The 476,977-nt window shown below is 44.5% G+C and overlaps 5 protein-coding genes across 15 annotated transcripts in view; 3 read left to right on the top strand and 2 right to left on the bottom strand.

The window, feature by feature from the left end:
- Positions 1 to 15,574: 15,574 nt before the first annotated feature.
- Positions 15,575 to 20,973, bottom strand: aoc1 (amine oxidase copper containing 1). Of its 4 annotated transcripts, none has more exons than XM_021562713.2 (5): positions 20,814 to 20,973; positions 18,565 to 20,109; positions 17,586 to 17,874; positions 16,906 to 17,038; positions 15,575 to 16,725 (listed from the first exon to the last, which is right to left on the bottom strand). In XM_021562713.2, the coding sequence occupies exons 2-5, from the start codon at positions 20,105 to 20,107 to the stop codon at positions 16,456 to 16,458; spliced, it is 2,235 nt and encodes a 744-aa protein (XP_021418388.1). In that variant the 5' UTR covers positions 20,108 to 20,109; positions 20,814 to 20,973; the 3' UTR covers positions 15,575 to 16,455. The 4 variants fall into 4 exon arrangements, with proteins under 4 accessions (XP_021418388.1, XP_021418384.1, XP_021418386.1 ...); XM_021562709.2 differs by having other exon boundaries at positions 20,810 to 20,972; XM_021562711.2 differs by lacking the exon at positions 20,814 to 20,973 and adding an exon at positions 20,455 to 20,652.
- A 27,371-nt stretch (positions 20,974 to 48,344) lies between these two features.
- Positions 48,345 to 111,290, top strand: scospondin (subcommissural organ spondin). Its single transcript, XM_036945611.1, has 83 exons — positions 48,345 to 48,938; positions 52,937 to 53,173; positions 53,524 to 53,703; positions 54,001 to 54,231; positions 54,688 to 54,810; positions 54,962 to 55,062; positions 55,855 to 56,086; positions 56,433 to 56,585; positions 56,727 to 56,864; positions 57,155 to 57,337; positions 58,446 to 58,596; positions 58,907 to 59,066; positions 59,360 to 59,408; positions 59,673 to 59,792; positions 60,076 to 60,324; positions 61,325 to 61,452; positions 61,713 to 61,854; positions 62,039 to 62,218; positions 63,930 to 64,189; positions 64,297 to 64,318; positions 64,477 to 64,597; positions 64,786 to 64,999; positions 68,253 to 68,394; positions 68,553 to 68,723; positions 68,948 to 69,190; positions 69,522 to 69,677; positions 69,955 to 70,113; positions 70,352 to 70,516; positions 71,465 to 71,656; positions 72,018 to 72,137; positions 72,344 to 72,473; positions 72,666 to 72,791; positions 73,095 to 73,420; positions 73,573 to 73,743; positions 73,974 to 74,226; positions 74,332 to 74,378; positions 74,521 to 74,691; positions 76,233 to 76,367; positions 76,963 to 77,099; positions 77,237 to 77,331; positions 77,488 to 77,537; positions 77,707 to 77,877; positions 78,446 to 78,616; positions 80,706 to 80,785; positions 80,974 to 81,143; positions 81,357 to 81,403; positions 81,533 to 81,733; positions 82,016 to 82,186; positions 82,441 to 82,638; positions 82,958 to 83,057; positions 83,156 to 83,376; positions 83,607 to 83,765; positions 84,886 to 85,052; positions 86,246 to 86,385; positions 87,904 to 88,124; positions 88,229 to 88,264; positions 88,491 to 88,655; positions 89,094 to 89,306; positions 89,549 to 89,716; positions 90,226 to 90,360; positions 90,519 to 90,759; positions 90,861 to 91,013; positions 91,143 to 91,189; positions 91,425 to 91,595; positions 91,877 to 92,053; positions 92,408 to 92,563; positions 94,776 to 95,040; positions 95,352 to 95,398; positions 97,418 to 97,654; positions 97,791 to 97,952; positions 98,082 to 98,198; positions 98,361 to 98,499; positions 99,378 to 99,574; positions 99,818 to 99,988; positions 100,272 to 100,399; positions 104,074 to 104,216; positions 106,341 to 106,387; positions 106,776 to 106,940; positions 107,613 to 107,821; positions 108,872 to 108,967; positions 110,044 to 110,104; positions 110,480 to 110,610; positions 111,132 to 111,290. Exons 1-83 carry the CDS (start codon positions 48,497 to 48,499, stop codon positions 111,288 to 111,290), a joined length of 13,158 nt encoding a protein of 4,385 aa, XP_036801506.1. The 5' UTR covers positions 48,345 to 48,496.
- On the bottom strand, positions 78,743 to 80,572 carry LOC110489799 (tripartite motif-containing protein 35-like). Its single transcript, XM_021562718.2, has one exon. It carries the CDS (start codon positions 80,289 to 80,291, stop codon positions 78,879 to 78,881), a length of 1,413 nt encoding a protein of 470 aa, XP_021418393.2. The 5' UTR covers positions 80,292 to 80,572; the 3' UTR covers positions 78,743 to 78,878.
- Positions 111,291 to 113,978: 2,688 nt separating the features above from the next.
- kcnh2b (potassium voltage-gated channel, subfamily H (eag-related), member 2b) lies at positions 113,979 to 416,490 on the top strand. The gene is made up of 16 exons (XM_021562708.2): positions 113,979 to 114,115; positions 114,572 to 115,296; positions 143,134 to 143,364; positions 298,436 to 298,585; positions 301,294 to 301,776; positions 302,680 to 302,891; positions 401,956 to 402,378; positions 403,375 to 403,765; positions 407,521 to 407,720; positions 408,944 to 409,196; positions 409,740 to 409,933; positions 410,132 to 410,234; positions 410,583 to 410,858; positions 411,014 to 411,203; positions 415,332 to 415,509; positions 415,692 to 416,490. Exons 2-16 carry the CDS (start codon positions 115,221 to 115,223, stop codon positions 416,085 to 416,087), a joined length of 3,756 nt encoding a protein of 1,251 aa, XP_021418383.2. The 5' UTR covers positions 113,979 to 114,115; positions 114,572 to 115,220; the 3' UTR covers positions 416,088 to 416,490.
- Positions 416,491 to 431,982: 15,492 nt separating this feature from the next.
- Positions 431,983 to 476,977, top strand: part of LOC110489787 (microtubule-associated protein 4) — a 122,134-nt gene continuing 77,139 nt past the window's right edge. For 7 of the 8 annotated variants that reach the window (XM_036944056.1, XM_036944049.1, XM_036944054.1 and 4 more), the window contains exons 1-3: positions 431,983 to 432,393; positions 462,675 to 462,865; positions 465,323 to 465,379. In XM_036944056.1, coding sequence (XP_036799951.1) covers positions 462,679 to 462,865; positions 465,323 to 465,379 — 244 coding nt within the window. In that variant the 5' untranslated portion in view covers positions 431,983 to 432,393; positions 462,675 to 462,678. The remainder of the gene's footprint in view (positions 432,394 to 462,674; positions 462,866 to 465,322; positions 465,380 to 476,977) is intronic. The other variant, XM_036944051.1, reaches the window with a different exon arrangement.

Here is a 476,977-nt window from a genome sequence, read left to right as displayed (position 1 = left end):
TAAGGAGGAGCTTTACCTAGCAAAGACTTATAGATGACCTGGAGCCAGTGGGTCTGGTGACGAATATGTAGCGAGGACCAGCCAACAAGAGGATACAGGTCGCAGTGGTGGGTAGTATATGGGGCTTTGGTGACAAAATGGATGGCACTGTGATAGACTGCATCCAATTTGCTGAGTAGAGTGTTGGAGGCTATTTTGTAAATGACATCGCAGCAGTCAAGGATCGGTAGGATAGTCAGTTTTACGAGGGTATGTTTGGCAGCATGAGTGAAGGAAGCTTTGTTGCGGAATAGGAAGCCGATTCTAGATTTAATTTTGGATTGGCGATGCTTAATGTGAGTCTGGAAGGAGAGTGTACGGTCTAGACACCTAGGTATTTATAGTTGTCCACATATTCTAAGTCAGAACTGTTCAGAGTAGTGATGCTACACGGGCTGGCGGGTGAGGGCAGCGATTGGTTGAAGAGCATGCATTTCTTTTTACTAGCATTTAAGAGCAGTTGGAGGCCACGGAAGGAGTGTTGTAAGGCGTTGAAGCTCGTTTGTAGGTTTGTTAACACAGTGTCCAAAGAAGGACCAGATGTATACAGAATGGTGTCATCTGCGTAGAGGTGGATCGAAGAGTCACCCACAGCAAGAGCGACATCATCGATATATACAGAGAAAAGAGCCGGCCCAAGAATTGAACCCTGTGGCACCCCCATAGAGACTGCCAGAGATCCGGACAACAGGCCCTCCGATTTGACACACTGAACTCTATCTGAGAAGTAGTTAGTGAACCAGGCGAGACAGTCATTAGAGAAACCAAGGCTGTTGAGTCTGCCAATAAGAATACGGTGATTGACAGAGTCGAAAACCTTGGCCAGGTCAATGAAGACAGTGGCACAGTACTGTCTTTTATCGATGGTGGTTATGATATTGTTTAGGACCTTGAGCGTGGAAGAGGTGCACCTGTGACCAGCTCGGAAACCAGATTCCCTAGCGGAGAAGGTACGGTGGGATTCAGAATGGTCGGTGATCTGTTTGTTCACTTGGCATTCAAAGACTTTAGAAAGACAGGGCAGGATGGATGTAGATCTGTAACAGTTTGGGTCTAGAGTGTCTCCCCTTTGAAGAGGGGGATGACCGCGGCCGCTTTCCAATCTTTAGGAATCTCAGACGATATGAAAGAAAAGTTGAACAGACAAGTAATAGGGGTCGCAACAATGGCGTCGGATCATTTTAGGAAGAGAGGACCAGATTGTCTAGGCCAGCTGATTTGTAGGGATCCAGATTTTGCAGCTCCTTCAGAACATCAGCTGTCTAGGCAAGTCATTTAACTAGGCAAGTCAGTTAACAACAAATTCTTATTTACAATGACGGCCTACCCTGGCCAAACCTAGACGACGCTGGGCCAATTCAATCACATGAAGGACAAAACACTCACTGTACAGAAAACGATTAGACTATTATACATCAGTTCACATACAGCGCCTTCAGAAAGCATTCACACCCCTTGACAACATAAAGTGGGCTACCGAGTGGCACAGCGGTCTAAGGCACTGCATCTCAGTGCAATAGCGTCACTACAGTCCCTGGTTTGAGTCCAGGCTGGATCACATCCGGCCGTGGTTGGGAGTCCCATAGGGCGGTGCACAATTGGCCCAGCATCGTCCGGGTTTGGCCGGGGTAGGCCGTCATTGTAAATAAGAATTTGTTCTTAACTGACTTGCCTAGTTAAATAAATAAATGAAAAATGATTGACTGTTTCCACATGTTGTTGTTTTATAGCCTGAATTTAAAATGAATTAAATTGAGATTTGGTGTCACTGGCCTATTAACAATACTCCATAATGTCAAAGTGGATGATATTTTCAGAAATGTTGACATATCCATTCAAAATAAAATGCTGAAATGAGTCAATAAGTATTCAGCCTCTTTTTTGATGCAAGCGTCAATAAGTTCAGGAGAAAAAAATGTGCTTAACAAGTTACATAATAAGTTGCATGGACTCATTCTGTGTGCTACAATAGTGGTTAACATGATTTTTGAATGATTACCTCATCTCTGTACACCACACATACAATTATCTGTCAGGTCCCTCAGTCGAGCAGTGCATTTCTAAGACAACCACAAAGACCAGGGAGGTTTTTCAATGCATCGCAACCAAATGCCACCTATTGGTAGATGGATAAAAATGAGAGAAAAAAACAAGCGTTGAATATCCCTTTGAGCATGGTGCACCAATACACCCAGTCACCACAAAGATACAGGCATCCTTCCTAACTCAGATGCCGGAGAGGAAGGAAACCACTCAGGGATTTCATCATGAGGCCAATGGTGACTTTAAAATAGTTACCAAGTTTAGTGGCTGTGATAGGAGAAAACTGAGGATGGATCAGTTTTGTGGAAGTAAGGAGATAGAGGAAACAGATCCAGGGGATCTGGGGAAATGGAGAGTCTGAGTTGCGATGACAAATGATTGTAAATGTGCTTCCATCACTGAAACAACTACACAATATGTGTTTGAGTACTGTACATGTTTCAGTGAGAGAAGCACATTTTATTAGTCACTTGCGCCAAATACAACAGCTATAGACCTTACAGTGAAATGCTTACTTTATGAGCCCCTAACCAACAATGCATTTAAAAAAAATACAGATAAGAATAAGAGATAAAAGTAACAAGTAATTAAAGAGCAACAGTGAAATGCCAATACAGAATCAATGTGCGTGGGCACCGGTTATTTGAGGTAGAGGTAACTCTACCTATTACATGTAGGTAGAGTTATTAAAGTGACTATGCATAGATGACAACAGAGAGTAGAAGTGGTGTAAAGAGGGGGTGGGGGGCACGGCAAATAGTCTGGGTAGCCATTTGACTAGATGTTCAGGAGTCTTATGGCTTGGGGTTAGAAGCTGTTCAGAAGCCTCTTGGACCTAGACTTGGTGCTCCGGTAACACTTGCCGTGCAGTAGCAGAGAGAACAGTCTATGACTAACGTATTGACTCGTGGGTGTGAATAACTTTGTAAAGCTGATATTTCTGTATTTCATTTTCAACACATTTGCTAAAAATAAAAAATAAACATGTTTTCACGTTGTGATTATGGGGTAGTGTGTGTAGATGGGAGAGAGAGACATTTTTTTTTTATAAATTTTGAATTCAGGCTGTAACACAACAAAATGTCGAATGAGTCAAAGGGTATGAATACATTCTGAAGGCACTGTAAGTTACTGGGTAAACAATAGTAAAAGGATTAGACTACCTGTACATCAGTTCACATAAGTTACTGGGTAAACAATATGCCAAGCAGTCAAATGCACTTGGTATTGACCCCACAACTGGTGTCTGGGGTACTTGCTCATTAAGGACGGGTTGACCAGACACAGATTAAGCCTCTAAAATTGCTAGTGTAGAAATCCCATACAATAACCCGTGTGTAGCCTGTACTTAATTTTATTCACACTTAATACACGATCAATAAATATATGAATTCGTTTTTCTGTTTTTCTGACAACAGCCATGTGATCAATGGTCATGAACTTTCAACTGCAGTCAACTGGAAATGTATGCAGTTGCTCCGGTCGTCACTAGTTACCACAGCCACAAAGTTACAAACCCCACCTATTTCTACCTACAATTTATTTTAAACCACTTTGAAGGTGGTGGCTGACGTTGTTCAACGTCTTGACGAACGTGATCCGCTCAAACACATCCAATGCCTTTTCATCAAAAGCGATCACCTTTGCATGTGAAAACACATAATCCTACTGTAAATGGTGTGCGTACTGGGAGTGGAGTCAGGTGCAGGAGAGCAGAGAGTTGTGAACAGGCGCACACTTTATTTAGGCAGCAGAAACCAACAGACGCACGCCACTGCGTCGATACCTCCAGCCAAAGCAAAAGTGCAAACGCACAAACAGTCACAATAATATAGTATAAACACAATAACCTACCTCGTGAAATAAAACACGGAATAAACGCATACCAGTAAAGCGTGTCAACATAGACACGTAACACAAAACAATCTCACACAAAGACATAAGGGGAACAGAGGAATACAGTGCCTTGCGAAAGTATTCGGCCCCCTTGAACTTTGGACCTTTTGCCACATTTCAGGCTTCAAACATAAAGATATAAAACTGTATTTGTTTGTGAAGAATCAACAACAAGTGGGACACAATCATGAAGTGGAACGACATTTATTGGATATTTCAAACTTTTTTAACAAATCAAAAACTGAAAAATTGGGCGTGCAAAATTATTCAGCCCCCTTAAGTTAATACTTTGTAGCGCCACCTTTTGCTGCAATTACAGCTGTAAGTCGCTTGGGGTATGTCTCTATCAGTTTTGCACATCGAGAGACTGAAATGTTTTCCCATTCCTCCTTGCAAAACAGCTCGAGCTCAGTGAGGTTGGATGGAGAGCATTTGTGAACAGCAGTTTTCAGTTCTTTCCACAGATTCTCGATTGGATTCAGGTCTGGACTTTGACTTGGCCATTCTAACACCTGGTTTGTTTATTTTTGAACCATTCCATTGTAGATTTTGCTTTATGTTTTGGATCATTGTCTTGTTGGAAGACAAATCTCCATCCCAGTCTCAGGTCTTTTGCAGACTCCATCAGGTTTTCTTCCAGAATGGTCCTGTATTTGTCTCCATCCATCTTCCCATCAATTTGAACCATCTTCCCTGTCCCTGCTGAAGAAAAGCAGGCTCAAACCATGATGCTGCCACCACCATATTTGACAGTGGGGATGGTGTGTTCATGGTGATGAGCTGTGCTGCTTTTACGCCAAACATAACGTTTTGCATTGTTGCCAAAAGGTTCAATTTTGGTTTCATCTGACCAGAGCATCTTCTTCCACATGTTTGGTGTGTCTCCCAGGTGGCTTGTGGCAAACTCTAAACAACACTTTTTATGGAAATCTTTAAGAAATGGCTTTCTTCTTGCCACTCTTCCATAAAGGCCAGATTTGTGCAATATACGACTGATTGTTGTCCTATGGACAGAGTCTCCCACCTCAGCTGTAGATCTCTGCAGTTCATCCAGAGTGATCATGGGCTTCTTGGCTGCATCTCTGATCAGTCTTCTCCTTGTATGAGCGGAAAGTTTAGAGGGACGGCCAGATCTTGGTAGATTTGCAGTGGTCTGATACTCCTTCCATTTCAATATTATCGCTTGCACAGTGCTCCTTGGGATGTTTAAAGCTTGGGAAATCTTTTTGTATCCAAATCCGGCTTTAAACTTCTTCACAACAGTATCTCGGACCTGCCTGGTGTGTTCCTTGTTCTTCATGATGCTCTCTGCGCTTTTAACGGACCTCTGAGACTATCACAGTGCAGGTGCATTTATACGGAGACTTGATTACACACAGGTGGATTGTATTTATCATCATTAGTCATTTAGGTCAACATTGGATCATTCAGAGATCCTCACTGAACTTCTGGAGAGAGTTTGTTGCACTGAAAGTAAAGGGGCTGAATAATTTTGCAAGCCCAATTTTTCAGTTTTTGATTTGTTAAAAAAGTTTGAAATATCCAATAAATGTCGTTCCACTTCATGATTGTGTCCCACTTGTTGTTGATTCTTCACAAAAAAATACAGTTTTATATCTTTATGTTTGAAGCCTGAAATGTGGCAAAAGGTCGCAAAGTTCAAGGGGGGCGAATACTTTCGCAAGGCACTGTAAATACATGTAGTGTGATTGGGGAATGAAAACCAGGTGTGCAGGGAACAAGACAAAACAAATGGATAAATGAAAAATGGCTAGAAAGCCGGTGACGTCGACCGCCGAACGCCGCCCGAACAAGGAGAGGGACGGACTTCAGCGGAAGTCGTGGCACCTATTCATTCCTCCACTTGCTTAAAGATGCAGTCTGAGTTCTTAAGCACCAAAAATGTTTAACATATTGTAAGAATTAGATTAGTAAAGAAGTATTTTTTGAAAGATGTAACATATCGTAAAAAATGAATTACATAGTACACAATTGGATGACTTAGTAAACAAATAATGGGGACCTGTTCTGTCTCATGAGCACCAATTTCAAAACTACTGGCTGAAATTATACAAAAGTTTTGGGAGTGTCGCATTAGTAGAAGCGTAAGGTGTTCTCAGGGCAGGCCTGACATTTTTGACTAGCATAAAAAACGTTTTTACTTTTCGTAGTAGTTTAGGAGAAGTTATGCAGCAGGTTAGTAGAAATAACGTGTTAGGTTAGGATAATTAGGTCTGCCCTGAGAACACTCTATGTTTCCACTAATGCGATTCTGTAAAGTTCTGGAGTGTCACTTTAAGCAATGTCACTTTTGTTTTGAGGGGACTTCGGCATCAGCCAAAACGAGGTACCTGGCTCACGCCTGGGATTCTCACGCCAACATGAATGCAATCAAATCTAACTGATGACTTGTCACCCCAGATGGTTCGTTTAAATTTCTACCATTGTGACGAGATGGAGTAGGCCTACAGCTTCATCTAGTGGTCGTGTTGGATACAGCAGTTGCTTACAACTGTAGCATTGTAGCTAAACCTAACCCTAATCCTTTTCCTAACCTTAACCTCATTCTCCTAATTTGCTACGTTAATTAATCTAACCCCCTGCATTAGATCACCTAACCAGCCACAACAATTCACCTAACCTTCCACGTTAGTTATCCTAACCTGCTACGTTAGTTATCCTAACCTTCCACGTTAGTTATCCTAACCTGCTACGTTAGTTATCCTAACCTGCTACGTTAGTTATCCTAACCTGCTACGTTAGTTATCCTAACCTGCTATTTAAACAAACCATCTGTGGCGACAAATCATCACCACACCGGTTCACATGGGACAGGCCCGGGGCATTAATTGAATCCCATCAATAGGTGTGTGGTGAGAAGTGAGGTTTGGCGTTTGAGTCAAATACATTTAGGCCAACATGGCTATTGTAGACCGTTTTCAAGACTAGGCCTATACTTTTGAAATATTCTTTTGGATGGTTTCCAGTAGACCACTTGGAAGTAGACTGCTTGGGCTTGTAACTTAAATGTCTGAAATAGATAGATCATTTTGGATCTATTCAGAGGGAGTCAATCCACTACAACCCAGACAGTTTATTTTGACGTGGTTTATTCTGTGAGTTACTTCCTAAAATATTTGCTGTAGTACTGGGTGGACCTCAGTCTCAATAAAGGTCTTTATTTTGGTAGCTTGTCGTCCACCACTCCTATGATTAAGTTTACTCAATTAGACTTAAAGTGGTAGCTGTTATCAATTACTGTAGGCTGTAAACAGTTCCATATTTTATGTGATAGAGATTAGTAAACAGGCAACGGACAGATGAGCCAGTGGTTGCAGATGGCTACACCCTGATCTAAATGTGTCAGATAAAAGTGTGAAATGCATCTCTAAAGGTCAAATGACATTAGCTCAACACACAATTATTTAGGGAAATTATACAGTTATTAACAGACATTCAAGCCCTTTCTTTTCTTGAGGATGAGACAGTAGGCTAAAGGGCCAAACGGAAGCTGCAAGATCAGAAGCTATCTAGGACTAGAAGACTGGAAAAGGTATTGATAAGAAAATCTAGCCTAAGACATTATGCTGTCTTCTATACACTCTTAGAAAAAAAAGGTGCTATCTAGAACCTAAAAGGGTTCCTTGGCTTTCACCATAGGAGAACCCTTTGAAGAAGCAGTTTTGGTTGCAGGTCAAAACCCTTTTGGTTCCGTGTAGAATCCTTTTTGGGTTCCATGTAAAAACTCTTTTCACAGAGGGTTCTAAAAGGAACCAGGTTTATCCCATGGGGACAGCAGAATAACCATTTTGGAACCCTTTTTCTAAGAGTGTATATTTCCCTGTCACTGTTCATAACTCTGACCGTGCACTGTTCAGTGAGGAGTCCTACTAGCATGGTTGCTGCTGGCTGGCTCTTTTGTCTGCTTGCGCCCTCCTAAGTTTCTCTTGACGCTCTAGTGCTCTCCCATGGCTGTTGTCATAGTGACTCTTCTCGTCAGAGAAGAAAATAAAACAAATTGCCCTTCCAGCCCGTAACTTAATAGGGGATTGTTAGGTGGTTGCAGGATACATTTGTCTTACGTAACCCAGCACTTTAGTTTTGCTACACTGTGAGAGCAGTGAGTGGTTGTTACAATTGTTTGAGATTTATGCCTTACCGTAAATACAATATCACTGTTGTTATGACAAAAAGTTTAGGCTTGTCTTCATACAACTTTCACTCCCTTAAAGCATCACACTCATCTACATTAGTTTTAGGAGGAGTCCAATCATAGCACGTACTGTATACTATAGCCTTATACTCTAAAACAGTAGCGTATCTGCTATATGAAATCAAATCAAATCACATTTTATTGGTGACATACACATGGTTAGTAGATGTTAATGCGAGTGTAGCGGAATTCTTGTGCTTCTAGTTCCGACAGTGCAGTAATATCTAACAAGTAATCTAAAAATTCCCCATCAACTACCTAATACACACAAATCTAAAGAGGTGAATGAGAATATGTACGTATAAACATATGGATGAGCGATGGCCGAGTGGCATAGGCAAGGTGCAATAGATGGTATAAAATACAGTATATACATATGATATGAGTAATGTAAGATAAGTAAACATGATTAAAGTGGCATTAATTAAAGTGGCATTGTTTAAAGTGACTAGTGATCCATTTATTAAAGTGGCCAGGGATTGGGTCTCAATGTAGGCAGCAGCCTCTCTGAGTTAGTGATTGCTGTTTAGCAGTCTGATGGCCTTGAGATAGAAGCTGTTTTTCAGTCTCTCATTCCCAGCTTTGATGCACCTGTACTGACCTCCCCTTCTGGATGGTAGCAGTGTGAAAATGCAGTGGCTCAGGTGGTTGTTGTCCTTGATGATCTTTATGGCCTTCCTGTGACATCGGGTGCTGTAGGTGTCATGGAGGGCAGACAGTTTGCCCCCGGTGATGCGTTGTGCAGATCTCACCACCCTCTGGGGAGCCGCTACGGTTGAGGGTGGTGCAGTTGCCGTACCAGGCTGTGATACAGCCTGACAGGATGCTCTCGATTGTGCACCTGTAAAAGGTTGTCAGGGTTTTGGGTGACAAGCCAAACCTCTTCAGCCTCCTGAGGTTGAAGAGGCGCTGTTGCGACTTCTTCACCACACTATCTGTGTGGGTTGACCATTTAAGTTTGTCAGTGACGTGTATGCCGAGGAACGTAAAACTTTCCACCTTCTCCACTGCTGTCTCTTCGATGTGGATAGGGGAGTGCTCCGATATAGGTTATATATGAGTCTGCTAAGATCCACATCCTATCTGACTTACCTACTGTGACACAATCATATATGTCATGTACTGTATAGAAAGGGCATCTAACCTTTAAGTTTCATGTGAGTGTAATGTGAGTCAAGAATGTGAGGCGTGAATCAGAGTCAGCAATATACCATGAATGGCAACTTCTATTTAGCAGTGTGTGTGTGTGTGTGTGTGTGTGTGTGTGTGTGTGTGTGTGTGTGTGTGTGTGTGTGTGTGTGTGTGAGAGAGAGTATGCTTGTATGCTCCAATGGCTGTATTGCCTGGCTGTGTACAGTAAATATATGAGCAGGCATCTCAGAGCCTCCATTATCAGGTTATGAAACGTGGTTGATCAGGGTCCTCCAATTGTTTCCTCTCTGATGGAGCCGAGTTACCAGCAGTAGTAGCAGCAGCAGTAGGGTCTGTGTGGTCTTTTAATTCCCCAGCCCCCATGCATCTCTGGGGGCTGTGTGACGGTGGTGATGGCCCCGGTCACAATGAAAAGAGAGGCATGGAAGATGGATCAAAACAACCGTTGGGGGTGATGGAAATTATGCAATAGGGCTCAACCCTTCTCTGTGTTTCCAAATTGACTGCCATGCATGCTCCTACGCTGTTATCTCCCCTGCGGTAATGAATGTCAGGCGCTGGTTATGTTCTGTTACAGTGTGTGGCATAATTCCTGACTCACTAGGCCATTCACAGCCATGACACTTGTGAATCCCCATTGAAATGAAAACCATTTGACTAACATCCCAGTTGTTTACTGGCTAAAAGACCCTAGCGTTCTTTGAATCCGTTTTCCGTCCTGTGGAGTGGATTGGACCGGATTCTATCTGCCTGGCTGGCTGTCTGTATCTCAGGCTTTGTCTAAGCTGCCCTGGGTTATTTTGAGAAGTGGACAAAGAGGAATGGGATGGTTGACATACCAAAGGAGACAGACTGGCCACCTAACCCCACTGCATGGAGGGAACGATAGGCTGCTGGGGCACAGCATGTTCCCACACAACCTTTTCTCTCTCCTCACACGTTTACATGTTAATCGTGCTTAAACACTGTACATAGAAGCCACTTACAATATATTTGCACATAGGGACCTGATTGTCCCATATAGTAGGCCTTTTAAAATATAAACGCAACATGCAACAATTTCAGAGATTGTTACAGTTCTTATAAGGAAATCAGTCAATTGAAATAAATTCATTTGGCCCTAATCTATGGATTTCACATGACTGGGCAGGGGCACAGCCATGGGTGGGCCTGGGAGGGCATAGGACCAACCACTTGGGATCCAGGCCCACCCACTGGGGGAATCAGGCCGAGCCAATCAGAATTAGTTTATCCAGACAAAAGGGCTTTATTACAGAAATACTCCTCAGGTTCGTCAGCTGTCTTGGTGGCTGGTCTCAGACGATCCTGCAGGTGAGGCCGGTTGGATGTACTGCCAAATTTTCTAAAATGACGTTGGAGGCAGCTTATGGTAGAAAAAAAGAACATAAAATTCTCACAGCTCTGGTGGACATTCCTACAGTCAGCATGCCAATTGCATGCTCCCTCAAAAACTTCAGACATCTGTCGTATTGTGTTGTGTGACAAAACTGCACATTTTAGAGTGGCCTTTTACTATCCCCAGCACAAGGTGCACCTGTGTAATGGTCATGCTGTTTAATAGCTTCTTGATATGTCACATCTGTCAGGTGGATGGATTATATTGGCAAAGAAGAAATGCTCACTAACAGGAATGTGAACAAATTTGTGTACAAAATTTGAGAATACTATTTTTTGCTTATGGAAAATTTCAGGGATCTTTTATTTCAGCTCATGAAACATGGGACCAACACTTTATATGTTGCATTTATATTTTTGTTCAGTGTAGATTGTCAAAGTGTGACACTGCTATCGAAATAAGTGTGACTGTCAAAGAAGGACAAGATTACTTCAGATTAGTGTAGGTATTAAAATAAAGAATTGTTGGCCACTTACCAGCCAGTCTTGTGCCGATTACTCTGCTAATTGCCTCTAGCTGATTCTATACCTCAACTTGCTGTCACAGTAAGATAAAGCTGAAGATGAAGACTTTATATTTTTTTTAAATCTTCTTTTTAGACAAAACGTATAAGTGAATAGTTTTTGATTATGCAAATCAATGTAAAATATGAAACCTTTGTTCCTCAATGACTGTGCAGTTTTAATCTTTTGCCAGGCCCAAGGTTTGCCTTCCTCTGTGGTTCACAAATAGGTGTCATTTGATAGTCTCAAAGGGTATATTATCTCACCTCCATAAGAAAAGAAACCATTCTCTCACTTACAGCAAAGTGAACACCCCCATACCTACAGTCAAAGGAATCTCCCTTGTCTAAATTCTGATAATAACCCTACACTTGTGGAAAACGTGTGTCACTGGTGAATGTCCTACGGTGGTGTTGATTGTTGTTGAACTTTTTCCATGAGTATATATTACTTTACTGTTACTCACCATTCAGACATACTGTATGTGGGTCTTCCATGTGTGAATCATAGTGACAAATCAAGTGTTGCTCTAATAAACAGGAACCTATTCTAGACTTTGACTCAACTCTTGAGTGTGAAGAGAATGCTTCACACAAGCTGTCTGAGACTGTTTTCCACTTGGCCCAGTGGCGCTAAACCGTGGTGTGTGTGTGAGATTAAACGCCGCGGAGGTTAAACGGCGCGGAGGTTAAACGGCGCGGAGGTTAAACGGCGCGGAGGTTAAACGGCGCGGAGGTTAAACGCCGAGGAGGTTAAACGCCGAGGAGGTTAAACGCCGCGGAGGTTAAACGCCGCGGAGGTTAAACGCCGAGGAGGTTAAACACCGCAGAGGTTAAACACCGCGGAGGTTAAACGCCGAGGAGGTTAAACGCCGCGGAGGTTAAACGCCGAGGAGGTTAAACACCGAGGAGGTTAAACACCGCGGAGGTTAAACGCAGTGTACCCACTTTGCTTTTGCCCAACAGTTCACCAACCCATTGAAAGTATAAGGAGCGTTTCTTTTTTTCACCCCGACTGGAGATCAGATTTCACCCATGCATGTATTTACCACTACATCACTAGCTCTAAAAGTACACAAAGTGCAGTTTAAGAAGTAATATTGTTGGGTAATGATTGTCAATCATTTTATTAGAAGTACTCATTGGCCTATCCTACTTCTCTTCTTTGATATGTATCTTTAAATCAAGCTGCCTGTAAGCACCACGAGGAGCACTGTCTAAAATGTATTCATTTATAATATTTGTTTATTTATTTCACCTTTATTTACCTTCACAACTGCGACCTGGCCAAGATGAAGCAAAGCAGTGCGACACAAACAACAACACAGAGTCACACATGGAATAATCAAGCGTACAGTCAATAACACAATAGAAAAAAAGAGAATCTATATACTGTGTGTGCAAATGGCGTGACGAGATAAGGCAATAAATAGGCCATAGTAGCAAGTAATTACAATTTAGCAAAATGAACACTGGAGTTATAGATGTGCAGATGATGATGTGCAAGTAGAAATACTGGTGTGCAAAAGAGCAGAAAAGTAAATAAAAACAATATGGGGATGAGGTAGGTAGATTGAATGGGTTATGTACAGCTGCAGCGATCGGTTAGCTGATCGGATAGCTAATGTTTAAAGTTAGTGAGTGAAAGATAAGTCTCCAGCTTCAGCGATTTTTGCAATTCGTTCCAGTCATTGGCAGCAGAGAACTGGAAGGAAAGGCGGCCGAAGGAGGTGTTGACTTTGGGGATGACCAGTGAAATATACCTGCTGGAGCGCGTGCTACGGATGGGTGTTGTTATCGTGACCAGTGAGCTGAGATAAGGCGGAGCTTTACCTAGCAAAGACTTATAGATGACCTGAAGCCAGTGGGTCTGGCAACGAATATGTAGCGAGGGCCAGCCGATTAGATCATACAGGTCGCAGTGGTAGATGGAATATGGGGCTTTGGTGACAAAACGGATGGCACTGCGATAGACTGCATCCAGTTTGCTGAGTAGCATTTTGGAGGCTATTTTGTAAATGACATCGCCGAAGTCGAGGATCGGTAGGATAGTCAGTTTTACTAGGGTATGTTGTTGCGGAATAGGAAGCCGATTCTACATTTAATTTTGGATTGGATTGGAATAGATTGTATTTCGGAATAGATTGTATTGTTATTCCACTTTCTCAAAGAATGACTGTACTCACACTCTATGAGAGCAAGGTTGAAACAGATAGGACCAGGATTTTCTCAGACTGGCTTCCTGTGTGAGACAGGGAAGAGAAGTACATTACAGTATTTCTGGCCTGGAGGAATTATACGGTAGGAGGAAATTTGCTCTGTTCCATCTCAAGCATCAGCAACAGAGCTACAGTCAGGCCGCACTGAAAATATCATAAATCTAACAGGTTGTACAGTAAGAGCTTTGATCATGTGACCGCAACAACCTTGGTTAGGCATAGGCTAAGTATGAAAATATGCTGAGTTGGTGTATGTGGTGGGCTCTGTATTTCTGGTTTCTGTAGAGAGGTGTTCAATATGCTGTATCCATGACAGTGAAACATGGGAGATGTGTTTGCTTTAAGTGTTGTAAGGACCACACAGGCCTACATTTACCTCTTCCAGCTGTCATGTACAGTATTTCCTAAGGCAAAAATCAGAGTAGTTTGTCATCTAACCACTAGATGGCAGTAGCTACTCACATCTTCCCTTCACAGCTACACTAACATTGCATAGCATGTGTAAAATAAGCTCCTGGATCCCAACATACTGATATTGATGTGAAGAAAAAAAAAACTGTCAGGGGAGGTTCTCTTCTGCACTGTTCAACCAATCCAGCACATTTTGAGAAGGAGTCAGGACGGAGTGTCGCCTTTTAACGTCCAAAAGCTGAAGTCGCGTCACAGGGTATTTTTCTATTTCCCCTGAAAACCGATCTGGTTGTTGGGGACTCAGCAGAGGTTACAGCTATACACACACATTCCCCACCACTTTGAGAGTCAGTGAAACTGATATTTTGTTTAGTTTTTGTCAACAGACTGCTTTAGTATTGTTTTGCCCTCCAAACATATAGGCAGATGATAAACACTATGTTTTTATCACAGGAGGTTGGTGGCACCTTAATTGTGGAGAAAGGGCTTATGGTAATGGCTGGAGTGGAATAGTTGGAATGGTGTCAAATACATGGAAATCATGTGTTTGATGCCATTCACTCCGTTCCAGCCATTATTATGAGCCATCCTCCCCTCAGCAGCCTCCCCTGGTTTTTACTCTATTGCTGAACACATGGTCATGTTTATGTCACTTAGAATCCTGTGGCATTGATCTGAGGGAAGAGTTTTCAGTCCTTTACAAACCTCATGTTTGCTTTCATCCCTTACGGCTTAGCCTGATGGCTATACAACTGGTCAAAACTATGTCACAATCTATATTTGCCTTAGTATTTACCAGTTCAGGTGCGTAGTTTGTGGAATAAAGGAGTAACCTTCATCGGGGAACCTCACTCCTAAGGTTGATTATGCTGGATGGCATTTGGTGTTGTTACTTTTTGTGCCTCAGGGACGGGGTTTTAACGAGGTTAAACACTTGACCCAGTGATACTCAAGCATCATTTCCCACTCGGCACTGGCCCTCTTACTCACCAAGTGTTATTTTCTACCTTTTACAACCTTCATCAATCTGTTTTTGTTTCCTCTTGCAGAACCTATGAGAACGGAAAGAATCAAGAGTAGGAGATGTTTGTTGACTCTTCCAGACCAAGCCTAACCGAGAAGAACAGGTGAAATAACCCCTATAGCTGACCACTGTGTGATTTCCTGTGTTAGTCACAGGCCTGTATTGACCGTTTCCCACTGTGAGACTTGACACTGTTTTCTTCCCTACAGTTTGTTCATTATGACACCGAAGCCATCATTACCATGGCAAACCACAGGAATGCCATTTACCCTAAAGCCCTTCCCTTTTTCACCCATCTTCTAAAATAATCTGTCCTCTCCTGCTTTGTTTTCTCCTCTCCTGTCGTCTCTTCCTCCTGCTTGCATGACTCTAATGGTACCCATTTTTACCATACACCGTAAAATGTCGGCACACACTTTTACAAGGTTCTGATTGTAAAAAACCACAGACAACAATTGTTGGCTTATATTCCCTAGGCCTGCTTTTCACATAGCTGATGTTGAATAGTTGCTTTTTGTCTGATTGTACAGCTACAAAAGTGACTGAAGTCGTCAATGCTTGAAGACTAACCCTTTCCCTACTTTTAATGTCATTTCCAAATTCCAGTACAGTTTGAGAATACATGGTCAAGTCAATCAATCTGATTAAAAACACCCAATTGAAAAGAAGCGATACAACCAAAATGTTATACCGTTTGATTTAATGCAGTTAGTTCTTTATTGTATCTAATTAAAAGTAGTCAGGAGTACCTAAAGGAAAACTGTCCCAAAGACAAAACAAATGGAGGGAAAACTGAGTTCTAAAACACTGTAGAATGTTCGATCGGTTCACTCCCTGCATGTTGCGTGGGGGCAGCTGGTTGCCCCGGACAATGGTGCAGGTGAATCCTGGACTGTTTGTGGGGCAGTTCCGGATCGGCCTGTTTGCTCAGCTAACTTTTTCCCAGTGAAAACATTCTCGCCATGCAGGCCTGCTGGGATCCAGGAGCCCGGCGGACGGTGGCTGATCCCGGCATCCTGCATCCTGGATGCTCAGAGCAACTAAACCCCGTCCATGGAGACCCTCACCCAACAGGGGTTTGAGTGCTTTGACCCCCAGGCCTCACACACAATAAGGTTGGCATGACAACCACAGTAAAAAGGAAACAATCATTCTGCTAGATTTGGGACGGGTACATAAGTATATACATGGCAACACTTGTCTGTGAGTTGTGATTATAGAGGATTTCTATTGAAATGTGCCTATGGATAAGAATGGTAAATTGCTTCAATCAATTTGCGTACTCATAAAAAAAAATTAATACGTAAAAAAAATACCAAATATTCTTATTCTTTCACATTTCAACAGGTTCAGGTAAGATATCAACATAATATAAATTTTGTTAATGCCTGTGTCATAATGCATTCTTTTGCATTTAAATGATTTTTAAGTTAAATGTCGGAGTCAAGATTTAAATGTCAGCTCACATTAATTTGGCACCACTCAGACGCAAGGATGGAACCACCATTTTGTGTCTTTCCTGTCACTCACACCAGCCCCTCAGACTCCTGCGTAGGTGCCGTTGTAGAAGAAAGGCTTGTCAGTCACACAATGACCTACGACCTCTGGGGTCCATCTCTGGACCTTTGGCTTCCCCTCTTTGTCTGGCCGGACAATGACGGTACTGCGGGATGAGAGAGAGGGGTCCTCATCGAAGAAGTTGAAGGGGCGCAGGAAGAAGCCCACAGAGTTGCCGGGCGTTGCCGTATTGGGGATGTCCTCCGAGTGGGGCACGTGCAGGAAGCCCACTGTCACCCAGGCAACCAGGTCCTACACAAAAGATATTGTCAAGTTGATTGATGAATTGATTAATTGGATTGATTATTGAGTTATACAATTATAATTCCATAACCATAAGTCAGGAATTATACACAGTAATGTCATCCAGGGTTGAGAAGCTGCTAGCATAAATCTGAGAATGAGTTGCGTTATTGTAGCAGCAGGTCTAACCTGGTTGGTGATGTCTTCATTGTTGCGGATGTAGTCCTCAAAGGAGACCACAGGCTCCCAGGGGTCGTTCTGAGTGTAGATACTACTGCTGGTGGGCTCACTGTCCTTGTGCCTGGTCACAGCCAATGGGTATCTACAGAGGAAACTAATCCATTATCACGCTCACTAATGCAGACCATATGTACTGCGCTTTAGATAAACTGAATCAGAACTTTCTGACAGTAGATGATTAGAGAGAGAGAGAGCGAGAGAGAGAGAGAGAGAGAGAGAGAGAGAGAGGGGTCCAGATAGATAGATAGATAGATCAATCGATAGTAGAGCATTGATATATATCTTATAATAATGATCTGTACACCCTTCATACACCACAGTATCCATTTCCCATATTCTCTGGATTATCATGGAATTGCTGTCTGTAGTTCATGGTACCTGTATATTTTATTCATTATTTTATGCTAGGGTTTAAAGGGATGGTATCCCTACTACCCCACCATATAATTAGATGGTGACAATCTTTCCCATTCATTTTGGGTTGCGTTCTACAGTGGGAACTACTCAATACATGGAGTGGAATGAACTGAGGTTGACTTTAGACCTCTTCTGATGTATCAAAAGTAAGATTTGATTAAATGAGCTTTTAGGGTTAACTATCCCTTAAACTAGCTGTGTGTTTTTGTTACCTGGACCAGCTGATGCCGTTCTCCTCTCTCCAGCCACGGGGAAGCACACTGTTGGCATGGGAGTTGTACTGGATGCGGTACCCCTTCTGGTGGCCCCACTTGTTCTTCTCATTGGGGTTGTAGAAGTGCACGTAGCGGGGGAACTTTTTGCCAAATCGGAAGGCTGCGCTGCGTTCCGTTTGGTGTTGCGTCTTGACGAGCTTGGATTGGACGACAGAATGTTTATGGCTCCACGGGTTGGTGAAGTTCACATACTTGAGGTCCATCGACTCAAAGCTGTTCTCCCGACCTGGACCGTTTGACAAAAGCAATCATATACTGAACAGAAATATAAACACAACATGTAAAGTGTTGATCCCATGTTTATTGAACTGAAATAAAAGGTCCCCAAAAATGTCCATATGCACAAAGAGCTTACTTATAAAACATTTGGTGCACTAATTTGTTTACATCCCTGTTAGTGAGCATTTCTCCTTTGCCAAGATAATCCATCCACTTAACATGTGTGGCATATCAAGAAAGGGGGAGCTGCTGAGGAATATTTATTTCTGTCTATAAAGCTCTTTTGCGGGGAAAAACTAATTCTGATTAGCTAGGCCTGGGTCCCCAGTGGGTGGGCCTGGCTCCCAAGTGGCTGGGCCTATGCCCTCCCTCATTAAAACATTCCTTTATTGCCATTTGTTGATTTGAAATGCAGTTGACCTAAGCACTAATGTCAAGTTCTGAAGCAGATATTGCACAGACTAGGCATACCCTTTCGCATGTGATTTATCAATTGTATTGCCCATGGTGCGGAAATGAGAGCTTATTTTGTGTTTCTTGTCAATGACTCATCAAAATGACTGACAATCTCATGTTTTTGTTTTTGGCTGGGAGCATCAGTCATTATGCAATGTTTGACCAACGTTCTAAAATACCTTTTAGAATCTACTTCCCTAGAAGTGTGACCACGCGACCAGATTATTAAAACAGAACTCACCGGCAATATCAAGGTCAACCTTGTAGTGGATGAGATGAGTGTGCAGGTTACCAAGTACGAAGTTATACACCTTAGAGCCATAGTGCAGTCCGTTAGGCGTAAAGAAGGTGGCGTGGATGTAGCCGGTGGCACTGACCCTGGACTCCATCACTCCGTTCTGGTAGAAGAGAAAATCCCAGATGTAGTCGTAGTTATAGACGGTGGAGGTGGTACGAAGCACCAGCACGTGGTTCTCCAGACCCCCAAAGAAGTTGTAGCTCCCCTGGAAGTTACTGTTGAAGTGCCTCCTCAGAGGCATCCCTGTGGTCATTTCAAACACACACAAGGCGTTCTTGTAGCGCATGGGCTTGTCCGTGTCGTAGTAATGGTGCAGGTCTAGAAAGGTTGCGATTTCGGGGCAGTCAATGCCAGGTGCCAGCTCGTAGTCCACAGTTCCCATGGCCCAGCCAGCATCTATGTATTTGGTCTGCATGGCGGCGGGGGTGTCACCCGAATAGAAGGCGATGGCCTCCTGGAGGCTGACCTCGTAGGCGATGCGCTCTCCATTGAAGCGCAGGTCAAAGATTTGGAGGCCGGCGGATGAGCGGACTCGGAAGGCGAAGGACCAGCCGGCGTATTCCACAAAGTTCCCATCCACGTGGTAGCGAGGTCCTTGGGGCTCTACCAGCTTGGGCCCATGAATGTCGGTGCGCGTGTTGCTGTGCCCACGGGGAATGTAAGTGGAGTACAAGTCTTCATCGTCATGGTCAGGAAGCTGGACCTTCTCCAGCGTTCCCTTCTCATATCGCTCTGCCAGTTCTTCCACATTGTCAAAGTACTGGCCGTTGTACCACACCTTCTCCACCGTCCAGCGCTCGGGATCCAGATCTTTATGGTTCACCAGGACCTCAAAGCCCACAGGGTGGATGAAGTAGCCCTCTACGAACTTCTGCAGCATGATCCAGGTCCTCCTCTCACCCGACTCCAAACCACGGGGCGCAATGTCCGAAAATGTCAGGCAGCGGTTGGTGCAGTTGTGGAAGGAAAATCCGCCTGTGGTCTCAAACAGGACCTTGTGGACCTTGGCAGTAATCTTCTGCAAGATGTCAATGATGTGCGAGTACTCCGCCGCCGTGATGGGTCTCGACTCAAACCGAATGGGCCGGTCTCCCTTGAAAGTCTTCCCCGTGTACGAAGTAGGGAAGGGCAGTGGACTCACGATGAACTCAGTGATGTTGGGCTGGGCCTGGTTCCCGAACTGCACCACCACCCTGGCCTGGCGTGTGGGTTTGGCCTGGCCCCGGTCCAGTGTCCTCAGGGCCTCGTGCTTCCGAGGCAGGTGGAGCTCCATCAACAGGATGCTGTTCTTCTTCAGGTCCTTGCCCCGGGTCGCTGTCAGACCCAGCTCTGGCTTGCCTTGCAGGTAGTCCCGGACGTCACGCATCTCACGGGGGGTCAGGTCGGCGAACATGGAGGCTCCATGGTGAGCCCACTCCCGGCCACGAGAGGCTTCACACACGCCCAGAGCAACCAGCAGCACCAGCATACAGCAGCACCTGGCCATGTCTATGGAGACACAACAAGTAGAGAAGACGGCCAGGAATTAATCGAGAACGTGCTCTTATAGTCACCGACAGCCCTGTTCTTCCTGTTGAAATGACCCTTGCACTTGAGTTATTGAGCTATGTATAATGCTTATCTAACAAAAGAGCTTGAGTAAACCCTACACTGATCTTATAGCGTGCTTCCTCCGTTTCCTCCGGTGCTGAAAAAAGAAACATACATACTAGCATCCAGATTGGGACACATTCCCCCCACCCCCCGATCTCTTCTTCCCCACCCCGGTTTTCTCCACAGCTGGAAAAGCAAACCTCCTCCTTCTCATCCTTCCCCTCCTCCTCCTTTCTTTACCACTCTTTTTTTCCGCTCCCTCTGGTCTTCTAACAGTATGGATCAGCTTCCATGCAGTGGGGATCTTCGTACAATGTTTCCTTTCCTCCCCTCTGCCTTGTCTCTGTTAATGTTGCATGTGTATCGACCCCTGTCAAGTCTGTTCTGTTCTCAGCAGCACACCAATGGGTCCTCACTTCAATCTGGGACTTATGTGTTACAGATTGCCTCTTTCAAACAGTTTGATTTTATAACATGCTTATGTAACCCTATTTATGTAATATTGTGATATGCTGCAATGAGGCAGAACACGAAAAGCATGAAAATCAGACCACTGTAGGCAGTGCACGCCTTTGTAACAAAGAAACTGACCTACCTACAGTAGGCACTTCAAACGTTGAAGGGTACTCCTGCTTCCAGCCCTGAGTGAAACAATGTTGCTTTGTCCAGAACCAGAACAGACCAAGCAGTTGTATCCTTCCCTTTGCAGTCCAGATGGACGAGATGTATTATGAAAACAGGGCTCAATGAGCAGCTGCTTATATTTTGCCTTCAACTTGGCAGCGGCGGAACAGGATTGGTCACTGAGGGGTTGTAAAAGTGTTGAAATCTCAGGTCTATGGTATAGATGATTAATTCCACAGGGGGGCACGCCGAGTAATTGAGCAACAAGTGATTTTGAAATGATTTGATTAGTGTAGTACGCTGACAATTTACTTAGTGGTCCAAGTATTTATCCTGGCAGAGGATAGTGGTTCAGTACACATTAGTAATGTTCCCCTAACATGCAGGAGTCTGGAAAATGAATGTAACACTTTCACTGTATGCTCTTAAGGGATGATTTGACCCACAAATCAAATACAATCAAATCAAATTGTATTGTGTTAGTCACATGTGCCGAATACAACAGCTGTAGACCTTACAGTGAAATGCTTACTTACGTGACCCTAACCAACAATGCAGTTAAAAAACATATACATAAAAAATAAGAGTAACAGGTAATTGAAGAGCAGTAGTAAAATAACAATAGCGAGAATATGTACAGGGGGGGTACCGGTACAGAGTCAATGTACAGGGGCACCGGTTAGTTGAGGTAACATGTACATGTAGGTAGGGTTATTAAAGTGACTATGCATAGATGATAACAACAGAGAGTAGCAGCAGTGTAAAAGAGGCGGAGAGGGGGGGCAATGCAAATAGTATGGGTAGCCATTTGATTAGATGTTCAGGAGTCTTATGGCTTGGGGGTGGAAGCCGCTTGGACCTAGACCTAGATGGTAGCAGAGAGAACAGTCTATGACTAGGGTGGCTGGAGTCTTTGACAATTTTTAGGGCCTTCCTCTGACACCGCCTGGTATAGAGGTCCTGGATGGCAGGAAGCTTGGCCCCAGTGATGAACTGGGCCATTCACACTACCCTCTGTAGTGCCTTGCGGTCGGAGGCCGAGCAGTTGCCATACAAGGCAGTGATGCAACCAGTCAGGATGCTCTTGATGGTGCAGCTGTAGAAACTTTCGAGGATCTGATGACCCATTCCAAATCTATTCAGTCTCCTGACAGGGAATAGGTTCTGTCGTGCCCTCTTCACGACTGTCCTGGTGTGCTTTGACCATGTTAGTCATCTCCTTTGTCTTGATCACATTGAGGGAGAGGTTGTTGTCCTGGCACCACATGGCCAGGTCTCTGACCTCCTCCCTATAGACTGTCTCGTCGTTGTCGGTGATCAGGCCTACCACTGGTGTGTCATCAACAAACTTAATGATGGTGATGGAGTTGTGCCTGGCCGTGCAGTCATGAGTGAACATCCCGTGAGTACGGGAGTGTACGGGAGTGGACTGAGCACACATCCCTGAGGGGCCCCTGCGTTGAGGATCAGCGTGGCAGATGTGTTGTTACCTAACCTTACCATCCTTACTGGGGCGGTCCGTCAGGAAGTCCAGGATCCAGTTGCAGAGGGAGGTGTTTAGTCCCATGGTCCTTAGCTTATTGATGAGCTTTGAGGGCACTATGGTGTTGAACGCTGAGCTGTAGTCAATGAATAGCATTCTCAAATAGGTGTTCCTTTTGTCCAAGTGGGAAAGGGCAGTGTGGAGTGCAATAGAGATTGCGTCATCTGTGGATCTGTTAGGGCGGTATGCAAATTGGAGTGTGTCTAGGGTTTCTGGCATAATGGTGTTGATGTGAGCCATGACCAGCCTTTCAATGCACTTCATGGCTACAGACATGAGTGCTATGGGTCGGTAGTCATTTAGGCAGGTTACCTTAGTGTTCTTGGGCCCTGGGACTATGTTGTTCTGCTTGAAGCATGTTGGTATTACAGACTCGGACAGGGAGAGGTTGAAAATGTAATTGAAGACACTTGCAAGTTGGTCAGTCCATGCTCGCTGTACACGTCCTGGTAATCCTTCTGGCCCTGCGACCTTGTGAATGTTGACCTGTTTAAAGGTCTTACTCACATCGGCTGCGGAGAGCGTGATCACACAGTCTTCCCGAACAGCTGGTGCTCTCATGCATGTTTCAGTGTTATCTGCCTCGAAGCAAGCATAAAAGTAGTTTAGCTCATCTGGTTGGCTCGTGTCACTGGGCATCTCTTGGCTGTGCTTCCCTTTGTAGTCTGTAATGGTTTGCAAGCCCTGCCACATCCGACGAGTGTCCGAGCCGGTGTAGTACGATTCGATCTTAGTCCTGTATTGATGCTTTGCCTGTTTGATAGTTCGTCGGAGAGCATAGCGGGATTTCTTACAAGCTTCTTGAAAGTGGCAGCTCTAGCCTTTAGCTCAGTGCGGATGTTGCCTGTAATCCATGGCTTCTGGTTAGGGTATCTACGTACAGTCACTGTGGGGACGACGTCATCAATGAATTTATTGATATTCCAGTCTGTGCTAGCAAAACAGTACTGTAGCTTAGCATCTGCTTCATCTGACCACTTTTTTATTGATTGAGTCATTGGTGCTTCCTGATTTAATTTTTGCTTGTAAGCAGGAATCAGGAGGGTAGAATTATGGTCATATTGCCAAATGGAGGGCGAGGGAGAGCTTTGTATGTGTCTCTGTGTGTGGTGTAAAGGTGGTCCAGAGTTTTTTTCCCTCTGGTTTCACATTTAACATGCTGATAGAAATTTGGTAAGACGGATTTAAGGTGAACCCCCCAAAAGGAAATTAGTCTCTTTATTTTACAGCACCCCCACGGGGAAATTATTTGGTATTGTAAATCTCCTGGACACATACAACGTTGTGCCAGTTTTTCTGATTACTTTGAACTGTTCACTCTACCTAGCCCTGAAAGGTTTCAACAGATGTGCATTTTACTCCTTAAGAGTCGTGCATGATATTACCAACTACTTCCGGCGCCGACAGAGATGGCCGCCTCGCTTCGCGTTCCTAGGAAACTATGCAGTTTTTTGTTTTTTTAAGTGTTATTTCTTACATTAGTACCCCAGGTCATCTTAGGTTTCATTACATACAGTCGAGAAGAACTACTGAATATAAGATCAGCGTCAACTCACCATCAGTACGACCAAGAATATGTTTTTCGCGACGCGGATCCTGTGTTCTGCCTTACAAACAGGACAACGGAGCGGATCCCATGCAGCGACCCCAAAAAACGACTCCGAAAAAGAGGGAAACGAGGCGGTCTTCTGGTCAGACTCAGTAGACGGGCACATCGTGCACCACTCCCTAGCATTCTTCTTGCCAATGTCCAGTCTCTTGACAACAAGGTTGATGAAATCCGAGCAAGGGTAGCATTCCAGAGGGACATCAGAGACTGTAACGTTCTTTGCTTCACGGAAACGTGGCTCACTGGAGAGACGCTATCCGAGGCGGTGCAGCCAACGGGTTTCTCCACGCATCGCGCAGACAGAAACAAACATCTTTCTGGTAAGAAGAGGGGCGGGGGCGTATGCCTTATGGCTAACGTGACATGGTGTGATGAAAGAAACATACAGGAACTCAAATCCTTCTGTTCACCTGATTTAGAATTCCTCACAATCAAATGTAGACCGCATTATCTACCAAGAGAATTCTCTTCGATTATAATCACAGCCGTATATATCCCCCCCCAAGCAGACACATCGATGGCTCTGAATGAACTTTATTTGACTCTTTGCAAACTGGAAACTATTTATCCGGAGGCTGCATTCATTGTAGCTGGGGATTTTAACAAGGCTAATCTGAAAACAAGACTCCCTAAATTTTATCAGCATATCGATTGCGCAACCAGGGGTGGAAAGACCTTGGACCATTGTTACTCTAACTTCCGCGACGCATATAAGGCCCTAAAACAAGAGGCTCCCACGCTGAGGTCTGTCCAACGCTGGTCCGACCAAGCTGACTCCACACTCCAAGACTGCTTCCATCACGTGGACTGGGACATGTTTCGTATTGCGTCAGACAACAACATTGACGAATACGCTGATTCGGTGTGCGAGTTCATTAGAACGTGCGTTGAAGATGTCGTTCCCATAGCAACGATTAAAACATTCCCTAACCAGAAACCGTGGATTGATGGCAGCATTCGCGTGAAACTGAAAGCGCGAACCATTGCTTTTAATCAGGGCAAGGTGTCTGGTAACATGACCGAATACAAACAGTGCAGCTATTCCCTCCGCAAGGCTATCAAACAAGCTAAGCGTCAGTACAGAGACAAAGTAGAATCTCAATTCAACGGCTCAGACACAAGAGGCATGTGGCAGGGTCTACAGTCAATCATGGACTACAGGAAGAAATCCAGCCCAGTCACGGACCAGGATGTCCTGCTCCCAGGCAGACTAAATAACTTTTTTGCCCGCTTTGAGGACAATACAGTGCCACTGACACGGCCTGCAACGAAAACATGTGGTCTCTCCTTCACTGCAGCCGAGGTGAGTAAGACATTTAAACGTGTTAACCCTCGCAAGGCTGCAGGCCCAGACGGCATCCCCAGCCGAGCCCTCAGAGCTGGCGCAGACCAGCTGGCCGGTGTGTTTATGGACATATTCAATCAATCCCTATACCAGTCTGCTGTTCCCACATGCTTCAAGAGGGCCACCATTGCTCCTGTTCCCAAGAAAGCTAAGGTAACTGAGCTAAACGACTACCGCCCCGTAGCACTCACTTCCGTCATCATGAAGTGCTTTGAGAGACTAGTCAAGGACCATATCACCTCCACCCTACCTGACACCCTAGACCCACTCCAATTTGCTTACCGCCCAAATAGGTCCACAGACGATGCAATCTCAACCACACTGCACACTGCCCTAACCCATCTGGACAAGAGGAATACCTATGTGAGAATGCTGTTCATCGACTACAGCTCGGCATTCAACACCATAGTACCCTCCAAGCTCGTCATCAAGCTCGAGACCCTGGGTCTCAACCCCGCCCTGTGCAACTGGGTACTGGACTTCCTGACGGGCCGCCCCCAGGTGGTGAGGGTAGGCAACAACATCTCCTCTCCGCTGATCCTCAACACTGGGGCCCCACAAGGGTGCGTTCTGAGCCCTCTCCTGTACTCCCTGTTCACCCACGACTGCGTGGCCACGCACGCCTCCAACTCAATCATTAAGTTTGCGGACGACACAACAGTGGTAGGCTTGATTACCAACAACGACGAGACGGCCTACAGGGAGGAGGTGAGGGACCTCGGAGTGTGGTGTCAGGAAAATAACCTCACACTCAACGTCAACAAAACTAAGAAGATGATTGTGGACTTCAGGAAACAGCAGAGGGAACACCCCCCTATCCACATCGATGGAACAGTAGTGGAGAGGGTAGCAAGTTTTAAGTTCCTCGGCATACACATCACAGACAAACTGAATTGGTCCACTCACACAGACAGCATTGTGAAGAAGGCACAGCAGCGCCTCTTCAACCTCAGGAGGCTGAAGAAATTCGGCTTGACACCAAAAGCACTCACAAACTTCTACAGATGCACAATCGAGAGCATCCTGGCGGGCTGTATCACCGCCTGGTACGGCAACTGCTCCGCCCTCAACCGTAAGGCTCTCCAGAGGGTAGTGAGGTCTGCACAACGCATCACCGGGGGCAAACTACCTGCCCTCCAGGACACCTATACCACCCGATGTCACAGGAAGGCCATAAAGATCATCAAGGACATCAACCACCCGAGCCACTGCCTGTTCACCCCGCTATCATCCAGAAGGCGAGGTCAGTACAGGTGCATCAAAGCTGGGACCGAGAGACTGAAAAACAGCTTCTATCTCAAGGCCATCAGACTGTTAAACAGCCACCACTAACATTGAGTGGCTGCTGCCAACACACTGACACTGACTCAACTCCAGCCACTTTAATAATGGGAATTGATGGGAAATGATGTAAATATATCACTAGCCACTTTAAACAATGCTACCTTATATAATGTTACTTACCCTACATTACTCATCTCATATGCATACGTATATACTGTACTCTATATCATCGACTGTATCCTTATGTAATACATGTATCACTAGCCACTTTAACTATGCCACTTTGTTTACATACTCATCTCATATGTAATTACTGTACTCGATACCATCTACTGTATCTTGCCTATGCTGCTCTGTACCATCACTCATTCATATATCCTTATGTACATATTCTTTATCCCCTTACACTGTGTACAAGACAGTAGTTTTGGAATTGTTAGTTAGATTACTTGTTATTACTGCATTGTCAGAACTAGAAGCACAAGCATTTCGCTACACTCGCATTAACATCTGCTAACCATGACAAATGGTTATGTGACAAATAAAATTTGATTTGATTTGAACATGATATTGGTGAACAGAAACATACAGAGTCCACTACCTTCTAGAAAACCATCCAGGGGAACACACTGTGTTGTCCCTGTTCCTCAGCAACACACTACTCTAACCCTATACGTATCTCATAGAAAACCTGTGGATATCATTTGAAATCCTCAAAGTCACTTGAAACTTCAGGCCATGGAGTAAGATACAAGATTATCAGTGTCTATAGAAATGACATGCCATTATACAGTACAGTATGGGTTTGCAGTGTTTACTGGTGCCTGGATTTACTAGTATTTACATACCTCATTTTGCTTACATAAATTATAGCGTTGCATGACTTTGTGAACTTGCCATTACAGGCCCACTGTAGAGCTACGAACATAATTTACTTTTTGTAGCAGGTATAAAAAATGTATGCAGCAGGTTAGGATAATTACGTTAAGGCTAGGAACATGGTTAGAATTAGGGTTTGTTAAAATGGTAAAATTCTCCCTGAAACGACACAGAATGACGATTTTTACAATTTATGTGTCACTTCCATCCGTAGCTGTACACCATCTAGCCACAACCCCTCATTATCACAATGCTAATCAAATGAGGGAGCTGTTATAGGACATTATATATTTGCAGGTCTAGCAACTGGGTTAGTTCTGGTATTACCAATGTGTTTCCACAACAAATCACTCTGGCAACCAATGATGTACTATGATGTTGAAGACTGAGCTATACATAGGTATTTCTGCTTTCTCCAGGCGATTGCATCGTCTGTGGATCTATTGCTGCGGTATGCAAATTGAAGTGGGTCTAGGGTTTCAGGTAAGGTAGAGGTGATATGATCCTTAACTAGCCTCTCCAAGCACTTCATGATGACAGAAGTGAGTGCTACGGGGCAATAGTCATTTAGTTCAGTTACATTTGCTTTCTTGGGTACAGGAACAATGGTGGACATCTTGAAGCAAGTGGGGACAGCAGACTGGGATAGGGAGAGATTGAATATATCCGTAAATACTCTAGGCAGCTGGTCTGCGCATGCTCTGAGGACGCGGCTAGGGATGCTGTCTTGGCCTGCAGACTTGTGAGGGTTAACACGCTTAAATGTCTTACTCACGTCGGCCACGGAAAACGAGAGCCCATAGTCCTTGGGAGCGGGCCGCGTCTGTGGCACTGTGTTATCCTCAAAGCGGGCGAAGAAGGTGTATACTGTAGCTTGTCCCGGAGCAGGACTTCGGTGTCTGCCGCGTGGCTGGTTTTCCCTTTGTATTCTGTGATTGTCTGTATACTCTGCCATGTATGTCTTGTGTCTGAGCTGTTGAATTGCGACTCCACTCTGTCTCAGTACTGACGTTTTGCCTGTTAGATTGCCTTACGGAGTGAATAACTACACTTTTTGTATTCAACCATATTCCAAGTCACCTTGCCATGGTTAAACGCAGTGGTTCGCATTTTCAGTTTTGTGCAAATGCTGCTAGGTAGGTTTTAATAGTCACAGTGGTGACAACATCCCCTATACACTTCCTGATGAACTCAGTCACCGTGTCCGTAAATACGTCAATGTTATTCTCAGAGGCTACCCGGAACATATCCCAATGAAATGACGTGGAAACAATGTTGATTCATCCAATGTGTGCCCAGTGGCACATAACACTGGGAGATTGATGTCTTATCTACTTCTGTTCTGTGGAAACAAAGTAGTTGGTACCGGTAGCTGAATCAAGCATTTAATCACAGTCGATGGAAACTCGGTCTGAGAGTTAACTCACTTCTTTCTCTCTCTGGTAACTAGTGAAGTGTGTTGAAGGGCTGTGGCCACGAATGGATCCAAAATGGCTGCCATGCTCCAGATGAGAGCTACAGATAGGGGGGCTTTGGTGGCAGCTGTGTTTGTGTCTCCTTTCTCTGGGGGTCAAAAGGTCAAGCCAGGGATATTGTCCGGGTTGAAAACCCCCTGGCTCCTGTCCATTGACATGTTTTATTAAATAAACGCCACTGCCATCCTTCCCGATACGCCTCTCTTTATAGGATTAGTATCAGCACAAACATGGATGATGTCTCTCTCTCTTTGCCTGTACCCCCTCTGTGTCACCCAGTGTCCTCACTTCCCCCTCCTCCTTCCTCCCTCAGCCCCCATTCCTGCTAGGTCCTGTACCGTTGAACAGGCAGGAGGCCCGAGTGTCACCATCCTTCTGCCTGGTGGCCAATGGCGGCCCTCCCAGCTGTGGCCCTCAGGCTTCTCAGCCAATGACGTGCTCCTCAGATGGCACTGTGCTCCTCCGGGAGTCGGACACCGTTTAAAACCCAGTGAAAGGGGCACCCGCCCCTTATAAAGCAACAGATCCCCTTGCTGAGAGTATACTTTCAGGACCTGACAGAGAGAAAGAAAACGAAGATACCTTGATCTAGGAAAGGGAAGTAAATCAGGGGTATACCGTATTAGGATCAACAGTCAAAGGAATACCCCCAGGTTATTGAAGTGCCAAGCTCTATCTGAAACCAGTTATATCCAGGTGAGAATTTTATTATTCTACTCATTGCCTTCAGTTGGCTGTATTTTATCCCCAGTTTATCTTATAGTTCCTGAGTAACCTGTGTCATCTCTGCCTATGTAAACATGTATTTGTTGCCTTCGTCACTCAATATAATAAAGGGTTGCACAACCACAGTTTAACATTTTACTCCTGTACGTGTATACATATTGAGAGAAAATGTTTTCTCTCAGAGGTCTATTCCAAGGCATCACAGAGCGGAGAGAGTGAGCAGTATGTGGACTCTACTGATGTCTCTGCTTGGACTGCGTGTGGTGATGGTGATGGGGTAAGAACTGACCACCGTAGAGTCTAAGAGAAAGGAAACACACATTATATTGCTTTATATTACATTTACTAAACTAAACATCTGTTGGAAGGGGTACTTTTTTCTGCCGACAAGTTAATCATATTTACAAATCGTTTTCCCTTTGTTTTTACACCATGGTTCCATGCTTCCCTCTTTTTCACTTAAATGATTTTTCACTCCTCTGTAGCTCAGTTGGTAGAAAAATCGAATAAAATCCAATTTTATTTGTCACGTAGGGCTACACAGTTTACAGCATGTATAAAAGGTGCAGGGAAACGCTTGTGCGATAGCTCCCTCAACATTGCAGTACAATAATCAATAATAATAAATAAAAAATAGAAGGTAGTCTCCAAAGTAATAAACTGATATGTAAACGATAGGATATACAGTATAGATTATGAGCAGTTTAGATTATGGAGCACAAGATAGGATGAACTTTAATGTCCCCAAGGGGAAAAATTGTCTTAGACACCCAGTACTGCTGTATACAAAATAGACACTGTACATTACACACTCAACGTAATACATACATTTCCCGTTTCCCAATATACACGTTCTCCACTTTTCATATAGCCATATACATAATACATATTGCACATTTAGTCAGTGACCTACTAACACAGTCCAGCATTACTTATTGCTGTTCAGGTATTTGATGGACATGGGAATGAAGGAGTGCTTATATGTAGGGACCCTATAGCGTCTGCCTGAAGGGAGGAGCTGATAGCCTCCTCAGAGTGAGGCACAGGGGATGGGGTCTGAAATAAGTTCCTGCGTGTGTCTGATAACTGTCTGTTCAGGAATAGTCTGCAGGGATGGATGCCACCTCACACACATTGGCCTTCGTGGCAGTTTGTGTCAGGGGTGCAATTTGAGATTTTAGTTGGACTGATAAATTGCCAAGGCAGACTGTGATGCCACATCTCAGGATAATCTCTTTGACCGCATTTTAGAAAGGGAGCATTATTTTCTACGTAGGAATTAGAGGCGTTGTTGGACTCTGGTGCAGACACTCCCTACTTGGACCTTCCAGTTAAGAACACCGCCCAGCTGAACACAAGCATGATGCTTGCAATGCCAGGAAAGTGGGTTGGATTCCTTGGACCACCCACATGTAAAAAAAAATGTATGCATGCATGACTCTATGTCACTTTGGATAAAAGTGTCTGCTAAATGGCATCTGTTATTATATTATATTATTCACTTCATTTCATGTTGTTTATCACCACCCCAGGCACTGGTGTGAACACACAGTGGAGGAAAGAGTGGACCGGATCATTTCCCCCCGTCTTCAGCGTGAGGTGGACTGTTCCGAGGTGTACCAATACAACACGCAGGACTGGAGGCTGGATGTGGATAGGATGCGCCACAAGCACGGGGGGGATGATGGCATTGCACTGTATTACAAACAACTGGGCCGCAAGGCTGTCTGCTTCTTATACAAGTGAGGAGATGATTACCATGACTCCAAAAATGTACTACAACACCAAAATGTTCAATAATGACATGAAAGCTGCAATGACTTGAATGTATAAGAACAAAATGAAGATGCCAGCTATTGAGTGTATTGCGTGTTGCCTTGTGCAGTAATACATATACTGTATGTGTTATGAGCAGACCCGCTGAGATGGAGCCCCAGAGGGTGAATAAGACTGTGAGGGGGTGCTGCGAAGGCTGGGGAGGACCGCGCTGTTCACAGGGTAATAACAACTTTCTATACAGTAGTACTATTCACTTTCCATTGAGGCTATGTGTGTCCATCTTAATGATTACATTGGCTATTAGTAGGCTTCTGACAACAGGAGGGACAAAAAAAATGGACTGCATATTGAGAAGAATTGAACATATTTCCTCATCATTCTGTCTGACTTCGCTCCGTTTCTCTCTCTCACACTGTCCCTCGTTTCTGGACCAGGCGTGGGTGTGCGGGGCCACTGCTACTCCACATGGAGCTGCGAGGACTTCCCAGGGGTGCACAACTCCTCTCTGATGCCCATGGAGCAGTGCTGTGGCAGCCTGTGGGGCCTGAGCTGGAGGAACGCGTCTGACCAGACCTGCCTGTCCTGTACCTACACCCTGCTGGCTGGTCAGTGCTGTAGGGATGTACCGCTCTCCACAGCACCGCCCTCTCTGCCACTCACAGTATTACACTGATTGAGGACAACATTTGTTAGTGGTCGAATTTGACAGAGGAAAATTGTCTAATTGAGAACAAAACACTGCTCTATATTCTCTAATGGCTTTGAATGTCTAATGTACTTGATAAAGATCACTAGGAGGTCTAGACTGTCAGATGTTTGTCTCGTGGGGTTAAAGGCTGAGGTTCTTGGGAACTTTTATCAGAGGAGATTGGTTTTAAACATGTCTTCCAGTTAAAGACAGGCAGTTATTCCTGTGTGGCCTTGATGTGGATCTGCTTTGAGTCAACATAATGATTCACATGTGAAGATGAAGAGCAAAGAATCTATTCAACACTCCATTGACTTTTCCTCTCTGCATTTCTCTTAATTTCTCTCCATTTCTCTCCCCGACTCTATCCATTTCTCTCCTCTTAGACTCGCAGTCGTCTCCCCTGGTGCGGGGGGGTCATTTGGGGAGCGCCCGGAACCCCCAGGGCTCGGCCACCTGTCTGAGCTGGGGAGGGGCTCACTATCGTACCTTTGACAGAAAGCACTTTCATTTCCAGGGCGACTGTACGTACGTCCTAGCATCGTCTACAGATGGGACATGGGCTGTGTACATCAGCACTGTGTGTAACGGTCGGGGAGACTGCAGCAAGGTACAGTAGGTTACGATGAGCTGAACGATCACTCCTTGTCTCTCCAATGTGTTAGCCTGTGTGTGCAGTGTTCTCCCACAAAGTAGCTTGGTGGATGCTATAGAGTGTGGAGTGCTTTGGGTTGAATAAAAATGCATAATTTCTGATGTGTCATTCTCCCAGGCGCTGAGGATGATGCTGGGATTAGACCTGGTCTCTGTTCACCTCAGGAACTTAACATTAAATGGATTGCTAGTTCCTCAAGGAGAACCGCTCTTTCAAAACGGTAATTCCAACACCCTCTGGTCAGAACAGTTGAAAAGCTTGACTTCTCCATTCATTTTCTTCTGTCTGTCAGTTCTGAAAATGTTGCCAAGCAAACTCACATTCACCTTCACACAATACTAGCCTGTACCATTACCATTTTTTTTTTACCATGCCTTCCACCCCTCTCCTCACTGTGTCTGTGTACAGGAGTGAGTGTGCATTGGCTGGGGGACTTTGTGTTTGTGGAGAGCGGTCTGGGGGTGCGGGTGAAGTTCGACATGGGCTACACCGTCTACCTGACGGTCACCACAGAACACCTTGCCACCACCAGAGGGTTGTGTGGAGTCTATAACAACAATGCAGACGGTGAGGGGACCAGACAGGGGCTTCCTAGCTTCCTTTCCTTATCTCCTTCCCTTCATGAGTACTGATTGTTGGAACACTAGTGACTTCTTCTCTGTGGTCCTTCAACTATCTTTCCCGTGTCCTCATAGACGACTTCACCACAATGACTGGGAGTGTATCGGAGTACGCTGCCAGTTTTGGGAATTCGTGGCGAGTGCCTGACCATCAGACTGAGGCATAGTACCATCTGAAAACTAGGCTAAATATATACAGTAGAGCCTTCAGAAAGACTTGAGCTTTGACTGTTTCAGGCAATTCTGGGTAATTTAGTTCTCCCACCCTCCATGTTTCTCAGGGTTGCAACGACGCAGCAGAGCTAGGCCACAGCTGTGATGTCACAGGGGACTCTGCTCTGCGCAGGGAGGCAGAGTCAGTGTGTCACCGGTTGCTGGAGAGCCCCTTTACACAGTGTCACCACAGGGTGAGGAACTCCAACACAAGTCATGCTTTGTGTCAACATGCACACACACAAACATATACAACTCACTTTCCATATTACACAATCAGATTTCCAACAATATAATATAATATTTCAGCAATGGTATAACAATGGTAACCAATAATCCTGCTGTGAAACCCATGACTTTACCTTTCTGGTCAGGTGGACCCAGCGGCCTACGTTGACACATGTCTGTACCTGCACTGCAGCCTGGGGACCAGAGAAAGAGAGGACGCCACGTGTGATACTCTGGCCAGCTATGCCCGCGAATGTGCCCAACAACACGTCATCATCAGCTGGAGGAGCTCAGGACTGTGTGGTAAGGCCCCACAGCCCCCTGCAGACCTCCAGTATTGGAAAGTACCAGGAAATACCCATTCTCTGTTAGGGATGAACTGTCTTTCTCTCTCTCTCTCTCTCTCTCTCGCTCTCTCGCTCTCTCGCTCTCTCTCTCTCTTTCGCTCTCTCTCTCTCTCCCCCAGGGCGTGTGTGTCCGCGGGGGCAGGTGTTTTCCGACTGCGTGTCCTCTTGCCCCCCTAGCTGCTCTTCCCCTCAGCCTCCTGCCTCGGGCCAGTGCAGGGAGGAGTGTGTAGGGGGGTGTGAGTGCCCCTTTGGGCTCTACCTGCACCAGGGGCTCTGCCTGAGGAGGGACGACTGCCCCTGTTTCCACCGCAGACACACCTACCAGTCAGGAAACACCATCCAACAGAGGTGCAACACATGGTGAGTGGCTGGAATTACATGTCCATTATTGGAGGTGTCCTGAAAATGTGGGCAGCCAATGTTATTCTTAAAAGCTTAAAGGGGTCCTCATTAATATGTTGTTTTTTAATGTCCTCTCTTCCGACCCATCCCTCCCTATCACCCCCTTCATACCTTTCTTTTCTCTCTCTCATTGTCTCTCTCTCACCCCTCTCTGACAACCCCTACCACTCGTACTTGCTCCCTCTAAAATGCATTCTCTCTCTCTGTGTCCCCCATCTTAGTGTGTGTCGAGCAGGTGCCTGGCAGTGTTCAGGGGAGAGGTGTGCTGCCCAGTGCAGCCTGATGGGTGGTCTGCAGGTGTCTACCTTCGACAAGAAGAGGTACTCTCTGCAGGGAGGGGACTGTGGCTTCACTGCCATAGAGGTAAGATGCCATCAGGAACCGTCTCTATGGTAACGGGATATAACTGAAAGTTAACCCATAAGAGTCTAAGCCGGGGGAGGGGTGGGGGAGGGGGTGCTAGTAAGCTATATGGAATTGTTTAAAGAAACAACCGACATGTACATGTTCGTGAGAGTGAAACCTTTACACAGAGGAGTCATATTGGTATGTAGCCCAAACGGTTTGGGCGTTACAGACAGAAGTTGGCAGATCGGTTGTACCGACTTCAGACGAGTTCCAAGACACTTGTGAGGGTTGTAGAGCAAAACGGAGACCACCATCATGTTCGTGAGAGTCTTATCTTTCCATAGAGATGACAAATGTTTGTAGGCCAAACCGTTCGGACTCTACAGACTCTCGCTCTAGCTCTGTCACTTTTCACCGCAGATGCGGAAGTGTTACATAGGCGGATGCGATGGATTGAGGCACAACCAATGCAAAAACAAATATCTAAGCTGACATAAACTGACAGATTTCTATGGGGATTTGTGTATTATGCGAAGTTAAAGGCACATTTCCTGTAGAAAGTGTCACGCAAGACATCATCTGACATTTTTCCATTGTTTTATTACATATTGCTCCTTCAGGATCTGTCAGTAATCAAACCCCGATGGCTCTCGTGAAAAGTCAGGCTTTTGATTAGCTGTGAGTTAATTGGAGACATCTTAAGTTTTTCTTCCTGCAATTTGTAGATCACTAAGACGTATCTATGTGTCTTTGCTAGTGTGTCTAAGTCTGTTTATTAGAGGGAAAACAGTTGTTGTGTATATGCAGGACTTTGTGGACAGGAAACTGGTAGTGAGCATTCGAGGTGGAGAGTGTGTGCTGGGTGGCGGACAGGGCTGTCTGAGAGAGATGTCTGTCACCGCTCTACGTACCACAGTGACCATCACCGACACAGGTGGGCGGACATTACTTCTGTTTATTGCCATTGCATTGGTGTTGTCTGTAACGTGTTTTTAACCAGTCAATCACTCAATCAACCAATCAGTTTGAACTGGCTGGGGCAGATCCCTCTATGCAGGAAAACAAAAGATGTGGTGCATTGTTGTCCTGTTCCAGGTGCAGTGACACTGAATGGCCAAAGGGAGGCGCTGCCAGTGGTGACTGGGGACTTGGTGGTGCGGAGGTCCTCATCCTCCTTCCTGGTGGTCCAGACGTTCGGTGCACAGCTCCTGTGGCATCTGGACGGGCCCCTGGCCCTCATCACCTTGCAGCCTGGCTTTGCTCACAAGGTAAAACTCTACCTTGCTCCCACTCTAACTTAATTCTTTACCAAACCAAGGTCTTGACTCTATGGTTGTGTTTACACAGGCAGCCTAATTCTGATCTGTTGCTCAATTATTGTCAAAAGATCTGACTGGTTCAAAAGACCAATTATTGTCAAAAGTTCAGAATTGGGCTGCCTGTGTAAATGCATCCTCTGTGGTGGTATTGAATTGATGTGTGTTTTCCTCCAGATCCGAGGGTTGTGTGGTACATTGACCTGGAATCAGCATGATGACTTCACCACTCCCGAGGGGGACGTAGAGAACACTGTCTCCTCCTTCGCTGCTAAGTTCACCACAGGGGACTGTCTTCCCCCCCAGGATGCCCCGCCGGACCCCTGTGGCTCCTACAGCCAGAGGAGACAGTACGCAGAGAGTGTCTGCTCTGTCATACACAGCCCTGTGTTCCAGGTGTGTGTGTGTGTGTGTGTGTGTGTGTGTGTGCGTGCGTGTGTGCGTTGCTCAATACAAAAGCACTGTCTTGTCTTCCAAGTAAAATGGTCAATTTTGACAGTGTTTAAATGTAAAGATCGTTCCAACAATGAGTGTATTTCTCCATCTCTCTCTCTCTGGTCTCTGGAGGCTTGTCATGACGTGGTGGAGAGGGAGCCCTACCTGCGTCTGTGTCTGACCGAGGTGTGTGGCTGTGGCCCCCAGAGGCCCTGCCAGTGTACTGTCCTCACCGCCTACTCCCGCCACTGTGCCCAGGAGGGCGTGCCTGTCAGCTGGCGCAACCACACCTTCTGCCGTAACAGCCAGTGTTTATATACCTAATACGCTACACAATGTTCCAATGTCAGTAGGAGGTTTGACTATCGTCAGGAGTATTGGGGGCACAATCTGTGTAATGTCAAAGGTTCTGAAAATGACTAGTTAAACACTCCGATCAAATATGAAAACCCTTTTTCCAGTACGTTTTCCAATACTCTTCTACTCCCCTCCAGCGTTGCAGTGTTCAGGGGGACAGGTGTACCAGGAGTGTGGTCGGCCATGCGGTGGTTCCTGTACTGACCTCCGGCAGGGCTGGAGCTGTGAGCAGAGCAACCGGAGCTGCGTGCCAGGCTGCCAGTGCCCTCCAGGCCTGGCACAGGATGACAAGGGCCAGTGTGTGCCCGTCTCCATGTGCCCATGCATGCGGGGAAACAAGCTGTACCAGCCTGGTAGTACCGTCCATAACAACTGCAACACCTGGTTCGTGCCTAGGGGCCAAGAGTCAAATGACTTGTTGAATGCCCTGGTTTATCATTTCCTCACTCAACCCAACAATGATCCTGGGCTTTTTAGTATGTTTCATTGTCTACTTTTTTTTCTCTACTGAAGATGTTGCATTGCAACACTTTCTTTTGAGACACAGGGTGACTTGGCTGACCTGGTGTCTGCCCAATCATTCTTCACACACCAGATACAGACCCAAGCAATATCCCTATCATTCTAACCTTACAGATGGAAAGAGAGAGAAAGAAAGAGAGAGAGACGGAAAGAAAGAAAAAGCAGAGAGAAGGAAAATTAGATACAGAATGGCATAATAATTAACTTAGTAACCCGGTCGATTTTTACAATCTCTGCCATAAATGCTGTGTCTCTTTGTGACCGACACGGCTTGTGAAGGCGGCACAGCATGTGAAGGTCTTTATCGTCTGAAGCTGGTGAACAGCTCTCATAAATGGAAGGTAGGCATGAGTCAGCAGAAGTTATCTTTGATCTCAGTGCAGATAGGCCTAAGGCAGATACAGAAATACTTTGTCTACCAATGTAATCATTGGAATTTGTAGACGCCGTAGACATTGTAGAATTAGGTTTGTTGTGTCAACTGTGTCAACTGTGTGGTTGTTCAAGCTCAAATTAGTTATTGGCCATTGTTTATCGCAGTAGTGCATTCATTGGGCAAATTATTCACTTCCTGGTGACACTTTACCATTGGGGTCCATTTATAAACCTGCATTCATTAATAAATAGTGAATACATCTTTTTAAACCTAGATATATGTCTCCATGTATGTGAAGGTTTTTTTGCAAGCAGTGGCATGATATGGTACTATGATATGTAACTGGGTAGACTTCCAATGTGTTATCCGTTTGTTCGTCCCTCATCCAATCTCAGTGGTGTAAGAGCTCTGATGAAATCACCCTATGGTCTGCTCTCTGCTACATCAGGATAGGTTGATTTCATTGCATCTCTTTGCCACATAACAGCAAGAGTCAACGGGCTGGTGCGTACTGGTTATGTAGCCCTGAACAGCAGTCATTGAATTTCCACCCATGACTTAGCTCTAACTGACATTTTAATTACCTGTTTGAAGATAGTGTGGTAATGTGGAGTTTGAATTCAGCTTTAGGATTGGCTTAGATAATTAATATGCACATATACCTTGAGCGTGGTGTTGCACAAGGTAGTGTCCCCCCGCCCCACACACATACACACACACACACTTATTTTTCTGTCTTTATCTCTCTCCCATCTACTTTCCTCCCCTCATTGTAGTGTGTGTGAGCGTGGGGTATGGAACTGCACAAAGGAGGTGTGTCCAGAGGTAGCCCAGTGTCCAGGCTCTTTGGTCTTCTCTCCCCGCTCCTGTCTACTCACCTGCTCCAGTCTGGACGCACCGGGACAGGCATCCCCTGGACCCCCAACCTCCCCCTGCCAAGAGCCACGGGCAGGCTGTGTCTGCCCCCAGGGGACCGTCCTGCTGGTGGGCCCCTCCCTCCTCCTACCTGGATGTTTGTTCCTCCCATCTCAGCACATAGAGAATGAAGTAGAAATGTCTCAGCAATTAAAGATTACAGTGAATAACTCCAGACACAAACAAAGCATTAAAATGTGTCACCCCTCAGCTATAGACAATCAGCTTTAATATTGCAGATAGATTGTGGCTTCTATCAATGTAATTGTCTGCATTATTTCCGTTCCCCTATATATTTTCCTGCCACCCCAGGGTAATCACTGTGTCCTCCCAGAGCAGTGTCCGTGTCACCATAATGGTCGACTGTACTACAACAATGACACAATCACCAAAGACTGCAACACGTGGTAAGCACCTAGGTTAACATGTGTTTAACACATGGAGGCAATAAACAGTTAACTTTATAACCATAAAGAACACTGAACTCTGAATGGCAATACAGTGGATCTTAAAGGAATAGTTCAACCCAAATTCTACGTTTTTCAGTTGGCTATATACTGTGCCGAAGAGGTCTGAAGTCCATTTCCATGATGTCTGTTCTGATGAAGCTATTAAACTATATGCATTAGGAGAAATCTGCAGGCTTCGATCCAAAATGATTAGAATACATTGGCGCTATGGAATTAGATGGTATCAATATTTTAAACGCTTTAAAACAAAATGCACATCAGTGTCTTTAACTCCTCATTGCCTGGGATTTGGTCTTTCCCTACAGCATATGCAAGGAGCGCCGTTGGCACTGCGGCCAGTCCCTATGTGCGGGGACCTGCGTGGCAACGGGTGACCCTCACTATGTGACGTTCGACGGACGCTGCTTCTCCTTTCTGGGCGACTGTGAGTATGTGCTGGCGCAGGAAGTCGGCGGTCTGTTCAGTGTGACGGCGGAGAACGTGCCCTGTGGCAGCACGGGGGTCACCTGCACCAAGTCAGTTAGCCTCAATGTGGGCAACACCGCCATCCACCTGCTAAGAGGTAAGGGAGGGAGGGAGGGTATGGGGAGAGAGGGAGGAAGGGAGGGAGAGGGGGAGAGGGGGAGGGAGGGAGAAGGACAGAATGGGAGTGGGAGAAGAGAGGGGGAGGGGGATGGAAGGGGGTAGGGGTAGAGGGAGGGAGCAGGGACGATAGGTGGGGTAGAGGTAGGGAGAGAGGGAGGGAGGATGGACGGGGGAGGGGTAGACGGAAGGAGTTGGGATGAGAGGGAGGGATGAGGGATAGAGGGGGACGGTAGAAGGAGGGAGTTGTGACGAGAGGAAGGGGGTGGAGTTTGGAGGGTGGATGGATTGTATGTGAGAGAAGATACTTTGAGAGATATAAATACAATGTTGCACGTTATAAAGTCACTCCTCGTGATGTTAGCTATAAACATATCAGGATGAAAACAATACAGACTAAAGAAGTTCACCATTATGTCCCTGTGTGTGACAGGTAAAGCCGTGACAGTGAATAGCATGCCTGTGACTCTACCGAAGTCGTACTCTGGCAGCGGTCTGACTCTGGAGAGAGTGGGTCTTTTTGTGTCCCTCTCCTCCCGCCTGGGGGTCACTCTGCTCTGGGACGGAGGTAGGGAATACCAAGACACACACAACCCCACACACACACACACACACACATACATACACATACAAGCACACACACACACATAAACACAAACACACACAGAAACACACACGCACTAGTGATCATTAGTGGAGCATGTTGAGAGCTTCAAGTTCCTTGGTGTCTACATCACCAACAAACTATCATTGTCCAAACACACCTAGACAGTTGTGAAGATATGCAACTGTTCAGGGAAGTAAGGAACCAATACACACAGTCAGTCAGGAAAGCAAAGGCTAGCTTTTTCAAACAGAAATTTGCATCCTGTAGCTCTAACTCCAAAACGTTTTGGGACGCTCTAAAGTTCATGGAGAACAAGTACACCTCCTCCCAGTTGCTCACTGCACTGAGGCTAGGTAACACGGTCACCAATGATAAATCCATGAAAATCGAACATAAGCATTTCTCTACGGCTGGCCATGCTTTCCTCCTGGCTACCCCAACCCGCCAACAGCTCTGCACCCCCCGCAGCTACTTGTCCAAGCTTCCCCAGCTTCTCCTTCACGCAAATCCAGATCGCAGATGTTCTGAAAGAATTGCAAAACCTGGATCCGTACAAATCAGCTGGGCTAGACAATCTGGACACTCTCTTTTAAAAAATATCCGCCACCATTGTTGCAACCCCTATTACCAGTCTGTTCAAACTCTCTTTCGTATCGTCCGAGAACCCTAAAGATTGGAAAGCTTCCGCGGTCATCCCCCTCTGCAAAGGGGGTGACACTCTAGACCCAAACTGTTACAGACCTATATCCATCCTGCCCTGCCTTTCTAAAGTCTTTGAAAGACAAGTTAATAAACAGATCACTGACCATTTTGAATCCCACAGTACCTTCTCCGCTGTGCAATCCGTTTTCCGAGCTGGTCATGGGTGCACCTCAGCCACGCTCAAGGTCGTATACGATATCATAACCTCCACCAATAAAAGACAGTACTGTGCAGCTGTCGTCATCGACCTGGCCAAGGCTTTCGACTCTGTCAATCACCGTATTCTTAAAAAAAAATAATAATAAAAAAAACATTTTTTTAAATTCCCCCCCAAATTCCCCCCCAAATTTCACCAATTTCATGGTATCCAATTGTTAGTAGCTACTATCTTGTCTCATCGCTACAACTCCCGTACGGGCTCAGGAGAGACGAAGGTTGAAAGTCATGTGTCCTCCGATACACATCCCAACCAAGCCGCACTGCTTCTTAACACAGCGCGCATCCAACCCGGAAGCCAGCCGCACCAATGTGTCGGAGGAAACACCGTGCACCTGGCAACCTTGGTTAGCGGGCACTGCGCCCGGCCCGCCACAGGAGTCGTTGGTGCACGATGAGACAAGGATATCCCTACCGGCCAAACCCTCCCTAACCCGGACGACGCTATGCCAATTGTGCGTCGCCCCACAGACCTCCCGGTCGCGGACGGTTACGACAGAGCCTGGGCGCGAACCCAGAGCCCTTTAACCACTGCTTCTCCCCGGGAGGCAATCACCGTATTCTTATCGGCAGATTCAACAGCCTTGGTCTCTCAAATAACTGCCTCACCTGGTTCACCAACTACTTCGCAGACAGAGTTCAGTGTGTCAAATCGGAGGGCCTGTTGTCTGGACCTCTGGCAGTCTATGGGGATGCCACAGGGTTAAATTCTCGGGCCAAGTATCTTCTCTGTATATATCAACGATGTCGCTCTTGCTGCAGGTGATTCCCTGATCCACTTCTATGCAGATGACACCATTCTGTATACATCTGGCCCTTCTTTTTCGGACTCTGTATTAACTAACCTCCAAACGAGCTTCAATGCAATACAACACTCCTTCCGTGGCCTCCAACTGCTCTTAAACGCTAGTAATACCAAATGCATGCTTTTCAACCGTTCGCTGCCCGCACCCGCCCGCCCAACTAGCAACACTGGACGGATCTGACCTAGAATACGTGGACTGGCTAGACTGTAAACTCTCCTTTCAGATTCAAATCTTCAATCCAAATTCAAATCTAGAATCAGCTTTCTATTTCGCAACAAAGCCTCCTTCACTCATCTACAAAATAGCTTGCAATATTGATAGCCTAGCAAAGCGCCTTATACCATCCATCACTGTGACCTGTATGTTCTAATCGGCTGGCCCTTGCTACATACAGTGCCTTGCGAAAGTATTCGGCCCCCTTGAACTTTGCGACCTTTTGCCACATTTCAGGCTTCAAACATAAAGATATAAAACTGCATTATTTTGTGAAGAATCAACAACAAGTGGGACACAATCATGAAGTGGAACGACATTTATTGGATATTTCAAACTTTTTTAACAAATCAAAAACTGAAAAATTGGGCGTGCAAAATTATTCAGCCCCCTTAAGTTAATACTTTGTAGCACCACCTTTTGCTGCGATTACAGCTGTAAGTCGCTTGGGGTATGTCTCTATCAGTTTTGCACATCGAGAGACTGACATTTTTTCCCATTCCTCCTTGCAAAACAGCTCGAGCTCAGTGAGGTTGGATGGAGAGCATTTGTGAACAGCAGTTTTCAGTTCTTTCCACAGATTCTCGATTGGATTCAGGTCTGGACTTTGACTTGGCCATTCTAACACCTGGATATGTTTATTTTTGAACCATTCCATTGTAGATTTTGCTTTATGTTTTGGATCATTGTCTTGTTTGAAGACAAATCTCCGTCCCAGTCTCAGGTCTTTTGCAGACTCCATCAGGTTTTCTTCCAGAATGGTCCTGTATTTGGCTCCATCCATCTTCCCATCAATTTTAACCATCTTCCCTGTCCCTGCTGAAGAAAAGCAGGCCCAAACCATGATGCTGCCACCACCATGTTTGACAGTGGGGATGGTGTGTTCAGCTGTGTTGCTTTTACGCCAAACATAACGTTTTGCATTGTTGCCAAAAAGTTCAATTTTGGTTTCATATGACCAGAGCACCTTCTTCCACATGTTTGGTGTGTCTCCCAGGTGGCTTGTGGCAAACTTTAAACAACACTTTTTATGGATATCTTTAAGAAATGGCTTTCTTCTTGCCACTCTTCCATAAAGGCCAGATTTGTGCAATATACGACTGATTGTTGTCCTATGGACAGAGTCTCCCACCTCAGCTGTAGATCTCTGCAGTTCATCCAGAGTGATCATGGGCCTCTTGGCTGCATCTCTGATCAGTCTTATCCTTGTATGAGCTGAAAGTTTAGAGGGACGGCCAGGTCTTGGTAGATTTGCAGTGATGTGATTCTCCTTCCATTTCAATATTATCGCTTGCACAGTGCTCCTTGGGATGTTTAAATCTTGGGAAATCTTTTTGTATCCAAATCCGGCTTTAAACTTCTTCACAACAGTATCTCGGACCTGCCTGGTGTGTTCCTTGTTCTTCATGATGCTCTCTGCGCTTTTAACGGACCTCTGAGACTATCACAGTGCAGGTGCATTTATACGGAGACTTGATTACACACAGGTGGATTGTATTTATCATCATTAGTCATTTAGGTCAACATTGGATCATTCAGAGATCCTCACTGAACTTCTGGAGAGAGTTTGCTGCACTGAAAGGGGCTGAATAATTTTGCACGCCCAATTTTTCAGTTTTTGATTTGTTAAAAAAGTTTGAAATATCCAATAAATGTCGTTCCACTTCATGATTGTGTCCCACTTGTTGTTGATTCTTCACAAAAAATACAGTTTTATATCTTTATGTTTGAAGCCTGAAATGTGGCAAAAGGTCGCAAAGTTCAAGGGGGCCGAATACTTTCGCAAGGCACTGTATTCGTCGTCAGACCCACTGGCTCCAGGTCATGTTTAAGTCTATGCTAGGTAAAGCTCTGCCTTATTTCCAGCCAAAGAGAGGAGTCACAAAAAGCAGAAATAGAGATAAAATGAATCACTAACCTTTGATGATCTTCATCAGATGACACTCATAGGACTTCATGTTACACAATACGTATATGTTTTGTTTGATAAAGTTCATATTTATACCCAAAAATCTCAGTTTACATTGGTGCCTTATGTTCAGCAGTTCCAAAACATCCAGTGATTATGCAGAGAGCCACATGAATTTACAGGAATAGTCATAATAAACATTGCTAAAAGATACATGTGTTATGCATGGAATTTTAGATCCACTTCTCCTTAATGCAACCACTGTATCAGATTTCAAAAAAGCTTTACCGAAAAAGCACACCATGCAATAATCTGAGAACAGCGCTCAGACAACAAAACAAGCCATACAGATATCCGCCATGTTGTGGAGTCAACAGAAGTCAGAAATAGCATTATAAATATTCACTTAGCTTTAATGATCTTCATCAGAATGCACTCACAGGAATCCCAGTTCCACAATAAATGTTTGATTTGTTCGATAAAGTCCATCATTTATGTCCAAATACCTCCTTTTTGTTTGCGTGTTTAGTACACAATCCAAACTCACCACACGCGGGCAAGTCCAGGCAAAGGTTCAGACGAAAAGTCATATTACAGTTCATAGAAACATGTCAAACAAAGTATAGAATCAATCTTTAGGATGTTTTTAACATAAATCTTCAATAGTGTTTCAACCGGAGAATTCCTTTGTCTGTAGAAATGCGATGGAACGCAGGTCACTCTCACGTGAGCGCACGTGATCAGCTCATGCCACTCTGGCAGACCTCTGACTCATTCAGCTCCCATTCCCCCCGCTTGTTTATTCCATGTGTAACTCTGTGTTGTTGTTTTGGCCAGGTTGCAGTAAATGGGAACTTGTTCTCAACTAGCTTACCTGGTTAACCTCTAGCGACGAGTAATCCCGTATCCGGGTGCGTAATCATAGCCTCAAGCTCATTACCATAACGCAACGTTTCCTATTCATGAAAATCGCAAATGAAATTAAATAAATATATTCAAACACAAGCTTAGCCTTTTGTTAACAACACTGTCATCTCAGATTTTCAAAATATGCTTTTCAACCAAAGCTACACAAGCATTTGTGTAAGAGTATTGATAGCCTAGCATAGCATTAAGCCTAGCATTCAGCATGCAACATTTTCACAAAAACAAGAAAAGCATTCAAATAAAATAATTGACCTTTGAAGAACTTCGGATGTTTTCAATGACGAAACTCTTAGTTAGATAGCAAATGTTCATTTTTTCCAAAAATATTATTTGTGTAGACGAAATAGCTCCGTTTTGTTAATCACGTTTGGCTAAGAAAAAGACCGGAAAATGCAGTCACTTACAACGGCAAACTTTTTTCCAAATTAGCTCCATAATATCGACAGAAACATGGCAAACGTTGTTTAGAATCAATCCTCAAGGTGTTTTTCACATATCTATTCGATAATCTATCAGTGGTGGCAGTTGGCTTCTCATCAGAAGCAAACGGAAAAATACTGCAGCTGGAGATTACGCAATAATTGCAACGGAGGACACCAAGCGACCACCTGGTAGTCTCTTATGGTCAATCTTCCAATGATATGCTTACAAATACGTCACAATGCTGTAGACACCTTGGGGAAAACGTGGAAAACGTAAGCTGACTCCCAGCTCCTTCACAGCCATATAAGGAGTCATTGGAATGAGGCGGTTTCAGAAAATGCGGCACTTCCTGATTGGATTTTTATCTAGGTTTCGCCTGTAACATCAGTTCTGTGGCACTCACAGACAATATCTTTGCAGTTTTGGAAACGTCAGAGTGTTTTCTTTCCAAAGCTGTCAATTATATGCATAGTCGAGCAGCTTTTCGTGACAAAATATCTTGTTTAAAACGGGAACGTTTTTCATCCAAAAATTAAAAGAGCGCCCCCTATATCGAAGAAGTTAAATAAAGGTGAAAAAAGAGGGCACGACAAAGCCTATTCCCCCTCAGGAGACTGAAAAGATTTGTCATGGGTCCTCAGTTCCTCAAATAGTCATACAGCTGCACCAATGACCATTGATCATTGACGGTGACCATGATCATTGACGGTGACCATTGACTGTGACCATTGACGGTGACCATTGACTGTGATCATAGAAAGTGATTATTGACTGTGATTATTGACTGTGATTATTGACAAAGCAAACGTAGTTATCAGTCTGAAGTCCTGACCATTCTTCTCCACTCCTCTAGGCATGCGTGTATACGTGCGTCTCGCGGCTCATCTGAGAGGGCGAGTGGGGGGCCTGTGTGGGAACTTTGACGGGGACACAGAGAATGACTTCACCACGCGTCAGGGTAGCGTGGAGTCTACAGCCGAGCTGTTTGGCAACTCCTGGAAGGTCAGCCCCTCCTGCCCAGATGTTCAAGACCAGGACCTTCGAGACCCATGCACTGTGAGTGGCGCACACACACACACACACACACACACACACACACACACACACACAGAGTGGCACAGTGAGTGACACACACACTCACACATACACATACACATACACACACACACACACACACATACACCTTAATCTTTGTCCCCTGTTCCAGATTAACCCTCACAGGGTGACGTGGGGGAGAAAGAGGTGTGCTGTCATCACCCAGGACCTATTTTCTCTGTGCCACCCTGAGGTGCCCTACCAGCAGTACTATGACTGGTGTGTCTTTGATGCTTGTGGGTGAGTGGCTAACCTTTAAATCACAGGACTGGAGAGGTGCTATTAAGGATTGCAAAGCTTCCACAAATCTAACAACGCATCAGTCCTAAAGGGTCAGAAGTCATAAAACAAAAATTGATAGCAGAACAGGTTAAATAGAGGTAAGAGAGGTTATTACATATTTAGGTCAAGTTTAGAACACCAGTATCCTATTCCAATACAGGTTTTTAATCTACTAATGACTCTTTATGAAGCACAATGTGTTAATCCCTGTTCTCTGGGTGTGTTAGATGTGACTCTGGGGGGGACTGTGAGTGTCTGTGTACAGCCATCGCTGCCTACGCTGAGGAGTGTAACCGGCGTGGTGTCTACATCCCCTGGCGGTCCCAGGAACTCTGCCGTGTGTACAGCTTCTCTTGCACGCGCATGCACATACACACACACACACACACACACACACACACACGGATTGGACATTGACACTGATTGAGCAACATTAATTTGAATTGGGTAGACCTTGGATAGACCTTTTTACACATGTTTACACCCTGCGTGACAAAATGCAGATGAACTATTTCCATTCCTCCCTCCCTCTCTCCACCCTCCTCCCCCTCCTCTGTGTAGCCCTGCAGTGTGAGAATGGTCTGGTTTATGAGGCCTGTGGGCCGGCTTGTTCTCCCACCTGTCCCAGTGAAGCCCAGAGCCCTGACTCCCAGTGTGGAGCCTTCTCCTGTGTGGAGGGCTGCTTCTGCCCCGCGGGCACTCTCCACCACAGTAAGACAGCAAGGGCTACATCTCAATCCAGTTCCTTCCCGTCTGTCATCATTCACACCGGTCCTGGAGAGCGCCTGGGAATGTGCAGGCTTTTATTCTACGACAGCATTAAGACACCTGGTTCAACTTATCATGGACCTCCATTCGGGTTGTTGATTAGATGCGATGTGTCAGTGCTGGGCTGGAACAAAACCCTGCACGCCCCAGAAACTCCCTGTTTTATCATATCCTTGCCCTGACTCTGTCTCCACCTACAGGTGAAGGCTGCGTGGCGCCCGCACTCTGTCCGTGTGAGTGGGCAGCCTCTGTTTTCCCACCCGGGGCCAGCATCACCCAGCATTGCCAGAACTGGTCAGTCTGTCCCCTCGCCTATCGGCTCAACTCATAAACCATCACCCGTGTCGTGTGACGCCAATTTGACATGTGGGCTTTTCATTTGGGGTGTCGAAACTGATACTTACTAACACGTCTCTCAGTTCAGCTAGACTGATTTTGTCATTTTACACACCTGAGAGGAACATTTTATTAGTTGTGTGAATAGGTTTTGTGGTAGGTTCTGTGGCTGGGTGAATGAATAGAAAGGATACTAACTTCGATAGTAAGTCCTGTTAGGATTTGCCCTGTGTGTTTATGTGTACCTGGAAGGTGTTTTTATGGGTTTGATGTATTCTGTATGTCTGCGGTCTTCCAGCTCATGTACTGAGGGCTTATGGCAATGTGAGGGCTCCCCGTGCCCACCTCCCTCCCCCTGTCAGGAGTCAGAGTTCCTGTGCACGGGGGGACGCTGCGTCCCCTCCCTATGGGTGTGTGACAACGAGGACGACTGCGGTGACGGCTCTGACGAGCTGTGCCCATCAACCTGTGCCCCGGGGCAATACCGCTGTGCCAGCGGGCCCTGTGTGGACCTGGCGTTGCGCTGTGACGGGCATCCGGACTGTGCCGACCAATCAGACGAGGAGTTCTGTGGGCCTGCCACCCCTGTGCCCCTGTGCCCGCTGGGGGAGTTCCAGTGTGACAGCGGGCGCTGCCTGCCTGCCAGCCGCGTGTGTGACGGACGCCTGGACTGTGGGTTCGCTGACGGGTCTGATGAGCAAGGTGGGTGTGATTGAAAATGTATGTCTGTCTAGTGTCCATAAGTGTGTTTTTGTACTCGATGTGTGTAGGTGTCTATTATTGTCAAATTTCATATTAGTATTAACAAGCCTAGGTGTGTACAGTGCATTCGGAAAGTATTGAGACCCCTTGACTTTTTCTAAATTTTGTTACGTTACGTCATCAATCTCCACACAATTCACCATAATGACAAAGAAAAAAACTGTTTTTTGTAAAAAATAAAAATGGGGAAATAAGTATTCTGACCCTTTACTCAGTACTTTGTTGAAACACCTTCGGTAGCAATAACAGCCTTGAGTCTTCTTAGGTATGATGCTACAAGCTTGGCACACCTGTATTTGGTTTCTCCCATTCTTTTCTGCAAACCCTCTTGTTCTGTCAGGTTGGATGGGGAGCGTCGCTGCACAGCTACAGTGGGGCAAAACAGTATTTAGTCAGCCACCAATTGTGCCAGTTCTCCCACTTAAAAAGATGAGAGGCCTGTAATTTTCATCATAGGTACACTTCAACTATGACAGACAAAATGAGAAAAAAAAAAAAAATCCAGAAAATTACATTGTAGGATTTTTAATGAATTTATTTGCAAATTATGGTGGAAAATAAGTATTTGGTCACCTACAAACAAGCAAGATATCTGGCTCTCACAGACCTGTAACTTCTTCTTTAAGAGGCTTCTCTGTCCTCCACTCGTTACCTGTATTAATGGCACCTGTTTGAACTTGTTATCGGTATAAAAGACACCTGTCCACAACCTCAAACAGTCACACTCCAAACTCCACTATGGCCAAGACCAAAGAGCTGTCAAAGGACACCAGAAACAAAATTGTAGACCTGCACCAGGCTGGGAAGACTGAATCTGCAATAGGTAAGCAGCTTGGTTTGAAGAAATCAACTGTGGGAGCAATTATTAGGAAATGGAAGACATACAAGACCACTGATAATCTCCCTCGATCTGGGGCTCCACGCAAGACCTCACCCCGTGGGGTCAAAATGATCACAAGAACGGTGAGCAAAAATCCCAGAACCACACGGCGGGACCTAGTGAATGACCTGCAGAGAGCTGGGACCAAAGTAACAAAGCCTACCATCAGTAACACACTACGCCGCCAGGGACTCAAATCCTGCAGTGCCAGACGTGTTCCCCTGCTTAAGCCAGTACATGTCCAGGCCCGTCTGAAGTTTGCTAGAGAGCATTTGGATGACCCAGAAGAAGATTGGGAGAATGTCATATGGTCAGATCAAACCAAAATAGAACTTTCTGGTAAAAACTCAACTCGTCATGTTTGGAGGACAAAGAATGCTGAGTTGCATCCAAAGAACACCATACCTACTGTGAAGCATGGGGGTGGAAACATCATGCTTTGGGGCTGTTTTTCTGCAACGGGACCAGGACGACTGATCCGTGTAAAGGAAAGAATGAATGGGGCCATGTATCATGAGATTTTGAGTGAAAACCTCCTTCCATCAGCAAGGTTTCAGCATGACAATGATCCCAAACACACCGCCCGGGCAACGAAGGAGTGTCTTCGTAAGAAGCATTTCAAGGTCCTGGAGTGGCCTAGCCAGTCTCCAGATCTCAACCCCATAGAAAATCTTTGGAGGGAATTCAAAGTCCGTGTTGCCCAGCAACAGCCCCAAAACATCACTGCTCTAGAGGAGATCTGCATGGAGGAATGGTCCAAAATACCAGCAACAGTGTGTGAAAACCTTGTGAAGACTTACAGAAAACGTTTGACCTCTGTCATTGCCAACAAAGGGTATATAACAAAGTATTGAGATAAACTTTTGTTATTGACCAAATACTTATTTTCCACCATCATTTGCAAATAAATTCATTAAAAATCCTACAATGTGATTGTCTGGATTTTTTTTCCTCATTTTGTCTGTCATAGTTGAAGTGTACCTATGATGAAAATTACAGGCCTCTCTCATCTTTTTAAGTGGGAGAACTTGCACAATTGGTGGCTGACCAAATACTTTTTTGCCCCACTGTATATTCAGGCCACTCAAGGACATTCAGAGATTTGTCCCGAAGCCACTCCTGCATCTTGGCTTTCTGCTTAGGGTTGTTGGAAGGTGAACTTTCACCCCAGTCTGAGATCTTGAGTGCTCTGGAGCAGGTTTTCACTTTGCTCCACTTTGCTCCGTTCATCTTTCCCCCGATCCTGACTAGTCTCCCAGTTCCTGCCGCTGAAAAACATCCCCACAGCATGATGCTGCCACCCCCATGCTGCCACCCCCATGGTGCCAGGTTTCCTCTAGATGTGACACTTGGCATTCTGGCCCGAAGAGTTCAACCTAGGTTTCATCAGACCAGAGAATCTTGTTTCTCATTGTCTGAGAGTCCTTTAGGTGCCCTTTGGCAAACTCCAAGCGGGCGGTCATGTGCCTTTTACTAAGGAGTGGCTTGCATCTGGCCACTCTACCAATAAAGGCCTGATTGGGGTAGTGCTACAGAGATGGCTGTCCTTCTGGAAGGTTCTCCCATCTCCACATACAAACTCTTTAGCACTGTCAGAGTGACCATTGGGGTCTTGGTCACCTCCCTGACCAAGGCCCTTTTCCCCCAATTGCTCAGTTTGGCCGAGTGGCCTTCTCTAGGAAGAGTCTTGGTGGTTCCAGAATTCTTCCATTTAAGAATGATGAAGGCCACTGTGTTCTTGGGGACCTTCAATACTGCAGAATTGTTTGGGCTACCCTTCCCCAGGGCTGTGCCTCGACACAATCCTGTGTTGGAGCTCTATGAACAATTCCTTTGACCCCATGGCTTGGTTTTTGCTCTGACTAGCCCTGTCAACTGTGAACCTTACATGTGTGTGCCTTTCCAAATCATGTCCAATCAACGGAATGTACCACAGTTGGACTCCAATTAAGTTGTAAAAACATCTCAAAGAGGATCAATGGAAACAGGATGCACCTGAGATACATTTTAAGTCTCATGGCAAAGGGTCTGAATAGTTATATAAATAAGGTATTTCAGTTTTTTTCTTTTTCTAAATTTGCTAACATTTAAAAAAAACTGTTTTCGCTTTGTCAATATTATGATATATATATTTTTTTCATATAACTGTTATTTAACTAGGTAAGTCAGTAAAGAACAAATTCTTATTTACATTGACGGCCTACCCCGGCCAAACCCTCCCCTAAGCCAGACGATGCTGGGCCAATTGTGCACCACCCTATGTGACACCCAATCACGGCTGGTTGTGATACATCCCAGGATCGAACTCTGGTCTGTAGTGACGCCTCTAGCAATGCGATGCAGTGTCTTAGACCGCTGCTCCACTCAGGATCCTGTGTTATGGGGTATTGTGTGTAGATAGATGAGATTATTATTATAATTGCATTCTTTTGTACTTTTTTTCCAATTTCGTGATATCCAATTGGTGGTTGCAGTCTTGTCTCATCGCTGAAACTCCCGTACGAACTCGAAAGAGGCGAAGGTCGAGAGCCATGCGTCCTCCGAAACACGACCCTGCCAAGCCATGCAACTTCTTGACATACTGCTCACTTAACCCGTATGCCAGCCCCAACAATGTGTCGGGGGAAACACCGTACAGCTGGTGACAGAAGTTTGTGTGTATGTGCCCGGCCTGCCACAAGGAGTCGCTAGAGCGCGATGGGACGATCCGGACGATGCTCGGCCAATTGTGCGCTGTCTAATGGGTCTCCCGGTTGCGGCCGGCTGCGACACAGCCTAGGATCAAACCTGAGTCTGTAGTTGCGCCTCAAGCACTGCGATGCAGTGCCTTAGATCTGCGCACTCGGGAGGCAGAGGATTTACAATTTATTTTGCGATTTTAGAATAAGGCTGTAACATAACAAAATGTGGAAAATAATACTTTCCGAATGCACTGTATGTTCGTGTCTATAACCATTTCTGTTAGTGTATACATACGTTCCTTAGATTTTATACTTTACATGTACGAGTCTATTATTGTCTTTCCCTCTCAAGTTCAAGTGTTTTTGTGTGTGGTCAGAGTGCGGGGTGGTGTGTGGCCAGGGGGAGTTCCTGTGTTCAGGGGGCCTCTGTGTGCTCTACCTCCACCGCTGCGATGGCCATGATGACTGTGGGGATCTGAGTGATGAGAGGGGGTGTGTGTGCGCCCCGGGAGAGTTCCAGTGCCCTGGGGACCAGTGTGTCCCCGCAGACAAGGTGTGTGACGGCCACAAAGACTGTCCCTCTGGCACCGATGAAGCCGTCTGTTCAACCGAAGGTACATGAATATTTACAATCAATCCTCACTATCACTTGAAAACAATAGATATATTGACATGATACATTCGACTGCAATGTGTAATTAATTTAAAGCAGGTTGATATTGACTGATACAGTACGAATGACACATTCCTAGATATTACACATTTTCAAACAGCATTGAGAGCTCTGAGGCCTCTGGAAACACCATCTGACAGGCGTGCGGGTCTGTGTGAGTGCACGCATGTACCTGTGTGTATGCGCTAAAAATATAATAACTGGTGGGTGCTTATATTTTTCCTATTTCATGTGTTTTTTGCATGTCCAAACTCACCCTGCGTGGTGGCTAAACCTTTGTTTATGTGACAGTGACCTGTGCCCCTGGTCAGTTCCTGTGTGCTGATGGCACCTGTGTGACACTCACCAAGCTATGTGACGGGGTGACAGACTGCCAGGGCGGAGAGGACGAGGACCAGAACAACTGTCAACCAGTCACCATGGCCCCAGTTACCATAGCAACACCCATCAACCCGACTTCACCCACTTCTGGTAAGAGCAACAATACTGTTGAGAACATCAAGAGGGAAGGCTGGCACTCTGCCCAAGAGTTACTCAACAGTGTCTGCAACACAACTCCAACTCCAAACACCACCATAACTCCTACCACAAGGCACTGCTGAAAGTATTAGATAGGTATCTGCAGTATGGACTTATTACTCATCTGGATTACTGGGTGAAATATACTTCATACAACATATCTTAATCTCTCAGATCTATAAGACCTCCCTAGCTAGGTGCCTTGTGGGTAAGGACCAAACTGACCCTCCCCCCTCTCTCTTACCCCAGCCTGCCAGTCTTATGAGTTTGCCTGTGCCAATGGGCAATGTGTGCCCCGGGCGTGGCACTGTGACGGGGAGACAGACTGTTTGGACGGGAGTGACGAGCAGGGCTGTCCCCGGGCGTGTGGCCCCGGCCAGGTGCCATGTCGCAGTGGTGACCAGTGTGTGGACTACCAGCAGCTATGTGATGGGATACCTCACTGTAGGGACGCCTCCGACGAGAGTGTGGATGACTGCGGTTAGTAATGCACCTGATGGAAAATACATGAAACATACAGAACCAGTCAAGGGTTTTTCTTTCTTTTTTACTATTTTATACATTGTAGAATAATAGTGAAGACATCAAAACTAGGAAATAACACATATGGAACCATGTAGTAACTAAAAAAGTGTTAAACAAATCAAAATATATTTTACATTTGAGATTCTTCAAAGTAGCCACCCTTTGCCCTGATGACAGCTTTGCACACGCTTAGCATAAATGAATGAGTAGGTGTGTCCAAACTTTTGAAAGGTACTGTATATCGTACTGACACCTACTGGATAGGAACCATACTGTATAATACATGCATATTAACACTAATATATGAAATATATATGTACAGCAAATATATACACTCCAACACGAGTACATGCATCCCATAAATTAATTTTAACAGATGTTTATAAAAAGAGCACCGTCTGTTTTTTTTAGGCTCTACAAGGGTCCCACCTTGCCCTGGGAGCTTTCCATGTGACAACCACACGTGTGTGAACGCGACTCAAGTGTGCAATGGTGTAGCCGACTGTCCACACGGAGAGGATGAGCTGGTGTGTGGTGAGTTGTGAGAGGAAAATAGAATCTGCCGCGGTGCACAAACCATCACTTAGAGACATGGAGCTCTGCAAACCTTGTTTCAAATGGTCCATTTCATGTCGTTTTGATTGAATTGAGTCCATAGTCTGTGGTTGTATTGTCCTGTAACTAGATAAGACCAGCCCATCCCCTGCTCTCCCTGGCGATAAGAACAACAGTCACATCTGTCCTGAGTTCACCTGCCTGGACGGATCGTGTGTCTCCTTCAAAACAGTAAGATTCCCCTAACCAAACATTTTTCTCCAGTGCTTACTGACATTGAACAAAACAAATGCTTCGGGCCAAAAATACGCAGCACAGTATATTATCTTACCATGTCCTTCATTTGTATATACCTGGGTCGTGTTCATTAGGACATTCAACACTAAAAACGTTTTACAACAGAAAACATTTCAGTTTCAGTCCTTTTTCTTCTGTTTGGTGCCTGATGAATATAACCCTTGTATATTTTTTTACAAATAAAGTGCTGCCAGTAATGTTAAAGGCTCAATTCAGTCATTTTTTCATCAAATAATTTCTGAGTAACAGCTAAGCACCTTACTCTAAAAGATTTCCATGAAAATTTGAAATATATTAGTAATCTTTTAGCAAAAAAATATTTCTCAAACACAAATTTTCGAAAACTGTCTGGAGGTTGTCTGAGTTGGGAGGGGAAAACTGAGAACTAGCTGTGATTGGCAGAGTGGTTTGGAACTCTCTTTGTTTATTGGTCTATTAACCAATTTACCGCATGGTGATGTCACCATGGAAAGCCGAAACTCACGCCCATGCAACCCTGCTGATTAGAAGGTCATGTGTAGATTGTATTTTCAATCAGTAACTATCAGGAAATAACACTGATACATTTTTTGGGGGGGCTTTTACAGTGTTAGATTCATCAGCTGAATGGTATAAAATGTGATATATGATATAAAACACAGGAAAAACAGCATTTTGACTGCACTGGGCCTTTAAGTCGAGTGATCTAGGTGTTGTTCTAGTTTTGGTTCTGTGTGTTTGTTCTAGGTGTGTAATGGCATGGCAGACTGTTCTGACTCCCTGCTGGGGCCCTTAGGGGGGCCCTCTGATGAGCAGGGATGTAGGAGCTGGGCCCCTTGGGGCCCCTGGAGTCCCTGTAGCCTCTCCTGTGGGACAGGCTCCATGATCAGGCAGAGACTCTGCCCCCTGGGGGACACCCTGGGTCAGTGCAGAGGGGACGACACCCAGAGACAGCAGTGTTTCAGCACGTCATGTCCTGGTGAGAGATGAGCCATATGGTGATTGTTGTTATCGTCATGATATTAATCAGCGGCAGTAGTATCTTCATCATCATCACTTTTGTCTTCACAATCTGCATCAACATCATCATCATTACATTTTACATTGACATTTTAGTCATTTTTTTGCAGACGCTCTTATCCAGAGCGACTTACAGTAGTGAGTAGCATCTTCATCATCATCATCATTGTCATTTGAATCTTCATCATTAGATTTGTTATCTTTGTCGACATCATAATCATCATCATCATCACTTGTTATTTCACTTGTTATTGTTATCACAATGTGAACCCTCTTTGCGTGACATACTTGCCTCTTGTCAACAGTGGATGGGCACTGGTTGCCGTGGGTGACGTGGTCTAACTGCTCTAAGGATTGTGGGGGTGTGGAGGTAAGGCAAAGGGGATGCATCCCACCCCAGAATGGGGGCAGAGATTGCACCCAGCTCCCTGGAGAATCTAACCTGGCCACAGAAATCAGTAAGTCCACTAAGACTGAAATATATTTCAAAAGATATGGAAGGGCTAATAATTGATGAAGTGCCATGAACTTACATTCTCTTTCTCTATCTCACTCACTCTCTCTCACTCTCCCCCCCCCCCCCCCCCCCCCTCCTCCAGAGCCTTGCCCTCAAGATGGCTGTGCCAACATCACATGTCCTAGTGGCCTGGTGAGACTCAGCTGTGCCCCCTGCCCAGTGTCCTGTGCCCACATCAGCAGTGGCTCTGTCTGTGACCCTACTGTACCATGTTTCTCAGGTCAGAGAACAGTAGAGGAGGATGTGCTCTGTAGTCATATTTTCTTGATCAAATATCCCATTTATTGGCTGCAGATCCCAAGAGAACAGAACGCTGACCGACATAGAGAATAGTTTGCTGACCTACAGTGTGTATAAAGCACTGAGTTTAGCCACACACTTGTTCATGCTGGAGAGTTGTATTTCCAAGCCCTAGCCTTCACTATTCTTCACTTTACTCTCTCCCCCTCTCCCTCCTCCTCCTCTCCCCCTCTCTCTCCTCCTGCCTCTCTCCCTTCCTCTCTCCTGCAGGTTGCTGGTGTCCAGAGGGTCGGGTGATGAACCATGCCCAGCAGTGTGTGTTGCCGGAGGAGTGTGTGTGTGAGGTGGCCGGGGTGCGGTACTGGCCTGGACAGCATGTCAAGAAGGACTGTGAGATCTGTACGTGTGAGAGAGGCAGACCTCAACACTGCCAGCCGAACACCGAATGTACAGGTTAGTCTACACAACACGACACAGTATACCATCCTGTTAGGTTGTGTTCAGTTGGAAGAAATGGGAGAATAAAACAATGTGATTATGGAAAGTAGTGTACTTATATGGAGAGATGGTACTACTTCCTATTTTAAAAGCACTTTTAGTCCCTACATCTTTTCTCATTTCCTGTCTCTTAAACAGGACCCAGGCTTCACCTCTGTTCAAGTTCATGTTAACATGTTTTACTGTCCATTCAATATTCTGTTGTTAAGATATTTTATCAAGGTTTAAGATGAATGATTAAATAATTCTACTCAGAAACTTAACCATTAGGGATTAGAGGTTATGTAGCATGAACAAGGAGTCAATTAAAAATAATACACACAGCTCCAACTAGGTTGGAGGGGGGGAAGAGAGGAATGTATGTGTGTGTGTCTAAAGTAAGCAAAGAGGAACATTAACCTATGTTTGAACCGACCCGGCTATAACTCTGTGGAGATAAAATAAGACAGCGAGAGCCCCTCCAGGTTGTCCGTATCTGGGGGGGACTGGAACTGTCTGCTAAGTGGTAATAAACTGTGGTGAGACTTCAGGAGTTAATCCAGATATAGTGTGTCATGTATGTGCGCTAGTGAGGTGGAATGGACTTTAGAAGTAGCTTTGTCCTTGTCGGAGAGTAGGAGGAGCCTTCAAGACGCTATGACGAAATGTGATGTATATAAACCAATGTACATGATATTATGATCAGCGCTCTCGAGAATAAATTCTATTGGCTAATCTTGGTAGACTGGTCTCTGTCCATTTTATGCAAATAAGGATCTTACAAATTCTTAGAAACAGACAGAGTGATTTAAATTGAATTGGTTAATGAACACATATAGGAATTGTTTAATTCCTTTAACACCTGTAAAGGCTTATGAAAGTAATACAGAGTGTACTTGGAAAAGATGTGTTGTTTGTACTACACTGCTGTATTGCTGACTGTCTGTGTGGGCGGCAGAGAGCCTAGCGGTTGTGTTGGGCCGAAACCCTCATTGCTCTGGATAGGAGAGTCTGCTAAATTACTACAATGTAACGTAGTGTGTGTGTGTGTGTGTGTGTGTGTGTGTGTGTGTGTGTGTGTCAGTCCACTGTGGTTGGTCGACGTGGTCAGCTTGGGGGGAGTGTTTAGGACCGTGTGGGGTCCAGAGTGTCCAGTGGTCCTTCCGCAGTCCCAACAACCCTAGTAACCATGGTAATGGGAGAAAGTGCAGAGGCATCTACAGGAAAGCTCGCCGGTAAAAGACACCGTACACATTCAATCACATTCATCATGTTTATACATGATGACAAATACATCTAAATACAATACATTACGTATGAATGTTTGTTTAATACATTGCCTTTCCTGTCAACTTACAGCCATTTCAATAACATTGCAAGTAAAAGTGATACTTAGAAATGGTTAAAGAGTGGAATTGCTTTACACCCATAAATGTATGGTACATCCTGTACTCTGGAGCCTGGCAGAGAGATGGTAAAATGACCCAGTGTATGTGTTTGTGTATGTGTGTGCTTGCATGTGTGCGTGTGTGTGTCTGTCCCCAGCTGTCAGACAGAGCCCTGTGAGGAGTGTGAGTTCCATGGCCAGTCCCATGCAGTTGGGGACCGATGGAAGGCGGGCCAGTGCCAGCTGTGCCACTGTCTGCCCAACCTCACAGTGCAGTGTGCCCCCTACTGCCAACATGCTGCCACTGGCTGCCCCCAGGTCAGGAACACTGAGGTTTACAGTAACTCTGCTCGTGTGTGTGTTTGTATGTGCATCTGTGTGCGCTTGCGTGTGTGTTCGCGTGCACACATGTCAGAATACATCATGTTAAAAATGTGTTTTTATACCACTGTGTGACAAGAGGGTTCTTATCTAAAGTAAATGTTCTAGCATGTGTGTTCCCTCAGCCACCTCAAAAAAAGTCTCTATAGTTCTGTTGACACACGACTCACTAGTTTCCTTTCACGGCCCTGTGTCATAGCAACAATCGAATAATGTATTTTGTCTTGCAGGGTCAGAGTCTGGTTCCAGGGGAAGGTGACAAGTGTTGTTATTGTGAAGGTAACTAGTATCTAATACATTACTAACCATATGTTCCCCTTTTGTCAATGATTCCAACGCTCGATATCAAGCTGGAAAAAAATATTTTTGACTAAAATGCTAGCTGATATGATAGCTGTTGAAATCTGTATTTGAAATGGAAACCTGAGGTAGGGGTTATATCTGGCTAACCAAACACAGTTAACCTAGACAGAGGATATTAGGTGGTGACAGAATGTCAGTGGGAATGGGATTTTTCAGTGCTGAAGTTCTCCCTATTGTCAGGTGACCATGGCACCATTTCAGTGGCCACGACACCTGCTACTGTGTCAGTCAGTGTCCAACCCTCCACCCCAACAGATGACAGTATACCCTTGGTCCCCACGTATCCCCTTCCACCTGGAGGTCAGTATCGTTGATCTATTTAACCATTTATTTGACTAGGGACTGATACAATGAAAACACTCATTGATTTAACAATAATCAAATGCCTTGTCCCACATTTTACCTTGAGCTTTTTGTCATTGCATCTAATTTATGAATAATTTATGAATAATCTGATGTAAAGACCACTGATGAATATTGTTGGAGATCAACCAAAATGTAATGCAAGATTTAATCTGTTGATCGGTGGTATTTGTAGTTTAACAAATATATTTGTAAGTATGCTGTGTTTGTGCTTGTATAGAGGAGTGCTGGTCACCCCTGGGGGTCCAATCTCTCCCTGACTCCAGCTTCAGTGCCTCCTCACACCAGTGGGGTCACCCTCCACGGGCAGGGCGTCTGTACGCACGGGACCCCCATAAGGACCTGCAGGGCTGGAGCCCTGACACAGAGCAGTACAGGAACCTTCCTACAGGGGCCCCCGAGGGCCACAGTGGAGCTGTGCAAGCCCCATATCTCCAGCTGGACCTGCTAAGACCCCACAACATCACTGGTAATGAACCACTTAAACCAAATCAAAACAAAACAAATCAAATCAGGGGGTCATATTGCTTGCAGCCAAAGTATATGGAGGATAGTATGCGTGGCTGTGTACATGCACAAGTTAGTTTTATATGGGTGCTAGTTAATTCATGATATAAAAACGCTATCAATGTTTTCTCTTCTAACATCTCACTCTTTTTGCTTCTTTTCTCTTTCTCTACATCCTCACTATTTCTCTCTATCTCTCCCTCTCTATCTCTCCCTCTCTATCTCTCCCTCTCTATCTCTCCCTCTCTATCTCTCACCTGTATCTCTCCCTCTCTATCTCTCCCTCTCTATCTCTCCCTCTCTATCTCTCCCTCTCTATCTCTCACCTGTATCTCTCCCTCTCTATCTCTCCCTCTCTATCTTTCCCTCTCTATCCCTCCCTCTCTATCCCTCCCTCTCTCTCCCTCTCTATCTCTCCCTCTCTATCTCTCCCTCTCTATCCCTCCCTCTCTATCCCTCCCTCTCTATCTCTCCCTCTCTATCTCTCCCTCTCTATCCCTCCCTCTCTATCTCTCCCTCTCTATCCCTCCCTCTCTATCTCTCCCTCTCGATCCCTATCCCTCTCTATCCCTCTCTATCTCTCACCTGTATCTCTCCCTCTCTATCCCTCCCTCTCTATCTCTCCCTCTCTATCCCTCCCTCTCTATCTCTCCCTCTCTATCTCTCCCTCTCTATCTCTCCCTCTCTATCTCTCCCTCTCTATCCCTCCCTCTCTATCTCTCCCTCTCTATCCCTCCCTCTCTATCTCTCCCTCTCTATCCCTCCCTCTCTATCTCTCCCTCTCTATCCCCCTCTCTACCTCTCCCTCTCTATCTCTCCCTCTCTATCCCTCCCTCTTTATCTCTCCCTCTCTATCTCTCCCTCTCTATCTCTCTCTCTCTATCTCTCTCTCTCTCTCTCTCCCTCTCTATCTCTCCCTCTCTATCTCACCCTCTCTATCTCTCCCTCTCTGTGTCCATCAGGTGTGCTGACTCAAGGGGGAGGTGTGTTTGACACCTACGTGTCCAGTTTCTACCTGCAGTTCAGTAACGATGGCAGACAGTGGTACACCTACCAGCAGCTGATTGCTGATGCCCGCCCCAGAGCCAAGGTGCCCACTACCCATCAACCCTAGCACCACCTACTTTCCAAATTCTATTCTAGCATGCCCACTTAATTTTAGGAAGTATGCTAGTGTACATATTGGAATATAGAAAAACTCTAATTTGCTGTTGAATTTCACTGCAATCCATTTTCTTTCCAATCATCCAATTTAGGTCGTTATTGTAAAAGAGAATGTGTGTTCAATTACTTTCCTGGTTAAATAAAGGCACACAAAAAATCCAATCAACTTCAATGTTGATGCCCCAGGTGTTCTTGGGTAACCGTGACGACCGGAGTGTGTCCTACACCAGGCTGGACAGGATGGTGTTGGCTCAGTTTGTGCGTGTATTGCCTCACGACTTCCAGAACGGCATCTACCTCCGCTTGGAACTCATGGGCTGTGAAAATGGTGTGTGTTGGACAAAGTATTTACAGTTGTGTATATGCATTGGTTTGAAAAGTTGCTACATGTTCTATATTTGATAAACAAATTATAATCTACCATACAGCAGCAAAACAATAAGAATAAATGCTGTAGACTCAATGTAAGTACAAATGGTTTAAAAACAATAACAGTCTCCTCCTCTCCATAGGTTCCCGCAGGCTATCCACCCCCTCTCCTCTCTCTCCTCTCTCTCCGGTCACCCTGGCCCGGCCCTGCAGAGATAGAGAGTTCCAGTGTGGTAACGGGCGCTGTGTCCCCACGGGGCCCAAGGGGGTTGTATGTGATGGGGTCAATGACTGTGGGGACGGATCTGACGAGCTGCGCTGTGGTCAGTTCCCATATTTACCCAGCATGACTTGGCTAGATGATCTCTCTCATTGATTCATAGTAGTGATATGGCGATAGTAGTGATATGGCGAGAGTAGTGATATGGGGATAGTAGTGAAATGGTGATAGTAGTGAAATGGTGATCGTAGTGAAATGGTGACCGTAGTGATATGGGGATAGTAGTGAAATGGTGATAGTAGTGATATGGTGATAGTAGTGACATAGTGATAGTAGTGATATGGTGATAGTAGTGAAATGGTGATCGTAGTGACATGGTGATAGAAGTGATATGGGGATAGTAGTGAAATGGTGATCGTAGTGATATGGTGATAGTACTGACATAATAATAGTAGTGATATGGTGATAGTAGTGACATAGTGATAGTAGTGATATGGGGATAGTAGTGAAATGGCGATAGTAGTGACATAGTGATAGTAGTGATATGGTGATAGTAGTGAAATGGTGTTAGTAGGGCTATTGCGATAGTAGTGATATGGGGATAGTAGTGATATGGGGATAGTAGTGAAATGGTGATAGTAGTGAAATGGTGATAGTAGTGATATGGTGATAGTAGTGAAATGGTGTTAGTAGTGATATTGTGATAGTAGTGATATGGGGATAGTAGTGATATGGGGATAGTAGCGAAATGGTGATAGTAGTGATATGGTGATAGTAGTGACAGTGATAGTAGTGATATGGTGATAGTAGTGATATGGGGATAGTAGTGAAATGGTGATAGTAGTGATATGGTGATAGTAGTGATATGGGGATAGTAGTGATATGGTGATAGTAGTGATATGGGGATAGTAGTGAAATGGTGATAGTAGTGACATAGTGATAGTAGTGATATGGTGATAGTAGTGAAATGGTGTTAGTAGTGATATTGTGATAGTAGTGATATGGGGATAGTAGCGAAATGGTGATAGTAGTGATATGGTGATAGTAGTGACAGTGATAGTAGTGATATGGTGATAGTAGTGCTATTGTGATAGTAGTGACAGTGATAGTAGTGATATGGTGATAGTAGTGATATGGGGATAGTAGTGAAATGGTGATAGTAGTGATATGGTGATAGTAGTGATATGGGGATAGTAGTGATATGGTGATAGTAGTGATATGGGGGTTAGTAGTGAAATGGTGATAGTAGTGATATTGTGATAGTTGTGTCATAGTGATAGTAGTGATATGGTGATAGTAATGACACGCATTGATCATAGTTATCAGATAGTTAGACACACTGTCACAACGCCTGGAGTGGTGGGTGCGGAGTCAAACGCAGAGAGCAGACGATACTAGGAAAACCAGACTTTATTTTGGTTTCCAAATGCTAACGCCCAAAACAACAGGCGAAAATTATCACAAAATGTCCAATCCAACACAGGGCACAAACGGACAGGAACACTACACGCACAACCTGACTAGCAGAAAACAAGCCCGCACAAAAACAGACGGGCCTTACAGGCTTAAATAGTACTGAATCAAAAAACAAAATAAGAGACAGGTGCAACCAATAAGACAAAACAAACAGAAATGGAAAAGGGGATCGGTGGCAGCTAGTAGACCGGCGACGACGACCGCCGAGCGCCGCCCGAACAGGCAGGGGAGCCACCTTCGGTGGAAGTCGTGACACAGACATTGTACATGAAGAAAGGCACAGTATGCTGAGAAGCATAACCAAATCCATTGCTTTCATGCATTGAACTTTTTTACAGGTACTCAGCCCTCCCCTACACCTACAAGCCCACGGGGCTGTCCCAGAGGTCAGTACTCCTGTCCACCACCTGGGGGCTGTATTGATGCAGCCCTGCGCTGTGACGGAATCCCACACTGTCCCAATGGAGAGGACGAGATAGGATGCTACCCTCACGATCAAACCACCCAGGCAGAGAGGCCTAACAGTCCCACACCAGCTCCTCTAAGGACCCCTAGTATGGCCGCTGTCACTCTGCATAAGACTACTCCTACACCAACAGTAGGTCAAGGCATTCCTGATAACTCCTGTGTATTCATGTTTTCTGAGGTTGTGTGTCTTCTGTTTTTCAAGTTACAATAACCTTTTGTTTTTTCTAAACCCCACAGGCAGGTGGCCCTGGGTATAGAGGTCAGTTGGACATGGATGCATGAAGTTGTTCAGAATAGTGCCATTTTTGAATTTAGCTTATATTAAATTGTAATTTAAAGGGATACATTTTTGACTAGAAATGAAAATGATAGATTGTGGCTTGAGGTACTGAAGTATGTGAATTGGAATGCATGCAGGCATCTGTTCCTCTGCACTGGGATTGGAGGACGGGAAGATTCGCTATGGTCAGCTGACTTCATCCACCCACCGTGAGAACAACCCTGCGGATGCCGGGCGCCTCAACATTGTGCCTAACGTGTGAGCTCTCAAAACCGATAATGTATCAACAATGACATATTTTCTTGTTCTTCAAATATTTTGTTATCGACAAATATTCTCATTATCACGTCTTACGTTGGTCTCATCATCTCATAGTCTGATCATGTAGGTTATTGACTTCTTAATTACATATTGACCTATTGTCTCATTCATTTGTCTCATGTCAGTCTGATCATGGAGCCTGGATGGAGCCCCCTGCCAGGCGACCTTCAGCCCTACCTCCAGGTGGACCTCCTAGAGCCCACCTGGGTGTCTGGCGTGGTGACCCAGGGCACTGAGAGGATGTGGGGCTACCTTTCCAAGTACCGCCTGGCCTTCGCCCTGGTCCAGAGCCACTTCACTGACTACACCGAGACTGGAGAGAGGGGCAGTCCTGCCAAGGTAGTAATGATTATGACCATAATACACTTTATTTGTAAAGTACTTTTTACATCTCAGGTAGGTACAAACCTCTGGAATGACAGAGCAGTACAATTATGTTTTTCTTCTTCAAAATCAATGAGCTTCAGTAAGATGGGAAAAACAGAAAATGGTATAAAATCAGTGCTTTTGTATTGTAACCTATGTGATCTTGTTATGATGAGAAATGTATATATTTACAATAGGTCAAATTTATGATCATAATCTTTTTTACAAATTATACGTGTGATATTAGCTCCAACTGTACTGTAGTATCAGTTTACTGTTCCACTGTTACAGACAGAGGTGGTATCAGCTCTGACTATGCTTTTCCACTACTACAGAGAAGATGTCACAGCACACAGGACAGGAGAGATCCTCCTCTGGGAGAGACGATCTAGAGGCCATTTTGTCTCCTCTGGAATAGCCAGATATATTTACTTCACTTAGAATGAAGAGTGAAGTCAACAGCGTTACTTAGAAAGTCTCCCCTACCATACACTCTTCTGTTATCCTCTTCAGACTTTCCATTTATAACACGTATATTATTCAACAACACTGAAAGTTTATTTTCCACACCAAATGAGGGATCCAGGGAGAATTGCTGCTGTTGTTCTGGATTTCCTCATTCAGGACAGTTTCGTTTCTGGATTCGTCTTTGGTTGTTCTGTGGCGGTTGGCATTCCAGCTAATGTACAGTACCGCCACATTTTACCAGATGCTCTCATCCAGAGTGACTTACAGTTAGTGCATTCATCTCAAGATAGCTAGCACACTTTTCCTCAAAAAAGTAGCTATTAGTTCACGGGAGGGGGGTCATTGTCCATCAAGTGGACTGGAATGTGGAGACAGAAAGATAGAGAAACACAGATGTGTGTGTGTGTGTGTGTGTGTGTGTGTGTGTGTGTGTGTGTGTGTGTGTGTGTGTGTGTGTGTATATGTGTGTGTGTATATGTGTGTATATGTGTGTATATGTATGTATATGTATGTATGTATGTATGTATAAAAGACCAGAAGTCCCCACAAGGATAATAAAGAAACAAACGGGGACATTTTGTTAGTCCCCACAAGGTCAAACGCTATTTCTTAAGGTTAGAATTAGTGTTAGGGTTTGAATTACGTTTAGGGTTAGGTTTGGGGTTAGAGTTACAGTGCCTTGCGAAAGTATTCGGCCCCCTTAAACTTTGCAACCTTTTGCCACATTTCAGGCTTCAAACATAAAGATATAAAACTGTATTTTTTTGTGAAGAATCAACAACAAGTGGGACACAATCATGAAGTGGAACGACATTTATTGGATATTTCAAACTTTTTTAACAAATCAAAAACTGAAAAATTGGGCGTGCAAAATTATTCAGCCCCCTTATGTTAATACTTTGTAGCGCCACCTTTTGCTGCGATTACAGCTGTAGGTCGCTTGGGGTATGTCTCTATCAGTTTTGCACATCGAGAGACTGACATTTTTTCCCATTCCTCCTTGTAAAACAGCTCGAGCTCAGTGAGGTTGGATGGAGAGCATTTGTGAACAGCAGTTTTCAGTTCTTTCCACAGATTCTCGATTGGATTCAGGTCTGGACTTTGACTTGGCCATTCTAACATCTGGATATGTTTATTTTTGAACCATTCCATTGTAGATTTTGCTTTATGTTTTGGATCATTGTCTTGTTGGAAGACAAATCTCCGTCCCAGTCTCAGGTCTTTTGCAGACTCCATCAGGTTTTCTTCCAGAATGGTCCTGTATTTGGCTCCATCCATCTTCCCATCAATTTTAACCATCTTCCCTGTCTCTGCTGAAGAAAAGCAGGCCCAAACCATGATGCTGCCACCACCATGTTTGACAGTGGGGATGGTGTGTTCAGCTGTGTTGCTTTTACGCCAAACATAACGTTTTGCATTGTTGCCAAAAAGTTCAATTTTGGTTTCATCTGACCAGAGCACCTTCTTCCACATGTTTGGTGTGTCTCCCAGGTGGCTTGTGGCAAACTTTAAACGACACTTTTTATGGATATCTTTAAGAAATGGCTTTCTTCTTGCCACTCTTCCATAAAGGCCAGATTTGTGCAATATACGACTGATTGTTGTCCTATTGACAGAGTCTCCCACCTCAGCTGTAGATCTCTGCAGTTCATCCAGAGTGATCATGGGCCTCTTGGCTGCATCTCTGATCAGTCTTCTCCTTGTATGAGCTGAAAGTTTAGAGGGACGGCCAGGTCTTGGTAGATTTGCAGTGGTCTGATACTCCTTCCATTTCAATATTATCGCTTGCACAGTGCTCCTTGGGATGTTTAAAGCTTGGGAAATCTTTTTGTATCCAAATCCGGCTTTAAACTTCTTCACAACAGTATCTCGGACCTGCCTGGTGTGTTCCTTGTTCTTCATGATGCTCTCTGCGCTTTTAACGGACCTCTGAGACTATCACAGTGCAGGTGCATTTATACGGAGACTTGATTACACACAGGTGGATTGTATTTATCATCATTAGTCATTTAGGTCAACATTGGATCATTCAGAGATCCTCACTGAACTTCTGGAGAGAGTTTGCTGCACTGAAAGTAAAGGGGCTGAATAATTTTGCACGCCCAATTTTTCAGTTTTTGATTTGTTAAAAAAGTTTGAAATATCCAATAAATGTCATTCCACTTCATGATTGTGTCCCACTTGTTGTTGATTTTTCACAAAAAAATACAGTTTTATATCTTTATGTTTGAAGCCTGAAATGTGGCAAAAGGTCGCAAAGTTCAAGGGGGCCGAATTCTTTCGCAAGGCACTGTAAGGTTAGGTTTTTGGGTTAAGGTTATGGTTACGGTTAGGGTTAGGGTAAGGGTAATAGTACGGGTTTAGGGCTAGGGTTAGGTTTGGGGTTAGAGTTAAGGTTAGGTTTTTGGGTTAGGGTTAAGGTTAAGGTTATGGTTACGGTTACGGTTAGGGTAAGGGTAAGAGTACGGGTTTAGGGCTAGGGTTATGGGTTAGGGAAAATAAGATTTTGAATGGGACTGAATTGTGTGTCCCCACAAATTTAGCTGTACAATACTGTGTGTGTGTTTGATGAAAATAACATATTTTTATTTATTTGCCTTTATTTAACCAGTTAAGTCATTGAGAACACATTCTCTTTTACAATAATGACCTGAAAGTCAGGAGAGAACTCCAAGGTGAAGCTTGTATAATTTACTTGAACCAATTGGTTTAAAAGCAAAACCTTTTGCCCAACACCTTCTCCTTGTCTGTGTACAAGGTGTTTGAGGTGCGGATGGTGGGCAGGACCCCGGTGACGCGTTGGCTTGGGAGGCTGGTCCGAGCTCGCTACCTCCGCATCATCCCAGTAGAGTTCCGACACACTTTCTATCTCCGTGCAGAGATCCTAGGCTGCAAAGGGGGTAAGAGCTCTGAGATCAGTCGGTGCTTTAAAACTTGCCTGTTGAGCTCAAACTAGATGCTCTGTCCATTATAGAGTACATCGCACTTATCACACGTGAGTATTATTTTCTCCATCGCCATCTGTCAGTCTAACGTAAGAATTCACCCTATATGACAGAGGAATTGGTGACCCCTAGCAGCGCCACGACTCCCCGTGGTGGTGGTGTGGTGACAGTGAAGCGCTGCTACCCTGGCCAGTTTGCCTGCCACAGTGGGGAGTGTGTTCCTGTGTCTGCGCTGTGTGACGGCCAACTGGACTGCGAAGACCACTCTGACGAGATCAACTGTGGTGAGTAGGGGGTCATCCATGTGTTTTGAATACGGAACCATGCAATATACACGTGTTACTGATTTTCCAATGTAAACATTGCAATGTAAACATTGCAACATTGGCACTCATATCTGTACTGTTGCAATCTTTCAACTGATTACACCACCACTTCAATTTCTCAAGTATATCTGGAACTGATATGAAGTCAAATGCATGAATGAACCACTCTCTCGACACTTCAGGCACAGTGCCCACCAGGGGTCAACCCGGGGTACACACCAAGGAGCCCCAGGATGGCCGCCCTGGCATTGCCACCACGGGTACCCCGGGTCTCAGTCCTGACAGCTCTGGGGGAACAGGGTACCCAGGGGTTCATGGGTTCACCACCCCCAGGCCAGGTCAGTGGACATCCAGGTCCACAGGGTACCCAGGGATTGGGACCAGCACCCTCCACCCCGGAATACCTGGACTGCAGTCTACAACAGGTGAGATTCTTAAAGAACACTGTTACGAGTGGCCTGTCTTTTATCTTGTTATCAAAGAGTGTGTGTGTGTTTGTGTGTTTGTGTGTGTGTGTGTGTGTGTGTGTGTGTGTGTGTGTGTGTGTGTACACTACATGTAATGGGGTCCTTGACATGTTCTCTGACATGGATGATCTGCTATTTGAACCAGCGTTCTCAGTTGACCCATAAAAGCCCAGGTATTTATGAGTCCGGAGCACAGGTTCTTCAGTCCTGATAAAGGAGATATCACTGTACGACGCTAACTAGCCATCTAGCTACATGTTAAGGTGCTCGTTGGTTTGTTAATCTCCAGCTCTCTGGGTTACCACGACCGCCCATGACGGAGGCCTACCCAGAGTCCTGTGTGTGGAGGGCCAGTTCTCCTGCAGGCTGTTTGGCTGTGTGGATGCTGCGGTGGTGTGTGATGGTCACCAGGACTGTCTGGATGGCTCTGACGAAGACCATTGTGGTACAGTACATGTCACCAGAGTCTGGTTCAATTTCTCCCCCTTCTCCTCTCCTCCTCTTCCTCCTTCTCCTCCTCCTCCTCATCATTATCACCATCATCATCACCATCATCATCTTCTTCATAATCATCACTGACAGATTACATGAGTTGACCTGAAAATGCCACAGTATTAACTATTACCATTACCTTGCCTATAGTGACAGACATACTGTAGGTGGGTGTTGTATCACCTATTGCTTGCTGTAATAGTCCCGCTCATATTCCTGCTCTTCCTCAGGTACTACACCAAGGCCAATAGTAATGACACGGCGCCCCCTAGTGCCCAGCCCATGCTCCCCCAAGCAGTTCTCCTGTGGCAGCGGGGAGTGTGTGCACCTTGACAAGAAGTGTGACCTGCACAGGGACTGTGCTGACGGATCAGACGAGCGAGACTGTGGTACGGCAAGCCAGGAGGGTCAAAACTGGGGGGCTGATTTACATTTCAGTATGATTTACAGTAGATTGCATTGCATACACTACCATGTAAAGTACGTGGAGTCCTTACAAAAAATCTGCTGCATTGCATCCATAAAGGACAAGGTAATATTATCTGTCCTTGTCCAGGATCATTGTCCAGTAATGTTCATTAAGGAATCATTAAACATGATTATTGATGGTGTCTGTCTGTTCCCTAGTAAACTGTATCATGTCAGCATGGACGGGCTGGAGCCAGTGCAGTGTGACATGTGGCCTGGGTTCCCTGTTCCGCCAGAGGGAGGTCCTGAGAGAGGCGCTAGCCGGGGGAACGTGTGGGGGCGCCCAGTTTGACAGCCGAGCATGCTTCCCTAAGGCGTGTCTCGGTGAGGGGGCACCCCGAGATCTGACCCTCTTTTGACTGTTTTCGTCTGTGCCTCCCCTTATTTTAACTGTTTTCGTCTGCGCCTTCCTCAATTTTGACTGTTTTCATCTGTGCCCTCCTCTATTATGACTGTTTTCATCTGTGCCTTCCTCTATTATAACTGTTTTCATCTGTGCCTTCCTCTATTTTGACTGTTTTCATCTGTGCCTTCCTCTATTATAACTGTTTTCATCTGTGCCTTCCTCTATTATGACTGTTTTCATCTGTGCCTTCCTCTATTATAACTGTTTTCGGCTATGCCTTCCTCTATTATGACTGTTTTCATCTGTGCCTTCCTCTATTATAACTGTTTTCGTCTGTGCCTTCCTCTATTATAACTGTTTTCGGCTATGCCTTCCTCTATTATAACTGTTTTCATCTGTGCCTTCCTCTATTATAACTGTTTTCATCTGTGCCTTCCTCTATTATAACTGTTTTCGTCTGCGCCTTCCTCAATTTTGACAGTTTTCGTCTGTGCCTTCCCTTATTTTAACTGTTTCGTCTGTGCCTTCCTCAATTTTGACAGTTTTCGTCTGTGCCTTCCCTTATTTTAACTGTTTTCGTCTGTGCCTTCCTCAATTTTGACAGTTTTCGTCTGTGCCCTCCCTTATTTTAACTTTTCGTCTGTGCCTTCCTCAATTTTGACAGTTTTCGTCTGTGCCTTCCCTTATTTTGACTGTTTTCGTCTGTGCCTTCCTCTATTTCGACTGCCTCTTCTCAAGATCTGTGTCAGTTGTTGTTTTCTTTTTCTCTCTTCTTGTCTCCCTACTCATTATTTCCCAGTCTCTCGTTGCACTCTCATTTGGTTTACACTAATGTGCTCTACCAAGCCCTACTCATTCAAAGTTCCTCTGCTTCCTCCTTCTCTCCCACCTCCCCCATCCCTGCATCTCTCGTCTCTCTCTCGCAGTGGACGGTCAGTGGTCAGAGTGGACGGGCTGGTCCCTGTGTGACACGCAGTGCGGGGGAGGGCTGAGGGGGAGGAACCGGACCTGTTCCAATCCTCCCCCTAAGAACAGGGGGCGTGACTGTGAGGGGATGAGACTGCAGACCCAGAGCTGTAACAGCCAGCCCTGTGGCCCCAACACAGACACACAGACAGGTGAGCTGCAAATAAATAGGTTATGTTTTCGACTGTCCCCATAGGAGAACCCTTTTTGGTTCCAGATAGAACTCTTTTGGGTCCCATGTACTGTAGAACACTCTGTGGGAAATGGGTTCGACCTGGAACCAAAAGGGTTCTCCTATGGGGACAGCCAAATAACCCTTACTGGTTCTAGATAGCACCTTTTTTTCTAAGCGTGTACACGTGATCATGTTGTCTTATGGTTTGATCATGTTGCCTTGGACTATGGTATGTTTATAACATGCTATTAAAAAAATATTAATTCTGTGGCACACACAACTTTAAACTGTTACTGGTAATAGTCAAGCTCTAATAATGTAAATTGCTTGCTGTCTAGGCTGTACTAAAGGCATGGTGGTGGTAAGAGAGGCTGACTGCCAGTCTGGTAGAGTGGAGCCATGTCCCCCCACCTGTTCACACCTACACTACCCCAACTGCACCTCCCAATGCGTCACAGGTATTAAGTGGTGTATATGAAGTGTGTGTGTGTGTGTGTGTGTGTGTGTGTGTGTGTGTGTGTGTGTGTGTGTGTGTGTGTGTGTGTGTGTGTGTGTGTGTGTGTGTGTGTGTACACTGCATGTAATGGGGTCCTTGAAGCACGAGTGCGCACGCATTCCTGTGTGTATCTGTCTGTAGTTAACTCTCTTCTGTCTCGCTACCCAGGTTGTCGTTGTCCGGCTGGTTTGTTTCTACAGGATGGCCGCTGTGTGAACGCCAGTCAGTGTGGGTGCCACTGGGAGGGACTGCCACTGCAGCCTGGACAAGTGATCAGCAAGGACAACTGCAGCACATGGTGAGAGGCACACACACACACACACACACACACACACACACACACACACACACACACACACACACACACACACACCAAGCCTGCCTACATCCCACATCATTCCTTTACAATAATTGTGTTTTGTCATATTGTCATTTCATGCCATGTCATGTTGCTACATGTTCTCCCTCTTCTTCTCTCCCTCTCTACCAGTGTGTGTGAAGATGGACGTGTCTCATGTGACAACTCCAGCTGTGTGGCCAGCTGTGATTGGTCAGCCTGGTCCTCCTGGACATCATGTGACAGCTCCTGTGGGGTTGGACTAGAGCAGCGCTATAGGTAGGTTCACCTCACCAGCATCCCACCAACAGTGACACATATAAACCATTGTGTGGCTCATCATGTGTCTCTGGCTTTCTGTCCCCTGTCCCCTGTCCTCTGTCATCTGTTCCCTGTCCTCTATCCCCTTTCATCTGTCCCCTGTCCCCTATCCCCATCCCCCATTCTCTGTCCCCATCCCCTGTCCCTTATCCTCTATCCTCTGTCCCCTGTCCCCTGTCCTCTATGCTCTATAATATTTTCCCTATCCTCTGTCACCTGTCTTCTGTCCTCTATCCACCGTCTCCCTGTCCCCTCCCCCAGGTCCCCTGTGAGCCCAGCAGGAGTGGCGAGAGTTGAGCCCTGTCCTGGGGACTCCTCAGAGGCTCGTCAGTGCTTCACCCCCTGTCCCCCTGGTAAGGATGAGGCGGTGTGGGGGAAGTGGACGGCCTGGTCAGAGTGCAGCAAGACCTGTTTCCACCACGTGGACGAGGTGGGGCTGAGAAGGAGGTTCCGCACCTGTAACATACCCACCAACACACACAGCTATACACGCACCAACACACCCAGCTACACCCGCACCAACACACACACCAACTGTGAGGGGGACGCAGAGGATCAGGAGCCCTGTAACACCGTGCACTGCCCAGGTACATCCTCTATACACACACCTTATGTTCTGTCCTTCATCCACCATGTTGCTTTCACCCATTCTGTAGTCGCAGATCTGTGTAGATGAAAGGAAGGATGGAACTTTACACTATTGAGATACACCCCCCTGCTGTCTCTCCCTCCTCCCCAGTGAATGGCGGCTGGTCAGAGTGGTCCCCATGGTCCCTGTGCTCGTCAGAGTGTGACTCGGGGGCTCAGACCAGAGATCGCTTCTGCAGTTCTCCTCCTCCACAGCACGGGGGCAGCACCTGCCCAGGGCCTCACATCCAGACCCGAGACTGCAACTCCCACCCCTGTTCAGGTAACGAACTGGAATCATACACACATTCTGGAATCATACACACATTCTGGAATTCATCATAACAAGGCTTTTACTACTAGTGCACCTAGTTCTACCTGGTCAGGTAAACAGTAACATGTATTCACGCCAAGTTTACTACATATTATCTGTGGGATTTAAAGTGGTCAAATCATTTGACAGATTAAATCGCATCGCATTGGTGTGTGTCCCACTATCTGTGTGGCATATAGGAGTGTGTCCAGAGGGCATGGCCTACATGAGCAAGGAGCAGTGCCAGGCTCACGGTGGTGCGTGCCCACGGGTGTGTATGGACATGACAACACAGGTGGAGTGTGCCACGGAGTGTTACGACGGATGCTACTGTGCCCTGGGACTCTACCTACTCAACAGCACTTGTGTGCCCCTCACCCAGTGCCCATGCTACCACCATGGAGAGATGTACCCAGGAGGAGCTAGTGTGAAACTGGACGACTGCAACAACTGGTACTCCCATCGAAGAATAGAAACATCATGTTATTGAAAAGGAAAGAAAAAATGAAAAAGTATAGTATAGGACTCTGTCTATGCATCCTTTCCTTTTGTCCTTAGCACCTGCCATAATGGAGAGATGGTGTGTGGAACAGCACCCTGCGCTGGTGAGTGTGGTCCAATGCAGCCTGATCAAATATGCAAATATGTTCACTCAGTGTTCCTCAGTGCGGCCCTGGACGGCAGCAACCCAAACAATCAAGAGAGACTGTCAACCTGTCTCTCTCTCTCTGTGTCTCTCTTTCTCAGTGGACTGTGGCTGGAGCAGCTGGACCCAGTGGAGCGCCTGCAGCAGGACGTGTGACGTGGGCGTGAGGAGGAGGTACCGCTCGGGGACCAATCCACCGGCTGCGTTCGGGGGGCGTGTCTGCAGGGGCGACAGGGTGGGGATGGACACTTGCAGTCTGGAGCCCTGTCAGGGTAGGGGAGGTGACAGACAGACACCATCATTCCTACAATAGGCTGGTTCATTTCATTGGCTTCTACAGGTGGTCTCTTATTACAATATAAATCCCACATTGGTTATGAGTAGGACATGACAAACAGTAGATCTATATCCCACATGGGTTATGAGTAGGACATGACAAACAGTAGATCTATATCCCACATGGGTTATGAGTAGGAATAACACACAGTAGCTCTATATCCCACATGGGTTATGAGTAGGAATAACACACAGTAGATCTAAATCCAACATGGGTTATGAGTAGGAATGACAAACAGTAGATCTATATCCCACATGGGCTATGAGTAGCAATAACACACAGTAGATCTAAATCCCACATTGGTTATGAGTAGGACATGACAAACAGTAGATCTATATCCCACATGGGTTATGAGTAGGAATAACACACAGTAGATCTATATCCCACATGGGTTATGAGTAGGAATGACAAACAGTAGATCTATATCCCACATGGGCTATGAGTAGGAATAACACACAGTAGATCTAAATCCAACATGGGTTATGAGTAGGAATAACACACAGTAGATCTAAATCCCACATGGGTTATGAGTAGGAATAACACACAGTAGATCTATATCCCACATGGGTTATGAGTAGGAATAACACACAGTAGATCTAAATCCAACATGGGTTATGAGTAGGAATAACACACAGTAGATCTAAATCCCACATGGGCTATGAGTAGGAATAACACACAGTAGATCTAAATCCAACATGGGTTATGAGTAGGAATAACACACAGTAGATCTATATCCCACATGGGTTATGAGTAGGAATGACAAACAGTAGATCTAAATCCCACATGGGCTATGAGTAGGAATGACAAACAGTAGATCTATATCCCACATGGGCTATGAGTAGGAATGACGCAGTAGATCTATATCCCACATGGGCTATGAGTAGGAATGACAAACAGTAGATCTATATCCCACATGGGCTATGGGTAGGAATGACACAGTAGATCTATATCCCACATGGGCTATGAGTAGGAATGACGCAGTAGATCTATATCCCACATGGGCTATGAGTAGGAATGACGCAGTAGATCTATATCCCACATGGGCTATGAGTAGGAATGACGCAGTAGATCTATATCCCACATGGGCTATGAGTAGGAATGACAAACAGTAGATCTATATCCCACATGGGCTATGAGTAGGAATGATAAACAGTAGATCTAAATCCCACATGGGCTATGAGTAGGAATGATAAACAGTAGATCTATATCCCACATGGGCTATGAGTAGGAATGACAAACAGTAGATCTATATCCCACATGGGCTATGAGTAGGAATGACAAACAGTAGATCTATATCCCACATGGGCTATGACAGTGATGGTGCAACAGAAGGAATTCAGAGAGATAATGTGAACATTGCATATTTGGCCACCGGTCCAGATACCTATACTTTTTCTGGAAATGTCTCACCCACAATGTCTACATCAATGTGTGTGTGTGTGTGTGTGTGTGTGTGCGTGCGTGCGCCTATGCCAGGTGTGAAGGAGCCATGGAGTGTATGGTCAGAGTGTTCGGTGACGTGTGGAGGGGGGTACAGGAACAGGACACGGGGGCCCCAGAGAACCCATGGTACTGCCCAGCAGTTCTCTGCCTGTAACCTGCAGCCCTGTGGTGAGTACAGAGAGAGAGGGAGGGAGGTAGCAGGCTCTGATCTCCCACTCTGACTTACAGTATGACCATGTCTTGTGACCTTTGAGGATGTTATATTTTGATATTCATGTATTACTTTCTCGCTGACACCGAGTACAGTATCTCTCTCTGAAGCAGACCAGGCCACCTTATCACGATCATAGATAGGCATACCAAAAAGACCTACAGACACACTAACAAGCTCCAGAAGCAACTATATACTGGAACGATGCTGTATAAATCTACGCAGCTATGCAGTTTTCGTTTACACTTGATCTGTGGCAACAGGTAGCCTAGTGGTTAGAGCGTTGAAACGAAAGGTTGCTGGTTCGAATACCCGAGCCGACATGATGAAAAATCTGTCGACGTGCCCTTGACGAAGGCACTTAACCCTATCGCACCTGGGACGCCGGACTACTATGGCTGACTCTGCAAAACATCCCATTTCACTGTGACAATACACAATTTTTTTTTGCTGAGCTTCTTTCTTGATGTTCCTATGAGTTTTGGCTTCACCTCAAATTGCATGGATTGATTGATTGATTGATGCGTTGTCGTCTCATCCGCCCTGTGTTAGGTGATGGGACGGGCTGTCCTGGGGGACAGGTGTGGACGGTGTGTGTGAAGGGGCCGGTTACCTGCTCTGACATCAGTATGGATTATGAGAGGAATTGTACACCGGGCTGTCAGTGTCCACACGGCACTGTCCTGCAGGTCTGTCTGTCTATGCTCACACACACACACACTGGACTTGAACATGGATCTTCTGCGTGCCACAAAACGGTGTTAACCCACTGAGCTAAAGCCTGGGCAATAGCTCAAGGAGCAAACTTACTGTTCTGTTTCCTTAGGATGGCAAGTGTGTGTGGGTGTCTCAGTGTCGCTGTGATGTGGATGGGGAGCAGTATGAACCTGGTGATGTCGTACCCAGGGACTGCAACAACTGGTATTGGTGCTACACAGTAGTATACAGTAGTATACAGTAGTATACAATAGTATAGCATCACATAGTATGTACGTGATATTATTTAATTTAATTAAACCTGAATAGAGCTCTCGGAAACAAATAGTCCTCTGAGTGTTTCTCTCCTCTCCCTCACAGCACATGTGATTCTGGGAGGCTGGCAAACTGCACTCAACTCAACTGTAATGGTGAGTGGGGCATTGGCTTACTAAAAAGTAGAGAGAAGTAGGAGAAAACCACAAGGGGGAAATTGGTTTTGATACAGAATAGTTATTTCTCGCAATTTGCTTTATATTTGGTTATTGTTGCGGTCCATAGCTTGAACCAAAACCTAACAATAACCACCCCCTCTCACAGTGGACGGCCAGTGGTCTTCCTGGACCCCCTGGGGTCAGTGTTCAGTGAGGTGTGGACCAGGTCTCCAGTCCCGCTATAGGTTCTGTTCTAGTCCCCAGCAGTCTGGGAGTGGTCTGCCCTGTATCGGGCCCGACCACCAAGACCAGCTGTGTATGACTGCTCCCTGTGATCGTGAGTAATGCCCTGATGGAGGGATCTTTATTTGGATAGTCCGGATGTTTCATCTGTAAATGCTTTACAGATGGTCATACAATCAACAAACCATCTGTTGATAAGCAACTGCTTGCTAAGGTTACAGTTAGGGTTAGTTTTAGGATAAGGGTTAGGGTTAAGTTTAGGGTTAGGATAAGGGTTAGGGTTAAGTTTAGGGTTAGGATAAGGGTTAGGGTTAAGTTTAGGGTTAGGATAAGGGTTAGGGTTAAGTTTAGGGTTAGGATAAAGGTTAAAGGTTTAGAGCTAGGGTTAGTAGATAGTAAGTTGAAATGTTACTGATAGTCTTTACAGATGGACTATCTACAGATAGACTGTCCAAATAAAGTGTTACCCTGAATTAATTAAACATAATGTATCATTTGAGGTGCTGGATTTGACATTTTTTTATGGATTACTATCTATGAGAATTCAGCACACAACCATTTTTGCAGTAGAATAATAATTTGATTGAGCATTAGTCCTGTACAGTACTCACCCCTTTTTTTACAACTTTGGTTTAGCCTGTGTTGTGTCATGGTCTTTACAGGTAATGGTGGCTGGGGGGAGTGGAGCAACTGGACAGACTGCACCAAGTCATGTGGTGGGGGTGTTCAGAGCAGACACCGGGATTGTGATAGCCCCAGTCCAGAGGGAGAGGGGGACTACTGTGAGGGGCTTGGCACAGAAGTAATCTCCTGCAACACTGACCACTGTCCAGGTACGCAATCAGAATGTGTGTGTGTGTGTGTGTGTGTGTGTGTGTGTGTGTGTGTGGGCATGCTTGCTAATTTCCCCCAAAAATGGTAAAATTAGTAAAAACAGATGTTTTTATTAAACGTGATCTTTATGACAGAATTTTATAATTAGATGAAATAAATACATTATTTTTGACAAAATGACATTACCCAAAAGGCACTCTATATCGTGGAATGACACATCATTTTACTGTTCCACTGTTACAGATAGAGGTGGTATCAGCTCTAACTATGCTGTTCCACTACAACAGAGACTTTCTCTGGTAAAATCCTCAGATGCTTACTACAAAAGCAGGGAAAGAGTCTCTTGGTGAAAGTGTGTGTAAACGTGTGCAGGTGGGTGTTAGTAACAGGGTCAGAGAATGACAGCTTTCCTTTTTCCCAGTCCAGCTGCACTCTGATCCTCTGTGGTCTCAGTCTATTTGAGAGAGGGACGCTTTGATCCGATGAGGAGCGAGCTTTAAATACTCCTTTGTTGTTATCTAAACGCCAGTGTCCTCTCGTTGAGGCAGTGGCCCCCTTCCACTCTGTGACCACACCAACAGACCATAAAATACTGTCCCCAACCTCAACGTCCCAGCTGTGTGTCCCTGAGTTAAAGCCGTCAGAACCCAGAACCGATCGGTACTTATCAAATCTCTCTGGGTTGTCAGGTAGCTGCGGTGTCTCCGTACTATGTCTCAAACTAATCAGGTTGTTAGACAGGATGAGATGGGGGTGAACAGTGTTGGGGTCGAGAATAACAGGAGTGAACTGAACAATCTCCTGCATCTTCTCCCAGACTCTGAACTGCAGGTTTCCCAGGTGTTTGGCCACGTCTATCAGAGCTCCTGAAACCCTCTCTGGGTCTGTTGGTGTGCACTCCAGGGCTCTTTCCTTTATAGCCTGGTAACTCCGTATAAACACGACGTCTTCCCCTCTCAGCTCCACCTCTACGTCTCTGATTGTGTCTGAAAGGGATGATATTTCTCTGCTCATCTCTTCAATTTTCCTCTTCATCAGCCAACTCTTCCTCTCCTCTTCCTCCTTCAGTGCAGCAATCCTGACTACCCGTTCATCTCTTAAGAACAAGTGAAGTGCTTTAAATTCCTCCATAATCTGTTTTTCTGTGTGCTGGGCCTGGCTTCTGATGTGCTGTTCTGTTTTATCGCAAGTTAGTTTCACTGCGTCAAAGACCTTCAGCTTCTCCTGTAAGACCTTCAGCACAGACTTGAGTTCCTTCTTGTAGTCCCCTGCAGCCTCGTCCACAGGACAGAACTTATGGTTTGCGTGTTTTCTAGAAGTCTGACACACCACACATGCAGGCTGTTTATCCTCTAGACAGAAGAGCTTGAGTTTCTCACCGTGCAGACTGCAGACCACCTCAGACCCCGCTGAAGCTCCACCCTCCTCTCTCTGACGTCTCTCCTGTAAGAAGGCTTCACACAGGTTTCTCAGAGCCAGGTTACAGTGAGCTGCTCCTGAGCTGAATCTTTTCCTGCATACGGGACATTCATTCACTTCTCTTTGTCTCCAATATTCCTGTAGGCATTCATGACAGTAGCTGTGGCTACATGACAGGATAACAGGATCCTTGAAGATATCACAGCACACAGGACAGCAGAGATCCTCCTCTGGGAGAGATGATTTAGCAGCCATTTACTCTCACACTCCTCTGGAATAGCCTTTGACCAGATATGTTTACTTTCACTTTCTTAGAATGAAGAGTGAAGTCAACAGTGTTACTTAGAAAGTCTCCCCTACCATACACTCTTCTGTTATCCTCTTCAGACTTTCCATTTATAACACGTATATTATTCAACAACACTGAAAGTTTATTTTCCACACCAAATGAGGGATCCAGGGAGAATTGCTGCTGTTGTTCTGGATTTCCTCATTCAGGACAGTTTCGTTTCTGGATTCGTCTTTGGTTGTTCTGTGGTGGTTGGCAATCCAGCTAATGTACAGTACCGCCATCTAGTGGACTGGAATGTGGAGAAAAAGAGAAAGAGACTGTGTTTCTGTATGTGTGTGTGTGTATGTTTATATGACTGACACTGTGTCTGTTTTCAGTTGCGCCTTGCTCTCAAGTTCCTGGCACAGTGTTCAGTAGCTGTGGCCCCTCGTGTCCTCGCTCCTGTGATGACCTGTCTGTGAGTGTCACAAATTGTTTCTATATACATTATCTAAACACACAGCTTCTGGCTCTGTCAGTAAGACGTGTAGGTATTTGGCTGACTCCTTTGTCAACTTTGCAAGAGGATGATTATGATGATGGTGATGGGGGTGGTGATGCTAATGATGGCACATATTCCTGTATACCCCCTGCCACACTGTGCAGCACTGTGACTGGCTCTGTGAGGCGGGGTGTTACTGCACGGAGGGCAAGGTGCTGTCTTCCGACGGGAGGTCCTGTGTGGAGAGAGAGGAGTGCCCCTGTCTGGACCTCAACACCGGCTTGAGGTTGTACCCTGGAGAGAGCACCACTGCCCCCGACGGCTGCAACAACTGGTGAGAGAGAGAGAGGAGAGGAGGGGGAAAGATGGGGAGGAGGGGAGAGAGAAGAGAGGTGGAGAAGCTTAGTCACGTTGTCTTTTGACGTGTGCATATTAAAACTTCAATGGTGCGACACAGATTGAGCTGGGCTTAAAGTAGTGGTGGTGTGGGTGCGTGCCTGCTGGCTTGAGTTTGTGCATGTTGTTATTGATATCATTTGTGTTTCAGTACCTGCGAAGGAGGGAGGCTCAACTGCACCAGTGACCCATGTCCAGGTAAGTAATATGTGCAGTCTGAATACCCAATTTCCAATCACATTCAATACAGTATATCAACAAAAGCATATGGACTCACATGTATGTCTGATCCATCCTGATTCTCCCCCCCTCTCCCCTGGTGCACAGTGTCAGGTGGGTGGTGTGAGTGGTCTGGCTGGATCTCCTGCTCTAAGACGTGTGGGGCAGAGTGGGTGTCCAGATATCGCAGCTGTGGCTGTCCAGAGCCCAAGGCGGGAGGAGCCCCCTGCCAGGGGGAACAGGAAGTACACGGTGGGGTGGGGGCACAGATCCAGAGACAACCCTGCCCTGTGGTCACCTTCTGCCCAGGTAACAACATAGTAATCACTTTAAAGGGTTTGTGACTTACAGGTAGACAGCATTATAGTATGAGGTTAGTGTAATTACATGGATTCTGCCTTCTTTACCTCCTCCTGTCTCACCTTTCCTTTCTGTTCCTCTCCCTCTCTCACCCCACTTGTCGATTCGGGCCTCTCCCCCTCTTTTGTCTTTAATTTCCACCCCCTCTCTTTCCATCTTTCCCCCTCTCTCTCCCACTCTCTCCTTGTCTCTCTTTCACTCTTTCCCCCTCTCCCTCTCTCTCTCCATCAGTCCATGGTTCGTGGAGCCTGTGGTCGGGCTGGTCAGAGTGTGATGGCTGTGAGGGGGTGTCTGTGAGGACCAGGGAGTGTAACAGTCCTCCTGCCAGGTTCGGGGGTCTGCCCTGCCACGGGGAGAGCCGGCAGAGCCGCGGCTGCCAAGACAACGTCACCATCTGCTCAGGTTAGCTGATGATATCATGGGTGACATTTTGCCTGTGCCAAAGTGCGGACATGTTACAAAAATGTCATTTCAAGTACTTGTCATGACACATGATTCAAAATGACTTGGGGATATTATGATTGGATGGAATTTCACGCATATCTTGCAGTAGTAAGTAATATGGTTACTTTAGTTCTTTAGGTTGTTAGTCTCTGTTTACTACCAGTTGTTGAGTTGTGACCTCGTATTTTTCCCATGATGCTCCTCTCTCTCAGAATGTGGCGGCGTGCAGGTGGACTGGCCATGTGGGAAGCCCTGTCCACGCTCCTGCTCTGATCTCCATGGCGACACAGAGTGTCTGGACACGGCGGAGTGCAGTATGACCTGTGGTTGCCCGGGTGATCTCGTGCTACAGGATGGCCAGTGTGTGGAAAAGGAGGAATGTCGCTGTAAATACCACAACAGCTCTACTGGTGAGACCAGTGGAGAACGCTTACCTAGACAACATGCTTTTAACACAACTTAATTGGCAATTACTGTCCTACTGCTGCTGTTGTTTGTCTCAACTCCTAACACTATGCTAAGCTGCAGCAAGGTCAGCAAATATATATATATATATATATATATATATATATATATATACACTGCTCAAAAAAATAAAGGGAACACTTAAACAACACAATGTAACTCCAAGTCAATCACACTCCTCTGTCTCTCTCTGTCTGTCTGTCTGTCTGTCTGTCTGTCTCTCTCTCTCTCTCTCTCTCTCTCTCTCTTTCGCTCTCCATCCAGGTGGGCTAGACTCTAGTAACACCTCGTGGGCATGGCCTGGTAGGTCAGATTGGCAGTTCGCAAATCCAGGAGAGACCATCATCGCTGATTGTAAAAACTGGTACAGTACACAACATCATGTTTCCCCACCGGTAGCATAGCACATATTATCAATACTGTTTTTGTAATGCAGTCTTCTTTCTCTTCCCTATACCACAGCACCTGTGAGGCGGGTGTTCTCCACTGCCAATCAGTCCCTGGTTGCCATGTCGATGGCGGCTGGAGCCAATGGGGAGGCTGGTCAGAGTGCTCGGCCCCCTGCGGGGGTGGAGTCAAGCTCCGCATGCGTCAGTGTGATAACCCCGCCCCTCAGAGCGGTGGGAGGGGCTGTGCAGGCATGTCTGAACAGCAGAGAGAGTGCAACAACCACACCTGTACAGGTACATGCTCGGGCAGACTTGGTGGAAACATAACATGACATATCATCGTAGACTTCACCCACACAATGTTGAATGCTGATGATGTATGCACATCCTTTGAACAGATTGCATTACATACAACCCCCCAAGACATATTTCTGGACATACAGTAATGTACTTGATACTACCTTACTGCCTCCAAAACACCATGGTACCTGATGTCCCATCTCTGGTGTTGTGCCCCCATCCAGACTCTGGCCTCTGGCCGACCTGGTCCCCCTGGTCCTCCTGGTCTGTGTGCTCAGTGAGCTGTGGAGGAGGGGAACAGTCTCGTACCCGTCTCTGCAGCTTCCCGCCCTGCTCTGGCATGAGGAGGCAGAGCAAGACGTGTAACACCCAGGTCTGTCTCGGTGAGTACATGTAGATGTTACATGTGTTCCTGTGTTGTACAGTTGGTAAGAGCGTGGTCGTGTGGTGCTAGTAACGCCAGGGTTGTGGGTTCGATTCCCGAAAAATAGCAGACCGTGAGATCAAGTACAGTTCAAATTCCCTTGCTGCAGCTACCACTGACACACAGTGTAAGAATCCGTATCCCTTCAGAGTCCATGTACCTGTAGTAGATAGCTAGGTGTTTTATGCAATAAGGTGCGCAGGAGCGCAGCCAATCAGATAGCACTGTGCCATTTAGACACACCCCTGATGACTACCCACTGTAGGGCTGCAGGGCCTTGCATGGTGTCAAGGTGTTTTGGGACCTACATTTTGTTTGCATTATACTTCCTGCTTGCGTACATTAATCCACTACCCAGAGCCAATGAAAGTCAATGGCTGTGCCTGAAATGGCCCCCTGATCCCTGGGCCCATAGGACTCTGGTCAAAAATAGTGCTCTATATACGGAATAGGATGCCATTCTAGATGCACTCAATCACTATATGACCAGCGCGAGGTGCCAGAATGAAGGTTAGTAGTCACACCAGGAAATGCAGTGTTGAAGTGAAGTGCATCTTTAAGTGAAAGAGCTCAGCGGCGGGGGATTAGTCTTCTTTTTTCACTCTGGCTTCCCCTTTCGTCTCCTCATTGAGGTTATTTTTGGTTCGCTGTGTCGTTAGTATGAGTGATAGTCCTCTGAGAATGCAGCCTCTCGTTCCAGCTCGGACTGAGGTAAGAGTCAGTGTTGAATGGGAAAAGATTTACTGCCGGACCAATAGAACAATTCTCTCCACATTTACAGTAGTAGTGGTGGAAATAGTAGTGGTATTACTAATAGTAGCAAATATGGCCAAGGTGGAAGTAGTAGTGATATTACTAATAGTAGTAACTATAGCCAAGGTGGAAGTAGAGCTACTAGACAGAAGTAGTTGTTGTAGTACAAGTAGTATCAGTAGTAATAATTCATTCTGTATTTTAGAAATATCCTTTTTCTACTTTAATATGCAAGTATTTGACAGTGAAACTCACACTCTATGCACACAATTTGATAATTGCTCTCCTGTCTGCCCATCTCACCCAAACCCCTGCCTTGGTATCAGAGGTGGGTTGCCCTCCGGGTCGTCTGTACAGGGAGTGTGAGCGGGGCGAGGGATGCCCCTTCAGTTGTGCCCAGGTCAGCGGGCGAGAGGGCTGCTACTCTGAGGGCTGCGAGGAGGGGTGCCACTGCCCCCTGCAGACCTTCCAGCACAACAGAGCCTGTGTACAGGTCAGTTACAGTGGTTAATTAATGTGTATTTCAGATTAATGAAAGGTTACTTCTTCAGAATTTCAGATGAATAAACGGTTATTTCAAGCGTATTCCGAATGAATGAAAACTTTACGTTAGTGTATTTTAGATAAGTAAAAGGTTATAACAAGTCTATTCCACATTAATAAACAGTTACTACTTATGTATTCCACACGAATAAACAGTTACTTCATGTGTATTCCACATGAATTAACAGTTAATTCATATTTATTCCACATGAATAAACAGTTACTTCATATGTATTCCACATGAATAAACAGTTACTTCTTATGTATTCCACATGAATAAACAGTTACTTTATGTGTATTCCACATGAATTAACAGTTAATTCATATTTATTCCACATGAATAAACAGTTACTTCATATGTATTCCACATGAATAAACAGTTACTTCTTATGTATTCCACATGAATAAACAGTTACTTCTTATGTATTCCACATGAATAAACAGTTACTTCTTATGTATTCCACATGAATAAACAGTTACTTCATATGTATTCCACATGAATAAACAGTTACTTCTTATGTATTCCACATGAATAAACAGTTACTTTATGTGTATTCCACATGAATTAACAGTTAATTCATATTTATTCCACATGAATAAACAGTTACTTCATATGTATTCCACATGAATAAACAGTTACTTCTTATGTATTCCACATGAATTAACAGTTACTTCATATGTATTCCACATGAATAAACAGTTACTTCTTATGTATTCCACATGAATTAACAGTTAATTCATATTTATTCCACATGAATAAACAGTTACTTCATATGTATTCCACATGAATAAACAGTTACTTCTTATGTATTCCACATGAATAAACAGTTACTTCTTATGTATTCCACATGAATAAACAGTTACTTCTTATGTATTCCACATGAATAAACAGTTACTTCATATGTATTCCACATGAATAAACAGTTACTTCTTATGTATTCCACATGAATAAACAGTTACTTTATGTGTATTCCACATGAATTAACAGTTAATTCATATTTATTCCACATGAATAAACAGTTACTTCATATGTATTCCACATGAATAAACAGTTACTTCTTATGTATTCCACATGAATAAACAGTTACTTAATGTGTATTGAATAAGGGAGCTAGTAAACCAAGCACTGTGTTTCATGTTTAGGAGTGCCCCTGCCTGGTGGACAAGGAGCTCTTGACCTCAATACAGAATGTGTCTGTGACCCCATTGTTGGCCCACCATAACCTAACCCAGGGGGATGAGTTCCAGTCTGGGGAAACGTTCATACAAGACTGCAGTGTCTGGTGGGTGAGAGAGATACACCACATCACACAAATAAGCACATATGTTCTCTAAAAGCTGTTTATTGAATTTAGAGTGCACTCTTACTCCCACATGAGGTGCTATAAATGTGCAGTTTACAATACAGCTTGAATCATTGTGGCACACAATGGGGCTGAGAGGTATACTGTGTAGCATAGAATGTAAATCTGTTATCATCAGTGGTATCAACCTCCAATGGGATTGAGAGGTATACTGTGTAACATAGAATGTAAATCTGTTGTCATCAGTGATATCAACCTCCAATGGGATTGAGAGGTATACTGTGTAACATAGAATGTAAATCTGTTATAAACTGTGGTATCAACCTCCAATGGGATTGAGAGGTATACTGTGTAACATAGAATGTAAATCTGTTATAAACTGTGGTATCAACCTCCAATGGGATTGAGAGGTATACTGTGTAACATAGAATGTAAATCTGTTATAAACTGTGGTATCAACCTCCTGTGGTACACAATCTGTACTCTTATTTCTCCTTACTTGACTAAGACCAGGACGAGGTGGAAATGTTGTCACATCTACTCACTAATCAAGCACACGTCTGTGAGCGGTTATCCTTTCTGTATATACTGTATGTATATACAATATACAGTGCCTTCGGAAAGTATTCACACCCCTTGTCTTATTCAACATTTTGTTGTGTTACAGCCTGAATTCAAAATTGATTCAATTTATGTTTTTCTCACCCATCTACACACAATACTCCATAATGACAAAGTTAAAACATGTTTTTAGAATATTTGCAAATTTATTGAAAATTAAATACATAAATATCTCATTTACATAAGTATTCACACCCCTGAGTCAATACATTTTAGAATCAACTTTTGGCAGCGATTACAGCTGAGAGTCTTTCTGGGTAAGGCTCTAATAGCTTTCCACACCTGGATTGTACAATATTTGCACTTCTTTTTAAAATTCTTCAAGCTCTTTCAAGTTGGTTGTTTATCCTTGCTAGGTAACCATTTTCTAGTCTTGCCATAGATTGTTTTAAGTCAAAACTGTAACTAGACCACTCAGGAACATTCAATGTCATCTTTGTGGTTGAAACTGAGTTTGAAATTCACTGCTCAACTGAGGGACCTTACAATTACCTGTATGTGTGGGTACAGAGATGAGGTAGTCATTCAAAAATCATGTTAGACACTATTATTGCACACAGAGTGAGTCCATGCAAGTTATTGTGTAACTTGTTGATCACATTTTTACTCTTGAACTTATTTAGGCTTGCCGTGAAAGGGTTGAATACTTATTGACATTTCATTTTTTCATTCATTTGTAAAAGATTCTAAAAACATAGTTCTACTTTGACATTATGGGGACATTATGTGTTGGCCAGTGACACACAATCTCAATTTAATCCAGTTTAAATTCAGACTAACACAACAAAATGTGGAAAAGGTCAAGGGGTATATATATATATATAGTTGAACTATTCACAGCCTAAGTTATTTTCTGACCCTCCTGTCTGCCTGTAGCGGGTGTCAACATGGTTTGTGGAACTGTTCCTTGGAACCGTGTCCCGTAGACGGGGGTCTGTCCCCCTGGGGCCCTTGGAGCCCCTGCTCCCTGTCCTGTGGGGGCCTGGGCCTGAAAACCCGCAACCGAGCCTGCAGCCACCCGGCACCGGCCTACGGGGGAAGAGACTGCCTGGGGCCCCAGCAAGAGAGCACCTACTGCCAGGCTACGGACTGCCCAGGTACTGAACTGTACTCTCCAGGAATGTAATAGCATCAGGTACGCAATATACTAAAATAATACTAAAATATGACGTTACCTATTATGTTTTGTAATCCTTTACAGTGATCATCGGCCCCACAGAAGAGCCCTCTCTACCAGGTAACACTCCACACACCACAGGGCTTCCTTACCCTAGAGACCTCTTTTTTTTTTCTTTTTTTTTTTTCCTCTTTTTTCTCACTTTTGAGGCTCCCCACTCTCTCTCACTTCTTACTTCCCCACTGTACATGTTCTATCTACAGTATGAACTATTGTGTTCTATGAACTTGTTAATTGTACAATAAAGACTTGCTGAGGCTCAGTTGATCTCCCTCCCTCCCTGTAGATGAGGATGCAGGCTTCTCTCAGTGGTCGTCGTGGACCTCCTGCTCTCGGTCGTGTAGCGATTCCCTGACACCGGCACTCAAGTCCCGTCAGAGGCGGTGTGTCAGACCCCCCTGCTCAGGGGACACCCGTCAGGAGAAGGCCTGCAACCTGTCCCAGTGTCCTGGTAATGTCCCCTTTCTTCCCCAACCCCATATCCTAATGTCCAGCTACTGTTCCCTTAGCTCTAATGCAGTAGTCCCATGTGTATTTTCTGTCGGGTTGAATGTGTCCTTTTTCAGTACAGTAGGGAAGTGAAAAAATACAAACATTTTAAGCATGGGTCAGTGGAGGCTGCTGACGGGGAGGACAGTTCATAATAATGGCTGGAAGGGAACGAATGGAATGTCATGTATTTAATACCATTTCACTGATAGCACTCCAGTCTACCATGAGCCCGTTCTCCCCAATTAAGGTGCCACCAACCTCCTGTGGCATAGATGTATAATGTAAACCATGCTGCAGGCCTCAGTGCTCCTTCTTCATCTCCTTCATGTCAGTACTGTCCCTTATTTTGAAATACCCCAGTCCTCACTATCATGTATGTCTGTCTATCTGTTACCAGACGGCGGTGGGGTGTGTGTAGGGGACGACTGCGCCCAGAGGAACTGCACGTGGATGGAGTGGGGCGAGTGGGCGGCGTGCTCGCGCTCCTGCGGCGTGGGTCAGCAGCAGAGGTTACGCACCTTCCTGACCCCCGGGGTCAACGGTTCCTGGTGTGAAGACATACTGGGGGGTAACCTGGAGAATCGCTTCTGTAACATAAAGGCCTGTCGAGGTTGGTGCCCTGACACTGTAATAGACACAGCTACTCTGCATGCTGTTTGCGTTTGGGATTTTGTACTGTCCACTAAATGCCATTCTAAACTAATTTAATCTGATATGAATGTGTGGAAATGAATCACTTCTTAATAGCCACTGATATATCTGAAAACATTTGATAGATAAGCACGGGGTGTAGGGCTGATTTTGTTCCCCAGTGTGGAGGCATAGTTAAAGGACCCTCTCTTTGTGTGTCAGTGGACGGAGGCTGGTCTCGCTGGAGCCCCTGGTCTCTCTGTGACAAGCGCTGTGGGGGCGGGCGCTCCATCCGAACCCGCTCTTGCTTCAGCCCCCCGCCCAAAAATGGCGGGCGCAAGTGTGAGGGAGAGAAGAACCAGGTGAAACCCTGCAACACCAAACCCTGTGGTAAGACCGATATCTCTATCTCTCTCTCTCTGCTCTATCTGCTCTCTCTGCTCTCTTTTTTTCTCTCTCTCTCTCTCTCTCTGCTCTCTCTCTCTCTCTCTCTCTCTCTCTCTCTCCCTCCCTCTCTCTCTCTCTCTCTCTCTGCTCTATCTGCTCTCTCTCCATCTCTCTCTCTCTCTGTGCTCAATCGGCTCACTCTATCTCTCTATCTCTCTCTCTCTCTGCTCTACTCTCTCTCCATCTCTCTCCCTCTGCTCTATCTGCTCTCTCTATCTCTCTCTGCTCTCTCTCCATCTCTCTCTTTGCTCTATTTGCTCTCTCCATCTCTCTCTCTCTGCTCTCTCTGCTCTCTCTCCATCTCTCTCTCTCTGCTCTCTCTCTCTCTTTGTATCTCTCTCTCACCTCAGTCACTGACTAAAAAAATGTGTCCCTTGGATAGAAAAATAGATGGATGGAGAAGTGTTTTTAAACATACTTAACCATGCTGTACTATCATACATGTGTCCCAGATGAGAAGGGTTGCCCAGTGGGTCAGGAGGTTGTGCCCTGTGCCAACGAGTGTCCTCAGCGCTGCTCAGACCTCCAGCAGGGCATCCAGTGCCAGGGCAACACAGAGTGCCAGCCTGGGTGCCGCTGCCCAAAAGGCGAGTGACCGGTCACATTTTCACAGTCAACTATTCTTTCTATCATGAATTGACATGAACTATTATACTGAGCTATATTAAGTACTGTACACAGATCAGATGTCTCCATTGCATGTATAAATCTACTAATAACACTATAAATATGTGTGTTGTTCCAGGTCAGCTGCAGCAGGACGGGGTGTGTGTGCAGGTATGGCAGTGTGACTGTGTGGACTCTTTGGGTCAGAGCTGGGCTGCAGGCAGCTGGCACCAGGTGGACTGCAACAATTGCAGCTGCGCAGACGGACTGCTTTACTGCACCAATCAGAGCTGCCGAGAGGCCAGCTGCACATGGAGCTCCTGGTCTAATTGGGCGCCCTGCAGCACTTCCTGTGGGCGGGGCCAGAGAACCCGCTTCAGGTGAGAAAAGAAGAAAAGAGACACACACAAACACACACATACACACACACATACACAGGATGTCAGATATTGATATTATGTGTGTGTGTGTGTCCTATGAGATCTCTAATACCAGAGCGTGAAGGAGCGGTTTGCCAGTTTGAGGAGGTGCAGCACAAGTCATGTGACCCCGGGCCCTGCCCACCCCTCTGTGTCCATGACAACCAGGAGCTGACTGTGGGAGACACGTGGTTGCAGGGAGAATGTAAACAATGGTGAGGTCGTTGAACTAATATATAGATGATGAAATAGCTCAGTGATATAGTGTTATAGGGGCATTAGTGGTACAGTAGATTTGGTACTGACTTTGAATTTGAACATTTTCTGTGTTTTTTCTCTCTCAGCACATGCACCCCAGAGGGAGACTACTGCCAAGATATTGACTGTCGAGGTGTGTTCAATATGTTCTTATACCTACCTGCACATTTGATGAAGTTGGTGTCATGAATTTGCGTCAATTTGTCATTCTTTGATGGATTGCGAAATCTAATTTGATCAATCAAAAATACACATACAACCATATCACTGCAGAGAGAATGCCTCTCACTTGATAAAAACAATGAATTGCGTTCCAAGTATTGTGATTGGCTGTGTAGCCTGCCAATCACTCCTCTTCTGGTTGACAGTGGATGGTGGTTGGACGCCCTGGTCGGTGTGGTCGGACTGTCCTGTGACGTGTGGGCGGGGCACTCAAATTCGCAGCCGGGCCTGTATCAACCCTCCTCCCCGTAACAACGGGACAGACTGCAGCGGACCGGAGAGAGACGCCCAAGGCTGTCACACACCTCCCTGCGTCGGTAACACAGACTACTGTCGATCAATTACAAACCCAACCCTAACACATTTCTTTAGGCCTTTAATGTAGATCTGACAGAATTGGACCATGTTGATGACACCGTTCAGATTCATTCATAATAAATAACACTCAAAAACTGACCTATTCCATCTGGTTTGCACTCGACACATGTAGAAACTGTAATCTTGCAGGTCTACAGGGACACACCTGTTCCTCTCTCATCCCTCTATCCCTCTTCTTGTTTTCAACTGTTGTTATGAACCACACGTCTCCTGTTTCCAGATGACCTTTGCCCTTGGTCACCATGGTCCCGCTGCTCCCGCAGCTGTGGCGCGGGGGTGGTGTTGCGACGCAGGGTGTGTGTGTGTGAAGGAGAGGGGGAGGGCGCCTGCCCCCCTGAGGTAGAGGCGGAGAGGAACAGAGAGGAGACTCAGCTGTGCTACAAGAGACCCTGTCCAGGTAGCATGACCTCAATAATATCTCCGGCTGTATTCATGTAAACTCTTAGACACCAAGCACATTCTATAATCACATAGTAGAATGGACTGGATACTGCTGTGTACTCTGTTCTGTCTTTTCAGACAATATCTGAAGTCTGTTGGTAGTTATTATTATTATTATTAGAATTAAACCAAAAACTTGATTCACTTAATCTGACCAGGAAAGACTGCTATCCATGCTCCATGCCACATAGTAAACAATTAGGACACAAACCCAAAGAGCCAATCGCAGCCTCTCTTGGCTAAACAATACAGTTTCCAGTAAGGCTATACTTTTCTCCATCTTTGACTTCTTCCCTGTGTGTTTGTCCAGAATGTCCCATGTCAGAGTGGACCGAGTGGTCCGCCTGCTACTGTGTGTCCCAGAGGCAGCAGCGTCACCGCGCACCGCTCTCACCAGCCACCAAGGGACAGCACTGTTCCAGTCTGGACACCCAGAGCAGAACCTGCACACTAGACCACTGTCATGGTGAGGCCACATAATAATGCTTTCAGTGGGTTTTCTCTGTCAAATCAAATGTTATTGGTCACATACACATGGTTAGCAGATGTTAATGCGAGTTTAGTGAAATTCTTGTGCTTCTAGTTCCGACAATGCAGTAATATCTAACAAGTAATCTAACAATTCCCCAACAACTACCTTATACACACAAATCTAAGTGGCATAGGCAAGGTGCAATAGATGGTATGAGGTACAGTATATACATATGAGATGAGTAATGTAAGATATGTTAACATTATTAAACTGGCATTGTTTAAAGTGTCTAGTGATCAATTTATTAACGTGGAGTCTATATGTGGGCAGCAGCCTCTCTGAGTTAGTGATTACTGTTTAGCAGTCTGATGGCCTTGAGATAGAAGCTGTTTTTCAGTCTCTCGACCTCGCCTTCTGGATGGTGGTGGGGTGGACAGGCAGTGGCTCGGGTGGTTGTTGTCCTTGATTATATTTTTGGCCTTCCTGTGACATCGGATGCTGTAGGTGTCTTGGAGGGAAGGTAGTTTGCCTCCGGTAATGCGTTGTGCAGACCACACCACCCTCTGGAGAGCTTTGCAGTTGAAGGCGGTGCAATTGCCGTACCAGGCGGTGATACATCCCGACAGGATGCTCTCGATTGTGCATCTGTAAAAGTGAGTACTAGGCTGAAAAGTACCACCGGCACCCGGTAACCCAAAGGCCCAAGAGAGAGTGGGCAACCCAGAGTCCGATATCCCAAAAAGAGAGTGGGTAATCGGACTAAGGAAGGTGAGTACTAGGCTGAAAAGTACCACCGGCACCCGGTAACCCAAAGGCCCAAGAGAGAGTGGGCAACCCAGAGTCCGATATCCCAAAAAGAGAGTGGGTAATCGGACTAAGGAAGGTGGGTTCCAGGCTGAAAAGTACCACCGGTAACCCAGTGTGGACTTAGGCTCTGGGCGGAAAGCGTCCGGGTGACCAGGTGCACATGGACCTTTTTAGGTGACCAGGTGCACATGGGCCTTTTTAGGTGACCAGGTGCACGACATCCATTTTGGGTGACCAGGTGCACGCGGTTCGTAACAGCGCGGTTATCTGCTTTAATGTCCGAGGAAGGGTGTAAAAGTTTGTCAGGGTTTTAGGTGACAAGCCAAATATCTTTCCTAGGAATGCGAAGCGAGGCGGTCATCTCTGTTGGCGCCGGAAGTAGATCAACCTTGCACTTCATCATCTCATCATCTCTTGTGTTAAATTTGCTAAAGAGGCGCTGTTGCGCTTTCTCCACCACACTGTTTGTGTGGGTGGACCATTTCAGTTTGTCTGTGATGTGTATGAAGGGAAACTTAAAACTTTCCACCTTCTCCACTACTGTACCTTCGATGTGGATAGGGGGGTGCTCCCTCTGCTGTTTCCTGAAGTCCACGATCATCTCCTTTGTTTTGTTGACATTGGGTGAGAGGTTGTTTTCCTGACACCACACTCCGAGTGCCCTCACCTCCTCCCTGTAGGCTGTCTCATTGTTGTTGGTAATCAAGCCCACTACTGTTGTCTCGTCTTCCACGCAGTCATGGGTGAACAGGGAGTACAATAGGGGGCTGAGCACGCACCCTTGTGGGGCTCCAGTGTTGAGGATCAGCAAAGTGGATATGTTGTTTCCACCCTTCACCATCTGGGGGCGGCCCGTCAGAAAGTTCAGGACCCCGGTTGCACAGGGTGGGGTTGAGACCCAGGCCTCCAGCTTAATGATGAGCTTGGAGGGTACTATGGTGTTGAATGCTGAGCTGTAGTCAATGAACAGCATTTTTACATAGGTATTCCTCTTGTCCAGATGGGATAGGGCATTGTGCAGTGTGATGGCGATTGCATCGTCTGTGGACCTGTTGGGGTGGTATGCAAACTGAAGTGGGTCTAGGGTGGCAGGTAAGGTGGAGTTGATATGATCCTTGACTAGTCTCTCAAAGCACTTCATGATGACAGAATTGAGTGCTACGGGGCGGTAGTCATTTAGTTCAGTTATCTTTGCTTTCTTGGGTACAGGAACAATGGTGGCCATCTTGAAGCATGTGGGGACAGCAGACTGGGATAGGGAGAGATTGAATATATCCGCAAACACACCAGCCAGCTGGTCTGCGCATGCTCTGAGGACGCGCATGCTCTCTCTGTGTGTGTGTGTGTGTGTGTGTGTGTGTGTGTGTGTGTGTGTGACATGAGATCTTCTCTCTTCCAGACTCTTGTGAGAAACCGTTCCAGTACTCTGAGTGTGGCTCCCCCTGTGAGAAGCAGTGTGCACTGCAGGGGCAGAAGGCACTGTGTGCGGGGACACAGGAGTGTACCCCTGGCTGCTACTGCCCTCAGGGCTTGCTGCAGCAGAATGGGACCTGTGTGGCCCTAGAGCAGTGTGGCTGTGTACACCTCCAACATCAGGCCTCAGGGAGACCTGTCCCTGTGATTGTGCCACAGGGGACCATGGTCACTATGGACTGCAGCACCTGGTAAGTGACTTAACTCTTTTAACAAGTGAAGGAGAGGCTATACAAACTTTCAATATGGTACCCATAGTATCAGAATAGACACAGATAATAACAAGGAAGCAAAGGCCAAGAGAGAGGAACACTAAGATAGACCATTAAATAGATGTGTATTTTTAAAGCTACATTTTCCCCCTGGGGCCACCGTAGATAGACCCATACACAGAATAATAAGATATAGTCTATATATAATTAAATAGTCTGCATAGTACAATGAGATGGTTTTAGAGGTAAATGTATTATGACTCTCTTTGTATTGTCTGATTCCCTCCCAGCCTCTGTCATAATGGGACGTTGCAGTGTGACATGCGAGAGTGTGAAGGTAAGATATATTGTTGTCCAGGGATTATCAACTAGATTTAGCCGCGTGGTCATTTTTTTCCTTCCTGGATGGCCGTGGGACCGGAACATAATTACAAATCATTTGTAGACTGTAAATTGACCACAAGAAGCCCAAACAGATAAAACATTTGACTAAAACATAACAGTTTTGAACCTTGCTTATATTTATATACAGTCTCTCTATTATGCTTCGGAACCAATTTTCAAATTTAAAATCACTTAAATCATTTACATTTTTAGCTCAGAAAACTTGGGGGGCCAATTAACTTCTCTGGGGTCATTTTGGACGTGAGCGTCCCACCTCGCCAACAGCCAGTGAAATTGCAGGGTGCCAAATTCAAATTGCAGGGGGCCAAATTCAACAAAACAAAACATCTCATACTTAAAATTCCTCAAACATACAAGTTTATACACCATTTTAAAGATAAACTTCTTGTTAATCCAGCCACAGTGTCCGATTTCAAAAATGCTTTGCGGCAAAAGCACCCGATGAGATTATGTTAGATCAGCACCTAGTCACAGAAAACCATACAGCCATTTTCCAAAGAAGGAGAGGTGTCACAAAAGTCAGAAATAGCATTAAAATTAATCACTATCCTTTGATGATCTTCACCAGATGGCACTCCCAGGACTCCATGTTAGACAATCAATGTGTGTTTTGTTAGATAAAGTTAATCTTTATGTCCAAATACCTAATTTGAAATTGGCGCATTATGTTCAGAAATGCATTGTCTCAAACAAACATCCGGTGAAATTGCAGAGAGCCACATCAAATTACAAAAATACTCATCATGAACATTGATGAAAGATACAAGAGTTATGCATAGGATTAAAGATAAACTTCTTGTTAATCCAGCCGCTGTGTCCGATTTCAAAAAGGCTTCACGGCGAAAGCACACCATGCGATTATGTTAGGTCAGCTCCTAGCCACAGAAAACCATACAGCCATTTTCCAACCAAGGAAAGGTGTCACAAAAGTCAGAAATAGCGTTAAAAATTCATCACTTACCTTTGATGATCTTCATCTGATGGCACTCCCAGGTCTCCATGTTAGATAATAAATGTTTGTTTTGTTCGATATAGTTCATCTTTATGTCCAAATACCTCCATTTTGTTTGTGCGTTTAGTCCAGTAATCCAAATGCCTCAAGCGCGGGCACAAAGTCCAGACGAAAAGTGAAAAAAGTTCCATAAAAGTTTGTAGAAACATGTCAAACAATGTATATAATAAATCTTTAGGATGTTTTTATCATAAATCTTCAATAATGTTCCTACCGGACAATTCCGTTGTCATTAGAAAGGAAAGAGAATGAGCATCACGCACACGTCCACGGCGAAACTAAAGGCTTTCAGCCTGACCACTTGTTGAAACAGCTCTTATTCGATCCCCTTTCACAATACAATCCTGAAACAACTTCTAAAGACTGTTGACATCTACTGGAAGCCTTAGGAAGTGCAATCTGACCCCATAGACACAGGATTTTGGATAGGCAATCACTTAAAAAAACTACAAACCTCAGATTTCCCACTTCCTGGTTTGATTCTTTTCAGGTTTTTGCCTGCCATATGAGTTATGTTATACTCACAGACATTATTTTAACAGTTTTGGAAACTTAAGAGTGTTTTCTATGTAATTAGATGCATATCCTAGCTTCTGGGCCTGAGTAACAGGCAATTTACTCCGGTCACGCTTTTCATCCAAACTTCCCAATGCTGCCCCCTATCCCAATAAAGTTAAAACCACTTACTGGCCAAATTCAGGCCGTGAGCCTCCAGTTGGGGAAATCCTGCTGTAGTACATTCATTTCCTGGATTTAGAGAGAGTACTTTTTATGGATCTTAGAACAGTTTGAGTTTGACATAAATTGACTTTAGACCAACACTAAGCTTCATCCCTCTCCTACATCTCTCTACCTTACTCTTCCCCTCCCACCCTCTCTATTTATGTACCCCTCTAAACCCCCCGCCCACCCCTCTCTTTCCTACCCTCCCACCTTCAGTCATTCTCAGTGAGTGGTCAGAGTGGACCCCCTGCTCTCCGTGTGTGCCCGCCTCCTCCCTGCAGTCCTCCTCCTCTCCACAGGGTGGCGCTGCAGCCCTGGTGTCTGTCCAGCGGCGCTACCGAGCATGTCTGGACCTGGACTCAGGCCAGCCAGTCTCAGGGGAGGAAGAGGGTGCACAGTGTACCGGGGAGCTGGAGGAGGAGAGGCTCTGCCCAGACCCCAATGCATGCAGAGGTGGGTGGTACTGTACACTAAGAATACACTACACTCAGTCAGTACTAAACAACTGGCATGACTCTTGACACTCTGCAGTATGATGATGATGATGACGATGATTACGATGTTCGTGCTGATGTCATTTCCTGCCCAGACCTGTGCCAGTGGAGTGTGTGGAGTGTATGGAGTGTGTGTCAGGAGCCGTGCAGCGGTGGGGTCAGACAGCGCCACAGACAGCCCCAGGCCTACCCTCCAGGACCCCAGTGTCAAAAACAGCAGACCCAGACCAAGAGCTGCAACACTGGCCTCTGTCCAGGTACACTTTAACCCTTTACTGGACATTTTAACTGGTTAACAATGTTCCTATACTGTATGTGCCTAAAATGTCTTACAATGTGGTCTCCAAGGAGAGAGTATTGATTGACTCCTTTCTTGTGTGATCTAGGCGAGCGCTGTGAGGACAGGGGGCGGGTCTACCAGGCGTCTTGTGCCAATCAGTGTCCCCGGAGCTGCACTGACCTCTGGGAGCATGTGCAGTGTCTGCAGGGAGTCTGTCACCCAGGTAATGGACCTATGACCTCATGTCACTGTGTCCCTTATATCAGTGTGACATACTGGCATACTTTGTGACTTTCAGTGTGCTACCCTAACAAGAAGAGGATATCCATCTGAACCTCTTTCTTTCTCCATTTTTATCTTCCCGGTTGTTCTCTCTCTCTCCTAGGGTGTCGGTGCCCAGAGGGCTGGCTGCTGCAAGGCGGGGACTGTGTTGAGGTGACGGAGTGTCGCTGTGGGGTTCCCATGGGCAACGGCACCCTGGAGATCAGCCCTGCTGAGAACGTCACACTGGACTGCAACACCTGGTGAGAAACCTGGTTAGGAACCTGGAGGATCTGGACTGCAACACCTGGTTAGGAACCTGGTTAAGAACCTGGTTAGGAACCTGGTTAGGAACCTGTAGTAGCCTCATATCCAACAGCCTCAAAATGATCAACACTAGAAATATCATTATTATAGGCCAAATCTTAATTTATGTGTAACTTTTTTTGTACGTATCTCCCACTGCCAACATCAGAGACAACACCTATTGTTTTAGTCTACCTTAATAGTCTATTGACGCACAGGTGCATCAATCTAAGTCACATAATGCAAAAATATCCCTATCAAAATCTGTCAGTTTAAGCTAGAGATATCTAGTTTGTTTTGCATGGGCTGCGTCTCAATCCACCGCGTCCGCCTGTGTTAGCCTTCCGCATCTGTGGTGGAAAGTGGCCAAGCTACATCGTGTTTGTCAGACCATGAGACATCCTGAAAATCGTTCTTCTCACAAAAACGTCTCTCGCATCCGAACGGTTTGGCCTAATATGACCACTCTGTGGAAAGACGAGACTCTCACAAAAACACAGATGTTCTCTGTTTTGCTCTACGACCCCCACAAGGGTCACGGAACTCGTCTGAAGTTAACCTGGTACCAGTTCAAAAAATATATGGAGGTATGGAGGTAGTTTTGTGCCAACAAAACAAAAGGGGTTAAATCTGTGTCCAAAAGACTAAAATATTTCCTGAGCTTTCAAATATCTCTTTTATAGACACTTCAAAATCAAATAGCTATATGATCCATGGTGTGAACATTTTAAAACAGTTCCATATGCTAGCTTAGTAGAACCCCCGCCAAAAGGCTTAGACTTTTAGAGGTTAATTAACAATCTATCCATCTCTACTCTGTCCCTGTGTGCTCCAGTGTGTGTGAGAATGGCACCCTGGTCTGCACTGACCTGCTGTGTCCCGTCTACGGCCCCTGGGGACAGTGGAGCGCCTGCTCAGAGTCCTGTGGGACGGGACAGAGGATGAGGATACGTCCCTGCAATGACACAGAAGGAGGGCCACCCTGTGCTGAGACGGTCCACACTGAAACATGTGTGCTGCCCCCTTGTCCAGGTCAGTGACATACAACACATGATACCAAATAATATGACTGGTCCCACACAGATGACCTGAAGATGGTCAACATTTAAACAAGTTGGAGTTGATCTGTTTGTTAGTTGAATAAATTACCATTCTCTCTCTCTCTCTCTCTCTCTCTCTCTCTCTCTCTCTCTTTCTCTCTCTCGCTCTTTCTCTCTCTCTCTTTCTCTCTCTCTCTTTCTTTCTTTCTTTTTTTTCTTTTCTTTTTTTTTCCAGCTGGGTGTGTGTTGAGTGAGTGGTCGTCTTGGAGTGAGTGCAGCGCCTCGTGTGGTGGAGGGGTGTCAGTGCGTATCAAGACCGTCTTACAGGAGCCCCAGCCCGGGGGACAGGAGTGTCCTACTCCCTTAGAACAACATACTGCCTGTCAAACCAACAGCTGTCTACCAGGTAACACACACAACACCAGGTAACACACACAACACCAGGTAACACACGACACCAGGTAACACACACGACACCAGGTAAAACAGATGACACCAGGTAACACAAAAAGTTGAAGTTGAAGTTGAAGTTGAGCATGCTTTTATTTTTTAACTATACAGGTGGAAAGTAGAGACATATATCATCATACATACCTGGTACACTTAATAACTTACTATTAACATATTGAAGAACTGAACTGAAGCGTACTGGTCCTGTGTATTGACATGAAACATGTGTCCCTGTGCAGAGTGTACATCCAGCCAGGTGTTCAGCCAGTGTGCTGGCTCCTGCCCCTACAGCTGTGAGGACCTCTGGCCAGAGAACCAGTGTGTATCTGGACCCTGTATCCCTGGATGCACCTGTCCCCCAGGCATGGTCAGTACACTCAGATATGGTCAGTACACTCAGGCATGGTCAGTACACACAGGCATGGTCAGTACGTTCAGGCATGGTCAGTACACTCAGGCATGGTCAGTACACTCAAGCATGGTCAGTACACTCAGGCATGGTCAGTACACTCAAGCATGGTCAGTACACTCAGGCATGGTCAGTACACTCAGGCATGGTTAGTACACTCAGGCATGGTCAGTACGCACAGGCATGGTCAGTACACTCAGGCATGGTCAGTACACTCAGGCATGGTCAGTACACTCAGGCATGGTTAGTACACTCAGACATGGTCAGTACACTCAGGCATGGTTAGTACACTCAGGCATGGTCAGTACACTCAGGCATGGTCAGTACACTCAGGCATGGTCAGTACACTCAGACATGGTCAGTACACTCAGGCATGGTCAGTACACTCAGGCATGGTCAGTACACTCAGGCATGGTCAGTACACTCAGGCATGGTCAGTACACTCAAGCATGGTCAGTACACTCAGGCATGGTCAGTACACTCAGGCATGGTCAGTACACTCAGGCATGGTCAGTACACTCAGGCATGGTTAGTACACTCAGGCATGGTTAGTACACTCAGGCATGGTTAGTACACTCAGGCATGGTCAGTACACTCAAGCATGGTCAGTACACTCAGGCATGGTCAGTACACTCAAGCATGGTCAGTACACTCAGGCATGGTCAGTACACTCAGGCATGGTTAGTACACTCAGGCATGGTCAGTACGCACAGGCATGGTTAGTACACTCAGGCATGGTCAGTACACTCAGGCATGGTCAGTACACTCAGGCATGGTTAGTACACTCAGACATGGTCAGTACACTCAGGCATGGTTAGTACACTCAGGCATGGTCAGTACACTCAGGCATGGTCAGTACACTCAGGCATGGTCAGTACACTCAGACATGGTCAGTACACTCAGGCATGGTCAGTACACTCAGGCATGGTCAGTACACTCAGGCATGGTCAGTACACTCAGGCATGGTCAGTACACTCAGGCATGGTCAGTACACTCAGGCATGGTTAGTACACTCAGGCATGGTTAGTACACTCAGGCATGGTCAGTACACTCAGGCATGGTCAGTACACTCAGGCATGGTTAGTACACTCAGGCATGGTTAGTACACTCAGGCATGGTCAGTACACTCAGGCATGGTTAGTACACTCAGACATGGTCAGTACACTCAGACATGGTCAGTACACTCAGGCATGGTTAGTACACTCAGGCATGGTTAGTACACTCAGGCATGGTCAGTACACTCAGGCATGGTTAGTACACTCAGGCATGGTCAGGACACTCAGGCATGGTCAGTACACTCAGGCATGGTCAGTACACTCAGGCATGGTCAGTACGCTCAGGCATGGTCAGTACACTCAGGCATGGTTTGTACACTCAGGCATGGTTAGTACACTCAGACATGGTCAGTACACTCAGACATGGTCAGTACACTCAGGCATGGTTAGTACACTCAGGCATGGTTAGTACACTCAGGCATGGTCAGTAAACTCAGGCATGGTTAGTAAACTCAGGCATGGTCAGGACACTCAGGCATGGTCAGTACACTCAGGCATGGTCAGTACACTCAGGCATGGTCAGTACACTCAGGCATGGTCAGTACACTCAGGCATGGTTTGTACACTCAGGCATGGTCAGTACACTCAGGCATGGTCAGTACACTCAGGCATGGTCAGTACACTCAGGCATGGTCAGTACGCTGAGGCATGGTCAGTACGCTCAGGCATGGTCAGTACACTCAGATATGGTTAGTACACTCAGGCATGGTCAGTACACTCAGACATGGTCAGTACACTCAGGCATGGTTAGTACACTCAGGCATGGTCAGTACACTCAGGCATGGTCAGTACACTCAGGCATGGTCAGTACACTCAGGCATGGTCAGTACACTCAAGCATGGTCAGTACACTCAGGCATGGTCAGTACACTCAGGCATGGTCAGTACACTCAGGCATGGTCAGTACACTCAGGCATGGTTAGTACACTCAGGCATGGTTAGTACACTCAGGCATGGTTAGTACACTCAGGCATGGTCAGTACACTCAGGCATGGTCAGTACACTCAGGCATGGTTAGTACACTCAGGCATGGTTAGTACACTCAGGCATGGTCAGTACACTCAGGCATGGTTAGTACACTCAGACATGGTCAGTACACTCAGACATGGTCAGTACACTCAGGCATGGTTAGTACACTCAGGCATGGTTAGTACACTCAGGCATGGTCAGTACACTCAGGCATGGTTAGTACACTCAGGCATGGTCAGGACACTCAGGCATGGTCAGTACACTCAGGCATGGTCAGTACACTCAGGCATGGTCAGTACACTCAGGCATGGTCAGTACACTCAGGCATGGTTAGTACACTCAGGCATGGTCAGTACACTCAGACATGGTCAGTACACTCAGGCATGGTCAGTACACTCAGGCATGGTCAGTACACTCAGACATGGTCAGTACACTCAGGCATGGTTAGTACACTCAGGCATGGTCAGGACACTCAGGCATGGTCAGTACACTCAGGCATGGTTAGTACACTCAGGCATGGTTAGTACACTCAGGCATGGTTAGTACACTCAGGCATGGTTAGTACACTCAGACATGGTCAGTACACTCAGGCATGGTTAGTACACTCAGGCATGGTCAGTACACTCAGGCATGGTCAGTACACTCAGGCATGGTTAGTACACTCAGGCATGGTTAGTACACTCAGGCATGGTTAGTACACTCAGGCATGGTCAGTACACTCAGGCATGGTCAGTACACTCAGGCATGGTCAGTACACTCAGGCATGGTTAGTACACTCAGACATGGTCAGTACACTCAGACATGGTCAGTACACTCAGACATGGTCAGTACACTCAGGCATGGTTAGTACACTCAGGCATGGTTAGTACACTCAGGCATGGTCAGTACACTCAGGCGTGGTCAGTACACTCAGACATGGTCAGTACACTCAGATATGGTTAGTACACTCAGGCATGGTCAGTACACTCAGACATGGTCAGTACACTCAGGCATGGTCAGTACACTCAGGCATGGTCAGTACACTCAGACATGGTCAGTACACTCAGGCATGGTCAGTACACTCAGACATGGTTAGTACACTCAGGCATGGTCAGGACACTCAGGCATGGTCAGTACACTCAGGCATGGTCAGTACACTCAGGCATGGTTAGTACACTCAGGCATGGTCAGTACACTCAGGCATGGTCAGTACACTCAGGCATGGTTAGTACACTCAGGCATAGTCAGGACACTCAGGCATGGTCAGTACACTCAGGCATGGTCAGTACACTCAGACATGGTCAGTACACTCAGACATGGTTAGTACACTCAGGCATGGTCATGACACTGAGACATGGTCAGTACACTCAGACATGGTCAGTACACTCAGGCATGGTCAGTACACTCAGGCATGGTCAGTACACTCAGGCATGGTCAGTACACTCAGGCATGGTCAGGACACTCAGACATGGTCAGACGGTGACAGTCTGCTTATTGCTGAGTAAGGCACATTTCAATACAATGAGAAAATATGTTATGTAGTTACCAGGTCAAGAGATGGTAAAGGACACTAATCTAATCTAACCACCACGCATCATCTATGTGTCACCTGATCGTCTTCCTTGAGCAGGTGCTGTACAACGGATCATGTGTCCCTCATGATGCATGTCCCTGTTCTCCGCACTCCCTCACGGGGACACTGAACATGACCCTGGATGAGCCCGAAGGAGAGGTGGCCTCTGGGACGGTCTTACAACACCAGTGCAACACATGGTAGTCAGCACCTCATTATTATTACTCATTATTACAGTTACTTACTAAAGCATGTAGTATATCTTCAAAACGGTTGTAAAGATATGCAATCCAATTCCATGATTGGTAGATTTGATTGGGGATATGTAGCTAGCCTATTACATGTGTTAAGAAGACATAGCGGTTGATTGACAGATATACAGTTGAAGTCGGAAGTTTACACACACCTTAGCCAATTACATTTAAACTCAGTTTTTCACAATTCCTGACATTTCATCCTAGTAAAAATGACCTGTTTTAGGTCAGTTAGGATCACCACTTTATTTTAAGAATGTGAAATGTCAGAATAGTAGTAGAGAGATTGATTTAGTTCAGCTTTTATTTCTTTCATCACATTCCCAGTGGGTCAGAAGTGTACATACACTCAATTAGTATTTGATAGCATTGCCTTTAATTTGTTAAACTTGGATCAAACATTTTGGGTAGCCTTCCACAAGCTTCCCACAATAAGTTGGGTGGATTTTGTCCCATTCCTCCTGACAGAGCTGGTGGAACTGAGTCAGGTTTGTAGGCCTCCTTGCACACACAAGCTTTTCAGTATTTTCTATAGAATTGAGGTCAGGGCTTTGTGATGGCCACTCCAGTACCTTGCCTTTGTTGTCTTTAAGCCATTTTGCCACAACTTTGGAAGGATGCTTGGGGTCATTGTACTGATAGACCCATTTGCACACAAGCTTCAACTTCCTGACTGATGTATTGAGATTTTGCTTCAATATATCCACAGAATTTTCGTCCCTCATGATGCCATCTATTTTGAGAAGTGCACCAGTCCCTCCTGCAGCAAAGCACCCCCACAACATGATGCTGCCACCCCCGTGCTTCACGGTTGGGATGGTGTTGGGATGGTGTTCTTCGGCTTGCAAGCATCCCCCTTTTTCCTTCGAACGTTATGCTGGTCATTATGGCCAAACAGTTGTATTTTTGTTTCATCAGACCAGAGGACATTTCTCCAAAAAGTATGATATTTGTCTCCATGTGCAGTTGCAAACAGTAGTCTGGCTTTTTTATGGCGGTTTTGGAGCAGGGGCTTCTTCCTTGCTGAGCGGCCTTTCAGGTTATGTCAATATAGGACTCATTTTACTGTGAATATTGATACTTTTGTACCTGTTTGTACCTCCAGCATCTTCACAAGGTCCTTTGCTGTTGTTCTGGGATTGATTTGCACCAAAGTACGTTCATCTCTAGGAGACAGAACGCGTCTCCTTCCTGAGTGGTATGACAGCTGCGTGGTCCCATGGTGTTTATACTTGCGTACTATTGTTTGTACAGATGAACGTGGTACCTTCAGACGTTTGGAAATTGCTCCCAAGGATGAACCAGACTTGTGGAGGTCTACAATTGTTTTCTGAAGTTTTGGCGGATATCTTTTCATTTTCCCATGATGTCAAGCAAGGAGGCACTGAGTTTGAAGGCCTTGAAATACATCCACATGTACACCTCCATTTGACTCAGATGTTGTCAATTAGCCTACCAGAAGCTTCTAAAGCCATTACATAATTTTCTGGAATTTTCCAAGCTGTTTAATGGCACAGTCAAATTAGTGTATGTAAACTTCTGACCCACTGGAATTGTGATGCAGTGAAATTACCTGTCTGTAAACAATTGTTGGAAAAATTACTTGTCATGCACAAAGTAGATGTCCTAACCAACTTGCCAAAACTATAGTTTGTTGACAAGACATTTGTGTAGTGGTTGAAAAATGAGTTTAAATGACTCCAACCTTAGTGTATGTAAACTTCCGACTTCAACTGTACAGTACCTAGACCTGAAATACTGTACAGTATTGCACATCTTTGGAATGTAACTGATCGTCTTGGCACCCAAAACCAGATCTTGCGTACGTGCTGGCCAGCTACATTTATGTACAGTATTTATGTCTGTCACATGAGACTATGTAATGGAGAGACTGTCAGATTCAGACATGAGTTAAGTAATTTCATCTTTCAGCCCAGGGTTTTGATACACAGCTTAAAGACTGAGGGACTGAGAGGCATGATTGTTTGATTAACTGCCTCTTTGAGTTTCTCATCTTTGGATTCTAATGTGTCAGGTATTTATCAATCCCTTTCTCCCTCTCTTCCTAAGTGTTTGTCAAGGAGGAGTATTCAATTGTACTGAGGACCCATGCAATGGTGAGTGTAGCTCTTCAACCATGTTTAAGTAGCTGTGTATAGTGTTGACCTGATACAGAAGCCAGTGCATGTAGGAAACTAGAAATCTGCTCTGCCAGCAAGTGCCAGCATGTGGCATATGATAACTCTGTAGTTTCCCACTGTAGCAAAACTATCAAATTAAATTATATGTCCCCTACTAGACTATCAACTACCGACTATCACCAAAGGATTTCAGTGCCCGAATCCCTCTGTGAAATTAAACTCTTTTATAATGGACAGTATGTGTCAGACCAAACATATCTTTCCCTCCTCTTGCTTTCTTTCTCGCACACTTTCTCTTCCTTTATGCCTCTCTCTGCCTCCATCACTCCTTCACATGCTTCTCTTCCTCCATGCATGTCTCCAGTGGACTGTGAGTGGGGTAGTTGGTCAGAGTGGAGTCAGTGCTCAGTGAGCTGTGGTTCTGGCCAGCGGAACTCCAGGCGGACCGTCTTCCAGCCTCAGCAATACGAGGGGGCAGACTGTGAGGGCCCGGCCCAGCGTACGGCACTATGCAGGGCCCCTGATTGTGGTGAGTGTCTGAGGTCTAGTATGTAGGCCCTAAGTGAGAGACTGGGGCTGCATTTCATTCTAGGGCAGTGTTTTCCAACCCAGTCCTCTGGGACCCCTATTCGTTGCGCATAAAAGTAACTGCCAAAATAAAGGAAACCCCAACATAAAGTGTCTTAATAGGGGGTTGGGCCACCACGGGCCGCCAGAACAGCTTCAATAAGCCTTGACATAGATTCAGCAAGTGTCTGGAACTCTCCTATAAGTGTTCAATTGGGTTGAGATCTGGTGACTGAGACACACACACACTTTAACCCCCCTATTCTCCTTTCAGACTCCTCTTTCAAAGTCACTGAGATCCTTCTAGCCATGGTAGCCAGAATAATGGGCAACGAGGCATTTTTAGACATGACCCTAAGCATGATGGGATGTTAATTTATTAACTCAGGAACCACACCCGTGTGAAAGCCCCTGCTTTCAATATACGTTGTATCCCTCATTTACTGAAGTGTTTTCTTTCTTTTGGCAGTTACATGTATTTGTTCTAATGCAGCACAAACACCACTTGATGTTAAGTTGATTTGTTGAATCAGGTGAGTAGGAGCTATAATTAAACAATGTCACTGTCTCCCCCTCTCCTATTTCTTGTTCTTCCTACAACTCTCACTACTTACCCCTGCCCCTCCCCCTGTAGCCTGTCCTGATGGAGAGAGATGGAGGAAGAGTGTATCGGAGGCTCTGTCTGTGTGTGAGAGGAGCTGTGTAGAGATCTACCTGACCTCCCCACTCAACTGCAGCGCCACCGAGGGGTGTATGTGTAAGGAGGGGCTCTACCGAAACGCAGAGGGCCTGTGTGTGATCCCCGCACTCTGCCCGTGTGAGGACCAGGGGGTGCTGAGAGAGGTACACACACAGACAAACAAACAAACTAGTATGTCTATGTACACTTACATACACCCACAAAGTTACATCAAAGAGTACAATTATATGCACCTATGCACATAAACAAACACCAGACACCAGACACACACACTAGACACACACACACACACCAGAAACACACACACACACACACACACACACACACACACACACACACACACACACACACACACACACCAGACACACACAACTAAAGGGCCCAACATAAACTCCTATCCCTCCTACACTGCAGATTGTACCTCATTGTCTTTCCTCCGTTGGACTCTCATTCGCATCCTTCCATTCCATGTCTGTTTACCTGCACTCCTTTCAATGCCTTTGTGTGTTCATACATAAAGGAGGGCTAAGTAACGATGATGGATTGTGTGAGTTGTGTGTGTGTGTGTGTGTGTGTGTGGAGGGATGAGTAACGATGACGGACATGTCCCATGGGCCACATTAAAGTACAATGGCCCACTATCAATAACGCAGGGAACTGTTGAAAGCTATTATAGTGCTACAGAAATTAACCACCTCTTTAAAGACGCATAATAGGAATATTTAATGAGAATATATTATAGGAAGGATTAATCATGTGATGACAGGGGGTCGGTTTCTCCTCTTCCTCTTTAGTTGTCGTGAATAATGTCCATGAAGATCTTGTAGAGCTCTAGAAGTGTCTTCTCTTGTCCTTATAGTCCCAGAAACTCTCTTGGAGTGTGCCTCAAATGGCACCCTATTCCCTATGTCGTGTAGTCCTCATATGGCTCTGGTATAAAGTAGTGCACTATATAGAGAATAGGGATGCATTATAGACCTCAGGTTTCTCTGCTACAGTACAGTAGACCTGGGTTATAAGCAGCCACCTCAATCATTAGTGGCAATAGCACTGTAATAGCCACTGCAAATGCAGTATATTTATTGTCTGTGTGTGTGTGCTTGTGCATGCGTGTGCGTGCATGCATGCATGCTTTAATGCGTGTGTGTGTGTTTGTGTGTGTGCGTGCGTGCATATGTGTATGTGTCTCACAGGCTAGCTCTGAATGGGAGGAGGGCTGCTTGGTGTGCCGCTGTGTGAACGGGCAGAAGTGGTGCCAATCAGGATGCCCACTGCTGCAGTGTGAAGAGGTGAGAGATAAGAAACAGCACTTTCACGGACATCTCAGTTATTCTTACAGCTGGAGAAATTCACAGAAAACGCCAGAAGGTTTGGGGGGTTGTGTGAGTTACAGCCCAGAGCTAAATCGATATGAAAGTACTTAAACAAAGTAGTCAATATTTTTCCCTTTCTCAGTTGACTGTTCTCATGCCCTTTAAATAACTGGGTTCACCCTCACCTCCAGATTAAGAGGCTATCGCTAGTTGGCTATCAATAGATACCTCTCCTTGAAATAACTGGTTTCACCCACCATTTTGCCCCCTCCCTTTTTTAAGTAGCTACAAAAATAACACTTACCTCCCCTTTGTTTCAATATTTTTGTTGGAGTTTTTCTTATTTTTTTGTGCAAGACAAAGCGTAACATGCCACCTGGTGGCAGACAAGGCACATAACATCTATGAACAACAAATTCAAACAATAAAAGATTAAACAATACTAACAAACAATTCACAAAAGCACAAAGGGCAATAATAGTGATATTGTCAGTTTGCCCCTTTACGACACCGGCAAAGTTGTGATGTGAGCTTGGGCAAGGAAAATTGAACAAAATGGGTGCATCTATCGGACCTGCATCTACCCTCTACATTTTGGGACTATATCAATGGACTAATGAAACAAGTACCAAAAGATTTTGGGTGGAGTTTTCCTTTAAATAACTGGGGATCACACTTACCTCCACTTTAAATAACCAAGGCTCCCACTTACCTCCCCTTTAAGTGGCAGAGCTCAAGTTCAGCCTCCCTGGGGCCGGGGCAGGCCTGGAGCAGTGCATTGTGGGGGGCGTGGTGATGCACTTGCTCCTGTCAGCAGACCTCTCCTGGAAGATGATGATTTATTCCTGGAACAGCTTTATTCTATTCTCAGAGCGAGACATGATGGGGACTCAATTAGTAAGCTAAGACAGTGACAAGTCTTTTCTCCTTTTCCTACCCTCTTGTCTGCCCTTGGCCCTCTCCTCTCCTCCCATCCCCTTTCGTCCTCTCCTTTCCTCCCATCCATTCTCTTCTCCCCTCTCCTCTCCTCCTCTCCTATCCTCTTATATCAGGGGGAAGTGAAAGTGGAGGAACCAGGCAGCTGCTGCCCAGTTTGCAGGAAGGAGTTCCCTGGTAAGAGTTAAACATAAACAATGCTTAGTCCTTCTCTTCCTGTATTTATACAAATATTTAGTGTGAAACATAGTGCTTTAGGTCCTAAATTGTCCACAAGGCATGTACAATAAGACAGCATTTATGTCTTTCAATGTTGTATAATGGCACAGTTGGTGAGGGGGCATTGAAAGTCAATGTGCCTTTGGAGCTCTCTCTCTCTCTCTCTCTCTAGAGCTCGCTCTCTCATTCATTAACTCAAAACAAAACCCTCTTTTATTTTCTCAACTCCCCATGCTGCCCCCATCATTATCCTCTTCCTCCACCGCTCCTCTTAATCTCTCTCTCTCCTTTTATCTCCCTGCCCTGTCCTATTTCCTCCTCTCATCTTACCAGGGGAGCCCGTAGCGGAGTGTCGCCGTTACACGGAGGTCAGGAACATCACTAAGGGAGACTGTCGTCTTGACAACGTGGAAGTCAGCTACTGTAGAGGGCGCTGTTTGTCCAAAATTGACGTCATTTTGGAGGTTTGCTGATGTCGCCGGCTTTCACCCACTCTTATGCACTGGGCTGGGATGCAGTGTTGCAGACAGAAATGTAATATGTAGAGTGGACCTGATTCCCTATCCTGTAAGACAGAGAAGAACCATGTATATTCTTCAATACATTTCTATGGGAATTTTCTGTAATGTTGCAATAGTCCCCATTTGTGTGTTTTTCTTAACCAGTTGAATGTAGAGGTATTGCCACTTCATCCAGAACAGAGAGATCCTAGACCAATCATCCCAGTGATTTTTTGTTTTACTCTTAAACTCCCGTGGTAGAAAAATAATGTAATGGCATCACTGTGAAAATGTGAGCAAGTAAAAACAAACATGATCTCTGCGAAATGTTTCACTACCTTCCGTTACCATGGTAGCGAAAATAGCTGTTGATTGGTGTCAGTTTCAGAATCGAACTCCCACCTCTCTCACGCGTGCGCACCCTTCCTTTCTCTACCTCTCTGTCCCTCTCTTTCTCCTCCTTTTTCCCTCCTTCCCTCTCTCAGGAGCCTTACCTCCAGTCGCTGTGTGACTGCTGCAGCTACCGGTTGGACCCTGAGAGCCCCGTGCGCTTCCTTAGCCTCCTGTGCGACAGTGGGGAGAGTGAGCCCGTCGTCCTGCCTGTCATACACAGCTGTGAGTGCACCAGCTGCCAAGGTGGGTAGAGTACACTCTGACGCAAACATTGACCCCTGCTTATCACCTCATCAGTAGCCTCTTTAAACCTCCCCCACACCGACAGACAAATGCATAGCCTACAGTACATGACCAGACACGCACAGACACACAAGCTGATGTGCACACACAAACGAACATACATGTGCAAACAAACACACGCTCACTCACACACACACACATACACACACACATACACACACACGCACACACACACACACACACACACACACACACAAACAGCCCTCCACACACACACTCTCTCCCACCCACCCACTTCCTGCCAGCGCCCATGCTGTTAGTCATGCTGTCTATCAGTCCATCACGCCCAACCGTCATGGCCACTCTCTCTGTCACTCACACCCAGTTGCAGTCCCACTGTCCCTCGCTGTCTCTTCCGCTCTTTGTTATTCTCTGTTAATGCACTTTAAACGCCATGATGACTGCATCCCCACGCTGAACGTACTGTATGTTTACGTTTCCCAACATGCATAATTCAATCAGGACCCCAGTTACAACAACCAAATATTGTAGTAATCCATAATCAACCTGGCTGATTGCATTAGCTAATTTGATATTTATATCACAAGGCAATTTACAGCGCTCAGATTCTTCAATAATATAGTTGGGATGGCATTGCCTGCTGACAGATTTTTTTATTGGGCAATTCCATGTTTAACATGTGTAATAAAATAATGTATATAATACATTCTCAGTGAAGACTACATTTCACCCTACCCCTTTTTCTCCCCAATTTCATGGTATCCAATTGGTAGTTACAGTCTTGTTCCATCGCTGCAACTCCCGTACAGACTCGGGAGAGGCGAAGGTCGAGAGCCATGCGTCCTCCGAAACCCGACCCTGCCAAGCCACACCGCTTCTTGACACACTGCTGTCTGAACCCGGAAGCCAGCCGCACCAATGTGTCGGAGGAAACACTGTGTCAGCGTGCATGCGCCAGGCCCGCCATAATAGTCGCTAGAGCTAGATGGGACAAGGATATCCCGGCCGGCCAAACCCTCCCCTAACCTAGATGATGCTGGGCCAATTGTGTGTCGCCTCATGGGTCTCCCTGTTGCAGCCGGCTGCGACACAACCCGGGATCGAACCCGGAACTGTAGTGAAGCCACAAGCACTGCGATGCAGTGCTTTACATGCTGACTACACTGCATCGCGCGCATGTTTATTTTGTCCAGCCACACCAGACACGATCAGGACATGTAGGTTGAAATATCAAAACGAACTCTGAACCAACTATAATGATTTGGGGACAGATCGAAAAGCATTAAACATTTATGGAAATTTAGCCAGCTAGCTAGGTCATTTGTTCTGGGATATTGACATTGGGTTGTTATTTTACCTGAAATACACAAGGTCCTCTACTCCGAAAATTAATCTACAGATAAAAAGGTAAACCGAGTTTGTTTCCGGTAATCTCTCCTCTCTCAGGCTTCGTCTTCTTCCTCTTTGGACTTTATATGGCGATTGACAACACACTTTAAGGTGCATTATCACCACCAACTGGACTGGATTGTGGACCTCAGTCCATCTTTCAATCACCCACGTGGGTATATGCTCCTAAAAACCAACGAGGAGATGGGAGAGGCGGGACTTTTTTATGGGAGAGGCGGGACCTTTTTACATCTGCCGATGTCACAAAATGCTATACAGAAACCCAGCCTAAAACACCAAATAGCAAGCAATGCAGATGTAGAAGCACAATATATGATAATTTGGCATTGTTATTACAAAGCAATTATCTTCAATATCTCTTATTTCATGGGTGTGTTTGCATTCTTTTCATACACAGGGGGAGATCTGTCCAGACGCTGAGTGTGTGTGTATAGGCCTAGTGTGTGTGTATGCAGAGGGACAGACAGACAGACGGGTGGACAGACCAGGTGTCCTGATTTCCTGTGGTCCATAGTCATTATGTGACTGGATCAGCTATCATAGAGTGCCTCCTGAAACTCTCAAATCCTTTACACTGTATCAACAATCATAGAGTGCCTTCTGAAACTCTCAGATCCTTTACACTGTACAGTGTTTTGCTACTTTTCTAATAAATCACTAGTGGTTTTTATTAAAACATTTCTGTTTCAATGTATTATTCTGTAAAATATATATATATATATATTTAAAGATGATGTAATATTATGTTTGCTGCTGAATGTGACATCTATACCAGTAGATTTGGTAAATATATGCACATATCCTATGCATGTCTCTGTAAAGATTGGCGTGTAATATTTAAACAAGAGGTCTCAGAGAGAGAGAGAGAGAAAGCGTTTCACAACCGAAGGCAGGCTGGAAGAGCTCACTGGGGGACGCTTACACGAGACTACCGCGTGACTGTGTCCTCTCTCCTGACTAAATAAGGGAGTTGGAACGAGAGGGAGGAAGCTCGCAGCCCCGCGGAGCGCTATTGATCCCCCTCCACTTCACATTACCGCCTTAATAATAAAAAAAAACATTAAAGTCTATCAGGACAACATGTGTTATTGTGTGTTTCTTGTTGTATTTAGTTAAGAGGATACTGTGTATCGGTTGGGAGAGTTGAGCTTCATGCTGTAAAATAACATCAAAGTGGATCAGACAGTACTAGCAACATGCATGCTGCACGCGGAGCGCGCCCTTTGTCTTTCTCGCACTTGTGACGAAAGGGGAACCCCACATCCAGTGCTCCTGCATAGGCAGTGACGTGTCTGCTGGTCTGAAGCCTCCTCATTATGAGACAATTGAGGGTGAAGCCCCAGCATCCTTCCATGAAATGAACAAAGCGCACAGTCTCAAAAAAGCGCATTTTGTCAAAGAGGTGAGTCAACGCATTGGATTTTCGATTGCAATTTCACCTTTAATGTGGAATGAGACTCACAGCCTCACAATGAATAACGACTGTGGTGTGTGTGCCAGTTCGGTTAAAACCTTAGCCCACGCATTGATGTCATGTGGGTTAGCCTACACCTGTGAATGTAAATGCAGCTGCACCTGTGTGGACTGTCACAGACACCTAACCGTTTGACAACAGAGGCAGCTGTTTGTATTAGCCTATTTTAAACCAGATGTTGTTAGCTCTCTGTAGTTACAGCAGGTAGTTCTTCAGAATAGTCGCATCTCTTTCCCTTTGTTAATTCGCCTGCGCTGCTTCTATGCTAGATGGGCTGAATTAATGTAGGATATTTATATTATTGACCACATAATTATCAAAATTATGATTATATGTAATGGCTGACGAGGTTGTTCTTTGTATTGTCCGCCAATATTTCAACAGTTCTATTTGCCGACGACGAAGGGTTAAAGAGGCGCAGTCGCCACCACTGGTAAGCAGAAGTCATCAATGTTGAGCGCACAGACCACTCTCCTCCAGAGCGATCACATCTCAACGAACTATTACGGACGTTACCCTACGTTTTCTTCAACTAGACTACTGGTTTCTCTCTGTTGCTTCCATCGGGTGCACGGAAACAGGGAAGAATAAGGCCAGGAGGAGAGAAAAAAGGACGCAACTATGGCAAAACCAAGGTTCCTTGGCAGGCTGACCGAGTCCCCCTCCCCAGAGTCTGCAATGACAAATGACAAGAAGTAACCTCTCGTCTTGCAATTCACCTGAGAGGATATCATTTTTGACAGTTCAAGGGACGTAAACAAACACGGGCTCCTCTCCTTGGAAACTGGAAACTGTCTCGCGATCCCCCCCAAATAAAGTGGACGCTCATTTCTAGAACGCTACTTTTCACTTAAAGGACTGTCCACTTGGTCCATCTCATGAAGTTACAAAAACGTAGGTCGGGGATTACAGTATTTATTATTCTATGACGAGGACACAGTGAATGTCGTCCGTTTGTCGGGACTCATCGACGTAGAGGTCAGCATCGGCGACAGAAAGTCCAATAACTCCAGTGGGATAGCGTTCAGCAAAGATGCCAGTCCGAAGGGGTCACGTGGCACCACAGAATACTTTCCTCGATACCATCATTAGGAAATTCGATAGTCAAAGTAAGTGGTTTGATTGTTGCATGCATTTTATTATTTGAGTCCAATAATCAGTTCGTGCCTATTAGCCTATGAATACATAGCCTAAACAAATTGGATGACAACCTTCGGTAACATAAGCCTACCACATTCATTTTTCTTTGCATGGTAAGAAAAAGGTGTCATGCTCTTTTGCAAATATTGGACAAATATGATGCAAATAATATTGAGTCATTTATTCTCTTGAGAATAGTGATAGGCATACACTCTGGAGCTTTAGGATTTGCACATGTTATGAGGACTTTTTTATGAGAGCAGACTGAAAATGAAAACATAACAAATTATGCTGGTATGACATTATTGAGTGAAGTTAATAAACACAATGTTGAAAAATACAGCTTGCCTGTACATGTTTAAAATGGAATGAAAATAATCACCTCAGCACCATAGATTCAATTTACCATATTGTAAAACAAAGTCCAATCACTTCAAACTAAATTATTTTGACAACTTAAATTTCTGTTTTGCATTTTTTATGCTGTGGGTAGGTGACATGATATGTTATAAACATATATTTGTGGATGTTTTGTACATTCAACTCTAATTCTGTGCATACTGTGTACATATCGAGCAATGCCAAGAAAACGACTGACCAATCACATTGAACGCAGGAGATAGCCAAGTCCTAGAGTTTACACTTTCACACTGTGCATACAGTTCAGTCACAGTCTCAAATCCTGCTGAGATGAAAGTATTTGGTCTCTCACGATTAAATGGAATCTGTTAATGATCAACAATTGTGCTCACAAAACAAGGCCCATATTTATTGTTTTAAAGCTGCAATATGTAACTTTTTGTGTGACCCGACAAAATTCATGTAGAAATGTTAGTTATAGATCTGTCATTCTCACTAGCTAGGTTTCCATCCAATTGGAGACAGATTTTAATGGGAATATTTTAAAATATGCGTAAAGAAAATGTAGCATTTTCCCACCAGTGGTGTGTTTCCACCAAACAGACTTGTTGTGGATACAAATCAATGTGTGATGAATAGTGCACACAAAATGTACTTTTTCGCTTAAGCTTTCATGTACTGAAGACATTTTTTAAGTTCAACGTGTTTCCATTTGTCACAAAAACTGTTGTGTTAAATAGCAAATGTGGGTAGGCTGTGCGGATAGTAGGCTAGTCTACATGATGAGATTATTATGGATAAGAATATTTTTATTTGTCAAACGGCAGTCGAGCATCGATCATCATGTCAACAGAATCAGACTCTTGATATTTATTGGAAAGGAGTATCAATATCACCGTGCACTTTCACCAACCATCTATCGTGTCTTTGGCTATGCCGGATTAAGTGATATGACATGCTATTCTATAAAATAATTTCTCCGTAATTAATATCACCTGATTGAGCTAGTCATGTAAATGTAATTAACTAGAGAGCCGGGCACCACAAAATAATATTTATAGAGCTGTTTTCTTCTGAATAAACTCTTAAAGACCTAGTAATATTTTACATCCATAGCAGTTGATATCAATAGTCACCTCAAATCAGTCTCATCTGAAAGTTATAAATTATTTTATCTGCAAGAACATTGGCTAACAATTTGAATCAGCAATACAAAATCGGGTTTAATTATTTTACTAAATACCTAACTAATCACACAGAATTCACATACACACAATTAATCATAACTTGATTACAAATTACGTCATAAAGGAAAACGTCCCAAGCGGGCGGAACAGATATGACAGCTTGTTACACAAAAGAAAAGGGGCTGGGTTGAGTGAAAGAGCTGGAGACTGAGGAACAAAGGGAAAAAGCTGTGCTATCGTAAATACAGTATCTTATGCATTCTAAATTACCGCCCATTTGGAAAAGGAAAATGCAATAAATATTTACTCTGAGCTGCGCTTCAGTAGGTTGGTGGTAGATGGAACAAAACGAGTCCTTTGTCCTTTGAAGAATGTCTCTGCTGGTCAATTGGATACGTTGTAGTAACGTCGTTGTGTGACAGACGGGATACTCTGTCTGTTCCTTCCTAACCTTCGTTTGCAGCTGCTGTTGCTAACTCAAATGCTAGGAGATATCACTTCTGTAGTGAATAAGAGTTCAAAAGTTCATACCATTCGCAACCAAAGCTCATGCTGATGTTGGCTTCGTTCTGTAGTTATTATCTGAACCATTCTGACATCGGACCGTCGTCCCCATATCCTCGGAACAGGAAGTTATGTTGTCATCAAGGCTTTATATAGGAAGGGAGAAGAGGGCGTGTTTGAAAAGTTTTATAGCCCATGTCCCTTCACAGAGGCGGGCCACTGATTGAGCAGAGCCCTAACCTTATGAAAACCCACATCTCTCATTTTAGAAGCTAAAATCACATTTCATCCCATCACAAATAATTGAAATTGAACAACAATTCCATGTGAATCCGATAACTCTAATGTGTAGACATTCCACTGTAGAGTTTATGTCATCTTATCATTGATGAGAATGTCTCAGATGACAACAGAACTGACATCATATTCATTAAGTACCACTGCATATGTTCAATTGTTCGTATTACCAGAATATAGTTAATTTCCCCCACCTACTGATGTTCCCAGAATCTCTATGTTAACCAAAGGTTTTTTAAATGTAACCTCAGTAGGGTAGAGAGAGGAAAAAGGGGGGAAGACACATGACACATCATAAGTTATTTCATCTGTAGCCTAGTAAACTGCATGCCTTCCTGAGTCGTAGAGGGAGGACCACACACCATATCATCGAAGTTTACTTCGATATGATGGTTATTATGTAAATGTTTACACATAAAGACGTTTCCACCACCATTTCTTGCATAATTAATTTTACAGATACAAACAAATGATCTGTCTGCATTTATAAAATTGTAACGAAACTTCCTGTTTCCATTACAGCTGATTTTTTTTACGGAATGACTTTTTTTTATACGTATGAAAGCAAGTCTAAGAAGTGGTAGATCTGTTCTATGTGCGCTATTTCTATGCTTACTGTTCTTAAGTGTTGTTTTTGTGTCTCGTACTTCCGGTTTTGTACACCAGGTTCAAACAGATGAAAATACAATATTTTTGGTTATTGAAAATATATTTCATGACAGTTTAGATGGTACAATGATTCCAAATACTAACTTGCTTGTTTTGTCACATAAACTGAAATTTTGACGAACTATTACAATTTTAGCAACCAGGAAATGGCAGAGTAATTCTGCATTTTGCTAATTTAATAGTTGACTTTTAATTTAAAAAGTAAAAAGTAAACATGTAACCTGTTTGGAGCCATGAGCTTTCTGACCCTTGATGTCTTTATTTCAGTTTTGCAAAGTTTTGGCAAGCTTCAATGGACCTCAATGGCCTGCTGTGCTATCTTTGATGCAAATGGCCAAGTTTATCCATTTCTAAATTGACTTGCTTCCCAAGCATGGCTGATAGAGAGGTGGTAAACACTGGTGTCACGAACAGTCACCACAGCACTGCCTTAGGGAAATTCACTTTAATCAGGGTAGAGAGAGTGAGAGAGAATTTGAATACAAATCGGATGTGAGTCAGAGGAGTAAAAAGTGAACAGGAATCAGCAATCAGCATCTAGCACCTCTGGCCTCAGCAAGAGCAGCCTGATGGTGTTGTCCACTCAGCCACAAACCACCTAGCCTTGTATGCCTCTTTTCTTGGTGCTCCTACATAGTGTCCTCCTCCTCATACACTTGACTGAAAAGGACAAATCGGGTGCAGAGAATAGACCAATAAGCAGGATTTTATCATAGGGAACACTTTCTAAATTTACAGTTGCCCTTGAACCTTACAAAAGGATGAATACATGCCTTTTGTATTACAGTAGCCTATGTCTAATTCCAGTTAAGCGCATAGTAATATTCTCAGTCTGCATGCACCCAGAGCCCAGTTTACACACGACTGGTGCCTGCTAAAGGGGATTCATTGACGTTTTCTTCCTATGGTTCATTGACAGTGTTCCATGCCAATAGTTGCTAGGCATGGATAACTCACTAGATTACTGAAAAACGAATGATCCCTAGGCACCTCAAGGAGCTGCGGCATGTTCCTAAAGCTTAACATTATCTTAACATTATCTTGGTCATTGTTAGTACTTCTCTCCTTAAGTATGTCTGTGCTATTATGAATTGGTTTCACACAGTTTTCTCAGGCAAAGCAAAGCATGAGGTTTTGATTTCAGTTTGTCCTATTATGTTATGGATTACCACCGCTATGCGTTCTTTTACGCTGAGTGTACAAAACATTTTGTAAAATTGAACCTTTAACTAGGCAAGTCAGTTAAGAACAAAATCTTATTTACAATGACGGCCTACCCCGGTCAAACCTGGATGGCGCTGGGAAAATTGTGCACTGCCCTACAGGACTACCTATCACAGCCGGATGTGATACAGCCTGTACTCAAACCAGGAACTGTAGTGACCCTTCTTGCACTGAGATGCAATGCCTTAGACCGCTGAGCCACTCAGGATCCCATATCAAATGAACCATTTAGAAATTACAGCACTTTTTTTTATATCGTCCCCCCATTTTAGGGGACCAACAGTATTGGGGAAAAGTCACTTACACTACCGGTCAAACTTACACCTACTCATTCAAGGGTTATTTTTTATTTGTACTATTTTATACATTGTAGAATAATAGTGAAGACAAACTATTAAATAATACATATGGAATCATGTAGTAACCCAAAAAGTGTTAAACAAATCAAGATAGATTTTAGATTCTTCTTCAAAGTAGCCACCCTTTACAGCTTTGCGCACTCTTGGCATTCGCTCAAGCAGCTTGATGAGGTAGTGACCTGGAATGCATTTCAATTAACAGGTGTGCCTTCTTAAAAGAGTGATGGAAAAGCAGCCAACAAGTGCTCAGCATATGTGGAAACTCCTTCAAAGCTGTTGGAAAAGCATTCCAGGTCAAAATCAAAAATCAAATAACATTTTATTGGTCACATACACATAGCAGATGTTAATGCAAGTGTAGCAAAATGCTTGTGCTGTTATGGTTCTTCCGTCGAGAGAGAGGACCAAAATGCAGCGTGGTTATTTTGATACATGTTTAATAAAAGATAAACATGAACAATACAAAACAATAAACGTACCGTGAAAACCTCAACAGTCTTATCTGATGCAAACAAACACTGAGACAGGAACAATCACCCACGAAACACTCAAAGAATATGGCTGCCTAAATATGGTTCCCAATCAGAGACAACGATAAACACCTGCCTCGGATTGAGAACCACTCCAGGCAGCCATAGACTATTCTAGACAACCCCACTAACCACAATCCCATGACCTACAAAAACCCCAAGACAAAACACACCACATAAATAACCCATGTCACACCCTGGCCTGACCAAAATAATAAAGAAAACACAAAATACTAAGACCAGGGTGTGACATGTGCTTCTAGTCCCGACTATGTAGTAAAATCTAACAAGTAATCTAACAAATTCACAACAACTACCAAAAAACACACACAAATGTAAAGGGATGAATAAGAACATGTACATATAAATATATGGATGAGCGATGGCATAGGCAGATGCAGTAGATGGTGTAGAATAGAGTATATACATGAGATGAGTAATGTAGGACATGTAAACATTATTAAAAGTGGCGTTATTGAAAGTGACTAGTGATACCTTTATTATGTCCGTTTATTTAAGTGGCCAGAGATTTTAGTCTGTATGTTGGCAGCAACTTCTCTATGTTAGTGATGGCTGTTTAACAGTCTGATGGCCTTGATAGGAGCTGTTTTTCAGTCCCTCGGTCCCCGCTTTGATGCACCTGTACTGACCTCGCCTTCTGGATGGTGGCGGGGTGAACAGGCAGTGGCTTGGGTGGTTGTTGTCCTTGATGATCTTTTTGGCCTTCCTGTGACTGTAGGTGTCCTGGAGGGTGCTGTAGGTGTCCTGGAGTGCAGGTAGTTTGCCGCCGGTGATGCGTTGTGCTGACCGCACTACCCTCTGGAGAGCCTTGCTGTTGAGGGTGGTGCAATTACCTTACCAGGCGGTGATACAGCCCGACAGGATACTCTCGATTGTGCATCTGTAAAAGTTTGTGAGTGTTTTAGATGACAAGCCAAATTTCTTCAGCCTCCTGAGGTTGAAGAGGCGCTGTTGCGCCTTCTCCACCACGCTCTCTGTGTGAGTGTCTGTGTGAGTGTACCATTTCAGTTTGTCCGTGATGTGTACGCCAAGGAACATAAGTCCACGATAATCTCCTTTATTTTGTTGACGTTGAGTGAGAGGTTATTTTCCTGACACCACACTCCGAGGGCCCTCACCTCCTCCCTGTAGGCTGTGTCGTCGTTGTTGTTAATCAGGCCTACCACTGTAGTGTCGTCTGCAAACTTGATGATTGAGTTGGAAACGTGCATGGCCACGCAGTCATGGGTGAACAGGGAGTACAGGAGGGGGCTGAGCACGCACCCTTGTGGGGCCCCAGTGTTGAGGATCAGGGTGGAGATGTTGTTTCCCAACTTCACCACCTGGGGGCGGCCTGTCAGAAAGTCCAGGACCCAGTTGCACAGGGCGGGGTTGAGACCCAGGGTCTTGAGCTTAATGACAAGTTTGGAGGGTACTATGGTGTTAAATGCTGAGCTGTAGTCAATGAACAGCATTCTTACATAGGTATTCCTCATGTCCAGATGGGATAGGGCAGTGTGATGGCGATTGCATCGTCAGTGGACCTATTAGGGCAATAAGCAAATTGGAGCTGGTTGAGTGAATTCCAAGAGTGTGCAAAGCTGTCATCAAGGCAACGGGTGGCTATTTGAAGAATCTCAAATATTTGGATTTGTTTAACACTTTTATGGTTATTACATGATTCCATTTGGGTTATTTCAAAATAAAGGGCAATATGTGTATTAAGGTAGTAAAAAGTTAGCTATTTGGTAACATATTCATAGCACGCAATGACTACATCAAGCATGTGACTACACATTTTTTGGAATTCATTTCATTTTTTTCTTCTTTTTTTTCAGATTATACGACTGGTAAATAATGTATTGTGTCATTTTGGAGTCACTTTGTATTGTAAATAAACATTCATGTGGATGCTACCATGATTACGGATAATCCTGAATGAATAGTGATTTTTTTTAATAGATTTTTTAAAATGTAAACTTTATTTAACTAGGCAAGTCAGTTAAGAACAAATTATTATTTACAATTACGGCCTACCAAATGGCAAAAGGCCTCATGCGGGGACAGGGGGTGGGATTAAAAAAAAATGAAAATAATAAAGGGGTCTAAAGCACTGCACCTCAGTGCTACAGGTGTCACTACAGACACCCTGGTTCTAACCCAGGCTGTATCACAACTGTCTGTGATTGTGAGTTCCATAGGGCGCACAATTGGCCCAGCGTCGAACGGGTTTGGCCGGTGTAGGCCGTCATTGTAAATAAGAATTTGTTCTTAACTGACTTGCCTAGTTAAATAAAGGTTAAATAAATAAATAAAATAAAGCATAATAGGACAAAACACACATCCTTACAAGAGAGACACCACAACACTACATAAAGAGAGACCTAAGACAACAACACAACACAGCATGGCAGCAACACAACATGACAACAACGTGGTAGCAACACAACATGGCAGCAGCACAGCATGGTAGCAGCACAAAAAATGGTACAAACATTATTGCGCACAGACAACAGCACAAATAGCATAAAGGTAGAGACAACAATACATCATGCGAAGCAGGCACAACTGTCAATAAGAGTGTCCATGATTGAGTCTTTGAAGGAAGAGATGGAGATAAAACTGTCCAGTTTGAGTGTTTGTTGCAGCTCGTTCCAGTCGCTAGCTGCAGCGAACTGAAAAGAGGAGTGACCCAGGGATGTGTGTGCTTTGGGGACCTTTAACAGAATGTGACTGGCAGAACAGGTGTTGTATGTGGAGGATGAGGGCTGCAGTTATCTCAGATAGGGGGGAGTGAGGCCTAAGAGAGTTTTATAAATAAACGTCAACCAGTGGGTCTTGCGACGGGTATACAGTGATTACCATTTTACAGAAGAGAATAGTGCAGTGATGTGTCCTGTGAGGAGGAATGGTGGCAAATCTGATGGCCGAATGGTAAAGAACATCTAGCCGCTCGAGAGCACCCTAACCTGCCGATCTATAAATTATGTCTCCATAATCTAGCATGGGTATGATGGTCGTCTAATTCAGGGTTAGTTTGGCAGCTGGGGTGAAATAGGAGCAATTACGATAGAGGAAACCAAGTCTAGATTTAACCTTACCCTGCAGCTTTGATATGTGCGGAGAGGACAGTGTACCATCTAGCCCTACTCCCAGGTACTTGTATGAGGTTGTACTCACACCGGTGGGGAGAGCCAAACCACATGACCTTTGTTTTGGAGGTGTTCAGAACAAGGTTAATGGCTTGTTGGACACTAAAGAAGCTTTGTTGTAGAGAGTTTAACACAAAATCCGTGGAGGAGCCAGCTGAGTATAAGCCTGTATCACTTGCAAATAAATGGAGGAGAGAGCTTCCTACTGCCTGAGCTATGTTGCTGATGTAAATTGAGAAGAGCATGGGGCCTAGGATCAAGCCTTGGGGTACTCCCTTGCTGACAGGCAGTGGATGAGACAGCAGATGTTCTAATTTTGTACACTGCACTCTTTGAGAGAGGTAGTTAGCAATCCAGACCAAAGACCCTTCAGAGACACCAATACTTCTTAGCCGGCCCACAAGAATGGAATGGACTACCGCAGTGGTTCCCAAACGTTTTGTAGTCCTGTACCCCTTCAAACATTCAACCTCCAGCTGCATACCCACTCTAGCACCAGGGTCAGCGCACTCTCAAATGTTGTTTTTGCCATCACACTATATGATACATTTATTAAACATAAGAATGAATGTGAGTTTTTGTCACAACCCGGCTCTTATAGGACCAGGGCACAAATAATAATATAATAATAACAGCTCGATTTGCCAAGGCAAGAAACTCTTAGCGCAGCTCTATCCAGAAATCTGGCAGTGGCTTCTGATTAAATTACATTTTCACAGAACCGCTTGTTGCAATTTAGATGAGGCTCTCTTGTTCAGATATCGGTAAGTGGACTGGAGGCAGGGCATGAAAGGTATAACAAATCCAGTTGTTTGTGTCATCCGTTTCTGGAAAGTACCAGCGTAATTGCGCACCCAACTCACTCAGGTGCTTCGCTATATAACAATTGACATTTAAGCTTGAGTTCATTTGCACACAAAAAGTCAACTTGTCAATACTTTGCCCCTTGATAACCAGCGCACTTCTGTATGTTGTAAAAGCATTGCATGGTCGCTGCCCGTATCATTGCAGAATGCAAAAAATACACGAGAGTTCAGGGGCCTTGCTGTAATAACAAAGTTAACCATTTTCACTGTAGTGTCCAAAACGTCTTTCAAGCTGTCAGGCATTCACTTGGCAGCAAGAGCCTCTCGGTGGATGCTGCAGTGTACCCAAGTGGCGTCGGGAGCAACTGCTTGCACACGCGTTACCACTCCACTATGTCTCCCTGTCATGGCTTTTGCGCCATCAGTCCAGATACCAACGCATCTTGACCACCAAATTCCATTTGATGTCACAAAGCTGTTCAGTACTTTAAAAATATCCTCTCATGTTGTCCTGGTTTCCAGTGGTTTGCAGAAGAGGATGTCTTCCTTAATTAACCCCCATAAACGTAACGGACATACAGTATACCATGCTCGCCACATCTGTTGACTCATCCAGCTGTTACGCATATAATTCATTGGCTTGTATGCAAAGCAGTAATTGTTTCAAAACGTCTCCTGTCATGTCACTGATGCGTCATGAAACAGTGTTGTTTGATGAAGACATTGTCTGTATAGTTTTTTGGGCCTTTTCCCCCAGCATTTTCCCAGCCATATCCGCAGCAGCAGGAAGAATGAAGTAATCCACAATATTATGGGGCCACTCGGTAGCTCACCATGTAAGACGCTTCTAGCCCCTTCTTGTTAATGGTATCTGTTGCTTTTATACATGTCGTACTACTCGAAAGTCGTCTTTATTTTCGCTCAAAAAACTCCCGTGGCTTATTTTTCAAATTGTCATGTTGTGTTTCTAAATGTCTGCGCAAGAGTGAAGGTTTCCCATAAGAGAGTGACGGTTAATGTGATTGGATGTTAATTATTTGACTAGGCTACCTGTATTTGACGTTGTGTTGTTATTTCACTGAACACTAGATGGTTAAAACATTTTTGGGGCAGTGAAGTGAGGCTACTCAGGAGAGAAAAAAACCTCACCCAAATGTTTAGCCCCGTTGGAAAATATAAATATACTGTTTGAAAAACACTTTTGATTAACAAGGCAAAATCGAAATTGGTCTTTAAAAGTTAGGATCAGCTTGATCTCCCCCTTTAAATAAATGGCGCACTGTGGCTGCCTTCTAAGCAATGGGAACCTACCCAGAGAGGAAAGAAAGGTACAGATGCACAAATATCAAACTCCCAAGACCTGTTAACCTCTCACCATTACAGCAACAGGGGAGATTAGCATTTTTTGGGGGGTATGATATATTTGTGCATCTGTAACTTTCTCACAAAAACAATTTGTCGCTGTCCCAATAATTTTGTAGTCCACTGTAGACTGATCAGGTGAATACAGGTGAAAGCTATTATCCCTTATTGATGTCACTTGTCCACTTCAATCAGTGTAGATGAAGGGGAGGAGACCGGTTAAAGAAGGATTTTTAAGCCTCGAGACTATTGAGACATGGATTGTGTATGTGTGCCATTCAGAGGGTGAATGGGCAAGACTAAACGTTTAAGTGCCTTTGAACAGGGTATGGTAGAAGATGCCAGGCTCACCGGTTTGTGTGTAAGAACTGCAATGCTGCTGGGTTTTTCACACTCAATGTCAAGGACTGACCTTAGTTATCTATGTTTTATGTATTATTTTGGTCAGGTCAGGGTGTGACGAGGGTGGGTATTTGTGTTTTAGTCCTGTCTAAGGTTTTTGTATATCTATGGGTTTTTTGTATGTCTAGGTAATGTAGGTCTATGGTGGCCTGAATTGGTTCCCAATCTGAGGCAGCTGTTTATTGTTGTCTCTGATTGGGGATCCTATTTACAGTGCCTTGCGAAAGTATTCGGCCCCTTTGAACTTTGCGACCTTTTGCCACATTTCAGGCTTCAAACATAAAGATATAAAACTGTATTTTTTTGTGAAGAATCAACAACAAGTGGGACACAATCATGAAGTGGAACGACATTTATTGGATGTTTCAAACTTTTTTAACAAATCAAAAACTGAAAAATTGGGCGTGCAAAATTATTCAGCCCCTTTACTTTCAGTGCAGCAAACTCTCTCCAGAAGTTCAGTGAGGATCTCTGAATGATCCAATGTTGACCTAAATGACTAATGATGATAAATACAATCCACCTGTGTGTAATCAAGTCTCCGTATAAATGCACCTGCACTGTGATAGGCTCAGAGGTCCGTTAAAAGCGCAGAGAGCATCATGAAGAACAAGGAACACACCAGGCAGGTCCGAGATACTGTTGTGAAGAAGTTTAAAGCCGGATTTGGATACAAAAAGATTTCCCAAGCTTTAAACATCCCAAGGAGCACTGTGCAAGCGATAATATTGAAATGGAAGGAGTATCAGACCACTGCAAATATACCAAGACCTGGCCGTCCCTCTAAACTTTCAGCTCATACAAGGAGAAGACTGATCAGAGATGCAGCCAAGAGGCCCATGATCACTCTGGATGAACTGCAGAGATCTACAGCTGAGGTGGGAGACTCTGTCCATAGGACAACAATCAGTCGTATATTGCACAAATCTGGCCGTTATGGAAGAGTGGCAAGAAGAAAGCCATTTCTTAAAGATATCCATAAAAAGTGTCGTTTAAAGTTTGCCACAAGCCACCTGGGAGACGCACCAAACATGTGGAAGAAGGTGCTCTGGTCAGATGAAACCAAAATTGAACTTTTTGGCAACAATGCAAAATGTTATGTTTGGCGTAAAAGCAACACAGCTCATCACCCTGAACACACCATCCCCACTGTCAAACATGGTGGTGGCAGCATCATGGTTTGGGCCTGCTTTTCTTCAGCAGGGACAGGGAAGATGGTTAAAATTGATGGGAAGATGAATGGAGCCAAATACAGGACCATTCTGGAAGAAAACCTGATGGAGTCTGCAAAAGACCTGAGACTGGGACGGAGATTTGTCTTCCAACAAGACAATGATCCAAAACATAAAGCAAAATCTACAATGGAATGGTTCAAAAATAAACATATCCAGGTGTTAGAATGGCCAAGTCAAAGTCCAGACCTGAATCCAATCGAGAATCTGTGGAAAGAACTGAAAACTGCTGTTCACAAATGCTCTCCATCCAACCTCACTGAGCTCGAGCTGTTTTGCAAGGAGGAATGGGAAAAAATGTCAGTCTCTCGATGTGCAAAACTGATAGAGACATACCCCAAGCGACTTACAGCTGTAATCGCAGCAAAAGGTGGCGCTACAAAGTATTAACTTAAGGGGGCTGAATAATTTTGCACGCCCAATTTTTCAGTTTTTGATTTGTTAAAAAAGTTTGAAATATCCAATAAATGTCGTTCCACTTCATGATTGTGTCCCACTTGTTGTTGATTCTTCACAAAATAATACAGTTTTATATCTTTATGTTTGAAGCCTGAAATGTGGCAAAAGGTTGCAAAGTTCAAGGGGGCCGAATACTTTCGCAAGGCACTGTAGGTTGCCATTTTCCATTTTGATTTTGTGGGTTATTGTCTATGTGTAGTTGCATGTCAGCACTCGTTGTATTAGCGTCACGGTCATTTTGTTAGTTTGTGTAGTGTTCTTCGTTAATTAAAGAAGGTGTATTCATATCACGCTGCGCCTTGGTCTCGTCAATACGATGAACGTGAAACTCAACAGTTTCCTGTACGTATAAAGAATGGTCCACCAAACAAAGAACATCCAGACAACTTGACACAACTGTGGGAAGCATTGTAGTCAACATGGGCCAGCATCCATGTGGAACGCTTTCGACACCTTGTAGAGTCAGTCCATGCTCCAACAAATTGAGGCTGTCCTGAGGGCAAAAGGGGATGCAACTCTATTAGGAAGGCGTTTCTAATGTTTTGTACACTCAGTGTACCCTTGTCTTGTAAAATTCTCCTGTGAATTATATTATTCAACCTGAGTGAGTTGGTGTTGTAAATTTATCCAGGTGGGATTGGAAATGAAAAATGAGAGGGTAGATCAAATAGCCCTAGTGGTTACATTGCTGTCTAATCATTTGGTGATGGATGCTTGGCTTTTCTATCTGCCTATGTGGGGAGCCTGACTGTCATCCATTGCCAAGACTTTGATGTACTGTATCTATTCTTAAAGGGATAGTTCACTCCAAAGATTGTCAGATATTTATAGATCTCAAAAGTCTTATTTTGAGAGGAGTTCTTATCCCTGCCATCAGTTGTGTAGTTCTGGTATATGCTTAGACCCCAAATTAATAGGAAATACTGGGTCTAATTTCCTTATTTTATTGGGTACCTGGTTTTTCCATTCATATGGGTTTGAGGCATTTATCTGCATCTACACAATCAATTGCATAGGATATGAACTCATCTCAACAGAAGACTACTTTGGATGTATGAAAACATAGGACAAAGTTGGATAGATACAGGAATTTACAGCAAAATCCCGTTTGATTAGCACTCCATTAACATTACAATAGGACATCCTGAGACTTCCAACAAAATATCAAAATTCATTATTTTCCTAGGCTATACAGTCATGATCTAAACAATACATACGGTAATAACCATCTATAACCAAACTCTGTATTCTTGTCCAGTTGCACCCCACCTGGACAAAGCCGAGTAAAGACACTAAAACCAAAAAGATTCCTATTCTAACCATGGCAACTCAAGCTGAATTACCTCTTTCGTTGGGACAAGGGGACTTTAAAATAAAGATCGCTTTATTGGTCAGTTGTATACAAGGTCCAACTGAAATGTGTCTTCCACTTTTAACCCAACCCCTCTGAAAGCCACACATACATATACAGGTTTTTAAATATAAACACAACATGCAACAATTTCAACGATTTTTCTGAATTACAGTTCATATGAGGAAATCAGTCAATTGAAATAAATTTGTTAGGCCCTAGTCTATGGATTTCATGACTGAGATTACAGATATGCATCTGTTGGTCATAGCTACCAAAAAACATGGGCCTCACAATGGGGTTCACAATGGGACTCACAATGGGCCTCACAATGGGCCGCAGGATCTTATTCAAATTTAAAATTGACAATCAATAAAATTCAATTGTGTTCTTTGTCCGTAATTTATGCCTGCATGCGCATACCATAACCCCACCGCCACCATGGGGTACTCTGTTTACAATGTTGACATCAGCAAACTGCTCGCCCACATGATGCCATACACATGGCCTGTGGTTGTGAGGCCGGTTGGACGTATGACCAAATTCTCTAAAACAAAATTGGAGGCGGCTTATGGTAGAGATAATAATGATGAATACTCTGCCAACAGCTCTGGTGGACATTCCTGCAGTCAGCATGGCAATTGCACGCTCCCTCAAAACTTGTGGCATTGTGTTGTGTGACAAAACTGCACATTTTAGAGTGGCCTTTTATTGTCCCCAGCACAAGGTGCACCTGTGCAATGATCATGCCTCTTTAATCAGCTTCTTGATATGCCACACCTGTCAGGTGGATGGATTATCTTGGCAAAGGAGAAATTCTCACAAACAGGGAAATAAACATATTTGAGATAAACCCTTTGAAGAACCTGAGATCTTTCATTTCAGCTCATGAAACAAGGGACCAACACTTTACATGTTGCATTTATATTTTTGTTCAGTGTATATATATATTTGAATATATTTTCCTTTATTTTTTTCTCCTAACCCTACCACCCCTCCCTTAATTGGAGTAAACTAATGGACAACAACACTTAGGCTTTTACTTCCAGCTTATACATACAATATGCATTTTATGGAAACAGTATATTTTACAATAGTTATCTTTTGTTTGTTTTTAAGTCTCCTTCAGCTACCCTCAAATCCTCCCATCTATCTCTGAAGACCATCCAGTTTTGATTTCTATTTGCCATATATTTTTCAAATGTGCTGTGATGTTTCACAAAAGTTTTGAACCTTTCTACTCACATAGTTTCAACAGATTGTAAATTAAAGATAAACATTTTTGCTAAGAGTATTCTTATATTATTGATCGATTGACTTTGGCTTTTCAAATCACTCAGCAGTGCTATTTGCAGAGTTAGCTCCAGGTAAATGTTGCAATGCGAACTAAAACAAGCTACATATGTACAGTCCCAAAACAAAGGATCTAATGATTCATCCCTTCAGTTGCTGGCTCACCTCTCTAACCACTAGGCTACCTGCCAACCTTGTTTTCTCTGTCTGTGTAGTCATTGCTCCCTGGCCCCATGAGATAGAAGCCTCCAATTTGCACTGTATGAGATGGGAGCTGGGGAGGACATTAAGCTTTACAGCCCAGGCACAAACACCATCACCAGGGAAACTAGCCAGGCCCACACATAGTTCCCCAGAGGACAATGTCCTTCCTTCCAGTCTTCCAAGGTAGCTGACTCAATCCAGGCTCTGTCTGTAGACCGAGAACCAGGATTGTGTGAATGATCTGAAGACATATGCCACTGTACATTCGGCACCTGAACACCACTGCTTTGAGCAGTGTTCAGGAGAGGGCCTTGATGTTCCTTCACACGGCATCTTAGAGAGAGAGAGAGAGAGAGAGAGAGAGAGAGAGAGAGAGAGAGAGAGACAGAGAGAGAGAGAGAGAGAGAGAGAGAGAGAGAGAGAGAGAGAGAGAGAGAGATGCTACCTGCTGCCCCCAGTATATCGATACACTGGGGGCAGCAGGTAGCCTAGTGTTAAAGAGCGTTGGGCCAGTAACCAAAAGGTTGCTGGTTTGAATCCCCCAGCCGACTAGGTGCAAAATAATTCTGCCCTTGAGCAAGGCACTCAACCCTAATTGCCCCGGATAAGAGCGTCTGCTAAATGACTAAAATGGATCACGACTAACATTGGCTGTGCATGGATTAGCGATAGGTGTTGTGTATTTATAGGTGTCTATAATAAGTAGTGTTCTCTCAACCTGATCCCTAGTCACTTAGCAGTAGTGGGGCTGATTATCCATGCATGCAGGTTCACTGATGTTATTTTTTCCGTCTCCCCCACCCTCAATTGTGGAACTTGGTACGATTCCAGCTATATTGACACTGACACGGTTTGTTTAGGCTAGACCCCGTCCAATCATCTCCTTTAGCCAAGATAGTCATTAACACAATCTTTCCATCTCTGCATCTGTAAAACTGTTATTTACGATACCTCTCTTCCCCCCTCACTCCGTTTGACTCTCTCTCAGCAGAGTCTCTCTCTCTCAGCATCTTCCCTTCTGTACTCTGTTCTCTGTTGCTAGCTGTCATTCCCAGTCTCTATGAGCAACCCGCTGGGTTGTCATGGTCTAACAGTTTCATCCCCCCGCTGCTGCCAGGCACACGTCCAACTGGGGAACATAATTACCTGCTGGGGAAATGAGTTCCATACTTCCGCTTCCAGCCTGTCCTGTCCATCACCTAGTGTCCTTTGTTTGTGCGTTCCAGCTTTAAACGACGCAATGCTAGCTTGGGTACCTAGGCTAGTGTGTCAGTTTTATTTTATTTTATTTGACAATTTAAATACGCAAAATGTTGGACAAACAAGGCAATAGATAAATATACCAAAACTGTGAGGATCCAAAAAAGTCAAGAGACTTGTTTCCAATGTGGTCTTCTCAATGAGAAGATGCGGTTTCATTGTTGACTTGAACTTGCGTCGTTTTAGTAAACAGACTAGCTATGCTAGCTGCTCAGATAATGATGTGCTTTTTGTGTGAGGCAGATTTAATTAGCATTTTCTATTGTATTATCACATTTGAGGTCAAAAGGTAAAGTGAGATATCGGAAGCCTCTCAGGTGCGATGTCGGATGAGGAGTTGTCGTTGTAACAAGAAGTATCTCCTCCTCAGTTTTTTCACTGGGATTCCACGGTAACTGAATGACGATGAGATTCAGATCTTTCACTTTAAAAGTATGCCAAACAAAAACCATTGATTGCAAAGTTAAACAAACCATGCAGGACTACGTCTAACAATTTCCACTGAACATTTTACAAAAACACATTTACTTGAAGAACAGTGCAGATGTTTGGTAACGGAATGACGGTAAAATCTCCCTCAGTTTTTGTGTGACCACATTTTCAAAACGCTGTTAAATATCTATTCTGAATGAGGATTTAAAGATGTCTGCCGAAAGAATGGGGTGTCAGTTATGACATGGCACCTTGAGTTTGAAAAAATGCAACTACAGTAAGTGAAGTGGATTAACACTCGGTAACAGAATGATGGAAACAGAATGACATCATGGGTCCCTGGTCTGTACTATACAGAAATACATAATTATGGATGTCATTATTTTCATGGTGATGTATACTGAATAGGTACACAAAGGTAGAGTTATTTACTATCTTCCTTTGCGTGTTAGGGTATTTTTCTACACACTGTGTCACACCCTGGTCTTAGTATTTTGTGTTTTCTTTATTATTTTGGTCAGGCCAGGGTGTGACATGGGCATTTATGTGGTTTGTTTTGTCTGGGGTTGTTTGTAATTATGGGATTGTGGTTAGAGTAGTACTCTAGGTAAGTCTATGGTTGCCTAGAGTGGTTCTCAATCAGAGGCAGGTGTTTATCGTTGTCTCTGATTGGGAACCATATTTAGGCAGCCATATTCTTTAGATCTCTTGTGGGTGATTGTTCCTGTCTTTGTGTTTGTTGTCACCAGATAGGCTGTTTAGGTTTTCTCACATTTATTATTATTTTTTTTTGTTAGTTTATTCATGTATAGTTTTCTTTATTAAAGAATCATGAATAACCACCACGCTGCATTTTGGTCCGCCTCTCCTTCACCTAAAGAAAACCGTTACACACGGGTTATTATTGTAATGCTCTCCGCCCGCATTACAGACCAAATCTGTACCAATCATAGAAGTCTATGTTTCACAAGTTTGGACATCACAGTTTATCACAGAGTGCATTACAGTAGAGCACATCACAGTAGAGTAGAGTTTAATACAGTATAGTTCAGTAGAGCACAGTGCCATACAGTAAATTATACTGTACTCTAATCTAGTGTGCTCTACTGTACTGTACTAAACTGTATTGCAGTACTGTATTGTTCTGACCTATACTCTAGTATACTCTAGTTTTCTTAAATGTCTGTGCTGTGCTGTACTGTGCTCTACTGTATTCTGCTGTTCACACTTGTGAAACAGATGTCTATGATTGGTTCAGATTTGGACTGACCAAATTTCAATGTCCATGGACCATGGGTCAGTCCCTGCTCACTAGGTGAGAGGGCTGGTTACAGTAAATGGAGAGAGAGGGGGCTCATGGGTAGGTGTCAGTAAGAGCCTGGAGAGGTGACATTAACTGGAGAGAATAGAGACGGGGAGAGAGAGCGAATGGTTGTTCAGACTGTTTTAACACTTGGTTTGACCACATGACGACAGAAAGATAACAAAATCAATTATGAGCTGAACATAACAGTATGCCAGTGGAAGGGAGAACAGTAGCAGGTGGGCGACTGTGGTTTGTGACTACAATGAATTCCCATTGTAGCCAATTCAGTTGCAGTCATTCTGTTACTGTTTTCTTTTTTACAGATTTGGTAACAGAATTATGTGCTTCTCTATCAGTGGTCCACTCTGAGCTCCAACAGGCAGCACTTTGTCACTTTGTCCACCACCCGCTGCCTCCCTCCTCATACTCCTCTTTCTCTTCCTTTTCGCTGTCCTTCACTCTCCTCCTCCACTCTCACTTCTGTGACCACTCTGCCATTCCAACACTCCATCCTGTGTCACCCCCCCCCCCCCCCCCCTCTCCTCTGCCCCTCTCTGCCTCTCCCCTGAAGCTCTTTCGGCTATATGTGTGTCTGCTCTACCAGCTCTCTTAGCACTCGTCTAGGAAATACTAACCATTTTATAGACTAAAGTCCTACCAGTGTCCTCGGAATGAAACCCACTTTGCATAAATCTGCATTACCCCATTTAGGGAGTTCAAACTCACTTCCTTGAGAAATGGCCCATAAAATATTGTGTTGATTGTAAAAATGTAACGTGCTAGGGAATGCAAGGTACACTTGTAGAAAAAGGGTTCCAAAGGGATTCTTCGGTTGTCCCCATATGAGCACCCTTCTTGGTTCTAGGTAGAACCCTCTGTGGAAAGGGTTCTACATGGAACCCAAAATAGTTCTACTTGGATCCAAAAAGGGTTCTTCAAAGGGTTCTCCTATGAGGATGTTTATGTTCTAGATAGTACCTTAGTATTCAAGCTTATTGTTATGGTTTGGATTGGGGGAGGGAATCCTAGATCTCCCCCCAGAATGGATGTCATAAAATGTTATGATGACCTCAACATCCCTTTACACACTGCAGTACTGTCTGAAGTAATGAGGTCAAGATCTATACTGTACGCCAGGCATGACAGCTTTTTCATTTCTGCTGATAATCTCCAATATTTTTGCTTTTCTGGATGGGCAAGTTACATGATGTTAATGGGGTTATACATTGAGTATACAAAACATTAAGAACTCTTTCCATGACATAGACTGACCAGGTGAAAGCTATGATACCTTATTTATGTCACTTGTTAATCAACTTCAATCAGTGTATATGAAGGGGAGGAGATAGGTTAAAGAAGGTTTTTTAAGTCTTGAGACCATTGAGACATTGTGTATGTGTGCCATCCAGAGGGTGAATGGGAAATACAAAATATTTAAGTGCCTTTGTACAGGGTATGGTAGTAGGTGCCAGGCACACCGGTTTGTGTCAAGAGCTGCAACGCTGCTGGGTTTTTTATGCTCAACAGTTTCCCGTGTGTATCAAGAATGGTCCACCACCCAAAGGACATCCAGCCAACTTGACACAACTGTGGTAAGCATTGGAGTCGACATGAGACAGCATCCCTGTGGAACACTTTCAACACCTTGTAGAGTCCATGCCTGACAAATTGAGGCTTTTCTGAGTGCAAAAGAGGGGTGCGTGCAAGTCAATATTAGGAAGGTGTTCCTAATGTCTTGTACACTCAGTGTAAGTGCAGGCTTTGTGGGTTTAGGTGATTGTCCAGAGCAAGGCAAGGGGTTAATGATGATAGGTCACTCATTCTATTTATGTCTGTGTCTTTATGGTTTTGTCTGCTAGTCTCCTACACAGCATCAGCTGAGTGGGATGCAACAGCCATACACAGATAGAAAACAGCTCCATGTCACACACACGATATCACTGCACTGTTGTAGCTAGAAACAAGTATTTCGCTGCACCTGCGATAACATCTGCAAATCTGTGTAAGCGACCAATAAACTTTGATTTGATGCACACACAGTCTTTTATATGCTAGTCATGGGAGTCCCTACGCCCCCTCACCATACGGTGCAGGTCCCCAAGCTATCCACTCACAGATGGACTAAGCATCGTGAACAGACAACCCTGAGGCCTGGTGAAATATTCAGGCTGCATTGTGTTTCAAGCTTCAAAGTTTATTTGCAACATGTGCAGGATACAACAGGTGTAAAACATTACAGGGAAATTCTTGAGATCTCGTTCCCAACAATGCAGTGATAATGATAATAATGTAATATTAATAATAATAATAAAAGATAATAACAAAAAATTGAATAAAAATAAAAGTAAGACGGGCATATGTGGATGGGCATATGGTCAGTGTGGATAGTCTGTGGGAGAGGGAGAGCAGTAGTCATTAGCCATTTAAAGGATCCAACCCTTTTTTTAAATTTTTGCCTAAAATGACATGGCCAAATCTAACTGTCTGTAGCTGAGGACCTGAAGCAAGGATATGCATATTCTTGATACCATTTGAAAGGAAACACTTTGAAGTTTGTGGAAATGTGAAATTAATGTAGGAGAATATAACACATTACATGTAGTAAAAGATAATACAAAGAAAAAAATAAATATTTGAAATGCAAGAGAAAGGCCATAATGTATTATTCCAGCCCAGGCACAATTTAGATTTTGGCCACTAGATGGCAACAGTGTATGTGTGACGTTTTAGATTGATCCAATGAACCATTGCATATCTGGGGGGGGGGCGATCCCGTAGAGGTTAACAGTCTTTTGGCCAGGGGATAGAAGTTGTTTAGGAGTCTGTTTGTCTGAGCCTTGATGCACCGGTACTGCCTGACGGACGGGAGCATGGAGAACAGCGCATGTCTCGGGTGGCTGGTGTGTGTGTGTGTATTGGTGTGTGTAAGTCATACTGTCTCTTTTCTTCCCTGTGAGTTTCACTGGTTTGTCTTTAATCAGCCTCTCTTCTCTTCCTCTGCCTCTCTCAGCCAGAGCCTCATTAGGAGGTGTTTGATAAGCACTACCCCCGGTGACACCCCAGCCTCGCTGCGCCCAAATGGAGCTTGCACACTTAACTGAACAAAGCATACCAGAGTAAAGTTTTCAAACTCTTCATTTTTTTGGTTTCAGGAAGCTTCCAAGGACAGGAAAAAGCTTTTCCTCTCCCCAAACATCTTTTATGATTCTCACATTGTTGCAGTTCTGAAGGGGAAGAATTAACACTGGTCTTTGTCAGCAGTTCCCTAGCAGTCATCCTGTGTGTGTGCCTCTATGGTAGGATATATCTACTCCTGGCATACATCTTAATATGTATTTTATTCGACTTAACCATTGTACATACATATCAACATTTCCTCACATCTCCTCCCGTAGGTCACCACCAAGCCTTATACATTTCAAGCATATTTTGTCCAGCGATATCATTTGTAGCTAACCATTAGTACTCGCCAAATGTAAAAAATATTTTTTCTTATTTCACCTTTATTTAACCAGGTAAGCTAGTTGAGAACAAGTCATTTACAACTGCGACTTGGCCAAGACAAAGCAAAGCAGTACGACACAAACAACAACACATGGAATAATCAATAATAATCAAGCGTACAGTCAATAACACAATATAAAAAAATGATGTCTAAATACAGGGTGTGCAAATGGCGTGAGTAGGTAAGGCAATAAATAGGCCACAGTAGCGAAGTAATAGGATGGGGTAGGTAGGATGGGGTAGGTAGATTGGGTGGGCTATTTACAGATGGGCTATGTACAGCTGCAGTGATCGGTTAGCGGCTCAGATAGCTGATGTTTAAAGTTAGTGAGGGAAATATGAGTCTCCTGCTTCAGCGATTTTTGCAATTCGTTCCAGTCATTGGCAGCAGAGAACTGGAAGAAAAGGTGGCCAAAGAGGTGTTGGCTTTGGGGATGACCAGTGTGAGATATACCTGCTGGAGCGCGTGCTACGGGTGGGTGTTGTTATCGTGACCAGTGAGCTGAGATAAGGCGGAGCTTTACCTAGCATAGACTTATAAATGACCTGGAGCCAGTGGGTCTGGTGACAAATATGTAGCGAGGGCCAGCCGACTAGAGCATAGAGGTTGCAGTGGTGGGTGGTATAAGGGGCTTTGGTGACAAAACGGATGGCACTGTGATGGACTGCATCCAGTTTTCTGAGTAGACTATTGGAAGCTATTTTGGAAATGACATCGCCGAAGCCGAGGATCGGTAGGATAGTCAGTTTTACCAGGGTATGTTTGGCGGCGTAAGTAAAGGAGGCTTTGTTACGAAATAGGAAGCCAATTCTAGATTTAATTTTGGATTGGAGATGTTTAATATGAGTCTGGAAGGAGAGTTTACAGTCTAGGTATTTGTAGTTATCCACATATTCTAAGTCAGAACCGTCCAGAGTAGTGATGCTAGTCTGTCAGGTGGGTGCGAGCAGCGAACAGTTGAAAAGCATGCATTAGGTTTTAAGAGCAGTTGGAGGCCACGTAAGGAGTGTTGTATAGCATTGAAGCTCGTTTGGAGGTTAGTTAACACAGTGTCCAAAGAAGGGCCAGATGTATACAGAATGGTGTCGTCTGTGTAGAGGTGGATCAGGGAATCACCCGCAGCAAGAGCGACATCGTTGATATATACAGAGAAAAGAGTCGGCCCGAGAATTGAACCCTGTGGTACCCCCATAGTGACTGCCGGAAGTCCGGACAACAGGCCCTCCGATTTGACACACTGAACTCTGTCTGAGAAGTAGTTTTGTGAACCAGGCGAGGCAGTCATTTGAGAAACCAAGGCTGTTGAGTCTGCTGATAAGAATACAGTGATTGACAGAGTCGAAAGCCTTGGCCAGGTCGATGAAGACGGCTGCACAGTACTGTCTTTTATCGATGGCGGTTATGATATCATTTAGTACCTTGAGCGTGGCTGAGGTGCACCCGTAACCAGCTCAAAAACCGGATTGCACAGTGGAGAAGGTATGGTGGGGCATGCTCAGATCATAGTTCAATTGGCCAAGGAAATGAACCCCCGCTCTGTTAGGTGACCAGTCTTCTCATTACCAGTGTTTAACCCGTTAGCTTTATGACCCGCTAAGGGCTACATCGCTGCTAATTTATAGAGGGAAGCCATTGAACTTAGCGGCAACCTGCAGAAGGGATAGCCTTTGTTTCCATGCATATCTGAGTAGCCTTGCTCCAGGACCGGTTATTGTGTTTTGACTTTTGCCATGGTTTTTATTTTATTACGATCCCCATTGGCTGACTCCATGAAGACAGTTAGTGTTCCTGTGGTTTGAGTAACAACAACTAGTCTTCCCGTATTCTCTCACTAGGGATAGGGGGTTAATGTAGCAGTGAAGGCTAGGTAGATGCAGTCTTTGGGAAAATAGCTGGAAACAGTACCAGTGAAATTGAATTGGTTTTTATCCCACGTTCACTCCAATAGCTATTATTAAAAAGCCCAAAGTGTAAGCTAAGATTTTAATTTTCTACTATTTTACAAGTCAAATGCCACCCTATGTGCATAGCATAGGGTACAAGCTGTGCCATATGGGAGATTGGATTTGGTCAGGGCCTTGCAGTGTTTTGTCCTTGCCCTCTCTTCCCTTTCCATACCTGGGTGGGAGTTGTTGTTTGTGATCTATCTGTGTTAGTGTGAATGTGTGAGAAAGAGAGAGAGTTATGAGGGAGCGGTAGTGACTGAGGAAGCGCGAGAGAGAAAGCTGGCATGTTGTTACTGTATGTATGTGGCTCTTTCTTCTTCAGACAGTAAAAGCTGGTGGTGCGGGGCCAGCTGGTGGTGCGGGGCCAGCTGGTGGTGTGAGGCCCGCGAAGGGTGTTATGCATGTGTGTCTTTGTGTGTGAGAGAAAGTGAGAGAGAATAAGAGAAGACAGGTTTTTATTGTTGTTTCCCTTGGTTCTCTGGAACAGGTGAATACACAGTGCCCCATCGCTAAACACACATAACACACACACACACAACACACACACAGTTTGTGATCACAAAATAAACTATCGCTGGGAGTGAGACACTAAGGAAGTCGATATTGTAATAACAGATAGTGAGCCAAGTTATGGCTTGGCAATTGATACACAAACCAAACGCATACATCTTTGGGCCACTAACGGTTAGAATCGAACTACAGTTCAATACAGAACCTAATTCCAATACCATAGTGTAATTTGGACAAGCGGATGTTATTCTTTAAACACTGTTTGTTAGTTCAGTCAAAAACGTAAAGCAAAGCAGTGCTTATCTGCCTTAATACCAGTTTGAATTACCCATTTTGAACCCCACTTGGAATAAATCAGCTTCTTATTTAAGAGTCACGATACATTGTGCTCAAGGTCTAGATTGACTTGTTGAACGAAAGGCAATTATGTGAGCAAAGTCTCGAAGCATTCTCAATGCTGAAACACTATGTGCTTCGTGTGCTTTAGTCCTTGAAGAAGATTTACCGATGACAGCCCCTGTAAAGACCTCCAATAAATGGAATGGAAATGGCAAATGCGTCTAAAATATGTCAAGGCGGAGATACATCAAAGCCATATAAAAACAACACATTTTCAGTGGAAACTTGAATACAACCAGATATAAAGCATGGAGAAAAGATAATGGACTTATTATATATTTCTAAGATCATCTTTGAGAACTAACAATCACCAAAAATAAAAACAAGACAGTCGGAGAATGTAAAATTCCCAAAATGGCATGAAATGTGGGCCAATATTGATTTTGTTATGTTCGAGTCACTCAGATAGCATAAAAACACGTCATAAGCCATGGCAAAATGTGTAGAATTGCAGGAAATTAGCTGGAAAACTGCAAAAAAAATACTCAGCCTAATAGCAAAATGTGTAGAGTTTGGGGAAATGAGCATTATAACTACAAATTTCTCTCCGCCCCATGACAAAATGTGTAGAATTGCAGGAAATTAGCTTTAAAACAACAACATTTTGTCTCTGCGGCCAAGAAGGCCTAAAAAAAATCTGATCGGAGACCGTGCCATTGGCCACGCACACTACCACGTCCCACCAACGCTAATTTTGCCACCACTGTCGAAAAGAATCCTAGGGGACCACTGCATCTGAATAGAATAGAAATAGTGCCCTGCTAATTTGAGAATAGCAAACATTCTTCCTCCCAATGTTCTTGTTAGCGACCTTCAGATGTGTTTTGAGTCAGCCTGAGCAGTCATTAGTCCATGGTTCCCATATAACAAGACAGCTCATCAGAGATGCAGAGAAAAGCGAGGATCAGTGCCAACTTAATTCCACCTTCATACACACACACACACACAAATGGCTAGCTAGTTTAGCGGTAGGCGCTAGCAGTATTTCAATCGGTGACTTCAGTGCTCTGAGACCTTGAAGTAGTTGTTTCCCTTGCAAAGGGCCGCAGTTTTTGTGGAGCAATAGGTAACGAGGCTTCGTGGGGGACTGTTGTCTGTTACAATGCTAATGTTAAAATCTACTGTAGCAATATCATAATCACCAAGGCTATGGTGAACTGCTAGTTTTAAAATGATAGCCAAAGCTATGGTGGGCTACTATCTATAGCACAGGGCTCTTCAACCCTTCTCTACCACACCTGATTCTAGTAATTAGCTGGTTGATAATCTGAACAAGGTTAGTTACAACTGGGGTTAGAGCAAAAACCTACGGTAGTTCTCCAGGAACAGGGTTGAAACCCCATAGCCAAGGCTATGTTCAGCTGCTAGCTATAGTGTGATAGCCAACACTATGGTGGGCTGCTAGCTCAAGCTATAGCATACATGGCCCTCCATCCATCTCTCCATGCTACACTATATATACAAAAGTATGTGGACACCTCTTCAAATGAGTGGATTCAGAAATTTCAGCCATACCCGTTGAAGACAGGTGTATAAAATCAAGCACACAGCCATGCAATCGCCATAGACTAACATTGGCAATAGAATGGCCATACTAAAGAGCTTTCAATATGGCACCGTCATGATACCACTTTTCCAACAAGTCAGTTCGTCAAATTTCTGCCCTGCTAGAGCTTCCCCGGTCAACTGTAAGTGCTGTTAAATCAAATCAAATCAGATTGTATTTGTCAAATAAAACAGGTGTAGACCTTACCATAAAATGCTTACTTACAAGCCCTTAACCAACAGTGCAGATTTTTGTTTAAGTAAGTAAGAAAATATGTGAAAAATACAAATAAAAAGTAACACTATAATATAACAATAACGAGGCTATATACAGGGGGTTCCGGTACCGAGTCACTGTACTCGAGATAATTGAGGTAATGTGTATATGTAGGTAGGGCTATTGTGAAGTGGAAAAGTCTAGGAGCAACAATGGCTCAGCCGCGAAGTGGTAAGCCACACAAGCTCACAGAACAAGATCGCTGAGTGCTGAAGTGCGTAGTGCATAAAAATCGTTTGTCCTCGGTTGCAACACTCACCACCAAGTTTCAAACTGCCTCTGGAAGCAACGTCAGCACGATAACTGTTTGTCAGGAGCTTCATGAAATGGGTTTCCATTGCCGAGCAGCCGCACACAAGCCTAAGATCACCTTGCGCAATGCCAAGCATCAGCTGGAGTGGTGTAAAGCCCCCCGCCATTGGACTCTGGAACAGTGGAAACGCGTACTCTGGAGTGATGACTTCATCATCAGGCAGTCCGAAGGACGAGTCTGAGTTTGGCGGATGCCAGGAGAACGCTACCTGCCCCAATTCATAGTGCCAACTGCAAAGTTTGGTGGAGGAGGAATAATGTTCTGGGGCTGTTTTTCATGGTTTGGGTTAAATCTTAACGCTATGACATTCCAGACAATTCTTTGCTTCCAACTTTGTGGCAACAGTTTGGGGAAGGCCCTTTCCTGTTTCAGCATGACAATGCCCCCGTGCACAAAGCGAGGTCCATACAGAAATTATTTGTCGAGATCTGTGTAGAAGAACTTGACTGGCCTGAACAGAGCCCTGACCTCAACCCCATCGAACATCTTTGGGATTAATTGGAATGCCGACTGTGAGCCAGGCCTAATCGCCCAACATCAGTGCCCAACCTCACTAATGCTCTTGTGGCTGAATTGAAGCAAGTTCCCGCAGCAATGTTCCAAAGCTAAGGATTTTATATACATATATGGTAGAGGAAAGGTGTATGTGTCAGAGAGAGGGGGGAGTTGACAGCTGCTTTGAGCCTGTGAACATCTTCCTTTGAAACAATGCAGAGCCTCATGGGTTGTAATAGGTTTAAATGGCTCCTCCACTGTGAATGCACAAGTTTGCACTAGTCACACACACCACACCAAACCACACACACACACACACACACGCAAGCACGCGTTCACACACATCACACACAAACGCACACATGCACATACACACTTTGTATCTTCCCTACCATCTTCCTCATCTCCCTCTTCCTCTCATCCTCAGGTCGTAAGTTCATCATTGCCAATGCCCGGGTGGAGAACTGCGCCATCATATTCTGCAACGATGGCTTCTGTGCCATGTGCGGCTACTCGCGGGCTGAGATCATGCAGAAGCCCTGCACCTGCAACTTCCTGTACGGCCCTCACACCAAGCGGCTGGCCATCGCCCAATTGGCTCAAGCACTGCTGGGTTCGGAGGAGAGGAAAGTGGAGATCAACCTCTACAGGAAGGACGGTAGGATGATACGCTGTGTGTGTGTCTTGTGTGTTTGTGTGTTTGTGTGTGTGTGTGTGTGTGTGTGTGTGTGTGTGTGTGTGTGTGTGTGTGTGTGTGTGTGTGTGTGTGTGTGTGTGTGTGCTTGCTTTTTCATTGTAAGCTCATTTACTTGTGTGGCTGCCAGCCTTCACTTCTGTTGTCATCTGAAGAAAAAACTATTTTCTGCCGAATGTGTTCGGTGAAGAAAACTATAGTTGCACGTCTCTGATCACTCTATTGAAGCAAAAATATATATATAAAACGCGACCCCTGTCAATACACAGCTGGTCTCACCTGCTCCCTCTTTCTCCCGTTGTGCTATTTATAAACAAACAAAAGCTTCATCATGTAAAATAATGTGACAGGTGACCTCACTGAGACTCCTAGTAAGGAGTTACACTCAGTGTCAGAATAGGTCGTTAACAATAAACTGAAACCAAAAGCCTTGTATTTGGTTCAAAGCATTCTCTTAGACCTTAACCTCAACAGGAGTTGTGCATCAAGCTTGTGACCATTGAACAAGTTGAAGAAGATGATCTCCTACGAGTAACATGGTCAAGTCATATCAGTTATCATGGTCAAGTCATATGGGGTGGCAGGGTGTTGGGATTAGAGTGGTTAGAGTGTTGGACTAGTAACTGGAAGGTTGCAAGTTCAAATCCCTGAGCTGACGAGGTACAAATCTGTCATTCTGCCCCTGAACAGGCAGTTAACCCACTGTTCCTAGGCTGTCATTGAAAATAAGAATTTGTTCTTAACTGACTTGCCTAGTTAAATCAAGGCACATAAATCAGTGCTAAATCAGTCACAACCGTATCACAACCGTCTGTGATTTTGGAGTCTCATAGGGATGTCTGAATTTGGCCGGGGTAGGCGGTCATTGTAAATAAGAATTTGTTCTTAACTGACTTAGCTAGTTAAAAATATATTGACAAAGTTGTCGTGAAGTGTCTGTTATAAAAATATGTTCTGTGTTTTTCAACACGAAGATCAACTGTACTGGTTGTTTGATCTTGTTCAGTCCTGATTACTTCCTGGTAATATGGTCAGGTGCAGCGAAGAAAGACCTTGCAAAGCTGCAGCTGGCTCAAAAAAAGCAGCAATCCTTGCCCTTAATGTAATGTGTACGCTAGGAGTCGGGAAGCAAGTACAGGGAGTGAATTGAATAAATAACGAAACAAGAGTTGCGTACAGACATGAAACAGAGTCAATTACGCCTGGGGAAAGAACCAACAGATATAGCGGAGGTAATCAGGAAGGTGATGGGGTCCAGGTGAGTCTCATGAAGCGCAGGTGCGCGTAACGATGGTGGTAGGTGTGCGTAATAATGAATAAACTGGTGAAGTTGAGCGCCGGAGAGGGGGAGCGGGACCTAACTGCAAACACAAAACTAGTCTTTCATGATTGAGGGTTGATGAGAAATGTACTACTTCTAGTCTTTTTAAGGATCATTTGGGTGTTGAAAATGCCTGACTTGTATAATCTATTTGCATACCCTTCAAAACAGTATACATACCCCACCAGACTCGCCTTGTGGGTTTCTTCACAGTACCCAAACCAAAAACAGATTTAATGTCTCGCTCAGTTATGTATAGAGCCATGCGGTTGTGGAATGCGCTGCCACCAGAGGTTACTCAGGCAAAAAGTTTCGCTTTAAAAAACAGATCAAAAAACATTATTTCACAGCACCTCTCCTCTTTCTAAAAATCAAATTGAACTGTGCTGCATATAAGAATATGTATATATGAATAGTGTATAAGTAGTATTTTTGTTGTCTCTTTCCTATATATAACTCTTATTTAAAACATTTTATTGAATCTAATATCTTATGTTGTTCTTGTCGATTACTGTGCTGTACTTTGTCATGTATTTGTACATTTTATGTTGACCCCAGGAAGAGTAGCTGCTGCATGTGTAGTAGCTAATTGGGATTATAATAAACTAAACTAAACTCCAAGTATCGGAATGCTGTTACGGTAGTAGAGCTAACTCCCTGGGTGAGATCCAGGGATACTGTATGTCCAACATTTTCCACCTGTGGAAAGAGCTGCCGTTGGAAAGAGGAGCAATAGAGAAAGCAAGACTGACGAACAGAGAGCATAGAGATACGGTATAGGTGATGAAAGAGAGAAGAACAGAAAGGAGTGGTATTTCTTAGTCCCTCTCCTAGCATTATGTGTGGGGATTAAGAGGAGAGCCAGCTGTATCTGTAGCAGCAGAGAGTTACATGACGCCAGATGTTTGCTCTCAGCTGATAACTCACATTCTCTTGAGTGCTGCACCGGGCCACCCCTAGTCCTCCAATCAGACTTTCCACTGTTTATACTCAAGAGTTATCGGTTTCGCCTGTATACACAACTCCCCCCTTAGCCTGCAATGGATGGAGAAAGAACCTCGTAATTCGTGTTTGTATTACTGTGTGTATGTGTGTGTATTGTGCAGTAGTTTCCAGTAGTTGCTACAATGCTAATGATAACAGTCAGCTACAATAGTATGACTCATTCCGACACTCAAACTGTATAGACTCTAGTAAGTGATAAGAGTTCTAGAGAGTGTTGACAGCTGCTATCAACTGCTCAGATGAGGCTGGCCCTGTCCATCTAAATGTCGAGAGTATTGAAGCACATTTCCAATCTGGAACATTGTCAAGTGTGCTCTTTTTTGTACAGCAGGAGGTGTGTTTGTACTGTCACCAGGGAGACCGTCAAGAGGCTCTCTGCGTCGCCAGGGTTACCCAGGTCCCATGTGATTGGGGGAACACAAGAGGGAGTCCCAGCCCTCCCCTTGGGCCTACTCTCCCTCCCTCCCTTCTGTCTTCAGTGTCTGATAGTCTTAGGACTGAGTCAATATGCATTTTCAGGGGCAGGCCAGATTCTCAATCTCTCACCTCTGATAGGTCAACGGGTCTCCCTCGGCTCATCAGAAAGTCACGATCGAAACGCAACACACCCTGGAACCTCATACATAAGGCATGGTGTGGAAATACAACGCCTCCTCCCTCCTTGTTCAAAGGAAAGAGTGAGGTGACAGAAAGGGGGAAGGAGGAGGGGCTGGGAAGGGTAGTGCAGCGATACCCCGCTCCATTCATCTAATGCTGCTCTCTGGCATTAACCTTCACCATGATGGATTAGCCTTTCTCTCAGGCTCAATTGCCCAACGCTGATCTGACCGCCACTTAATCATTTTTTCCAGGTAAACTCCGCCACCACTGGTGCAGAAGTGGGGAGTTGGGGGACAGTGCAGAGTTGTACATCAGCGCTTGTTTCCCGTCAGCACACAGTCCTCTAACAGTCTCTCAATTTCAAAGAATCTGGACCTCTCGACTCAAGGCCACTGTGATCTGTTTTTTTTACAAACTGTTGCCTTTTCTGTCCCAGCTCTGTTCCAGTTCTAGAAGTGTAAACCGAAGCAGGTTAAAATAGACACAGACTCCCTGCTCTTGCTCTCAGTAAGCTACACTCAGACTGCCAGTCTCTTTGTGTGTGCCTGTTATCTCAGAGATCTGAGGCCTCCAGGGAGCAGGTACATGCTGCAGTCTGTGTCTCTGCATGGTAGCCCCCAGCAGCCCCCTGCTCATTGCCCACATCCGGACTCTGATTGGCCAGGAATGAGTGCCAAGGGGGCCCATGAATAGCCCTCATTTCTTTTAGTAACTGCATGCAGGCCTTCTGCAGCACCTGCCCTTTTTATGCTCCACTGGCTGGGCCAATCAGAGGCATCCCCCTTGGTTCGGTAATGGTACCCACTCATCTTTGGTACCCCTCATATTATTCAGAATTTAGTTTTTTTCTCTCTATTTAGCTGACAAAAACACACAAATCATGTGTGGCTATAGATGTCCGTTCCACCCCCTCTTTGGAGTGGCTATCTGGAGTCATCTGAGATGACAGCTACAGTAAGCAGGCTTGTATGGGAGCCTTGGAGACACCAGGTGTCTATTTGAGCCTAGAGCAAGTCTCAGATGGCTGACAATAGCTTAAAGCCCCCGGCCTCTTCATGTGATTGCTTAGCAGCCGCAGGTAAGGAGTGTGCTCAAAACTGGCCCTGAAGTACTTGCTTTTTTATGGAGATGACCTCCACGGCTGAATCAAACCACTAAAAGACCCACTAAAAATCAACGGCGTTATAAATGGCCCACACCATAAATTATCCTCATAATTACATATGTACACGGCAAAGCTTCTCAAGGCTCCTGAATCAATTTCTTATCATGTTTATTTTTCATGTTTAAAAGGCAAGTAGTTATTGCATTGTTTTCTTTCATCACACACCAACCAGGTCTTGAAAAAGAGATTACATTTAGGTGCTTGTAGAATAGAATGCAGCATTAATGGCAGTGGAATGCAACTTGTTGCAGGTTTAGATGGTGCTGGTAATGTGTGATTCTAAATTTAGTTTAGAATATAAAATATCACCTCGTTTTTTTTACCTGGTGTTGTATCTTTATTGCCTGTCAATTCAAATGTGTGGCTTGATTCTCTCTCTGTGTTTTGGCTTCAACAATAAGTTACCTCTGTGTTCTCTTGATTTAGCTAGAGGAAGTTGTGAACCATCAAAGTATTTAAATCACTAAACATTTAAATCACTAATACAAAATATATAGCATTAGCCCATTGCTGTCATTTGTTAGGTTCTGATGAACCCGTTTCTTTAACCAAATTAAGTTCATGTTGTGTTTGCTGCCATATAATATAATTACCGTTAGGCCTATAGGGCTACTCAAACCATGAAAAGGAAAAAACAAAGAGGGCTGCAAAACTTAATTTAATGGCCCAATATAATAACCTGTACATATTGTCCCTATAAACAATGAGTTGAATTAGGCCTACTTTTGATAGTACCGTAATAAAGTTAAGAAACGTTTGTAAAGGTTTGGAGTCAGATAGCTTTTTGGCTTAGCTATGCAGGCCTATAAATCAAATGAAATCAAATGTTATTTGTCACATGTGCCATATACAACAGTTGTAGACCTTAACGTGAAATGCTTAGTTACAAGCCCTTAACCAACAATGCAGTTCAAGAAATAGAGTTAAGAAAATATTTACTAAATCAACTAAAGTATTATTTTTTTTAAAGAACACAATAAATAACAATAACGAGGCTATACAGTATATAGGGAGTACCAGACCCGAGTCAATGTGCATTGGTACGGGTTACTCGAGGTAATTTGTACATGTAGGTAGGGGTAAAGTGATTATGCATAGATAATAAACAGCGAGTAGCAGTGTAAAAACAAAGGGGGGGGGGGTCAATGTAAATAGTCCAGTTGCCATATGATGAATTGTTCACCAGCCTTATGACTTGGGGTTGAAGCTGTTAATGAGCCTTTTGGTCCTAGACTTGACGCTCCGGTACTGCTTGCCGTGCGGTAGCAGAGAGAACAGTCTATGACCTGGGTGACTGGAGTCTTTGACAGTTTTTGGGGCCTTCCTCTGACACCGCCTAGTATATACAGTCGGTCCTGGATGGCAGGAAGCTTGGCCCCAGTGATGTACTGGGCCATACGCACTACCCTCTGCAGCGCCTTACAATCAGATGCCGAGAAGTTGCCATACCAGGCGATGATGCAACCGGTCAGGATGATCTCGATGGTGCAGCTGTATAACTATTTCAGGATCTGGGGACCCATGCCAAATCTTTTCAGTCTCTTGAGGGGGAAAAGTTGTTGTCCTGCCCTCTTCATGAGTGTCTTGGTGTGTTTTGACCATGATAGTTTGTTGGGGATGTGGACACAAGGAACTTGAAACTCTCGACCCGCTCCACTACAGCCCCATCAATGTTAATGGGGGCCTATTTGGCCCGCCTTTTCCTATAGTCCACGATCAGCTCCTTTGTCTTGCTCACATTGAGGGAGAGGTTGTTGTCCTGGCACCACACTGCCAGGTCTCTGACCTCCTCCTTATATGCTGTCTCATTGTTGTCGGGGATCAGGCCTACCACTGTTGTGTCATCAGCAAACTTAATGATGGTGTTGGAGTCGTGAGTGAACTGGGAGTACAGGAGAGGACTAAGCACACATCCCTGAGGGGCCCCATTGTTGAGGATCAGCGTGGCAGATGTATTTTTGCTTACCCTTACCACCTGGGGGCGGCCCGTTAGGAAGTCCAGGATCCGGTTGCAGAAGGAGGTGTTTAGTCCCAGGGTCCTTAGCTTAGTGATGAGCTTTGTGGGCACTATGGACAGCATTCAATGAACAGCATTCTCACATAGGTGTTCCTTTGTCCAGGTGGGAAAGGGTAGTGTGGAGTGCAATAGAGATTGCATCATCTGTGGATCTGTTAGGGCAGTATGCAAATTCTTTGTTTTTTTGTTGTTGGTGACGTTGGTGTGGATTCCGGAGCCGATGGAACCGGAGGTGCCTAAGCCAGCCCATTGGGCTTCCACGCCCTGGCTGGCTTGAGAGGTTTCCTTGCCTCGGTTGGCTCGGCGGCTTCCCATCCCACGTCACTCTCCATCGGATCATCGGGCTCCCTCTCTGCAGCGGGATCGACAGGCGTCTTGCCTCAGCCGGATCGCCAGGCTCCCATGCCTCAGCCGGCTTGCCAGGTTTTCACACTCCTGCCGGTTCGTCGGGCTTCCACGCCCCAACTGGCTTGCCCAGCGCCCATGTCACGGCCAGGTGGCGCACCAAGAAAGGGAGGGGCACTGTCACGTCTGCTCCCACTCCCCCTGGCGCTTGAGGACGCCAGGTTGCCCTGCATCACTCACTCCTGCCATCCATCACGCACACCTGCTTTCCCTCGTCACACTCATCAGCGATATTGGACTCACCTGGACTCATTCATCACCTGTTTATTTCCTCCCCTATATTTGTCAGTTCCCCAGCTCTGTTCCCCACGGCTGTATTGTAATGTTTTTGTCTTTAGTATTAGTTTACTGACGCTGTTCCTGTCTCGTTCCATGTCCGTTATTTATGAAATACTTTACTACCAGTACCTGCTTCGTCTCTCCAGCGTCATTCCATGTGACATATTTATATTTTAAATATTAATATCATACAGTAGACGCCTTAGCCAATAGGCCAATGCATGCAATGCCCTGATGCATTTAGTGCTCCAATCTCTGACAACTGAAACATGAGGGGGACAATTATTGTTTTAGGAAAGTAAAATCCAATAAAACATTTTTAATATGCAACACATCAAAACAACAAATATATATATATAACGTTTTTTTATAGGCAGTTAAGAACACGTAACTGTGGATCATTAGGCCAATTCCGCTCGGTTGTTGATGGTGCTGGCAGCGCCCGGTCTGAGGTTTCTTTCTCTCTCTCTTTCTACTCTCAGATCTGAACGGGTTTCTCGGATCCGAAACGGCACAGGTCTGTTTGGGTCTGTTTTTCCACGGGCCTTTTCAGAATGGGTCTGACAGTCCTCAGATCAATCCAACTTTTTGGACCCGTGAAGACTTCTACTGTAGTGTGCATGTGTCCTAACATCCACGGTTAGACATCAACAGCAGTATTTGTAAGAGGATGTACACATGTGAGCAAACACAGAAGCACACTGAGTGCCATTCTAAACTACCAAAGTCAAGCTGAACACGCCAAAGAAGAAATAACTACAGGTCTGTATATATGCAGGTGATTGTAAGCCTATATACATATAATTATCCACTATTTTTACGCCAACACAATTGGGCCTTTAAATAAGTAAAATCTCATTGAATTGAATTAAGCATAACCCAATAAACCACAGTGCTACAATCACGATGAGTTCCCACTGTGCTAGCAGACTAGACCCAGGCGGTGTTATTGTGGTGTATGGTTTTCTCCTCTTTTGTTGACACCCGAATAATGAATCATGACAAGGCGCTGTGTGATAGCCGCGCTGCCGTGTGTCTGCCTCATTACACACTCAATGTACTGTGGTTGTGCGTGTGTGTGTGTGTGTGCCCACTCTCCACCAGCCTCTCTCTCTCCGCAGGCCCAGGGAACCAGCTACACAAACAATCCCAACGGTTCACTTAACAACCTCTACACACATACAGCACATTAGATTATACATGCATGCACACACTGCACATACACACTTGTGTATGCATGCACGTGTGTTCTAATGACACGCACGGCACATGCACCTGTGATTAACTTTGTTTTTACTGCACACACAGGCTAGCGCGCACACACACACACACACACACACACACACCTCTTGTTTCAGCAAACAACATGGTGCCAAAGTAATGCTGAAAGAGCTAGTTTATGAGTCTGACAGGCAGTTGGATCATTTAACCCAATTATTATTATTACTACAAGAATTATTCAAAAGTAAGGGGTTCTTCTACATAGAAGATCATAGGAAATCCCAGGACATACAGTTCATTCGAAAGTATTCAGAACTCTTCCCTTTTTCCACATTTTGTTACGTTACAGCCTTATTCAAAAATGGATTGAATTCATTTTTCCCTCATCAGTCTACACACATTACCCCATAAAATGTAACATATGTATACATGTTTTATTTTATTTTACGTATTTACATAAGTATTCAGACCCTTTGCTATGAGACTCAAAATGTAGTTCAGGTGCATACTGTTTCCATTGATCATCCTTGAGATGTTTCTACAACTTGATTGGACATGATTTGGAAAGGCACACACCTGTCTATATAAGGTTCCACAGTTGACAGTGCATGTTAGAGCAAAAACCAAGCCAGGATTGGGCACAAATCTGGGGAAAGGTACCAACACATTTCTGCAGCATTGAAGGTCCCCATCATTCTTCAATGCAAGAAGTTTGGAACCATCAAGACTCTTCCTAGAGCTGCCCGCCCGGCCAATCTGACAATCGGGGGAGAGGGGCCATGGTCAGGGAGGTGACCAAGAACCCGATGGTCACTCTGACAGACCTCCAGAGTTCCTCTATGGAGATGGGAGAACCTTCCAGAAGGACAACCATCTCTGCAGCACTTCACCAATCAGGCCTTTATGGTAGAGTGGTCAGACGGAAGCCACTCCTCAGTAAAAGACACATGACAGCCAGCTTGGAGTTTGCCAAAAGGCACCTAGAGGACTCTCAGACGATGAGAAACAAGAGTCTCTGAATGTCCTTGAGTGGCCCAGCCAGAGCCCGGACTTGAACCCGATCGACCATCTCTTGAGAAACCTGGAAATAGTTGTGCAGCGACGCTCCCCATCCAACCTGATAGAGCTAGAGATGATCTGCATAGAAGAATGTTAGAAACTCCCCAAATACAGGTGTGCCAAGCTTGTAGCGTGTCTGAATACTTATGTAAATGTGATATTTTATTTTATTTTAATACATTAACAAAAAATATATAAATCAACTATTTTTGCTTTGCCATTGTGTATTGTGTGTAGATAAATGAGGGAAAAACTGATTTAATCTATTTTAGAATAAGGCTGTAACGTAACAAAATGTTGAAAAAGTCAAGGGGTCTGAATACCTATCGAATGCACTGTAGTGACTATAACACTGTAATAAGCTCACATAGTTGCTGTCACAAACTCCAAACAGTGTCACTGACTAGTTGGATAATCATTTCCCTGTGAGCAAACCATTTATGTACCTTCAGCATTCATATAAATTCATTTCTATCCGATTTTACTGCTTTGGCGGACCACATTTTTTGCATTGATATTTGTCAATGAAACTCATGAAGGCAACTGTTTATGTCAGAGAGTTGTGTGTTTTACCTTTAGCCCTGGTTGTCCTGAAAATAAAATGGTAAAACTAAACATAAGGGCTGATTATGCAGATAAATTCAAGTCCAATAAATTAACAGCTGATTTTTGCTGGGTTCTCGGGACTGATAGGGTTAACATTCGACGGGTGAGGACAGGGGTTGTGTCCCAGGTGTGGGGGGAAGCCATGCTTCATCTCGTATCTGTCTGTCTTCATCGAAGTGATTGTGTGTGTATCTCTCTCTCTCTCTCTCTCTCTCTCGCTCTCTCAGAAGCCTCTGGGTTTTCACCTAATGACAGCTGCAGACTCTTCCTGTATATGCAAATACCCCACACTCTAACTCTCGTTTTGAATATGCAAATAATCAGAACCATCTCACAAACTGAAAGATTTGAGTGGTAGTATTACTATAATGATGGCTGAGGACTTGATACCAGCATATCCACTCCCCCGATACTAATGTTTAAACAACATTGTAATAATGTTCAAGCATCATAATGTTGGGAGATGTCAATCCCCTTGAAATTGTTGTTAACCTAGCTACCTGAACAATGTCAACTGACACTGCAACTACAGTTGTAGTGTAATGAATACTCAGGGAGAAAAAGGTGTAGATTCAGACGCAGATGTTTAGTAAACCTTCACAGAAGGCAGAAACCGTGGTCACAGGCAGGCAATGGTCAAACACAGGTAGGCAGTCAAAAACAAACACTACCTCACAACCATATGAACAGAAAGAACTGAACTAAATAGGGAGCTGATGAGACCAGGTGAGAAACGAACACAGGTGAAATCAATGAACAAAAATGACAGACAGAGCTACGTTCCAGAAAACAAAGAAACAGGGCTACGTTCAAGAACACAAAGAAAAAGAACACAAGGTTGACTAAGAAAAGAAAAGCAGACCCTTACACGTAGTTGTTCAACATTCCCTGCACCACTCAATCCAAGTTGAATATTTTACTTTATTGCAAAGCAGCATGCCGCCTCAGTCTCTAACCCCTCCCCTCTCAAAAACAACATTATCATGCAGATCAACTGGTCTTCATGCATATCCTGCATCTCATGAATGTCTCTCCAACTTGTTTGGAGTAGTGTGTGCGCGTGTGCGTGCTTGCTAATTTGCAGTTTGCACATGTGTACCTAAATGTGTGTACCCACATAAAAAAATACTATATTGTATATATGTCTAAATATAATATAGTATATTATGGTCTAAATACTGTACTCTATTTCTATTTAGCAGACTTTCCTGTAGTATACTATAATATTCACTGTACAGTGTTTGCAGACATGATTGTAGTATACTGTAGTAATCACTGTAGTGTTTTCACCAACATGACTAGTATATTGTAGTAACCCCTGCCAACTAGGATTAGCTGAAATGGCACAACTACCAGACTACGCCAGTTACTGTTTAATGAGGGGAACAACTCCACCAAAACACAAGACACACAGGTTTGTGACAAGCCACCTATTGAGTTGGTCAACAGACCAGACAACACCTTTGAAAAATATTTTGTTTTTATTACAACTGTAACATCTGAACGTTAGACAGGTTCTAGGCCCATTATCAGAGCGATGGTAACTCACCAGCATTATGACCAAGATTATGACTTTCCCAAATTGGATCCTTTGTTCGTACTCCCCAGGGCAATTGAACTTATCCCAGAGGCTTCTCCAAGATGCCGCCGGCGGAGAAGAAGTGTTTGGACTTCTAGTCCGACTCAGGAGGCGTACACACCATCCACCGCTTCCGAGTATATTACTCGCTAATGTTCAGTCTCTGGACAATAAAGTAGACAAGCTCAGGGCGAGGATCTCCTTCCAGAGAGACTTCAGGGATTGTAACATACTCTGTTTCACGGAATCATGGCTCTCTCCGGATATACTGTCCCCGTCCATACAGCCAGCTGAGTTCTCAGTACATCTTGCAGACAGGAATAAAGAACTCTCCGGGAAGAAGAATGGCAGTGGTGTATGTTTCATGATTAACTACTCATGTTGTGATTGTGATAACGTACATAATCTCAAGTCCTTTCATTTACCCAACCTAGACTACCTCACAGTCAAATGCTGACCGTATTATCTCCCAAGAGAATTCTCTTCGGTTATAGTCAAAGCCATGTATATTCCAACTCAAGCCGATACCACGACGGCCCTCAAGGAACTACACTGGACTTTGTGCAAACTGGAAACCACATATCCTGAGGCCGCATTTATTGTAGCTGGGGATTTTAACAAAGTAAATTTGAGGAAAATGCTACTGAAGTTCTATCAACACATTGACTGTAGTACTCGCGCTGCTAAAATGCTTGAACAATGTTACTCCCCCTTCCGGGATGCCTACAAGGCCCTCCCCCACCCGCCCTTCGGCAAATCCTCCCTTCCTATAGGTAGAAACTCAAACAGGAAGTACCCTTGCTAAGGTCTGACCAATCGGAATCCATTCTTCAAGATTGTTCTGATCCCGCAGACTGGGATATGTTCCCGGTAGCCTCTGACACGGACACGGTGACTGAGTTCATCAGGAAGTGTGCTTCAAGATGTCCACTATAGTTCCTGTACCCAAGAAAGCAAAGGTAATTGAACTAGAAGACTATCGCCCCATAGCACTCACTTCTGTCATCAGGAAGTGCTTTAAGAGGCTAGTTTTTGGCTTGGCGGGCTGTATCACCACCTGGTACGGCAACTGCATCGCTTTGTGTGGCAACTGCACCACCCGCAACGGCAGGGCTCTCCAGAGGGTGGTGCGGTCTGCCCAACGCATCACCGGTGGTACACTGCCTGCCCTCTAGGACACCTACAGCACCCGATGTCACAGGAAGTCCAAAAAGATCATCAAGGACCTGAGCCACGGCCTGTTCACACTGCTACCATCCAGAAGGCGAGGTGAATCCAGGTGCATCAAAGCTGGGACCGAGAGACTGTAAAACAGCTTCTATCTCAAGGCCATCAGAATGTTAAATAGCCATCACTGGCCGGCTACCACCCGGTTACTCAACTCTGCACCTTAGATGCTGCTACCTGGAATCACTGGTCACTTTAATAATGGAACACTAGCCACTTTAATCATGTTTACATACTGCTTCACTCATTTCATATGTAAATACTATACTATAAATACTATATTCTATCAATTACTTTATTTTACCTTTAGATTTGTGTGTTTGTTGTGAATTGTTATATACTACTGCACTGTTGGAGCTAGGAACCCAATCATACACCCGCAAAAACATCTGCTAAATATGTGTATGTGACCAATACAATTGTATTATTATTATCAGATCAATAGACTCAAAATGGCTGTTTGACTGAGTCGTTAGCATTTCGCAGCCGATATCACCTTAACACAACAAACAATGGTGAGGGAGCCATCTTCTTATCCTATTTTACAAGATAAAATACTTTTTTTTACTCACATTTCAATGACGCATAGTGGTTGTTGTTTGTGAGAGTTGTTTGTCGTGCTCAACTACTCAGCTCTGTCTGGGTAAAGGACCTGATTGAAAGAAGGCACCTTCAAACCTGCCCGTATAAATAACTTGCTATATAATGACATAGAGAGCACACCTCACGAGTGTCCTCCATCGTCACGTGACAAAGGAGATGGGTAGAGGGCACACCTGCCACGAATGCCCTTCCCCACATCCACTTCACTGACCACGGAATTCTCTAATAAGATTACAAACCAGATAGTGGCTAGCTCTACACAGACAATTATAAATATGCTAGGTATTTGAAATGATCCTCTTTCATGATATGATAAAGTATGTGACTTGAAGTCCTAAGTGTGTATGATTGTCTGGGTAGAGCAAGCCACTTTCTGGGTATGTATTATTGGTTTTCTGATTATTGTTGATGATTTATACTGGTAAAGCCAGAAGGAACTGCCAGTTGAACAAGTTCAACCACAAAGACCAGGGAGGTTTTCCCATGGTTCGCAATGAAGGGCACCTATTGGTCGACGGGTAAAAACAAATGCAGACATTGAATATGCCTTTGAGCATGTTGCAGTTATAAATGTTACACGTTGGATGGTGTATCAATACACCAAGTCACTACAAAGATACAGGCACCCTTCCTAAACTATTTTTCCGGAGGGGAAGGAAACCACACAGGGATTTCACCATGAGGCCAATGGTGATTTTAAAACATTTGCAGAGTTTAAGTGCTGTGATAGGAGATCACTGAGGATGGATCAACAACATTGTAGTTACTCAACAATACTACAATAAACGACAGAGTGAAAACAAGGAAGCTTGTAAAGAATAAAAATATTACAAAACTTGCATCTTGTTTACAACAAGGCACTAAAGTAATACTGCAAAAAATGTGGCAAATAATGTAGCTTTTGTCCTGAATACAAATCAAATTTCAAATCAAAATCAAATCAAATGTATTTACAGTGGGGGAAAAAAGTATTTAGTCAGCCACCAATTGTGCAAGTTCTCCCACTTAAAAAGGTGAGAGAGGCCAGTAATGTTCATCATAGGTACACTTCAACTATGACAGACAAAATGAGAAAAAAAAATCTAGAAAATCACATTGTAGGATTTTTAATGAATTTATTTGCAAATTATGGTGGAAAATAAGTATTTGGTCAATAACAAAAGTTTATCTCAATACTTTGTTATATACCCTTTGTTGGCAATGACAGAGGCCAATGTTTTCTGTAAGTCTTCACAAGGTTTTCACACACTGTTGCTGGTATTTTGGCCCATTCCCCCATGCAGATCACCTCTAGAGCAGTGATGTTTTGGGGCTGTTGCTGGGCAACACGGACTTTCAACTCCCTCCAAAGATTTTCTATGGGGTTGAGATCTGGAGACTGGCTAGGCCACTCCAGGACCTTGAAATGCTTCTTACGAAGCCACTCCTTCGTTGCTTGGGCGGTGTGTTTGGGATCATTGTCATGCTGAAAGACCCAGCCACGTTTCATCTTCAATGCCCTTGCTGATGGACGGAGGTTTTCACTCAAAATCTCACGATACATGGCCCCATTCATTCTTTCCTTTACACGGATCAGTCGTCCTGGTCCCTTTGCAGAAAAACAGCCCCAAAGCATGATGTTTCCACCCCCATGCTTCACAGTAGGTATGGTGTTCTTTGGATGCAACTCAGCATTCTTTGTCCTCCAAACACGACTAGTTAAGTTTTTACCAAAAAGTTATATTTTGGATTCATCTGACCATATGACATTCTCCCAATCTTCTTCTGGATCATCCAAATGCTCTCTCGCAAACTTCAGACGGGCCTGGACATGTACTGGCTTAAGCACGTCTGACACTGCAGGATTTGAGTCCCTGGCGGCGTAGTGTGTTACTGATGGTAGGCTTTGTTACTTTGGTTCCAGCTCTCTGCAGGTCATTCACTAGGTCCCCCCGTGTGGTTCTGGGATTGAGATAAACTTTTGTTATTGACCAAATACTTATTTTCCACCATAATTTGCAAATAAATTCATTAAAAATCCTACAATGTGATTTTCTGGATTTTTTTATTCTCATTTTGTCTGTCATAGTTGAAGTGTACCTATGATGAAAATTACAGGCCTCTCTCATCTTTTTAAGTGGGAGAACTTGCACAATTGGTGGCTGACTAAATACTTTTTTGCCCCATTGTATATAGCCCTTCTTACATCAGCTGATATATCAAAGTGCTGTACAGAAATCCAGCCTAAAACCCCAAACAGCAAGCAATGCAGGTGTAGAAGCACGGTGGCTAGGAAAAACTCCCTAGAAAGGCCAAAACATACTAAGAAACCTAGAGAGGAACCAGGCTATGAGGGGGGGCCAGTCCTCTTCTGGCTGTGCCGGGTGGAGATTATAACAGAACATGGCCATGTTCAAATGTTCATAAATGACCAGCATGATCAAATAATGGTAATCACAGTGAACAGGTCAGGGTTCCATAGCTGCAGGCAGAACAGTTGAAACTGGAGCAGCAGCGCGGCCAGGTGGACTGGGGAAAACAAGGTGTCATCATGCCAGGTAGTCCTGAGGCATGGTTCTAGGGCTCAGGTTCTCCGAGAGAGAGAAAGAAAGAGAGAAAGAGAGAATTAGAGAGAACATACTTAAATTCACACAGGACACCGGATTAGACAGGAGAAATACTCCAGATATAACAGACTGACCCTAGCCCCCCGACACATAAACTACTGCAGCATAAATACTGGAGGCTGAGACAGGAGGGTCAGGAGACACTGTTGCCCCATCCGATTAAATTAAAGTGGAATGTTTGGGGCATATCCAGCACAACACATCGCTGAGTACCACTCTTCATATTTTGAAGAATGGTGGTGGGTGCATCATGTTATTAGTATGCTTGTCATCGGCAAGAACTAGGGAGGTTTTTTTAAAGAAAAATAAATGGAATAGAGCTAAGCACAGGCAAAATCCTAGAGGTTCGGTCTGCTTTCCAACACACACTGGGTGACAAATTCACCTTTCAGCAGGACAAAAACCTAAAACATAAGGCCAACTATACACTGGAGTTGCTTGCCAGGAAGACATTCGTGTTCCTGAGTGGCCTAGTTACATTTTTTTACTTACACATCTATGGCAAGACTTGAGAATGTCTGTCTAGCAATGATCAACAGAGCTTGACAAATGTTTTAAAGAATAATGGGCAAATATTTGCAAACAATGTTACCTAATATAATGTTTACATACCCTACATTATTCATCTTATGTGTATATGTATATACTGTACTCTATATCATCTACTGCATCTTTATGTAATACATGTATCACTAGCCACTTTAACTATGCCACTTTGTTTACATACTCATCTCATATGTGTATACTGCACTCAATACCATCTACTGTATCTTGCCTATGCCGCTCTGTACCATCACTCACTCATATATCTTTATGTACATATTCTTTATCCCCTTACACTTGTGTGTATAAGGTAGGAGTTTTGGAATTGTTAGCTAGATTACTTGTTGGTTATTGCTGCATTGTCGGAACTAGAAGCACAAGCATTTCGCTACACTCGCATTAACATCTGCTAACCATGTGTATGTGACAAATACAATTTGATTTGATTTGATTTGATATTTTACAATCCATGTGTGCAAAGCTCTTAGAGATTTACCCAGAAAGACTCACTGCTGTAATCGCTGCCATAGGTGATTCTAACATGTATTGTCTAAGGGGGTTGAATACTTATCTAATCAGGATATATTAGTGTTTTATTTTCCCTTAATTAAAAATAAATATTCCACTTTGACATTTGAGTATTTTCTGTAGATCGTTGACAAAAAAATTACATTAAATCCATTTTAATCTAGCTAGTACAACCTGATACTAGTGCTGGTGTAGGCCTAGATCAACGTGTTGTTTGTGCAACAGTACATTCTAAATCAGAGAGGAATAGGCTAAGCATTAATATTATAATTACATCAAAGCTGCAGTAAGATAAAACATTTAGTGTACGTACATGAATTAGGGTGCACTGGGAAACACTGACAAAAACTGGTTCCTACCTTGTCATAATAAACCCTCCCTGGCTGTTTCATTCATTGTCATGTCAAACAACAACAACACTGTATTCCAAATGCCCACTATACCGTCATACTGTAAAACATTATGAAAATATTGTGATATGATATTTTGGCCATATCACCCAGCCCTACTTGTACAGCAGGGACTCCCTGGGGAGGTGTGTTCACTAGCGCTGCCTGCCAAGCTCCTGTTTACACTTTGGCTGCTATTTAATATGTGCAGCAGCTATGCCCCCGGCGTATTGACCTGTTTTATTGGCCACTATGGTCGTAAATATTGCCCTATTATTAGATTGGGTTTATCTTGATGTCATATTGATTGGAGGCCGGGGGAAAACTGATAGACGCTGAATCCTCCCGATCCCTCGAAGGACAATTAGTCACCATGCAGGGCCAGGCAGGCATGGCATGGATGCCCCGGGCTAACAGCTAGCTAACAAGCATACTGGCTGCCCTCCCTGACTGATTACATAACAATGAGGGGATAAGATTGTCTTATTCTGGGATTTGCAGTGTACTGTTGGGGAGTGTGTGTGTGCGTGTGCGTGTGTGTGGCATCAGTAGGCCTATTTTTGACCGCTAGGGCCGGACAATGAAGTTAAACCTCAGGGTCTACCTCAGGGTTTCCGTTAGCCGATCACTTCGGGCTTTTGGCCAATAAAAGTCATTAAAAGCCGATAAATAACATTGTAGCCTGCTAAATCGTCCGGGCTGCATATCATACATCCCGATTTCACGCTTCAGCACCATTTTCTCACTCCTTGCAGACTGCCTTACGTGCATGCTGCTGAGAAGAGAGAGACGGGGGAGAGAGAGAGAGAGGAGCCTTGGGCTACTGTTGATTGCGAAGAGGGAGGACTTTTTCATTGAAGTAAAAGGAAAGTTCGAGAGTATGCCTATAGAGTATGCCTATAGAGTATGCCTATAGTGAAAAGCCTTTTTAATTGTGTGCTCCGTATTTAGTTTACGATTATATAAGTAGGTTATAAGTAGGCCTGTTGTAACAAAAATATATATCATTAGATTAATGCTGGGATTGGTTGGGTATGATAGGTACTAGCCTTTCTCGGTCATTACTGCAATACAGCCTGCAATACTTTTGTGAGGGTTTAAACCAGTCCGCTAATTTTTTATTTCATTCTAAGCCATTTATTTTGGCCAAATTCATTTCCAACTGTTAGGTTGTGTTTGCCGCAATATAATTCATATCCTGCTTGTATTTTCCCTATAATTTTTTTTTTTTTTAAACTGTGAAGTTTTGGTGCGGTGTGGCTATTAGCCTATTATACTGCAGGCCTATGATATGAAGGCAGCGCACACCGGCGCCCCAACTGACTCCGACAGTTGAACTTGAGGTGAGGAAGAATGTTTTAGGCCTACCAGAGGTACTTCAATAATTTGACAATATAATATTCTGATAGAAAAGGTACAAATTAGCCTCCTTTTGTACGCCTATGTCTGTAGAGCAGACGCAGCAGGCTAGCCTATCAGCCTAAGGATGATGAAATGCATGTCGGTGTTGAAGTATGCTGCTGGCGTATCTCTATCTCTCTCTAGGGCTAAGCCTAAGCTTCTCTTCCTTTATATTTATTATTTATGGATATTAATATACAGTAGACGCCTAAGCCTAAGGCCCATGCATGCAATGCCCTGATGTATTTAGTGCTCATATCTCTGACAGCTGAAACCGTGATGTGGACAATTATTATTTTAGGAAAGTAAAAACAAATAAAACAATAGGCTATCAAGTTTTGTAATGCTACACATCGAAACACCAGGAATAGTGGTTTTGTCATTTGTTACGGGCTGTGTTTAAGGACATGTAAATGTCCCTTGTTTATTGGTGTTGCTGGTTGCGTGGGTGTATGCCCTATTAGATTACACACCCAATGTCTATGGATGACTGGTACATTTCTCAAATGTCTGATAAGTTCAAATCTTCCCAGTTACTTGTCCGGAAACCCTGATATACGTCAGTCATAATAAACATCAGATTTTACTTTTTGCAGCAGGTTAGGAGAACTTATGCAGCAGGTTAGGAGAACTTATGCAGCAGGTTAGGAGAACTTATCCAGCAGGGTAGGAGAACTTATTTAGGAGAACTTATGCAGCAGGTTAGGAGAACTTATGCAGCAGGTTAGGAGAACTTATGCAGCAGGTTAGGATAACTTATGCAGCAGGTTAGGAGAACTTATGCAGCAGGTTAGAACTTATGTAGCAGGTTAGGAGAACTTATTTAGGAGAACTTATGCAGCAGGTTAGGAGAACTTATGCAGCAGGTTTGGATAATTAATGTAGCATATAAAGAGAATTAGGTTAAGGTTAGGAAAAGGGTTAGGATTAGATAAAATAAACTTTTGACGTTAATTTGACAAAAGCTGGATCCCTTCTAGCAATGGCAATCACTAGGAGACCAGAACTGTCAATCAAATAATTTAGAGCTGCCTGCCTGCTGCCTGCCTGCTGCCTGCCTGCCTGCTGCCTGCCAGCCTGGTGCCTGCCTGCTGCCTGCCTGCTGCCTGCCAGCCTGGTGCCTGCCTTCTGCCTGCCTGCCTGCTGCCTGCCAGCCTGGTGCCTGCCTGGTGCCTGCCTGCTGCCTACCTGCTGCCTGCCTGCCTGCTGCCTGCCTGCTGCCTGCCTGCCTGCTGCCCGCCAGCCTGGTGCCTGCCTGCTGCCTGCCTGCCTGCTGCCACTCTCTCCTAAAAAGTACTTTGAAGTTAGTTAAATACCATGACTTACCAAGACATTTAGTAGAAAGAAAACACATCTTCCCCAAGGAATCGACTCATAAGATTCTGTATTTTTGGAATGGAGGAGACTGTTGCCGTACTTCCAAAAACACAAACACTCACAAGCATTTGCATCTTTCATAGCGAGCAGGCGAGGGACAGAGCGAGGGGAGAAGCACAGTATAGGCAGGTTGGCCACCAGGCAGACGGAGCAAGAACTGTGCACTAGCCTATCAAATCAAATCAAAATCAAATCAAATGTATTTATAAAGCCCTTCTTACATCAGCTGATACCTCAAAGTGCTGTACAGAAACTCAGCCTAAACCCGCAAACAGCAAGCAATGCAGGTGTAGAAGCACGGTGGCTAAGAAAAACTCCCTAGAAAGGCCAGAACCTAGGAAGAAACCTAGAGAGGAACCAGGCTATGAGGTGTGGCCAGTCCTCTTCTGGCTGTGCCGGGTGGAGATTATAACAGAACATGGCCAAGATGTTCAAAAGTTCATAGATGACCAGCAGGGTAAAATAACAATAATCACGTGGCCTCCCGGGTGGCGCAGTGGGTAAGGGCGCTGTACTATCAGAGACTCTGGGTTTGCGCCCAGGCTCTGTCGTAACCGGCCGTGACCGGGAGGTCCGTGGGGCGACGCACAATTGGCCTAGCGTCGCCCGGGTTAGGGAGGGGTTGGCCGGTAGGGATGTCCTTGTCTCATCGCGCACCAGCGACTCCTGTGGCGGGCCGGGCGCAGTGCGCGCTAACCAAGGTTGCCAGGTGCACGGTGTTTCCTCTGACACATTGGTGCGGCTGGCTTCCGGGTTGGATGCGCGCTGTGTTAAGAAGCAGTGCGGCTTGGTTGGGTTGTGTATCGGAGGACGCATGACTTTCAACCTTCGTCTCTCCCGAGCCCGTACGGGAGTTGTAGCGATGAGACAAGTAGCTACTAAAATTAATTGGATACCACGAAATTGGGGAGAAAATGGGATAAAAAATAAATAAAAATAATAATAGTAATAATAATCACAGTGGTTGTCGAGGGTGTAAATGAGTAAATGTCAGTTGGCTTTTCATAGCCGATCATTCAGAGTATCTCTACCGCTCCTGCTGTCTCCAGAGAGTTGAAAACAGCAGGTCTGGGACAGGTAGCCCGTCCGGTGAAGGTCCTTCACAGTTTTATTTGAGACGACTGTACAACCATCAAGTTCCATAGCCGCAGGCAGAACAGTTGAAACTGGAGCATCAGCATGGCCAGGTGGACTGGGGACAGCAAGGAGTCATCATGCCAGGTAGTCCTGAGGTCCTAGGGCTCAGGTCCTCCGAGAGAAAGAAAGAAAGAAAGAGAGAATTAGAGAGAGCATACTTAAATTCACACAGGACACTGGATAAGACAGGAGAAATACTCCAGAAATAACAGACTGTCCCTAGCCCCCCGACACATAAACTACTGCAGCATAAATACTGGAGGCTGAGACAGGAGTGGTCGGGAGACACTGTGGTCCCATCCGACGATACCCCCATGACAGGGCCAAACAGGCAGGATATAACCCCACCCACTTTGCCAAAGCACAGCCCCCACACCACTAGAGGGATATCTTCAACCACCAACTTACCATCCTGAGACAAGGCCGAGTATAGCCCACAAAGATCTCTGCCACGGCACAACCCAAGGGGGGGCGCCAACCCAGACAGGAAGATCACATCAGTGACTCAACCCACTCAAGTGACGCACCCCTCCAACGGACGGCATGGCAGAGCACCAGTAAGCCAGTGACTCAGCCCCTGTAATAAGGTTAGAGGCAGAGAATCCCAGTGGAGAGAGGGGAACCGGCGAGGCAGAAACAGCAAGGGTGGTTCGTTGCTCCAGTGCCTTTCCTTTCATCTTCACACTCCTGGGCCAGACTACACTCAATCATAGGACCTACTGACGAGATGAGTCTTCAATAAAGACTTAAAGGTTGAGACCGAGTCTGCGTCTCTCACATGGATAGGCAGACCATTCCATAAAAATTGAGTATAGGAGAAAGCCCTGCCTCCAGCTGTTTGCTTAGAATTTCTAGGGACAGTAAGGAGGCCTGCGTCTTTTGACCGTAGCGTACGTGTAGGTATCTACGGCAGGACCAAATCGGGAAGATGGGTAGGAGCAAGCCCATGTAATGCTTTGTAGGTTAGCAGTAAAACCTTCAAATCAGCCTTTGCCTTAACAGGAAGCCTGTGTAGAGAGGCTAGCACTGGAGTAATATGATCAACTTTTTTGGTTCAAGTCAAGATTCTAGCAGCCATGTTTAGCACTAACTGAAGTTTATTTAGTGCTTTATCCGGGTAGCTGGAAAGTCAAACATTGCAGTAGTCTAACCTAGAAGTGAGAAAAGCATGTATACATTTTTCTGCATCATTTTTTGACAGAAGGTTTCTGATTTTTGCAATGTTACGTAGATGGGAAAAAGCTGTCTCTGAAACAGTCTTGATATGTTCGTCAAAAGAGAGATCAGGGTCCAGAGTAACGCTGAGGTCCTTCACAGTTTTATTTGAGACGACTGTACAACCATCAAGATTAATTGTCAGAATCAACAGAAGATTTCTTTGTTTCTTGGGACCTAGAACAAGCATCTCTGTTTTGTCCGAGTTTAAAAGTAGAAAATGCCTATCAAATGCTGTATCTGGCCACGGAATTCTGTATTTCTCAATTTCTTGACTGACAATGTCTTGCAACCTCAGTAAAGCAGAGCCTATCATCAATGAATAGCCTAAGATATTCTACACGCAACAGACCGAAGACTCAACACACACTTGCATCATGCCATACAACTCTCCTTCCGTGGCCTCCAACTGCTCTTAAATGCAAGTAAAACTAAATGCATGCTCTTCAACCGATCGCTGCCCGCACCTGCCTGCCCGTGTAGCATCACTACTCTGGACGGTTCTGACTTAGAATATGTGGACAACTACAAATACCTAGGTGTCTGGTTAGACTGTAAGCTCTCCTTCCAGACTCACATTAAGCATCTCCAATCCAAAATTAAATCTAGAATCAGCTTCCTATTAACAAAGCATCCTTCACACATGCTGCCAAACATACCCTCGTAAAACTGACTATCCTACCAATCCTTGACTTCGGCATTGTCATTTACGAAATAGCCTCCAACACTCCACTCAACAAATTGGATGCAGTCTATCACAGTGCCATCCGTTTTGTCACCAAAGCCCCATATACTACCCACCACTGCGATCTGTATTACCTCGACGGCTTGCCCTCGCTTCATATTCGTCGCCAAACCCACTGGCTCCAGGTCATCTATAAGTGTTTGCTAGGTAAAGTCCCCCCTTATCTCAGCTCACTGGTCACCATAGTAGCACCCACCCGTAGCACGCACTCCAGCAAGTATATTTCACTGGTCACCACCGAAAACCAACTCCTCCTTTGGCCGTCTTTCCTTCCAGTTCTCTGCTGCCAATGACTGGAACAAATTGCAAAAATCATTGAAGCTGGAGACTCATATCTCCCTCTCTAATTTTTAGCATCAGCTGTCAGAGCAGCTTGTAGATCATTGCACCTGTACATTGCCCATCTGTAAATAGCCCACTACCTCATCCCCATATTGTTATTTTTGTTGTTGTTGCTCCTTTGCACCCCAGTATCTCTACTTGCACGTTCACCTTCTGCACATCTATCACTCCAGTGTTTAATTGCTAAATTGTAATTATTTCGCCACTATGGCCTGTTTATTGCCTTACCTCCCTAATCTTACTTCATTTGCACACACTGTATATAGACTTTTCTATTGTGTTGCTGACTGTACGTTTGTTTATTCCATGTGTAACTGTGTTGTTTGTGTCACACTGCTTTGCTTTATCTTGACCAGGTCGCAGTTGTAAATGAGAACTTGTTCTCAACTGACCTACCTGATTAAATAAAGGTGAAATAAATAAAAATAAGCATTTTAATTTTGACGTTTTTCCGTTAGTGATTTTTCCTTTAAACGTTCACACAATGTCAGAGCTCTGAAAGAGAAAAAGAAGCCAAACAAAACCTTAGTTTTCCCGTAACACACACACTCCATCCTCTCTCTCTCTCTTAAATAGTTGAGCCAGGTTGGGGAGCGACCCAGTGCTTGCGCATGTTTGCCATTTCTGGGCACACAGACTGTATTTTTAGCTGGTGTGTACACACAGGCTGCTCCAGGTCAGCTGGCAGGCCCACTGATGCGTCCTGTTAAGCAAAGAGCAAACCCCCCTCCTCTCCTACCCACAGATCCTCTGTCAACTCCCAGACTGGGATAGAGGTGTGCACCACTGTTACTGAATACCAACAACCTGCTAATCACTGTCTAAATAGTACTCTGAAAGACTAAAGGTCATTGTGTTTTGTAGTTGTGCTTGCACTTATAATAAACTGTATCTCGCTTTTGGAGTTGTAATGTGCTGTAACATATTAGATGGATGAAATATTCATTCTGCATGTGTATGATTGGAAAGCTGCCGCGGTCATCCCCCTCTTCAAACGGGGAGACATTCTAGACCCAAACTGCTACAGACCTATATCTATCCTACCCTACCTTTCTAAGGTCTTCGAAAGCCAAGTTAACAAACAGATTACCGACCATTTCGAATCCCACCGTACCTTCTCCGCTATGCAATCTGGTTTCAGAACTGGTCATGGGTGCACCTTAGCTACACTCAAGGTCCTGAATGATATCATAACCGCCATCAATAAGAGACATTACTGTGCAGCCGTATTCGTCGACCTGGCCAAGGCTTTCGACTCTGTCAATCACCACATTCTTATCGGCAGACTCCACAGCCTTGGTTTCTCTAATGATTGCCTCGCCTGATTCACCAACTCTTCTCTGAAAGAGTTCAGTGCGTCAAATCGGAGGGCCTGTTGTCCGGACCTCTGGCAGTCTCTATGGGGGTGCCACAGGGTTCCATTCTCAGGTCGACTCTCTTCTCTGTATACATCAATGATGTCGCTCTTGCTGCTGGTGATTCTTTGATCCACCTCTTCGCAGACGACACCATTCTGTATACCTCTGGCCCTTCTTTGGATATTGTGTTAACTAACCTCCAGACGAGCTTCAATGCCATACAACTCTCCTTCCGTGGCCTCCAACTGCTCTTAAATGCAAGTAAAACTAAATGCATGCTCTTCAACAGATTGCTGCCCACACCTGCCCGCTCATCCAGCATCACTACTCTGGACGGTTCTGACTTAGAATATGTGGACAACTACAAATACCTAGGTGTCTGGTTAGACTGTAAACTCACCTTCCAGACTCACATTAAGCATCTCCAATCCAAAATTAAATCTAGAATCGGCTTCCTATTTCGCAACAAACCATCCTTCACTCATGCTGCCAAACATACCCTCGTAAAACTGACCATCATACCAATCCTCAACTTCGGCGATGTAATTTACAAAATAGCCTCCAAACCTCTACTCAACAAATTTGATGTAGTCTATCACAGTGCCATCCGTTTTGTCACCAAAGCCCAATATACTACCCACCACTGCGACCTGTATGCTCTTGTTGGCTGGCCCTTGCTTCATACTCGTCGCCAAACCCACTGGCTCCAGGTCATCTATAAGTCTCTGCTAGATAAAGCCCCGCCTTATCTCAGCTCACGCACGCACTCCAGCAGGTATATCTCACTGGTCACCCCCAAAACCAACTCCTACTTTGGCCACCTTTCCTTCCAGTTCTCTGCTGCCAATGACTGGAAGTAACTGCAAAAATCATTGAAGCTGGAGATCTCCCTCACTAGCTTTAAGCACCAGCTGTCAAAGCAGCTCACAGATCACTGCACCTGTATATAGCCCATCTGTAAATCCCATCCAACAACCTCATCCCCATACTGTATTTATGTATTTATCTTGCTCCTTTGCACCCCAGTATCTATACTTGCACATTCATCTTCTGCACATTCCAGTGTTTAATTGCTATATTGTAATTACTTCGCCACCATGGCCTATTTATTTACTGACCTCCCTTATCCTACCTCATTCGCACACACTGTATATAGACATTTTCTACTGTATTATTGACTGTATGTTTGTTTATTCCATGTGTAACTGTGTTGTTGTATGTGTCGAACTGCTTTGCTTTATCTTGGCTTGATAGTTGGTATTCAGCAGTCATAAAAGTATGCCTTATTTACTTTGAAGAACTACAAAACAGTGTGTTTGTCAGACAGCATAGGCAGCAGCTCTATAGAGATGAGATGATGACTTGGAATTAAATAATAAGACAAATGTAATATACACAACAACTGAAATATTTTATTAAAGTAATGTGAATACAGTTGAAGTCAGAAGTTTACATACACCTTAGCCAAACACATTTAAACTCAGTTTTTCACAATTCCTGACATTTAATCCTAGTAAAGATTTCCTGTCTTAGGTCAGTTAGGATCAGCACTTTATTTTAAGAATGTGAAATGTCAGAATAATAGTAGAGAGAATTATTTATTTCACATTTTGTTTTTTTCCATCACATTCCCAGTGGGTGAGAAGTTTACATACACTCAATTAGTATTTGGAAGCATTTCCTTTAAATTGTTTAACTTGGGTCAAACGTTTTGGGTAGCCTCCACAAGCTTCCCACAATAAGTTGGGGGAATTTTGGACCATTCCTCCTGACAAAGCTGGTGTAACTGAGTCAGCTTTGTAGGCCTCCTTGCTCGCACATACTTTTTCAGTTCTGCCCACACAGTTTCTATAGGATTGAGGTCAGGGCTTTGTGATGGCCACTCCAATACCTTGACTTTGTTGTCCTTAAGCCATTTTGCCACAACTTTGGAAGTACGCTTGGGGTCATTGTCCATTTGGAAGACCCATTTGCGACCAGGCTTTAACTTCCTGTCTGATGTCTTGAGATGTTGCATCAATATAGCCGCATCATTTTCCTCCCTCATGATGCCATCTATTTTTTTGAAGTGCACCAGTCCCTCCTGCAGCAAATCACCCCCACAACATGATACTACCGCTCCCGTGCTTCACGGTTGGGATGGTGTTCTTCGGTTTGAAAGCCTCCCCCCTTTTCCTCCAAACATAACGATGGTCATTATGGCCAAACAGTTTTTGTTTCATCAGACCAGAGGACATTTCTCCAAAAAGTATGATCTTTGTCCCCATGTGCAGATGCCAGCTATAGTCTGGCTTTTTTTTATGTCGGTTTTGGAGCAGTGGCTTCTTCCTTCCTCGCCTTCAGGTTATGTCGATATAGGACTTGTTTTATTGTGGATATAGATACTTGTGTACCTGTTTCCTCCAGCATCTTCACAAGGTCCTTTGCTGTTGTTCTAGGATTGATTTGCATTTTTCACACCAAAATACATTCAACTCTAGGAGACAGAACGTGTCTCCTTCCTGAGCGATATGACGGCTGCGTGGTCCCATGGTGTTTATACTTGTGTGCTATTGTTTGTACAGATGAACGTGGTACCTTTAGGCATTTGGATATTGCTCCCAAGGATGAACCAGATATTTGGAGGTCCACAATTTTTTTTCAGAGGTCTTGGCTGATTTCTTTTGATTTTCACATGATGTCAAGCAAAGAGGCACTGAGTTTGAAGGTGGGCCTTGAAATACATCCACAGGTACACCTCCAATTGACGTCAAATTATGTCAATTAGCCTATCAGAAGCTTCTAAAACCATGACATCATTTTCTGGAACTTTCCAAGCTTTTTAAAGGCACTGTCAATTTAGTGTATGTAAACTTTTGACCCACTGGACGTGTGATGCAGTGATTTATAAGTGAAATAATCTGTCTGAAAACATTTGTTGGAAAAATAACTTGTGTCATGCACAAAGTAGATGTCCTAACCGACTTGCCAAAACTATAGTTTGTTCACAAGAAATTTGTGGAGTGGTTGAAAAATGAGTTTAAATGACTCCAACCTAAGTGTATGTAAACTTCCAACTTCAACTGTAAAGGATGGTTAATAAGGGGTAAGCAGTCACTACCATCATGGGACTTTTATTCATCTTTTTATTCAGTGTTGTTACAGCATTCAACCCTATTAATCAAAACAGTGATTATTTTATTTATCCGTTATTTTAGCAGGTAAGTTGACTGAGAACACATTCTCATTTGCAGCAACAACCTGGGGAATAGTTACAGGGGAGAGGAGAGGGATGAATGAGCCAATTGTAAACTGGGGATTATTAGCTGACCCTGATAGTTTGATTGGGAATTTAACCAGGACACTGGGGTTAACACCCCTATGATAAGTGCCATGGGATCTTTAATGACCTCAGAGAGTCAGGACATCCGTTTAACATCTCATCCGAAAGACGGCACCCTACACAGGGCAGTGTCCCCAATCATTGCCCTCAGGTATTGGGATATTTTTTAGACCAGAGGAAAGAGTGCCTCCTACTGGCCCTCCAACACCACTTCCAGCAGCATCTGGTCTCCCATCCAGGAACTGACCAGGACCATCCCTGCTTAGCTTCAGAAGCAAGCCAGCAGTGGTATGTATGCAGGGTGGTGTGCTGCTGGCAAATAACCAAACCAAAACATAACCAAACCAAAACATAACGACCTCGATATAATATTGTCCAAATTTTAATCGCTCAACACTATTATCACGATACTTAGGTGCCGATTCTTCCGATTCTATATGTATTGCGATTCTTCCGATTCTATATGTATTGCGATTCTTCCGATTCTATATGTATTGCGATTCTTCCGATTCTATATGTATTGCGATTCTTCCGATTCTATATGTATTGCGATTCTTCCGATTCTATATGTATTGCGATTCTTCCGATTCTATATGTATTGCGATTCTTCCGATTCTATATGTATTGCGATTCTTCCGATTCTATATGTATTGCGATTTTGTTTGCTATTTGATGTTCCGAACATATTGCTCACTGTATGTCTGCTGCAGAGAGACAGGAGAGCATGAGAAAACACGTTTTGATCAGTCAGGGAAATAAAAGTACTGAAAACATGTTGGCTCACTATTTAAAAAGAAGAACAAGCTATAAAATGAACAATTCTGGAGTTTGTCCGCGCAGGTACAGTGGACTAGCACTAGTTAACGTTACCTACAGTATAATTTTTTGTACAAATATTGATATAATATTGTCCAAAAGCCCAAGTCCGTGATAGCCCTCTGAGCTAAAGCGTCAGCATACTCTTAGTAAGGTCAAACAAGTCTACACTGAACCTCCCACAGGGCCTTCAGAAAGTAATCACACCCCTTGACCTTTTCCACATTTTGTTGTGTTACAAAGTGGGATTAAAAGGGATTTAATTATGTACGTCAACAATCTACACAAAATACTTTGTAATGTCAAAGTGGAAGAAAAATTCTAACACCTGTAAAAAAACGCAAAATATATCTTGATTTGATGAGTATTTATCCCCCTGAGTCAATACATGTCAGAATGACCTTTGGCAACGATTACAGCTGTCAGTCTTTCTCGGTAAGTCTCTAAGTCTCTCGGTAAGTCTCTAAGTCTCTCGGTAAGTCTTCCACACCTGGATTGTGCAACATTTGCCACTTCTGTTGTCATCTGATGAAAATGAAGCTATTTTCTGCCAAATGTGTTGCACTAATGTATTTTCTGTGAAGGAAAATTATAGTTGCACGTCCCTCTATTGAAACAGAAAAACACTGTTGGCTTTCAATATAAAAGGCGACCCTTGTCAGTACACAGCCCACTTTCTCCCATTGTGGTACAGTATTTACAAACAAACTCGGGACTGGATCAACTGTTCTGGGGAACTACGACAAGCTTCATAATGTAAAATAATGTGAGAGGTGAAATGAAAAATGCAAACTGCGTATTACGCAAGTTGACTGCAGGTATTTACTTAAAAAACTGCTACAAATATTAAAGTGTATTGAAACACTTAAAATAAATAGTTTCAACAGTAATGACGGTATTGAAAACTCATCCCATGGCCTTTGGAATATTTTCTGTACAGGCTTCCTTCTTTTCACTCTATCAATTAGGTTCGTATTGTGAAGAAACTACAATGCCATTAAACTCTGTAACTGTTTTAAAATCACCATTGGCCTCATGGTGAAATCCCAGAGCAGTTTCATTCCTCTCTGGCATCTGAGTTAGGAAGGACGCCTGTATCTTTGAAGTGACTGGTTGTATTGATGCACCATCCAAAGTGTAATTTATAACTTCACCATGCTCAAAGGGATATTCAATGTGTCTTGTAGCTGCTCCTCTTTGCGAGGCATTGGAAAACCTCTCTGGTCTTTATGGCTGAATCTGTATTTGAAATTCACTGCTCAACTGAGGGACCTTACCGATAATTGTATGTGTGAGGTACAGAGATAAAGTAGTCATTCAAAAATCATGTTTAAAACTATTATTGCACACAGAGTGAGTCCATGCAACTTATTACTTATTACTCCTGAACTTATTTAGGCTTGCCATAACAAAAGTGTATTCATACTTGTTGACTCAAAACATTTCAGCTTTAAATGTTTTATACATTTGTAAAAAATGTCTTAAAACATAATTCTACTTTGACATTATGGGGTATTGTGTGTAGGAAAGTGACAAACAAAAACTAAATTTTAAATTCAGGTTTTAAAAAGTCAAGGGGTATGATGTGTGAATACTTTCTGAAGGCACTGCATGCTTCATATGCAATCAAATGTGTTAGTGAGGATGTTGGCTTGGCCAGACGTTACTAGCAGTGTGTTGATTGCTCTGGTCCCTTGGCTAGGGAGCTGAGATATGCATCAATGCAGGTGGAGAGGATCCACATGTTCAGGTTACAAAGGAGGTTCCACTGGGGTGTTTCCACCAATACTTTTCCACTGTGGAGAGAGACTGCGATACGGTGACCGCACACACACAAGTGCGGACACACGCAGACACAAACACGAACGCATACGCAGACACACACACACGCGCACCTCTTCCTCACCACTCAAGGCCCAGTAGGAGAAGGATCGTATTTAGGGTTAAGGGTCAAAGCCACTAATGGGACAATAGTCCACTCCACTATGGCCATTATGCACTGGCCTTGACATGATCTCATCCCTGTCTCACACACACACACACACACACACACACACACACACACACACACACACACACACACACACACACACACAGAGAGACACAGACACACACACACACACAAGCTAATGGAGCCCTTAGATCTCGCACAATAGAGAGAAATGGAGAGAGAGTGTGAAAAAGGAACGCGATAGAGACAGATCGATGTCATTGAGAGAGATGAAAAGTGGGAGAGAGGGAGAGGGATGTGAAAAAGAGGGCAATAGGGGTGGACTCATTTGCACACCTTTATTGTCTCATTTCCTTTCTCATCAGTCCATCATTCCCTGTCAATCACAAGTCTGGCTGTCTTTCACAAATAAAAGACCTCAAATATATAATTCCATCTTCAAGTCAGATTCTTCTTCCCTTTGTCAGTAGAGAAACACGAAGTGGAATGCTATCAGGGAAATGGCTTTGGAATTAAATGAGCTGGGAAATAGACAGAAGTATACAACAGATATAGAGCTAGTTAGTAACTAGCTAGTTAGCTATTTATTATATGAGATCATCTTTTTTTTGTAGATATTATGTGATGCTGATAGGCTACGTCTATGTGCAGATAGCTCTTCCATAGAAGTCATTGATGCACAGTAAGACTATGATATTGTATTGTATTTTTCATATGACGTTGCTCGAGTCCCCCACTGTTCTTCTCAGAGCCGGCCTGCCTGGTGGCAGTGGAAATAGCTTCTCTCGGCAAGTTTGTGCTTGTTTGTGTACCTATCCATATGTGTTAGAAACTCTGTGGTGATGGAAGCAGCGATGTCACTAAACAAGCTCAGGCTGACACTGTGCAGAGACCTGGAAGTTAGTCTGGCTCAGTGTAAACTGTAGGGTTGGAAGGGTATGTGGGAGTCCCTCTGTCCACGCACGCACGCACACACACACACACACGCACGCACACACACACACACGCACGCACGCACGCACGCACGCACACGCATGCGCACGCACGCGCACGCACACACACACACAGACAGAGATGAAGATCTAGGCAGAGATAAAGAGGATGAGGGAGAGAAAGATGAGTGAGGGAGATATAAATGGGGAAAGAGTAAGATAATTAGGGAGAGGGAGATAGTGAGGGAGGGAGAGAAGCGAGGTGGAAAGATAAGGGAGGTGAGATGAGAGATAAGGGAGGTGGAGGGGCATTGAGATGTTAAGAGTGAGGGAGGAAATTAGAGGAGCAGTGGAAGAGAGAGTAGAGAGAAAGAGGAGAGAGAGGGAGAGAGAGAGGGATAGAGGGATAGAGAGAGAGAGGGCGAGAGGGATAGAGAGAGAGAGAGAGAGTAGAGAGAAAGAGGAGAGAGAGAGAGAGAGAGAGAGAGAGGGAGAGAGGGATAGAGAGCGAGAGGGATAGAGCGAGGGAGAGAGGGATAGAGAGTAGAGAGAAAGAGGAGAGAGAGGGAGAGAGAGAGGGATAGAGGGATAGAGAGAGAGAGGGCGAGAGGGATAGAGAGAGAGAGAGTTGACAGAGGGAGAGAGATAGATTTGCACATCATTACAACACTGTATATAGACATAATATGACATTCAAAATGTCTTTATTCTTTTGGAACTTTTGTGAGTGTAATGTTTACTGTTCATTTTTGTTTATTATTTGCTGATAGGCTTAACCACTTAACCACTTGCTTTGGCAATGTAAACACGTTTCCCATGCCAATAAAGCTCCTTAAGTTGAAATTGAATTGAGAAAGAGATGGTACAGACAGACAGAATGTACAAATGAAATCAAATTGAATTTGTCACATGCGCCAAATACAACACCGTGAAATGCTTACTTACAAGCCCTTAACCAACAATGCTGTTTTAAGATAACAGAGTTAAATTAAGAAAATATATACTAAATAAACTAAAGTTAAATAAAAAAAATAAAAAACAAGTAACACAATAAAATAATAATGAGGTACTGAGTCAATGTGCGGGGTTACAGGTTAGTCGAGGTAATTCCTACATGTAGGTAGGAGTAAAGTGACAATGCATAGATAATAAACAGTGAGTGGCAGCAGTGTAAAAACAAAGGGGGAGGGGGTGTCAATGTAAATAGTCTGGTGGCCATTTTATTAATTGTTCAGCAGTCTTATGGCTTGGGGGTGGAAGCAGGAAGCTTGGCCCCAGTGATCTACTGGGCTGTACGGTGATCAGGCCGACACACTGTTGTGTCGTCAGCAAACATAATGATGGTGTTGGAGTCGTGCTTGGCCACACAGTCGTGGGTAAAAGGGGAGTACAGGAGGGGACTAAGCACTAAGTATGTGTGATAGAGAGATTATTTGTGGAGGGGAAAAAAATCTATTTCACTTTATTAATTCTGCAGTTGTCCACTCTGTTGTTTTCCTCTGTAATTCCTTCTCTCCAGCATCGTGCTGCTGTGTCTCCATTAGTGTAGATGGAGCCCTGGGCCAGGCGGACATATTTACTGCCATATTAGTTTCATCCTCATAATTACCATGGGCCTTTCTCCCAGCGGCCCAGCCTGAGGAAATGGTGCATTAGCACCGTGTGAGTGTGCGTGGGCATGCTGTCTGTCAGGTGGACGTGCTTGATGAGAGCCTCCCTCTTTCCTTCCCTCCCTGCAGCATGTCATGATTATCTGGAGATCAGTGAAGTAGAGGTTTTGGCGTCCCTTATCGATCCAGCATCATTGTAATAGGCTTCTGGAATACAGGCCTGAGTCTCTCTCTCCCTGACTGAGACATAGTATTTATTTATTTTTATTTTACCTTTATTTAACTAGGCAAGTCAGTTAAGAACAAATTCTTATTTTCAATGACGGCCTAGGAACAATGTGTTAACTGCCTGTTCAAGTTCAGAACGACAGATTCATACCTTGTCAGCTTGGGGATTTCCAAAGCTCTAACCACTAGGCTACCCTGCCGCCCCAGTATTCACATTCACAAAGCCTTCAGAAGTCAGTGCCAGTGAAGCCTGGAACCCTGAAATGTGGGCTCACTCTTATTTTTTTTTTTTACCTAGAATGGTGCTATAGTAATACCTAATACAAGTGCCCAATGGATACTTCTAGGGCCTGGTTAAGTACCTTTGAAATGCATCCCTTCCTTGAGGAACGCAATCATCCCTTTCCTGAGCCACTCAACCTCAGTGATGACTTCAAGGAAGGAAGGAAGGAAGGAAGGAAGGAAGGAAGGAAGGAAGGAAGGAAGGAAGGAAGGAAGGAAGGAAGGGAGCATTATTTAAGTATCGGAACATGGCTCCTGTATCTACAGTATGGCATTCGACCTATTGGAGCAGTGTCTGTAGCAGAAGGTATCAACACACTCAGGAAAACAGTTCTGGAGTTGCTTGAACCTACTTGTTTAACTAGTTAGCGCTTTTTGGTTTGGCCTCGTCTTGTCGTGAATTTGGGGTTTAATGCCAAAACGCATCAACTTAGCAAAATGTGTTTTTATGACGTACTGTACTTGCGACCTGACAAATTGTCTAATTTGTTGTTTTATCTAACAGGAGAACCTTTGTGCAACGTTTGGGGAACATTTGGAATATGTTAATTAGCTATCTGGGTACAGGGCGCCCCTCACACTGTTAGGTGTGTGCTCTCTTCTCTAAGTTGTGTGTACGTCAAAGGGATGACACACTTCAATGCTCCCCCTCTAACACTGCTCTCTGGCTGTCCCTTTTTCTCTGACATGCTGACTGGTCTGCTTTTTATCCCTCCAGCTCCTTTCGCCTGTCTGTCTGTCTGTCTCTCTCTCTCTGTCTGTCTGTGTCTCTGTCTGTCTGTCTGTCTGTCTGTCTGTCTGTCTGTCTGTCTGTCTGTCTGTCTGTCTGTCTGTCTGTGTCTCTCTCTGTCTGTCTGTGTCTCTCTCTGTCTGTCTGTCTGTCTGTCTGTCTGTCTGTCTGTCTGTCTGTCTGTGTCTCTCTCTGTCTGTCAGTGTCTCTCTCTGTCTGTCTGTGTCTCTCTCTCTCTCTCTCTTTCTCTGTCTGTCTGTCTGTCTGTCTGTCTGTCTGTCTGTCTGTCTGTCTGTCTGTCTGTCTGTCTGTCTGCCTGCCTGTTTGTCTGTGTCTCTCTCTGTCTGTCTGTGTCTCTCTCTGTCTCACTCTCTCTCTCTCTCTTTCTCTCTCTTTCTGTCTTCCTCTCTCTCTCTATAACCCTCACGGCAGGCACATTGTGCAGAGAGAGAGAGGGAGTGAAAAAGAGAAAATAACTAAAAACATCAAGCCTGCAGCCTGTATTCCAGTATCAGCGTGGTTGGTGTCTGAAGGGAGGTCAGGTCACAGAGTCCTTGTAGGGACATAGAATAGAGGACAGGGATCCAGGGGGGAGGAGAGAACATCAGAGGAGAGGGACCAATCTGGGGTGCATCTCAATAGTCTTCATCTCCTTGTCTCATGTACTCTCCTTCTGTACTGGAAGGTGCTTTCACGTGTCCAGCTCTCACATCAGTGCAGATGAAGGAGAGGAGATGAAGACCATAGCCTATTGAGACGGCTTAGTATCTAGAAATAGTGCTTGCCTGCAGCACTCAATGGGCCTATATTATGCACTTAGGGTCATATTTCCATTCTGGTTAGTGATTGCCTGTCTCTTTGTGAATCCTGTGCTGACTCAATGGTATAGGTTTCCACCTTTCCCTCTCGTTCTACTCTACAGGCTAATACATCAGTACTATATTAACAATGTATATATAATATAGTATATATTAATAAAAGAACACTCTGATGCTAGAAAAGGAGAGCCTTTAGCTGTGGGCTCTCTTTCCCACCGGGGCCGATCTCTTATGTTTTCTAGCTAGGTGACTGATGGACTTGACGTATTGTTTTGGGAGTTCCTGCCAGCGGGATGTTTAATAGCACTGCATGTTTCGTGACGTCGAGCGCGTATAACAGGGACTGTGCCGTTGGATCCACCGCATCTAGCAGGCCTGTTCCATTCTTATCTGCGTAATGACTCTGTTTGCGTCGTGAGCTCTACTGGCGTGTGATGGCGATGGCTGCTATTACTCGAGCCGCGCGATCGCTGTACGACCATGTCAAATATCAGCTAGCTGAGACGAACACGCAAAGCGCACGGAGCCATGACAAAAACAACTTGTATTGGTGATGATTGTGATGAAACAGGGCCTTTTTCCCTCCCAACATGGATATTGTTATTACTGGGTATGTTGTGAATATCAAGCCCCTACGTTTAATGGTGATGGCGTGTATTTATGTGGTCACTTTGAGAGAGAGTGAGAGAGAGAGAGAGAGAGAGAGAGAGAGAGAGAGAGAGAGAGAGAGAAAGAGGGGATAAATGGCACTTCAAGAAACTATGTTATTGGGCTTTATATCTTTCCCAGGCTATTTAGACTTAATGTAGCGTAATTCAGAGTGACAGAGGGGGAAGGAGAAAACACACGATAGACGAGGTTGGGTATAGGAAAGAGAGAGAGGCAGGGGAGAAGGGATTGTAAGTACAGAGCAGTAGAACACAAGGAAGCCGTACTGTATTTTCAGCTTGCTTGGAGCATGCATGTCAAAAGCATTGTAGGATATTTATGTAATGTATTGATCAAAAATCCTACTCGTCACAGGTTACATTTGTTACATGTACAGGTAACTGCCTAAATAAATGAAACACTTGAGTAAAGGAGGAATACGAAGTATATTGAAAGCAGGTATTTCTACACAGGTGTGGTTCCTGAGTTAATTAAGCAATTATCATCCCATCATGCTTAGGGTCATGTATAATCATGTATAAATATGCCTCGTTGCCCATTATTCTGGCTACCATAGCTAGAAGAGATCTCAGTGACTTTGACAGAGGTGTCTGAAAGGAGAATATGGGGTTTAAAGTGTGTGTGTGTGTGTGTGTGTGTGTCTCAGTCACCAGATCTCAACCCAATTGAACACTGGGAAGGCGCCTGAGACAGCGTTTTCCACCACCATCAACAAAATACCAAGTGATGGAATTTCTTGTGGAAGAATGGTGTGGCATCCCTCCGATAGAGTTCCATACACTTGTAGAATCTATGCCAAGGCGCATTGAAGCTGTTCTGACACCACATAAAGACACTTTTTTTGGGGGGTGTGTTTTTCCTTTATTTTGGCAGTTACTTTGTTATGTTACGAAAATGTTAATTAAACGTTCTAACCTTGCATCAGTTGTCATCCCCACCTCTATCCTCGCCACCTCTATCCTCGCCACCTCTATCCTCGCCACCTCTATCCTCGCCACCTCTATCATCCCCACCTCTATCCTCGCCACCTCTATCCTCGCCACCGCTATCCTCCCCACCTCTATCCTCCCCACCTCTATCCTCGCCACCTCTATCCTCGCCACCTCTATCCTCCCCACCTCTATCCTCGCCACCTCTATCCTCGCCACCTCTATCCTCCCCACCTCTATCCTCGCCACCTCTATCATCGCCACCTCTATCCTCCCCACCTCTATCCTCGCCACCTCTATCATCCCCACCTCTATCCTCGCCACCTCTATCCTCCCCACCTCTATCCTCGCCACCTCTATCATCCCCACCTCTATCCTCGCCACCTCTATCCTCGCCACCGCTATCCTCCCCACCTCTATCCTCCCCACCTCTATCCTCGCCACCTCTATCCTCCCCACCTCTATCCTCGCCACCTCTATCCTCGCCACCTCTATCCTCCCCACCTCTATCCTCCCCACCTCTATCATCGCCACCTCTATCCTCCCCACCTCTATCCTCGCCACCTCTATCATCCCCACCTCTATCCTCGCCACCTCTATCCTCCCCACCTCTATCCTCCCCACCTCTATCCTCGCCACCTCTATCCTCCCCACCTCTATCCTCCCCACCTCTATCCTCCCCACCTCTATCCTCCCCACCTCTATCCTCGCCACCTCTATCCTCGCCACCTCTATCCTCCCCACCTCTATCCTCGCCACCTCTATCCTCGCCACCTCTATCCTCGCCACCTCTATCCTCCCCACCTCTATCCTCGCCACCTCTATCCTCCCCACCTCTTTCCTCGCCACCTCTATCCTCGCCACCTCTATCCTCCCCACCTCTATCCTCGCCACCTCTATCCTCGCCACCTCTATCCTCCCCACCTCTATCCTCGCCACCTCTATCCTCGCCACCTCTATCCTCCCCACCTCTATCCTCGCCACCTCTATCCTCGCCACCTCTATCCTCCCCACCTCTATCCTCGCCACCTCTATCCTCGCCACCTCTATCATCCCCACCTCTATCCTCGCCACCTCTATCCTCGCCACCTCTATCCTCCCCACCTCTATCCTCGCCACCTCTATCCTCCCCACCTCTATCCACCCCACCTCTATCCACCCCACCTCTATCCACCAAACCTCTATCCACCCCACCTCTATCCTCGCCACCTCTATCCACCCCACCTCTATCCTCGCCACCTCTATCCTCCCCACCTCTATCCACCCCACCTCTATCCTCGCCACCTCTATCCTCGCCACCTCTATCATCCCCACCTCTATCCTCGCCACCTCTATCCTCCCCACCTCTATCCTCGCCACCTCTATCCTCCTCACCTCTATCCTCCCCACCTCTATCCTCCCCACCTCTATCCTCGCCACCTCTATCCTACCCACCTCTATCCTCGCCACCTCTATCCTCCCCACCTCTATCCTCCCCACCTCTATCCTCGCCACCTCTATCCTCGCCACCTCTATCCTCCCCACCTCTATCCTCGCCACCTCTATCCTCGCCACCTCTATCCTCGCCAGCTCTATCCTCCCCAACTCTATCCTCGCCACCTCTATCCTCCCCACCTCTTTCCTCGCCACCTCTATCCTCGCCACCTCTATCCTCCCCACCTCTATCCTCGCCACCTCTATCCTCGCCACCTCTATCCTCCCCACCTCTATCCTCGCCACCTCTATCCTCGCCACCTCTATCCTCCCCACCTTTATCCTCGCCACCTCTATCCTCGCCACCTCTATCCTCCCCACCTCTATCCTCGCCACCTCTATCCTCGCCAACTCTATCATCCCCACCTCTATCCTCGCCACCTCTATCCTCGCCACCTCTATCCACCCCACCTCTATCCACCCCACCTCTATCCACCCCACCTCTATCCTCGCCACCTCTATCCACCCCACCTCTATCCTCGCCACCTCTATCCTCCCCACCTCTATCCACCCCACCTCTATCCTCGCCACCTCTATCCTCGCCACCTCTATCATCCCCACCTCTATCCTCGCCACCTCTATCCTCCCCACCTCTATCCTCGCCACCTCTATCCTCCTCACCTCTATCCTCCCCACCTCTATCCTCCCCACCTCTATCCTCGCCACCTCTATCCTACCCACCTCTATCCTCGCCACCTCTATCCTCGCCACCTCTATCATCCCCACCTCTATCATCCCCACCTCGATCCTCCCCATCTCTATCATCCCCATCTCTATCCTCCCCACCTCTATCCTCGCCACCTCTATCCTCGCCACCTCTATCATCCCCACCTCTATCCTCGCCACCTCTATCCTCGCCACCTCTATCCTCCCCACCTCTATCATCCCCACCTCTATCCTCCCCACCTCTATCCTCGCCACCACTATCATCCCAACCTCTATCCTCCTCACCTCTATCCTCGCCACCTCTATCCTCGCCACCTCTATCATCCCCGCCTCTATCCTCCCCGCCTCTATCCTCGCGCCCTCTATCCTCCCCACCTCTATCCTCGCCACCTCTATCCTCGCCACCTCTATCCTCGCCACCTCTATCATCCCCACCTCTATCCTCCCCACCTCTATCATCCCCACCTCTATCCTCGCCACCTCTATCATCCCCACCTCTACCCTCCCCACCTCTATCATCCCCACCTCTATCCTCGCCACCTCTATCCTCGCCACCTCTATCCTCGCCACCTCTATCCTCCCCACCTCTATCCTCGCCACCTCTATCCTCCCCACCTCTATCCTCCCCACCTCTATCATCCCCATCTCTATCCTCCCCACCTCTATCCTCCCCACCTCTATCATCCCCACCTCTATCCTCGCCACCTCTATCATCCCCACCTCTACCCTCCCCACCTCTATCATCCCCACCTCTATCCTCGCCACCTCTATCCTCGCCACCTCTATCCTCCCCACCTCTATCCTCGCCACCTCTATCCTCCCCACCTCTATCCTCCCCACCTCTATCATCCCCATCTCTATCCTCCCCACCTCTATCCTCCCGACCTCTATCATCCTCACCTCTATCCTCCCCATCTCTATCCTCCCGACCTCTATCCTCCCCACCTCTATCCTCCCCACCTCTATCCTCCCCACCTCTATCCTCCCCACCTCTATCCTCGCCACCTCTATCCTCGCCACCTCTATCCTCCCCACCTCTATCCTCGCCACCTCTATCCTCCCCACCTCTATCCTCCCCACCTCTATCCTCGCCACCTCTATCCTCCCCACCTCTATTCTCATCACCTCTATCTTCGCCACCTCTATCCTCCCCACCTCTATCCTCCCCACCTCTATCCTCGCCACCTCTATCCTCATCACCTCTATCCTCCCCACCTCTATCCTCGCCACCTCTATCCTCGCCACCTCTATCATCCTCACCTCTATCCTCCCCACCTCTATCCTCCCCACCTCTATCCTCGCCACCTCTATCCTTGCCACCTCTGTCATCCTCACCTCTATCCTCCCCACCTCTATCCTCCCCACCTCTATCCTCTCCACCTCTATCCTCGCCACCTCTATCCTCATCACCTCTATCCTCGCCACCTCTATCCTCGCCATCCTCCCCTATTGTCCCCCTCACTCTGAAGTGGAGTCCCCTTGCCCTTTAGTCTACATCATAAACAGTGGCACCCACACCGCTAAACTGCATTTGACCCAGCAGGCCAGGCTGGTTGAAACAGGATCTGTGTTCACTGAGGGGCCGCCAGCTGGGCCCCACAACCCACCGATCACACAGGTGCCAATAAACCACCCATAGCAAAGATCCGTGAATTATGCAAACAGTGGCCCCAGTGCCAAGTGATGTTTCTCATTACCGGCGTCCTGTACGTTTTCTCCCTCTCTCTCAGCCTTGTCAAAATGACCTGTTCCCCTCAGGTATCTCCATGCTGTCCATCAGTCAGGCTGGGGGTCTGGGGCTGGGCCTTCTAACAGTGTGTACAGGTATGATGGAGTGCCCTATCCAATACCAATGAACTGAACTACACTCTGGATTTATGTGGACTCAATGGTCAGTTTGTGGATTGGGTGCTGTTTTAGTGAGGAAAAGGAACACAGTAGAATTCTAGCTTGTAATATTACTCATTACCTGTCGATTATTGATCTTGTGTGCATCTGGGCCTCACAGGATGTACAGTATTGACTGGTTATGTAACTAATCTATTTCGTATCATTAGTGCGCTACTGCTAACACTTTGATTGTGAGTCCGTTGTGGCTGGCTGCACAGCCTATCTAGAACACAGAGATCTATAACAGTATGTATTTGTGAGTCCATTGTGATCGGTTGTACAGCGAGGCAGTGCACAGTATCTTAAACGCATCAGTGAGCTGTTGCTGTGTAGGTAATTGGTTGGAGAAGCTCTCCGGCATGACCAGCCCACATACTGTATGTTGTACCAACGACGAGTCTGGAATGAGCTGGCACCGTGCCAACGTGTGAGTTTGGTGTGTGTTTGGACTTAAAAGAGGGCAAAGGAAGAGAGGGAATCTGCTCTAATTGTGTTTGAAACAAGATCTGTTAATGCAGTGTCACCTGCTGAGTTACTGTAATAGCTGGCTTCGGCTTTTCACAAGAAAAGATTGTGAAAGAGAGCATAGTTCAACACGTCAGCATGTTAGAACGTTGGTTGTTCATTGTTTTAAAGGTGTATGCATGTTTACTGGTTGATTTGAAAGAAATATCCAATTTGGTGGTGGTGAACGCCATTGGTCATAAATGTAATGCAATTCTGGACGCCATATGAGTTGGTTTAACATGGTTAGTCTAGGACTGGCAATGTTTCAACACCTTTTCCTCATATACAAATTGTTTCCACGCACTGTGAGTCTGCTCAGAATCTGTGAGACTTCTTAAGACGCTCTGCTGGCTTTATGTTTCACCTCGGTACCCTCCATGTTATTCTGTATGTGGAAGGTATGCCTACCTGCCGGCGCCTGCCTTTGTGTCCTTATATGTCGGCCCGTTTCGAATGACACCGGCCCATCTTGTTAATTGCCCGAGTGCCCCACCCCACTTGCTCTATGTTCCTCCGGCCCCCCAACTGACCTGCCGCATCTCAGCCCTCTGTCACGGACCACCAGGTCTGTCAAGGAACCCTCGGACGGAGGGTAAGGAGAGACAGAACAGACAGAAACATGTGAGGGGGGGGGGGGGGGGGGGGGCAATAGGGGCCCTCCCAGTAGCACCTAGATATCAAATCACATGTCAGATCTAGTGGTCTGAGAAGAGAGGAAGGAAGGTTACTGTTACTGTAACGTCACTCCGGCCCCTACCTGTGAAACCCACGACCAGACCTCTCCTCTACTTCTCCCCTCGGGCCACCATACCAGCAGCAGAGGCTATGGTTTCTCCTGATTGCTTTTCCCCTCCTTGCCTCCCTGTCTCACTGTTACAGTCGGCTGGATTTCCCCATTCATTTTTAATCCCCCAGCCCTAATCTAATTTTACCCTGGGTGGCTAAGGGTATAAGTAGTTTTGAAGAATACGAAAAGCCCACGAATGTACTTCATGCTCAACATTTTGTACGGCTGAAAAGGAATCGAGCCGCACTAACGCACTCGTACTATTGCAATTCAACGTTTCAGCCAATGACCTTCAACTGTAGGAACAACAAATCAAAACCAGCCCGAGACTATAAGGTTGTATCTGCATTTGTCAAAAAGTAGTTATTGACAGCCTTGTTCTGTTCAATGTTCTTTACCGATATAGTACTCTAAATACCCCAATTCATGTTGTTAAGTTCAAAAGAATACAAGATAAAAATCACTGACACCATTCAAACCAATGAGGGTTCAGAACTTTAAAGGCAATTATCTCACAATCATATTTTTGCAGATATAACCTTATAGTCCCAAGCTCTCACAGTTGTTGTTTGGAAAGACACTCGGTGGAGGGAAAGACAGAGAGAAGGAACTGAAACATTCCCTTCTGTCTGGGTGACAATGCCGCTAGCTCTAATGCCCTGGCTGACGGATGGAGATAATAGTGGCAATAGAGCCCGGGCCCGGCAGGAACTCTAAATCACAGTTCCCCATCGCAACACCCAATTGCATCTCTCATTAATCAGAGTCCCCTGTCTAACCGGGTGAGACAACAGAGCCGGTGGTGGATTTGCCAGATTGGGGACTATTGCTAGTCAAAGCCACTTTTGGCTGCTAGAGTTGACGTCTGACCCAGCCGACTGGTCCCAGTCAAAGTTGTTTAATCAGCAGGCGGGTGATAAATCGTGTGTGGCTCGTGGCTTGGTGCTCAGGAGTGTCTTTATGCTCCTTGTTTTCCTGTAGCAGTAACTGCCGGTGTGTTTGTATTCTCAACGCTGGTCACCCCAGGAACAGGCCAGCAACCAGGGAGGCTCCGGGGATGGGAGGGTAACACCAGCAGTTATTTTAAAAAATGTTTTAAATGTAACGTTTTTTAACTTGGCAGTTATCAGTCCTAGTACTGAGAGTAACACCACCAGTTATCAGTCCTAGTGCTGAGAGTAACACCAGCAGTTATCAGTCCTAGTACTGAGAGTAACACCAGCAGTTATCAGTCCTATTGCTGAGAGTAACACCAGCAGTTATCAGTCCTAGTGTTGAGAGTAACACCAGCAGTTATCAGTCCTATTGCTGAGAGTAACACCAGCAGTTATCAGTCCTATTGCTGAGAGTAACACCAGCAGTTATCAGTCCTAGTGTTGAGAGTAACACCAGCAGTTATCAGTCCTAGTGCTGAGAGTAACACCAGCAGTTATCAGTCCTATTGCTGAGAGTAAGACCAGCAGTTATCAGTCCTTTTGCTGAGAGTAACACCAGCAGTTATCAGTCCTATTGCTGAGAGTAACACCAGCAGTTATCAGTCCTATTGCTGAGAGTAACACCAGCAGTTATCAGTCCTATTGCTGAGAGTAAGACCAGCAGTTATCAGTCCTAGTGCTGAGAGTAACACCAGCAGTTATCAGTCCTATTGCTGAGAGTAACACCAGCAGTTATCAGTCCTATTGCTGAGAGTAACACCAGCAGTAATCAGTCCTATTGCTGAGAGTAAGACCAGCAGTTATCAGTCCTAGTGCTGAGAGTAACACCAGCAGTTATCAGTCCTATTGCTGAGAGTAACACCAACAGTTATCAGTCCTAGTACTGAGAGTAACACCAACAGTTATCAGTCCTAGTACTGAGTAACACCAACAGTTATCGGTCCTAGTACTGAGAGTAACACCAACAGTTATCAGTCCTATTGCTGAGAGTAACACCAACAGTTATCAGTCCTATTGCTGAGAGTAACACCAGCAGTTATCAGTCTTAGTACTGAGAGTAACACCAACAGTTATCAGTCCTAGTACTGAGAGTAACACCAACAGTTATCAGTCCTGGTACTGAGAGTAACACCAACAGTTATCAGTCCTAGTACTGAGAGTAACACCAGCAGTTATCAGTCTTATTGTTGAGAGTAACACCAGCAGTTATCAGTCCTATTGCTGAGAGTAACACCAGCAGTAATCAGTCCTATTGCTGAGAGTAAGACCAGCAGTTATCAGTCTTATTGCTGAGAGTAACACCAGCTGTTATCAGTCCTATTGCTGAGAGTAACACCAGCAGTTATCAGTCCTATTGCTGAGAGTAACACCAGCAGCTATCTGTCCTATTGCTGAGAGTAACACCAGCAGTTATCAGTCCTTTTGCTGCGAGTAACACCAACAGTTATCAGTCCTATTGCTGAGAGTAACACCAGCAGGTATCAGTCCTATTGCTGAGAGTAACACCAACAGTAATCAGTCCTATTGCTGAGAGTAACACCAGCAGTTATCAGTCCTATTGCTGAGAGTAACACCAGCAGTTATCAGTCCTATTGCTGAGAGTAACACCAGCAGTTATCAGTCCTATTGCTGAGAGTAACACCAGCAGTTATCAGTCCTAGTGCTGAGAGTAACACCAGCAGTTATCAGTCCTATTGCTGAGAGTAACACCAGCAGTTATCAGTCCTAGTGCTGAGAGTAACACCAACAGTTTTCAGTCCTTTTGCTGAGCGTAAGACCAGCAGTTATCAGTCCTATTGCTGAGAGTAACACCAGCAGTTATCAGTCCTTTTGCTGAGAGTAAGACCAGCATTTATCAATCCTATTGCTGAGAGTAAGACCAGCAGTAATCAGTCCTATTGCTGAGAGTAACACCAGCAGTTATCAGTGTGATTGCTGAGAGTAACACCAGGAGTTATCAGTCCTATTGCTAAGAGTAACACCAGCAGTTATCAGTCCTTTTGCTGAGAGTAACACCAACAGTTATCAGTCCTATTGCTGAGAGTAACACCAGCAGTTATCAGTCCTATTGCTGAGAGTAAGACCAGCAGTAATCAGTCCTATTGCTGAGAGTAACACCAGCAGTTATCAGTGTGATTGCTGAGAGTAACACCAACAGTTATCAGTCCTAGTACTAAGAGTAACACCAACAGGTATCAGTCCTATTGCTGAGAGTAACACCAACAGTTATCAGTCCTAGTACTGAGAGTAACACCAGCAGTTATCAGTCTTATTGCTGAGAGTAACACCAGCAGTTATCAGTCCTATTTCTGAGAGTAACACCAGCAGTAATCAGTCCTATTGCTGAGAGTAACACCAGCTGTTATCAGTCCTATTGCTGAGAGTAACACCAGCAGCTATCTGTCCTATTGCTGAGAGTAACACCAGCAGTTATCAGTCCTTTTGCTGCGAGTAACACCAACAGTTATCAGTCCTATTGCTGAGAGTAACACCAGCAGGTATCAGTCCTATTGCTGAGAGTAACACCAACAGTAATCAGTCCTATTGCTGAGAGTAACACCAGCAGTTATCAGTCCTATTGCTGAGAGTAACACCAGCAGTTATCAGTCCTATTGCTGAGAGTAACACCAGCAGTTATCAGTCCTATTGCTGAGAGTAACACCAGCAGTTATCAGTCCTAGTGCTGAGAGTAACACCAGCAGTTATCAGTCCTATTGCTGAGAGTAACACCAGCAGTTATCAGTCCTAGTGCTGAGAGTAACACCAACAGTTATCAGTCCTTTTGCAGAGCGTAAGACCAGCAGTTATCAGTCCTATTGCTGAGAGTAACACCAGCAGTTATCAGTCCTTTTGCTGAGAGTAACACCAGCAGTTATCAGTCCTATTGCTGAGAGTAAGACCAGCAGTAATCAGTCCTATTGCTGAGAGTAACACCAGCAGTTATCAGTGTGATTGCTGAGAGTAACACCAGCAGTTATCAGTCCTATTGCTGAGAGTAACACCAACAGTTATCAGTCCTAGTACTGAGAGTAACACCAACAGTTATCAGTCCTAGTACTGAGAGTAACACCAACAGTTATCAGTCCTAGTACTGAGAGTAACACCAACAGTTATCAGTCCTAGTACTGAGAGTAACACCAACAGTTATCAGTCCTAGTACTGAGAGTAACACCAATAGTTATCAGTCCTATTGCTGAGAGTAACACCAACAGTTATCAGTCCTAGTACTGAGAGTAACACCAGCAGTTATCAGTCTTATTGCTGAGAGTAACACCAGCAGTTATCAGTCCTATTGCTGAGAGTAACACCAGCAGTAATCAGTCCTATTGCTGAGAGTAAGACCAGCAGTTATCAGTCCTAGTGCTGAGAGTAACACCAGCTGTTATCAGTCCTATTGCTGAGAGTAACACCAGCAGCTATCAGTCCTATTGCTGAAAGTAACACCAGCAGCTATCTGTCCTATTGCTGAGAGTAACACCAGCAGTTATCAGTCCTATTGCTGAGAGTAACACCAGCAGTTATCAGTCCTATTGCTGAGAGTAAGACCAGCAGTAATCAGTCCTATTGCTGAGAGTAACACCAGCAGTTATCAGTGTGATTGCTGAGAGTAACACCAGCAGTTATCAATCCTATTGCTGAGAGTAACACCAACAGTTATCAGTCCTTGTACTGAGAGTAACACCAACAGTTATCAGTCCTAGTACTGAGAGTAACACCAACAGTTATCAGTCCTAGTACTAAGAGTAACACCAACAGTTATCAGTCCTATTGCTGAGAGTAACACCAGCAGTTATCAGTGTGATTGCTGAGAGTAACACCAGGAGTTATCAGTCCTATTGCTGAGAGTAAGACCAGCAGTTTTCAGTCCTATTGCTGAGAGTAACACCAGCAGTTATCAGTCCTATTGCTGAGAGTAACACCAGCAGTTATCAGTCCTAGTGCTGAGAGTAACACCAGCAGTTATCAGTGTGATTGCTGAGAGTAACACCAGCAGTTATCAGTCCTATTGCTGAGAGTAACACCAACAGTTATCAGTCCTAGTACTGAGAGTAACACCAACAGTTATCAGTCCTAGTACTGAGAGTAACACCAGCTGTTATCAGTCCTATTGCTGAGAGTAACACCAGCAGTTATCAGTGTGATTGCTGAGAGTAACACCAGGAGTTATCAGTCCTATTGCTGAGAGTAAGACCAGCAGTTTTCAGTCCTATTGCTGAGAGTAACACCAGCAGTTATCAGTCCTATTGCTGAGAGTAACACCAGCAGTTATCAGTCCTATTGCTGAGAGTAACACCAGCAGTTATCAGTCCTAGTGCTGAGAGTAACACCAACAGTTATCAGTCCTAGTGCTGAGAGTAACACCAGCTGTTATCAGTCCCATTGCTGAGAGTAACACCAGCAGTTATCAGTCCTAGTACTGAGAGTAACACCAGCTTTTATCAGTCCTATTGCTGAGAGTAACACCAGCAGTTATCAGTCCTATTGCTGAGAGTAACACCAGCAGTTATCAGTCCTAGTACTGAGAGTAACACCAACAGTTATCAGTCCTAGTACTGAGAGTAACACCAGCTGTTATCAGTCCTATTGCTGAGAGTAACACCAGCAGTTATCAGTGTGATTGCTGAGAGTAACACCAGGAGTTATCAGTCCTATTGCTGAGAGTAAGACCAGCAGTTATCAGTCCTATTGCTGAGAGTAAGACCAGCAGTAATCAGTCCTATTGCTGAGAGTAACACCAGCAGTTATCAGTGTGATTGCTGAGAGTAACACCAGCAGTTATCAGTCCTATTGCTGAGAGTAACACCAGCAGTTATCAGTCCTATTGCTGAGAGTAAGACCAGCAGTAATCAGTCCTATTGCTGAGAGTAACACCAGCAGTTATCAGTGTGATTGCTGAGAGTAACACCAGCAGTTATCAGTCCTATTGCTGAGAGTAACACCAACAGTTATCAGTCCTAGTACTGAGAGTAACACCAACAGTTATCAGTCATAGTACTGAGAGTAACACCAGCTGTTATCAGTCCTATTGCTGAGAGTAACACCAGCAGTTATCAGTGTGATTGCTGAGAGTAACACCAGGAGTTATCAGTCCTATTGCTGAGAGTAAGACCAGCAGTTTTCAGTCCTATTGCTGAGAGTAACACCAGCAGTTATCAGTCCTATTGCTGAGAGTAACACCAGCAGTTATCAGTCCTATTGCTGAGAGTAACACCAGCAGTTATCAGTCCTAGTGCTGAGAGTAACACCAACAGTTATCAGTCCTAGTGCTGAGAGTAACACCAGCTGTTATCAGTCCCATTGCTGAGAGTAACACCAGCAGTTATCAGTCCTAATACTGAGAGTAACACCAGCTTTTATCAGTCCTATTGCTGAGAGTAACACCAGCAGTTATCAGTCCTATTGCTGAGAGTAACACCAGCTTTTATCAGTCCTATTGCTGAGAGTAACACCAGCAGTTATCAGTCCTATTGCTGAGAGTAACACCAACAGTTATCAGTCCTATTGCTGAGAGTAACACCAGCAGTTATCAGTCCTATTGCTGAGAGTAACACCAGCAGATGTCAGTCCCATTGCAAAACACCATGCTTTGTTACAACTTCACATTCAAGCTGGCTAATTAATTTGATCTTGCTTCGTGATACACCCGTTTCTTTTATTAGTCCACACATGTCGCACCGTCACCTACAGTAGAATCTGATGAACAACATGGTGGGACACAATGAAATCCTACCAGATCTTTGATAAGAACGTTCTAACCAGTGTGTCCCTCTGTCCTTCAGCTCTTGTTGGATGTAGTTGTCCAGTTGATCAGGTCCCAGGCTCCTATGACTGTTATGATTATTTATTTATCATTTAATTACAATTAGCTTTTTGGTTTAGCGCCATCTGTACCTGAGCAGATCTAGTCAGGTGCAGAAGTAATCCGTCTAGTGCCAGAGACTCATTGGGAGGAGGAGACTAGCGCGGGCTTAGAAGTTCTGACTGAACGGACACACATTTGAGCGCCTCCGAATGGTCCATTTATTTTGTGCTGGTATATACATTTATGCTATGAAATCCTGCGATTTCATTGGGGCAGTTCCCCCTCAAAGCAAATAGTTGGCAACACAATCCAAGTAACGTTTGCACTGCCTGTGCGCCCACGGAGGCTTAGCTGCTGCTGGCAGTCACTAAGGGGCAGTAAGTAGTAAGTAACTGAACAGCATGTTTTGAACAATATTTTTTTGAAACAGGAAAATATACACATGTATAGCACTTTTACAAGCATTTAAAACATCATCCATAAATTATATATATATATATATATATACAGTGGGGGAAAAAAGTATTTAGTCAGCCACCAATTGTGCAAGTTCTCACACTTAAAAAGATGAGAGAGGCCTGTAATTTCCATCATAGGTACACTTCAACATGAGAAAAAATATCCAGAACATCACATTGTAGGATTTTTTTATGAATTTATTTGCAAATTATGGTGGAAAATAAATATTTGGTCAATAACAAAAGTTTATCTCAATACTTTGTTATATACCCTTTGTTGGCAATGACAGAGGTCAAACGTTTTCTGTAAGTCTTCACAAGGTTTTCACACACTGTTGCTGGTATTTTGGCCCATTCCTCCATGCAGATCTCCTCTAGAGCAGTGATGTTTTGGGGCTGTTGCTGGGCAATACGTTCTTTCAACTCCCTCCAAATATTTTCTATGGGGTTGAGATCTGGAGACTGGCTAGGCCACTCCAGGACCTTGAAATGCTTCTTACGAAGCCACTCCTTCATTGCCCGGGCGGTGTGTTTGGGATCATCGTCATGCTGAAAGACCCAGCCACATTTCATCTTCTATGCCCTTGCTGATGGAAGGAGGTTTTCACTCAAAATCTCATGATACATGGCCCCAGTCATTCTTTCCTTTACACGGATCTGTCGTCCTGGTCCTTTTGCAGAAAAACAGCCCCAAAGCATGATGTTTCCACCCCCATGCTTCACAGTAGGTATGGTGTTCTTTGGATGTAACTCAGCATTCTTTGTCCTCCAAACATGACTAGTTGAGTTTTTACCAAAAAGTTTTATTTTGGTTTGATCTGACCATTTGACATTCTCCCAATCTTCTTCTGGATCATCCAAATGCTCTCTAGCAAACTTCAGACGGGCCTGGACATGTACTGGCTTAAGCAGGGGGACACGTCTGGCACTGCAGGATTTGAGTCCCTGGCGGGATAGTGTGTTACTGATGGTAGGCTTTGTTACTTTGGTCCCAGCTCTCTGCAGGTCATTCACTAGGTCCCCCGTGTGGTTCTGGGATTTTTGCTCACCATTCTTGTGATCATTTTGACCCCACGGGGTGAGATCTTGCGTGGAGCCCCAGATCTATGGAGATTATCAGTGGTCTTGTATGTCTTCCATTTCCTAATAATTGCTCCCACAGTTGATTTCTTCAAACCAAGCTCCTTACCTATTGCAGATTCAGTCTTCCCAGCCTGGTGCAGGTCTGCAATTTTGTTTCTGGTGTCCTTTGACAGCTTTGGTCTTGGCCATAGGGGAGTTTGGAGTGTGACTGTTTGAGGTTGTGGACTTGTGTCTTTTATACTGATAACAAGTTCAAACAGGTGCCATTAATACAGGTAACAAGTGGAGGACAGAGGAGCCCCTTAAAGAAGAAGTTACAGGTATGTGAGAGCCAGAAATCTTGCTTGTTTGTAGGTGACCAAATACTTATTTTCCACCATAATTTGCAAATAAATTCATTAAAAATCCTACAATGTGATTTTCTGGATTTTTTTGTCTGTCATAGTTGAATTGTACCTATGATGAAAATTACAGGCCTCTCTCATCTTTTTAAGTGGGAGAACTTGCACAATTGGTGGCTGACTAAATACTTTTTCCCCCACTGTATATATATATATATATATACACACCACCGTTCAAAAGTTTGGAATCACATAGAAATGTCCTTGTATTTTAAAGAAAAGCAGAAACATTTGTTTCCCATCAGGAAGTCCAGTACCCAGTTGCACAGGGCGGGGTCGAGACCCAGGGTCTCGAGCTTGATGACGAGTTTGGATGGTACTATGGGGTTAAATGCTGAGCTGTAGTCGATGAACAGCATTCTCACATAGGTATTCCTCTTGTCCAGATGGGTTAGGGCTGTGTGCATTGTGGTTGCGATTGCGTCGTCTGTGGACCTATTAGGGTGGTGAGCAAATTGGAGTGGGTCTAGGGTGTCAGGTAGGGTGGAGTTGATATGGTCCTTGACTAGTCTCTCAAAGCACTTCATGATGATCGAAGTGAGTGCTACGGGGCAGTAGTCGTTTAGCTCAGTTACCTTAGCTTTCTTGGGAACAGGAACAATGGTGGCCCTCTTGAAGCACACCAGCCAGCTGGTCTGCGCATGCTCTGAGGATGCGGCTGGGGATGCCTTCTGGGCCTGCAGCATTGCGAGGGTTAACACGTTTAAATGTTTTACTCACGTCTGCTGCAGTGAAGGAGAGTCCGCAGGTTTTGGTAGCTCGCTGTTTCAGTGGCACTGTATTGTCCTCAAAGCGAGCAAAGAAGTTGTTTAGTCTGTCTGGGAGCAAGACCTCATCCTGGTCCGTGACGGGGCTGGTTTTCTTTTTGTAATCCGTGATTGACTGTAGACCCTGCCACAAACCTCTTGTGTCTGAGCCGTTGAATTGCGACTCTACTTTGTCTCTATACTGACGCTCAGCTTGTTTTATTGCCTTGCGGAGGGAATAGCTACACTGTTTGTATTCTGTCATGTTTCCGGTCACCTTGCCCTGATTAAAAGCAGTGGTTCGCACTTTCAGTTTAGCGCGAATGCTGCCATCAATCCACAGTTTCTGTTTTGGGAATGTTTTAATAGTTGCTGTAGGTACGACATCGCAAATTCACTTGCTAATGAACTCGCTCACCGAATCAGCGTATTCGTCAATGTTGTTGTTTGACGCAATGCAGAACATATCCCAATCCACGTGATCGAAGCAATCTTGAAGTGTGGAATCAAATTGGTCGTTGAACAGACCTGAGAGCGGAAAGCATATATATGAATTTTTAACCAATCACAAGTGGGGCGCCGCCCCTAACACTCTTATGGGTGAGCCGCCCCTGGCTTTGGTGTGCTTATGAATGCACAAGCACCCTTTTTCCCACTCCTATCGATACAATAATTGTATTAAGTCATACAAAAGTGTTACTGTGTGTGAAGTTTAAAATGCATTCTGTCATTACTAAATGTGTAATGTGATATACACTGCTCAAAAAATAAAGGGAACACTAAAATAACACATCCTAGATCTGAATGAATGAAATATTCTTATTAAATACTTTTTTCTTTACATACTTGAATGTGCTGACAACAAAATAACACAAAAATTATCAATGAAAATCAAATTTATCAACCCATTGAGGTCTGGATTTGGAGTCACACTCAAAATTAAAGTGGAAAACCACACTACAGACTGATCCAACTTGGATGTAATGTCCTTAAAACAAGTCAAAATAAGGCTCAGTAGTGTGTGTGGCCTCCACGTGCCTGTATGACCTCCCTACAACGCCTTGGCATGCTCCTGATGAGGTGGCGGATGGTCTCCTGAGGGATCTCCTCCCAGACCTGGACTAAAGCATCCGCCAACTCCTGGACAGTCTGTGGTGCAAAGTGGCGTTGGTGGATGGAGCTCGACATGATGTCCCAGATGTGCTCAATTGGATTCAGGTCTGGGGAATGTGCGGGCCAGTCCATAGCATCAATGCCTTCCTCTTTCAGGAACTGCTGACACACTCCAGCCACTTGTGTGGGTTGTAGACTCCGTCTCATGCTACCACTAGAGTGAAAGCACCGCCAGCATTCAAAAGTGAGCAAAACATCAGCCAGGAAGCATAGGAACTGAGAAGTGGTCTGTGGTCACCACCTGCAGAACCACTCCTTTATTGGGGGTGTCTTGCTAATTGCCTAGAATTTCCACCTGTTGTCTATTACATTTGCACAACAGCATGTGAAATTTATTGTCAATCAGTGTTGCTTCCTAAATGGACAGTTTGATTTCACAGAAGTGTGATTGACTTGGAGTTACATTGTGTTGTTTAAGTGTTCCCTTTATTTTTTTGAGCAGTGTATTTCACTATTTTTTGACACACAAAAAAAACATTTGATTGATAAAATATTTAATCAGTCGTCTTAATCAAATGAAGGGAATGATGACGCCATCTTTGCAAGAAGAGGAAATCTGTTTGAATTCGTCCTCAACTCGTGGCTCAGTAAGTTCATTTAGGCTAAGTGGAGTTAGCCTACCCCAGTGATTTGTTTTTTACATTTTATTTAACCTTCATTTAACTAGGCAAGTCAGTTAAGAACACATTCTTATTTACAATGACAGCCTACCCCAGCCAAACCTAACTCAGACGACGCTGGGCCAATTGTGCGCCGCCCTATGGGACTCCCAATCATGACTGGTTTTGATACAGCCCAGAATCGAACCAGAGTCTGTAGTGAAGCCTATTGCACTGAGATGCAGTGGCTTAGACCGCTGCGCCACTCGGGAGACCAAGAAATTTACTTGGTTAAAAGGTCAGCCACTTTCGTATGACCGGTTATCCCGAGTTCAACTCAGAGTTGAACAAAATTACCTCGCTAACTCCTCAAACTTGCTTTGTAGGATACCTCTCTGTTCTTCATTACATGTACCTCTTCTGACTCCCCCTACCAAACCCACCCCTGACTCCTCCTATCCCTCTCTTTCTCCTCTCTCTCATCTCTACGTCACCTTGATCTTTCAACCCTAGCTTCTCCTCTCCTCCATTACAAAACTCATTGTCCCCCCCCCCCCCCCCCCCCGCGTTCTCCTGCCTCTCCCTATATCATCTCTACCTCACCCCACCAGTGGTTATCTTAACTTCCATGACGGTTATGGAAATGTTACAGGTGGGAATGCAAATGCAGACCAATCCAACACAGCAAAGAGAAACCAGGCAGAAACGTACTGTCAGTTAACTAGATGACACCTCTCTTCTCCCTCTCTCTCGGGCTGTGAAGTGTCTCTCCTCTCCTCGCTCGCTCTGCCCCTACATCCCAGTAATTAGGGCTTGCTTTCTTGCGGCCACGGTGAGTGTGTGTGAGAGCGCACACACACATTTACTCGCAGATACACACATTTGTTCTCAAACAACACACATTTGTTCTTCTCACAGTCTAATACACACCCCACTCGGTCTCTATTAGCACTCTCTCCCCACCACACTCAACCTCACATCTCTAGTCACACATTTATATGGCCCACAATATCGGCTCCAGCCAGTACCCGGCAGGCCGCTCATTCTGCCTACTCTGGCAGCACCCATCATTTTGGGAGAAAGGTTTCTCCATTAGTGATCAAATCACATTAAGCCCTGCCTCCCTTCACGAGACTGTTGCCTCCCTCCCTCCATCCGTTTGTGATTGAATTACAGTCATAGAGGCATGTGGTAAACTCTGAGCCTCTGACATTTTATTTCAACCAAGACATCCATTAACATAGCGCTCTCTCACTCTCCATCATTCTCTCTCTCTCTTTCTCTCTCTCTCTCTCTCTCTCTCTCTCTCTCTCATTCTCCCCCGCTCTCTCGCTCTCTGTCATTCTCCACCCCCTTTCTCATTCTCTCTCTCCCCTCTCTCTACACCCCTCTCTTTCCCACTCATGTGTTATACTGTGGTAATTGCTCTCTGCCTGTATTGCAGGGTGCATTATTAATGCATAGGCTATGTGGCCTAGGCATTAATATAAGCGGTCAAAGAGAAAAAAAAGACAAAGAGAAATAGACAGAGGTTTTGCGGAAGGAGATTGAGGTGCCTTGTGAGGATCAGGCGAGGAGTGGCTAATCTGCTTTTGCCATCGGTACTATTGGCTAACGTACAGTCGCCGGATAATAAAATGGATGAACTAAAAGCACGTATATCCTACAAACGGGACATTAAAAACTGTATATCTTATGTTTCACCGAGCCGTGCCTGAACGATGACATGACTAACATACATCTGGTGGGTTATACACTGTACCGGCAGGATAGAACAGCAGCCTCTTGTAACGTTTGCTTTCAACTCACAAACACATAGATCCGCTGAACGCAGCTCACTCTCCAGATCCCAATCACCTGAATTCTGAATTCTGATCAGTTCACACACCTGTATGTCATTATCACACACTATTTAGTTCAGTTCTTTGCACCCCATCATTGTGAGGTATTGTTTGTTTTGTGCCACACTTCTAGTTGGAGCTCTGTTTTTCCCATAATTTAATCCTCCCGTGTATGATAGTTTTTGCCTGCCTCACTAATGACGTCTTTTGCCTGCCGATTTCCCTGCCTGTACTTTAGCCTATCGGATGTCCTGTTATCAACCTATTGCCTGATCTCCCAGATGACTTTACTAGTCTTTTCCATGCCTGTCCTGTTGCCTTTTTGGACCCCTTGTGTATGACCTTCTGCCTGCCCCTGGACCCAGCTACCTGCCTCCTCCTGTGGTCCTTTATAAATAAACACCTGCTGGGCCCTGTGCTTGAAACCAGCTCTGTCTCCCATCGTGTTCATTACACCTCTGGTAAGACAAGGCACAGGGTCTATGTATATTTATAAACAACAGCTGGTGCACGATATCTATAGAAGTCTTGAGGTTTTTCTCACCTGAGGTAGAGTATTTCATGATAAGCTGTAAACCACACTATCTACCTAGAGACTTTTCATCTATATTCTTTGTAGCTGTCTATTTACCACCACAAACTAATGCGGGCACTAAGACCGCACTCAATGGCCTGTATGCGGCCAAAAGCAAACAGGAAAACGCAGAGGTGGCGCATGAGAGCATCAGCTGTTCCGGATGACTGTCTGATCACGCTCTCCGCAGCCGATGTGAGTAAGACCTTTAAACAGGTCAACATTCACAAGGCCGCAGGGCCAGACGATTTACCAGGACATGTACTCCGAGCATGCGCTGACCAACTGGCAAGTGTCTTCACAGACATTTTCAACCTCTCCCTGTCTGAGTCTGTAATAGCAACATGTTTCAAGCATAGCCCCTGTGCTCAAGGACAATAAGGTAACCTGCCAAAGTGACTACCGACCCGAAGCACTCACGTCTGTAGCCATGAAGTCCTTTGAAAGGCTGGTCATGGCTCACGTCAACACCATTATCCCAGAAACCCTAGACCCACTTCAATTTGCATATCACCCCAACAGATCCACAGATGATGCTATCTCTATTGCACTCCACACTGCCCTTTCCCACCTGGACAAAAGGAACACTTATGTGAGAATGCTATTCATTGACTACAGCTCAGTGTTCAACACCATAGTGCCCTCAAAGCTCATCACTAAGCTAAGGTCCCTGGGACTAAACACCTACCTCTGCAACTGGATCCTGGACTTCCTGACGGGCCGCCCCCAGGTGGTAAGGGTAGGTAACAACACATCCGTCACGTTGATCCTCAGCACGGGGGCACCTCAGGGGTGCGTGCTCAGTCCCCTCCTGTACTCCCTGTTCACTCATGACTGCACAGCCAGGCACGACTCCAACACCATCATTAAGTTTGCCGATGACACAACAGTGGTAGGTCTGATCACCGACAACGATGAGACAGCCTATAGGGAGGAGGTCAAAGACCTGACCATGTGGTGCCAGGACAACAACCTCTCCCTCAACCTCATCAAAACAAAGGAGATGATTGTGGACAACAGGAAAAGAGGACTGAGCACACCTCCATTCTCATTGATGGGGCTGTAGAGGAGCAGGTTCAGAGCTTCAAGTTTTTTGGCGTCCACATCACCAACAAACTAACATACCGCACGGCAAGCGGTACCGGAGCGCCAAGTCTAGGTCCAAGAGGCTTCTAAACAGTTTCTACCCCCAAGCCATAAGACTCGTGAACATCTAATCAAATGGCTACCCACACTATCTGTAATGCCTGCCTCCCTCTTTTACGCTGCTACTCTCTGTTATTATCTATGCATAGTCACTTTAATAACTCTACCTACATGTACATATTACCTCAATTACTTCGACTAACCGGTGCCCCCCTCTTGTACAGCTCTTGTAGCCTACGGAACGGTCGTTTTGGTTTCACGTTATTTTGTTGCTGGTTCTCATTCTAATAAATATGATGACCACAAAGTATGCTGCGCCTTGGTCTCCTTCAAACAACGGACGTTACACTGTATACAGTGAGTGCAAATGAGGTAAGATAAGGGAGTTAAGGCAATAAATAGGCCATGGTGGCGAAGTAATTACAATATAGCAATTAAAACACTGGAATGGTAGATGTGCAGAAGATGAATGTGCAAGTAGAGATACTGAAGTGCAATGGAGCTAAATAAATAAATACAGTATGGGGATGAGGTAGGTAGATAGATGGGCTGTTTACAGATGGGCTGTTTACAGGTGCAGTGATCTGTGAGCTGCTCTGACAGCTGGTGCTTAAAGCTAGTGAGGGAGATATGAGTCTCCAGCTTCAGAGATTTTTGCAGTTCGTTCCAGTCATTGGCAGCAGAGAACTGGAAGGAAAGACGACCAAAGGAGGAATTGGCTTTGGGGGTGACCAGTGAGATATACCTGCTGGAGCGTGTGAGGTGTATACTTTTGTTTCAAAGTAGATTTATTTAAGACTACCAAGAAACACTGTGACCCTGATTTAGCCCACTGCAGTAAAAGGTTAAACCCTATCCTTTTAGTCTGGGTTTTCAAGCTTGTACTGTGAGTGCTTTGACATAGACAGGTGGTGTCTTTGATAGTGCCACATAGCACTGAACACAATCAAAAGTACAACCCTCACTCAACTTACAAATTACAGGAAACATAGGGCCAAGGCCGCCCCCATTCACATCAACGGGACTGTAGTGGAGCGGGTTGAGAGCTGTCCACATAACTAAGGATCTATCATGGTCCAAACACACCAACACAGTCATGAAGAGGGCACAACACCTCTTTCCCCTCAGGAGGCTGAAAAGATTTGGATTGGGCCCTCAGATCCTCAAAGTTCTACAGCTGTACCATGGAGAGCTGCATCACTGATTGGTATGGCAACCACTTGGCATCCGACTGCAAGGCGCTACTGAGGGTAGTGAGTATGGCCCAGTACATCACTGGGGCCAAGTTCACTGCCATCCAGGACCTATATATCAGGCGGTGTCAGAGGAAGGCCCAAAACATTTTCAAAGACTCTAGCCACCCAAACCACAGACTTCTCTCTGCTACCACACAGCAAGCAGTACCAATGCACCAAGTCTGGAACCAACAGGACCCTGAACATCTTCTACCCCCAAGCCAGCTAAATAGCTAATCAAATGGTTACCCGGGCTACCTACATTGACCCTATTTTGCACTAACTCTCTTGCACTGACTATGCACACACACTGGTCTCTTATCTTTAACTCTGCATGGTTTGAAAAGGACCTGTAAGTAAGCATTTCACTGATAGTCTACAGCTGTTGTCTATGAAGCATGTGACAAATCAAATTTGACAGAACCTCCTCCCTGTCTTGTCAGTGTGTCTTTGATTCACCATATGAGGAACTGGTTACACTTTACTCGACGCCTTGTCAAAAGGCAACATGAAGATGTCATTATAATGAAATGATACAAAATATGGCATAAACTCATGTGCAAGCTGATGTCAGCTCATGACAGACTAGGGCCTATTAGACCAAGGATTAGACAAGAGTGTCTATATCAGGGGTAGGCAACCATGATCAGTTCAGTGATTGCCTAATTTCAACACACCTGGTCTTCCAGGTCGGTTAAATCAAAAACATGGAGTGGCTGTGGCATTCCAGGACCAGGGTTGCCTACACCTGGTCTTTGTGTTCAGGTGTAGCAAGTGCAATCAATCATAAAAAAGGATATTGCTTGTAAATTGTCAATGCCAAGGGGATTGGACTAGCAAACTGGGAAAATATGTATCTGTTTCAATATGGGGAGGGGTGGTATTTCACATTAATGACCCATGATACAAATTTAACTGATCTCAGCCCCACGGTAGAGTTTTATTTGCAATCTGAATTACTACCCTACCCAGCCAATCCCAATATGCTTTAGCTACTGAAGCAAATCCTAATCAACCATCAAAAGCCTTTCACTGCGCCGTAAAAGCAGTTTGGCAGCTCTATTATCTGGCGCTCCGCCTCCCCGTCCCAACATTGATCTGATTGAGTCTGGCAGGCAGCTGCAGTTTTCTCTATGGAGAGATAATTCACCTGGTAGCTTTAGTACAGTGGTTGCTCCACAAAAAAAAAAGATTATGCTGTGGGACTTAGAGGAAGTTTGTGGTTTAGAACGGTACCCTGTGTCTCTACTTCATTGCTCCAGACCAGTGCAAGGGCGAGTTAGAGCACTGATTATGCTTTTGGGTCCCAAGGCGCTGCTATGTCTCAGTAGTGCTGTAGCCTACTCCGACCGGTTACGTTGTACAGCGCCATAGTGGTGCAGCGGTCTAAGACACTGCTTCGCAGTACAAGCTGTGTTGCTGTAGCTGCAGATTCAATATGTGTGCCGGCCTCGAATGGGAGAGCCATGAGATGACTGTAGGTTTTTGGTTTCTCTCCCTCTAAAAACAAAGATAAATAATTCTAAATAACACTCTTTCATCCCATTTTCAAGAATGGCCTTTTTCTCGCTCATTTTACGTTATTTGAAAATGAAATAATCTCCAAAATATTGTTATTTTTTAAACAAAGCCATAATTATTAGCAGCATAATCAAAGTGAGGACAATCGGCTATCTGCTGTATACTTATGGCCTATAAGCTGAAAGTCACACCTTTCCAGTACTCCTCACCCCGCCCCAAACTTCACCCTTAACACAGTTACCATTCAAAAACTAGCTGTTTTCAAAAAAAATTATGACATTGCGAACAAAAAGGACAGACGAAATGGACATTGTTTTCATCAAGCCAGCTTCTTTCTATGGTGATACCCGTTCCAGGGTTAGGACCGTAACCACGAGAGGACTTGAAAATAAGCCGGAGCTGAGAGGATCACCAAAACTAAAGGTAGATTCTGTGTGTTGGAGTCACTTTTAATTCTTAATTGATCTACCGTTTCTGTCATAGGCCACTGTAATCGATGGGGGCTCAGGGCGGTACCATTTTGCTCATGTGATGAAGGTGCACATGGATCAGATTCAAACTTTGAAGACCGAGATCGAGTCATTGAAGGCACAGCGGTCTAAGACACTGCTTCGCAGTGCAAGCTGTGTTTCTATAGATGCAGGTTTGATTCTTGTGCCGCCCGCCACCGGGAGACCCATGAGGTGGCTTTTGGTTTTAATTTAGAATCCTCCAATCCTCTGTATATAATTATTGGCGGAGAGTCATGTCATATTTTTCAATATACTGTAGGCCTACCGTAGGCTACATGAGTCTCACTAGTGTCGTGTCTTTGGCATCATTAAAGTGAAGACTGTTATTTTATCAAATCAATTCTCTGTAATTATTATTATGTGATAAAACAAATAATGTAAATGTAATTCATTAGGAAGTCGGGGCACCAAGGAAAATATTCAGATTAGAAAGTTATAATTTTCCTAATATAACTCTTCAGATATTTTAATATCTGATCAATTAGTCTTTTAATTCATGAATTATTCTTTACCTCACGTTAGTCTCATTCCAAACGTCGTAAATTGTTGGTTATGTGCACGAACCCAGCCTTTACGATGAATCATCCATACACCAATTGCCTTAATAATTGATTTACTAACTAAATTATCACAGAAATGCATAAACAAACAACAGCTATAGTTACAAGGAAATGATAGGGGAGGTTCCATAGTGGGCTAAGCTGATATGACGGCTTGGTGGACAAAGGGAAGTGGGTGTGGACTGAGAACAGCGGGAAAGACAAAAAGGAATCACTACACAGTTGATAATTATATTAATTGAAATGCTAATCCATTGCACATGAACGCTTACTCATTCGGGAATAACTGCAATCAATATATATTTAAGCGTCATCGTGATCTCTGTTGGAATCGTCCATCTGTCTGTTGGAGAGTTCATCCGAGCATCTCTCTCTCTCTGCATCCCTGAAGATCAAAGTATTTCATGGTTAGAAAGAATACTTCAGAGTATCATTCAGAAATGTTCTCATAGAATAGATGTTTCGGCGGTTGTCGGTCCTCGTATCCCAGGTTGACATAATTTCTAGCTGCAGACTAGTAATTAGTATCTAAGATTTGCTCTTATTCTGTTGGGATTGATAGTCTCAGAGTTGAACCATTTCCCGCCGTGTAGCCAATGCTCCACGTGGTATGGTCAGGAATTCAACAACCATTGCACCCTTAGCTTACGCTGAGGTTTTTGTGGTCTAAAGAGGATTTCCTCAGGAGTTTTTTTTTATTCGTAACAGTAGAAAAGGGCTGTTCCATGACGCCAGATCATGCCTGTGCTCACGGGGGCGGGCCAATGGCTTGGTTGAACTTTAAAGGGAATACAATTCTCTTTCATTAAAGGGTTAAAATCACTTTACATAATTTCACAAATAATTTCATCTTTACTCATTACTTTTATACAAGAATTAGATGCAAACCCCATAATTGAGAAATGTACATATTCAGAGATATAGTTACGTGTGAAATTTACGACCTGAGAACCTGGGTGTTGGAGAGAGAGAGACTATTTTAGCACCATTTCATTCTGCTCTGAGACAAGCATGGGGACTAGTCTTGATAAATCAATGAGATTTTTATTTTCACTGAATCTCCGTTTGGATATTGGTTTGACTACAATTTTTCAATTAGGGCGTAGAAATGTTATGCTCTAAGTGTAACCTTTATTAAACTAGGCAAGTCAGTTAAGAACAAATTCTTATTTACAAGGACAGCCTACTCCCTCCTCTTGTATTGAAGAGGAATTGATCCCTGGTCTCCCGCATGTCCACATGACATGGGGATTCTTTAACTAAATAGCCCAGTACTGTAGCCTAGTCTGTCACGTTGTACAGTGCCAAATCAGTCCCATATACTTAGAAAAAAAGTTTAAAATTCTCTACTACATACACTATTGATGGCTATCAAATGCTTCTCATTGCCCTCTGGTGGTCAAACTAGCACTAACTAGCATTAATGGTACCAGTGTTTGACACTTAAATAACATGCCATAGAATTCTTCGGCACCATGCAAGCTGTGCTGCAGTGCGCGTCAACTTTTAAAGGACGAACCACTATAAATATAAGTGTCTGTCAGGTAATTAATTAGCATTTTATTGCATGACATAACTATTTGATCACCTACCAACCAGTAAGAATTCCGGCTCTCACAGACCTGTTCGTTTTTCATTAAGAAGCCCTCCTGTTCTCCACTCATTACCTGTATTAACTGCACCTGTTTGAACTCGTTACCTGTATAAAAGACACCTGTCCACACACTCAATCAAACAGACTCCAACCTCTCCACAATGGCCAAGACCAGAGAGCTGTGTAAGGACATCAGTGATAAAATTGTAGACCCGCACAAGGCTGGGATGGGCTACAGGACAATAGGCAAGCAGCTTGGTTAGAAGGCAACAACTGTTAGCGCAATTATTAGAAAATGGAAGAAGTCCAAGATGACGGTCAATCACCCTCGGTCTGGTGCTCCATGCAAGATCTCACCTTGTGGGGCATCAATGATCATGAGGAAGGTGAGGGATCAGCCCAGAACTACACGGCAGGACCTGGTCAATGACCTGAAGAGAGCTGGGACCACAGTCTCAAAGAAAACCATTAGTAACACACTACGCCGTCATGGATTAAAATCCTGCAGCGCACGCAAGGTCCCCCTGCTCAAGCCAGCGCATGTCCGGGCCCATCTGAAGTTTGCCAATGACCATCTGGATGATCCAGAGGAGGAATGGGAGAAGGTCATGTGGTCTGATGAGACAAAAATATAGCTTTTTGGTCTAAACTCCACTCGCTGTGTTTGGAGGAAGAAGAAGGATGAGTACAACCCCAAGAACATCCCAACCGTGAAGCATGGAGGTGGAAACATTCTTTGGGGATGCTTTTCTGCAAAGGGGACAGGACGACTGCACCGTATTGAGGGGAGGATGGATGGGGACATGTATCGCGAGATCTTGGCCAACAACCTCCTTCCCTCAGTAAGAGCATTGAAGATGGGTCGTGGCTGGGTCTTCCAGCATGACAACGACCCGAAACACACAGCCAGGGCAACTAAGGAGTGGCTCCGTAAGAAGCATCTCAAGGTCCTGGAGTGGCCTAGCCAGTCTCCAGACCTGAACCCAATAGAGAATATTTGGAGGGAGCTGAAAGTCCGTATTTCCAAGTGACAGCCCCGAAACCTGAAGGATCTGGAGAAGGTCTGTATGGAGGAGTGGGCCAAAATCCTTGCTGCAGTGTGTGCAAACCTGGTCAAGAACTACAGGAAACGTATGATCTCTGTAATTGCAAACAAATGTTTATGTACCAAATATTAAGTTCTGCTTTTCTGATGTATCAAATACTTATGTCATGCAATAAAATGCAAATTAATTACTTAAAAATCATACAATGGGATTTTCTGGATTTTTGTTTTAGATTCCGTCTCTCACAGTTGAAGTGTACCTATGATAAAAAGGACAGACCGTTGTTTTTTTTGTTAATTGTTTAATTAACTCTGACATTAAGGGTTCAGTGGTCTGCGTGAAACAACTGAAATTCAGTATTATTATTATATTACTATTATTATTATTACTATATATTCTCTTTGTAAGTATATTCATGCTTTGTAAGTAGGAAAACCTCCAAAATCGGCAGTGTATCAAATACTTGTTCTCCCCACTGTATGTATTGTGATTGCTGCTAAGTTAATTGCTTAATTGAGGACATTAAAGGTGTTTAAATCTGAATCTGGCCTTTCTCTTTCTGAAATATTATGCTCCGCTGTAATAGTCTCCCTCCTTCACTCACAAACACAGGGTCTCATAACAAAGGCACTGAGGCAGGGTTTATCCTGTCCTCATTTTAGACAGAGAGGGAAGCACCCCTCACCCTACTGTGTTGCCCCTTGGTCCCTGTAACGTCAAGGTAATGTCTCCGTAACGTTTCTGTAATGGCTGAGATCTGACCTCTATCCAGCGCTGAGGATCCTGATGGTAGAGGAGTGATCCAGCTCTTGGTAATGACTCCCAAAACTCCCTCCCGCACCTCGTCCCACCTGGGCACAGAGAGCAAACACTCTGACACTTAATGTATTTCCTCTCCCTCAACGGGCGTGAAAGGTCAACAATGTTATGCTTCAAGATTACATGAGACCTACAGCTGTATGGCCTAGGTAACCCCCATCATTTACATGGTTTCACACAGCCCGCTGATATAGACGTTCAACCATCAAACACCACTTGAGGTCAGGCGGTGGATCGACCCCCTCGATTAAAGAGGAAACGTAGAGGTCGTAGCCTCGCCTCATTTCGTATGCCTCATATTAGTTGGGAATAAGCATTCGTTTTGGTTGCTCCCTTAATACACCCCACCGACACCCCTCTAGTTAATTGCCTGTGTTTTGACCTTGGCTTGGTCTCTGGAATAGGTTCACACACAGTGTGAAATGCAGCCTGACTGCCTGTAACATGCTGAAATGGCATTAATGATGTTGCAGCTATGACACCTGTGGCTCTATCTGCTCCTTAGGCCCCCTCAGCCCCTTTCCACACATAGAAATAAGTGGTACTAATTTGGGCTGTAGCGGTCATGAAACTTTGTCAGACAGTGATTGTCATGCAAATAACTGCCGGTCTCACGGTTATTGACTGTTAATTAACATAAACACGTTTAGCATCTCCGGTTTCCTACTGCCATACCCGTTCAAAGGCACTTAAGTCTTTTGTCTTTCCCATTCACCCTCTGAATGGCACACATTCATAATCCATGTCTCAATTGTCTCAAGGCTCGAAAATCCTTCTTCAACCTGTCTCCTCCCCTTCATCTACACTGATTGAAGTGGATTAACAAGTGACATCATAGCCTTCAGCTGGCTTCACCTGGTCAGTCTATGTCATGGGAAGAGCAGGTGTTCTTAATGTTTTCTATACTATATTCTATAGTGTATGTGTGGCATTTTTATTTATTTATAATGGACCATTAGAAAAGTAATGTCGTCCATAGCCTGTAGAGGTTACGTGCTTAATTTTAAGAGTTGAAAAATAAATATAGCAGCACGATAAAGCTAGGATCCTCTTTTAAATAGTGGCCTGTCAAAACTCTTTTGACAATGACTGGGTTTATAAGAACACATTTCACTAGGCTCTGTAGGCTATGGCCTCTCCAACCTCGTTCCAGGGGTCTTGGGCCTATAGGCTACGTTTGGAGTTATTTGGCCACTTTAGTTGTGATACAAATCTTATCAAAGGCTCCATGATGCATGTGACTATGATTTGAAAAAGTTGAGGGGGAAAAATGCATGCGCTGTTTCTTGCCTTCCACTGCACATTGTCACGTCCTGACCTTAGTTCCTCATTTATGTCTCTATTTTGGTTTGGTCAGGGATGGGGTTTGGGTGGGCATTCTATGTTTTTCATTCTATGTTTTGTTCTGTGTGTTGTATTTCTATGTGTTTAGCCTGGTATGGTTCCCAGTCAGAGGCAGCTGTCAATCGTTGTCTCTGATTGAGAACCATACTTAGGTAGCCTGTTCCCACCTGTGTTTGGGGGTAGTTGTTTCCTGTTTTGTGTTTTTTTTCACCTTACAGGAAGGACTGTTTCGTGTCGTTGACTCTCTTTGTTGTTTTTTTGTCATTCAGTGTTCAGTTTATTTATTCGATTTACAATGAACACTTACCACGCTGCGTGTTGATCCGATGATTCCTATTCCTCATCATCAGACGAAGAGGAGAGTCATTACACACATGCTGGGCATCATTCACAAGTGATAATATTGTCACCTATCAGACGACTCTCAATCTTGTCTATATACTAAATAATATATGTGTGAGATTAGTTTTGATTTAGAATGGGCCATTATCATGCACCTAAAAAAAGAGATATCATCCAAATGGAAGACACTTTTCCCATGGTTCATATTAATTCCAGCCAGGTAGGCTATTCTGGTTGAAAATCGAAGCAATATGCTTAATATTAGGAATGTTGAGAAGTAAATATAATAGGCCTAGCTTACAGAAAGCTGATGGGATCCTCCTCTTTTTAATAGAGGACATCAAAACTTTGTTTTCTCACGCAATTGCATAGCATAGCCTATAGAAATGTTATGCCACATGGACTTATACAGTGGCTGCTCCACTAAAAGTTTTGTGATTATGCTGCAGGACTTAGAGGTTATTTGTGGTTTAGTAGGGTTAGTTCCTTTGTTTTTGTCTTTGTTTTAGTATGGTCAGGGCGTGAGTTGGGGTGGGCAGTCTATGTTTGTTTTTCTATGTTGGTTTTTGAGTTCGGGCCTAGTACGGTTCTCAATCAGAGGCAGCTGTCAATTGTTGTCCCTGATTGAGAATCATACTTAGGTAGCCTGGGTTTCACTTTTGGTTTGTGGGTGTTTGTTTCCGTGTGAGTGTTTGGGCCACACGGTACTGTTTCGTTTTTTCACATCGTTTATTGTTTTGTTCCAGTGTTCAGTTTGTTTATTAAAAAAGACATGAACACTTACGACGCTGCACCTTGGTCCTCCTCTCTATCTCCAGACGACATCCGTTACAAGGGTACCCTGCCTCACGACTTCATTGCTCCAGACTAGCGCAAGGCGGAGTTATAGCACTGATTATGCTTTTGGGTCCCAAGGCGCTACTGTGTCTCTAACTGACAATGAATGGGCAACATAAACCTAAATAGAAACTGATAATTGTGCATGACTTCAGTATTACTTAATAAATCTGTTGTTACACTAAGGTTTTTATTCTAAGAGAAACTTAGACCACAATTAGGGAGTGGAAATGTTAGGATTACTGTAGTACTGTGACCTACTCCCAAACAGTCATGTTGTACAGCGCCTGAGTGGCACAGTGGTCAAAGACATTGCATCGCAGGTCAAGCTGTGTTGCTGGTTCAATACCCGTGCTGGCCTCAACTGGGAGACCCACGAGATGACACTAGGTTTTTGGTTTCTCTCCCTCTGAAAACAGAAAAAAAATATTCTAAATAACAAACTGGCTTCATTTACAAATTAGTAACAATGTCTCGCCCATGTTCAAGAATGGCCTTTTTCTCGCTCATTTTACGTTATTTGAAAACAAAATAATCTCCAAAATATTGTTATTTTTTAAACAAAGCGATAATTATCATTATTATTTTAGAATGATATAAAAGCCTCTTGCATATTCTCAAAGATATATTATTAACCGTTATTAGCAGGACAATATATTTTGGTCATGTAGGTCATGGCTCCCGAGTGGCGCACAATGGGATTGCCTTGCAGTTCTCCAGCTGTATCCACTGAAATAGCGGTGGGCGCTCAAGGTTCAAGGCACGAGGGCAGGGGGCACGGGATGGCCGCAGAGCCATGTACAGAAGATGGACCTAGCCCATGGGGAAGGGAGGAGGGGGAGGGGGGAGGTACCCCTGCCCTGCCCTGCCCTGCCCTGCCCTGCTCCACTGGGTAGCACAGAGCAACACTTTAAGGAGCATTGCACTAATAATGGCGCTGACTAGGGAAACGTTTCCGCTGTTCTTAGTGCCAGTCTGCACGTTCAAACTAAAACAATGTAACTATAATAATGAAAAATTCCCCTTAAATATGAATTTGGAGGGCAGATATTATTAAATATTAAAGCATTAGACCTCTCACTAAAGGTGTCAGTCAAAAGTTATACTTAAATCCAAACTGGATTTAATGAAAAATCACATGAAAAGCACACATTTGTAAATCCCAAACTCTAAAAGTAATTGGAAAGGCAGATACAAATTATTTGTGACATTGTGGTTACAATAAAGAATGTAAACAAGATGTAAACAAGATGCCGTGTTTATATTTACAGTAGTGATAGACAGCTGGTGGCATTTTGAAAACGGGTTTTCAAACACTTTTAGCCCGATTAGCAGCATAATCAAAGTGAGGACAATCGGCTATCTGCTGTATACAATGGTCTATTGTAAGCTGAAAGTCACACCTTTCCAGTACTCTTCACCCCGCCTCGAACTCCACCCTTAACACAGTTACCATTCAAAAACGAGCTTCAAAAACGAGCTGTTTATCTAAAAAAAATGACATTGTGACCAAAACGAACAGACGAAATTGTAATAGTTTTCATCAAGCCAGCTTCTTTCTATGGTGCTACCCGTTCCAGGGTTAGGACCGTAACCACAAGAGGACTTGAAAATGAGCCAGAGCTGAGAGGATCACCAAAACTAAAGGTATTTTGGTTTCAGTCCATTGTCTTAATTTTTTATTTATTTATATAGCCTATCAATGTGTAAACAGACTGTGTAATAAAATGGATAGTTAAATAAAAAATACAAAAATAAAAATTATTGTGTACTAAAAATGTGAATGTGTTTTTGCAGAGCATACACCATGCCAACAACCATCCGTGGAGATCAGTGGATAAAGGGTAAGACAACGGTCCGCACCGAAAAATGCATGGTTTCCAAGAAAGCGGTTAGTTTTGCTGGATTCTTAAAATGTGTATGCAGCATTTGTGTGTCGGAGTCACTTTTACTTCTCAATTGATCTACTGTTTCTATCATAGGCCACTGTAATCAATGGGGGCTCAGGGCGTTACCATTCTGCTCATCTGATGAAGGTGCATATGGATCAGATCCAAACTTTGAAGACCGAGATCGAGTCATTGAAGGCAGACCAGCAGAAAAATAAACATTATCTGAGGCCAGAGATACAGGCGACAGCTGATGCATTGGTCCAGAGCCAGGCGGCATTGGCATAGAGTCAGGCGGAGAATGACGCGTTGAAGAAGGCGAGGAATGAGATGGAGTCACAATCCATGCCAGGTACACCTGTGAGCTCTGGAACTCCACCTCCGACAGGCAGAGTCAATATACCTGGCGGGTTCGTCAGGTCGTTGGTTCACCCTGACATTTCCATTCCTCTTCTGACAACAGAACTTGACCAACTGCTCACCAGGCACAGCAAGGGCTGTCTGGACCGTTATGCTGTTCCGCTATTCCAAGGATGTGTAACCAAAGAGAGATACCACGAGTGGGCACAGAATACCAACTGGGATGGATCCCTAGGCAAATGTGGCTTACCAGTGACTGATGCAACCAGAAAAAGCATTGAAGACAGAGTTAATGAGTACTTGAGGTCACAGAGAAAGTGTGGACATGGTCTGCTCTCCCTTATGTAAGGAAATAGGCACTTTCCCATGTTTACTACAGTATGTACTGTAGGCTATGTTTACTTGTCAGACTGCACAGTAGCCTAATAAACAAATGCAGGTGGCTTATATATTCAAAATGCTTTAAATGCTTTATTATCCAAATGTAAAAGCATATACTGTACAGTACTGCATTTCTTCATCAGCATCTTTATGCTTTCGTTAAAATAACAATAATAAAAATACTATTTCAAAATGCAGATATTTAGATATTGATCCATAACAACTCACTATGGGAATGATTTTCACTGAATTACAGAAATATTGGAACATAGTTATCTAATGATGGTAAATAAATTATTGCTTATTGGATAATACTATTTTAAACACGCACGGTCATGTTATACAGCTCCAATATGGCTATTAGTTGGTAGCTGGACAATAGACCTGCCTAGAAGGAGGGTAGGGGGAGAATTCTAACGTCAAATGTATTTCTTAGTTAGGTTGGCTGTATCACAACCGGACGTGATTGGTTGCAATTTCAGTTTAATCCACCAGAAAAGACTAAACAAATAATACAACAAAAAATATTATTATTATTATGTATCACATCCGACCGTGATTGGGAGTCCCATAGAGCGGCGCACAATTGGCCCAGCATTTCTCTCCCTCTAAAAACATAAATAAATGTTTTGGCCTTTGCAAATATTATTTAGGTCTTTATTCAGAATATCGCTGACTTTAGTTTTTTTTTTAAACAAAATCATCTCCAAAATATGGTTATATATTATCAAGTTGATGGCACGGTCATATAGGCTGGCACCTACATAAAGCTGAGTGACTCACTCATTCATGGCTTTGGATCAAAATAAATAAGTACCAACATTATTTCTGATTGTCTTTAATAAAGACATTTTTTGGTTATCCTGACCTGGACAACATGTACAGATTTATAATAGTCCGTGATGGGCTATTAGCAGGACAAACACCTTTTGCCTCCCGATTGGCGCAGCAGTCTAAGACACTGCATTGCCGTGCAAAATGCGTTGCTACAGATGCGGGTTTGATACCAGTGCTGGCTGCCACCGGGAGACCCATATGTAATTATTGGCGGTCACGATATACTGTTGGCCTACCGTAGGCAACATGAGTCTCACTAGTGTTGAGTAATGTGGTGTAGGTGTAATTTATTTATTAAAGAGCATATAGAAGTTAGTAGCAACAGGATTTGAAGCAATAGCTTACCCGCTGTGGTGAACTATTTTAGCATCATTTCGCTCTGCTCTGAGATAAGCATGGGCACTGGTCTTGTTTGATCAATGAGATTTTTATTTTCACTGAATCTCCATTTGGGTATTGGTTAGACTACAATTATACAATTAGGGAAATGTTATGCTCTTAGTACTGTAGCCTAGTCCCGACGGTCATCTGGTACAGCACCAAATTTTCCGTTCCATCCTAATGGAAACCCGGAGGGTTTTTTGTTTTTCTTGGAATAGAAACACCATAATATTAAGCAAATTAATTAAGCAACATTTCTTAAAATCAGTCCCAAATACTATGTTCTTATGAAAAATGGTTTTAAATTCTCTAGTACAGCCACTATTGAAGGCTATCAAATGCTTCTCAAAGATGCCCTCTGGTGGTCAAACTAGCACTAACTAGCTTTAATGGTTACAATGGCTGACACTTAAATAACGTGCTATAGAATTCTGTGGCACCATGCAAGCTGTGCTGCTGCATGCTGCAACTTTTATAGGACAAACCACTGTAGGAAAACTTATTTCATTCAATGCATCAACCAGTGTGTTGTATTATAAATTGTATTTTAATGTTAAGGACTCTTGGAAGATTAGTCCAAATGGGGACTAAAAGAGATCCTAATAAAATAAAATCAAATCAAACCAGCTATAAGGAGCTGGCTTTCGCTGAGCAACAGCTGATCCTATTTCGCTCAAACTCTGAGTGCCAGTGTTTGATTTTTGATAGCATTTTCATTGATGTCAGGGTGATTAAAGGGACAATAGAGCCCTGAGTACCTGGCCATTAGCAAGTATGGTAGGCTACTAATGACCATGAGTGGAATCAGAGCACAGTTTTGAAGAAGCCTAGTTACCGTGACGGTCACGTGGAATTTGGCTGCGGTCATAACTCGTTACTGCCGGTGTGGCGGTAATACGATCACTGTAACAGTCCTAGTACTAATACAGTGCCAGTGTGAGACACTGTTTCCTTGACTTCTGTCTCCCACGGATATGGTGTTGCAGATACGAGGGGCGGGCCCGGACATTAATCGTGTCATTGTCTTTTGGCTCGGAGGGCCAACATCTGTTAATGCATGCGGCAGTTATAATTAGGAGGCGCCATGATCGGGGCCATTAAGAGTATTTAATTATTTAATTGACTGTTATTTATGTCAGATTCATTTGTTCCCTCTGCCTCTATCTCTACCTCCCTTTCTCACACACATTCTCCCTGTCTGCCTATTTCTCACCCCTATGATACACACACACAGACACACACACACACACACACAATCACACACTGAAAGCCAGATCTCAGTGGGAGGTGCACCCCTTCATTTCCTTTTTCTCTTTTCTCCCTTCGCTCTTTCTTACTTTTACAGAAAGAACACTGATGAGCTCAATAGGAGGTAGAGCTCTTTCACACTCCCTCCAGTTTCTCATGGTCTCTTCCCTTGCTCTCTTCTCTCCTCGACCTCTCCTTTTCCATCCTCTGGCCTATCTGCTAATGTAAACCGTTGAATGTTTTCAATTACCACTCAAACTTCCTGCATTGATTCATTATTGACTGGACGGATGGGGCCAGTGTCTCTGGGACCGAGCCAGCAGCCGGTAGTTCAATTGACGATAATGGACACTGTTGTTGTAAATTAACCAAAAGGTCAGCCAGGGGTCGAGCAACGATGTCACGGAACGACCAATGAATAAGTCAACTCCAGAACAGCTCATTTCTATACAGTTTTTGTTTTTCTGCCAGCATGTTGGGAGCAGGGCCAGAAAAAGCCTTGCTGCCAACTGTCGATTGAAACTAAACATAGGGTACGATTAAAGGTCGCCTTGGCGAGTTTTCCCAATTTTTTTAATGAAAGTACTCAATACACGTGTGTTTATGGACAGAACAAAACCTTAAATCAAGTAGGGTTGACCTCATTTAGTCAACTGGTCGATTGTTTGGTCAATAGGCTGTTGGTAAACCAAGATTTTTTTAGTCAAGCAGTCTAAAATATATGTATTTTTATTGTACATGAGAGACCTGTCTGATTCTGATACTGAGTGGGCTATTCCATTGCGGAGCCCGCGGGGATGGCACACCAGTATCCCCAGCAGTACATTTCCCGTTAATTCCCATAATTTCTCATCTACTATGTTTATTTGGTTACGATAATTTATGTCAATGCATCAATATATTATTATTACAGTCTTTTACCATTCTCATTGTTGGAGCGGATACGTTGTTTGCGGACTGCACAATCAAATCAAACTTTATTTGTCACATGCGTCAAATACAACAAGTGTAGACCTTACCATGAAATCTTACTTACAAGCCCTTAACCAACAGTGCAGTTCAATAAGAGTTCAAAAATACAGTGCCTTGCGAAAGTATTCGGCCCCCTTGAACTTTGCGACCTTTTGCCACATTTCAGGCTTCAAACATGAAGATATAAAACTGTATTTTTTTGTGAAGAATCAACAACAAGTGGGACACAATCATGAAGTGGAACGACATTTATTGGATATTTCAAACTTTTTTAACAAATCAAAAACTGAAAAATTGGGCGTTCCTTTCAGTAACGTTGAAAGTAACGTTGATATCCGGTGACTGTGCTTTGGGTCATTGTCCTGTTGTAGAAGGAAATTGGCTACAATTAAGTGCATCCACCGTGTATGGCATGGCGTTGCAAAATAGAGTGATAGCCTTCCTTCTTCAAGGTCCCTTTTACCCTGTACAAATCTCCCATTTTACCACCACCAAAGCACCCCCAGACCATCACATTGTCTCCACCATGCTTGACAGTGTCAATAGTGTCAAGCACTCCTCCAGTATCTTTTTTTTTTTTTTTGCATCTCACAAATGTTCTTCTTTGTGATTTGAACACCTCAAACTTAGATTTGTCTGTCCATAACACTTTTTTCCAATCTTCTTCTGTTCAGTGTCTGTGTTTTTCAGTGTCTTTTCTTTTTATTGGCCAGTCTGAGATGTGTTGTTGACGTTGAGACTGGTGTTTTGCGGGTACTATTTAATGAAGCTGCCAGTTGAGAACTTGTGACCTCTGTTTCTTAAACTAGACACTCTAATGTACTTGTCCTCTTGCTCAGTTGTGCACCGGGGCCTCCCACTCCTCTTTCTATCCTGGTTAGAGCCAGTTTGCACTCTTCTGTGAAGGGAGTAGTACACAGTGTTGTACAAGATCTTCAGTTTCTTGGCGATTTCTCGCATTGAATAGCCTTCATTTCGCAGAACAATAATAGACTGATGAGTTTCAGAAGAAAGTTATTTGTTTCTGGCCATTTTGAGTCTGTCATCAAACCCACAAATGCTAATGCTGCAGATACTCAACTAGTCTAAAGAAGGCCAGTTGTATTGCTTCTTTAATCAGAACAACAGTTTTCAGCTGTGCTAACATAATTGAAAAAGGGTTTAAAAATGATTAAATAGCCTTTTCAAATTATTTACTTGGATTGGCTAACACAACGTGCCATTGAGACACAGGAGTGATGGTTGCTGATAATGGGCCTCTGATCGGTAGCAATGGCGCCGGAAACGAAGGCTGACGTTTACGTGTCCCCAACCGATTGTGTTTTTTGTTTGTTTATTTGTGTTGTTTGTAACTTTTAATTTTTTTTAAAACTTATTTTGTACATAATGTTTCCGCTATAGTCTCTTATGACCGAAAATAACTTCTGGACATCAGGACTGCGAATACTCACCACGGACTGGCAGAATATTTTTTTTTCCTTTAACAAGTCTGACGAGCCCAACGCGAATTATATACTGCTTTCTCGGGAACAGGCCCAGATCCCCGTGATTTTCATGAAGAGAAGGCGAAGAAAAAGGGGCCAGAGGACGGGCTGCCTTCTGAGAATTTGTAGGCGATTGAATAAACCCCCACTTCCTTCCATTCTGCTAGGAAACGTGCAATCTTTGGAGAATAAATCTATTACCTATGCGGAAGATTAAACTACCAATGGGACATTCAAAACTGTAATATCTTATGCTTCACGGAGTCGTGGCTGAACGACGACACTATCAACATACCGCTGGCTGTACCGGCAGGTTAGAACAGCGGCGTCTGGTAAGAGAAGGGGCGGCGGACTATGTATTTTTGTAAATAACAGCTGGTGCACGATATCTAAGGAAGTCTCGAGCTATTGCTCGCCTGAGTTAGAGTATCTCATGATAAGCTGTTGACCACTGTATCTACCTAGAGAGTTTTCATCTGTAGTTTTCGTAGCTGTTTACATACCACCACAGACTGAGGCTGGCACTAAGACAGCATTGAATGAGCTGTATTTCGCCATAAGCAAACAGGAAAATGCTCATCCAGAGGTGGCGCTCCTAGTAGCCGGGGACTTTAATGCAGGGAAACTTAAATCAGTTTTACCAAATTTCTATCAGCATGTTAAATGTGCAACCAGAGGGGAAAAAAACTCTGGACCACCTTTACTCCACACACAGAGACACATTCAAAGCTCTCCCTCGCCCGCCATTTGGCAAATCTTACCATAATTCTGTCCATCTGATTCCTGCTTATAAGTAAAAAATTAAATCAGGCATTGAGGAGTACACCACATCAGTCATTGGCTTCATCAAAAGTGCATTGATGATGTCGTCCCCACAGTGACCGTACGTACATACCCGAACCAGAAGCCATGGATTACAGGCAACATCTGCACTGAATTAGAGGTTAGAGCTGTCGCTTCAAGGAGCAGGACTCTAACCCAGAAGCTTATAAGAAATCCCGCTATGCCCCCGACGAACCATCAAATAGGCAAAGCATCAATACAGGACTAAGATCGAATCGTACTACACCGGCTCTGACACTCGTCGGATGTGGCAGGGCTTGCAAACCATTACAGACCACAAAGGGAAGCACAGCCGATAGCTGCCCAGTGACACGAGCCTACCAGACGAGCTAAACTACTTCTATGCTCGCTTCGAGGCAAATAACACTGAAACCTGCATGAGACCACCAGTAGTTCGGGAAGACTGTGTGATCACTCTCTCCGCAGCCGATGTGTGTAAGACCTTTAAACAGGTCAACATTCACAAGGCCGCAGGCCCAGACGGATCACCAGGACGTCTACTGCGAGCATGCGCTGACCAACTGGCAAGTGTCTTCACTGACATTTTCAACCTCTCCCTGTCTGAGTCTGTAATACCAACATGTTTTAAGCAGACCACCATAGTCCCTGTGCCCAAGAACACTAAGATAACCTGCCTAAATGACTACCAACCCGTAGCACTCATGTCTGTAGCCATGAAGTGCTTTGAAAGGCTGGTCATGGCTCACGTCAACACCATTATACCAGAAACCCTTGACCCATTCCAATTTGCATACCGCCCCAACAGATCCACAGATGATGCAATCTCTATTGCACTCCACACTGCCCTTTCCCACATGGAAAAAGGAACACCTATGTGAGAATGCTATTCATTGACTACAGCTCAGTGTTCAACACCATAGTGCCCTCAAAGCTCATCAATAAGCTAGGGACCCTGGGACTACACACCTCCCTCTGTAACTGGATCCTGGACTTCCTGACGGGCCGCCCCCAGGTGGTAAGGGTAGGTAACAACAAATCTGCCACGCTGATCCTAAACAAAAGGGGCCCCTCAGGGGTGCGTGCTCAGTCCCCTCCTGTACTCTCTGTTCACTCATGACTGCACGACCAGGCATGACTCCAACACCATAATTAACAGTGGTAGGCCTGATCACCGACAACGACGAGACAGCCTATAGGGAGGAGGTCAGAGACCTGGCCATGTGGTGCCAGGACAACAACCTCTCCCTCAATGTTTTCAAGGCAATGGAGATGATTGTGGACTACATGAAAAAGAGGACAGAGCACGCCCCCATTCACATTAACAGGGCTGCAGTGGAGCAGATTGAGAGCTTCAAGTTCCTCGGTGTCCACATCACCAACAAACTAACATGATTCAAGCACACCAAGACAGTCGTGGAGAGTGCACGACAAAACCTATTCCCCCTCAAGAGACTGAAGAGATTTGGCATGGGTCCTCAGATCCTCAAAAGGTTCTACAGCTGCACCATCAAGAGCATCCTGACTGGTTGCATCTCTGCCTGGTATGGCAACTGCTCGGCCTCCGACTGCAAGGCACTAAAGAGGGTAGTATGAATGACCCAGTTCATCACTGGGGCCAAGCGTCCTGCCATCCAGAACCTCTATACCAGGCAGTGTCAGAGGAAGGCCCTAAAAATGACTCCAGCCACCCTAGTCATAGACTGTTATTCTGCTATCTAGGTCTAGGTCCAATAAGCTTCTTAACAGCTTCTACCCCCAAGACATAAGACTCCTGAACATCTAATCAAATGGCTACCCAGACTATTTGCATTGCCCCCCCCTCCCCCTCTTTTACACTGCTGCTACTCTCTGTTGTTATCATCTGTGCATAGTCACTTTAATAACTCGACCTACATGTACATATTACCTCAACTAACTGGTGCCCCCGCAAATTGACTCTGTACCGGTACCCCCCTGTACATATTCTCGCTATTGTTATTTTACTGCTGCTCTATAATTACTTGTTACTTTTATTTATTATTCTTATCCATATTTTTTTAACTGCATTGTTTGTTAGGAGCTCGTAAGTAAGCATTTCACTGTAAGGTCTACAGCTGTTGTATTCGGCGCATGTGACTAATACAATTTGATTTGAACTGATTTGTGCGCCTATGTAGATATTTCATTAAAAATCTGCCGTTTTCAGCTACAATGGTCATTTACAACATTAACAATGTATACACTGTTTTTTGGATCAATTGGATGTTATTTCTTTCAAAAATGACATTTCGTGTGTACCCCAAACTTTTGAACGGTAGTGTAAGTATTCAGACCCTTTGCTTTGAGACTCGAAATTGACTTCAGGTGCATCCTGGTTTCATTGATCATCCTTGTGATGTTTCTACAACTTGATTGGAGTCCACCTGTTGTAAATTCAATTAACTGGACATGATCAGCATATCAGCATATCGATTGTGCTACCAGGGCTGGTAAAACCCTGGATCATTGTTATTCTAACTTCCCGCGACGCATATAAGGCCCTCCCCCGCCCTCCTTTCGGAAAAGCTGACTACGACTCCATTTTGTTGCTCCCTGCCTATAGACAGAGACTAAAACAGGAAGCTCCCGCGCTCAGGTCTGTTCAATGCTGGTCCGACCAATCTGATTCAACGCTTCGATCACGTGGACTGGGATATGTTCCGCATTGCGTCAAACAACAACATTGACGAATACACTGATTCGGTGAGCGAGTTTATTAGCAAGTGCATCAGCGATGTCGTACCCACAGCAACTATTGAAACATTGAAACATTCCCAAACCAGAAACCGTGGATTGATGTTAGCATTCGCGCGAAACTGAAAGCACGAACCACTGCTTTTAATCAGGGCAAGGTGACCGGAATCATGACCGAATAAAAACAGTGTAGCTATTCCCTCCGCAAGGCAATCAAACAAGCTAAGCGTCAGTATAAAGACAAAGTAGAGTCACATTTCAACGGCTCAGACACAAGAGGTATGTGGCAGGGTCTACAGTCAATCACGGATTACAAAAAGAAAACCAGCCCCGTCGCGGACCAGGATATCTTGCTCCCAGAAAGACTAAACAACTTATTTGCTCGCTTTGAGGACAATACAGTGCCACTGACATGGCCCGCTACCAAAACCCATCTGTTCAAGAGGAATACCTATGTGAGAATACTGTTCATCGACTACAGCTCAGCATTTAACACCATAGCCCCCTACAAACTCGTCAACAAACTCGAGACCTTGGGTCTCGACCCCGCCCTGTGCAACTGGGTACTGGACTTCCTGACGGGCCGCCCCCAGGTGATGAGGGTAGGTAACAACATCTCCACCCCACTGATCCTCAACACTGGGGCCCCACATGGATGCGTTCTGAGCCCTCTCCTGTACTCCCTGTTCACCCACGACTGCGTGGCCATGCACGCCTCCAACTCAATCATCAAGTTTGCAGACGACACTACAGTTTTAGGCTTGATTACCAACAACGGCGAGATGGCATACAGGGAGGAGGGGAGGGCCCTCGGAGTGTGGTGTCAGGAAAATAACTTTACACTCAACGTCAACAAAACAAAGGAGATGATCGTGGACTTCAGGAAAAAGCAAAGGGAGCACTCCCTTATCCACATCGACGGGACATTTGTGGAGAGGGTAGTAAGTTTTAAGTTCCTCGGCGTACACATGACGGACAAACTGAATTGGTCCACCCACACAGACAGAGTGGTGAAGGTGGCGCAGCAGCGCCTCTTCAACCTCAGGAGGCTGAAGAAATTTGGCTTGTCACCAAAAACACTCACAAACTTTTATAGATGCACAATCGAGAGCATCCTGTCGGGCTGTATCACTGCCTGGTACCTCAACTGCTCTGCCCACAACCGTAAGGCTCTCCAGAGGGTAGTGTCTGCACAACGCATCACGAGGGGCAAACTACTTGCCCCCCAGGACACCTACACCACCCGATGTCACAGGAAGGCCATAAAGACCATCAAGGACAACAACCACCCGAGCCACTGCCTGTTCACCCCGCTATCATCCAGAAGGCGAGGTCAGTACAGGTGCATCAAAGCAGGAACCGAGAGACTGAAAAACAGCTTCTATCTCAAGGCCATCAGACTGTTAAACAGCCACCACTAACATTGAGTGGCTGCTGCTAACTTACTGACTCAACTCCAGACACTTTAATAATGGAAAACTTGACGTAAAAAATGTATCACTAGCCACTTTAAACAATGCCACTTAATATAATGTTTACCTACCCTACATTACTCATCTCATATGTATATACTGTACTCTATACCATCTACTGCAGCTTGCCATCTTTATGTAATACATGTATCACTAGCCACTTTAAACAATGCCACTTTTATATGTTTACATACCCTACATTACTTACCTCATATGTATATACTGTACTCGATACCATCTACTGCATCTTGCCTATGCCGTTCTGTACCATCACTCATTCATATATTTTGATGTGCATATTCTTCATCCCTTTACACTTGTGTGTATAAGGTAGTTGTTGTGAAATTGTTAGGTTAGATTACTCGTTGGTTATTACTGCATTGTCGGAACTAGAAGCACAAGCATTTCGCTACACTCGCGTTAACATCTGCTAACCATGTGTATGTGTGACAAATAAAAATTTGATTTAATTTGGAAAGGTAAACACCTGTAAATATTAGATCCCAGTTGACAGTGCATGTCAGAGCAAAAACGAAGCCATGAGGTCGAAGGAATTGTCTGTAGAGCTCCGAGACATGTTTGTGTTGAGGCACAGATCTGGAGAAGGATACCAAAAAATGTGTGCAACATTGAAGGTCCCCAAGAACACAGTGGCCTCAATCATTCTTAAATGCAAGAAGTTTGGAACCACCAAGACTTTTCCTAGAGCTGGCCGCCTGGCCAATCTGACCAATCAGGGGAGAAGTGCCTTGGACAGGGAGGTGACTAAAAGCCTGATGGTCACTCTGATAGAGCTCCAGAGGTCCTCTGTGGCGATGGGAGAACCTTCCAGAAGAACAACCATCTCTGCAGCACTCCACCAATCAGGCCTTTATGGTAGCATGGCTAGACGGAAGCCACTCCTCAGTAAAAGGCACAACAGCCCACTTGGAGTTTGCCAAAAGGCACCTAAAGGACTCTCAGGCCATTAGAAACAAGATTCTCTGGTCTGATGAAAACATGATTGAACTCTTTGGCATGAATGCCAAGCGTAACGTCTGGAGGAAACCTGGCACCATCCCTACGGTGAGACATGGTGGTGGCAGCATCATGCTGTGTTTTTCAGCCGCAGGGGACTGGGAGACTAGTCAGGATCAAGGGAAAGATGAAAAGTACAGAGAGATCCTTGTTGAAAACTTGTTCCAGAGCGCTGAGGACCTCAGATTGGGGCGAAGGTTCACCTTCCAACAGGACAACTACCCTAAGCACACAGCCACAATAATGCAGGAGTGGCTTTGGGACAAGTCTCTGAATGTCCTTGAGTGGCCCAGCCAGAGCCTGGACTTGAACCTGATCGAACATCTCTTGAGAGACCTGAAAATTGCTGTGCAGCGACGCTCCCCATCCAACCTGACAGAGATTGAGAGGATCTGCAGAGAAGAATGTGAGAAACTCTCCAAATACAGGTGTGCCAATGTTGTACTGTAGCATCATACTGAAGAAGACTCGGGGCTGTAATCACTGCCAAAGGTGCTTCAACAAAGTACTGAGTAAAGTGTTTGAATACTTATGTAAATGTGCTATTTCATTTTATTTTTTTTATATATATATACATTTGCAAATATTTCAAAAAAGCTGTTTTTGCTTTGTCATTTTGGGGTATTGTGTGTCGAGTGATGAGGAAAAATAACTCTTTAATCAATTTTAGAATAAGGCTGTGTCGTGTCTTTGGCTATGCCGGATTAAGTGATATGACATGCTATTCTATAAAATCCTTTCTCTGTAATTAATATTACCTGATTGAGCTAAATGTAATTAACTAGAAAGTCGGGGCACCACAAAATAGTATTTATAGAGCTGTTATCTTCCGAATAAACTCTTAAAGACCTAGTAATATTTTACATCAATAGCAGTCAATATTAATTGTCACCTTATTTCAGTCTTATCTGAAAGTTGTAAATTCTTGGTTATCTTCACGAACCCTGGCTAACAAGTTGAATCAGCAATACAAAATTGGGTTTAATTATTTATTTACTAAATACCTAACTAATCACACAGAATTACATTTACACAGACTGAATTATACCTTGATTACAAATTATGTCATAAAGGAAAACGTCCTTAGCGAACGGAGCAGATATGACAGCTGGTTACACAAAGGAAAGTGGGTTGGGTTTGAGTGAAAGAGCGGGAATACTGAAGAACAAAGGGAGAAGATGTGCTATCGTAAATACAATATCCTATGCATTCTAAATTACCGCCCATTTGGAAAAGGAAAATGCAATAAATATTTACTCTGAGCTGCGCTTCAATAGGTTGGTGGTAGATGGATGGCCGTGTTGCCCAACAGAGTCCTTTGTCCTTTGAAGAGTGTCTGGTGGTGAACGGGAAACGTTGTAGTGTCGTCTTTGGGTGGTAGATGGGATACTCTGTCTGTCCTTTCCTAGCCCACGGTTTTAGCTGCTGTTGCTAACTCAACTGCTAGGATGTCTCACTTCTTTAGTGAATAAGAGTTCAAAGTTCATACCATTCACAACCAAAGCTCACGCTGAGGTTGGCTTAGTTCTGTAGTTGACATGTTAGTCCTTTTTAACGTATGGACTGTCGTCCTCACGTCCTCGGAACAGGAGGTTACATTTTCATCAAGGGCTTATATTGTGTAGGGAGAAGGGTGTGTTTTCATAGTTTTATAACCCATGTCTCTTCACAGGGGCGGGCCACTGATTGAGCAGAGCCCTAACCTTATGAAAACCCAAATCTCTCATTTGGAAGCTAAAATTACATTTAATCTTTTCACCAATAATTTTATATTGAAACATTTAAATTGCACAACAATTCCATGTGAATCTGATAACTATAATGTGTAGACTTTCCACTGTACCTTTTATGTCATCCTGTCATTGATGAAAATGTCTCAGATGACAACCGAACTGACATCATATTCATTAAGTACCAACGCATATCAACTGGTCGGATTACCAAAATATGGTTAATTTCCCCCCACCTTCTGATGTTCCCAGAATCTCTATGTTAACCAAGGGGTTTTCAATAGTCACATCAGTAGAGTAGAGAGAGGAAAAAAGGGGGGAGATGATTGTCATAAACATTCATGGCTGTCATAAACCTTTATGACTGTCATAAACCTACCCCCAGGCCAGCGTCATGACAGCTGTAACGTAACAAAATGTGGATAAAGTCAAGGGGTCTGAATACTTTCCGAATGCGCTGTAAATGTGCCCGTTTGGGTATCTAATAGTATTTATGATTGTGTTAACTCACCACCGTGGAACTACTCAAAGTATTTTTTTCTTCACCACAAGCAGCAAGTAAACAAAGTCTGTTTTACATCCATTGAGAGTGACAATAGTTCCTCAACACAGCCTGAAAAATCTTTCCAGCTCTCTTTTGATAACCACTCAGCGTGAAAGGGGGAAAAAATATAATGCTCTGATCCGGTGGAAATGTCATAGAATAGGACTACCTGATTACTTCTTATCCCTTGCGCAAATAGCCTACAGCTGTGTCTGTCTGGAGCTCCTTTCAGTGGAAACTCTGAGGTTCCAGAATATTTTATACAATTTTGCAAGTTTGCTAGTGCTAGCTTCAGGCAGGACCCAAGTTAATAGTTGATACAATATTTCAAGTTCCTTGCAGATAGGCCATGTTTATTTTTATCAGGATATTTTCTACCTGCAGGCTGTAACGTTTTTTATTTGTTGGCTTTATGTAGGCTATTTTTAAATACAGTAGTTGGCAATGGCAATGGAAGTTACTTTTAGAATTTTGATTAACCACATGATAATGATTTTGAGATACAAACACTTTATTATAAATGACAGCAGGAGTGTAACAGCAGAATCTGCGAAGGTCAGCAGCAGCGGGAGGAAGAGGTTCGGGAACAGGTTTTTTTCCCCTTCTGGTTAGGCTATCTTGATCTCTGGCTCCCTTGAGTCATTTGTGTGTCTTAATTATTTAATCACAGTGTGCTTAAAGCATCAGCCAAGCTCAGTAGCTTACATATGGTTGATTTTATTAAAACACATAGGGTGTGTCTATGTAGGAAAAAATACGCGTTTTAACATTTGGACCAATCGATTGGTCAAAAGAACAGGCAATTCTAGGATGACCAATATTTTCTTTTGTCGGGGACAGCCCTGAAATCAAGACATAGCAAACACTAGTTGCATGCCGAATCTGAGATCCCTGCAGCCTTGTATACATGTAATGATGATGTAACTCTTCCAAAGCTCACTGTAACTATGTCTGTAGATCTGGTGTCTCCAGCTACAGTATTGACTCAGTCCACAGTCTACAACTGTAATTGGTTGTTCACAGGAGATATAAATCCCCATGGTCCTATTCAGTAGCCTTCTGTTGGTCTAGTTTTGGCCCGGCTTTGTTCGGCACGTCTGGATTTGGGTCAGTGAAAGGCAGACAGATAAGCTCGGCCTCCACCGGCCTCTCGCTGATTAATTACATGGGCCCTGACTTTAATATGACTGCTACCCGCGCTCAATAGCCATCCTGTTTAGTTAATACTATCTGGATACACTGGATTTGTCATGCCAGGTTCCCGATACACCTCGGTGTAATGGCATCTGAGCAGAGCTGGGGGGGATAGAGGGTGGGACTGGGGTCATTGATTCAAGGCAAAGCCTCTGATGGGATGGTGTTGGGAACAGGGCTGTGGTGGTCATTACATTTTGTCAGCTGGTTAGGGCAAAAAACCAAAACGTGCACCCCCTTGGGTTCCTGAGTACTGAGTTTTGGAAACACTGCTATAGGCCCAAGACCCCTGGAACAGGGTTGGTGAGCCCATAGCCTACAGAGCCTAGTGAAACGTGTTCTTTATAAACCCAGTCATTGTGCAAACAGGTATGAAGACTGGCCACTATTTAAAAGAGAATCCCAGCTTTTTCGTGCTGCTATATTTATTACTCAATTGTTAAAATTAAGCACATTAATCTGCTTTACAAACAGTGTAGCCTACCCATTAAAAACGTAACCGCACATAACAAATGCCCATTCCTAGCTAATATGAGGCATAGCAAGTTTGGTAGGCTACTAATGACCATCAGCGGCATCAGAGAGCAGTTTAGGAGAAGCCTAGTTACTGCGACTCAACAGTTACATGGAATTTGACTGTGGTCATGACTCGTGACTGCCAGTATGGCAGTAATATGGTCACCGTAACAGCCCTAGTTGGGAAAGGGAATGACGTTCTGTGACTTTTCTCCCCTGGCCTATTTTTGACATTTCCATTTGCCCGCTACACCTCCAAAGTAATTACCCGGTGGAAAGAATGGCAAAAATCAAAGTCCTGCTGTCCACCTGTTTGTCAGTCTGTTCTTTGCGGGAATGAGGTACTGCGTTCCACTGTAATAGCCGCAACCTGACACCGGGGTTGTGTCTAAATATGTGCCTTGTAGAGTCTTGGTCTTGGCATTGAACTGACTATAGAGCTAGTTAACATAGAGCAGTCCCACAAGCCTCTCTTCTAGCAGCCTATATATAAATAACCTCTCAAATCTTCCCAAGATAATTGGATGTTAGTGAATTTCAAAGGGAATGGACGGAATAACATAAGTTGACAGATTTGGTGTGTAAAACAATAGCTTTTATTCCTCTAAAGTACCATCTACTTGTAAGTCTTGTACGTTTTTGGGGATGTTTGCTTATATCCTCTAAAGACATAATAGGACCCTGATGGAACACCAGCGATACTCCTCGGCTGATATAGCCTCTTTCATCTCAAAATGATGTGGTATTTAGTGGCAAGGGTGAACAGAGGAAGGGGGAGAGGGAGGGAGGGAGGTATTTTGATCGTATTTTGATCTTCACAGACTGATTGATGGAATAGCATCCTTAAAGATTAATGCAGCACTTAAAGCACACAGCTGTAAACCAATTTCTCTCCCCCTCCATGGCAGCACATAACATAGTGTACTACTGTACAACTAGGACCCAGAGTATTTCCTGAACTGGTCACATGGTCAGAAAATACTCAGGGCCCTAACTGCATTCTTCTCATGTTAACCATGTCATTTCACCATGTTTTTATGAATTGTGTCCATTGCTCCAAATGAAATGCATTGTGACAAGTGGTTCTTAGATAGAGGTGCATTCTGTGCAGTTTGTTCTTTGTGAGCATTCAGACACGCTTCAGTTCAGACACCCATGGTGCTCAATGAATAGCCACTCAAACCAGGCTTCATATAGAGTGTTGGTTTAGAGGTGTTGGCTCCTGAAGAGAGCTATATAACATGAACAGGTGTTCAACACATCCAGGCTGCCCATTGCCTCGTGGTCTTCAAAGTACTACAGGAAAGAGATATAACGAGGACTTTCTTCCTGGAGTTTTCTCCAAAAATGTCTTCTTTTTTTTTGCGGCTAGCTAGTGAATGTTGGACAGACAATGGCTTCTTTGAAAGTGGAAGCGTTGGATGATCCATCCATTAACGTGCCCTTCGTACATGTTTTTAAGCGAAGATGCGCAGGCAAGCCGTTACAGAAGCCTAATGACATGTGAATGTGTATTCTCATCAACAATGTTAATGATGAAAGAGACAGACACACTCACATGCATGCACATAGTCGCGCGAGCGCACGCGAGCGCACACACACACACACACACACACACACACACACACACACACAAACACCAAGTTGAAACATTGACGAGGACACAGCGAACATCACATCAATTATTTATAGTTATTTTCCCCCTACGCAGCTACAAAGCTGGTGAAAAGCACTGGAATACATGTTTTGTAGCTAATTGTTCTACCTAGAGAAAAATGCTGTTGCACTTGACACTATTACTGGAAAATGCAGTCCATTCCAGGCCACTAATGTACTGAAGTCTACTGATGAAAATAAGGTCTAATTTAATGGGTTTCTACTAATCAAAGTGTTTATGTAAGGATTTGCATAACCAGAGACACACACCATTACATTTCACAAACATAATGTTTGATATTGTATATTGGGTATTGGACATTGGGGTAGCATGGCAGTCAATAGCAAAACAAACCAGAAAGACAGATACTTTACTTAACAAAACACATTAAACCAAGAGCTAGAGAAACACTATACAAACATGACAGTACGCCAAGCCCTCTGTACAACAAGCCAAAAAGGGAAATGTAACGCCAGTTCCAAAATGGCCTCTTAAACTGAGAAGATTGCCTTGGCTTGTCACTGTGAGAGTAATATTAAGGAATTGGATTTATATAGTGCTTTTCTACCAACTGAGGTACTCAAAGTGCTTTACTTACATGGTAGGGGGAAACTCACCTTGTCCACCACCAATGTCCCAAAACACTCACCACACATAGACGGGAGAGGTGAGGAGTGATATATGACAATTAGGAATAAGGGGGATTATTAGGTGGCCATGATGGATTGGGGCCAGGTTGGGAATTTAGCCATGGCACCAGGGTTAACACCCCTACAAGAAGTGCCATGAGATTTTTTATGACCACAGAGAGTCAGGACACCTGTTTAACATCCCATCCAAAAGACAGAAAACCCCACGCAGGGCAATATCCCTTTCACCACCCTGGGATCTCCTTAGACCAGAGGAAAGAGTGCTCCCCACTGGCCCTCCAACACCACTTCCAGCAGCATCTGGTCTCCCATCCAGGGACCAACTATGATTGACCTTGCTTAGCTTCAGATGCAAGCCAGCGGTGGGATGCAGGCTGGTATGCTGCTGGATAGAGCAGGACAGTTATTGGTCATGATGGAGGAGACAGTGTCCCTGCATCCCTGCGTGGCGCTAAAAAGTTTATTTCACGTGGCCTGCAGCTCGATAGCCAGACCTGATGAGTCCCGACATCAATGCTGGACCCGTTAGATGTAACGCCACACCTCACCTCTTTTTCTGCTATTTCAAGTTCCCTTGTTAAAAGGAAAACTGTGTTATATATATTGCTATATTGATATATTGCTTTCATGTAGTACCTGGCTGGTGTGGAACCAGCCTGTATATGCCCATACCCTCCTCTCACCTCACTGCAGTTCTTGGTCTTGCTTTGGATTTCCACTGCGATTGGAACAGTCAAGCTAAGCTAGCCTGGTTCCCCCAGGGGTTCTCCCAGATCCAATTGGCCCATAGCCCCCATTAGTATGGTAGCTCCAGGATATTTTAGCCCAAGCTCAAACCGATGGTCGATAAATGGGATCTGTAAATGTATTGATTCAAACCTGTTTTTATTGGCTCTCCCTCTCCTAGGACCCCTGGCTATTGGCAGACTATTAGCGTGCCTATAGCCCCCAGGTCACGTTTAACTTGTTCAATCGGGGAAGTGGTGGCTGTTGAAATGCAGTGGCGTTGTGAAACGTTCTGCGTGGTACGGAAAGGAAGGTAATCCTCTCTCAAGGTGCTGTGGAAACAGCCTTACAGGTTTTATTCTCTCATCTGCTAATTGGGTTGAAAAGTGCTGATCAAAATAATGTGGAATAAGTTTGGGAGAAAATAACAATGCACACCTCCATTCTTACTAGCCCCTATTGCTCTCCCTTCCCCACTGCCCTTTACTAACCATACTACCTGTCATCTCTCTCCATCTCCATCACTCTCTCTCTTCCCATCTCTCTCCATATCTCTCTCTTTATCTCTCTCTTTCATCTCTCTCTCTCCCGCCCTCTCTCTCTCCCTCTTTCTCTCTCTTTCTCTGCCCATCTCACTCTCTCCATCTCTTTCTTGCTCTCCATCTCTTTCTCACTCTCCATCTATTTCTCACTCTCTATCTTTGGTTTTTCCAAATTATATTTTCCATGGCAGTTCTTTTCGAGATCCGCAAGGATTTGGTTCATTTTGGTAAGTCTGCAAATGGTTTTTGTGTGCCCTCGGCTGGGTGCCAAGGTGGATCCGGTAAACAAGTTGTCTCCTTTCATAGGCAAGTGTTTATATGTCTTAACTATGCAGAACAGCAGCTAAATGGACACTTCAAGGTTAAGTATGTGGAGGGGTGGTACGCAGGGTTTGCTTGCACAGATAGTTTGTGATGTTTTGAGTCTGGGGACTTACGTCACAAGAAGTTTGCATGCCCACACATGGCCCAGAGAGAGGGAAATAGTGCTAGTGCAGACAAGCGCGACCAGCCGGCAGTGGGGGCTGGGACGTAGGGGACAGAGGCTGGGGTTAGCTCTGCTGCGGGGCAGGCTACTGGAGGGGGTACCGAGGGAAAGGAGAGTAGAGCTGGGCCAAGTGGTGGTGTGCAGCCTGCGGGTTTCTGTAAATGTGTACATGTAGGTTTGGTTAGGTGATTGATTTATTGAAGTACTACAGTATGTACATGTAGGTAGGGGGTGAAAAACAGAATGTCCGGGTTGCCTTTTAATTAACTGTTCAGCAGTTTTATGGCTTTGTGGTAGAAGCTGTTCAGGAGCCTTTTGGTCTCAGACTTGGCGCTCCGGTACCACTTGCCGTGCGGTAGCAGAGAGAACAGACTATGACTTGGGTGGCTGGAGTACATTTTTAAGGGCTGGATGTCAGGGATCTTGGCCCCAGTGATGTACTGGGCCGTGCGCTTTACCCTCTGTAGCGCCTTGCAGTTGTATGCCGAGAAGTTTCCATACCAAGCGGCCATGCTTTCAATTGGGCCGCTGTATAACTTTGAGGATCTGAGGGCCCATGCCAAATCTTTTCAGTCTCCTAAAGGGAAAGAGGCTTTGACCTCTTCCCAACTGTGTTGGGGTGTTTGGACCATGATAGGTCCATAGCGATGTGGACACCAAGGAACTTGAAGCTCAACGTCAGCTCCTTTGTCTTGCTGACATTGAGGGAGAGGGTGTTGTCCTGGCACCACACTGTCAGGTCTCTGACCTCCCTGTAGGCTTTCTCATTGTCTTCGGTGATCAGACCTACCACCGTTGTGTCGTCAGAAAACATGTATTTTTTATACTTTGCATTTTTATAGATTTTTCCACCAAAGTACAGAAATTCACCATCTGTTTGGGTGTCTGAGGCAGGAGCTCACACACTTAGCACTGGATGAGGTGCTAGTGTTGGGGGGGATTGGAACTGCACCATTGACTTTACTAAAGATAGGAATAGTGAGGAGCTTCATTTGGGCTCAGTAGGGGTGTTGAGTAATGTTCTGAATCAGTTCCATCTAGTGGAAACATGGAGAAGTAAGTATCTCACCTCAAAGCAGTATACATGGCTGAAGGTGGTTGGGGGTAGGGTGAGCGTAGCTAGTTTGGATCGTATCTATACATTCAAGAATCAGAACAATAGGTTATTGAGTGCCTCCATTATCCCAGTTGGGTTTCAGACCATCATATTGCCATGGCTCAGTTCTCTCTTTCACCAGGGCCCCGGCAGGCATCCTATTGGAAATTCTATATAAAGCTCTTACAAGATGCCCTTTTTGCTTAAGCCTCTAAGGCTTTTGGGAGAGGTGGGGACAGCATAAAGTAGAGTTTGAGTCTCTCAGTTAGTGGTGGGACATAGGGAATGCCCAGATTAGGGTTTTCTGACAGCAGGATATAGCTTTTTCCTCTTCAGAGTCCAGGAAAGTACTGGGGAAGCTTGAGTGTAGCATAAGTGAGGTGGAGGGTGAGCTGGTGGTCAAGATAGGGTGGGGGAGCGGGCTGTGGAGTTCTTCTCTGATTTGTATAGTGAAGAACTCTCCGATCCTGTGTGTTCTCGGGTTTTCCTCACAGACCTTCCCAAACTCTGTCACTGAGAAATTAAATTGACATTTTCTGGCCTTTCACAAACTCTCAGCTTTCGTCTCTGAGATGGCCCGTGACGGCCTGCCTGAGGACTTTTCTAAAAAGTTCAGGGGAATCATTGAACAGGACCTGTTTTGCATGTTGCGTGAGTACGTTGGGGTGGGGGAGCTGCCGCTAAGCGGCTTCGACTCTCCTGTGCAAAAAAAGGGGACTTGAGTGACATTAAAGAACTGGAGGCCTGTGGGATTGGTCTGTGTGGACAAGGTATTTTCCAAGGACCAGGATGCTCAATCACAGACAATCTGTTCATAATCAGGGACATGCTGGACCTATCAAGGCTTTCAAATGTGAACTTTGAACTGGTTCCCTTGAACCAGGAGAAAGCATTTGAAAGGATGGACCATGAATACCTGTTCAATGTGTTGTCTTGTTTTGGTTCTGGGGAGAATTTTGTGGCCTGTGTTAAAATGTTGTATGCCGGGGCATAATGTATGGTCAAGATGGGTGGACGGCGCTGTAGGCATTCACCAGGGAGGCCCTCTCTTGGGTTAGCTATATATTATTGTTATTGAGCCCCTTCTGGGCCTGCTACTCAGGAGGCTATAGGGAGTATGTGAACCAGGCCTAGGGTTGGGGACAGGCATAGCAGTGCCAACATACACTGATGATGTCTCAGTGTGGTTAGGGATGAGCAGAACCTACGGGCCCTGGAGAATAGTTTGAGGGTGTACGAGGGGGCATCTTCGACTGATGTAAACTGGGGCAAGAGTGAGGCTCTGTTATGTGGGGCATGGAGGGACAGGGCACCTCCGAGGCTTCCAGGGGGGTTGCAGTGGGGCTAAAGATGCTTGTGCTGTTTCTGGGCTCGGAGGTTAGGAAGAACTGGGAAGGAGTGTCACAAGCGGTGTTGTCGGAGCTGACGAAGTGGAGGTAGCTCCTCTCCCAAGTGTCGTACAGAGGGAGGTTGCTGATCATCAACAACTTGGTGGCTTCCTCCCTATGGCATAAATTGGCCGTTCTCAATCCCCCGGGCGTTCTGCTTGCGGACCTACAGCGCAAGTTAGCAGATCTTTTCTTATCGGGAAAACCTCCCAAGAGTTGGCACTCTCTTAGGTTGCTGGAAAGAGGCATGGAGGAGGTCCAGGAGGTGCTGCTGGAGCCATTGAGGAGGGTGCTCGAGCAGCCTCGGAAGAAGGGGCCACCACCGTTTCCACCACTACAAGTGACAGCAGGTAGGAGAGTTTGGAGGATGTACTGACTTTTAACTCTCCGAGCCTGGGGTCAATGGACCCAGTGTTATTATTCTTTATTTATTTTATTTCACCTTTATTTAACCAGGTAGGCAAGTAGAGAACAAGTTCTCATTTACAATTGCGACCTGGCCAAGATAAAGCAAAGCAGTTCGACACATACAACAACACAGAGTTACACATGGAGTAAAACAAACATATTCAATTATACAGTAGAACAATAAGTCTATATACAATGTGAGCAAATGAGGTGAGATAAGGGAGGTAAAGGCAAAAAAAGGCCATGGTGGCGAAGTAAATACAATATAGCAAGTAAAACACTGGAATGGTAGATTTGCAGTGGAAGAATGTGCAAAGTAGAAATAAAATAATGGGGTGCAAAAGAGCAAAATAAATAAATAAATACAGTAGGGGAAGAGGTAGTTGTTTGGGCCAAATTATAGATGGGCTATGTACAGGTGCAGTAATATGTGAGCTGCTCTGACAGCTGGTGCTTAAAGCTAGTGAGGGAGATAAGTGTTTCCAGTTTCAGAGATTTTTGTAGTTCATTCCAGTCATTGGCAGCAGAGAACTGGAAGGAGAGGTGGCCAACAGAGGAATTGGTTTTGGGTGTGGCCAGAGAGATATACCTGCTGGAGCGAGTGCTACAGATGGGTGCTGCTATGGTGACCAGCGAGCTGAGCTAAGGGGGGACTTTACCTAGCAGGGTCTTGTAGATGACCTGGAGCCAGTGGGTTTGACAATGAGTATGAAGCGAGGGCCAGCCAACGAGAGCCTACAGGTCGCAGTGGTGGGTAGTATATGGGGCTTTAGTGACAAAACAAAAAAGTGATGGCACTGTGATAGACTGCATCCAATTTATTGAGTAGGGTATTGGAGGCTATTTTGTAAAGGACATCGCCGAAGTCAAGGATCGGTAGGATGGTCAGTTTTACGAGGGTATGTTTGGCAGCATGAGTGAAGGATGCTTTGTTGCGAAATAGGAAGCCAATTCTAGATTTAACTTTGGATTGGAGATTTTTGATGTGAGTCTGGAAGGAGAGTTTACAGTCTAACCAGACAACTAGGTATTTGTAGTTGTCCACATATTCTAAGTCAGAGCCGTCCAGAGTAGTGATGCTGGACGGGCGGGCAGGTGCAGGCAGCGATCGGTTGAAAAGCATGCATTTAGTTTTACTTGTAAAAGAGCAGTTGGAGGCCACGGAAGGAGTGTTGTATGGCATTGAAGCTCGTCTGGAGGGTTGTTAACACAGTGTCCAAAGAAGGGCCAGAAGTATACAGAATGGTGTCGTCTGCGTAGAGGTGGATCAGAGACTAGCAGCAAGAGCGACATCATTGATGTATACAGAGAAGAGAGTTGGCCCAAGAATTGAACCCTGTGGCACCCCCATAGAGACTGCCAGAGGCCCAGACAACAGGCCCTCAGATTTGAAACACTGAACTCTATCAGAGAAGTAGTTGGTGAACCAGGCCAGGCAATCATTTGAGAAACCAAGGCTATTGAGTCTGCCGATGTGGTGATTGACAGACTTGAAAGCCTTGGCCAAGTCAATGAATACGGATGGCTGCACACTATTGTTTGTTATCGATGGCTGTTAAGATATCGTTTAGGACCTTGAGCGTGGCTGAGTGTCTCTGAGCATCTTAGGGTTGAATTTGTGTTTTATAAAATGATCAACAGTGTGGAGATGTTTCAGGAGGTATTGGGGTTCAGGAGGGCTGTCTGTTTGCTGGAAAGGAGGGGTTGTATGTACAGTTGTAATGTGGTGCTGGAGGATGGATTGTATTGTACTGTGTTGTTGTGTACAGTGTAATGTGATTGTGTGGAGGTTGTGGTGGCATACAATACGATTTTAGGGGGGGGGGCGTTTGTGGTGTTGTTAATGTAATGTCTCTCTCTCTCTCTCTGTCTCGTTCTCTCTGTCTCTCTCTAGAGCTCGTTAATATTTCATCCCTCCTGAAAGATTCACATCCAGGGGCTCCCAGTTGGTTTTGCTGTTGTGATCTTTTGCTGTTGTAAAACTTTACTGTGCTTTTCATAGTAACTTAAAAGACAGCTGTCTAATTTCCTTGTCTGTTTGGTCGTGATCCCAGAAGTCGTGATGTTATGTACGATCGTGTAGCAGATGCTTAGATTGCACGGAAAGACGTGCCGTTCTCTTTTTTTTCATGGAGTCAAATGGGCACTTGAGCTGAATGTAATATTCCATATCGTCAGGCAGATAGACCGGCAGACAGACAGACAGGCAGGCAGGCAGGCAGAAAGGCATGCAGGCAGGCAGGCAGGCAGGCTGGCAGGCTGGCAGGCAGGCAGGCAGACAGACAGACAGACAGACAGACAGACAGGCAGGCAGGCAGGCAGAAAGGAAGGCAGACAGGCAGGCAGGCAGGCAGGCAGGCTGGCAGGCAGGCAGGCAGACAGACAGACAGACAGACAGACAGGCAGGCAGGCAGGCAGGCAGGCAGGCAGGCAGGCAGGCAGATAGGCAGATAGGCAGGCAGATAGGCAGGCAGACAGACAGACAAGAGTGCACCTCTATCCTCATCACTACACCCGTTCTGACTGGGTGGTAATGGACAGATATGTAGACAGTTTGGGGAAAATACGTGTGTGTGTGTGTGTGTGTGTGTGTGTGTGTGTGTGTGTGTGTGTGTGTGTGTGTGTGTGTGTGTGTGTGTGAATGCGCGTGTGCACTTTATGCAACGGTGTAACCAGATCCCACTCATAGATCCATACAATGAGCAGAAACATCCCATTTGTAAATACACTAGCTTCTGCAGCCTCTATGTCCCTTTGTGGAGTTGTTTGAGACACGATTGATAAATCATCTCTATTTGTACCCATAGACACAACGCCATGTGTCTAAAAGACGACAAGGCCAGTGAACATGTGCTGTCTGTTTGAATATCAGATACCACATTCAAGCGTTATTAGTTACGAGGAGACTTAATCATATTCAGTTCGCCAAACCAAATACCCTGGTGGCGTATAAATCATAAGTGAGTCATGCAGTGTTGTTGGGAAGGAGAGGTAATTGGGAGACCTGCTAGCTCTATCTATATTAATTATTCAATATGTTCCCATCCACTTACCAGGACTAGCCGTCAATAAAAAACGCTAAGAAGAAGCCATGACGATTGGTCTTGGATTGGTTCTAGAACTCTGTAGTGTCCTCCCACCACCCTAAGACTAACAAGGGTGTGTGGGAGAAAGAGAGAGAAAGGAGGGAGAGATTCAGGGGAGGAGAGCACAGGAAAAAAATATATATATTGGGATTCCATTGTGCTGCAAACCAGCATGGTTTCCTCCATATTCTTGTATTGGCCAAATAGATCCTTCCATGTTGTCAAGTCAGGTTTGTGAATAAGCTGAAAAAGACATCTGGTACTGAACATACAGGTCAATAGATGTAAAGTGTTGGTCCCATGTTTCATGAGCTGAAATAAAAGGGGAGGTGGAGGAAGCTTATTTCTCTCAAATGTTGTGCACACATTTGTTTACATCCCTGTTAGTGAGCATGTCTCCTTTGCCAAGATAAGCCATCTCCCTGGCAGGTGTGGCGTATCAAGAAAAATATTAAACAGCATGATCATTACACAGTTGCACCTTGTGCTGGAGACAATAAAAGGTCACTCTAAAATGTGCAGTTTTGTTACACAACACAATGCCATAGATGTCTCAAGTTTTGAGGGAGTGTGCAATTGGCATGCTGACTGCAGGAATGTCCACCAGAGCTGTTGCCAGAGAATGTAATGTTAATTTTTCTACCATAAGTCACCTCCAACATTGTTTTAAAGAATTTGGCAGTGCTTCCAACCGACCTCGCAACAACAGACCACGTGTATGGTGTTGTGTGGGCGAGCGGTTTGCTGATGTCAACGTTGTGAACAGAGTGCCCAATGGTGGCGGTGGGGCTATGGTATGGGCAGGCGTAAGCTACAGACAATGAACGCGATTGCAATTTGAATGCACAGAGATACCGTGATGAGTTCCTAAGTCCCGTTGTCATGCCATTCATCCCCCACCACCATCCCCTCATGTTTAAGCATGACAATGTACTGCCCATGTCGCAAGGATCTCTACACAATTCCTGGAAGCTGAAAATATCCCAGTTCTTCCATGGCCTGCATACTCACCAGACATGTCACCCATTGAGCACGTTTGGGATGCTCTGGATCAACTTGTGCAACAGCGTGTTCCAGTTCCCGACAATATCCAGCAACTTCACACAGCCATTGAAGAGGAGTGGGACAACATTCCACGGGCCACAATTAACAGCCTGATCAACTCTATGAGAAGGAGATGTATCGCGCTGCGTGAGGCTGCATGAGGCTTCCTTTTTGTTTAAGGTATCTGTGACCAACATATGCATATCTGTATTCCCAGGCAGGTGAAATCCATAGATTAGGGCCTAATGAATGTATTCCAGTTGACTGAGGAGTATTTCTGTTTGTAATGAAGCCCTTTTGTGGTGAAAACTAATTCTGATTGGCTGGGCCTGGCTCCCCAGTGGGCCCATCCATGACTGCACCCCTGCCCAGTGATGTGTAATCCATAGTAAAATCTTAGAAATTGTTGCATGTTGTGTTTATATTTGTCACAAATACTGCTCATTATTATGCACACCTGTCACCATCAGCGCCTCATCAGACGTACATGGACTCAATCACCTGCCTGATTAAACTCCCCTTGATTCTTTCCCGAGGCGTTATTGTTTCTGTTCCTTTGTTTCATGTCTGTTCGCTACTTGTGTTTGTTCTGTTACTTATGATTAAAAGTCACTCCCTGAAGAATAACGCCTCATCAAACGGGAACATCAGGGAGTTTTTTTTTTTTTTTGTGTGAGTGTAGGTGACGTTGGGACCGGGTGCCACTACCGGAGCAACCTGGGATGCCTCAGCTGGCTCGTCAGGCTTTCATGCCACAGTCGGTTTGTCAGGTTTACAAGACCCGGTTGTCCTGTCAAGTGTCCGTTGCCGAGTCTACTGAGGATGCCTCAGCTAGCTCGTCAGGCTCCCATGCCTCAGCTGGCTCGTCAGGTTCACAAGACTTGGTTGGCTCGGCAGGCTCCCGAGTCTTAGCCCGCTCGTCAGGATCCGGCGCCTTGGCCGGCTCGTCAGGCTCCCACGCCTCAGACAGAAGCAACTGATCCATTCCTGGTCCTCGGGACCGACCCTCTGGTTGGCGTCCTGAGGCTGGAGCTGCGCTTCTTGGAGGGGGTAGTGTCATGTATACTCCTTCTCCGGTGCTCGAGGTCGTCAGGCTACTCACACCTGTCACCATCGTTACGCGCATCAGCTCCTCATCAGACTCACCTGGACTCAATCACCTGCCTGATTACCTTCCCTATATATGTCACTCTCTTTGGTTCTTTCCTGAGGCGTAATTGGTTCTGTTCTGTTGTTTCTATCAGAAATCAAGGTAAGACCCAGATGCAGACACGTGAAATTGACAATGGTTTAATATTTCAACAGTGGCAGGCAATAGACAGGTCAAGGCAGGCAGGGGTCAGTAAACCAGAGTTGTGGCAACAGTACCAGACAACAGGCAGGCTCAGGGTCAGGGTAGGCAGAGGTCAACAATCCAGAGTTGGGGCAAAGTTACAGGTTGGCAGACGGGCTCAGAGTCAGAATAGGCAAGGGTCAAAACCAGGAGGGCAAGAAAAAGAGACTTGGAAAAGCAGGAGCTGAGAACAAAATATGTCAATATTTTATGTGGCCACCATTTTCCAGCACTGCCTTAACCCTCTTGGGCATGGAGTTCACCAGAGCTTCACAGGTTGCCACTGGAGTCCTCTTCCATTCCTCCATGACGACATCACGGAGCTGGTGGATGTTAGAGACCTTGCACTCCTCCACCTTCATTTTGAGGATGCCCCACAGATGCTCAATAGGGTTTAGGTCTGGAGACATGCTTGGCCAGCCCATCACCTTTACCCTCAGATTCTTTAGCAAGGTAGTGGTTGTCTGGGAGGTGTGTTTGGGGTCATTATCATGTTGGAAGACTGCCCTGCGGCCCAGTCTCCGAAGGGAGGGGATCATGCTCTGCTTCAGTATGTCACAGTACATGTTGGCATTCATGGTTCCCTCAATGAACTGTAGCTCCCCAGTGCCGGCAGCACTCATGCAGCCCTAGACCATGACACTCCCACCACCATGCTTGACTGTAGGCAAGACACACTTGTCTTAGTAGTCCTCACCTGGTTGCCGCCACACACGCTTGACACCATCTGAACCAAATAAGTTTATCTTGGTCTCATCAGACCACAGGACATGGTTCCAGTAATCCATGTCCTTAGTCTGCTTGTCTTCAGCAAACTGTTTGCGGGCTTTCTTGTGCATCATCTTTAGAAGAGGCTTCCTTCTGGGACGACAGCCATGCATACCAATTTGATGCAGTGTACGGCGTATGGTCTGAGCACTGACCGGCTGACCACCCACCCCTTCAACCTCTGCAGCAATGCTGGCAGCACTCATACGTCTATTTCCCAAAGACAACCTCTGGATATGACGCTGAGCACGTGCACTCAACTTCTTTGGTCGACCATGGCGAGGCCTGTTCTGAGTGGAACCTGTCCAGTTAAACCGCTGTATGGTCTTGGCCACTGTGCTGCAGCTCAGTTTCAGGGTATTGGCTATCTTCTTATAGCCCAGGCCATCTTTATGTAGAGCAACAATTCTTTTTTTCAGATCCTCAGAGAGTTCTTTGCCATGAAGTGCCATGTTGAACTTCCAGTGACCAGTCAGTATGAGGGAGTGTGAGAGCGATGATACCAAATTTAACACACCTGCTCCCCATTCACACCTGAGACCTTTTAACACTAACGAGTCACATGACACCAGGGAGGAAAAATGGCTAATTGGGCCCAATTTGGACATTTTCACTTAGGGGTGTACTCACTTTTGTTGCCAGCGGTTTAGACATTAATGGCTGTGTGTTGAGTTATTTTGAGGGGACAGCAAATGTACACTGTTATACAAGCTGCACACTCACAACTTTACATTGTAGCAAAGTGTCATTTCTTCAGTGTTGTCACATGAAAAGATATACTCAAATATTTACAAAACTTTTGTGATATACTGTACATCATCTTTGACTGACATAACAGACAAGAAAGGAGAAGACTTTAGACCGTTAAGATATTCCCAAGATGGTTTCCTTTCCATCCTTTGCCCATATATGCGCTAGTCCCACTTCCTCCTGCAGCCAGGAACCATTCAAAACTATGCAGCAGTCCCTGTCCATGGTGCTGAATTACCTGTTGTGTGTAGTTAAATCCTGCCTCTGAAATTTAATGCGTCTATCCACTTCCACTTCTGCTTTGACATTTAGCTGAATGATCGAATTGATTATTTTCCTTCAACCTTTTCTCTTGCCCTCTCTCCCCCCTCATTACAGTTGTTCACTCCCCCGTCTCTCTCTGTCTCTCTATCTCTCTCTGTTTCTATATTCCAGCTGCTGAGACAGCTTCCTATCCTCTTTCAACCTGTCAAAATGTTTTCACACATCACCACTTCAATGGAAGAGTCAAGCATCAACCAAATACCTCCTCCAAAACATTCAACTCTAAACACAGTCACACATTATATAAATGATTGGTTGGGTAGACATGACTTCAAACCAATGCAAGGTCAAACTGCAAGCAGCCAGATCTCCTTTTCCCCAAGGCGGAGTATATTATCATTCGTACAATACAATCTGTGTCTACTGTTTGACTGACAAGGTTTCAGTAGGTTTCATTGCGTGGCCGTGATCTGGCAATCAGAAAGAAAGAAGATCACTTCTGGAGTGTCTGTCTGCCTCACAGAGCATCTGTTTTATCTCCTCGAAGTGTTGTGTGTCACAGGAGGTTGGTGGAACCTTCATTGGGGTGGACATGCTTGTGGTAATGGCTGGAGCGGAATGGGTGGATTGGTATCAAATATATCAAACACATGGTTTCCTTGTGAGAGAGCACTTTTGATAACCATAACAAATGTATTAGTCTGTCCAACAACTCTGATATTTTTTTGCCCTTCTATCAGTATTTATGTATGTTTGCTCACAGCATATACAGATGATAAGTGAGCAGTGAGCAGTCTGTCTCATTTACAGTAGGTAGTGAGTGGGATTAGTCACACAGCACCAGCCTCCTGGCAGGACAGTGGATGTTATCCATGCATTACTCATCAACAGTCAGCCTGTTCTCCCAACTCTCCCTCAATCTCCAGCCCTACCCCGACCAGCCCAGACCAGTTCAGCCCAGCCCAGTCCTGCCCAGACCAGCCCTACCCAGACCAGTTCAGCCCAGCCCAGTCCTGCCCAGACCAGCCTTACCCCGACCAGCCAAGCCCTGCCCAGACCAGTTCAGCCCAGACCAGCCTAGTCCTGCCCAGACCAGCACTACCCAGAACAGTATGTCAGGCCATTGTGTCATGTCTGATTGAGCCACCTACAGGGCCACTGAGGGGACCTCACCAATGGCCCCTGGGACCTATCAGAGTCCCTTCTCTGTCTCCCAACCCAACAACAGTGACAGAGCTAGAATGACGTGACCTTGAAGTTGGCCGACAAGTGACGACTGATCAGAGTGCCCTACAATCAAAGTGCTCTCTCTTTAGACTGAGGAGAGAGTTGTCAGGAGACTAGTTTGACACCAGGTCCGTGGTAAATGGACTGTTCAATGCAGATAAATGGACTGTTCAATGCAGATAAATGGACTGTTCAATGCAGATAAATGTTCCACATACTGGTTATGACAAGTGATAGGAATTTGTAGGATTTTTCCAAAAGTCAAGCGTGAATATAGAACTTTACTTTTACTATTGATGTTGAAATAATTGAACAGTAGGTTGATGGACTTATTTTAAGTTGAAACGTGGGGAATAAAAAGGATATTGTACACAGTGAGTTCACATTTCTCTCTACGTCCCTATCTCTCTCTAGATTCACACTGTATTTAGCAGATGAGGTGGTTTGAGTGGTGCGGGTGTGTGCTGTATCCATGCAGCAGAGGGCTGTTTGCAGCAGCAGGCGCTGCTCGGTGGCAGGTGCCCAGGGCGTAATGGAGAAGAGTACAGTAAGCATTATAATCCCTTGTACCCGCTCCTCTGACAGACACACACACACACACACACACATACACAACCCCCTGACACACCAAAAACACCCACAGTCCTTGTCTCTCTCCAGAGGGTGTATTCATTCCGCAGATGAATACAAAATGTGTTTTTTAAACAGATGCAAATAGAACAAAATGGACCTACCTGAATTTGTCCAATAGAAACTCTTATTTTGTTCTGTTTGCTTCTGTTCGTGCCAGCCTGCTGGGCATAGCAGGGAGCAGACACTGAGCTTGGTGGTGCAAAAATGTTCTAACATCCTGAGACATTTTGTGATGTTGGGATTTCTAAGTGATTTAATACAGAATAGGCACATTTTGTGAGTGTTGATACTATAAATTGATACTCACAAAGGTGTATGTGCCAGACCCAAACACACACACTCCTCTGTTCATCAGTGATGGAGGTACTGTAGAGTAACACATGATAATGAATGGAGGAGCAGGCAGACAGACAGTGTGTGAAGACGATTCTGGTCCCCTCCAGGCTCGGTGGGGGTGACGCTGAAACCCTCTCTTATCTCTCTAGGCAGATAGAGAGGACAGGAGGGGGGCAGACGTGTCTCTCACACCCTCTCTGTATGCCGCTCTAGTCCAACAACAGCCAGTCACACCCCCGCTGTTCCAAAATAAGACAGCTCCACTGTCACTAACCACCAGAAATGAGTTCAGGATGATGTCATGAATGCAAGATTCAACAGCTTGCAAGAGATGTTGAATGTAACATATACCTCATTCTCTCTGTTTTGGACCTTCCCCCTCTGTCAGGTCTGTGAAGTATTACTGACAACCTCTATAAGTTGAGAATTGGGTCACTCCTCTTAGAGGTGACAGGGTGTGGAGGTCATTGTGAGCCCTGAGTGACACTCAACTCCGTGGGGTACTGTAAGTGCCCACATGGCCCATTGCTAATGGAGTCCGTCCCCTCAGACCTCTAACCCCCCCCCCCCAAACATACACACACACATGCATGTACACACATATACACACACGCACCCTGCCCTGGTTCAGACAGAGAGCCGACGCGTCTCCAAGCCCAGACGGGGACTAGCCAAGTGGCGGCATGGAAACAATCACCAGGACAATGCCAAGGGGATGAGGGCCCTTGTTATATTTTAATGGGATTGGGACAAAGGTCAGCGTGTTGTCTGTTATTATAATCTTCCCTGGCTTCCTGTGCAACCACTGACAAATCACTGATGCATAACTTCCCTTTGTCTCTTCTTGAATTTGAACATTTGAGACTGTTGTGTATTGATCCCTTGTTAGATGCCCATTATAATCTTTCATACAGGCCCATGTAGTTAAAATTAATTCAGCTCCCATCCTTTTCACTCCTTCCAAATGGTCATTAGGCAACAGCGCTGTTTGGTTTTTTGACTCTGCCTTTGCCCAGGCAGGCAAAGATTTACAGTGATTGCGCTCCTCGTCCAAACGAGTGGTAACTACAGATCTCCTGATCCAGCCGGCCTTCAAAGAGGGTTTAACCAGCCTGCCAATGTGTGTCTGTGTACAGAGAAACTTCTGAAGACAAGCACAGTGTTGAGCTGAGCGTCTCAGAGAGAGACAGCTCTTTTGGCTTGGCAGTTGCATTCCACTCTAGGAGGCACTCGATAGGCTTTTGAAACGTATTTTCCAACTCATCAAACTGTTTTGGTCTTAGGATTTGCTGTGCTATGCTGTATCGTACCTACCGTCTGTGTCATTCCCATCCTGCAGATCAAAGCATCTGTTGATCCCACACAGCTGTATCTCTCTCCAGAGGAACCCTTCACTCCAGGAGTCTCTGTCTGGAGTGAGTGGGGGACTGGAGTGCATGATAATTACAGCTTCACCTGGGATAATGATGGAGTGGAAGTCTTTAACTCCCCCATGATGCAGACAGGAGGTGCAAGTCGTAGTGAGATAAATGTCAAAAGTAGCCTGGCATCAACCAGATCGACCACGTGGTGTATCGTTAGCGCAGCTTAATAAAAATGTGGCTAAGAGCCAGGCTAAATCAGAGTTCCAACCCCTATCTTTGCCCCCTTACTAGGCCCCATATGGTTCTCTTGAGTGGATGACACCACGTTCCACTCGTCGCAAACATTCAAATAGCATTGCCAGATGCAGCCAAGGGTTTGTTTATTTGTGGTTCCGAAAAAAAGAAAAAAATGTATCTTTTAAAAAACCTCCATGCCAATGACATTTGCCCATCTGTAGTTGGCCCATTCTTTGGGAGAGAGCTATTTTCCCCCTCTGTTAAATGCCAGCCTCTCACCGTGAGGTAATTTAAGTCTGCATCCTGCCAGTTAATTAAGCTGAGACCACTGCTTAGCTCTAACTGGGTTCCACACTCATCCTCTCTCACCTGGAGCCGGTTCAAGGCTAGCGGCACCGCACTGCTCAGAATACTGAAGAGCCACTCTGTTATCTCTCCACCCCTCAGTACTGTACTGTACTTCAAGGCTGACACTTTCGAAAACACTAGACCCAGGTTCTCTTTCAAGCATTGAAAAACAATCTGAGGGCAAGATTTGTTGTGGTTGGTCTCGCAGTCATAGCAGCCATTTGTTGTGTCTGGAGGTCATGTTTTGTTTCTGAGAGAAAGAACTGCAGGTGTGGAGAAGTTCTACTTTCATTGGCTCCCAAAATGGTGTACTTCTTTTTATCACTACGGGAACAGAATAGCAAGTTACTATTTAAGCCTCTTTTCTGTGTAAATCTGTGCTGCTTCTGTAGCTTATTGACTGACCATGATTCCCCAGGTCATGCCAAGATGGACCATCACTCTCCAGTTAAGCCTAGAGCTTAAACATTTTTGTGTGGACTGCAGAAAAACGTAGGGCTTAAATTATTCTTGTACAGTCTACAATAACAGAATTTAGGCAAAAAGACAGATATTTTCTGCATGCTAATGCAGTATTGTGCACAATAGCTGTTCCACACAATAGTAACACAGTTTCTCCTAACACCCTTACCTTGTGTGTCTAACCATTACAACTGTGACGGTAAGCAGGCTGCAGCAGGGGGCCGTTGAGAATATATTACAGGTCACTTCTTCATGAAAGGTCACTTCTTTCCTCAGTTCCAGGGGGACTCTATCAAGCATTGCTTTATATAATGAAGGTGAAATTCTTCCATGGCAAACGTCTCACGATCTCCTATCCTCCCCTATCCTTTTTTTCCCTCTCCTCTCCTCTCCTGTCCGTGTCATACGTCTCTGACCCCAAACTGACCACGGAGCCACTTTATGAAAGGCTTAAAAAACTCAGGCTTACATTAGCTGTTTCAGCTACTTGTAACACAGGCTGGTCTGGCAAGGTCTCACTAGAGTGGGCGCTGATTGCCCCATGCTTTTAAGTGAAGTACAAGAGGATGGCATCTCAAACCAGTCACCTTGGTCTGGAATGGCCAGTATCCATGGGGATATGTTTAAATGCCCACCTCTTTGCCCTTAACCTTTCCTCTCCATTGGCTGGTCTGTTGGAGTGATTGTCAACCTGGCTTTTCCCAGCCAATTGGAATGGCAGGTTATGTGAGTTAGAGAGGCTCTATGAGACCTAAACATCCTCAGAGGGAGGCATCCCTCTGCTGTCAAAGCCATTATAGCTCTCATCTGTATCAGTCAGCATCCTCACTTCACGCATCCATCCATCAGCTATTCATTGTGTAGCCTGCCATACATCAGAGTCTCGCCTCAGTGCAACAGCATATACTGGAGCTCGCTAACCTCTCCCCCCAAAGCATTTGATGAGGAAATATGTGCTGGTTGTCTCTAGCATTGCTCAATATCGATTCAGACGTGTTACATTTATCATGATGTGTTGAGTCTCAGGGTAGTTGCTTTCCTCTCGAAACAGCCTCTTCTTATCTTTGGTGTTCTGTCTATCCCTCTAACTTGTAACAAAATAATTACTACTCCTCTGTACCAAAGTTGCCACCTAAAGGCAGCTAGCTCCTACTTTACCACTTTGTGATTCTGGACATTCTGTTATTCTTTTGCTCTCTCACAACTGGTGGGTAGCAATTGAATCACCAAAGTATTGAGTTCCTGTAACACTGTCCCATCCGTTCCTCTCCACCGGTCCCGGTCCCACCCTCAGGACCTGTGTATCCTCCCCAGAGATCACACCCAATCAGATTGTGCTGTGCCTTCTCATCGTGACCCCAGGGATGTTGCCTTTCCTTTTATTTTCAAACTCATTTAGAGAAACTTTGGTGTTTCCGTCCAAACCCCTACAAAACACTCTAACCATATCTCATTCCCTTCTACTAACAGAGAGTGACTATCTAATGACAGCACCTTCCTCTTTTTAATGTCCATCTTCCTTTGCGCCACTACAATTACTGTAAATCTTTAAGTGTAATTTAATTTGGACATTAACAGTGTCTACTTTGGCATTCCCCGTCGGTTTTCTATTGATTCCCGCTCAGCGCCTGGCAAGATGTCCCTGGATGCCACCAGCAGCCGGAACTGTCTGCCAATCTAATCGTGTGCAGGGACCCCATACCGATAAAAGCTGTGCCATTTTCCCAGCCAGAATTTCAGCCTTTTTTCAGTCAGGCTCCATCGCCTTCTCTAATTCTCTTCAAGCTCTCTTGTTACTATGTGTTATTTACTATGAAGCAGAGACTGAGATTCAGATTTTCCGCATGCATAGTATTCAGATCACATCACGATGTAAGTTGGGTTATTCGCCTCACCGACTTCATCACACTACAACACCAACTCCTCGTTTTGTTCCCCCTTGGAGTCACATTCTGTCCACGTTCCCTTCCTTACCCAGAATGCAGGGGGAGTTTTCCATTACCCCATTAAGCCTTGTTGGGGAGATAAGGTTCTCTCGTCTCCTCTCCTCTCCCTCAAGGAGGCCTGCTGTTGTCAGGAGAACATAAACACACGCGTTCGGCCTTCGCTGTCTGGTCCTTCTCGCCTCCCTGTCATCATGTGTGGTCTCCCAACCATTGAGATATTCTCCCCTTTTCCCTAGCACTGCTGTTTATCATCTTACCTTCGCTACTGCTGTTCCTGCTGCCTTGCTGCTGTTATAACATGACTGTCTAACAAATAGGACCTGGCTAATCATTTAGACTGATTATCCACTGGCCGGCCAGGTGTTCTGCTAGGGCTATAATGTTTCATGCAAAGCGTAACACTGGAATTTCAGTACATGATCTGTCAAGGTATACAGTACAGTATGTCATCAGGAGATGCACAAATATCCATATTTCTCCAATATTTCTAGACAGGAGTTTAGAGTCATTATGTACAGTATTTGCAATATAGTCATTAATTCAGATTTTTTGTCGTATACTTTACATATTAAACCGGGTTGTGTGCATAAATACTTTAGAGTTTAGGCCAGTTTCGCTGTTTGTTTATCCATATTTCTTTCTCGAAAACTACTACTACCGAGTCATTTTAGTTATTTTCTTTTTCAGTCTGCATTTTAAATTGAGTACATTGAGATGTTGTGTTACTGATCTATCCACAATACCCAATAATGTCAAAGTGGACTTTAGTTTGTAGAACATTTTAGAAATAAATTAACAATTAAAAGCTGAAATGTCTTGAGTCAATAAGTATTCAACCCCTTTGTTATGGCAAGCCGAAATAAGTTCAGGAGTAAAAATGTGCTTACCAAATCACAGAGTAAGTTGCATGGACTCATTATTTGTTCAATAATAGTGGCTAACATGATTTTTGAATAACTATCCCATCTCTGTACCCCACAAATACAATTATCTGTAAGGTCCCTCCATCGAGTAGTTCATTTCAAGCACAGATTTAACCACAAAGACCAGGGAGGTTTTTCAATGCCTCACAAAGAAGGGCATCGATTGGTAGATGTGTAATATATTTTAATGCAGATGCTGAATACCCCTTTGAGCCTGGAAAAGTTATTAATTACACTTTGGATAATATATCAATACACTCATTCACTACAAAGATACAGGCGTCCTTCCTAACTCAGTTGCCGGAGAGGAAGGAAACTGCTCAGGGATTTCACCATGAGGCCAAGGGTGATTTTAAATTAGTTACATAGTTTAATGGTTGTGATAGGAGAAAACTGAGGATGGATCAACAACATTGTAGTTACTCCACAACACTAACCTAATTGACAGAGTGAAAAGAAGGAAGCTTGTACAGAATAAAAATATTGCAAAACATGCATCCTCTTTGCAACAAGGCACTAAAGTAATACTGAAAAAAAAAATTGCAAAGCTAAAAAGTTAACATTTTGTTCTGAATACAAAGTGTTATGATTGGGGCAAATCCAATACTACCCATGACTGTCTCCATATTTTCAAGAATAGTGGTGGCTGCATCATGTTATGGGTGTGCTTGTCATCGGCAAAGATTAGGGAGTTTTTTTTAGGATAAAAATAAACGGAATACAGCATTAAGCACAGACAAAATCCTAGAGGATAGCCTGGTTCAGTCTGCTTTCCAACAGACACTGGGAGACAAATTCACCTTTCAGCAGGACAACAAACTATAACACACAGTCAAATCTACACCGGAGTTACTTCCCAAGACAACATTGAATGTTCCTGCGTGGCCTAGTTACAGTTTTGACTTAAATCGGCTTGAAAATCAATGGCAAGACTTGATACTGGCTGTCTAGCAATGATCAACAATCAACTTGACAGAGCGTGAAGAATATCTAAAAGAGCATTGGGCAAATAATCTGCAATCTTGGTGTGCAAAGCTCTTAGAGATTTACCCAGAAAGACTCACCGATGTAATCACCACCAAAAGTGCTTCTACAAAGTATTGACTTAGGGGTGTGAATACTTGTGTAAATGAGATATTTCTGTACTTCATTTTCAATACATTTGCAAACATTTCTAAAAACAATGAATGGAGCCCAATACAGGCAAATCCTTGAGTAGAACCTGCTTCAGAGTGCAAACGACCTCCAACAGGACAATGACCCCAAGCATACAGCCAAAGCAACACTGTAATGGCTTCAGAACAAGAATGTTAAAGTCCTTGAGTGGCCCAGCCAAAGCCCGGGTTTGAATCCCATTGAAAATCTGTGGAAAGAATGGAAGATTGTTGTTGTAACTTAACAAAAAGTTAACAAATATTTATTTTAATCAATGTAATGAATATCGATAACAACAACAGAATATGCACATTTTTAATTACATAACATACCTACAGTAGAAAAGAGGAGAATATATTATTTCTAATGATGTGCACTTTATTTCTTAACTCTTAATATTGAGCAAATTACCAATTACACACTGTCACGCTTACTCGACGTTGCCGGTCTACTAACCACCAGTCCTGGTAACCCACATTACACACACCTGGCAACCATCCTTGCGCAAACCTGCTCCCCAATCGTTACGCACACCTGGACTTCATCATCACACTGATTCCTCTCCCTTTGTTTAGCCCTCAGTAGCATTAGTCTTCAGGCAGTATTGGTTTGTTTGCATTCAGCATGCTACTCCTGTTTTTTACTCCTGTGATTAGGCTATCAGTGCGCTGGCCGCTGGTAAGTTTTCTTGACTATACAGCTGCTCTTAGCGAAAATGTGTTTGGTGTTACCTTTCTAGCTAATAGGTAGGCTATGTTAGAGTTTACACTTCCTCTTCCAATTATAATGTGGGGAGGAAGCATGTCACAGTATTTCTGTGCCTTCAAATTGCCATCGATAAAATGTAATTGTGTTCGTTGTCTATAGCTTATACCATAACCCCATTGACACCATGGCACACTCTGTTCACGATGTTGACAGCAGCAAACCCCTCGCCCACACGATGCCATACACGTGGTCTGCAGTTGCGTGGCTCATTGGACGTACTGCCAAATTCTCTAAAACGATGTTGGGGGGGCAGCTTATTGTAGAGCAATTAACATTAAATACTCTGGCAACAGATCTTGTAGACATTCCTGCGGTCAGCATGCCGATTGCACGCTCCCTCAAGTTGAGACATCTGTTGTGTGACAAATTTTCATATTTTAGAGTGGCCTATTATTGTCCCCAGCACAAGGTGCAGCTGTGTAATGATCATGCTGCTTAATCAGCTTGGTGATATGCCACAACTGTCAGGTGGATGGATTATCTTGGCAAAGGAGAAATGCTCACTAACAACGTTGTAAACAAACATTTTGGAGAAATAAGCTTTTTGTGCCAATGGAACATTTCTGGGATCTTTTATTTCAGCTCATGAAAGATGGGACCAACACTATACATGTTATGTTTATTTTTATTCCGTGCAGTATGTCACTGACATCATGTCTCTGGTCTAGTGTCTGAGCTCAACATTTCACAGTTGGTCTGGAGAGATTTGTCTCTATCCGCGGAGACCCAGACTTCTGCAAGAGGAGAGTAGGAGATGGACTGTCTGTAAGTGAGTGTTTTCCGTGCTTCGACAGGACTCTAAAGCTGTATCCTCGGTAGGCGGGCCAACTCTTTATCGGCTTCTCCAGGGGGGCCTGGGCATTCACTGTGCCACTCTGATTTAATTGTTCTTTCTGGATGACTGCTTTTTACCTTCGTCTTTCCCCAGCTCAGCACATCTCCATCACGATGAGCTACTGGAGACAGGACAGGGGGAGAGGGAGATAGACTGGCGGGATAGATATAGGGAGGTAGAGGGAGAACGAGAGAAAGATAGGGTGGCTAGAAAAAGCTCTTTATTTACCTCTCTCAAAATGTCATTAAAAAATAAATAAAAAATATGTCTGTTCCTTGAAGGGGAGCTTTGCTGCTTCCTAATTGCCCACTGTACCTGCAAAATGTCCTGTCAGCAAGACATGTTGTCCAGAGCCATTATAATTTCTTGGCCCTCTCTCTTTTTTCATTTAACAAACTGTAGGATTTTTTAAAATTCTGAAATACGTGGTCACAAATGACAGGAAGGTCACAAAAGGTCTCTTTCTATCTACTTAGCTGGGAAATTGAGCCACTGCTTAAGTTCCTTAACAGCCCTTTGGAAGAGTCACTTGGCAACTCAGTTATAAGCATTGGTGAAAATGCCACCGCACTGGTGTCTTTGCATTAAATTGATTTGTTCAGACAATGCCATGTATCATCCATGAAGGAGAAATGTGTTGAGGATGAGCTGACTCAATAGAGTGCCTCTTTGGTGAACAATCACTTTGTTTTTTGTGAGTGACACATTCCAAATGAAAATACATTTTGTGCACAAATTTGTTTGCATCCCTGTTAGTGAGCATTTCTCTTTTATCAAAATAAACCATCCACCTGACAGATATAGCATATCAAGAAGCTGATCATTACACAGGTGATGATCATTAAACAGCACAATCATTACCTTGTGCTGGGGACAATAAAATGCCACTAATGTTTTAGAATGTTAATGCAGTCCACATGTCGCAAGGATCTCTACACAATTCCTGTAAGCTGAAAATGTCCCAGTTCTTCCATGGCCTGCATACTCACCAGTAATGTCAACCATTTAGCGTGTTTGGGATGCCCTAGATCAACGTGTATGACAGCATGTTCCAGCTCTTGCTGGATGAAATTGTTAGTATCTACTATCTTGTCTCATCGCTACAACTCCTGTACGGGCTCGGGAGAGACGAAGGTTGAAAGTCATGCGTCCTTCGATACACAACCCAACCAAGCCGCACTGCTTCTTAACACAGCGCGCATCCAACCTGGAAGCCAGCCGCACCAATGTGTCGGAGGAAACACTGTGCACCTGGCAACCTTGGTTAGCGTGCACTGCGCCCGGCCCGCCACAGGAGTCGCTGGTGCGCGATGAGACAAGGATATCCCTACCGGCCAAGCCCTCCCTAACCCGGACGACGCTAGGCCAATTGTGCGTCGCCCCACGGACCTCCCGGTCGCGGCCGGTTACGACAGAGCCTGGGTGTGAACCCAGGGTCTCTGCTGCAGTACAGCGCCCTTAACCACTGCGGCACCCGGGAGGCCCCTCTGCAACTGTATCTTACAGAAGAAAAGAGCTTCTGGATATCAGTACAGCGATCACTCACCTCGGATTAGACAAAGATTTCTTCAACAACAACAACAACAAGCAGGACTCACACGATATTCTCCAAACACCCCACAGGGCAGACATCCCAATTATTCACAAAAGGAAGCAACGAAGAGCCGGATGCCTCGTCCGGACCCGCAGAAGACAACTAGGAAAGCTGACGTTACCGTCAATATTACTCACCAACGTGCAATCATTGGACAATAAACTAGACGAGGTACGAATGAATATCCTACCAACGGGACATCAAAAACTGTAATATCCTATGCTTCATGGAATCGTGGCTGAATGACAACATGGATATTCAGCTAGCGGGATGCACGCTGCACTGGCAGGATAGAACAGCACACTCCGGTAGACGAGGGGGGGCGGTGTGTGCATATTTGTAAACAATAGCTGGTGCACGAAATCTAAGGAAGTCTCTAGATTTTGCTCGCCTGAAGTAGAGTATATTGTGGTAAACTGCAGGCCGCACTACTTGCCTAGAGAGTTCTCAGCTATACTTTTCGTGGCTGTTTATTTACCACCACAGACAGGTGCTGGCACTAAGACTCAGTCAGCTGTATAAGGAAATGAGCAAACAGGAAACCACTCACCCAGAGGTGGCGCTCCTAGTGGCCGGAGACTTTAATGTAGCGAAACTTAAATCAGTTCTACCAAATCTCTATCTATAATCTCTATCCCTCTGTGCAACCAGAGGGAAAAAAATTCTAGATCACCTGTACTACACACAGAGACGCGTACAAAGCTCTCCCTCGCCCTCCATTTGGTAAATCTGACCACAACTCTATCCTCCTGATTCCTGCTTACAAGCAAAAGTTAAAGCAGGAAGCACCAGTGACTCGGTCTATTAAAAAAATGGTCAGATGAAGCAGATGCTGAACTACAGGACTGCTTTGCTGTCACAGACTGGAACATGTTCCGGGATTCTTCCGATGCATTGAGGAATACACCACATCATTCACTGGCTTTATCAATAAGTGCATTGAGGACGCAGTTCCCACAGTGACTGTACGTACATACCCCAAACAGAAGCCATGGATTACAGGCAACATTCACACTGAGCTAAAGGGTAGAGCTGCCACTTTCAAGGTAACCCGGAAGCTTACAAGAAATCCTGCTATGCCCTGTGACGAACCTAAAAACGGGCAAAGCGTCAATACAGGGCTAAGATTGAATCATACTACACCTGCTCCGACGCTCGTCGGATGTGGCAGGGCTTGCAAACTATTACAGACTACAAAGGGAAGGACAGCCGCGAGCTGCCCAGTGACACGAGCCTATCAGACAAGCTACATCACTTATATGCTCGCTTCGAGGCAAGCAACACTGAGGCATGCATGAGAGCATCAGCTGTTCCGGACGACTGTGTGATCACGCTCTCCATAGCCAATGTGAGTAAGACCTTTAAACAGGTCAACAAACACAAGGATTGTGAAGACGGATTACCAGGACGTGTGCTCCAGGCATGTGCTGACAAACTGGCAGGTGTCTTCACTGACATTTTCAACATGTCCCTGATTGAGTCTGTAATACCAACATGCTTCAAGCAGACCACCATAGTCCCTGTGCCCAAGAACACAAAAGCAACCTGCCTAAATGACTACAGACCCGTAGCACTCACGTCCGTAGTCATGAAGTGCTTTGAAAGGCTGGTAATGGCTCACATCAAAACCATTATCCCAGAAACCCTAGACCCACTCCAATTTGCAGACCAACAGATCCACAGATGATGCAATCTCTATTGCACTCCACACTGCCCTTTCCCACCTGGACAAAATGAACACCTATGTGAGAATGCTATTCATTGACTACAGCTCAGCGTTCAACACCATAGTACCCTCAAAGCTCATCACCAAGCTAAGGATCCTGGGACTAAACACCTCCCTCTGCAACTGGATCCTGGACTTCCTGACAGGCCGCCCCCAGGTGGTGAGGGTAGGTAGTAACACATCTGCCACACTGATCCTCAACACTGGAGCTCCCCAGGGGTGCGTGCTCAGTCCCCTCCTGTACTCCCTGTTGACCCAGGACTGCATGGCCAGGCATGACTCCAACATCATCATTAAGTTTGCTGACGACACAACAGTGGTAGGACTGATCACCGACAACGACGAGACAGCCTATAGGGAGGAGGTCAGAGACCTGCCCGGGTGGTACCAGAATAACAACCTATCCCTCAACGTAACCAAGACTAAGGAGATGATTGTGGACAACAGGAAAAGGACCACCGAGCACGTCCCCATTCTCATCAACGGGGATGTAGTGGAGCAGGTTGAGAGCTTCAAATTCCTTGGTGTCCACATCAACAACATACTAGATTTGGTCCAAGCACACCAAGACAGTCGTAAAGAGGGCACGACAAAGCCTATTCCCACTCAGGAAACTAAAAAGATTTGGCATGGGTCCTGAGATCCTCAAAAGGTTCTACAGCTGCAACATCGAGAGCATCCTGACCGGTTGCATCACTGCCTGGTACGGCAATTGCTCTGGTATGGCAATTGCTCTGACCGCAAGGCACTTCAGAGTGTAGTGCGTACTTCCCATTACATCACTGGGGCAATGCTGCCTGCCATCCAGGACCTCTACACCAGGCGATGTCAGAGGAAGGCCCTAAAAATTGTCAAAGACCCCAGCCACCCCAGTCATAGACTGTTCTCTCTACTACCGCATGGCAAGCGGTACCGGAGTGCCAAGTCTAGGACAAAAAGGCGTCTCAACAGTTTTTACCCCCAAGCCATAAGACTCCTGAACAGGTAACCAAATGGTTACCAGGACTATTTGCATTGTCCCCCCCCCCCCCCAACCCCTCTTTTACACTGCTACTACTCTCTGTTTATCTTATATGCATAGTCACTTTAACTATACATTCATGTACATACTACCTAAATAGCCCGGTTAGCCAATGTGCGGGAGCACTGGTTGGTCGGGCCATCTGCATTGTGTCACACCACCCGCCAACCCCTCTTTTTACGCTTCTGCTATTCTCTGTTCATCATATATGCATAGTCACTTTAACGATACCTACATGTACACACTACCTCAATAGGCCTGACTAACAGGTGTATGTATATAGCCTTTGCTACTCTTTTTTTCAAATGTCTTTTTACTGTTGTTTTATTTCTTTACTTACCTACACACACACACACACACACATACACCTTTTTTTCTCACCATTGGTTAGAGCCTGTAAGTAAGCATTTCACTGTAAGGTCTACACTTGTTGTATTTGGCGCACGTGACAAATAAACTTTGATTTGATATCCAGCAACTTCACACAGCCATTGAAAAGGAGTGGGACAACATTCTACAGGACACAATCAACAGCCTAATCAACTCTAAGCGACGAAGAAGGCAAATGATGGTCACACCAGATACTGACTGTTTTTCTGATCCATGCCCCTACATTTTTTTATGGTGTCTGTGACCAACATATGCATATCTATATTCCCAGTCATGTGGAATCCATTGATTACCTGAGGAATTTATTTAAATTTGACGTATTTCCTTATATGGACTGTAACTCAGTAAAATCTTAGACATTTTTGCATGTTGGGTTTACATTTTTGTTCAGTATAGTTACTAGGTTACTATGTACTTGTCGTCTTATCTACTCTATTTAATTTGATTCTTTAGTCTTAGCCTGCAATTGCTCCTGAGACCGGCCTCTGTCATTATTATGGAAATGACCTTTTTCACAGTAACTAATTTTGTTGTAAATAAATTGCACAGCATTTAGGAGAATAAATAATTTGCATAAGTACCAGAGTGCTGTAGCTAGGATGCTGAGAGAAGTAGCATAATCTGCTGAGTTGGTTTAGAGAGACTTTTGCCTCTTCTTCTTTGCCTCTACTTGGGGCAATTTTCTGTCATCGCTCCCTTCAAAAACGTCACTGTTGTCATGGATCCGGCAAAGAACCCATCCACCTACCAGGGGACTCGATTGATTTCAGTTAAAAGGATTCGTGTGAGTGTGCAAATGACACGGCTGTGGAAAGGATAAGGGATCATTTTAGATGTACCTCAGTGAGAATTACATGATATGTTACACACTGTCCAGATTCAAGGGATGGGGAAATGGTAACCTTATCCACTTGGACTTCAATATCCCCAGGAAGGATCATTTGCATAAATTCCAAGTTCAAATTGGCTTGGATGTGTGTGAGTGTGCAAAGGACAGCCTGTGGTAACACTATATTTGGATAGTCCATCTGTTGATGCTTTACAGACTATCAGGAGCATTTCAACTATCTACTAACCCTAGCCCTAACCTTAAGCCTTATCCTAACGCCTTATTCTAAACCTAACCCTAACCGTAACCTTAGCAAGCAGTTGCTTATCAACAGATAGTTTGTTTGACCATCGTTAGAGCATCTGCAAATGGACTATCCGGAATATACAATTAAAGTGTGACCCAGCCTACTCCTTTGATCAAATGGACCAAGTTGGTGTCTTTCCTGCGCTCTCTAATTGATGCAATGTAGAAAAGCGACTGGTTTCCTGTTAACAGTCTAAAACTTTCCTTTTTAAAAGTTCTCTCTTTAAAGACCACACTCATTATTGATCCATTTCTTCAGTGCAATATTATAATGGATTTACGTGGCAATTTACCCTAAAAGTGATTGATTATCAATTTGCCAAAAGCCTGAATCCCAATAAGTAATGTTGTACACAAATGGACAATACGTCTTAATACAAAACTAGCAGAGAGCACTCAGGCCAACCTCAGTCATATTCATTCAAAGGAGCGCTCTCCATTTTTTTTCCCAGAGATGTCAAACGATCCATACTTGACATTTACAGTGCCATCAGATATTCAGGGAGCATGGTGCCACGAACCACTGAGACTGCATTGTAATCCGCACAGATAACCTTTGTAATATCTGGCTAAATAAAATGGATGGAGGCATTCAGAGTCTGTGTGGGCTTATCTTGTCTACCCTGTCACAATCCAAGCACGTTGTGTGCATCATATGTTAGCACATATTGTACACTCATACACTACGGTTACATTATAGGCCTGGTCTTCCAATTGACAATAAACACTGTACAGGCCTCATGCTCATACTTCATTGTAATGGGCTTTTACCTATAACATCTGAAAGCTAAAACCATTCATGTTTTCAGTGAACGTCCACAAATCAATGTTAGCCACACAGTGAGTGGCTCTAAGCCAACGTCTCCCAAACTAGGGGTTGCGGTCTCATGTGGGGTCGCCTGATTTGAAAATGGGGTTGTGAGAGAAACTCTGAATTTCTTTTAAAATAATTGCACTTGGTACGTAGAACCGGGGTTACATCAGTAGCCTCCAGTAGCCGCTAGATGCGGTTGTAATAAACAGAGTGGTTTCTGTTGTCTTCCTACAAATCTAGCTATTGAACAATTTAGGCTAGAAAATATTATAATCCCATCACGGACAGATAAGACTATCAAGAACACGCATGTGTCTCCTTCTACAATGCCCACAAGCTGAGCAGGACAGAGTGGACACTGTCAAAAGTACTGTCAGACTGATTTGTAATAGACTTTCACTGTCATAGCCCCAATTAAAAAAGTAAACATTGGCCGTTGATTACATTACCTTTTTTTTTACATGGTGGGGTCGCAAAAATGGGGTCAAGGGCCCAAAAAGTTTGGGAACCCGTGCTCAGTCATATATCTGCGTTTGAATGGATAGAGGAGGAGACATTGAAGGATATGTCCCACTACAGTACACAGAGGCCCACTGGCTGTTTGTCTGTCTGTCTCTGTCAGTTTGTCTATCTGTACAGGAGAATAGTGCATCATAGGTCACTGTAGCTAAGTGCTGGTGGCTGAAACCCAATAATACCAGAACCTCTCATGGCTTTCGAGTGGCAGTGTGTGTGTGTGATATGACCACAGAGACTACTGACAGTTTCCTGTTTAGAAACTCAATACACAGCTTTTTTTCCCAAGACTTCCAGTTAATTGTGTTCTCTGTCAGTCCAGTTTCCTCTTAAACCCAACATACGCAGACTCACTCACTGATGTGATTTGTATTCCTGTATCGTCCACTAAGCGAGCGGTTAGTTAAAAGCGAGGTCTGAGCATACCGGTATAATGGCTTTAATCATCAGGTATTTAATCATCCTGAGCAAAAAAAGCCTGTCACATTTACCCACTCCCCAAGGCATTGATCGGCCCATACTCTACATACTAATCAGGTATGGGAGGGTGGGTGTGGGATGGATGTATTGTGGACATAATTGTAACAGACAGGTGGTGAGAAAGGGACTGCAGCCAGGCATGCAGTAAACACTCATTAACACATGTTATCATTGATCAGCGCCGGGGCAGGCGGAGCGCCGGGACACCTATCCCCCCACACAGCTGGGCCTCTGTCCGACATGTCAGAGGAGCAGGCCTGCCAGATGTGTGGGATGATTCACTACGAGACACACAGGTCCTCCCCATTTTGATGCTGGGGAAAAAGGGTGTTAGCATGTAAAAAGAACATAACTGTATGACTGACAAAACTCTTAGTTTCTACTTTGTGGGATGTCTATATGAAGGCAGTGGTAATCAATGCAGGTTTTAAATTCATGTGTATATGCGATGCAGTGTTTTTCCACTTGACTTTTTCCACTTCACTTACACACTTTTTTTTTACACTTTTTTACACGTCTTTTCATTCAAAATGTTCAAATTGCTAGTCAGGAAAGTCTATCTTCTCCATCTTCTAGTGATCTATTGGATAGGACAGGTGCCTGTCAGTCACAAAGTGAGCGATGACAGGGAACACTGTTGGTTTGTCAGTCTGCTCTCTGCCACACCTCTCTGTGTTATGTTTGTTCTCCCATGTAATGTAAGCGGTAACAATGGGTTGAAATCCAATTCATTATTGCACGTTCATTTTATTTTATTTTGTGTTTTAACTTTCATATAGTCAGCCAGGAAGTCGGGGCACATAGGCTATTTACTGTGCTTTGATTGACAAATGAACAGCAAGTGTTCACAAGTTTATAAAAGGTTTCGAACTGACTGAATAAAGTCAATCAGTTATAGCTTATTCCATAAATCATACAACATATTGTTAACCAAAGATCTTATTTGTATTTTCCTAGAATTCGAAGCCCATGTCAAGACTTGGCAGTGACCGCTAAAGGGATTCATCAATGTAGCCTAGTGATGGGTTTTTCGCGAGCCAAAGCCTCTGTTTGAACAGATCTTTTAGGTGAATGTTGGGAACCGAATCTCCTCGCTGAGAGCCATTCATTTGTCTCCCTAATGTGCATACTGGTAGGATACTAGTAGTTTTTGATATATCTGCAGATAAATTATGAAAACATTCGATGAAGATGTTGAATCCTCACTGCAAGAACAATTGGTAGGGGAGAGAGAGCCTCATTCTGGTTCAAGATATATCAAATAAAAACAGATTGAAAGTTATAAAAGCTATGATACTATTCAATATATTGATATAGGCCAGTTGATTTGATTGGTGTCAAATTGAGTAGTCAACTGCTGCTTTCTGTGTAGCATTCTTTAATCACCTGTTTCATTCTTTAATCATACCGGTAAGTCTATTCACGGGTGCCTGACTTGGTATAAAAGTGGGGGCGCACAATCTGGCGGTGGTCTGGGGGTCCTCCCCCTGAAAATGTTTGCATTTTCAAAACCATTTTCCTTCAATTCTATATTGTTTCTCAACATAGAATCCTTGTTTACTTGATAGAACAACTTTATTTCTTAGGTTTTTGCCACAATAAACTAAATTGAAAGAGTAAACTTGCTGTTGTTTTTTGCCACAATAAATGTATTAAAAAAGTAGACTAGGCTCGTTTTTCTGACTAGATTACTAATCTACCGCCTTCCTTCAAAGTCTCATCCACATTGATTGAAGGGTCTGAATCCCTACCACCTCTGTGACTATAACATCCTGCCCCCTCCTCTGACAATCCCAAACTGCAGTGATTGATTGACAGGCCAAACTGTTTATGGGACAATTCACCCAAATTACAAAATGGCATTAGTTTCCTTACCATTACAACCGGCTGTGATTGGGAGTCCCATGGGGTGGCACACAATTGGCCCAGCGTTGTCGGGGATTGACCGGTGTAGGCCGTCATTGTAAATAAGAATTTGTTCTTAAGTGACTCTAAATAAAGGTTACATCGATACACACCCTTAAAGCCGATTTATGGTCAATCTGGGTCCTGCAGTGGCCGTACAGCATTTACAGCGATAGAGCGGTCAGAGCGGTCATCAGAGCGGTCATACTTCTTGCACTTCAGGGAGCCGAGCAGAGTGGAGTGTGTCATATGCATCCAATAAATAGTTCTGCACCACTTAAAACCACTCGTAGTGATTCAGGGCTAATCTCTGTAGCCAGCTAATTACGAGCAACTGGCTAAGTGAAAAGACAAGACCTTACCTCTTCTGAGACGTTAGAGTCAGTTTCACGGTACTTGACATAGGAGCTCAACCAAAATATATAGTATGAGTAAAAAGGCGGCACCGTTTTCCCACCTGCATCTCCACTTCAACCCTTTTTAAAAAAAATGTACTTTACTAGCTTGTCCCACAACTGCCTCCACTTCTTGTGGCAAGCTTCTTCGTCCATAGATGCGGTAAAGAGGTCAATGGAACTTTACCAAAACAATAGAAATGCCATGGAAACACTTGGGGGAAAGATGCGGTGGAGGAAAGATCCCGAATCTCCTCATTTCCCCCCAGCAACATGATCCTACATTTAGGATACTGTTTATATGTGTATTTCACCCTATGTTGAGGTAAAAATCTGAGTATAATGTTTGTATGGATGTCAACCCCGTCATCAATCGACTGCATTACGGTTCAAAAAAGCTTTGACCTCCACCACTGATTTCTGCATCCTAGCTATTCTTCCAGCTTATACGAACAGGAGTTAGCATTTAGCAGTCACTTCCTCTAAACCTGAAAAGGGACCATTTCTAAATGTTATGCAGCGATAACAGCCAAATATATTTGGATTTGACAAATTTCCACTTAGATCAGATTTGTTGAATATGCGCCAATCCAGCGCATTCCATTGACCTCTTTTCCACATCTACCCTCCGATCTCTTTTTCTCCTTCATTTTTGTGTCTTTGAAATCTTTACATGAGGTATCTCTGTACAAGATTTTGTCAAAGTTATCAATGTTCGTTGTGAATGAAGTTGTTTAATGTTAAAAAAGGTTATCTTACTTAGAAAATAATCCTGATCATACAGGCCTGGGCCTAGACTAAACCCCCTGGCTGGCTACATTTATATAGGACCCCCTGGCCGGCTACTTTTGATATAGGACCCCCTGGCTGGCTACGTTTTATATAGGACCCCCCTGGCTGGCTACGTTTTATATAGGACCCCCTGGCCCGCTACTTTTTATATAGGACCCCCTGGCTGGCTACGTTTTATATAGGACCCCCCTGGCTGGCTATGTTTTATATAGGACCCCCTGGCTGGCTACGTTTTATATAGGACCCCCTGGCTGGCTACGTTTTATATAGGACCCCCTGGCTGGCTACGTTTTATATAGGACCCCCCTGGCTGGCTACGTTTTATATAGGACCCCCTGGCTGGCTACGTTTTATATAGGACCCCCTGGCTGGCTACGTTTTATATAGGACCCCCTGGCTGGCTACGTTTTATATAGGACCCCCTGGCTGGCTACTTTTTATATAGGACCCCTGGCTGGCTACTTTTTATATAGGACCCCCTGGCTGGCTACGTTTTATATAGGACCCCCTGGCTGGCTACGTTTTATATAGGACCCCCCTGGCTGGCTATGTTTTATATAGGACCCCCTGGCTGGCTACGTTTTATATAGGACCCCCTGGCTGGCTACGTTTTATATAGGACCCCCCTGGCTGGCTACGTTTTATATAGGACCCCCTGGCTGGCTACGTTTTATATAGGACCCCCTGGCTGGCTACGTTTTATATAGGACCCCCTGGCTGGCTACGTTTTATATAGGACCCCCTGGCTGGCTACTTTTTATATAGGACCCCTGGCTGGCTACTTTTTATATAGGACCCCCTGGCTGGCTACGTTTTATATAGGACCCCCTGGCTGGCTACGTTTTATATAGGACCCCCTGGCTGGCTACTTTTTATATACGGCTGGCTTCTCCATGTGAAATATGCAATGCAATTGTGCGCTGTCAAAAAGGCACTCGTTGTGGGCTAATATCAAATTGTGCCCACCCGAAGAGACAATAGTAATCTTCCCTTCAAATCCTGCGTCAAAGTCTTTGTCATCCCTTGCGTCACCACCACAATTGACTTATTAAACAGTGTTTAAGCCCCCTGGCATGTAGCCAAACACTTAAAGCTGCTGTCACGAACGACCAGCTACATATAGTGCCTTGCGAAAGTATTCGGCCCCCTTGAACTTTGCGACCTTTTGCCACATTTCAGGCTTCAAACATAAAGATATAAAACTGTATTTTTTTATGAAGAATCAACAACAAGTGGGACACAATCATGAAGTGGAACGACATTTATTGGATATTTCAAACTTTTTTAACAAATCAAAAACTGAAAAATTGGGCGTGCAAAATTATTCAGCCCCCTTAAGTTAATACTTTGTAGCGCCACCTTTTGCTGCGATTACAGCTGTAAGTCGCTTGGGGTATGTCTCTATCAGTTTTGCACATCGAGAGACTGAAATTTTTTCCCATTCCTCCTTGCAAAACAGCTCGAGCTCAGTGAGGTTGGATGGAGAGCATTTGTGAACAGCAGTTTTCAGTTCTTTCCACAGATTCTCGATTGGATTCAGGTCTGGACTTTGACTTGGCCATTCTAACACCTGGATATGTTAATTTTTAGATTTTGCTTTATGTTTTGGATCATTGTCTTGTTGGAAGACAAATCTCCGTCCCAGTCTCAGGTCTTTTGCAGACTCCATCAGGTTTTCTTCCAGAATGGTCCTGTATTTGGCTCCATCCATCTTCCCATCAATTTTAACCATCTTCCCTGTCCCTGCTGAAGAAAAGCAGGCCCAAACCATGATGCTGCCACCACCATGTTTGACAGTGGGGATGGTGTGTTCAGGGTGATGAGCTGTGTTGCTTTTACGCCAAACATAACGTTTTGCATTGTTGCCAAAAAGTTCAATTTTGGTTTCATCTGACCAAAGCACCTTCTTCCACATGTTTGGTGTGTCTCCCAGGTGGCTTGTGGCAAACTTTAAACAACACTTTTTATGGATATCTTTAAGAAATTGCTTTCTTCTTGCCACTCTTCCATAAAGGCCTGATTTGTGCAATATACGACTGATTGTTGTCCTATGGACAGAGTTTCCCACCTCAGCTGTAGATCTCTGCAGTTCATCCAGAGTGATCATGGGCCTCTTGGCTGCATCTCTGATCAGTCTTCTCCTTGTATGAGCTGAAAGTTTAGAGGGACGGCCAGGTCTTGGTAGATTTGCAGTGGTCTGATACTCCTTCCATCGCTTGCACAGTGCTCCTTGGGATGTTTAAAGCTTGGGAAATCTTTTTGTATCCAAATCAGGCTTTAAACTTCTTCACAACAGTATCTCGGACCTGCCTGGTGTGTTCCTTGTTCTTCATGATGCTCTCTGCGCTTTTAACGGACCTCTGAGACTATCACAGTGCAGGTGCATTTATACGAAGACTTGATTACACACAGGTGGATTGTATTTATCATCATTAGTCATTTAGGTCAACATTGGATCATTCAGAGATCCTCACTGAACGTCTGGAGAGAGTTTGCTGCACTGAAAGTAAAGGGGCTGAATAATTTTGCACGCCCAATTTTTCAGTTTTTGATTTGTTTAAAAAAGTTTGAAATATCCAATCAATGTCGTTCCACTTCATGATTGTGTCCCACTTGTTGTTGATTCTTCACAAAAAAATACAGTTTTATATCTTTATGTTTGAAGCCTAAAATGTGGCAAAAGGTCGCAAAGTTCAAGGGGGCCGAATACTTTCGCAAGGCACTGTATGTTGCAAGGCTCCATGTTTCTGTCAGAGGATTGGCGGGCAGATGAAATTCATTAATTATCTGGGTGAAGATGTCCCAATTAAATCTATGGGATGTTCATGGAGTGCACTTTGAGCATTGAAGACCTTAGTATTGATCTGACAGCGTGTCCATCCAGATCACCCCTTCATACGATAGAGCGATAGAGGCAGTGGTGAGAAGTGACCCTGGTGACTCGAACCGGATCATCATGGCAGCGAATTAACAAATTAATGAAAGGATAAGGAAGATCGGTCGCACTTGCCAAAATGACTCAAGTAGGCAGCTTCCTCTTTCTCTATTGTCCTGGGCCAGTTCACGTTTACCTACGCACGGGCCACTGTACTGTCAAAGCTCAAGGTGACTCTGTAGCAGTTGTTGGTGTGCGGGCGACTGTGTGACCCAGAGAGTGAGTGATACCCATGTGCATCTGTCAACAAGGCTAATGGAGGCTGCCACACTTGGCCACCCGCAGACTGACAGGTGCCAGACAGTGCCCACGTCAGCTGCCCAGGAAGCCAGCTCGCTTTACCTCGCTGAAGGATGTCACCAAGAGAGCCCCAGTGCTGAGCCCGGTATCTTTTATTATAATGCACTGTGACTCAGTGACTCACTGAAGAGAGGTCAACTACTGCTTGAAAGCGTCAATCACCTGTGAATCTGCAGGCTGCCATAAGCCGACTTGTACAGTACTTTGTTGACAAAGCCTTTATGTACAGCAATAACTTCTTCAGCAGCGCGTGGGAGTGAGTGTGTTTGATGTCTTGATTTGCGAGGAGAACATCTTAAGATCTTGATAATCAGACGGTTGCTGGTAAGAATAGCACTTGAGGTTCTCAAAAGCGAGTTAAGAGTCTGTTGTCTCCACCGTGATTACATAATACAGCGTGACTCACCTCTATGAAAAGTCACATGGACTTGACTAAATTGCTTGTCACAAATTTCTCGAGTCCTAGGTGGCCATTTCAAAACCGTATTAGTCTCTATTTTGAGAGCATTTTAAAACCTTTATATATCCCTGTACAACCATACTTCAAGTCGTGAACAGTATCATTCTAGACTAGAAGGTTTCCAGGTTTCCACAGACTGCACTAACAGCCTGACTCACCAGGATGGAAAGTCACAACTATTTGACAAAATTGCTTGTCACAACCAGACCCCTGATTCTTCCAATCCAGGGTGGCACATTTCGATTGTTTCCACCTCTCTCCCAGTTTATGAGAAGCAGCGGGGGCGGAGGGGAGGATTTGCGTCCCTCTGAGATGTCACTGCATCTGGCCCTTCGTATCGGGTTCTCCTGAGAGACAGGTTGCTGACAGAATGGAACCACTGTGAGCTCATGTCTGTTTTAATTTAGTTTTAGCACGGTGGCCACCGGCTTGGCCTGGGCCCGGCCCGGCCGGTCTGCCCTCCTCTACTCTCCTCTCCTCAGACAGCTCCATGTCCACGGCTACTGTGATTGAGAGGCCTGTGGTAATGGGTAACGGGACACCGGTTCAAGAATTGAGATGCTCCGAGTAAGCCACTTACGGAAAAACCACATGATTTCACTCTGCACCTGGCACCGACAATCATACCACGCTCAAAGTCACTTAGGTCAGTAGTTTTGGCCATTCTAACTTTCAAACCGAACAGTAACTGGATGCTTTCTGCCAGCTTTATAAAGCAAGCCACGGCCACGTGACTCACTGTCTGTAGGAGTGATCCATTTTTGTGAACGGGCGTACCTAATAAACTGTCTGGTCTGGGTAATGTGCTGGCTTGAGCTCATAAGCATATTTGGGGGCATGGAATAAAATATGTTTTATTTGTGCCAACTGTCAGTGGAAATGTTGAACTAGTTTAAGTGGTTTATCGTTATGTTGATGAAGGTTGAATACTTATTTTGACACTGTCAGTTCTGCAATCTTTGTAAGAACTTGTAACAAGCAAGAGCTGTACTGTTAAGAGGTTACTGTGTATTGTGCGGTAGCTTACAGCTGGTTCACAGAAGTGTAAATAGCTGAACGTCGGTTATTGTACATTTCACTGTAACTTACTGTAGCTAATCTATCACACCCACTGACCTGATGGTGTGGCAGGGAAGTGAGTATTACAATAACATGGTGACTAGCAATAAATTAAATATTGCATGACTCTGTGGCATCACATACACTTATGTCAGCCTTAACCAAGGCTGGAGAACTGACAGTGTATAAGCTTAGTATTTATGAACAGAATACAGCAGAGCACATTAACTGGGATGACATTCTCTCTCATGGGAGACCAAAAAGATCTAGCTGAAAGCCACGCCTGTAATATTCTGATAGGCTGCATCTGCTACAGTATGCTGCCAATTAGCAAGTTATGTTGCATGTTGTCAACAGAAGAGTCGGTGAATGCACAATGGGTTTCTGGCATGTATTGCTACTGGCAGCCAGCCACTTTTCTTGACTGGAAACCATTTGACAGTAAGTTATTGTAAAATTCACAATAACTTACTGTCAAATTGTTTCCAGTCAAGAAAAGTCAAATTCACAGCAACTTCTAGCAACGAGTTGCCATTAAATTACTGGAAAGTTAACAATAAGCTCTTTACGTGCAGCTCATTAGTCAAAGGAGGTGATCAACTTGCATCAGCATAACCTTTAACTTAAACTGCTACAATACTTCCACTGATTGTTGGCACAAATACACATATAATTGATCACCCCCCAAATATGCTAATGAGCCTCACTTGTACATTGCCCCCAACTATCAAAGCCCAGTGATGATCGTACCTTATATTCAAAATATTTGGTGGAACAATGTCTCATTATACCTACAAGGTACCAAAAAATACCAATGTGAGTTCAAAAATGTACCTGTGAAGTGTACCTTTTTTATACCCCTGGGTAACTTTTAGCACAGTGCAAGTCTGTAGCCAAATCTCTTTTATACTCACAGACCTGGTGGTGTAGCAGGACATGTAGCAGGACATTTCAAGTTGCTAGCGAGCAAGAGGTTTTAAGTTCAAATCCCAGTTAAGGCTGAGTCTGTTTTTACACTAATTGAAATCAGAATACAGCTCAAAATAACTTCAAGTTGGCAATATATGTATAGCCGATCTCCATTCTGTCCACAGACCTGGTAGAGCAGCAGGAACTTCAGCTACCTAGCAACCAAGAGGTTGTGAGTTAAAATCCCAAGTATGGCTCAGTCCTAAGTAATCCAGAGGACTATGACCAAACGTTCCTGAATCATTATTGGGGATGTTCCTGGAACAACATAAAACCTGCAGGGGACCATGCCTAACGCTAATGCCATCTTAAATTCTCACAGATGAAATAGATGAGGGCTCCACACTGGAGCTAACAGACCTTTTGCTGCTGACAATAACAAGTTGGTAATGAAGCCACACTCTGGGATATGTTATTTAACAAAACCGTGATTTACCGGCTGTGGCAGAGGGCCAGGAAGAGATGGGACTAGTTCTCCAAGTCTCAGAACTCCCTGTCCCCTTCTCCTGCCCAGTATAAAACACCTCTCGGCTGGGATGGCCATCCCCTGTTAATCACCCATCCAGAGGAATAAACTTTAATCGATCCCCTTCGTGGAGAGCTACATGATTCCACCGCCATTGAACCTCATAGTAAGTGATGGGAGTGAAATCAGGTCATGGCAATGGAAGATGAAATAACACATTAAGAGTTCCACCAGAGGCTCAAGTGAGGGAGACCGCGTGTAGCAAAGTGCTGGTCCCTCAGCCATAGGAAACAGAGAAAGCTGCGAGGGGGGACATGCAGGAGCCAAAATGGGGCACATGGAGTGTTTCTCAGAATCCTTACACCATACAAAGAGATAGTAATTGCCCAAGTCAAATTGCGCCTCTACGTCTAGGGATATAAAGGTCTTGCTAGCCTCCAGAATTAGTATTAGCATTCTAATAGCTTCTTTCTAATTGCTTTGGACTGCTGCGTTGTTCAAATATCAACCCATCTGCCCCTTTCCCCTCTTTGTTTGACAACACCAACCTCAGCCCTTAGTGACGACTAGCCTCACTGTAAAGCCAGAGTATCCTTTCATATTGCAGTTTAGCACGCGATTATGTTTCCTTTCATCAAAGCCCAGGAACGCTATGGCAACAGCCTCGTTAGGGCTAACGAGCTAATATAACTCACCCTCAATGAGAGCGGAGGAGGGCAAGGACCTTCAGGACCACGTGGTGGGATGGGGGATTGAATCGACTCAGCAGCCCTGAGTCCGTAGACCAGACCCAATATAGACAAGAAGACGGTATTAATGGGACAATTCCATTATTTTTTCCTTTAATTGCTATTTTGGCCAGTCACATCAGATCTTTTCACATCTGATTTTCTTCCCGAGCTGATCTGATTGGTCAAAAGGCCAATTAATGAAAAAAAGATCAGAATTGGGCTGCCAGTCTAAACACAGCCAGTGTAGCTCAAATAGAGTAAATTAACTCATGCAGCTGAGCAGGCGGCAGCATTAGCACCTACTTTAGCTAACTGCGTCTGATTGTTACCGTGGCTGTGGATCCGTGATACCGTCTGCGCTTTCAGAGGGCCCATGTCACATTGTGTCTTGTCTGGGCAGATCTCTGTGTACTGTGCAGCAACTGACAGACTCATATATAAGCAGTTCCTAAGACTGCTGAGCTAGATTCTACCTGCGTTGTCTGATGTTTGTGTTTCACTGTTTCAAATCATAAACATGACAGTGTCCATGTTGTACTGTGTCGTGTCTTTGATATGACATGCTATTCTATAAAATAATTTCTCCGTAATTAATATTACGTGATTGAGCTAATCATGTTAATGTAATTAACTAGAGAGTCGGGGCACCACAAAATAATATTTATAGAGCTGTTATCTTCCGAATAAACTCTTAAAGACCTAGTAATATTTTACACCAATAGCAGTCAATATTAATCATCATCTTAATTCAGTCTCATCTGAAAGTTGTACATTCTTGGTTATCTGCACGAACCCTGGCTAACAAGTTGAATCAGCAATACAAAATTGGGTTTAATTATTAATTTACTAAATACCTAAATAATCACACAGAATTACACATACACATAATTAAATCATAACTTGATTACAAATTACGTCATAAAGAAAAACGTCCCTAGCGGGCGGAACAGATATGACAGCTGGTTACACAAAAGAAAAGGGCTGGGTTTGAGTGAAAGAGCGGGAAGACTGAGGAACAAAGGGCGAAGCTGTGCTATCGTAAATACAGAATCTTACGCATTCTAAATTACCGCCCATTTGGAAAAGGAAAATGCAATAAATATTTTCTCTGAGCTGCGCTCAGAGGTGGTAGGTTGGTGGTAGATGGATGGCCGTGTTGCCCAACTGAGTCCTTTGTCCTTTGAAGAGTGTCTCTGCTGGTAAATTGGATATGTTGTAGTAATGTCGTTGTGTGGTAGACTCTGTCTCTGATACTCTGTCTGTTCCTTCCTAACCTGCGTTTGCAGCTGCTGTTGCTAACTCAACGGCTAGGAGGTATCACTTCTGTAGTGAATAAGAGTTCAAAGTTCATACCATTTGCAACCAAAGCTCACGCTGATGTTGGCTTCGTTCTGTAGTTATTATCTGAACCATTCTGACATCGGACCGTCATCCTCACATCCTCGGGAACAGGAGGTTATATTGTCGTCAAGGCTTTATATAGGAAGGGAGAGGAGGGCGTGTTTGAAAAGTTTTATAGCCCATGTCCCTTCACAGGGGCGGGCCACTGATTGAGCAGAGCCCTACCTTATGAAAACCCAAATCTTACATTTTAGAAGCTAAAATCACATTTCATCCCATCACGAATAATTTCATATTTAAACATTTAAATTTAACAACAATTCCATGGGAATCCGATAACTCTGATGTGTAGACTTTCCACTGTAGAGTTTGTCATCTTATCATTGATGAGAATGTCTCAGATGACAACCGAACTGACATCATGTTCATTAAGTACCACCGCATATGTTCAATTGGTCGGATTACCCGAAAATAGTTCATTTCCCCCCACCTTCTGATGTTCCCAGAATCTCTATGTTAACCAAAGCGGTTTGCAAATGTAACCTCAGTAGGGTAGAGAGAGGAAAAAGGGGGAAAGATGTATTTATGACTGTCATAAACCTATCCCCGAGCCAATGTCATGACAACTGTATCTAGACAATATGGGTGTTTATGCATGTACTGTATATAAGTTAATAAGTCATGTTTTGTGTGTATGTGTTTGTATGTCAGCTTGTGTGTTCACACACCGCAGGCGCAGGAAACATGGCGAGTGTAAACGTCCACGCTCTGCACCACGGCGGTAAATCCCGTTGCTCGGTGACGGGAGCCAAACACGAAGCAGGTGGAGGGTGTTCTCCATCCCAGTAGGGCTGTCATCAATTACATAAACAATGTACAGCAGTGACATCCCCGTCACAGGAATATACACACCCCATATTATGTATCTCCATAAACACTGACATATTCAGGCGAGTGGGCTCACCTCTCCAGAACAAGCAGAACTAATAGAACTAACAGGCCCATGTCTTTGGACTGTATGTCAATTGTGTACATGCAGTACAGTTATAGAAAAAATACTTGGTGATTTGTCATTATTACCAGTGCTGCAATGGAGCTAATGTGGTTGCCCGCAGGCCGTATGACAGAATGAATCCATTATGTATTATGTAACATTTTCAGTGTCCATCTGAAGTTAATTGTTTGTGGACTTTTTTTGTCTCGTTAGAACAGTCCTGCCAGCATAGACTAATAGAACACAGTTTTTCTGTAGTTTTAATAAACCTACCAAACTTAACACTACTTCTTCATCTAATTACACAAATTACAAATGTAGAATTTAGGAGTCTGATTAAAAAAGTAGTCATGAAGCTAGAGGTAGCCTTGCTCTGTGTGATTATATGGAGAGCTGATGCAGGATACTCCTGTATAGTGAGGTGCTGCAGGATACTCCTGTATAGCGAGGTGTTGCAGGATACTCCTGTATAGCGAGGTGCTGCAGGATACTCCCGTATAGCGAGGTGCTGCAGGATACTCCCGTATAGCGAGGTGCTGCGGGATACTCCCGTATAGCGAAGTGTTGCAGGATACTCCTGTATAGCGAGGTGCTGCAGGATACTCCTGTATAGCGAGGTGCTGCAGGATACTCCCGTATAGCGAGGTGCTGCAGGATACTCCTGTATAGCGAGGTGCTGCAGGATATTCCCTTATAGCGAGGTGCTGCAGGATACTCCCGTATAGTGAGGTGCTGCAGGATACTCCCGTATAGCGAGGTGCTGCAGGATACTCCCGTATAGCGAGGTGCTGCAGGATACTCCCGTATAGCGAGGTGCTGCAGGATACTCCCGTATAGCGAGGTTCTGCAGGATACTCCCGTATAGCGAGGTGCTGCAGGATACTCCCGTATAGCGAGGTGCTGCAGGATACTCCCGTATAGCGAGGTGCTGCAGGATACTCCCGTATAGCAAGGTGCTGCAGGATACTCCCGTATAGCGAGGTGCTGCAGGATACTCCCGTATAGCGAGGTGCTGCAGGATACTCCCGTATAGCGAGGTGCTGCAGGATACTCCCGTATAGCGAGGTGCTGCAGGATACTCCCGTATAGCGAGGTGCTGCATGATACTCCCGTATAGCGAGGTGCTGCAGGATACTCCCGTATAGCGAGGTGCTGCAGGATACTCCCGTATAGCGAGGTGCTGCAGGATACTCCCGTATAGCGAGGTGCTGCACGATACTCCCGTATAGCGAGGTTCTGCAGGATACTTAATGAAGGGATGCTCCGCAGCTCAGCGGTGCACCCGAACCCTCTTGACTCACCAGGGAGAGCCTCTTCAGAAAACACATAATTGTCCCCCTAATATCCAAGCAAGGCCACATTGGAAAGCAGTTTTTAATTGTCTGGCTAATTCATTGAGATACTGTTAAGCTGCAAGTTAAGCATTTTGGGAATAGATTTGAGCTCATTAATTTTAATGAGGCGAACAGCGTATTATCGGCGTTATGTGGCGGCGATTTTATCAATGCTCGGTAATCAGGTGCAACAAGGCAGTTATTTTTTTTGCACCGTGCCTGTCGAAACAGAGGGGAGAGGAGCCGCCATGATATCATAATCACTTGATTTAATTAAAGAGGAAAGTGGGCTTGCAGCAACACTCTCGCATTTAACTAAGCTCCGGATCCCGCTTAATGCATGCAGACAAGGCGACAAACGGCGGGTACTTTGTTGCCGTGGCAACGGTCCAAAAAAAGTCCACATCGAGGGCAGGGGAAGGATAAAAGGAGTTGAGTTTCGGGTTGGGAAGAAGTGAAGATTTGATTTTGGGTGCTGGTTCCCTGATTGTCACAACTTCTGTGTGGGTGTTTCGCTTCTGTTGACGACCCCTGTGCTCACCTATCATTTGTCATCAGGCTTTCTGTGATGGAGCACAGGTCCTGTCTGGCCTGCTGCCTCTGGGACTATGTACAACCCCCCCTAGAACAACCTGGTGCTGCTGAGTCCCTAATTACACACATACACACGTTGATACACAGAGATGCACGCACATGCCGCACACACGTATGCACACACAGTAAGGCACACAGGCGCACATACACACTAATGCTAGCACACATACAGATGAACACACACACACACAGTCCAGCTGTCCAGATGGCCTCAAGGCAAGTACTGGCTGCACAAGGCAACATCTGCACCTGGCCTTAGACAGGCCACTCTTCAACCCTACTCCCTCTGTCCTCTCTCTCTCTCTCTCTCTCTCTCTCTCTGTCCTCTCTCTCTCTGTCCTCTCTCTCTCTCTCTCCCTCTGTCCTCTCTCTCTCTCTCTGTCCTCTCTCTCTCTCTCTCTGTCCTCTCTCTCCCTCTCTCTCTCTCTCTGTCCTCTCTCTCTCTCTCTGTCCTCTCTCTCTCTCTTTGTCCTCTCTCTCTCTCTCTCTCTCTCTCTGTCCTCTCTCTCTCTCTCTCTCTCTCTCCCTCTGTCCTCCCTATCTCTCTCTATATATATATATATATCTCTATATATATATATCTCTCTCTCTCTCTCTCTCTCTCGCTCTCTTTTTTTCTCTCTCTCTCTCTCTTTCCCTGCCTTGTATATCTTTTCAGTCTTTTACTGAGCAAGTTTTGGAAACATTTCAAAGCTAAGCTCTGTGAAAACAGACAATACAATGTGATGGTGTCTCCCACTTTCTCTTCCGCTTCATTCCTCTTAGCTGTTTTCGATCCAGTCCGTCCCCTCACCGTGACCTGGGCAGCCTAGCTGACTGGTCTAAACAACAGTGTTATGGAGCCCCATCCCACTGGCTACTATCTGTCTGTCACCTTCCCAGCTAACGAGGCCCGCTGAGTCCGTAGGGCTGGCCGGGGGCCGGGGGAACTAATTGGAGCAGAGAGCCCAGTTCTCCTGGCGGTGCCATACATCAGAGCCAGGGACACTGTCCCTCTGCTTCTCTCTGGTCTATAGCTATAAATTGATCACATCCCCTTTATTACATAACTCCCCTTTAACTCACTACTGCCCCCTAGCCTCCAGCTCTGTCTCTACAACCACTTCCTTATAGAGACACAGGTTTAGAATCAGATCAGCCTCCTCACATCCTAACCTGAAGCATGCAATGGAAAATGCATAGATTATTAATAGATTATACAAGTGTCTGGAACTCTATCGGAGAGATTCAACAGTTATTCTTCAACGACAAATTCCATAATTTGCTGTTTTGTTGATGGTGGTGAAAAAAAACACTGTCTCAGGCGCCGCTTCAGAATCTCCCATAAGTGTTCAATTGGGTTGAGATCTGATGAATGAGATGGCCATGGCATATGATTTGCATAGGTTGCATGCTCATCTAACCATTCCGTGCCCTGCTGATGGGGGCATTGTCATCCTATGGTAGCCATGGTAGCCACAGCCATGGTAGCCAAAATAATGGCCTGCCTAGACCCTAAACATGTTGGGATGATAATTGCTTAATTAACTCAGAAACCACACCTGTGTGGAAGCATCTGCTTTTAGTATATTTTGTATCACTCGTTTACTCAGGTGTTTCATTATTTTGGCAGTTACCTTAATCTCAAAAGTGTCTGCTTCCTCCCTATGTCCTTTCCTTTGTCTCCACTGCACCAATCTACAACCCCGGACAAGTTTAAGGCCAATAGGCGTTCCTCATACCTATCTTGATTAGTGCAGATGAAGGAAAGGAGACAACGACTGGAGGATCAAGGTTGCTTATCATAACGACATCGATCCTTCACGGTAATCAATATCAATCTTAAGCAAATCAACCAAACCCCCAAGCGATCACTAGCGTTCCCCCTAATATCAGTTCCTCTAGCATCACCAACAGCTCGAGGGCTTTCACGCCACCACCTGTGCTCATCCATAAACCTGTTGTCGCCCATATCATTGTCCTATTCTGAGCTACTGTAAACCTAGCGCCAGCTGAACAGATCTCTCCCCACCATGTGCGTGCCTTAACAGGGCTTTTCAGGAGCTTAAACGACAGCTGGCTAGGAACCACCATGGCTGGGTCCCTTCCGTTTACTTAGAAGTCCTATGAAGTAGCCGCCAGTGTCTTTGGGTGTGTCCGGAATGGCTTCCCTCTATCAGATGACAAATGTGATCCAATTGAGGCAGTCAGTGGATAAGCAAGTGTTTAGGGACAAGTAATGGAAGTGTCACTCAACTCACTCTCTATCTCATTCTCTTTGAGAGAAAACAGTAAGCAAGAGAAAAGTGAGCAAAAGAAATTATGCCAGTTCCTCCCATCGCCCCTGTAATCTGCATGCACTAGGGTGTTTGTGTGTGTGTCCGTGTGTGTGTCTGTTTGTGTGTGTATTGATCATGGCTGCAAGCGGCTTTAATGTCGGCAGCTGTCTTCAGTCTGCCCTGATCGCAATGGTTGGTGTTAATGGCTTCTTCATGATGCCCCCCCCATTCTGTTAACACACACAGCCTCTCTAATGACAGCCAGAAAGAGGAGACTGTCTGGCTAGAAAACAAGCTGTAACACACAAACCTCTGTGTCTGGTGGTGTGTGTGTAGTTCTCTGTCTCTGGTGGTGTGTGTGTAGTTCTCTGTGTCTGGTGGTGTGTGTGTAGTTCTCTGTGTCTGGTGGTGTGTGTGTGTAGTTCTCTGGTGGTGTGTGTGTAGTTCTCTGTCTCTGGTGGTGTGTGTGTAGTTCTCTGTCTCTGGTGGTGTGTGTGTGTAGTTCTCTGGTGGTGTGTGTGTGTAGTTCTCTGTGTCTGGTGGTGTGTGTGTAGTTCTCTGGTGGTGTGTGTCTGTATGATCCCTAAGGCTATGGTGGTTGAGCTCCCACACAGTGTGTGTGTGTGTGTGTGTGTGTGTGTGTGTGTGTGTGTGTGTGTGTGTGTGTGTGTGTGTGTGTGGCCATGTTCAAGTGTGGCCGTGCAGGATGAAACAATATGGCCTTGTTCAAGTATTTGTTCTGCAGGATGAAACACCCTCTGGATCATTGTATTCTGTTATCCTAAGGCCAGGATGTATAATCCATTCAGTACCCTTGAGGAGCATAGAGAATGGTGTGATGTGTGGACGCATCACCATCCCCCTTGAGATTGTTTGAGTTCCCCACTGTAACAAATAGTACCTGCCAACATGTTGCAGTCAAGCTGCTGTTGCTGTATGTTACTCTGCTCTTCACTGCTCTTGAGATATTTTGACCCTGTAGAAATGCACACATTCCTCCATTTTTTTTTTCTGGGAAGGAATTTCTACAGTAAGAGTCGTTAGCTCACATACTTCACTCTGGACTAAGTGTGCATTCCACTCCGACTGTAAACATTAGCCTGAAGGAATGTCCGCCGGACAGGAAAGGAGAGGAGAGGAGAGAGGATCGTAATCCTAAATCACTCCTGTTGGACCTTGTAGGAAATGGGCCACTCTTCCTCTCTTGAATCTCTTCTACCCTCTCTCTCGCTCTCTCTTTCTCTCTTTTGAGTCTCTTCTGCCCTCTTTCTCTAGAACTGAGCCTCTTCCACTCTCTTCCCTTATCTCTCTCTCTGTACTTCTCTCTCTTTCACACTTACTATCTGTCTCTCTGTCTCCCTCTCCCTCTCCATCTCCATCTCTCCCCCTCTCCAGGGCCCAGAAACTACCCTGAGATCCTCTTGTATAGTCCACCTTCACCACCAAGTCATTACTCCACATGTTCACTGAACAAAAATATAAACGCAACATGTAAAGTGTTGGTTCCATGTTTTATGGACTGGATAATCTAATGAGAATCTAATGTTCATTTCTCTACCATAAGCTGCATCGTTTTTGAGAATTTAAGGATTATTTCTGTCTTAATAAAGCTCTTTTGTGGGGAAAAACTCATTCTGATTGGTTGGGCCTTGCTCCCCAGTGGGTGGGCCTGGCTGCACCCCTACCAAGTCTTGTGAAATACATAGATTAGGGCCTAGATGTCCTTATATGAACTGTAACTCTAATTTTTGTTCAGTATACATAAACATGATAGCCCTACCACAAACACAGATGCCCATTTACCTTTGGTGCTTATACATCACACTATATCCTTCCTTTTGGCTATTTTAAGTTGAATTTGAAGTGTCATTTACCATACTGATTACCTTTAAGCTGCACAGCTAACCATGTGTGAAGGGTTAATGAAATGGTAATGGGGTAGAAAGAAGTGTCGTTTTTCACTTAAATAATACTTTTTCGCTGACGTAACGCAGTCTGGCTAAATTGTAAGGCATTCGTTTTCAAAATGATTACATCAATTTCTCTACAGCTCTTAAACGAATAAGAACACCTCGATCGAATACCCCATAATGACAAAGTGAAAACATGCTTTTTGACATGTTAGCACATTTATTGAAAGTGAAATATACAATACTTTGTTACCTTTGACGGCGATTACAGCTTTGAGTCATCATGGGTATGTCTGTATCAGCTTTGCACATCTGGATTTGGGGATTTTCTCCCATTCTTCTTTGCAGATTTTCTCAAGCTTGGATAAATTTGGACAGCAATCTTCAAGTCTTTCCACAGATTTCCAATGGGATTCAAGTCTGGGCCACTGAAGGACTTTCACATTCCAGTGTTGCTTTGGCTGTATGCTTTAAGTCATTGTCCTGTTGGAATGTAAATCTTCACCCCCCCCAGTCTAAGATTGTTTGCAATCTGAAGCAGGTTCTCATCAAGGATTTACCTGCATTTGCCTCCATTCATTGTTCCCTCTATCCTTACCTGGCTCCCAGTCATTGTCCCCCAGTCACTGTCCCCCAGCATGCTTCACAGTAGGGAAGATGTTAGACAGATGATTTTATTTTACCTTTATTTAAGTAGGCAAGTCAGTTAAGAACAAAATCTTATTTTCAATGACACCCTAGGAACAGTGGGTTAACTGCCTTGTTCAGGGGCAGAATAATAGATTTCTACCTTGTCAGCTCAGGGATTCAATCCTGCAACCTTTCAGTTACAAGTCCAATGCTCTAACCACTAGGCTACCTGCCACCCATGAGCTATACCTGGTTTTCTCCAACCATTGCACTTTACATTCAGGCCAAAGAGTATGTTTTGTCTCATCAGACCATATAATCATTTGCCTTATGATCTCAGAGTCTTTCACATGCCAGTTCCAGGCCTGCTGTAATGTACCTTTTTCTCAGGAGTGGCATCCATCTGGCCACTCTCCCATAAAGGCCAGATTGGTGAAGTGCTGAAGAGATGGTTGTCCTTCTGGCAAGTTCTCCCATATCAGCCAAGAAACTTTATAGTTCTATCAGAGTGGTCACTGGGTTCTTGGTCACCTCCCTGACCAAGGTCCTTCTTGCCCGGTTGCTCAGTTTGGTCAGACAGCCAGCTCTAGACAGAGTCTGGGTAGTTCCATTGGGAAACCACTCTGCTCTTGGAAAATTTCAACACTCAAGAAAATGTTTTATACCCTTCCCCAGATATATGCCTCATCACAATTCTATGTCGCACATCTACGGACAGTTCTTTTGACTTCATGATATAGTTTCTACTTTGACATGTACTGTCATCTGTGGGATCTTACAAAGACAGGTGTGTTTCTTTCTAAATCATGTCCAAACAATAGAATTGGCCACAAGTTGTCGTGACGTCTCGAAGATGATGAAAAGAAAGTAGATGCACCTGAGCTCCATTTGGAGTCATAGCAAACAATTCACACAAAAATATCTCACATTGTCATTATTGGGTATTGCGTGTAGATGGGTGAGAAAATCGATGTAATCCACATTGAAGTCAGGCAGCCCAATTCCTCAAGTAAACAAGTACATGTATTTTTAAATTGGTGGGTTAGTTAAAAAATTGTCTTGAAAAAACATTAGGTTTTCTATAGCAAGATGAAAAGCTATAAGCATATTTTGGTTGTTTAGTGACTGTTCAACACATCTATACAAACAAACAGAAATCAAACTTATGTTGATTACTTTCAAGTTATGCAAGAAAAACATACAGTATTTTTTAAATCAATTTCCTTTTTTGCTTTTTCGCTGAAGAATTGGCTGATCCAAGAGCCTTTAGTCCCTGGGGGGGTTGACGTTTCTGTGTTGCCGTGGCAATGTGGTCTCATTGACATATAATCTGCGGTTTTGACATGTATTCTGTTAACAATAGTGTGAGTGACATGAGCAGTACGGGGGGAACGGGTACCAGTGTCCCGTTCCATCACTCTGAGCAAATCATCAGGCCAAACACTTAGACAGCCCGCTATTCATCTACTGCAGGTGTGTAATCAAGCTGTCACTGAGTATGTGAGTGGGGACTTGTTTGGACCTAGAATGGGCCGTGTATGGTTACATGTGTGCGTGCGTGCGTGCGTGCGTGTGTGTGCGTGCGTGTGTGTGTGTGCGTGTGCGTGTGACAAGTTGTGTATGTGACAAAGTGGGCTTACCATGCAGGTGTATGGATGTGTGTGGTGCTTTATGTGACACAAACTTCCCACTCTATGTGAATGGGTTTACAGTTGCACAGGTTTACCTACAAGCTGTGAGAATGTATTTGTGCTTTTGAAGGTGACACCGGTTTGATCTGGAAGGGCACAGTGAGGAGTGAGATCCAGCCTAGCGCTGTAAAAGCGCAATCGGTAGCCCATCGGTAGAACACGACCCAAAGGGCCAAGCTGGAAAACAACCGCTGAGGCTTAATGAAGGCTTAGGCTGAAGATGTCCATTAACTCACCCTCACCTGCGAGAGAGGGATGGAGAAAGAGCGTCCTAGAGAGAGGATCCTCATGGTACACTGCCCAAAGAGAGACAGAAATAGGGAGACAGAGACAGACAGAGAGAGAGAGAGAGAGAGAAATAAACAAAGAGACAGAGAGAGAGGGCTGTGGGACCCTGAAAAGGCTGTGGGACCCTAAAAAGGCTGTGGGACCCAGAACAGGCATTCAGTTTCATCACCATCCCATCCCCACATTATGAATGAGTCATGAATGGAGCAGTAGTCTTTTAGCAGCTTTAGGTAGAAGTTGCCCATTAACACATATCTAGGATCAGATTACCCTCCCCAAATCCTAATCCTTAACCATTTGCATGATCACACCATTTACCTTAGGTCAGTGTCTGAGGGCAACTTCGTCCTACGCCAACTACTACACATCAATCAGAGCTCCCCGTCCATCAGTTTTCATTTGTTGCCAGCAGGGGATGAGCTTTGTGACTCATGACACTGAAATGGTTATGATATGGGGGGGAAGGTTAGTGTTAGGACATAGACTAACACACTATCCAGTTGATGCTACCACACTCCATTCACCCAGGGGGCAGCAGCAACCTTGTCCAAGTGCTGAGCCTGCTTGATAAGCACGTCGGGTGCTGCCCATTAAGGTGATCAGTCAGAGTACCAGTTTGGTGCGTTTGGTGACCATGAGGTCTTTCCTTAGTTTGGGCATGCCTTCGTCACCATCTGAACACCTAATAATCCGCTTGGACTGGCTGATCAAGAGGTCAATAGAGACAGAGCTGGCCCTGGACCAAGGTTGCTGTCTTCCTGGGCACATGTACAGTGGGGCAAAAAAATATTTAGTCAGCCACCAATTGTGCAAGTTCTCCCACTTATAAAGATGAGAGAGGCCTGTAATTTTCATCACAGGTACACTTCAACTATGACAGACAAAATGAGACACCACCAGGGACTCAAATCATGCAGTGCCAGACGTGTCCCCCTGCTTAAGCCAGTGCATGTCCAGGCTCGTCTGAAGTTTGCTAGAGAGAATTTGGATGATCCAGAAGAAGATTGGGAGAATGTCATATGGTCAGATGAAACCAAAATAGAACTTTTTGGTAAAAACTCAACTCGTTGTGTTTGGAGGACAAATAATGCTGAGTTGCATCCAAAGAACACCATACCTACTGTGAAGCATGGGGGTGGAAACATCATGCTTTGGGGCTGTTTTTTTGCAAAGGGACCAGGACGACTGGTGTAAAGGAAAGAATGAATGGGGCCATGTATCGTGAGATTTTGAGTGAAAACCTCATTCCATCAGCAAGGGCATTGAAGATGAAACGTGGCTGGGTCTTTCAGCATGACAATGATCCCAAACACACCACCCGGGCAATGAAGGAGTGGCTTCGTAAGAAGCATTTCAAGGTCCTGAAGTGGCCTAGCCAGTCTCCAGATCTCAACCCATAGAAAATCTTTGGAGGGAGTTGAAAGTCTGTGGCAACAGCCCCAAAACATCACTGCTCTAGAGGAGATCTGCATGGAGGAATGAGCCAAAATACCAGCAACAGTGTGTGAAAATCTTGTGAAGACTTACAGAAAACGTTTGACCTCTGTCATTGCCAACAAAGGGTACAGTGCCTTGCGAAAGTATTCGGCCCCCTTGAACATTGCGACCTTTTGCCACATTTCAGGCTTCAAACATAAAGATATAAAACTGTATTTTTTTGTGAAGAATCAACAACAAGTGGGACACAATCATGAAGTGGAACGACATTTATTAGATATTTCAAACTTTTTTAACAAATCAAAAACTGAAAAATTGGGCGTGCAAAATTATTTAGCCCCCTTAAGTTAATACTTTGTAGCGCCACCTTTTGCTGCGATTACAGCTGTAAGTCGCTTGGGGTATGTCTATATCAGTTTTGCACATCTTTCCTTCCTCCTTGCAAAACAGCTCGAGCTCAGTGAGGTTGGATGGAGAGCATTTGTGAACAGCAGTTTTCAGTTCTTTCCACAGATTCTCGATTGGATTCAGGTCTGGACTTTGACTTGGCCATTCTAACACCTGGATATGTTTATTGTTGAACCATTCCATTGTAGATTTTGCTTTATGTTTTGGATCATTGTCTTGTTGGAAGACAAATCTCCGTCCCAGTCTCAGGTCTTTTGCAGACTCCATCAGGTTTTCTTCCAGAATGGTCCTGTATTTGGCTCCATCCATCTTCCCATCAATTTTAACCATCTTCCCTGTCCCTGCTGAAGAAAAGCAGGCCCAAACCATGATGCTGCCACCACCATGTTTGACAATGGGGATGGTGTGTTCAGCTGTGTTGCTTTTACGCCAAACATAACGTTTTGCATTGTTGCCAACAAGTTCCATTTTGGTTTCATCTGACCAGAGCACCTTCTTCCACATGTTTGGTGTGTCTCCCAGGTGGCTTGTGGTAAACTTTAAACAACACTTTCTATGGATATCTTTAAGAAATGGCTTTCTTCTTGCCACTCTTCCATAAAGGCCAGATTTGTGCAATATACGACTGATTGTTGTCCTATGGACAGAGTCTCCCACCTCAGCTGTAGATCTCTGCAGTTCTTTCAGAGTGATCATGGGCCTCTTGGCTGCATCTCTGATCAGTCTTCTCCTTGTATGAGCTGAAAGTTTAGAGGGACGGCCAGGTCTTGGTAGATTTGCAGTGGTCTGATACTCCTTCCATTTCAATATTATCGCTTGCACAGTGCTCCTTGGGATGTTTAAAGCTTGGGAAATCTTTTTGTATCCAAATCCGGCTTTAAACTTCTTCACAACAGTATCTCGGACCTGCCTGGTGTGTTCCTTGTTCTTCATGATGCTCTCTGCGCTTTTAACGGACCTCTGAGACTATCACAGTGCAGGTGCATTTATACGGAGACTTGATTACACACAGGTGGATTGTATTTATCATCATTAGTCATTTAAGTCAACATTGGATCATTTAGAGATCCTCACTGTACTTCTGGAGAGAGTTTGCTGCACTGAAAGTAAAGGGGCTGAATAATTTTGCACGCCCAATTTTTCAGTTTTTGATTTGTTTAAAAGTTTGAAATATCCAATCAATGTCGTTCCACTTCATGATTGTGTCCCACTTGTTGTTGATTCTTCACAAAAAAATACAGTTTTATATCTTTATGTTTGAAGCCTGAAATGTGGCAAAAGGTCGCAAAGTTCAAGGGGGCCGAATACTTTCGCAAGGCACTGTATGTTGCAAGGCTCCATGTTTCTGTCAGAGGATTGGCGGGCAGATGAAATTCATTAATTATCTGGGTGAAGATGTCCCAATTAAATCTATGGGATGTTCATGGAGTGCACTTTGAGCATTGAAGACCTTAGTATTGATCTGACAGCGTGTCCATCCAGATCACCCCTTCATACGATAGAGCAATAGAGGCAGTGGTGAGAAGTGACCCTGGTGACTCGAAACGGATCATCATGGCAGCGAATTAACAAATGAATGAAAGGATAAGGAAGATCGGTCGCACTTGCCAAAATGACTCAAGTAGGCAGCTTCCTCTTTCTCTATTGTCCTGGGCCAGTTCACGTTTACCTACGCACGGGCCACTGTACTGTCAAAGCTCAAGGTGACTCTGTAGCAGTTGTTGGTGTGCGGGCGAGTTTTTGATTTGTTAAAAAAGTTTGAAATATCCAATAAATGTCGTTCCACTTCATGATTGTGTCACACTTGTTGTTGATTCTTCACAAAAAAAATACAGTTTTATATCTTTATGTTTGAAGCCTGAAATGTGGCAAAAGGTCGCAAAGTTCAAGGGGGCCGAATACTTTCGCAAGGCACTGTATATAACAAAGTATTGAGATAAACTTTTGTTATTGACCAAATACTTATTTTCTCATTTTGTCTGTCATAGTTGAAGTGTACCTATAATGAAAATTACAGGCCTCTCTCATCTTTTTAAGTGGGAGAACTTGCGCAATTGGTGGCTAACTAAATACATTTTTGCCCCACTGTACATTCAACACCTATAGTAGGAGCATACGCTGATTTCTCACATTAATGCACAGATTCGTTCAGGTTACAAACCATGCACATTAACTAGGCCTAGGACCCCTAGACAAAGCGAGTGCAACAATATCTGTAGGCTAGTTATGGGTTTTGTAACACAATCAATTCCAATCAGAGGAAGCACCGCTTTGAGAGTGCTGCCGCTGCCTGTCTTAGTCTGTCCCTATTCAACTCCATTATCCAGAGGGAATGTTGATGAATGACTGTTGGATGGGTAGGCCTTCTGCACGCACTCACTGAGAACCAAACCTCAAATTAGGTGTGTGTGTGTGAGAGAGACACTCTCCTGCCTGCCTCTTGGCTGGTGAGAGACACTCATTACAAATGAAATGTGTCTGATTACATGAATGAGTGCACACTTTGAGGGGAAAGGGTGTGAATCAGAATTTGCAACCCGGGCTGTATCTGAAATGGCACCCTATTCCCTATATAGTGCACTACTGTCGACCAGGGCCCATAGGGTTCTGGTCAAAAGTAGTTTTTTAATGTCACATGCGCAAGTACAGTGAAATGCCTGTCTTGAGCTGTGTAATCCCGGGTGGCGGAGTGGTCTAGGGCACTGCATCGCAGCGCTAGCTGTGCCACCAGAGACTCTGGGTTTGCGCCCAGGCTCTGTCGCAGCCGGCCACGACTGGGAGGTCCGTGGGGCGACGCACAATTGGCCTAGCGTCGTCCGGGTTAGGGAGGGCATGGCCGGTAGGGATGTCCTTGTCTCATCGCAAACTAGCGACTCCTGTGGCGGGCCGGGCGCAGTGCACGCTAACCAGATCGCCAGGTGCACGGTGTTTCCTCCGACACATTGGTACGGCTGGCTTCCGGGTTGGATGCGCGCTGTGTTAAGGAGCAGTATGGCTTGGTTGAGTTGTGTTTCGGAGGATGCATGGCTTTCGACCTTTGTCTCTCCCGAGCCCGTACGGGAGTTGTAGTGATGAGACAATATAGTAACTACTAACAATTGGATACCATGAAATTGGGGAGAAAAGGGGGTAAAATATATTTAAAAAATTAAACATCAATGTAGCGCAAACAAATGACATAAGGTAGAACAAAAACAAGAAATAAAAATAAGAAATGAGAAAGTAAAAAGCTCAGGTCAGTTCCAATACCATATTTACATACAGTGCCAGTCAAAAGTTTTCATTCCAGGGTTTTTCTTTATTTTTACTGTTTTCTACACTGTAGAATAATTGTGAAGACATCAAAACTATGAAATAACACATATGGAATCATGTAATAACCAAAAAGGTGTTAAACAAATCAAAATATACACTACCATTCAAAAGTTTGGGTTCACTTAGAAATGTCCTTGTTTTTGAAAGAAAATAACATCAAATTGATCAGAAATACAATGTAGACATTTTAATGTTGTAAATGACTTTTGTAGCTGGAAACTGCAGATTTTTTAAATTGAATATCTACATAGGTGTCACGTTCTGACCTTTATTTCCTTTGTTTTTGTTATTATTTAGTATGGTCAGGACGTGAGTTGGGGTGGGCAGTCTATGTTTGTTTTTCTATGATTTGGGGATTTCTATGTTTCGGCCTAGTATGGTTCTCAATCAGAGGCAGGTGTCATTAGTTGTCTCTGATTGAGAATCATACTTAGGTAGCCTGGGTTTCACTGTTTGTTTGTGGGTGATTGTCTATGTTAGTTGCTTGTGTCAGCACAGTTCTCATTATAGCTTCACGGTCGTTATTCGTTTATTGTTTTGTATAGTTTGTATTCAGTGTTCAGTGTTTTCTTTAATTAAAAAATCATCATGAACACATACCACGCTGCATTTTGGTCCGTTCCTTACGACGATTGTGACAATAGGCATGCAGAGGCCCATTTTCAGCAACCATCCTGTGTTCCAATGGCACGTTGTGTTAGCTAATCCAAGTTTATCATTTTAAAAGGCTAATTGATCATTAGAAAACCCTTTTGCAATTATGTTAGCACAGCTGAAAACTGTTGTTCTGATTAAAGAAGCAATACAACTGGCCTTCTTTAGACTAGTTGAGTATCTGGAACATAAGCATTTGTGGGTTCGATTACAGGCTCAAAATGGCCAGAAACAAAGTAATTTCTTCTGAAACTCGTCAGTCTATTCTTGTTCTGAGAAATGAAGGCTATTCCATGCGAGAAATTGCCAAGAAACTGAAGATCTCGTACAACGCTGTGTACTACTCCCTTCACAGAAGAGTGCAAACTGGCACTAACCAGAATATAAAAAGGAGTGGGAGGCCAAGGTGCACAACTGAGCAAGCGGACAAGTACATTAGAAACAGACGCCTCAACTGGCAGCCTCATTAAATAGTACCCGCAGAACACCAGTCTCAACGTCAACAGTGAAGAGGCGACTCTGGGATGCTGACCTTCTAGGCAGATTTGCAAAGAAAAAGCCATATCTCAGACTGGATTAAGATGGGCAAAATAACACAGACACTGGACAGAGGAACTCTGTCTAGGCCAGCATCCCGGAGGCGCCTTTTCACTGTTGACGTTGGGACTGGTGTTTTGCGGGTACTATTTAATAAAGCTGACGGTTGAGGACTTGTGAGGCGTCTGTATTATTTATTTATTTGTTGCAAAAATGTAATTATGGGGTACTGTGTGTAGATTGAGGGGGGGGGGATATTGAATCCATTTTAGAATAAGTCTGCAAAGTAACAAAATGTTGTAAAAGTGAAGGGGTCTACTGGCCCTGAACAATACATCTGTAAGACACGGACCAATCAATTCCAGATGTGATTTCATGTTTCACTGACTAAAGCATGCTACATTTACTATGCTCTGCGTGGTTGGCTGAATGCATAGAATATAATGGAATTTCTATTTCCATGGATGGTTGGATCTTCACGTGCAATTGATTGACTCTGTATAGCACAAAGGACTTACCTCATTCAAAGACGTGGGAGTCCGTGACAACTTGTCATGCTCTGCCCCCAAGTGGTCCAAGTTCAGAATGTGTGTTCATGTGTGCACGTGTACGTGTGTGTGTAAGCTTGTATGGTGAGTGACTGAGTTTGTACGGATCCTTATGATTCAAATGTTTTTGCACTGGTGGAGGACATGACACTTGTGTCAATTGTCAGTGTTCCAGGGTTGTCAGTTTAACCAGAGGGCTGTGGATATAAGTGGGGCTCTGTTGCCTTAGGAAATATCAAGGCAGGGGAAATCATTTGCCAACTTTGACTCATAGCCAATATTTCAGCCTGTGGGGTGGGCAATTCTCCCTTGTGGGGACATTTCCCTGGTCCCCATGAGTACAAAGGCTATTTTAGGCTTAGTGGTTAGGATAAAGGGCAATCCACACCAAGGACGATAACTATAACATAACGATAACGTTGGCAAGCAACCACACCAGCTGACAATTTATTGTTCTGCAACACACCTGTCAATCAACTGATCAATGCATCCAACTGCAGGGCTGTAGGCGTTTTAATAAGGTGGTAACACACACACCATCAGTGGAGGCTGCTGAGGGGAGGACGGCTCATATTAATGGCTGGAACGGAGCGAATGGAATGGCATCAAACACATGGAAACCATGTGTTTGATATACTTGTGTTTGATATACAATTCCACTTATTCTGCTCCAGCCATTCCCATGAGCCTGTTCTCCCCAATTAAGGTGCCACCAACCACCTGTGACACCATTACATCTCAATATACAGTACCAGTCAAAAGTTTGGACACACCTACTCATTCAAGAGTTTTTCTTTATTTTACTATTTTATCAAAACTATGAAATAACACATATGGAATCAAAAAATTGTTAAACAAATCAAAATATGTTTTAGATTCTTCCAAGTAACCACCCTTTGCCTTGATGAATGCGAAGAGTGTGCAAAGCTGTCACCAAGGCAAAGGGTGGCTACTTTGAATAATCTGGGCGGCAGGTACCCTAGTGGTTAGAGCGTTGGACAAGTAACCCGAAAGGTTGCAAGATCGAATCCCCAAGCTGACGAGGTACAAATCTGCCCTTCTGCCCCTGAACAAGGCCGTTAACCCACTGTTCCTCGGTAGGCCAACATTGAAAATAAGAATTTGTTCTTAAATGGCTTGCCTAATTAAATAAAGGTAAAAGCAAATCCAAAGTATATTTTGATTTGGTTACTATATTCAACCATGTAGGTAATAGTAAAAATAAAGAAAAACCCTGGAATGAGAAGGTGTGTCCAAACGTTTGACTGGTACTGTACATGTAATGAAAAAACAATTTAGAAGCTCATATTTAAATGTAGCAATTCAACAACAAACGCTGTTCAGCCTTCATATCTTTTACATAATCTCATTGCTTCCCACTCAGCTTTTTTCCACGTTCAACGTTAGTGGAATAGACGTTGAACTGATGCCTGTGTCCAGTGGGTTGCCTCATTGCTCAAGTGGTTTGCAAGTGGTTTCCATTTTTTCTAATGATTGTCAATTCGTTTGGATTTTCTTTTTCACTGTGCTTTTCTCTCTGTCTGTTCTCTCTACAACCATTTGCAATGCATCAATGCAACAATGCCATGTATCATCACTGGCTAAAGTGATCACACCAATGCACTCTCTATCTTTAGCTTTCCCCAACAGTTAATTTGGCCTAGGCCTATTTTACGTTCAACAGTTAACAATAGCAAGCCTGCTTCTCTCCACGAAAAGGCTATTAAGCATATTTTAAAAAATGCATCTCCTTTTGTAACCTATAGCTTTTCCTGGGATTTCACGTGAAGCGGAGTAGTGGAGAGGCTTGCATAGCCATTAGCCAATTGTGCATGGGAACACCTGGAAGAGAGAGGCTAGAGATGTGTACCCTGTTGATGAATAGATACATGAGAAACGAGACCAAGTTGAGACTCTGGACAAGGCGGATAAGGTATAGTAAAGGCCGTTTATTCAAGAGTAATGATATCTGGCAAAGCGTGCTGCACGGCCCCGTTCGTCTAGCTCTTAGGGAACTATCGGAAGAAGAGGCCTGAAACATGATGTGCAGTTCATTTTATACATTGAAATGACGTAGGTAGATTCTGGTAGTCCTGGCTTCTGGTAGGTTGCTTGTAGGTGATAGACAGTCCCCTCCAGCCTGGTGTCAGTATCCCATTGGTTCCTGACAGAGTTCTTTGTCTTTGGAGCCCATCCCGAAGGTGGTTTGAGTGTGTGTCTGTTTATGAGTTTCAGTGTGTATGTTATCTTAGTCAGCCACCTGTGCGGGGGGTTTCCAGTGCAGTTATTAGTATGTACAGGAAACAGGGAGAGGGGGAGGTTATGACACAGATTGCAAGCCATAATTGCATGGTTAGGCCACAGGCAGACAACAGTCAGTGAATGCGTTATTACATGTGTTAATATGTTATTACAAATCCCCCTCTTCACATCTGAAAAGACGTGACAAAAACTAAAAGTAAGAAAAATATGTTATTACAACCCGAAGTAAGAAGCTAAATATTAGTTAGATATTAGGCCATTCATTAGCTAAATAGTATGGCTATAAATATTTACATGTCAAAGTGCAAGAAGAAAAAGTTTACAGATGATGATATGTCAGATCTATGCTTTTCTCCAGTTGACGCTCAGCAGTCCCAGACACGCAAAGCGCCACGATCGATCAGGCCTATTGTTGTCTGGGGCTCTAAACTGCAGTGAAGTAGGCTAATTTTAATTATCCCTCAAACGTCCTGTTTTGGATGCTTAGGCCTGATTATGCAACCATTTGGATAAATGATGGGTCTATTCTCGACAGTTTACAAGGTCCAGAAAGTTACATTAGCAGGCTACTAATACGGTGTATTTTCACCACACCATATCCCCCTCTCTCCTTTCAAACGGCCCTATTTTACATTGAGCAAAGGGCAAGCTGAAATCTCTCCTCGATAGGCTAGTAGTAGTAAATCAAATTAAGTGTACAACAAGTTGTTGTAGTCTAGTTTTTCCTGGGACTTCAAGAGCTAAGGGGAATAGGTGTAGCTGAGAGGCAGCAGAGAGGACAGGTGCGTAATTGCGCAAAGGGAACCGTGAATACAGACTAAAGATGAGTAGCCTAAATTAGTATTCAACCCATCATTCGCTGGTTAAATATTAGGCCTAATACCGAAACGAATAGCCTATACTGAAGTAAATAGCCGATACCCAATGAATTTACACAGTGAAATATTTTTTCAATCAGATTATGAAATGACAGGGAGCCTGGGATAGTCTGCTCTCGCAGTCCCCGCGGGCACGGAGCTCGACAAGAAAAGTATCATACCTAGGCTATAACAGCAAAATGCATTTCATATTTTTTTTCTAGTGTGTAAATTATAATCTAGGCTGTGTAAACTGCAGTGAAAGTGCCATTTAAACAACCGCTAAAAAGCACTGTGTTTTGAATGCATGTTTCGTCCGAAATAATAAAGTAGCCTAGGCAACCATTTGGATCGGTAATGGTTCAGTAATGGGTCTTTTCTCGACAGTTTACAAGATCCAGAAAGGCACATTAGAATTTGGTGTGTATTTGTCAGGCTGTATCAAGTGAACAGATAGGTCTATACCATTGGAAAATTGCCTTCTTATGCGCTGTTTGTCATGGTTCATTATTCCTCCCAAGTAGTCCTATAATTCATGTGGCCAACAATATGCTCACACATGCCCAGCTATTCAGGCAAGTTTAGCCTGTGCTCTGCCTCCTTTTCATAGCCCCGTACGAACCATCCTATTCTAGCGAGCTCATATTCTGTTTTGCTACAACACAATGTGAACTCGTGAGAGCACAGTGGTTCGTTCGAGGCTCTCCTCTCCGAGCAGCCTTGTGGACCTAGAACCAATAACGCTTCAATAGAACTCGTTTTTATTGGTTGTCAATGACAATGTTTCATCATCGGAGGGACAGGGGGAAAATCGCTCTGAAAGTCATCCAAACGATAGCTCTTGTTATCGTTCTTTTTGTAGTTGTCGTTATAGTGTTAACGCCCCTGGCACTTGAATTATATATATATATATATATATATATATATATTTTGTTATTATTGTTATCGTCATAGTTATCATCCTTGGTGTGGATGGCCCTTTAGGGTTAGGGAAAATAGGATTTTGAATGGAAATACATTTTAGGTCCCCACAAGGGATAGTAAAACGTGTGTGTGTGTGTATGAGGGAAGTAGTTGTGTCTGTGTGTGTGTGTGTGTGTGTGTGTGTGTGTGTGTGTGTGTGTGTGTGTGTGTGTGTGTGTGTGTGTGTGTGTGTGTGTGTGTGTGTGTGTGTGTGTGTGTGTGTGTGTGTGTGTGTGAGGGAAGTAGTTGTGTGTGTGTGTGTTTGTGTATGTGTGCGTGTGTGAGGGAAGTAGTTGTGTGTGTGTGTGTGTGTGTGTGTGTGTGTGTGTGTGTGTGTGTGTGTGTGTGTGTGTGTGTGCGTGTGTGAGGGAAGTAGTTGTGTTTGTGTGTGTGTGTGTGTGTGTGTGTGTGTGTGTGTGTGTGTGTGTGTTTGTGTATGTGTGCGTGTGTGTGTGTGTGTGTGTGTGTGTGTGTGTGTGTGTGTGTGTGTGTGAGGGAAGCAGTTGTGTGTTTGTGTGTGTGTGTGTGTGTGTGTGTGTTTGTGTGTGTTTGTGTATGTGTGCGTGTGTGAGGGAAGTAGTTGTGTTTGTGTGTGTGTGTGTGTGTGTGTGTGTGTTTGTGTATGTGTGCGTGTGTGTGTGTGTGTGTGTGTGTGTATGTGTGAGGGAAGTAGTTGTGTGTTTGTGTGTGTGTGTGTGTGTGTGTGTGTTTGTGTGTGTGTGTGTGTGTGTGTGTGTGTGTGTGTGTGTGTGTGTGTGTGTGTGAGGGAAGTAGTTGTGTGTGTGTGTGTTTGTGTATGTGTGTGTGTGTGTGTGTGTGTGTGTGTGTGTGTGTGTGTGAGGGAAGTAGTTGTGTGTGTGTGTGTGTTTATGTATGTGTGCGTGTGTGTCAGTTTGAGCGAAAGGGAAGATTTCAGTATGAGAGGAAATGGGAGATATTCATTCTCTCTTTTTGAGACATCCTCCTTCTGTGTGATGCTTCTGTCATCTCCCAGAGCAACAAAATAACCTCTTTGTCTTTGAAGAAGGATTGAGACCTAAAGTGTTTTTATTCCCACTGTGAGCTGCATTTATTAGTGACAGGTGTCAGCATCATTGAAAATGGAATGTGTGAAACATTTTGGCAGCATATCCTCCTCACTGGTGGCAACAAGGCTGCATGTGTTACATCACAGCTTGAAGGTGACTGTTCTTTGAATTCTTTTACATAGTGCACTTGAGCACTACTTCACTTGAGAAATGCATTTTTTTTTTTTTGCAGTGGCTTTTAGGTAGCTGTCCTTTTGGTTGATCTGGGTAGTCGGATAGTTATTGATATACAATGACAATCTGTGCTATGTTGTGTGGCATGTCCTGCTGGATTGTAGCACCAACCACTGTGTTGTCATTTTCCCTAATGTGTATTTTTTTAAGAGAACGTGTCTTGCTTACTGTTGGCCCATACGTCTTTGCACAGACTTAAACATGAACTACTGGCTTTGCTACACCGCTGTTTGCTCGAGGGGTTTGACTGTATACCACTACAATCTTACCCTGGTGCATGTACCGTCTGTTGGCCACTAGAGGGCAGTGGTATCCTTGGAAATACAAAAGCATCCTAAGAGAAAACCCAACTAGAGCCATCCCATACTGTACTTAGTGATTCTGTGATTCTGGCTCTGCATTGACACAAAATAATTATTTGGACAAATTCACTTTAAAAGTCTCTAATGTCGTGTACTATCACTTAAATCTTGTATTCTCTCCACAAAGGTGTCTCACTTACTCTGTCACACCTCTCTCTCCTTTCCTCTTCACCTTATTTTCTCGCCAAGTCTTTTATTCAGTTTACCTCTCGCCTCAGCTCATAGACGCCGTCTATTTTAGTCACCAATTGCCTGTCGAGTCATTAATAAATGAACAGCCTTTCATTAGTGACTATGAACATTGTGTCACTGTCACATACTGTATAATGACTTGATCATGACAACAAAGTGATACGCAAGGACAATCATTTGATTCAAAGTGATGGATACTTCTTCTTCATCATCTGTCAATCTTGCCGTCCCCGAGCTCAGCTCTGCCCCCTTGACCCACCCAAAGGAAGAAAAGGAATGTCTAGTTTAATCTGTTATCCTCAATCCACTTGTTCCCTGCTGGAGATTACACAACTAGGCCCTAATCCCACACATCACGGGGCGAAGAGAGCATTTCCTTTTTTGACAGGGGCACAGCGGTAGGTAAGGGTTACCTTGGGGGGAGGCCCAAGCCATGTTGTCAGTTCTCTAATCCACTCTCATCCCCTGTAAGCTTTCATAAAATGGACCTGGTATAATCCGCTCCGTACTCCGACCTATCACCTCTGCAATTCTCGTTGAAATACTCATAGAGTAGGATGGGTTCGACATAGTGGCACCCTTTATGCTGCACGGGTGCCTTCTGTTGGCTAAACGTTTGGCTACGTTCTGAATGCCATGTTCTCTCAACTTCCTATTCTCTTCCTCTTCTCTTCCTCTTCTCGTCCTCTTCTCTTTCTCTTCTCTTCCTCTTTTCTCTTCTCTTCCTCTTCTCTTTCTCTTCTCTTCCTCTTCTCTTCCTCTTCTCTTTCTCTTCTCTTCCTCTTCTCTTCCTCTTCTCTTTCTCTTCTCTTCCTCTTCTCTTTCTCTTCTCTTCCTCTTCTCGTCCTCTTCTCTTCCTCTTCTCTTTCTCTTCTCTTCCACTTCTCTTCCTCTTCTCTTCCTCTTCTCTTTCTCTTCTCTTCCTCTTTTCTCTTCTCTTCCTCTTCTCTTTCTCTTCTCTTCCTCTTCTCTTCCTCTTCTCTTTCTCTTCTCTTCCTCTTCTCGTCCTCTTCTCTTCCTCTTCTCTTTCTCTTCTCTTCCTCTTCTCTTTCTCTTCTCTTCCTCTTCTCTTCCTCTTCTCTTTCTCTTCTCTTCCTCTTCTCATTCTCTTCCTATTCTCTTTCTCTTCCCTTCCTCTTCTCTTCCTCTTCTCTTCCTCTTCTCTTCCTCTTCTCATTCTCTTCCTATTCTCTTTCTCTTCTCTTCCTCTTCTCTTCCTCTTCTCTTCCTCTTCTCATTCTCTTCCTATTCTCTTTCTCTTCTCTTCCTCTTCTCTTCCTCTTCTCCTTCTCTTCTCTTCCTCTTCTCTTCCTCTTCTCTTCCTCTTCTCATTATCTTCCTATTCTCTTCCTCTTCTCTTTCTCTTCTCTTCCTCTTCTCTTCCTCTTCTCCTTCTCTTCTCTTCCTCTTCTCTTCCTCTTCTCTTCCTCTTCTCATTATCTTCCTATTCTCTTCCTCTTCTCTTTCTCTTCTCTTTCTCTTCTCTTCCTCTTCTCTTTCTCTTCTCTTTCTCTTCTCTTCCTCTTCTCTTTCTCTTCTCTTTCTCTTCTCTTCCTCTTCTCTTTCTCTTCTCTTTCTCTTCTCTTTCTCTTTCTCTTCTCTTCCTCTTCTCTTCCTCTTCTCTTCCTCTTCTCTTTCTCTTCTCTTCCTCTTCTCATTCTCTTCCTATTCTCTTTCTCTTCTCTTCCTCTTCTCTTCCTCTTCTCTTCCTCTTCTCTTCCTCTTCTCATTCTCTTCCTATTCTCTTTCTCTTCTCTTCTCTTCCTCTTCTCTTCCTCTTCTCTTCCTCTTCTCTTTCTCTTCTCTTCCTCTTCTCTTCCTCTTCTCTTCCTCTTCTCTTCCTCTTCTCTTTCTCTTCTCTTCCTCTTCTCATTCTCTTCCTATTCTCTTTCTCTTCTCTTCCTCTTCTTTTTCTCTTCTCTTTGAGGTATGTCAATTCATGGAAGTGCTTAAGAATAGTGATGTATCAACAGAGTGGACCAGTACCGGTTGGAGTCTCGGCTTTACTACTCATCCAGGGTAGCACAATATAGTTGTGTTGCACACAGTCTGACAACCAGGCTAGAGTGTGCTGTGGACCAATTGCATGACTCGTATTGTGCCAAACGCACCCAAATCTTGAAAACAAGTCCTGTCAGTGTTAGAACTGCACTAGATTATCGGGTTATAAATGTTGGATTGAGTTCTGTGGTTTTCAGCCAGCTGGCCACCTGGATAAGTGAGTTTGTCCCCTGATTACATTCATCTTTCAGGTATTAGCATTGAGAGCTGGGGCTGTATGCCTTGGCATGGTATGGAACAAATAGGCCTCAATGTAACCTAACACATATACTCTTACATATACGTAAATCACTCATGTTCCAGGCATTTAAAGAATCAGGACACACACGTGTAGCCGCCCCACAGACGGCGTCTTAGGGTGGATTAGTCCTTTTAAGTGGGATGAAAAAAAGAGAAAGCGTAGTGAATTGAAGTCAAATCCTCTTCCCGACTATTTTTTAATCCTCTGTGTGTGTGTGTGTGTGTGTGTGTGTGTGTGTGTGTGTGTGTGTGTGTGTGTGTGTGTGTGTGTGTGTGTGTGTGTGTGTGTTTTCCTGAATGTAGCCTATGTGTGTGTATGTGTGAGATTTAATTGTGTTTTTGTGCAGGGTACAGTGTGTGTGTGCATTAGTGGCCAGAGAAGGAGATAGGATCTACTAGGATTACTGTATAAACCCTCATGTCTGTCCGTAATAGATCAATTCATGAAATATTGTATTACATTACATCTTATATATTGGGGTGGGCCAGTAACCGAAAGGTTGCTGGATCGAATCCCCGAGTTGACAAGGTAAAAATCTGCCCTTCTGCCCCTGAACAAGGCAGTTAACCCACTGTTCCTCGGTAGGCCGTCATTGTACATCATAATTTGTTCTTAACTGACTTGCCTAGTTAAATAAAGGTTGAATGAAGAAAATAGATCTAATGGTGCTAAGACAAATGAGGGTGCAGTGAGTAGTTACAATGGCAGTCGCAGCGTAATAACACACTGTCCAACATTACCATGTTGCCATGTCACACAGTCTGTAACTCCAGATGTAATGTATATCAAATACCTCTAGTTTCTTATGTGTAACTACTGTGTAAAAAAATTGCCTGATCAGATTGTTCAAATAAAAGCACACATGCGATCTACACACACACACACACACACACACACACACACACAGGGCGTGAGCCAGATGATGGTTGTGTGGGGACCTATAATCCTCAATACAGTTTTCCCAGTTTTTATCCGTCTGGGTGATTACATAGAGGTCCAATCCCTTCCATGGGCCACACTCCTGTGGTGTGATGGCTCAGAGATGAATGACGGGTGGGCAGGGCGCTAGACTGAACACTCACTCGTGTGCCCACAACACAGGACATTACTCTTTAGACTGCCGTGGCTGCTGTCCACCTTGCTAACCCTGTATGCCAACACCAACCCAGCCCCAGTCACTGACTACCAACCAGGTAAGGGTAAGGGCATCTGGTGAGGTAGGGCAGGATAGGATACGGTTTTAAGAGGAAGGAGTAGTGATGATTTGTCTTGGAAGGCTGTTGGGAAGTGAGAACCTTGGATTTATGTTTCACACGTGCAGTACAGTTGAAGGCTTCTTGCATAGAATTAGGAATTAGAACTACAAATTAGGAATTAGAAATTAGAGTCATTTTATAGGACCTCTATGGTTCCTTGTAGGTTTGAGGAGGAGCAATTGATATACATGACGTACCGGTGGGGTCACTGTACCGTGTCTTTTTGGTGGGGGTATCAGTTACAACCTTGTTGATGTTTTCATACTTTGAATTAATAAGACAAAGTTGATTGGATGCCTGATTCTTACTGTATTCATGAATGAAGCTTGATTTTGGCTGAATGAGAAACAGACTGGCAAGCGATCCATGTTTCGGAGTGTTTTGGCTGTTTTAACAGTGTAAATACCAGATGCTGTGTTGGTAGAAAAAGGCTTTATGCCTTAACTTCTTTCTGAGCTGATAAAAGTACAGTATTGAAATGTCCACAGGGTTACGGCTGACATCCGCTACAGGCGTTAAAACCCAATCAACATATTGCATTTCATTTGATTCAACCCTACTGAAGCAGTCATTTCATTCAACCCTACTGAAGCAGTCATTTCATTCAACCCTACTGAAGCAGTCATTTCATTCAACCCTACTGAAGCAGTCATTTCATTCAACCCTACTGAAACAGTCATTTATTCAAACCTACTGAAACTGGGCTCTGTAGGTGGACAGCTACATATGGCCATTCAATCTGATTTCATGCTCAGTAAAATAGATTTTTCACGCTCTTGTGAAGTGAAATCACTGTGGTTGTCTTATGTATGAATGTGCTCAAACAAATCATGCAATGAAGTGAATTTCTACGTGTGTGTTTATGCATTACGCATTCTCTTTTTTCCATCCCACTTAAAAAGACTAATCCACTCTAAAATTCATCCTGCATTTTCAATCCCCTGTATAACCTAAGTCATTTCATATACAGGAGAACATTTGGCGGGGGGAGGGGTGTTTGTGTGTGCATCGTTATGTGTGTCAGTGTATGTGTGTTTATGTTTTGTGTCTCTCTTTCTGTCTCTCTGTCAGGTGTGTGTTTCCTGTGTCTGGTGGATGTGGTGCCGGTGAAGAACGAAGATGGCCTGGTGATCATGTTCATCCTCAACTTCCAGGTCATTTCAGACGACAAACAGCCCAACCAGGACCTCAACCACAAGCTTCCCCCCTGGCTCCCCACAGGTAACCCCAAACTGCCCCCTGGCTCCCCACAGGTAACCCCAAGCTGCCCCCCTGGCTCCTCAAAAGGTAACCTCAAGCTGCCCCCATGCTCCCCACAGGTAACCCCAAGCTGCCCCCATGCTCCCCACAGGTAACCCCAAGCTGCCCCCCTGGCCCCTCACAGGTAACCCCAAGCTTCCCCCCTGGCTCCCTACAGGTACAGGATGGCCTCTCCTAATCTTCTCTGATCTCTCTCAATGTCATATTGTAGCTGTTCTCTGAATTGATTTGAATGGAAAACATTAATTTAACCCTTGTCTTAAGGGTCAAAAATGACTCGCCGCTATGTTTAACAGCAGTGAAAATCCCCTAAATTATATTTTTTTCTACTTGAAATTTGATTACTTTTCCTAGAGTGACCCCAACATTAGAAAAAGTGAAACATCGCCTTTGTTGATATTTCCATGAAAGCTCTACAGCACCAGGGTACAAAGATTGTTTTAGGGGCATTTTTGAACTGGCAGTTATAAAATCATTTACACCACAAAAACCACAAAGACACACACACACACACACTCACACAATGAGAAATTGAGATTATATGTGCTACTGATTGAACTCAGCCAGCAGCTCCTGAAGAGGAAGATCCCCATGGTTGGCACAGCTAGAAAGAACAAGCCTGAGCTCCCCCCTGCACTCCTCTCAACAAGGGGGAGAGAGGCCTTCTCATCAAAGTTTGCCTTCACCCCCACCACCAATGTAGTTTCTTACCTCGCAAAGAGGAACAAGAATGTGGTCCTCCTGAGTACACTGCACAAAATGGCTGAGATCAGTGATCTTGAGGACAGGAAGCCAGCCATCATCCTGGACTACAACCTCAACAAAGGAGGCGTGGACAACATGGACAAGGTGATTGGAACTTACATCTGCAGGAGGATGACTGCCCGCTGGCCCCTGGTCATCTTCCATAACATCATTGATGTGTCCTCATACAATGCCTTTGTGACATGGTCAACATGATCAACCCTACCTGGATGCCTGATAAGCCGAACAAGAGGAGGGTGTTCCTCCTCTTGCACTTGTAACCCCACACATTCAAAGAAGGGAGCGCCTCCCCCGCACAGGAGCCTCTGCAGCGCTTGTGAAAGCTGTTCAGGGGGCTGCTAAATCTTGTCCTGATCCACCTGAGGCTGCAGCTGGAGCAGACAAGAGGAGGAGATGCCAATTCTGCCCCCAAAGGACTGTAAAACAAATACTATGTGCTGCACATGTGAGAAATACATCTGAAAAGTCCATGCACACACACTTCCATACTGTCCTACATGTGCTAATTAGAGTTGATTGATTTATGTTCTTCACGTTTTTGTTTTGTATCTATCATCTTATCCTTATTTATTGGTGTTGTTTGCCCCCACCCACAAGATGTATAATGGTTCAAAAAATGGGAGAAGACTAGTATTTTGTAGTTGAATTCCTCTTTGTACAGTATATAAGAATATATCACTATGTTGCAAAAAAAGGACTGTCATTGTTTCCCTTCAATAATGTCACGTTCTGACCTTAGTTCCTTTGTTTTGTCTTTTGTTTTAGTATGGTCAGGGCGTGAGTTGGGTGGGTTGTCTATGTTAGTTTGTCTATGATTTTCTATTTCTGTGTTTGGCCTGGTATGGTTCTCAATCAGAGGCAGCTGTCAATCGTTGTCCCTGATTGAGAACCATATTTAGGTAGCCTGTTTTCCATTGTGTTTTGTGGGTGGTTGTTTCCTGTTTAGTTTTTTTGTTTCACCTTTCAGGACTGTTTGTTTGTTGTGTTTGTTGTTTTGCCTAGTGTTGCATATTTAATTAAATAATATGAAGACTTACCACGCTGCACCTTGGTCGTCCTCTCCTTCCCCAGACGGCAAGCGTTACATATAAAATCATTCAAAACTACTTTCTGTATCTCTTGCAAAAAAATATATATTTACACCTATGCAGTACCTTGATCAATAATAATAATAATAAACCTCTACTTTAGTAAAGAAAACAATTATGAGAGGTGTGTTGTAATAAAAGCGGGTGGTGTCCACTGATTAAATACAGTCTTTCTGCAATGTGAAGAGGGAAAACCCAGTGAATTCAACATTAATATCTCTACCATAAGCCACATTCAATGCAGTTTTAGAGAATTTGGCAGTATGTCACAACCGCAGACCACTTGTAACCACGACAGCCCAGGACCTCCACATCTGGCTTCTTCACCTGCGGGATCGTCTATGGGGAAGGGGGTGGGGTGCTGAGGAATATTTCTGTCTGTAACAAAGCCATTTTGTGGGGAAAAACTCATTCTGATTGCCTGGGCCTGGATCCCCATTGGATGGGCCTGGCTCCCAAGTGGTTGGCTCTATGCCCTCTCAGGCCCACCCATGTCTGCACTCCTGCTCAGTCATGTGAAATCCATAGATTCATTTATTTAGATTGACTGATTTCCTTATAGGAACTGTAACTGAAATTGTTCCATGTAGCGTTTATGTTTTTGTTCAGTATAAGTACATTTTTTAAAGATTGTTGGATAATCACTCAATTAAATTGAGTTCAGTTCAGTTTATTGCTCTCTGGTCTCTTCCTCCTTTCCTCTTTCCCTCTCACTCTCTTTCTCTCCCTGTCGGCCTTTTTATCACTCTTTTTTACTCTCTCGTTTTACGCCCCCTCCCACTCTTTCTCCCTCCCTCCCTCTTTCTCGCTCTGTAGGCCGGCCGCGTGGCTTCAAGCTCCGTCTGCCCTCACTTCGTTCCCTCAGCAACAGCAAAGCCTCTCTGGACGACCCAGAGACAGGGCGCCTCCCGGCCCCTGGCTACCCCAGCCACGAGTCCCTGGCTCTGGGAGAGCTGCTCTCCCTGCCCACATTACCTCCGGGGCACAAGAGCACCAGTAGCGCAGGCAGCAGGAGCAGGCCGGCCCTCCTGTGGCCCGAGGACCAGCGTGGCCTGCTGGGCTCAGAGCCTCCACCGTCCACCGCCCCCTCCTCGCTGCCCCCCGGCCAGTCGCCATCCCGCATCGCCCTCCAGACGCTCAACCCGGACGTCTCTCTGTCCAACTGCAGTCTGTCACACAGTCGCTCTCGCGAGAGCTTCTACAGCATGCGGCGGGCGTCGTCAGTGGATGACATCGAGGCCATGCGGCCGGCGTCAGACCGGAAATACAGCACAGCCCATCCCATCCACAGCAGCACAGGTAGGGGAGGAGGGGTGAGGGTAGGGGGGAATACTCCAAATGGCATTGCATCCAGAGAAAGCAAATGCACAACATCTCCTTTCCTGTATTTGAGCTGGATACCAAACACCCACAAACACACAGAGGTAAAGAGTGTGTGCAGTAGGAATTTGTATGTTGTCTTTTAGAAGCTGTGAAAAACACAAAAGGCACCTACATTCCCTGGTTGTGTTTAACCACGAAAATTTTAGCCTGTGCTGTGGCCAACTACTTCTAATGAACAAGAACAAGAAGTTGGCTAAAGCACAAATGGATCTTCGCCTCAGGCCAACCACTTACCTCTCAATGAGCTTTTAATGAGCTTTAATGCTAAATTGTACATTGTAATTAATGAGCTTTAATGCTAAATTGTAATTATTTCGCCTCTATGGCCTATTTATTGCCTACCTCCCTACTCTTCTACATTTGCACACACTGTACATGGATTTTTCTACTGTGTTATTGACTGTACGTTCGTTTATGTGTAACTCTGTGCTGTCATTTGTGTCACACTGCTTAGCTTTATCTTGGCCAGCTCGCAGTTGTAAATGAGAACTTGTTCTTAACTGGCCTACCTGGTTAAATAAAGGTGAAATTAAAATTAAATGTAAAAAATGAGGTCAATGCATGTTTTATGTGATATGTCAAAGTTACACGCGTATGATGTGGTTCTAATCACACCTGGGTTGAAATTCTATTTGAAATCATAAAAATAGTCGTGTGCCATATGGGCGAGCTTTGATGTTTTGGGACGATTATATTGTTTCCATTGCACCGGGCAAACTCTATCAAGCACAGCTAAAGTACTTGAAACAATTTCAAATAGTGTTTGAACCCCGGTGGTCCTAGTGGTCTGGACAGTCCTCTGACAGTGTGTTCTTTCAGGGGCGGTGAACAACAAGTCCAACATCCTCAACTCCACGTCGGACTCAGACCTCATGCGTTACCGCACCATCAGTAAAATCCCTCAGATCACCCTGAACTTCGTGGACTTCAGGGCGGACCCCCTGATCACGCTGCCTGCGGGGGACATGGACATCATAGCCCCCTGCAAGCTCATCGACCGCACACACCACGTCACCGATAAAGTCACCCAGGTACGAGGGCCGTCCATGTGTGTGTTCAGTGTGTGTAGTAAGCCAAGTGTGTGTGGGGGGGTGGTGCGTGAGGTAAGGTGTGCTTATGGACTGCTGGGGTTTTCTTCATTTCCTTTGTCTGGGTTTATACTGTGTGTGTTCGCTGAAGCCTGGCATGCATCACCCAGGTGGTAGCGTCTCATTGGTGGGGGATGGGGTGAGTTACCCCACAAAGCGCTGGTTTATAGACCTAGTGAAAACGCTTGGCAAATACAATACTAGTGGATTGGTGGTTGAGATCTTGGGTTCCTGCCCTGAGTGGAAACCTGGTGTGGAGGCTTGCTGTTGGCTATATTGGTGTCTTCAGTGATCCTTGTCTGCGGTGAGCCAGGGTGTGGCTAAGGCCTCAGCGCTAGCTAGCTTGATTGATTGAGAAGCGGATGGATGGCGCTCAGATTAAACAGTGACCGATTATTCTGTCGCTATGGCGTTCTCGTGTGCGTTGCAGAATAACATGTAATTGTGTTATAGAGACAGTCATTCACACGATGTGAAAGTGGGGACATGTTCCACAGTTTGACACCTCCTTTTTAATTTGCTTTGTTGCACAGAGATTGAATTGACTCATTAAGGGGCGTTGTAGTATGAAGTAGAGGGGAAATGGGATGGGTAAAGGACAAGCATAGACAGAACGATGGAGAGCTGAGCAAGGGAAGAGAGTGGCTTCGTGACCTTATCCAGAGAATCTAGTTAGTGCATTCATCTAAGTGAGACAACCACATGTCTCAGTCATGGTAGCTATCAGTAAATCAGCTAAGTCTGTGCTAGTAGGATCAGTTAAGGGCGAGTGTTAGTTAGTTGTTGTTGTTTTGGGGCGGTGAGGGGGGGCTGCTGTGGGATGGATCAAGATACTTCATGATACTTCTCTCTCGCGCTCTCTCTCTCTCTCTCTCTCTATATATATATCTCTCTCTCTCTCTCTCCCCCTCTCTCTCTCTCTCTCTCTCTCTATCCCCCTCTCTCTCTCTCTCTCTCTATATATATATATATCTCTCTCTCTCTCTCCCCCTCTCTCTCTCTCTCTCTCTATCCCCCTCTCTCTCTTGCTCACAGGTATGGGTACAATATGCAGGCACATCCACACCTAAACCGCAGGTGTGGGCGTGTGGTTACACAAACGCACACACGCGCACACGTGCACACATGCACACATGCGCACGCACACACGCATAACAGCAATTTCACAGAGCTGTTCACTGACACTATAAATACAACGACACAGACACACATAAAGATCTACAGTACACACACGCTGGTTAGTATACAATGTCATTATCAAAGTCAAGACAGAACATTGCCTTTTCCGGACAGCATGTAATGTTTTTCCAATAAGTGATTTAAAAAAAGATTTAGTTATGAGGCCATAGAGGCATAAGGCATAATAACTACTTTACCACCTATGACCTGCAGGTGGCAGCACCATCCAACACTCCTCTGGGCCCAGTTTTTCAAACGTTATTTATCTGGATTTCGCCGATCCGATAGGATTAAATGCATAGAAATAGAATGAATAGAATGGAGGAATCATTGCCTTGAATGGGACTCAGTTTGTTCAATCCCTCCCTGCTCATACACTCACTGAGAAATCATGATCACTGTTCCCGTCCTTCGTCCTCTCTCCTCCACAGAGATCTCCATCCCTCCATCCGTCCCTTCATCCCCGTTCGTTAACACACACACACACTCACACACACACACACACACACACACACACACACACACACACACACACACACACACACACACACACAGACACACACACACACACACACACATACACACACACACACACCCTCCTCCACCACCTAAAGAGATACAGATCACATGAAGCCATTAATTCAGAGAGAATATGCAAATGTGCTCTAGGAATATTTTATGTGTGTGTGGTGTATTAGCTACATGGTAGAAAGCAGGGCTTGAGTGTGCGGCTGACCTGTGTTTGAGACATAACCGGCTCTAATGAACGGGGGATGAAGGGACAGATGTAGGGATGGAGATCTCTGTGGAGGAGGGAGGACGAAGGACGGGAACAGTGATCATGATCTCTCAGTGAGTGTGTGAGCAGGGAGGCATTGGACTGATCACTCTTGTGTCCCAGGGACCAGGCTCATGCACCAACACACACACACTCCCAGTGACACTTCTATAGCTGCACTGCACTCATGGGTCACTGCCCACACACACACACACACACACACACACACACACACACACACACACACACACACACACACACACAGATACAGTTATTTTTATGCACACAAAACACACATGCGTAGTACACTGTGAACACACCTACCGTGATAGACACATACAGTACACACACATATACACACTCACACTCACTTGCACACATGTACACATGTGCACGCCCACCCACTTGCTTGCACACATCTCTATCCACATGCTCTTCACCACCCAACACATAGAGAGACCCTCCCATCCCAAGCAGCACTTCACCACCTAACCCACATGGAGGTTCCTAAGGAGGAATGGGGAGTCACACATCTTCAGTAAACGTCAACATGGCAGGAGCATGAACCTCAGACTGTAGAACCACCTACAAACTACACAACTAGTCATATGCAATCATGAGATTAAGCATTATTGTGAAATCCTTTCATGTATAGTACCACTCACCTTGTTAGAGTTGGCAGTTGGGAAAAGCATCTCTGTTTCCATGTACATTAATGTCTGATGTACAGAGATGCACGGAAGAGAGACTCTTGATCCAAGATCTTGGAACATCTTGTGGGTGTCCCTTTGACTTTCTAGCAGGAGACAGATTTCCAACAGCTCTTGTGTCTGTATTAAAGATACAGGAGCTGTTGACTCGGGGAGACAGCACAGGGCTAGGGAGCTAATGTCTTCAATTAGAAGTATAACACAGTGGATGCAGACTGGGGGACCATAATGTATTGTGCCTTTAACTTTAGGAACCAACTTAAAAGTTAGGCTCTCCAGAGGAGGCGAGTAGATATAAAATAGATACAGTGCCTTGCGAAAGTATTCGGCCCCCTTGAACTTTGCGACCTTTTGCCACATTTCAGGCTTCAAACATAAAGATATAAAACTGTATTTTTTTGTGAAGAATCAACAACAAGTGGGACACAATCATGAAGTGGAACGACATTTCTTGGATATTTCAAACTTTTTTAACAAATCAAAAACTGAAAGATTGGGCGTGCAAAATTATTCAGCCCCTTTACTTTCAGTGCAGCAAACTCTCTCCAGAAGTTCAGTGAGGATCTCTGAATGATCCAATGTTGACCTAAATGACTAATGATGATAAATACAATCCACCTGTGTGTAATCAAGTCTCCGTATAAATGCACCTGCACTGTGATAGTCTCAGAGGTCCGTTAAAAGCGCAGAGAGCATCATGAAGAACAAGGAACACACCAGGCAGGTCCGAGATACTGTTGTGAAGAAGTTTAAAGCCGGATTTGGATACAAAAAGATTTCCCAAGCTTTAAACATCCCAAGGAGCACTGTGCAAGCGATAATATTGAAATGGAAGGAGTATCAGACCACTGCAAATCTACCAAGACCTGGCCGTCCCTCTAAACGTTCAGCTCATACAAGGAGAAGACTGATCAGAGATGCAGCCAAGAGGCCCATGATCACTCTGGATGAACTACAGAGATCTACAGCTGAGGTGGGAGACTCTGTCCATAGGACAACAATCAGTCGTATATTGCACAAATCTGGCCTTTATGGAAGAGTGGCAAGAAGAAAGCCATTTCTTAAAGATATCCATAAAATGTGTCGTTTAAAGTTTGCCACAAGCCACCTGGGAGACACACCAAACATGTGGAAGAAGGTGCTCTGGTCAGATGAAACCAACATTTAACTTTTTGGCAACAATGCAAAACGTTATGTTTGGTGTAAAAGCAACACTGCTCATCACCATGAACACACCATCCCCACTGTCAAACATGGTGGTGGCAGCATCATGGTTTGGGCCTGCTTTTCTTCAGCAGGGACAGGGAAGATTGTTAAAATTGATGGGAAGATGGATGGAGCCAAATACAGGACCATTCTGGAAGAAAACCTGATGGAGTCTGCAAAAGACCTGAGACTGGGACGGAGATTTGTCTTCCAACAAGACAATGATCCAAAACATAAAGCAAAATCTACAATGGAATGGTTCAAAAAGAAACATATCCAAGTGTTAGAATGGCCAAGTCAAAGTCCAGACCTGAATCCAATCGAGAATCTGTGGAAAGAACTGAAAACTGCTGTTCACAAATGCTCTCCATCCAACCTCACTGAGCTCGAGCTGTTTTGCAAGGAGGAATGGGAAAAAATGTCAGTCTCTCGATGTGCAAAACTGATAGAGACATACCCCAAGCGACTTACAGCTGTAATCGCAGCAAAAGGTGGCGCTACAAAGTATTAACTTAAGGGGGCTGAATAATTTTGCACGCCCAATTTTTCAGTTTTTGATTTGTTAAAAAAGTTTGAAATATCCAATAAATGTCGTTCCACTTCATGATTGTGTCCCACTTGTTGTTGATTCTTCACAAAAAAATACAGTTTTATATCTTTATGTTTGAAGCCTGAAATGTGGCAAAAGGTCGCAAAGTTCAAGGGGGCCGAATACTTTCGCAAGGTACTGTAATTGCATTACATTTATTTGAATAAAAATAGATATACTGTGTATGTACAGTACCAGTCAAAGGTTTGGACACACCTACTCATTCAAGGGTTTGTATTTATTTCTACAATTTTCTACATGGTAGAATAATAGTGAAGACATCAAAACTATGAAATAACACACATGGAATCATGTAGTAACCAAACATTTTTTAAGCAAATCAAAATACATTTTATATTTGAGATTCTTCAAAGTAGCCACCCTTTGTCCTGATGACAGCTTTGCAGACTCTTGGCATTCTCTCAACCAGCTTCATGAGGTAGTCACCTGGAATGTATTTCAATTAACTGGTGTGCCTTGTTAAAAGTTCATTTGTGGAATTTCTTCCCTTCTTAATGCATTTGAGCCAATCAGTTGTGACATGGTACAGGTGGTATACAGAAGATAGCTCATATTATGGCAAGAACAGCTCAAATAAGCAAAGAGAATCATTACTTTAAGACATGAAGGTCAGTCAATCCAGAAAATTTCAAGAACTTTGAAACTTTCTTCAAGTGCAGTCTCAAAAACCATCAAGTGTAATGATGAAACTGTCTCTCATGAGGATGGCCACAGGAAAGGAAGACGCAGAGTTACCTCTGCTGCAGAGGATACGTTCATTAGAGTTAACTGCACCTCAGATTGCAGCCCAAATAAATGCTTCACGGAGTTCAAGTATCAGACACATCTCAATATCAACTGTTCAGAGGAGACTATGTGAATTAGGCCTTCATGGTCGAATTGCTGCAAAGAAACCACTGTAAACACACCAATAAGAAGAAGAGACTTGCTTGGGCCAAGAAACACAAGCAATGGACATTAGACAGGTGAAAATCTGTCCTCTGGTCTGATGAGTCCAAATGTGAGATTTTTGGTTCCAACCGCCGTGTCTTTGTGAGACGCAGAGTAGGTAAACTGCTGATCTCTGTGTGGTTCCCACCGTGAAGCATGGAGGAGGAGGTGTGATGATGTGGGGGTTCTTTGCTGGTGACACTGTCAGTGATTTATTTAGAATTCAAGGCACACTTTACCAGCATGGCTACCACAGCATTCTGCAGTGATATGCCATCCCATCTGGTTTGCGCTTAGTGGCACTATCATTTGTTTTTCAACAGGACAATGACCCATAACACACCTCCAGGCTGTGTAAGGGCTATTTGACCAAGAATGAGAGTGATGGAGTGCTGCATCAGAAGACCTGACCTCAACCCAATTGAGATGGTTTGGGGTAAGTTGGACTGCAGAGTGAAGGACAAGCAGCCAACAAGTGCTCAGCATATGTGGGAACTCATTCAAGACTGTTGGAAAAGCATTCCTCATATGAAGCTGGTTGTGCAAAGCTATCATCAAGGAAAAATGGTGGTTACTTTGAAGAATCTCAAATAAAACATTTATTTTGATTTGATTAACACTTTGTTGGTTACTACTTGATTCATAATGTCGTTCATTATTTCTTTGTTTTGATGTCTTCACTATTATTCTACAATGTAGAAAATAGTAAAACATTTAAGAAAAACCCTTGAATGTGTCCAATCTTTTGACTGGTACTGTATAAATACAGACATAAAAAAGTGTATATATGTATATGTATATAATTTATTTATGTACTTTTATTAAATAAAGTAAAAATGAATTCCATCAAATGAACTGTATTATAAAGTGAAATGTGAACTAATGAAGAGTAGAAAGTATGGCTGAAAATATGTTTTTTATATTTCCATACATCATAGTATACTGCATCCTGGCTTGTAGCTTCCTGAATATGCGTATGACAACACTATGTACAACACTATGATAACATATTAATGATGCCTCGTTGGATATGTTTCAGATTTCACGTTTAACGTTTTATTCGTCACTTGCACAGGATACAACAGGTGTAAAACAGTACAGTAGAATTCTTACCTTTGAGAGCTCTTTCCCAACAATGCAGTGATAATGATAATAATACCATAACAATAATATCATAATAATGATAATGTAGATGATAAGAAAACCTTTTTTAAATGATTTAGTATACGTACACAGGTCATTGCCAGTACAACACTGCTTAATCTACAATGTCATTATCAAAGTCTAGGCCAAACATTGGATTTTCCAACCAGTTGTAAAGTGATTTATTTTTAAAAAGAAGAGTTTATTATTAGGCCATAGAGTGTTTTATGGCTCCTAACAGAAGGCAGAATAACTACTTTATCACCTATGTTGCAGTTGGCAATTATTGAGCAACATTGCAGAATTTAATGTAAACATCAACTTTAATAGATTCATGTTGTGTATATATATAGATATATGGAATTGAGATATATATATATATATATTTTTTTTTTTTTTAAATATATATTATAATATAGTCATTTGGTCACACAGCAAATACTTTTGGTGGCTCTGCAAATCTCATATAGAGAATAACGTAGTTTGACAGGTGCTTGTGTAACGACTTTTTAGTTGTTTTTATTCGTTTTATTTCTTTGCTTTTCATTAGGCAGCGTTCAGCATTGTTCAACTCCAATTTCTGCTTCTCTACTTTCTAACTGAATTCAAATCTATGCCATGGTTGTGTCCCCACATTTCCTGTTATATTTGACGTGAGCAGAGCAGATGGCTCCAAAATGTATTGTAACGTTAGTGTCTAGGATGTAGAAATTGCTCGGCTCAAATGAATGTCTTGCATTTATTTGCATACGTTGGATGAGTATGCACGAGCTCTTTAAATAGTGTATGCCAGCAGCTGACTTTTACTATTATGCCAAGGTTGTATTTATGAAATGCATGGAGTCACAAATTGGGATGCACTCTCCCATTAGTTATGAGCTATGTAATCGATTTTCAAAATGGACTCCGTGTGTGTTTTTCATGATATGCAGTTTCACTCAGTTGAAAACCGCTGCTTTTCCAAGGTCTCCACTTCACACACACACACACACACACACACACACACACACACACACACACACACACACACACACACACACACACACACACACACACACACACACACACAGCTTCTATCTCAAGGCCATCAGACTGTTAAATAGCCATCACTAACACAGAGAGGCTGCTGCCTACATACAGACTTTAAATCATTGGAACACTAGTCACTTTAATAATGCCACTTTAATGATGTTTACATAACTTTCATTAGTCATCTCATATATATATATATATATATATATATATATAATGTATTCTATAATATTTTACTGTTTCTTATCTATGCCGCTCTGACATTGCTCGTCCATGTACTAATATATTCTTAATTCCATTCCTTTACTTAGATTTGTGTGTATTGGGTATATGTTGTGAAATTGTTAGATATTACTTGTTAGATATTACTTGTTAGATATTACTTGTTAGATATCACTGCAATGTCGGAACTAGAAGCACAAGCTTTTGGCAATACCCGCAATAACATCTGCTAAACATATGTATGTGACCAATAATATTGGATTTGATACACACACACACACACACGCACACACACACACACACACACACACACACACACACACACACACACACACACACACACACACACACACACACACACACACACACACACAGGAAAGCCATAGAATCATTCTTTCGATATAATCATTCTCTCTCAAGCATCTGATCTATATCGCTGCAATCTCTATCTCCCTCCAAACACGCTATTAATTGATATTAGCCGGTGTGCTGGACAGCTGTGTGTCCAGATAGGGGGGTTAGGGTTCAAAACGTACTCTGACCCTCAAAGTCCGTTGAAGTTGCCTCATTAATTGGAACTAGTTTTAACTGGTTCTCCTAACGTTATTCAATTCTTCACTGAGCTCACCGTTTTACAGTACTCTGTTGAGAGCGAGCAAAACATTGTCAGCCTGTTAATTCGAGTTGACTGTGTGAATATTACTCTCAGGGTGTTCTGGCTGAGACCACAGATGCTGTTGTCTTTAAAGCTCAGTCAGGCAGAAGAGATGAACACTGATTGGAACACTGAAGAAGACCGCGATCTAACAATAGAACAGGGCTTCGTTCTGGTTGCCAGGTCTTAGTTTGGGTTGCCAGGTCTGGTTGAATGGAAAGGTAGTGCCAATGTATCAATGTAGACATTTCTTCATGTAATAATACACGTGTAGGAACTTAATGCTTTCAAATAACTTTTTGCTTAGTGCCGGAATTTAGACTGTACAAGGCTGTAGAATGAGCTCAACCCTGAAGACCAATAGTCTAAGTATGTTTCTTTATCTCACCTGCCTCATAACCTTTGGCCTTTTCTGTCTAGAATGTCCGTTTAAGACCGCAGTTTATATTACAAGGCACTTCTAAGTGTTCATATTACAAGGCATTTCTAAGTGTTCATATTACAAGGCACTTCTAAGTGTTCATATTACAAGGCACTTCTAAGTGTTCATATTACAAGGCACTTCTAAGTGTTCATATTACAAGGCACTTCTAAGTGTTCATATTACAAGGCACTTCTAAGTGTTCATATTACAAGGCACTTCTAAGTGTTCATATTACAAGGCACTTCTAAGTGTTCATATTACAAGGCACTTCTAAGTGTTCATATTACAAGGCACTTCTAAGTGTTCATATTACAAGGCACTTCTAAGTGTTCATATTACAAGGCACTTCTAAGTGTTCATATTACAAGGCACTTCTAAGTGTTCATATTACAAGGCACTTCTAAGTGTTCATATTACAAGGCACTTCTAAGTGTTCATATTACAAGGCATTTCTAAGTGTTCATATTACAAGGCACTTCTAAGTGTTCATATTACAAGGCACTTCTAAGTGTTCATATTACAAGGCATTTTATGGTTGTTATGGGTATTTCACCTACACTGTGATAAGACGGTATCAGCTTTTGTCTCAGGTATCTCTTAAACCTTAGCCTTTGTGTCCAAACCTCCTCAGTTACCGCCACACTTGATATTACAAGGCACCTTTATGCGTACTGTTCATATGAAAAGGCCCTTTATGTGTATTGTTGATATTACGCTTTATCCTTGTTGCAGTGATATGATCTGTACGGACTTAAGACCTGGGTCTAGTCCCCTTGCTCCTACCTGTCAACCGAAAGCCATGGCCTTTGCCACCAATCTGCTTCCGCCCCTCTCTTTCTCTCTATCTCCGGAGTTGGGTCCGCAGCGGGCTCTGTGCCCGTCCCAGCCCTGCCTTGCTCATTAGTTTGTTCCGGCGGCGTTGGCTAAGAGGCTGTCTGGCTGATATACGCCTAGGCAAGGGAGCTTCTCGCCTGGCTGATGGGAAGAGGGAGGAGAGGGAAGGGGAGGGGCGATAGGAGGGCCAGTGCTTACTTCCAGGGCTACTCGGGGAGGCGGGCACTTTGACGTCCTCTCCTGGAAAACGGCAGCGCAAAGCTGCACAGGAAGAGGGGCGACAGGGTGATAGGTTGAGGGAGACAAAGGGTGAGAGAGGGATATGGAATGAAATGAAGTGAACGGAACGGAAGGAGCGAGAGAAGGATTGTGTAGTTAAAGGAGAACAAGGGTATGCAGGAGAGAGAGAGAGGTGTGGTAGAAAAAGAGAAAGAAAAGTAAAGTCCTCAACCCACACCTCTCCCATGTCCTTCCCCTCTATGTTTGCCTCTCCTCCCTCACCCCCCTCTCTCTCTATCTCTCTCCCTCTCCTCCCTCACCCCCCTCTCTCTCTATCTCTCTCCCTCTCCTCCCTCACCCCCCTCTCTCTCTATCTCCCTCCCTCCCTCGCTCCCTCCCTCCCACTTTCTCTATCCCATCCACCTCTCTTTATCCCTCCACCTCTCCCTCTCATCCCTAGACCTCCCTCCCTCACCCCCTCTCTCTATCACCCTCCCTCCCTCCCTCTCTCTTTCTCTATCCCACCTCCCTCCCTCCCTCCCTCCCTCCCTCCCTCCCTCCCTCCCTCCCTCCCTCCCTCCCTCCCTCCCTATCCCATCCACCTCTCTTTATCCCTCCACCTCTCCCTCCCTCCCTCTCTATCCCATTCACCTCTCTTTATCCCTCCACCTCTCCCTCTCTCCCTCTCTATCCCATCCACCTCTCTTTATCCCTCCACCTCTCCCTCCCTCCCTCTCTATCCCATCCACTTCTCTTTATCCCTCCACCTCTCCCTCCCTCCCTCTCTATCCCATCCAACTCTCTTTATCCCTCCACCTCTCCCTCTCATCCCTAGACCTCCCTCCCTCCCTCCCTCCCTCCCTCCCTCCCTCCCTCCCTCCCTCCCTCCCTCCCTCCCTCCCTCTCTATCCCATCCACCTCTCTTTATCCCTCCACCTCTCCCTCCCTCTCTCTCTATCCCATCCAACTCTCTTTATCCCTCCACCTCTCCCTCTCATCCCTAGACCTCCCTCCATCCCTCCCTCTCTCTGCTGGTGACCCATTAATCACCATAGATCCCTGCTGGGCCATGCGCCTCGCCGCCCTATCTCATCACGGAAAGGTAATTGAATCTGGGAGAAATCTGGCTCTGAGAATAAGCATCATTGATTGGCAGGTAATTGACCCTCTTTATTTATGATCAGGTGTGGATGGGAGGGATGGGGGAAGTGTTAGTCCAAGATGATCTAGTTCAATATGACAGGACGGTAAACTTGTTTGACCCAGACTGTAGCTTAAAGAGTAGTTAAACCCGTGGACTGTCTCTAGGTAGAGAAGGAAAGAATGGTAGGTGTTAATGTCTGCTGCAACTGTCTAGCAATGCAAGCTGCCCACGGTTCAACTGGTAGTGCATCCAATTGTCTTGCCATCCACAATGATTCCTGACAACCCCCAACTGGGAAATGGTTAGTTCCAAGTTTGGCACTGAAGCAGCCAGCGACACAGCGAGAGGCCAATCCATCAAAGGTGAGAGGGGGGCGTGGGGAGCGGACAGACTTATCTTGGGAGGTAGTGGAGGGAGCTGGGCCACAGTGTGGTACTCCATCTCTGACAGAGAGAACCAGGTATCACTGTAGATCACTACACTGATCGCCTTTACCTGGCCTTGTCCCCTTGTCCCCTGGCCTTGTCCCCTGACAAGAGGAATACCTATGTGAGAATGCTGTTCATCGACTACAGCTCGGCATTTAACACCATAGTGCCCTCCAAGCTCGTCATCAAGCTCGAGACCCTGGGTCTCGCCCCGCCCTGTGCAACTGGGTACTGGACTTCCTGACGGGCCGCCCCCAGGTGGTGAGGGTAGGCAACAACATTTCCACCCCGCTGATCCTCAACACTGGGGCCCCACAAGGGTGCGTTCTGAGCCCTCTCCTGTACTCCCTGTTCACCCACGACTGCGTGGCCACGCACGCCTCCAACTCAATCATCAAGTTTGCGGACGACACAACAGTGGTAGGCTTGATTACCAACAACGACGAGACGGCCTACAGGGAGGAGGTGAGGGCCCTCGGAGTGTGGTGTCAGGAAAATAACCTCACACTCAACGTCAAGAAAACTAAGGAGATGATTGTGGACTTCAGGAAACAGCAGAGGGAACACCCCCCTATCCACATCGATGGAACAGTAGAACAGAGGTAGTAAGTTTTAAGTTCCTCGGCGTACACATCACAGACAAACTGAATTGGTCCACCCACACAGACAGCATCGTGAAGAAGGCGCAGCAGCGCCTCTTCAACCTCAGGAGGCTGAAGAAATTCGTCTTGTCACCAAAAGCACTCACAAACTTCTACAGATACACAATCGAGAGCATCCTGTCGGGCTGTATCACCACCTGGTACGGCAACTGCGCCGCCCACAACCGTAAGGCTCTCCAGAGGGTAGTGAGGTCTGCACAACGCAAACTACCTGCCCTCCAGGACACCTACACCACCCGATGTCACAGTAAGGCCATAAAGATCATCAAGGACAACAACCACCCGAGCCACTGCCTGTTCACCCCGCTATCATCCAGAAGGCGAGGTCAGTACAGGTGCATCAAAGCAGGGACCGAGAGACTGAAAAACAGCTTCTATCTCAAGGCCATCAGACTGTTAAACAGCCACCACTAACATTGAGTGGCTGCTGCCAACACACTGACTCAACTCCAGCCACATTAATAATGGGAATTGATGGGAAATGATGTAAAATATATCACTAGCCACATTAAACAATGCTACCTAATATAATGTTTACATACCCTACATTATTCATCTCATATGTATATGTATATACTGTACTCTATATCATCTACTGCATCTTTATGTAATACATGTATCACTAGCCACTTTAACTATGCCACTTTGTTTACATACTCATCTCATATGTATATACTGCACTCAATACCATCTACTGTATCTTGCCAATGGCGCTCTGTACCATCACTCATTCATATATCTTTATGTACATATTCTTTATCCCCTTACACTTGTGTCTATAAGGTAGGAGTTTTGGAATTGTTAGCTAGATTACTTGTTGGTTATTACTGCATTGTCGGAACTAGAAGCACAAGCATTTCGCTACACTCGCATTAACATCTGCTAACCATGTGTATGTGACAAATAAAATTTGATTTGATTTGATTAGATTTTTGACTGACTTGACCTGGTCTTGTCCCCTGACTGACTTGACCTGGTCTTGTCCCCTGACTGACTTGACCTGGTCTTGTCCCCTGACTGACTTGACCTGGTCTTGTCCCCTGACTGCCTTTACCTGGCCTTGTCCCCTGACTGCCTTTACCTGGCCTGGTCCCCTGACTGCCTTTACCTGGCCTTGTCCCCTGACTGACTTTACCTGGCCTTGTTCCCTGTCTGCCTTTACCTGGCCTGGTTCCCTGTCTGCCTTTACCTGGCCTGGTCCCCTGACTGCCTTTACCTGGCCTTGTCCCCTGACTGACTTTACCTGGCCTTGTTCCCTGTCTGACTTTACCTGGCCTTGTCCCCTGACTGACTTTACCTGGCCTTGTCCCCTCCCCTGTCTGACTTTACCTGGCCTTGTCCCCTGACTGACTTTACCTTGCCTTGTCCCCTGAATGACTTTACCTGGCCTTGTCCCCTGACTGCCTTTACCTTGCCTTGTCCCCTGAATGACTTTACCTGGCCTTGTCCCCTGACTGCCTTTACCTTGCCTTATCCCCTGACTGACTTTACCTGGCTGCCTGTACCTGGCCTTGTCCCCTGGCTGCCTTTACCTGGCCTTGTCCCCTGACTGCCTTTACCTGGCCTTGCCCCCTGACTGCCTGGACCTGGCCTTGTCCCCTGACTGCCTTTACTTGGCCTTGCCCCCTGACTGCCTTTACCTGGCCTGGTCCCCTGACTGCCTTTACTTGGCCTTTTCCCCTGACTGACATTACCTGGTCTTGTCCCCTGACTGACTTGACCTGGCCTGGTCCCCTGACTGCCTTTACCTGGCCTTGTCCCCTGACTGACTTGACCTGGTCTTGTCCCCTGACTGACTTTACCTGGCCTTGTCCTCTGACTGCCTTTACCCTGCCTTGTCCCCTGACTGACTTTACCTGGCCTTGTCCCTGGCTGCCTTTACCTGGCCTTGTCCCCTGACTGACTTTACCTGGCCTTGTCCCCTGACTGACTTTACCTGGCTGCCTTTACCTGGCCTTGTCCCCTGACTGCCTTGACCTGGCCTTGTCCCCTGACTGCCTTTACCTGGCCTTGTCCCCTGACTGCCTTTACCTGGCCTTGTCCCCTGACTGCCTTGACCTGGCCTGGTCCCCTGACTGCCTTTACCTGGCCTTGTCCCCTGACTGCCTTGACCTGCCCTGGTCCCCTGACTGCCTTTACTTGGCCTTGTCCCCTGACTGACATTACCTGGTCTTGTCCCCTGACTGACATTACCTGGCCTGGTCCCCTGACTGCCTTTACCTGGCCTTGTCTCCGATATACACTCAGTCTGTAGGTGAATATACTGTACACTCCACTTTTATCAGGTTGCGTGCACACACACACACACACACACACACACACACACACACACACACACACACACACACACACACACACACACTCTTTTTGTATTAAATTCCCATTCACACCAAACCCTCTGTCTCAATCATTCCAAAGGTTAAGTCTGCTTTTGTGAATAGCACGTCCATCGTTACCCTACAGTACTGTACACCCAGGCAGCTCCCTTCCTCACAAAGACCCACAGACACAGAATCCCTCCTGGGGCCCCTGGAAACCACACGAGGGCCCCGGAGAAGAGCCTCTGTCTGCTGTGAGGGCATCTGAGGGGCTACCTGGGGGAATAGACTGCCAAGGCTGCCATTTAAAACACAGTCATTATCCCTAACCCCATAGACGACTCTGGGCCTGCTGGAAATAAAACTGTAAATATCAACAGAGCCCCACTGTGCCTCAAGACTCACACTAAACTAGAAGAGACTGGAGCAGTGTGTACTGTAGGGTACCTAGTGATGAGTTCTCCTGTCCTATACTCGAAAAAAGGGTTCGAAAAGGCTTTTTCGGCTGCCCCCATTGGAGAACCCTTTTAAGTTCCACATAGAACCCTCTGTGGAAAGGGTACTGTAACTCAACTCTTTTATCAGGGTCCTCCTATGAGGACAGCCGAAGAACCCTTTTAGGTTATAGATAGCACCTTTATTTCTAAGAGTCTACTGTAACACATCACACAAACAGATGGAGCTGGGTTGCAAGCAAACCATTTTTTATAATACTTTTGCAGAGTAGACAGTATAGTTTTTTATGAAGTGGATATTGTTTTTGTTTTCGAGTGTCTTCTTAAAAGTAAAATTCACACACAAGACTCTCTTCTTTGTTTGCCGTTGCTGGTTACCTTATAGCATTCACTCAGTGCATGGACTCTCTGTTGAGTCCAGCTCACTTCCTGTGTGTGTTCTGATCGTCCTACTTCCTTGCAGAGAACACCTTCTAGCCGGACAGAGACATCAGTGAAGGTTGTGATTTGTTCCAGTGAAGGTGTATGTGCACGCTGGTACTTTCTCTCTAGTTGTAGTGTGTGTACAGTGCACTGTATTGGTGGTCCTAGAAGTCTGCCTTTTTCGTCTCTTCAAAATGTAGTGTCTCTGTTGCATTGTGTCAAGGGCCACAGTGGCGGTAGCTGCCAGGTAGACTGTGACCAATGTGCTGGAGATGACAGGAGAGATGGTGACACACACATACGCACGGTGTTAAGAAATCGCTGCTCCTCGTGCCCCGGCCCACCGCACACGTCCCCCTCTGTCCTGCTGTCTGTATGTTCTCACTGTCACCTAGCATGGTGTGAAGTCATCCCTGTAGAAAAGCCTAGGGCTTCACTTCACCTAAGAGGAAGGTTAGTGGAGAGAGCTTACAAACTGACCTCCACTGACGTACCAGGGCATAGAGAAGCAGGGGGATGCCGGTGCTGGACTGCACCACACATACGGTTCAGTGGAGAACACCTTTTAGTGACTGGGAGATACAGCACCAGACCTGTGTTTCGCCAGATATGAGGCGGGAAAGGTTCCCAAAACATGTTACCGATTGGCTCAACTTTAGGAAGTTTAACGTGATTTAATTCCAAGAACAAATGTTCCATCCTTCCAGTAAGACACAAAGGGAGAGTTCATCAACAGGCCATTTCTCTAGCGTAATCACAGGGAATTGACGTTGTGCCCAATAGGATTATGCGATTACAGTTGTTGCTAAGTCATAAATCATTTGACTCTATGTTCCCTGAAGACCAATCAACACCTTGATGAATATTAATAATACATGTTCACTTCAATGTACTAGGAGGAACCAATGCATGGTTCAATTTGTTTTCCTGTTTCTTGTTTCCTTGCTGAAAATTGATGTTCCCCCACAAGCTTCCTTAACACACGATTGCTCACAACACCTGAGAGAGCACACGGTGTCATATTGGATCTGCTACTGGAGGGTTACACCACGTGTCTTCGCAATATAAAATGGATACATAAAAACAAAATGTGTGCTGAATTCTAAAGAGATATTCTGTTCTGCTGGCTTATAAGTGGGACCCAGCTCCCTTTCTTAGACTTTCCATTGGGAAATACTGCTCTAATTGTGCCTTCATGCTGTAGCTCTGAGAATTAGACATTTTTTTAAGAACTATGTTTTTAACCATTTTTAGGGTGAAACTTTTAATGACCCCAGAATATAATACATGGACTAATTTTAGGCATATGACAGGAAATCCCATTAGAGCCCCAGTGTCATGAAACAGCGTTTTAAACTCAGAGTTAAGGATGAGCGTTAGGACAGGTTCCTCCCTCTCATGGTGTTGTCATAGACCCAGTTTGGTAATGTCTCCTCTCGAACCGACCCGTCTACAGCTATCTGTCACCTCAATTTGGGCTCATCACCCAGCAGCGCCCATCCGCCACAGTTCAGCGCCATGCATTCCATCTAAACTCAACCGTGGCTATTTGCGTAGCCCGGGGGTGACATGACTCCTTTGGAAGTGTGTGTGTTTTTAATGGTTGTTCTCACCTCATATTATCCAAGTGGACCCTTATTAGCTGTGCCGACCCAGGAAAAACACTGAATTAGTTATGAAGCGGTGAGACTGTGTGTGTTGTGGGGCGGGACACTGTTTGCTTTCTCTGGCCGGCTCAGTGTTAAAGTCGCTGTGGAGTCATCTGCCTTTTCGGGATTGTCAGTGCGGTCGCTTGGTCATCCAGTTGATTCCGTCCCATCAACTCCGATCTTTAGCGCCGAGGGGGGGTTAATCACTTCTCAAAATGGCTGAGAAAGTGTGAGTGACTAATGTTTGTCTGTATTAACTTGAGTTGACGCAGAGAGGAAGAGGCTTAGCGAGAGGTTTCGCTCTCTCCAAAACATGACCAAAATAAGCCCAATGCGTTTCTAAGGGCTTACTTGGGTTTTTATGGGCCTTTGGGACAACAACTCCCATTGTTATGGCGGAGACAGGAGCATCTCATCATTATATACAGATCTCTGGTTGAACTTCCATGTCACTGGATGCACAGGAAGTACTTTGTGGAATAATTAATTGGGGTGATGCTGTGGTTCTCCCAAAAATGTACACCTTGATTCGAGTGCAATTTCTTGACCGACCCTGATAAGCTCTAACGGTTAGAGAGGTTACAGACCAAACAGGCCTCGTGGTATAATACAATGTGCTAGCTTATACATTGGTGGTCCTGAAATGACACCAATGCCTTGATGCAACTTCCTGTTGATGCCATGAAAGTCCTGTATTTGACTGTGCTTTGCGGACTGGCTGCTAGCAAGTTAGCCAATAAGGGGAATCTCCCCAGAAGGACACTGCTTCACACCACCTCATAAAGATACTGTAGACTAATAATCACTCCCACTGGGCAAAAACTGGTTGAATCAACGTTGTTTCCACGTTATTTCAACAAAAAAATACAAGGTGACGACGTTGAAGCAATGTTTAAAATTGATTGGATTTGCAAGAAGTAATCAACGTAGGGGAATTTCATCTTTTCTTCTCCTAAATCCAATGAGATGTGGACATTTTTGGTTGATTTTACGTTGAATTCCCGTTAGTTGACAACACAACCAAAGGTCAATCAAAAATAGACTTGGAACTGACGTCTGTACCCATTGGGATGCTTCATTTGTTTTTCATATCGATATGCAGGCTCTTCATTTATCACTCTGTGCAGCCCAGTGAGCATGCTATCACCGCCGCTGTTGTTAGTCAATAGAAAGATACATTAGAGATTAGCCGCGGTTGAATGTTTGCGTTAGCCATTAGCCGTAATTATATCTCCTGAGGCACACCAACCCCTCTCTGAGAACGAGCCAACCCAGGTGAAGGACACTGGGCTAGTCTCACTATTGACTTTGAGCTTGATTCTGTAAAACACTAAATGTATTCAGAATATGAAGAAATAATAGCATATAGATCATTTTTTGGCAGTTTGGTCTAAGTGCTTTAGAAACCTGTGTCCCATTTTGTGCAAATAAAGACACCACCCTGGGACAGGTTTGACTTAAGGTAGTGACGAGAGGTTACAGAACTTAACGGTTTAAATGGTCATTCAAAAGCCACCACCGTTTTGCCATTTAAAGAGCAAGTGCCTCAACCTTCAAAACCTTTTCGCTCTCTCAGCGTGCGTCTTTCTCCCCTGTCTTTGTGAGGGGTTGAGAAAGGTCACTTCCACCAACAGAGAGGTGCGAAGCACCATCCGATGTGACTCGCCTGGGGAGCAAGCCCACCGATGATGTCTCTACCCCCTGTTGAGATTTGTTCAAGGAAATGGCCATAGTGTTTAGGAAGCAATTTCCCCTGTCACTCGAGGTGTTACTGTAGTATACTGTAGATATTCTGAAAAAAGTGCAGTTTCACAATGATGATTCAGAAATGTAGATATGATGGTAATGAGGAAATAAAGTGCGTCAGCATGTCTGGTTTGTTTATTCTGCAGCACCATATGTTATTGGAGTAATTTACATATTTTCTTAACATTACATAATGGACTCATTAAGTGATTGTTATGTGAAACGCAATCACAGCCACTTGAATATGATTATAGTTCCATTTCAACTTTAACCTCCAGAGGCATATTACTTTCCTAAATGTACATGTCACTTCCCTCAGAGCACCCAGAGGGCATGTACATCACCCAGTCTGCCCCCTTCAAAACTGTACACACACACACACTGTCTGTTTTCATCCCTGGAGAATCTTACTCCTAATCTAATTTAAGCAGTTTGATGATGAATAAGGAAGCTGTTCATTAATGAAGGATTTGCTAGTAAGGGTTTGGCCCGGTTAAGGCACGTGATAAATCTTGCCAGTAAGGGTTTGGCCCGGTTCTGAAGTGTGATAAATTCTACCTCTCGGTAACTAGATTACCTCGTTGCGTCGTCCGGGGAGCGTCAATCGCTAATAAGACCGGTGAGTCATCACAATGCCATTTGCCACAGTGATGAGAGGTGGGAGGTGGCTAGAGGTGGAGCTCGTTATTTGCGTCAAACCGGCAATACTTTGCTACACTCAATGGGCTCATTAACGTCACTGACCCCTCTAGAACACACACACACACAGACTGGTGTTACATTAGCAAGTCCAGGCACTCAATTTACCCCCACACACAAGCAACCATGAACTTTTGGGAGCTTTGGGCAGTGCATGAGGAACACAAGGTCGTCCTGCTCTATCCTTCACCCCCCTCCGGCCCTGGCATTATCCCTCCAACCCTCCATCCCTGGATATAGCAGACCATCCGTCTCCCAGGGACCTCTTATCTGGCTCTCGTTCTGGCACGGACGTCATTGGAGGCGGAGGGATACTGAGGGGTGGGGCGTCCTTTGTCTCACCTTGAGTGCCTTGTGGTATCACTTCTCTTTCGACACAACTCCCCCTAATACTCTCTCTCCAGGCATGATACGCTTTCCTGACTGAAGACTGGTCTCTCCAGGCATGATACGCTTTCCTGGCTGAAGACTGGTCTCTCCAGGCATGATACGTATTCCTGGCTGAAGACTGGTCTCTCCAAGCATGATACGCTTTCCTGACTGAAGACTGGTCTCTCCAGGCATGATATGCTTTCCTGGCAGAAGACTGGTCTCTCCAGGCATGATACATTTTCCTGACTGAAACTGGTCTCTCCAGGCATGATACATTTTCCTGGCTGAAGACTGGTCTCTCCAGGCATGATACATTTTCCTGGCTGAAGACTGGTCTCTCCAGGCATGATACATTTTCCTGGCTGAAGACTGGTCTCTCCAGGCATGATACGCTTTCCTGGCTGAAACTGGTCTCTCCAGGCATGATACATTTTCCTGGCTGAAGACTGGTCTCTCCAGGCATGATACGCTTTCCTGGCTGAAGACTGGTCTCTCCAGGCATGATACGTATTCCTGGCTGAAGACTGGTCTGTCCAGGCATGATACATTTTCCTGGCTGAAGACTGGCATCTCCAGGCATGATACATTTTCCTGGCTGAAGACTGGTCTCTCCAGGCATGATACATTTTCCTGACTGAAACTGGTCTCTCCAGGCATGATACGTATTCCTGGCTGAAGACTGGTCTCTCCAGGCATGATACATTTTCCTGGCTGAAGACTGGCATCTCCAGGCATGATACATTTTCCTGGCTGAAGACTGGTCTCTCCAGGCATGATACATTTTCCTGACTGAAACTGGTCTCTCCAGGCATGATACGTATTCCTGGCTGAAGACTGGTCTCTCCGGGCATGATACATTTTCCTGGCTGAAGACTGGTCTCTCCAGGCATGATACATTTTCCTGACTGAAACTGGTCTCTCCGGGCATGATACGTATTCCCGACTGAAACTGGTCTCTCCAGGCATGATACGTATTCCTGGCTGAAGACTGGTCTCTCCAGTCAGCGCAGGCCTTAAATAGTTCTCTTGGAGGGCGATAGTGCTTGTGAATGATTTTCAAGGCTGCACTCGACATATCACTTTGGCAAAGTACAGTACATACGCAACTCCATGCAAGACTTGGGCAAGTTAAGCATTGAATCTCAGGGGGAAAAGTTGACATTGGCATCAGAGAGAATTTTGTCAAATAACATACAGATAGATGCAAGATCTTAATTCAACCACTATTGTCACAGCAGAGTAATCCTGCAGTAACAGGATTTTAACATTTTGTCCATAATGTTGCTTAAGGCCATCATACGCCTGATGTGCCTGTGAAGATGCAGGTGTTATCTCCCTCCACTCCTCTACCTCTCCATGAGAGAGACAGTCCCAGAGTAGAGCTCCCAGGCTCAGCACTCCTCCCTCCCTGCAATAAATGGGGCAGCGTGCTGAGCCTGGGAGAGGAGAGGTAATGGTGTAATTTGTTATCCGTGCAGGAGAAGGGAGGCGACGGGAGGCGGGAATAACACGCTGCTCAGTTTACTCTCACCTGGCGAGGCCGTCTCTCTGTCTGCCACTCGGTCTGCCTCTCTGTCGGGCTTTGTGTGAAAACCCATATGCAATGTGAAAGCGTGCTGTGCAGGTTTTTAGACACAGAGAGAAATGTAGCAGAATCAAATTTTAGCAGTGGTTTGCTTTCCATGATGATATCTAGAAACTCGAGTATGTGTTATACACTGAGTGTACAAAACATTAGGAACTCTTGCCGTGACACAGACTGACCAGGTGAATCCAGGTGAAAGCTATGATCCCTTATTGATGTCACCTGATGTTAAATTCACTTCAATCAGTGTAGATGAAGGGGAGGAGACAGATTAAAGAATGCTTTTTAAGCCTTGAGATATGGATTGTGTATGTGTGCCATTCAGAGGGTGAATGGGCAAGACAAAATATGTAAGTGCCTTTGAACGGGGTATGGTAGTAGGTGCCAGGCGCACCTGTTTGAGTGTGTCAAGAACTGCAACGCTGCTGGGTTTTTCACGGTCAACAGTTTCCCATGTGTATGAAGAATGGTCCACCACGCAAAGGACATCCAGCCAACTTGACACAACTGTGGGGAACATTAGTCAACATGAGCCATCATCCTTGTGGAACACTTTCAACACCTTGTAGAGCCCATGCCCCGACGAATTGAGGCTGTTCTGAGGGCAACAGGTGGTGCAACTCAGTATTATGTTTTGTAATGTTTTGTACACTCACATATTTGTTACAGCTTTCTGGGAAGAACAGATAATGGAGTTTAATTTACCTGCTGTAAAGCAAATTCGCCCCCTGCCAAACGGTGTGGTTTGAGATGATATACTGTATATCGTTGCAGGTGTGTCGCGGTACAGTAAAATCTTATTTTCTGACCCTTCTCCTCCTCAATAAAGTGAATAAAAGAAATCCAAAGTCGTTTGAGGACATGATTTCGATTTAATCAGCATCTGTAACGATATTCGTCTTCCTCTGACGAGGAGTATGAAGGATCGGACCAATATGCAGCGTGGTACGTGTCCATGTTGATATTTAACAACACTGAACACAAAAAAAAACTAAATAACAAGGAGAACGATCGAAAACGAAACAGTTCTGTCTGGTGAAGAGACAGAAAACAATCACCCACAACCAAAATGGGGAAAACAGGCTACCTAAGTATGATTCTCAATCAAAGACAACGAACGACACCTGCCTCTGATTGAGAACCATACCAGGCCAAACACAGAAATACAACATAGAAAAAAGAACATAGACTACCCACCCCAACTCATGCCCTGACCAAACTAACACAAAGGCATAATAAAGGAACTAAGGTCAGAACGTGACAGCATCAACGGTGGCTTCTCTGACACCATAAAGGAAATTGTGTCATCAAATCTTAATTGTTGTCCTGAAAGAAATCCACATTATGCAGAGTTTTCTCACACAGTCAGTGGACCCTGGGCACATCCTCCCTGTTCTGTATCAATCTCCTTGGCTGTCTGTGAGAAAATATGATCATTAGTATCTACCAGTTTCAGTGCATGGAACATTCTCTGTGCTCAACCCTTACAGGATATAAGACCAGAATCGACTACCTAGAGACGATGGTCAATATTTGCCCGATGAAACACAATATACTGTCTGTGTGCCACTGGTTTGTGGATTTGTCTTCATAATGATAGTAGGCCTTGGTTTATATTTCATACGGGGTGCATTGGACAGGCAGTCTTTCTGATAGCTTCCCTTCTTTTTGTGATTCAGTGTCTTTCTTATCCTACCTCCCAGCCTGGACACATTGACCCTGGCCTTGCCTTGTGTGGGCTGAGCTGTCAGATAAGGCAGCTAGTGACATTAGAACACCAGGGCCAGGATACACAAAGTGGCACAAAAAGTAGGTGTGCTGATCTAGGACCAGTTTAGCCTTTTAGATCATAATTATATATATATGAACCTGGGTAACCTGATCCTAGATCAGCACTCAGGCGAAGACCTCTGTCATCCCATAATGGCTGTGTCAGTGTCCCACATACAGGCAGCAGTCACCAAGCCCCCAGAGGATCCATCCCCTCCTCCAGTCTCTTCTTCTGTTCTTCTGGCTGATTGACGGACTGACTGCCACCAACACCAGTAGCCTGTGGACTTTTATGACTCCATTATATAATTAGGATTCTATTATGTCATCCAGGCTTTGTTATGCAGGATCTCGTTGTATGTTCGTATTACAGCGTCCATCAGAGACCTGCCTACAGCATTGGTGTCCTTTACAACGTATTATGTGCAACGCAGAGGTCTAACAGGGCGTGGAGGCGTGAGCGCCAGGTCACGCCCTCACATACATATCCACCTGTGCGCCCACCTGTGTGTGTTTGCAGCATACTAGAATGATACCCCATTGTCAAAGAGGACAGGACGACAAGCTGTGGCGAGATCTACCCATTTTCTGAGCCGGGTAGCTAATTAAAAATGGCCGCCGGGCTCATTGTTCTGAGGGAACCGTGGTGGGGTAGGAACAGCTGTGGCCGCCTCGGGAGAGAATGTCCAACGCTGACGTTGGCTGAGAATCCGATGGCCTTGTAACAGGGGGACGTGATAGTGCTGGCTGACACATACTGGGAAGAGCCGGCTGCAGCGCTGCATCCTCCCACGTCTGCAGCTGCAGGATGGGTCCTTTGGAGAATAGAGAGAATAAGCTAGGAGGAGGGGCTTGGTTCTGTGGTTCATGAAGAGAAACCAGTGTCTGTCTGTCTGTCTTATCCAGTTTCAGAATGTTTATCCACGTAATATTCCTTTTGATGATAGGAAATTAGGAATTGTTTACCACATTGAGCTGCCATATTTGGTCACACGGCACGACCAGACCTTATAAAGCCAACATTCGGAAAAGGTATGTTTTCCCCTAGAAAGCTTTACTCTCGTTGACCACATGCTGTGAGGAGGATGCTCTCAGCTGCATCATAATATTCAGTTTCAAATAGAATTTCATTCGAGGAAATGAAGAGATCCAGCAGAGAAAATCATTCCCTTAGTGTCGGACCGAGGAGGCCGTATAGATGTGTAAGGGACGGCGTAGATCGGAGGGCCAGTAACACTCAGTGATCTCTAAAATCAATCAAGGCCCTGTTTTGTTCTTCCCAGCCATAATCACTCCTTCAGATTAACAGACACTCTTTGCCCCGTCGTGATTGGCTACGGGCCGAGCGCAGCGTTTATCTAACGGCCACACCGGGGAGTTCTTAACCCCGGGATTTATCCACAGGAAGTGAGGTCGTCGAGTGACCTACACAGGCTTACCAGAATCGAAGCCGTCATCCCTGGTGAATCAACTACAGTACATCAGATGAGGATCCCATGCGGACAAAAAGTCCTGTACTAATGCAATGGCATCTTGCAGTCTGGCAAGTCAACTTCAAGCTCTCCTCCTATCTCTGTCATTGTTTGGTCAGTCTCCATTATTCAGAGGGAGTTGGGGGGGGGGGGGGTCTGGCTACTGTGTAGTGTGTTATAATAACATTATAACGACATTAGTCACTAATAAGTCTGTTCCTCTCCGCTACCTCGAGATAGAGGCCAAGGCTTCTGGGTAATTGGAAAAAGTAGACAGGGGACCCAATGTAATCTCTGCGATTTAAAGATGAATTTATTCGGCCTGGCAACCTGTATTAAAACTAAAGAGCAGCTTCCCCCTGGACTGAGACGGTGGGGTGGCTGGAGGGAGGTGCAAGCGAGGGCAAATTATAACAAATTATATGCCACATATCCATTACGGTTAAACATTTGAAAGAGCAACTCGTCACACATGTGCTCTCATGAAGATATGAGGAATGAGTTGACTGGAGATCAACTGAAAGGATAAGCCGACGACAGTATGTTCGATATACCCATACAGACACTGAAACATTAAAACAATTGATTACATAATTGACAAACTATAAAGATATGTGGTGTACTTTTTAAAATACGCCGATTTGCACATTAATATGGGGGAAATGAATGAGAATTCCTCGAAGCAGACGTCACACTTTGGGTTGCTATAGGCAAGTAGAAATAGGACGTTGAGTTCTACATGGAGATGTCTTGTTGTTGTCAAAATAATTAGAATCAGAAGAGGCATGAGATGCCTCTCTCTAACGGAAAGGAATCCCATGTTCCACACAAACAGACATAATGTGCCTTGAGGTCTCTATTTATTATGTAGAATTAACCCCCTTGCGATACATGTGTCTTATTTCCAAGGCAGTTCTGAAACAACAGAAAATGCACCATTAATCAAAACAACAGATTCTAGTACATTTTTACAAACACCGAACTGCCTTGCTTCAAACCAGTGACTTTTCGGTTACTGACTCAGCGGTCTTAACCCCCAGGCTACCTGCCGCCACTATTATCTCATGTTTACTATTCCCCAGATCTAATTAGGCCAAAACCCTTCATCAAAACAGCTTTCCTTTTAGAGCTCTAGATGCTTTCTCAACCACACTTTCATAAATCCGTACTTGCCCTTGCCGTTTCTCAAATGTATCTCAGTTTGGTATTAAAATAGATGATTTGATCAGCGTGTTACTTATCATCAAACGACTGTTACATAAACATGGAAAGAATTAGGAAAACAGGCTCGATATTAGGACAGCATACTGGACTGGAGTCCAAATACTTTGAAGAGCAAATACAGGCATATATGGTTGGACTAATTCCCCTCACGTGTTGTGACCACCTAAGTCCATGGGAGCTGTGTTTATGCATGTAATCATCCGGAAATATACACAGAACAAAAGCACACTAGGTCACAATATTGTATTCAATGAGTCGTGGAAAAGTATAACATGCATGAATTCTAATTCATTCAACAAAAGGATGCCATCCTTTTAGCCCAGACCTCATAACAACCTTTTAGCCCAGACCTCATAACAACCTTTTAGCCCAGACCTCATAACAACCTTTTAGCCCAGACCTCATAACAACCTTTTAGCCCAGACCTCATAACAACCTTTTAGCCCAGACCTCATAACAACCTTTTAGCCCAGACCTCATAACAACCTTTTAGCCCAGACCTCATAACAACCTTTTAGCCCAGACCTCATAACAACATTTTAGCCCAGACCTCATAACAACATTTTAGCCCAGACCTCATAACAACCTTTTAGCCCAGACCTCATAACAACCTTTTAGCCCAGACCTCATAACAGCCTTTTAGCCCAGACCTCATAACAACCTTTTAGCCCAGACCTCATAACAACCTTTTAGCCCAGACCTCATAACAACCTTTTAGCCCAGACCTCATAACAACCTTTTAGCCCAGACCTCATAACAACATTTTAGCCCAGACCTCATAACAACCTTTTAGCCCAGACCTCATAACAGCCTTTTAGCCCAGACCTCATAACAACATTTTAGCCCAGACCTCATAACAACCTTTTAGCCCAGACCTCATAACAACCTTTTAGCCCAGACCTCATAACAACCTTTTAGCCCAGACCTCATAACAACATTTTAGCCCAGACCTCATAACAACCTTTTAGCCCAGACCTCATAACAGCCTTTTAGCCCAGACCTCATAACAACATTTTAGCCCAGACCTCATAACAACCTTTTAGCCCAGACCTCATAACAACCTTTTAGCCCAGACCTCATAACAACCTTTTAGTCCAGACCTCATAACAACATTTTAGCCCAGACCTCATAACAACCTTTTAGCCCAGACCTCATAACAGCCTTTTAGCCCAGACCTCATAACAACCTTTTAGCCCAGACCTCATAACATCCTTTTAGCCCAGACCTCATAACAACCTTTCAGCAGCATTTTAGGACCACGACGTCCTCATTACTGTAGCCATAAACTAATAGAACGTTATTGCAGCTCAAAACGTCACAGTACAGCAAGCCTTTCAGAATACAGTCCACTCCTGATAAGCATGAAGCATGTGGCTGATTGTCAATACTGTAGCTCAAAATAATATATTTGAATGAATAAGAGTAAACTGTATAAATAAGAGTCTAAATCTAGAGACATACAGTGCCTTCAAAAACTATTCACACCCCTTGAATTTTCCCACATTTTGTTGTGTTTCAACCTGAATTTAAAATGGATTAAATTGTCACTCCCTGACCTTGGAGATCTTTTTTTTATGTCTCTATTTTGGTTTGGTCAGGGCGTGAGTTGGGGTGGGCATTTCTATGTTTTGTGTTTCTATCTCTATGTTTTGGCTGGGTGTGGTTCTCAATCAGGGACAGCTGTCTATCGTTGTCTCTGATTGGGATCCATACATAGGTACCCTTTTTCCCACCTGTGTTTGTGGGAAGTTGACTTTCTTTATGGCACTTAGCCTTAAGCGTCAGCAGTTTTGTTTTGTAGTGTGTGTTGTTTTGTTTTGTTTTGTTTTGTTCGGCGTCTTTTTCTTTATTAAAGAACATGTACGCTCACCACGCTGCACCTTGGGCCGCTCCTTTCATCAGCCGTGACATAAATTGAGATTTTGTGTCACAGGCCTACACACAATACTCCATAATGTCAGTGGAATTATGTTTTTATGTTTACAAATTCATGAAAAATTAAAAGCTGAAAGGTCTTGAGTCAACAAGTATTCAACCCCTTTGTTATGGCAAGTCTAAATAAGTTCAGGAGTAAAAAAATGTGCTTAACAAGTCACATAATAAGTTGCATAAGCTCACTCTGTGCAATAATAGTGTTTAATATGATTTTTGAATGACTACCTCATTTGTACACCACATATTCAATTATCTGTACGTTACCAGTCGAGCAGTGAATATCAAACACAGATTCAACCACAAACACCAGGGAGGTTTTCCAATGCCTTGCATAAAGGGCACCTAATGGTAGATGGGTTAAAAAAGAACCAACACAACACATTACTGAGTACCACTCTTCATATTTTCAAGCATGGTGGTAGCTACATCATGTTATGGGTATGCTTGTCATTGGCAAGGACTAAGGAGGTTTTAGGATAAAAAGAAAATGAATAGAGCTAAGCACTAGATTAAAACCTGGTTCAGTCTGCTTTCCAACAGACATTGGGAGACAAATGCACCTTTCAGCAGGGCAATAACCTAAAACAAATATACACTGAGTGTACAAAACATTACGAACAGCTTCCTAATATGGAATGGCACCCCCTTTTGCACTCAGAACAGCCTCAATTTGTCGGGGCGTGGACTCCACAAGGTGTCGAACGCATTCAACAGGGATGCTGGCCCATGTTGACTCCAATGCTTCCCACAGTTGTGTCAAGTTGGCTGGATGTCCTTGATACACACGGGAAACTGTTGAGCGTGAAAAATCCAACAGCGTTGCAGTTCTTGACACACTCAACCGGTGCGCCTTTGCACCTACTACCACGCCACGTTGTACTAGTTCCCATTCTGACAGACACCTCGTTAAGTTTGCTGATGACACTGCCTTGATCTGCCTGTTACATGATGACGAGGAACACCATGGCCAGTTCCTAAATGACTTTGTTGTGTGGTGTGACAAATCACACTTGGTCCTCAATACCAACAACACCAAAGATACGTGCATTGACTTCAGGAAGCGTACAACACCTACCTCTGCAACATCTATCAGAGTTCAGAACATAGAGATTGTAGAGGAATACAAATATCTTGGACAATAAACTTCAGTGGAGTAAATGCACAGACCTGATCTACTAAAAGAGTCAACAGAGACTGTACTTTCTCAAAAGGCTGGGATCTTTTAATGTTGACTGTACTATACTGACTCTGTTTTACAAATCTTTAATTGAGAGTATTTAAACTGTTTGTATCGTTTGTTGGTTTGACAATGCCACTGTCAGTCAGAGAAATATGCTGACAAGGATTATCACAGCAAGTAAGGTACTTGGAGTCAAGCAGACAGGCCTGGATGAGATCTTTAAGGTCAGGGCCCTCTGCAAGGCTCACAAAATAATTTTAGACCCAAGCCAAATCAAATCAAATCAAATAGATTTATATAGCCCTTCGTAAATCAGCTGATATCTCAAAGTGCTGTACAGAAACGCAGCCTAAAACCCCAAACAGCAAGCAATGCAGGTGTAGAAGCCACCCCCTGTACCCAGACTTTGAACTAGTCCCCTCTGGGTGCGGGTATAGGGCACCCCTCGGCAGCAAAAACAGAACTAGACAATCATTTGTGCCAGGTGTGATATCCCTCTTAAATAGCTCATGCTAATGTTCCTATTGACCCAGTAAGGCCAGCAGGCTAATGTTCCTATTGACCCAGTAAGGCCAGCAGGCTAATGTTCCTATTGACCCAGTAAGGCCAGCAGGCTAGTCTCTTCTTATTGGAATGTAACTGTTATGAAGTTGTATTGTCAATTTGTTTTACATTTAAACGCCACTTTAAACGTGTACATGAAACTGCAACAACATTTCCCCATGGGGACAATAAAGTAAGGCACTTTAATCGTTTGTCTTGCCCGTTCACCTTCTGAAAGGCACACTTACACACACAATCCATGTCTCACTTGTCTCAAGACTTTAAAATCCTTTCTTTAACCTGTCTCCTCCCCTTCGTCTACACTGATTGAAGTGACATCAATAAGGGATCATAGCTTTCAACTGGATTCACTTGGGCAGTCTATGTCATAGAAATAGCAGTTTTACTTAAATCGGCTTGAAAATCTATGGCAAAATCTAATGGCTGTCTAGCAATGATCAACAACCAACTTGACAGAGCTTGAAGATTTTTTTAAATATTGTACAATCCAGGTGTACAAAGCTTATAGAGACTTGCCCATAAATACTCACAGCTGTAATCGCTGCCTAAGGTGATTCTAACATGTATTGAATCAGAGGTGTGAATACTTTTGTAAATGAGATATTTCATTTTCAATACATTTTTTCACTTTGTCATTATGGGCTATTGTGTGTAGATGGGTAAGTAAAAAAAAATCAAAGTTATCCATTTTGAATTGTAACACAACAAAATGTGAAATAAGTCACGGGGGATGATTACTTTCTGAAGGCACATATTCTCTATGTGACTACATTTATCTGTGCACTTAGTCATGAGTGATCATCAATGATAGTTTCTCCACCAGTGTAATATGAGTGAATCCATCATGGCCGACGTATGATGATGGCTCTCCAGCAATCGATACACTCCTTCATCTCTACAGTAATGAGCCATCCACAGTGTATGATGACCTCACATCGTAACCTAAAGCCTCCCTTTATAATCTACACCTTATCTCCCATCACTGTTCTGATGCTGCCATTGGCTCAATCAATCGCCTAGGATGCTGCGCGGGTGGCAGTGTGGGGATGTTGTGCTGTTATTTATGATGCGGGCTTGAGGAGTGGAATAAATAAATTAGAAGGATGGAGGAGTGATGAGCTGTCAGTGTATTGGGAACTGACACAGCTGGAGGGAGGGGGAGAATAGGTGGTTTGAGAGGTTCAGGGTTGAAACAAAGCCTTTAAAAGGGGACAAACTTTTTGTTGATGGAATGATATCAAAAAATCTAATTTTACATTGTCGCGTTACGTTCAGTAGTTCTAAAACATGCGGTGATCGTGCAGAGAGCCACATGAATTCACAGAAATACTCATTAGGAATGTTGATGAAAATTCTAGTGTTATGCATGGAACTTTAGATACATTTCTCCTTAATACAACCTCTGTGTCAGATTTCAAAAGAACTTTACGGAAAAAGCATAATCTGAGTACGGCGCTCAGAGCCCAAACCAGCCAGAGAAATATTTGCCATGTTGGGTAGTCAACATTATTCATAAATAGCATTATAAATATTCACTTACCTTTGATGATCTTCATCAGAATGCACTCCCAGGAATCACAGTTCCACAATAAATGCTTGTTTTGTTCGATAATGTCCATCATTTATGTCCATTTATGTCCAATAGCTTCTTTTGTTAGGGCGTTTGGTAAACATATCCCAAAACGCGATCTGGTCCAGTCGGACGAAACGTTCAGAAAGTTATATTACAGGTCGAAGAAACTTGTCAAACTAAGTATAGAATCAATCCTTATGATGTTTTTATCATAAAAGTTAAATAATGTTCCAACCGGAGAATTCCATTGTCTGTAGAAAAGCCATGGAACGAGAGCTAACTCTCTCTTGACCGCGCATCATGAAGCTGTGACACTTCACTTCACCCACTTCACAGTAGAAGCCTCATTCAAGTTTCTAAAGATGGTTGACATCTAGTGGAAGCCTTAGGAAGTGCACCTTGACCCATATCCCACTGTGTATTCGATAGGGCTGAGTGTGTCATCTTATCTGCAGAAAAACAGAGGAGAGAATGTATGTTTACATCCTTTATGGGTCAGACAGTGATACCGTAGTGAATCCTGTAAAGTAGGGCAGTAAGCAGGTTATGTCATTAGACAGCAGGAAACCAATCGATATTAACAATAGCACTGCAAACGCCTATTGCATCAGACAAAATGACGATTGCTTGTACTGACGCAAGCGGCTGCGTAGAGCAGCATTGTGCGAAGAAGTCACGCCATTTTGAAGACACAATCACTTGATTTGACCATTTAAAAGACATAAATATGTTACGCCAGGCAACAGATATTACCAAAAAAGACAGAGGATCCTGTACATATAAAAGAAGTCAAAAGACTAGTCTCCATTGTGGACGTCTATTGGTAGACAAGGCCTGCAGAGCAGGAATAAAGTGTCATGGGCACTGTGTGCCATACATTCAATCACATACAAAGTCCAAATATTTACATATGAGAGTGGCATACCAATGAGAGTCCCTAACTGAAGTGAAAATAAAACTGAATAACCCTTTTACCCAGCTATGATAGGGTCTATAGCAGGGATCATCAACTAGATGACCGGACTGTCAGGGGGACGGAACATAATTACAAATCATTTGTAGACCGCAAATTGACCACAAGAAGCACAAACAGATATAATATTTGACTGAAACATAATAATTTCAAGCCTCGCTTACATTTGTATACGTTCACGTGTCTCTCAGAAATGCGTGGAAATACTTGGGAACGGATTTCCCAAATTAAAATCCCTTGGAGCTCTACAAAAGAAGTTGGGAAACCCTGGTCTATAGTATTACGGTCCGTTTGAGTAGCTGGCCACTCATCACGTACGTGTGTGTGCGAAAGGTTGCTAGAGAGATGGAGGTACACAATCGTGTTTGTTGAGTGGGTGAGAGAAAATGAATAAAGTCCTGCAGCCAGTGGTGAAGGGGGGGAGAGGGGGGTGAAGAGGGGAGAGAGGAAGAGGGCTGTGACAGACAGCAGCAATTACAGCTGATCCGGAGGAGGATCTCCACAGAGGGGAGGGAACGAAAGAGAGAGAGCGTCAGAGAGGGAGGAAGGATATAAGAGGGGGGAGAGAGAGCGAAAAGAGGGAGAAAGATAGAGATAGGGACAATGAGAGTTATAGTGGAAGGTAGAGGTACACGTAAGAGAGAGGAGAAATTAGGAAGACCACAAGTGTTTCACAGGCAGCAACTGTTACCATAAAGTATAGAAGATAATCTGATAACAAAGAGAAAGACAGAGACAGACAGACAGGGAGAGCACCTGCAGATCTCACTTCTCTTTTGGCAGTAGAGAGAGAGAGAGAGAGAGAGAGAGATGGGAGGAACCCAAGAGCAGAGGGAGAGTTCCAGCAGAGTCACGAACAGAGAGAGAAGAGAGGAGAGCTGCAGCACTTTGAGTTGGCTGGGTCTACTGTAAACCCTCTATTGGAGTGGTGCTGTGGTCTCTTTAACCCATCAGGCCCCTGGCTCGCAGACTGAGTGCTGCTGCTGGAGGTGGAGGGTGGGGGGACCCGGACTTAGGGACGGCTGACGGAGTGGCAGAAGCACGGGGGTCCGACGGTAGCCTGGGGGGCCGTGGCGGCGGGGGGGATGGCCCCCGGGGGTCGTTTGCTGCCTGGGGATCCGAGATGTCGCTGAGCGGGCGTGACAGCATCCCCCAGGAGGGGGCGGCGGGGGCAAGGAACGCCCGCGTCAAGCGGGCGGTGCGCATCTCGTCGATCGTGGCTCAGGAGGTGAGTTATCCCTCAGGGATACCATACCATTTTTCTGATCAGAGCCAGGATCCAGCGGGTTTGTGTGGGTTAACTTTGTTAGCTTCTAGGGAGTGAGCATGTGTTTGGCCTGTAGATGTATTAGCCTATGGGGAGAGACCATGTGTTTGGCCTGTAGATGTATTAGTCTATGGGGAGAGACCATGTGTTTGGCCTGTAGATATATTAGTCTATGGGGAGAGACCATGTGTTTGGCCTGTAGATATATTAGTCTATGGGGAGAGACCATGTGTTTGGCCTGTAGATGTATTAGTCTATGGGGAGAGACCATGTGTTTGGACTGTAGATGTATTAGCCTATGGGGAGAGACCATGTGTTTGGCCTGTAGATGTATTCGTCTATGGGGAGAGACCATGTGTTTGACCTGTAGATGTATTAGCCTATGGGGAGAGACCATGTGTTTGGCCTGTAGATGTATTAGCCTATGGGGAGAGACCATGTGTTTGGACTGTAGATATATTAGTCTATGGGGAGAGACCATGTGTTTGGCCTGTAGATGTATTAGTCTATGGGGAGAGACCATGTGTTTGGCCTGTAGATGTATTAGTCTATGGGGAGAGACCATGTGTTTGGCCTGTAGATGTATTAGTCTATGGGGAGAGACCATGTGTTTGGCCTGTAGATGTATTAGTCTATGGGGAGAGACCATGTGTTTGGCCTGTAGATGTATTAGTCTATGGGGAGAGACCATGTGTTTGGCCTGTAGATGTATTAGTCTATGGGGAGAGACCATGTGTTTGGCCTGTAGATGTATTAGTCTATGGGGAGAGACCATGTGTTTGGCCTGTAGATGCATTCGTCTATGGGGAGAGACCATGTGTTTGACCTGTAGATGTATTAGTCTATAGTGAGAGACCATGTGTTTGGCCTGTAGATGTATTAGTCTATAGTGAGAGACCATGTGTTTGGCCTGTAGATGTATTAGTCTATAGTGAGAGACCATGCGTTTGGCCTGTAGATGTATTAGTCTATGGGGAGAGACCATGTGTTTGACCTGTAGATGTATTAGCCTATGGGGAGAGACCATGTGTTTGACCTGTAGATGTATTAGCCTATGGGGAGAGACCATGTGTTTGACCTGTAGATGTATTAGCCTATGGGGAGAGACCATGTGTTTGACCTGTAGATGTATTAGTCTATGGGGAGAAACCATGTGTTTGGCCTGTAGATGTATTAGTCTATAGTGAGAGACCATGTGTTTGGCCTGTAGATGTATTAGTCTATAGTGAGAGACCATGTGTTTGGCCTGTAGATGTATTAGTCTATAGTGAGAGACCATGTGTTTGGCCTGTAGATGTATTAGTCTATAGTGAGAGACCATGTGTTTGGCCTGTAGATGTATTAGCCTATGGGGAGAGACCATGTGTTTGGCCTGTAGATGTATTAGTCTATAGTGAGAGACCATGTGTTTGGCCTGTAGATATATTAGTCTATGGGGAGAAACCATGTGTTTGGCCTGTAGATGTATTAGTCTATAGTGAGAGACCATGTGTTTGGCCTGTAGATGTATTAGTCTATGGGGAGAGACTGTACAGCTGCTACTGCCCTGGGAAAGAATCTGTAGCCAGACTAGAGTGCATTGAACTCAATGCATTCAACTACACCATCTCTGTGTTGACTTCCCTCTCCTATAAAGTATGTTGCGCGGGGGAGCTAGGCTAGCGCTCGGCACACAACTTCAAACCCGGATGATACCTATTTCTTTGGGCGATTCCAATTTTTAGCCCACAAGACTCTAGCCCCCACAGTGCAAATAAAACTATCCAATATCTCATTCTCATAGAGATGGAGGAAATGGCTCTCTGTCACATGTGCGAGACCAAGCGTCAAGAGTTTTTTATTGCCGACGCTCTTCAAATGTTGCCATTAACACTCTCCTCTCAGAGCCTTATTCTGTAAATAGAGCCATCGGTGAGCTGTCACCATCTCCATCTCTCACCATCTCCACTACTAGAGAGAGCAGCGGGAGTGAGGGAAGGAGGACATGGAAGAGAAGATGAAGATGAGAAATATACCGGTCAGAATAGATACCGCGTGAAGCGGATGAGACGACTTTCTGGAACAAATTCATTTGTAGTCTCTACTCTAATGTAGTTGTCTGAGTACAGCTGTGAACAAAACGGACTTGGGTCTACTGTGGTCCATACAGTGTGTGGTGGTTCTGTATATCACAATAAACAGAAGGTTGTAGAGTGTTCAGGTGGCTCAGAGAAAGAAACACATTTACCTTTGTGAAAACGGGTAGTTCCGTAGTCTCTGCAATTAACCACAGTGTGAGTTCACTCCGTAGAGAGAGAATTCAACCTTTTATTTCTATGGTTCACTCACAGTGAGCCCCTTGCATGGACACTGGGAGCTAGCTACTTTAGCACAGCCGGTCTGTTGGTATTGATGAAGAATTATGTGCATGCAGAATGGGATGACGTGCTGCGAGACTGCGCTGGGGGATATTGGCAGACATTATGGCATTGGCATCAATAGCGGAACATTGAACGTGTTGCCTTTGCATAAGGCTCAGTCTCATTTAAATGCATCTGGTGTTACACGTCTGTATCTGTCCAAGTCCACAGCTCCGTCCTACCTAAACAATGACCATAAAAGGTAATAGTGAGCAGGAAGAAATCAATGATCGTCTCTGAGACAAATAGCTTTTTTCATATGTGCACTTTTTTGTGTCAACAATTTCCAGAGAGATGTTTGGCCTTGCAACACACAAGTGACTGGGGGAGGAGGAGGAGGAGGAGGAGGAGGGAGACGGGGGAGGCAGGGGGTGAGAGAGAACAGTTCCAAGTAAACAACCGCCATCCATCACGTTTACAAACAATGCCCTTGAATGCAGCAATCAGTGATTCTGGACAAATAAATGAAGACACTCTTCCTCTGCTCCTTAAATTGTACCTCCTCCAGCAGCCAACCAGCCACTTCTCATCTCCCGGAGGCCTCGGCGTGGAACGTGATGGAGTGCGCCTGGTGCCTAGGCTGGAAGCCTCCCTTGGTCTCTCTCCCGTCTCTCCCAGTCTCTCACTTAGTCTTCAACTCATTCTCACCTACTATATATCCCAGTCTCTTCTCTTCTCTCTCCTCCTCTCTACATCAGTCTTACAGCCCAGTCTCTTCTCTTCTCCTCTCCTCCCCCTCTCTACATCAGACTCACAGCCCAGTCTCTCCTTCTCTCTCCTCCTCTCTACATCAGACTCACAGTCTCTTCTCCTCTCTCTCCTCCTCTCTACATCAGACTCACAGCCCAGTCTCTCCTTCTCTCTCATCCTCTCTACATCAGTCTCACAGCCCAGTCTCTTCTCTTCTCCTCTCCTCCCCCTCTCTACATCAGACTCACAGTCTCTTCTCCTCTCTCTCCTCCTCTCTACATCAAACTCACAGCCCAGTCTCTCCTTCTCTCTCCTCCTCTCTACATCAGTCTCACAGCCCAGTCTGTTCTCTTCTCCTCTCCTCCCCCTCTCTACATCAGACTCACAGTCTCTTCTCCTCTCTCTCCTCCTCTCTACATCAGACTCACAGTCTCTTCTCCTCTCTCTCCTCCTCTCTACATCAGACTCACAGCCCAGTCTCTTCTCTTCTCCTCTCCTCCCCCTCTCTACATCAGACTCACAGTCTCTTCTCCTCTCTCTCCTCCTCTCTACATCAGACTCACAGCCCAGTCTCTCCTCCTCTCTCCTCCTCTCTACATCAGTCTCACAGCCCAGTCTCTTCTCCTCTCTCTCTTCTCTACATCAGACTCACAGCCCAGTCTCTTCTCCTCTCTCTTCCCCAGTCTCTCACATAGTCTAGAGACCAGCCTAGCGCTCTGACCAGTATTTTCCACTGTCTGCCATTCTTGAATCCCCGAGCAACAAAACATGACTAACTCATAACAAAGGTTGACTACAGTAGCCTATATAGGATAGTGTGTGGCCAATATGAAAATATACCCAGTCAGCAGCCACGCAGTAGGGTAGTCAGTGACCACCATCAATGTACACAATCAGTGTAAAGATATTGTGTCATTGTTTTTCATTGCTGTTGGTTATTTAGTATGTAGAACTGCTAGACAGTAGTGTGTGTGTGTGTGTGTGTGTGTGTGTGTGTGTGTGTGTGTGTGTGTGTGTGTGTGTGTGTGTGTGTGTGTGTGTGTGTGTGTGTGCGTGCGTGCGTGCGTGCGTGCATGCACATATGTATGTGTATATGTGGGTGTACTATGTATGAGGTAATGTATGTATGTATTTAGTATGTAGACAGTTATTGTAATACCTGTAATTGGGGTGAACCTATTCTGTGTTATTTGCGTGTCAGTCCACCACTATATTGTGGTATATTATGGTACAGTAGATTAAATAGTATTGACTGGGAACATTAGATTTCATTGATATCAATTGCTACAGTTCAGACACACACAATCCGGTGTTGTCATTTTATTGATAGACAGCTGTTCCTTAGTGTTAGTTTTCCATGCCTCATTCCATAGTTATTTTCCCATCTTGTTTGCGCTTTTCTATAATACAGCAATGCGTCTGAGTGTGTGTGCATGTGTGTTTGTGTGTGCACGTGTCACACTGTTCCTGCTGAAGGACAGAAGGAGTTTGGCTCTCCTTGAGGCACTGTGACTTGGCACCCATCACAGCTCAGTCTCTTTTGCTTTAATAGCTGATTAGAAGGTAAAATGGGGGAGGACGGTGACTGGGCCTCTAGGGGATGTGGGTAATGGGGATGCAGGGCAAAGGGTCCCATGCACTCTGGGTGCATTTAAGGATAAGGGGACTGTTGATATACCTAAACATGCACTAAACATGAGTATGCACTGATTAGATGAGGAGCAATTGGGACTTATGTAATTGAATTGGGATTTATTTGAAAGTGTCTCGAACTCTGAATGCTCGGCTATAAAAAGCCAACTGACATTTACTCCCTCTACAAACCCTCTACAAACACTGATTATTCTTTTTTGACCCTGCTGGTCATCTTTAAACGTTTGAACATCTTGGCCATGTTCTGTTATAATCTCAACCCGGCACAGCCAGAAGAGGACTGGCCACCCCTCAGAGCCTGGTTCCTCTCTAGATTTCTTTCTAGGTTCCTGCCTTTCTAGGGAGTTTTTCCTAGCCACTGTGCTTCTACATCTGCATTGCTTGTTGTTTGGGGTTTTAGGCAGGGTTTCTGTGTAGCACTTTGTGACATCTGATGATGTAGAAAGGGCTTTATGAAAACATGTGATTGATTTATCAGATGCATTTATTCATGCACATTTCCCATTGATATTGGTGATGACTTAAAACTCACATACACACTTTCACACACACACGCACACACACACGCACTCTGTCACAAGCCTCCTGATATATCCTCCTGAGAGTTGTAACACACACACAGCTTGGGACACAGATGAGGTATGTAGGGAATGACATGATATGTCAGAGAGCACAAAATGAACTAACTAACTAACTCTTGTTTATTTGGAACCACAGTTAATAATGGCTGATGTCATTATGCAGGTCATGTGGCACTGGTGTAATTATATAGCATACCTCACGTGAATAAGCATTGTGGTATAATTGATGGGTTCGAGTAGTCTCCGATATATTGGTGGAAGCCAAACACCAAGCTAATTAGAATTTAAATAGTGTGTTTAATTAACATTTGAGCCAAGTCGGGCAAGTTGTGCCAAGTCGGGTCAAGTCGAACCAAGTCGAGTCAAGGCGAGTCAAGGCTAGCCAAGTCGAGTCAAGGCGAGCCAAGTCGAGTCAAGGCGAGCCAAGTTGAGTCAAGGCGAGCCAAGTTGAGTCAAGGCGAGCCAAATCGGGCAAGTCGAACCAAGTCGGATCAAGTCGAGCCAAGTCGGGTCAAGTCGAGCCAAGTCGAGCCAAGTTGAGTCAAGTCGAGTCAAGGCGAGCCAAGTTGAGTCAAGTCGAGTCAAGGCGAGCCAAGTTGAGTCAAGGCGAGTCAAGTTGAGTCAAGGCGGGCCAAGTTGAGTCAAGTCGAGCCAAGCTGAGTCAAGGCGGGCCAAGTCGAGACAAGTCGAGCCAAGCTGAGTCAAGGCGGGCCAAGTCGAGACAAGTCGAGCCAAGCTGAGTCAAGGCGGGCCAAGTCGAGACAAGTCGAGCCAAGCTGAGTCAAGTCGAGCCAAGCTGAGTCAAGGCGGGCCAAGTCGAGACAAGTCGAGCCAAGCTGAGTCAAGGCGGGCCAAGTCGAGACAAGTCGAGCCAAGCTGAGTCAAGGCGGGCCAAGTCGAGACAAGTCGGTCCAAGTCGAGACAAGTCGAGCCAAGCTGAGTCAAGGCGGGCCAAGTCGAGACAAGTCGAGCCAAGCTGAGTCAAGGCGGGCCAAGTCGAGACAAGTCGAGCCAAGCTGAGTCAAGGCGGGCCAAGTCGAGACAAGTCGAGCCAAGCTGAGTCAAGGCGGGCCAAGTCGAGACAAGTCGAGCCAAGCTGAGTCAAGGCGGGCCAAGTCGAGACAAGTCGGTCCAAGTCGAGACAAGTCGAGCCAAGCTGAGTCAAGGCGGGCCAAGTCGAGACAAGTCGAGCCAAGCTGAGTCAAGGCGGGCCAAGTCGAGACAAGTCGAGCCAAGCTGAGTCAAGGCGGGCCAAGTCGAGACAAGTCGGTCCAAGTCGAGACAAGTCGAGCCAAGCTGAGTCAAGGCGGGCCAAGTCGAGACAAGTCGAGCCAAGCTGAGTCAAGGCGGGCCAAGTCGAGACAAGTCGGTCCAAGCTGAGTCAAGTCGGTCCAAGTCGAGCATCACTGTTACGTTTACTTTTATTTTCTCTTTTGCTTTTTAATTATAAAGCTAAACGACCGGAATAACAGATGGTTGAGTGCTGCGGAATCAGTTGTTTTATTGTACACAGTTAAGTGCGTCCCAAATGGCACCAAATTTCCTATGTAGTGCACTTTTTAAATTTTTTTATCAGAGACCTGGTCAAAATGTAGAGACTGCATAGGAAATAGGGTGCCATTTGGGACACAGACAGTGTTTCATCTTAATCAGGAGTGGTTGAGGGGAGGGGGAGGTATTATTTTGGGTAAAACACTCAAGGCCACTCTTGCACATCTAAAACTACATATAAAGTATTATGGCTGCGAATTGCAAGGGACCTCATGACACGATATTATCACGATACCTGTGTGTTAATACAATATGTATTGGGATTCTCACGATTCTAAGAATCACTGTATTGTGATTCGATACTGTGATTTTATTGCGATTTGATGTTCCGAACATATTGCTCACCTTATGTCTGCTGCAGAGGGACAAGAGAGACCTGTGAGAATGAATTTTGATCAGTCATGGAAATTAAAGTGCTGAAATCAAATTGGCTCCCTATTTAAAAAGAAGGAGAACAAGCTATGAAGGAAAAATACTTTTTTGGTGCAGGTACAGACAACTAGCGCAAAAATAATATTGTGATATTGTCAAAGCGATACGATATATCGTAAAATATTATATCTCGATATGTAACTGTATCGATGTTTTCCCCATCACTATAAAGTACACAGTATGTTGAAAGTATAATGGACCTGTAACTTTTAAAATAACTAATACATATTCATTTGACTGTACTGAGGATCCAAATATTATTATGTTAGTACATACTAAGTCACACAATCCACACACACACACACACACACACACACACACACACGTGTACGATGACACAGGCAATATAGCCTTGTCCAGACTTAGCTGACTGCTTGTATTGCATGCATAATCTTTTTGGCATTATGCCAGTTTCCCACTCTTCTACATGCTGTGTGTGTGTGTGTGTGTGTGTGTGTGTGTGTGTGTGTGTGTGTGTGTGCCTCTGCTTTACGTGTGTGTCAGGGATGGGCTCAGTGGCGCAGAGCATCGAATGTATGTACAGTTTGGCCGAACGGCTGTCTGGAGGCACTAGGCTTGTGGTTGTGGGCTGGCAGTAATGGGCTCTCATACACATTTCATCCTACAGCTCCCCCATGTGAGATGAAATGCGGATAGGAAACGGAGAAGAGAGAGCGCTGCACTGGTTCTCCCAACTGTTCTAGCACACAGAACACAGAGAACAGCACACAGAGAACAGAACACAGAACACAGAGAACAACACACAGAACACAGAGAACAGCATACAGAAAACAGAACACAGAACACAGAGAAGAGAGAACAGAACACAGAGAACAGCATACAGAAAACAGAACACAGAGAACAGCACACAGAACACAGAACAGCATACAGAAAACAGAACACAGAACACAGAGAACAGCACACAGAACACAGAGAACAGCACACAGAACACAGAGAACAGCATACAGAAAACAGAACACAGAGAAGAGAGAACAGAACACAGAGAACAGCATACAGAAAACAGAACACAGAGAACAGCACACAGAACACAGAACAGCATACAGAAAACAGAACACAGAACACAGAGAACAGCACACAGAACACAGAGAAGAGAGAACAGAACACAGAGAACAGCATACAGAAAACGGAACACAAAACACAGAGAACAGCACACAGAACACAGAGAAGAGAGAACAGAACACAGAGAAGAGCATACAGAAAACAGAACACAGAACACAGAGAAGAGAGAACAGAACACAGAGAACAGCATACACAAAACAGAGAAAAGAGAACAGAACACAGAGAAGAGAGAACAGAACACAGAGAACAGAACACAGAGAATAGAACATAGAGAAGAGAGAACAGCACACAGAGAACAGCACACAGAGAACAGCCCACAGAGAACAGCACACAGAGAACAGAACACAGAGAACAGAACACAGAACATAGAAAACAGAACAGGAGGGACATGAAATACATGGCCTGTATTTCACACAGTGAACTGTGGACTATTTGTATGCATGCTCACACACAACCACACATGCAGATAGCATACAACCACATATGCGAGCATATAGTATACACAACTCTGTGTATACTATACATGCTTGCAGACACACACAGAGAGAGTTAGAGAGAGAGAGAGAGACTCAGCATTCCTTCCTTTCAGGTGTTTTTTCTGGATCATAGGCATTTTCTCTTGCCATTTCTCTCTCTCTCTCTACCCATCTCCTTCCTCTCTACCCTCCGCCATCTCTCTATTCCGATTGCAGCCAGGCTGACTGCTGTTTCATCTGTTTCATCGCTAGAGGTCTGTCTCACCCTCCCAGGACTGTTAAGGCTGGCACAAAGATTACAAACGGTCACTTCCTTCTAAAGGTGAGGCTGATCCATTACAACAGGAGCAGGGCAAAACTTTGCGGGAGTTCCTCTCCCCCAATTTCATCATCATCCTCCTCCTTCTCTCTCCAGGTTTGTTGTCATCGTTGCTTTTTAAACACCAGGCTTGTCAAACTGTCAGTCGTCAGGGTGAGTGTTCAGTATGCTCTCGGTGTCTCCTCCTCCTCAACCCCCGTAGCTTCCTCAGAGGACGGGCCTGCACCACCAACACACTTTGCTCTTTTCCTAATAATACCCTGTTGAATTCCAACACTCCCTTTTGACATATTGCAGTGTTACTCCTGGTGTGTTCCCCTTGAGTTTTTGGACTGGATTCAGTTACAATTCATATCCACTTCCCTGTGATGTATAGTTTTGGTTTTTAGGGTCTTGTTTTCAGTGACTTTATCGTCCCTGTTTGGCGATCATAATGCTTTTAATGCAGCTGAACTCTAGGTTGAGAGGTTAACTTTGTGTCACCTCTCTTCCATTAGTTGTAAGTTCCATTTGTTCTGACACAGATAGGGGTCACAAAGCTACCGGTAATTTACCAGTTACCAGAACCTAAAGTCATTTTGGTAATGAACAGAGAATCTATGGCAATCTATCGTGACTTTGTTCCTTTATACTTGAATAACTTAGAAGAAATTAATTCATATATAGTATTCAGTTATTATATCTGCCTCCATATTGTCCATGAGTTTCTAGTAGATAGGACGTATGGGTCAAGAGAAAATAGCCTAATTCATGAAAACAGCATCTAATCAACACTGGCACTATTTTCAGTTAACTCTGCAACTCTTCCAACTATTGACTGTGTTCACAACTGCCACCAGTGTGACGCCAAAACATTGTCAACAAAAAAACATATTTACATCAAATAAATATGTAAATATAATTCATGCTGAAACCCTCATATTAAACACTTTTATTTTACTAGGAAAGTCAGTTAAGAACAAATTCTTATTTATGGGACTCCCAATCACAGCCAGTTGTGATGCAGCCTGGAATCGAACCAGGGTCTGTAGTGACACCTCTAGCACTGAGATGCAGTGCCTTAGACCGCTGAGCCCTTCGGGAGCCCAACACCAATGGTATTCACTAAGTTGATGGTTTGTATTTAGGATAATGTTTTACAGCTTTTATTTGTATTTTTTCATCTTATTGAACTATTTCATATATTTGACTCGTGGTAAAGCCACAACAGAAGGCCAGAGATAATTACAGACACCTGTGATAATCTGAAGTACCCAAAAGGGCCAATAAATGTTTTGTGAAAGAATACGTCAAATCGTTGAAAGATACCAAAACCCTGGTAGTTTACTGGTAAACGTAGGAAGTTGCCAGTAGCATGCCCTCCCTTTGCAACCCTAGACACAGATGGTGCTATGTCCCGTGACCGTCCATGTTATGTCATCCATCCTCACGTCAAACGCCCCTCGTGTGACTTGGCCAGGCCCAGACCCAGATTGCAGCCTGTCAGCCCCTGCCTGTATTAGGATCAGACCTGCACCCCTGTGCCTGGAGGTACTAGAACATGAGTGATGGAGACAGATCCCAGATCAGTCATAGAGGGACCAGGTTGTGGAAGTCTGATTAAGAGTCTCCTTTGCCGGGAGGTTGCTGATGCTGAAGGACTCCTCGGAGTCACAGCTCAGTTTATCACCCCCGGCGTCAGGAATCCGATTCGCTGCTGAGGCCGCCATTCGCCGGACCCCATCCATCATGGCGACAAATGGCTGCGGGGAGGGCGGGATCATCCATCACCATGAGCCGCCCCATAAGACAATATCAGCCAGGACGAGCTCCGACAGTCAGCTCCCATGAATCACTGCATCATGTCACTGGGACGTGTGGGCCACACACTGTTCAAGGTGTGTCAGTCAAAATGGAGGGGGTTAGGTTGCATGTGTCTGTCACTCCAATGTAGTTCTATTCCCCATTCATACCAGGCTGTGTAGTCGATCCCAATATCACCTACCTCTATGTGGGTTCTGATCACTGTGACATCACTCACTCTTACAGGTGAAAACCTAGTGAATCAGCATTCCTAAAAAAGTGCCCTGTCACCAAATCACACCTTTTGACAAAATGTCAGGAAATATATGTGTCACTGTGCATGGAGAGAAGTCTCCTAGCCATTTTTACTGCAGCAGGCAGCCTAAATCTTTGTTGTGGAATATTCATGGATGCCCTCCCTGTGTGGCAAATTCATCAGTGGATTTCGCTAGGACAATCTGACACGGGTTTGTGTGCTCTGAAGGCGCTTCGTGCCTTCTTCAAAATGTAAAACGATTCCTCAGAAGGCATGCAAATGTGAATTTGAATGAATCATGAAGTACCACTGACTGAGTAATATGTCTCGGGGTTAGATGAGACAACACTAGGCTCTCGGTTTTTGGTCTTCGAGATCCTTCAAAGCCTTACTAGCTTACAGACTTACCTGATCTAAGGACAGTTTTGCCATCTTTACCTGTAATACATGAGGTTCATATGTGGGGAAGGTAAGCTGATCCTAGATCTGTGCCTACTGACACAGCATATTAAACTAGCATCTTGCATCAACCTGACCTTCACTTGAACTCTGTCATCGTACGTGTGTGTGTGTGTGTGTGTGTGTGTGTGTGTGTGTGTGTGTGTGTGTGTGTGTGTGTGTGTGTGTGTGTGTGTGTGTTCTTCAGACAGAACCGTGGGTTGCTGGTCACTGATGTCTGTGTCATGTGGATGAGATCAGCAGGAGGCCAATGTGGAGATTGAGGCCCAACTTGAGTGTGTTAGGATCAAGGATTTCGAGGGTCTGCAGAGAGCAGAGCTCTGATTAATGCTCAGGGACGTTGTGATCTCTCCACATCTCACCCCGGCAGGTTTCACACACACACACACACACACACACACACACACACACACACACACACACACACACACACTTACAGACTTACACATACACACACTTGACCAACCCTCACACAAAGATGTTATACACACACTCTATCTCTCCCTCTCTCCACTCGTCCTCTGCATGTTGGAAGCACAGCTATTTGTCATGTGTGATACAAAGTGGAAGTAATTTGTGTTGTGATGAGACAGGGCTTTTGATTTAGGTGGCAGCTGAATCGTGGCCTGAGTTGAGTGTGTGTGTGTGTGTGTGTGTGTGTGTGTGTGTGTGTGTGTGTGTCTGTTTCTGTGTGTGCGCACCTTGGTGTGTGTCTGTGAGTGATGCTGATGAGTTTGATCAGCGTGGAGGGAGATTTTACAAGCTCCAGATGCTCACTTTCCATCTCTCCTTATTTATAGCATCTCTGATTGTTATACCGTAGATCTCTACGGCTCAGCACCTGCAGCCTCTCTCTGAAGTTTGTACAAGTCGTACATTTAGCTAGCTGTGTTTCAGTCTGATGTGGAATCTGTGTTGCTTTGATCCATTTGTGGGTTGTGTTGTTGAATTTTTAACAAAGGGTGGAAGGTTACCAAATTGAAAAACACATTTTATGCAATGCCTTGGCGAACACAACAGTGATGTGAAGTACATACAGTTGAAGTTGGAAGTTAACATACACTTAGGTTGGAGTCATTAAAACTTGTTTTTCAACCACTACACACATTTCTTGTTAACAAACTATAGTTTTGGCAAGTCGGTTAGGACATCTACTTTGTGCTTGACACAAGTAATTTTTCCAACAATTCTTTACAGACAAATTATTTCACTTATAATTCAATGGATCACAATTCCAGTGGGTTAGAAGTTTACATACACTAAGTTGACTGTGCCTTTAAACAGCTTGGAAAATTCCAGAAAATTATGTCAGGGCTTTAGAAGCTTCTGATAGGCTAATTGACATCATTTGAGTCAATTGGAGGTGTACCTGTGGATGTATTTTAAGGCCTACCTTCAAACTCAGTGGCTCTTTGCTTGACATCATGGGAAAATCAAAAGAAATCAGCAAAGACCTCAGAAAAAAATAGTTGGCCTCCACAAGTCTAGTTCATTCTTGGGAGCAATTTCCAAACGCCTGAAGGTACCACGTTCATCTGTACAAACAATAGTTCGCAAGTATAAACACCATGGGACCACGTAGCCGCCATACCGCTCAGGAAGGAGACGCGTTCTGTCTCCTAGAGATGAACATACTTTGGTGCGAAAAGTGTAAATCAATCCCAGAACAACAGCAAAGGACCTTGTGAATATGCTGGAGGAAACCGGTACAGAATTATCTATATCCACAGTAAAACGAGTCTTATATCGACATAACCTAAAAGGCCGCTCAGTAAGGAAGAAGCCGCTGCTCAAAAACCGACATAAAAAAGCCAGACTGGGCCTCCCGGGTGGCACAGTGGTCTAAGCCACTGCATCGCAGTGCTAGCTGTGCCATCAGAGATTCTGGCTTCGAGCCCAGGCTCTGTCGCAGTCGGTCGCAACCGGGAGGCCCATGAGGCGGCGCACAATTGGCCCAGTGTCGTCCGGGTTAGGGAGGGTTTCGCTGGCAGGGATATCCTTGTCTCATTGCGCACTAGCGACTCCTGTGGCGGGCCAGGCGCAGTGTACGCTGACCAAGTCGCCAGGTGTACGGTGTTTCCTCCGACACATTGGTGCGGCTGGCTCCCGGGTTGGATGTGCATTGTGTCAAGAAGCAGTGCTGCTTGCTTGAGTTGTGTTTCGGAGGACGCATGGATCTCAACCTTCGCCTCTCCCGAGTCCGTGCGGGAGTTGCAGCGATGAGATAAGACTGTAACTACTACCAATTGGATACCATGAAATTGGGGGGGAGAAGGGGAGGTTTGCAACTGCACATGGGGACAAAGATCATGGTTTTTGGAGAAATGTCCTCTGGTCTGATGAAACAAAAATAGAACTGTTTGGCCATAATGACCATTGTTATGTTTGGAGGAAAAAGGGTGAGGCTTGCAAGCCGAAGAACACCATCCCCACCGTGAAGCACGGGGGTGGCAGCATTATGTTGTGGGGGTGCTTTGCTTCAGGAGGGACTGGTGCACTTCACAAAATAAATGGCATCATGAGGCAGGAATATTATGTAGATATATTGAAGCAAAATCTCAAGACATCAGTCAGGAAGTTATAGCTTGGTCGCAAATGGGTCTTTCAAATGGACAATGACCCCAAGCATACTTCCAAAGTTGTGGCAAAATGGCTTAAGGACAACAAAGTCCAGATATTGGAGTGGCCATCACAAAGCCCTGACCTCAATTCTATAGAAAATGTGTAGGCAGAACTGAAAAAGCATGTGCGAGCAAGGAGGCCTACAAACCTGACTCAGTTACACCTGCTCTGTCAGGAGGAATGGGCCAAAATTCACCTAACTTATTGTGGGAAGCGTGTGGAAGGCTACCCGAAACATTTGACCCAAGTTAAACAATGTAAAGGCAATGCTACCAAATACCAATTGAGTGTATGTAAACGTCTGACCCACTGGGAATGCGATGAAAGAAATACAAGCTGAAATAAATCATTCTCTCTACTATTATTCTGACATTTCACATTCTTAAAATAAAGTGGTGATCCTAACTGACCTAAAACAGGGAATTTTTACTTGGATTAAATGTCAGGAATTGTGAAAAACTGAATTGAAATGTATTTGGCTAAGGTGTATGTAAACTTCCGACTTCAACTGTATCTGTCCTCTCTATATTTAGGTACAATATAACAATGAAACAACCTTATGATCTGAAGTCAAAATAATATTATTTGTTTTTCTATCAAATACTTGAGCTTGCCTGGCACAATAGAACCAATGGAGTAGTCCCAAAAGTGCAAACCCGCACATCTGGCACTTCAAAGCTGAACCCAGCTCTATTCTTCGTCCACTAGTTGAACCCAGCTCTATTCTTCGTCCACTAGTTGAACCCAGCTCTATTCTTCATACACTAGTTGAACCCAGCTCTGTTCTTCTTCCACTAGTTGAACCCAGTTCTGTTCTTCTTCCACTAGTTGAACTCAGCTCTGTTCTTCTTCCACTAGTTCCTCAGAGTTGAACCCATCTCTATTCTTCATCCACTAGTTGAACCCAGCTCTGTTCTTCTTCCACTAGTTCCTCAGAGTTGAACCCATCTCTATTCTTCATACACTAGTTGAACACAGCTCTGTTCTTCTTCCGCTAGTTGAACCCAGCTCTGTTCTTCTTCCACTAGTTGAACCCGGCTCTGTTCATCTTCCACTAGTTCCTCAGAGTTGAACCCAGCTCTATTCTTCGTCCAGTGGTTCCTCAGAAACACATGGGGGTCACATGCTCATCCACCCACCACACATGATGAATAATGTCATCAGTCTGCGCCGTGGGGCAGTCAGGGTCACATGTCACCGTGTTAGCTCAAGGTGTTTGTCCAATCAACTCGTCACCTGTCATGTTTCTGTGGTTACCGTGGAGAGGCGAGTCCTGAAGGTCAGTGGTGAGCTGGCGATCTGGTCCGGTTGACATGGTACAAATGACTGGCCTCTCAGTTAGACCACTGTCACTATCTGTCAGGGAACCTGCAACTCAACTAGACTACAGGTCACACACACAAAGAGAGACGGAGAGGAGGAGGAGAAAAGAGAGAAGGAGATGAGTGTATTGTGTGAAATGATCCAATGTGGAGTATTTCGATCATAGATCTTTGCTTTCTTTAACGTATAGATGGCCGGGAAAATAGGACTTCAACATCAGAATATGTTATAACCCAAGCACAAGACACTAATTGGTCAGAAAGGCAACACAGTTACTAATTCATGCCTCTTTTATGTGTGTGGTTCTGTATGTTGACTAATGAAATGAACAGCTTATAGCCAATCCTTTATCCTGAGTCCAGCACCACCCAGAGAGGTCAGAGTTTATGTGAATCATTAATCACAAACAGGGCATTAATTAAGTGAGAGCTGCGCTCATCAAACAGGCCTCAGCATGCTGTCGTGTCCCCTTTGATAGAGAACAGGAAATAGATAGGATGGCTGGAGTAAAGAGAGCATCACGACACAACACATCCCCTCCCTATAACAATGAACATGAGAGCTTAATGTGCCTGTATTGCCTAGCCACTGTGGGGGTTACCCTGGGGGTCGGGTGTGGGGCTATACCAGTGCCATGATTACTGTATATCTGTGATAACCTTTGTATGCTTGCAATGCACAATGATGGAAAAGTACTGCGTAAATGGAGATGTACTGCTTTAGTTCTCAGGCTGAGAATGGTCTGCACCTGCTGAGAGTCACACAGGCTCAAGGCAGAGATAGTAGAGTGAGAAACCACAGTCTAGACATGTTTTTCTCATCTTAGATACTTTGTATCTGATCCAATGCAACAATGTTAAGGTATGATTGACGGTAGGTTGTCCACACCACTAGTATAAGGAGGGTTGTCTCCTGTTTTGCCACACAGATCTTTACTGTAGACTACTGAGGTATTCTGTATGTGAATCTCTGTTTGCAATTGCATTTTATTACTAAAGAGTTTTATACCAAGATTCCTGTGTCTGTGTCATCTATCTGGAAGACTGATTGTTAAAGGAAACTTACAGAAAGAAAAACAAAGAGAAGAAAACATCACACCAGGAAACTTACAGAAAGAAAAACAAAGAGAAGAAAACATCACACCAGGAAACGTACAGAAAGAGAAACAAAGAGAAGAAAACATCACACCAGGAAACTTACAGAAAGAAAAACAAAGAGAAGAAAACATCACACCAGGAAACTTACAGAAAGAAAAACAAAGAGAAGAAAACATCACACCAGGAAACTTACAGAAAGAAAAACAAAGAGAAGAAAACATCACACCAGGAAACGTACAGAAAGAAAAACAAAGAGAAGAAAACATCACACCAGGAAACTTACAGAAAGAAAAACAAAGAGAAGAAAACATCACACCAGGAAACTTACAGAAAGAAAAACAAAGAGAAGAAAACATCACACCAGGAAACGTACAGAAAGAAAAACAAAGAGAAGAAAACATCACACCAGGAAACTTACAGAAAGAAAAACAAAGAGAAGAAAACATCACACCAGGAAACTTACAGAAAGAAAAACAAAGAGAAGAAAACATCACACCAGGAAACTTACAGAAAGAAAAACAAAGAGAAGAAAACATCACACCAGGAAACGTACAGAAAGAAAAACAAAGAGAAGAAAACATCACACCAGGAAACGTACAGAAAGAAAAACAAAGAGAAGAAAACATCACACCAGGAAACTTACAGAAAGAGAAACAAAGAGAAGAAAACATCACACCAGGAAACTTACAGAAAGAAAAACAAAGAGAAGAAAACATCACACCAGGAAACGTACAGAAAGAAAAACAAAGAGAAGAAAACATCACACCAGGAAACTTACAGAAAGAAAAACAAAGAGAAGAAAACATCACACCAGGAAACTTACAGAAAGAAAAACAAAGAGAAGAAAACATCACACCAGGAAACTTACAGAAAGAAAAACAAAGAGAAGAAAACATCACACCAGGAAACTTACAGAAAGAAAAACAAAGAGAAGAAAACATCACACCAGGAAACTTACAGAAAGAAAAACAAAGAGAAGAAAACATCACACCAGGAAACTTACAGAAAGAAAAACAAAGAGAAGAAAACATCACACCAGGAAACTTACAGAAAGAAAAACAAAGAGAAGAAAACATCACACCAGGAAACTTACAGAAAGAAAAACAAAGAGAAGAAAACATCACACCAGGAAACGTACATCACCCCATGCAAAGGACTACCCAACACCACAGTGAAAGTAAGCTGCCCAAACAGGACTGAGGGACTAACTGGGCACCTAGCAGTAGAGCTTCACTCAATCACAGAGAACATGACTGGCTACAAATATTACTACTGTGTGTGTGTGTGTTGTGTGTTGTGTGTGTTGTGTGTGTGTGTGTGTGTGTGTGTGTGTGTGTGTGTGTGTGTGTATTACCCCATAATGAAACACGAGGCTCACTTTTCCATTAGAGCAGGTAACCATTATCTATAGACACTATGATGATCCATCAAGGGTCTTTTATCATCTAGGACCATAACACATAATATACGTTGTTGGGAAGCTACTGATGTTTCTGGGACTGGGTAGGTTTCTGGCTCTGTGCCAGCACAGTATGTCTGTGTACCAAATGGCACCCTATTCCCCAACTAGTGCACTAACTCTGACCAGGGCCCATATGGCTCTGGTTAAGAGTAGTCACTAAAAAGGGAATAGGGCGTCATTTGGGATGCAGACTGTAACAGTATGCCAGCGATCTCTCTGTCATGTGACATAACGGCCATCGAGGGGAGCTGCTCGCTCCTGGGAAGAGGAAGATCCATTTGTTGGGATGAGAGCAGTAGTAGTAGCAGCATGCAACATGGGATGACTGTGCGTGTGTGTGTGTGTGTGTGTGTGTGTGTGTGTGTGTGTGTGTGTGTGTGTGTGTGTGTGTGTGTGTGTGTGTGTGTGTGTGTGTGTGTGTGTGTGTGTGTGTGTGTGTGTGTGTGTGTGTGTGTGTTTGAACATGCATGCGTGCACCTGGTGTCTGTGCATCGGTTCTCATGTCTCTGTGTATATGCCATGCTTGTGTACATGCTTTTGGTTTAATTGGTCAAAATGTTGTTGTGTAACATTACCCCATCATCCACTCGGCAGTACCGTGGCACTCATGCATCACAATTATACTAAAACCTGCTATCCCCGTTTTCATGTACTGGATTAATTGTTTTGGCCATAGTGTCCTCCTCAGTTCTGTTTTTTTACCAAGGCAGTGGCCCATGCGGCGTTTATCCACTGATGCTGTGCACTGATGGGGAATAATAGATTTTGGATACCTCTAGTGTAAATGTTCTGTTGCTTTGCCTGCATACCTGCTGTGTTGATTGATAAACAGCCTGTGAAAAGCTAAAAGCTACTGTGCTGTGTTTATGTAATTGTCTGTCTCTGGTTAATACTGAACTCGTGCCTTGTTGAATGAAGAGCTCAGCTCTTATGGTTTCATTTAGAACATCCATAGAAGAGTGATTCAAGGATGTGGAAATAACATTAACACTGAACAAAAATATAAACGCAGCATGTGAAGTGTTGGTCCCATGTTTCATGAGCTGAAATCAGAGATCCCAGAAATGTTCCATATGAACAAAAAGCTTATTTCTCTAAAATGCTGTGCACAAATTTGTTTACATCCCTGTTAGTGAGCATTTATCCTTTGCCAAGATAATCCATCCACCTGACAGGTGTGGCATATGAAGAAGCTGATTAAACAGCATGATCATTACACAGGTGCTCCTTGTGCTGGGGACAATAAAAGGCCACTCTTAAAATGTGCAGTTTTGTCACACATGCTGACTGCAGGAATGTGCACCAAAGCTGTTGCCAGATAATTAAATGTTAATTTATCTACCATAAGCCACCTCCATCATCATTTAGGGAATTTGTCAGTATGTCCAACGTTGTGAACAGAGTGCCCCATGGTGGTGATGAGGTTATAGTATGGGCATGCATAAGCTACAGACAACGAACACAATTGCATTTTATCGATGGCAATTTGAATGCACAAAGATCACGTGGCGAGATCCTGTCGCCCATTATCGTGCCATTCATCCTCCACCATCACGTCATGTTTCAGCATGATAATGCACAGCCCCGCCTCGCAAGGATCTGTACACAATTTAAGGAAGATGAAAATGTCCTCCCCAGACTCCCCAGACATGTCAGCCATGGAGCATGTTTGGGATGCTCTGGATCGACGTGTACAAAACCGTGTTCCAGTTCCCGCCAATATCCAGCAACTTCGCACAGCCATTGAAGAGGAGTGGGACAACATTCAGCAGGCCACAATTAACAGCCTGGCCAACTGTGTGAAGGAAATGTGTCACACTGCATGAGGAAAATGGTGGTCACACCAGATACTGACTGGTTTTCTGATCAACACCCCTACTTTTTTTTTAAGGTATCTTTGACCTACAGATGCATATCTGTATTCCCAGGCATGTGAAATACATTGATTAGGGCCTAATGAATTCATTTCTATTGACTGATTTCCTTATATGAACAGTAAAATCTTAGAAAATGTTGCATGTTGCGTATATATTTTTGTTCAGTATATTTTCACCGCAAAATAATCAATATTCTGTGAACTTTAGCAGGTGTGTGTGTGTTTGCACCCATACACACACAAGCAAAGATGGGTGCATGCACCCATCTTTGTGCACCCATACACACACAAGCAAAGATGGGTGCATGCCACCCAGCTTTGTGCGTGAGTGTGCACACAGTATAATATGGATTCTCCTGCTTCACCAGGTACATGCACGTGCACACACACAGAGACACACACACCACAATCTACACTACTTCATACACACAAAGGGAGATAAACCAAACAGAAAGAAAATTCTCTCTCATGTCTGAGATGAATGCTTCTCAATGCTGAGGAGATTACCTCTGGGAGGTTTGGATAAAAGCCTCATCAGCCTTCCTTCCTCAGTCTCTCTTTCCCTCCTCATTGAAGGTAAAATCTCATCAGTCTCCATTGTCACCTGTGATAACTCACTACTGCAGGTGTTGGGGATTCATGTTTTTTTTAATTATAAATAGGTTTTTAGGGGTGGAAAGAACTTTAATGTTGCAGATAGATTATACAGTGCCTTGCAAAAGTATTCATCCCCCATGGCATTTTTCCTATTTTGTTGCATTACAACCTGTAATTGAAATAGATTTTTATTTGGATTTCATGTAATGGACATACACAAAATAATCCAAAATTGGTGAAGTGAAATGAAACGGAAGAGTGTCCAGGAAAAAGAAATAAGCAAACACATTTGGTGTTTGCCAAAAGGCATGTGGGAGACTCCCCAAACATATGGAAGAAGGTACTCTGGTCAGATGAGACAAAAATGTAGCTTTTTGGCCATCAAAGAAAATGCTATGTCTGGTCAAATTCAACACCTCTCATCACCCCAAGAACACCATCCCCACAGTGAAACATGGTGCTGGCAGCATAATGTTGTGGGGATGTTTTTCATCGGCAGGGACTGAAGAATTGTTCAGAATTGAAGGAATGATGGATGGCGCTATATACAGGGAAATTCTTGAGGGAAACCTGTTTCAGTCTTCCAGAGATTTGAGACTGGGATGAAGGTTCACCTTCCAGCAGGACAATGAACCTAAGTATACTGCTAAAGCAATGCTCGAGTGGTTTAAGGGGAAACATTTAGTCAAAGCCCAGACCTCAATTGAGAATCAGTGGTATGATTTAAAGATTGCTGTACACCAGCAGAACCCATCCAACTTGAAGGAGCTGGAGCAGTTTAGCCTTGAAGAATGGACAAAAATCCCAGTCGCTAGATGTGCCAAGCTTATAGAGACATACCCCAAGAGACTTGCAGCTGTAATTGCTGCAAAAGGTGGCGCTACAAAGTATTGGCTTTGGGGGTGGTGAATATTTATGCAGGCCCAAGTTTTCTGTTTTTTGTCTTATTTCTTATTTCGTTTCACAATAAAAAATATTTTGCATCTTCAAAGTGGTAGGCATGTTTTGTAAACCAAATGATACAAACCCCCCAAAAATATATTATAATTCCAGGTTGTAAGGCAACAAAATAGGAAAAATGTGAAGGGGGGTGAATGCTTTTGCAAGCCACTGTAGCCTCCATCAATGTAATGGTCTGCATCATTTCCAGGTTAATGTTGCCTCGTGTTGATACCTTTCATATTTTGGCTATAGATGTCAAGAGGCCATTTCTGTTCAAGGGATAATCCACCGCCAGAAATAAAAATCATAAAACTCCTGTCAATTTGGTGAAAGCCTATGTTCTGTCAGTGTTACCCACATAGGCAAAATTCCCCATGATTTAACTTCTAAGTGGTCCGTCTGTGAAAATCAGGAAATCGTGTAGGAACGCATCACCACTATTAATTCTCATCACTTGAAATAGGGGATAACACATTATCACATATCATAAAACTTTTAAAACACTTACCTCCACTCCAGATTGCCCAATCAGCCAATAGATGGTATGGGCATACTGTCTAGAACACATCCATCCATTTATATCCTCATGACAAAGTATACATTTCGCTTAGATGTACTCAATCTAAACAAAGTACCAAATCATTCAACTCTGTTTCTCCTTCAAGTATCATGTCGCAATGCACCCTGTGTCTGTGGGAAACTGAAATATATTACAGAAAGGAGGAGATAGGAATCCCATTGGTCAATGAATGGAGAAACATCCCACCCAACTGGCTGTCGACCCATCGCATTCACGTCATCATCCTGCGGTTTTTGAGCTAGTGCCCAATTGACTCCCATTCCCTCCTTGAAGGAGAGCTCTCCTTGTCCCAGAATCACCCACATTACGCCACACGGCCCATTGAGGACTTATGAGCAACATACATAATGGGTGTTACTAATGGAGCTTCCCATCTCCTCAAAAATATCTCTGTGGGAAAGCAACGTTACTCTGTTTGCTTTGGGCAGTGACGTTGTTTATAGCTCAGAGGCAGAGACGAACTGCAAGTTGAACTCGGTGAGTAAGACTCCATTGATAGTGCAGTTAGCTTAGGCGATTTTACATCTACTGTCGTGGCCAAAAGTTTTGAGAATGACACAAATATTAATTTTCACAGAATCTGCTGCCTCAGTGTCTTTAGATATTTTTGTCAGATGTTACTATGGAATACTGAAGTACAATTACACACATTTCATAGGTGTCAAAGGGTCAATATTTCCAGTGTTGACCCTTCTTTTTAAAGACCTCTGCAATCTGCCCTGGCATGCCGTCAATTAACTTCTGGACCACATCCTGACTGATGGCAGCCCATTCTTGCATAATCAATGCTTGGAGTTTGTGGGTTTGTGGGTTTTTGTTTGTCCACCCGCCTCTTGAAGATTGACCACAAGTTCTCAATGGGATTAAGGTCTGAGGAGTTTCCTGGCCAAAATATTTATGTTTTGTTCCTTGGGCCACATAGTTATCACTTTGGCCTTTTGGCGAAGGTGCTCCATCATGCTGGAAAAGGCATTGTTCGTCACCAAAATGTTCCTGGATGGTTGGGAGAATTTGCTTTCGGAGGATGTGTTGGTACCATTCTTTATTCATGGCTGTGTTCTTAGGCAACATTGTGAGTGAGTCCACTCCCTTGGCTGAGAAGCAACCCCACACGTGAATGGTCTCAGGATGCTTTACTGTTGGCATGACACAGGACTGATGGTAGAGCTCACCTTGTCTTCTCCGGACAAGCTTTTTTCCAGATGCCCCAAACAATCGGAAAGGGGATTCATCAGAGAAAATGACTTTACCCCAGTCCTCAGCAGTCCAATCCCTCTACCTTTTGCAGAATATCAGTCTGTCCCTGATGTTTTTCCTGGAGAGAAGTGGCTTCTTTGCTGCCCTTCTTGACACCAGGTCATCCTCCAAAAGTCTTCGCCTCACTGTGCGTGCAGATGCACTCACACCTGCCTGCTGCCATTCCTGAGCAAGCTCTGCCCGATTGCGCAGCTGAATCAACTTTAGGAGACGGTCCTGGCGCTTGCTGGACTTTCTTGGGCGCCCTGAATCCTTCTTCACAACAATTGAACCGCTCTCCTTGAAGTTCTTAATGATCCGATAAATGGTTGATTTAGGTGCCGTTTTTGTGCAAAGCAATGATGACGGCACGTGTTTCCTTGCAGGTAACCATGGATGACAGAGTGATGACATGGATGAAGAACAATGACTCCAAGCACCACCCTCCTTTTGATGCTTCCAGTCTGTTATTCGAACTCAATCAGCATGACAGAGTGATCTCCAGCCTTGTCCTCGTCAACACTCACAGCTGTGTTAACGAGAGATTCACTGACATGATGTCAGCTGGTCCTTTTGTGGCAGGGCTGAAATGTTTTGTTGGGGATTCAGTTCATTTGCATGGCAAAGAGGGACTTTGCAATTAATTGCAATTCATCTGATCACTCTTCATAACATTCTGGAGTATATGCAAATTGCCGTCATACAAATTGAGGCAGCAGACTTTGTGAAAATTAATATTTGTGTAATTTTCAAAACTTTTGGCCATGACTGTAGCTATCTCCTTTACATGTTGATATTAACTTTGGTATTATTGTGTGTAGCTACAGTATTCTTTCTAGCTACCTAGCTAGCTAGCCAGCCAGCTCAGAGAGAGAGCATTGCTTTGTGGGTTTTGTAGTAGACTTGAGCTGCAACAGATTTCCACCAAACTTGTTATAATGACAAAATTTAAAATTTGTTCAAATTTGGATTATCCCTTTAACCACGGTATTAAGCCAGTCGCACATCAGTATGAAAAACAACAACATGAACTAAAATCTTTACATTTATAGCGACCAATGGGGCCATAATGAATTATGTTCCACACCGCAAATGGCCCCCAGGCTTCAGGTTTGAGATCCGTGTCCTGGCCCTGCTCTGCAAATGGGGCTGTTTAGGAAGATACATGACTTAAAACCTCTTGATCCTACTTGAGACGCAGACGTGGCACCTGGAAATGCAAATGCGCTACGCTAAATGCTAAATGTACTCGTTAAAACTCAAATGTTCATTAAAATACACATGCAGAGTATTGAATTAAAGCTACACTCGTTGTGAATCTAGCCAACAAGTCAGAATTTTAAAATGCTTTTCGGCAAAAGCATGAGAAGCTATTATCTGATAGCATGCAACACCCCAATATACCTGAAGGGGACGTAAACAAAATAATTAGCGTAGCCGGCGCTACACAAAAACGCAGAAATAAAATATAAAACATTCATTACCTTTGATGATATTCTTTGTTGGCACTCCTATATGTCCCATAAACATCACAAATTGGTCTTTTTCCCGATTAAATCCATCCATGTATGCCCAAAATATCCATTTGTATAGCCTGTCTAGTTCAGGAAAAAAGCTCTCTTCCAACGCAACGTTATTTTTAAAAATTATATAAGTTGCCTATATTCTTTGACAAAACACTTCAACCTACTTTTGTAACCCAACTTTAGGTATTTGTAAACGTTAATAAGCGATCAAATTTATCACTGGGCGATCTGTATTCAATAGCAGCTACTCAAGAAAACAATGTCCATTTTTCAATCTTCCAAAATCGATTGTTGTAGGCTGGATGGAATGACGGATCTATTGGTAATGTCTCAAAGGATTTTTGTCAATGAAAATGACGTTTTTGGCGACATCGTGTGGAAGCTGTAGGAATTGCATCCGTGTCCATATTAAATTTGGTGTCCTTTAAACAATACATGAAAGTGGCGCATGGATACTTTTTTCAGCTTTCAGTGACCAGTTTTTCTTGCGCTTTTCGATGAAACACACGCTCTGTTATAGTCACAGCCGTGATTTAACCAGTTTTAGAAACTTCAGAGTGTTTTCTATCCACACATACTAATCATATGCATATACTATATTCCTGGCATGAGTAGCAGGACGCTGAAATGTTGCGTGATTTTTAACAGAATGTTCGAAAAAGGAGGGGGTAGGATGAAGAGGTTTTAAGGTGATGGATTGTGGGTAAGGTACTAGAGACATAGGGAGGATCTTAATTGCATACACCTCACATCCTGTCTCCTCGCCTCCTTCTCAAAAACCCATTGAAGGAGAAGATCAGAAGGGTAGACTTCTGGCTTTCTCATCCAATGGGTTTTGGGGAGGCAAGGAGAGAGGTGGCGAGGAGTATGCAATTAAGATTCTCCCATAGGGATAATATGGATATCAGCGGTGACAGACGGTAGCCAACCGGCAACCATAAGCCAAGTGGTCACATGCCTGACGTGACGGAAGTGACATGAGAGGTATGTCACCTCCTTCACGTTACATTGATGACTCCATTCTAGGGCCAGCCTATACCTGACAATGACTCGTCATTCACTACCATCTCTGCGGTGTTTCTGCGGTAGGGTAGGTGTCTCTGTGGTATCTCTGTGATAGGGAACGTCTCGCTGTGGTATCTCTGTGATAGAGACCGTATCCCTGTGGTGTATCTGTGCTAAGGAACGTAGCTCTGTCATGTCTCTGTGCTAGTGAACGTAACTCTGTGGTATCCCTGTGGTGTCTCTGTGATATGGAACGTATCTCTGTGGTGTCTCTGTGGTAGGGAACGCGTCTCTGTGGTATCTCTGTGGTGTCTCTGTGGTAGGTAACGTATCTCTGTGGTGTCTGTGCTAGGGAACGTATCTCTGTGGTATGTGTGTGGTGCCTCTGTGCTAGGGAACGCATCTCTGTGGTATCTCTGTGGTGTCTCTGTGCTAGGGAACGTATTTCTGTGGTATCTCTGTGGTGTCTGTGCTAGGGAACGTATCTATGTGGTATGTGCGTGGTGCCTCTGTGCTAGGGAACGCATCTCTGTGGTATCTCTGTGGTGTCTCTGTGCTAGGGAACGTATTTATGTGGCGTGTCTGTGGTAGGGAACGTATTTATATGTGTGTCTGTCATAATTTCACATTATAAGCAAATTGTCTCTAATCAATGTTGTGACATCAGCAAAATAAATCTTATTGGACTGTGTGTGTACAGTTCCGTGATGGTACTGTACTTGTGTGTTATTGTGGGTCACATACAGTACATGGTCCTCCCTCTGCCTCCATCTCTCTGGGTTTAAATTTAGACAGAAGTTACCATCTCTCCCGTATCCAGGCAACCCAGCCCGTTGTGTAAAGAGTGAGGGGCTGTGGTGCGGTTCTCTTATCCCTGTCTGTCTATCTATCTGCCTGCCTGCCTGCCTGCCTGCCTGCCTGCCTGCCTGCCTGCCTGCCTGCCTGCCTGCCTGCCTGACTGACTGACTGACTGACTGACTCGGTCTGTCTGCCTGTCTGTCTGCCTGTCTGTCTGCCTGTCTGACTGAAAAGTGTAAACGTATAAGATTGCTAACATTCTCAAAACACACAGAATGCAGAAATACACTCACAAACATGTACTGAATACCCCCCTCTCTCTCACACACACACACACACACACACACACACACACACACACACACACACACACACACACACACACACACACACACACACACACACACACATCCCCCTGGACACATACCACCAGTATCAGGGGTTGGGAGGCGAGCTGTCACGTATAATTCTGTCCCAGAAACAGCACAACGACATTTACCCCTGCAGACATTAGCTAGCTCTACTGACAGATAGAGGAATGATGATGGAGATGGAGGAAGGGATGCAGGGAGAGAGAGGCAAGGGGAGGGAGGAAGGGATGGAGGGGGAGGGAGGGAGGGAGGAAGGAAGGGGGAGGAGGAAGGGAGGCAGGGGGAGGGAGGAAGTGATGGAGGGAAGGAGAGAGGCAAGGGGAGGGAGGAAGGGATGCAGGGAAGGAGAGATGCAGGGGGAGGGAGGAAGGGATGGATGGATGGAGGGGGAGGGAGGAAGGGGGAGGGAGGAAGGGATGCAGGGAAGGAGTGAGGCAGGGGGAGGGAGGAAGGGATGGAGGGAAGGAGAGAGGCAGGGGGAGGGAGGAAAGGATGTAGGGAAGGAGAGAGGCAGGGGGAGGGAGGAAAGGATGCAGGGAGCGAGAGAGGCAGGGGGAGGGAGGAAAGGATGCAGGGAGCGAGAGGCAGGGAGAGGTAGGAAAGGATGCAGGGAGTGAGAGAGGCAGGGGGAGGGAGGAAGGGATGGATGGAGGGAAGGAGAGAGGCAGGGGGATGGAGGAAGGGATGCAGGGAAGGAGAGAGGCAGGGGGAGGGAGGAAAGGATGCAGGGAGCGAGAGAGGCAGGGGGAGGAGGAAGGGATGGAGGGAAGGAGAGAGGCAGGGGGGGGAGGAAGGGATGGAGGGAAGGAGAGAGGCAGGGGGAGGGAGGAAGGGATGGAGGGAAGGAGAGAGGCAGGGGGAGGGAGGAAGGGGTGGAGGGAAGGAGAGAGGCAGGGGGAGGGAGGAGAGAGGCAGGGGGAGGGAGGAAGGGGTGGATGGAAGGAGAGAGGCAGGGGGACGGAGGAAGGGATGGAGGGGGAGGAAGGCAGGGAGAGAGAGAGCGAAACCCCCTCGTTGTGATTTGACCTGCACATATACAGTTCAAGCACACACACACCTTTATGTACCCCTGGTGTTAATCCAGACAGGCGTTCCTCCCGCTGTGTAAGGAGTCCATTGAGGGATATGAGACCTGTGAAATCCTTACCCCTCAGAAGAAACTCATACACACACAGGGGTGATGACAATCTCCCACTGTGTGCGTTAGCAGCCTTAGTGTTAGGTGAACATCATTATCATAGCTTTCTCACAGACACACACACGGACGGCACTGAGCCTTTTTCTAAAATGATTTATGAGGTGAAGAACACATTAAGGAGGATCTTCCACCATTCCTCCATATAGAATCTTTCCAGATCCTTGATATCCTTCATCTGTGCTTATGGACTGCCCTCTTCAATTCAAACCACAGGTTTTCAATAGGTTTCAAGTCTGAAGACTGAGATGGCTATTGCAAAATGTTGATTTTGTGGCCAATTAACCATTTCTTCTTCTTCTTTGATGTGTGTTTGGGGTTATTGTCTTGCTGGAAAATCCACTTGCAGCCATGTTTCAGCTTCGTGACATCTGCAACCAGGTTTTTGGCTAAGATTTCCTGGTACTGCGTGGGCCAAAGAGCTCTATTTGCATGTCATCCAACAAATATAAACTCCTGGAGTTTGCTAAACGGCATTGGCCCTTGGATTGGAACCGGTGCTTTAGATCACATGAAAATAGAGCTATTTGGCCACGTACACCAGAACACCAGTGGTGGGTTTGGCGTCGAAATGTGCTTCTCTGTGCCTATGATCCAATCAAATCATATTTGTCACATGTGCCGAATACAACACCGTGAAATGCTTACTTACTTAACCAACAATGCAGTTTTAAGAAAATTCCTAAAAAAAGTAACAAATAAAAGTAACAAATAATTAAAGAGCAGCAGTAAAATAACAATAGCGCGGCTATATACAGGGGGTACCGGTTAGTCGAGGTAATTGAGGTCATTTGTACATGTAGGTAGAGTTATTAAAGTGACTATGCATAGATAATAACAGAGAGGAGCAGCAGTGTAGAAGAGGAGGGTCAATGCAAATAGTCTGGGTAGCCATTTGATTAGATGTTCAGGAGTCTTATGGCTTGGGGGTAGAAGCTGTTTAGAAGCCTCTTGGACCGAGACTTGGCGCTCCAGTACTGCTTGCAGTGCGGTAGCATAGAGAACGGTCTATGACTAGGGTGGCTGGAGTCTTTGACCATTTTTAGGGTCTTCCTCTGACACCGCCTGGTATAGAGGTCCTGGATGGCAGAATGCTTGGCCACAGTGATGTACTGGGCCGTATGCACTACCCTCTGTAGTGCCTTGCGGTCGGAGGCCAAGCAGTTGCCATACCAGGCAGTGATGCAACCCATCAGGATGCTCTCGATGCTGCAGCTCTAGAACCTTTAGAGGATCTGAGGACCCATGCCAAATCTTTTCAGTCTCCTGAGGGGGAATAGGTTTTGTCATGCCCTCTTCATAACTGTCTTGGTGTGTTTGGACCATGTTAGTTTGTTTGAAGCTCTCAACCTGCTCCACTGCAGCCCCGTCGATGAGAATGGGGACGTGCTCGGTCATCTTTTTCCTGTAGTCCACAATCATCTCCTTTGTCTTGATCACGTTGAGGGAGAGGTTGTTGTCCTTGCGCAACACGGTCAGGTCTCTGACCTCCTCCCTATAGGATGTCTCGTCGTTATCGGTGATCAGGCCTACCACTGTTGTGTCATCTGAAAACTTAATGATGGTGTTGGAGCCATGCCTGGCACTATGGTGTTGAACACTGAGCTGTAGTCAATGAATAGCATTCTCACATAGGTGTTCCTTTTGTCCAGGTGGGAAAGGGCAGTGTTGAAGGCAATATAGATTGCATCATCTGGATTTGTTGGAGCAGTATGCAAATTGGAGTGGGTCTAGGTTTTCCGGGATAATGGTGTTGATGTGAGCCATGACCAGCCTTTCAAAGCACTTCATGGCTACAGATTTGAGTCCAATTCCCTGCATTATAAACACATATACAGTGGGGAGAAGGTTTTCCTACTTACAAAGCATGTAGAGGTCTGTCATTTTTTATCATAGGTACACTTCAATACTTATGTCATGCAATAAAATGCAAATTAATTACTTAAAAATCATACAATGTGATTTTCTGGATTCCATCTCTCACAGTTGAAGTGTACCTATGATAAAAATTACAGACCTCTACATGCTTTGTAAGTAGGAAAACCTTCTCCCCACTGTATATGTGTTTATAATGCAGGGAATTGGACAAAGTAGTGGGCACATATGGCTATGATGTAGCGTATTGTCTGGTTGCCAAGGCAGAGGCAGCATTATTGGGAATATTGCATAATGCTGGGTGCCGTGTTTTACCCCAATGAGCAGACAATCTGGCAACCCAGAGGATTGACTTTGCTGTGTTTATTTCTACTGTTCCTTATCTTAGGCTTTCATCACACAGTCAGTCTGTCTGTCAGTCTGTCTCTCAGTGCACATAGATAAGTAACACTCTGTATTTTGAAAAGGTGTTGAATCAACATCCTACTATCCTTCTATTCCCTTTGTTCATCTTTCTCTCCTCTCTCTGCCCCCACTCTTTCCCTCTGTCTCCTTCTCTCTCCCTCTGTCTCCCTCCCTCTCTCGCCCTCTGTCTCCCTCCCTCTCTCGCTCTCTGTCTCCCTCCCTCCCTCTCTTGCCCTCTGTCTCCCTCTCTCTCTCTCTCTGTCTCCCTCTCTCTCTCTCCCTCTGTCTCCCTCCCTCTACCCCCTCCCTCTGCCCCCTCCCTCTGCCCTTTCTCTCCCTCTGCCCCCCTCCATCTGCCTCCCTCCCTCTCCCTCTGTCCCCCCCTCTCCTTCTGCCCCCACCCTCCCTCTGCCCCCTCTCTCCCTCTGCCCCCCTCTCTCCTTCTGCCCACCCCCCCCCTCTCCATCTACCCCCCTTCTCTCTCTGCCCCCCCTGCCCCCCCCGTCTCCCTCTCTCGCCCTCGGTCTCCCTCTCGTTCACTCCCTCTGTCTCTCTACCTCTCTCCCTCTCTCCCTCTGTCTCTCTTTCTCTCTCCCTCTCGCTCTCTCCCTCGCCCTCTCTCTCCCCCGCCCTCTCTCTCCCTCGCCTTCTCTCCCTCTCTCTGAGGCAGTGTAGGAGTAGTACCATCTCTCGAACATCAGCGCTCCATCCGCAACTAAGGGAAACAGACTCCTGTTGCCATTCTCTCTCTCTCTCTCCCTCTCTGTCTATCTCTCTCTACGCAACTTTGCCCAAGTGGCACAGCTGTATTATTCAATTATTCATCCTTCAGTAGCAGAGTAGTGAGCAGCAGCCAGGGCTTGCTGAACAAAAACTCCAAAATACTCATTGAGAAATTCTAGAGACTGACTCCCAGGAAACCAAGCCAGCGTGAGGATAAGCTGAGAGAGAAGAGAAGGAATATAGACGCAGAGAGGTTCTCTTTTCACTGAGGCGAGAGGAGGTTCGCAGACGACCGAGCTGTCAGTTGGTGTACTGTGCCAGTCGGGGGTGTACAAGAGGGGAAAAAGGGAAGAGGCGGAAGAGGAGGTGTGGGGTTAACCAGGGAATGGCTTGATGCCCGTGCCAGCCAGGACCTTGGATATGTGTGGGGCAGAGTCAGGGGTGCCCACACACCTTGACCACGTGGTCTTGGCATTTGGCAAAGTCCCGGATGGAGCCGGCGGGAGCAGGGGTGGTCACCACGGCAACCCCACGGTGGCGAGGTGCTGAAGAACATGGTCGTGCCGCTGGTCCTGAAGCTGCTTAACGTGCTGCTCCACTCCCAACACGACAACACCAACGACAGACCCTCTATCGCTCTCATGCTGCGCCAGTCGCCCGGGCCGCCGCCACCCGGCCGCTCCTGGGACGGCGACAAACCCAGGCCCGGGGGGGAGCCCACTGAGGGGAGAGAGGTGAGGGGGGAGAGGGAGGCAGTGTGAGGGGTGAGTGTGTGTCGGGGGGGTGAAGGAGTAGGTGTTTGATAGCGAGACAGAAACTGAGACAGGTAGAAGCATTTGTATTGTATTTCTTCAAGAGACCCTGTACTGTAGATCTCAGTAGTCTAATAGGAAATGGTTTCTTCCTGACTTGTTGTTGTTCTATAAGTCTCTGGGGTATTTCACAGTGAAATAGTATGATGCATTCACTTGCTCTAAATTACATTTCAACTGTGTAGGTTCTAAACCAGGACTATCTTGGTGTTAGGTTCTAAACCAGAACCAGTCCTGACTGGAACACACTTTGATACTGATCTACAAATATTTCTCTCTGCTCAGAGATGCAGGCTTTTCCTCCCTCTCCTCTCCCTCCCACACTATTTAGAGATTGGCAGTGTGGGTTAGGTGAAGACCCTTAGAGGGGCCAGCCAAACTGTGCTGCTGGAGAACAGGAGCCCAGATCGTGATCTAGAAACAGCAACAAACCAACCCCTGGCAGAGGGAAAATGGAGCGAGAGAGAGCGAGCGAGAAAGAGCGAGTGAGAGAGAGTGAGCGAGAGAGAGAGAGAGAGAGAGAGAGAGAGAGAGAGAGAGAGAGAGAGAGAGAACAAAACAAAGGGAGAGAGAAATAAAAGAGGATGGAGAGGTAAAGTGAGAGTGAGGCCTCACCTTCTCTGTTACTCCCACGCTGTGTTATGCCTTCAGCGTTTAGGCTGGTCATGCTGCTTTCATTTGCCAATTCAGAGGTGTTGTACATTACAGTAGGGTGGGAGTGGGCATGGGCTGGTGAGAGTGCCTACTCTGCCTGTGAAAAGGCCATGTCGAGGACCTGTGTTTGCCCACCCCTACTCGTGTGTGTTTGTGATGTGCGTGTGTCTGTGGTAAGTCAGCGCAGGTGGGCGAAGTGTGAGGAAATGGCCCTGATATCTTTAACCATGTGATCTTTACCCGCCTCTTAAGGATTAAGGTACCTTCTGAGACGGCTTAAATCTGAGTGGCACTTATACCGAACCGAGAGTTATCCCTGGCTTGGCTGACAGGAGAAATGAAGGTAGGAAGGTAGGAAGGAAGGGAGGGATGGGGGGGGGGGGGGGAGAGGTGCCTTTGCCACCCTTTAAGCATTTTCCTCTTATTGAGGTTGTCTGAGCATGTAATCATTAATTTAGTTAAGTATCGCATTAATTCTGATCTAATTAGGGAGGTTGTATTAGAGGTGATTGGGTTCAGGCTGATCATAACTCTGACCTTCCTCCTAGTTAATATGGCTCTATGGACGACATGGGTCCCATTATGCCTGGCAAAAACCGAACACTGCATTCCACAGTAAGGGCCTCATACCAACGGTCAAGCATGGTGGTGGTAGAGTGATGGCTAGGGGATGCTTTGCTGCCTCAGGACCTGGACCGTGAATTCTGCTCTGTATCAAAGAATCATACAGGAGAATGTCAGGCCATCCATCTGTGAGCTGAAGCTGGAGTGCAGCTGGGTCATGCAGCAAGACAATGATCCAAAACACACAATCGAGTCTTCGTGAATATGGCAACAACAAATAAAATATTTTAAGTTTTGGAATGGCCTAGTCAAAGTCCAGACCTAATCCCAATTAAAATGTTGTGGCAGGACTTGAAATAGGCAGTTGGTAGTTGGTATTTTATTAGGATCCCCATTAGCTGTTGCAAAAGCAGCAGCTACTCTTCCTGGGGTCCAACACGAAACATGAACCATGATACAGAATGACATAATACAGAACATCAATAGACAAGAACAGCTCAAGGACAGAACTACATATATTTCATGCTTGAAGGTTCACGCTGGAAAACCCAGAAATGTTGCTGAGTTAAAGCAGTTCTACATGCAAGAGTGGAACAGAATTCCTCTGTAACGGTTTTCTTCGGTTGAAGTAGAGTCGGACCAAAATGCAGCGTGGCTATTGCGATCCATGTTTATTTAACAATGATGAACCATGAACTGTACAAAAACAATAAATGTAATGTGAAAACCAAAACAGCCTAAACTGGTGCAAACCATCACTAAGGACAATCACCCACAAACACACAGTGAAACCCAAGCTACCTAAATATGGTTCCCAATCAGAGACAATGACTAACACCTGCCTCTGATTGAGAACCATATCAGGCCAGACATAGTGTGTGTGTTTGTGAGTGTGCGTTTGTGTGTTTGTGCACGTGCTTGCGACAAAGGCCACATTGATTTATTGAAGGCTAAAAAGAAACTTGAGGCTCCTATAAAACACAGTTGAAACAGACCAACTCATTTGACAGAATGCTTTCTTCTGAGTGGGTCTGAAATCTAATCAGGAAGTCAATGTAAGAGTATCAAGACAAGGAAAGAGATAATATCACAACATTTAAATGAAATGAACGCCGATCTGTTTTTTATATGTATTTGTTTACATATACAGTACCTGTTATCAGCATTTCACTGTATCCTGTGCACGTGACCAAAAAAACGTTTTTCATGAGGAAGAGAGAAATGTGAAATAATACATTATAATGAACATGCATTAATTATTGAGATAAAGTGAACTATATAAGTTTGTTTGCCCGAATGCGGGGCTAAACAACAGTAAATGCTTCTTGAGTTTGGAAGCAATCCCTACACATTTTTCGAGGCTATTAAACTTTGAAAATACCGAAATTAATATTTCATGTGAAATCCCCAACACTGTCATTTATCTTCCGGGGAATGTCGCACCCCACCACCGAAAACAAGTAAGGACAACTTTCGGGAGTCTTTTGGAATCACGTAATTTGTGTAACATTCAAATGGAGCCGTGTTATTGTCATAAAAAATGGTTCCCCTATGGCATGTGTCAAACTCATTCCACGGAGGGACGAGTATCTGCGTGTTTTCTCTCCTCCCTTGTACTTGATTGATGAATTAAGGTCACTAAATAGTAAAGAACTCCCCTCACCTGGTTGTCTAGGTCTTAATTGAAAGAAAGAAACAAAAAAAAGCAGACTCTAGGCCCTCCATGGCTTGAGTTTGACCCCCTCCCCCCCGACACTCACTTTCAATCCCCCTGTTGTTTACAGATAGACCTGTGGATGGGAGAGACCATCGACTTGGCTGGGGAAAGGGGTCGATGTTAGAATCTTATCATGTTAGCGCAGGTTCAGGAGTTGCTGAGTCACCTCATCTCTTAACATTCCACCGAACTGACAAAGCGTAGGTACGGATTAACATGGACCTGGGTAGCTGTCTTCCCTAGTTAGCCTAGCTAGCCCCCTCCACTTTACTCTCTTCTCTATTTTCTCCCTCACGCTATTTTAACATGGAGGTTCCCCTCCACAGCTGAGGAACTCGATCAAAAGCTATTGGCCATGATAATGCTAATAGCTCACTTGTGCATGTTTGTGTGTACTTGGTGTATGACTGTAGCTGTATGGGTGAATTTATGTGGATTTGTTACGTATGTTTGTGATGTGCTGACTTGAACAAGATTAATCAAGGTAGGCCTATAATCAAGGCTCAGATTGTCTATTGTATCATATTATATCGCATTGGCATTGCAACCAAAATTGAAGTGCTGGTTGCAAATGGCCATTCATCAGATGACCCTGTGGTACCAAGCAAGGCTGATGAAGAGCCATCCACTAGTGATTTGGGAAGCATTGAATGATCACTGCTAGCTCTGGTCCACGGAAGGCCTTAGGAAGGCTCAGTGTTAGCGAGGCACATGTAACGCCCTGGACCAGAGCTAGATCAAAGCATAAGTCTATAACGCATACGGATCATGGATATACATCAGCCTTAATGAGAGGATCTCTCTGGCCCTCTACACCAGAATAGTTTATTCAAGTGGCCTGATTGCATAGTTTGAATCTAATGAATTATGGTATGCATCAGGGTGCCCCAAATTGCGGTCCGCAGGCGGGTGATTTTATTTGGGCCCCCAAGTTTTCTGAGCAAAAAATAAACAAAATAATGTTGTTTATTGTTTTTGTACATAAAAGACTAAAAACACCAGCAGATCAGCTCCGATGGATTTTCATTTTGGAAATCTGTTCCAAAGTATTCCCTCGCATAATAGAAGGATATACTGTAAGCAAAGTTTGAAATGATTATGTTTTAGTCAAATATGATATCTGTTTGGGATTCTTGCTGCCAATTTGCAGTCTACAAATTATTTGTAGTAATGTTCCGGCTCCCTAACCAACCACTCAAGAAAAAATCAGCCCGCGGCTGAATCTAAGTGATGATCCCTGGCACACATGCTTACTGTAAATGGAGTTAGCAGCAAGCCCATGTGTAAGACAAGCAGTTGCTAGCACATTCAGCCATATTTAATGCATATGCAATATCTATTTTGATCTTATTTTCATAATTTTTTGATCATAACAAGATCCTATTTGATGTATAATTTAATAATACCCGGCTTGGCCTCTTTGTTGATACAGCAAAGCAAACTCTGTTAGATATTTGCTTTTGTTAGCGTTGCTATAAACAGTTTTTCTCTCCTCTGTTTTTTTTCGGCTGGTTTCTATCTGGAGTTTGCGGACTATCAGTACCTGAAGTTTACTTGCGGTCGGTGCCATTAAAGATGAGGGAGGATAATTTTTTTAATGAGCATGGCCATTTTAGAGCGTATTGGATGACTCATTCATATTCCATTCACTCAGCTCAATGTAACATTGATAGGTTGAGACTACTACACGATACTAACATTTTCCCTGTAGTCGTCATGAGGTTGCTACAACCTAGCCTATGAATGAAAGTGTACAATGTAGGGAATTTTGAGTAATCAAGGTGACAGACAGTGACACATTCAATACCGCCTAGCTCACTCTTGCCTCCATCTAGCTGATCTAGGGAGTAATCATTAGTCCAACAGTTGCAAATGTGAATTTCTATTGGACAAATTCTGGTATTTTTATTCCCGTTTCGTTCCGTTTGTTTCCGTTTAAGAAACGTTTTTCAACAGAATCGGCGGAATGAATACACCCCTGATCACACTCAAACACCGTTCACTTTCAAAGCAGCCACATGAAAACAGAGTGATGACATTGCTCGCTGTGTATATATAATTCCTTCTCTCAACTATCTACGCACTCTCCTCCTCTCACCTTTTTCCTTATCTTGTGGACTTTAGTGCACAACACATCAGCTTTCTGTGACCAGCTGAAAAACTTTCCAAGCCAAACCTTCATATCATGACCGCTATAACCACTATGCACAGCCTACATCGTTGTCAGGTCATAGTCAACATAGCTAGTAGAACTAACACTTTAGTAAACCCGCTAGCTACAATCATGCAGTACAGTGTACAGTCAGAAAGCAGTTTAGCAGTTACACCGGTGGGCCCCAGTGGCAATAAATTAATTAAACCAAAAGTTTACCTTGATTTGGAAGAGTTCCAGTGTTGGCTAGCCATAGCCAGATAGCTAACATAGCATCCCTATCTGTTTGAGCTAGGTGTTTTGAGTAGGCTAAACTAGCTAACTGCATTCTCTAGCTAAGTGAAAGTGAAAGTATAAAAAAAATACAACCAAATATAGCTAGCTCTCTCTCTCGCTTCTCCTTAATTTTGGAAGAAATGAATTTGTTCAAAACTGTTCAACTATAGTCTTTCTCTCTTTGAGTCAACTACTCACCACATTTTATACACTGCAGTGCTAGCTAGCTTATGCTAGCTTATGCTTTCAGTACTAGATTCATTCTCTCATATTTTGATTGTGTGGACAACATTGTCAGTTCATGCTGCAAGAGCTCTGATAGGCTGAAGGACGTCCTCCGGACATTGTCATAATTACTGTGTGAGTCTATGGAAGGGGGTGAGAACCATGAGCCTCCTAGATTTTGTATTGAAGTCAATGTACCCAGAGGTTGACAGATGCTAGTTGTCCTCTGGCTATACCATGGTGCTAACCTACAGAATGCTGTTGATGCTACTGTAGACCTTCATTGCAAAACAGTGTGTTAATCAATTATTTGGTTTATAGTTTTATCTAAAAAAGGATAACTTTAATGTTTCACTATTTGTATTTTTATGAAATTCACTGAGGACGATGGTCCTCCACCTTCCTCCTCCCGAGGAGCATCCACTGCTTAAGTTTGACTCCAGATAAAACATAGCTACTCGGAGAGCGAGGAGATTATCAACTGAAGCGGGGAGCTGACTCTAAGGCGCTCAACTCTTTCCCACGTGCCGTAGATTAACGCCTCAAATTCTTCCCCCAGACCTGCTTTAGTAACTACTAAAACTGCCCTTTGTGCGTTCTCTTACTGTGGTTTTATATTTAAAACCCTACTCCTCTGTGTTGGGTGAGTAAAGTGAGGGAGAAGATACTTTTTTTTTTAAAGTGATGATGGTGCTGATGAAAATTTAAAGAGACGGTTGGAGCTTGGGGAGAGAGAGAGAGAGAGAGAGAGAGAGAGAGAGAGAGAGAGAGAGAGAGAGCTGAGGATGTAGAGATGGAGTGGAGATTATGTCTGGCTTCTCTGGGAGGAAATATGCTCTTTTGTTATGCTTAATGGGAATCGCCAGCGGTGAAGAAGGAAAGGTCACGTAGAAGCCAAGTGTCACAGGAACACACAGGACAACACACACACACATGTACACTCTGTCTTTCTCACTCTGACTCTCTCTCTCGCTCTCGCTCTCTCTTTCTCTCTCATTCTCCTGTGTGGGCTATGGCACTGAAAAGAAAGACATTCATTTCTCTCACCCCTTTCATTGTACTCCATGATAAGACATCTCAAGGCAGGATGTTGGCTGGGTATATGTCGCTCATACACAGTGATCGGCTTCACTGCAGTATGTTGATTTTGTCCACCCCATCGTCTGAAAATGTGACTGTGAAAAATGCCAATGTGTCACATTTTTGTCCAGCTTTTAACATCAACGCAACACTGATTTAGGGTAGGGAGCAATGTCCCAGTGCTGGTTCTGTCAGTGTAACCCTAAGCTTCCTGGCAGTGGCTGGCTGTTGTGAAAGCATTGTCGACGTGACGGCTTCCCCCACATGAAAAAATACTATAGTATACCATGGTAGAAATACTTGCAGACTTTACTGTAGTATTACTGTAGTTTACTATAATATTATTGACAGTTAACTATTTACAGTTAACTATAATATTAATTTACAGTTAACTATAGTATAAATACTGTAGTATATACTATAGTAATTCATGTAATATTTTTGTGGACCAAACTATACTGTAGAATTTACTGTAGTGTTTTTGCAGACTGTAGTATAAAGCCAGAGAGGGTGTGGTATATGGCCAATATACCATAGCTAAGGGCTGTTCCTACCCACGACACAATGGATACAGCCCTTAGCCGTAGTATATTGGCCATAAACTGGTTACCAATGTAATTAGAGCAGTCAAAAGAAATAGCATTCAGGGCTCAAACCACCTAGTTTATAATGTCATATTTATTGTAGTGTTTTTGCAGACATTACTGTAGTATTTACTATAGTGTTTTTGTTTTATTATCTTTGACAAAGAAGTGGTGCCTTTCTCCTACAGGAAACCTACTGGAGAAATACTAAAAGGGCACATTTTCCATAACCTGTACTTAGTTAGTTAGTTAGTTAGTTAGTTAGTTAGTTAGTTAGGTAGGTCGGTCGGTTGGTCGGTAGGTTGGTCGGAACAGAGAGTTCAGTGCGCCTGCTCTCACAATGTGTTCAATACTCGGTATGTAGGTTTCTCACTTATGTTTGGCACAAATTACGATATGGGGGAGGGAAATGGGCAGCGTATATGCAAATACAATTCTGTGGTATTTACTATAGTTTTTTTTAAAAATGGTTTTGTGGGACGTAGGTGTTTTTGCAGACATTACTGTGGTATATATCACAGAGTTTTTTTTACGGATAATTTTGTTGTGTTTACTTGTAGTCTTCTACAGTATACTACAATATTATATAGTTAGTACTACACATGATCGAGGGATTTTTTATTTTATTTTATTTATTTTTTTATTTCACCTTTATTTAACCAGGTAGGCTAGTTGAGAACAAGTTCTCATTTGCAACTGCGACCTGGCCAAGATAAAGCATAGCAGTATGAGCAGACAACACAGAGTTACACATGGAGTAAACAATTAACAAGTCAATAACACAGTAGAAAACAAAGGGGGAGTCTATATACAATGTGTGCAAAAGGCATGAGGTAGGCGAATAATTACAATTTTGCAGATTAACACTGGAGTGATAAATGATCAGATGGTCATGTACAGGTAGAGATATTGGTGTGCAAAAGAGCAGAAAAGTAAATAAATAAATAAAAACAGTATGGGGATGAGGTAGGTGAAAATGGGTGGGCTATTTACCAATAGACTATGTACAGCTGCAGCGATCGGTTAGCTGCTCAGATAGCTGATGTTTGAAGTTGGTGAGGGAGATAAAAGTCTCCAACTTCAGCGATTTTTGCAATTCGTTCCAGTCACAGGCAGCAGAGTACTGGAACGAAAGGCGGCCAAATGAGGTGTTGGCTTTAGGGATGATCAGTGAGATACACCTGCTGGAGCGCGTGCTACGGATGGGTGTTGCCATCGTGACCAGTGAGCTGAGATAAGGCGGAGCTTTACCTAGCATGGACTTGTAGATGACCTGGAGCCAGTGGGTCTGGCGACGAATATGTAGCGAGGGCCAGCCGACTAGAGCATACAAGTCGCAATGGTGGGTGGTATAAGGTGCTTTAGTGACAAAACGGATGGCACTGTGATAGACTGCATCCAGTTTGCTGAGTAGAGTGTTGGAGGCCATTTTGTAGATGACATCGCCGAAGTCGAGGATCGGTAGGATAGTCAGTTTTACTAGGGTAAGCTTGGCGGCGTGAGTGAAGGAGGCTTTGTTGCGGAATAGAAAGCCGACTCTTGATTTGATTTTCGATTGGAGATGTTTGATATGAGTCTGGAAGGAGAGTTTGCAGTCTAGCCAGACACCTAGGTACTTATAGATGTCCACATATTCTAGGTCGGAACCATCCAGGGTGGTGATGCTAGGCGGGCATGCGGGTGCAGGCAGCGATCGGTTGAAAAGCATGCATTTGGTTTTACTAGCGTTTAAGAGCAGACGGAGGCCACGGAAGGAGTGTTGTATGGCATTGAAGCTTGTTTGGAGGTTAGATAGCACAGTGTCCAATGACGGGCCGAAAGTATATAGAATGGTGTCGTCTGCGTAGAGGTGGATCAGGGAATCGCCCGCAGCAAGAGCAACATCATTGATGTTTACAGAGAAAAGAGTCGGCCCGAGAATTGAACCCTGTGGCACCCCCATAGAGACTGCCAGAGGACCGGACAGCATGCCCTCCGATTTGACACACTGAACTCTGTCTGCAAAGTAATTGGTGAACCAGGCAAGGCAGTCATCCGAAAAACCGAGGCTACTGAGTCTGCCGATAAGAATATGGTGATTGACAGAGTCGAAAGCCTTGGCAAGGTCGATGAAGACGGCTGCACAGTACTGTCTTTTATCGATGGCGGTTATGATATCGTTTAGTACCTTGAGTGTGGCTGGGGCGGCAGGGTAGCCTGTGGTTAGAGTGTTGGACTAGTAACCGGAAGGTTTGCAAGTTCAAATCCCCAAACTGACAAGGTACAAATCTGTCGTTCTGCCCCCAAACAGTCAGTTAACCCACTGTTCCTAGGCCGTCATTGAAAATAAGAATTTGTTCTTAACTGACTTGCCTAGTTAAATAAAGGTAAAATAAATAAAATTAAAAAATAGCATACTACAGTTTACTATAGAATTCTATGGTAAATACTGTAGTATTTTTTCATATGGGCCTATATTTTATATGAGCCATGAGTCGTACTTCCAATATTAAAAAGGGTATCAACCCCGAACGCTCCCGAAATATCAGCCAATATAGAGTTGGTTGATGTAGAAAGACCTAAGGTCCCCACGCCATCACGTTTACAGTAGAAATTGAAGCCCCTGATTTTTTTACGAGTTCCATTAGTGCCGGAAGAATGTCCCTCGACAGCTACTGTAACGCATGGCACAGACATCAGTAAGTATCGTGTCCAATTACATATTAAATGTGTTTATACAGGGTTGGTGTCTAATCCCTACAGTTTAGTCACTGTTCTACCACCCGGTACTCTACCCTGCACCTTAGAGACTGCTGCTCTATGTACAGAGAGTCATTGAACACTGGTCACTTTAATAATGTTTACATGCTGTTTTACCCACCTTATATGTAGATACTGTATTCTAGTCGTGACACATCCTATGTACTATAACTACGGCTGTATACACCTTTTGCATTCATATACTGTCCATACTGTCTTTACACTCCATTATATATAAATATATTTATATTACGGTCTCTGACATTTCCTCATTTTTCATTTATTTCTTATTTTCTGGATTGTGTGTGTATTGTTTAAAAAAAAATGTATTACTAGGTATTACTGCCCTGTTGGAGTTAAAATCTGTGTACACAACCAATAAACGTTGATTTGATTTGAGTTTGATCAGCAGAATTAAATGGCAATGGCTTTAGCCCACTTAAATGTCAGGGTTTATTTACCAAATGCAGGGTTCAAATCATTTCGTTTTACTTTGCGTTTAGCCTAATAAAGGTGCCCTGAAATAGTGCCTTGGATGATATCTTTTGATGCCTTTGAGGGTGCCCATGTTAGTATTCAAAACATATGGGGGTGCCCTGATTTGGGGCTCACAAACCAACCATCAATTGGAATGAAGAACTCTGTTGTCTACTGCTGAAGCAGCCTTCTACTTCTAATGATCAAATCAATTCAGTCATTCAATCAATCAGTCAATGCATGAGAGTGATAATGAGGAATCTCTCTGCTCCCGTGATGTTTCACTCCACTGCAGTGGTGCCACAGCCATAGAGAAACAATCCAAAAAGAGTCTTGCATCACTCTTAACTCAAGGACAGACTTTTTCTCCTCCGAGTAATAGGGAGCTCTTCAACTCCTAACAGCCCTGGACCTCGGCTGGTTAACAATATTACCTGTCAACCCAGACTTTATATAGATCCTCCTTTAAGAACTGCTAATAGTGCTACTTTCAGAGGGACATCGTGTTCACTTCATATTATATATGATATTACAGCATGCATTATGGACCCTACGCATATTAAATAACACACAGGTACAGCATGCATTATGGACCCTACGCATATTAAATAACACACAGGTACAGCATGCATTATGGACCCTATGCATATTAAATAACACACAGGTACAGCATGCATTATGGACCCTACACATATTAAATCACACACAGGTACAGCATGCATTATGGACCCTACGCATATTAAATCACACACAGGTACAGCATGCATTATGGACCCTACGCATATTAAATAACACACAGGTACAGCATGCATTATGGACCCTATGCATATTAAATAACACACAGGTACAGCATGCATTATGGACCCTACACATATTAAATCACACACAGGTACAGCATGCATTATGGACCCTACACATATTAAATCACACACAGGTACAGCATGCATTATGGACCCTACACATATTAAATCACACACAGGTACAGCATGCATTATGGACCCTACACATATTAAATCACACACAGGTACAGCATGCATTATGGACCCTACACATATTAAATCACACACAGGTACAGCATGCATTATGGACCCTACACATATTAAATAACACACAGGTACAGCATGCATTATGGACCCTACGTATATTAAATCGCCACACAGGTACAGCATGCATTATGGACCCTATGCATATTAAATAACACAGGTACAGCATGCATTATGGACCCTATGCATATTAAATAACACACAGGTACAGCATGCATTATGGACCCTACACATATTAAATCACACACAGGTACAGCATGCATTATGGACCCTACACATATTAAATAACACACAGGTACAGCATGCATTATGGACCCTACACATATTAAATAACACACAGGTACAGCATGCATTATGGACCCTACGTATATTAAATCGCCACACAGGTACAGCATGCATTATGGACCCTATGCATATTAAATAACACACAGGTACAGCATGCATTATGGACCCTATGCATATTAAATAACACACAGGTACAGCATGCATTATGGACCCTACACATATTAAATCACACACAGGTACAGCATGCATTATGGACCCTACACATATTAAATCACACACAGGTACAGCATGCATTATGGACCCTATGCATATTAAATCACACACAGGTACAGCATGCATTATGGACCCTACACATATTAAATCACAAACAGGTACAGCATGCATTATGGACCCTACACATATTAAATCACACACAGGTACAGCATGCATTATGGACCCTATGCATATTAAATCACAAACAGGCACAGCATGCATTATGGACCCTACACATATTAAATCACACACAGGTACAGCATGCATTATGGACCCTACACATATTAAATCACACACAGGTACTGTCATGTACTGTCATGTTGTGTCTTGTCTCTGTCCTTTCCCTTCACCCTGTCTCCCTCTGCTGGTCGTTGTTAGGTTACCTTTTCTCCCCCTCTTTCCCCCAGCTGTGCCTTGTCTCCTCCTAACCACCTCGTCACCCCTTTTCCCACCTGTTCCCTTTTTCCCTCTGATTAGGTCCCTATATCTCTCTCTGTTTCTGCTCCTGTCCTTGTCGGATTCTTGTTTGTTGTGTTTCATGCCTGAACCAGACTGTCGTCATGTTTGCTGTAACCTTGTCTTGTCCTGTCGGAATCTGCCGGTCCGTCTGAGCCTACCTATGTTTGGTAATTAAAGAAGCTCTGTTTAAGTTAATTCGCTTTTGGGTCCTCATTCACGCACCGTAACAGAAGAATCCGACCAAGAATGGACCCAGCGACTTCGGATCCTCTCCACTCAGCCGTCGGGATCCAGGGAGCGATGCTAGGCAGACACGAGCAGGAATTGTCTGCTGCTCGACATGCCGTTGAGACCCTGGCCACCCAAGTCTCCAACCTCACAGAACAGGTTCACCATCTCCGCCTCAATCCACCGGCCACTTCCAGGGCTTTCGAATCTCCGGAGCCCAGAATCAATAACCCGCCGTGTTACTCTGGGGAGCCCACTGAATGCCGCTCGTTCCTCACCCAGTGTGATATTGTGTTTTCTCTCCAGCCCTACACTTTCTCCAGGAGCACTGCTCGTGTCGCCTACGTCATATCTCTCCTTATTGGACGGGCTCGTGAGTGGGGCACGGCAATCTGGGAGGCAAGGGCTGAGTGTACTAACCAGTATCAGGACTTTAAGGAGGAGATGATACGGGTTTTTGATCGATCTGTTTTTGGGGAGGAGGCTTCCAGGGCCCTGTCTTCCCTATGTCAAGGTAATCGATCCATAACAGACTACTCTATTGAGTTTCGCACTCTTGCTGCCTCCAGTGGCTGGAACGAGCCGGCTTTGCTCGCTCGTTTTCTGGAGGGTCTCCGCGCAGAGGTAAAGGATGAGATTCTCTCCCGGGAGGTTCCTTCCAGCGTGGATTCCTTGATTGAACTCGCTATTCGCATTGAGCGACGGGTTGATCTTCGTCACCGAGCTCGTGGAAAGGAGCTCGCGTTCTCCGTTGCCCCCCTCTCCGCATCACTACCATCTTCCTCTGCCGGCTCGGGTGCTGAGCCCATGCAGCTGGGAGGTATCCGCATCTCGACTAAGGAGAGGGAACGGAGAATCACCAACCGCCTCTGTCTCTATTGCGGTTCCGCTGGTCATTTTTGTCACTTCATGTCCAGTAAAAGGCCAGAGCTCATCAGTAAGCGGAGGGCTACTGGTGAGCGCTACTACTCCTGTCTCTCCTTCAAGATCCTGCACTACCTTGTCGGTCCATCTACGCTGGACCGGTTCGTCAGCTTCCTGCAGTGCCTTAATAGACTCTGGGGCGGAGGGCTGTTTTATGGACGAGACCTGGGCTCGGGAACATGACATTCCTCTCAGACAGTTAAAGGAGCCCACGGCCTTGTTCGCCCTGGATGGTAGTCCTCTCCCCAGGATTCAGCGTGAGACGCTACCTTTAACCCTCACTGTTTCTGGTAATCATAGTGAAACCATTTCTTTTTTAATTTTTCGTTCACCTTTTACACCTGTTGTTTTGGGCCATCCCTGGCTAGTTTGTCATAATCCTTCCATTAATTGGTCTAGTAATTCTATCCTCTCCTGGAACGTCTCTTGTCATGTGAAATGTTTAATGTCTGCTATCCCTCCTGTTTCCTCTGTCTCTTCTTCACAGGAGGAGCCTGGTGATTTGACAGGGGTGCCGGAGGAATATCACGATCTGCGCACGGTGTTCAGTCGGTCCAGGGCCACCTCTCTTCCTCCACACCGGTCGTATGATTGTAGTATTGATCTCCTTCCGGGAACCACCCCCCCCCCGGGGTAGACTATACTCTCTGTCGGCTCCCGAACGTAAGGCTCTCGAAGATTATTTGTCTGTAGCTCTTGACGCCGGTACCATAGTCCCCTCCTCCTCTCCCGCCGGAGCGGGGTTTTTTTTTTGTCAAGAAGAAGGACGGGTCTCTGCGCCCCTGCATAGATTATCGAGGGCTGAATGACATAACAGTGAAGAATCGTTATCCGCTTCCTCTTATGTCTTCAGCCTTCGAGATCCTGCAGGGAGCCAGGTTTTTCACTAAGTTGGACCTTCGTAACGCTTACCATCTCGTGCGCATCAGGGAGGGGGACGAGTGGAAGACGGCGTTTAACACTCCGTTAGGGCACTTTGAATACCGGGTTCTTCCTTTCGGCCTCGCTAACGCTCCAGCTGTCTTTCAGGCATTAGTCAATGATGTCCTGAGAGACATGCTGAACATCTTTGTTTTCGTTTACCTTGACGATATCCTGATTTTTTCACCGTCACTCCAGATTCATGTTCAGCACGTTCGACGTGTCCTCCAGCGCCTTTTAGAGAATTGTCTTTTTGTGAAGGCTGAGAAGTGCACTTTTCATGCCTCCTCCGTCACATTTCTCGGTTCTGTTATTTCCGCTGAAGGCATTAAGATGGATCCCGCTAAGGTCCAAGCTGTCATTGATTGGCCCGTCCCTAAGTCACGCGTCGAGCTGCAGCGCTTTCTCGGCTTCGCAAACTTCTATCGTCGTTTCATCCGTAATTTCGGTCAGGTGGCAGCTCCTCTCACAGCCCTTACTTCTGTCAAGACGTGCTTTAAGTGGTCCGTTTCCGCCCAGGGAGCTTTTGATCTCCTCAAGAATCGTTTTACATCCGCTCCTATCCTTGTTACACCTGACGTCTCTAGACAGTTCGTTGTCGAGGTTGACGCGTCAGAGGTGGGCGTGGGAGCCATTCTTTCTCAGCGCTCCCTCTCTGACGACAAGGTCCACCCATGCGCGTATTTTTCTCATCGCCTGTCGCCGTCGGAACGTAACTATGATGTGGGTAACCGCGAACTGCTCGCCATCCGGTTAGCCCTAGGCGAATGGCGACAGTGGTTGGAGGGGGCGACCGTTCCTTTTGTCGTTTGGACTGACCATAGGAACCTTGAGTACATCCGTTCTGCCAAACGACTTAATGCGCGTCAGGCGCGTTGGGCGCTGTTTTTCGCTCGTTTCGAGTTCGTGATTTCTTATCGTCCGGGCTCTAAGAACACCAAGCCTGATGCTTTGTCTCGTCTCTTCAGTTCTTCAGTAGCCTCCACTGACCCCGAGGGGATTCTCCCTGAGGGGCGTGTTGTCGGGTTGACTGTCTGGGGAATTGAGAGGCAGGTAAAGCAAGCGCTCACTCACACTCCGTCGCCGCGCGCTTGTCCTAGGAACCTTCTTTTCGTTCCCGTTCCTACTCGTCTGGCCGTTCTTCAGTGGGCTCACTCTGCCAAGTTAGCCGGCCACCCTGGCGTTCGGGGTACGCTTGCTTCCATTCGCCAGCGTTTTTGGTGGCCCACCCGGGAGCATGACACGCGTCGTTTCGTGGCTGCTTGTTCGGTCTGCGCGCAGACTAAGTCCGGTAACTCTCCTCCTGCCGGCCGTCTCAGGCCGCTTCCTATTCCCTCTCGACCGTGGTCTCACATCGCCTTAGATTTTGTCACCGGACTGCCTTCGTCAGCGGGGAAGACTGTTATTCTTACGGTTGTCGATAGGTTCTCTAAGGCGGCTCATTTCATTCCCCTTGCTAAGCTTCCTTCTGCTAAAGAGACGGCACAAATCATCATCGAGAATGTTTTCAGAATTCATGGCCTTCCGTCAGACGTCGTTTCGGACAGAGGTCCGCAATTCACGTCTCAATTTTGGAGGGAGTTTTGCCGTTTGATTGGGGCTTCCGTCAGTCTCTCTTCCGGCTTTCACCCCCAGTCTAACGGTCAAGCAGAACGGGCCAATCAGACTATTGGTCGCATCTTACGCAGTCTTTCTTTTCGCAACCCTGCGTCTTGGTCAGAACAGCTCCCCTGGGCAGAATACGCCCACAACTCGCTTCCTTCGTCTGCGACCGGGCTATCTCCTTTTCAGAGTAGCCTCGGGTACCAGCCTCCGCTGTTCTCATCTCAGTTCGCCGAGTCCAGCGTCCCCTCCGCTCAGGCTTTTGTCCAACGTTGCGAGCGCACCTGGAAGAGGGTCAGGTCTGCACTTTGCCGTTATAGGACGCAGACTGTGAGGGCTGCTAATAAGCGTAGAACTAAGAGTCCTAGATATTGTCGCGGTCAGAGAGTTTGGCTCTCCACTCAGAACCTTCCCCTTAAGACGGCTTCTCGCAAGTTGACCCCGCGGTTCATTGGTCCGTTCCGTATTTCTCGGGTCATTAATCCTGTCGCAGTTCGACTTCTTCTTCCGCGATACCTTCGTCGCGTCCACCCGGTCTTCCATGTCTCCTGCATCAAGCCCGTCCTTCGCGCCCCCGCTCGTCTTCCCCCCCCCCCTCCCATCCTTGTCGAGGACGCACCCATCTACAGGGTCCGTAGAATTTTGGACATGCGTCCTCGGGGCCATGGTCACCAGTACCTCGTAGATTGGGAGGGGTACGGTCCTGAGGAGAGGAGTTGGGTTCCCTCTCGGGACGTGCTGGACCGTGCGCTGATCGAGGATTTCCTCCGTTGCCGCCAGGTTTCCTCCGCGAGTGCGCCAGGAGGCGCTCGGTGAGTGGGGGGGTACTGTCATGTACTGTCATGTTGTGTCTTGTCTCTGTCCTTTCCCTTCACCCTGTCTCCCTCTGCTGGTCGTTGTTAGGTTACCTTTTCTCCCCCTCTTTCCCCCAGCTGTGCCTTGTCTCCTCCTAACCACCTCGTCACCCCTTTTCCCACCTGTTCCCTTTTTCCCTCTGATTAGGTCCCTATATCTCTCTCTGTTTCTGCTCCTGTCCTTGTCGGATTCTTGTTTGTTGTGTTTCATGCCTGAACCAGACTGTCGTCATGTTTGCTGTAACCTTGTCTTGTCCTGTCGGAATCTGCCGGTCCGTCTGAGCCTACCTATGTTTGGTAATTAAAGAAGCTCTGTTTAAGTTAATTCGCTTTTGGGTCCTCATTCACGCACCGTAACAGGTACAGCATGCATTATGGACCCTACACATATTAAATCACACACAGGTACAGCATGCATTATGGACCCTACGCATATTAAATCACATACAGGTACAGCATGCATTATGGACCCTACGCATATTAAATCACACACAGATACAGCATGCATTATGGACCCTACACATATTAAATCACACACAGGTACAGCATGCATTATGGACCCTATGCATATTAAATCACAAACAGGCACAGTCTGCCATGCAGGGAAACACAGAAGGTTCTCATAAATGGCCGGTCATGTTGTACACTCTTAGAAAAAAGGTCTGTCCCCATAGGATCACCTTTTTTAGTTCCAGGTAGAACCCATTTTGGATCTAGGTAGAACCCTTTTGGGGTCCATGTAGAACTCTCTGTGGAAAGGGTTTGACATGGAACCCAAAAAAAAGGGTTCTCCTATGGGGACAGCCGAAGAACCCTTTTAGGGTCTAGATAGCACCTTTTTTTAGAAGAGTGTAGTAGTGTTGTAAGAATGTGCTTAGATGGCGGCGAGAGCTGTGGGGTTAGACATTGTCATGACGTTGCCCTCTTTGGGTACAGCGATCACCATCCCCCGCTCTCTGCTTCTACAACCAGACTGCTGTGGTCAGAGTGAGGTCGTAAATTCCTAGGGAAGACCCTGCTTCATGGCCACAGTATAGAGATAGAGTGAAGTTTCATAGAGAACAAAGGAATTTCTTCCACCTCACAGAACTTGAGGGGTGAACAACATTTACTTTCCGGAGAAGGTATAAAAGATCGGTGAAGAATCCAGCTATAAACTGGTCCGTTTGTTACAACTTGGGGAAGCTCATGGGAGATGGTGAGGCCACATTACCATAACGCTGTTTATATAATAGCCTCAGATATGAGGTTTACATCTAATTGTTGTATAAGATGAATGAGTGAGTATGATACTTTTTGTAAAATTGTGTAATGTGATTTTGGACTGTTTAATGAAGGAAACTCCAATTCCCTTTTGAGTTTAACTAAATCAGAGGACCGCCCATGAGCCCAGTTAGGGTCAGGCATCCTGGGACAGCCCCTTTTCTGCAATTCCGAATAAAACCCAATTTTGAGAAATTCTAGGTAGACCATGTTTTCTCTCAATCACAAGATGACAAAGGTTGCAGACCATTGCTGAATCTTTTAACCATACCACGTGGTTAAACTCTTAGACTATTGATTCCGACAGAATAAGAAGAAGTCTTTAATTACTAGTCGGCATCTAGGAATTCGGTATCATTGAACGCGAAGAAAGACAACCTGAAATAATCTGAAAGGTTATATTGGGAAATTATAACTTTGTAATCTGAATATTTTCCTTGGTGCCCCGACTTCCTAGTTAATTACAGTTACATGATTAATCAGTTTGATCGCGTAATACTAATTACAGAGAATCTTTGATAAAAACTACAAGTCTTCAGTTTAATGATAGTAAAGACATGACAACATGCTAGGGATGTAAACGGCCTGTCGTATACACTCTGACACCATTGGCTTTTTCTAACAGTGAGATTTGTTAGTATGCATCTAGATTTAGATTTCCTTTGGTAGCCTTCTATACTTGGTTTGGTACACTCACGTGACATGATTTTTGTGACAGGACTTGTTTGTGTGTGTTGAGTCTGGTAGTGTCCACGTGACCCAGGACTTGAGGGAAGAGGAGGCCATTCCTATAACCGTACACAGAGATGGCAGTCCATCCATCATCATGGTGACCTTACTGTGTGACGTACCACAGCGGTAAATTGGCCCATGCTGGTTGCTGATTTATACTTTTTCTTTTTGCTGACTTGTTATTTCTCATCCACATTCTTCACTGCAAGACGGACCAGGCAAAGCTAATGTCTTTTTAATGTGCACAGTTAATGTAAACCTGTGCCACACTCACACAGCCTGTAGGCATGTGTGTAGAGACCTGTCACTTCCCAGCTGCATGGGTGCCCTGCACATTGTCCTCCCACCCCCCACATCTGTCCATATAATCGTATTCATTAGGATCTTAAAGGAAAAACTGATTTTAGATCAGCACTCATAGTCTGAAATGCTTTGTGGATATAGGCCCAGGGCATATCTCCCATCACCCAGTGCACACACAAACACACACACACACATGCACACAAACACAGAGAGAGAGAGAGAGAGAGAGAGAGACGTACACACACACATAAATGGACGCAGCCAAAGGGTGTCCACTCACTACACTCGGAGGCTAAATTAATTAGCTATCACTTTGATTGGTAATTAAAAACAAAGCAGTGAAGCTCAAAGGAGAGAGGCTGTTTGATCACTTCATTGGGGTTGCAATGAGGGTTTGTGTATCAGGGATTTTCTTGTTCTTGCTTTGGCCTTAAAACGCAAGTTCCCATATAGTTATCAAGGTCTAGCATCTCTATTCGGCAAGAATATGATATTGACGATGCAACAAGGAAGTGAGAAGCTGGATCGAAAGTTGAGGACGAACAGTTCTCTAATGTTGAGGATGACATCACAGTAGAAGACAGTAAGCAAAGTCTGTGGCCCCTCTCCCAGGGTATTTTGTGGCTGTGGACTGGCCAGAAATCACTTCTATGTCTCCACACTCTACTCGCGCCAATTGAGACGAAAGTAAACTAATCAATAAAGGACTATAAATACAGCATTCACCAGACCAAAAGCTCTCCACTATTCTCTCGGGGCTTTGGCAAATCTCTTCTTTGTCTGTTCTGATTGTGATTGTTTTGACGCCTTGTTTTAGCATCTACCTGAGGTACCTTGCCAAATTAATTAGAATGTGAGAAATGGAATTGGCCCAAAACATTTTTGGCATTTTAGGTATCCGAATCCTGCTGTTGCGCTCCTTGTAATCTTCACATTCTCTTCCTGAGAGACGGAATCAGAGGGTGGTAAAAGTACAGAGCCGTGCCGATAGGGAAGTGACCTCAGAGGTGACATTACACTGCCTGTACCGCATCAATTCTCTGTTGCTTCTAACTTCCTGACCTTGTAGTCTCCATTGACAGACGCACTGAATGCCAAATCCACCCCTAGCTCCTAGTGGTGCGCGGGTCAGCTGTTTGTTCACCCACACCCTCCCGTAATTGCTATTAACCCATCCGCAACCGCCCGGCTATATGTGATAAAGTGAAAATCTGAGGCCCGCACCTGGCCCTAACCCGCTAATGTAGAAAATGCATTGTAGGCTATAGTCAGGGACGCAGGAACAATTTATTTTGCCTGATTTAAATGTTTCTGCTTATTTCCGACATTTTGGAAGGCTAATGTCTGACATTTTGGTAGGCTATTTGTTAGTCAACTTGTCTAGAATTAGATTGCCTACAGTATATGCAGCTTCTCTTCTGTCATTATATGTTGCCCTAGAAGACTAAATTAACCCTTGCTCACCAAAATTATTTCATAAATCGATTGAATCATTCATTCTAATTGACATTGGTTCTTTGTCATCTCTAATTCTTTCGTGGAACAAAGACGTTTAAGGACCGAGGATAAAAATGCAATAACAAAAAAAAAACGGGAAATAATTTCTGTGCAAAATGTCCAAATTACATCAGTTTGACCGGTTGTAAGGAAATGGAAAGCTGTGAAAACGACCCAACATGTTTTTATCAGCTTTTATGATGCTGATAAAGATCGCACCAATGGTGGGAAAAGTACCCAATTGTCGTTAAGTAAAAGTAAAAATACCTTTTAATTTGGGCTGAGATCCCGCTAACGGGATCGATATGACAACAGCCAGTGAAAGTGCAGGGCGTTTTCAGAAATCCCATAATTAAAATTCCTCAAACATACAAGTATTTTACACAAGTAAAGATACACTTCTTGTTAATCCCATCACAGTGTCAGATTTCATAAAGGCTTTACAGCGAAAGCAAACTAAACGATTATGTTAGGTCAAAGCCAAGTCACAGAAAAACACAGCCATTTTTACAGCCAAAGAGAGGAGTCACAAAAATCAGAAATAGAGATAAATTAATCATTAACCTTTGATGAACTTCATCAGATGACACTCATAGGACTTCATGTTACACAATACATGTATGTTTTGTTTGATAAAGTTCATATTTATATCCAAAAATCTCATTTTACATTGGCGCATTACATTCAGTAGTTCCAAAACATCCAGTGATTTTGCAGAGAGCCACATCAATTTATAGAAATACTCATAATAAACATTGATAAAAGATACAACTATTATGCACAGAATTATTGCTACACTTCTCCTTAATGCAACCGCTGTGTCAGATAAAAAAAAAACTTTACGGAAAAAGCACACCATGCTATAATCTGAGTACGGCGCTCAGAGACCAAAACAACTCAAACAGATATCCGCCATGTTGTGTAGTCAACAGAATTCATAAATAGCATTATAAATATTAACTTACCTTTGATGATCTTCATCAGAATGCACTCCCAGGAATCCCAGTTCCACAATAAATGTTTGTTTTGTTCGATAATGTCCATCATTTATGTCCAAATACCTTCTTTTTGTTTGCGGGTTTAGCCCAGTAATCCAAATTCATGACGCGCGATCACTAGGAGCAGACGAAAAGTCAAAAAGTTCCGTTACAGTCCATAGAAACACGTCAAAGAACGTATAGAATCAATCTTTAGGATGTTTTTAACATAAATCTTCAATAATTTTCCAACCGGAGAATTCCTTTGTCTTCAGAAATGCAATGGAACTCAAGCTAACTCTCACGTGAACACGCGTGGCCAGCTCGTGGCTCTCTGGCAGACCTCTGACTCATTCCCCTCTCATTCGCCCCCACTTCACAGTAGAAGCACCCAACAAGGTTCTAAAGACTGGTGACATCTAATGGAAGCCTTAGGAAGTGCACTGTGACCAATATCCCACTGTGTATTCGATAGGCCAAGAGTTGAAAACCTTCAAACCTCAGATTTCCCACTTCCTGGTTGGATTTTTTTCTCCGGTTTTTGCCTGCCATATGAGTTCTGTTATACTCACAGACATCATTCAAACAGTTTTAGAAACTTTAGAGTGTTTTCTATCCAGATCTACTAATAATATGCATATTTAGCAACTGGGCCTGAGTGGCAGACAGTTTATTCTGGGCACCTGTCGTGGAAATTTCCTCTATTTACCAAATCATGGGAGCAAACCACAACACAAGTCAGAGTTAGTTATCAAAGTCCATCTTTAATTATATGAGCTCTATCACAACCCTGTGACTCTCAGATCAATTCAGTGTCTATCAATGAATTCTCTGAGAGCCCCCACTACATTGCAACTGAGATCCTTTAATAGCAAAGAACACACATAGTCAGACAGCATAGACATAATAAATTGTTCAGCTTTGTCTCCTTACTCAAACCCAGAACCATAAACCAATCCTCCATATCAACAGGCATATATCAAATTGTCATTTAGATACAACCAATTCTAAATACAACCAATCCTGGACAAGCTCACGGGGAGCATAGAATGATTCCAGACACTGCCATCCTCCTCTCCCCGATGGGAAAAGTAGGGAGTGACTGGCACACAGACACAGTGGAGCAAAAGATATGTTTACACATGATGACACCTTGACCTCTCTCCTCTCAGCGGCCCATGCAACTTAGTCTTGACATAGAACAGATAACTGCCAATGGCCACCACTATAGTACAACAAAATACATTGTTATGAGAAATAACTCATAAGCATATGATGAATATAAAACATCTTAAGTATAAAAAGTAAACTATAAATCAGTTCAAATTCATTTAAAAAAAAAATATGGATAGCCAGGGGCACACTTCAACACTCAGATATAATTTACAAACAAAGCATTTGTGTTCAGTGAGTCTACCAGATCAGAGGCAGTAGAGATGTTCTATTGATATGTGCGTGAATTATACAACTGTCCTGTCCTGCTAAGCATTTAAAATGTAACAAGTACTTTTGGGTGTCTATGTCTCGCTGTATAAAGATAGGAGACAAGCGCAGAAATACGTAATAGGGTTTTTTATTTTCTCCACCCAAACAAAAGAGCGAGGTGTAAACCTCTAAATAATACACGAGACCCGTAAAACAAGTGCACAATAACACGTTGCATGGAAGCCGATACAACAGCACAGGTGCTCACAAGACCAACGGACATGGTAACAATAACCGACAAGGACAATGGGGAACAGAGGGCATATATATATATATATATATATATATATATATATATATATATATATATATATACACATACTAATCAGGGGGAATTGGAACCAGGTGTGCGTAATGAGACAAGACAGTCCAAGGTTAGTGGTAATGAATCCAGCGCTGCACCAGCATGACACCGGCCTCGGAGATGACCACAGGGACGCAGTGCGGGTCGGTCAGAGCGCGGACGGTGAAACTCCCTGGTCAGCGAAGCGTCCAGCATGTCCACCGCAGGAACCCAGCACCGCTTCTCTGGGATGTACCCCTCCAAGTTGATGAGGTACTGGAGACGCACCACCTGATGCCTCGAATCCAGGACTTCACTGACCAAGTACGCCGGACCTCCCTCGATGTCCAGAGGAGGAGGCAGGGCGTCACCGGGTCCACCCCCAGCGAGGGGACCAGGCACCACTGGCCTGAGGAGAGACACATGAAAAGTCAGGTTAATGCGATAATTAGCAAACGGTACTTTACCTCATTAATCCTCCCCAGGACTTTAAATGTCCCCACAAACCGCGGGCTCAGCTTCCGGCAGGGCAGGCAGAGGAGCCGGTTCTGGGTGGAGAGCCAGACCCGGTCGCCTGGAGACAAGACAGGCGCCTCACTGCGGTGGTGGTTGGCCTTTTCCTTGTGCCGACGCATGGCCCGCTGGAGGCGAGTGTGCTCAGCGTTCCAGGTCTCCTCAGCGTGCTGAATCGTCCACCGCAGTGGCCTCGGTCTGGCTTGGATGCCAAGGTGCCAGGGACGGCTGGTACCCCAACATGCACTGGAAAGGAGTGAGGTTAGTGGAGGAGTGGTAGAGGGAATTCTGCGCGTACTCAGCCCAAGGTAGAAAATCCGCCCACTCCCCCGTCGGTCCTGACAGTAACACCGCAGGAACCTGCACACTTCCAGATTGACCCTCTCCACCTGCCCATTAGCTTTGTTAATAAAGGCCTGGAAGACTGAAGGAGCATTAGACAGGCCAAAAGGCATTACGAGATACTCGTAATGGCCCGTGGGCGTGGAAAAGGCTGTTTTCCACACCCACGGGGGGCACATATATACACATACTAATCAGGGGGAATGGAAAATAGGTGTGCGTAATGAGACAAGACAGTCTGGGATTGGTTGTAATGAATCCAGTTCAGTGACGACTAGAAGGCTGGTGACGTAGACCTCCGGAGCTGGTGAACGGAATGAGCAGCAGTACGGGGGGATCCATGACAGTCAGGGAAAATGTAAGGAGTAGAAAGCACGTTATTTAGGTGTGGCTAGGGAGTTGGGGCTAGTAGTGATGCGCAGGCTGACTCATAACCCGCATTCCCCGGGACAGCATTAAATGAGTGCCACCATGAAACCATATTCATCGGCTACACTACAATTCAAAGGGTCCTCAGAAGTTACAGTACATAAATGAAGGATTCCACCTTGCTCTGCCTGCTGGTCCTGCTAGCCCTTTCCATGGCCAGACGGCCAGCCACTGAGAGCAGAGAAAGGAGCCAGAGCCATGGAAGTAGTGAACGCCATGCGGGAGCTAGGAAGATGACGGCAGAGCTGTTTGATTGACCAGGGGAACATTGTCCTGGGTGAGAAGGCCCTTCCTGCTATGTTTAATGTTTCAATATGTTTGGCTTTTAGATCGAGGGGATGTGGTGTTATGAGTCCCTAAGCCTTGTGATGTTACACACACACAGACACAGACACACACACATACTGTACACGTTCACACATGCAAAAAACATGCACACACATGTACAAAGCATGCATACATAACGGCCCCCTGCTTTTACAACCCCAAGCCAGCGCTCACACCATGAGGTAAGAGAAAAAAACATGTGAAATCTATATTTCATATTGAGCCCTGCCAGCGTGAAGTAGCTGGGTTTGCCAAGATGTCCGACTCGGCCTGTTTTGTTTCATCGCGAGGAAGAGGACTTTTTCTTTTAGCTCTAAGAAGTTGTCGATGCCTTCATTTATGGACAGTCTTTTTTTATAGACATGTCTCTGCTCTGTCCCTTTTGACCCTTTTCTTGGACATCACCTTCATTCAAGTTGACATGTTCCATCAATATTTTGACCTTGAATTCCTTTCAGCAATTCTGTAATAGCATTAGTTGTTCCGTACCTCAAGGCTTGATCCGGTCATCGATTTTATGTCTCAATATCAGAGCTATTAGGAGGAAACCGTTTCATATTTTAGGGTTGCTTTAATCCAAGGATGTCTGAAAGAGACACTTGAGTACTTTGAACTTTTCACATGGTTTGTTGTAGACAGTATCTGAAATCCTTTCCTGCCTGTCTTTTATCATAGCTACTGACAACTGCAGATACATTGCAACAAAGTTAAGTTTCAAAGTGTTGTTGTCAGTGGCTTAGTGCTATTTTTATAGGTGGGGGAGTTATTATTTGTTGTTGTAAATGAGGTCATCATTTCCTCAATCGAATTTAATACCGACAGATGTATCCTATTGAATATCATTATATGTAATGTGCATAAAATGCATCCTCCAATTGCAACGTCTGCCTATGCCGACACATATTGTCTCAAGAACATTTTCTATTTTTAATACCATCAATCACCAAGTTAGGCATACCTCATTTAAAAATAGGCCATCACTGTCAATTGTGAATGACAATTCTTCATGTTTTACTGGTGAGAATGCATCTGCATGCCAATCATTTGATCTCAATCAGTTTAATGAGAATAGAATATGCATGTATATCTTCTTGAATGACTGTTTGGTGAGTGAATTACAGCAGATGGTGTTAAACTATTAGCCTTTCTTGTATTTTGTTTCAATCAAAGCATACAGTATATCCTGACTAGCGGCTCTGTTTAGTCGTGGCGCATGAGAAAGAAGAGTGACTATTCAGCTTCAGCTAACCATTCTAAAATCTCACTAGAAATCAGGTGTTTCTGGTGTTTTTGATGTAACAACGTTACAGGACAATTATGCTATGCTATTCTATTCTGTTCTATTATGTAAAATACTAATTCATCGTCATGTGATCTTGCAAGACATTCATTCAGCTTTACTACTTTACTAAACATGCATCACTGTGATCATATGCCATTTGTAATAATAATAATAATAATAAGGGATGAATAGGAATTTTAGACGTAGGCGACATGTTGATGAGTGTTATTTTAAACGATTGGAGCACCCTTCGTGTTTCTGAAAGCAAACCGCCAGGATCACACAATGATGCTAAAGAAGTGGAACCAGCTGGTGTTGCTGAAGGACACCTGAAAGATAGCTCTACCATTCGGCTAGTCCAGGAACAAACAACAATCATTTGCAGTATAGCCTGATAAGCCTACGACTATGTGGTATATAGCTATTTGTAGGCCTAATGTATATACAAATAGGCTACATGTCGCTTAATATCATTGCACTGATTGCGAGGAGAGCTTTATTGTGGGTAGGTATTTAATTGTATTGTGTAGCTTATACACTGTATCATAAATAAACGTTGATTTGATTAGCTTGAACACATGGTTAAAATACACCCTACTACAGAAAATAATTCAACAGAGAGGTGAAATATCAATTCATAGAATTTATTGACATAGATTAAAGATGCTATATAATCAATTGACCAAGTAGTGAACAGAAATCATTACTATGTAAAATTGCACGAACTGTGTTTAAAAACAGACATAGAATCCCCCCCAAAAATCCGATTTTATTTCTCTCGTGAGCCCAAATACAACATTCAATTCTTACTTACAAGCCCTTAACCAACAATGCAGTTTTAAGAAAAATAAGAGAAAATATTTACTAAATAAACAAAAATGAAAGAGTAACAATAAAATAACAATAACAAGGCTATATACAGGGGGTAGCGGTACCGAGTTAATGTGCGGGGGTACAGGTTAGTTTAGGTAATTGAGGTACAGTAGGTATGTACATGTAGGTCGGGGTAAAGTGACTATGCATAGATAATAAACAGAGAGTAGCAGCAGCGTGAAAAATAGGGGGGGGGGGGGGGGTGTCAATGCAAATAGTCCGGGTAGCCAATTCAATAGCTATTCAACAGTCTTATGGCTTGGGGGTAGAAGCTGTTAAGAAAACTTTTAGGCCTAGACTTGGAGCTTCGCTACCGCATGCCCTGCGGTAGCAGAGGGAACATTCTATGACTAGGGTGGCTGGAGTCTTAGGCAATGTTTTGGGCCTTCCTCTGACACCACCTGGTATAGAGGTCCTGGATGGCAGGAAGCTTGGCCCCAGTGATGTACTGGGCCGTACGCACTACCCTCTGTAGTGCCTTGTGGTCGGAGTCCAAGCAGTTGCCATACCAGGTTGTGATGCAACCCATCAGGATGCTCTCGATGGTGCAGCTGTAGAGCTTTTGTTGTGGTGTATTCATGCATCTCAATAAACTATAACCTGAATGCATTTTTACCTCCAACTTGGCCCAAATCACATACCCTGACATATCAAGCTAGAACGGGCCCTGCGTCTCAACCAATAGCCAATACAAGCTAAATATCCCAAGCAGGGCTATAGCAACTTCCAGCGAGGGTCAGGCTCCTTGGGCTTTGTGGTGGCCGCTGGTTTGGGTGTCCTCGGGAAGAACAGTGTCGCCGTAACCAGGTGGTCACATATCGTTCTAGGTTCCACTGCGCAAAAGTAGAGAGGGGGTCCGTGGAGTGTTATGAATATCAAGGCAAACACATGGGGATCTATTGTTCTGATTGGTCAAAGTGGTAAGCCTCCGACAGGTCTCTGCAGGGCACACACATAGCCTACATACATCATTCTCACCGCCGCCAGAGAGAAGAAGAAACCACTATCTACCTACCTCTAAACTGCTACATTTATGTGGTTTGTCATTCCACCGTTTTTCATGGAATATTGGTGGTAATTTAAATATGATTTATTTATTTATCAGAATACATTTTCCGGAAATAGTTTTACCAGCTCTGTGTATTCTCAAATTGAAAAAGATGAAGGAGCGGCTCTCCCCTGCGCCCCTGCAGCACTAAAACCCTGGTTGTTGGCCTCAAATGTAGCTTTTGTGATATCTGTGAAATGTAGACATGTTTTATGAGAAAGCTGTTTGGTTTCACACACATCACTAAAAATAACCCAATGAGTCCTTTGGGGAGGGGAGGCTCACTGGAGAAGGGTGCGGCACTGAACTGTATGTGTGCGTGCCGTCATGCGTGCGTCTGACAGACACGCCATAGTGATTATGTTTTTCTAACAGGCTAAATATAGACAGTAATGTACAATTCATTACTCATCACTTCAGTTGGAGGTGCAACTGTTGATAAAAACACTGTTTTGCCTCCTCCAGCTACCTCACCTGCTTCTATTCTTCCCTGTATACAGATACAATGTGTTTGCACCGTGCAGGATACACACTACGCACAAACACTGCAGGATACACACTACACACAAACACTACTCACCGCTTTGGGATTCACTTTAACTCTCATGGTTTAAATCTTACTCTGGGAGCTAATAGCTCTCCACCCTTCTCCTCACCCCCTATACCTCATGCCTGCTCTCCACCCTTCTCCTCACCCCCTATACCTCATGCCTGCTCTCCACCCCTGCTCTCTACCCCTTCTCTCCACCCCTTCTCTCCACCCCTGCTCTCTACCCCTTCTCTCCACCCCTGCTCCTCACCCCTTCTCTCCACCCCTGCTCTCTACCCCTTCTCTCCACCACCTGCTCTCTACCCCTTCTCTCCACCCCTGCTCTCTACCCCTTCTCTCCACCCCTGCTCCTCACCCCTGTACATCACCCCCTATACCTCACTCCAGCTCTCCACCCATCTCACTCATACTCTCTCATACTCACCCCTACTCCTCGCCCCTATTCAGCCTCACCCCAGTTTCTCACCCTTGTTCAACCTCATGCCTCACTGAGTCATTGACTTACCAAGGCTAAGAGCGGATGATTTCATTGCTTCCGTCTGACCTCTCTTCATGACCCTGCAGTATATACTGGGTTTGTTTTTTTTGTTGCTGTTTTATATATAGACCAAATGCTCTCACTAATCAGCCTACAGCTAAAAGTCTTCCCAATTTTTCAATTTAACTTGAAGGCTCACTGAAGCAGCCATGCTTACTTTAGCCCCAAACCTCTAATATGCTTATGAAGATCACCAGGAAGATGTGCGTTAGAGTTAATATGGCCAAACTAATGTAGATGAACCGTTGATTCTAAAGGGTACTGTATCTTATCACTCTCTTGTCGGGGCTACCTGGATTTGAACTCCTTTACCTCACGTGGTAGCCTGGTCCCAGATCCGTTTGTGCTTTTGTCTACTCAGTTGTCAAAACATGCTAAACATGACATATCAATTGCATAAGGAGTTGGCAAGAGAGCAGAAGCAGGCTGGCACCCAGGCTAGTCATGTGGTAGACTGGCACCCAGGCTAGTCATGTGGTAGACTGGCACCCAGGCTAGTCATGTGGTAGACTGGCACCCAGGCTAGTCATGTGGTAGACTGGCACCCAGGCTAGTCATGTGGTAGACTGGCACCCAGACTACTCATGTGGTAGACTGGCACCCAGGCTAGTCATGTGGTAGACTGGTACCCAGGCTAGTCATGTGGTAGACTGGCACCCAGGCTAGTCATGTGGTAGACTGGCACCCAGACTACTCATGTGGTAGACTGGCACCCAGGCTAGTCATGTGGTAGACTGGCACCCAGGCTAGTCATGTGGTAGACTGGCACCCAGGCTAGTCATGTGGTAAACTGGCACCCAGGCTAGTCATGTGGTAGACTGGCACCCAGGCTAGTCATGTGGTAGACTGGCACCCAGGCTAGTCATGTGGTAAACTGGCACCCAGGCTAGTCATGTGGTAAACTGGCACCCAGGCTAGTGATGTGGTTGTCCTTTTGAGTAAGTCTTCCAATGTCCGCCTCCACCCCCAGAAATGATGGACATTTGCTACAAGCAAAGTTGCATAAAGTCGCTTTGGCGTGTGTTTCACTGCACCCATGACATCAACAATACCATCTGCCTTTGTATTAGTCAGTGGGAGGCATGATAGAAACCCCTAGTGCCTGTTAAGCTCAGAAACATTTGACCTGACATGACTCAGCTCCATAGAGAAGGGCCAACACACTGTGAATTATAGGCCTCACACACACACACACACACACACACACACACACACACACACACCTCTGCATGATGCACTACCTGCAGTCTAGCACGGCACCTGCCTTCCTAACACAATCACTGAACACTGTTTGGCTGAGCACCTGCCGTACGTGCCCATGGACCCCCAAAGGCGACCTGCCAGTGAATCAGACCCTCCCCCTGAACGACCCCAGCCCGCCTGTCTGTCTGTCTGACACGCTCAGCTGGAAATATCGCCCCTGTCTCAGTGAGAGGAGCATTCTGGGTACAGGTGCCACACTGAATCAACCTGAGGGCAAGACAACATGGTGTGATATAGACAGCAGATCCAGAATGTTGTTATTGTGGAATGAGATCACACTGTATTTTTACAGGCTTCTGCAGGTGATGCATCTACAAAGGTAATCCTGTGTTGTGTCTTTCTCAGATACGTCAAAGCCCTCAACACAATTCACATCTTCCTGGGTATTAACTGGTACATGGTGGAGACTTTCCAACGAATCCCAAAGAAACAACGTCAGTTAAATACAGGACTGTAACTAACCAATGTGTCCTTAGTATTTTGTATGATGGTCCATACATAGTGAAAGTGCTGATACTGCACCACATTGGCAAGAGGGTTCCTCATCTCTAGTTCTGATGTTATGGTGATAGGGCCATGCTCTGCTGGGTACTTCTACGACAATGACAACAACAAGAATGGGAACGGCTTGCCATAAGAGCCATCAGCTGTACTGGATTAGTAAGAACACAGATTCCACTGAGTATTTGGGGTGTGGAAGGAGAGAAAGAGGGAAAGGGGAAGGGTGGGGAAAAGAGAGAGGGCCGCAGCCGTCGTGCAGCTGCACCTGTGACCTCAGCTGTTCTATTCGGGTGGACTGGAGCTCACACAGCCCCCTGTTTACCCAGCTCTCTATTCTCCTCAGGCCTCGTCACATTGCTACACCCAGAGAGAGAAAAGGTCTCTCTCTCTGACCAAATCTAATATTAATTTCTGCCTTTTTATTAGCCTGTTGCTAAGCCCTGGAGAGCTCAGTCATTTATAGCGTCTAGAAAGTTCTCCGCCCATACCCTCACACACTGCCTGTCACTCTATGTCAGTGGTGACTCGTGACACAGAGCTTACAGTCAACAAACCCAATTGGCTGTGGCATTCACAGAAGCTACTCACAGTCCCGCCCCACAACCCTAAGAACTTAGTCATAGGAATTTGTCTTAGATTGCCTGCCTTTTTTTTTAACAACAGTGCCTTGAATATACAGAACGTAGCATGGGCCCAAAAGTCTCACTGTGTTGTCTCTGGAAGCCCGCCTGCTCTATAGTTCAGGAATAACCACAAATATACTCTGCACTCATTTTCTACTTCTTTTTATCCCCTTTCAATGAAGCAAGATAATCAAGTGGGTGTCGAAATTGTGCAATTCTTCATATTTGCATTGATACCCGTGCTAATATTACAACCTGATTTGTATAGCCAGTTTAAAATGTGATTTGTATAGCCAGTTTAAAATGTGATTTGTGTGTGCGTGTGTGTGTGAGAGCCTCTGGGCGAGTGACATGAGACATGCTTGTGTGTTTTCAGCTAGCTACAAGTGTATTCTGTTGCAATATGCTTGTACAGATGGTTAGAGAACGTCTGTCAATCTGTCCTCTCCCAGGGATGTGTGTGTTCAAGGCAGGGAGGCTGTTCTACTTAACCTGGGAAATGGGAGGTCAGACCCACCAGTGCAGACAAGAAGTAGTAAACCTCTCGGCAACAGTTGGCTCCCTTAAAAATGGTTTACCTTTGGATTTTGGAATCGGATAGTGTTTGGTAAAGCTTCATTTTACTGCCCTGTTTCAGCTGAATGCACTATACTTACATAGTAGCTAAGATGGTACGTGACATAGTATATAACAAGTGTAACAGAAATGGTATGATTCTATTCACAGCATCATGCCCTTGTTATGATATAGCCTAGCAGTGTTATTGAGACAGTGTCTGCCTGTTAGATGTTGGGTCGTGAGTGGGAGATGTACTGAGTTATGTCTGTGTTCCATTATTACTAATCAGTTCAACACACTATCCTGGCTGCGTGATTCACTACTGTTTAATTCTGGGAGACCAGGAGAAATAACTCTCTCGTTGTGATTAGTTTAATTTTTCATTGCTGCTGACTGGAGTTGGAATACATTACTGAAACAAATCCAATCCACTGGAACTGCATGTTCTGGCTATGAATTTGACTGTCAATGTGCATGTGTGTGAGTGTTCATGTGCGTGCATGCGGGTTTGAGCGTTTGTTTTTTCCGTTCTGCTTCAGGGATTACTTTAGGAGAGTCCTTCCTATCACAACAGCTTCCTTCAGCCTCACTGGACACTGAACATTGCTCTAATTGTGAAACGTTGTTGTTTCCCCTCCAAAAGAATAAAGCACATGCGGTCCAAGGAGCTCCTGTCTATTCTAAGCTACCTTATACAGGGTCACAGATGCGTTATGAGGCGATATTGTGAGGTTTTGGGGAAACATTCATATTGTCCTTCCCTGGCCATTTCTTTCTTTCTTTTCTTTCCTTCTTTCTTTCCTTTTTTTCTTTTCGTTCTTTTTTTTCTTTCTTTCTTTTTCTTTCTTTCTTTCTTTCTTTTTTATTTATGTATTTATTTTTCTTTCTTTCTTTCTTTTTTATTTATGTATTTATTTTTCTTTCTTTCTTTTTTATTTATTTATTTTTCTTTCTTTCTTTCTTTTTTATTTATTTATTTATTTATTTTTCTTTCTTTCTTTCTTTCGTTCTTTCTTTCTATCATATTGACCCAACTTCTTGATCAGAAAGTCTTACCCCTCCCCCTCTCTCTCCCACCAGGTGCTGTCGCTGGGTGCTGACGTCCTGCCAGAGTACAAGCTCCAGGCCCCTCGCATCCACAAGTGGACCGTCCTCCACTACAGCCCCTTCAAGGCGGTGTGGGACTGGCTCATCCTGCTGCTGGTCATCTACACGGCTATCTTGACCCCCTACTCCGCCGCCTTCCTCCTCAACGACCACGAGGAGGCGGCTATGGTGAACTGTGGCTACTCGTGCTCGCCGCTCAACGTGGTCGACCTAATCGTGGACATCATGTTCATCGTGGACATCGTCATTAACTTCAGGACGACGTACGTCAATACTAACGACGAGGTGGTCAGCGCTCCACTGAGGATAGCCGTCCATTACTTCAAGGGCTGGTTCCTCATCGACATGGTGGCAGCCATTCCCTTCGACCTGCTCATCTACCGCAGCGGAGAGGAGGTGAGGAAGTGGGAGGAGGGGAAGGGCATTGTGGGTAAATGAGTTTTGTGAGGACTACTGTGTGTTGGAATGCATCTTGGGTTATGAGGATTGTCAGATGTTATGATGACCTACTTAAGGCCTACATTGTACTTTTGACTCGATGCCTAAAGAACTGTGGTTGAGTCTTGAATTGAATGGTTTGATTCCGTATTGAAGGGTGGTTAGATCCTGTATAGTGCTCTATAGAAAATCAATAAGGACCAATGAATACTATTTGCATTGAGCTTTTGGGACCTCCAAGGTCAAATCTCCCTTTGAGTCCATCATTTATGGACCTCCAATTAACTAAAAGTAAGCGATATCCCCTCCAAGGCTGTGGAGCAGAAAAACAACTGTGAAAGGTTGTACTTTCAACCTTCTTGCCAATGTTTAATTAATTGAACCTGAAGTGGCCAGTGAGCCAAGGAAGTGGACATTTTCCCCAGAAGAGGACTAAAATGTCTTGCAAAGTGAGAAACTAGGCTTTCTGCCACGTAGGGAAGTAATCAAGTCCTTATTTATTTGGTGTATTGACACAGTGGGGGCTCCTTAAGACAAGTGTGATTTGTGGGAACTGAACTGAACCCACTAACAGCACAGTATATAATAGAGAGGATTTAACTGCTGCTGAGGGATTGTGATTGGTTACAAGTCTGGGGCAGAGGATGATTTGCACATTCTGTACATTTCAGTAAGGTTGTTTATCCTAAATGGGCAATAAAGCTTTAAAACGTTGAACTGACTTCCTAAATCAGGGGTGGCCAACCTTATCTGCAGAAGGCCCAGACTTTTGACTTTTGTTCCAGTCAAGCAGTCACACACCTGATTCAACCAGTCAACTAATAACAGCCTTCAATCAAGACATAGATGAGATGAATCAGCTGTGTTAAAGCTTGGCTGGAGCAAAAGCCTGCAACACGGGCCCTGACAAGGTAAGATCGGACACTAAACAAACCATTTCTCCTCTCCTGCCAGACGACTACTCTGATAGGCCTGCTGAAGACAGCCCGCCTCTTGCGGCTGGTGCGCGTGGCGAGGAAGCTGGACCGCTACTCGGAGTATGGCGCCGCCGTCCTCTTCCTGCTCATGTGTACATTCGCCCTTATCGCCCACTGGCTGGCGTGCATCTGGTACGCAATCGGCAGCGTGGAGCGCAACGGCAGCATTGGCTGGCTCCACACGCTGGGCGAGTCTTTGGGGAAACACTACAACGAGACGGTGCACGGCTCGGGCCCTTCCATAAAGGACAAGTACGTGACGGCACTCTACTTCACCTTCTCCAGTCTGACAAGCGTGGGCTTTGGCAACGTCTCCCCCAACACCAACTCTGAGAAGATCTTTTCCATCTGCGTCATGCTTATCGGATGTAAGTACGGGGGGGGGGGGGGGGGGGGGGGTGGAGTTACTGTGATTTGATTGGTTAGTAATGTGGTGGCTCCGCCTCTGCTCAAATGTAATTGTTCCTTGTTTTGTTGCAGTGTTTGCTATCTTGGTAGCTGCTAACACTTTGAATGAACATTTGGGATAAAAACAGGTTTAGTGTTAGGGTCAAGATTACAGTTTTATGTCTGAAAAGGATAATGTGGATGTGGCCCATAAAGAAGGACTGTTTTACATTTCTGCCTCACCAAGCAAATCCCGCTCAGTTCTGCAGCGTTGGGAGTGCAGAGATGATTCTGTCACGTTACAATATTAAGTGGATGATGATAATTACTATGCAGTCGCGAGTCTGACAGTGTTAACACAAGGTCAAAATGTTTTCTGGTAAAATATGCAAATAAGTATTTTGTCTAATGAAACTGGATTTAATCAAGCCATTTATCATTTCATGTCTTAATATATTAGCTAAATATTCCCTAGTAAGACATCAGCTAATATCTTTTTAATATAAATACACTTATCAAAATATCTTCCTCTCCATGAAACAATTTCCCTCGTCGTGTTTGCCTGCAGACACATATCATGTGGAGCAGGAAGAAAGCTATAACGATAATGACCAGATTTCTTTACAGATCTCTACAGAGTTAATACACATATGGAGATGATTGTTCATCACTCACACCTTGATGTTTCAGCCATCCATATACAGTACCAGTCAAAGGTTTAGACACACCTTCTCATTTCAGGTTCTTTCTTTCTTTATACTATTTTGTAGAATAATAGCGAAGGCGTCAAAGCTATGAAATAACACATAAGGAATCATGTAGTAACCAAAAAAGTGTTAAACAAATCCAAATGTGAATTATATCTTATCACTTGTGAATGATGCCCGGCATGAGAAACAATGCCTTTTTTTGTGACTTTTTCAAATCATAGTCGCACACCTCATGTAGCCTTGCCCATAGGCCTTAATGTTTGAATAGGTTTATATCACAACTAGTGGCCAAATAACTTCTTCAAATTAAGCACATTAATCTGCTTTACAAGGGATGTAGAGCCTAACAAGCATACATAAGCAACACGTGAGTTTCAAGTTAGCGGGAAGATACTTTTGTTACCATAAAAATGTACCTTTATAATAAAAGCATTACATGCATAATTGCATTTGTGGTCACTTTTGATAATGGTGTTTTCTGCTAATGGAACATTTGCACTTATAGCCTACTACCATGTGCACATTGCTGTGCTTATAATTTGAAAAGTAAATGTGGACAGTTCTTCCAATATCTTCAATATGCACTTTGGAATTGGATAAGGACATGCACAGATGTGTCCCCGATGTGTCTGTCTTCACTTGTAGCCTGTGAGAAAGACCCGATCACGTGATGGAGCGTGCAGCACTCAAGGAGAAGGGCACAATGGCCACTGGCTACAAAATGCATGGATTTATTTAGGATGCATTACGGCCACACAAAGGGGATGACACAGCGAAATTCTAGGCATTATCAAGTGCTTCTCAAATTGTGAATGAGAGACTGATGTGGTGTGTACAGCCTGCATAAAAAACAACGCAGAGCTCATGCCTTTCAAGCAACTTTTTTCATTAGAGTCTCATCATGCAGCCTTACAATGTGTTACAAATCTAAACATACAGTCTAGTCCAACATTTGTAGAACAACTCTAAATTAAGCATATAGGAATATAGATTTATTTGTTAACCGCTCAACACAGAATAGCCACATGCGCACACTTCCTCATATTGTTGAGAGAAAATATCCTTTCTATTTATTCAGCTTTGTTCAATATTTTTCAAACAATAAAATAATGCCACGGAATTCTATGCCAATCTTGTGTAGCCCACAGCCATTTTGTCTAGCCCTGACCTTAGAGATCCTTATTTATTCTCTATGCTTGGTTAGGTGAGGGTGTGACTCTGGTGGGAAAATCTATGTTTTCTATTTCTTTGTTGTTTTGCCGAGTGTGGTTCCCAATCGGAGGCAGGGAAGGACCCTGGACATGGCCAGGGAGTATCGCTGTCCAAGGGAGCAGATGCAGGCAACGAGAGCGGAACGGCGACTATACAAAGAGTTAGCTCAACGACGGGAGCACGAGAGGCAGCCACAACACATTTTTGGGGGAGGCACACGGGTTGGCAAGCGAAGCGAGCGGAACTAAGGGGTGAACGAGAACCAACTCCCTGTAAATACAATGAGGAGTTGGTCACGGTTCAAGTGCCACGTTTTCCGGTTCTGCACACCGTGGCTTCAGTACGCATCCACAGCCCGGTGCGCTCTGTGCAAGCTCCCCGCAGTTGCCGTGCTAGAGTGGGCATTCAGCCAGGACGGATTGTGCCGGCTCAGCGCTCCTGGTCTCCGGTGCGTCTCTTTGGCCCAGGATATCCTGCGCCAGCTCTATGCACGGTATCCCTAGTTCGCCAGCACAACCCAGTGCGGCCTGTGCCTGCTCCCCGCATGTGCCGTGCTACATGGGGTATTCAACCAGGACCATTGTGCCAGCTCTATGCTCCAGACCTTCAGTGCGCCTCCACGGCCCAGTATATCCTGCGCCGGCTATATGCACTATGCCTCCAGTGCGCCTTCTTAGCCCAGTGCATCCTGTGCCAGCTCTCCACACTCACCGAGCTAAAGTGGGTATCCAGCCAGGACGTGTTGTGGCAGCTCCCCACACCAGGATTCCAGTATGTTTCCTCGGTCCGGTGAGACCTGTTCCGGCTCCACGTACGAAGCCTCCAGTGACGGTCCCCAGTCCGGAGTCTCCAGCGACGGTGCCTAGTCCGGAGCCTCCAGCAACGGTCCCCAGTCCGGAGCCTCCAGCGACGGTCCCCAGTCAAGAGCTTGCAGCGATGATCTACGGTCCGGAGGTCCCGGTGACTTTAGAGGTCCTTATTTATTCTCTATGTTTGGTTAGGTCAGGGTGTGACTCTGGTGGGAAATCTATGTTTTCTATTTCTTTGTTGTTTTGCCATGTGTGGTTCCCAATCAGAGGCAGCTGTCTATCGTTGTCTCTGATTGGGGATCATATATAAGTTGTGATTTTCCGTTTGGGTTTGGTGGGGTGTTATTTTCTGTTTAGTGTCTGTGCCTGACGGAATTGTTCGCTTTCGTTTTTTTGGATTTGTTATTTTTGTTTGAGCGTTTCTTGAAAATAAATATCATCAACACTTTCCACGCTGCGCTTTGGTCCACTCTTCCTTCCACCGACGAGAGCCGTTACACATTTGGCATAGCCAGATCAGGACCTAACATAAGGACAACTCAGAGTATGCTATTCTGTTCTGAAATAGACTACATTTTCTTCATATAATGTTTCTTTCTAAAATAAATAATGGATTTATTGTGAAGGTATAGGCTATATGACATGGATTTATTAGACTTTTTAAAATGTAGATGTTTCCTATAGGTCAGTATTAGTAGCTTGTGTGGAAGCCAGGAGATGCTAAATGTGTTTATGTTAATTAACAGTCAATCACAGTGAGACCGACACTTATTTGCTTGACAATCACCGGCTGATTAAATTTTGCGACCGCCACAGCCCTAGACATGAAGGGCCATGGCACATACAATCACACACATGCATGCACACATAAATACACACACACACACACATCTGAGATACCATAACGTTGATCGTTTCTCAACTCACAGTGCCCAAGGTGTCGTAGACAGCAGTAGTATTCTATTCACAAAATCCTAACTCTCTTCTCTCCTCTCAAACCTACAGCTCTGATGTACGCCAGCATCTTTGGGAACGTGTCGGCCATCATCCAGAGGTTGTACTCGGGTACAGCGAGGTACCACACCCAGATGCTGCGGGTCCGAGAGTTCATCCGGTTCCACCAGATCCCAAACCCACTGAGGCAGCGGCTGGAGGAGTACTTCCAACACGCCTGGTCCTACACTAACGGCATCGACATGAATGCTGTGAGTGATATACATACACACACACACACACACACACACACAAAAGACAGACACACAGACACACACACACACACACACACACACACCCACACACACCACAGACACACACACACACCACCCACACCACACACACACACACACACACACACACACACCACACACACACACACACACACACAGAACATACACATAAAGATACACATAGCACATTGACATCAACACAGTGCATAGACGTAAACACATACATCAGGGATGGGTAACTTTATTTTTAGGAACTCAGTCACGGTCTCAACTTGAGATGTGGTTGTGCATCTGCAGTCAGTCAATTAGTCCATGTCAGCTAAAATGTTTTATATTGGCAAGTTAGTCTGGCGGCCAGCTATCTAAACTTGTAGTAAGCATGGTCCAATTACCGACCGGGGTGGGGCCTGTTGATCATCTGTTATTATATTAAAAGCCGCAAACATTTGCCTCCACCCTTTGGCTAAATGTGTAGAATTGTAGGAAATTTGCTGTAAAACTGCACAAGCGACGCGGCTTGTTTGTTTCCTCTATCTTTTACATTTAATCATTTACATTAAACACTGGAGTTAAAGGGGCAATCTGCTGTTACTTAATCCATTTTTGTACTGAAATGTACCCATTGATTCTTGAACAATTTTTCAAGAATCTTCGTTTTTTTACACGAAGATTGATCACGAAAATCTGCATTTTTCCATTGACTGTAATGGGGATCCTGTTTTCTGCTAACAATGGCTGTGGTATCGGGGTCGGCCTTGAACTTCCATGGCTTCAATGAGAGCGGTGTCGGATCAAGATGGGGGGGTGTTTTTGAGACGTTGGTCGAGTCGCACATAGAAAAACTCCTACTCTTTTCTCTGAAAAATTGGGGGAAGCCCCTTGCTAGAGGGGAAAATCATTAAATGAGTCTCTAGTAATCATTTGAACTACATAGGTAGAGCTGCAGCCTTACAAGTGAAAGTATTACTAAGGCAGATTGCTGATGAAATATTGTAATTGTTTTGGGTAAACATTTGATTTGCATCTACATATCAGAAAATTACATTTTTCAGAGAATTTGTTTAAGGTTTGTTGTTCAAAGACAGCAGTGACATCTACACTGCTTGTCATAGACTCGCTAGACAGTAACACTCTATCGCTCTCTCTATCCCCCTCTCTCCCCCTCCCCATCCCACCTCCCGCCCTCTCTCCCCCGCTACCAGGTGTTGAAGGGGTTCCCAGAGTGTCTCCAGGCTGACATCTGCCTCCACCTCAACCGTACCCTCCTGGAGAACTGCAAAGCCTTCAAGGGCTCCACTAAGGGCTGCCTGCGAGCCCTGGCCATGAAGTTCAAGACCACCCACGCCCCGCCCGGCGACACCCTGGTGCACGCCGGCGACGTGCTCACCGCCATCTACTTCATCTCCCGCGGCTCCATCGAGATCCTCCGAGGCGACGTGGTGGTGGCCATCTTGGGTGAGGATGATAGACGATAGGAGCTACTATTACTGTAGCATGTATCAACCCAGATTGTCCAGGTTTGTCCAGGTTCTACGGCTAGTCTAGCATGTATAGGCTACCAAATTAAAGACTATAGGCTCTACTGTCACTCTATAGGGTCTACTGTTGCTAGAGTAGCATGTACCAATCCAAAGGGGAAATGAATTGAAGAACAAAGTGAATTTGGTATATTCAGATATGATGTGCTAGGGAAACTCATGATGGTCAGAGATGGGCAAATAAGATATACAGACTTTCAAAGGCAATTCTCCCGGAGAAAAAATAATATATAGGCCAACACTGCCATCTACTGGGCAAAAATATTACCCAATTTATACCTCATACAGCTTCAAACTCTGGGCAGCCGAGAAGGGTGAAATGCTATTTCATTGAACAAGCACTGCTATGTACCATTTGGAGTTATTGTACATTTGCCATGTAACTTCCCAGTAATAACATAGCAGTGTAAAACATTAGCATTTTTCGGTGCATGTAGAAGAATCCTCTCTTCACCCACAGGGAAGAATGACATATTTGGCGAGCCCATCAACCTTTACGGGCGAGCTGGGAAGTCTAACGCCGATGTGAGAGCTCTGACCTACTGTGACCTCCATAAGATCCACAGAGAGGACGTCCTGGAGGTGTTAAACATGTACCCCGAGTTCTCCGATCACTTCTGGATGAACCTGGAGATAACCTTTAACCTCCGGGATGTGAGTGACCCTAACTTCCTCAAGACAGGTCAAGGCCATAAAAAAGCACATTCAAATATTCACGTATGGATGCAAAAGGGTGAATGAATGAATGAATTGGGGAATGATTTCCATTGTGCATCCCTATGGAGGACCTATATAAGCCCTCTAACATCAGTTTGTGATTTTTCGAGCCGTTTTCTTTGTCAATCCCTGCAGACCAATATGATTCCTGGCTCTCCAGAAAGTGACAACTCAGACTGTATAGGATTCAACAAACTGCGCAGACGCAAACTATCATTCCGGCGCCGGACAGAGAAGGGTAACCACCACATTCCCTTTCACACCTTCATTTCTGTTCATGAGTGCAAAACGTATTATTTTCTCTGTGGTGCTCAGAAGAAAACCCCTAATACTCAATGATGACTCCCATGCACACTCAGTTGTTCATCACAAATAACGTTTTCCATTTCCATGCAGTGTGTCATCATCTGTCCTTGTTTCTTACATTTACAAATTAGTCATTTAGCAGATGCTCTTTCCAGAGCGACTTACAATAAGTGCATTCACGTACTCATAGCTAGAGGAGACAACCACATTTCACAGTTATAATGAGTACATTCTTCCTCAGTAAAGTCGTTATCATCAGCAACTCAACTTGTCCTCTCAGATGATGCAGATGCAGGAGAAATTAAAAAGGAGAGAGCCAATAAACCACTACGGCGAAGACAGAAGGAGGCGGCCAGTAACCAGGGGGAGGGGCCTCTGAGCTCAGTGTCCTCCCACTCCAGTGGCGATGAAGGGGAGGAGTCTGTGGTCACATGCCCTGCCCCTCCATCGGCTCTGCATGAGATGTCCCCGGCTCAGGCCACCACCCTGAACTTCAGCGACACTCCCGAGGGGGAGGGAGACCCAAAGGGGGGCAACACCTGCAATGCACTCACAGGTGGGCCTGGGCATCAATGTGGAAACAAACGATACACACACACACACACCTCATTAACTTCCATAGCAGACATACCCTAGGGCACGTTAATGTAAAACAGTAGAGTATACCCTGTTCTTTACCCCTTCCTCCCTCTCCCCTCTCTTCACAACCAGGAGCATTTTCAGGGGTGTCCAACATCTTCAGTTTCTGGGGTGAGAGTCGGGGCAGTCGTGAGTACCAGGAACTGCCGCGCTGCAGCCTGCCCTACCCTCCCCATCTTAACACGCCCCTCAACAGCATTGGCCGCAGGCAGCGCACCGAGCTGGAGAACAGACTGGACCTGCTGCAGAAGCAACTCAACAGGTACAGAGACATAGAGAGACAGAGACATACAGAGGCGTAGAGGGACAGAGGCGTAGAGGGACAGAGGCGTAGAGGGACAGAGACATACAGGGACAGAGACATACAGCAATAGAGACATACATGGACAGAGCAATATGGGGAAAGAGGTATACAGGGACAGAGACATACAGGGAAAGAGACAGAGACATACAGGGAAAGAGACATAGACATACAGGGACAGAGACATAGACATACAGGGACAGAAAGGGACAGAGACATACAGGGAAAGAGACATAGACATACAGGGAAAGAGACATAGACATACAGGGAAAGAGACATAGACATACAGGGACAGAAAGGGACAGAGACATACAGGGAAAGAGACATAGACATACAGGGACAGAAAGGGACAGAGACATACAGGGACAGAGACAGAGACATACAGGGACAGAAAGGGACAGAGACATACAGGGAAAGAGACAGAGACATACAGGGAAAGAGACATAGACATACAGGGACGGGAAAGAGACATAGACATACAGGACAGAAAGAGACAGAGACATACAGGACAGAAAGAGACAGAGACATACAGGACAGAAAGAGACAGAGACATACAGGACAGAAAGAGACAGAGACATACAGGGAAAGAGACATAGACGTACAGGGACAGAAAGGGTCAGAGACATACAGGGAAAGAGACATAGACATACAGGACAGAAAGAGACAGAGACATACAGGGACAGAAAGGGACAGAGACATACAGGGACAGAAAGAGACAGAGACATACAGGGAAAGAGACATAGACATACAGGGACAGAAAGGGACAGAGATATACAGGGAAAGAGACAGACATACAGGGAAAGAGACATATACATACAGGGAAAGATACATAGGCATACAGGGAAAGGGACAGAGACATACAGGGACAGAAAGGGAAAGAGACATACAGGGAAAGAGACATAGACATACAGGGAAAGGGACAGAGACATACAGGGAAAGAGACATAGACATACAGGGACAGAAAGGGACAGAGACATACAGGGAAAGAGACAGAGACATGCATGGAACGGGACAGAGACATACAGGGACAGAATGGGACAGAGAGATACAGGGAAAGAGACATAGACATACAGGGAAAGGGACAGAGACATACAGGGAAAGAGACATAGACATACAGGGACAGAAAGGGACAGAGACATACAGGGAAAGAAAGAGACAGAGACATACAGGGAAAGAGACATAGACATACAGGGACAGAGACATACAGGGACAGAAAGGGAAAGAGACATACAGGGAAAGAGACATAGACATATAGGGACAGAAAGGGACAGAGACATACAAGGAAAGAGACATAGACATACAGGGAAAGAGACATAGACATACAGGGAAAGGGACAGAGACATATAGGGACAGAAAGGGACAGAGACATACAAGGAAAGAGACATAGACATACAGGGAAAGAGACATAGACATACAGGGAAAGGGACAGAGACATACAGGGAAAGAGACATAGACAAACACGGAAAGGGACAGAGACATACAGGGAAAGAGACATAGACATACAGGGAAAGGGACAGAGACATACAGGGAAAGAGACATAGACATACAGGGACAGAAAGGGACAGAGACATACAGGGAAAGAAAGAGACAGAGACATACAGGGAAAGAGACATAGACATACCGGGAAAGGGACAGAGACATACAGGGACAGAAAGGGACAGATACATACAGGGAAAGAGACAGATACATACAAGGAAAGGTTCAGAGACATACAGGGAAAGAGACATAGACATAACGGGAAAGGGACAGAGACATACAGGGACAGAAAGAGACAGAGACATACAGGGAAAGAGACATAGACATAACGGGAAAGGGACAGAGACATACAGGGACAGAAAGGGACAGAGACATACAAGGACATACAGGGACAGAAAGGGACAGAGACAGAGACATACAGGGACAGAAAGGGACAGAGACATACAGGGAAAGAGACATAGACATACAGGGAAGGGGACATAGACATGCAGGGAAAGAGACAGAGACATACAAGGAAAGGGACAGAGACATACAGGAAAAGAGACAGAGACATACAAGGAAAGGGACAGAGACATACAGGAAAAGAGACATAGACATACAGGGAAAGGGACAGAGACATACAGGGACAGAAAGGGACAGAGACATACAGGGAAAGAGACAGAGACATACAGGGACAGAAAGGGACAGAGACATACAGGGAAAGAGACAGAGACATACAGGGAAAGGGACAGAGACATACAGGGACAGAAAGAGACAGAGACAGAAAGGGACAGAGACATACAGGGACAGAAAGGGACAGAGACATACAGGGAAAGAGACAGACATACAGGGAAAGAGACATAGACATACAGCGAAAGAGACATAGACATACAGGGAAAGAGACGTAGACATACAGGGAAAGAGACGTAGACATACAGGGAAAGAGACAGAGACATACAGGGAAAGGGACATAGACATACAGGGAAAGGGACTAAGACATACAGGACAGAAAGAGACGTAGACATACAGAGAAAGAGACAGAGACATACAGGGACAGAAAGGGACAGAGACATACAGGGACATACAGGGACAGAAAGGGACAGAGACATACAGGGAAAGAGACAGACATACAGGGACAGAAAGGGACAGAGACATACAGGGAAAGAGACATAGACATACAGGGAAAGGGACATAGACATACAGGGAAAGAGACAGAGACATACAGGAAAAGGGACAGAGACATACAGGGAAAGAGACATAGACATACAGGGAAAGGGACTAAGACATACAGGACAGAAAGAGACAGAGACATACAGGACAGAAAGAGACAGAGACATACAGGACAGAAAGAGACAGAGACATACAGGACAGAAAGAGACAGAGACATACAGGGACAGAAAGGGACAGAGACATACAGGACAGAAAGAGACAGAGACATACAGGGAAAGAGACATAGACATACAGGGACAGAAAGGGACAGAGACATACAGGGAAAGAGACATAGACATACAAGGACAGAAAGGGACAGAGACATAGACATACAGAGACATACAGGGACAGAAAGGGACAGAGACATACAGGGACAGAAAGGGACAGAGACATAGACATACAAGGACTGAGACATACAGAGACACACAGGGACAGAGACGGACAGGGACAGAGATGGACAGGGACAGAGACAGACAGGGACAGAGACATACAAAGACAGAGACACACAGAGACAGGGACAGAGACAGACAGGGATAGCGACAGAGACATACAGAGACAGAGACATACAAGGACAGGGACAGAGACATACAAGGACAGGGACAGACACATACAGGGACCGAGACAGACGGGGTCAGAGACAGACAGGGACAGAGACATACAGAGACACACAGAGACAGGGACAGAGACAGACAGGGATAGCGACAGAGACATACAAGGACAGGAACAGAGACATACACATACAGGGACAGAGACAGACATATACAGGGACAGAGACAGACACATACAGGGACAGAGACAGGCGGGGTCAGAGACAGACGGGGTCAGAGACATCCAGGGACAGAGACATACAGGGACCGAGACCTACAGGGACAGAGACGGGGACAGGGAAAGTGCAGGGACACAGACAGGTCAGAGACAGGTACAGGGCAGGGGCAGGGACAGAGTTAGCTATAGCCCTCTGAGAAAATGGTTAGAATGAGTGTGTAAAAGATATACAAATGGGAATATAGGGCACAGCTGCTAGTCTGCTACTCCACTGTAGCTGCTTCCATTATGTCTTGTACCACAGTGTCTGATACAAGTCTGTCCCCTGTCAGAGTAATGGAAGTACCCAGGCCTGGTGTTCGCACTCAGCTGACACTTCTCTCTGTAACCCTCCTCTCATCTTCTCTCCTCCACAGTGGAGTAACTGTTCTATTAGCCCCTATGGTCTTATCCAGTCAGTACCCATTGTCAAGGCTCATTGAGGTCAAAGACCTCTATTATCTAGAAGGCTGAGGCTATGCCTGCTTTTGTGTCTGTTTTGGGAGAGTTACTGTAACATGATTGGCCAGTAATGCTTCTTGGGGGATGCTCCAGGATAGGTGTCAGCATTTCTGACATGTGTATGCGTGTGTGTGTGTGTTCGTGTGTTTCTCTCTTCAGGCTAGAAACGAGGATGTCGACAGACATCGGGGCAATCATGCAACTACTACAGCGTCAGATGGCCCTGGTGCCCCCAGCCTACAGCACTGTGTCGTCTCCCCCTCAGGCCTCACCCTACCCTGGCCCTGGTCCTGGAGAGAGGCTGGTGCAGTCTGAGACACTGGCTTCCCTCTCACAGGTACTACTCACACACAGGAGATAGACACTTACATGCAGATACACCTGTAGACACGTGTATACATGCGCGCGCACACACACACACACACACACACACACACACACACACACACACACACACATATACAGACACACTCAAAAGGGTCTTCTCTGAATCCCTCCTTGTCTGCATCTCTCCTCCAGATCTCACACCCCCAGGACTTTGAGGAGTTCCCCGGCAAGTTGTGTGACTCTCTCCGCAGCCCTGATCAGCTGCACCCCCAGGACTCGCCTCTGGTCAGCCCCACCGAGACACGACGAGACACCACTGGGCTGGGCAGCTTAATCTTGGACCTGGACCTGGACCTGGGCAGCCTGGAGCTAGAACTAGGGGCTGGGTCAGTGGCAGGGTTGGGGTCAGGGATGCGGGCAGGTTCAGGGTTGGGGTCAGGGATGCGAGCAGGTTCAGGGTTGGGGTCAGTGGGAGGAGCGAATGGCCTGGACCCTGACACCCAGCGAAGGCTCTCTCTGCCTGAGCCACAGACACCCCTGGACTCACAGACACCGCAGAGGCACAGCTCCGACCCTGGGGGGAGCTAAGGAGCGGTGAGGGGGAGGGAGGAGAATAGGGACAGAGAGAGGGAAAGGAGGGCTAGCTCTGGTTTTCCTCTTTCCCAGTCACACATCTCATTGGGTCCGTTCCCTCAGTCCAGGCGTAAACAGAAACACATAAGGGGGCGTCCCTTTTCTCCCTTCAGCCTCTAAAACCTCACCTATAGGCACTGAGTGTGTCTCACCTCTGACCTGAGGAGAAACCTTGTTTGGAGAGGGGGGGGGATGTCTCTCTTTTTCAGGGGTCCTTTCCCCTATCCAGCTCCTAACGTTACCACAGCGTTACCAAACCCACAGAGAGAGAGAGAGAGAGAGAGAGAGAGAGAGAGAGAGAGAGAGAGAGAGAGAGAGAGAGAGAGAGAGAGAGAGAGAGAGAGAGAGAGAGAGAGAGAGAGAGAGAGAGAGGAGAGAGAGAGAGAGAGAGAGAGAGAGAGAGAGAGAGAGAGAGAGAGAGAGAGAGAGAGAGAGAGAGAGAGAGAGAGAGAGAGAGAGAGAGAGAGAGAGAGAGAGAGAGAGAGAGAGAGAGAGAGAGAGAGAGAGAGAGAGAGAGAGAGAGAGAGAGAGAGAGATATTCTGGCCTACAGAGATGACTACAGACCGCTCAGTCACATGACTGGTTCTGTTAAGAAACGTCCCTTTACTGCTGTATCCAGTACTGGATTACCATAATGGGGAGGGGAAAAAACAATAATAATTCTATAAGTAGCCATTATGTCTTGCACTGAAATTTACAGACATTCTATCTAACATGTCCGTGACGCTTCCGAAAACTGGTTGGTTGGTGGACTGTAGTGTTAGCTGGCCTAACAGAAACTCTGGTGTCCTGTCCTGTCCCATCATTGGCCCCTTTTCCCTAAGGTCCGTATCCCCGGAGGCGGAGCCAAGGCCCCAAGAGCATACTGGATTGGCTGGTTTGCACCTCAGGGGTGGGGTTGGAGGAAGGGTTTAAAAGCCATGACTTCTTTGATGAACATATCAAATCCCTACCAGAACCTTGTACAGATTGCTAGAGAGGGGAGTCTTTGTACAGTTCAATATGCAAACACTGGCGAGAGAGGAGTGTTGTATCCTATACCTGTGTTGATAATATCAGATTCAGGTTCCAAAGCTTTTTGCCCTAGTTTTGTCGGTAGTTCACAAAGCATGGCTTAGTTTCCCCCTCTAACACCTGAAGAAGAAAATGACCCACATTTACCCGTCCAAGGATCTGACTACACAGCAATACGCAGCCCCAGGAGAGAACACACTCCACACACGTTACAATGTAGATCCTCCATCATCTCCCCGTGTTGCTGTACAACTACAGGGGTCCTGTCTCACTCCCTCCCTCCACCTGTCCTTTCTCTGGGGAGAGTCTCTGCACATGGTAGTTGATGGCGGCCTACGATACGCAGGGAACCTGAAGATTGTATTTAACCGCTTGCTGGTCTGAGCTTCTTATTTATTCATTGGTTTTAGTCGTTTTATGTTCTTTGTAGATTGTACCAAATATGATTTCTCGTTTTGCAGAAAGAAGATGTACAGTTTAAACTTATTTGGTGGAGGGAATTGAAATAATATTTGTTTGTTGTAAATGTGGACAGGTACCTCTCCCCACGTGTGTGTGTTTTGTTTTAACAAATGTTATGTCAGTACAACCATTATAGATGTTACTTGAGTAATATGACTGTTTGACAGGAGTTGCACTTTATTATTAGAATCCTAATGATTATGTACTCTTCATCAACCCTGACCAGAGATGTTAGCACTGATGTCAGTGTTCGCCCACTGGGCACAGACATTAATTCAACATCTATGTTGGTTGAATGTCATTTTGTTGACATGACGAGGAAACAACAATGATTCAACCCGTGTGTGTCCAGTGAGCAGTAGGCTAGTATTCTCATCAGATCTGAGAAGGGGTGGAGAGCAGGGGTGGAGAGCAGGGGTGGAGAGCAGGCATGAGGTATAGGGGGTGAGGAGAAGGGTGGAGAGCTATTAGCTCCCAGAGTAAGATTTAAACCGTGAGAGTTAAAGTGAATCCCAAAACGGTGAGTAGTGTTTGTGTGTAGTGTGTATCCTGCAGTGTTTGTGTGTAGTGTGTATCCTGCACGGTGCAAACACATTGTATCTGTATACAGGGAAGAATAGAAGCAGGTGAGGTAGCTAGAGGAGGCAAAACAGTGTTTTGAAGTGATGAGTAATGAACATTAAATTACTATATATATTTAGCTTGTTAGAAAAAACTGAATCACTAAGGCAAAGAAATGTGTCAGGTTTCAGCTAAGACACGCAAGCAGGCACACACACACACACACATGCTATTAGGCGCACTGTTCACTGTTAATCACTGTTAGTAATATCTTTGCATGTACAAAGTGCAGTAAAACCTGTGTTAGTGAATTGGAAGACAGATAATGCATGAGTTGTGCTTTGGGATAATGCATTTTAGTGTTGAACCAAAGCAACTGAAGGGAGGCAATTACTGTATTCTGCATTGAATTGAATGGAATGGGAGCATTGATAAAGAGATGGTTTTTGATCTAAGGAGGCCATTTAAGGTGCCTGAAGTTAAAAGCAGAGTCGAAGTGCCGAGACCAAAAGAGCCCTCTTTTCAACTGAGCTTATTTACTGTGTCCAGTTCCATCACTGCACTGAACATATTTACTGTGTCCAGTTCCATCACTGCACTGAGCTTATTTACTGTGTCCAGTTCCATCACTGCACTGAGCTTATTTACTGTGTCCAGTTCCATCACTGCATTGAGCTTATTTACTGTGTCCAGTTCCATCACTGCACTGAGCTTATTTACTGTGTCCAGTTCCATCACTGCACTGAGCTTATTTACTGTGTCCAGTTCCATCACTGCACTGAGCTTATTTACTGTGTCCAGTTCCATCACTGCACTGAGCTTATTTACTGTGTCCAGTTCCATCACTGCACTGAGCTTATTTACTGTGTCCAGTTCCATCACTGCACTGAACATCTTTAATGGTAGTAAACAGTGACGCCACCAGATGCCAACGACGACAACAAAAAACTACCGTAGGCCAATATCTCCAATTTCTTAAACAATTGTTGAGCTCCTGCTGTGTCACTGTTACAACCATTGAAGATGTTCAGTGCAGTGATGGAACTGGACACAGTAAATAAGCTCAGTGCAGTGATGGAACTGGACACAGTAAATAAGCTCAGTGCAGTGATGGAACTGGACACAGTAAATAAGCTCAGTGCAGTGATGGAACTGGACATAGTAAATATGTTCAGTGCAGTGATGGAACTGGACACAGTAAATATGTTCAGTGCAGTGATGGAACTGGACACAGTAAATAAGCTCAGTGCAGTGATGGAACTGGACACAGTAAATATGTTCAGTGCAGTGATGGAACTGGACACAGTAAATAAGCTCAGTTGAAAAGAGGGCTCTTTTGGTCTCGGCACATCGACTCTGCTTTTAACTTCAGGCAGCTTAAATGGCCTCCTTAGAAAAGTCTCCTTTTGTACAGTTTCACAGTCAAGCCAACCCTCCCAGAACATAGACTTCCCACACTATAGGATGTTATATTGTTCCTGAATCATCACAGAACTGCCTAATGTCTATATACCATCTACAATAGTTTTTAGTCACCTAACCTCTGTCTTGAAGGATATTCCCAACACTTTAGAATGCAAATTACATTTTGCATTCTTCAAAATCACCATCCTAATGTAGACTGACTGGGTTTAGGTGTAGATCTAGGGGGATTAAGTTGTCTGTCTTATAACATAGCTACAGTATATCCCAAAAAATACTGAAATGTATGTAAAGTTGTCATAGAAAGCTCAAACAAGGAAATGTTATTAGCTTCCAGTGAAATGTGTCCACCCACTGGGATGTGTCATGGTGGCTTAGTGAATGGAGCTCACATTTTAGCAACCTACACCAAAGATGATCTATTATATTGACAAGATAGTCACGTGACCGCTATAATAATGGATAATGTCCTCAAAGATAATGTCCTCAAAGATGGAAGGCAGGCGGGAGGAGGCGAGATCAGGTGGGACCATTCTAGCCAATGAGAGGGAAGATACACGCGTGAACAACAAGAACAACTTCCATACAAAATTGTTTTATATCAGTGCATTCGTAACAACCTACCAATCACAAAACTTCTATTTGATCAATTAAGCCTCACATAGCAAATAAGTTATTCAACTTTTTGTTGACCAAATTCAACACTCATTGACCACCAAACAAAAATTCCTCACTTCGTGGTCTTACTTTCTTGGACAGATTTTGGGTGTAGTAAACCCTCTCGCTTCACATCCTCTTTGCCTACACACACACACACACACCTCTGTTACACAAGCCTCTGGCACCTCTCAAATTTGGCAGAGCACTTTTCAGCTCTTTTCAACTTTATAGTATATTATATAATTATTATGCTGCATCATTGGCACAGGTCCCGAATTTGTAGATATTTTGAGCAGTGGGGTTTTTGGTAAAGTTTCCACTGGATTGCTCTTTCCCGCCTCCCCCTTGTACATAAGAACATCTTGTAAAGGAATACATTCTTGGCACCCATATAGCCAGCACTATGCAGACATTTCTTTGGCATGCTTTGAAATGCAGAAAAACTGTAGAGGAAACAACATAAAGTCTGTTCAACATTTTAACCATGTGAATAAAGATGTTAATAATAATGTTAATAATAATGACGATGAGGAGTATAATGATAATGAACAAGATGACTTTAATATTGTGCACATTTTGTTTGCATGCTGCACTGAGAATCTTTTCAGAAATGAGAGGGTGGATGTCCAAGGAAGGCAGCTGATTTTGGGCTGTGTGCTTGTGGCTGTGTAGAGTAATACACTGTATACTTCCGGGTCATGGAAGAGTAACATATACTGTACTTCCTGGTCATGGGAGAAAGGGACACTGAAAAGTTACAAGATACTGTAACGTTATGGAGGATACATGTGCGGGGCTATGGCCAGCTCTGCCACAGTTGGCTTTCAGACCAGGGACTATAAATAATAATACATTTCTAGCCTGACCATGTTGGAGTGCATCGCCTATGTCACCCTGTTCATATCAGACACTACAGGAAGCTAGAAGACAGATGCAGCTCCAGGTCTTGATTGTGCGATAGCGTTATACATGGTTGACTTTATATAACATTTCAAATATTTATTTCAATAAACCTCTTTGAAAACAAACTGGGCGTCTGCTACATATGTCTGGGGCTTTATAGATGTTCTCTTTATATAGTTTTAAGTCTCACCCACGTTGGAGTTTTCCACCATCCTCTCACAGTTAATGTGGTCAATGGACATGCTATTGAGACACATTCGCTAACAGCAGTACAAGATCAATGGTATTGTCAGAGACATTTTGATAGAAAAGAAAGTGTTGAAATTATATTAAGGAATATTTAAGAATGAAGTATTAATTGTAAAGAAACTATTATTTAAAAAATATATATAAGTTCATGTTTATAGAAACCCATGTTTTATTTGTTTATTGTGACACCTGGTGGTTACCAGTAGTGCATCAGCAGGGTAGTATAAGGGTTTAATGGCAACATGGCCCAGTCACTAACGGTGAAACATGCAAACCGATGCTGGCACTAAGACGGCACTCAACAAGCTGGATAAGGCCATAAGCAAACAAGAAAATGCTCATCCGGGGGCAGCGCTCCTAGTGGTGAGGTACTTTAATACGGGGTAACTTAAATCCGTTTTACCTCATTTCTACTAGCATGTTAAATGTGCAACCACAGGAGAAAAAAAAACTCTAGACCACCTTTACTCCACACAGAGATGCGTACAAAGCTCTCCCCGCCCTCCAGTTGAAAAATCTGACCATAACTCTATCCTCCTGATTCCTGCTTATAAGCCAAAACTAAAGCAGGAAGTACCAGCGACTCGCTCAATAAGGAAGTGGTCAGATGACGCAGATGCTAAGCTACAGGACTGTTTTACTAAGTTGACTGTGCCTTTAAACAGCTTGGAAAATTACAGAAAATAATGTAATGGCTTCTGATAGGCTTATTGACATCATTTGAGTCAATTGGAGGTGTACCTGTGGATGTATTTAAAGGCCTACCTTCAAACTCAGTGTCTCTTTGCTTGATATCATGGGAAAATCAAAAGAAATGCATATTCCCCATAGAAATCAGAAAGACCTCAGAAAATAAATTGTAGACCTCCACAAATCTGGTTCATCCTTGGGAGCAATTTCCAAACGCCTGAAGGTACCACATTCATCTGCACAAACAATAGTACGCAAGTATAAACACCATGGGACCACGCAGCCGTCATACCGCTCAGGAAGGAGACACGCTCTGTTTTCTAGTGACAAACGTACTTTTGTGCAAAAGGTGCAAATCAATCCCAGAACAGCAGGAAAGGACCTTGTGAAGATGCTGGAGGAAACCGGTACAAAAGTGTCTATATCCACAGTAAAATGAGTAATATATCAACATAACCTGAAAGGCCACTCTGCAAGGAAGAAGCCACTGCTCCAAACTGCCATAAAAAAAAACAGACTACGGTTTGCAACTGCACATAGGGACAAAGATCGTACTTTTTGGAGAAATGTCCTCTGGTCTGATGAAACAAAAATAGAACAGTTTGGTCATAATGACCATCGTTATGTTTGGAGGAAAAAGGGGGAGGCTTGCAAACCGAAGAACACCATCCCAACTGTGAAGCACGGGGTGGCAGCATCATGTTGTAGGGGTGCTTTGCTGCAGGAGGGACTGGTGCACTTCACAAAATAGATGGCATCATGAGGAGGGAAATTATGTAGATATATTGAAGCAACATCTCAAGACATTAGTCAGGAAGTTAAAGTTTGGTCACAAATGGGTCTTCCAAATGGACAATGACCCCAAGCATACTTCCAAAGTTGTGGCAAAATGGCTTAAGGACAACAGAGTCGAGGTATTGGAGTGGCCATCACAAAGCCCTGACCTCAAACCTATAGAAAATTGTGGACAGAACTGAAAAAGCATGTGCGATCAAGGAGGCCTACAAACTTGACTCAGTTATCAAATCAAATTTATTTGTCACATACACATGGTTAGCAGATGTTAATGCGAGTGTAGCGAAATGCTTGTGCTTCTAGTTCCGACAATGCAGTAATAACCAACGAGTAATCTAACCTAACAATTCCAAAACTACTACCTTATACACACAAGTGTAAAGGGATAAAGAATATGTACATAAAGATATATGAATGAGTGATGGTACAGAACGGCATAGGCAAGATGCAGTAGATGGTATCGAGTACAGTATATACATATGAGATGAGTAATGTAGGGTATGTAAACAAAGTGGCATAGTTTAAAGTGGCTAGTGATACATGTATTACATAAAGATGCAGTAGATGATATAGGGTACAGTATATACATATACATATGAGATGAGTAATGTAGGGTATGTAAACATTATATTAAGTAGCATTGTTTAAAGTGGCTAGTGATATATTTTACATCAATTCCCATCAATTCTCATTATTAAAGTGGCTGTAGTTGAGTCAGTGTGTTGGCAGCAGCCACTCAATGTTGGTGGTGGCTGTTTAACAGTCTGATGGCCTTGAGATAGAAGCTGTTTTTCATTCTCTCGGACCCTGCTTTGATCCACCTGTAATGACCTCGCCTTCTGGATGATAGCGGGGTGAACAGGCAGTTGCGCAGGTGGTTGTTGTCCTTGATGATCTTTATGGCCTTCCTGTGACATCGGGTGGTGTAGGTGTCATGGAGGGCAGGTAGTTTGCCCCCGGTGATGCGTTGTACAGACCTCACTACCCTCTGGAGAGCCTTACGGTTGTGGGCGGAACAGTTTCCGTACCAGGCGGTAATACAGCCCGACAGGATGCTCTCGATTGTGCATCTGTAGAAGTTTGTGAGTGCTTTTGGTGACAAGCCAAATTTCTTCAGCCTCCTGAGGTTGAAGAGGCAGTTACACCAGCTCTGTCAGGAGGAAAGGGCCAAAATTCACTCAACCTATTGTGGGAAGCTTGTGGAAGGCTATCCAAAATGTTTGACCCAAGTTAAGCAATTTAAAGGAAATGCTACCAATTACTATTGTTTGTAACGATGAACGTGGAACCTTCAGGCATTTGGAAATTGTTCCCAAGCATGAACCAGGCTTGTGGAGGTCAATAAGGAGGTCTTGGTTGATTTTCTGGGATTTTCCCATGATGTCAAGCAAAGAGACACTGAATTTGAAGGTAGGCCTTTAAATACATCCACAGGTACACCTCCAATTGACTAAATTTTTTTGTCAATTTGCCTATCAGAAGCTAAAGCCATGACATCATTTTCTGGAATTTTCCAAGCTGTTTAAAGGCACAGTCAACTTAGTGTATGTAAACTTCTGACCCACTGGAATTGTGATACAGTGAATTATAAGTTAAATAATCTGTCTGTAAACAATTGTTGGAAAAAATGACTTGTGTCATGCACAACGTAGATGTCCTAACCGACTTACCAAAACTATAGTTTGTTAACAAGAAATTTGCGGAGTGGTTGAAAAACTAGTTTTAATGACTTCCGACTTCAACTGTAGCAAGCAACATAGGCTAACAAACAAAAGCGTTCTACTAGCCTACTTCATTACATGCATAATATAATACTCACAAAGAGATGACATAGCTGCATACCTTTATCTTTTGCACGTTTCTCCTCTTCTTTCCTCTTTCCTAAACTGGCCACATGATGGCTTAGACATTTTCTTTTCTATTTGTGTTGATTTGGCACTCGAGCAGCAATACATTACCCAGCCCCCAACACTGTCAACCAGGAGTCAAGACTAAACCAATTCACCTTGGTGGTGTGCAGACTGGTTTTATACTATTCTTAATGATTTCACACAAACCAGAAAAAAATGCAACAATATGTCTTTGAAACTATACACTAGCGTTCAAAAGTTTGGGGTCACTTAAAAATGTCCTTGTATTTGAAAGAAAATAAAAAAATTGTCCATTAAAATAACATCAAATTATTCAGAAATATAGTATATACATTGTTAATGTTGTAAATGACTATTGTAGCTGGAAACAGCAGATTTGTTATGGAATATCTACAGTGCCTTGTGAAAGTATTCGGCCCCCTTGAACTTTGCGACCTTTTGCCACATTTCAGGCTTCAAACATAAAGATATAAAACTGTATTTTTTTGTGAAGAATCAACAACAAGTGGGACACAATCATGAAGTGGAACGACATTTATTGGATATTTCAAACTTTTTTAACAAATCAAAAACTGAAAAATTGGGCGTGCAAAATTATTCAGCCCCTTTACTTTCAGTGCAGCAAACTGTCTCCAGAAGTTCAGTGAGGATCTCTGAATGATCCAATGTTGACCTAAATGACTAATGATGATAAATACAATCCACCTGTGTGTAATCAAGTCTCCGTATAAATGCACCTGCACTGTGATAGTCTCAGAGGTCCGTTAAAAGCGCAGAGAGCATCATGAAGAACAAGGAACACACCAGGCAGGTCCGAGATACTGTTGTGAAGAAGTTTAAAGCCGGATTTGGATACAAAAAGATTTCCCAAGCTTTAAACATCCCAAGGAGCACTGTGCAAGCGATAATATTGAAATGGAAGGAGTATCAGACCACTGCAAATCTACCAAGACCTGGCCATCCCTCTAAACTTTCAGCTCATACAAGGAGAAGACTGATCAGAGATGCAGCCAAGAGGCCCATGATCACTCTGGATGAACTGCAGAGATCTACAGCTGAGGTGGGAGACTCTGTCCATAGGACAACAATCAGTCCAATATTGCACAAATCTGGCCTTTATGGAAGAGTGGCAAGAAGAAAGCCATTTCTTAAAGATATCCATAGAAAGTGTTGTTTAAAGTTTGCCACAAGCCACCTGGGAGACACACCAAACATGTGGAAGAAGGTGCTCTGGTCAGATGAAACCAAAATTGAACTTTTTGGCAACAATGCAAAACGTTATGTTTGGAGTAAAAGCAACACAGCTGAACACACCATCCCCACTGTCAAACATGGTGGTGGCAGCATCATGGTTTGGGCCTGCTTTTCTTCAGCAGGGACAGGGAAGATGGTTAAAATTGATGGGAAGATGGATGGAGCCAAATACAGGACCATTCTGGAAGAAAACCTGATGGAGTCTGCAAAAGACCTGAGACTGGGACGGAGATTTGTCTTCCAACAAGACAATGATCCAAAACATAAAGCAAAATCTACAATGGAATGGTTCAAAAATAAACATATCCAGGTGTTAGAATGGCCAAGTCAAAGTCCAGACCTGAATCCAATCGAGAATCTGTGGAAAGAACTGAAAACTGCTGTTCACAAATGCTCTCCATCCAACCTCACTGAGCTCGAGCTGTTTTGCAAGGAGGAATGGGAAAAAATGTCAGTCTCTCGATGTGCAAAACTGATAGAGACATACCCCAAGCGACTTACAGCTGTAATCGCAGCAAAAGGTGGCGCTACAAAGTATTAACTTAAGGGGGCTGAATAATTTTGCACGCCCAATTTTTCAGTTTTTGATTTGTTAAAAAGTTTGAAATATCCAATAAATGTCGTTCCACTTCATGATTGTGTCCCACTTGTTGTTGATTCTTCACAAAAAAATACAGTTTTATATCTTTATGTTTGAAGCCTGAAATGTGGCAAAAGGTCGCAAAGTTCAAGGGGGCCGAATACTTTCGCAAGGCACTGTACATAGGCGTACAGAGGCCCTTTATCAGCAACCATCTCTCCTGTGTTCCAATGGCACGTTGTGTTAGCTAATCCAAGTTTATCATTTTAAAAGGCTAATTGATCATTAGAAAATCCTTTTGCAATTATGTTTGCACAGCTAAAACTGTTGTCCTGATTAAAGAAGCAATAAAACTGGCCTTCTTTAACCTTGTTGAGTATCTGGAACATCAGCATTTATGGGCTCGATAACAGGCTCAAAATGTCCAGAAACAAAGAACTTTCTTCTGAAACTCGTCAGACTATTCTTGTTCAAAGAAATTAAGGCTATTCCATGCGAGACATTTCCAAAGAAACTGAAGATCTCGTACAACGTTGTGTACTACTCCCTTCACAGAACAGCGCAAACTGGCTCAAACCAGAATAGAAAGAGGAGTGGGAGGCCCCGGTGCCAATCCGTAGCACTCAAGTCTGTAGCCATGAAGTGCTTTGAAAGGCTGGTCATGGCTCACATCAACACCATTATCCCAGAAACCCTAGACCAACCTAATTTGCATACCACCCCAACAGATCCACAGATGATACAATCTCTGATGCACTCCACACTGCCCTTTCCCACCTGGACAAAAGGAACACTTACGTGAGAATGCTATTCATTGACTACAGCTCAGCGTTCAACACCATAGTGCCACGCTGATCCTCAACTCGGGGGGCCCCCTCAGGGGTGCATGCTTAGTCCCCTCCTGTACTCCCTGTTCACCCATGACTGCATGGCCAAGCACGACTCCAACGCTATCATTAAGTTTGCCGACGACACAACAGTGGTAGGCCTGAGCATCGGCAACTATGAGACAACCTATAGGGAGGTCAGAGACCTGGCAGTGTGGTGCCAGGATGACAACCTCTCCTTCAATGTGATCAAGACAAAGGAGATCATTATGGACTACATGAAAAGGAGGACTGAGCACGCCCCCATTCTCATCGACGGGGCTGTAGTGGAGCAGGTTGAGCGCTTCCAAGTTCCTTGGTGTCCACATCACCAACAAACTAACATGGTCCAAACACACCAAGACAGATGTGAAGAGGGCACGACAACGCCTATTCCCCCTCAGGAAACTGAAAAGATTTGGGCATGGTTCCTCAGATCCTCAAAAAAGTTCTACAGCTGCACCATCGAGAGCATGGTTGCATCACTGCCTGGTATGGCAACTGCTCGGCCTCCAATCGCAAGTCACTACAGAGGGTGATGCGTACGGCACAGTACATCACTGGGGCCAAGCTTTTTGACATCCAGGACCTATTACTAGGTGGTGTCAGAGGAAGGCCCAAAAAACTGTCAAAGACTCCAGTCACACAAGTCATAGACTGTTCTCTCTGCTACCACATGGCAAGCGGTACCAGAGGACCAAGTCTAGGACCACAAGGCTCCTTAACAGCCTCTACCCTCAAGGCATAAGACTGCAGAACAATTAATCAAATGCCCACCCGAACAATTTACATTGACCCCCCCACTTTGTTTTTACAGTGCTGCTACTCGCTGTTTATTATCTATGCATAGACACTTTACATATTACCTCGACTAACCTGTACCCCCGCACATTGAATCGGTACCGATATCCCCTGTATATAGCCTCGTTATTGTTATGTAATTTTACTTTTTGATTTATTTATTTTACTTTAGTTTATTTAGTCTATTTCTTAACTCTATTTCTTGAACTGCATTGTTGGTCTAGGGCTTATAAGCATTTCACGGTAAGGTCTATCGGATGTATGCGGCGCATGTAACACATACAATTTGATTTGATTGTCTTGCGCCAAGCTGCGATTTAACGTTTTTTTTTTATGAGATTATGTTTTGTTACTTTCACGAGGTTGGAGTAATAACATGTTCAGCTAGTTAAGACATTGGCTCGAATCCAATGGGGGAAAAAGTGTCCAATTGTCATACTTCAGTAACCAGTAAAATCCTACTTGAGTAAAAGTCTAAAAGTATTTGGTTTTAAATATACTTAAGTATCAAAAGTAAAAGTATAAATAATTTCAAATTCTTTATATTAAGAAAACCAGACCACCATTTTCTTGTTTTCAAAATGCAGCGAGTACCTTTGTTGTCAGAGAAAATATATAGAGTACAAAGTACATAATTTTAATTAGGAATGTAGTGAAGTTAAAGTATAAAGTTGTCAAAAATAGAAATAGTAAAGTACAGATGAGATACCTAAAAATGTTTTTACTTAGGTTGTACTTTCAAGTATTTTTAATTAAGTATTTTACATCACTGCTCGAATCTACGATGTGCCTTTAGATTTCAAGAAAATGAACTAAGTAATCATTTTTCACTTCTCACATTTACTTCCCAAACCCGTTTGGTCTGCTTCGCTAAGCGTTGGGCCTCTGAGTTTAGAAACACTCTGGTGCCATTGCGGCCATCTCCATTTTGAAGTAGTCCATTTTCTTCATCTACTACTTCTATGAGATGGTAAACAAACCAAAAGGGTGCATACTGCCACCTGGAGTGTGTTGTTTGAACAGGTATAAAGCCAAGGTTGGTGATTTTCTGCCACCTGCAGTTATGGAATGTTTGCTAATGAGTAGAATTTTAATTTCTTTTAATTATATTTTTTTTAACCTTTATTTAACCAGGAAGGGCTCATTGAGATTAAAATCTATTTTTCAAGAGCGCCCTGGCCAAGATAGGCAGCACCAAGTCATTACAAAACAATTACAGACAGACAACATGAAAAAACGACAAGTAATCTAGTAAAAACCATTGAATTCACAAGAGTATAAAACAGCAAATTAAAAACATTGACAGGTCAGGGAATCAGCCTCAAAATTCTTCATCAGTGATTTAAAAACACCAATCGGGACAAGTTCTTCCAGTTTAAAAGTATTTTGTAAGGTGTTCCAAGAGTACATAAAAGGCCTTTTACCAAATTCAGTTCAGACATTTGGAACAGTTAGCAGGATAAAGTCCAGCGAACGAAGAGAGTACCCACCACATTTCTGAACAATAAAAATGCACAAATAAAAAGGTAGTAAACCCAAAATGGCTTTATAAATAAAAGTATACCAGTGACTGAGCCTACGAGTGACTAGAGAAGGCCAGCCAACCCTGGTATACAAAGTGCAGTGGTGCGTAAGGGTTTTGCAGTTTAAAATAAATCTCAAAGTGCCATGGTAAAGAGTGTCAATTGATCTCAAACACTGAGCGGAAGCATTCATATATAAAATATCCCCATAGTCTAGTAAAGGCATAAATGTAGCTGATACTAGCCTCCTTCTGGCTTCAAAAGAAAAACAGGCCTTATTCCTAAAATAAAATCCCAATTTCAGCTTCAATTTTTTTGTAAGTTGTTGAATATGCAATTTGAAAGAGAGGCCGTCATCAATTAAAATTCCAAGATATTTATATGAGGTTATAACCTCAATCTCCTTGCCCTGACAGGTAGTAATATGTGAAAGGTTCATAGGTCTATTTCTTGCATTAGAAAACACCATTAGTTTAGTTTTGTCAGTATTGAGGATAAGCTTCAATTGACACAAGGTATGTTGAACAGTATAAAAAGCAGTTAGCATGTTCTGGAAAGCTTTTGTGAGAGAGGAGGCACAACAGTAAATAAAAGTATCATCAGCATAAAAATTAAGTTGTGCATTTTGGACATTTTTGTCTAAATCATTTATATAAATAGTGAATAAGAGAGGACCAAGTACAGAGCCTTGGGGCACACCATTCAAGACAGACAATTTAACAGACATAAGCCCATCAAATTGAGTGTACTGAGTTCTATCAGACAGATAGTTAACAAACCATGCAACTGCATGCTCCGAAAGACCTACACTCGACAATCTCTGCCTTAGTGTAGCATGATCAACTGTATCAAAAGCCTTAGAGAGATCAATAAAAAGTGAGACACAGTGCTGTTTTTTGTCAATGGCTTCAGTGATATCATTTAAAACCGTCATGGCTGCTGTAAATGTGCTATGCTTCTTCCTGAAGCCTGATTGGTACATTGATAAAATAGAGTTAGTAAATAAAAACTCTTCTAGCTGATCACTTACAAGGGTTTAAAGTATTTTCAACAGGGGTGACAGCTTTGAGAAAAAATAATCAAGTGGCTAATCCCTCCCGATGACCTGGATGGAATTATGTGATCCTTTCCAAACCCATAGGAAGTACCACCTCTGTCTATCCCTATGCGTCCACCACTGAAAGGTGAGCTTTTGGCCATGCGATGGCGACATTGTACAATTTAATGCAAAAGGGTTGAAACAGTAACTGAAATTGTTTCCAAACTCGGTGATACAATGTTAATGAGTGGTTACAGTTAAACACTGAAACATTACTTTTTTTTACAAAGTAATGCAGTAACTTAGTGTCAGGGTAAGTTATGGTACTTTTCTATGCATTTTTGGAATCATGTTGTATAGCATTAACTGCCATTTACAATATTTCTACAGCTTATAAAGGATATTATGATTTGGAAAATTCCAACAGCCAACACAGCTCATTAAATCGAATAATAAGATTAGGCCTATGCTATAGCCTAGCAAGCCCATAGGCCTGATGAATAATGCACTTTTTTATGCATTCGAATTTAAAACCTGCATCGTCACACCACACAATTGGCTTGTTTGAGTGGTAAGGCTGATAAAGCAACCAACTGCAGATAAAAGTCGAGGAGTGAATTCGGTGAGGTGCATCTACGACAGCCAAAAGTCGGAACAATGATTTGGTTTTCCAACAAGCATGGCTCAATGCAACATGGCAATGTTGCCATTGTTTATACGTTTCTATGAAATATTGAAATAAACATGTCTCCAACCTCCATATCACACACTGTAAATATACGTGCGTAGGCTTACATTGTACTATTAATTGGAGATAGACTCAAATATTACATTCACTTGTACACTGTTTAGATATGAATTGCGGGCAAGTTACTTCCTGTTTCAGTAACGTTTTTGGTCACGTTCGCGGCAATCAAACAAAAACACGAATGATTGGTTGACAATTAGTGCCTCCCACAATGCAGGCGATGGCTGCAAGTTGCAGCTAGTGAGGAGCAACTACATACAATTGCAGTTGAAACTTCATGACCTTCGATCCTAGGGTTGTCAGATTTTCTTTTACCCCCATAATGCAATACAAGTTGAAAGGCAGTGACCACCGACTTGATAAAAGTGATCCGTTCCAACGCGCCCAATGCGATTGATATATGATCTAGCCATGTAGACTGTCCGCCAGCGACATTCTGACGTTTTACTCTTCAATGGCTGTTCTTCTTATGGTTGCCTATTGGGCCAATATAGTCCCGTAAAAGGCGTCAAACTTACTCATTGTACGTTCTGGTTGTCGATCAAAGTAAATTACAGTGCCGAAGGAAACCATCAGGGCGTTCGCCTGTAAAATACAAAAGCTGTGATTGGAGGTAGCCTCTGTCAAAAGGACATTTTCGCCATTATCATTGGATAAAATTTCAGTCAGTTGGTATTTTGGGATTTTGATTGGAGGAATCTGTCTGTAGGCGGTAATGTTACCCTGCGGTCACTGAAGCGCAGTACGGGAGGGCGGATCATCATCGTGGTGGCAGCTACACTCGGAGACTCCCGACAAACTGTCAAAAATATTCAGCAAACGGTGAGTCAACTCAAAATAAACTCATCCTTTTATTGGGCAAATCCTCTAGGTACCTCGGGTTACGGCTATCATGTTGTTCTGATATGGTTTGTTTATTTATCAGTGAAGAAGGGACGGTGATTTTGGATGAGAAATACGCACGTTACGCATCATAGCAAGAAGTGCATGGGTGAAGTCGCAGTGTCACACCCGAGTGTCACAGCGCAGGAGCTATGGCTGTTCGCAAAGTTATGCAAGCTTGACTGTGTGTGTGTGTGTGTGTGTGTGTGTGTGTGTGTGTGTGTGTGTGTGTGTGGCCATAACGTCATTCAATTAGGGCAAAGCAACTGCGCACATGGTTCCTATTGGTATAAGGCTTTATAAAGTGCAATTCCTAATGTTAAAAGGGTGTTTTTTGTTTGTTTGGGGGGCTTCAGCTCAGTCGGGTCCTCCAGTTTAGTCGGGACCTCCCGCAGAGCTTCTTCAAATCCAACTGTTGACAAATGTGAACTTTGAATACTCTGCAACATTGTGACATTTGGATCATTTCGATGTTACGGTTTTCTGTTTTGACTGTACAGCCGCAGTAACATGTCGTTTTAATTTCCTATAAGGCTGGAATAGGCTACGTGTTATGCTCTGATTTAGTTAGTGGATTAAACTCAACGATTTATGATGGAGTTGAGCGGCGACTAGTGTGGGGTTTTATACGTTTTTATAAAGTTGTTATTTAAAAAACTAGCCCGCAATTACACAGAAAAATCTCGTGTTTAATTGCGGGTTTTTCTTTGGGTGTTGACATCTGTAATTTAAAAAAATAAAAACCCACACTAGTAGCCCGCTCAACTACATCATAAATCTTGGAGTTGAGTTTATCGGCTATGATTTAGTGAATATAATCTCCAAAGCAACCTTCAGGGCTACTACACAGCAGCTGAGATATTGCACTGTAGCCAGAAAGCTGTTTATCTTGAACATGTGCTGTCTGCTTGGAGCAGTTATTGACAATTATATCTTTCACTGCCATGTGTTTCAAAGTGCAGTCTGTAGGCCTATCCATGAAAAGGAACATGTACCCTCTGCCAACTGGCCACCCCATTGCATCACATTACTGTAAACACTGAGTTACTTTCTCTCAGTGTTGGGCTGCCTATTTGATTTCTGTAGACTATTATCAGTCCTTATTAAACCTCTTGTGTTGCCATACCTCCTAGATATCGATGATAGGAATGATAAGAGGAATAGCAGAGAGAGGATTATTCTTGCTATTAGAGAGGAGTGTGGATCCTGCAGGAGATTACTGGACAATCCTCCCCAGATTACTACAGGCAGGAATCAGAGGTGGGTCTATCTAACCCAGCGGCGGCTTCGTTACTGGCTATATTCTGTCTGATTGTCAAATGATACATTCTACCTTTAGAAACATGCAGGTGAGGGTAACACCATACATTAAGATTCTCTTATACCTATGAGTGATGCTGTAATTACTACAGTAATAAGGTTGTTGTTGTTAGTAATTATAGTATCATTACAGAATAGCAACGTTAATGTAAAGCGTAACTTAGAGTGGCAGGTAGCCTATCAGTTAGAGTGTTAGGCCAGTAGCCGACAAGGTGAAAAATCTGTCGATGTGCCCGTGAGCAAGGCACTTAACCCTAATTTGCTCTAGGGTTGCTGTACTACTCTGGCTGACCCTGTAAAACAACACATTTCACTGCACCTATTCCGGTGTATGTGACAATAAAAAGCATATTTATCTTAATTGTGCATATGTTTACTCCCTTTCTTTGGCACCGCTGCAGTTAGAGACATTTCCGGCACGAATCCACACACTCCTATCAGACCAAATTGGCCAAATGAGGTGGAGGCGTCATCTAATATGCGTGTGTGTGGGTTTCCATTTCTTTGTCTCGTGGCCCATGCTAGCTTGTAGCATAGCTGAGCTAAGAGGGGAAGTATGTTAGGCTGTGGATTAATCATGCAGACATGTACTCGTTGATGTTTTCGAATCCCAAAGGATAACTTCTGGACTTGTGTCCTGACCCGGAATGGTTTCACTAGGATTACTGTGTCATATGTCAAACATGTCAAAATGAAAGTAGCCTATCTAGCCTGCCCTGGGTAAAAGTCTGCTAATCATTAGTGACCTTTGGTTAGGCTGTTAGAGGTTTGTATTGGCCAACCTAGTTTTTCCTTGTGTCAACTGTGTAGTTTCACGCATCCCCCTTCACCTCGTACAACAATTCAAACAGTGGTGATTTCATTAACCGTGCTCACGTTGTTGTCAAAGAATTGTCGATATCTATTTGTGGTTGAAACGACCCATTTTATTGTACTATTTGGTCTCTGTGCCAGTGCATGTTAATGTAATGTCTCGTTCAGCTTCTAGCCGTCTAAACAGGAGCAGGCAACCTGGAAGCTACGTAGTAATCACTCCATCGAGGCGGCACAATAAAAAAGTGCTTTGGAATGGAATGTATTTATTCAGAAACACATCTAGTGGATTGTGGAAGCTTTGGTTTGGAATGCTACAGGGAGGAGACAGACAGAGAGAGGAATCCTAAGATCACAGCGCACGTTCACCGCAAAGGGCAAAAGTGACAAGAAATGTTAGCTTTGGGGTGGAGAAACTAACCTTTTTTTTTACGGCTGTCAGTCGACAGTGTCTACATGCCTCATGGAGAAGAAAATCTAAAACACAAACAAAACTTTTGGGGAAATTCCTCGGGTGGATTTGTAATGTCATTACACTATCACAAGTTAGGTTTTTTTCTATATCGTGCCCTGCAAAGGGGATTGCTTCTCGGATACACATGGCATGACGTACTACACTCTCTGGAGTTAAAATGTAACAAAATAAGCCCCTAAAGCTCGACAGCACTGTTGGGAAACGTACCAAGTCCATGTTAAAATGATCTACAACTGTCATTCTTTTTAAATTAGAGGTGAAAGGACTATAGAAATAAAATGAATCCTACCTCAATAGAGACCGATGTGTATAGTGTACAGTGACAACGCTCCAACTACACGCATGGGACACATTTTCATTATGCACTAAAACCCTCACTTGTGTGCTTGGATTATTACACAAGGGTGGTTATTACAAAACGACTGAATTAAATTGAGGTTATCAGGAAGGGTACGAATTGATGAACGAGCATTCTAGGTGAGAGGGGCCCCCAGTCTAGCTAGCAAGAGTGAATAGGGGAAACCAATTGAGTAGAACTAGCACTCTCAATTCCCCTCCACTCTCCCTCACTCTGCTAATCTGGTCTGATCTGTGTCTCCCATCCCTGTGGCTGCTGCTGCTCACCATGACTCTGCTAGCCTGGCCTGCATGACCCATCTGATGTGGGACCCTTGGCAGCGTGTGTTACAGCAGAGATAGGAAGTCAAGCCACAGTAACTTTAGACCTAGAGAGGCCTGGTCAACCATAGAGAGACAGGCCCTCTTAAAGAGCCTGTCAATGGAGTTTGGGCCTATGGGAAGCCTGGGAAATCAATCACCCATTTCTTCAGTATTTTCAAACAATGTAGTATTTTTGCCCCTCAATTAACCACCATTACAGCCATGATGGGAGTGGCTGTCTTCAGAGAGCATGCGTGATGCTGTGCGGTCCAGTAGGGGCACTACAGCTCACGCTAGTTCAGACAAAGGACAGGGATGGGTCAGGACCTGTGATGGATATCAGGCGGTGTCGGTACAGTGAGGTAATGGTAACCAAACAGAGGCTGTAGGGCTTAGGGAGTTGGCGTGACTGTCTTCACCCCTGATCGCTGTATCACGGTGTGGTGTACCCCAGCCTCCTACCTCTGCCCCAAGCCACCGATCGTCATGACAACCAGGACACTGTCATTATTGCTGTTGGCCCAATCTGTAGTTGATCGGATGGATTATCCATAATGCAATTACAGCAGCCTTGTTTCTTATCCGTCAGGTCAGTCTGACATCCGTGAGCAGGGATCGATACTAATGTGAATATAACATAACATAAACTGTTATATACTGTTACATCTATCTATATGGACAGTTTATACCTATTGGGTAGTTTGAATAGTTTCACTTCTACAATCATGTGTGATAATAAGTTGACTTTTTTGTGGGCACATGCTCAAAGGCTATACATCATTGACAGGGTGAAGATGTTGTAAGCCTGATAGGACAGGACTGTGTCTCCCTTTTAAAAGCATCAATCATTCACCCAATGGAACATCTCTGGCTTCATCTCTCCTAGCTCTGACTGTAAGTGTCTCATTGAGACGTCTGTGATAGTTTTGGACCCATTCCAGCGAGTCTAATGTGCTGGCAGAAGGGTTCTTGTATTTCCAGGGCGCTCCGAACAGGACTGGAGTTATACATTGTCTGCTGGCTGATTGGAAGAAAATGGGTCTGGGATTGGAATGCAACAATGGTTTATCTCAATTATGCTAGGTTGTCATTTCTGAGAGGATCACGAAGAGTTGTTGGCATTGTGTACAGCACCTCCCACATTTCTTCTCACCTTGAAGTAGGTTGTGTTAGTTGGTGGTCGGTCGTAGTTGTTACTTTTTCACACCTGGATAATAGCAAGAGGAATCAGTCCAAAGACGGCCATTTTACTTTGATTTTTGTGTAATCACCAATACCGATTGGTGATTACTTAAGTGCTGTTTATGGTTGTGCCAGATTGTGCTGTCTGAGCTTGTCCAGTATCGCTGTGGACAAGTTTCACCCATTCACAGCTTGCGTTTCTACATTAGCCTATCAAATCACCACCCTCTTTTAGTTTGTTTGTGTTTTCTGCCAGTTCAAGGCAACGCTCCTTCCCTCCATTTAGCAGTGCATCAACAGAAACCTTTCTAGTTTACATTAATTATGCATTCCTAGTCACTGGTCTTATCACGCCAATTGACCCATTACCAAACAGTACTATACTGTACAGAACTTTGCTTGGGATCTCTTAAAAATTCAAAGCTTAGACTGCCACATAGACATTTTAAGTGCAAGCACTTTTTATCAGTGAAAAACAACAGGAAGATAAGATGGAGGAGAATGGATAGAACAACTGGAATGCTGGTGAGGTTAGAGCGTAAGGATGGCAGGAGAAGGAGGTGGCTATATGGGACACCTACTTTGGTTTAGTAAATGGAGGATAAACCGGCGAGCGATATCGTTCTGTGCTTTATTAAGTTGGTTGGCTTTCGGCCAAGTGGTCGTCCATAGTCGACCACGACTTTGAGATTGCGTGACAGCAGCGGGTGAATGAAGAATGGAGAGAAGGATGGAAAGAGGAGTGAGGCAGCAAAGGGTTGGCGGGCGGTGTAATCCCCTGCAACAGGACAACGGAGGCAGCCTAGCCGCAGCTTGGCTTTAACTGTCAATCAGGCCTCCAGCAGAATTATAGCCACCGTGTCGCCTGGGACACATCCAACACCACCATGATCACCACACAGCTAGACACAGAGATAGATGGATGGAGGGAGAGGGAGAGAGAACCACTACCATTACCAAAGGTAATCATGGAGGGGGGAGAGGAGAGAGAGAGAGAACCACCATTACCAAAGGTAATCGTGGAGGAGGGAGGGGGAGAGGAGAGAGAGAACCACCAGTACCAAAGGTAATCATGGAGGAGGGAGGGGGAGAGGAGAGAGAGAACCACCAGTACCAAAGGTAATCATGGAGGAGGGAGGGGGAGAGGAGAGAGAGAACCACCAGTACCAAAGGTAATCATGGAGGGGGGGAGAGGAGAGAGAGAACCACCATTACCAAAGGTAATCATGGAGGAGGGAGTGGGAGAGGAGAGAGAGAACCACCAGTACCAAAGGTAATCATGGAGGAGGGAGGGGGAGAGGAGAGAGAGAACCACCATTACCAAAGGTAATCATGGAGGGGGGAGAGGAGAGAGAGAACCACCAGTACCTAAGGTAATCATGGAGGAGGGAGGGGGAGAGGAGAGAGAGAACCACCAGTACCAAAGGTAATCATGGAGGAGGGAGGGGGAGAGGAGAGAGAGAACCACCAGTACCTAAGGTAATAAGGGAGGGGGAGAGGAGAGAGAGAACCACCAGTACCAAAGGTAATCATGGAGGAGGGAGGGGGAGAGGAGAGAGAGAACCACCAGTACCAAAGGTAATCATGGAGGAGGGAGGGGGAGAGGAGAGAGAGAACCACCAGTACCAAAGGTAATCATGGAGGAGGGAGGGGGAGAGGAGAGAGAGAACCACCAGTACCAAAGGTAATCATGGAGGAGGGAGGGGGAGAGGAGAGAGAGAACCACCAGTACCAAAGGTAATCATGGAGGAGGGAGGGGGAGAGGAGAGAGAGAACCACCTGTACCAAAGGTAATCAGGGAGGGGGATAGGAGAGAGAGAACCACCATTACCAAAGGTAATCATGGAGGAGGGAGGGGGAGAGGAGAGAGAGAACCACCAGTACCAAAGGTAATCATGGAGGAGGGAGGGGGAGAGGAGAGAGAGCTGCTTTGAGTACCGTTACTTGACTCTCTTTTGGAGAACTTCCTATTAACCATTAATACTACAACATAGGACTGAGCTTTAGTTTATTTGTTCGCTAATGTTCCCTCAGACTTAGGCCTGGCTTAGTGTGTCTGCTACCTGTGTGTTAGTGTTTGTTTTGGGATTAGAATTGTCCTTTGTGTCTGTGCTGCTATGCGTTCCATTGCGATGTGTCAAGCCTCGCTTTGCAACAATGGGCAGCATAGTTTCCAATCCTGGCAAACACAGACCCAGCGCTGTGTGTGTGTGTGTGTGTGTGTGTGTGTGTGTGTGTGTGTGTGTGTGTGTGTGTGTGTGTGTGTGTGTGTGTGTGTGTGTGTGTGTGTGTGTGTGTGTGTGTGTGTGTGTGTGTGTGTGTGTGTGTGTGTGTGTGTGTGCGCGCGTGAGCGAGAGAGAACCTACATGCACATAAACGTGGGAGGGAGACACAGGGAATTGGCACAGGGGAATTAATTCTCTGTCACTCTATCCCAACCCCAACCCTCACCCTCCCACACAGAGACTCAGACTGGCTTGTCAGACGAGAGAGAGAGGCCCAAGGAGGAGTGGAGAGGGGGATTGGCTAGTACAGGGTGTGGCAGTGGCTTCAGTACTTTTAGAGCAGAACTATGCTCTCTCTCTTTCTCCCTCCTCCCTCTTCCAGAGTACAACCTAATGGGCTACATCAGGGTCTGAATTACATCGAACAGAAATGTCCCTGAGTGCACTAATACCATTAGAGAGAGGAGGACATAGCTACAACTCACAGGACCTCTCTCTCTTTTTATATATTGCATTCTTTCGCTCTCATGTCCTCCCTCCTTACTGGATATCTCTCTCTCTCTCTCTCATGTTCTCCCTCCTTACTGGATATCTCTCTCATTTCCTCCCTCCTTACTGGATATCTCTCTCTCATGTCCTCCCTCCTTACTGGATAGCTCTCTCTCTCATGTCCTCCCTCGTTACTGGATATCTCTCTCTCTCTCATGTCCTCCCTCCTTACTGGATATCTCTCTCATGTCCTCCCTCCTTACTGGATATCTCTCTCATGTCCTCCCTCCTTACTGGATATCTCTCTCGCCCTCATGTCCTCACTCCTTACTGGATATCTCTCTCTCTCTCATGTCCTCCCTCCTTACTGGATATCTCTCTCATGTCCTCCCTCCTTACTATATATCTCTCTCTCTCTCATGTCCTCCCTCCTTACTGGATATCTCTCTCACATCCTCCCTCCTTACTGGATATCTCTCTCGTTCTCATGTCCTCCCTCCTTACTGGATATCTCTCTCTATCATGTCCTCCCTCGTTACTGGATATCTCTCTCTCTCTCATGTCCTCCCTCCTTACTGGATATCTCTCTCATGTCCTCCCTCCTTACTGGATATCTCTCTCTCTCTCATGTCCTCCCTCCTTACTGGATATCTCTCTCATGTCCTCCCTCCTTACTGGATATCTCTCTCATGTCCTCCCTCCTTACTGGATATCTCTCTCGCCCTCATGTCCTCACTCCTTACTGGATATCTCTCTCTCTCTCATGTCCTCACTCCTTACTGGATATCTCTCTCTCTCTCATGTCCTCCCTCCTTACTGGATATCTCTCTCTCTCTCATGTCCTCCCTCCTTACTGGATATCTCTCTCTCATGTCCTCCCTCCTTACTGGATATCTCTCTCTCTCTCATGTCCTCCCTCCTTACTGGATATCTCTCTCTCTCTCATGTCCTCCCTCCTTACTGGATATCTCTCTCTCTCTCATGTTCTCCCTCCTTACTGGATATCTCTCTCATGTCCCCTGTCCTTACTGGATATCTCTCTCACGCTCATGTCCTCCCTCCTTACTGGATATCTCACTCTCATGTCCTCCCTCCTTACTGGATATCTCTCTCATGTCCTCCCTCCTTACTGGATATCTCTCTCATGTCCTCCCTCCTTACTGGATATCTCTCTCATGTCCTCCCTCCTTACTGGATATCTCTCTCATGTCCTCCCTCCATACTGGATATCTCTCTCGCTCTCATGTCCTCCCTCCTTACTGGATATCTCTCTCATGTCCTCCCTCCTTACTGGATATCTCTCTCACTCTCATGTCCTCCCTCCTTACTGGATATCTCTCTCATGTCCTCCCTCCTTACTGGATATCTCTCATGTCCTCCCTCCTTACTGGATATCTTTCTCATGTCCTCCCTCCTTACTGGATATCTCTCTCAAAATGAACCATGGGAACAGGTGACATATATTTGTTTCCCCTGCCCTTGTTCCGAGGTATATAATAATGGTCCATTCTAAATCAAAACAAATTTCACACATAAACTCAGTAAAAAAATAAATGTCCCTTTTTCAGGACGCTGTCTTTCAAAGTTAATTCGTAAAAATCCAAATAACTTCACAGATCTTCATTGTAAAGGGTTTAAACACTGTTTCTCATGCTTGTTCAATGAACCATAAACAATTAATGATTAATTAACATGCACCTGTGGAACAGTCATTAAGACACTAACAGCTTACAGATGGTAGGCAATTAAGGTCACAGTTATGAAAACTTAGGACACTAAAGAGGCCTTTCTACTGACTCTGAAAAAACACCAAAAGAAAGAGTAGCAGGGTCCCTGCTCATTTGTGTGAACGTGCCTTAGGCATGCTGCAAGGAGGCATAAGGACTGCAGATGTGGCCAGGGCAATAAACTGCAATGTCCATACTGTGAGATGCCTAAGACAGTGCTACAGGGAGACAGGACGGACAGCTGACCGTACTCGCAGTGGCAGACCATGTGTAACAACACCTGCACAGGATCGGTACATCCGAACATCACACCTGCGGGACAGGTACAGGATGGCAACAACTACCCGAGTTACACCAAGAACGCACAATCCCTCCATCAGTGCTCTGACTGTCCACAATAAGCTGAGAGAGGCTGTACTGAGGGCTTGTAGGCCTGTTGTAAGGCAGGTCCTCACCAGACATCACCGGCAACAACATTGCCTATGGGCACAAACCCACCGTCGCTGGACCAGACAGGACTGGTAAAAAGTGCTCTTCACTGACGAGTCACGGTTTTGTCTCCCCAGGGGTGATGATCAGATTTGCGTTTATCGTCATAGGAATGAGCGTTACACCGAGGTCTGTACTCTGGAGCGGGATCGATTTGGAGGTGGAGGGTCCGTCATGATCTGGGGCGGTGTGTCACAGCATCATCGAACTGAGCTTGTTGTCATTGCAGGCAATCTCAACGCTGTGTGTTACAGGGAAGACATCCTCCTCCCTCATGTGGTACCCTTCCTGCAGGCTCATCCTGACGTGACCCTCCAGCATGACAATGCTACCAGCCATACTGCTCATTCTGTGCGTGATTTCCTGTAAGACAGGAATGTCAGTGTTCTGCCATGGCCAGCGAAGAGCCCGGATCTCAATCCCATTGAGCACGTCTGGAACCTGTTGGATCGGAGGGTGAGGACTAGGGCCATTCCCCCCAGAAATGTCCGGGAACTTGCAGGTGCCTTGGTGGAGGAGTGGGTTAACATCTCACAGCAAGAACTGGCAAATCTGGTGAAGTCCATGAGGAGGAGATGCACTGCAGTACTTAAATGCAGCTGGTGGCCACACCAGATACTGACGGTTACTTTTGATTTTGACCCCCCCCCCCTTTGTTCAGGGACACATTATTCCATTTCTGTTAGTCACATGTCTGTGTAACTTGTTCAGTTTATGTCTCAGTTGTTGAATCTTGTTATGTTCATACAAATATTTAAACATGTTAAGTTTGCTGAAAATAAACGCAGTTGACAGTGAGAGGACGTTTCTTTTTTTGCTGAGTTTATTATTTAGTATATGTTAAGACAAGATAAAATCAAGAATAGTCTTAAATGCCCTTCGCATGTAGGACCGAGACGAATCCAGTATCGCTATACTCATTAGTATCGCTGCAAGGAATCAAAACGCGAAGGGCACGCAACTTCTTTAGGAAAACAGCCCTGAACAGCCCTGAAACAAACATCATTATGTTGTCATCCAGAGTCACATTTATTTTCCAAGCTATAGCACACAGTCTTTTACATTCAGAAGGTTTTTAAAGGACCAAAGAGTTTGGTCTGCTTCTTGGTTTCATTTTTGCCATGGAAAAAATATTGCAATACTGGTATCGTCCCAGGCCTACTAGCATGTTGTTCAAATAGTTGGACAGAAGGGTGTGTTCATAACAATTCAACTGTTCTACCCTGTTAGCTAGCAAATAGGAGGAGGAGGTGTGATGGTGCTTTGCTGGTCACATTGCCTGTGAGTTGGCTAAACTTGAAATATAAAGATTAGCTGGCTACTCACTAGCATGTGGGCTTGTGCTTGAGAGACTGCTGATGAGACCGGTGTTAATTTTCGATAATGCCTGCTACAAGAAGTTAGTCGTTATTAATGAATGTACATTATTCATGGGTCTGGTTAAATTTTGTAACATAAAGGGCATTTTTGTAGACAGACTTGAAAGCCAGATCAGTGGTTATTGCGAAAAAACAGGTTAAACTTTTCATAAAATAATTGAATTATTAGTGGGTCTTATGGTTGTGGAAGGCAGGTATAATTTCACCAGCCCTGAATTCATTAGATTATTGCTCACTGTTTTGAAATGCAGTGTATTTCACATTTTATTGTACAACAAAGCTTATGCTTTTTAGGCCATATCGCCCAGCCCTAATTACACTATTGAATAATGCAACCAAACCATATTACACTCTTGAATAATGCAGCAATTCACAAGCCTGTGCAGACAATTAAATGGTTTATTTTCTTGTCCGTACACATTCAATTAGCTGTTAGTACTTTTATATTCCCATTCCCATACGAATATAAAAGTACAGTAACAGTATCATACAGTGTCATTCATATTATAATACAGTGCATTCTGAAAATATTCAGGCCCCTTGACACAATACCCCATAATGACTAACCAAAAAAACTGAAATATCACATTTACATAAAGTACCAGTTTGGACACACCTAATCATTCAAGAGTTTTTCTTTATTTTTACTATTTTCTACCTTGTAGAATAATAGTAAATACATACAAACTATGAAACAACACATATGGAATCATGTAGTAACCAAAAAAGTGTTATACAAATCTACATATTTGATATTTGATATTCTTCAAAGTAGCCACCCGTTGCCTTGACAGCTTTGCACACTCTTGGCATTCTCTCAACTAGCTCCATGAGGTGGTCACCTGGAATGCTTTCCCAACAGTCTTAAAAGAGTTCCCACATATGCTGAGCACTTGTTAGCTGCTATTCCTTTGCGGTCCAACTCATCCCAAACCATCTCAATTGGGTTGAGGTCGGGTGATTGTGGAGGCCAGGTCATCTGATGCAGCACTCCATCACTCTCCTTCTTGGTCAAATAGTCCTTATACAGCCTGGAGGTGTGTTGGGTCATTGTCCTGTTGAAAAACAAATGATAGTCCCACTGAACGCAAACCAGATGGGATCACTGCAGATTGCTGTGGTAGCCATGCTGGTTAAGTGTGCCTTGAATTTTAAATAAATCACAGGCAATGTCACCAGAAAAGCACCATCACACCTCCTCCTCCATGCTTCACGGTGGGAACCACGCATGCGGAGATGATCCATTCACCTACTCTGCGTCTCACAAAGACACGGCAGTTGGAACTAAAAATCTAAAATTTGGACTCATCAGACCAAAGGACAGATTTTCCCTGGTATAATGTACATTGCTCGTGTTTCTTGGCCCAAGCAAATCTCTTCTTATTGGTGTCCTTTAGTAGTGGTTTCTCTGCAGAAATTTGACCATGAAGGCCTGATTCACGCAGTTTCCTCTGAACAGTTGATGTTGAGATGTGCCTGTTACTTGAACTCTGTGAAGCATTTATTTGGGCTGCAATCTGAGGTGTAGTTAATTGCCGATTACAGAGACTGGTAACTCTACTGAACTTATCATTTGCAGCAGAAGTAACTCTGGGTCTTCCTTTCCTGTGGCGGTCCTCATGGGGGTCAGTTTCATCATAGCGCTTGATTATTATTATTGCTACTGCACTTGAAGAAACTTTTCCCGAATTGACTGACCTTCATGTCTTAAAGTAATGATGGACTGTCGTTTCTCTTTGCTTATTTGAGCTGTTCTTGCCATAATATGGACTTGGTCTTTGTCACGCCCTGACCATAGTAAACCGTTTTTTTCTCTGTGTTGGTTGGGGCGTGATAGTGACTAGGGTGGGTCATCTAGGGTTTTTTGTATGTCTATGTTGGCCTGATATGGTTCCCAATCAGAGACAGCTGTTTATCATTGTCTCTGATTGGGGATCATATTTAGGTATCCATTTCCCTTTTGTGTTTGTGGGATCTTGTCTATGTTTAGTTGCCTGTCTGCACTAGTTGTATAGCTTCACGTTTCATTCGTTGTTCTTTATTGTTTTGTTTAGTGAGTTTCTCTTTATTAAAATTATGTGGAATTCTATGCACGCTGCGCCTTGGTCTCATCATTACGACGATCGTGACAGTCTTTTACCAAATAGGGCTATCTTCTGTATACCACCCCTACCTTGTCACAAGCTGATTGGCTCAAAGGCATCAAGAAGGACAGAAATTCTACAAATGAACTCTTAACAAGACACACCTGTTAATTGAAATGCAATTCAGGTGACTACCTCATGAGGCAGGTTGAGAGAATGCCAGGAGTGTGCAAAGCTGTCATCAAGGCAAAGGGTGGCTACTTTTTAAAAATCTCAAATATATTTTGATATGTTTAACACTTTTTTGGTTACTACATGTGTTATTTCATAGTTTTGATGTCTTCACTATTATTCTACAATGTAGAAAATAGTAAAAATAAAGAAAAAACGTTGAATGAGTATGTGTGTCCAAATCTTGACTAGTACTGTGAGTATTCAGACCCTTTACTCAGTACTTTGTTGAAGCACCTTTGGGAGCGATTATAGCCGCAAGTCTTCTTGGGTACGACCCTACTAGCTTGGCACACCTCTATTTGGAGAGTTTCTCCCAACAAAATGTGGAAAATGTAAAATGATCTCACTACATTCTGAATGCACTGTATACGCTACACAGCTAGGTAACATTAGCTAGCTAGCTAAACAAACAATAACTTCTGCATCCTCACAAACGTGCTGGCTGTAGTTGAATGCTGATGTTTAGCTGAACCATAGCAGGCCAAGCTCTTAGGCTTATACAAGCTACCTTATTAAAGTTACCTTAGAACAAACCAGGCTTCATTTGATCAATTTCATGAAAGTCATTATATGAGGTAAAAGCAAATTGCGACTGAAATCGTTAGTTATTCCCTGGGGAGTTGCTTCTTGTCTGGACCTCGGTGGCATAGTGCAGTCAGGCAAAAACATCTAAATAATCGCTTGAGATTTAAAGCTACAATTTCAGAATGTTACAGGCTGTTACTACAATTTCAGATAAAAACTCAATTAAAACAAGTCTAAAAAATATGCTAAATGTCTGTACATTTGAGCTGTTTCTGAAACATTGCCATGCTATTAAAATGTTCACTGTAAGTGTGTTGGCTCAACGAGACATTTCTGTTTACACTGCCCTGCTTAGAGGGAGGCAACTGTCCTGCGCTACCTGGTATACCTTACAGTATACGTGTAGTCGAGAGTATTTTTGCGTAAAGCCTTAAGTATGAAGAGCCTCTGTTTCTGGAGGGGGAAGCAAACCAAATAGCATTAATCACACTGGGTCTCGGTGAAGAGGGCTACAGATCAAAGACATACACAAGCTCTTCAGGGGAAACACTTTAACATGGAGATGACTGGATGGGTGCTGCCACTTATCCACAGGCAAGGACAAATGCATAAAAGGAACACATAGACACACATTTGTGCAAATACTATCTCTGTGGGGCACATGCACACTCATACAAGAACATCTGCTGTTGCATTTACAGATTTGCTTACACACACACACACACACACAAACACACTCTCTCTCTGAGCACAGATGACCTGTCTCAGTAATCAGTGTGCTGCTGCAATGTCGGCTCAGAGGATAAGCCCCATCTCTCTCTCCTCCCCTCCTCCTTTCATCCCTCTCTCCTTACACAGCAGTTGGATGGCTGACAGCAGGTTTTTGGGAGGACCTTGTGAGCCCCCCCCCCCTTCCCTCCCAAGGGCTCTGCTTTTCTTTTTACCATCGATTTACCCAGACATTGGGAGAGAAAACACACACACACACCACACAGCAGGAAAGAGCAAACAAACAGTGCTAGTTGATTTCCCTCCTGCTCATAAAGCCTTAGTGGATGACACCATTGCATTATTAATATGTTTCTGACATATTATTCATATGTGGAACATACAGCACTCATCCCAGATTGAGTGATGGTTGTGTTGCAGCACGTTACCAGATTATTTTGGTCCATGTGACTTGCCATCCTGACATGTTGTTTTCCCCATACCAGGAGAGGAATGGCACCTCTGTGAAAATTACATTTTGACATGTGGGTGGGTTCATGAATGAATGGATGTATTTGTGTGTGTGTTTGTCCATTTGTGCACATACGTTTGTGTGTGACAGTGACAAACCATCTTTCTTTGTCTGTGTCACGCCCTGACCATAGAGAGCCTTTGGTTTTCTACAGTGTTGTAGGTCAGGGCGTGACTAGGGGGCGTGTTCTAGTTTTCCTATTTCTATGTTGGTTTACTTGGTATAGTTCCCAATTAGAGGCAGCTGATTATCGTTGTCTCTAATTGGGGATCATACTTCATTGTTCCCACCTGGGTTGTGGGATATTGTTGGTATTTGTGCTGGTGGCACCACGTAAGTCACATTTTGTTCCTTGTTTATGTTTGAAAGTTTCACTTAAATAAAAGATGTGGAACTCAACACACGCTGCGCCTTGGTCTGACCTTTTCAACAACCGTGACAGTCTGCAACATTCTGAGCAACAGTAGTCAATGTGAACACCAGTTCCAAGTTGAACAGAGGAACCGAACTGTTTGAAACGGGTGATCACAGAAACCACACGATGACTGAATGAGTGCTATGCCACTGCCGGTGCTCTCCACAGTGTATAATCCACAGGCTTTGTTTTGAACGGGGCCTTCCTGCTTGCTAGGACAGAGCCCCATGAGACTAACCCTACACCAGAGAGCAGGACAAAGCATGCTGGGGATTCTGACCTGGGGATTATTCAAAGGGATACAATGTTTAGAACTTCACAGATAAATAATGCATAGAGGTTAGTGATGCACTGATATGATATTTCTGGCCGATATCGATATCCGATATTTTCCTTGCCCCCCAAAAAAACTATACTGATACTGATAACCGATATAAAAAAAAAATACCGGCCTTTTTAGCATTCTAGTACAGTTAAATAGTTAACGCACACACATGGACACAGCGGTCTAAGGCACTGCATTGCAGTGCAAGAGGCATTACTACAGTCCCTGGTTCGAATCCAGGCTGTATCATATCCGGCCGTAAATGGGAGTCCCATAAGGCGGCGCACAATTGGCCCAGCGTCGTCCGGGTTTGGCCCGGGGTAGGCCGTCATTGTAAATAAGAATTTGCTCTTAACTGACTTGCCTAGTTAAATAAAGGTTACAGACACACACACCACACTGACAAAAAAAGTTATTTTGTTGGCATTTACGTATGTCCCCATTACCAGTAAAACATAATCAAAACCTATTTCTTTCACTTACTTGCTGTGCTGTTTCATTCTTCATTTGTTCAGTCGTTTTATTCTCAACCATGACAAGTAAAATAACAATTGTGGGGGGTACTGGTACAGAGTCAATGTGCGGGGGCACCGGTTAGTCAAGGTAAATGTACATGTAGGTAGAGTTATTAAAGTGACTATGCATAGATGACAACAGAGAGTAGCAGTGGTGTACAAGAGGGTGGGCAATGCAAGTAGTCTGGGTAGCCATTTGATTAGATGTTCACGAGTCTTATGGCTTGGGTGTAAAAGCTGTTTAGAAGCCTCTTGGACCTAGACTTGGCGCTCCAGTACCGCTTGCCGTGCGGTAGCAGAGAGAACAGTCTATAACTAGGGTGGCTGGAATCTTTGACAATTTTTAGGGCCTTTCTCTGACATCGCCTGGTATTGAGGTCCTGGATGGCAGGAAGCTTGACCCCAGTGATGTACTGGGCCGTACGCACTACCCTCTGTAGTGCCTTGCAGTCAGAGGCCGAGCAGTTGCCATACCGGGCAGTGATACAACCAGTCATGATGCTCTTGATGGTGCAGCTGTAGAACCTCTTTGAAGATCTGAGGACCCATGCCAAATATTTTCAATCACCTGAGGGGGAACAACCCTATAGGCTGTCTTGTCGGTGATCATGCCTACCACTGTTGTGTCATCTGAAAACGTAATGATGGTGTTAATGGTGGTGTTGGAGTCGTGCATGAGTGAACAGAGAGTACAGGAGGGGACTGAGCACGCACCCCTGAGGTGCCCCTGTATTGAGGATCAGTGTGGCAGATGTGTAGTTACCTACCCGTACCACCTGGGGGCGGCCTGTCAGGAAGTCCCGGATCCAGTTGCAGAGGGAGGTGTTTAGTCCCAGGGTCCTTAGCTTAGTGATGAGCAACACTATGGTGTTGAACGCTGAGCTGTAGTCAATGAATAGCATTCTCATATAGGTGTTCCTTTTGTCCAGGTGGGAAAGGGCAGTGTGGAGTGCAATAGAGATTGCATAATTTGTGGATCTGTTGGGGCGGTATGCAAATTGGTGTGGGTCTAGGGTTTCTGGGATAGTGGTGTTGATGTGAGCCATGACCAGCCTTTCAAAGCACTTCATGGCTATAGACTTGAGTGCTACGGGTCGGTAGTCATTTAGGCAGGTTACCTTAGTGTTCTTGGGCACAGGGACTATGGTGGTCTGCTTGAAACATGATGGTATTACAGACTCGGACAGTAAAGAGAGAATGCCACTGAATTGCTTGTTCACAGACTGTGTGGGCAGTTTTGTTGCCGGAGCAAACTGTTGTCAATGGCAACTGTTTCATTCGTCAATGTGGGCCAGTAAAAACATCCACGTCGTCGGGAAAAGGGGCCATCTTCACTCCATAGAAACCAGTCAGCACTAACGACACACACTAGCTGCTAGCTAGCTGGTTATCTTGCATTGTCGAAGTCAGAATGGGCATGCGCACTCTACTGTTATGTGACAGAATTGGTGGCGTTAGAATTAGGAATTAGAATACGAATAAAACACTGAACAAAAATATAAACGTAACATGTAAAGTGTTGGACCCATGTTTCATGAGCTGAAAAAAAGATCCCAGAAATGTTCCATACGTACATAAAGTTTATTTCAAATTTTGTGCACATTTGTTTACATCCCTGTCAGTTTTGTTGAGCAGGCATTTCAATGCCATGACAGAGGGTATCACGTCTGCTGCATTGAGTTGATGAGCTTATTTCTCCAGTCAGTTGTTCGAATGGAGCTAGGAGTGTGTTCACGTTTCCAAGTTTCAAACATGTTCTCAAATGCCATTGAAATGGCAGCAGTGGTATGACAACCAGCATATTTATGAGCATGCAATACGACTTTCCTCAGTACGAAATCCTCGACGACCCACTGTGCTGTCAGACTCAGCATGCTCATGGGGCTGATATCGCTGGTCCAAATGTCAGTCGTGAAGCTAATAACAGTGACGCTATTACTGTGTAACTCCGGTAGGGCAACATCTGAAAAATAGTACCAAAAATAAAGAAAAGTGTACCGGTGCTCGACCAGTCGGCAAAAGCCAACATCACCCACAACAGAGAATGGTTGATTGTCAAGGGCAATGAATTCCATTATCTTGTCGTAAATGGGTTTCGCTTTTGCGTTGTCTCCCTGAAATGTTCTTACTCTTTCAAATGACTGCTGGACTTGTTGACTGCTCAATCCACACAGCAGACATTGGGGCTAGGTTAGGAATGCTGTCTTGCACATGTAGCGCCATTACATCATGTACCTACGTTATATACAAAGATGTTCTCATCTATCTGTGTTTACATAGATATGCACGTCAGCTTTGATATCGGTTTTGCACATTGCCGTTAAACTAGACGTCGGGCCGATACCGATGTTGGCATTTTTAGCTAATATCGGCCGATTCCGATATGTTTACCGATATATCGTGCATCCCTAATAGAGATGGTACTGTTCTAAATACCTAGCATAACAGGCAATCATGTCTGCTCTACTGAATGTATTTCTATCTGAACATGCATCCCACTGGAAGCTCCCATTAACCACAGTCCACATCTACACCTAGGGCTCTATTTTCACCTGGCGTTAAGCCCAACGCACACCCGTTTGAAATGTCGAACCTTAAAGCCGGCGCTCTGTAATTTTCAAACCCTAGCGCCAGGATTGGTAATTTACCGGTCTTATATGAGCTTGCTTGTGCTGAGGTGGGAGGGTTGGCAATATCTGAGGTGTGTCCTGAAACTTGCGCCAATGTGCAAATTTTAGTATGCTCTGGTGGGATATTTAAGACCAACAGGAAGCTGGTCTTAGTGGTAACACGGTTGGTTATGGCATGGATATTGACAATGGAAGTGCCGCCTATCCAGCAGTGATGCACAGTGCCCATTTGTACATGGAACAAGAAAGATGTGCTTTTTGTGCCCGTAAACCCCATGTTTAAAAACGGTTTTGTTTCATTTGATTAAAAACCAAGCATAGCCTCTCCTCTCAATGGATGTCGTTTTTTGTTGTCATTCCCAATACATTTGCCAAGTAGTCAAGACTATCAGTAAAGGGTTTGGCTCGTGAGACCACTTTGAAATAAATCTTAATCACCATAGCTTTATTAAAATATCAAGTTTGGCAGCAGCAAAACAGTGAGCAGACATCCCCCTTTGTAGGCTATTACATTATTTTAACCAGCTCCTGTCATTATTTTGGCTGAGTAAAAAAAAACTCCTTGTAGGCTATTTGCCCATCATTGAACGAGAGATGAGATAATCCGGTGACACTCATATTTAGAAACATTTAAGTTATTTTCCTGTAGCAATTGCTTGTTTTCCGTTTTGTTTGATTACAAAACAAACCTTTAGTAGCAGAGGTCGACAGATTAATCGGCATGGCCAATGGCATTTTAATCCACAAGGAGACCGCGTGGCAGGCTGACCAATTGTTACGCGAGTGCACCGTTACAAAGGACCTTGTGGCAGCAAGGAGCCAAAGGTAACTTGTTAGCATTAAACGTATCTTATAAAAAACAATCAATCTTCACATAATCACTAGTTACCTACACATGGTTGATGATATTACTAGTTTATCTAGCTTGTCCTGCGTTGCATATAATCAAAGCAGCAGCAGGCTCGTAAGCATTCATTCAAACAGCACTTTACTGCGTTTTGCCAGCAGCTCTTAGCAATGCTTGAAGAACATCTCTGTTTATGACTTCAAGCCTATCAACTCCCGAGATTAGGCTGGCAATACAAAAGTGCCTATAAGAACATCCAATAGCAAAAGGTATATGAAATACAAATGGTATAGAGAGAAATAGTCGACGCGTCATAATAACTACAACCTAAAACTTAACTGGGAATATTGAACCACCAGCTTTCATATGTTCATCATGTTCTGAGCAAGGAACTTAAACGTTAGCTTTTTTACATGGCACATATTGCACTTTTACTTTCTTCTCCAAAACTGTGTTTTTGCATTATTTAAACCAAATTGAACATGTTTCATTATTTATATGTGACTAAATAGATTTTATTTATGTATTATATTAAGTTAAAATAAAAGTGTTCATTGTTCATTCAGTATTGTTGTAATTGTCATTATTACAAATATATATATAAAAATCGGCCGATTAATCGGTATTGGATTTTTTTGGTCCTCCAATAATAGGTATCGGCATTGAAAAATCATAATCGGTCGACCTCTACTTAGTAGGCTATCCTTACCTTTCTATAATGAAAGCTGGTTCAACAGCAAAGCATATGGCCAATTTAATCCATATAATGATCTACTCGTGACATTATTGCCAACGTTCTTTTGCATTTTTCACAATTAACATAAGCGTGTACTCCATTCGGCTTGTATCCATCCCCTTTTCCAAAGAGTGCCTTTGTCCGGTTAGCAAAGACTCGCTCCGCCAAACAAAAATTTTTCAGTATAACGCCATATCAACGGTAGGCCTGGCTATATCTTGCTTATTGAGAAGGTGCCTTACACATACAATGCAATTTACGGGAGCCTAGTATTTTTTATTTGAAGAGAATTGCAATGTGTAGTTAAAGCCAGTTACAACAATATTGACTGTCAACACTCAAAACATATTGAGCAATCACTGGATGTTATTATATATATATATATATGTGTGTGTGTGTGTGTGTGTGTGTGTGTGTGTGTGTGTGTGTGTGTGTGTGTGTGTGTGTTTTACTGTTGCTGTCACTTGTTACTGTAGGCTATGCTATCTAATAAACTGTAGTATCAATCCACAATGGACTAGGACGACAATATTCCATCCCCCAGCCGAATTGGACCGTCAATAACCTACAGAACTTGAGACAAACACATGCAGTATAAGCCTTGGAACACCTTGATTGAACAGTGTTCATTCATCAAAACCCAGCCCTTTCGCGCCACGGCCAGCTATTGCATTCATAATAACGGCTGTGAAAATAACTCAAGTATTCCTGACACACCCTCGGACCTATAGCCCTACTGCCAGCGCTTAAATGTACTATTGTGTTTGGTGTGTTGAAACAGAGCCCCTACAGTCTTGACTGAAAAGGTGGTTAGCCTTGTGTACTGAGCAAGGGGAGCGGGCTTGGCCCGTGGAGTCAGCACTGTCAATCACACTGTGTCTGCCTCGGGTTAGGGTGACACACACATCAGGGAGGCAGGGCATGAGCCTCTGATCTGAGGTTTACAACGCTGCCCCACAGCCCCACCTCCGGATCATTAAAGGCAGCCAGACACACACACTATACCTCACTGGCACAGAAATACAATTCATGGGTGTAGTTCACAGTGCCCCAACTGTTACCCACCTGAGACTCATTAGCAGCGTGCACACATACACACACACACACCTCCCTTGGGTTCCTGTGTGAGGCAGGGCTGCCACCTCCTGCATTCCTGAGAGGAACTCGTCTCACATTGTCAGAGCTGTGGCCTCCAGGGTCTTTCCCCCCTCTCTCTTTCTCACTCATTAACCTTTATCAGTAACTCCCTGCGGGTCTCTTTGGCAAAGCTTGACTGAACACATACCTATCCATGCTACCACACTCTTACATAAACCACCCTAGCACAAAGAACTAGAGCCCTGCACGGGCATGAATTTTCAGCCCGAGCCCTACCCATGCCCGACGTTCAGGCCCTACCCAGGCCTGATTACTTCTGCCAAATTTACCCAGGCCTGATTGCTTCTGCCCTGTCCAAACCCAACATCAGAAATAACTTCAATTGTTAGTAATGATTAGCTGCTCGTCTCTGTCTGTCCTCCCCCTCCCTGCTCTGCATGCGCTCTTCTGCTGGTCTGCCTGCGTGAGTATCCATAGCAATGACTCCGCCTTGGGCTGCTCAATGACGAGACGCAAAAGAGCAGTTAGCTGTTGTGAAATCCCCTCTCCTGTCGACTCGGACAATGTTCTGGTCTTATATTTGATGAGTTTGAAGCACTTCTGACACGCTGCTACTTAATCATCTGAATGGAGTTGTTGTTATTTCCTGTAGGATTCTGAAGGGGAGAAAGTCCACAGTTCAAAGTTCAAGTTATGTAGCTAGTCTCAATTAGCCTAGCTAACGTTAGCTAGCTAGCTAGCCAGCTTTACTATCTTATTGTAGCTAATGTTATAATACGGTTATGTCTACTCTAGTGTCATGCTTGTTGCCATTTCCTACACTTCCCTTTGTCAAGTTGAAGTACATCAATACAGGCCTAACAGATTGCAATAAAATGTACCTCTTTTGAGTTGCTAGAGGCCAAATACATATGTGATACCTGGCTATGCAAAGATATGCTTTGGAGGTATGAACTTTCCCTGAGGTGAACTATCTAGAACAGGGATGGGCAACTGGCAGCCCGCCAGTCGGGGTCTCAACTTACTGTTGAGAGTAGGAATTGTAGAATATTTTAAAGGTGAAATTTTGAAATTTGGTTGTGCGGTTGTGTGTCAGCAGTTTTTCTCTTATGTCCGTCACTGACAGCTTTAGATTGGTAAGTTAGTCTAGCCAGCTATCTACACTTGTAATAATCATGGTCGAATTAGCAACCGGGGGGGGGGCATTGGTTTACTTAGTCACTCTCGCTCAGATATCATATAAAATAAAATAAAAATTTCTCTCGACCTAATAGCAAAATGTGCAGAATTGCATGAAATTAGCTTTAAAACTGAAAAATGCCCCATGGAAAAATGTGTCGACTTTCGGCAAACTTTTTCTCTCTGCGGTCAAGAGGGGGGGCCGCTAAAATGTTTTGCTCGCAAATAAATTGCATGTGTGGGTATAGATGTAGGTACGCAGGCCTGCGAGCCACTGTGGCCCCCACCCCCATCAAAGTTGCCCATCCCTGATCTAGAATATATAGAACACTTGTGTGTAATGAGTCCAGTGTCAGGGGTAATGATAGACACTGTGGTGCACAGTACAGTGCTGTTGATTGTGTGGGCTGGGCTGGTAGTGAACCAGACCAAGAGGAATGTCGAAGAAACCATCTCACTTAGATTAACATCACAGCTGGACACTTGGCCTGTTGTCATCATCAACTGGCCCACAGTCAGTCACACAACCAGCGGGACTCTACAGCACATTTTCATTTGAGACGTATTTTGGTTCAGCTTTCGCTGCAGCACACTGCTGTTATTTTGGGTTGGAATTATCGGACCGGCACTTCCTTTTTAAATCAGCACTAGACATTTTAAAAAAGGATAAGAAAAATATTGTTGCGGCCATAAGCGTTGGACATGTTGATGTTGGTCCGTCCCATTTATTTTCAAAGCACCCCAAAGAGTTTGAGAATTTAAAACCTGATTTGGCCGTATACTTACAGTATATTGATTGTAATGCGTCTTGAAACATTGTGAACAGGTGACATACTGAACAGGTGACATACTGAACAGGTGACATACTGAACAGGTGACATACTGAGCTACAAGGCACAGTCATCTCCTCCTCTGAGTGAGATGTTGAGTGGGTTGAGGGAGAGCTGCAGTTCATGGTCACCAGATAAAAGGAGTCCACCTTTTGAAGTAAGGTCCCGTTGTCTCTAGTCCCGTGTGGCTCAGTTGGTAGAGCATGGGGCTTGCAATGCCAGGGTTGTGGGTTTGAGTCCCACTGGGGACCTGTATGAAAGAGTACGCATGGTGGCATCCAGTAGACTGCCAAATCCAAGTGTAAAGACATTATCCACTTTTAATGAGTTCAGCGGTGGGCCCGGCACCATGGAACTGTCACACAACCACCTGCTTGTAATTTCAGCCATCATGTTATGTGTGAACAGGCCTTTGATAAACAACATGCAGAAAAAGGCTGTGTCAGCTCTCTGTGCACATCACTAGAAACAAAAACAGAAGTGGTGGTGCAGAAAATGGGAAGCTGTGCGCTATACAGGGCCTCAGGCATACACAGACACACACACACACACACACACACAGACACACAAACACACACAGACACAAACACACACACACACAGACACACAAACACACACAGACACAGACACACAAACACACACAGACACAGACACACAAACACACACAGACACAGACACAAACACACACACACAGACACACAAACACACACAGACACAGACACACAAACACACACAGACACACACACACACACACACAGACACACAAACACACACACACAGACACACAAACACACACAGACACACACACACACACAGACACAGACACAAACACACACACACAGACACACAAACACACACAGACACAGATGCACAGACACAGACACAAACACACACACACAGACACAGACGGACACAGACACAGACAGACACAAACACACACACACACAGACGCACAGACACAAACTCACACACACAGACACAAACGCACAGACACAAACACATACACACACACACACACACACAGTTGGCTGGGGTCTATCACAGGCCAGTCCTGTTGAAGTTAAACAGAGAGTGAGTGAGAGCTGTTTTTAGAGAGTCACTGCACACAAACATACACATTCATTGAGTCACACACATACACTCAGAGATATGCTACATACCGTAAGAAGGACAGAAGGCCTGCTAAACCAGAACAGTGTCATCACCTCTCCTAGAATGTGACAACCGAGGTCAGAATTCCTCATAACTGTTTTCTATCTGCTCAGTAAAGAACATGATGGCCTTTCTGGAGTTTTGGGGATTTATTTAATGATTTGTAGAAAGTAATTAGAGGTTCTATTAAAGGTTCTATTATATATATTTTTCCCAATTGGCGGTTTGGAACTGATCGGTGTGTTGTGGCTAATTCCTTCAGGCTCATGACTTGGGTCTTGACTGGAAACATTGACTTAATACTTTTTTAGGACAAAAATAACTCTCCCAAACCTACACAACACAACTCATAATGCTTTTGGAACTAGGATACTTTTCTGTAAAACCAGTTGACATAGTAACAGTCCTAACCCCGGATGTCCTAGATGAACAGGAAAGGGTGTGGCCTACATGAGAGAGGTCACAGCATAACGAGAGCACCGTCGTGACCTCATTTCCTCCCACACAGGCACGCCCCAGGAAGTATCTAGGAAGCCAATGACCTCATTGGACAGACTGTTTGACCTCAACCCCCGGTTGTCGGTTGTGACCACAACCCAAATGGCAGGCCTACCACGGAAAATAAATGGTATCGAGCTGCCCGACAGTTGTTTTGGCGCCACAAGGGCCGCGGACGTTGCAATTTAGGACAGCCCAGTTCATGTGCCACTTTTCCCCTAAGGAAAACACTGTTGTTGCAGCCGGACAAACATTGACCAATGACCACAGTTGTCTGGGTCCTTCCAGCCCCTCATTCGGGTCCAAGGATGTCTGTGTCCAGAAGTGATGTACTGTATCTACAGTGTTTGGAAAAACTCTACATTTGTTTGAAGGGATTTTTCAGAGGACAGGCAAAGACTGCAGCACTAATCTAATTCGATACTAACCTTCACTTTCATACTGTACTTGTGACTGACCCTTGAATCCCTTGTAGGTCTGGTCCCTGTCTTGGCGCAGTGCCCAGAGTGACTGCAGTAAGTTGATAGGACAACCCACACACCACTTAGGATGCAGCACACGCTAAATAGTGCACTTGCCGTATCTACCATGTCTGTCATGTCAACACGTACGAGTGCCACTTAGAGAACCCGCAAAGGGGCTGACCTAACACGTCCATAGATTACGCTGGGCATTACGTCAGTTTTGGCGCATTATCTGCTATTGTGGCTGCTTATGTGACAGGTGGCCATTTTGAAATGCTCTTAAAGGGGCAGTGCAGTCACACGTAATATTCCCATACTATGAGCTCGAAATATCACTTGTGAAATTGTGATTATGCCCATTTAGTGTAGGAGCGTTTAGGAGAAAAATGCATGTAATTTCAGCCTGTTCAGGTAGGATGGAGTTTTTGTCCCACAGCATGATATCACAATCTGATCTGATTATTCTGACCAATGACAAGTCAAATCTTTTATTTACATTTCTAAACCGGGTGGATTGAGCCCTGAATGCTGATTGACTGAAAGCCGTGGAATATCAGACCGTATACCAAGGTCATGACCCAATTCATTTTTTTAACTAACCAGTTTATAATAGCAGTAAGGCACCTCTTGGTTTGTGGTATATGGCCAATATACCATGGCTAAGGGTTGTATCCAGGCACTCCGCGTTGCGTTGTGCGTAAGGACAACCCCTTAGCCGTGGTATATTGGCCGAATAACACACCTCTTCGGGCGTTATTGCTTAAATATATCCTCCTACTTTGAAGGGGTTAGCCGGGTAGGCTCTCTAGAGTCTAGACCAGGGGTATTCAACTCTGACCCTACGAGGTCTGGAGCCCGCTGGTTTTCTGTTCTACCTGATCATTAATTGCACCCACCTGGTGTCCCAGGTCTAAACCAGTCCCTGATTAGAGGGATTTTTTTTTTTTAAAGGAGTGGCACTTGCTTCAAGGTCTGGAGTTTAACATGTGGGGTCTATACGATCTTATCCGCCGATCAGGGCTGTGTATGTAAATATATTTACATTCATATCAACACACCCACACGATCAGACTGAGCATTTCAATGGCAAAAGGAGGCTCAGGAAAATAAATGATACCAAAAATATATTTTTTGTTATTTTCGTGAAATAAACACACACAGTGATTTATTAGACATGCAGCGACAATTTAAATATGCAATTAAAAATAACTTTGATTCACCTACGTTTGCTGTCGGCTACAATATTGATCTGTTGCAGCAGAATAGAGAGGATGAACCTTCTCTATGGCCTTATGTCATCCAGCGGACACACACACACACACACACACTGCCCCATCAGCCAGAGTACTAGACGTCCCGTGGGCCATTTGTTGGTCAGACCGCACAATAGAAAGCCTGGCTTTCCTTTGGTTTCCTTCCTTTGTTGAAACAATATGGTGTCCGAGTGGCCACACCAAATTGTATTCAAGAGGTTAATGGTAGAATCTGAGCCAAAAATGCAGCAGTAACCTTTGGGTTGTTTTCTTAGAGCTCTAGCAATTTAGCCAGTTCAGTTTCAACAACATTTCTTGTAAATAAGAATTTGTTCTTACCTGACTTGCCAGGTGAAATAAAAAAATATCTAACTTTGCATCTGCACTGTTCTTCAGGTAAAATGTTCAGTGGAAATTGGTAAAAGTCGTCCTTGTACATATGTTGTTTTTTTACTATACAATCATTGGTTTTTGTTTGGCTCGCATTTTAAAGTGAAAAATTGGAGTCTCGGCATCACTCTGTTGCCGTGGAATTGCCTGTATACTACTGCTGCTTACAGGAAACCCCCATGTAGACTGTTTGAGTCTTAAACTCTGTATTATGAATGTTCAGGTCTGAGTTGGTCTTCATAACCCCATAGGGAAATATAGTTTTCACTTCATACAGTACAACACATATGGGCAATTCCACAGTAACGGTATAACACTAACACTCAGATTGTGTCACTTTAAAATGTATGCCAAACAAAATCCATTGATTTCAAAGTTGAACAAACCAAGTCTAAGTCCAAGGACTACTACTTTTAAAATAAATTTAAAAAATGAAAATGTACCCCCTTTTTCTCCCCAATTTCGCTTTTACAATCTTGTCTCATCGCTGCAACTCCCCAACAGGCTCGGGATAGGCGAAGGTCGAGTCATGTGTCCTCCGAAACACGACCCGCCAAAACACGCTTCTCGACACACACTCGCTTAACACGGAAGCTGGCTGCACCAATGTGTCGGAGGAAACACCGTTCAACTGATGACTTTGTCAGCCTGCAGGCGCCCGGCCTGCCACAAGGAGTCGCTAGAGCACGATGAGCAAAGTAAAGCCCTTGCAGCCAAACCCTCCCCTAATCCGGACGACGCTGGGTGAATTGTGCACGGCCATATGAGACTCCCGGTCATGGCCAAACCGAACCCCAGGCTGTAGTGACGCTGCAACAATGCAATGCCTTAGACCGCTGCGCCGCTCGGGAGGCCCCCACAAGGACTACTTTTAACAATTTACACAGAGAATTTGACAAAAACACATTTACTTAAAGAAGAGTGCACACTCAAAAGTTTGGTCACAGAATGACGGTTTGTGCTGTTGATGCCATCATTCTGTTACCAAACTTTGCGTCTGCACTGTTCAAAGTAGTCCTTGTGCATAGAGTTGTATGGTTTGTTAAACTTTGAAAACAATGGCTTTTGTTTGGAATACATTTTACAGTGAAACATCTGAGTCTAAGCGTAATTCCGTTACCGTGGAATTGCCCATATGTAAAACCAGACACTGTAAAGTCACACTTTAAAACCACTATAGCAATCTGCCATTGACTCGACGTTATACCATTGACTGGGCTATCAAATGAAATGTCACGGAAAAGGTTATACCTATAATGTGTTAAAGCGTCTGCACGCTTCCCATCCGAAACAGTTTGCATATATTATGATGGAATTTCGAGCAGTTTTTTTCTTCTTTTTGGTCTTCGGGAAGGTTTTTTGGCTGGTCGTGCACACATGTTTTCTTCGGGAGGCAAGCTGAAGTTTGGAGCCAAGGTCTAAGCCCCTTCATTGGTCAACAATAAGGATTCATCAATGAAATGTTTGTTGTCATTCAACGATAGATGACTCGTTTTCATGCACATTATTTAACTTGAGAAATACTGCCCCAAACAATTTAGTTAGATTTAAAGTTGCACGACTAAGATCTACTCAGCAAAAACATCAAAAATGAATGACAGATTTCTTAAATTAATTTGGACTATTTTGAGGAAGTGTATACTGGCTACGGCATCTCAGGATGGACAAACAGTACTATTGCCGCTTTTAAGGGAGGCACCAGCCGAAACGAAGCATTTCGGAAGCCTATAGGCATTGTCACCACCCAGACTGTCCAGTAGATGGAGCTCCTGACGTGTTATGCTGTATATACACACAGACAGCTCTGTGAAAAGAGAGAGAGACAGAGAGAGTGAGAGGGCCCCACCATACAGATAGTAGCTCTACAATGAGCTCTGTCACTTCACACTGTACAAGTGCACTGGCTGGTCACTTCAACTCTTTTTTTTATGTACGTCCACAATTTGAAAGTGTGCAGAGAAGGAAAGATGCAGAGAGCAAAGAAGGATTTAAAAGAGAGGGATGAAGAGAGATGGAGAGTGGTGCAGGCCAGGTTAGATGCCCTCACTGCCCAGGATGTGTGTTATGGCTGGGAGGGAGGGAGGTTTTGCTGGAGCGTGTGCTGCTCTGCTCTAACCCTAATCCCTCTCTCTGATACACCATTGGCACATGCTATTCTAATCTCCCTGATTGAGGAAGGCAGAGGGAGGAGGGGTTGGAGTAAAAAGGGAAGAATGGAGGAGAGATTATAGGAGAGCGAGGGAGGGGAACGGAACGGAGAGGAGGAATGACCGAGGGAATGGTAAGGCTTAGCAAATGAAAATGGAGAAAGAGAGCGCGAAAGCAAGAGAGAGAGAGAGGGCGTTAGAGAGGGATAGGGGACCGGGGGACTGATCAGGATTATAACCTGTCATTACCCCTCCCTTTGACGTTGGTGAAAGATGACACCATATGACTCTGCAGATTCTCGCAGCTTCCGTGGTCAGATGACCCTAGAGCTGGGTCTTTCTCTCAAACCTGATCAGCAGCCGGCCTTTCCCCTGAGTGTCTCTCTCTCTCTCTCTCTCTCTCTCTCTCTCTCTCTCTCTCTCTGTCTGTATGTATGTGTACTTGCCCTAGTGCTACAGCAGCCTAGAGTGTGCTGTTCTCTTATTGGGAACATCCGTGGATGTCCCAGATTATTGGGTTTGTGTGGGCCTAGCAGAGAGGCCTTGTGGCCCAGAAGGACATTACATTACTGGCAGGTTAGATAGAGAGACAGCTGGAACCTCAGGAGGCCTGCTTGCTGGCTCTGTCTGATTCTGGTTGGGAGAATTCATGAATGATGCATCTTCTAAGTATCAAACATGACTTGTTGGTACAGTTAAAATGTAACACACTGATGTAAGAAATTATAACTATTGTAACTATTTTATTACCTCAAACTGTATGTGTAATCTGTGTGTGTGTTTCCCCTGCGGTATATATTTTGGCATTTGTCAAATGTTTCATCCATCCTAAACTGTCCTTCCTGGATCCCATTTGAATTCTAACCTTACACCACTGCTTGTCTCTGTCTCCCCCCTCAGAACCATGGCAGAGCTGGACCTGAGCCTGAGCGATGCTCTGATGGACAGTGTGCCCCAGGCTGGCCCGGAGGACCTGGTGGAGAGGGACTTTGTGGCCCAGCTGGAGGCCGAGGCCTTTGACGACCAGGTGGGCGAGACTGTGGGCAAGACGGACTACATCCCCCTGCTGGACAATGACGGGAACAGGGCAGGTGAGCTGACTGGAGGGGACGGGGTTAGGGGGATGAGGGGAACGGGAAGGAGGGAGGTCATTGAGTTCAGCCACGAACACAATCATAGGTCATAAGTGAAGGTGAGCATAAGGGGTTGGTTGATCAATTGATCGATGACAATGGGAATATGAATGAACACCTGCCATATGTACACTTATTAACCTACAGTGGATAACCTCAGACTGATGCACCGCTGGGCTTATCACTGTACATCCATCCTAACCAGGGGGCAGTGCTTAGTGAAGGGATGTGTAAGACTCTCTCAGGGCAATGCAGGGTGATGTGTAAGACTCTCTCAGAGCAATGCAGGGTGATGTGTAAGACTCACTCTTCTCTCAGGGTAATGCGGGGTGATGTGTAAGACTCACTCTTCTCTCTGGGTAATGCAGGGTGATGTGTAAGACTCACTCTTCTCTCAGGGTAATGCAGGGTGATGTGTAAGACTCAGGGCAGTGCAGGGTGATGTGTAAGACTCTCTCAGAGCAATGCAGGGTGATGTGTAAGACTCACTCTTCTCTCAGGGCAATGCAGGGTGATGTGTAAGACTCAGGGCAGTGCAGGGTGATGTGTAAGACTCTCTCAGAGCAATGCAGGGTGATGTGTAAGACTCACTCTTCTCTCAGGGCAATGCAGGGTGATGTGTAAGACTCACTCTTCTCTCAGGGTAATGCAGGGTGATGTGTAAGACTCACTCTTCTCTCTGGGTAATGCAGGGTGATGTGTAAGACTTACTCTTCTCTCAGGGTAATGCAGGGTGATGTGTAAGACTCAGGGCAGTGCAGGGTGATGTGTAAGACTCTCTCAGAGCAATGCAGGGTGATGTGTAAGACTCACTCTTCTCTCAGGGCAAGGCAGGGTGATGTGTAAGACTCACTCTTCTCTCTGTGTAATGCAGGGTGATGTGTAAGACTCACTTTTCTCTCAGGGTAATGCAGGGTGATGTGTAAGACTCACTCTTCTCTCAGGGTAATGCAGGGTGATGTGTAAGACTTAGGGCAGTGCAGGGTGATGTGTAAGACTCACTCTTCTCTTAGAGTAATGCAGGGGGATGTGTAAGACTCACACTTCTCTCAGGGTAATGCAGGGGGATGTGTAAGACTCAGGGCAGTGCAGGGTGATGTGTAAGACTCGCTCTTCTCTTAGAGTAATGCAGGGTGATGTGTAAGACTCACTCTTCTCTTAGAGTAATGCAGGGGGATGTGTAAGACTCACTCTTCTCGCTGGGTAATGCAGGGTGATGTAAGACTCACTCTTCTCTCAGGGTAATGCAGGGTGATGTGTAAGACTCAGGGCAGTGCAGGGTGATGTGTAAGACTCACTCTTCTCTCTGGGTAATGCAGGGTGATGTGAAAGACTCACTCTTCTCTTAGAGTAATGCAGGGGGATGTGTAAGACTCACACTTCTCTCAGGGTAATGTGCTTGGCTTTTATTGTTCCCATCTCCATCAATTACGTCCTTCCATCTATTCTACCTTCCTGGGAGAGATGAGCGAGAGAAAGAAAGAAAGAGAGCTCTACAAATCTTCTTTCACATTATCCCCACGCCACACACTAACATGGGTGTATATCTATTACCCATGTATGTTTCTGTAATTGTACTGTATGTGTGTGTCTGTCTATAATTTGATTATGGTGTGTCCAAGTCTGTAAATTGTTATGTCTGATATTTGTCTGAAACGTTTTCCCCGCTGCTGTTGTCTTGGTTGGATCAGGTATCCCTTGAAAAACCTATTTGATCTCAATGAGACTAACCCGGATGAATGAAGGTTAAACGAACAATAGGTGGCCGTACTGGAGCGCATGCAGCCAGGCGTCTTAGAGTTTCACATGCTGTATGAGCAGATCATGCATGTTCTAATGAAATGAAACCCAGGATTAGTCCTTAGCGTATGGGCTTCACCATCTACACCCAACCGATACCACCTTTAATCCATGGTATTGAATGTGCGGATAGCTGCCAACGTCTAATCTCACTTTAATTCAGACCTCCATGGTTTCTGGGAAGGGCTTCCATAATTAGGCACGTAACTAGGCCCAACGGTGTAGGCAAACTACAATCCTAAAAGTGAGAAGAAGCGTGTGTGCGACGTTACATGGCCTTATGTAAGCAGCTCCAGATAAGAGACTGATGAAGCCAGACAGCGCTGGACAAGCCCTGCCATTTTGGGTCTGACGGTGTGTCACTCCAGCGGCTGCGGCCTGATTTTAGTGGAGTGTTTGTGTGTGGGTCCAGCAGACTGTGACTCAGCTGTAGGCCACGTCTCTTGTCCAGACAGTCTGTCCAGAGTTGCAGACTGTGTGTGGGCAGTTTTCCATGATGGTCAACTTCAGAAGTACCTTAGGCAGAAATTAAGTGTTGGTTCCAGCTGACGCACCAACACGCCTTGTTGTTGTTGTTGTTGGTGTGTGTGTGTGTGTGTGTGTGTGTGTGAGCAGATGCCGACTCTGTGTTGGAGAATGGCGAGCAGGACGCCCAAGGGGCACAAAAACCTGGTAAGAGTTGATTCCCAGAATTTTCCACTATGTCCCCGGCCACTCTGAACGTACCACCTGATCATTCTCATGCACCTTCGTTCATCACGCCTCTTTCTGGTCCTTTACTTCCTACTTCCTGTGTCCTCGTCATTTGCTTGAGTTATTTCTCTTTTTGAGTGTTTTGACTGTGTGTGGTTGGGTTGGCTCCATTCTTACTTGTATAGTCAACCAAGGAATTTCAGGGCAGGATGTGTAAGGTTTGTTATATAGTGGTAGTTGAGGATGTGTAAGGTTAGTTATATATTGGTTGTACAGGATGTGTAAGGTTAGTTATATATTGGTAGTACAGGATGTGTAAGGTTAGTTATATAATGGTAGTCCAGGATGTGTAAGGTTAGTTATATATTGGTAGTCCGGGATGTGTAAGGCTAGTTATATATTGGTAGTCCAGGATGTGTAAGGTTAGTTATATATTGGTAGTACAGGATGTGTAAGGTTAGTTATATATTGGTAGTCCAGGATGTGTAAGGTTAGTTATATATTGGTAGTACGGGATGTGTAAGGTTAGTTATATATTGGTAGTCCAGGATGTGTAAGGTTAGTTATATAATGGTAGTCCAGGATGTGTAAGGTTAGTTATATATTGGTAGTACAGGATGTGTAAGGTTAGTTATATATTGGTAGTCCAGGATGTGTAAGGTTAGTTATATATTGGTAGTACAGGATGTGTAAGGTTAGTTATATTATATATTGGTAGTTATATATTGGTAGTCCAGGATGTGTAAGGTTAGTTATATAATTGTAGTGCAGGATGTGTAAGGTTAGTTATATATTGGTAGTTATATATTGGTAGTACAGGATGTGTAAGGTTAGTTATATATTTGTAGTACAGGATGTGTAAGGTTAGTTATATATTGGTAGTACAGGATGTGTAAGGTTAGTTATATATTGGTAGTCCAGGATGTGTAAGGTTAGTTATATATTGGTGGTTATATATTGGTAGTCCATGATGTGTAAGGTTAGTTATATATTGGTAGTCCATGATGTATAAGGTTAGTTATATACTGGTAGTCCAGGATGTGTAAGGTTAGTTATATATTTGTAGTACAGGATGTGTAAGGTTAGTTATATATTTGTAGTTATATATTGGTAGTCCAGGATGTGTAAGGTTAGTTATATATTTGTAGTACAGGATGTGTAAGGTTAGTTATATATTGGTAGTCCAGGATGTGTAAGGTTAGTTATATAATGGTAGTCCAGGATGTGTAAGGTTAGTTATATATTGGTAGTCCAGGATGTGTAAGGTTAGTTATATATTTGTAGTCCAGGATGTGTAAGGTTAGTTATATATTGGTAGTCCAGGATGTGTAAGGTTAGTTATATAATGGTAGTCCAGGATGTGTAAGGTTAGTTATATATTGGTAGTCCAGGATGTGTAAGGTTAGTTATATATTTGTAGTCCAGGATGTGTAAGGTTAGTTATATATTGGTAGTCCAGGATGTGTAAGGCTAGTTATATATTGGTAGTCCGGGATGTGTAAGGTTAGTTATATATTTGTAGTCCAGGATGTGTAAGGTTAGTTATATATTGGTAGTCCAGGATGTGTAAGGTTAGTTATATATTGGTAGTTATATATTGGTTGTACAGGATGTGTAAGGTTAGTTATATATTGGTAGTTATATATTGGTAGTCCAGGATGTGTAAGGTTAGTTATATATTGGTAGTTATATATTGGTTGTACAGGATGTGTAAGGTTAGTTATATATTGGTAGTCCAGGATGTGTAAGGTTAGTTATATATTGGTAGTTATATATTGGTTGTACAGGATGTGTAAGGTTAGTTATATATTGGTAGTCCAGGATGTGTAAGGTTAGTTATATATTGGTAGTTATATATTGGTTGTACAGGATGTGTAAGGTTAGTTATATATTGGTAGTCCAGGATGTGTAAGGTTAGTTATATATTGGTTGGACCTTTTTGAGGCATCGTGTCACACACTGTAAAAGTACAAGGCCGTTATTCTGTCTTTAATTTCCTATTTATAGCGAGGTTCATCTTTACCTTGCTCTTCTCTCTCACCTGTATCCGAGAGGCTGAATAGCCATCACTACTGTTCACAGGAACTCTATAGAAGTTACAGAATCTCCTGAATTGTGCATAAGAACCTTGAAGGGACAAGAAAGAAGGTGTTTCTGTGAACACTCATGTTCTGTGAACACTCTCAAGTGCTGCCGTGGATCACTTCAGTTTCTCAAGCGCTGAAGTGCTGTCTACTCTCGTCCTTCCATCTAAAAGGAGGTGTTCTGTGACTAGCTGAGCAGTCTTTATCAGAGTGTTCTGCCTATCTGACGGAAGCTTCATTATTGCCTGTCGCCTCTGAGGTAATTAACTAACTGCAGCACTGGAGGGATGAAATGAACTCTGCTCTGCCGTTATGCCATCTCCTATTGAACGGCACTTTTAATTACCCACTAACAGACAAACGTGTGCCGTAGGACGTCTGCATATATTTCAATACAATTCAGCAAGGGGAATTCCACTTCATGTGTGTCTGTGTGTGTCTGTGTGTGTGTGTGTGTGTGTGTGTGCGCGTGTGTGTGCTTTGTGCACTCCTTTTCTTTCTTTGCTTCCATTTGCTCAGTCTCATTCCTTTGCCATTCTGACAATTCCAATCCACCACATGACCCTTTCTTGAAATACTGTGCATGACCTTGATGAGGTTGAAATTGCATGGAGGAAATAGTTAGTGTGATGCACCCATGCTCTGTTACACCAACACATACTTACCACACAAGTACAGTCCGACTCTCTCTCCCTTCAGCCCAGGTTGAGTTGAATAAGACTAGAGAGCTTGTGCCCGTTGGCAGTGTGGCTGTGCCCAGCATGTCATAGTGCCCGCCTGCCTTGCCCATCTGACCGTGGGTCGATGGGAGGGTGTTACTGGGGAGCAGGACTGCGGGCGGTCGTCTGGGTTGGCATGACCTCTGTCCGTCTGTCTGTCTCTGTCCCCCGATCTGTTTGCATGCCTCGGTCAGCCTCAGTCACTGCGGTTACAAACTGTGTCTGAGTGTGTGGGGGCAGTATGTGTGTGTGGCAGGGATATGCTGTGGGACAGGGGTGCTCTCAGGGAGGATGTATTCTGGACTTCCAGACCAGGCTCCAGACTTGGAGCCTGTATTCACTTAATCCTGTCTGACTCTTGATTTGCCTCAAATCCACTGTAGGACACAAGAGGATGTCATCAGCTATATCATAGCGATGTTGCGTAAATAGAAGATATGTCTAAATGAAATAATGTCTACCCATTGATAGTAGGAGATTAAGACATGTTTATATGAAATAACGTCTACCCATTGATAGTAGGAGATTAAGACATGTTTATATGAAATAACGTCTACCCATTGATAGTAGGAGATTAAGACATGTTTATATGAAATAACATCTACCCATTGATAGTAGGAGATTAAGACATGTTTATATGAAATAACGTCTACCCATTGATAGTAGGAGATTAAGACATGTTTATATGAAATAACGTCTACCCATTGATAGTAGGAGATTAAGACATGTTTATATGAAATAACATCTACCCATTGATAGTAGGAGATTAAGACATGTTTATATGAAATAACGTCTACCCATTGATAGTAGGAGATTAAGACATGTTTATATGAAATAACGTCTACCCATTGATAGTAGGAGATTAAGACATGTTTATATGAAATAACGTCTACCCATTGATAGTAGGAGATTAAGACATGTTTATATGAAATAACGTCTACCCATTGATAGTAGGAGATTAAGACATGTTTATATGAAATAACGTCTACCCATTGATAGTAGGAGATTAAGACATGTTTATATGAAATAACATCTACCCATTGATAGTAGGAGATTAAGACATGTTTATATGAAATAACGTCTACCCATTGATAGTAGGAGATTAAGACATGTTTATATGAAATAACGTCTACCCATTGATAGTAGGAGATTAAGACATGTTTATATGAAATAACGTCTACCCATTGATAGTAGGAGATTAAGACATGTTTATATGAAATAACGTCTACCCATTGATAGTAGGAGATTAAGACATGTTTATATGAAATAACGTCTACCCATTGATAGTAGGAGATTAAGACATGTTTATATGAAATAACGTCTACCCATTGATAGTAGGAGATTAAGACATGTTTATATGAAATAACGTCTACCCATTGATAGTAGGAGATTAAGACATGTTTATATGAAATAACGTCTACCCATTGATAGTAGGAGATTAAGACATGTTTATATGAAATAACGTCTACCCATTGATAGTAGGAGATTAAGACATGTTTATATGAAATAACGTCTACCCATTGATAGTAGGAGATTAAGATGTGTTTTTTATATATATAATAGCACCTACTGGTGATGCAATTGTGCTAGGCTACTTGCACGTAGCATCTAGTCTTTTCTGGGTACATTGATTCCATTTATCATTATCAAAAGTAACCTTTTGTAGAGTAGAGTAGAGTAGAGTAGAGGCAGGAGGTATAAGTAGTAACTAGATCAGAGAATTGAGACGTAAGGTAAATGCAGAGACGGTGGGCAACATTTGGGAGCCATGAGAATGAGTGTGTGTGTTTGTGTTTGTGCTGCATGATGCAACTGGCTGCGATGCATGTAGGTATGCCACTGCATGGGCAAATGCTTGGAGTAGGCAGAACTGGTTCTGTTGTGATCACTTTTACTAACCAGCACTGTTGTTCTCTTCCCTATCGCCCCTCTCACCCACCATGTCCCCCCACTCCTATTCATACTCTTATCTCTCCTATCTACCATTCATCTCTCTGTCTGAGTGTCTCTCTCTTCTCTCATCCTCTTTTTCTTCCTCTCTTCCCTATCTCCCCTCTCACCCACCATGTCCCCCCACTCCTATTCATACTCTTATCTCTCCTATCTACCATTCATCTCTCTGTCTGAGTGTCTCTCTCTCTCTTCTCTCATCCTCTTTTTCTTCCTCTCTTCCCTATCTCCCCTCTCACCCACCATGTCCCCCAACTCCTATTCATACTCTTATCTCTCCTATCTACCATTCATCTCTCTGTCTGAGTGTCTCTCTCTTCTCTCATCCTCTTTTTCTTCCTCTCTTCCCTATCTCCCCTCTCACCCACCATGTCCCCCAACTCCTATTCATACTCTTATCTCTCCTATCTACCATTCATCTCTCTGTCTGAGTGTCTCTCTCTTCTCTCATCCTCTTTTTCTTCCTCTCTTCCCTATCTCCCCTCTCACCCACCATGTCCCCCCACTCCTATTCATACCCTCCTTCCCTTTCTCTTGGATCATCTCTCCATCTCACTCTACCTCCTATCTACCATTCATCTCTGTCTGAGTCTCTCTCTCTCTCTCTCTCTCTCTCTCTCTCTTCTGTCATCCTCTTTTTCTTCCTCTCTTCCCTCAACTCTCCTCTCTCTTGTCCTTCCCCAACCCAAGCTTCAGAGGACTAGAACAAGCCACCGCCTGAGTGTCACCAGTGCTTCTGCTTCTCTACACCTCTCCTCTCCCACCTCAGTACCCCCCCCCCCCCCCCCCCCCCCCTATAACAACCACACCACCACCACCGCAATGCCCATCAGCCTGGAGACCTCTGTAGGAAACATTGTGGAGCCTCTCCTGACTCTCGCCAGCCTTCCATCAGAATATGGGGGTTAGGGTTCTCCACTGCCGCCAGCACAAGTCTACTCTCTCTCCTACTCTGAGCCTAGAGGACTAAATGAGCAGAAATAAGCCTTCACCTACACAGATTATCAAGCACACAAGCACACAGTAGCTATGCAGGTACAGACTCATACACACAATGAACACACACACACACACACACAGATGCTTTGAAATACTCTACACTCCAACCAGAGTATGAGTAGGGTCCTATACATTTTTTGTTTGTTGTCTGATTTTTCTCCATTTTGTTTTTCCAGGTTTCCATTTCCCCCTATTTTTCTTTCTTTCATGTTTTCGATTTCAAATCACACTTTTTTAAATAGAAAAACAACTGAATTGGATGTTTTAAGTCCATGTTTTAACAAGAATGTTTAAACCACATCAGGAGACCACTTTTGAGGTCTGGGCAAATTTAGAAATCTCGATTTTTGGGTGTAATTACCCCTTTAATTCTAGTGTGCAACTAGCAACAGGCTGTTGTTTAGCAGTCAAAACAAAAAACACTTGAATGATGCAAATAATCATGATATCATTCTGCCAGGCAAGCACAGTCTACTTTGTAGTTAACATTTCAACGAGAAGGGTGTTGGGAGTCTTTCCATCTACCAGAAGGTTTTCATTAGCATCATCGCTAAGGCCACACAAAGTGGTAGCCACACGCACCGCTCATCCACAGACGAGGAGTTTTCGTTGCCTCCGCAGAAAGTTGCAGGAAATATACGAATCACTGATGCATTCTGTTCGTGTCATGATGAACTTGAGCAAATGAATACATTTTCAGTACATTTAGTCGATCCCCTATTAAGTCCAAGACATTGTAGAATATTGTTGAATTCCGCTTTAACAGCTGGATTCCGTGATTCTGTCCACGTCCTCCCACATCGCACATTTTCTAGGGCCCTAGACGAGTGTTATAGGTGAGAGTACTGTTAATATGGCTGGTCATGATGACGGAGTACCGTCACAAACACGCCTGTCTGTCACCCTGTCCTCTTCTCATATCCCATATGGCCCCTTGGGCTTTTTTACATATTGTTCCAGGCAGTGATGCATACTACTAGTAATTGTAATATATTGCACACACATGGGCACGCCAGGATTACTCTTCAACGCACCCACACTTCTTATTTATTCATACGTGTAGTTTACATACTCACCCACACTCCTTATTTATTCATGCGTGTAGTTTACATACTCACCCACACTCCTTATTTATTCATACGTGTAGTTTACATACTCACCCACACTCCTTATTTATTCATACGTGTAGTTTACATACTCACCCACACTCCTTATTTATTCATACGTGTAGTTTACATACTCACCCACACTCCTTATTTATTCATACGTGTAGTTTACATACTCACCCACACTCCTTATTTATTCATACGTGTAGTTTACATACTCACCCACACTCCTTATTTATTCATACGTGTAGTTTACATACTCACCCACACTCCTTATTTATTCATACGTGTAGTTTACATACTCACCCACACTCCTTATGTATTCATACGTGTAGTTTACATACTCACCCACACTCCTTATTTATTCATACGTGTAGTTTACATACTCACCCTTCCACAAAGTTTCTCGACCCAATTTACAATGTAGCAATCTCTCTCGTTCAATTCTCTCCCTCTCTCTTTCAATTATCTCGTTCTCCCTCTCTCTCTCTTTCAATTCTCTCGCTCTCCCTCTCTTTCTCTCTCTCTCTTCCTTGTGTCACTCACTTTCTTGGTGATGTTTTATTATGCTTCAGTTGACAAGTTCATCTCCACACACACACACACACACACACACACACACACACACACACACACACACACACACACACACACACACACATAAACTTTGATTTGATTTGACCCACAGTACCACTGCCAGCCGCTCTCCTCCCGTCAGCACCTTGTCTCTTACTGGGACAGCTCTGCCAGCCTGCTCTCCTAACACCAAACTCACACTGCTTCTATCTCCGATGTCAGGTTGTCTCTGTCCTAAAAGTCTGGGCTGTTTCTGAAAGTCACATTTCTCTCTAACACACTACTTTTTAACACATGCCACTCGACGTGAAAGTTTGCACGCTTTCTCATTCATCTTGTCTTTTGTTTCAGTTCAGTTTAAAGTAAGTCAAGTGAAAGTTAAGGATGACTTAAACATATTTGCGAGGTTTACCAACCTCTTTTCCCCTATGGCTTTGCTGTTCTGAGAAAGTCGTCCCCTTGATTTTGACGACTCTTCGTGTGGTTGATATCAAGCCTCCCCCTCCTCCTCTGCTGGATAGCACATCTGTGTACAGCGCTCGTTTTCTAGACTGTCCGCCCGTCGTAGTCTGTCCATCTGTCTGCACATTGTGCTAATAAATTCTTCCACAACCTGGCTCTGCATTCCTCTTTCTTCACCGGTTAACCTCCAATTAACCCCTAGTTGATTCTGTGAATGTTGCTTTGTGCTTTTCGATGTTTGTCAATCCTGTCTTTTTATTTCCCATTCAAATGATATTGTGAAATGTTAATTCAGTCCGCCGAACTCTCTTTTTCCTGAAGGCGTTGAAAGAGTGGAGCTCCGCTAACACCATTCTTACCATAGTAACGTTTCGATGCTGTGTGTTTTTGCCATGTTACAACATACATTAGACATGACCCTCTGTTTCAGAAGCCTGCTGGTGGCCGAAACTGGCACACTTTAACAGGGCTTTTTTTTAAATAGCCTGTCTTAATATACAGTGTAATATATTATTAATATTAACAGACAAACGTCTGAACCATCCATTTTAAGGATGGGCTATTTAAATGGAATTCATTTGATTAATTCAAATGTATGTTTTTTTTTTTTTACAACATTTCCATGTGCCTGAATCGCCAGAATGACTGGGTTTTTTTCCTTCGTTTTATGACTGTTTATGTTCGCTTGTTTTAATGTTGTTTTGATGTTGACGATCTCTCAAGCACAAGCCCACATGCTAGTGTTAAGCCAGACAATCGTTCTATTTAAAGTCTAGCCAACTTGGCTCTATTTGCTAGCTAACAGTTGAATCATTATAAACACACCCTTCTGTTCGTCTTCAACTGTTTGAACACACTCCTTCGCTCCTTCTGCTGTGGCTCTGCTCCTTCCCATTTTACACACACACACACACACACACACACACACACACACACACACCAAGCCCCTGCCACTCACAGCAACAAATATGAATCACTTCTTCCTCTCTGACAACAAGCAGTTTCAACTCGCTGTTTGAGGTTTGGTCCAACAGAGTCATTTCTGTAATAGAGGAGAAGTTAACCTTTCTACCTATTCCCTTTTTATGTCTCAACTCCTCAAACTGCGTGACGAGCAGCCCCCTATCAAAACAGAAGTATCAATGAACATTTGATTCTAGAAAACGAAAGCTCAGTTTGTGTTTCATGCATTTTGGGCCTCAGACTGTAGCTATCGAGTCTGTGTTTTATAAATGTGCAATGAGCATAAAAACAATTATATAAAGGAGTTGGCAACTCAATCTTATTCTGAGAAATAAGGTAGGCCACTTGATTTCAACATGTGAACAAAGTGGACAGGCTAGAATGTGTTCCAACAGTTGGAGACGAACAGAAGGGTGTGTTCATAACAATTATACTGTTCTACCCTGTTAGCTAGCAAATAGATCCAAGTTGGCTAAACGTGAAATATAAAGATTTGCTGGCTACTCACTAGCATGTGGGCTTGTGCTTGAGAGATTGTTTATGAGACGTGTGTTCATTTTCTCCAATGCCTGCTAAAAGAAGTTGGCCAGTTTAGTGAATGTGCATTCTGCATGGTTCTGTTTCAATTTGTAACAAAAAGGGAAAAAGACTTCAAAGCCAGATCAGTAAGTACTGGGGGAAAAAGCAGGATGAGCTAGTTTAATTATTAGTGGGTCTTATGGTTGTGGAAGGCAGGTATAATTTCACAAGCACTGAATTCATTAGATTATTGCTGACTGTTTGAAAAGTAGTATATTTGACCTTTAATTGTACAACAAAGCGTATTTAGAAAACTTTTTTTTTTTAAATTAAGACATATATCATGAATCACCCATAAGTTGAGATAGGGCTGGGTGATATGACCTAAAAATCCTAACTCCATTTGCCTCGGGTCACAAACAGAACCTTGGTTAATAGCATTAGCTTATTGAGATAGGGAATAGTTTTACCTTCAATGAAGTACTCTGCTTGGTTTAGTCATGTTTCTGAAGAATAATGTTACTTAGACTAATTAATGAGGACACCCTTGCCTGAGTCGTCATGCACTTGAATTAATCAAGCTACTTTAACAATACAAGGGGGACGGGAGACAGATGGATACGACCACAAAAATACACTTGTTTTTTCCTACTGTTTTGATGTCCTTGTCTAACACAGCCTTTACTCTTAGGAGAGCTCTGTCCTTCTTCGTTCATTTAACTTTACTCAGATCATCCTGTCTATTTCCTCTCCCCTCTGTGCCATTAGACTGCAGTTAGCACTGTGTGTGTCTGTGCATCTGTGTGTCGATGTTCGTGTGTATGTGCTCTCCAGTTCTCTTCCGAGCGGAACAGGGGGCCTGGGTAGCACTGCTGCTGTGTGGCCTCTTGGCAGGCTTCTCTCTGTCTCTCCAGTCCGGGGGGAGATCTCCAGCTCGAGCTGCAGCTATATGGGTCAGGTTGGCCTACTTACGGCTGGGGGCTGCAGCAGCAGTGGCTGGATGGCCCCACATCAGATGTGCTTCATGGGGAGGCAGAGCAGAGGAGAGCGGGAAGGACAGGACCAGCTGTGTCACCCACATCCCTGGGAAAGTGATAGTGAGAGGGAGACTGCCCCTGCCATGGAGCGAGATGGAAAGAGAGAGGGAGACTGCCCCTGCCATGGAGCAAGACGGAAAGAGAGAGGGAGAGGGAGACTGCCCCTGCCATGGAGCGAGACGGAAAGAGAGAGGGAAAAGATAACTTTGACCTATACATTATACATACTTACTTTCATTACAATGCAAAGTTACAGAGCTGCCACCAGGAGAAAGGTAGGAAGAGAGCTTGACAGAAAGACTGAGACCGAGACAGAGAGAGACCGAGACAGAGAGAGACAGAGACAGAGACCGACGTAGAGAGACAGAGACCGACGTAGAGAGACAGAGACCGACGTAGAGAGACAGAGACCGACGTAGAGAGACAGAGACCGACGTAGAGAGACAGAGACCGACGTAGAGAGACAGAGACCGACGTAGAGAGACAGAGACCGACGTAGAGAGACAGAGACCGACGTAGAGAGACAGAGACCGACGTAGAGAGACAGAGACCGACGTAGAGAGACAGAGACCGACGTAGAGCGACAGAGACCGACGTAGAGAGACAGAGACCGACGTAGAGAGACAGAGACCGACGTAGAGAGACAGAGCCCGAGAGAGACAGAGCCCGAGAGAGACAGAGCCCGAGAGAGACAGAGCCCGAGAGAGACAGAGCCCGAGAGAGACAGAGCCCGAGAGAGACAGAGCCCGAGAGAGACAGAGCCCGAGAGAGACAGAGCCCGAGAGAGACAGAGCCCGAGAGAGACAGAGCCCGAGAGAGACAGAGCCCGAGCGAGACAGAGCCCGAGCGAGACAGAGCCCGAGCGAGACAGAGCCCGAGCGAGACAGAGACCGAGAGAGACAGAGACCGAGAGAGACAGAGACCGAGAGAGACAGAGACCGAGAGAGACAGAGACCGAGAGAGACAGAGACCGAGAGAGACAGAGACAGAGACCGTCTCTCTCTGTCTCTGTCGGTCTCTGTCTCTCTCGGTCTCTGTCTCTCTCGGTCTCTGTCTCTCTCGGTCTCTGTCTCCGTCTCTCTCTGTCTCTGTCGGAGACAGAGACCGAGAGAGACCGAGAGAGACGGAGACCGAGAGAGACGGAGACCGAGAGAGACGGAGA

This window comes from Oncorhynchus mykiss, chromosome 15 (assembly GCF_013265735.2).
Source record: "Oncorhynchus mykiss isolate Arlee chromosome 15, USDA_OmykA_1.1, whole genome shotgun sequence".
Taxonomy (NCBI): domain Eukaryota; kingdom Metazoa; phylum Chordata; class Actinopteri; order Salmoniformes; family Salmonidae; genus Oncorhynchus; species Oncorhynchus mykiss.
This window is presented reverse-complemented; position numbering and strand designations above follow the sequence as displayed.

What these genes read in the sequence shown, in the direction of transcription:
- aoc1 (XM_021562713.2), bottom strand. Translation starts at nt 20,107, where the DNA reads ATGGCCAGGTGCTGCTGTATGCTGGTGCTGCTGGTTGCTCTGGGCGTG. An exon ending in GGTTGACCTTGATATTGCCG is followed by an intron (nt 17,875 to 18,564) that starts GTGAGTTCTGTT and finishes CAAACGGTCCAG; the next exon opens with GTCGGGAGAACAGCTTTGAG. An exon ending in ATGAAGACATCACCAACCAG is followed by an intron (nt 16,726 to 16,905) that starts GTTAGACCTGCT and finishes TCTTTTGTGTAG; the next exon opens with GACCTGGTTGCCTGGGTGAC.
- scospondin (XM_036945611.1), top strand. Translation starts at nt 48,497, where the DNA reads ATGGGTTTGATGTATTCTGTATGTCTGCGGTCTTCCAGCTCATGTACT. An exon ending in AGCCGTCTGTTCAACCGAAG is followed by an intron (nt 53,174 to 53,523) that starts GTACATGAATAT and finishes TTTATGTGACAG; the next exon opens with TGACCTGTGCCCCTGGTCAG. An exon ending in CTCTGACGAGATCAACTGTG is followed by an intron (nt 68,724 to 68,947) that starts GTGAGTAGGGGG and finishes TCGACACTTCAG; the next exon opens with GCACAGTGCCCACCAGGGGT.
- LOC110489799 (XM_021562718.2), bottom strand. Translation starts at nt 80,291, where the DNA reads ATGGCTGCTAAATCATCTCTCCCAGAGGAGGATCTCTGCTGTCCTGTG.
- kcnh2b (XM_021562708.2), top strand. Translation starts at nt 115,221, where the DNA reads ATGCCAGTCCGAAGGGGTCACGTGGCACCACAGAATACTTTCCTCGAT. An exon ending in TAACCTTTAACCTCCGGGAT is followed by an intron (nt 409,934 to 410,131) that starts GTGAGTGACCCT and finishes CAATCCCTGCAG; the next exon opens with ACCAATATGATTCCTGGCTC. An exon ending in CACTGGCTTCCCTCTCACAG is followed by an intron (nt 415,510 to 415,691) that starts GTACTACTCACA and finishes TCTCTCCTCCAG; the next exon opens with ATCTCACACCCCCAGGACTT.